Source organism: Giraffa tippelskirchi, chromosome X (genome assembly GCF_054371585.1).
Source record: "Giraffa tippelskirchi isolate mGirTip1 chromosome X, T2T-mGirTip1v1.2.pri, whole genome shotgun sequence".
Taxonomy (NCBI): Eukaryota; Metazoa; Chordata; class Mammalia; order Artiodactyla; family Giraffidae; genus Giraffa; species Giraffa tippelskirchi.
In genome coordinates this window covers 10,811,636-11,388,351 of record NC_137289.1, presented here as the reverse complement: position 1 = coordinate 11,388,351, position 576,716 = coordinate 10,811,636, and the positions used below count along the sequence as shown (strand labels likewise).

The window sequence follows — 576,716 nt, the reverse complement described above, 5'->3', positions numbered from 1 at the left end:
AACATTGAAGATGACTATTCCCCAGCAGGCTCTTGGATTAATCCTGTTATGATAACATTTAAGATGGAATAAAGACTGTTTCTACCCATCTTACTTAGTTATAGTAAGGACACTATTTAGAAACTAGCTTTCTCCAATGTGTTTGTAGTCAAATGAGTAGGTGAAATCAGATATGCATTTGGGATTAAATACTCAAATTACTGCTCACACATCCTACACTGCAGCACAGTCTAGGCAACCAAGAGGACTGTGCAGTCTGTACAGAGTCCTACTTCTCTCCAAATGGACACATCAAAGCCTACAAAACGTCGACAAGTTCCAAGGAAGGTGATCTCATTGGATGGAATTTTAATAAAACGCCTGTGTTTGGGTTCTCTTAAAATCCCTCTTTTCCTAAAGACATGCTAGTTGTCTTCTTAGTCCTGATGGTTTGATCCAGTTTACAGTACACATTTCTGTGAAACTGCTTAGTTACATCTAGAAAAAAAAATGCTTTGTGAATTTTCATGGTGAGAACGGATACAGCAGCATTTAAGCAGCTGTGCCAAACCTGAGCAAATGAATATTTTCTGAAATAGAAGGTGCAAGGAGAAAATAACAGCCATGCTTACGGCAACACATGGCAAACCTGCCCACATGTCAGCAATAATAGACTTCTCGAGTTACTGCAGGGACCTCAGTGCAAACTGATTTCTTTGAATCCAGCTCAGGACTGAAAGCCTTGCAGTCCAATTCCGATGCAAGGAAATCTAAATTGTGAGAAATCCTAACGTTGTCCTGTTTCCTGATAACTCTCTCTTCTTATAATTACTTTTGTGTCAGCAAGACTACCTTTGAAATCAATCACTTACTATACTACATTTTCCATATTTCTCAAAGTTATAAGAAGGAAATGAACAGATAGAAGTGTGATGATTCTTTCTATAAATAACTTGAAATTTCCAGGGTGGAGATTACCCTCCACTTTGACAGGGAGAGCTATGAATAAAACAGCCAGTAGCTACCGTGGGCTGGAAGATAACTGGTAAATAAAAACAAATATAGCAATGTGGGAAATACACACAGCAGTGTGATCTCTACTTGTGATAATATTCCACACTTGAACATGGAATCCTAGGTTTTGTGTGTGTGTACTGCCACTAACAAGCAAACGACAGTGAAAAAAAATCTCCCGAAACTAGCCCATGCCATAGATGATGTTGGCTTTTTATAACAGCAGAAGAGAAGAATTTCCAGCAGGGAGGACTTGGCAAATGTGACACATCCTGCGATGGAGCAAGGGGACCCATGGCAGAGACATGGCTTCCCGGAGATTCTGGCAGGAAATGGCTTCTGAAATATGCACTTGGTAATTTGTACTGAAATACAATTTCTGATAACAAACCAAAAGGCCTAGCAGCTTTTTACCAGAAGATTAGGTACCCAAATGTTTGTATTGATTTATTTTGTCCCCTAGGAAAATTCATTGTATGTAATACACCTGTTTCACCTCCTACTCTCATTAAACACATTTGCTAATTATTATTATTTTTTAACAGCTAGAATTCACCAGGAGGCCCTGGCAATCAGTCAGTTCATGATAACAGTCATCCCAGGAAAAAATTTCATGGAGGCTGTAAAGGTAACTAAGTTGTTTTCAGTGACCAGTGAATTCTGTAAAAGCATGAGTTGTGTTGATACAACCTGGATTTCCTATATATTTAAAAAGAAATGAAGCAGAGAGGGAGAAAAAAGTCTAAGATTTGACATATTTTACCATGAGTCTTGTTCAGTAATCAGAATCTGAGTTCTATCTGATAAGCAATATTTTCCTCTTGATACTCACTTGCCCTTATCCTTCTCAACCTTCACTTGGGTAGACAGCTTTTTAGTCAGTCATTTTCAATCTGCTTTTTCTTCTTTTTTTTAACCTTTGTATTCTAATAATTTTGAGTCAAGCCCTCACCCTGGGGTTCTTTATTTTGGATCTAGGGGCCCCTATCTGGCTCTCTGGATAATATTTGCGAAAGGTAGTTAACAGATTTGTACCATGGTTGGCTACTTTGCCATTCCATACTGCAAGGAAGCTTATAGATTGTGGATGATAATGATGATAAAGTTAACAAATAAGGAAAATCAAAACCAAATCTCAAGACAATAGACATTACTGAAAACCAAGGAAGTCCTGGGAGATAAACAGGGACTAATTTCTACTACCTATGACACAATGGTCAGGTTGCAATTTAAAATGAAGCAAAAAGCTGAAAAATTATAATTTGGGGTCTAACAACTATTTTGATTTGGGAAATCTACACATTCAGGGAAGAAACATTGTATTTGTTTACATCAACTCAATAATGCATAATTCACTCTGTGTGCATTCCTCTGTGTGAGTGTGTGCGTGTGTGTTTGCATGTGTAGGTAGGTAGACCTGGCCTGTTGTATAAACTAACGGAGCAATGGCATAATCTAGAAATCAGATCATTTGCATTTTTTCTGATGTTGAGCTTTACTAATGTCACACTAATAAACACACTGAATGGTTACAAACATGACCTATAAGAAAAGACTTTTATTAGTGAAAACAGCATTAAAATTATTGAATATCAACTCCAGAATTTTACCACAAAGGTTCAGTTTACATGGAACAATGATGGAAACATACATTGTAAATCTCAGCAGAGAGAACAGACCTCACTCTCACTTTCGAAGGCTGCCATGAGCAGTTAGCAGTGTATGACATGAGCTAGTATAGAAATAGATTGTTCATGAACTTCAGATGACTATTTCCTTCCTATAGTTAATTTGAAAGTGATATTTTATATTTCTCATTACATATTCAGATCATCTCTCTGAAGGCCATATTCATGAGCTTTTTAAGTTCAACAAGTAATTTCTCATATTTGATGTATTATTGAATCACCAGAGTTTCTATTTAGCCAGCGTATACAAAAGCAAACTAAGGTGGAAGCCTGAGTAATTCTTTCCTGGTTCTGGGTACTACAGTCAGCAGATCTAGTAATTATGATTTAATGAAACATTTGAATCTTTTTATTCTCAGTGGCAATTATTTGGCTCAAAGTATTCAAGTGGTTGTCTCAGAGCTCTCCCTCATTTTTCTCTACAGACATAGGAACAACAGGCTAAAAATTATCTTTAAAGAATTAAAAAGTCATAGAATTTCATACGAGATGGACAATGTAGTTTTCCTTCCTTAAGTAACCTTTCTAAAATGCAGTCTTGCCAACCGGTGGGAAGTAAAACAAATGCAATTCAAAATTAGACTAAGATCAGTTTTGTACAGAATAAATTATTGAAATTTATTTAGCTTCCCATTTGCTTTTAACAAAGGACAGAGTCCCCAGCAAATCTGAAATTGAGGGTTAACAATTGAGCTTGAGATCTGTCACCAGTGATTCCCAGTAAACAAAGCCACAAACAGGATATTTTAGTTCAGCCCATCTGATCATAGTGACTAACTGACTGAGCACTTGGAATGAAGCTAAATCTTTGATACCCCTTGTCTACATAACTGAGTGGCTGGGACCCAAACCACTGTGCTATGAAAAAAAGAACTAAAATAGGTCTCTCTGTCACGTGATGCATTTCCTGTGACACATTTTGTCTAAAAGTACTCATACATGCTATCTATAATGCTCAGGTCTTCAGCATAGCTGGTTATAGAGCCAGGCCATAGCAACGTTAATGTTCTCTGTATCCCTCTGTCTTTCTATCTCTTCCTGTAAGAAAACACTTTATTGGCCTGTTTATAATCTTTGCTGCCTTCAAATAATGCAATTGGTTCATTTTTTTCAACCAAATGATGGACTGATGATTTTGGTCATCTTTGAAAGAACCAAGTAAAAGTCAAAACCAATCCTGGAAATGGGTAACTAACCAATCAAGCTGGCCATAGATGATAGAGGACCCGAAGTTTTCTAAAAGTGTTGAAACAGATAAAGATTGAATGTTAATATTTGCTTATCTGCAATTATGTCAGATTCCAACTGATTCAAGGCAATGGGGAAGAATCAAATTGTGTTGACCTTGGCCCTGTCTGGCTCTTCTCCAAAGAGAATGCCAGTGGAAAGGAACTCAAGTTGCAAAGATGTTCGAAAGGAAAAGCATCTCTTAACACAGATTTAGCAATTAAGTTTAATACAAAGAGCATTCTAAAGCTCTGTGTCTTACCCTCAAATCTGGGTGAAAAGATCAATTTGATTACTGCTTTATGTCTTCTGAAAAAATAATGGAAAGATAAATATATTTAACAAAGTGTGGCTTCAGAAATACCATTGTAGCAAACAATTTTATTAATACTTTCATAAAATGGCATTTAATAAAGTCTTCTAATACCTTGATGCTATTAAAAGCAAACAAAAGTCATTAAAACAGTTCCTTTCTGTGATTTACATTAGCTTTTATAGCATTACTTGACTTTTGTCTTAGAAACTAATGCAAATAATAATAATCAAATCAGGGTAAAAACAATACAATGTGTTTTCTTTACTTTATTTCAAAATAGTGATTATAAATACATTCTTCATATATTTTCTCCCCAGCTCTTTGGATGCGACAATAACACACAAAAAAATATAACTCACTGTGCTCATTTCATACAATGTCAATGTACAAATCATGCAAAAGATATCATAGATTAATATTACTGCCATACATTTCTGGATGTCTTATTATTTCTGCAATACCTGTTGATGTTATTCATGAGGCCATGCCCTGTATAATGTATGCATCCTTGTGGCTTACAGAAATTAACTTTTCTCTTAAAAGCAACAAACGAAAGCTGGTGTTGAAATGATTTTCTAATTAATATATTTATTCAGTTTATTTTTCAGAATGGAAAACTAAATACAGAATATAAATTGCCTTATAGACTGGAATCACTGTATTTTAATAGCTGCTTTCTGATAAAATTACACAAAGATTTCCTTTTAAAGAATTGAATCATCTTTATTGATTTCATAAAAAAATAATTAAAACTTGGTTTATATTCCACAGACATAATATATTATCTCCACCCCTTTACTGATTTCATATGATCTAATTTCCTCTGCCACCATTCTAACAGTCCAAGTACATGATACAATGCCAAGAAGGCAATGATGTGTCAGACCACATTAGAAATGAGTGCTTCTTGGATTTTTTTTAGATTTGAATCAAATTCTACTGAAAACGCTGTACCAACATATAGATCTTTCCTTAAGGAGTTAAACTAACATCAAGGTTATAGTTGAAACCAACAAATTGTAGATAACAGTATTTTAACTGCTCTTGTACTCAACTCAAAACTTATGCCTAACTACATTATCATAAAATGTACAGTAGAACTAATGGGAGACAGGTGTAAAATTGTATACATTGTATAATGTAGGCACAAAGACTTTAGTTCAGGAAAAGAGATCTGCCTTAACCAAGGATTTGTTACTGTCATTCACTTATAAGTAGAACTTCCAAATAACCACATACATTAAAATTACTTTCTTTTGGAAACGGTGAACATTTATTCCTTTCAGCAGAAGAGTATGAGATAGCCAATATGCTACAGCAAGCTTCGAGATGGATGCAGGTACTCTTGCCATTGACAACTGCGAAAACCTTGAAACCTCTTCAAAGTATCATCACACTGAATAAAAGGCATCATCCCAATGACCTCTTATCCCCAGCTCAAAAATAGAGCTTTCCGGTTCCTCCCACGAGCATCTACTTAAGATTCCTCAAGTCATACTTTATTGACAGGATAAACTAAAACACTTTCTTTGCAGCCTTTGCGTCTTTATCCTGTCAGTACACATTAGGAACCCTTTAATCCATGGATGCGTGCAAGCATGGTAATGGCATATTAAAAGTTCTTATGAAATTGTAGATGCAAACAGGCTGTTGGGCACACAACTTCATGTCTTTTCTTTCAAGATCAGAAAGCAAGTATTTGTTTATATATTTTTAATATTCATATAAAGTATTCACAGACATTGTCATGAAAATTAAAATTACACATTAAAGTTTTAAGAGCACCGGCACATACATATGGAGCCAATTTTTTTTTTTTTGCTATTTAAAAAAAATCTCCAAATAATCTATATGTATGCATGTACACCCAAACACACACATACACACCAACACCTCCAAGAATGCCAAGTTGTTTGTTTGTTTGCTTTTTTTAAATCCTGCAACAAACACATAAAGCCCTGGAATTAGGCCTAATAAAGAGGCTAATTAGGCTAATTAGGCCTAATAAAGAGGCTGCTGTTACAACTTTAATCATAATATCATTTTAGAAGCTGCACCAAAACACTTGCCACTTGAAATTCATGAAGAATGCCTGTATTTTACCTTCTTGGTCATCTTACTGATCAATACAGTAATTATAAGAGATGGAACACGAGTAATATGCATACGCAGGCAGGCCGAGAAGGCAATGTGTTTCAGGATGTCCTTTTGCTAACTGGGAGAACCTAAAAATATTAAAATATCTCCCATGATCAAGTGCTTCCTTCCTTTGACCAATTTTGACTTAGAAGTTAACAGCACAAGCAAACACAGTGGCATGTCATTTGTACTTGCAGACTGTGAACTCATCTGAGACCAATGAAAGCATTTTACAGTGTGGCTTTCATAGCCACGGATTACCATGATGTTTACTGTTCTACTTGATTATCTGATAGTAGTCAGAATGATGAAAAAACAGGATATGATGCATACAAGATATAACTATTAACCTTATTCATTATTTTTTTAAATATTCGTAGTGAAAACTATTTGAATTCAGCTCATAGAATCCTGAAAAGCAAGACAAGTGATGGCAAATAATTGCCTCAGACACAGTCTATAAAACTAAGGAACCTATTTTAAAATGCACAGTTGGTAACAAATCTGAAGATAATATGCTAAATTCTCAATGAGAGCACAGACTATTTTTTTTATTTTTGTGGGTTTTTTTGTGGTTTTTTTTGTTTTGTTTTGTTTTTAAATGATACCTGATCACAATGTCCAGAATATTTCTGTACACATAAGCTTCAGTTTCAGTTTGGTATATTTTTGCTGTCTAAATGTATACTATTGATAAATTCCCTGTGATCAGGAAAACAAGTCAGGCATATTAAATACAGATTAAGGAGTACATATTTTCCTATTTAGTATACAAAGTACTTCATAAATATGAATTATGTTACAAAAATAGCTTTGGGTGCGCTCACACGGTAAGCACTTTGCTAATTTTGGACAACCTTTAAGGATTGTGGGTATTTCACATAACTGAGAACAAACTCTAATATTAGTTGAATTTGAGCCATGTTTAATTCTGATAAACATCACGTATTTCTTCAGATCACCACAAACGCTAGGTAACTCACGTTGATTTTTTTTTTCTCTTTTAGGTTTTATGTCTAGACAGATAATGCTTAAAGTGTTCAAATTTACTTTATAGTTATGTAATGCATGGTATATTTTAAACAAATATTTGCACAATTTAACATTATAAATCCAGCGGTTTCAAGATGCAGGCCATAAAGTTTACCGATTTACAAATACTATCGAATGTTCTCTCTTGGCATGCTTTTTTTTTTTTTTAACTTTTCAGAGAATCTTTACACAGAGTTGTTACAATGCCACAAATCAAAAGGGGTATTCCAGTTCCACCAACTGAATCTACGTGCAAGATGAAGGACCCAGCTGAGGTACAAACACTGGTACCAGTTTTCTTGAGTTTGTTTTACAGAGCACAAAGAGATGAAGGTTTTGCATTGGGGTACAAAACAGATTTGCCTCTTGAGGTTAAATTCAGTGAATTATGTATATAAAGCATCCCTTTGGCAATAGAGTTTGCAGTATCCCCACAGGACTCCACAGTATAGGTTTTATGTAGCAAAATCTATTAAGGAAATTCTCTTCTACGGGACACATCTTTGCAGCTACAGTTAATGAGACACCCTTGGAAACACCTGCCTCTATGCCTATTGATAATATAGTATTTGGAAGTGAGAAGTCAACAAAAGGCACTTTCATCATTAAATAAATGTCCTCTGTAGGAAGTAAGATTGCATGACCTAGATCTTGTTCAAAGCTGTCTGCTCTTCAAGGACCTGTAGGTAGTCGGGGGAACTCTGGAGTTTCGCCTTCAGTTCAAAGTACTCACTGCTCTTCCTTTGCTCCACGACAATTTTACTGTGGTTGCCGCCTATCAGTGACTTCTTGTTTTTTTTGTCTTGTTGTTTTTCTGGATAGCGGATCTCGAAGCCACTGATGCCTATGCTATTGTACTCCTTTTTGCTTTCGAGAAAATTCTGAATAAACACATTTGAATCCCTGCTCGGGAATAATTCATCCAGCTCATCAATGGTGCTTAGTCTCTTCCTGGTATCCACGTGCAATACATCTTTTTCCTTGTCAGTGACATTTCTCATCATGACTTTCTGGCCTGGAGGATCAGAAAACATGAACCCGGTTTCAGATTCTTTCAGGCCACAGGTGTGGCTCTTGCTCATCTGTTCTATAGTTTGTGGAATGAACGCTTCCGTCCCCAGGCCATCTTTTTTGTTGGTTTTGTGGTCGTGTTTTCTTAGCTGCAGCTGCATGGAACCGCACTCAGGGTTCCCCAGGCCTTCGTGCTTCACTGTGGGTTTCTTGTTTCGTCTCAGCACAAAAACAAGAAGGCAAAAAGCAACAAACACAGTTAAGATGAGGACCACTAAGATGCTTAGGATCAAAATGGACAGAGGCACTGGACCACCAGGAGGACTTCGAATGGGCCCCAACGGGGTAGTGAAACTAATGGCGGGTGCAGGGCTTGTGAAGGGCGCCGATGGCTTGTTTAAGAGCTTGGGACACAAGATTTCGTTTTTGAGGGACTTCAGTTCTATGTTGGCAAACTGCACAGGTGTCTCGCACTTCAGTTCTTTCATGACAATCCCATCATTCAGCTTCTCCAGCCACAGCTTTAATGCCACTAAGTCACAAGTGCAGTCCCACGGGTTGCCCTCCAGGTCGATCTGAGTAAGAGCCTGCAGCTGATCCAGGACACCACTGACAGGCAGATACATAAACTTGTTGTTCCTCAGGTTCAGTCTAGCGAGGGGTGCTCCCGAGAAAATGTACACGGGCAGGCTCTTTAAGAGATTATTGTTTAAGTACAGCAGCTGCAAGTTTGGCATTGAGTCAAAGGTGCCCGCTAAGATTTCCTTAATTAAGTTGTATTCCAAATATAAATACTGCAGGTTATGAAGGCCTGAAAAGATCTCGGGATAGAGTCTCTCGATCTGATTGCCATTGAGATAAAGCCGGCGTAAATTCGTGAGGTTGTGGAATACGTCCCCCTTGATGGCGGTAATCTGATTGCTGCCTAAATGGAGTAGATCTAGTCCCTCGAACTCAGTAAAATCAGAGATGTCCACGTCTTTGATGCTGTTGCCATTGACATGCAACTTCTTGGCATTTAACGGTTTCGGTATCAGCTCTGACATGGACTGGATGTTTTTCTCTTGGCAGTTGACGCTCAGTCCCAGATCAGAAGGGTGGGTTTTGCAGAAGCAAGGTGCTGGACAAGGTGTAAGAGGAGGCACCCTGGTTTGGTAAGACACGATCTGGCTGAGATTGCGGTTAGAGAGGGCTTTGCCGGCCACGATTCCAGAGATCTTGGACGGATTTGTTGTTTTCGGTGCTTTGGTCACTAACCTGTGTAAAGATGTTTGGGTGGTGTGACCGTTCGGGGTGGTGTAGCCATTTTCCAGCTGAGACGGAGGCAGGATTCGCACATCAAAATCACTGCCTGTGCCCATGGGGCATAATTCTTGCTTGTTGGTTTCTTTTAAAAGTCTTCCGTATAAGTCACTGGGCGTTTCACAGATAGCTTCACCTATGTAAATGTTATATGGCATATTCTCCAGCCAAGCTTTTAAAGGCAACAGATCACAGCTACAGTTCCAAGGGTTATCTTCCAGTTGCAATTCGACCACACGGCCTATGTGTTCCAGAACTCCGATATAGGGGAGCTTCTGGATTCTGTTCCCTCGGATATCCAGATGAGTCAAAGATGCAAATCGGAAAATATTATCAGGAAGGAAGGAAATCAGATTGTCATTAAGAATGAGAACTTTCAGTTTGTGGAGCTTATTGAAGGCTCCGCGTTCAATATACTTGATTAAATTGTAGTCAGCCTGGAGATACTCCAAGTTCTCAATGCCAAGGAAAGTGTCAGCTCGGAGAATCTTTAATTCATTGTTGTTCAAGTGCAACTGCTTTAATGCACTGAGCCCAAGGAAGGCTCCTCCCTCAATGTTCTGCAGTTTATTATTTCCCAGCTGCAGGGACACTGCATGTGAAAAATTCAAGAATGTGTTTGGGTAGAGGATATTTAAAAAATTGTTTTGGAAATTGAGGTGATAAAAATTGGACCAAGGGGGTTTCAGCTGATTTGGCCTGTAGACTGAAACCTTCTCACAGTTGACATACAGCACATTCTCAACTGACACGCAGGAACACACATTGCAAATTTCCACTGATATGTCAGAATCTGCATTTGTCGAAGAAATCAGGGCTGACAAAATCAGAAAGAGCCAAAGAAACATCTTCTTGCAATCAGCAAACAACTTTATGCTTCTGAATAAAGAGAAATAATCTAAAAAATAAAAAGAAAACATTTTTTTCAATGATCTTTACTTGAAAAAGAATTTGTGCTTAAATCCTAACACAGTGAATACACGGCTATAATAATTAGCTTTGTATTTTTAAGACACCCAAAACTTCAAGTACTCTCACTCAGTTCAACAAGAACCACCAAAAATACCATACATTTTATTTCTGTGCCTGTAGTTGATACAAATTTTACATGTGCAGAACACAAAACAAACAACAGAAAAAAAAAAAAGATTGCTGATCATGGTTTAACCTGAACAATCTGAAAATAGCATTTAAAAAAAAAAAAACTTGGACCACCAAATTCCACTCTTGAATTCTGACCTCAAGCTTCTATTGGTATCTCTAATGACTGATCCCAGAATATCAACTACACCACATAGTTGTTAGCACCAGGAAGGAATTTCTATCTGTAAATGTCTACTCTCTAGGCTTCAGCCTGGTAAGAAGCCAGGCAGAGGAGGTATTAGGGCCTTGGGTTCCATGAAGGATGGCGATGGGAGTACTGAGTGGCTGCAGAGGGAATGGTCAAAAGATCAAGGTGGAAGAAACCCTGGAAAGATATGTGCCTGAGCTTCAGCCCAGAGGTAAGCACATTGCCATGAATCAGTTCACTCCTGTACACTGCTCTACACTGTGTTTAAAACACACACACACACACACACACACACACACACACATGACCCTGAGAGGGTTTAGTAAAATAACCAAGTAGGAAATGGCCGCATTTGAGTATCAGGTAAATAAACAGTATCCAGTTTCCTGTCAGTCATCTCCCAAACAGGGGAGGAAAAAAGCCTTTTTCGTCTTTGAGTCCCAGAAAGCAGGAAACAAACCTGCTTGCCCCGTACTGCCTACTTGATGTCCAGACAGTCTCCCTACTCCCCCAGAACTGGCTTTCCTGCCTCCCTGACCCTCTCCCATTCCTCTGTGTGCCATCTCAACCCAAGGCCGACTGACACTTGGCTCAGATGCCGATCTCCTTCACTTGGACCATAGACTGCCACTGCTGAGGAAGAGGGGTTCACACACTACAATCCCTGGGAGGCTTTATCTGCAGCGCCAGATACATTTAGCACAGCCAATGTCTGCCCTCAAAGTCATCAGTTCCCAAATACCTCACTCCAAATATTACCACCCCCTGTCTCTGTCTACAAACAAACCAAGAGTCACTTAGTGGAGTTTCATGCTTAGCAAATTAACCCGTGGCTGCCAATTCTGTCCACACTGTATGCATGTGCAAATATATGTGATGCTTCATGGAAAAGATTAAAAGCAACAGCAAGCACTGTGCATTTTACCGATGCAGTTTTACTCATGTGAGCCTCCTCCATCTCAAATGGGAAGCTGTCCGGAATTTCAATATGGTTACCATCAAATATTAATTAAATAAATCAATTACTCAGGAACACACAAGGAGAAGAATGATACAAAGAGATAAGTGACACAAAAACTCCTTTGTTTATTTTGCCCACGAGCAATCAGCTAGTGGCAAAACCGAACATGCCTCAAGGTAGACAATTCCTTAGCAGTCACCTCGAAGATTTGCATTTTGAGTAGTTTGGTTCAGAATATAGCCGGCACTGCCGAGATGCTCCTTGGTGGCCATATAGATGAGCATTTCCTCAGTTCACAGTGATAGCTTAATTGGCAGTGCAAAAAGAAGTCATAATTTCAAAGTATGACATCATCCAAACTAATTTTCATTGTAAAATCAAAATCTCACATGTTTTCTTGGCCTTCCTACAGATCTGGTTTTCAACAGCTACTCTGCTTCCTTAGAGTCATTTCTTGTTACTAACCCCCCACCCCGCACTGCCCCCAACCCTGAAGAAATGCTAAAACAACCAAAGCAAACCAAAAACCTGAACACCTGAATTCAGTACAAAACTTAAGAACAAGGAGCATCAACAGACCTGAAATTGCATAAGGAGCTGTCCTCCTCGTAATTTCTACTTTAAGTAGCAATGGGGGGGGGGGCGCAAGGACAAGCTAGAAGTTCCCAAACGCAGCTCGGGTGAAACAGAAGCCGCAGGCAGCTGGAGGATAAAGCAAGGGAGAAGGGGAGTAGAGCCGCCAAGGAGAGAAGGGAAGAGGGACCGAAAGGGCAAGAGACCATGCAGAAGTGGAGAGATTAAGAAAAAGAGCTAGGAGAAAGGAGCTCCCCCCTCCAAAAAAAAAGGGGGGACGGAAGGGGCAATGAATGTAAGCGAAAGAAACCTCATATTCACATGGTACCACTAAAACCTGTACATTTTACAATGGTGTGTGTGTGGGGGGAGAAGACAAAAAGGAAAAAGCAAATCCACAAAGTGTGAGCTGAGTACCAAAAGCCATCTCTCGGGGTGACAAGGGTGGCCCGTATCCTTATCCACCTCTCCGTCTCTCGCTCTCCCTGCCCCGCAAGACACCCGTCTCCCACGGCCGGCCAGGACTGCACAAACCTAGCCTTACCACAAATCCGGAATCTACCGGAGCTCCGCGCCTGGCGCTCCGCTTCCGCGCGGAGGGACCGGGCCTGCAGGGGGCCGACGACCGGGGAGTGTGGGCAGAGGTGGCTCCCTGGGAACTGGCCCGGGAAACCTCCGCCTGCCTGCCTGGGGCGCGCGCGTGGGGTGGGGGGTGCTCTGGGGAGAGACGCGGTCCACACCGCCCCCGGTGCGCTACCTCGGGCCGGCAGCGATGCAGCTGGAGGGGCCGCCGGCGATGGCGCGTACCGCAATGTTTTGCCGCATCTCGGTGCCCAGGGCCGGCACGCAGCCCCCTCCCGGGTCCCGGGCCCCGGGCCCGAGCGGCGGCCTCGTGGGCCGGGCAGCGGAGGCGGGGACCGCTCGGGATGTCGCGGGGGCCTTCAGCTCCGCTGCGCATACATCTCTCAGCGCGCTCCCGCCCCACTGGGGGCAGCTGCTGGAGTTTCCGTCGGCCTCTGATAGACCCGGGCGTGCGGTGGTTGAGGGGGAAGAGGTGGCCGGCTTGGGCCACGAGGGTGATAGCTACCGGGGCGTCACTGGCCCGCTAGCCATAGGCAGAGTGACCCCGTGGCTCCTTGGCCGACAGCGGCGGCCCAGGCTCCCACTTGCGCGCCCACCCCTACCCCACCCCCCACGCCGGCCAGCCACAGAATGCTACTGTCACCAAGCCAGAAATCAGCTCAACATTTGGGCATCTTGCAAAGTCGCGCTGCCAGCGCTTGCTCGGCTTTGCAGGGTTTTTGGAGTTACCCACCGGCTTCTCTCGTATTCCCTGTCTTGCGGGATGCCAGCAATCTCCGATCAGCTCGCGGGCCACTGCCCGGAGCCCCAGATCCAGGTCCGCCTAGAGTGCCTGCGAGGGGGGCGCAAAAAAACAAAGCCCAGCCGGCGCAGCGGCCCCGACAGCCCACATAGCCGTAGACCAGGACACTTTCCCTGTCGTCCCGGCCGCCCGGGGGCGGGGAGGGGAGGCGCGCAACGATGCTAAGGACACCGGACTCTTTCGGTCCTCGGGGACTTGCGACCGCGCGGTGGGCAGGCAAGCGGGGAGCGCGCGGGAGCGGGGAGGTAGCCACTACGGCCGCTTTGGCCACTCAGCTCGCTCCAAACCAACACGACCCAAACTAAAAATAAGAAGCTACCTGCCCCCCTCCACGTGCACGCGCGCGCGCACACACACATAGACACAAACTCACACACCCGCGCGCGCTGCCGAGCCGAGCTGGGAAAAGAGGCAGCTCGTGTCTGTGCAGCCCCAAGCTGGAAATTCACCCACCTCCGGACTCCGGCGGCTTTCGCCGGACCCGCCGCGCCGCGATCTGCGCTGCAGTTTCCGCGATGGTCTCTACGTGATCCGGGCTCGAGCTCTTCGGCGCCAGCTCGCCCGTCAAACCCAGCGAGCAACCCTAGCAGGCGGGCAGCGGCGCGCACGCGCGCACCCAGCCAGACACCGCGCGCGCACCCGGCCCCTAGCACACCGGCTGCACCTTTACATACAAGCGCCGAATCCTCGCCCCCGCCCCCCGCACTCCCCCCCAACCCCTGGGCACTCACGCAGCCCTCCCTTCCAACACTGAAGCACCTCGACCCCCGCGCATTCGCGAGGCCTCCCGCAAACCCTCACCCAGACACCCCCCCTTGATTCCTCTTCTACCCCCACGCCGGGAAAGACAGCGCACTTTCCTCCCGGCTTGCCCCCTCTTTTTTCCTAAAACACTCCCTAGGGAGGAGCGACCCCTTTCCTCACGCATAGAGACCCCAGTCGCCTAACGCGGGCGCGCTAGCCTCCATCCCCCCACCACATACACGCACACTCCAGTCCTTTCTCCTCCCCCAGTCCCCTAAGAACCAAGGCACACACGCACACGCACACACACACACACACACACACACACACACACACAACCGGGGCGTTCCTTTGAGCGAGCCACCAACAACCCCGGCAAAGCCCAAGAAACAGCGGAGAGCCTGGGGGAAGGCAGGGGGTCAAGGGAGGTAGATAGGGGCGTCGAGTCTACGCGGAATTGAATCATTCCAGGATCGAGGTGGGGGGGTGGTGAGTCAACAACAATGGCATTCAAAGGCAACAATCGCACTTGGGCTTTGTACCCCGGGTACGGTACCTTTGGCTAATGGTCACCCTGCAGAACTGAGGGCTCCAGGAATACTTCTTCGGTCGCGGGCGATCCTGGATGGAGCCTTCTCTGGACCAGTTTCCTGGGAGCCAGTAGTGTTCTCACTCCTCCTACCTGTCTGCGCGTAAGGGGCTGGGGGCTTTAAGGCAAAAGTGTGAAGCTTTAGCCCAAAGTGAGACTGTTTGGTGGGTTTAGGAGACGCGTTAATTCTCCGCACCTCAGAACCCTGCGAACCTTCGGTGTGGAACGGGTTACGCGGGGTTGATTAAGGGGCTGGGGGTGGGGAGAGGGGAGAGGGACAGAGGAAAGAGGTGTGGGACTGAGAGAGATGCCGCACTTGCGACCAAAAGAAGAAGAAGAAGAAGAAAAAAAAAACTGCTTTGGCTACTGAGCATGCCCAGTTCCCAGCTCAAGCCCTATAAGGGAGGCATTGTGTGCAATCCACTTCTCCGGGCTTTGGTGGTGACCGGGAGGGGACTTTGGTTCGGGGAGGGTGGCAGTGAATGGGAGACTTTAGGGAAGGGGGGCAAGGTTTGGAGTTTGGGGGCTGCGCGGAAGGGTCTGGTAAGAGAAAAAGGAAAGAGACCTCTGGGATACCTAGGGGAGACAGGAAGGGAGATGAAATGGACTAAGAAAAGTCACTTCAGTAGCCCTGTCATTGTCATGTCTATACCAGAGAGGCTTTAGGATTGAATCTCAGCTATCCGGAGGTTGCAAACCCAGCGTGTGGACGGGCCAGGCCCCATTTGTTGGTGCTGCCACAGGAGGGTAGGGCTATCTTGAGGCCGGGCAAACGTGTAAACCAGTTTCGTGCAGATTGGTAATTCAGTTAATAAGCTTAGAAAGCAAGCACTGGAACCTGTGGGGCGGGAGCGGGGGCGGGGGCGAGGGCGGGGGTGGGGGGAGAAACGGTATTTCAAATACCTGGCTTGCCTAACCAGTAAAGGCTAAAACGGTAGTTTTTCTCCCCTTCCCCCAACCTTGCAGTTTTTGTAGGTACTCCTCGGCTAAGAAAAACAACTCTCTCTCTCTCTTTACTTTGTGACGGTGGAAATAAACTGGCTTTAGGTAAATAAAGCTAAGTTATAAATGGGAACTATCTCCCCAGGACCTTTCAGGTAACACTGCAGGGCCGATGTCTTCAGGACCCAGGTTCTGCCTAGTCCGCTTATTCACATTGCAGTAGCTCCACCCACAATACGATATAACCAGTACCCAGAAATGCTCTTGCTTAAAAATGAGAAACTCTTTAAAACTAGCAATAGCTTTGAAACCAGAATTTGGCCGTCTGCCTGAACTCCTACAGTTAAACATTTACCATAATTGGTTGATGTTTAAAGGCCTCAAATCCAAACCAAAAAACCCAATGAGCAAAGAATTTATTACATTATTTGTGGATACTCTCCTACCTTCTATATTATCAGTGAGATCTATTCATATATGTTTCAATTTTTTCATTTTTGTCATTTCTTGGAGACTGCCTTCATGATATAGTCCTGCAAATGTTTGCTGGACATGGCCTGTATACACAGATGCACATACACTGTTTAAGTGAATATTTAAACAGATATGGATATAAAAGCATATTTCTTTATGACCTTGATAAATATTGTATCTTTCATAAGGAACCCTGTCTCCACCCCCACTCTCCATTGCCCTTAAACTTTTCATCTTCTTCTCTTTTAAAAACAACCTGGAAGCAGAAATTGAGTGGGCAGCAAAGGTAAAATGTACTATATTCAATAGTAAAATCTATTATGAAATAGCCTGGCTAAAGAAACAATAAAGGATCCATCCAGAACAATACATGCACTTGTACAGCGCTTCTTAGTAAGGTGAGATTTGTTTCCTCCATAGGTAACAGCTGCAGTAGGTTGAAAAATCCCTCTACTGTTGTACACTTGAACAAAACAAAATAGATCCTGCTAATTAAGAACTCACATTTACATTATATTGTATAATGCAATTTGAAAGTGGTAATGTACACCAAAACAGGTTGGCATTTATTCTAGATGCAAAGGATTCAGGAAGCTACAATATATTTTATCAGGATGGGGGAATTGTTGGTCCTTTACTATAAATGTTAACAAGATTCAATAGAATGAGCAAAAAACTTTACCTGAAAATGTGCACATTCCAAGACCTGTGATAGCTGAAAGGCCAGATTTGGACAGTAAATATCAGAAGACTTAAATGTCTATCTTTATTTAACTTCAGAAACTGTTCTGAGAGTCAACTATATTTGACTGCAATAACTGTGGAATGTTCTTTTTCATATGTGTATGGAGACAGAAGCCTGAAAACAAGTACAACTAGAACATCAATAAATTATAGTCAATAATAGTACTAGGAACTTATGGGTAATTAATATCCAGCTTATTAAAATGAATGCTTTAATATAAAATAGTTGGCTGTTTAAAAATGAAAAAGGGGATACTCATAAGAATAATATAGAAGTAACAGCTTCCATGCCTTCTGCTTTTTTTTTTGCTCTCAGAATAGTTAAAAAACCCAGTCCTTTAGCCCTGCAGTCTCTTTTCTGTCTCCTAGAACTACACATGATAGCCATATAGGACAATGGTAAACTAAGGGGAATTTCTAGCTTAAAAAAGGAAGCAAATATATAAATAAATAAAAGTGTTAAGAAAACTCCAGTACTATTTATGGCAATTGGAAAGAAAAACAAAGTTGATGTTCTTCCCAAAATATATTGTGAGACAGATTTGTAATCGCCTCATAGTTTTCCCAAATGTTGCACCATACTTAATCTTGGCTTTGCAAAGATATAACTGGAACCATAGGACTATGCTGACATACTGTGTCTCCCTCCTTCAAGGCAAATAAACAACTGCACCAGAAATTTCACCAAGCTCCTGGATATCCTTAATTTCAAAGGCATTTTAGTCAAATACTTCTAACCAAAAATGATTAGAATACCAAAAAAACTTGGCCCTAGTTAGTAGTCTTTCAATTTCATTGTTTTCCTCATTTATTCTGCCTTGTCTTGCTGCTATTTAAAATCAAACAAGCCTTCATTTTGGTATTCAGGTATCAATAGATCATTTGGTGTGTTTTCATTTCAAAAGTGTATTCATATTCTGGCAGTTGAAAAAAATGGTGAACTTAGCATTTCTCTGAGTGGAATCTAAGAAAGTTCTTGTTGCTTAGTCTCTAGGTCCTGTCTGAGTATTTGCAACCCCATGGACTGCACACCCAAGGCTCCGCTGTCCTCCACTATCTCCCCAAGTTTACTCAAATTCATGTCCATTGAATCAGTGATACTATCTAACCATTTCATCCTCTGCCACCCACTTCTCCTTTTGCCTTCAATCTTTCCAAGCATCAGGGTCTTTTCCAATGAGTCAGCTCTTCATATCAAGTGGCCAAAGTATTAGAGCTTCAGCTTCATCATCAGTCTTTCCAATGAATATTCAGGGTTGATTTCCTTTAGGGTTGACTGGTTTGATCTCCTCGCTGTCCAAGGGACTCTCAGGAGTCCTCTCCAGCACCACCAATAAAAAGCATCAATTCTTCGGTGCTCCGCCTTCTTTATAATCCAACTCTCACATCTGTATGTGACTACAGAAAAACCATAGCTTTGACTATATGGACCTTGGTCGACAAAGTGATGTCTCTGCTTTTTAATTAGCTGTGTAGGTTTGTCATAGCTTTCCTTTCAAGGAGTCAGCGTCTTTTAATTTCATGGATTCAGTCATCCTCTGCAGTGATTTTGAAGCCCAAGAAAATAAAGTCTATCACTGTTTCCATTATTTCCCCATCTATTTGCCATGAAGTAATGGCACTAGATGCCATGGACTTAATTTTTTGAATGTTGAGTTTTAATGTTGAGTTTTTCACTCTCCTCTTTTACTTTCATCAAGAGTCTCTTTAGTTCCTCTTCGCTTTCTGCCATTGGAGTGGTATTGTCTGCATATCTGAGATTGTTGCTGTTTCTCTGGGCAATCTTGAGTCCAGTTTGTGATTCATCCAGCCTGGCATTTCACATGATATACTCTGTATGTAAGTTAAATAAGCAGGGTGAAAATATACAGCCTTGTGGTACTGCTTTCCCAGTTTTGAGCCAGTCAGTTTTCCGTGTCTGGTTCTAGAAAGTTTTATTAAAGGATGTTAATAATCTGAGAAGAGAGATTTCTGTAATCAACTAAGTTCAAAAGACCCTTGATTCTATAAAGCTAAACATTTTTTTTAACTTTAGAGTTTCTCAGCAAATTCCATGTCAAAAATGAATTCTGACTTACAAAGGAAAAGGGATAGAGCATGTAGCATTTCTCAAACTTATTTGACAGTGAAAATCTTTTTTTTTTTTTCTTTTGGATCACATACGCTTTGAGAAATCTTGTACTACTTGTGTAACTTTTCAAATTTTATAGAATTTTGGAGTAGAAAGGAAGCTTTCAAATCATAATCTAATCCATACTACAGTAGCTGCTACTGAGTCCTTCTTCTAAGCCATGTTGCCTACGAACGTTATTTCATTTTGTTCTCGAAATGGTACTATAGAGAAAATTATTCTTCTTTAAAAAAAATGAGGTTCATGGAAGTTAATTTGCCCTAGGTCACACATTAGTAAGTGACAGTCAAGATTTGACTCTGGGTCTTTGAGGTCTTCCTGATACTTCACACTCCCTTGTCCACAGAGGGATGAAAGCACTTTTAATTTTGAAAGCTTAATTATTTTTCCCCAGAGATAAACACTTGGGTAAATGTTTGCAAGTATCAAAGTATTAATACTTGACACTAGAATAAACCAATAAATGATGTAGGAAACAGTTGACATCAGTTGTGCATGAAGGGGGTCTCTTAAATCAGCAAATTTTACCATTTGCCAAACGTGGGCTTGTTTCATCCATTCTGCTCTTTCGACTTTCATACATGAGCTGATTCTGAACCTATTGATGGTGTCTACATGGCTCCTTATTAGAGACAATTGCCTTTGCTACTATCCAATGGAGCCAGGGAAAGCAGTAGTGTTCATCCCTAGGCTTCTTCCACCATTAAAGATAAAAGAACTCTTACCCGACAGGGCACAGAGTTACTTGGAAGAGGTGTTGTTCAGTCACTAAGTTGTGTCCAACTCTTTGCAATCCCATGGACTGCAACATGCCAGGCTTCCCTGTCTTTCACTATCTCCTTGAGATTGCTCAGACTCCTGTCCATTGAGTCAGTGATGCCATCCAACCATCTCATCCTCTGTCACCCCTTCTCCTCTGGCCTTCAATCTTTCCAGCATCAAAGGCTTTTCCAATGAGTCAGCCCTTCACATTAGGAGGCCATAGTATTGGAGCTTCAGCTTTATCATCAGTCCTTCCAACGAATATTCAAGGTTGATTTCTTTTAGGATTGACTGGTCTGATCTCCTTGCTGTCCAAGGAACTCTCAGCAGTCTTCTCCAGCAACGCAATTCAAAAGCATAAATTCTTAGGTGCTCAACCTTCTCTATGGTCCAACTCTCACATTTGTACATGACTGGAAAACCATAGCTTTGACTATATGGATCTTTGTCAGCAAAGTTATGTCTCTGCTTTTTAATATGCTGTCTAGGTTGGTCACAATTTCCTAAGAGCCAGCATCTTTTCATTTCATGGCTGCAGTCACAATCAGCAGTGATTTTTGGAACCCAAGAAAATAAAATCAGCCACACTTTCCACTTTTTCCCATCTGTTTGCCATGAAGTGATGAGACTCGATGTCATGATCTTAGATTTTTGAATGTTGAATTTAAGGCAGCTTTTTCACTCTCCTCTTTCATCCTCATCAAGAGGCTCTTTAGTTCTTCTTCAATTTCTGCCATTTGAGTGGAATTATCTGCATATCTGAGGTTGTTGATATTTCTTCCGGCAATCTTTATTGTAAATCTTTATTTTCTAATTAATTAATTTATTTTAATTGGAGGATAATTTCTTTACAACATTGTGATGTTTTTGCCATACATTGACATGAATCAGCCACTGGTGCACATGTATCCCCCATCCTGAATCCTGGCAATCTTGATTCCAGCTTGTGCTTCATCCAGTCCCACACTTCACATGATGTACTCTGCATATAAGTTAAATAAGCAGGGTGACAATATACAGCCTTGACACACTCCTTTCCTAATTTTGAACCAGTCTATTGTTGTATGTCCAGTTCTAATTGTTGCTTCTTGACCTGCATACAGGTTTCTCTGGAGACAGGTAAGGTGGTCTGTTATTCCCATCTCTTGAAGAAGAATTTTCCACAGTTTGTTGTGATCCACACAGTTGAAGGCTTTAGCATAGTCAGTGAAGCAGAAACAGATGTTTTTCTGGAATTCCCTTGCTTTTTCTATGGTCCATTGGATATTGGCAGTTGATCTCTGGTTCCTCTGCCTTTTCTAAAGCTGGTTTGAACATCTGTAAGTTCTTGGTTCACATCCTGTTGAAGCCAAGCTTGAAGGATTTTGAGCATTACCTTGCTACCATGTGAAATCAGTGCAAGTGTATTACCAAAGAAGCTATTGTATTGTTGTGAATGTTCTAGTCTCCATGTCAGACTTCCCAACCTGGGGACTGGAAATCCCCAGGCAATCTGACTTTGAAGGAGAGTGGGATTTGATTACAGAGCTTCCACAGGACTGGCAGAAACAGAGACTCTTGGAGGTCACAAACAAAGCCTTGGGTGCACCAGGACCCAGAGGAAAGGAGTATTGACCCCACGAGAGACTGAGCCAGACCTACCTGTGAGTATTTGTGGGTCTCTGCAGATGAGTGGGTTGGCAGTGGCCTTCCATGGGGACAGGGGCACTGGCAGCAGCAGTCCTGAGAGTTTAAGTCCTTTTGTACCAGGCCACCTCGGTCAGGTCAAACAACTAACAAGGAGGGAGTACAGCCCCACCCATAAGAAAATTGGATTAAAGATTTACTGAGCGTGGCCCTGCTCACCAGAGCAAGACTCAGTTTTCTCCACAGCCAGTCCTTCTCATCAGGAAGCTTGCAGAAGCCTCTTATCCTCATCCATCATCTGGCAGACAGAAGAAGCAAGAACTATAATCCCACAGCCTCCAGAATGAAAACCACAATCACAGAAAGCTAACCAAAATGGTCACTTGCATCACAGCTTTGCATAAGTCAATGAAACTATGAGCCGTCTTGGGTGTAGGGCCACCCAAGATGGTCGTGTCATGGTAGAGAGCTCTGACAAAATGTGGTCCACTGGAGAAGGGAATGGCAAACCGCTGCAGTATTCCTGCCCTAAGAACCCCATGAACAGTAGGAAAACACAAAAAGATATGATATCAGACAATGAGCCCCCCAGGTCAGTAGGTGTCCAATACGCTACTGGGGAAGAGCAGAGAAATAGCTCCAGAAAGAATAAAGAGGCTGGACCAAAGTGGAAATGATACTCTGTTGTGGATTTGTCTGGTGGTGAAATTAAAGTCGTATGCAGTAAAGAACAATACTATGTAGGAACCTGGAATGTTAAGTCCATGACTCAAGGTAAATTGGACATGGTCAAACAGGAAACGGCAAGAGTGAACATCGACATTTTAGGAAATCAGTGAACTAAAATGTATGGGAATGGGTGAACTGAATTCAGATGACCATTATATCTACTACTGTGGGCAAGAATCCCTTAGAAGAAATGGAACAGCCCTCATAGTTAACAAGAGTCCAAAATGCAGTACTTGGGTGTAATGTCAAAAGCGACAGAATGATCTTGATTTGTTTCCAAGACAAACCACTCAACATCACAATAATCCAAGTCTATGGAATAGGTGAGATTAATTGACTAACAGATTAGATTAGATTATATTAACCTGAACTTCCATTTTGCCCAGGCTACCTCTTTATGTTACAGCTGGTAACCTATGTTTTGTTTTGTTTTTTGAAAACCTAGAGTGTCTGCTGTTAATGTATTAATGTCTGAGTACTCTAGGCACTGGCTGATCTTTCATATGATGTCACAGATTTTTTTTCTGGAGTAGTAACAAAAAAGAGTATGCTGTTTTGAAGGATTTTCATAATATGGATTTCTAATGAATACCTGTTCATTTGGCTCCCTAGGACTGCCTATATTCTCTAGAATATCATTTTTCTAAGTCACAGATGCTGATATATGAGCAGCTGTTCTGTTTATTCTCTAACTTAAAGATATCTCATCTTTATCACTCACTGGCAAAGATTAGGGTCCAGAAACAAGCTCTACTGTCCTCAGACAACTAGAGATAATAAGACCGTGAAACAAAAAATAGAAAGTTAATAGCCAAACAATCTTCAGTGAGAATTACTCCCATGGGCTGTACAAGTTCCATAACACCAAACAAAGCTTTGTCAGAAAGACAGAAAGTTGATGAGACTCCTTCCATTTTTACATGCTCAATTCTATCTGGGCAACTAGAATACTGTCCCTAGCTAGCAAAACACTTTTTTTTAAATTTTGCAAAAATATTTACAATCTTCCCCCAATACATTTATGAGTATTCTTTTTCTTTAGAAATGTAAACTTAAAACCTTCCTTCAAAATTGATCTTGTTTCAGTTCCTCCTCTTGTTTTCAAGATTCCTTCTGGATAATTACAAATGTGGGTTGCACTCAGGGGCATAAAACAAGGGAGAAAAGACATAACAGGAAGAGATGAGTGATGGTGTGACTGTACCCCAATTACTACATCAAAAATAAAATGTATCCTTTTCTGAGGCTCAAAGGGTGAGTCAGAGGAAAGAAGAACATCTGTGTAAGCCAGTGTCATGTATCTCTGATTGACTACCTTTTTTTCGGTTCAAGATTGGAGCTTGTTTCCCCAGTCTGACTCAAATTGAGTAATGTCTACCCACGGAAGGTCTACATGAGAAAACTGTCCTCAGTCACATGCCAGGGATCATGGTATAGGAAAATTTGTCACCACAGAGAATTTCTGCTTTATCTCTTATGTGCATAGGATTGTTGTTAAGTACAGGGTCTCATGGATTAAAGGGACCTTAAAATCCTTATGGTTCAACCACTCCCAGTCAAAGCTGAAATCTTCATCAGATGAACACTCATTGCTTGAATACACCCGGTGATGAGGTGTATTCAACCCATCCCGTGGGTTGAAGCTTTAGTGAATCACCTAAGATATTAATTACAGAATTTTTGAAATCTTTATTGTTCTGTCAATGTGAAAGAAACATAAAATGAAACCTATCAGGATTTTAAAGAACGTGAAATTTGGAACCTGCTGGGCTAGGGGGGAAATTCTTGCTTCACTAGATAGTAGTTCTACGATTTAGGGAAGTTAACTTTTCTGAGAATTCATTGTCTTCTGTGTAAAATGGTTATGGCAAACTCCATCTCTCTGGGTTTTATGAGGATTAACTACGATAATGTTACAAAACACCTGAAATGGTAACTTTCTGACACAGAGAATCGTTATTCCCTTCTATTCGTAAGTAGAATAAACTTCTACATATATAAAAAGCAAAGACTGCAAACTGTATATTTGTTTCCTACTCATCTAAGGGTGATGAATAGAAGGGTGATATTATTTGTCTGTTTTGCTTTTTAAAAATTATTTCAAAAGCTAGAAACCAATATTTAAAAATAAATCCGTGAGTGCTTATACTTCCTGGTATCCTTCAGTTACTGTTCTTTTCTAATCTCATCTATTATTAGTTTTTAAACATCAATTTCAACAACTTCTGTAGAGTGGTGTGTTATAAACCCCATCTTTATTGTATGAGTCTTGCTTGCTTAGTCTAGAATCTCGTCTTCTGCACTCTAGACCCACAAGAAGTGGGAAATATTATTTCAACAAAGTTCCCCGTTACGACCCTGGAGAGAGTATTAAAAGTATTTTCATCCTGAAGCCTGAATATTTGGGAATAAATATTTTTTCACTGAATATTTATTTGGGAAAAACAGAAAGAAAAGGGGGAAAAAGAGCCAAAGTTTATACAGTTGCTATTTGTACAGTGTTATTTGTAGCATTCTTTGTAACATGTGCAAAAAAAATTTAAAGGACACTAATTTTATCATTTTATCTATAGAAAACATGTATTTTTAGAAACTTAATGACTTGAAGAACTAGCATTCTTCTATCCATATGATTATTTTGTCATAAGAGTGGCATATGTTGTTTTTAGAGAAAAGAAAGTCAGATCTGACAAGATGTGATGCAATTATATCTAAGATCATCTTAGTGTGATAAATTATGTAATTAATTCAATCTCAGTCATCCAGTAACTATTCCAACAGACACAGTGTTTAGTACAGTAGCTCAGTGCATGCATCTGAGCTACTATTAATTGACTTTTCTCAGAAAATTCATTGCTAGAAATGAACTCTATCTGGATTTTATTTGTAGCTTCCTATGTAAAAATATTCTAATGTAAAAAATGTTCAAGGTATGACCTCTAACCAATGTATTTTTCAGAGAGTAGAATTTGCTGGGCATTTTACTTCTAGTTATAGTTGGAGCTATTCTATAAAATTTCATTTTTATTATCTTTATGGATGAAAGAATATCCAGAAAACCAAAACTATAGGATCCAAGCACTCAGGGCAATGTGAAAAAATTACAAATGGACCATATAATGATGACTCCTCTCATTTCTCTGCTTGTGTTTCAGGAGATGTGAGTTTCCTGAGCCTTGACGGGAGAAGGGTCTCATTGATAGCTACCCTGATTTTCTCCTTGAGAATCTGCCCTATGTGACAAATGGTAGGGCATCCCTGTGTGGGACCTTGATCATCCATTACTACCCTTCCATGTGCACTTAAAGAAAACTTCTGGTCAAAGTTGAGAAAATGCCATTTTTCAGTTTAAAATTTGGTGAATGATTGGACTTATGTTGATCAGTTGGTCAGTTATGTCTTGGAAACCCAAAGACCTGTAACATAGGTTGAATATCTCTAAGTTAGCACTAACATTTAAACTTGAAATTAAATATACTGACAAGAGCTTCTATTCTGTTAATAAAAAAAGTTGTATGATTTTATAAAAGAAATTTCTAACAGAGGTTGGCTCTTTTGCTATAAAAGAATTTGTAAACAATAAAAACTGGGTGATTAAATGGATGTTAACTCAAAAGGTAAACATTTTGGAATCTGTTTTCAGCTCATTATTAAATGTTATTATGTAAAGTATCTCTAATTCATTAGAGAGTCTGCTTTTATCGTTTATTAAGACTAGTGGCAAGAACAGAGTGGCCTAGAGGGGAGGAATGTATTAAAGAGAAACAAATGACATTTTAGCATAGGTTGCATATGATACATAAATTACACATAACTCTCAAGTAGATTTTTCCCTCATTCAAATCATTACCTACTTCAAGTAATTACTTTTCCTAACCAAGCACTTTCCCTTCTTGCCCACTGACTATAAATTCTGTATTAAGCACATTTGCACTCAGAGGTTTTTTCTGGAAAAAGGCAAGCTTAATCCTCAGCCTTCCTCAAGAGATGCATTGCATCTTATACAACATGGACATAAACTCTCCCAAATTAAAATCAACCTGGATCACTCCCTCATCCCGTCTCCATCCCAACTGTTGATTTGATAGCTTCACATTGAATGACTCAAAATGTATACTGAAAACAAATTAGCATGTTTGTCTCTAGCTGTCCTAGGAATAAAAAACTGCCTTTCTTTTCAGACTCCAAGAACTATAAATTCAAGAAAACATGAGTTTTAGTCAAGATAGCAAGGCTGTACATAATCTGCTTGACCATCAAGTTCAGTTCTTTTTAAGCCTTTTTTTTTTTAAATAAATTTATTTATTTTAGTTGGGGGCTAATTACTTTACAATATTGTAGTAGTTTTTGCCATACATTGACATGAATCAGCCATGGGTTTACATGTGTTCCCCATGCTGAACCCCCCTCCCACCTCCCTCCCCATCCCATCCCTCTGGGTTATCCCATTGCCCCAGCCCTGAGCATTTGTCTCATGCATTGAACCTGGAATGGTGTTCTGTTTCACATATGATAATATACATGTTTCAATGCTATTCTCTCAGAACATCCCACCCTCACCTTCTCCCTCAGAGTCCATAAGACTGTTCTATGCATCTGTGTCTCTTATTCTGTCTCGCATATAGGGTTATCGTTACCATCTTTCAAATTCCATATATATGCATTAGTATACTGTATTGCTGTTTTTCTTTCTGGCTTTTTTAAGCCTTTATTGAATATCTATTATACATGAGGTTTTGAATAGCAAGGTTAAAGGTGTCCTCCAGGTTCTTTTAGTTTAGTAATAAGGCAGATGAGACTATGTTATAATAAACAGTATTCTAAGATATATTGAATGGAAATGCCCTTGAACCACTGAAGGCATATTTTTAAACTTTACCAAATTTCTTGGTTTTATTAAACATTGTGAAATACTATAGTTCAAGGCAGTCATGATAGGCTTCCATGGCACATATTCAAGGAAATTAAGAAAATCAGAACATTGCCTTCCACCAAATGGCAAGGTCAACAACTTGTATGTCCTTCTGGAGATGACACAGTCCAAAACTTTGGTATTCCTCCAGAATACAGAGTCAAAATTTACCATGTGCCAGGCATATTTGGAAAGGATATTAACAGGAAATGTTGTATAAAATAAGAAATTAAATCATTTGGAAGGGTCAGAAGTTGCAATAACCAATATAACCAAAAGAAACAAAATGGAAGAGGACATCAAAATAGAATTTTTTCAGTGATGTCCAGAACATGAAAACCTTAAGCAGGGTTACAGAAAAAGGAAGACAAGCTCATGTTAGTTTCAGCAATGTGAACATTATATAGATGGGGTAGGGAGTTGACTTCTCAAGTGGAACCCAGTGAGATGTAATGACAACTGTCTTTTCTACATAGTGTATATATATATATATATATATATATATATATATATATACACATGATTATCTAGTGATCAAGAAGCAGCAACTCAAAACCCCCAGCTTCTCAGAATGCAAGAGATGCTTCCAATAGTAGCCTGAATATAAGCAGGTCTGGTTTTACATTATCACTTTTCCTTTTTTACTTATATACACAAATGTGCTACAATATTTAAATGGGTCATTTGAAAAATATTTCAAAAGAGGATTCTTACTGAAATTACTAAGACTGAAAAGTGGATTCCTTTGTATTTTTTGACCATTTAGTAAGTCAAAGCAGACTGTATTTCCTTCTTAGAGCCATTTCGCCTTGGGATTCCGACCTTGGCCGGACAGTGCTGCCTTCTAATTGCTGTTTATGGATGTCAAGAGACTTCACACTTCTTTTTGGTTTGCTTGGATTCTGTCTTCTAACATAGTATTTAACTTGTGCTTCTGCTCAGTCCATCACTCAAACACAATTCTTGAGGGTATGTTGAAATTGAATTTGAACAGAGATTCCATGAGAACTTGGGTACTCAAGATTTTGCCTCAGTTCCATTGCTTTACTGCATAAACAAAACTCACCCCACACCCACTGGCTCCCTCTCCCACAAAAGAAGAAAGATAAAAGGAAAGCCTGAAGAGCAGCCGTCCCCAGGCATTTGGTGTTCAGCATCTTACACTGAAATCCTCCTTGGCTATTCAATTTACATGAAGTTTAATTTGTTATTTTTGCTTTGCAAAATTATTTGGGAAGAAAAACACATTTCCCTGCTGTTGCTGCTGTATTATTATTTGACTGATTTTCAGTTTATTAGTCATATCTGGATTGGTGCCTGTCTATTTTTCCAAAGATTTAAAATGGAAAATGATTTATTTTACCCATATTGCATCTTAGCTCAAAATTCTTTTTCCATATCTAAGAAGGTTCACAGATATTTTCTAGTTAATGCTTACGACACTCTTGTAGATTATAAAAAAGACATTATAATTACATCATTTATAGTATAAGAAACAGACTAGAGCTCACTTGATTAAGGTACTATTACTTGATAAGTTAAGAACAAGGAAAGACCAACAACAAAAAAATAAACTCCTGTATCTCAGTCTGGGGTGCTGAAATGTTCTCCATTAAGGGCTTCCGAGGTGGCTCAGTGGTAAAGAACCTGCTTGCCAATGCAGGACACACAGGAGACACAGGTTCAATCCCTGGGTTGGGAAGATCCCTTGGAGAAGGAAATGGCAACCCACTCCAGTATCTTTGCCTGGAAAAGTCCGTGGACCTAGGAGCCTGGTGGGCTACAGTCCATGGGTTTGTAAAGAGTTGGACATGACTGAGTGACTAAGCACACACACACACACACACACACACACACAAGACTCTCTAAGGCAGGTAACAGAATATAGTCATCATGGGTGAAGAGAAAAAAAAGTGGTTTTGGAAATGCTGAAAGAAACTGGAAACTGGAACCAACTGCTACTGCCAGGGTAAAGAGCAGTGTTAGGGTCACTGCCTATGGGATTAGCAAGTAAAAAGGAAGGACCACGTCCCTTGTCTCTCCTCCAGATTTATAGACTCTATCTAGATCCCCGTCAGCAAAATCTCACAGGGAGCCAGCTAGCAAAGGAGAAATGTGCTTTGCGGAGTCACAGAGAGTGTATAGAAGCTATAGAAGGGTGTATTTTAACTTGAGAGCCCACTCTTTGGCTACTTAATATCCATATCCATCCTCCTACACATATTTAACTTTTTATACAATGAAGCTCTATGCTTTCCATCCTTCCTCCAAATGAAGATGCATCTCCCTCTCCCCCACTGCAAAGCCCTGATGTCCAAAGGTATAATGTCCATCTCCAGCTATTAAATTTTAATTTAATTTAAATTTCACCTAAATAGTACATAATTTAAAGACCAACTTGTGAACTTAACTGCCAGAAACAATCCTTATAGAAAATAACAAGAGGACAACAGGAAAGATGAAAAAAAGAAATTGTGGATGTGAAATTATATATATATATATATATATGTATATATGTATATATATATATATATGAAGGCATGATAATTAGCACTCCAATTTAGCCCTCAAACATACAGATATTGATGATAGTAGAAAATGATTAAAAATATTTTGTAAAAAGTTTTAAAAAGAAAAGGTTTATTTCTATTACGTCACAGCAAGTGAGGGGTATAACTGCTGTGCTGGTTGGATTACAGAGGGATAAATGTATCCTTATTCAATACACACACACAAACATATATATATATATATATATATATATATATATATATATATATGCATAAAATACATCTATAACTATTGGCTTGGCCAAAAAGTTCATTTGGGTTTTCCCATAAAATGTTACAAAAATCCAAATGAACTTTTTGGCTGACTCAGTACTACATATGACTACATATACACATATATATGTAAATGTGTATGTATGTGTGTGTGTATATATATATATATATATACTGGAAATAGACATAGCTGCTCAAGTATTTTTTCTTCCATGAGAATATAAATAATAGTGTAACTACCTTCTTCCACTACCCCTTTCATATTTGCTTTAAGTCAGAACTCAGCTAGGCTTTGCTCTTAGGCTAATATGCTGTGCTGTGCTTAGTCGCTCAGTCGTGTCCGACTCTGTGCAACACTATGGACTTTAGCTGACCAGGCTCCTCTGTCCATGGGGATTCTCCAGGAAAGAATACTGGAGTGGGTTGCCATGCCCTTCCCCAGGGGATTTTCCCAACTCAGGAATTGAACCGGGGTCTATCACATTGCAGGCAGATTGTTTACCAGCTGAGCTACCAAGGAAGCCCTCTTAAGCTAATACAGGGACCCAAACCCCAAACTTCTATCCTTGAAGTCTTTGAATTCTTAGTCCTTCCCCCCACCCCCCTTTGCATTTGTTTTCTCTTAAGCTTTTCTGTTGGTTATAAAAGTATTGGGGCAACATGGAAGGATTTAAGAAGGCAGTTCCAAACCTAATCCTTCCTACTTATAATGTATAATAGCAACCCAAACTATCTTTGGTAATCAGGAATACTTTTCTGAGATGGGAAAACAATAGGTGGCAGGCAGCTTTCATTGGCATATTGTTAACAAAATGTCATAGTTTATTAAACTACAACTGTTGCTGATGCCAACCCTCCACATCTCTTGGCCTGTTATGGCCACATGAGGCATTCTGGGCTATATCCTGAAGAAGGGTGCAATGGAAAAGACCAGTAGGTAAATTAACTTACACATTTTCCTGGGCAGCCTGGTGGAAACTGTGGATAAATCAAGACTGATTTTGTTTAGACTTTTAAACTTAAAATTCCAAGTAATTGTAGCGATTTCCCAGCTTGCGTTCAGCTTTCATTTGTAACAGTAAGAAACCAAGGCTATTGATTATAGGACAAAGGATGGATTTGACAATTCAATAATGGATCAATTTAGGGGAAGGACTCCCATCTTCCACAAGTTAAATACCTTTGGCCCAGGCAAGCTCTCCGAACTCTCTTCTTCTTCCCTTTACAAGGGCTTCACACTTTACCTTGTGTTTCTCTTATCTTGTTTATTTCTGCTATACCTTATAACCCCTGGGTGTCCTCTTCACTATTAGACTGGCTGAAGAATACAATTTAGCAGATTCTCTGTTTTTTTGTCCCCTTAAATATCCTTCTTCGTTAAAGTGTTTTCCCGTTAATCATTATATGGGAAAAGACCGAGGCAAACAGAAATACCATTGCTTTATTCATTCAAGAAATCATTTTTGAACACCTATTTTGTGCTAGGAACTACACAATGCACTGAGATGTTTTTAAAGGTATTGATTTTTTTTAAAAAAATATTGAAGTATGGTTGATTTACGATGTTGTGTTAATTTCTGCCGTATGGCAAAGTGACTCAGTTATACACATAGCACTAAGATTTTAGCAGTGGAACTAAACAGTTTCTGCCATTCTGGAGATTATAGTTTTAGGAAGCCATCTGATGGTGGCCTTATAGATTTCAGGCATTTTCAGCAACTGCAGTCATTGTCTTCTTAATTTCTTGCTAGATTTCTCTGTTTTCTTTAAAAAAAAATTGTTTCCCACTCAATCTGACACTAAGAGAAAGTTTGAAATCAGAACCTCTTGCAAAAACCTGCAGTTTATGTGGCATTGGATGCCAGGCTTAACTGCTTAGACTCTGGTCCAAAATAAATTCAGGCTCGCACCATCATGATACTTGGTGATTATTTTCATAATCTCTGAGGATGTCCCTCTCTGCCACCTAAAGTTTACCTTTATGATGTCCTTGCTTAAGAAAAGTGGCTTCCTCTCTGCCTTCATTTCTTGCATTTCTCTTAGTGTTAGTCACTCATTCTTGTCCGAATTTTTGTGACCCCATGGACTGTAGCCAGCCAGGCTTCTCTGCCCATGAAATTTCCCAGGCAAGAATATTGGAGTGGGTAGCCATTCCCTTCTGCAGGGGATCTTCCTGACCCAGGAATGGAACCCAGATCTCCTGTACTGCAGGCAGATTCTTTACCATCTGAGTCTCCAGGGAAGCCCCTTTGGGAAGTCTTTAAATCCAAGAAGTCTGACTCTCTTCTCTGTTTCTGGTCTCTGTCTTAAGTAAATGATTTTCCTAAAAAAACATTGACAACCATATTTTAAGACTGGTTCTGTATTCAAGGAAATTGTGAATGTTTTTCACCTATTGTTGTCAGTTAATGAAACTTTATCCATGAGCCTTATCCCTTATTGTCCTTCATTCATCAATAATCACCGAACTTGTTTTCTATCACGTACGATTTTAGATGGTTTTTATATATAATCCTCATAACAACCTTAGCAAAAAGGCACTATTATCTCTATTTCATAGAAGAGGGAATTAAAATCCAGAAAGAGTGAGTGGCTCAAGGCCACATGGAATCTGTATGATCCTGGTGGATGGTGTATTTTTTCTCCAAGGTCTTGTTTCTAACATCTCAGAAGATAACCGGTAGCTGTAATAAATGGGTACCTTGTAAGATTTAATTGAGTATAAGAACAGTGTGAGTCAATAATATATGTGGTGGCCACGAAGGCAAATAGGCTTGATTAATGAAAATGCAGTGTTTGTAATAAGCAAGGTGGATATTTGGTTCTGTTCTCCGTTGCATGTGCCGTATCTGGAGTGCTGCATGCCATTCTTAGTCCATATTTCATGAAGAATATTAAAGTTAGAAAGTATTCAGGAGGAAACCTTTAGATTTTGGAAACCATGTCAGACGAGAAACTACTGAAGGGGCTGATTGTGTTTCACCTATAAAACTGGAAGTTTAGCAGTTTTGAGTCACTTTTAGGGATATCGTATAGAAAAGAGATTAAACTTCTCTACATTTACAGAGCGTAGAGCTATGTAGAGGAATATTTGAACTCACATGGAGGTAGAATCTGATGATTAGAATTGTCCAAGAGAGAAATGGGCTACTGCAGCAGACTGGAAGTTGCCTGTTTCTTGCAGGATTCAACTGGTCGAGAAAACACTTTGGCGGAATGTTGAAGGAGATCCAGTATACAATTAGTCACATCCAAAGGAATGCATTCATATATGACAAAATAAGGAAGTGGCAACCCACTCCAGTATTCTTGCCTGGGAAATCCCATGGATAGAGGAGCCTGGATGGCTACAGTCCATTGGGTTGCAAAGAGTCAGACACAACTTAATGACTTAACAGCAAGAACAAACTAGTATATAGGTATGCAACAAGTGTCACTGTTCAAGTCCACTATTTCTGAAAAGCAGATTCCATACCTTACCACTTTTCATCTTTACTCATTACCTAAACCTTTCCTTAATGTTTGGCCAAAACTAACCACTTCCTATGATCTTTTGTTGTTGATGTTCATCTCTAGGTACTTGCCTCTATAGCTCCCTTTTGCCTGGAAGCCTTTCCTGGTCCCATTGATGCCTACAGAAGTCCTGGGAAGATATTCAAGTTGAACCCAAATACCATCCCTTCAACCAAGTCTTTAATTGAGCTTTTCAATCAATTATGCTTCCTCAAAACAGTGTAAGTACCACATTATCTTTTTATAATGAATTTTTATTGTAGTATAGCTGCTTTACAAAGCAGAAATAGAGACACAGATGTAGAGAACAAATGTATGGATACCAAGGGGGAAACAGAAGTGGGAAGAATTAGGAGACTAGGATTGACATATATATATGTGTGTGTGTATATATAAAATAGATAACTAATGAGAACCTACTCTATAGCTCAGAGAACTTCACTCAATGCTCTTTAGTGATTACATTATCTTTTCAAGTCAGTCATCCTTCCCCATCAGATTGTCGTCTTCTCATGGAACCATATTCAGTTTCCCTGATGGCTCAGACAGTAAAACATCTGCCTGCCATGCAGGAGACCTAGATTCGATCCCTGGATCAGGAAGATCCCCTAGAGAAGGGCATGGCAACCCACTTCAGTATTCTTGCCTGGAGAATTCCATGGATAGAGGAGCCTGGCAGGGTACATTCCATGGAGTTGCAAAGAGCTGGACACTAATAAGCAATGAACACTTTCACTTTCATGGAACTATTGTCTTAATCCATTTTTGTATTTGCCTTCTCCTGTCCCCATGCAGTAGCATATGGGTCATATATCCCCATACCAGGCAAAATCTACATGCTTCATATATGTCAGCTGAATTGAATGAAATGGAATTATAGGTAGTTGTGTTAAAATGTTAAAGATAAGACAATAAGTAGACCTGACTCAGTGATAACTAATCAGAAGTTTTTAGACTCTGAGCCTTATTTGGGATGAGTAGCAGATAGATATTTGGGGACTTTTCTTTAGAAAACCCATCTCAAGGTACATACATAAAGTTCCAATAAAAGAACTGGAAAGTAAAGAGAAACAAGCTGGAGGTAATGTAGGTTTTCACACCTAAAGTGCACACATCTACAGACAAGGGCTTATTTCTTTTCACTTGGATTTATCTGCCAGTGACATGCAATTTTTTTTTCTTGTTCATTTTGCCAATTGGTGAATAATTACTGCTTCCATGCCCCATGCTAAATGAAAGTACCTCACAAAACAGGCTAAACTACTGTCTCCTAGATAACTACTAGTATTTTTCAGTGAATTATGGTGGTGACAACTTCAGAATTTTAAATGATTTATGTTTCCCCTCAAAATAAGTCCCATTGTAATTCCATGTAAATTACTGTAGAAGGTTTCAGTGGTAAATTTAAAATACTTTAATCATCTTTTCTTTAAATAATTTTTAATCAGCCAATATTATACAATCTTGCATGCAAATAAAAATGTCATAGACAGTAGTTGATGAATCTTTATGTATCTGCATTTGAAAAATATTTTTTTAACTTACGGTTTTTTGTTTGATAGCAATGCTTTTGTTGTATCGTCTATTTCAAGCTTACGATATTCATCAAGGCAAGACCTTTTGGAAAGATTATGAAATGTTATAGGTAGCTCAACACAGTTAAGGCCATGACTTATTACTATATATTCATTTGTACTTACCTTTTTATTTTGGCATTTAAAAATTATACCTTAATTCAGTAAAGGGTTTTTTTTCCCCTCTGGCAATAATCAGTTCTATCATGAAGCACAAAATAATTTTCTTTGGTATCTGCAACAGATCTCATTTAATTCTTTACTCTCTATTTCTATTTTTCTTTTATCTATGCTTTTACCCATTAAATGGTTTTGGTGATCCTAGTCCATTAAACACCCCTGAAATGCAACAATTTCTGCAATTTTCCCAGGTTACTTAGAGAAGAGCCAACCTTTTACACTTCCAACCCCATTTGGTCATAGAATTTCCTCCCATGTTTCACAATCTATCTAATAATTTACTTTCTAAAATGCTGTTGGATGGTGTTTTCTTTTCACTCTGTGCATGCTTTTAGTTTGATGGTTTCATTCCATTTTTGTGTTCTTTTTATCATCTGATATAGGTTGCTAGGTTCCAAGAAACAATCCGTGTGATTCACTTTGTGTAAGGCCATGCAAAATTAGGCTCCCAATAATTGTAATTATGAATGCACTTTTTTAAAAGACAAGCTAACTATGTTTCTTTCAATTTAATATCTGTTGGTGGATATAGGATGTTTGCCTCGTTGCACCATAATGAATTTGACTGAATTAGTAATTGTTCTGTTATGACTTGATACTGTGTGTTTTCAAAAAGAAAGAAAGAAAAGGAAAGAAAAATGTCTCCATAGACTTCTTGCATTGTTTGCTCTATGGCTGATTTAGTATTAAGAAGCTTGCACTTTGGTAATATAGATGTCACAGGAATGCCATAATATATTTAGTATTTGCCTTACAAGTGTTTTTTGTTTTTGCAGTAAAAAATAGATTCTGGACAAAATGTATATATACTCAGGTACTTATCTTTTTTTTTAGCATGTTATCTTTGAATCACTATGCTCAGATGTTACATACAACTATGTTCAAAAAAAAAACAAAACAAAACTATGTTCAAAGTATACCTTAATATGTACACTAATGTCATGGTCTCTCACACAAAGAGTGTCTGTACAGGTGCATGGGTATTTACAGGGAGTATTATCAGACAGTTGTGTACTTAGATAAGAATGCAGCATATGGACTCTGTGGGAGATGGTGAAGGTGGGACAATCTGAGAGAATAGCATTGAATCATGTATATTATCATATGTGAAACAGAACATCCGTCCAGATTCGATGCATGAGACAGGGTGCTCAGGGCTGGTGCACTGGGATGACCCAGAGGGATGGGATGTGGAGGGAGGTGGGAGGGGGGTTCAGGATGGGGAACACATGTAAACCCATGGCTGATACATGTCAATGTATGGCAAAATCAAATACAATATTGTCAAGCAATTAGCCTCCAACTAAAATAAATAAATTAATTAAAAAATTTAAAAAAATAAAAACTTGAGGGAAATACAAAAAAACACACAAAACTTTGTAATATACACAGGTGCTTAAAATAAACCTAACACCTCAATCTTGGTGTGTTGTGATAATCCATGTCAAGAAGGAAAACAAATTTTATAAAAAGTTCCTTTTCACGTGTTCTGTTTGAAATCTGCTGGCACCTTCAATTTTGACTAACTATTTAAATACAGCTTCCTCCATCACAGCTGGTTGCCTGTGAATGAGAAATATTTAAATATACTGCTAAATTTTCTAAATGGAATTTTTAGAAATTCCACATTATGCATCTGCACATGCAATTTCAGCTAAGTCGTGATACTGTGTAGTACTAATACATTTCTCACTTGGCTAATTATTTTATTAGCTAATTGGTATTAAAACAGATTGCCAGAATATCTAACATGATTTCTTAACTGTGGCTTAGTGTTGAAGAGTAAAACTGCTACCACTGGTGATTCACAGAGATATTTTAAAATGTGCTTGTCATAGCAATAAAAATCATAAATGAGCTGAAGTTAGATTCCTATATGTTTACAGCATGGCAGTGGTATGGGCCTCACAGCCTTTATGAGAACGAATGACCATAATATTTAACCTCTCTAACAAATCACCTGTGATGAATTTGATGAGCCTAAGGCAACTAAGAAATTCTCAAGTAAGATCAGAGGTCAGATCATGTAAATTCAAGGGGCTGTGGTTTTTTCAAAAAAGTTTTTGTTTCGTTTTTTTGTTGTTGTTGTTTTATTATTTTTACCTTCATATACATCCTACTGCATTTAGCACAGCTATTTGCATATAACAGATCGTCTAACATTCAGTTTGCTGAATGAGTGAACAAATCTATGTATCCATTATTTATCCAGAGCGGGGTAGGGTACATAGACACTAAGTGCTGACCTTCTTCCTTCTCCTGTTACGAAACATGAGCTTTTGGGTGGCTTCCATATATTTCAACATAAACCAGAAACCAAGTCAGTTGTCTATCAAGCATGGACCCTATCCTTAAAAACCTATAGTTAGCTAGAGTGACAAAATATATAGAGTGTTTTTAAAAATGTAAAATTGCTTAACAGACACACACACACACACACATATATGTCTTCATGCTGTAAATTTTATATATCCATTTATTTATAATAAAATATTCATGTTAGAAATCTTTAGCTTCAAAGAACAAATACTGATAATGTTCAACATCAGCTTTGTTTTTGACTTCCACATATTGAGGTCCTCAGTCATCTTTCAGCTATATGAATATCACAGTGTTTTTTCCCCTCAAAGCTATCATGTATTCCTTGGTATAGTGGAAAAGGAACTGATTTTGGAGTCTTACAACCTGGGTTTTGATCTTGGCCCTTCCTGTGTGGCCTTGGACACATGACTACAGATAACTAAACCACTTTGGGGTTCAATAGCTTTGTGAAATAGGACAATAATACCATCTATACCATAGGTTTAGGGTGATAATTAAGTCATATATGTAGAGTACCTACCACATTATAGTTTTTTGATGCATGCTAGTTTCCTTGCACCTGCTTACCACAAAGTGTCTACCTATGCAGCTGGGAGAGTTTCTTATTCAAACCCAGGAATCTTTATCTCAGTAGCACTTTTGTTGGTTTTCCAAAATCACTTTAAAGTCTGTTTACACTTCTAAACACCTGATGCAATTCTACTGCAAAAGAATCTATTTTTTAATTAAGTTAAATTGAAAAAGCTGTGGTACATATACACAATGGAATATTACTCAGCCATTAAAAAGAATACATTTGAATCAGTTCTAATGAGGTGGATGAAACTGGAACCCATTATACAGAGTTAAGTAAGCCAGAAAGAAAAATACCGATAGAGTGTACTAATGCATATATATGGAATTTACAAAGATGGTAACGATGACCCTATATGTGAGACAGAAAAAGAGACACAGATGCATAGAACAGTCTTTTGGACTCTGTGGGAGAAGGTGAGGGTGGGATGATCTGAGAGAATAGCACTGAAACATGTATATTATCATATGTTGAACAGATCGCCGGTCCAGGTTCGATGCTTGAGACAAGTGCTCAAGGCTGGGGCAATGGGATGACCCACAGGGATGGGATGGGGAGGGAGGTAGGAGGGGGTTCAGGATGGGGAACACATGTAAGCCCATGGCTGATTCATATCAATGTATGGCAAAAACCACTACAATATTGTAGAGTAATTAGCCTCCAACTAAAATAAATAAATTAATAAAAAAAAGAAAAAAATAAATTTGAAAAATAAAAATTTTGTATATTTAGCATGTGCAACATGACGGTGTGAGGTACATATACATAGTGAACTGACTACTAGAGTTAAGCTAATTAACATATCACCTCCTCACAGAGTTACCATTATTTTGTGTGTGTGTGATGAGTGTACCTGAAATTTACTGTCTTAGTAAATAACATAGTGTCATGAAATAGTAATTGTGTTGTATATTGAATCTCTAGACTTGTTTTTCCTACACAAGTATGACTTTGTATCCATTGACCAGCATCTCCACATTTCTCCCACCTCCCCAAAACTGGTAACTACCATTCTACTCTCTGCTTCTGTGTATTTGAGCTTTTTCTAGAGAATCTCTTTATTGTTAATCAGTACACTATTTGTCAGCTAGGCATTATTACAATTTATATACATTTGTAAGCACATTATCACGTTTAAATCATGCATCTAATTTACTAAGCTACTCAAACAAAATAACCAAAGCTAAGCTAAATTTTCAGATAATCTGGGCAGAGATGCCATTTTCACTGCTCACAGGTACTTTCACTCACTCACTACTCTCATAAGCCACAACAAATTGAATTTTCGAAGTTTCTTGATCACATTTAGAAGCTATTACACTGTTGTGTTTGGTAAATGCATCCTCTTAGGTTACCTCAAATCAGTCACCATTGAACACACAATTGATTAAGTTGCTATACTAGGCTCACATTGGTGTGTATGATGAGTGCTGGCGATCTTTTAAAATGAGAGGTGAATCTGCTCTGATGAGATGAGGTGGAAGTGGGGAATGTGAGTAAAGGAAGGCCTTTCAATGCGGCTGCAGGCAGACAAAACACAGACTTGACTAAGTTCTGATAAAGGGGCCAAGGCTTACTCAGTTCAGCTGACCATACATTTGAGTGCTGCACTGTGTAGTAAGAGACTCTCTCAGACATTATATTCGGTAGAAGCCTACTTTGTGACACTCTCAAGGAAAGACAGTGTCCAGTGTTCTACAGCCAAAGCCAGGGTAATGAGGTATAATTTCCATCAAGGAAGCTTCAGCATGTTAGTGACTGGGTGGTTTGTGAAAGATTAGTGATTGTCTCGAATCATACAATATAATGCCCAAGGCCAGCCCAAGGAGAAACAAACAGCTGGCTAATCAGAATAAAGGGTACAAACAGAAAGTAAAATGGGACAGTGCTTCTAGGAGGTAAACCACTGCAGGGAAATTGCATGGCTACAAATGGTGGATTAAGTTGCTATACTAGGCTCACATTGGTGTGTATGATGAGTGCTGGCGATCTTTTAAAATGAGAGGTGAATCTGCTCTGATGAGATGAGGTGGAAGTGGGGAATGTGAGTAAAGGAAGGTAAGTTGCTGCATAAAGTAACCAGATTTCTTTGCTAGGACAAACCAGGAGGTTAAGAAAACACTCATCACTACACATCAAAACTTGGATTTTTATGTTATATTGCTCTGAGTCCCTTCAAGAATAGAAGAAAAAATCTTAAAATGCATGTGAAAACTTCAGGGACCCCAAATTGACAAAGCAATCTTGAAAAAGAATAAAGTTGGAGGCCTCATATTTCCTGTCTTCAAAACATAAAGTTGTATGTGTGCACCAAGTTGCTTCAGTCGTGTCTGACTCTTTGTAAACCTATGGACTGTAGACCGTCAGGCTCCTCTGTTCATGGGATTCTCCAGGCAAGAATACTGGAGTGGGTTGCCATTTCCTTCTCCAATTATATAGTTACAATAATCAAAGAATATGAAACTAGCGTAAAGGCAGACACATAGACCAATGGAACAGAATAGAAAACCTAGAAGTAAACTCTCACATATATTTGATGATAACTAGTTAATATCCAGAACATATAAAGAACTCCTACAACAATAAACAAATAACCTGATTTAAAAATAGGGCAAAAGAGCAGAGTAGGCATTTCTTTAAAGAAGATATATGAATGGTCAACAAGCATATGAAAAGATGTTCAACATCATAAGCATTAGAGAAATGAAAATGAAAACCACAGTGAGTTATTATGTCATACTCATTAGGATTTATGCTATCAAAAAAAAACAAAACAAAACAGGAAACAACTGTTGGCAAACAAGTGGAGAAAATGAAACGACTGTTCTCTGTTCAGTTCAGTTCAGTCGCTCAGTCGTGTCTGACTCTTTGTGACCCCATGAACCGCAGCATGCCAGACCTTCCTGTCCATCACCAACTCCCGGAGTTCACCCAAACCCATGTCCATTGAGGCGGTGATGCCATCCAACCGTCTCATCCTCTGTCATCCCCTTCTCCTCCTGCCCTCAATCTTTCCCAGCATCAGGGTCTTTTCCAATGAATCAGCTCTTCACATCAGGTGGCCAAAGTATTGGAGTTTCAGCTTCAACATAAGTCCTTCCAATGAACACCCTGGACTGATCTCCTTTAGGATGGAATGGTTGGGTCTCCTTGCAGTCCAAGGGACTCTCAAGAGTCTTCTCCAACACCATAGTTCAAAAGCATCAATTCTTTGGTGCTCAGCATTCTTTATAGTCCAACCCTCACATCCATACATGACCACCGGAAAAACCATAGCCTTGACTAGATGGACCTTTGGTGGCAAAGTGATGTCTCTGGTTTTTAATAGACTGTCTAGGTTGGTCATAACTTTCCTTCCAAGGAGTAAGCGTCTTTTAATTTCATGGCTGCAGTCACCATCTGCAGTGATTTTGGAGCCCAGAAGAATAAAGTCTGACACTGTTTCCACTGTTTCCCCATCTATCTGCCATGAAGTGATGGTACCAGATGCCATGATCTTAGTTTTCTGAATGTTGAGCTTTAAGCCAACTTTTTCACTCTCCTCTTTCACTTTCATCAAGAGGCTCTTTAGTTCTTCTTCACTTTCTGCCATAAGGGTGGTGTCATCTGCATATCTGAGGTTATTGATATTTCTCCCAGCAATCTTGATTCCAGCTTGTGCTCCTTCCAGTCCAGCGTTTCTCATGATGTACTCTGCATATAAGTTAAATAAGCAGGGTGACAATATACAGCTTTGACGTACTCCTTTACCTATTTGGAACCAGTCCGTTGTTCCATGTCCAGTTCTAACTGTTGCTTCCTGACCTGCATATAGGGTTCTCAAGAGGCAGGTCAGGTGGTCTGGTATTCCTACCTCTTTCAGAATTTTCCACAGTTTATTGTGATCCACACAGTCAAGGGCTTTGGCATAGTCAATAAAGCAGAAATAGATGTTTTTCTGAAACTCTCTTGCTTTTTCCATGATCCAGCAGATGTTGGCAATTTGATCTCTGGTTCCTCTGCCTTTTCTAAAACCAGCTTGAACATCTGGAAGTTCACGGTTCACATATTGCTGAAGCCTGGCTTGGAGAATTTTGAGCATTACTTTGCTAGCATGTAAAATGAGTGCAATTGTGCGGTAGTTTGAGCATTCTTTGACATTGCCTTTCTTCGGGATTGGATGAAAACTGACCTTTTCCAGTCCTGTGGCCACTGCTGAGTTTTCCAGATTTCCTGGCATATTGAGTACAGCACTTTCACACCATCATCTTTCAGGATTTGAAATAGCTCAACTGGAATTCCATCACCTCCATTAGCTTTGTTCTTAATGATGCTTCCTAAGTACCACTTGACTTCACATTCCAGGATGTCTGGCTCTAGGTGAGTGATCACACCATCGTGATTATCTGGGTAGTGAAGATCTTTTTTGTACAGTTCTTCTCTGTATTCTTGCCACCTCTTCTTAATATCTTCTGCTTCTGTTAGCTCCATACCATTTCTGTCCTTTATCGAGCCCATCTTTGCATGAAATGTTGCCTTTGTATCTCTAATTTTCTTAAAGAGATCTCTAGTCTTTCCCATTCTATTGTTTTCCTTTATTTCTTTGCACTGATCGCTGAGGAAGGCTTTCTTATCTCTCCTTGCTATTCTTTGGAACTCTGCATTCAAATGGGTATATCTTTCCTTTTCTCCTTTGCTTTTAGCTTCCCGTTGTTGGTGGAAGGTAAAATGGTGCAGTCCTTATGGAAAATACTATGGCAGTTCCTCAGAAAACTAAAAACAGAATTATTATATGATCCAGCAATCTCTCACTTGTATGTATATCCAAACAATTTAAATCAAGATCTCAGATATTTGCACACCCATGTACATTCAAAAATTCAAGAGGTAGAAGTAGCCTACATGTGCATTTGTCTGATGAATAAAGAAAATGTGATATATACATGCAATGGAATATTATTCAGCCTTAAAAAAGGAAGGACATCTTGTCCCATGCTACAATGTGGATTAACCTTGAACGCATTATGATGAGAAATAAAGCAGTTGAAAAAAGACAAATACTGAGTGGTAACACTCATATGATGTATATAGAGTAGTGAAAATCATGGAAATGGAAATGGAATGATTGATTGTCAGAGGGGACTGAGGGGAAAGGGGAATGTTAGTTGTTGTTTGATGGGATTCATTTTTGCAAGATTAAAAGGTTTTAGGGATCTGTTACACAACACCGTGAATAGACTTAACACTACTGAACTTTATGCTTAACGTTGTTAAGAGAGTCAAGTTTACGTGTTTTTCACTACAATTAAAATTAAAAAAAAAAATAGAAATGTTAAAAAATTTGTTCCAAACTTTTGTGGCCACAGTTATGACTATAGCAAAAAAATCAGTTCCCCTAAAACCTTAAAAAGAAGGTTTTGCACGTATGATATATCTGTGAATTAGGTGGCTTAAGACTTTCCAAAGGTCATCCAGACAGTTGTGAGCTGGAAACTAGATCTGCTAGTCAGTGCAGAGGGGTTTTCTCTGGACTTTCCTCTTTATCACCATACTCTCTGGTAGCGTGGCATTTGGCACACAGAGAATACTCAAGTAAAAATTCTGAAAAGAGGTGAATGCTTCCCACATCACCTAATCACCACCCTCCTCTGTTAGTTAAGGGAAAAGAAAATATATTCTTCAGATGTGGACCAGACCAAGGCATCCTGCATGTAAATAATCTGACTTCAGTTTAATAAAACGTATATGACATAAGAGTTCCAAAATATTCTGAAACACAGAACATTTTGGCTAAAACAGAGTATTGCGATTGATTGTCTCTATTTGACACAGCCTCCACTGACTGCTGAGTTTTGCACCTGTAGGATTTCCTACTGTGGTGTGCCTTGCCCCCAAACACAAGTTTGCTACTGATTTAGAAACACATTCAAAGTGCTATTTTGGAACCTTTGGTTTGCCACAAAGTACTGTTGAAATCTATTATGTTATATGTTTCTTTCAGCCACCAGGTGGCATGAGCTTTGCTCCTGAAATATGCAATAAAAATGTATAATAAAATGTATCCTGAAGAGAGAAATTGTATCAAGTCTTACATATCTAACAAAAAGATAATGATAGTGGATTTTACCATGAGTTCAACCAATGAAAATCTACATGCTAACAGATTTGATAGTTATGAATAACACGTCACATAAAGACCTTAGGAGCTTTAGGGTAGACATTTATCTTACTAACAGCTCCCAAATAAAATTTATAATTGATTCAGAATAGTTGAGCATAATTATCTAGAATTATACTTTCTTAAGGCATTAATTTCATTAGTGACCTGGTCTTGTAAGATAAAGGTAAAAAATCTATTATCTCAATTCTGTTATAATTTGTAACCCTTTTAAGCAATGATAAATCCACACACTAAGTATCAGACCAAATGTAAAGATATGCTTCATTTTTAAGAAAACTGTCAAATATTAAGAAAAATTAGAAGTTAATTATTCATTTTCTTTTAAAAAGTCATTCGACAAGAGTTTGCAGCAACATTGCTTAAAGGAGTGAATTTCTCAAGAGAATTTAACTTTTCATCAGGCATTACAGGAAGGAGAGGAAAAGGCAATCAGGAGTTTATGAAGTTGCACCAGACATTTGGGGGAGGAGGAGTCTTTGGAAATGTTGCAAGATGGTATCAACCATTTCCCCTCTCATTAGTTTGTTTGTCTTTCTGCCTCCATCCCACATTAAAGCACTTTGGTGTTCACCATTCAGGAGAGCCATCTGACAAGGCACAAAGCAGAGAAAATAGAGTTTTCTTAGCTTTAGGGTTCCAAAAACCTGTACTCTTAGGGAATGGCTGAGACTGCTGATATAGATGAAGAGATATATGAGCAGGGGATTGAGGAACAGGTTTTTCCCAAAGGCTAAAATAAATCTCCAAGGGTCGAAAGAAATGAGGCATCTGCTGATCCCAGCATAAGACTGCTTGCTAAGGAGAGACAAATCCAAGAGGATGAATGACTGTGGAGTAAGTGGACACATGCGGGGCCTCAGAGAGTCTCACAGACATTCATCCACCTCGAAGTAGCAAGGAGGGCACAGAGAAAGTTGCATGTGCTAACTGGGAAAGATATATAACACCCCAGTGTTCATGGCAGCACTATTTGCAATGTTGAAGACAAGCGTCTGTGTGCTCAGTCATATCTGACTCTGTGCGACCCTATGGACTATACCCTGCCAGGCTCCTCTGTCCATGGGATTTCCCAGGCAAGAATACTGGAGTGGTTAGCCATTCACTTCTTCAGGGGATCTTCCTGAGCCAGGCATGGAACCTGGGTTGCCTGCGTTGCAGACAGATTTATTTACTGTCTGAGCCACCAGGGAAACCCCAAAGAAGGTGTGATATGTATATACAGTAGAATACTACTCAGCCATAAAAGGGGCCACATGCCTTAACCACTGATCTCGGGAGGTTAACCTTTGCTTACCAACATCAGGAATGATCATACCTAATGCCATGTCCCCAGGCTGAGTCCTTCAAGATTGGTGACCGTTTTCTCTGAAAGTCCCACTGGTAGAAAGGGTTGCCTAACATTTGTTGAGTGGAGACCACCTATGGCTCAGATGCTAAAGAATTTGCCTGCAATGCTAGAGACCCAGGTTCAATCCCTGGGTCAGGAAGATCCCCTGGAGAAGGGAATGGCAATCCACTCTCATGTTCTTGCCTGGAGAATGCCATGGATAGAGGAGCCGGGTGGACTACAGTCCATGGGGTCACAAAGGGTCGGACACGTCTGAGTGGCTTTCAACATTTTTTCAACATTTGTTGAGTACATACTGTGTTTGAGACCCTTTTCTAGGCATTATACATGTATGAATTCTATCAATACTCGTCACACACCACATGTGGTTCTCTTACATTAGGAGTTTCCTTTAACTTCAGTTGAAACTGAAAATGGATCCCTAGTTTTGGTCTGTCCTGACATTTCATTCACCGTTAACACTTAAAAACTCTGACAAGCAAGCATAGTTCAGGACTTTACTGTGAACTCACTTTACATTCAATATCAGGAAGATAGTACCAGGGTTAGTCATTCCTGGAGATGTCAGAGAAAGTCACGCTCCATGTTCAGTCGTGTCTGACTCTGCGACCCCATGGACTGGAGCTTGCCATGGGATTTTATCAGCAAGAATACTGGAGTGGGTTGCTATTTCCTTCTCCAGGGGATCTTGCTGACTCAGGGATGGAACCCGGGTCTTCTGCATCTCCTATATTGCAGGCGGATGCTTTATCGCTGAACCACCGGGGGAAGCTATCTAGAGAAAGTCAGATTGACCTTTGACTTAAAAGGTGACTAGTAATTTGATGTGAATGGTGGGGGTGAGACTAGCCCAGCAGAGGGAGTGGTGTATTTAAAGAAAGGTTCTACAACAGCAGTGCTGGCTCATTTTAGGAATATCTGACATCTTGGTCCAGGGCTTGTATTGAACTAGAAGGGAGGGAGGGGTGTTTGTGGCAAAGGCGTGCACTGGACCCATGGACACTCTGAGGATGAGAAACCAAAGCAAGTCACTTAGCCATAGTAAGCCTGGCTGGCTGCCCCACCATCTGGTTTCCTACTCCTTGTTACTTTCAAAAAGTGGGGAAAATAAAGTTAATCTGTGGAAACAAACAAAAAAAAAGGTTATAAAAGAAAGCCAAGTGCTCGAGCTGTGATGGAAATATGGACTCCTTAGCCCAAAATTAGAAATTTTGAGAAAAATAAGTGATGATGTGTCGAATTCAGTAGCAATTAGAACTTATGGTATACATAGGTCCACTAAATGCTCAATGTGGGAATAAGAAAAAGCAATTCAAGAAACTCCTCAAGTGCTCTGGTAACAATTCGGTGAAAGTGGAAAAAATGGTATTTAATTTCTGGTTAAATGTTTTAGTTATTCTCTACTGCATTTTCAGGGAGAAATTATTTACTGTGATAGCTTGCAAATTTGGAATATTTTGTCTTAGACCTGATTCCTTGAAAATGTAAAGGATTTCTACTATTATCCAATTTTGTGTTCCAGTGTGTCTCACAAAATATGCAAATTATTTACCAAGCTTTTGCATCTTCCTCCAATATATTCTTTATGGTAGCTGCTTAATATTGTTATATCAATACAATTCTTGCAATATACTGAACAATTCTTTGACTGAATATTTAAATTATTTACAGTCTTTTTTAATATATAATAAATAAAGTGACCAAAAATGTTTTAATAAAGTAAACAGAAAACTTTGCTTTGATTAGTCACTTAAAGTAAATTTCTGGGTGTGGAATTGTTGGGCAAAAGGATATATTTATTTAACATCTTATCACTTGCATCACTAAAGCAGTCACTGCAAGGGCTGCATTAGTCATAAATAAGCATATCCCTTTTCACAATTTCTCCAGCATTGGGATTTATTATTCTGTTCATTTTTACTTCTTTACTATATAAAAATTTGGGTCTAATTTTTGTTAAATTTGGCATTCCTTTAACCAACTTGAACTTATTTTTTATGAATATTTACTGCAAGAACTGTGTGGGTCCACTTATAGACTGATATTTTTCAACAGTAAATACTATAGTACTACCAGGTCCTTGACTGGTTGAATCCATGGATGCAGAGGCATTACAGATGAGGGTGCCAGCTATAAATTATATGGGGATTAATTGTTCAAGGGTCAAATGTATTTGTATTTCTTGTGAGAACTGACATGACAAATCAATTGATAATTTCTCACCAGGAATTTGGGTGTCATCACCTACCTTTTTCATTCTTGTGGCTCTCATCTAGGTAGCTACCATAATTATCCATTACATTTTGAATTCACAGACACAATGTTAATGCATAACTGTTCCCCACTGTCTAATTCACTCATTAAGTCAGTCATCCCTGAATTGGAAAATGAAGTAGAAGGGTGGGGACAAACAGCCTATAGACTTTTTAAAATGTCACTATTAAGGAACTTAATAAGTGATAAACAGTAATCTCCAAACTTTTATGATTCAAGAATATAGAATATTATGGCAACAGTGTAAATAATTATGATATTACTATAGTAACTGCTATGGGCTTCTGTAGAGTTGAATATTCAGATTCAGTTACCATAAATATTCAAATATTCAATTACTTATTTGAAGCTTAGCTCAAATGAAGATTTCTTTTGACAATTTCAAAGCATACTCTATCTGTAAGTGGTTTTAGAGTCAAGTAGTTTCATTGAACAGGCTTTCCAGGCTATTTTGACAATTGTGGTTGATGGGATCAGTTAAAATTTAAAATAATGTTAATATTCATGGATTTTGCAGACCGACTTCAGCTTACTTTTTAAAATGTGTGAGAATTGGAGGTTCTTTTATATTGAATATCCTGTACTCTTACTAACAGTAATAATATGTCAGAGACATTTGGTCATGAGTATGTTAACTAAAATCTTTTAATTAGATAGCAAATGTGTGTTATAAGTAACCAAGATGTTTAAAGATAATGTTCAGTCTTTTGAGCACTATTTGCCTAACATTTACTATGTGAGAGAATATTTTTTTAGGCATTATCATGTATTAATTCTTTTAATACTTGTCACAACACTGCACGGAGTACAGGGGAGGACAAATAATGTTTCCTTTACCCTTTTGGGTTATTGGCTGAGATTCCCTGTAATAAAAGACAAAGAACAGAAGTTTAATAACATGTACACCTCATGTATACATGAGAGAGACCCAGGAGAAATGAGATGAGGAATTCAAAGAGATGACTTTCAAATTCAGGATCATCACCATTTTTGTAGGCAAAGAGCAAGGGGGATATAGGATTTTCAGGGGAGAAAAAAATGATTTTTAGGAAAGATGGGAGGTAGGAGAGTTTGTGACAAAGCTTGTCTGGGGGTAGTAAATGAAGCTCAGAGTCTCTCCCTGCCGTTGCTGTTTTTCAAGTCCCTAGAGCCCCAGCTGGGTTTCCCAGGTGGTGCTAATGGTAAAGAACCTGTCTGCCAGTGCAGGAGATATAAGAGACAGGGGTTCAATCCCTGGGTTGGGAAGATGCCCTGGAGAAGGAAATGGCAACCCACTCCAGTATTCTTGCCTGGGAAATCCCATGGACAGAGGAGCCTGGAGGGCTACAGTTCATGATGTCACAAAGAGTTGGACATGATTTAGCGACTAAACAACAACAAATATGGTGGGGATATTCTATTGTTCATTTTTATAATAAGTTCAAATTTTCTATGATAAACATGTATCCCTTCTATACTGGCAAAGATAGAATATGCTTTTAAGAGTGTTTGCATCTTTCGTGCTGACTGGGACAGACATTCAGCTTCTTGCCTGCTCAGATAGAAGACACATGTCAGCTTCAGCCTTGCAGATGGGCATTTGAGTAGTCACTATCTGGGCATTCGGTTTTACCCACAGGGCAAGAAGAACAGCCAACATGAGAAAAAGCTGTTCCTTCACTTTATGAAATAATAAAGAGTGAAAAAATAGATCTAAGACATGATCGATCTCACAAGAGGGGTGTACAAACAAACAGCCTCCTGGTAAAACCAAGAAGAAATTTGTGGTTAGGTAGAGCTTTTCCCTTGGAGAAAAGGAAAACAATAGCTTGCTGCAAACCGCAGCTGAAAATATAGGATGTCACAAAGATATTTTTTTTAGACCTTATGATGATGTCAACTGCAGTGAAAATACGCCCACTTCCATTCTCAAACGTGAAGGCTTTGAATTCAGTCTTTCTTACAACACAGTTAAATCTAGCAAAAGGAAAAATGGTCACCTAAAAAGGCACCTAAATAACGTGATAAAAAGCAGTTTGATTCCATTCATCCTGACAAGCATTTATTGAGTACATAACATGTACTAGGGGCAGGTAGGGCTTGGCACTAAGAATATAAATAAAACATGCTCATGGCTCATGAGAAGTTTTCACCTATTGGGTATGCAGAGATGAAAGCAGTTTGTTTTAGTATAACAGGGTAGGTATAAGTGATGCTGTCAAAGAGTTGCTGTATTTGTTACATGCAGGTTAAATGGGGTAAACAGACACTCTCAAGGGACTAGAGTTGCTTCTAGGTACAAGGACCTCCTTTATGCACCAGTCATGTGCCTAGTCTGTGAACTCTACAAAGGTAAGGACCATGACTATTTTGTCCTCCATTGCATAACCTGAGCTTTAGCCAACTACCTGACTTTGACTAATTGGACGAGCAGCTTTGCTGCCCAACCCCCATCCCCAGATGTTTCTGCTAGAACAGGGGTTGGAAAATTATAGACCAAATCCTGCCCCATTTTTGTAGGGCTCACTTGCTGAGAATGGTTTTTATTTTTGGAACAGGTAGATAACACCTATGTTTTACCTCCTAGTCCACGAAGTATCTGTGCCGAGTTTAGAGAGCAGAAAATGGTAAAGAGGTTGTGAACAACTCAGGTTCACAGTGCCAGTCCTTGCTACATAAAGGGAGTTCCATCTGTGGTCTACTTAGGGCAGGGGTCCCCAACCTCTAGGATCTAATGCCTGATGATCTAAGGTGGAGACGATGTAATAACAACAAAAATAAAGTGCACCATAAATGTACTGTGTTTGAATCATCCAGAAATCTTACCCTCCCCCACCAGTCTGTGGAAAAATTGTCTTCCACTAAACCCATCCCTGGTGCCTAATGTTGGGGACCACTGACTTATGGAATTTCTATCAAACTGTTAGAGGTATTCACACAACTGGTATGGTCCCAAGTAGCAACGACTCCCTTAGATGTCATTGGCTCAACATAAGGCTGTGTCTAGATGCTGAGCTTTGTAAGTGGAAGAAAGGGCATGGGTATTTCTTCTCTTTGACCTTCCATACCCAGGGCAGGGCCTGGTACACCACTGTTCATTCAGTTCAGTCGCTCAGTCATGTCCAACCCTTTGCAACCCCATGGGCTGCAGGACACCAGGCTTCCGTGTCCATCACCAACTCCCAGAGCTTGCTCAGACTCATGTGTATTGAGTCAGTGATGCCATCCACCCATCTCATCCTCTGTATCCCCTTTTCCTCCTGCCTTCAATCTTTCCCAGAATCAGGGTCTTTTCCAGTGAGTCAGTTCTTCACATCAGGTGGCCAAAGTATTGGAGCTTCAGTTTCAGCATCAGTCCTTCCAATGAATATTCAGGACTGATTTCCTTTAGGATGGACTGGTTGGATCTCCTTGCAGTCCAAGGGACTCTCAAGAGTCTTCTCCAACACCATAGTTCAAAAGCATCAGTTCTTCGGTGCTCAGCATTCTTTATAGTTCAACTCTCACATCCATACATGACTACTGGAAAAACCATAGCTTTGATTAGACAGACCTTTGTCGGCAAAGTAATGTCTCTGCTTTTTAATATGCTGTCTAGGTTGGTCATAGCCTTTCTTCCAAGGAGCAAGTGTCTTTTAATTTCATGGCTGCAGTCACCATCTGCAGTGATTTTGGAGCTCAAAGAAATAAAGTCTGTCACTATTTCCAATGTTTTCCCATCTATTTGCCATGAAGTGATGGGACCAGGTGCCATGATCTTAGTTTTTTGAATGTTGAGTTTTAAGCCAATTTTTTCACTCTCCTCTTTCACTTTCATCAAGAGATCTCTAATGAGTGCATGAAACAATGAATTAATGTATCCTAGAGGAGGAAATCACTTTACACTTCAATGGAGGCTGTGAAAGTGTTAGTTGCTCAGTCCCATCTTACTCTTTTCGATCCCATGGACTGTAGCCTGCCCGACTTGTCTGTCCATGGGATTTCCCAGGCAAGGTAGTACCTGAGTGGGTTGCATTCCTTTCTCCAGGGGATCTTCCAGACCTGGGGATTGGACCCAGGTCTCCTGCATTGCGGGCAGATTCTTTACCATCTGAGCCATGAGGGAAGCCCTCAACGGAGGCTACACTGAAGTTAACCATACAGATTAATTAATTTTAAAGGTGAAAACTATGTTAGTTTGGCAGATTCATTCTAATCTAATATCCCTGGTTGTAAGAATTCATAAACCCTCCCTCCTTTTTTTTTTTTTCCACCCAATTTTCATGTCTAGTCCTTCCCAGGTGGTGCTAGTGGTAAAGAACCCACCTGCCAATACAGGAGACATAAGAGACACAGGTTTGATCCCTGGGTTGGGAAGATCTCCTGGAGGAGGGGATGGCAACGCACTCCAGTATTCTTGCCTGGAGAATCCCATGGATAGAGGAGCCTGGTGGGCTATGGTCCATAGGGTCGCAAAGAGTCAGACAAGACTGAAGTGACCTAGCATACACACATGTATGTCTAGTGCTTCCATGGTCACCTGCTTTTTAACTCCTACCTATCCCATGCAACTTGAACAGAAACTGCTTTAGTTTGTCTGGGTTTAATTCTGATATTCTCAGCTTGTCTTTGTGACCTAGAATTCCCATTCCAGCATGTATGATTTTCTTTCATTTTATGTATTATATATATATATATATATATATATATATCTCATTATATATGTTTTTATATATATATAGTCTAAGAAGTATAATTTTTAAGTTAATTAGGTTAGAACATACCACCTACATTTCTAGACCCTGTTGTGAGGTTATATATTTGCAGGATTTGAATGGTTATTTGAATGAATATTTTACTGGTTTTAATTAAACTTGTCAAAAAGAAAAATGTGCCTATTAAATTCAAAAATTCAAGCAATCCACAGGTAGAGTTAACAGTTATAGTGCTCTTTGATGCCCATGGATTCCCAGCTCCCCAACTCTGCTCTCCCAAACAATCCTCTCCCGTTCTCACAGAGGAAACTTTTTTTGCTAAGCAGTTATACTCTGCACATTTTAAAAATGCTTTTATACACACAAACATACACACAAAGGATATTTTGCATTTTGAGTAAATGACATAAAATTCATAGTGTATATAAATTTTTAGCATGAATCTTTTTCCATATTAATATCTCATTGTATTGAACTCTCCATAGAATTCAATAGTATGCACATATTATAATTTATTTAATTAGTTAATTGATCTTTAAGAGTGAATAATTGTGTCATTTAGAGCACTGTTGACACTCATGTGGGTTTTTTCATTTCCCCCCAATTGACTAGCCTTTTATTTTATCTTTGTCTGTTTCCCCTTTTATCCCTTAAATCACATAAGAACTTTGGGTAGGAGACTTCCTGAAATAGCAACAATTTGGAATGGAGTGCCTCATATATCCTTCAAATGAAGGCTTATTCTTTCCCAAGAATATCTTGCAGATGTCTTAACTTTTCATGTACTGTTTCGATTATTTCTCAAACCATTTTCTGGGCCCGGATCATATTCTTGTCAGTTTCCTGACAGTACTTTCAATGTGGGATGGTTGGGCCATCTTTCCTGTTTTCCTGAATTAAGTAAACAGTAAATAGAAGCAGAAGTAAATTCAAACATGGAACTGTTTTAAGGCTGTCTGCATTATAAATAGCCAGAAGGAGATGAAAAAACATTTCAGTTCCCAACTGAGAGTGGTGGCTCAGACAGCAATATATTAAGTGCAATAGGAGAACACATAACTATTCTGTGAGTGTGCAGAGGAGGATAGCTTAACTCTGCTTGGAGGAGTCAGGGAGCACTTCTGAGAGGAGGTGACAATTTACCTGAACCTTCAAGGAAGAGTATTCCATGTGGGCAGGAGGAAAGGGGTATTCAAGGAGGAGAAGTGATTATAAAGGCATGGAGGAATGACAGTGTATGGTGCATTCAGAGAGGTTCAGGGCTCCTTGAATGGAGGGTGCATGTGGAGGCCATGTTGATAAAGGCCAAGTGACAGGTAGGGCCAAATAAGGAGTGAAGATTTGATTGTGAGAGCCATGAGAAAGTCTCTTGTTCTTTCGCCTGGAACATATTCCTTTGTCCCCTCCTTTTGTTTCAGTTGCTATTTGTATTTTTATGTCTGGGGCAGTTAGTTACATTTCTCGACCTTAGAGCTGTGGCCCTCTGTAAGAGATGTCCTATGGATCCCTGCAGTGCACTCCCCTCTCATCACCCAAGCTGGAGGTTCTCCGGGTTCCCCCTGCCAGGGCTGCAGCGGGGGTCCCTCAATTGTGGGAGGCTGTGTATGCGGGTGGTCTGGTAGGCTTGGTCAGCCCTTCGTCTGCTGGTTGTCAGGCCCTCCCTCATGTAGATGCTGCCGGTGGCAGGTCAGCGGGGCCTGGTCACAAGATGGCTGGTTGTCGACTCTTGCCCCGCCTCTCCCCGGGCTACGCTGACTCACTGGTGGGCGGAGTCAGTACCCAAAGCCTCTGGACTCGCGCATGTGAAGCCACATCCTGGGTTAGTCCCTGTCCATGGGCTGGCAGAGCTGGCTCCTGGAGTCTGGCTGCAGGGCCAGGGATCCCAGAGCTCCTTTCAGGTCGTTGGATGGCGGTGGGCGGGGGTGGGGGGCAGTTCCTGACACAGTTGGGTGTGGGGTCTGGGGTGCCACCACCATTGGCCTCTGGTGGGCAGGGCCAGGGCCCAGATGGGCTCAGGGTAGGGTCTGGCTGGCATTTGAGGGGGTCATAGTATTCTTGCTTCTGGTGTCTGCCCCCAGGTGGGCAGAGCCTGGGCCTCACCTCAGGTGTGCAGGGCCCGTCTAGAGGGCGTGTCCAGAGGCAGCTGTGGGCTCCTCAGTCTTTAGCCTGGGTGCCTTAGCTGGACTGCGTGTCCCCGCTCCTCCTCACCTCCCCCCCCACCACTCCGAGTTAATTGTTTGTCCTGAGGCCTCCCAGCACTGTCACCTGCAGGATGTTGGGAGTGGGAAGGTCTTGGCACTGATAAGCAGAGGGAGGGTCCCACGGTGGGGCCCACTCACATTAGTGAAGGATGCTCCCAAATACGGCTGCCACCAGTGTTCCCGGGATGCGCCTCGGCGGGCCCCTGCCTCTCCAGGAGACCTTCCAAGACCAAAAGGTAGGTCCGGCTCAGGCTCCTATCCAATCACTGCTTTTGTGCCCTGTCCTGGGTTTGTGTGGCCCTTTAAGCGTGAAGTCTCTCTGTCTCGGCAAGTCCCGTGGGGCTCCTTAAGTTAAGCCCTGCTGCCCTTCAAAGGTGAATGCTCTGGGGGTTCTTCTTTCCAGAGCCAGACCCCTGGGCTGGGGAGCCTGATGTGGAACTCAGAAGCTCACTCCTGTGGGAGAATCTTTGTCATATAATTATTCTCTAGTTTATGGGTCACTGCCTAGAGTGTATGGGATTTGATTATATTGTGAGTCTGCCCTGCTCTTCTTACCCGTCTCCTTGTGGTTCCTTCCTTACATCGTTTTTTAAAAAAAATTCTTTATTTATGGCTGTGTCGGGTGTTGGTTTCAGCTCTCAGGCTTCTCTAGTTGTGTCGCTCAGGCTCCAGAGCTCAGGGGCTCTGTAGTTTGCAGCACGGGAGCTTATTTCCCGGACCAAGGACCAAACCCAGTGTCCCCTGTATTGGAAGGTGATTCTTAACTACTGGACCTCTAGGGAAGTCCCCTTCCTTTTCTCTTTAGTTGTATTAGTAAATTTTTTTCTGGTTGGCTTTAGTCATTTTCACTGATCTTTGTTGTCGGGCTGGGTTTTGACCTTGAACACAGTGTTTAAAAACTTTCATTGCAGAAAATATTGGTTTGAAAGTCTGAAATCATTGAAGGCACTGTTCAGTTTTTGTCTCCTTGGAATGTTGCGGCTGGGGACGGAGGAGTGGGGACCAGTGAGGTTGTGGGTCTGACTGGCAGGGTTGTAGCCTAGGGCACCATGTTCTTCAGAGGCGTGGGCCACTGAGCTGACACTTACACCAATGGCAGCATCCAAGACCTTTGCAAGCAGCTCCATCGACAGTGATGCAGAGATAGGCTGAGACAACAGAAACTAGTTCAAAGAGCAGAGCAGGAAAATGAGGCTGGAGGCTCACAGGAGTTCCATGAGGGATTCACCCAGCTTTTTACATGAAACCTGAGGCCTCAGTGAAGCAGTTAAAAGGGTCAGCAGTTATGGGAACAAAGGACTAAACATCCAGTTAACTAGAATCACATATGAAGCCTTGCTTAAGAAACAGTTATTTTAAATAAATCTCTATCTTCCTATGACTTAAAAATGATTTCATTTTCTGTATCATAATATACATTCAAACACTCATGATAGTAACATTGAGTGAGCTTCACAACGTGTCAGGCACCATTTGAAGTGTGCTACGTGTTTTCTTCAAAGTTCATCACAGCCCTGGGAAGCAGGTATTAGTATCAGATGGTGAGGCAGAAAGGTGTGGGCCAGTTTGTTCAAGGTGAAACTCCTGAGAGTTGAAGCCAGACACTCTGTTTGGAGCACTTTCCTCTTCACCACCACACAGACCGCTCACACAGAACAGAAGATTTGACATCACGCTTCCAATCCTTTTACCTCCTACAGAGAAGCTCACCACTTGTGTGCTTCCAAATCTTTCTGAGGCAAGATGTCCTGAGATACTGTATTTGTATCCACACTAATTTGCAAGCTGACTTCAAGCTAAAATGCATTTCGAAAGTTTATCCACTGCCTTTACCCTTGGGAAACAAATATCTTTCAAAGTTCAATGGCCACATTAAATATTTACCATTCACCTTTTATACTTCCCCCTCTGAACTTAAATTTCCCTACCAGTCTTCTGCTCTGAATTCTGAGTTTATGTACGCAGTGTGTTGCCTTAACATTTTCAGAGATTATTCAGAAGCTCAGAAACCATGGCATGTTCTCGGAGGGGAGAAAAAAAAATCAAGTTTATAAAGTTGGGTATTAAGCAAATTAGACCCTATTATAACAAAGAGACCTTTGGTTTTCATGCATGATGTGATGGAAAAAAGATAACAGAAGATGTCATTCAGTGTTATTCTGCACATTTCATTTTTATCCTAATTGTGTGCAAATGAAAAGGGTCTCTGAACATTCAAAAGGGCTTTTCACTACTCATTAACCACATATAAATGCATGGGCAGTGGTTTGCCCCAGAAGATTGCCTTGAAGATGACTTGAATGTATAGCTTCTGATTAAAGGGCAGACCTTTCCTCTTGGCTTCATCAATTCTTTGGCTCTCAGTGGTTAGAATTGCTAATAATTGTGGAATTTATTACCAGGTCTGATGGAGTTTGGGTCATAGTCTGTGCACCAGGGTCAAAGCAAAAAGAATACTGCCATGTTGATTCTACGTGTGACCTGGAACCACATTTAAGTGGTTACAGCCCTAGCTCTTCAGATATCCAATTCTAGAGAGCTCAGGTTCATTCCCACATGTGTACCCTTTGCCCCAGCTACATAGACTACCTGAAGGTCCTCAAGTCTTTCAGTTTTTTGTTTGTTTTGGCTCTATCCATTCTATATCTTCTCTCATTCAGAAACATTATTTTCCACTTAAAATTTATACAAATAATTTTAGAGTATTTTTGCAGTTTTGCAAAATCTATGTTGATATTAAAAACAAATTGCATATATGATACATGAAAACTGTATATTCTCTTTGTAATAGATTTCAACAACACACAAATACACAGAGTCAAATGTGAAAGGTCCTCTTTATCATTGCTGCTATCTCATGCATAAATTGTTTTGAGACTTTTTTTGTTCTTTTATTGTAATATATAGTACATTCAGAAAAATGCAGACATATTGTATATACGTATATGATTTTATATATCATACATATGGTTTATATATACATGTATACATATGATTTGAAGGGGTGGTTTATGGTCTAACCTTCTATGTTTGCACTCCTAAAAATATAGTTCAGTTTTGCCAGTTTTTACACTTTATTTAAGTGGAATAGTGTATAATGTTTCTTAATTTTTCACCAGCCATTTGGTTTGTGAAATGATTCATGAACTGTGATGTGTGGCAGCAGTTTTGTGTAGTATTCTAATCTGTGCATATAGAGATGAGCAGGGGAAGAGGGATGAGAAGGAGGAGGATTGAGGGAATTCTCTAGTCAATAATACTGCAGTGGGTTGCCATTCCCTTCTCCAGGGGATCTTCTCAACCCAGGGATTGAACTCCCCTCTCCTGCACTGAGGGCAGATTCTTCACCATCTGAGCCATCAGGGAAGCACCAGATAGAGGAAGGGATGCAGTTAATTTTTGAGTATTGATTCTTTCCCACAACCTTGCAACACTCTTGTTAATTCTAATAAATGTATCTATAGATTCATTAGGCTTCTCTAAATAGAAATTTAACAAATTGGCTCCTTTTTCTACACTTCTCACTATTCTTATCCTTTTTGATTACCTTCTGCCCTAGCTAGAACACCTAATACAGTGTTGAATATAGGCGATAATGCCAGGCATCTTTGTCTTAATCTTGTTCTCAGAGAGGAAACATAAGTGTATGTTTACTTATGTATGTTTCACCCATAAGTGTATGTTTACCTCAGTTGTTTGTACATGCCTTTGTCAGACTAAGGGGATATTTTTATATTCCTAGTTTGCTGAGAAATTTATTACTTTTTTTTAAATCATGAATGGATGTTCGATTTTGTCAGATGATTTTTCTGCATCTACTGATACAATCACAAGTTTGGATTTTTATCTTTTGATGTATTAATAGGTTGATTTACATGCTTTGATTTCCTAATGATACAGCAACCTTACATTTCTGAGGTAAATGCAATTTAGATGTGAGGTATTATCCTTTGCATATATTGCTTTATTCACTTTGCTATTATTTCCTTGTGATTCTTATGTTAATGAGTAAAACATGTATTTTTTCATCTCTCCTTATTATGATTTGGTATCTACATTATGCTAGTCACATAAAAATAGTCTGGATATGTTTCTTTTATTATTTTTCTTTTTTCTAGAAGATTTTGTGGAAGAGTGGAATTATTTCTTCCTTTATTGTTTTGTTGTTGTGTTCAGTCGCTAAGTTGTATCCAGCTCTTTGTGACCCCATGGACTTCAGCACTCCAGGCTTCCCTATCCTCCACTGTCTCCTGAGCTTGCTCAAACTCATGTCCATTGAGTTGGTGATGCTATCCAACCATCTCATCCTCTGTCTCCCCCTTTTCCTCCTGCCCTCAATCTTTCCCAGCATCAGGGTCTTTTCCAATGAATCCGTTCTTCCCATCAAGTGGCCGAGGTATTGGAGCTTCAGCTTCAGCGTCAGTCCTTCCAGTGAATATTCAGGATTGATTTTCTTTAGGATTGACTGGTTTGATCTGTTGCAATCCAAGGGACTCTAACAGTCTTCTCCAGCACCACAATTCGAAAGCATCAATTCTTCAGTACTCAGCCTTCTTTATGGTCCAACTCTCTCATCCATACATGACTACTGGAAAAACCATAGCTTTGACTATATGGACCTTTGTTGGCAAAGTGATGTCTCTGTTTTTTAATATGCTATCTAGATTTGTCATAGCTTTCCTTCCAAAGAGCAAGTGTCTTTTAGTTTCATGGCTATAGTCATCATCCACTGTGATTTTGGAGCCCAAGAAAATAAAATCAACCATTCTTTACATTTTTCCCCCTTCTATTTGCCATGAAGTGATGGGACAGGATGCCATGATCTTAGTTTTTTTAAGCTAGCTTTTTTACTCTCCTCTTTCACCCCCAACAAGAGATTCTTTAGTTCTCCTCTGCTTTCTGTTATTAGAGTGGAATCATCTGCTTAGCTGAGGTTGTTGATATTTCTCCCAGCAATTTTGATTTCAGCTTGTGATTCACTCAGCCTGGCATTTCACATCATGTACTCTGCATATAAATTAAATGAACAGAGTAACAATATATACCCTTGGCGTTCTCCTTTCCCAATTTTGAACTAGTCTGTTGTTCCATGACCAGTTCTAACTGTTGCTTCTTGACCTGCATATACGTTTCTTAGGAGGCAGGTAAGTTGATCTGGTATTCCCCCCTCTTTAAGAATTTTCCAGTTTGTTGTGATCCACACAGTCAAAGGCTTTAGTGTAGTCAGTGAAGCAGAAGGAGATGTTTTCCTGGAATTCTCTTGCTTTTTCCATGATCCATTGGATGTTGGCAATTTGATCTCTGGTTCCTTTGCCTTTTCTAAATCCAGCTTGTACATCTGCAATTTCTAGATTCATGTACTGCTGAAGCCTAGCTTGAAGGATTTTGAGGATTACCTTGCTAGCATATGAAATGAGAACAATGGTATGACAATTGGAACATTCTTTGTCATTGCCCCTCTTTGGGATTGGAATGAAAACTGACCTTTTCCAGTCCTATGGCCACTGCTGAGTTTTCCAAATTTGCTGGCATATTGAGTGCAGTACTTTAATAGCATTGTCCTTTAGGGTTTGAAATAGCTCAGCTGGAATTCCATCACCTCCACTAGCTTTGTTCATAATAACGCTTCCTAAAGCCCACTTGACTTCACACTCCAGCATGTCTGGCTCTAGGTAGTGACCACACAGTATCGTGGTTATCTGGGTCATTAAAGACCTTTTTTGTACAGTTTTGTGTATTCTTGCCACCTCTTATTAATCTCTTCTGCTTCTGTTAGTTCCTTTACCCTTTCTGTCCTTTTCTTGTGCCCATCTTTTCCTGATATATTCCTTGATATCTCCAGTTTTCTTGAAGAGATTTCTAGTCTTTCCCATTCTTTTGTTTTCCTCTATTTCTTTGCATCATTAACTTAAGAAAGCTTTCTTATCTCTCCTTGCTAGTCTCTGGAACTCTGCATTCAGTTGGGTATATCTTTCCCTTTCTCCTTTGCCTTTCATTTCTCTTCTTTTCTCAGCTGTTTGTAAAGCCTCCTCAGACAACCACTTTGCCTTTTTGCATTTCTTTTACTTTGGGATGGTTTTGGTCACCACTTTCTGTACAGTGTTAGGAACCTCCATCCATAGTTCTTCAGGCACTCTGTCTATCAGATCTAATCCCTTCAATCTATTTGTCACCTCTCTGTATAATCATAAGGGATCTGATTTTGGTCATACCTGAATGACCTAGTGGTTTTCTCTACTTTCTTCAATTTAAGCCTGAATTTGGCAATAAGGGGCTCATGATCTGAACCACAGTCGGCTCCAGGTCTTCTTTTGGCTAGCTGTATGTTGTTTTTGTTGTTTAGTCGCTAAGTCATGTCTGACTCTTTGCGACCCCATGGACTGCAGCATTCTGTGCTTGCCTGTCCTTCACTCTTTCCCAGAGTTTGCTCAAGCTCATGTCCATTGAGTCGGTGATGTCATCCAACCATCTCATCCTCTGCTGTCCTCTTCTCCTCTTGCCCTCAATCTTTTCAGCATCAGGGTCTTTTCCAGTGAATCTGCTCTTTGCATCAGGGGCTGACTGTATAGAGCTTCTCCATCTTCAGCCGCAAACAATATAATCAACCTGATTTCAGTATTGACTATCTGGTGATGTCCATGTGTAGAGACATCTCTTGTGTTGTTGAAAGAGGGTGTTTGCTATGACCAGTGTGTTCTCTTAGAAAAACTCTGTTAGCCTTTGCCCTGTATCATTTTGTACTCCAAGGTCAAAATGTTACTACAGGTATCTCTTGACTTCCTACTTTTGCATTCCAATCTCCTATGATGAAAAGGACATCTTTTTTTTGGTGTTAATTCTAGATGGTCTTGTAGGTCTTCATAGAACCATTCAACTTCATCTTCTTTGGCATTACTGGTTGAGGCATAAACTTGGATTACTGTGATGTTGATTGGTTTGCCTTGGAAACGAACCAAGATCATTCTGTTGTTTTTGGCATTGCACCCAAGTACTACATTTCAGATTCTTTTGTTGACTATGAGGGCTGCTCCATTTCTTCTAAGGGATTCTTGCCAACAATAGTAGATATAATGGTTATTTGAATTAAATTCACCCATTCCCATCCATTTTAGTTCACTGATTCCTAAGGTGTTGATGCTCACTCTTGCCATCTCTTGCTTGACCACGTCCAACTTACCTTGATTCATGGACCTAACATTCCTGGTTCCTATGCAATTCTGTTCTTTACAGCATCGGACTTTACTTTCACCACCTGACATATCCACAACTGCGTAGTGTTTCCGCTTTGCCCCAGCCTCTGGCCAAGTGAAAGTGAAAGTGTTAGTTGCTCAGTCGTGTCTGGACTCTTCGTGGCCCCATGGACCGTAGCCCACCAGGCTTCTCTGTCTATGAAATTCTCCAGTGAAGAATACTGAAGTTCATTGCCTTTCCCTTCTCCAGGGGTTCTTCCCGACCTAGGGATCAAACCTAGGTCTTCTGCATTGCTGGCAGATTCTTTACAGTCTGAACCACCATGGAAGCCCAAACCAGCCAAACCCTGGAACTATTTCTCCTCTCTTCCACAGTAGCATGTTGGACACCTTCTGACCTTGGGAGCTCATCTTCCAATGTCATATCTTTTTGCCTTTTTATAATTCATGGGGTTCTCGAGGCATGAATACTGGAGTGATTTGCCATTCTCTTCTTTAGTGGGCCATGTTAATTCAATATCTTTGATTATTTAAGGAATATTCAAGTTTTCTATTTTTCTGAGTCCATATTATTTTTGTTTCTCTAATATTTTTATTTGTCTACTTACCAAAAAGATTGGTATAAAATCAGAAAAAATATTTTTTTTATCTGTAGCTATCTGTCCCCTTTCTCATTCCTGATAGTTGTTATTGATGACGTTTTAAAATCAGTCTTACCAGAGATTTGCCAGTTTTATTGTTTATTTTCTAAAATCAAGCTCTTGATTGTGTCAGTCCTCTCTATAATACTGTTTCTACTTCAAAGACTAATACTTCCGGTCTTCATTTTATTATTATTGTTGTTATTATCATTATATTTTTACTTCTATGTTCTTTGCGGTGTGCTTAGTTGCTCAGTCGCGTCCAACTCTTTGCAACCCCACGGACTGTATGTCACTATTTTTCTTGTAAGTCATTTTTCAAAGTAGCTGCACCATTTTAAATTTCCACCAACAAGGCATAAGAGTTCCACTTTCTTCACTTCCTCACCAATACTTATTATTATCTGCAGTTTTTTAATGTAGCCATCCTAGTAGATATGAAGTGGTACAATTCTGTGGTTCTGATTTTCACTTTCTTGGTGTCAATTCATATAGAACATTTTTCATTTGCTTTTTGGTCATTTGTGTATCATCTTGGGAGAAATATCTGTGGAATAAAAATTCTTTGCCAATTTTTAAAATTGGACTATATGTCTTTTTATTATTAATATTTTATAATTATTTATAAGAATTTTTATTTAAGTATAGTTTATTTACAATGTGTTAATTTCTGCTGTACAATCAAATGATTCACACACACACACACACACACACATATATTCCTTTTCCCTTTTGGTTTTATTACAGGATATTGAATATAGTTCCCTGTGGTATACAGTAGGTCCTTGTTGTTTGTTTTATACATAGTGTTGTATATCTGCTAATTCTAGACTCCTAATTTATCCCTCCTGCACCCCCTTTCCCCTTAGGTAACTGTAAATTTGTTTTCTATGTCTGTGAGTCTGTTTTGAGTTCATCAGTAAGTTCATTTGTATCATATTTTAGATTCCACATATAAGTGATATCACATGGAAGTTGTCTTTCTCTGTCTGACTTACTTCACTTAGTATGATAATCTCTAGGTCCATCCATGTTGCTGCAAATGGCGTTATCTCATTCTTTTTAATGGCTGAATAATAGTCCATTTTTGTAGCATAACCATCTGTTATTCTAGAGGTTATCAAATAATCTGAAAGTTGATTCATAAATTGTAACTGCAAATGTTCATTTTTTGAAAAGTGATAGTGTTAGTCACATCCTACTCTTTGCAACCCCATGAACTGTAGCCCACCTGGGTCCTCTCTCCATGGAATTCTCCAGGCAAGAATACTGGAGTAGATTGCCATTCTCTTCTCCAGGGGATCTTCCCAACCCAGGGATCGAACCCAGGTCTCCTGTATTGCAGGCAGGTTCTTTACCATCTGAGCCACAAAGGAAGCCCAGGAGAGCGTCTATTGTTTAAATTAGATCCATAATGAGGTCCATTTGCCAAAAAGTTAAAAAAAAAATGAAATTTAAAAGCTTTAAAATTTAACTGACTAGTAATTCTACCTCATGTCTTTGAGGGGTGCAATTTGATAATAAGGGGATTGAAATATTTCTTAACTATATTCAAAGACTTTATTACTTAAAAAAATGAAGCAACGTGGTAAGACGTTTATGTTTATTAAATATTGGTGGGCATAGATATGGGTGCTTTTATGCGTATCTGAAATATTTCTCTTTTAAAAATCATCACTATCATAATAACTTCCATTTTGGTTAAGAATGGATCTTTTGAACTTTTGATATGATAGATAAAGCTAACGATAAAATTCTGCATTTCTTCTTTCTGGTTGTTGGGCCTCTTCTTCATGACTTTTACTAGAGCACAGGGATAGAATGAAAAGTCATAAAATGGACAAGCTGGACACTGAGTACTTTGGACCAGCAAACTTCTCCTTAGGCTGAGGCTATAAAGTCATTGCTGAGACACTTTTCCAAAAATTATTTTTCTTTTATTCCCTTTAAATCCTACATAGAAATAAACAAAAGGAGATGCCCCCCTATAGCTTTAAGTCACACCCTTAAATTTATTTGAATATAGTTTCTTTTGTCATTTAATTACAGCCATTTTTATTTTCTTTTTTTTTGAGCTTCTAGATTGCTGTGTAATTTTTGTATCTATGCAGATTAGACTGAGAGTCCAGGAAGACACAGCCACACAATTAAGGACAGAATGGAACCTTCCACTTTACATCCATCTTCCCCAATTTAAAATATGACATTTTCCATTTTCTAATCATACACTGTTGGCTTCTGTTTTTTTCATTTTAGACAAATATTTTCTTCTCAAAACTGGTTACATTGAATTTGTAGCTTCTCAAGGAAACATGGATTTGAGTTGACAGATCATCTCCAGAATTCACTGGTATTTTTGCTCTGGATTCAATTTTAGGAAGTAACGTGGGGACCATACAAGAAATTTCTCCCTCAGTCAGGGCCTTTTGTTTAGAGCTTTCGTAGGACTTAACATTAGAATTTATTATAGATTTGGAAAGACATCCTCATTGCACCTGATATTTTCTGTTGCCTTGCTGTCCTTGGAGGCTAAATTACTTTTAGAGATGTAGATGCAGCAGCAAAGGGTTATTGGCAGTATTTAGAAAACAGATAGCATACCCTAAGTTGGGAATTTGAGGAAGGTTTGATACAGGGACTGTTTACAAAGATGTCATCAGGTAAAGGATACCATAAGACTAGTGACACTGGGGTTGTTACCCCTCAGCCTCACTTGACAAGGGGGAGGGAATTGTGGTCTATAGTCAGAGAGATGGGTGCAGAGAAGGTAGCTGATAGGAACTGTGACAAAGGCACCACTGCAGAGAAGAGGCTAGGGAATAAATACCCCAAATCACTTTTCTTCCTTCCTCCATTGGTGCTTGTCCTTGGCCAAACCCAACTGGAACCAGAAGCTAAAGAAACTCATTGATTTCAGGTCAGGCTCCTAGAGCAGAGAGTAGGGCCAATAGGTAGAGTAGACATCCAGTACACCAGCTGATCCAGGAAAATTCTATAAATGCACTGAAGTGTCTGTATGTTGAGCATTCCACATAGGCTAATATGCATTAGAAATTATTCCAAGGATAATATATTCTCCATTTGGGTGTTGGGGGCAGTCAGATTCCTTAGGTAATTTATATACCATTGGCAGATGCTGTGATTCCCTATCTATCCCACTAGTGGAGTTTAGCAATCAGCTGGCTCAGTATTATGCTCTGAGTGTATAAACGAAGGCGATTCATTAAGGGAAGAAGCCACATGTTTTGCACTGACCAAGGGGGTAATAAAATGAGAATGAATGCAGGAGGATATAAAAATAGTTGATTTCTGACATCGAGTCTTTTTTTTTGTACTTTTGTGTTTTGTAGAGCATTGATACTTTGTCAACAAAGGTCTGTCTAGTCAAGGCTATGGTTTTTCCAGTGCTCATGTACGGAGGTGAGAGTTGGACTATAAAGAAAATTGAGCACTGAAGAATTGATGCTTTTGAACTGTGGTGTTGGAGAAGACTGTCAACAGTCCCTTGGACTGCAAGAAGATCCAACCAGTCCATCATGAAGGAGATCAATCCTGAGTGTTCATTGGAAGGGCTGATGTTGAAGATGAAACTCCAATACTTTGGCCACCTGATGCAAAGAGCTGACTCATCTGAAAAGACCCTGATGCTGGGAATGATTGAGGGCAGGAGAAGGGGACGACAGAGGATGAGACGGTTGAATGGCATCACTGACTCAATAGACATGGGTTTGGGTGGACTCCGGGAGTTTGTGATGGACAGGGAGGCCTGGCATGCTGCGGTTCATGGGGTCACAAAGAGCAATTGAGCGACTGAACTGGACTGAACTGAGAGCATTGATAGTGATCTTCCTATTTTTTTAAAATGAAGTACAGTTGATTTTTTATGGGCTTCCTGGATAGCTCAGCTGGTAACGAATCTGCCTGCAATGCAGGAGATCCTGGTTCAATTCCTGGGTCAAGAAGTTCCCCTGAAGAAGGGATAGGCTACTCACTCCAGTTTTCTTGGGCTTCCCTGGTGGCTCAATTGGTGAAGAATCCACCTACAATGTGGGAAACCTGGGTTAGATCCCTGGGTTGGGAAGATCCCCTGGAGAAGGGAAAGGCTACCCACTCCAGTATGCTGACCTGGAGAGTTCCATGGATTGGTGTAGTCCATGGGGTCACAAAGAGTTGGACATGACTGAGCAACTGTAAAGAACTGAACTGATATGGCACTCTCACTTTTAATAGTTGGTTTACAATGTTTCAAATGTACAGCAAAGTGATTCAGTTATATATATATATACACATACACTTTCTCAGATTCTTTTCCATTATAGGTTGTTATAAGATATTGAATATAGTTCCCTATGCTGTTATTATCTATTTTATATACAACAGTGTGTATGTGTTAATTCCAAATTTCTAATTTATCCCCACCTTTCCCCTTTGGTAGGCATTAGTTTGTTTTCTCGGAGAAGGCAATGGCACCCCACTCCAGTACTCTTGCCTGGAAAGTCCCATGGATGGAGGAGCCTGGTAGGCTCCAGTCTATGGGGTCGCTAAGAGTCGACACAACTGAGTGGCTTCACTTTCACTTTTCACTTTCATGCATTGGAGAAGGAAATGGCAACCCACTCCAGTGTTCTTGCCTGGAGAATCCCCGGGATGGGGGAGCCTGGTGGGCTGCCATCTATGGGGTCACACAGAGTCGGACACGACTGCAGCGACTTAGCAGCAGTAGCAGCAGCAGTTTGTTTTCTATGTCTGAGTCTATTTCTGATTTGTTCATTTGTATCATATTTTAGATTCCACATCTGAGATATCATATGATATCTGTCTTTCTCTGTGTGACTTACTTCATTTAGTATGATAATCTCTAGGTCTATCCATGTTGCCACAAATGGTATCATTTCATTCTTTTTTATGGCTGCATAATATTCCATTGTATATATGTACCACATCTTTATTCATTCCTCCGTTGGTAGACATTTGGGTTGCTTCCATGTCTTGGCTATTGTAAATAGTGCTGCAGTGAACATGAGGTGCATGTATCTTCAGATTAAAGTTTTTGTCTTTTCCAGATATGTACCCAGGAGTTGACAAATATTAATTTTTTAAAAATAAAGCCTTCCAAGTGGATTTTTCAAACTCAGCTAATTGTGTGAGGATGACTGATACAGCGGAGCAGGGGGAGCCCTTGTGCTCCCTGATCACAGCATACCGGGTAGATGCATTAGTAGCAGTACCTGGCATTCACATTTCATAGCTCAACTCTTGCTTAATTCATATTTTAACACATTGCACTCTTAAATCCCTAAACTGTCTATCATATATCAAATTCTGAGTTGTTATAAAACAGCCAAGCGATGAGCACTGTACTATATATTTTGAGCTATTGCACAGTGGTGCTTCCAGCCAGACATCAGTTCAATTTGAGCAGTATTGCAATTCCTAGTGAACATCAGGGTTTATTCTACTGTTATCTGAATGTTTTCCATTTATTTTGTCCTGTCCTTATTAGCTAATGAAATGAGAGGAAAATAGAAAATCAAATATACTGATGCATAGGTCTCATAAACTTAATGCAATTGAGAGTAAAAAAAAAACAAACTGGTAGCCTCTCAGAAACTAGAAATCTTTAATGCCAATCAAACTTCCACTCAATAACTGTGTAATAAAATATGAAGGAAAAGAACAAAATTATGGGAACACATGAAATGATAAAGGTGCATTGTGATCAGATTTTTTGAAGTCTGGACTCAGTGGTATATAAACATAAAATGGACTTACTTTTTTCTCCAGTCACTGCCTTTAACCATGCTCTACAGAATCTTTTTTCTGTCCTTTAATGAAGCCTTGGACAGATTCCATAAGTCTCTGGTCACTTTTGGTTATTAAAACACAGTCCAGTTTACAGTTTCATCTCAATGTCTGTTTAATTTGCATTTCTCTTCCTTTCCCCTTCAGCATTGGCTTCAACAGTGACCCTGACAGTTTATGAGTGTCAGGACAAGGTATGAAAGAGATGTTTCTTCTCTATTCCTGCTTCAAAACCTGACCCTTCCAGAGTATCAGGGTGGACAGGATGTGGGGGGAAATGGATACATGACCAAATTTCTCTTTACTTCCTGGCTGTGATTGTGTCCCTTTTTTGTCATTATTGGTTAGTACTGCTTCTTTGTTATCTCCTCCTGACCATCAAGAATTTCTGTAAGGAAAGCATGGAGTTGTTGTCTCCATTGTGGGCCTCTGTTTTAGTTTTGCAGGAATTCAGTGGATTTGTTTATTTACATAGTTCCCTAGTGTGGAGGATGAGGAAGTGGTTCTCAACCTGTGCAGTACAGTAGTTTCCTACCACCCAGGAAGCCTTTAAAAATGTGTGAAGGCATTATTGGTTGTCAGGGTAACAGACTGCATTTAGTGTTCAGGGACCAGTGATATTAAACATAATCTTCAAAGGGATCAGAGTCAAAAACAGTGAATGCAGTGCAGGGACAGCCTCTGAAGAATAGTGCTACCCCACTGCCCACATCCTTCGCCTTGTGAGAAGCCATGTAGAAAGAGTGAGATACATCTTCATTTGTAGGCAAATAACCATACTCTTCCTCACCCCCTCCCTGCCCCACCAGTGCTTGTCTGCAAAGGCTACCTCAGTCCCAGCCTAGTATCCTCATGGTGTCTGGCCATAATTCTGGGCAGGAATCGGAAGAAGAAAGGGGACTAAGTGCCTCTTGGTCCTCAGCTCTAGACTGTAGATTGTCATTCTAGGATAATAGGAAAAACCTCATTCAATATTCTACAATATCATAATAAAAAAAATCTAATTTCAAAGTGAGAGGTAATTAGAAACTTTTAACATTTTTTTAATTAGCTCTCTGGGAATAGTTCCCATTTTTCACAATTTTACTTTAACACATGCTTCCCTCCCCTCCCCCTGGGAGTGCCTTATGAACAAATACTGGTGACTAAATATAGAGAAAATAGTTCTGATAAGTTGAAATCCATGAAATATTTGCTAAGTAGATTCTTGGGTCTTTGTTACTCTGTGGCATAGTGAAGAAGCCCTAGACTTGAAGTCATATTGATTTCAGTTCAAATGGTGCTTCTGTCACTAATGCCCTGTGACATACGAATGAGGTTCAAGTCTCAAGGATGAGTCTTAGGTTTCTGACTGTGCAATTGTGTGGGTGGTGGTGTTTACTGAGATGAAACTGCTAGAGGAACAGGTTAGAGGAAGAAGATCCTGAATTTAGTTTTGGACATGCTGAATTTGATATGCCTTTGATACCCCCAAGTAGAGATGCACAGGAAATGAATGGAGACTTTCTTGGATTCAGAAGAAATATCTGAGCTGGAGTCACATATGTGAAAGCTAGGTATGAGTGGATGCGAAATGATGCCATAGGAGTGGAACGAATAGTCTAAGAAGAATGCAAAGTTAAAAGGATCTGGGATTAAGTGAGGAGGAATTGTAGAAGTTCGTGTTTAGGTAGAAGGAATGATTCAGTGCAGGAGCAGCAAGGGATACAGGAAGGGAGAGGAAGGTTAGCTTACTTCACATTTTGCCATATTCTTTCTTTTTCCAGGTGTGTTGATGCATTACCTGACATTCTTATCTATCGCATTGCCTAGACTTAGTAACAGCAAGCTTGTCCTCTGATTCAAGTGGTGGTGCACTCACTGGTGTCCTTTTCATCTGCATTTTTCTTGCTTGAAGACTCTGTGTTCATTCCTCTGGAATGTCAAAAAGATGTTTCCTGAAGCCTGTGGTTCACTTGGCTTGCTACAAGAAAAAGAAAGAGCCCTGCAAATGGTTGAAACTGCATCCTCGATCCAATACAATAGAAGGCTCTGTTATTGTGTTCTGTTGTTGTAGTTGTTATTACTTGAATGGTTGCAGTTGTACACTTTCTCAGCAAGATGGTCTAACTTTGAGCAGACTCTTGCATTCACTTTACAGGGATGGCCATTTGTATTTTCTTTTATTTAATTTCCTATGACAATGTGCAAAGTTAAAGAATTTTAGCATTTATGATTAAAAGAGCAAAGCAGATAGCACCAGCATCATTTGTTCAGGTAGTTGTAGATGTATGACAAAAATATCTATTCCCTTGACCTCTTGTATTAAGATTGTCATATTACTGCTGGGAGTAGCAGATTGGTTTCTCTAAGCCCTCCTCCCCCCGATAGGTGTGTGTGTGTGTGTGTGTGTGTGTACACACATAATGTTACTTTTAAAAAAAAGTTTTCATATTCTCATTTGGTTTATTTAGAAAATTAAAATTGACCACACAAAGGTAAAATTAGAATGACTAAAAAATAGACTATCACTAAATGGCAAATCACTAGTATTGTTTGTGATGAATTCTCTTAATTCTGTTCCTCAGTGAAGTGTGAAAGTGTTAGTTGCTTAGTGGTGTCCAACTCTTTGCGATCCCCTGAAGTATAGCCTTTCAGGCTCCTCTGTCCATGGAATTCTCCAGGCAAGAATACTGGAGTGGGTTGCCATGCCCTCCTCCAGGGTATCTTCCCAACCCAGTGATTGAACCTGCATCTCTTACATCTCCTGCACTGCAGGCGAGTTCTGTTCCTCAGTTACATTCTACAATTAATGGAAGCCTTGTCTGGTTCCTTACATTGAGTTTGATGGCCACAGAGCCAATTGAACAACTTGTTAACTTTGATTTCTTTTTTATTTTAAGTTCATTGCAACTTAATTCAGCCCTGCAAAAACACATGCTGAAACACTGCCAGAGATTGACCAACTAAATACCATGAAGGTTAGCATTGCAGAAACAGTCAAAACCGGAGCAAAATGTTCTAGAGTTGAAGCCTAAATTTAGCAAGTCAATAAGAGTGATAACCTAGGACCAACAACTCTGGAAGATTGGTCTTCTTCCCCAGAGGAAGAAAAATGTTCCTGTCTAGAATATTAGATAAAAATATGACAGTGAAATTATAAAATAAAAATTTGGATGCATATTCTTGGCAATGTTGTCTTTTACCCAAGAACCTAGTCAGTTGCCACTTAGTAGGTGAAGACACCAATACTGGTGCTCTCAAATAAAAATCACGTACATTCTAAGAGGACATGTTCCAATTTGCTCATGCCATAAACCTGTGTTTCTGTGGCCTGGGTGGGAGTGTGGGATTGGTGAAGAGGGTGTCGAGGAAGAAAACAATCCATTATGCATTTCAGGAGTATGCTATTATAATTACAAGAGACGATGGACTGGTTCAAAATTGGGAAAGGAGTACATCAAGGCTGTATATTATTACTCTGTTTATTTAACTTATATGCAGAGTACATCATGTGAAATGCTGGACTGGGTGAACCACAAGCTGGAATCAAGATTGTCAGGAGAAATATCCACAACCTCACATATGCGGATGATACCACTCTGACAGAAAGTGAAGAGGAACTAAAGAGCCTCTTGATGAGGGTGAAAGAGGAGAGTGAAAAAGCTGACCTAAAACTCAACATTCAAAAAACTAAGATCATGGCATCTGGCCCCATCACTTCATGGCAAATAGATGGGGAAACAGTGCATATTCTTTCTTTTCTTGAGCTCCAAAATCACTGTGGATGTTGACTGCAGCTAGAAAATTAAAAGACACTTGTTCCTTAGAAGAAAAGCTATGACAAACCTAGACAGCCTATTAAAAAACAGAGACATCACTTTGCCAACAAAGGTCCATATCGTCAAAGCTGTGTTTTTTCCAGTAGTCATATACAGATATTAGAGTTGAACCATAAAGAAGGCCTAGTGCCAAAGAATTGATGCTTTCGAAGTGTGGTGCTGGAGAACACTCTTGAGAATCCCTTGGACAAGAAGGAGATCAAACCAGACAATCCTAAAGGAAATCAACCCTGAATATTCATTGGAAGGACTGATGCTGAAGCTGAAGCTCCAATACTTTGGCCACCTGATGTGAAGAGCCGACTCATTGGAAGAGACCCTGATGCTTGGAAAGATTGAGGGCAATAGGAGAAGAAGGCAGCAGAGGATGAGATGGTTGGATGGCGTCACCAACTCAGTGGTCACGAGCAAACTTCGGGAGATGGTGAAGTGCTGGGGAGTCTGGCATGCTGCAGTCCATAGGGTTGCAAAGTGTCAATCATGACTTATGGAGTGAACAACAGGGATGGAGGGCTGTCAGGTAGAGTTCTGTGCTTTTAAGCAAGAAACCAATAAGACAAAACAAAATTTCAGACAAATTTAAGCCCTAAGAGAAAATTGTTGAAAGGATTGTAAGTAACTCTGGAAATCATAGTAAGTTTGATACCTATGCTTTCTTCTAAGATTTTTATAGTTTTACCTTCTTTATTTAGGTCTTTGATCAACTGTGAGTTAATTTTTGTATAGGGTATGAGGTAGGGATACAACTTCATTCTTTTGCATATGGATATCCAGTGATCTCAGCACCATATATTAAAAAAGTTACTCTTTCCACATTGAGATATCTTGGCACCCTTATCAAAAATTAATAGAGACAAAAAGTAAACTTGGTGGTTCCTTGACGCTGGGGAGAAGGGATTTGGGGGAATGCAGAGCAACTGCTAAAGGGTAGAGTGTTTCTTTGGATGGGGGTGGTGAAAGTGACCTAAAATTAGAATTATATAATTGGATGCCTTTAATGGATGAATTGTACAGTATGACAATTATATCTCAAGAAAGATAATAACTTTTTATAAAATAATAATTTGTTAAAAAATCAAAGGAAGAGTTTATCAGTCTAGAAGTATAGAACCAAGATAGTTCGAGGGATTGGGTAGTGAGTCATTGGCAGTTTAAGGACCTTTCTTTCATAGTGACTTTAGCATCAATAGTATTTTCAAAATATTTTATCATTCAGTACAGAATTCAAAGTTTTAGGAGAAAAAGTCAGATTGGTCCAGCCTGAGCCACATGTCTACCATTGGGATAACAACAGTTAAGCCTGGCACAAGGCTCATTTAGTATTACCAGCCACTATGCTAAGTGGTTCACATTTATCGTCTTTTCATCTTCAAAATTATCCTATTTAAGTGACTATTAGTATTATAAATTCTTTACAGAGAAATGAGAACTGAGGTTCATTAAGGTTAAGAAAACTGCCTAGGTTACAGCTTATAAGTGAAGTAACTGTAAGTAACTGAAGACCTAGTCAGACTTGTTCTAGAGTCCATGGTTATAACCACTATGCTATAGAATCTCTCTGTAAAAATGAAGTTTTCAAGCGCTGATATATTTTCACATCCTGCATCTTATTATCCTGGAGTTAGTGTGTTTACCAAAGGAAAAGTGTTGTTACTGGAAGAAAGGGAAGCCACACTAAGCTGGTGGAAACAACAAAGAAGATGTGGTACATGTATATATACACACACACAATGGAATATTACTCAGCCACGAAAAGAATGACATGATGACATTTGCAGCATCATTGATGGACCTAGAGATTGTCATACTAAGTGAAGTAAGTCAGGTAGAGAAAGACAGGGAATTCTTTGGTGGCCTAGTGCTTAGGATTCTGGGCTTTCACTGTTGTGGCCTTAGTTTAGTCCCTGGTCAGGGAACTGAGATGGCACAAGCCACATGGTGTGGCCAAAAACAAAACAAAACAAAAATAGAATCATCAGACAGAGACAAATATCATACAATATCACTCATATGTGAATTATAAAGACAAGAATGATACAAATGAACTTATGTACAAAACAGAAGCAGATTTCCAGACAAAGAAAACAGACTAATGGGTACCAAAGGGGAAAGTGAGGGAGGCATAAATTAGGAGGTTGGGATTAACAAATCCACACTACTATATATGAAATAGATAACCAAAAATGACATGCTATATAGCAAGAGGAACTATATTCAATACCTTGTAATGAACTGTAACATAAAAGAATCTATAAAAGAATATATATGATATATATCATGTGAAGTGAAAGTGTTAGTCACTCATTCATGTCTGACTCTTTGGGACCCCCTAGGCTTTAGCATGCCAGACTCCTCTGTCCATGGAATTCTCCAGGCAAGAATACTAGAGTGGGTAACCATTTCCTTATCCAGGGGATCTTCCCTACCCAGGGATTGAACCTGGATCTTCTGCATTGCAGGGAGATTCTTTACCTTCTGAGCCACCGGGGAAGCCTACACTTATACTATACACATATATAATACATCAGTTCAGTTCAGTCGCTCAGTCGTGTCTGACTCTTTGCGACCCCATGAACCGCAGCATGCTAGGGCTCCTTGTCCATCACCAACTCCCGGAGTTTACCCAAACTCATATCCATCTAGTCGGTGATGCTATCTAACCATCTCATCCTCTGTTGTCCCCTTCTCCTGCCTTCAATCTTTCCCAACATCAGGGTCTTTTCAAATGAGTCAGCTCTTCACATCAGGTGGCCAAAATATTGGAGTTTCAGCTTCAACATCAGTCCTTGCAATTAACACCCAGGACTGATCTCCTTTAGGATGGACTGGTTGGATCTCCTTGCAGTCTAAGGGACTCTAAAGAGTCTTCTCTAACACCACAGTTCAAAAGCATCAATTCTTCAGTGTTCAGCTTTCTTTATAGTTCAACTCTCACATCCATACATGACTACTGGAAAAACCATAGCCTTGACCAGACAGACCTTTGTTGACAAAGTAATGTCTCTGCTTTTCAATATGCTGTCTAGGTTGGTCATAACTTTCCTTCCAAGGAGTAAACGTCTTTCAATTTCATGGCTGCAATCACCATCTGCAGTGATTCTGGAGCCCCAAAAATAAAGTCAGCCACTGTTTCCCCATCTGTTTGCCATGAAGTGACAGGACCAGATGCCATGATGTTAGTTTTCTAAATATTGAGCTTTAAGCCAACTTTTTCACTCTCCTCTTTCACTTTCATCAAAAGGCTCTTTAATTCTTCTTCACTTTCTGCCATAAGGGTGGTGTCATCTGCATATCTGAGGTTATTGATATTTCTCCCAGCAATCTTGATTCCAGCTTGTGCTTCCTCCAGCCCAGCGTTTCTCATGATGTACTCTGCATATAAGTTAAATAAGCAGGGTGACAATACACAGCCTTGATGTACTTCTTTTCCTATTTGGAACCAGTCTGTTGTTCCATGTCCATTTCTAATTGTTGCTTCCATACAGGTTTCTCAAGAGGAAGGTCAAATGGTCTGGTATTCCTACCTCTTTCAGAATTTTCCACAGGTTATTGTGTTCTACGCAGTCAAAGGCTTTGGCATAGTCAATAAAGCAGAAATAGATGTTTTTCTGGAATTCTCTTGCTTTTTCGATGATCCAGTGAATGTTGGCAATTTGATCTCTGGTTCCTCTGCCTTTCCTAAAACCAGCTTGTACATCTGGAAGTTCTTGGTTCATGTATTGCTGAGGCCTGGCTTGGAGAATTTTGAGCATTTCTTTACTAGCATGTGAGATGAGTGAAATTGTGCTATAGTTTGAGCATTCTTTGGCATTGCCTTTCTTTGGGATTGGAATGAAAACTGACCTTTTCCAGTCCTGTGGCCACTGCTGAGTTTTCCAAATTTGCTGACATATTGAGTGCAGCACTTTCACTGCATCATCTATTAGGATTTTCAATAGCTCAACTGGAATTCCATCACCTCCACTAGCTTTGTTCATAATGATGCTTCCTAAGGCCCACTTGACTTCACATTCCAGGATGTCTGGCTCTAAGTGAGTGATCACTCCATTGTGATTATCTGGGTCGTTAAGATCTTTTTTGTATAGCTCTTCTGTGTATTCTTGCCACCTCTTCTTAATATCTTCTGCTTCTGTTATGTCCATACCATTTCTGCCCTTTTTTGAGCCCATATTTGCATGAAATGTTCCCTTGGTATCTCTAATTTTCTTGAAAAGATCTGTAGTCTTTCCTATTCTGTTGTTTTCCTCTATTATAGATATATAATCTGAATCACTTTGCTGCACACCTGAAGCTAACATATTGTAAATCAACTATACATCAATTAAAAAACAAAACACATGACCATCAGAGGAAAAAACTAAATTAGTCATTATTAAGCCCATGCCTCATGCTGGACATTTTCAAATGTATCATCCACCCTATCGTATTATCCATGTGCCCTATGAATCCGCTCTTCACCCTCTTTTACGTGGTACTTCAGGAGGCTGCCCTGCATGGGCTGCAACAACTTGAGTCCTGTCTGGCTTCTGTTGAGTCAGAGAATAAGAGGCAAGACATTGAAGTAACAGAGGATTGAAAAGGCAGGTGATTTATCCCCCTGACTTCCTCCCATATGGTCACCAAGAACTGGTGTCTATCAACTAAGCTTCCAGCTCCTCTCAGGTAGGCTTATCCTTAGCCACAGTGACAGATATTTCTGAAGGTGGTTCTTCTAACTCCCCCTTCCCTTTGATCCTTCAGGATTGCTAGGAACCCCTGCTGTTTCCCTTTCACTCTGCCCATATTTTGTAGAGTCTCTTTGTTGAACCTCTCGTCATTCCTTTTGAGGGTGAATGATACCGGGACTCTGGATAATACAGAGTAATCCTACAAGGTTAATAAACTTATTTTTTTTTTTTTGAGAAATGAAGCTAAGATAATTAAGTAACTTGGCCAAGAGTCCAATTAGTAAGTGACAGGGCCAGAAATCAAACAAGTTTTTAAAAAATGTTTTTTGCTGACAGCTGGTTCCATAAGCTACAGCCCGTTAGCTATATCCACAGGAAAACTAGAAATCTCACTGAAGAGGGAATGTATTTCAGAATAAATTTAAATGAGCATCACTTGTTTCAAAATTCAATCGAATCTCCCTTCAAATGTACTGTATCTGTAGCAAAGGGTTTCAGGTGTAATGTCATGGTTACAAATGTGAAATATGGAGTCACTGCCTGACTCCCCATCGACTTTTACTGTGTGACTTTTGATAAATTACTTAGATTCTTTTTGTTTCAATTTCCTCAGTTGTAAAAGTAAAGTAGTATTAGTGCCAGCTTCATAGAATAATGGAAAGGATAAAATGAGCTAATATTTGTAAAGCCCTTAGAACAGTGTGTGACTCATGGTAAGAGGTCAATAAGTGTAGCTATTATTATTATGGATTTCAGTGTATTCACTTTTGTTGCCTCAAACCTATTGGGCTGATTCTCACAAACAGAATCCTCCTACTTTCTAGAGATAAGAAACAAATGTACAGCTTCTCTCTCTCTCTCTCTTTTTTAAATTACTGTTACTGAACCTGCTAGAAGGTAACCATTTTGAGGAGCTAATTATATCCCATCTTTGGGCCCTTTGGGGTTCTTATTGCCGAAAGTTCCCTTTCAGTGGAATTGTTAGGTGGGTAGAGATGGTTCCATGGTGAAGGTAACTTTGCTTACCTATGCTCAGCAGGGTATGAATGCAGAGTTTGTTTTTACATTACATTTGGTTGTTTGTCTGGTTGTATTTTTTTACCTAGTCCCACTGGTGACCAGAGGTGCTTCAGTACTTTTTGCAAGAGGAACAAGCTCAATGGCTACATTGGAATCAAGCTTTTCCTCTTGGTTTGATCAGCACCTTGTTGCTTAGTCACAGGTCTCAAATGACAGAAATTGGAAAGAGTATGAGATTGGGAGTTATGAGATCTGAGTTCTCTTTGAATTGTTTCACTATGTGGCTGTATGAATTTGGTCAATTTGCTAACCTATTTCAATCTTTCTGTCAAAAGAGGCAGTTGGATCAGTTGATGAATAAGATCTCTTTCTCTCCTGAAATACCATGGCATTACTGAGGGAATCATAGCAACTAATCAAAGTTGCCTTTCCTGCTGGCTCAGCAGTAAAGTATCCGCCTGCAATGCAGGAGACATGGGTTCAATCCCTAATCCAGGAAGATCCTCGAGAAGGAAATGGCAACCCACTCCAGTATTTTTGCCTGGGAAATCCCATGGACAGAGGAGCCTGGTGGACTACAGTCCATGGGGTCACAAAGAGTCAGACATGACTTAGCAACTAAACAACAACAGTAGATCAAAATGGCCAGCCTTCTTCTAGCCTTATGTGAATGCTCTATGGCAAAGTAGAAAGAGCACAGGCTGAGGAGACAAATACAAATGGAGGCCTAGCATGACTTTACCGCTTATTCCCTATATGAATGTTGAAAAGTTTTAAAATATTGAATTATCTCAAATTCCTCATTTTTAAAGATAAGATATACTTCAAAACAAACTAAAATAAATAAATTAAAAAAAAAATAAAATAAAGTAAACTCAAAAAAAAAAAAAAAAAGATATACTTCAAAACATTGTTCGAAGATGATTCATGTCAGTTTCCTAATACCCTCTATGGTAGCTTTACTAATATTCAAGCAGCTTGCTGTTTAATTGAGGAGATTAAGAGAGATCTCATAATAGAATTACTAGAGCAGAGGAATTTGTGATTATCTTTCTCAAACCACAGATCAGGACATAGGATATGAGGAAAGATTTCTTTTCAGATTTGTGAATTTATTTATAGGAAAATTCATGTGAATTTATAAACATTAGATTCTATTGAGCCCTCACAGAAGTCCCTTAGTTAAAATAGTTAAAAGTGTATGATGATATGGGAAAAGTGTATGTATGATATGGGAAATTTCTGGTGGACATCCATGTAAATAAATTGCCATCTATGACATATAAAACTCAATACCTTTACATCTCAGCTCTTGATTTTTCTCATCCTGACTCTCTTCTTGATTTTTTCTTTAAAGAAAAAAAAAAAACTCAGTTCTATTGAAGTATACTTTACCTACAGTGAAATTCACCTGTTTTTAGTGTACATAGTTTGATGATTCTTGATAAATGTTATGTAATCCTTACAACCACGACTAACATTATTTCCATCAACCCCTTGGCCCCCCCAAAATTCCCTCATGTCTCTTTGAAATCAATTTCCACCCTTCCCTCTACTGGATCCTGTCAACCCCTGATCCACTTTCTATCACTATTGTTTTGTCTTTTCTAGATTTTTATACACATGGAATAATATAGTATGTAGTCTTTTGTGTCAGGCTTCTTTCACTTGGCATAATGCTTTTGAGATTCATCATGTTGTTGAGCACATGAATAGTTTATTACTTTCAATGTTGAGTATTTTCCTTTGTATCAAATACATATTTTGTTTATCCTTTTCCCAGTTCATGGACATCTTGATTGCTTCTAGTTTTTGGTAATTATGGATAAAACTACTACAACTAATAGTATACAGATTTTTGTGTGAACATAAGTTTTTATTTCCTTTACCTGAGAGTGGAAATGCTGAATCATATGATAATAAAATATTTAACTTTATAAGAAAAATGCCAAACTGTTCCCCAGAGTGGCTGGACAATTTTGCATTCCCATCAGCAATCTATAAGGGATCGGTTCATTTTGCATTCTCAGCAGTGTTGAGCTTTGTCAGGCCTTTTATTTGTAGCCTTTCCAGTAGGCATGTGGTGATATCTAACTGTGATTTTAGCTTGCATTTTCTTAATGAGACAAGAATATTTATGCCCAGAAAAGTGCCTGCCACTCCTCCTGCCTATCGTGGCTGTTAGAGTGTGAATGAAAGTGAAAGTCGCTCAGTCGTATCTGACTCTTTGCGACACCATAGACTAAACAATCCATGGAGTTCTCAGGCCAGAATACTGGAGTGGGTAGCCTCTCTCTTCTCCAGGGCATCTAACCAACCCCAGGATCAAACCCAGGTCTCCCACATTGCAAGCGGATTCTTTACCAGCTGAGCCACAAGGTGATTCCATACAGTCAGGAGTTGAGCTGGGCTTAGGTTTTCTTGTTGCTATGGTTACCCTCAGTGACCCTCCCCTAAAGGCAATAACACATTCTTTCAGTAATGGGTCACTTCCTTGTGATCCAGTGGTGCTTGGAGTTTGGGAAGTCTTTCCTCAGTACAGTCAATCCTAAAGGAAATCGGTCCTGAATCTTCATTGGAAGGACTGATGCTGAAGCTGAAACGCCAATACTTTGGCCACCTGGTGCGAAGAACCAACTCACTAGAAAAGACCCTGATGCTGGGGAAGATTGAAGGAGAAGAGGATTACAGAGGATGAGATTGTTGGATGGCATCACTGACTCAATGGACATGAGTTTGAGCAAGTTCCGGGATTTGGTGATGGACAGGGAAGCCTGGCGTTCTGCAGTCCATGGGGTAGAAAAGAGTTGGACACGAATGAGAGACTGAACTGACTGACTGACTGACTCCTCCAAGGAGCAGTGGGATTTTGCCTGGGTCCTGGAAGCTGGAAGGTTCTGTCTTCTTTCTTCTGGGGCAGATGGCTTGTGCTTGACTGAGAGGAGAGCACAGGGAAGTAGGCAGGGTTTCTTGAATGTGTCTCAGTGGCGGCCCAGTGCCATCAAAGGGGACTCTCTCAGGTCTTCAGGCCTCCAGTCTCTCTAGCATGCAGCTGGTGGAGGCTTGGGGAAAAGAGCTTTAAGTGAGTGCAGACTACCCTGTAGTGTGGGTCTTTCAACCTTATAAATTCATCACGAACCCCAAGTAGATCTCTAAGAATTCACTGAAGTTTCAGTTGTTTCTTCTTACCTCCTTTTTATTGGCCATCTCTTCCTGTCATGCTCTCCCAAAGGTTCAGTCAGTTCAGTCACTCAGTCATGTCTGACTCTTTCTGACCCCATGGACTGTAGCGCCCCAGGCCTCCCTGTCCATCATCAACTCCCAGAGCCTGCTCAGACTCAAGTCTACTGAGTCGATGATGCCATCCAACCATCTCACCCTCTGTCGTCCCCTTCTCCTCCTGCCTTCAATCTTTCCCAGCACCAGGGTCTTTTCCAATGAGTCAGTTCTTCACATCAGGTTAAAAACAAACAAACAAATCTGTCCTCTCTTTTCTTCAAAGGAGCTTGCCACTTGAAAATATAATTCAGTACATGGCTTTGTTACTTCAGCAATTGGAGCAACTCAGGAATAAATATGGTCTTGTCAGTTATCTACCCCTATCTGATAGTTGGGCTTCCCAGGTGGTGCTAGCGGTCAAGAACCCTCTTGCCAATATAGGAGACATAAGAGACTCGGATTCGATCCCTGTGTTGGAAGATCCCCTGGAGGAGGGTATGGCAACCCAGTCCAGTATTCTTGCCTGGATAATCTCCATGGACAGAGGAGCCTGGGGTCTCACAGAGTTGGACACTACTGAAGCAACTTAGCAGGCGCACACCCACGTCTAATAGTTAAGGTGGAAGCCACATTCTCTTACAGCTTTCTGCATCCTGAGGAGAAGCAGAACTTCTTTCAACTCATGTTCTTTTGATTTGATCACTCAATCTACGCTATGTACCTTGGAACAGACTCTGGACCTCATAGGTCACTGCTGCAGCAAATGTAATGCCAGCAAAAGGCACTCTATATCAAGGTCAAGTCCTTGAAATACTGCCATCTCCCTACCCTAACTCGACATTCCAACCCTGGGAAGGAGAGGGAATCCTGGAAGAGATAGGGCTTAATTTAGACCTTGAAAAGAGGAGAGAGAGCCTTAACAAAATGTGGTCAGAAGAGTCCTCTGTGAGGAAAACTGTGTGCTGTGTTTCTAATGTCCTTCCCCTTTTGTGTCTGAGGCAAGTCAGTTAGCACTGATCCAGCCACAGGACAGTCTCCCTAGGGCACTTCCATCTGATTTGAGCCACTTATCCCTCCAAAAGATTATTATCCTTCTCCATTCCATGGCTCTGTCTCCATCCAAAAGAACTGGCTGTGTAACAATTCCCATGAGATAACTTGCATGTGTCCAGAAGTAACTATTGCCAGAGAACCACCCTTTGGCAAAGCCTTGGTTTATACAAATCACAGATTCGGCTAATCTGCCAAATGTTAGCATGTTTTAGCAGGGAGCTTGAGAAGATGGTTATTTCCCTGCAATTTCCAGTGTATGTTTTCTACTAGTACAAGAACCTTCTCCACTGTAAATAATTCCTTCTCCTAACCCAGTTTAGCTAATTGAGAACTGGTGATTCTATAGTTATAAAGTCCATTATTTTGCCTTCTATGAATACATAAATATGTCTAAACTGACTCCAAGGTCTTATCAGATGATAATGTCTCAATGTGAATGGGTTTACCTTAAACCTTTCTGAAGTTCAGGTGAGAGAAGAGGGGCACAGAAGAGAGCATGCACTTACTGGTGTTCTAATTGGGTGGGGTATGGACAGGTATTATGGGCACAGAATAAGGAAAGGAGAACAGAAAGGAGAAAATGAAGTCATTGACAATGAACTTCACAAGTTTGATCCTGTGCCTAACCTAGCTGCCAGTGAATTACTTTGAGGAAGAAATGCCCTATGTAGACAAGTATCTGGTTAACAAGGGAAATCATAATTCAGTCATGATGTTTTGAGGGTCAGAAAGTTCCTATTTATCCCATTGCTCCTTTTTCTTGTGTTATTTTTAAACTCAAGAGAAGAATTGGATGTGGGAAATTGAATAAATTCCAGTCTCTCTAAGGACTCTTCTATATGTATTTTAATACTTTTAACTTGTGATAATATTTCATTTCAATGATGTAAAAGTTATTATTATGGATAAATAAGATGAAGCAGATGCTTTAGGCTGTTTTAGTAGCTTTTTGTTGAGAGTTAAAAACTATGTATCATGGGCATTGGTTTGGCATTTCAGTGCCTTTCCTTCATTGAGTGCTGATCATATTCTAAGCCAAATTCATTTCAAAAAATTGAAACAGTGGCCTTGGAAATGAAATGACAGCAATTTGTAATCCTTTATGAAAAAGATGGGACTGGTTTCCGACTTGGTGTGTCATGCTTGTTTTGGCACAAGATGCAAGACACTGTGAAGAAAACTCATAGCCTGGATAAGGAAGCATCTCATATCCTTTTCCATCCAACCTCCTTGCCAAGAGTCAGAAATACACTGACGTGATCCAGATGGAGTCCTGCACTTTTTGTAATAGTTTCAAATTATGATATCTTGATAAATAACAGGTGGCAATCGAGGTACTATAAACATAACAAGTATATATTTCCGGGCAGGGGAAGAGGTGGAAGAGAGAGAAAAAGAAGGAGAGAAAGAAACATGCAGAGAGAGATATTCCTGTTGACTTTATTTGCATGGTCAATATCAGGAATTTATTTGATGCAACATTTATCATAAAATCAATACCCAAGCTTCCAATCTTGGAGAGCCACATGTCAGGAGCTTTACTAAAGTCATTGCAAACTATATTCTATTTAGACTTCAGAACAACCAAATAAGTTAGTTACTATTATATCACATGTTAAATAAGTCATCCAAAGCACACATAGGAAAATGAATGAACCATGATTTGAAAATAGCTTGATCTGATTTCAAGGCACTAAACTGTTGTGAAGGGATTTTGCCTATTTAATCAAAGTCTCAATAAATTCACTTTAATACATGGAGATTATCTGGGTGGGCCTGACCCAAACAAATGAGCTCTTTAATAGTGGTGTTTCTCTGGCTGGTAGCAAAGGTAGAAGTTATGGAGATTAGAAGCAGGAAGGAGATTTGATATGAGGAATGCTATTTGTCACTGTGAATGATCTCCAGCTGACATCCAGGAAACTGGGACCTTTGGTTCCATGACCATTACACACCGATATAATGTAACATAACCACATGTGAGCAGAAACTTTAAATGCAGTTGCATGGTTTAGATTCAGCTCAAGGCCCATGCTCCTACTATTTGGCACAAGAATAGGAAGGTCTACTGCAGGTGGCATTCTTTCAGCCAGGGTCCCAGAAGAGAATTGAGTCAAGCAGAAGTTAGGAAAACTAAGTAGAGTCATGGTAGCCACAGTAGCCCTGCGACCACCAACATGCAATACAACTTAAAAATACGTGTTTTTGTGTAAGCCATTGAGGTTTGGGGCTGTTATACAGCAAAACTAAGTGACACATATAGCATATACAGTTTTTTTATCCTTTTCTTTAGATTTAATATTTTGGTAGCATATTCATTGTATATTCTCAAGTAACAAAATCACTACAAACTCAGTTGCTTAAAACAACACATACTTATCATCGCAGTTTCTGTGGGTCAGGAGTTTGGCAATAGCTTAATCAGATCCTTTGTTTTTGGGTCTCACTAAGTTGTGGTCAAGATATTGGCCAGTATTCGGTCTCATCTGAGGCTCAGCTTGGGAAGAACCTGCCTTCAGGCTCAAGTGGTTGTTGGTAGTATTCCTGTTTTTGCAGGCTGCTAGACTGAGGACAGCATATTAAAACACAGAGACATTACTTTACCAACAAAGGTCCATCTAGTCAAAGCTATGGTTTTTCCAGTGGTCATGTACAGATGTGAGAGTTGGACTATAAAGAAAGGTGAGTGCCAAAGAATTGATGCTTTTGAACTGTGGTGTTGGAGAAGACTCTTGAGTTTCCCTTGGACTGCAAGGAGATCCAACCAGTCAATCCTAAAGGAAATCAGTCCTAGATATTCATTGGAAGGACTGATGCTGAAGCTGAAACTCCAATACTTTGGCCACCTGATGCGAAGAACTGACTCACTGGAAAAGACCTTGATGCTGGGAAAGATTGAAGGCTGCAGGAGAAGGGGATGACAGAGGATGAGATGGTTGGATGGCATCACTGACTCGATGGACATGAGTTTGAGCAAGCTCTGGGAGTTGGTGATGGACAGGGAAGCCTGGGGTGCTGCAGTCCATGGGGTCAGAAAGAGTTGGACACGACTGAGTGACTGAAGTGAACTGAGACTGAGAGCCAAGCTTTCTCACTGGCCATTTGCTGGAGAACCCCTTCACTTCCTTGCTGAGTGGCTGTCTCCACAGGGAAATCTCAAAACATGCCAGTTTGCTTTTTCAGAGTCAGAAAAGGAGAGTATCCTAGCAAGACTGTTGGTACAACTGTGTGACATTATCACAGAAGTGCTATCCCATCACCGCTGCTGTATTTTGTTGGTTAGATGAAAGCCCTAGATTCTGCCTCCACTCAACTGAGGGGAGTAAACAAAGGTGTTAACACCAGGAAGAAGGGACCATGGGCAACCGTCTTAGAGTCTGTCTACTACAGATAGAACTTCTCCTGTCACTCAACATTCCCCCAAAATATAATTTTTAATGCTTGAGCAATATCTCACAAGAATGGACAATAATAATAATTTAATCATTCTTTTATTCATCAATTGGGTGGTTAATTACCTTTTCTATTAGAATCATCATTCTGGCAAATACCTTGTACATTCATTTTTGTCTACCTGTTTACTTATTTTGTTTACATCCTTAAATGACAATTTGCTGAATTAAAGGCTATGGCTGTTTTTAATGCCCTTGATAAATATTGTCAGATAAGATTCATTGACTCAGCATCCCTTGGCATTTATATATAATATGGTTAAATCTGAACTCTTTTAATAAGGCTATTGACTACATTTCATCTATTAATTAACTGTTTCCTTTCTATTTTCCTATTGCCATGTTAATATTTTTATTATTGATTTTAATTTATTATTGTATATTAGAAGTATTAACTGACTTTAAGCTCGATCTCTGGATTTATTTTCGGTTCTTCCTTTACTTTCTTTTTTTGATGACAGGTTAAAACTTTTATGTAATAAAATGTATGAAACTTTTCATTTGCAATTTCTTTCATTGTTTGGGTAATTAAAAATTTATTTCCCCTCCTGAGATCAGTGTCATTTTAACCTCTATTGTCTATTACATTTTATGGCTTTAGTTTTCCATTTTCATTATTACTGTGTACTAGGATTTATTTTTGTGCATGCTATGCTATGAGGCTTAAACTTATTTTCCCCTGAAAATAGCCAATGTGTCCATCATGATGTAATAAATGTTCCATCATGTCCAAATTGGCTTCTAAAGCTTCTGTCATTAAATATTAAATTCTTAAATATACTATGGCTTATTTCAAGTATGCTAATTTTAAAAATTATCCCGCTGATTCTCTAACCAATGTCACACTAATTTTAATTACTATGCTTTTAGAATATGCTTTAAAATATGCTAAAATTAGCTTCTAACTTAAGGGATGGGTGATATCATTATGTATTTTTCTTTCCGTATGCAGTATCTCCATGGACTATCATATCATATTAATCTTAAAGTTCTACCTGAAATAATCTAAGGAAATCCATTAATATGTTTCAGTACTGATTCTTTATATAATAGAATCATTTCAAAGTGCATTGTGAAAAATTTAATTTTTATGAACAATATTGGCATTTTATTAAATGAAACCATAAGTGAGCTCTTTAGAGAGACAGTCTACATTAATTGGGGAAAAAGAGATAGAGAAAAAATTCTTTCAATATTTTGTCCATTTTTGAGCATCTTAATTCCATTTAGATATTCATGAAAGAAGTGAAGCAGAGCTAAGCATATGCAGAAATGGTAAGTAGAAGCAAGGCAGAAAGTGATTATACAATAAGCACTAGTATGCAAATTGTGTATGTTCATTTTTGTAACATATGCATATGTATATATACTTATATTTACTTCTAATTATATTATTGAGATATCTTTAAAATAAATAAGATTGTACATTTTGAGAATCTAGAAACAAGAAAGGGCAGAGAGGTCTTTTGTCTATTTCTACATTTGCCCATTCGGTTTTCTTTATATCTACTAGCTAACAAGCAATATTCTGCCTGGAGGCAAATGTCCCATATAACTCAATCCTTCCTTTATGCTAACATTCAAAAGGATATGCAAATTATTTAACAATAGTAAAGTCATCACAGTTCTCAGGGAAAATAATTTCCATTTTCACCAGGAGGTTTATATAGATAAATGAGCATAATAAATAGAAGCAAGGTCCTTTATGCTTGACCAACTCCTGCCACTTCTAGCCTCTTAGTCAAGTCATATATTCACAAATTAAAGTGATAAATAGTTTCAAATAGTTTCTTATTATTTGGATGACTTACATTTCACTGTTTATCTAGGGAAAGGGAAATGTCCATACATTTCTACTTCATGCCCTCATTGAACTTTCCTGAACCTTTCTTGTGTACTCAGATTTTTAAACCAAAGTATACTGTTTGTTTCTGTACAAAAGCAAAAATTGCATAATCAGTGTCCGCTACTCTGTGTAAAGATATATGAAGAGACCATGATGGTTATTAGAGAGCATTTCTATGGATCTCTTCTGCCTGGGTACAGCAGCTGGTGTGATCCTGGGAACCTGAAGCCCCCAGAGAGGTAGGGCTCACAGCACACCATGGTGGGAACTCTCCAAGCTGACAAGAGTTAGGACATTTCTACTATTGGACAGCCAAATTGGAGAGTGCTACTCTTGGAAGGATACTGTACATTTATTTTCAAATATAGAGCTTGGATAAGAATCCTGATAAAATAGACTAACATTTATTCAATAAATAATGTGCCAAGTGCTATACTAAACACTAAATGGTGTTTCGTTTAATTATCACAGCAATACTATGAGGTAGGCATCATGATAATTAAAAGGCCCATTCAATTTATTTTCCATACTAAAACACTTTGGGTAGTAAAATTGTAGCTATTAATATTTACACTCAGAAAATAGGTATAACATGGGACTTCCCTGGGAAAACTGTAAATGTGGTCACTCTTATCATCCCCATATTACAAATAAGGAAATTGAGGTTCAGAGAGATTAAGTAATATCCCCAAGCACCACAGCTAGAAAGTGACAGATCTAGGACTCTCAAATCCTTAGGCTTACCACATTATAGAGTAACTGGTCCATTACAAAGCAGTAATTCAGGATATATTTGATAGACAATGATAGATTAATAACATTTCTGCTCTACTTCCTTCAATAAAATCCTCCACAGAATAATTGAAAGATTAAGAGGAGAAACCTCCATCTTTTTTATTGTATTGAAGTATAGTTGATTTACAATGTTGTGTTAATTTCTGATGTACAGCAAAGTGACTCAGATATATGTGTGTGTGTGTGTGTGTGTGTATTCTTTCTCATATTCTTTCCATTATAGCTTATCACAGAATATTGACTATAGTTCCCTGTGCTATACAGTAAGACCATGTTGTTTATCCATTCTATATATACTAGTTTGCATCTGCTAATCCCAAACTTCTACTCCAGCCATTCCCCACACCTTCCCCCTTGGCAACCACAAGTCTGAAGTCTGTTCTATGTGAGTCTGTTTCATCAGTTCAGTTCAGTTCAGTCACTCAGTCGTGTCCAACTCTTTGCGACCCCATGAATCGCAGCACGCCAGGCCTCTCTATCCAACACCAACTCCCAGAGTCTACCCAAACCCATGTCCATCGAGTCAGTGATGCCATCCAACCATCTCATCCTCTGTCGTCCCCTTCTCTTCCTGCCCTCAATCCTACCCAGCATTAGGGTCTTTTCCAATGAGTCAACTCTTCGCATGAGGTGGCCAAAGTATTGGAGTTTCAGCTTCAACATCAGTCCTTCCAATGAACACCCAGGATTGATCTCCTTTAGGATGGATTGATTGGATCTCCTTGCAGTTCAAGGGACTCACAAGAGTCTTCTCCAACACCACAGTTCAAAAGCATCAATTCTTCGGCACTCAGCTTTCTTTACAGTCCAACCCTCACATCCATACATGACTACTGGAAAAACCATAACCTTGACTAGACGGACCTTTGTTGGCAAAGTAATGTCTCTGCTTTTATTTATTTATTTATTTATTTTTCAATTTATTTATTTTAGTTGGGGGCTAATTATTTTACAATATTGTAGTAGTTTTTGCCATACATTGACATGAATCAGCCATGAGTTTACATGTGTTTCCCATCCTGAACCCCCCTCCCACCTCCCTCCCCATCCCATCCCTCTGGGTTATCCCATTGCCCCAGCCCTGAGCATTTGTCTCATGCATTGAACCTGGAATGGTGTTCTGTTTCACGTATGATAATATACATGTTTCAATGCTATTCTCTCAGAACGTCCCCCCTCACCTCTCCCTCAGAGTCCATAAGACTGTTCTATGCATCTGTGTCTCTTATTCTGTCTCGCATATAGGGTTATTGTTACCATCTTTCAGATTCCCACTACTGGGCATACACACCAAGGAAACCAGAATTGAAAGAGACACGTGTACCCCAACGTTCATCGCAGCACTGTTTATAATAGCCAGGGCATGGAAGCAACCTAGATGTCCATCATCAAATGAATGGATAAGGAAGCTGTGGTACATATACACAATGGAATATTAAAAAGAATACATTTGAATCAGTTCTATTGAGATGTCTCTGCTTTTTAATATGCTGTCTAGGTTGGTCATAACTTTCCTTCCAAGGACTAAGGGTCTTTTAATTAACTAGATATAAAATAAAATTAAAGAGAAATCTCTGTCATCACTATCCATATGATTTCTAACATTCAGTCTTAGAAAGACATCTTGCCATTTCTAGCAACATAGATGTCATGCTAAGTAAAATAAGCCATAGAAAGGAAAAAAAACCCTCCATGATCTTACTTTTATATGGAATCTTTAAAATCTGTGTTGAATTCATAGAGGCAGAAAGTAGAATGGTGGCTACTAGTGGGTGGGGAGGTGGGGGTAATGTGGAGATGTTGTTCAACATCCAGTATTCTTGCCTGGAGAATCCCATGGACAGAGGAGCCTGGTGGGCTTCAGTCCATGGGGTCGCAGAGTCAAACATGACTGAGTGACTAAGCACAGAGCACAGAACAAGAATATAGATCTTAACTGTTCTTACCATCACCACCACCACAACCAAACAATGGTAATTATGTGAGATGAAGAATGTTAACAGATTTATTGTGGCAATCATTTTGGAATATATATGTGTGTCAAATCATCACATTGTTTGTACACCTTAAACTTATGAAATGCTATATTTCAGCTATATTGCAACAAAACTGGGAAAAAATAAACATTAGAGCAACTGGCTAGCTGTTATTTTTTTTTAATATATAATTGTAAATCTTATTTCCTACTTTCCTCTTTACCCTGAAGGGTAGAGAAGGTAGATCAACTACTTAAACAGAAAAAAAAGGCATAAATAGACCAGATAAAAACATGGGGAAATTTATGTGTGTACGTGGAGAGAGGATCTTTCTAACCTTAAAAAAAGATCCATAACTGAAAATAACCAAAAAAAGGCAATTTTATTATATAAATCTTAAACATTTCTGCATGACAAAGATAATTATAACAGTCTAAAAAACTGACACTTTTGGGAAGAAAGATTTCTAACCTCTGGGCCAGAGAAGACACTGATTTTCTTAATATTGAAATAACTCATATAAATGAATAAATAAGAAAGAGAAAATCAAGCCGATAAAAATAGCCGAAAGGGGAGGGGGTGAAACAGATCGTATAAAAAGAATTTAACAAATGTTAAACCATGTATGTGTTCACAGATAATTTAAACAATACAAAATAAAATGACAAAATGCTATTTTTAATTTATCAGACTAGAGAAGTTTAAAAAGTGGTTTGAGGGACACAGTTGGAAAGGATGAGGAGAAACAAGCACTCATATACTGTTGATAGAATCATAAATTGAGGTAAAGTATTTTGAAGGACAAGTTGCCATTATTAAAATTTTAAGTATATTATAACTTTTGACTTAGTGATTTGTCCTTTAAGTCTTTAGTATATAGATAACTTTGTGTATGGGATCAACTACATATGTAGAACTAAGCCTATTGCAGCACCCATGTTAGAAGGAGAAAATGACAAAATTTTAAATATCTTGTTGGTTTTGAACATCATGGTACATCTGCATGCAATACAATGTATTTGCTTATAACGGTGAAATTTAAAAGAAAGATGTGTAACATATATAGTAAAAGGAAAAAGAAAGTTACAGAACAATATGTGTAGTATGATACTTTTTCATATAGATATAAAAAAGCCCAACTTTCTATCTGTATATATTATTTCCAGATATGCAAAAAACTTAGCAGTTTTTTCTAGTGAGTAGGATTAGCACCTTAAGAGGGGAAGGAAGTGAACTTATTTTATTTTACATATCCTAAGGCAATTTGATTATTTTTCCACAATCATTTATTTCTTTTATAACAAAAGTGGCTTGTATTTTATTAAGTAGCTGTTGATGGCCCTTTAGTTACAAACCTATTTTTAGATATTACTAATGTGCTTCTCTAGTGCCTTTATGAAGAAGAAATTCTAGGCATCTATGAAACATTTAGTGAGAACCTACTCTAGGCCCTTGGCATATATGGGGGAAATGAAAAATTGCTCATGGGAAAAAAAAATAGAATTCATTTTTCCCTAGACTTGTGAACTCTATTTTGATAATTTGGATTACCCTTTGGCAATCTCACTTTATCTTAAAATGCTGGGGATTCCTAACAAGAACATCGTGCATGGTTACTTACAAAAGTACAGATAATTGTGATTGAAATTTCAAATAAATTAACTTTAAGAGCCATGAGAGGGCAACTAAGTACTTCTGTTCTGGGACTAGACATGCAATGTTTATCCTCAATCAACATAATTATGTCCTTTGATCCATATATTAGAACTTGTAAGACATACATTCTGTCATAACAACAGTGCATTATATTGTATAGTCATGAAACTCTGAGTGTCAACAGGGCATAAATGATGAGAAATTTCAAAATCCTCTTCCTGGGCTGTCTAGAATCTTCATAATTGTTCTCCATTCTCTTTTCTGATTTTCCTTCCTGTTCCTTTTCATTGCTTTGCTAAGGTCAAGAATCTCCAAGCCTTTTGTGGACTGATGATTGCTCCTCCTATATTCTATTCCCTCGCACCCCAACTCACCCCAACGTGCCTTATAAAAGCATAGCTTGAGGGAGGAACAGCATAGTACGTTTCTGTTAAGAGCATGAACTATGGACCCACTTTCCAGTTTCGTGACTCTGGATAATTGTTTAAACCATATGTGCTTCACTTGCCCCACCTCACAGAGTTATTAGAAGTAAATTACTTAAAGTAAAAGGCTAATAACTAATCTGTAGGGCTTACAGCAGTTCCCTTGGCACATAGCTGGCATCATGTAAGAACTTGTTAAGTCAACAAATAAGTCCTACGAGGTTTGGCATAGACATGACCACCATCAGGAAACTTTTCTCACTTTCCTTTTAGTTTTTCTCCTCTCTGTGCTTTGGCTTGACATTGTGTTTACTGGACCTCATTTTCTGAAAATTAGTTTATTTTTGGCCCCATGGAGAAGCATGCAGGATCTTAGTTCCCTGACCAGCGATAGAACCTGTGCCCCTTTCAGTGGAAGCACTGCATCCTAACCACTGGGCAACCAGGCAGTTCGCCTGCACTGCATTTTAATTGTCAGTTGTTTTAGAGCTTGCCTGCTGAAGTGATCCACGGTGAAGATGTTCCTCAGTTGGTAAATGCAAGTTTTTTTAAGGCAGGTATTTTGTCTTTTTTGCCTTCCACCAAATCCCTGGTGCCTAGACAGGTGCCCAGGGCAGATGCATTTGACCAAATCAAAAAAAAAAAAAAAAGCTCTCACTTCTTTTATATCCCCACCTATTACAGTGCTGTATAGGAGTATCAAGTAATAATAAAATTATTAGTAGTAGTAATCACTACATTATAATGTGACACAGACCGAGTGCTACATGGCAGAAAGTGTGTTAAGTACTTTACATACAGAATTTTATTTAAGCCTCTTAACAACCCAGTAATGGAAGAGCTGTTAGTAGCCTAACTTTTGTAATAGAGAGAGTGAGGCTGAGCAAGACCCCCTTATACCTACTGATCATACAACCAGTAAGTCATAGGCTTGAAACCCTGGTGATCTGACTTCGGAGCTGCTCTCTTAACAAAACTGATAGTTGTTGAAGGTCACCTGTCCTATGTCACAGGTGGAGAACTTTGTCTCATAGGCATTCACTGTATGAAGGAAAAATGCAGTTTATGTAGATACACATAAGCATAGAATTTCTTTCAGGTACCTCTCCCATTAAACTGAAACAGTGCAAGAAAGAAGGTGGGGAGAATTATCTCACATGATTGTCACACTAACCTGTGGATGCCCACCTCTGCTGTACTCGTGAGTAAATCAGTTTCAGAGAGATCAATATGAAATGCTGAGCTTTTGAACACACCTCAGTATGACTCCATACACTAAACTAATTTTTGTTACTTGTACCACAGATATTTCTAAGGAAGTTAATTAAAAATAATACAGCATTGATGATGACATTTTAGAAACTATGATATTTAGGTAAGAGAAATACTTATACCAATAGGATTTTCCAAATGTGTAACATACCAGTTTTTTAGTAACCAGAGGTAAACCCCAGAGAAAATGATAGATGATATGAGTCCATTGGTGATCCTGCCACATCTTTTCCCCCTTAACCTAGTAATCATTCCAGAACAGTTCTGGTGAAAATATTTTTATCCTTGTACCTGTGAGATTTTTGGTTTTAAGGGATGCATGATTTCTGAATCAGTTGATATTTTCCAAAACGTACATTTGTTACTGAATTTTACTCCATAATTTTGTCCTTTCTAAAACAGCATATATTTTTGATAGCAATTTTTTTAGCATCTCTCACACAAGTATATTTTAAACTACAGTTATGTTGGTAGATTTTAGCTTTCTTAGTAGAACACTTTCTCTACCCAAATCATGACAATTTAGACCACCCGGTACACAGTTTATGACTTCATATCTGTACAGTAGCTGAAAATTCTGCAGCACATCTCTACATGGAATCAGAGATTTCCTTATGTAATTCATCCCTTTCCTACTCTTGACTGTCTTGTTGTCCCCAAGAAGATTTTATCATTAGTTCCTCATTGCCTGTCAAGTGTATCACCTTATCATTTACGTGACTTATTGTAAGTTTATATACCCTAGCATATAAATTCATTTTATCTTGGCTTGTTTTTGTTTGAGTCCACATAAGATTGCTTTCCTTTGGAGAGTATGCTCTTTCTAAATATGCTTATCTGAGCAAAATGCACAACGACCTAGAAGCTAAGCCAAGTGGTAACAAAATACAGAGTTTTGTCAAGTTGTCTTATGTTGATCAGCTTTTGGAACTGAGCTCCTTTAAAATTCATAGACATTTCAGTGTGAACACCCTAAGCTGCAAAGTCAGGAATTCCAATTTGGTAGTATTGGGAAACATGTCCTTGTAATTAGAATGAGACCAATGGTATAATGGCCATTCATGCCACTGCACTTGGTTCCTTGAGCTTTGGGTCAAAAAAAGCATACTATAAATCTAACACTTATATAAATAAGTAAACATCATGTTCAATGTGCTGGGTGTCTCCCAAGATCAAATTAGTATGCAAATACTGGCAGAAAGTCTCCTACTGTCCACATACTGAGCTGATGTGACTTGTAATCAGTATGCAAGGTGTTAGTCACTCAGTCATGTCCAACTCTTTGTGACTCCATGGACTGTAGCCCACCAGTCTTCTCTGTCCATGGGATTCTTCAGGCAGGAATACTGGAATGGGGTGCCATTTTCTTCTCCAGCGGACCTTGGTGACGCAGGGATAGAAGCCGGATCTCCTGCATTGCAGGCAGATTCTTTACCATCTGAGCCAAACAACTCCATATTGTTCGTCTCCAATAATGATTTTCATGTGAATCCATGCACAAATACAGACAGGACTGAACTTAGTGGAAAGGAAGTCTAACTATAGAGAAAGAATCCTCTGAAGTGCAAGAGTGTCCCCTCATTTTGGGATAACCACATATTCTCACTGCCAGGACACATTCTTTATCTCTTTTGTCTAAGAGAGAGGGATATATTTGCAAATGATCTGAAGAAAATGAGAACTGTAATGCAAATCAATTACTAGTCACTAATAAAAATAATCCCATGAGCCAAAGGAATAACAGTCCAAGATTGGTCCCTCTAGTATAAATAATGTAGCCTCAATTGGAAATGGATTAAGTAGAAATGTCTGAGTATTTCAATAAAAGTAAATGGACACACACACATATATAGAGATAGGGCCCAAGTATTCTGAAGATAAAAACTTGTAGTGTACAAAATCAAAAAAGAACACATTGTTTCCTGAAAATTACCTTCAGATACCATGCATGTATGCATGCTAAGTCGCTTCAGTCGTGCCCGACTCTGTCCGACCCTATGGACAGCAGTCCACCAAGCTCCTCTGTCCACAGGATTCTCTAGGCAAGAATACCGGAGTGGGTTGCCATTGCCTTCTCAGATACCATAGAGCTTTGTTAAGGCAGACTCATTAGAGAGATGGCCAGTCTGAATTGCTGAAATCTCTTCAGTATTTAGAATTTATTTGTATAAATTTTATTGCTCTAAACTAATTTAAATAATAATCAGTAAAGCATAGTCTAGTGGAACATTTAATGAGCTTTATTTTAATTAACAGATAAGGGTAATTTGTAACTGACTCATTGTTTGTCTTCAAGTTGATTTTGCTAATGTCTTTGGAAGCATTTGTTTCTACAAGCATTTTACTATTCTTCAACATTTTTCATTACATTTGCCAAACATTTTCTGCATAGAAAGTGCAAAAGGAGAGTTCAATCTACAATTCTTTGTTATTATAGAATTAAGTAAGATTTGAATGATTTTTATTGAAAAATTCCTCATAATGGATTGATTACGTGGAGGGCAAACTTTACAAGTATTGGGAAAAAAAATTTAAAGAGCTAGAAATCTAACAAAATTCTCCTTTACTCTCGTTGGACAGTACTGACATAGCTGGTTGATTTGATCAAATTAAAATATTTTGTTAAAGTACTATAAAACAAACAAAAAACCCTTAGGCTATTTGATGGAATTGACTAGTTAATTTTTTTCTGTTTGTTTCGAACTGGCTGATTCCATACCCTCAAAGTAGAGAAATAGCCCAAATGTATCTGATTCCTTTAAATATATATTTATTTGAACTAATATTTTTTTTTAAGGGGTAATGTGTTTCCTCTTAAAAAAGATATTTTGAATGCTGAGATTATTCATCAGTCCTTGAGAAATTATTGAGGTCATTCTGTGTATTAAGGATAAAATTTTTAAGATGCTGCCCTTGCTTGCATGTTGCTAACAGCGTAACATATTATATATTTAATAATAACAAATTATGTGTGTAATTATATATAATTTGAGAAAAATACGAGTGAGTTTCATTCAGGCATTCTTCCATTCATCCATCCAACTGAACTAACATGATTTGAGTGCCTATTGTGCTATGTTCTAAAGTGTAAATGTGCAGAACATCACTCTTTTGCCATCTAAGAGATGTGACATGGAGAATCAGAGGCATCTGCTATACACACTATGATTTAACAAAAATAAAGGAAACAAACACCTTTTCTTCAAAGATGTCCCAGGTAGGAGCTATGGCCTGGAATCATCTGTATAACTGTTTTAATACATGACTTTCCCCATGAGGACCCAGTAGTGGTTGTGCTTCTGGAGCATGGAATCAACTGGAAATTAAATTGGAGAAGTGAGCATTTGTTCAAGCACTGTTGACACCTCATCCAGGTAACTCAGACCCAAGCTCCTTCTGCCTTTCTAGAAGTCTCCATCCTCAGATCCTATTAGATAATTATTTTAGCACTCCATTCCACTTGACTTCAGTAGACATTACTGAAATATTCAGTTCCCATTCCTTTCTTTCCTGAGCTAACAAACTGAACAGAGACATGTGTTTGTCTGTTAGTTTTTCAAAATCAGGTTGAGGGGAAGATCTGTAGGAATTTTCCCACATGCCTTCTCTACAGGTACCCTATATTTTCATTCCACATTTTCAGATTCGAGTTGACAGGAATAATTAATGATACAAAAAGGCAAGGTACTCAAATCCAACAAACATAATGTATGGTTCTCTTTGTGGTTTTAATGAATGCACCCTTAGTGTACCTTTCAAAGTACATATTCAGTGTGGTTCTGTGATAGTGCAGCCATACTCTCTTTTCTCTCTTCTTGTCATTGCTTCTGGTTAGTGCATTCTGGCTTGTTTATGGTCGATGTTTTCAAAGAAGCATGATTTATTGACTCCAGTGAGCTTGCTGAATATTTATTTATGTAAGTATAATTTAGTGTCTAAAAAATAAAAAAACACCACCCGTTCACCATTTTGGCTATGGATTTTTAAAACAAATTTATACATTAATGGTATTATTTAAAAAAAAAAAAAAAAACCTCTCCCACATTTTATCTAATTAGAAACCCTCTCAATTTCTACTTCTTTTCTGTGCTCCCAGAGTATCTGTTCCTTAAGACCTGTATCCCTATCATAGTCCTTGTCACACTCTATTATAATTTTATGCTTTCTTGTTTATTCCTTCACTGTGCCTGGAGTTCTCTACCCTAATGGCACTTAGTAGGTTCTTAGTAGGTATTTGCTGAGTGAGCAAATGATTAAATAATAGGTGTCTTTAATACCTGGATTGTGTTAATTTTTCTTATTTGCAGTACCGTGCTTCTCTTAGGATGTTTGCATGCTAAGTCGCTTCATCTGTGTCCTACTCTTTGCAACCCCATGGACTGTAGCCTGCCAGGCTCCTCTGTTCATGGAATTCTCCAGGCAAGAAAACTAGAGTGGGTTGCCATTTCCTTCTCCAGGGGATCTTCCTGACCCAGGAATCGAATCCGCATCTCTTATGTCTCCTGCACTGGTAGGCGATTCTTTACCACTAGCACCATTTGGGATGTTGACCATGCATAAATCCATACTGGATCCCTAAAATGATTGCATAAATATCAATACAGTGCACAAGGCCTACAAGTGATATCCATATGAGAAGATACAAATATAATCCATAAAACTGTGGACCCAATGGACTATTTTATAGACATTCATTTTATAGATGAGGAAACTAAGTTTCATAGGAAAATAATTCCCAAGGTCATCAAACTATTTAGTGGTGGAGTCAGGTTTTCAGTCCAAATCTACTATACAGTATAAAAGGGAGAAGCCAAAAAGGGCTATGAAAATAATTTAAAGTTTAAAGGACATAGTTCAAATATGGGTTCAAGATGGGTTGGGATTGAACACATTCAAGGGGTAAATGATGACCCCTATCTCACCAAAACAAATTCAATAGGATAAAGGTATTGAATAAAACCAATGAGCTGGGAAAGAGGCAGAGAGGAAAAGTAGACCAATCACCATGTTTCCAGGATTCCCAATTTAACATTTCCTAAAGTAAGAGTACATCTTATAATCAAAAGGATCTATGTGGGTCTTTAACCTGGCCAGTGACATTTTGAATTATATTGCTCCCTCCTTGATCTCTTCCACCCAATAAAAAGATGATTTATAAAGGGAAGAAAAATTGGTGAAACATTATATGTGATTGTGCTAAATTGAAGTCATTCTGTAGCACAGTTTAAGTATTTATTTTTCTGAAAGGACTCTTCTTGTTAAATACTTCTCATTTTATTGTTTCCAGCCAGTGGAAATCTATCATGAGTATTTAAATCTCAAAGATGAGCTAGATTCTAAATCTGTACCTCATGTTTCTCAGCTGAGTCTCTTCTTCAAATTATATATGCATTTTCTGTATCTGTATTCTGATTCATTTTTCACACTTTCACAGTCTGGGATAGGAACCATACATTCGGTAGTTCTTGACCTATTTTTAAGTTCTGTCAAATTTTTTTGTCAACTTTTGCCTCTGCCCAGGAGGAACAACCACTTTAGATTGAATCACATTACAATCATTTTTGTAAACTTAATGCAAATTGGGTCTCATACTATTTTTGTCTCTAATCAACTTAAAACTGAGTATTTTTTCCAGTAATTCTGCTATTATGAGCCTTCTTTCTAGATATGTTTGCTCTTATTCTAAAGGCCTTGTCAGCTGTAATTCCAGAATATAGATAACTCTATAATCTCATGCTCAACAATTATTTCCAGCTTGTTCTTGACTAAAATCTTTGACAACATTTCTTCTCATGTTTTCAGCCATCAGTGGCCTCAAACTGTCCTGATGAAATGACTTCCAACCATTAAAGTTTACAAATTTTAAGTGATTTTCTTCTACCATCCAAATCGCTCGAGTTCCATAAGACTATAGGATGTGAAGTCGCTGAGTCATGTCTGACTCTTTGTGACCCTATGGACTGTAGCCTACCAGGCTTCTCTGTCCATAAGACTGTAGGGACCATCCAATTTGATATTCTATATCATTGCCAAGAACACTGATGCCCAGAGAGATGAAATGATTTTTCCAAGGTCACATAAATTGGTAGTATCTGAGTCAATGTGAGGACTCAAGGCTCTTGATTTTTGTAAGAAGGCTTTTTCAACCCTACTGTAGTATGTTTATTTATATGACCAATGTCTTATTTTTCTTATGTTGTTTAAAGCTCCAAAATACTTGTAACATTGTGTTTATCTTAACCTTTGACTTGAATTTTTGTGAAAATAAAGATACTATAATAGATACTATAATCTATTCTTCTGCTTTTCATCCCAAATCATCCCCACCATCAATAAAAGATGTCTTCATTTCCACCTATAGCAGGAAGCCCATTAACATAGCATTTTAATTTGAATTAATGGTAACACTTAGAAAAGAATGCTGGATCAAATACTATAACTGATCTTCATTATAATTCCAGTACAGACTAGCAGATGTACAGTTATAGCCATGTTGTGTTGTGAACATTTTGAAAAAGTAATTAAATGAGTGGCTCTGGATAAGACATTAGAACCAAGGTGATAAAGTCAATGATGCAAATTCAAACTGAAAAAAAACAGTAACCCACAGTCAAAGTAATTCATGTATTTAAATATTGTTACCCATTGATTTTGTCTTAATATTTTTACTTTCAGAAATAGAGTGCTCCTAGGAATTCCAATTGTTGGCATACATTTATACACTGTTTATGAATTAAGGCAAAAATCACATGCTGTTATAATGACATTTGGAGGCATTCAGGGAAGTGGTAGCATAAGAAATCTATGGTTTTAGAACATGGAAACCCTTGGGTTTCCTTTCAAAGAAAATGTGTAACCAACTTCGAAAGTGAGAATGGCTATGTACTCATGGCGCTAAAGAAAACCCCTGTGTTTCTGGTCAAGTGTGTAGGTTCAAAGAGAATGGCATATTCCAAAGTAAAGCGGAGTATTGACTCATAGCTCCTGTGCAGTCCATCTGCTGTTTTTAAAGTCTACATGGAGTCCTTGAGGTGAACGTGAAGACAAACTCACCAAGATAAGTAAAACCCTGTTCAGAAAAAGCAGAGTTACATATGCAGTTAAACACACACATGCACACACAGACACACACACACACACAAACAAACATGGGGCTTCCCTGGTGGCTCAGTGGTAAAGAATCCACCTTCCCTTGCAGGAGACATGGGTTTGATCCCTTGGTCAGGAAGATCTGCAGGAGAATGAAATGGCAACCCACTCCAGTATTCTTTCTTGGGAAATCCCATGGACAGAGGAGCCTGGTGGGCTACAGTCCATGGAGTTGAAAAGAGTTGGACATGACTTAGCAATTAAACAACAACAACAGCAAAATATATAAACAAAGCAGATTTATTTTTGTTTAAGTATTGACACATACATACTTTTTGGGACACTAAGTTGCCATTCTGTCAATAAACTCCAGTTTGCAACTGTTTTTTAAATCATTAAGGAGTGGTTCATAGGCAATAAGCAAAGAGTTTTGTAGAGCAAGAGTCACTGAAATCCCTTGCCTCTGATTTTTGTTTTTGATTTAAGAAGATCTGTACATATTCAAAAACAAGAATTGAGAAAATTACCTGGAAAAATCGATGCTCAGAGCACCTGTCCTTCAACTACGTGGACAGGTCATAAGAGAATATTTCAAGGGGAAGGGAAGCTAAGTTACTGAGATAATTGTTTCTATTTCTGTGTAAGCACAATATATTGAAAATCTTTTTGGCCATTTGTTGATGTTGCTGATGAATTCTGGCTTCTTTTCATGGTCATTACTCAGATCTGAGAGCATATGTTTTAAAGTAAAAGCAAGACAAACTTGCAAACTAAAACAAAATGTTTGGAAGCAGGGACTTGGGATCAGAAACTCCATTAGTGCCTTCAATCAATATAATGAAATTACCTGGGGAACTTGTTAAAAAATACAGATTACCAGGGCTTACTAGATTCTCTTGTTATGGGGCATAAGAATACATATTTGTAACCAGCTCCCCAGGTGATTCAGATGTGTCTAGCTAGGCTGGCCAGCACTAGTGATGTTTGGGAACTACTGAAGAACATCATAGCAAATATTTAGCAAATGAGGTTCCCTTAGGAGATTTCTTATATGTTTCATAGTTTGAAATCATCTATTTTACGTGATTCTTTTACTGAGTGTATTTACACGTCTTGTAAGGAGAGAACCATTTCCACTAAAATTTCCTGATCAGAGTAGTCCCCATGTGGTATTTTTATAGCAACACACCTGGAGAGATGGGTACAAGTCTATGCAAGCTACTATCTGGTAGACCTATTTGTGTGAAATTTTATTGGCAAGATGTCTCAGAAATATTGTTGTTTTAGTTGCTAAGTCATGTCTGACTCTTTGTGACTCCATGGAGTGTAGCCTGCGAAGTCGCTCTGTCCATGGGATTTCTGAGGCAAGAATACAGGAGTGGGTTGCCTCTTCCTTCCCCAGGGATCTTCCCAACCCAGGGATTGAACCCATGTCTCCTGTATTGCAGGCAGATTCTTTACTGATGAGCCACCTAGGAAGCCCTATTGGGTTGGCCAAAAGGTTCGTTTGAGTTTTTTGTAAGATATTATGGCAAAACCTGAGTGAAATTTTAGGCCAACCCAATAGCTAGTTAAGTATAGGCTGCTTTTGTTAAGACTAAACAAATATATTTTCCCATTTGTCACAACAACCAGCACTCACCAGAATAAATGTTAATATTTATGAAATCCCATATAACTAATCTGATACAGTTATTAAGAAGGTGAAATTAAAAAAATTGCCATAGTTGCTATGCATAGAATCAACTACTCAGATTCTTAGGCAATCATTACTGAAGAAAATTACAAATGCCTCTCAAACCAGTCGTGAAACTGAACTAGGAAAGTATCATATTCAAATGATGGAAAAGTTACTTTTGTTTTTCAAATCCTAATGTATCTGAGCTATCTCACCTGCTTGACTTCACAGTATATTTGTACCATTTACACTTTGCCAAAGTAAGTACAAATGCTTTGCAGCAATGCGATGGTAAATGGAAACAACTATGTCTCTGGAGGAAAAAAAAAAACATGATTTGCACCATTTACCATTTTTAATGACATTTTCAGCTACCATAGCCAATGCCAAGCCACCAAATCGATATCACTGTATGTAGAGTTGGGAAGAAATGCACAGTTGGCTCTCACAATGTGACGTGACCTTGTTGTAGCACACCATTGGCTGTATAATTTTAGGCTACAGCTACCAAACGGTAAGCAAGGAACCATCCCTTTACTTCCTCATATTTTATCTCAGTTCAGTTCAGTTCAGTTGCTCAGTCGTGTTCGACTCTCTGCGACCCCACGAATCGTAGCACACCAGGCCTCCCTGTCCATCACCAACTCCCAGAGGCCACCCAAACCCATGTCCATCGAGTCAGTGATGCCATCCAACCATCTCATCCTCTGTCGTCTCCTTCTCCTCCTGTCCCCAATCCTTCCCAGCATCAGGGTCTTTTCCAATGAGTCAACTCTTGGCATGAGGTGGCCAAAATATTGGAGTTTCAGCTTCAACATCAGTCCTTCCAATGAACACCCAGGACTGATCTCCTTTAGGATGGACTGGTTGGATCTCCTTGCAGTCCGAGGGACTCTCAAGAGTCTTCTCCAACACCACAGTTCAAAAGCATCAATTCTTAGGTGCTCAGCCTTCTTCACCATCCAAATCTCACATACATACATGACCACTGGAAAAACCATAAACTTGACTAGATGGACCTTTTTTGGCAAAGTAATGTCTCTGCTTTTAAATATGCTATCTAGGTTGGTCATTACCTTCCTTCCAAGGAGTAAGCATCTTTTAATTTCATACAATCACCATCAGCAGTGATTTTAGAGCCCAAAAAATAAAGTCTGACACTGTTTCCACTGTTTCCCCATCTATTTCCCATGAAGTAATGGGACCAGATGCCATGATCTTAGTTTTCTGAACACTGAGCTTTAAGCTAACTTTTTCACTCTCCTCTTTCACTTTCATCAAGAGACTCTTTAGTTCTTCTTCACTTTCTGCCATAAGGGTGGTGTCATCTGCATATCTGAGGTTATTGATATTTCTCCCGGGAATCTCGATTCCAGCTTGTGTTTCTTCCAGCCCAGCGTTTCTCATGATGTACTCTGCATAGAAGTTAAATAAGCAGGGTGACAATATACAGCCTTGACGTACTCCTTTTCCTATTTGGAACCAGTGTGTTGTTCCATGCCCAGTTCTACCTGTTGCTTCCTGACCTGCAAACAGGTTTCTCAAGAGACAGGTCAGATGGTCTGGTATTCCCATCTCTTTCAGAATTTTCCACAGTTTATTGTGATCCACAAAGTCAAAGGCTTTGGTGTAGTCAATAAAGCAGAAATAGGTGTTTTTCTGAAACTCTCTTGCTTTTTTGATGATCCAGTGAATGTTGGCAATCTGATCTCTGTTTCCTCTGCCTTTTCTAAAACCAGCTTGAACATCTGGAAGTTCACGGTTCATGTATTGCTGAAGCCTGGCTTGGAGAATTTTGAGCATTACTTTACTAGCGTGTGAGATGAGTGCAATTGTGCAGTAGTTTGAGCATTCTTTGGCATTGCCTTTCTTTGGGATTGGAATGATAACTGACTTTTTCCAGTCCTGTGGCCACTGCTGAGTTTTCCAGATTTGCTGGCATATCGAGTGCAGCACTTTCACAGCATCATCTTTGAGGATTTGAAATAGCTCAACTGGAATTCCATCACCTCCACTAGCTTTGTTTGTTGTGATGCTTTCTAAGGCCCACCTGAATTCACATTCCAGAATGTCTGGCTCTAGGTGAGTGATCACACCATCGTGATTATCTGGAGCGCCTATTTTTTTAATTAATTAAATTATTTTAATTGGAGGCTAATTACTTTACAATATTGATTGTGGTGGTTTTTGCCATACATAGACATGAATTAGCCATGGCTGTACACGTGTCCCCCCATCCTGAACCACCCCCCCACCTCCCTCCCTACCCCATCCCTCTTTGTTGTCCCAGAGCACTAGTTTTGGGTGCCCTGCTTCATGCATCGAATTTGCACTTGTCATCTGTTTTACATATGGTAATATGCATGTTTCAAGGCTATTCTGTTATATCGTCCCACCCTCACCTACTCCCACATATTCTAAAAGTCTGTTCTTTACATCTGTGTCTCTTTTACTGTCTTGCATACAGGGTCATCATTACCATCTTTTTAAATTCCATCAGTTCAGTTCAGTCGCTCTGTCATGTCTGACTCTTTGCAACCCCGTGCACTGCAGCATGCCAGGCCTCCCTGTCCATCACCAACTCCCAGAGTTACTCAAACTCATGTCCATTGAGTCAATGATGCCATCCAACCAGCTCATCCTCTGTTGTCCTCTTCTCCTCCCGCCTTCAATGTTTCCCAGCATCAGGGTCTTTTCAAATGAGTAAGCTCTGCATCAGGTGGCCAATGTATTGGAGTTTCAGCTTCAACATCAGTCCTTCCTATGAATATTTAGGACTGATTTTTAGGATTGACTGGTTGGATCTCCTTGCAGTCCATATATATGCATTAATATACTGTATTGTTGTTTCTCTTTCTGGTTTACTTCTTTCTGTATAATAGGCTCCAGTTTCATCCACTTCATTAGAACTGAGTCAAAATACATTCTTTTTTATAGCTGAGTAATATTCCATTGTGTATATGTCCCACAACTTCCTTATCCATTTGTCTACCGATGGACATCTAGGTTGCTTCCATGTCCTGGCTATTATAAACAGTGCTGCAATGAACATTGGGGTACACATGTCTCTTTCAATTCCTCCATGTGTACACCCAGCAGTGGGATTGCTGGGTCATATGGCCATTCCATTTCCAGTTTTTAAGGTATCTCCACACTGTTCTCCATAGTGGCTGTAATAGTTTGCATTCCCACCAGAAGTGTAAGAGGGTTCCCTTTTCTCCACACCATCTCCAGCATTTATTGTGTGTAGACTTTCTGATGGCAGTCATTCTGACCAGCATCTGATGGTACCTCATTTTGTTTTTGATTTGCATTTCTCTGATAATGAGTGATGTTGGAGAGCTCCTATCTTTTATGGAAAAAATAAACAAGGAGACAGACAAGTGTTATGTAATGAAATAAGTACTGTGAAGAGGATGAAGGGTGGTGAATGAGCACCAAAGAGGGACATCCAACCAAAGTTTGAGGAAGCTTCCCTGAGGAGGTGACATCTAAAGCAAATTTCATAGCATACACTTGTGGACCATACTTTGATAAACCTTACACATATTGTGGGCTTCTCTTGTTTCTCAGATGGTAAAGAATCTGCCTGCAATGCGGGAGACCCAGGATAGATTCCTGGGTAGAGAAGATCCCCTGGAGAAGGGATTGGCTACCCACTCCAGTGTTCTTGCCTGGAGAACTCCAATATCTATTATATATTGGGTTGGGGGCAGAAGAGTAGCTGAGTCTGGATGGATAGTCAAGGACCAAGTCTTAGAGGAATTTGAGTGGCATGATTAGGAGCTTGGATATTACACCTGTTGTTCATAGAAGACCACTGAAGGTTGGGGAATTAGTGGATACATAGCAGAAAATGCATTTAATGAGGAGGGGGATGGGCTGGAAGTAGAGAAAAGTCCTGTGCAAAACTCAAGGAACTCATATATTCCACATGGAGAGAGGCCTGTAAGCAGAGGGTTTACTTTGATTCATGACATTATGAGCTTGAATAAAGGTATGAACTTGGCTGTGGGTTGTTTTTTTAGGTTCTTGTCATGTATGTGTAAGTAGGTTGTAAGCTTCTTGGGTTGAATATGAAAGTTTAGAATGTTACCAATTCCACAGATATCTCTGAAGTCATGAGGTGATATGTGTGTATGCTAGGTCGCCTCAGGAGTTTCTGACTCTGTGACACCGTGGACTGTAGCCCGCCAGGCTCCTCTGTCCATGGGATTCTCCAGGTAAGAATACTGGGTTGCCATGCCTCCTCCAGGGGATCTTCCTCACCCAGGGATTGAACTCACATCTCTTATTTCTCCTGAATTGGCAGACGGGTTCTTGACCTCTAGTGCCACCTGGGAGGCCCATAGTGGTATATAGAGAAGCAAATTATACACGCATTTTACTGTGTGTTTCTATTTCCACATGGAGTTTGAGTTTATGTGGAAATATTCCCCACCTGATCACTAAACTATAAGAAAAGGAAAAAAAAATTGTTTAGGTCTTTAACAAATGCATGCAAAATCAACATGAGCTGTAAATGTAATTTAAAACATCATATCACTTACTAGTATATAAAAAAGTTAGGTATCTAACTTTAACATTTACAAATTATTTATACATGTAGACCTCTTTCTTTGCTAGAGAGTGGTCAAAGATTTTGAATATTTGGACATTTTCTATTTATAAATGAGTAGTTGTACTATTTTAATAATATGGGGAAATCAATTTTAGTGACTTACTCTTACACATGTAACAATAGGCTATACAGGAAATGACCTTGGATTCGATTGTGGTCTAAAGACTTGCGATGTTGTGTTATATTCTCCAGTCAACCTCTCATAACAAAGCCCTCTATTATCAACACAGGTTATTTCTTAAGTCTAAGTAAAAATAACATATTTTCTTTGGAAAGGATTTGAAGAATATGATTTATTTATCACAATGCAAATTGTGCCCATTTAATGTTAAATGTACTAAAAATAATTCATACAATTTACTAGCATTAGCAGATAAGCTGAGCAATTGTGTAAAAGCACTGCTGTGTGTAAAATATACATAGGACACAGACACATTTGGTGATAGGACTGAATTTTCTTTGGTGTTTTAGCCGTGCCCCATATTGCATAAATGATGTTTTAAATTTATTCTTCAACCTAAAATATTTGGTTAAAAGAAGAAAAGGGATTTAATATGCACAGGTGAGAGTTTGCTCTTTCTGTAGTTAGAATTCTTTATTTAAAACTCAACTCCTACAGCTCAATTCAAGAAAAATAAATGACCCAATCAAAAAATGGGCCAAAGAACTAAACAGACATTTCTCCAAAGAAGACATACAGATGGCTAACAAACACATGAAAAGATGCTCAACATCACTCATTATTAGAGAAATGCAAATCAAAACCACAATGAGGTACCATTTCACGCCAGTCAGAATGGCTGCTATCCAAAAGTATACAAGCAATAAATGCTGGAGAGGGTGTGGAGAAAAGGGAACCCTCTTACACTGTTGGTGGGAATGCAAACTAGTATAGCCACTATGGAGAACAGTGTGGAGATTCCTTAGAAAACTGGGAATAGAACTGCCATACAACCCAGCAATCCCACTGCTGGGCATACACACTGAGGAAACCAGAATTGAAAGAGACACGTATACCCCAATGTTCATCACAGTGCTGTGATGAACTGTTACAATAGCCAGGACGTGGAAGCAACCTAGATGTCCATCAGCAGACGAATGGATAAGGAAGCTGTGGTACATATACACAATGGAATATTACTCAGCCATTAAAAAGAATACATTTGAATCAGTTCTATTGAGATAGATGAAACTGGAGCCCATTGTACAGAGTGAAGTAAGCCAGAAAGAAAAACACCAATACAGTATACTAATGCATATATATGGAATTTGAAAGATGGTAATGATAACCCTATATGCGAGACAGAATAAGAGACACAGATGCATATAACAGTCTTATGGACTCTGAGGGAGAAGGTGAGGGTGGGATGTTCTGAGAGAATAGCATTGAAACATGTGTATTATCATATGTGAAACAGAACACCATTCCATGTTCGATGCATGAGACAAATGCTCAGGGCTGGAGCAATGGGATGACCCAGAGGGATGGGATGGGGAGGAAGGTGGGAGGGGGGTTCAGGAAGGGGAACACATGTAAACCCATGGCTGATTCATGTCAGTGTATGGCAAAAACCACTACAATATTGCAAAGTAATTAGCCCCCAACTAAAATAAATACATTTATTAAAAAAAAAAAAAACTAAAAAGGTAAGCATAGTCTGCACTGCACTGCAGGAACGATGTTAACAATCTTTATGTTTTAACACAAGGGCTTATATTTGGCTCACCCTACGTGCCCCACAGAAATAGGCAATGAGACAAGGTAATGATGGTAGGTTCACAGCTCAATGGATGTGTGATGCTACCAGTTCAATTGTTGGCTACCAGAGCACCAGTGTCAGGGCAAAAGGCATGGAGACTTTCACCTAATCTTAAGTGCCTTAGAGGGGAAGTGATACAAAATTGTTTCCACTCACATTTCATGGGCTAGAGTTAATCACATGTTTCCACCCAGCTGCAAAATAGAGTGGGAATTCAGTTATTCCTGTGCCCAGAAAGTAGAGAGAAATTGGATATGGGTCAATGCTGGATTATGTCTTAGAGAATGAAGAGCTAATATGTTAAATATATGGAATCAGGACAGGAAAAGCTCAAGAATTCCACTCAAATTTCTTTCAGAGTCTGTATTCTCTCACTCCAAGAACCGTGTCTTCCGTGATTTTGTATCTTGAGTGAATATGACAATGCCTGAGTACCTAGGCATTCAAGAAAATTTCTGTTGAATGATTGATTTCCCTAGAATGTATAGAAAAGTGAGAGTTAGAATTGCTTGAATTCTAAGGGGTAATTGAACCCAAGCCACACGCACACACACAAAACCCACTAGATTCATCAGAGAGATAAAAGGATATAACCAGTTAATCATAAATGAACTGATAGAAATCAGTTTGGTATAATCTACAAGTTCAACATAACTTCTTTCTTCCTGAGTGGAAAGACATGTCTAGTTAAAGTCAGATGATGAAACTGAGCCAAAATAGCCAATCAAGGAATCCTGTCAGCATCCCACTTCGGCCTACCATAAGTTCCATCACATGAGCTGCTAATGTGGTAAAACCTCCATCTGTGCTGTTTTAGTATCCACAAAACATAAACAGAGAGCTGAGAAACACCTTAGCAAGTATTTGGTCTAGGGATGGTTGGTAATTGGAAGAGCTCCACTCCCAAGGCAGACATTTTGCTTGCTCTTTTTATAAGTTTGTAAGTGAGCTGAGGGCCATGCAGATAATTTGATATATATATATATATATATATATATATATATATATATATATATAATGCTTTACACTGTAAGGTACTGTACTATGAACTCTATATGAATTATCAAATGCATTCTTTACAGCAAGTCTACAAAGTAGGTAATATTATTCTCTTCATTTTACAGGTGAGGGAACAGAGGCTTAGAGAGGTTAAGTAACACGCTGATGGTAACACATTTGGTAACTAGAAAAGTTTGCTTCCAAATTCAGTGCTCTTAACCTCTGTTCTCGGTCATTGGGATATAATGCAGTTACTACAGGCTACAGCGACAGTGTTGAACCAAGACACCCAGAATCTTTCTGAACACTGTGACACAAGTAATTATGTCCAGCCAATGGTGATTGTCAAGGAATTTGAAACTTATTTCCCTTATCAACTGCCTTAATCGCATGAGGTGTTTAGAATTCAGGAGCAAACTGGCAGAGTAGAAAGACCTTGAGCTCACCTCCTCACAATATCACACATAAATCGCAACTAACTGTTGAACAACCCTCAATGGAAAAGACTGGAACCTACCAAAAAGACCTTTTGCAATTAAAGACATGAAGAAGAAGGCACAGTGAGATGGTAGGAGTAATTCACTTGCAATATAATCAAATTCCTCCATTCACATGAGAAAACTGAGGTCCAAGAGAAAGAAGATGTCCAAGGTTACCTTCAGGGAGATAGTGTCAGACCTTGGAGTGGAAGAACCCAGAAATCCTGACTTGGAACCCCAGATTCATATACCAGGATATCTACCAAGATCTCTGCTCCAGCAAGGGCAGCAGCTTAGAAATCAGGGACCCTTGGTTTCTTTCTGACAATGGACCCACAAGAGAACAAGCCTTAGAGCACAGTGTACTCCAGCACTTCTAGAAGATTCGATGGACACTTTGTCACTATTTGCCATAGCATTTAGTCATACAGATTAGGTGTGCTGGGGGTTGTGCAGAATTTCATGAAAGGATCAGTGACTGTTCTAGTTTGATTACCCCCAACTAGGCTAAATCACGCCTGTTACTTCCTGTCACTGATGAAGCTGACTCACAGAGAAGGAAATCCAGAGAGCCACAGAAAGGATAATGCTACACAAGAGGAAGAGAGAATTAGAAAAGGGGAGAAAATGGAAAAAAGATATGATTATAAAACACTTGTTATGCTGATGAGTAGAGAGAGGCTGTGCACACATTCTTATGGCTGTTCCCACACTCCAGTTATTTGTGTCCTTAAATTGAACACATAGACAAAATATCTCACTTCAGCATGAAGACTGTGGCTTCTTCAGTGCTTTTTGGCCCAAGATCTCCTCAGTTCTTTGTTTTGCATGACCTGGATTTCACCTTTTCCACTTAGCCATTCTCCAGCTGGTGAAGTCAGTGTCTAGGGTATCCTGGAGTGTACAGCAAGGACCCTCGAAGGTGAGCTGAGTGTCTGCCGTCTATCTCAGCCCACAGCTGTGGTGAGTCTTTTCTTCTGATGATTTTCAATGCACCCTCCAGCTCAGAGATGAGAGCCTGCTTTGGATGAGGGTTTCAGGGTTGTTGGATCACTCGAACATTTTCAAGCAAACTCTTTGCATTTCGAGAACACGATGGGTTACAAGAAGTAAGGGCTCTGGCTGTCTTCACAGGAACTTTCCTTACAATTCATTTTCTGTTCATGCATGGTGTGCATCACGCTCTTCATATTGTGAAGAAAGCAACAAGAAAAGGACCTCATTTTCCTGCATCTCATTGTGTTAGCCGAGCAGCAACGTTGAATGAAAGATGGAAATTAGTGAGGGAAATTCTACATTATCCTTAAGAGCATTTGATAGAACATCATATTCTATGTAATTTAAATAGCCGAATAGAGCAAGCAGAGTTTAATTAAAGGCAGACTATGGGCTACAAACTTCTGACAATGATTTGAAAGGGTGCTTAAAAATATCTTCACTTGACTCATTTTAATTCTTTTTAAGGCCCCAGTATTATTACTCTGAGTATCTACCATCCCCAAATTAAGAGAGTTGTAGATGTCAGCCTTGGCAAAAGACAGCCCACTGTGTGAGTTTCAAAACTAACATTTGTGATTGACTGTTGGTAATACTTTACTGTGCTTGTGTCAGACAGCGTGTCAGGGAGGGGTGTGTGTGTGTGTGTGTGTCTGTGTGTGTGAGATGGGGTGTCAGGGAGGGGTGTGTGTGTGTGTGCACATGAGATGGGTGTCAGGGAGGGGAGTGTATGTGAGAGATGGGGTGTCAGGGAGGAGTGTGTGTTTGTGTGTGAGATGGAGTGTCAGGGAGGGGTGTGTGTATGAGAGATGGGGTGTCAGGGAGGAGTTTGTGTTTGTGTGAGAGATAGGGTGTCAGGGAGGGGTGTGTGTGTATGTGTGTTTTCATGGAAAGCACAACCTGCTGAGAGACAAGACCTGAGTGAATTCACTACAGTCAGTGTCTGACCTTTAGCCTCAGCATCAGAGATTCTCTTGTTTCTATACTCCCATGGGAGTACAGTCCCTCTGAATATGTGTTAATATCTTCAGTCAAGTTTGAAGGCCTGGCAGTTAGAGTCACCTGAAGATGATGAATCACTTCTTTGAATGCTATTGGTATAAAAATGAAGAGGCTCAGATTAAGGTACATGTGGGGATCCTGGTTTACATGAACTTTAATCACATATATTCTGGAAAAAAAAGGAGAAAAAGCACAGAAAATGCCTTGTCTAACAAAAGCTACCAATTAGGCCCGAACTCAAGGAATAGCAGATTGTATTACCCATATTTCTGAGGCTGACCCTTCGAGATTAATCGCTGCTTATGGCTGGACCCTCTTGGATCACCGACATTCTGGAAAGCGCCTGTTTAGGATTAATGATGCTGATGCTGGAACTCTGTGGCACTGCCAGCTCAGCCTGGTCCTCACACTGTTATCTTATGCTCCAGCTTCAGTACTTTGATCCATGTTGTATATCCCTGTTTATGTATTTCTGCTCGATTCCTTCCCCACTAGCCTCAGAGGATTTATGGTCAGGGATTAGGGTTCTGCTTTGTCCCCACTCAATCCCTCTAGGAGTGTTGTTGTTGTTGTTCTGTTGCTCAGTCGTGTCCGACTCTAAGTGACACCACCACCTACAGCACACCAGGCTTCTGTGTCCTTCACTATATTCTGCAGCTTGCTCAAACTCATGTCCATTGAGTCAGTGATGCCATCCAACCATCTCATCCTGTCACCCCCTGAGAGTGTAGCTGCTGCAGCTCAGTCCCATGGCTCAGTACTGGCTGCCTAGTGCTAGACTTCGCTGTGCTGACTGACTGTCTTGACTAGATCCCTGCTTAGAGCTGATGGCTAGACCCTCTTGGTACATTCCTTAGGAGGAGAGGCATGTATACAATTGACCCCTAGGCAGAATTGGCAACAACAGCAACAACCTGGGACTCCTGGTAACATTTATGGATTTCATGGATAAACCCAAAATCTTGTTTAATTTTCTAGATAAAAATCATAGCTGACTTAAGGAAGTGATTCAGATGGCTATGAGATACCAATCTGCAGCAATGAAATCTATGAGAGTAGAATTTTATTTACATATTTATAAGAATAAAGGACTCTGATTTTATAATTTTACCCTCACAAATATCCTTCATATGTGAGGAAGGAAAAAAGGCATTTTTGATATGCACAACTGTAGGCTTTAGAGAACCACTCCAGCTTAATCAAAAATGAATCAGAAAAAAACTCAAGTTGGGGAAAGTTTAAATATACAAAGAACAATGGTGACAATAAAACATATTTAAAATTGAATAGCTATTGCTAATAGACATATGAATTATAATAAAAATGATGAGTAGTATCTTAAAATAGAAAATAAATTCTGTAAAAAATAGTAGCTTAGAACTCAACATGTCCAATCTGTGAAACCAAAGATAGGAGTTTAGGAAAGAATAAAAATAGCAGTGGGTCTCAACTCAGTGCATTGTGGCTACATGATGATTCTTCAGTTTTTGTAGATTGATATGTAAATATTCATTTCAAGTAAATGTTTTCCAAATTTTAGGGTACAGAATTATGTAGTACCTCTTTGAAATAAGTGCCAACAAAAATAATGTAAAAAATGCATTCAGAAAAAGATGAAAAGATAACAAAAAACAAGGTAGAAAATAAAAAGTAAAATTTTAGAAATAAGACCAGATATGTTGGTAATTATAATAAATGTGAAATGATGAAATTTATTTGTTAAAAGAAAGTTGTGATAAGTGTACTGCTCACAAGGAAAACATCTATATTAAATCATATAGAAATATTAAAAACCAAAGAAATGATTTAACATACATTAGGAAAATGCAAATCAGAAAGTAGGGCAAGCAATATTAATATAAGATACAATGAAATTTTAAACCAATAGTGTTATGCTCAGAACAACACAGGAGTAAAAATACACAAGGTAAAAGCCTTTAAAAATCATGAATTTGATTAAAAACACAATTGCATTGAAATATGTTAACACAATAAGTAGGACAAAGTCAATAATGATACAGAAGATTTAGCTAAGCATAAATGAAGTTGATTTAACAGATATTAGAACAATTTTCCTAAAAACAAATAACATATATTTTCCCATATGTCTATGGAACCTAAATGAATCATATTCTTGAACTAAGAAAAAACTTTAATAGATTCAAAAGAGTCTAAATTTATAGGCCTCATTTTCAGGCCATAATGCATTACTAGAAATCAAGAACAAACAAGAAAAACCTATGTGTGTGTGTCTGTGTGTGTGTGTGTGTGCACGCACACGTGTATGTGAATGTGTGTTATAGCAGTTTGATAAAATAGGAAACATTATAGAATAATGGTGGAACATTATTATTTTGACAACAATAACCAATAAAGGAGAATTAAAAGCCTTGCTGCTGCTAGGGGGGAAAAAAAGCCCTAGGAAACAACAGGAACAAACTCATACAAGAAATTCACAGTCCAAATGTAAAGCAAATGAAAATGGGGAAAGATTTTCAGTAACTGGTAGAATATAATAAAAGAATCCATCTGACTTACATAGGGAAAATCCTGTCTTTTAAACAACTTTCTTATTTTTGTATAATTTCAAATTTACAGAATAGTTCCAAGAATACTGAAATTTTTTATCTTCTCTTCAGATGGCCAACTGTTTATCTTATATTTATTGCCTCCTTTCTTCTGCTTACTTTGGGTTTATTTTTTTCTTCTTTATCTAATTCCTTAATGTAAAAGTTGATGTTTTTGAATTAAAATCTTCCTTCTTAACATAGGTATTTAGATTTATAAATTTCCCCCTACCTACTGCTTTATCAGCAGCATCCCACATGTATGGTGTCTTTATTCAGTTCAAAATGCTTTCTCATTCCTATTTTGATCTCTTTTTTCACCCATGACTTATTTGGAAATGTAGTATTTAATATCTAAATACTACAGATTTTTCTGTAATTGACTTACGATTCAATTATAGCCAGACCACGTAGTGTACTTTTCATGGTTTGAATGCTTTCAAATTTATTGACATTTGTTTTATGACCCCAAACATGGTCTAGTATTTTTTCAAAGCATGTATATTTTTCTGTTGTCAGGTAGAGTATTCTAAACTATCAGTTAGGTCAAGGAGGTTGATAGCGTTTTTCAAGTCTTCTATTTCCTTCATGATATTCTGTTTACTCTTACTGAAAGAAGGTTGTTGCAATCTCCCATTGTGATTGTGAATTTATTATTTCTTCCAGTTCTATCAATTTTTGCCCCATATATTTTGAAACTTTGTTTATCCTCTCAATGAATCTTCTTTCTCTAGTGATTTATTTGTTTTTTAATATTTATTTATTTGGCTGCACTGGGTCTTAGTTGCAGCACGCGGGATCTCCAATCTTCTTTACGGCATGCGAACTCTTAGTTGTGGCATTGGGATCTTGTTCCCTGACCAGGGATTGAACCCAGGACCTTGCATTGGGAACGTGGAGTCTTGACCACAGAACAACCAGGGAAGTCCTTCTCTGGTGATTTAAAATGCTGTTACCTATGTCACTGATTTTCAAAGTTCGGTTATATTGTGCTTTGGTTTTCTTCCTTCAAGCCCCTGTTTAGATTTTATAGAGTGTTTTTGTTGTTGTTGTTGTTGCTGGGATTATAATGTTGATCAACTCTGAAAAATTTCAGCCTTAATTTTTCAAATCTTATATTATTTTATTTTTAACTTGAATTTCACATATGTTAGGCTACTTTTTGTTGTCTCATAGGTTGCTGATGATGTGGGTTTTTTCCCATTTCTTTTTCTCTATGTATTTTGTTTTGAGAAGTTTCTGCTGCTATGTTGTCAATTCATTAACTTTCTCAACTGCAGTGTTTTCACCGAACTCTATCCCATCATTGTGCAAACTCCAAAAATCTCCTTCAATTCTGAAACTTCCATAAACTGTTTTCACTAAACCAGGGTAATGTGAGCTATTTTCTTATCTTTTATCTCTAGGAATCAATAAATAGTATATTTGTGTTACTTGCTCAGTCGTGTCCGACTCTTTTTGTGACCCCATGGACTGTAGCCTACCAGGCTCCTCTATCCATGGAATTCTCCAGGCAAGAATACTGGAATGGAGTATTAAAGTTGATAAATAATGATACAACATATCTGTTTCTCTGCTTCTAGAAAATTACCTGACAAATATTTGGTGGTTCACATATTTGGTGAATTAATGAATGAAAGTAGGATGGAAGTGTCAAGGGTCAGTTAAGGTGGATATTTCTCTTCATCAGTTCTTCCTTATTATTTGCCTTTTAAAATGTGATCACATTCATATATTACTTAGAAAAATTATATAGGAAAAGTTAAGTTGTTGAACTCTCAGTTTAACTACAGACAAAATACATCTGCATAATTAATATCTGTCAGAAAATTTAACTGGAATGTTGAATGCATTCTTCAGAAAGAGGCATTCTGTTGTTTAAGCAATGGGGCTGATTATTTTAGATTCTTTAAATCCTATTGCTGCATTAGGCAAAATTAGTTAAGTACCTGAAACTCTATATCAGAAATCTTTAATGCATGGTCCATGGAAAATTGTGTAAATGTTAACTGCTCCACAAGTGATTAGTGGTTTTAAAGGAAAAATAAATAAGCTAAAAATTTAAAAGAAAGATTAATTTCACAGAAGTTACCTTCCAAATTGCATTGTTACTAGATTTTTTTAAATTTTTCACATGTACCAAAATATTGCATTGATCTGTTAATCTCAATGGCCCTTCACTGAACAGTCCCTTGGTTAACGAACTTGAGTGTCATTAACAAAACATTTTGCAATCTATATCATGCACACAATAAAAAACAAATTCTAAATGTATTAGAACAAAGAATTCAATAAATTTTTACTAAGTAAAGACACCAATGTTACTAGCACCCATTTACATTACCACCAGCATCCCATAAACCTCACTGAAGCCACTTCCAACTATTCCTAAAAAGGTAATTGCTCTCTCACATGTATTAGAAAAGATTATTTTTTAACCTTTATGTAAATAGAAATATATATGTAAATATATACAAAGAAATATATATGTAAATAGAAATAGATAGCATCACTGACTCAATGGACATGAATTTGAGCAAACTCTGTGAGATAGTGAAGGAGAGGGAAGCCTGGCATGCTGTAGTCTATGGGTTTGCAAAGAGATGGACACAAATTAGCAACTAAACAACAACAATAAATAGAAATATACTGCCATGTCATTTAAATATTATTTCTAGTTTGCTATATATGCCTTTTTCCTTGCAAATAATCCATCAAGATATATCCCCAAGTCACACATAAAATGGATCAATGACTGCAAATTGTGTACTAAAGTATAAAAGTAGCAGTGAAAATGGTAATGTAAACAGTACAATTCAGAATAACATCACAAACATAGCTAGAAAATTGGACTCTAGTAAGAATATGAAACATATATCTGTGAATTTAAGAAAGAAAAATTAAATCTGTGAAATCTGGTGGTTTTACTAAAGGACCAATAAAGGAAAACTGGATTGGAAAACAGTGAAAGAAATATTTGAAAAATTAGATTTTGTTCAACCAGTGATGAATTTTCTCCTAGTTACAGCAATTCACTGTAACAAATTTTGCTAAACTGTAGCCTAAAGCCATCAACAATTTATTATTTCAAAGCAAAATATAATGATGTCACTGGTAAACCAATCTTTTCCCAACCGAAAATGACATAAATGTATCCAGAAAGATATGGATAAATTAATTACTTAAATCAGAGAAGATACAAAGAATGCATGGGCATCCTTCAACATCATATTCATCATGACAAAATAGTTACAATGAGATACAGTTAACACTGAAGAAAGTTATTAAACTCAGATATAGATGTCTCTTATGAAACTGGGCATTGTTCTTCTGCTATAAATGACTAGAAAAGTGGGCAAAGTATTTCAAATGACTGTTTTCAAACATTGTGCAAAAGACAGCACAGGAGTATGAGTCTTGAGAGAAAGGAAACAGACAAGTTGAATCTTTAATTTTCCATGAATTTCTATCTGGAGGAAATTTTAAATCTAGGAATGGGAAACTCAAGAAACAGAGACCTAGCTGAGTTGAGAAAACAACTTGAGCTTTTCAGGGACACTGAGGTTGCTGGAGTTGTGGGCAATTCTAGAAAATAAAGAACTATGCAAGAAAGGGGTTTCCCTGGTGGCTCAGTGGTAAAGAATGTAGCTGCAACGCAGGAGTCACAGGTTCAATTCCTGGGTTGGGAAGGTTCCTTGGAGAAGGAAATGGCACCCTACTCCAGTATTCTTACCTAGAGAATCCCATGGGCAGAAAAGCCTGGTGGGCTACAGTCCATAGAGTCGCAAAGTAGACATGACCGAAGCGACTTAGCATGCAAGAAAGAGGGCTAGAAAGGTATTTTTGTTGTTTAGTTGCTAAGTCGGGTCTTAAGTGGGCTTGCCTGGTGGCTCAGATGGTAAAGAATCTGCCCGCAGTGTGGAAGACCTGGGTTTGATCCCTGGGTTGGGAAGATCCCCTGGAGGAGGGCATGGCAACCCACCCCAATATTCTTTCCTGGAGAGTCCCCATGGACAGAAGAGCCTGGTGGGCTACAGTCCGTGGGGTCGCAAAGAGTCTGACACGACTGAGCGACTAAGCACAGCACAGACTCCTTCTAGCAATTCTGAAGAACAAGACTTGAAAGGATCATGCTTATCTACAAGTAACTTAACTGCTTTCCAAACCAGATTTCAGCACACTTTACAAAAAGAAAAAATACCTTAATAATTAACAATTAAATTTCACAAAATTCAACCTTCCAAAAAAATGGTTAGATATGTGACAAAGCAGGAAATGTTAATCATAACTTCGAGAAAAATAAAGGCATCAGAAACTGATCTAACATTGGTAGAGAAGATGAAATTATCCAACAAGAGCTAGAAAACAGCTCATTGAAATGTGCTCAAACAATGAAAGGAAAATGTAAACCAAACCAAGAAAGAATTAAAAAGATATTTTAAAATCCCTAACTAGAACTTCTAGAGCTGGAAATTGCAATATCAGAAATGGAAGTGTTTGAGAGCAGATTTCATACTCCAGAAGGAAATATCAGTGAATTAGAAGATACAGCAATAGGAAACTTCCCTGGTGGTCCAGTGGTTAGGACTCTGTGCTTCCACTGCAGGGGGCAGAGATTCCATCCCTCTTCAGATAACTAAGATCCTGCATGCCATATGGTAGAGCCAAAAAAAAAAAAGTTACAGCAGTGGGAATTAGCCAAAGTAAAGTACAGAGAATGGAAGACAAAAGAATGAACACTGTCCTCGTTGACTTGTGGAAAAATATCAAACAATCTAATGCGTAACTGTGGTCCCCAAAGGGGAAAATGTTGAATAACTGTTTCCTGAAATTTTTCAAAATTTGATGATAACTAAATATCTGAACCAGAGATCAAATTGCCAACATCTGCTGGATCATCAAAAAAGCAGGAGAGTTCCAGAAAAACATCTATTTCTGCTTTATTGACTATGCCAAAACCTTTGACTATGTGGATCACAATAAACTGTGGAAAATTCTGAAAGAGATGGGAATGCCAGACCACCTGACCTGCCTCTTGAGAAACCTGTATGCAGGTCAGGAAGCAACAGTTAGAACTGGACATGGAACAACAGACTGGTTCCAAACAGGAAAAGGAGTATGTCAAGGCTGTATATCTTCACCCTGCTTATTTAACTTATATGCAGAGTACATCATGAGAAACGCTGGGCTGGAAGAAGCACAAGCTGGAATCAAGATTGCCGGGAGAAATATCAATAACCTCAGACATGCAGATGACACCACCCTTATGGCAGAAAGTGAAGAAGAACTAAAGAGCCTCTTGATGAAAGTGAAAGAGGAGAGTGAAAAAGTTGGCGTAAAGCTCAACATTCAGAAAACTAAGATCATGGCATCCAGTCCCATCATTTCATGGCAGATAGATGGGGAAACAGTGGAAACAGTGGCATACTTTATCTTCTTGGGCTCCAAAATCACTGCAGATGGTGATTGCAGCCATGAAATTAAAAAACACTTACTCCTTGCAAGGAAAGTTATGATCAACCTAGACAGCATGTTAAAAGCAGAGATATTACTTTGCCAACAAAAGTCCGTCTAGTCAAGGCTATGGTTTTTCCAGTAGTCATGTATGGCTGTGAGAGTTGGACTATAAAGAAAGCTGAGCACTGAAGAATTGATGCTTTTGAACTGTGGTGTTTAAGATTCTTGAGAGTCCTTTGGACTGCAAGGAGATCCAACAGTCCATCCTAAAGGAGATCAGTCCTGAGTGTTCATTGGAAGGACTGATGTTGAAGCTGAAACTCCAATACTTTGTCCACCTGATGTGAAGAACCAACTCATTGGAAAAGACTTTGATGCTGGGAAAGATTGAAGGCAGGAGGAGAAGGGGGCGACAGAGGATGAGATGGTTGGATGGCATCACCGACTCAATGGACATGAATTTGGGTAAACTCTGGGAGTTGGTGATGGACAGGGAGGCCTGGCATGCTGCGGTCCATGGTGTTGCAAAGAATCGGACATGACTGAGCGACTGAACTGAACTGAAATATCTGAAAATGCAAGAGGCTCAAAAACATCCAAACGGAATAAAATAAAGAAAATCGTGTCAATTTACATCTTAATTAAAGCTGAAAAAGTAGGACATTATGAAAAAAATTGAAACAAGCCAGAGGAAAAAAAATCAAATTGTATAAGAATGGCTATAGTGTTCTCACCACAGAGATGAGTGACATTTTTAAAGTACTAAGAAACAAACATCTGGTGACCAATATTCTATATCAAGGAAAAATATATTTCAGATGGACGTTAAATACAACATTCTCAGAATATCTACAGGAGAAAAAACTTATGTCCAGCAGGCCTACACTACAAGGAATGATAAGAGGAATTTCTTTAGGCAGAAGGAAAATAATACCACATGGAAAATTGGATCTCTTTCTAAAGAGATGAAAAGTACTATTAATGGTAAATATGTGGGTAAAATAAATATTTTCCTAAGTTTAATTTTGTATTTTATAACTGACATGAAAACAAAAAATAATAACATTGTATCCTTGTATTTTTAGCAAGTAAACAGTATGACAGCAATTGCACAAAGGATGAGAATGGGGAAATGAAAGTGAAAGTCGCTCAGTGTTGTCCGGCTCCTTGTGAACCCATGAACTATATGGTCCATAGAATTCTTCAGGCCAGAATAGTGGAGTGGGTAGCCTTTCCTTCTTCAGGGGATCTTCCCAACCCAGGGATGGAACCCAGGTTTCCCTCATTGCAGGCGGATTCTTTACCAGCTGAGCCACCAGGGAAGCCCAAGAATACTGGAGTGGGTAGCTTATCCCTTCTCCAGCAGATCTTCCCGACCCAGGAATCTAACTGGGGTCTCCTGCATTGCTGGCAGATTCTTTACGAACTGAGCTATTTTTAAGCTCCTATATTATATGTGAAATTGTGTATAACTATTTGAAGGTAGAAAGTGATAACTTACAGAAAACTAAACCTTTTGCAACTTATTTTAAAACAGTAAACCAAAAAGGTACAGTTCAGTTCAGTTCAGTCGCTCAGTCGTGTCCGACTCTTTGTGACCCCATGAATTGCAGCACGCCAGGCCTCTCTGTCCATCACCAACTCCCGTAGTCTACCCAAACCCATGTCCATCGAGTCGGTGATGCCATCCAACCATCTCATCCTCTGTCGTCCCCTTCTCCTCCCGCCCCCAATCCTACCCAGCATTAGGGTCTTTTCCAATGAGTCAACCCTTCGCATGAGGTGGCCAAAGTATTACAGTTTCAGCTTCAACATCAGACCTTCCAATGAACACCCAGGATTGATCTCTTTTAGGATGGGTTGATTGGATCTCCTTCCAGTCCAAGGGACTCTCAAGAGTCTTCTCCAACACCACAGTTTGAAAGCATCAATTCTGCAGCACTCAGCTTTCTTCACCATACAATTCTCACATCCATACATGACCACTGGAAAAACCATAGCCTTGACTAGACGGACTTTTGTTGGCAAAGTAATGTCTCTGCTTTTAAATATGCTATCTAGGTTGGCGATAACCTTCCTTCCAAGGAGTAAGCGTCTTTTAATTTCATGGCTGCAGTCACCATCAGCAGTGATTCTGGAGCCCAAAAAAAATAAAGTCTGACACTGTTTCCACTGTTTCCCTATCTATTTCCCATGAAGTGATGGGACCAGATGCCATGATCTTAGTTTTCTGAATGTTGAGCTTTAAGCCAACTTTTTCACTCTCCTCCTTCACCTTCATCAAGAGGCTCTTTAGTTCTTCTTCACTCTCTGCCATAAGGGTGGTGTCATCTGCATGTCTGAGGTTATTGATATTTCTCCCGGCAATCTTGATTCCAGCTTGTGCTTCTTCCAGCCCAGCGTTTCTCATGATGTACTCTGCATAGAAGTTAAATAAGCAGGGTGACAATATACAGCCTTGACGGACTCCTTTTCCTATTTGGAACCAGTCTGTTGTTCCATGTCCAGTTCTAACTGTTGCTTCCTGACCTGCATACAGGTGTCTCAAGAGACAGGTCAGATGGTCTGGTATTCCCATCTCTTTCAGAATTTTCCACAGTTTCTTGTGATCCACACAGTCAAAGGCTTTGGCATAGTCAATAAAGCAGAAATAGATGTTTTTCTGGAACTCTCTTGCTTTTTCGATGATCCAGCGGATATTGGCAATTTGATCTCTGGTTCCTCTGCCTTTTCTAAAACCAGCTTGAACATCTGGAAGTTCACGGTTCACGTATTGCTGAAGCCTGGCTTGGAGAATTTTGAGCATTACTTTACTAGCATGTGAGATGAGTGCAATTGTGCGGTAGTTTGAGCATTCTTTGGCATTGCCTTTCTTTGGTATTGGAACGAAAACTGTACAAGGTACAGACTACAAACTAAAAAAAAAAGTACAATGTTAATGATTCCATTTATAGATAGTAAAAAGTAGACATCTGAGCGAAATGTACTAGAGACCATGATAATCAGCAGCACACAAAGTGGAAGAGTAAATACCTATCAAACATGAAAATAGGTTTCTTTAAACTTTGCTTTACTGATATGTGAAATATGAATCAGCTTCCTGCATATGTGACATATATACACCTGGAAGAGGTGCTAGATCACATTCTGTTCTACTTGTCACTGAAAACCCTGAAAAAAAAAAACCACTGAAAAACTATGGAAGACAAAAATTTAAATTCTCATTTAGTCAATCATTAAAACTAAAAAGGCTGCACTACAAATATCCCTGAATGGGCACCAGCTCTCTGTGTAGCATGTCACAGCTTGCTATGAAAATAAAGAAGTAGCACTTGAATGTTATTCTATAAAGTACTTTAATCACAGAAAACACTTAATGACATATCTTGTTCTATTACACTTCGCTTTACTGTGCTTCGGATATATTGTGTATTCTATAAATTGAAGGTTTGTAGCAATCCTGTGGTGGAGCAAGTCTATAAGCATCATCACATTTTGGTAACTCTCACCATATTTTAATGTTTTCCATTATTATTATATTTGTTGTGGTGATCTGTGATCAGTGACCTTTAATATTACTATTGTCATTGTCTTGGGGCTGCTGCGAACCATGCCTGTATAAGACAGTGAACGTATTTGATAAATGCTGTGTGTGTCCTGACTGCTCTATCAGTCAGCTGGTTCCCCATCTCTCTGCTTCTCCTCAGGCCTCCCTATCCCCTGAGACACAACAATATTGAAATCAGGCCAATGAATAATTCTACAGTGATCTCTGTAAGTGTTCAAGTAAATGGAGTAGTTGCATGTCTCTCATTTTAAATCAAAAGCTAGAAATAATTAAGCTTAGTGGGGAAGGTATGTTGAAAGCTTAGATAGACCAAACCTAGGCCTCTTGCAGGAAATGGTTAGCCAAGTTGTGAATGAAAGGAGGGAAATTAAAAGTGCTACTCCAGTGAACACATGAATGATTCGAAAGTGAAATAGCCTTATTGCTGATATGCAGAATGTTTAGTCTGGATAGAAGTTCAAACTAGCACAACATTCCCTTAAGCTAGAGCCTAATCCAGAGCTAAACCCTAACTCTCTTCAATTCTGTGAAGGCTGAGAGACGTGAGGAAGCTGCAGCAGAAAAGTGTGAATCTGGTAGGCATTGGCCCATGAGGTTTGAAGAAGCCCATGGATCAAGAGGTAATTTTGTAAGACTATAGCTGCCATACATAGTAATTCCTTTGATAGATTTGGGCAAAGTAAATTGAAAACTTTTTGGAAAGGATTAACCATTCTAGATGCCATTAAGAACATTTGTGACTCATAGGAAGAGGTCAAAATGTCAGCATTCACAGGAGTTTGGATGAACTTGATTCAAACCCTCCTTGATGACTGAGGGGTTCAAAACTTCAATGAAGGGAGTAACTGCAGATGTGATGGAAATAGAGTGAAAACTAGGATTAGAAGTGGGGCCTGAAGATGTGACTAAAATGCTGCAATCTCATGATAAAATTCCAACAGTTGAGGAGTTGCTTCATATGGATGAGTGAAGAAAGGGGTTTCTGGAGATGAAATCTATTCCTGGTGAAGATGCTGTAAAGACTGTTGAAACAGAGGATTTAGAATGTTACATCAATTTAGTTGATAAAGCAGTGGCATAGTCAAAGCTATGGTTTTTCTAGTAGTCATGCATGGTTGTGAGAGTTGGACCATAAAGAAGGCTGAGTGCTGAAGAATTGATGCTTTCAAACTGTGATGCTGGAGAAGACTCTTGAGAGTCCCATGGGAAGCCAGCAAATCAAAACAGTCAATCCTAAAGGAAATCAGTCCTGAATATTCATCGGAAGGACTGGTGCTGAAGCTGAAGCTCCAATACTCTGGTTGCCTGATGTGAAGAGCCAAGTCATTGGAAAAGACCTTGATGATGGGAAATATTGAGGGCATGAGGATAAGGGGACAACAGAGGATGAGGTGGTTGGATGGCATCACTGACTCAATGGACATGAGTTTGAGCAAACTCTGGGAGATAGTGAAGGACAGGCAAGCCTGGCATGCTGCAGTCCATGGAGTTGCAAAGAGTCAGACATGACTGAGAGATTGAACAACAGCAAATCTGTGGCAGGGTTTGAGAGGACTGACTCCAATTTTGAAAGAAGTTTTATTGCAGATAAAATGCTATCTTACAGCATTGCATGCTACAGATAAATTTTCATGAGAGGAAGAGTCAACAGATGTGGCAAACTTCACTGTTGTCTCCTTTTACAAAATTGTCATAGCCACCCCACAGCCTTTGTAACCCTGATTAGTTAGCAGCCATCAATGAGGCATAACCCTCTACCAGCAAAAAAAATTATGACTCCATGAAGGCTCAGATGATAGTTACCATTTTTTAACAATAAAGTATTTTTTAAATTGAGATATGTACAGTGTTCTTTTTAGACATAATACTATTGCATACCTGTTATAATAGACTATAGTACTGTGTGAATGTAACTTTTACATGCAATGGGAAATTTTAAAATTTGTGTGATTCACTTTATTGCAATATGTGCTTTATTGCAATGGTTTGGAACCATACCTGAACTATCTCTGTGGTTTACCTTTATACCTCCTAAAGCTGACTTGGTGAAAATTTTGTAAGTGATCAAATGGTGGACATTGAATGCATTTTTTGAATGCTCTGTACAGAAATGGTCCAAAAATAATACCTTATGTGGCAAAGTATGATTGCTCTTGAGAACACATATGTATTATATGAGTTTTTAAGGGAAAGATAAGGTAAAATTGTCTTCATAATAGAAGAGTGATATATGCAAGTATCTTGAACAGCCTAAAACTATGATTTCATGGATAAAATATCATTATTTACAATACTGTGGATAACCTATCAAAATGTTTTAAATGCAAATGGATTACAAAAATATTCCCCCAAATTTGGCTGTTTCTCCAAATCTAAAGATCTTCCTCAATTCATTGGAGAGAGAAACCAATGACATATCATTAGGCATAGTCAAAACCCACACTTAAATGCTTTAATAGAACATGTAGAATATTTTTCAGAGCCAAATGAAACCAGAGACTAGAAATGGAATCTATTCTCTGACAAGTTGAAAAATCCAATGTTTCAGCTGTTGAGTGCAATGTGCTTGTCAACTTTGCATCTGATGGTTCACTGATAATAGTTTTTATTGAAGCTTGTCTCCCTAATTTCTGGGTCCTCACTTCATCATAATATCCCTATCAGCCTGAAAGAGCTATGAAATACTTGCTGCCATTACCAACAACCTATAATTGTGAGCTAGGACTTTCTAATTTTAAATCAGTAAACAGTAAAAAAAGAAACTGACCATGTAGCTCAGTGTATCCACAGGTCAGATATAGATTTCTGGTGAAAGAGGTACATTTGTAGACTATAGACTAAAATAGTGTTATTTATTTTATAAAGTGGGAATACATATGATCAGAATGGATTAATTACTGTCATTATGTACATCAAGGGGGCAAGAATGGTTGTATGCAGATAAGGTTGGAGATTATTTTCTATAGTTTTCTACAGTTCATGAGAAACATGACAGTCATTTGCTTAAGCAGAGATTTAGTTAAATGGGTTGATATAAGGGATAGGAGTTTAGTGCATGGGAAAAGATGATGCCAAAGTAAGAAGAGGGATCAAAATAAGGTCTATGTTTTGGCTTTTGTAGAATGTTTTGTCTTTTTGCTGTGACTGAGAGCACAAGAGAGAGAACAATTTGACAAGGACATTCTCTTTTATTATTTGTGTCTAAGGACTGTGAACATTCAATAGGGAAATAACCAAAGGAAGTTGTTTGTATGAGGCTGGTATAGAGGAGAGTGATTTTGATTGGACATTAACATTTTGAGACCATCAGAATATCTCTGCTGATTAGAACCATAGCTTTGAGAACATCATCCAGGAACCTGTGAATGAAGAAACGATAGGGCAGATCAGTGAGGAATAACGCATTTAAGGACAGAGGAGTATGGGGTCAAAGAAAACAAAAAAAGAGCCTTCCTTCAAGAAGGAATCAACTGACCAGAATTTGACTGAGACACAGAGTGACACGAGAACTAGAGTTTACTTAACAAACTTATCTTGAGTAGAATTATTGTAGTAATCAAAGTGGAACTCAGATTGGATTTGGTTGAAGAGTGAATGGCAAATGAATTGAAACAGTGAGTATGGACCGCTTTTTAGAGAAGTTTGTGCTTAAGAGGGAGGCAATTAGGGCTGACTGAGGCAGTGAGGTCAAGAGGAAAACTCTCAAAAAATAAAAGCAGCTAAAAATCAAGAATAGGTACTTGTTGATGGGAACAATTTGGTATAGAAGGAAAGGTTGAAACACGGGAACAATGAAAAGCTAGGAGAGTGTGCAATCACAAGCATATGTTGAGTGATATAATTTAGATGGGAGGAGGTATACCACTTCAAATCTAACTGGAGGGAAAGAAGAAAAAGTGAGTGTGGATGTTGGTAGGGTTGTAGGAGGTAAATTGATCTGCTCAGAAATGCATGGGATAGATTTGTGATATGAAGTTTTGGGAAACTGGGAAAGATTTGAGGTTGTCATGGTAGAGAAAGGAGATCAAGTTGATTAGGGAAATCTTAGTAGGACTCGTACATAGTGTGTTGGCCCCAGTTGAGACTAATAACCACTAATTTTAGAGTGTTACCATCAGCCCCATTTTGTTGCTTTTTAAAGTTTGGTGGTAAAAGCAGAGGTGAAACTTACGCTCATACAATTTGGGATATTGTCAGCTATATGTGAAGCAAGGGAGATAAAATAGTGGAAGTTATAGACAATACCAATTCTATAATGTAAGGATTCAGTTAAGGGATAGGGAAAAAGTTGAGGGGTTACTAAGAATTTGAAGTGCTTATAAACTCAAACAGCAGTGGAAAGAATAAATAAATGGACATTTTGGTAAAAACTAGAATGCTTTGGAGGTGGAATATTTCTGAATTATGATCCTGGTATGTGTACAAGTTGGCTGAAGGAGACTGTAGGAGGAATATGTTGGATGTCAAGAAAATGAGAGACCAGAGTGTTGAGCAGCTCATCTATAGGAACAGGATGATAACAAGGCTTGAGATAAATAAAGACCTGTTTTTCAGGTGCCTCTGCCTTGAATGAATAATTTGAGGCGGTCAGGTTTAGATAAAGTAATCAAAAGTGAGAGAAGATGGCCAAGCCAGAGATTGATAAAATTTGACTTAATTAAAATTAAGAACTTCTGTTCATCAAAAAACACCCTAAGACATGAAAAGGCAAGCCGCAGACTGGGACATGGTAAATATAACACATACATTGGAGGAAGGAAACAAATCCAGAATACACACAGAGTTTACACATACCAATGAAAGATAACTCAATAAAGAATGGAAAGAATACAGGTGCTTCACAAGAAAGGATATCCAAATGGTCAGAAGACATATGAAAATATGCTCAACATTATTGCTCATTAGAAAAATGCAACTTAAAATCACAATGAGATATTGCTATATATGTGCTAGAATGGCTGAAATTAAAATGACTAACAATAACAGTAGTGGATGAGAATACTGAATAACTGGAAATCGCATATATTATTGGTGGGAATGTGAAATTGCACTTTAGGAAATAGATTGGCCATAAAGATACATCTACCCTAAGGCCCAACAGTCATATTCTGAGTATATGCCTAAGAAAATGACTGTAAAGCCCCCCAAAAGGACATGTACAAGCTTATTAATGGTATATTTATTTTTAATAGCTGTGAAATGTAAATAATTCAAATGCCTATCAACAGTAGCATCTATAAATACTGTTACATTTATACAATGAGAAACAACAGTACAAAGTAATGAATTATTGCTATATATTACAACATGGGTGAAACTTACAAATATAAAGTCCAGAAAAATAGTCAGACAGATAAATACTAGTCTATTATAAAGACATAGGCAAAAATAATCTCTGGTAATCAAAGTTAGAATAGTGGCTGCCCTAACAGAAAAAAGAAGGCGATATAATTGACTGGAATGTGGCATGAAAGAACCTTTTAGCATGTTAGAAATGTCTTATTGCTTGATCTTGTTGGTTATGTGGGTGTATAAATAAATATGTAAAAATCTATCAAGCTATACATTAAGATTTGTGCATTTTATTGTTTGCCTTTTATACCCATATAAAAGTGTTATGAGAACTTTCAAGAACTTGTCCCCATGCATCACTAGAATTCCACATGAATATAAGATCCATGAACCTAGGGACCTTATTAACAAAATGAAATGTCAGTCTTATTAACAAAATGAAAGACAAAGATGAGTGAATATAAATAAATTTTGAAAGCTGGATCAAGGGAGAGGATATGATGTTGAGAGGATTCAATAGGATAGATGGATGGCCTCTGAACTATTGTTTGTCAGCTTTAGAGTGTAGTTGAATTCCTTTGAGGGATGACTGGACTCCATCCCAAGAAATTTTGATTTAGTAGTTCTGGAAGTGGGGCTTGAGGTTTTAACAAGAGCCCCAAATAATTCTGATGTAGATATTTCCAAGTTCACCCACTGAGAATGATTTTTCTAAATGTTTACGTTTTGGAAAGAATCAAAAGAAATCATGGAGGAATGACTGCATCCTCCAAAAAAAAGGTTATGCTTAATACTAGAGCTGGGCACTCCTTTCTCTGCAGATTTTCAGACATGACCTCTGACATGAAGCCCTTTCCCCTTTGGTAACTATAAGTTTGATTCGAAGATCTGTGTGTCTGTTTCTGTCTTGTAAATAAGTTCATTTGTTCTCACTTTTTAATTTGTGTTACTCTTGTTTGCTTGTATGACCAACTTGGCCTCTAAACTGTGAAATACTGTGAAGCAGTGGTAAAGAATCCATCTACTAGTGCAAGAGAGGCAGGTTCGGTCCCTGGGTTGGGAAGGTCCCCTGGAGAAGGGAACGGCTGCCCGCTCCAGTATTCCTGCCTGGAAAATTCCATGGACAGAGGAGCCTGGCGGGCTACAGTCCATGAGGTCGCAAAGAGTCAGACATGACTGAGGACACAGACACACGCACACACGCACACACGGTGATGGCAGAGGCTGTGTCACATTCTCCCAACATTCCATGTGCCTAGTTTGGAACATTGCACATATTAGTGCCCAGCTAGTTTTTGTTTGATGAACAAATGTCTGAATTTCATTGAGGCCAGAATTCAAGGAAACGTGGAGCACTGAGCCTAAGTTTTGAGGAACAATGTGGGCATGCCAAGATGCATGTGAGCACAGGAATGAGGAGACAGGATGACCTTGGCAAGCTGGGGAACTGAAGTTTTCAGGGCCAAGCATGGAACATGCTGATACCTAATAATTCTGTCACATCAAAGAAAGTCATCTTTGCATATGTTTACGAGATGTTTTTATGAAGATGTGGAATTATGATGGAGGCCACATTTGGGTTTGTTATACTTTGGCATTGAGCGTAATAACCATCTCAGGGCAAAATGCTTATTTCCTACGAGTGATTAATTAGGCATTATACAACTATGTGTTGTCAGTATCAAGTGTTTTCTGTCATCAGATTTCAAAAGAACTTTTTATCTTGTTTCTGCATGGGAATAAGGAAATTCAATAACCATGAATATTTCAAAGTGCTTATAATTAAAACTTCATGTGCTTGGCACAAAAACATGTTTCAGAGATTGAGCCAATTGTTTGCTGATTCTGCTGTTGATCTGTACCCGTGCATGCTAACAGCTGGCTAGCAACACTGCATGGCTTTGCTTCTCAGCCACCATGGAAGTAATGAAATATCTCCTTTTTGGGAGAACATCATTAATATTCAAGACGGAGTCAAATGCTCATGTGGTGTTTTCGATTAAGCTTTCCAAGTGGGGCTTAAATAAGCTCACCTGGAGCCTGGTGGGCATGACTGAGTGACTGAGTGCACACACACAGAAGAGGGAGCTAGACAAACACTTACCACCTTAAGTCACTGAAATAGAATATAGCCGACTAGTACTGAAGAGCAACATGGTGACCTGTTCCTTTACAGGTGAACCTATGGGGAGGCCAAGGTGTGCAGTGTCCCTAGAGATGGGGTTGGCGTCCTTGGATAAAGTTAGGCTAGGATGAAGTGAAAGTTGCTCAGTCGTCTCCGACTCTTTGTGACCTCATGGGCTCTACAGTCCGTGGAATTCTCCAGGCCAGAATACTGGGGTGGGTAGCCTTTCCCTTCTCCAGGGGATTTCGCAACCCAGGGATCAAACCCAGGTCTCCCGCATTGCAGGCAGATTCTTTACCAGCCACCAGGGAGGCCCAGGCTAGGATGGTGGTGAGCAATAACACTGGGGTCTGTAACCAAAAGACTAAATGCTAGAGAGTGTCTTCCCAACTCAATAGCGTCAAAGTCACGGTAAACAATCCCAAACTGTCTCCACTCTGGAGTCCTGCATTAACAGAAAAATGCAGCTCATACCCCAAACAGGGCAGAGAGAAAAATAGAAAAGCGATGAGAAAGAAGTACAAAGGCAAATAGATATGTGGTTCCCCTTTAGGCATCTCCCAGGTGGAACACAAGCACCCTGGGTGGCTCTCTGTGTCATTGTTGAAGGGCAAGTTTCAATCATTTTAAAGAGACAGCTGGAACAGACAGGGACCACCTCCCTTCTACTGGGCGGTGCAGTAAAAGACTAGATTCACAGGTAATGTTCGAAGTGCCCTGCTAGAACCTCGTGTCCTTACTCACAGAACTCCACTCTGTTGTTCAAAATATTGACCACAGAGAGTAGGAAAGCAACTGAGCCTCATTTATTTCATCATCAAAATGTTCAAGAAACACAGACCTGAGCTATGATAATTACCACATAAGCAGATGGGAAAACTAATGCTTGGTAGAAAGTGGGAGCAATGGGACCATTTCCATGCTTCCCCTTGTCTTATGAGTCTCTGACTTGGCTCGGTTTGCTGCTTTCTCTGAGTCGGCCTCTATGATCTCATTCATTACACGCTTACTGTCGAGTGATCAATTTCAAACTATTTCTTTTCTATCCTCGCTCTCTGTTGATTACAAAGCTTCATTTCTGGAGAGCAGCTTTCATTAAATCATTCTTAATAACAGCGAGCCAAGGTCCATTCAATTTACCGTGTGATACACGGTTCCTTTATTGTTTCTTCTTCAATTTATAATTATTTTCTTTGGGCATTGAAGGCTAAGGGTAAAGTGCAGTGGTCTATGCAATTGTCTCTAATTCCTAATATAGTAAGGTCTAGGGATACACTGATGTGGTAGCAAATGAATTTTCATAACTATGCTAAGTACTCTACCAATGTGTCAAGCCGTGACTTTCCCAGCCCTACTCAGCTACAGATGCTATTTCATCAAACTATAGGCTTTGTGCCACCCAGATCATGGGCCAATATTGCAGTATTGGTCCAAACTGGCAGGATATTAGGAACCCTACTCATGTCAGAGGCTGGAGTCTGGAACTAGTCTTGCTGTTCTGAGCACCCAAATGTCCACCTCACCATAAATATGGGGCATCCACTGCAGATCCTTCGTAACTAGGTAATCCCTCTGGAGCTGTGCTCCAAACCCCCTCTCCACTTGGATGGGATCCTTGTTCTCTACTTGATCTTTGCCAATCCCTCTGGTCATCTACTAGCTGGACCCTGTCTTCAGTTCTCAGGTGCTAGCTCGGATCCTGTGCCAAACATTACTCAGCACTAAGACATTGCCTTCTATCTGAATGCAGAATATGTCCTGGGGGATTGTCTTCTTGTGCCCTACCTGGTATATTAAAAGCACTGTCAGTATAATCACTGGCTCTCATTACCCCTGTTTACCATATTCACTGAACACTGCATTCCTCGGAGCCCAGCATTAAAGTTGGATCAATCTCTGTAAGCCTAGCCCAGGTCACCAATAGCAGCTTCTTCCAAGCTAGCATGTGAGGCAGTTGGACTGTGTCTTGGGGGTTGTAGTAGACCTTCAGGGAAAAATAGAACCAGAGAAGGGAGGCTCCTCTCTTGTGTGCATCAGAAGACAAAGATAGCATTTTCACCGAGGTGAACAGCAAGAACAAGCTCAATGCAGCTGAGGGGTTGTCATTCTCTAACTCTCCCATCCCCAGCCCCACTTGGTTGCTCCTCTAATACTTCCAGCCGGTAGGTTTAACCCCAGCAAATCTCTGAGTGTCTAGTGAACTAACCTGGCAGGATGTCACGAATCTCACCTCTACAGATGGGTAGGATCTAGACTCAGTATTGCTGTCTTATTTGTGGTACCTCGTATGTCTTGGGTACATGTACACCCATGGCTTCATAGCCATTCCCTTTCTCTTTCCTTTAGGCCCAGCCCATACCACAGTGTTCCTTCTTTGTTTTGAAAAATCTATACACCAAATCCCTAGAAACCTGTGCAGAACCCTGATGCACTATTACTTTCATGTGAGCCAACTTCCCCGAAGGGTTGGATCTAGTTTCCTTCATGTCTAATTCTCAATCAGATGGACCCCCACCTCCAGCATGCATACTGGTTTGATTCTCTATACCTCAAAATGCCTGCTGCCATGTCCTACTCATCATGGACTGTAGCCTGCCAGGCTCCTCTGTCCATGGGATTCTCCAGGCAAGAATACTGGAGTGGGTTGTCATTTCATTCTCCAATATCAGGCCTTACTGACTATCAACAGTGATCACTTCTGACTGAATTAATCATGCCCCCTTGCATGTTGTGGTTTGGATGCTCTAACCATATCAGTGGCCAGCTCTGGAGCCAAACTCTTCTTTCCCATGAGTCTGTTATTTTCATAACTCTAGGATATATATATATACACATACAGGGTCCCTCCTGCCAAGATAGGATAGTCTCTGGTTAGAGTGGACACTATCCATGCATGAAAACCCCTACCCCGTATACTTGTTAAAACATGATCTGAAAAATGAGGAATTTACCAGTGTATCTATTCAGGGAGGAGGAGAAGTGGGCGACAGAGGATGAGATGGTTGGATGGCATCACCGACTCAATGGACATGAATTTCAGCAAACTCTGGGAGATAGACAAGGACAGGGAATCCTGGCGTGCTGCAGTCCATGGGGTTGCAAAGAGTCGGATATGAGTGAGTGAGCAAACAACAACATGTGTGTGTGTGTGTGTGTGTGTGTGTGTGTGTGTGTGTGTGTATGTATTTTATCTTTGCCTGTGTTTGGACTTTGTCACTGCATGCGGGCTTTCTCTAGTTCTGGAGAGCAGTGGCTTCTCTTGTTGCTGAACACAGGCTCTAGTGTGTGCGGGCTCAGTATTTGTGGCACAAGGGGTTAGTTGCCTTGCAACATATGGGATCCTCCCTGACTAGGGATTGAACCCATGTCCCCTGCGTTGGCAGGCAGATTCTTAACCAGTGGACCACCACAGAAGTCCCAGCACATATATATTGATGCAGTCTGAACAGTGTTTTACTGTCCTTGCTTTTTTCTTTCTCTTTTTAAATATCATTCAAAAAGGCTTCCTTTCCTTTCACTGTGGGCTCCACCACTCCTTATTGTCTTATAACTGGCCTGTTTAGCTCATTTAGCATATCTGCCTAGACTCTAAATGCATTTAAGCTTGTAAAAAAACATAGCTACAGTAAGTGTAAGAATGAAAGGCTGAAATGAGCCTCTGTGAAAAGGGCAATTTCAAATGGAAGGGAATCAAACTTTAGTATTTATAAATTTTTCAAGTATTTATGATTACAAATTGGCTTAATGTAACACAGCATGCTGGCAATAATGTATTCAATATTATATAGAATCAACAAATCATGTGTTTGAATTGTAAGACTATAACAGAGGAAAAAACTTCAATAGCAGAGTGCAAGAAGAATTTTAAGAGACAACTTTTGAGGGAGTAAAATGATCAAGGTAGATGATTCTGTTCAGGAAACATAATTTAAAATACAAAGTCAAGAGAACAGAAATAGACTCACAGATGTAGAAAACAAATTTATGGTTACCAGGATGGAGAGGGATAAATTGGGAGATTGGGATTGACATATACACAGTACTATGCATAAAATAGACAGCTAATAGGTATCTCTGTATAGCACAGGGAACTCTACTCAATACTCTGTAATGACCTATATGGAAAAAGAATCTAAAAAAAAAGAGTGGATATATGTATATGCATAACTGATTAACTTTGCTGTACACCTGAAAGTGACACAAACATTGTAAATCAGCTATATTCAAGTAAAATTAAAAAAAAAAAAAGAAACAATACTTTGAATAAGTTGCTTGGCCTCTCTGTGTCTCAATTCTCGGAACTATTGTGGTGCGTAGTAGGTAGTCTTAAAATGTCCATATTTTGTTAAAACTCAAATTTGACACTTGAAAGAAAATCAGAACTATACATGTCTCCTTTCACTCTCTTTGTAAATGACATCCTTCAATCCATGTCTTTAAGCTGCCCATCATACCCATACTATGATTTGACTTCTTGTTGCAGAGACAGGTGGCTTCTAGAAGGAGCCTGAAAATTTGCTTCAGATTAGTATCTATATTAACAGACACCTAGGACGAGAAGGGGAAATCTAGTGCGAACCTGATAGGGGTGGAAATGCCCAATCAACTCAGCAGCAGGACTAAATTGAAGCTTGGTAGCCTCTGGGCATAAACTTTAAAATTGAATAATTAAAATTCAATCATTTTCTGTCAGATATATTAAGAAAGGCAGTAGATAACTGAAAGAGATCATAATTGAGCTGTGTGTATACACAGGGCTATTGGACCAACATTTTAGGCTTAATTAACCAGTCAGTTCTTGTTTTTCTGCATACATTGGTTGTTCTGAGTTACTGAGTTGGTCATGGCAGTCAAAAAAGTCTTCAAGTCACAATTAAGCCCTTACTATTTTTCCCTGAGTAATTGACTGGCTGCTTTGGAGACATGGTCTCAGAGGGATTTAGTATAAATGAAAAGGAAGTGAAAAATGATAGCAACTGCCATTTATTGAGCTCCTGTGATTTGCCAGTCTCCTGACATGCATCTTTTCTTAGTGCTCAGATCAATCATATGAGGCAGGTCTTATTAGCATCTCATTTTTATAGAGGAGGAAAGTGAGGCACAGAGAGGTGAAAGAAGTTTCCTGTTGTTACTACAGCTGCAAAGAGGTAGATGCAGAATTGGAACCCAGGTCTACCTGACTCAGAAATGCATGCTCTAGTACTGTGCTGAGCTTCCTCTCAATTGAAGCCATTTTTGTGTCACTTGTTATCTATCTACCTTAAGGAGGAGAAGAGGGTGACAGAGGATGAGATGGTTGGATGGCATCATCAACTCAATGGATATGAGTCTGAGAAAACTCATGGTGAAGGACAGGGAAGCCTGGTGTGCTGCAGTCCATGAGGTCACAGAGAGTCAGACACGACTGAGCAACTGAACAACAACTGTCCCCCAAATTTGTTATTTGCCTCTAATGTACTTGGTTGCAGTTTTTGTTGTGTTTTGTCTCTGAATATGTCAGTTGATGTATGAATATGTGTGGTGCATTAAAACAACAGCCACCACAGAAATAACAATGACCCCCATCACTAGTATTTATTGAATACCATGTGTCAGTCATAGTTCTAACTTGTGCATATAAACGATTGCATCCTCACTACAACACTCCAATGAAAGTCCTACAAGCATCTCCAGTTTACAGAGGAAATAATGAGCACAGAGAAGCTAAGGAGTACTTGCATTAAGTTAGGGGTAGCTAAACCTGCCTGTGGCCTGTATTTGTACCACCTGTAGCTAAGAATGGTTTTGACATATTTAATGGGTTGGAGAAAATAAAGCAAAGAAAAGTATGTGACAAAAAAGAGCTATGTTCCCCACAAAGCCTAAAATATTACTTTCCCCTAGAGAAAAAGTCTTCCAATCCCTGGTATAGAGTCTAAGTCATGTGGATAGTAAATAGTAAAATCAAGGCATATTCTTTTTTTAAAGTTGAAGTATAGCTGATTTACAATATTATATTGGTTTCATATGTTTAGCATTGTGATTCAGTATTTTTGCAGATTGTAGTTCATTATAGGTTAGTTCCCTATAAGATAATGGCTATAGTTCCCTGTGCTATACAGTAGATCCCTGTTGCTTATCTATTTTATATATAGTAGTTTGTATGTGTTAATCACAAACTACTTATTTATGCTCCTCTGCTGTCCCCTTTGGTAACCATAAGTATGTTTTCTATATCTGTGAGTCTATTCTGTTGTGTAAGTGAGTTCATTTGTGTCATATTTTAAATCGCAGAAATAAGTGATGTCATATGACGTTTGCCTTTCTCTGTCTGACTTACTTCACTTAGTATCACAATCTCCAGGTCCATCCATGTTGCTGCAAACAGCATTATTTCATTTCCTTTTTTATGACTGAGTAATATTCCGTTGTATATACATAACACATCTTTTTAAGCCAATCATCTGTTGATGGACATTTAGGTTTCTTCCATGTCTTAGTTACTGTGAATAGTGTTCCTATGAACAGTAGGGTCCTTTTGAATCCCAAGATGCAAGCATAGCTCCTATTATAGTGTTTCACCTTCGAGTTTAACAACAATGACAAAAATGATAGGTATCTGAAGCTTTTATTTATTTAGTATTTACTTTCTTTCAGACACATAAGGATGGATTTTATGTAATATATGGTTTAATTTGCTACTCAGAACACTCTATGAAGTGTTTTCCAGGCTTTGTGCTACTCAGCTTCTATTTTCCTTCCTTCTTTCTTGCCAACAGCACTACCAGTTTGTTCAGATATCTATCCTTCATCCCATGTAACATGGTGTGTGTTCGTCGTTCACTTGTGTCTAAGTCTTTGTGGCGCCATGGACTGTAGCCTGCCAGGCTCCTCTGTCCATGGAATTCTTCAGGCAAAAAATACTAGAGTGGGTTGCCATGGCCTTTTCTGGGGGATAGTCCTGACACGGGGATCAAAGCTGGGTCTCCTGCCTTGCAGGCACATACTTTACCATCTAAGCTACCAGTGAAGCCCTGTGTAATGTGGTAGAAGATGGCCAACCCTATTGTCTGTTCTGGAGTAGAGCCTGATGGTCTAAGGTTCCCAGAGTAGGTCCAGTTCCCCTGTCAGTGATCATCAGGAGTAGACATGTGATCAAGTGCTGGCCAATGAGACTTGTGGGGGCTGGTCTTCTGGCCAGGAAGTCTTTAGCAAGGATTTCTCTCCTTTAAAGGAGATACAGAGAGATGGTCTCTCTTCTTCCGTTGGTGTTGATTTGTCTGGATGTGATGGTTTGATCTGACATATTGCTCCTATCCCGAGGCAAGCAGGACAGCTTAGGGAAGAGGACAGCCAGAATTGCTAAGAAGTTGAGCCAATCCTTGGCACTTCCTCAAGATTTCTTGCGGTAAGAAGTAATGCCTTTTCTTATGATTAAGCCAGTTTAAAGGTCAGGGTTTTCTGATACGACTGCACTAGTTCATATTGTTCCCATTTTAGAGTTGGTGAAATGGATCACAGTTATGTCTGGCTGAGCTACGCCAAGGCCTTTTCTGCTCTAAAGCCTGTGATTTTTTTTTTCCATTATATTAACCTAACTTCCTAAGAAGAAGAGAAAGAATAAACTTGACATAGAAAATGAAACGTTTTGTATTCTCAAGTAACAGGAAAATATATAATGTCAGTGCCTACCCAGCTGTCTTTTTGACATAACACTTTTCTCTGTCTGGCAAATATGATATTATAAAACACTCATGGTGTATCATATACAAACACATCACTGAAGAAGCCACCTGACTATGTATTCCATGTATACATATGAATAATTTCAAAAAATTTAAAGGGTAATCTGTCCTTAGTCTGTGACAGAACTCCCATTAATGTGCAATGGCTCACATAATTGTCTTGGCTTAACTTGGGGTTGCTTGCCTCATATTCTAAAGTTGAACAACATTTTATTCAATTGCAACATTAGAATGTTGTCCTAATAGCAAAACACTGACATCAGAAAGATTCTCAAATTTTGTGTCTTTTGACAGTATTACCAGGCACAATGCTGAAATGACAAATGTGTCTTCCATTTTAAAATATTCTGTCCTATGAAAACTCAAAGCATCTGTAATACTCTAGATTTATGATTATAAACAATAAAAATCACACACGTATATTTATCCTAAAGTATACGTGACTGGTTTTTTAAATATATCATATTCAATTACTTGAATTGAAAATCATAACTAAAAATTCTCACTGCAATTAGTACAATTTCCTAGTTCTTTTCATACTCACACATGCATACACATGCATTCTGTAGTGTTTATGTATTGTTGTTGTTCAGTCACTAAGTCATGTCTGACTCCTTGCAACCCTATGGACTGAAGCATGCCAGGCTCCTCTGTCCTCCACTATCTCCCAGAGTTTGCTCAGATTCATGTCCATTGAGTCGGTGATGCTAACTAACCATCTCATCCTCTGCTGCCTCCTTCTCCTTTTGCCTTCAATCTTTCCCACCATCAGGGTTTTTTCCAATGAGTCAGCTCTTCACAGGATGGCCAAAGTATTGGAAATTCAGCTTCATCATCAGTCCTTCCAGTGAATATTCAGAGTTGATTTCCTTTACTATTGACTGATTTGATTTCCTTGCTGTCAAGGGGCCCTCAAGAGCCTTCTCCAGCAGCACAATTTGAAATTCTCAATTCTTTGGTGCTCAGACTTCTTTAGGTCCAACTCTCACATCTGTACATGACTACTGGCAAAACCATAGCTTTGACTAGATGGACCTTCATTTGCAAAGTGGTGTCTCTGCTTTTTAATTAGCTGTGTAGGTTTGTCAGAGCTTTCTTCCCAGGGAGCAAGCATCTTTTAATTTCATGGCTGCAGTCACCATTCGTAGTGATTTTATAACCCAAGGAAATAGTCTGTCACTGTTTCCACTCTGTCCCCTTCTATTTGTCTTGAAGTGATGTGACCGGATGTCGTGATCTTTGTTTTTTGAATGTTGAGTTTTAAGCTAGCTTTTTCATTCTCCTCTTTCACCCTCATCAAGAGCCGCTTTTAGTTTCTCTTTGCTTTCTGCCATTAGAGTGACATCATCTGCATATCTGAGGTTGTTGATATTTCTCCTGGCAATCTTGATTCCAGCTTGTGCTTCATCCAGCCTGGCATTTAGCATGATATACTCTGTATATAAGTTAAATAAGCAAGGTGACAATATACAGTCTTGTCATACTCCTTTCCCAATTTTGAACCAGTCTGTTGTCCCATGTCTGGTTCTAGCTGTTGCTTCTTGACCTTCATATGGGTTTCTCAGGAGACAGGTAAGATGGTCTGGTATTCTCATCTCTTAAAGAATTTTCCACCATTTGTTGTGATCTACACATTCAAAGGCTTTAGCGTAGTCAATGAAGTAGAAGTAGATGTTTTTCTGGAATTCTCTTGCTTTCTCTATGATCCAATGAATATTGGCAATTTGATCCTTGGTTCCTCTGCTTTTTCTAAACCCAGCTTGTACATCTGGAGGTTCTTGGTTCATGTACTGCTGAAGCCTAGCTTGAAGGATTTTGAACATTACCTTGCTAGCATGTGAAATGAGTGAAATTGTGCGGTAGTTTGAACATTCTTTGGCATGCTCTTCTTTGGGATTGGAATGAAAACTGACCTTTTCCAATCCTTTGGCCACTGCTGAGTTTTTCAAATTTGCTGGCGTATTGAGTGTAGCACTTTCATGACATCATCTTTTAGGATTTGAAATAGATCAGCTGGAATTTCATCACCTCTACCAGCTTTGTTCATAGTAATGTTTCCTAAGGCCCACTTGATTTCACACTCCAGGTCACTGAGTAACTACAGCATTGTGGTTATCCAGGTCATTTAGACTTTTTTTTAATAGTTCTTCTATGTATTTTTGCCAACTCTTCTTAATGTCTTCTGCCTCTGTTAGGTCCTTGTCATTTCTGCCTTTTATTGTACCCATTTTTGCATGAAATGTTCCCCTAGTATCTCCAATTTTCTTGAAGAGATCTCTAGTCTTTCCCATTCTATTGTTCTCCTCTATTTCTTTGCATGTTCATTTAAGAAGGCCTTTTTATCTCTCCATACACATAAATATATATGCATTTATAAATACACGCATCTGCTTTCCTTGTTTCTTCATAAATATTATATTTGAAAACTTGAAGATCAAAGATTCAACATCAAAAATGGAATGCCGATATTTATTATTCCCAAACAGAAAGTACAGATTAGCTGTATATTTTAAACAATCAGTTGAGTTTTTCATACTGTTTTAGTTTATGTATTTCCATTTGTTGGTGTTTACAATGTCTTTAAAATTTAATTTGCACCAAATCATGATTTTTAAAATTTTAACACTTGGAATAATTACACTGTAATTTCTTTCAAGACTATACATTTTTATGAATGAGTTTCCATCACAAATTAGTCCTAGAATTTTCTTCATTTCGGCTGAATCATTTAAATTTTTCTTTGATTTGGAAAGTTTCATTCCTGGGAGGTGATGACATGAACTGTTAACCAAAGACATGATGCTTGATTCCCAAAAACATGAAAAACAAACAGCTTTGGGGACATGGTGATGCAGTTGAATGGAGAGGAACGGAGAAATCTGTGAATGTTTACCATGATTTAACGATCTCTTGAAAACCATCCCTTCCTCTTGCCTCAACCAGAGGCCGATATGTGCAGTGAGTGAGAAAGTGTGGAAGCACACACAATGCTCTACAAAAGGCAATATTTCACATGAGCCCAGGATTCTCCATAGCTGTTATTTTTCCCCCCAGTTTAATACCAAGTCAGCGTTTGACACAATTCCTGAAGTTGACACAGATTGCTTGTTGGAAAGTGATCTATTGAAAGAACCTGAAAACGTTTGAAAGGTGAGACTTCAGTTTGAGAGACTAGTCTTTCCATATTATACTTAAAGTATCAAGACACATGATCACCAAGTACCTCTAGGGATAGAATAAAAGGTACAGAGGCATTTATTTTTCCCCTAAAAAATTGCTAGCACAATTTTCCCTTCATTCATAGGACTTTTCTGAGGGCTATCGAGGCCAGATAGAAATGTATTAATTGGTTAGCATGCTAGACTAATGGTTTTAATTTCCAGTTTCCTATTATTGCTCATAGGTATGTGTAAGCATAATGAATGACATTCAGTTAGCAGAGCACGCATTAGTCTCGCTTGGGTGCCCCTGCTATGAAACCTATTGCCTTATACTTCCTCTCTCAGGAAGCCCTTTCCTGGCTGTGTTGTACATACTATTCCATTATGTTGTTCTGTGCTGTGCTGCCAGCATTTCTGGCACATAGGAGACATTCAATGATTTGACACCAGAATGATCAGCTTTCCAGTCATCCTGCAGTGTACCATGAACTTTCCTAAAATCAAATGAGCAGGTAGGCCAGAGGCTTTCGAAATTGAATAAATAAAAAGGTAGCATTATACCAAGAGGGCTCTTTTAGAAATCACCTCAAGAAGCCAAGCCCCTCACAATTAGAGTCTCAATTTTTTCTTCTCTCTCATTTCTTAGCATTTATTTATGCATGACTTCAAGTCACTTACAGCCTTGCAGGGAAGACAGACTTTGAAGAAGTAAGTGCAGTACAGTATGATGAATGTAATGACAGGGGAATTTGGTGCCACTGTGAAAGTGTGAAACGGGGGTACTTTACCCTGGCTAAGAGGTCAGGAAGGCTTCTCTGAGGAAGTTAACAAATCACAGATATAGTGTTTTTCTTAACATTCAACATTGTGGTTTACACATGTGGGGTTCTTGAAAATATTTATTGAGGAAAGTATATAATACATGGCAATATAATTATTGGCATAAGGATTAGGTGCTATATTAAAAAGTTATAAATGTAAACAAATATCCCTTGCCACTCCCACACAGACATACAGAAGTTCACTAATTGTATATCCCTACTCATCTCAGGCATCTGTAGTGACCTGAAATTGTTCCTGCAAACAGCCTTGTTGTTCTTTCTAGATTTTTTGCTTAAAGTTAGCTATTCCCCTTCCCTGAGTAGCAGGGGCTTTTTGGTATGTGCGTGTGTGTGTATGTTAGCTTATATGTGTGCAACAGTGCATGTCTTTCATTTCTATTCATTTCTACCAAGCACATGAATACATGCTTCATATTTTCCAGACTCATTCTTCTGAGAGTAGGTTTTCAAATGGCGTTCACTTGTGACATCACATTTAAGGTCCTTTCACTGTGAAATTGACATGCAGAATTATAAGAAAGAAGAGAACCTATACTTTTGAATTGCTCAGGAAACTCATTGAAGATGACATATGAAATTGTTCTTCAGGCAGAAAAGACCTAGAGTTTCATTTGAATCTATTATCACACCTTAAGTATTGTAGGAAGAATCACTAGTTTGGAGCACTGTTCTTTTTGAGCTATAAAATGCTTATGAATATTTTCCAATGATATCACATTTGATAGTCAGAAGCCTGAACACATTGTCTACATGGATGAGCAAGCAAGGAAGTACAGAAGCTGATGTCAAGAAAAAAGAATAAATGATTGGGAGATGTGGAGTATATAAAAACCAGGGAAACTTAGGGCATGATTATGGCTATTGTTTTAGTTCCTTAAATAAACCAAACTCTTTCCTACCTTAAGGCCAACTCTTCATCTGGCTAGTTCCTACTTTTCATTTTATATGCTAGCTTAAATGCCTAACACTCTGGAGAAATCTTTCCTGACTCCCAATTCTAAGCTACCCCCTGATTCTTATGTATTTTCTTTCCTTTAAGAATCATCATAATTTAAACAATATCTTTGTTAATATGAATAATGAAAGTTTCTGTCACTAGATTATAAGGTCCAGTAGTGTAGAAATTATGGCTGACGGGTTTACTGCTATATTCTCAACACAGGACCTGGCAAAAAGCAAGTGCTCAATACATCCTCAGTGAATGAATAGATTCATGAATATATTATTGGAACCAAGGATTTTATGAACAAGGGAGAATGATTTGAGGCAAAGTTCTGGGACTGGGCTATTGACTGCCCATCTCTTCAATATCCTTGCTACCTAAAAGACCCCACTGTGTTTAACAATCACAAATGGAGTTATGGGGTTTCTTTTTGGGGTGATGAAAATGTTCTGCAATTAGATAGTAGTCAGTTGTACATTAGAGGTAATGTACAACTGTGAATATGCTTAAAAACCACTTAATTGTGTGCTTTAAAATGTGAATTTTATTGTATATGAATTACATCTCGATTAACTTTTTTAATCTATGAAGGGGAGTGACCCATTATGAACGTCTTTCCACTTTAGTGATGTAGGGGTGGTCTGACTTTACAGTTCCATAGTTTCCTATGCAGACAGGTTTTGAATATTTATACTAAAATTTAACATGGAATCAATTTTACTAAAATCCAGGAACTTTTGGTTTGATATGGTATGATATCATACCTGTGGTTTGATACTGTGCCTCTGGTGTTTACATCATCCAGCCTAGGCCTTTCCGGATTCCTGCAGTTGTGTGATACTGTTTGGAATCTTAATGTGCCAGTTTTTAAGCTCCTGTGATATAAGGGACATGTGAAACCAAGGATGCCACAAAAGATTTAAGTGACAATTCATAGACTACTACCCCTCCAGCCCTACTTTTACTCTGGGGGACAATTGTATAAGCAGGAAATCAGTGGCTGACTGAAATTTCTTCCCCAGACCTTCTATCCCTGTCCTCAAGAGGATTTACTACTTTTCCTTCTGCCTCATCTGCTCCTCGCACTGCCATGCAGCTTGACTGCTGAAACTTTTTCAAGGTGAAAACCTTGCAAAAGAGGCAAGCTTATCCAGAGGCTTTGCTTGGCTGTAGAAAGGCACAGTCCTGATTTTCAACTCTTACTGTTGGCTCAGGTACCTCAGGACAAGCCAATAGCCTCAAAGCCACATGTCAGGACCTGGGAAGGAGGGTACAGCATACAGAGCAGCAGCTATAAAGAAAGTTCCAGCTGTTTTTTGGAAAGCAAGAGCATTTGGCACCACAAAGAAACAACTGGACCTTAATTAAGATTACAGCAAAAATATTCACCAGACTATGAGCCTGTACTAGAGGGCAGGGAGTTATTTGGCTTTTTCTATATACCAATTACTAATATTACCTCATGCACCTGTGTAATTGTTAATTACTGCCTCCTTTCATTGTCAACAGTGTCTTTCTTTTAATGAGAACTCACACGGTCACCTCAACCAAGAACCATGCCTGATATATGATACATAAAATTGAGAGCTATTATTATTATTATTACTATTATTTCAAGTGACTCCTGGTTCTCTGTTACCTTTTAACAACTTTAAGTTGTTAATGCTTTTTTTGCAATGGGACTCAGTCACACTTATATATGTACTCACTCTCCCTCAAACTCCCCTCCTATCTAGGCTGCCATGTAACACTGAACAGAGTTCCCTGTGCTATACAATAGGTCCTTGTTGGTTATCCACTTTAAATATAGCAGTGTGTAGAGCTGCTAACACTTTTAAATAAAAAATGTGCTACATGTTATCACCAGTCTTTAGATATACCATTTTTTTTATTCCATGCACACATACAAGAAGACAGCACAATAATAGTTAAAAAAATAAACAGAATAGGGCCTTACCATAATTTTCTCAAGACTCTGTACTGTCAAACTATCTTCTTTCTTTCCAAAGACTCTTAAACAATTTGTAATTTATTTTCTTCATTTGTAGCCCATAGTAATCCTAATTTGTAATGTAACTTTAGCTATATTCTTGGGGATTTTACATACTAATTTACAAGAAGTTTCTTAGAGAAATACAACACAAAGACTTTGTTATCACAGTTTAGTTTTTATTGGCTTTAAAAAAAACATAAGCTGGCAGGAAAAAAAAGAATAATACCGATTTTTTCCAGTAGCGTTAATAGGTAGTCTAAGAAATATCACTCTAAAACTCAAATCAGACTGTGTCACACCTCTTTGTAAAGCAAGTGGCAGTTGACATGTTTCAGCATAAAGTCTGCAATTCATAGCATGGCAGCATGGCTGCCCTTTCCTGTGACCCAACCCTACTCTCCTGCTGCTTCTCTGCAAACCACCTTCCAAATACACAAGGAAAAAGTCACCAATGTCCTCTAATGCTTTTGCATGTCTTCTCTATGCTTTTAGGAAATGGCCACCCACTCCAATATTCTTGCCTGGGAAATTTCATGGACAGAGAAGCCTGGTGGGCTACAGTCCATGGGGTCGCAGAGTCAGGCACGACTGAGTGACTAAGCATGCATGCTTTTTTGTTCTCCCAGCAGTGAAACTCATAATTTCGATGGAAAACCAATGTCAAATACTAGTTTCTCACAGATGGCAAATAAACACATGAAAAGATGCTCAACATTGCTCATTATTAAACGAGAAATGCAAATCAAAACTACAATGAGGTATCACCTCACACCAGTCAGAATGGCCATCATCAAAAACCTACAAACAATAAATGCCAAAGAGGGTTTGGAGAAAAGGGAACTCTTTTGCACTGTTGGTGGGAATATAAATTGATACCGCCACTATGGAAGACGTATGGAGATTCCATAAAAAACTAGGAATAAAACTACCACTTAACCCAACAATCCCAGTACCGGGCATATATCCCGAGGAAACCATAATTGAAAAAGACACATGTACCTCAATGTTCACTGCAGTAGTATTTACAACAGCTAGGACATAGAAGCAACCTAGATGTCTATCAACAGATGAATGGCTAAAGAAGCTGTGGAACATACATATAGTGGGATTACTCAGCCATAAAAAGCAATGCATTTGAGTCAGTGCTAATGGGGTGGATGAACCTAGAGCCTGTTATATAGATGAAGTAAGTCAGAAAGAGAAACACAAATATTGTATATTAACACACACACACACACACACATATGGGATCTAGAAAGATGGTACTGATGAATCTATTTGCAGGGCAGCAATGGAGACATAGACATAGAGAATAGACTGCGGACATGGGGTGGGGGAGGAGAGGGCAGGACAAATGGAGAGAGTAGCATGGAAACATATATATTATTATATGTAAAATAGATAGCCAGTGGGAATTTGCTATTTGACTCAGAGAGCTGAAACCAGTACTCTGTGACAACCTAGAGGGGTGGGATGGGGTGGGAGGTGGGAGGGAGCTTCAAGAGGGAGGGGACATAAGTATACCTATGGCTGAATCATGTTGATGTATGGCAGAAACCAACACAACATTGTAAAGCAATTATCATTCAATTAAAAATAAATACATTAAAAATACTAGTTTCTCTGTGAATGCTTTTAGAATCTTTGCCCATCCTCCTGGACTTTTGTTTTAGAATTATGGTCTTTAAAGTAAGGTGGGTGGTTGGAAGGATGAGTAATATTATAGGAGCTGGTCATTGTGGATTTCCATTTTTTTCTCTCATAGCAGAGGGCTCCCTCCAGAGTAGCTGTTTCAAATTTATAGTTGCTAAATGAAGGAAAAATATATTCATTGTGACAATTATCATCCTTACTATTTATGGCTAACTCTTCCACTGCTATATTTATAATAGTTGTTTTCTGGTTATAAAAGTAATATAGAGTCAATGTAAGAAATTTAGAAAATACAAAAAAAAATTAAAAAATAAAAACCATAAAGTAGCACCTCCCAGAGATAAAAATACTTCATATTTGAGTGTTTTTCCTGTCTTAATTTTGGTTGGTCTAACTAAAGGTTTATCAGTTTTGTTCATCTTCTCTAAGTAATGACTTTTGGCTTAGTTGGTTTTCTCTATTGTCTTTTTTTTAATATTCAATTTATTTCTGCTCTTCTTTTTCCAGTCTCTTAAGGTCTATCTCTTAGATTATTTTTAAAAGCTATTTTTCTTTTATAATGTAGATGTTTACAGCTATAAATTTCCCTCTAAGCACTGTTTTAGATGCATCTAATAAGTTGTCATATTGTGTCTAAATTTACTTTCATCTCAAGGTACTTACTAATTTCTCTTGCGATCTTTTTTGTTGTTGTTGTTGTTCAGTTGCTAAGTCGTGTCCAACTCTTAGCAACCCCATGGACTGCAGCACATCAGGCTTCCCTGTCTTTCACTATCTCCCGAAATTTGCTCAAACTCATGTCCGTTGAGTCAGTGATGCCATTCAACCATCTCACCCTCTGTTGCCTCCTTCTCCTCCTGCCCTGGATCGTTTTTGGCCATAGATAATTTAGTAATGCACTATTTAACTTCCCAGCTTCCCAGGTGGCACAGTGGTAAAGAATCTGCCTGACAACACAGGAGATGCAAGAGACATCTGTTCGATTCGTGAGTCAGGAAGATCCCCTGGTGGAGGAAATGGCAACTTGCATCAGTATTCTTGCCTGGAGAATCCCATGGACAGAGGAGCCTGGTGGGCTACAGCCCATAGGGTCACAAAGAGTTGGACATGACTGAAGCGACTTAGCATGCACACACACCCTCATGACATTATTGTCAAATGTAATACATTTTTATGTGATGTAGACCCATCAGTACCATTAAATTCATAATATTTTATTCAAATGCTTTCTGAATCACTTAAGAGGAAATATGCAATTATACTGCCTTTTATAATTCCCTACATAATTACTGTTAGTAGTGTTCTATGTTGTGTGTGGATTTAAATTTCCTTCTGAGATCTATTGCTTTCATCCTGAAGAACTTTTTGTAAGGAGGGTCTGCTTGTAAAATCTCTCATGGTTTTTGTTTAGTGGGGGATATCTTTTTTCTTTCTTCATTTGTGGTTGCTTTGGCTATAAGATTCTCGTGCAATAGTTCCTTTTTGTCCAGCACTTTGAGTATGTCACCCCAGTGCCTTCTGGTCACCATAGCTTATTATGAGAAGTTAGATATAATTTTTATTGAGGTTCCCTTGTACATAAAGAGTCACATTTTTACTCATTCTTTAAAGCTTTTTGTTTTGTCTTTGGATTTCAACATTTTGGCAACTGTTTGCATTTTTTCTTGAATATGGCTTATATTTTCTTATTGTTTGCAATTTTTCTCTGAATAGTGGATATTCCATATAATATATTTAGCAATTCTGGATTTTTATTTTCTTTGTTTTTTCCTCTAATAATTATTGTTTTTATTTTATTCATGCTTTTTAAAGTGGCTTTCCTGGGCTATATCTGTCATATCTCTCTCCTCTGCTCTCTGTATTCACTGATATTTATGATAAGGTTTTTTTTTTGCTTCATTTTTATCACTTCATTTCATCATATTATATTGTATTGTACTGTACTGTACTGTATTATATTTTACCTGCTTGACTTCCTATAGGTAATTCATATTTCTACTTAGCTTAGTGATTTGGCAACCATTGTTCAGAGTTTTTTAATCAAACAGCTTGAGTCATTAAGTCTTACATCCTTTGACAGTAGATTTGTGTCTGGCTTGAGGGATACATTTCAAAGTTCAGGAAGTTTTCATGTTTTTGGCTTTTACTTTCCTCAAGGTCATCTTAGTTTTTTTTGTTCACATTTCATATCCTCTCAGTCAACTAAGAATATATGAAAACTGTGTGTGTTCAAGTCTCCTTACACAAGCATTGTTGTTGTTGCTCAGTCACTAAGTTGTGTTTGACTCTTTGCAACCCAATGGACTGCAGCACGCCAGGCTTTCCTGTCATTCACTACCTCCTACAGTTTGCTCAAACTCATGTCTATTGAGTAGGTGATGCCATCCAACTGTCTCATCCTCTGTCATCCCCTTCTCCTGCCCTCAATCTTTCCCAGCATCAGAGCCTTTTCCAATGAGTCGGCTCTTTGCATCAGGTGGCCAAAGTATTGGAGCTTCAGCTTCAGCATCAGTCCTACCAGTGAATATTCAGGGTTGATTTCCTTTAGGATTGACTGATTTGATCTCCATGCGGTCCAAGGTTCCCTTAGGAGTCTTCTCCAGCACCACAATTCTAAAGCATCAGTTCTTCGGTGATCAGTCTTTTTCATTGTCCAATTCTCACATCTGTACATGACTACTGGAAAAACCATAACTTGGACTATATGGACTTTTTGTAGTAAAGTGATGTCTCTGCTTTTTTATATGCTGTTTAGGTTTCTATAGTTTTCCTTCCAAGGAGCAAGTGTTTTTTAATTTCATGGCTGCAGTCACCATTTTCAGTGATTTTGGAGCCCGAGAAAAGAAAATCTGTCACTGTTTCCACTTTGTCCCCATCTATTTGCCATGAAATGATGGGACCAGATGCAATGATCTTAGGTTTCTGAATGTTGAGTTTTAAGCCAGCTTTTCCACTCTCATCAAGAGGCTCTTTAGTTCCTCTTTGCTTTCTGCTATTAGAATGGTATCATTTGCATATCTGAGGTTGTTGATATTTCTCCTGGCAATCTCCATTCCAGCTTGTGATTCATGCAACCTGGCCCAAGAAAATAAAGTCTGTCACTGTTCCCATTGTTTTCTCATCTATCTGCCATGAAGTGATGGGGCTGCATGCCATGATCTTAGTTTTTTGAATGTTGAGTTTTAAGCTAGCCTTTTCACTCTCCTCTTTCACCTTCAGCAAGAGGCTCTTTAGTTCCTCTTCATTTTCTGTCATAAGGATGGTGTCATTCATGTGCATATCTGAGGTTATTGATATTTCTCCCAAAAATCTTGATTCCAGCTTGTGCTCCGTCACCTGTGGCATTTCCATGATGTACTCTGCATAAAAGTTAAATAAGCAGGATGATCATATAGCCTTTACATATTCCTTTCCCAATTTGGTACCAGTCTGTTGTTCCATGTCCGTGTTCTAACTGTTGCTTCTAGAACTGCAAATAGATTTCTCAGGAGGCAGCTAAGGTGGTCTGGTATTCCCATTTCTTTAAGAATTTTCCACAGTTTGTTGTGATCCACACAGTCAAAAGCTTTAGTGTAGTCAGTGAAGCAGAAGTAGATGTTTTTCTGAAATTCTCTTGCTTTTTCTGTGATCCACTGTATGTTGCCAATTTGATATCTGGTTCCTCTGCCATTTCTAAATCCAGTTTGTACACCTGGAACTTCATAAGCATATAGTCTCTCAGTAAGCCAGGATTGTCTAGATAACTTGGGTTTTCTTAGATCTCTTGTGTACTTGGATGAGTCAGCCAAGTATGTGCAGACTGCTTATTGAGCCTTACCCTGGCTTGCTCATTTCTGGAATCTCCCTGTTAAATTTCTAACTGTGCTTCCAACTGAATGTCCACCCCAACAGGGACTACAATCTCTGGTTAGCAGACAGCTTCAGATCTTCCCTGTTTGTCCCTGAGTATGTTTTCCGTCCTTTGCAGTAAATCAAGTAGGCCCTCATTAGCAATAAAGCTGTTGTTTCTCACAGTCAACCCAACCATGCTATCACTACTGTTCTGACTGAACTCATAGGGGAGTTCAGTCCTAAGGCCAGAAGATCAGGGACTCACACAGTTTTAACTAAATTTCAGCAGATTTTTGTGAATAAACTCGTGTCAGTATGCTGTTTGCTTTAGGTCAATTTCTGTAACCCTTAAATGTTGTTATCAATTATTTGTCCAATTTTGTAGTTTTGGAGGGAATAGGATTTTTCAACTTGTTCACTCCTCAATAGTCACAAGTACCCTCCCCACTATGAGTGTATTTCTCTCATAATTGATAGCTGCACTGTAGTTCTTTGTGTTAAGGAATAAGGAATCATGATTTATTTATTTATTTAAGCATCTACTGTTGGCAATTTGGTTCTTTTTTGTGTTTTTTTTTTGCCTTTGTGAAATGCCAGGAATATTTTTACCTGTGAATCTCTCTTTCCTTAAGCCACTTCTATAATTGGAATTATTGACTCAAAAATATAATTTTTTAAAGGTTAGGAATTCATCTTGCCAAAATACTTCAAGAAAGACCATAACAATTTGTGCTTCCTTCAGCACTGTGGGAGAGTGTTTGTCATACTATACTCTCATCTATAGTGGAATTAATATTAAAAATATATGTGCTTTGATAATTGGATATTAAAAGGATCCAGCATTTTTTTGAATTGCTTTTCCAAAAGTCTTTATTTAGCTCAACTCTCTGTAATTCTTTATTTAGAATTACTGGATTCTTTCCCTTTTCCTTGGCTATTTCATTCATTACCTCTTCTTGCAGCAGAATAAGAAATCATTTCACGTCATCACGCACAACATCAACCCCCTTTATCTTTCTAATGGAGCCATCTTTAGAAACAACATTCTCATTATCAGTTCTTCATGACTGTAAATTGATTCATCCAATTCATAAGTTTTAAATTTTAATTGGGTCACAAGAATATCTTTTGCCTTTCAAGCAGTACAGATTAAAATTCCTTTGCAAAGTAATAATCTAACTATTATGAAATTTAGAGAGAAAAATGATGGACAATAAATTGCATTTTTAAACATTTTTGCTTTTATTACAATACTTTCTAAATAGTGACTAAAGCACATTTGACTTTCTCCACTGTAGATATATACTCTGTGAACTTGATGATTATGTTTCTGAAGTTATGATTATGGACATTTTCTTCTAAAGCCCTTTTCCAATAGAAATTTATCATTGTACATTCGTTTTAGCTGTGATGGCTTGAATCCAGACACACAACCAGTCCAAACTATAGTACAGCACCTTGTCTACATTTGTAACAATGTCCATGACTGTGTTCACTCCAAAATGTCTAGTGATATTTATTAAAAATATTTAAGGAATTGGTCTTTCTTTTGGAGCTAACCTTCTACCTTCTGTTTCTGTTTCTTATTTCTTACTATGAGTAATATCCATTTACCTCAGAATAGCCAGGTAAATGGCTGAATCTTAAAAATTCAGATTAGGTGATTCTCATTCTTAAAATGATTTAGTATATGATAGATTAAAGTCCACAAATTTCTCACATCCCAGTCTATACTTCCTTTTCAAGACTATACTCCTTCTATGAAGAGATAAAGGATGTTTCCCTATCTCATTGAATGTGAAATAGTTTCTGCTTTATTTTGTGTCAAAGAATGTGGTAGGAATGACATCACTAATGCAAGTTCAGGAGCCTTGGCTTCAAATGGCCTTACAACTTCTATTTTCAAACTCTTGGAATGCTCCTGAGTTTGTCTATTAAAGAAGCTGGTCTATCCTTTTGGATGATGAGAGACCATGTTGAGTATAACAGAATCTTCACAGCCACTAGCAAGATTTGCAAGTGAGGCTCTCTTGGAACTTGCAGCCCATGAATTCCTACAGCTGAATGCATCCACATGAATTAACCCTGGGAAAACCAGCAAAGGATCTGCCCAGTTAACTTACAGGATGAGGAGAATGATACATCATTATAATTTAAGGTACTAAGTTTTGGGATGTTTTGTTTGGTGGAAATATCTGACTAATACGAGTGGCTTATCATTCCACTTTGTTATTTTACTCTTTCTTACCTTTGCCTGTAAAACCCTTCATTATGTAGCATTTCTGCTTCTGGAATATCTTTGTCAATTCCATCCTTCTATCCTTATCATGGGCTTCCCTGGTGGCTCAGACATTAAAGAATCATCCTGCAATGTGGGAGACCTGGGTTCGATCCCTGGGTTTGGAAGATCCCCTGGAGGAAGGCATGGCGACCCATTCCACGATTCTTGCCTGGAGAATCCCCATGGACATAGGAGCTACAGTCCATAGGGTTGCAAAGAGTTGGACATGACTGAGCGACTAAGCACAGCATCCTTATCAAAACCTAGTTTCAAAACTCTGAAACTAGAATTGTCCTTGAAACACTTCCTCCTTATGTACATTCTTATTAATATTAGCAAGCATGTTTTCCTGCCTCCAATTCTATCATGGCCGGAGACTAGTACATGAACCATGGTCTCACAAATAAAAAGAGGCCAGAGAGTTAGGCCTCAAATCATTCCTACCAGCAGTGAAACTCTAAGGAGATACTTCCTGATGGCTGACCAGCATAGGTAATTTAAAGTCTGCCAAGATTTATGATGGTGAAAATACTTAGTTTTATGAGAGTAATTGGCATTTTTATAACATTTATGAAGATCAGTTTAATAATATCTATTAAAATGTAATATAAGTATATCTCTCAGAAATACTAAGACAACTTCAGAATTCTCATCCTAAAGAAATAAATGAAAAGGGGAGCAGAGGATTTTTGAATTAACTGTGCATTTGGAATGATCTCAATGTTATCAATGGGAATTTATTAGGTACGTTATTAACATCAATACAATAGAAAAGGAGGTAGTCATTCAAAACCTCGACATGGAACAATTTCCATGATAGATTGTTAAGGAAAAAAAGCAGTAGACTGTGGAATGTGTTTCTTCTTCTTATTTTTACACATATAGCACAGATAGTAATCTGCCATCAGTAGATGAAATTGCATCTCATTATACCAAAGTAGGCCTGATAGTGGAAGGAGAGGCAGCTGTTTTTTTCTCATCATGGGCATTTTAAAGGAGTTGAAGGGTAGATGTAAGACTCTCCATGAATTTGAAGTTGTGCAATATTTTTTCCTTTTGCTTCGCTTGATCCACTTTCTGCCATTCTTTCCCCAACTCTGGCCCTGGCTGGTTGACTTTCTGGAGTGAATCAATGGGTTCTGTTGTTGTGTGGCTTCCGGTTAGTTTTGAGCTGTGGTCAGCATCAGCAGGAGACCAGAGGAAGGGAGAGGAGGAAATCCTGGATATCTACACCCTTACTTCTAGTCCTCTGAGGTCATCAAAGGCTGGCTACCCCTTTCTACTAAAGGCCAAGATTTCTGTAACAAAGCCTTCTTCATGTATCTGGATTTTTTTGGGGGGAGGGGGGGTTCAAAAAAAAAAAAAGGAGTTGAAGGGGCATGTGATCAGATAGGGTAGATGCGGTCAAAGGTATTTCTATTCATTGGTGGGAGGTGAGCTGGCCCCTGTTTTATTCTCACTCAATACATGTTCTGAGACTGGAACTGTAGTTCAGTTGAACTTTCTGAGGAAGATGTTAGGAGCCAACACTTGATTTGTCAGTGGGAATCTCAGAAAACCATGCAGTTTGGTGTCTCCCGTTGAGTTCTTGTCTGTTTCCCTTTAACCCTGCCTATCATCCAGTCTCTCAGGAGAGGTAGAAATAAAATCAGTTGTTCACTGACTACCTGGCAGCATCATAAGTTGGAGGAGGGCTTGGTACTTAAGTACAGAGAAGAGGAGCTGGAACACCTTCTGTGGAGTTTCTACGCATAGACTCTTGGCTTGGCAAACAGCCCATAGGCTGAGAAGCCTTAAAGATCTGAATAAGAAGGGCATGGGATATTGTGCAATGTTAAAATATTAGCAAAGAGATGGAAGACAACTGTCATACATATCCATGTATGTGCATATAAAGAAAAAGGATCTAAGAATGACAGGTATTGGGTTGGCCAATAAGTTCATTCAGTTTTTTCCATACGCTGTAATGGAAAACCTTGAACACAATTTGACCAACCCACTAATAGTAATAATGCCTTTGATATCCCAAGCCCCATAGTCAGTAGGCAATGGATATTATTCTAGTTTCAGTTTCTCAACAAATCTGAGAGGTTTTATTCAGTTGTCTTGTTTTGCACAAAAAGAAACTGAAGCTGAGGGAAATGAAACACCTTGCCTAAGGCTTCACGGTTCACTCAATTCCTGGAGGCAGTGTTCACAATGGAAACCTCTAGCTCCATTATTTTTCATTCTGGTACATTGTGTTGCTTTGGCCATTCAAGGCCAAAGGGAGGCAAAAACAGATTCAAGTTGACACCATCAAGATCAACATGTGAGCAAAATGTGAGCATATGTACTCATCACTCTTTCTTCCAGATACCCATTGAAATCCAAAAGAAAACATAAAAGACCAAAGAAATGTAAAAATATGAAAAGATCTATTTAACTAATTTATGAAGGAATTATGTGAGTGTTCATGGGTTCTACCTGATGTAGGTGTCTTTTAAATGTTTTTCAACTTGGATGAAATCAGGAAGTCACATTCATCCTGCTAAAAGGGGCAGTATTTATTATCAATAATGCATTTATTAAAAATTTAGTATCTAGAGCCAGAGTACCTGGGTTCAAATCGCTTCTCCTCTAATTATGAACCTACAATATAAACATTGTATAGCCTTTCTCAATTACCTTCAACTCAACCTCTCCTTGCCTTGTTTTCCATATTTGTAAAATGGAGCTGTTATGAGAGACAAATGGTTTGATATTTGTGAAGAGCTTAGAATGACACCTAAGATATAATAAACCTAAATAAATATGTGCTAAATAAAATAAAGGAATAATTGTTATTTTGTATGAGAGACTTCTAATCAAGAAGGCAACTTTAGCACTAGAATCTAATTCTTGCTCATCTGAATTCCCATCTCAATGACTGTGATATACTAAAAATGCCCCCCAAATATATCCTGGTAATCATTCCTGGAACTGGTGAATGTTACCTCATATGGCCAAAAAAAAAAAATCGTCCCTGTTGGTCATCCTCTTGTTTCTGACTCTCTCCATACTTCTACCAGCAAACTAGGTCTCTGAAGTAGAAGAAAAAATTTCTAGTAAGGAATTTTTTTCCATTTCCCCTTGCCTTAAAATTTGGGTATTTTCCAAGAGTCTCAGTTTATTTTCTAAGAGATCCATTTCAAATGAACTTTCTTGATTTAAAAAAAAAGGATATTTAGCATGCTTAGACTTCTTTGTAAGGAAACATAATTAGAAGAAAATCAGTAGACCTAAGGAAGTAGATTGTAATTCAAAAACCACCTTGAAAAATTACAGTACTTTTATCTGGAAGAGATTTATTTGAAGAAACAAAAGAAAATCAAGAAAACATTAAATCTGTGAACCTAGACCAAGTAGTCATGATGAGAGAATCAATGAAAACAAAACAATGAAGAGAAGTGGAAAATATTATTGTAAAAAAATACTGCAGAGAAATAGAAGTCATAGCTAAAGAGTTTTAGTAAAGACTCTTGATGTAATGATTATGAGCCTCTAGTTATTTTTCTCTTACATTCCAAAACATAGATCAATGAGATGTTGAAAATTTTCTCGAAAATGTTATTGAGTGAATGCATAAGCATCATTCTTGTTGACACTGTACAGGAATTTCACTCCCTGGTTTCATGTTGCCTTTTGCTCCAGTTTAAGTGTTTCCAGTGTATTTAACAGTGTACGACTGACATTTACATTTAAAAATAGATTTGATTAACAGCTCCTGACACAACCTAGAACAATAAAAAGCAAAATGCTGAAAACTGACAATATCACTGAAACGTAATACTTTTGGAAAAACCTTTTGACAAATATGAGAGTAGCTTCCAGTTAGTATAAAGCTGATAGGAATCCATTGAGAAAAAATTACCTGGAATTCACTTCATTATCTATTCAGACTCATCTTCATGAAATATAAGCACATTTTTAAATGGCTGAAAATATTTTTATGTTCTATTCCACTCATTCATAAAGTGTTCCATTTTGGAAACTGGTTAGTGGTCACTATTTCACAAACACTTCTTTGTGATGGAACCAGAGTATTTCCACAACCAGTTTTCCCCAAAGTTTTGGACATTATAGCCCATTAAATCCAGACTACAGGAGGTAGTATTTCTCCTCTCCAAATGACTCATTTTCCTTTTTATTATATTGATCAGAACTGACCAGACAGTGTAAAATAATAGCAGTGATTTTCAAAATCTGTATCTTATCTTTGATTTCTAGGACAAAATTTCTATATTTTCTTTTGTGAGAATGACATTCATCATAGCTTGAAGACAGATATCCTTGATTCTGTTAAAAAATCATCTTCTATTTTAAGAGGGCTTTCATGCAGGAAGTGATATTAAAATGTATTAAATATCTCTTTTACCATTTATTGATTTACTCATAAAGTTTTAAACCTGTAACCAACTTTTATCTTTTTATTATTAAATTCCCCTTTTTAAGATAGTATGAAAGTAATTCTCATTCAGTTGTAACCATACCTCAAATTTTGAATTTTGATCCTTTCCCAGGCTAGCACTGTGTGGCCCTATATTCTCTTGTGATGCTGGGCAACGGTACCCACCACAGCTCCTAGTCAGCCATGTGATCACAACCCATGTGCTTCCAGCCATTCTGTACCCACACAACTGTTCTGTTAGTCACTTTCCATACAGTATTCAATAAATTACATGAGATACCCAAGACTGTTTTTTTCAAATAGGCTTTGTGTTAGAGAATTTTGCCTAACTGTAGGCTCATGTAGGCACTCTGAGCACGTTTAAGATAAGTGAAGATATAATTAACTTAATTTGTTAGGTTAGGTATATTAAATGAATTTTTGGCATATTCAATTTAAAGTGAGTTTATTAGGATGTAACACAATTGTAAGCTGAGGAAGATTTGTATATATATATATATATATATCTTTATTCAAATGACTTGAAGCTCCCAGAATGGGAGGACTGAATAATTTAAACATTTCAATTATCCCATAATTAATGTATAAATAAAGAAATTCTAGCAAAAAAATCCCAGTACACAAACTAATAAAAATCCCAGTACCAGCACACAAACTCATACCATGTCTGACAAGTATTTCCACCTTGAGATTTGTTGTCTCTGGTCTCATTTTGTTGTAAATGTTTAAATTTGGAATTTTAACAAAATCAAGACCACAATTGAGAATTAATTAAAAGGTTGTAAGGTTTGCCTGGAAAAAAATAAATTCTTTGTAAATGTTTAAACTTGCAATTTTAACAAAATCAAGACCACAATTGAGAATTAATTAAAAGGTTGTAAGGAATATCTGGAAAAAATAAATTCTTAACCATAGCTAAGAATAAATCAAACATTAATTGGAAGGACTTGCTCTACTTATACTAAAATGAAAATTTTGCAATAAGTTAGAAAATGTTGCAATAAATTAGAACTCAGTTGTATCAGGGCTTCCCTGATAGCTCAGTTGGTAAAGAATCCACCTTCAATGCAGGAAACCCCAGTTCAATTTCTGGATCAGGAAGATCCGCTGGAGAAGGGATAGGCTATCCACTCCAGTATTCTTGGGCTTCCCTTGTGGCTCACATGGTAAAGAATCCACCTGCAATGTGGGAGACCTGGGTTTGATCCCTGGGTTGGGAAGATCCTCTGGAGAAGGGAAAGGCTACCCACTCCAGTACTCTGACCTGAAGAATTCCAGGGACTGTAACTCATTTGAATAAACATATCTTTGCGTCCATAGGATCACAAAGAGTTGGACATGACTGAGCAATTTTCACTTTACAGTTGTATTCAACAAACAAATAGAGAAAGGCATCAGAAGGACCATATTTGAAATATGACATCAGTCAGTAGGAGTATCAGAAGTACAAATTAAAACATTATAAACTGTACTTTTTAACTGGGAAAATAGCCAAAAGCAATTTTTAAAATGATACTCCATGTTGAAAACTAGGACAACCACTTTTTATCCACCACTATTGTAGGGAAACAATGAGTACATATAAACAGTCTTAAATACAGAAGACCATTTGACAGAACTACTGCCTATTAGATTCCTTCACATTTGCACATAATAAACTGATTGTTGAATGAAGGATCTGAGAGGTATTGAATTCCAAGGAAAGAGATAATTAGAGCAACTCAGTTTGTAAGCATCACTTTTCTTTTCCTAATGTTGCAAGGAGTATCAGTGAAAAAAAGAAATCAGCATGCAAACTCGTACCATGTCTGACAAGTATTTCCACCTTGAGATTTGTTGACTCTGGTCTTATTTTGTTGTAGATGCTTAAGCTTGAAATTTTAACAAACTGAAGACCACAATTATGTCAGTAATCACTTGGTGTTCCATTCCTTTCAAAGAATGCAATTAAACAAACACTATAAGATTTCAAGGTCTTCCATAGATTTAAAGGGAGAATATGGCTTGTGCATCTTGGCTTGAATTAGATGATTCTAATTGCCGTTAATCACAATACAATAACTTTTTGATAGACATGGGTTTTACATTTCATTCTTTGTTTAACACAAGCAAATCATTTTCTATTCTCTTTAAAAGGAAACATCCTTCACAACCTCTTAACTCCTGAGGAAAAGAAAATGTTAAGCAACAGAAAACTGTATAAGATCACTCTACATTGTTACACTGTTGGTGGGAATGCAAACTAGTACAGCCACTATGGAGAACAGTGTGGAGATTCCTTAAAAAACTGGGAATAGAACTGCCATATGACCCAGCAATCCCACTGCTGGGCATACACACCAAGGAAACCAGAATTGAAAGAGACACATGTACCCCAATGTTCATCGCAGCACTGTTTACAATAGCCAAGGCATGGAAGCAACCTAGATGCCCATCAGCAGACAAATGGATAAGGAAGCTGTGGTACATAGACACAATGGAATATTACTCAGCCATTAAAAAGAATACATTTGAATCAGTTCTATTGAGATGGATGAAACTGGAGCCCATTATACAGAGTGAAGTAAGCCAGAAAGAAAAACACCAACACAGTATACTAATGTATATATATGGAATTTGAAAGATGGTAATGATAACCCTATATGCGTGACAGAATAAGAGACACAAATGCATAGAACAGTCTTATGGACTCTGAGGGAGAAGGTGAGGGTGGTACGTTCTGAGAGAATAGCATTGAAACATGTATATTATCATATGTGAAACAGAACACATTCTAGGTTCGATGCATGAGACAAATGCTCAGGGCTGGGGCAATGGGATGACCCAGAGGGATGGGATGGGGAGGGAGGTGGGAGAGGGGTTCAGGATGGGGAACACATGTAAACCCATGGCTGATTCATGCCAATGCATGGCAAAAACCACTACAATATTGTAAAGTAATTCAGTTCAGTTCAGTCACTCAGTCGTGTCCGACTCTCTGCGACCCCATGAATTGCAGCACGCCAGGCCTCTCTGTCCATCACCAACTCCTGGAGTCTACCCAAACCCATGTCCATCGAGTCGGTGATGCCATCCAACCATCTCATCCTCCGTCGTCCCCTTCTCCTCCTGCCCCCAATCCTACCCAGCATTAGGGTCTTTTCCAATGAGTCAACCCTTCGCATGAGGTGGCCAAAGTATTGGAGCTTCAGCTTCAACATCAGACCTTCCAATGAACACCCAGGATTGATCTCTTTTAGGATGGATTGATTGGATCTCCTTGCAGTCCAAGGGACTCTCAAGAGTCTTCTCCAACACCACAGTTCGAAAGCATCAATTCTGCGGCGCTCAGCTTTCTTCACCGTCCAACTCTCACATCCATACATGACCACTGGAAAAACCATAGCCTTGACTAGACGGACTTTTGTTGGCAAAGTAATGTCTCTGCTTTTAAATATGCTATCTAGGTTGGCCATAACCTTCCTTCCAAGGAGTAAGCGTCTTTTAATTTCATGGCTGCAGTCACCATCAGCAGTGATTCTGGAGCCCAAAAAAGTAAAGTCTGACACTGTTTCCACTGTTTCCCCATCTATTTCCCATGAAGTGATGGGACCAGATGCCATGATCTTAGTTTTCTGAACGTTGAGCTTTAAGCCAACTTTTTCACTCTCCTCCTTCACCTTCATCAAGAGGCTCTTTAGCTCTTCTTCACTTTCTGGGGCTAAAGTAATTAGCCCCCAACTAAAATAAATAAATTTATTAAAAAAAAAAAGAAAGTAACATAACATTGTAAAAAAAAAAAAAAAAGATCACTCTACCAGGAAGTTGACCATATAATAACTTACTGTAATTATATTTGCAAATGACATTTTGATATAGATATGTGGTTCCTTCTTTTTTTTTTCATCTCATTATCCATTATTTATGAACAAAATTTCTTAGAAGTAGAGCTAGAAGCATGTTGTTTCTGTTTTAAAAAAAGTCTTCAATTTTACAAGGCCAAAACCTTCCTAGATAAGAATATTAAACAAATGCAAGACTCTTGAGAGTCCCTTGGACTGCAAGGAGATCCAACCAGTCCATCCTAAAGGAATTCAGTCCTGAATATTCATTGGAAGGACTGATGCTGAAGCTGAAACTCCAATACTTTGGCAACCTGATTCAAAGAACTGACTCATTGGAAAACACCCTGATGCTGGGAAAAATTGAAGGCAGGAAGAGAAGGAGACAACAGAGGATGAGCTGGTTGAGTGGCATCATCGACTCAATGGACATGAGTTTGAGTAAGCTCCGGGAGTTGATGATGGGCAGGAAGGCCTGGCATGCTGCAGTTCATGGGGTTGCAAAGAGTCGGACATGACTGAGCAACTGAACTGAACTGAATCAACATCTAGAGAAATGATGAATTAAAAATGTGTATCTATATTTATTGCTCTTACACTATTATGTGGATAATTGTTTAACATTAGTGCAAAATATTTTGTATATTGAATATATTGTTTGGGGTACTGAACAGATTTAATATATTTCCATTGAAAACTACCTACTTTACTTACTCCTGTGAATAAGGTCCCTTAACCAAAAAAGTTCCTATCAAGGGTCAATTCCTACTTATCCCTGAGTTGCAGATTTCATTTTCTTGATGACTCGTAGACTATTCAAACAAATCAATCATATCCTCATGCTGGAGCACCTCACCCACTTGGTACTATAAAATCTGCCCCCCCATGGTCCCTATTTGTTTACTCTATTCTTTATTGTAACCCTTATGTGTTCCTGCATGGTATGTATCCTTCTCTCTCGGACTGTGAGTATATGTGACTAATAACCTGTTCTTGATGTAATTTGTCCAGTGTCAGGTGTTGTGTGCTCAGCCATCTCAATAACCCTAGGATGGGACTATCTCCCTGACCAATTGGTTGGATAGAAAGCAAACAAAATAATGAGTAAAATTCATCAAGTGTGTTAAGGATAGATAGTAAGAGAGTAGTTTACAATTATAGGAAAAAATCATATGCATATGTTAAATATTGATACTGAGTAAGCAAGCAACTTGTAAACATGGACAGAATATATAATATCTGTCAAATATTAGACAGCAAGTAAGCTAGTTACACATTAAAATAGGATTAATGGGATAAGTGATGGAATTAAGAGTTGCTTATAGTTGTTTAAAGGGATTGAAGGATCAAGTCACAATTTACAATCATGCCACCCTTAAGTCAAAAGCTATGCCATCTTTAAAAGGGCCACCCGCTGGTGACACCCAGTTTGATCCCATCATGATACTACATGTGTTCTACTAAAGAAATATTTACAAAATATTTGTTCAGCAGGCCAATTGGCAAGCTATAGTGGGAGCCAGGCATGTACATTTCTATCCCGTCATGTCTCCCAGAAAGAGCATGTGATGGTTGCAGGAAACTTTTGCCAGTTGTTCTTCCCTGATAATACCAAATCTCTGATGTTTACATCATCAGCAGCAGTAGCTAATGTGGAGAGAGAGAGAGAGGGAGAGAGAGAGATTGAGATTACATGTCCCATGGTTTAAGGTAGTGTGGACCTTCTGTCCTACTATCATCTTATCCCAAGTGTGATAATCTCCCATGCTTTGTCCCTGTTATTCACTGTGCATTGTGCATATGTGCGAGCTAAGTTGCTTCAATTGTGTCTGACTCTGCGACCCCATGGACTGTAGCCCACCAGGCTCCTCTGTCATGGGATTCTCCAGGTAAGAATACTGAAGAGGGTTGCCATGCCCTCCTCCAGGGGATCTCTCCGATCCAGATATTTAACCCACATCTCTTATGTCTCCTGCATTGGCAGGGGTTTCTTTACCCCTGGTGGCACATGGGAAGCCTGTGTTGTCCCCATTTATGCTTATATCTATAATACTACTTTCCATTTTCCATTTATTGTTCCTTATTTAGTTCAGTCAGATACTTATTTCAATTATCTTTGATTCTTGCTTTTTTTACTGACACACATTTTTCAGGTTACGGGTTTTTCCATAGTCACTGATTTAGCTGTACACCACATGTTCTGACATTTATCATTTCTATTATATTTCTATGAATTCTGAAATTCCTCTGTATACTGCCTCTTATCCAAGAATTCCTTAAAAATTCTTGACTGTTTTTCTATATTTGAGACAAAGGTTGTTTGTGTCTTCTACAATCAACAAGAGAATATCATCTATCTCTTTTTTTCTTCTTTGGAATTAAAAGGCTTAAGTTGTAGTATTTGTGGTTATTCCAAGAACACTTATTAAAAAAAAATACGTAGATATCTAATAATCATACAGGATGCCTCTGTTTGCAATTTTGCTTTGAGCTGAAAATATTTAATGGGGGGAATGTCCGCTTCTACTTTTGCTAAAATTTATCACTGTTTTGTACTGTCTTGCCTTAACATTGTCATCAGACACACCCTCCCCTAGCATGAGCTCCGTGGGGGCAGGGATCATGTTTGTCTTATTGAAATCTATACCCTTAGCTTTCTGGACATATAGTAGACATTTGATCAATATCTATTTGTCAAATAAAGGGATATTCCTATAAGTAGAAGTTCTGGGTCACAGACAGTTGGTTCTAGAGGCTAGAAGACGCTGGACACCAAGAAAACAGAAACTTCATCAGGTATTTACAATATAAATTTAAGACTGTGAAACTGGCTTTTGAACATACTGTGGAAGTGAATACTGTTTGCCAATGAAAACCTTATCTTTCTTCTTTAAATGTCAGTGAATTTACCTGAGCACATGAACACACAGCTAAATGTTAAATTTCCCACCCTCACTCTTAATTAGGTGTGGCCATGACAGTAAGTTATCACCAAAGAAAGCCTAGTGGAAGCAATTAATGTAACGTCTGACTCGCTCAAAAAAGATCTTCATGACCCAGATACTCACGATGGTGTGATCACCTACCACCTAGAGCCAGACATCCTGACATGCGAAGTCAAGTGGGCCTTGGGAAGCATCACTATGAATAAAGCTAGTGGAGGTGATGGACTTCCAGTTGAGCTATTTCAACTCCTAAAAGATGATGCTGTGAAAGCGCTGGACTCAATATGCCAGCAAATTTGGAAAACTCAGAAGTGGCCACGGGACTGGAAAAGGTCAGTTTCAGTCCAATCCCAAAGAAAAGAAATGCCAAAAATATATATTTTAGATACTTTTCCATCATGTGTATGTGCTAAGTCACTTCAGTCATGTCCAACAAAATTAATTACTTGAAAAATGCTCCATACATCTCATTAAGAAATGCATTACCAGTTAAATTGTCCTTTTCATGTTTATCAATTTATAGTTTACTTTTGTTGTTTTAATCAACTGTGTACTAAGACTTGTATTGACAACTTATTCCACATGTGATTTTTTAAAACTTAGAGTTTAGGGTGATAAAGTAATAAACAAAAAATCATAGGATTATGACTTTCAAACTTAAAATATGTTTATTTAGAATAAAATCTTGTGACAGCCCTGAAATGATGATATATATTCTGGAGGAAAAGTAAAGATATACACATCTTGCTTATAAAAAATAGCTTGTTTATATCTATCTATCTATATATTTCATTGAAGTAAAGTTCATTTACAATGTTGTGTTAGTTGCAGGTGTACAGCAAAGTGATTGAAATTTTTTGGTGTGCTTCCCAGGTGGCTGTAGTGGTAAAGAACCCACCTGCCAATGCAGGTTCAATCCCTGGATCAGGAAGATTCCCTGGAGAAGGGCATGGCAACCCACTTTGGTATTCTTACCTGGAGAATCCCATGGACAGAAGTGCCTGGCGGACTACAGTTCATAGGGTTGCAAAGAGTTGGTCATGACTGAAGTGATTTAGCAAGCACACATGATGGAAAAGTATCATATATATATATATATATATATATATACACACACACATATATATATATATACATATATATATATACACACACACATATATACATATATATTCTTTAGTATTCTTAAGAATGTTATATATCCTATATATATTCTTTTTAATATTTTTTTTCTGATTGTTTTCTATTATAGGTCATTACAAGCTGGTAGCTCAGCTGGTAAAGAATCTGCCTACAATGCAGGAGACCCCAGTTTGATCCCTGTGTCAGGAAGATCCACTGGAGAAGGGAATGGCTACCCACTCCAGTATTTTGGCCTGGAAAATTCTATGGAAAGAGGAGCCTGGAAGACTGCAGTTCATGGGGTCGCAAAGAGTCAAATAGGACTGAGCTACTTTCACTTACTCACAAGATATTGAATATAGTCCCTGAATACAGTAGTTGCTTTTGTTTTTTATGTATTTTATATATAGCAGTATGTATCTGTGAATTCCAATTTCCTAATTTGTCTCTCCTCTCCATCCCCTTTGGTAACCATAAGTTTGTTTTCTATGTCTGTGAGGCCCTGTTTTGTAAATAAGTTCATTTGTCATGCTTTATTTTGATTCCACATAAGTGATTTCATATGCTATTTGTCTTTCTATGTCTGACTTACTTGAATAATGGCTAGATAGCTTCTAATCCACGTGGTGTCTAGAATTTACTGGTTATGTTGAAAAGAGCAGTAAAACCATTTTAATGAATCTATGAATGAAGGTTGCAAGTAGGAGTGATTCCTTTCAATAATACATCTAACAAACCAAGAGTAGAATTTTTACTTTTTGTTCTAGTAACTTTAAGCTCTGTTGATTTGGAAATCCTAGTCTCCAAGAGATTAATGCTTCTACAGGAGACACAACAATGATTTCACTGAATTCAAAGATGAGACTGCCACCTGACTATTTTTGATTCCTAATGATAGTGAATTGACAGATAAATGGGGGGAGGTGTGGAAACCTCTCTGCTAGGGTGATTGATTCAGAATATCAATGTCTCTTAGTACTTCCATGGCCAATAGTAAAAATTAAAGGCCCATTAAGAGCTCCAATCAGGAGAAGGGTTGTTTAAAAGTGAAGGAAACATGGAACAGGTAGGGGAGAAATGATGTTGTAGATATTAATCATGGCTTCATGGCTGTTACAGAAATAAGGGATATAGTAGCAATGGATGGGTTTCCTTACTTGTTATGTAAGTATTTTCTTTCTCCATTTTCCATAGGGTTGCACTGAGTCAGACACTGAAGTGGCTTAGCATGACACTGCACATATTGGTAGTGGTTAATTTTATAATGGAAATGGAGAATTTTAAGCATTACTTGCTAGCATGTGAGATGAGTCCAATTGTGCGGTAGTTTGAGCATTCTTTGGCATTGCCTTTTTTGGAGATTGGAATGAAAACTGACCTTTTCCAGTCCCGTGGCCACTTCTGAGTTTTCCAAATTTGCTGGCATATTGAGTCCAGCGCTTTCACAGCATCATCTTTTAGGAGTTGAAATAGCTCAACTGGAAGTCCATCACCTCCACTAGCTTTATTCATAGTGATGCTTCCCAAGGCCCACTTGACTTCGCATGTCAGGATGTCTGGCTCTAGGTGGTAGGTGATCACACCATCGTGAGTATCTGGGTCATGAAGATCTTTTTTGAGCGAGTCAGACGTTACATTAATTGCTTCCACTAGGCTTTCTTTGGTGATAACTTACTGTCATGGCCACACCTAATTAAGAGTGAGGGTGGGAAATTTAACATTTAGCTGTGTGTTCATGTGCTCAGGTAAATTCACTGACATTTAAAGAAGAAAGATAAGGTTTTCATTGGCAAACAGTATTCACTTCCACAGTATGTTCAAAAGCCAGTTTCACAGTCTTAAATTTATATTGTAAATACCTGATGAAGTTTCTGTTTTCTTGGTGTCCAGCATCTTCTAGCCTCTAGAACCAACTGTCTGTGACCCAGAACTTCTACTTATAGGAATATCCCTTTATTTGACAAATAGATATTGATCAAATGTCTACTATATGTCCAGAAAGCTAAGGGTATAGATTTCAATAAGACAAACATGATCCCTGCCCCCACGGAGCTCATGCTAGGGGAGGGTGTGTCTGATGACAATGTTAAGGCAAGACAGTACAAAACAGTGATAAATTTTAGCAAAAGTAGAAGCGGACATTCCCCCCATTAAATATTTTCAGCTCAAAGCAAAATTGCAAACAGAGGCATCCTGTATGATTATTAGATATCTACGTATTTTTTTTTAATAAGTGTTCTTGGAATAACCACAAATACTACAACTTAAGCCTTTTAATTCCAAAGAAGAAAAAAAGAGATAGATGATATTCTCTTGTTGATTGTAGAAGACACAAACAACCTTTGTCTCAAATATAGAAAAACAGTCAAGAATTTTTAAGGAATTCTTGGATAAGAGGCAGTATACAGAGGAATTTCAGAATTCATAGAAATATAATAGAAATGATAAATGTCAGAACATGTGGTGTACAGCTAAATCAGTGACTATGGAAAAACCCGTAACCTGAAAAATGTGTGTCAGTAAAAAAAGCAAGAATCAAAGATAATTGAAATAAGTATCTGACTGAACTAAATAAGGAACAATAAATGGAAAATGGAAAGTAGTATTAAAGATATAAGCATAAATGAATGAATTAGGAAAATAGCAGTAGAACTAATAAATAATTCTAAATTATGATTCTTTAATGTAAATAACAATAGGCAAATATTTAGCTAACCTAATCAGGAGAGGAGAGAAAGCACAAATGGATGAAATAACTAATGATAATAGGAAAATAATCATACAAACAGATACAATTAAAACTATAATAAACTACTTTCAACTTTATGGTAATAAATATAAAAATTGGGTGGAATGCATGCTTTCCTAGGAAAATGTGCTTTACCAAATCTCACCAGACAATCAATAGAAAATCATAACAGACTAAGTTCCACAGAATACATGAGAAAATTATCAGACAGATTATCTCAGTGGAACAAAACGCAAACACAAAAAATATGCAATTAAGATGATTTAGCTGGAAAATTCTATCTAGCTTTTACAGAGTAACTATTTTCCTTCAGAGGATGGAGAATGAACAGAGCTAAAAGCCACTTATTTTCCATGAAACTATTTTAATGCTGATACCAAAATAGTACAGATAAAAAATTAGAGACCAAGCTAATTTAGGAAAATTAATGTAAAAAGTCAACATAGAATATTAATCATTCAACAGGATATCAAAAGAACAAATCCAGAGTGAATGAATGGTTTATTTCAGGAATGCAAGGATGGTGTAGGAATAAGAAATCAAGTAATTCATCATAGTAGATCTAAGAAGAAAAAATATTTTTACTCCATAAATACTGAAACTCATATGGAAAACTTCAACAAACTCTTTTAACTGAAGTATAGTTGAATTACAATGTTGTGTTACTGCTTTTCAGCAAAGTAATTCAGTTATATATATATATATATATATATATATATATATATGTATATTATACTTTTTTATATTCTTTTTCCATTATGGTTTATCACAGATTTTTTTTGCTACTTTATTTTTTAATTGAAGAAAATTGTTTCACAGAATTTTGTTCTTTTCTGTCAAACATGAATAAGAATCACCATCAGTTCAGTTCAGTTCAGTCGCGCAGTCGTGTCCGACTCTTTGTGACCCCATGAATTGCAGTACGCCAGGCCTCCCTGCCCATCACCATCTCCCGGAATTTACCCAAATTCATGTCCATCAAGTCAGTGATGCCATCCAGCCATCTCATCCTCTGTCGTCCCCTTCTCCTGCTGCACCCAATCCTACCCAGCATCAGAGTCTTTTCCAATTAGTCAACTCTTCGCATGAGGTGACCAAGGTATTGAGTTTTCAGCTTCAACATCAGTCCTTCTGATGAACACCCAGGACTGATCTCCTTTAGGATGAACTGGTTGGATCTCCTTGCAGTCCAAGGGACTCGCAAGAGTCTTCTCCAACACCACAGTTCAAAGGCGTCAATTCTTCAGCACTCAGCTTTCTTCACTGTCCAACTTTCACATCCATACATGACTACTTGGAAAAACCATAGCCTTGACTAGACGGACCTTTGTTGGCAAAGTAATGTCTCTGCTTTTTAATATGCTCTCTGGGTTGGTAATAACTTTCCTTCCAAGGAGTAAGCGTCTTTTAATTTCATGGCTGCAATCACCATCAGCAGTGATTTTGGAGCCCAGAAAAATAAAGTCTGACACTGTTTCCACTGTTTTCCCATCTCTCTCCCATGAAGTGATGGGACCAGATGCCATGATCTTAGTTTTCTGAATGTTGAGTTTTAAGCCAACTTTTTCACTCTCCTCTTTCACTTTCATCAAGAGGTTTTTTAGTTCCTCTTCACTTTCTGCCATAAGGTTGGTGTCATCTGCATATCTGAGGTTATTGATATTTCTCCCAGCAATCTTGATTCCAGCTTGTGCTTCTTCCAGCCCAGCATTTCTCATGATGTACTCTGAATATAAGTTACATAAGCAGGGTGACAATATACAGCCTTGATGTACTCCTTTTCCTATTTAGAACCAGTCTGTTTTTCCATGTCCAGTTCTAACTGTTGCTTCCTGATCTGCACACAGGATTCTCAAGAGGCAGATCAGGTGGTCTGGTATTCCATCTCTTTCAGAATTTTCCACAGTTTATTGTGATCCACACAGTCAAAGGCTTTGGCATCGTCAATAAAGCTGAAAGAGAGATTTTTCTGGAACTCTCTTTTTCGATGATCCAACGGATGTTGGCAATTTGATCTCTAGTTCCTCTTCCTTTTCTAAAACCAGCTTGAACATCTGGAAGTTCACGGTTCACGTATTGCTGAAGCTTGGCTTGGAGAATTTTGAGCATTACTTTACTAGCGTGTGAGATGAGTGCAATTGTGCAGTAGTTTGAATATTTTTTGGCATTGCCTTTCTTTGGGATTGGGATGAAAACTGACATTTTCCAATCCTGTGGCCACTGCTGAGTTTTCCAAATTTGCTGGCATATTGAGAGCAGCACTTTAACAGCATCAGCTGTTAGGATTTGAAATAGTTCCACTGGAATTCCATCACCTCCACTGGCTTTGTTGGTAGTGATGCTTTCTAAGGCCCACTTGACTTCACATTACAGGATGTCTGGCTCTAGGTGAGTGATCACCCCATCGTGATTATCTGGGTCATGAAGATCTTTTTTGTACAGTTCTTCTGTGTATTCTTGCCACCTCTTCTTAATATCTTCTGCTTCTGTTAGGTCCATACCATTTCTGTCCTTCATCGAGCCCATCTTTGCATGAAATGTTCCCTTGGTATCTCTAATTTTCTTGAAGCGATCTCTAGTGTTTCCCATTCTGTTGTTTTCCTCTATTTCTTTTCATTGATCGCTGAGGAAGACTTTCTTATCTCTCCTTGCTATTCTTTGGAACTCTGCATTTAAATGGTAATATCTTTCCTTTTCTCCTTTTCTTTTTGCTTCTCTTCTTTTCACAGCTATTTGTAAGGCCTCCTCAGACAGCCATTTTGCTTTTGTGCATTTCTTTTCCATGGGGATGGTCTTGATCCCTGTCTCCTGTACAATGTCATGAGCCTTCATGCATAGTTCATCAGGCACTCTGTCTATCAGATATAGTCCCTTAAATCTATTTCTTGCTTCCACTGTATATAATCATAAGGGATTTGATTTATGTCATACCTGAATGGTCTAGTGGTTTACCCTACTTTCTTCAATTTAAGTCTGAATTTGGCAATTAGGAGTTCATGATCTGAGCCATAGTCAGCTCCTGGTCTTGCTTTTGCTGATTGTATAGAGCTTCAGCCATAAGTACACCCATGTCCCCCCTCTCCCAAACCTCTCTTTCATCTCCTCCCCTATCCCACCCCTCTTGATTGTCACAGAGCCCCTGTTTGAGTTCCCTGAGTCACACGTTATATTCCCATTGGCTGTCTATTTTACATGTCGTATTGTATGTTTCCATATTACTCTCTCCATACATCTCACCCTCTCTCTCCTCCCCTCCCCCTTTGTTCATAAGTCTGTTCTCTATGTCTGTCTCCATTGCTGCCTTGCAAATAAATGCATCAGTACCATCTTTCTAGATTCCATATATATGCATCAGTATACGATATTTATCTTTCTCTGTCTAACTTACTTCACTTGTATAATATGCTCTAGGTTTGTCCATCTCACTAGAATTGACTCCAATGTGTTCCTTTTTATGGCCAAGTAATATTCCGTTGTACATATGTACCACAACTTCTTTATCCACTCATCTGATGGTGAACATCTAGGTTGCTTCCATGTTCTAGCTATTGTAAACAGTGCTGCAGTGAACACTGGGGTACATTGTCTTTTTCAATTTTGGTTTCCTCAGGGTATATGCCTAGGAGTGGGATTGCTGGGTCATATGGTGGTTTTATTCCTAGTTTTTTTTTAAAGGAATCTCCATACTGTCTTCCATAGTGGCTGCATCAATTTACATTTCCACCAGCAATGCAAGAGGGTTTCCTTTTCTCCACACTCTCTCCAGCACTTATTGTTTATAGACTTTAAGAAAAAATAATTGAAGGGTAATTGCTTTACAGAATTTTGTGGTTTGCTGTCATACATCAATAAGAATCAGACATAAGTATACCCATGTCCCCTTCCTCACGGACCTCCCTCCTATCTCCCTCCCCATCCCACCCTTAAGCCTGTCACAGAGCCCCTGTTTGAGTTCCTTGAGTCATGCAGCATATTCCCATTGGCTCTCTGTTTTACATATGGTATTGCAAATTTCTATGTTATTCCCTCCATACATCTGTTCTCCTTCCTCTCCTTCCTCCATGTCCATAGGTCTGTTCCCTATGTCTGTTTCTCCACTGATGCCCTGAAAATAAATTCATCATTGCTATCTTTTTAGATTTCATATATGTGTGTCAGTATATGATATTTATGTTTGTCTTTCTGACTTACTTCACTGTGTATAATAGGCTTTAGGTTTGTCCACCTCATTAGAACTGATTCAAATGCATTCCTTTTTATGGCTGAGTAGCATTCCATTGTATATTTGTACTACAACTTCTTTATCCATTCATTTGTCAATAGACATCTAGGTTGCTTCCATGTTCTAGCTACTGTAAATAGTGCTGCAGTGAACTGTGGGATGCATGTGTATTTTCCAATTTTGGTTTCCTCAGGGTGTATGCCAGGAGTGGGATTGCTGGGTCATATGGTGGTTTTATTCCTAGCTTTTTAAGTAATCTCCACACTGTCTTCCATAGTGGCTGTATCAGTTTACATTCCCACCAGCATTGTAAGAGTGTTCCCTCTTCTCCACACCCTCTCCAGCATTTATTGTTTGTAGACTTTTTGATGATGGCCATTCTGACTGATGTGAGGTGATATCTCATTGTAGTTTTGATTTGCATTTCTCTAATAATGAGTGATGTTGAGCATCTTTTCATGTGTTTGTTGCCCATCTGTATGTCTTCTTTGGAGAAATGTCTGTTTAGGTCTTTTTCCCGCTTTTTGATTGGGTTTTTTTTTTTTTCTTCTGGTATTGAGTTGTATGAGCTGCTTGCATATTTTGGAAATTAATTCTTTTTCAGCTGTTTCCTTTGCTATTCTCCCATTCTGAGGGTTGTCTTTTCACCTTGCTTGTAGTTTCCTTTGCTGTGCAAAAACTTTTAAGTTTAATTCAGTCCCACTTATTTATTTTTATTTTTATTTCCATTAATCTAGGAGTTGCGTCATAGAAGATCTTGTTTTGACTTATCAAGTGTTTTGACACTCAAGTGTTCTGCCTATGTTTTCCTCTAAGTGTTTTATAGTTTCTGGTCTTACATTTAGGTCTTTAATCCATTTTGAGTTTATCTTTGTGTATGGCATTAGGAAGTATTCTAATTTCATTCTTTTGCATGTAGCTGTCCAGTTTTCCCAGCACCACTTATTGAAGAGGCAATCTTTGCCCCATTGTATGTTCTTGCTTCCTTTGTCAAAAATAAGATACCCATAGGTGCATGGCTTTATCTTTGGGCTTTCTCTCTTGTTCCTTTGGTCTATAGTTCTGTTTTTGTGCCAGTACCATACTGTCTTGGTGACTGTAGCTTTGTAGTATAGTCTGAAGTCAGGAAAGTTGATTTCTCCAGCTCCATTCTTCTTTCTCATGACTGCTTTGGCTATTCTTGGTCTTTTCTGCTTCCATATGAATTGTATCACAGGATTTTGAATATAGTTCCCTATGCTATACAGTAGAACCTTGTTGTTTACCCATTCTGTATATACCAGTTTGCATCTGCTAATCCCAAGTTCCTAGTCCTTCCCTCTCCCACTCCTCTCCCCCTTGGCAACCATAAGTTAGTTGTCTATGTCTGTGAGTCTGTTTCTGTTTTGTAGATAGGTTCATTTGTGTCATATTTAGATTCTGCATATAAGTGATAACCTATGGTATTCATCTTTATAACTTACTTCACTTAGTATGGTAATATCTAGATCCATCCAGATTGCTACAAATGGCATGATTTCATTATTTTTCATGGCTGAATAATATTCTATTGTCTGTATGTACCACATCTTCTTCATCTATTCATCTGTCAGTGGACATTTGGGTTGCTTCCATGTCTTGGCTATTGTGAATAGTGTTGCTATGAACGTAGGAGTGCATGTTTTATCTTTTAGAATTATGGTTTTCTCTAGATAAATGCCCACGAATGGGATTGCTGGATCATATAGTAATTCTATTTTTAGTTTTCTGAGAAACCTTACTTCTGTTTTCCATAGTAGCCGCACCAACTTACATTCCCACCAATAATGTAGAAGGGTTCACTTTTCTCTACACTCTCTCCAGCATTTGTTATTTGTAGACTTCTTAATGATCATCATTCTGACCAGTGTGAGGTGATATCCCATTGTAGTTTTGATTTGCATTTGTCTAATAATTAGCATCTGAGCCACCAGGGAAGCCCTAATAATTAGTGATGTTGAGCATCTTTTCATGTGCCTATTGGCCATCTGGATGTCTTCTTTGGAGAAGTGTCTATTTAGGTCTTCTGACCATTTTTTGATTGGGTTGTTTTATTCTTTTCAAGTTGTATGAGCTGTTTTCATATTTTGGAAATTAACCCCTTTTGGGTCACATCGTTTACAAATAACAATCTCTTGATTTAATAAATAGTTAAGAAAATAATAATATATGGATATTTTCTTAATAACATATATCTATCTCACTCCAAAGGCAGCAACATGTTTAATGGAGACATACTAGATGCATTCCTTCTGAAGTAAGGAACTAGATATAAATATCCACTATTCCTATTATTATTTAATGTTATATTGGAGATACTAGTTAAAACAATAGACTGGTGAAAGAAATTTGTTAGAATGAGGTAAAGCTATCCTTGTTTATGAATGATGTGATTTCGTTCATAGAAAAATCAGGAAAATCAACTGAAAAACAAAAAGCATCATAGCAAACTAGTGATGTGAAAAATTATAAACAGAAATCAGTCCCTTGATGGACATAATTTGAGCAAACTCTGGGAGATCATGAAGGACAGGGAAATCTGGTGGCTGCAGTCCATGGGATCACAATGTGTCGGACACCTATTTAGTGACTGAACAACAGCAGTACCTTTCATATGTTTACACAGCTATCAGTAAGGTTGTCATTACAATGAAATAAGTAACATAAAGAAGTCACAGGAAGTTCTATAAAAAGTGAACACTTTAAAATTACCCTCAAAGGACACGAATGAGGGTGGGCAAGATATACTCAACTGAATAGGAAAAAGTTTTTAAAGTTATTTTCTCTAAATTTATCTATAAATTTAATACAAACTGACCAAAACACACAAGATTACACAGTAAATGGTAGAGTTGTGAGCAAGGAGATCCAACCAGTCCATCCTAAAGGAAATCAGTCCTGAATATTCATTGGAAGGACTGATGCTGAAGCTGAAACTCCAATACTTTGGCCACTTGATGCGAAGAACTGACTCTTTTGAAAAGACCCTGATGCTAGGAAAGATTGAAGGCAGGAGAAGAAGGGGATGATGGAGGATGAGATGGTTGGATGGCATCACTGACTTGATGGACGTTGAGTTTGAGTAAACTCCGGGAGTTGGTGATGGACAGGGAGGCCTGGCATACTGCAGTCCATGTGGTTGCAAAGAGTCAGACATGACTGAGTGACTGAACTGAACTGAACTGTGAGAAGAATCCAGGAAGAGTTGTTCTGTTGTTAGTGTCCTAACATTGAACTAAAGTGTCTCTTTAAAGAGCTTTCTCATTATATTTTTAAGGCAGGTTCATATTCTACCGTATGGATTTGGCACTATTTATTCATTTCCATTTCAATTCACATTAGGTTCTTTGAAAAATTTGCTTTTAAAAATGACTCAGGAGTGAATGCTGCTGTTGCTGCCATTTAATCACTAAGTCATGTCTGACTCCTTGTGACCCCATGGACTGTAGCCTGCCAGGGTCCTCTGCCCATGGGATTTTCCAGGCAAAAATACTGGAATGGGTTGCCATTTCCTTCTCCAGGGGAACTTCCTCACTCAGGGATCAAACCCGCATCTCCTGCTTGGCAGGTGGATTCTTTACCACTGAATCACCTGGGAAGCCAGCAGTGAACAATGTTATGGATATACCATTTTACACACACACACATACATACATACATACACACACACACACACACACACACACACATATATCATTTTACATATGCACAAGAATATCTATGGGTTCCATTCCCATTGTGAAATTGCTGGATAAAAGGATTTATGCAATGAGAGAGAGAGAATTAGTATAATTCCTAAGAAATTAGAATAACTTCATTAATGTCTATATAAGAAATCATAATTACATCTGAAATTGGAGTGGGCATTGGGTAAATGAGATTCAGGAGTGGAAGAGGTACTTTCATTACATTATTTGTAAGCCATAATTTGAAACCATATGGAGGAGTTGAGCTGTGTATACCCCCGGCACCTCTGAATGTGATGTTATCTGGAACCAGGGTCATTGCAGATCATTATTAATTAAGATGAGGTCATACTGGAGGTCATAGCAGGATGGGCCCCTAACCCAATATGACTGGTGTCATTATAAGAAGAGAAGAGGCGCAGAGACACAGACAGAGAGAATGCCATCTGACAGTGGAGGCAGAGAGTAGGATTATGCTGCCAGAAGCCATGGAATACCTAGGGCTACCAGAAGCTGGAATAAGCAAGGAAGCATCCTCCAGTGGAAACTTCAGAGGGAGCTGTTTCTAACACCTTAACATTAGGACTTTTAGCCTCCAGAATTGTGAGGCAATAAATTTCTATTGTTTTAACTCACCCAGATTCTGGCCATTTGTCACAATGGCTTAGGAAATATATTTGCATACAGTAAAATTATATATTAGCAACCGTTTGTGTAGGTAATGTATTTAGACAGTACTTCTCAGTTCGTATTCAATCTCTGTTGCTTCATATTAGAGTTTTATATACAATTGAGCTAAACTTGGTTAAGCCAGTAAGAGAAATGTACATATTTGTTTTGAAGACTTAGATAATTATAGTAATGCAACAAACCCCACTAAATCCACTCCCTTACATATTATACCTTGTTCATTTTTTTTGTATGTATACATTTGTATCAATTATGGCAAGCCTTCACAGCATATTATGCTAAAGTCAGAAAGTCCTTGTAGAATAGGTCTTTTGAAAGCAGTCTACTGTTAAAGCTTAAAATATTGAATAGAAATAGCAGGCTTTTAGGGGGAATTGCAGGTTTCTCATATTTATGATATGAAAATCTGTGGTGTTATGGAATGGGGAGACTCCATTAAGATTCATTATTTTCCATTAAAAGCAAAAAGCATGCTCAAGGAGACTGTTGTTAAAAATTGACTTGATTTAAGGAGGGAAGAAGTTGCATAAACAAATGAATCACCAGGAGATGGTTAATCAGCTTTGTGTGACTCATTATAAGATTCCTTTAATACCTGGACTAATAAAATGCACTTGATATAATATTTTTTCTGTTCTTTTTAAAATAGCTTTATTGAAGTATAATTGATATACAACATTTTCATATTTATAGGGACTATTGTTGAATAAAAACCCTACAAGCTGTATTCCAGTGTCACTTGTTGAAAATGACTTTAAATGTTTGACAGTAAGAATCACTAATTGTGCTCTCACTTGAAAGCTGCCTTACATAGAGCCCCTCAAATGAATTTATCTGTGTTTGGTGGTCAGCTTTTTTCATACAGGGCTCTTAAATCCTAAATTCTGAAAAGAAGGGCACCTGAGACATTGGGGAGGGAACACAGTCCTCATTTTTATATGATACTGGATATGAAATCAGGCTGAACTATTGAGAGAGAGTCATAGTAGAAGAGGAAGGGCATCGAACAAGAAAATCAGAGGCTTGGGTGCTAGACTCAGTTAGTTTTATAAGCCTCAGTAAATCATTTCACCTTTCACAGTATCATTGTTCTCCTCTGTAAAATGGAGGTAACAGTGCCAAGCTACTTCACATTGCACATTTTCTTCCAATATACACGGTTATTTTGAGGATCAATTTGATAGTGGATATAAAAGTACTTTGCAATTGGTGAAATTACATGAATGGAATATTATCTTTCAATTTTATGAAGAGGTGGTTTTCCTCTGCTAACTGAATGTATTTTTCAGAGGAATAAAAGAAAGAGGCAACAGAAATGCAAATCAGCCATCCTGCACTGTATGGCCAGTCCAGTCAGGCCCACAAAAATTAAAATTATTTTTCAGATGATTGTATATCAGTGCATTTATGTTCCCATGAACTTATGCAAACTTCTATTTTGCATCATTATATTTTAAAATATATCTGTGGATATTAGCCAGAGCACTTTGTAAAAATGGACTAGCATTTAATGCAGCAATATTTAAGAAGTAGAAATAAAATAAATATAGATCACAATAAGGAAATTGGCACTTAAAATTCTAAGTACACCATTTTAAAGAATGAATCTGAATTATATTAATACCTTATATCAGGATAACACTTCATACTTAAAAAAATTTCCACTGACATTACTCTATTTGATTTTCATACTCACCCTGTATAGTTATTTATATTAGCTTACTGATGAGAAAATGGAAATTTTTGAGAGGTTATCTGGCATATCACTGCTGGTAAATGGCAGAACTGGAGTGAAAATGAGTTTTCTTAAGTTCCTAAATCACCGTACTAAGCATTATGATGGTTTTAGCTAAGATATATGGACGTCCTATATGCTAGCTTTTCTGTATTTTAAGTGGAAATTTTCTTTCACTTAACTGATTATTATCGGTTGTAATGTATCTCATTAATATAACAAAATAAATGGCAATTGCTGTGCATATCTGGGTGGATTCCTGCTACCATGATTTTGCCTGCTCTCTCTTTTGCTATGTTTTCAGCATTGAATATTTGAAAAGGTAGTGACACATACTAAATGAGTAGCTATTTAGATCAGGGTGAGTAACTCAGAGGACTTAGCTCTCTGCTGCTGCTGCTGTTGCTAAGTTGCTTCAGTCGTGTCCGACTCTGTGCGACCCCATAGACGGCAGCCCACCAGGCTCCTCCATTCATGGGGTTCTCCAGGCAAGAGTACTGGAGTGGGCTGCCATTGCGAAGGGCATGCACTTGAAGAAGTGGTTGGGGAAGGAAACTGCCTGCTGCGTATGTGTGTGTTCCCCACTGCTCCATGAGGCGGGGTGTGCTCGTGCATCGGAATATGGGGCTTTTGTTCAGTCTTGATTAGAAATGCATGGATCCATACAAGTAAAGGGGGATGTGGTTTGGAATGGAGCATTCCAGAAATTCTCAATGTCTTGACATTTTCTCTTTGCATAAACAGAGGCAGTGTGGACTGGCAAGAATGTTTGACTGAGCGTCTCTGGCTCCACTTTGTCCAATTGGACAGGCCACATTCCAGTCTGTAGTCCTGTCCAGTGCGACCATCTTATTTGCGATATAAGGATATTAGACCTCCTAGAGTAGGGATCCCAAACCCCTGGGATCCAAGGCCTGAGATGGAGCTGGTATAATAATAATAGAGATAAAGTGTACAAAAAATGTAATGGCTTGAATCATCCCAAAGCAGTCATCAACCTCCCTACCCTGGTCTGTGGAAAAATTGTTGAAACCAGTCCCTGGTGCCAAAAAGTTTGGGGACTGCTGCTGTAGAGAATATCCAGGGTTCTTGCTAAGTTTGTGTGTGTATAACATTATCCTCCTTCTCCCTTTCTTACTTTCCTAATTTTGGCAAATTCAGATACATCCTTTAAGACCCAATCATAGCTCAGATGCAACTTCCCCTATAACATTTCCTGGACACTCAGGGAGTCCCTATGAGCTTCACATTCAAATGTACTAACTTCTAGTGTTATGTGATAATGTATAATAGTCACTTCTTTAAGAAGGCCCCCTCTCTTCTCAAGTAAGATTTTCCTTATGGCAGGGGTCTGATCAAATTTGCTACTATATGCCCACTGAACATTACATGTCCCTTGTAAGCTAAGTCTGGTCTAGAACAGACACTAAAGAAATGTCTGTTGAAATGGTAGTATCGGGTCAATCTTCAGTGGCTTATTGTCCCTGAGAGTATGGTCAATATAAGCTAAGGGGACTACTTTTTGCTGAATGGAAAGGCCTACAAGACCCTTGGTAATGGACATTCTCTTCTAATTCCCTTTCAAAAGGAATGAGTGCAAGAAAGATATGGAGAGGTATTCCCTTAGTGTTAAAAGTAAATGTGCATGGTAACTGGAATGTAGACTCTTGTCAACAAAGCAGTGAATCCCTTCGTGACAGTAAGATTCCTCCTCAGGCTTTAAAAAATGAAGTCATGTGTTCATGGATGCAGCAGACATTGGGCATAAAAATCCCCCAGCTTTAGGTGATATAATGCAACCTCAAAGTATATTAGTTAAAAATGACTGCATTTTAAAAACTTATTTTTTGAGCTTTCCCTTTATTGATCTTAGAAATGTCTTAACAGGAGAATCATATGCATTGTTATTGCAAACTGAATCCCCTTTCATCATTTCTACCATTTGGCTGCATAGAAATGCCAATAGACACACCATTTTCACTAGCCCTCAAGAGTATCTGAAAATCATGCTCTCTGAGATAACCAGTTCATAAAGGTAATTTCTCACTACTTTGGAACTTTGTAGAGGAACTTCTGAGTTTCCTTTGCATGAACAATGTAGACTTCAGATAATTCATTGAGAAGATGCTTACTTCCTAGCTTTTTAATAGAACACATTTTCTTTCCTTTTGTTTATAAATCTTTCAGCACCTTGTGAATCTTAATTGCCTGGTGTTATAATTCACAGGCAGACATATAATAGCAGGCTTTGTGACAGATAAGTGCACACACTGAAATGAAGAAAAAGGAAGACAGAGCATTGAGACAATGAATTGGAGAACCCATGCATAGCAGCTGTCCTGAAACCACACCTACACATCCATGCCCAGTCACACTGCTCTCCTGCACATCATGCTTAACCTCTTCAGGGAGCCTGAAGTATAGAGCAGTTGTGTCCATCTATTGAACAGACATTTATTCAAAGAAATATGGTTAAGGTCAGTTCTTTTACTGCTTGGATTTATGGAGAGATTGAATTCACTAACACGTAGGTCTTTTTGAGGAGAACCAGAAGGATGAATCTGATTTAGGTTTCTAGATTGAACATAGTATTAACTCATTAAAGTTAGGAGCAACTTCATTTATCTACCCTAGGTCTTAGTTTATGGAGGTGTTTGGTTCAAATTTGCCTTATCCATTTGCAGGTGGTTATAGTGGGGAAACAGCCTCTGGGAAGGGCCATGGACGGCAAGGAAACCCAGCTGAGTTGGCTGGCTTAGGCCAAGTAGTTCTGGTCACAGTGATTGGCTTACAGGTAAGCAGATGATTTAGAGTGGTCTGATCTATGTGATGTGATAAAATTAACTCAGGTGACATATTTCAGGAAAATAAGACCAAGGTTAGAATTGAACAAGTTATAAAGCCTACGCTTTATAACCTCTACCATGCATGCAGCAGTCTCTAAACTAAAAAGACATGTCATACGTTGCAAATATAGTCATCGGCACCATGTCTTCAGAGGCCAAAATAATTCACATGATGTTTTCTTAAAGTGCTTTTAACAGGCATGTGTTATAAGGAATGGTTTAAAACACACTTCAAGGCATTTAATGTGCCATTAAAACTTTTATCGTCAGGGAAGGGAAATGAACGCGTATAATCCAGGGTGTGAAGAAATAGAACAATTTAAAAAGAAGGAATTCACTCTGTATTTTGATATATTTAGTTTGGAAAAAACTCCCCAATATGGGGAAACAACCAAAATAATTATGATATTTGAAAAAGTAAAAAGGTACAACATGGGAGATTGTTTGCTTTAACTTGTACACTAGAGACAGCTTAAATTGTATAAGAAGATCACATATGGGGTTGACTTGAAAACTAGGGCTTTAATTGAGCTATTGCTCAAAGCTATTGCTCTGAGTAATGGGCTCATATACAGCTTTGTATTGAGCATCTTATTAGACTTCTTTGTTGTTAAGTGACATAAGCTACTGTTACTGCACTTTCCTCCCTTGTAGTCTCTTTCTTAAAGAAGCAGCATAGGACAGAAGGAGGAATATGGAATGAAAAATCAGAAAAAGTGAACTTTAATGCTAATTCTGCCAATTACAGACATTGTGGATAACCCATTTAGTTTCTCTGCATGTCTGTGTTCATATCTATAGAGTGGGAAGAAGAATTTAATAATCATTTAGTCTGTTTTTTTCAAGCTATTTATTTTTTATTGAATATTTCTTATTGATATTACATGATATCAGTAAAGAGGGACCTCTATAGTGACAAAATTGAAAACCTTTATTGCATACTACCTTGAGATAACTGCTATTGATGTTAATGCTTTTCTCTCTTTTGATGTTTTTTTAAATATAATTGAAATCAAAATATAAATATACAGGTTTCTGTACTTTGATTTAATGGGTTATGATAATAATTTCCTTAGGACTTTAAAAATATTTCATTACAAAATTTTAATGGCCATATATTTATGGTAGTAATATACTTTCCCTGAAAGTTGCTCAGTCGTGTCCGACTCTTTGCGACACCATGGACTGTATAGTCCATGGAATTCTCCAGCCCAGAATACTGGAGTGGGTAGCCGTTCCCTTTTCCAGGGAATCTTCCTGACCCAGAGGTCGAACCCAGGTCTCCCGCATTGCAGGTGGATTATTTACCAGCTGAGCCACCAGGGAAGCCCATTAATTAATATACTTGTTTAACTATTATTTTGTTATTTAGGTCTTTTTGTTGTTGTTGTTCTACATAATGATTCAGTGAAAACTGTTATGTATAAATCTTTCATTGAACTTTGGTTTATTTCTCTAGGCCACTCTCCAAAAGTGGTTCAAAGACTAGGAACACTTTTTAAATGATCATGCACAGCGCCAAATTGTCCACGGAAAGTTTAAACCGCTTGATCCCTCCACCAGGTCCTTATGAAACTATCTGTCTTTCAGTGACTTTTTGCTGACATTTTGCCCTTAAAATTTACAAATTTCATTCAACCATTATTTTATGCATAATCAGAGATTTTGCATATATTTTTTTGCAAATCTCTGATTATGCATAAAATAAAACATTATGAAAAGGGCCTTGGGAGTAGTAAAATGTTAGGTAAATGTCATTCTCCCTTGTCTGCTGTCACCTTAGGGCTCAGAGGTATCTGCCCATACCCTGGGAGTTGTCTGTAGGTAAACTAGAACCCTGCTGCACTATGAGGCATGCTGCAGAATTCTCTGATGCCTCCAGCCTTGGAAAAATAAGCATTGGGGTTACTTGCCATGGATTTCAGATGTGATTCTGGATCTATGAGAACTGGTTCACTCTGTCTACCACAGCTCTCTGAAGCCCACACTGCATTTTACTGACCTCTCTAAGGATATTCAGCACCCTGAAGAGGGATTCCACGAATATTACGAAGTTGTTATTATTGGGGCTCATTAACTTCTGTGAAGATATTTGAGATGTTCCTCGTTCAACTGCGTGGTGCTAAGGGCAAAATGAAATGAGTATAAAGTAGCTCGCTTCATATTCTCATTTCCTATGGGAAACCATATCAAGTTTAATTTTGCTTATGTGAATTATTTGAATGATTCTACTGAAAACATAATTTTCAAATGTGAGATGCTATTAGCACTAGAAAATGAAGACAAGCAGCGAATTAAGATTTACAGTGTGACTTAGGCTGTGCTGGGATGAAATCCAGGCCAATGTTGCCTTCATCCCAGTCCATCAACTAGTGGAAAATGTCAGTCTAACCTGCTTTCTAACTGAAGCAACAGATGAGCAGACAAAGTTGGCTGAACTGATAGTGTCTGGTTTGTCAGTCCTTAAATGTGAATAAAACAGCCAGTAGGTACATTTATTTTCTTGATTGGCTTTTAGCTGGATATTTGCTTTTATCCTGATCTCCAGTCACTCTCCTTGGCTTTCACTCTAAGTCACCTATTTTTCTCCTGCACTGCCATTAAGAGGTGCTCACTGATACATACTAACTGCTTTAAACTCATTTTGGTACCCTTTCCACCTAGAATATATTTCCTTCTTCCCTGCCCCATCTCATGAAAACAAGACAGAGTTTTATAATTTTCCTCTAGCAAGATATCAGATTCATTCAGATTCATTCCTACTGATCCTAGCAGACTATAAAGCAATTTTATTGCTCAAATGGAAATGAATTCTAATTAATATACCAATTTTCAGTTTTATGAGACTGTAGGTACCTATAAAACACTAAACAATACCGATGAACCAAGAATGAAACTATCCGAGATAGCTTTGTGACTAACCTCTAGTGATTCTAAACAACGCTTCTTTGGACACATTCATGAAATGGACGGAACTTACTGACATGCCTGGCTTTTCCCACCATTCTCCACAACGCTTCTGTCCTTCTGCCCCATAAATGCAGGGAGCCCACAATCTCCTTTCCCTTCTGGCTGGCAAATACTTCTCTTTAGAACCCATTAAGTTTCTCACAAAGTAAGGTGTAAGAAATGAGGAATGTAGGCCTCCTTCCAAGGGAACTAGAAGATTAGTAGCCGAAGCTCACTTCACTTAAATCAAGATAATACATATCTAGTTCCATGATGACAGAAACTTGGCACTTGGGCCACCACCTCTTTACTCCCACTTCTGTATGATTATTGCTGATTGATCATAACACTCTTTGTTTCTGAGCAGGAAACATTCTCCTCAGATTCTTTCTTAAAACGGTGCTTCAAGAAGTGACTGCTCACTAATTTGATGTTTAAACTGAAATGTATTGGCTGCCTGTGGTCTAAATCGAACTATTTGGGGCTTTAGGAAGTACAGCTGGTATAGGTGTTTGGAAACAAAGTCCCTCTGAAATCATGCCACATAGATAGCTGTTCATATTCCATGTGTATAAAACACGTGTGTCCTTGAAGAAGTCCTCATCTTTCTACTGAAGTCTCTCAATTGTAGAATGAGAAGATTTTGCATCAGATAGACATGGGTTTAAATTTCAGCATTATAAGTGAAGGTATGATCCTGGTAAGGTTATTGAACTTCTTTGAGCTTTACCTTCCTTACAGGCAAAGTGAGAATAAGAATACCTACTTGATGTGATTGTTCAGGAGATGAAATGAGATACTGTGGGTGAAGAGCTTCCTCACTGTCTGGTACTAAATATATGTGTCTTCTATTGCTCAAAAATAAGAAGGAATTCAGCGATATTTAACCCTGTGGTGAAAGGCAGGGAAAAAGGGTATAAGAGATGCATACGAGGGAAAAAAATCCTTACAACCCATTTAATCACTGAATCAGAGTCCCAGAAAGCTAAGGAACTAATCAGTGGCTCAGACTGGAGTGGTCAAGGTCCTGCTTCTGTTTGCTGTATGCACCACTGTTGTTTGATCACTGTGTTTGACCCAATTTTCTTTGTATCTCATTTCTTAAGTGGTACCACATTAGAGAAAACCTTTCCTCTCATTCTTTCAACATAAAAAAGAATTATTCTAAATTTAGATTTCCCCCAGATCTTTCATCTGTCTAGATTTGCAGTCTATATGAAGTAAGTTTCATGCTCAGCTTTTTATGTCAGACATAAATTATAAAGCAGTCAAAAATGACCTAGCATCTTTGGTACATTGATATTTTTCAGCTTTTATCACTATTCTACTTCAAATAGGTTATGTTTGGAAGACACCAAACATCTTCAAAATCCTCTGATTTTATAATTCTGCTTCCCTGACAAGATGATTCACCAGTACCATGAGAAAAGTCACATACAATTTTCCAGTATTTTCTTGTTTCTGAACAATCCTTTATATTTGTATAATTTTTTTTTTTTATAATCCAGAAAGCACTATCTTTCACTATTCTTTTTGACTCTATGAGGTACCTAGGGCAAGGATTGTCACCTTTTGGCATATAAAAGAAACTAAGCTCAAGCAAGGTTAAATATTGTGCTTGAGGTCAAAATGCTAATACACCGTTCAGCTGAGGGTAGAAACAAGTTCTATATGAAAGTTCATACTGTAAGCACATCCCAATACATAAAACACACCCAGAGTACAATTTCATTCAATGGGACCAATAAACAATATTCCATTTCCAGGTCAGAGGAACTTAAACATCTCCCCAAACTCAATTTATTTTTGATTCTGAACAGTGTGTTCTCTTTCTTGCTTTCACTCCAAGTGAAATACACTCTGCCTTGGATCTCAAACTAGTCTTTAATTGAAGTAGGATCAAGTGTATTCCTTATTACACGTTCAGAAAGTCCTGAAATATTCCAAATTTCTGTCAGCATACAATCTCTAGGACTGCAGGAAAATCTGCCGTATTGCACTTTGCTGAAATGAAGTACTTAACCACCAAATGATTTTGATTAATGCCATGGTCCTCTTTAAGTTAAGAGTATGTATTGGGGTCTTGGACATAGAGCAAAATTCCACAAACTATGAGGAGAGTATATTTGCCTTATCAAAGTTCTATGAAGAACGATTCGCTACCAAGCTATGAGATCACAAAGCAAGGAAAGGCTTTGAAAATGCCCTCAAAAGCCAGAACTAAAGGTATGAAAAATGCTAGACAACACATCATAAAAAATGTGAGTGGAATGAGGCCAAGATGACTGATTGTATTGAAATATTTCTACAGTCTGTGTATTTTGAGAAGAGAGGGATACTTTAGTTTTTCTAAATGTAAATGTACATGTTAAAAAGGGCAAGACACAACAAAAAAACCACTAGTGCAACCACATCAGAAAAGCTAAGCATAATCATGACAAATTTAGAATAAAATGGCTCACTTCATTTTTTTATTTTTTAAAAAAAATTAATTTATTTATTTTAGTTGGAGGCTAATTACTTTATAATATTGTAGTGGTTTTTGCCATACTTCAAGTACTGAGCAAAATGCAAAAGTAAAGAAAGTCTAATAAATTCACTAGAAGACTATAAAGAAGAAAGTAAAAGGATAACAACTAGAAAAATCAGAAAAGCAGAAATGAGTTATATCTAATCACATTAAATGAAAACGTTTCACTTCATCTGTTACATGACAGATGAGTGGGAAACATTCTTCTTAAAAGAGATTCACTTAAAGCAAAATCATGCACAAAAGTTAAGAAAAAGATGAACACATTCCAACCAATGTATAGCCAATGAAAAGTAGTGTAGCATTATTTTCAAACAAATTTTAAGTTAATGGCATTAATATGGATACACATGAACACTGCCAAAAAGATAGTTTTGAACTTGTATATACCTAGTAATATAAATTTGAATCATGTAAACTGATATTAGCTTTATTAGAACTTCTTGTTTCAGCTCCAATATTTAAGGAGCTTGAAAGTTGTCACTCCTGCTCTTATAACAGGAACAGAAAAAAGCTGAGAAAACTGAAAATCAATGACCTTCTTACATCCATTTGAGAAGTGGAAGAGATTTTAACTGCTACCCCGAAATCTGGAGAGATGGGTAAATACAGAGGATCATATCTGAGATGAGCTTGTCTGAATCAGAAGATACTAAAATCATAAATGATAATATTGATGAATTGCTGGAGGATTTGCATGGACCAACATGAGAGAAATAAACTCCTGGGGTCCAATTTTATTGACATTTTCAAGGGTCTTCGCTGCAGGAAACCCACCATATTCTCATGATGAAGGTGAAGAAAACAGTGCCTTCATGCCCTGGCAGGGTTACAGAAAAAGTAAAAACTTTGTTATGTTGGATACTCAATATATTTCAAACATCTACTCTGCAAGAGAAAAGGCTTTATCAGACTTTATGCAACTTAGGGGCAGGGCAGTTAGCCAAATCTATGGCCCTCTAGACTTTCTAGAGAAGATAAATGGCTAAGAAACACTTCTGAAGGCTACAGCCCAGGTATTCATGTCTCACTACAAATCTGAAATTTAATCAGACAATGTAAAATGTTGGCTGCCTCTCATATCAATGGGGCTACAGTATAACATCAATGAGTTGCACCCGAAAGAGCTACAAAACTTAGACACTGTGAAGGAGATCTTAGAAGAATCTGAAAGATGACAGAGGGAATCAGACAAGGTCACTGGAGGTAATTAAAAGCTCTGGTGCTTCTAACTATAGTGAATATAACCCAAATCCTAGCCAAGTGAACATAAAACTTTATTTTTTTTTTTAATAAATGAAATGCCAACTTTATTTAAAATTTTATGTTAGGTCATATGATAACTTGACGATTATTTTGATAGCTACAAAGGAAATGAAACACCAGCAGAATATATTTAAGAAGCTGTGTCATCATGTACACTTAGAATCAGAAAAATAAAACTCCAATAACAGAAGCACTACTATGTTTTATTAAGTAAAATCTGAACAATAATCTTTAGATGGATTTATTAATAATTTTATAGATATCTATTTATTTTTCTGAGGTATAATTTAGAAATTATAGTAGAGAGAAGTCAATTGAAGACTGAACAAATGAAGACAATGACTGAACAAATGAACACAATTTCATTACTTGATAAAGATTGGCAGACCCTTTGGCAGCTGATTATTCTCTGAACCATCCTTTTTTTTTTAATAAATTTATTTATTTTAGTTGGGGGCTAATTACTTTACAATATTGTAATAGTTTTTGCCATACATTGACATGAATCAGCCATGGGTATACTAAAGGCATGTTTACCTCAGCTTCTGTTTCCTGGTACATCTTGTCTGGCATTCTACAACAAAAAAATTACAAACCATTAATAATGAATTGACAATGTGATTAGTCTTAAAACACATCTTAGGAGGGCAAAAAGTAGAAAAGAGTTACATATGCAATAAATATTCCAACTAGTATATATCATTAATCACTGTAAATGTGAATGGTCTAAATATAGACATTAAAAAACAGTGATTAACAGAGTTCAGCAACACTTCAAAAAGCTCATACACCATGATCAAGTTGGGTTTATTCCAGGGATGCAAGGATTCTTCAATATAATGGAAATCAAACAATGTGATACACCATATTAACAAATTGAAAGATAAAACCATATGATCATCTCAATAGATGCAGAAAAAGCCTTTGACAAAATTCAGCACCTATTTATGATTAAAACTCTTCAAAAAATGGGCATAGGAGGAACCTACCTCAACATAGGAAAGGCTATATATGATAAGACTACAGCAAACATTATTCTCGATAGTGAAAAACTGAAAGCATTCCACCTAAGATCATGAATAAGACAAGGTTGTCCACTTCCCCCACTATTATTCAACATAGTTCTGGAAGCCCTAGTTACAGCAATCAGAGAAGAAAAAAAAAATAAAAGGAATCCAGATTGGTAAAGAAGAAGTAAAGTTCTCATTGTTTTCAGATGGCATGATACTGTACATAGAAAAACCTAAAGATAGTATCAGAAAATTACTAGAGCTAATCAGTGAATTTAGCAAAGTTGCAGGATACAAAATCAACACACAGAAATCACTTGCATTTCTATATATTAACAATGAAAAATCAGAAGAGCAATTAAGGAATCAATTCCATTCACTATTACAACAAAAAGAATTAAATATCTAGGAATAAACTTACCTAAGGAGACAAAAGAGCTGTACACAGAAAATTATAAGACACTAATGAAAGAAATCAAAGATGACATAAACAGATTGAGAGATATTCCATGTTCCTGGGTAGGAAGAATCAATATTGTGAAAAAGACTATACTACCAAATGCAATCTACAGATTTAATGCAATCCCTATCAAATTACCTACTACATTTTTCACAGAACTAGAACAAAAATTTTCACAATTCATATGGAAACACAAAAGATCCCAAATAGCCAAAGCTGTCTTGAGAAAGAAGAATGGAGCTGGAGGAATCAAGCTTCCTGACTTCAGGTTATACTACAAAGCTACGGTCATCAAGATACTGTGGTACTGGCACAAAAACAGAAATATAAACCAATGGAACAAGATAGAAAGCACAGAAATAAACCCATGCACCTATGGGTACCTTATTTTTGACAAAGGAGACAAGAATATACAATGGGGCAAAGACAGCCTCTTCAATAAATGGTGCTGGGAAAATTGGACAGCTACATGTAAAAGAATGAAATTAGAACACTTCTTAGGAGAAGGCAATGGCACCCCACTCCAGTACTCTTGCCTGGAAAATCCCATGGACGGAGGAGCCTAGTAGGCTGCAGTCTATGGGGTCGCACAGAGTCGGACACGACTGAAGCGACTGAGCAGCAGCAGAACACTTCTTAACATCATACACTAAGATAAACTCAAAATGGATTAAAGACCTAAATGTAAGACCAGAAATTATAAAACTCTTAGAGGAATATATAGGCAGAACACTCGATGACATAAATCAAAGCAAGATCCTCTATGACCCACCTCCTAAAATAATGGAAATAAGAACAAAGGTGAACAAATGGGACCTGATTAAACTTAAAAGCTTTTGCACAGAAAAGGAAACTATAAGCAAGATGAAAAGACAACCCTCAGAATGGGAGAAAATAATAGCAAATGAAACAACTGACAGAGGATTAATTTCCAAAATATACAAGCAGTTCATATAACTCAATACCAGGAAAACAAACAGCCCAATCAAAAAGTGGGAAAAAGACCTAAACCGACATTTCTCCAAAGAAGACATACAGATGGGCAACAAACACATGAAAAGATGCTCAACATCACTCATTATTAGAGAAATGCAAATCAAAACTACAATGAGATATCACCTCACACCAGTCAGAATGGCCATCATCAAAAAGTCTACAAACAATAAGTGCTGGAAAGGGTGTGGAGAAAAGGGAACCCTCTTGCACTGTTGGTGCGAATATAAACTGATACAGCTACTATGGAAGACGGCATGGAGATTCCTTAAAACACTAGGAATAAAACCACCATATGACCCAGCAATCCCACTCCTAGGCATATACCCTGAGGAAACCAAAATTGAAACAGACACATGTATCCCATTGTTCATTGCAGCACTATTTACAGTAGCTAGAACATGGAAGCAACCTAGATGCCCATCGAGAGATTAACAGATAAAGAAGTTGTAGTATATATACACAATGGAATATTATTCAGCCATAAAAAGGAATGCATTTGAGTCAGTTTTAATGAGGTGGATGAATCTAGAACCTATTATACAGAGTGAAATGAGTCAGAAAGTGAAAGATAAATCCAGTATTCTAACACATATATACAGAATATATAAAAATGGTACTGAAGAATTTACTTACAGGGAAACAATGGAGAAACAGACATAGAGAATAGAATTATGATATGGGGAGAGGGAAGGAGAGGGTGAGAGGTATGGAAAAAATAACATGGAAACTTACATTACCATATCTAAAATAGATAGCCAATGGGAATTTGCTGTATGGCTCAGGAAACTGAAACAGGGGCTCTCTATCAACCTAGAGGGATGGGATGGGGAGGGAGATCGGAGGGAGGTTAAAAAGAGCAGGATATATGTATACCTACGGCTGATTCCTTTTGAGGTTTGACAGAAAACAGCAAAATTCTGTAAAGCAATTATCCTTCAATAAAAATAAATTAATTAAAAAAACAGTTATTGTAAAAAAAAAAAAAAAACAAAACCCAACAACAAAAAGAAGGTGATTATTAGTAGGTTGAAACAATAACAACATTACCTTAACTACATATTATCTGCAGGAGACTTAGTTTAAAGACAAAGCTAAAAGTAAAAGGGTGGGGACTTCCCTGGTGGTCCAGTGGCTAAGACTCTGCACTCCCAATGCAGGGGGCCTGAGTTGGATCCCTGGTCAGGGAACTAGATCCCACATGCAACAGCTGAGAGTTCTCATGCCACAACTAAGAGTTCACGTGCTGAACTAAGACCTGGCACAGCCAAATAAATAAATCTAAATTTTAAAAGTAAAAAGGGTAAATACAGATACACTATGCTTTCATTAATCAAAAGAAAACTGGAATAGCTATTAATTTCAGACAAAGCGGATTTTAGAACAAGGAAAATTATCAGGGATAAAGAAAGGAATAAAGGCAATCCATTCTCCAGGAAGATGTAACAGTCCTTAATGTGCATGCATCTAACAAAGGACAACAAAATATGTGAGGCAAAAACTTATAGATAATTGATAGATCAGACAGGCAGAAAATCAGTAGGATATTAATTTACCTGAACATCATTATTAATCAGTAGTGTCTAATGACATTGACATAGTACTCAACCACAGCAGGATACACATTCTTCTCAAGCTCATGTGAGCACTCACAAGACTACATTCTGGGCCATAAAAAACAGCTTAATTTTTAAAAAATCACACAAGCATGTTCTCAGACACTATGGAATTAAACTAGAAATCAGTAAAGGAAACTTAGCTGAAAAATTACAGTATAGTTAGAGATGAAATAACACATGGGCCAACGAAGTATTTTCAAGAGAAATTTTAAAAATAATTTGAGCTTGTAAAAGGCAACTTATCAAAATTTGTGAAATAATCTAAGTTTCCACCCTAGAAAACTCGAGAAAGATGAACAATTAAAGCCTAAAGCTAGTGGAATAAAATAAATAATAAAAATGAATTCAATGAAATTGAAAAGCAGGAATAGAGAAAATCAACAAGAAAAAAGCTTGTTCTTTGAAAGATTGGTAAAATCGATAAACCTGCAGACTGGCTAACCAAAAAAAAAGAAGACAAGATACAAATCAGTGTTAGAAATGAGCCCTTGGATATCAAAGGGATAATAAAGAAATATTATGACCTCTATGGCCACAAATCTTATAACCTAGACAAAATGGACCAATTCCTTGAAGGACACAAATTACCAAACTCACACAAGGAGAAAAAAATAATCTGAATAGGCTTATATCTATTAGGGAAATTAAATCTGTGATCAATAACTTTCCCAAAAAGTAAATGCCAGGCCCAGATACTTTCACTGGTGAATTCTATCAAATCTATAAGGAAGAAATGGCATCAGTTTTTCTATAATCTTCTAGAAAACACAAAGAACACCCTAACTCATTTTAGAGGTCACAGTTACTAACACTAAAACCAGATTAAAACATTAGAAGAAAGTTCTACAAACCATTATCTCTAATGAACATAGATGCAGTAATATTTGACAAATTCTTAGTAAATTGAATCTGGAAATGCACAAAAACATTATACATTATGACAAAGTTATTCAGTTATATAAAACTGGTTCAATATTCAAAAATCAATCAATGTAACCAATCATATCAATGAGTTAAAGAAATCATATGATTATATCAACTGATGCAGAGAAAACATCTGGAAAAATCCAATACCTACTAATGATAAAAATTCTAAAATAAATAGGAATATATGGGAAATTCCTCAACTTGAAAAGTAATATTAACAAAAACACAAACTTAGATGAGAGAAATATATTTTGAACAATGTATCAAAATGTTAACATCAAGTACTGTATATGGAAAACAGCCCTATAGATCAATAAGAAAATAAAAATGGGTAAGTAATATAAAGTTGAAATCAAAGATGTGGATATATCTGATGGACAATAAACATCAAAAAATGAAATTGCCCTATCCCAGTGTAAATATGGGAATATTTAAAAATAAGCTTAGTATTACCAAGGAATGGTGAGCATGTGGTGAAAAAAGGAGCTCATATAATCTTAGTGGGAATGTAAAATTAGTACTGCCACTTGGGAGAGCTACTTGGAAAAAATGGTGGTTTGAAAATAGGTCTGTTCTAACACCCAGGGATTTTAGTTTTTTGGTATTGTACCCTCAAGGACCTCTTGCACATGTTTATTAGAAGATATGTGTAAGCAGGCCAAGTGCCAAAAATTGATGCTTTCAAACTGTGTTGTTGGAGATGACTCTTGAGAGTCCCTTGGACAGCAAGGAGATCAAGCCAGTTAATCCTAAAGGAAATCAGCCCTGAACATTCATTGGAAGAACTGATGTTGAAGCTGAAGCTCCAATACTTTGGCCACCTGATGTGAAGAACTGGCTCAATGTAAAATATCCTGATACTGGGAAAGATTGAGGGCAGGAGGAGAAGGGGGGCGAAGATGAGGACAGAGGACGAGATGGTTGGATGGCATCACTGACTCAATGGACATAAGTTTGAGCAAGCTCTGGGAGATGGTGAAGGACAGGGAAGCCTGGAATGCTGCAGAATGAACAAGAAGTGTAAGAATGTTCACTGAAGCATGATAATAGCACGAAGTAGCATAAATTTCCAATAGCAAACAGACAAATATAGTACATTCTTACAATGGCAGACTCTACAGGATTAAATATCGGTGAACAGTATATTAATAACATGGACAGGTTGAAAGAGGGCTTTCCAGGTGGCTCAGTGGTAAAGAATATGTCTGCCAAGCAGAAGACGTAGGTTCAATCCCTGGGTTGAGAAGATCCCCTGGAGAAGGAAATGGCAGTCCGCTCCAGTATTCTTGTCTGGGAAATCCCATGGACAGAAGAGTCTGGCAGGCTACAGTCCATGAGGTTGCAAAGAATCAGATACAACTTAGTGACTAAATAGTAGCAGCATCAGTTTGAAAGAACATACTATAGCTAGAGAAAATCAAATATACAATAATATGAAAAATTAAAGCATTCATGCAACTTTTATAAAATATATAGCTTGATATGTAGTAAAACTTATGACTGGTAGGATAACACAAAATATTCATGGTAGTGACTGGAATGCATCTAGGGACTTTTTCTGTAATGTTCTATAATTTTTATAAATAGAAAATTTGAAGCAATAAAAATCCAAAGTAAAAATAGATTTGTGTTCTTAACAATATTTCAGAGTACACTGAATCTATGAACTAAGAATAACTAACCATAAGGGGAAAATGTGAAATTGTGAACAGTTGTATAGAAATGAAAATTCACAATTGTCAAATAAAAATATACTATGGGGGAAGCAGAAACCAGATTGATGGATAATCAAATCATTGAAGTAGAACACAAATTTGTTCTGTTTTACCAGAACTCTGAAGAAAAGAATAAGGACATTAAAATAATGATATAACCTCTAAAAGACACAGAACAGGTTGTGGAAATCCAAATTAAACGTAATCTGAAACCCAGAGACAGCAGATATTAAAATTATTAATAAAATTATCGATCAAAGAGTCTTGAAGAAAATCTTCCTGAGGTGAAAAGGATCCTATTATGATTAATAGAGGTATGCACCATGCAATAGGTAAATAATGGAAACAAAGCAAGATTTATATTTATTTTTGAAAAAATCCTTGAATTTGAATGCCTTTTTTTCCCTTCCCCTTAAGCATTTAGTAAGAAAAAAATGAGTTGGTGGCAAATGATCAGATTTTGTTCTTTTTTTTTAACACTAGAGGAACTAGTTCTACAGAAGGTTAAGATGAGAATTTTTGTGAATGAGAGATTATATAAGGAGCCAAGGTGGCACTTATGGAGATTTAGTAGCAGCAGCAACATTTTCTCAGATATTGAAGAGTGCAGAAAGAATGCCACCTACATAATTCCCAGAACTTTACTCCTCCTCTCAACTTGCTGGAATTTGAAGATTTGCTTCAGTTTCCTCAGGAATGATCAAAGCAGAGAGCTCAAGATGAATTGTTTATAGCATAAAAGACCTGCTGTGAGCACTAAAACCAATTAAAATATAGACTTAAGTCTAAATAATTTAAGTGTATTGATAAAATCTAAAGCTATGCTAAAAATACCCCTTAGAAAATAGATTTTATAAAATACTTCTGGAGCAATATGTAATCATCTGAATATAAAAATTTCATAGTGAATAAAGAGAAATAGCCAAGAAATAAAACTTTCATCAGGTAGAATATTATAGATATGGCTTCACTGTTAAAATTATAATTAAATTTAAATATATTAAAGGTATCCCCTTGAATGAAAATGAGGTGTATACCTTCCAATAACCTGCAAAAGTTATTTAATTTATTAAAACAGGAAAAAAAGTGTCAGTGACAAGTAAGCCATAAAAGAGCATAAAGCATCTAACAGGATGACAGAAGTAGCATTAAAATGGATTGATTACTTCTAAAGGTGGGGGGGGTGTTTTATTTTAGGTTGCAAAATAATTCAAGGAGCCTTCTAGGTCCCTGAATCTGTACCCAGTGGATAGCTACTCAATCAAGAAATTCTGTGTTAGATTAAAAAAAAAAAACTTATTGGAGTATAGTTGCTTTACAATATTGTGTTTTTGCTTTACAGCAAAGTGAATCAACTATATGTATACACATATCCCCTCTTTTTTGAATTTCCTTCCACTTAGGTCACCACAGAGCACTAAGTAGAGATCCCTGTACTATACAGTAGGTTCTCATTAGTTATCTATTTTATACATAGTAGTCTATATTTACTTTATTTTGGATGCTGGCAAGTGGGGGTGGGGGCAGGCCCATTCTTATCCAAAGGCTGACTACCCCTACTGACCATCAGTGGGCAAGAACTTTTATAGATGGAAGGAGGGAGCTACATGCCAAAACAGCACAGTCAGCTCTGACAGTTATCTTGAAATTGGTCCTCACTGGTTTGACCAGTGTCATCTTGGTTGTTTTAAGTACAGTTAATGTTCAGTTCCAGGGTCAGTTTGTTTCCATTTCTTTGAGGCCAATTCTTAGAACTGTTGGCAGCTTATGTCATGACTACAGGTCTGGTCATCATGCAGTTAACTTCTCCACCTGGTGGGGGTTTCAGTATCTATAAGACAGCTCACAGGATATGGCTCAGAATGTATCTATAGTCCTTGAGAAGGAACTAAAGGTCCTTGACTTTACTTAATGACAACATTATTATTATTTCATCTCTTTTGACTGTTTTCCTTTTTTTGTGCATTTTTTGGCTTCTCTGGTTAAGCTTATTCTTTGGCTCAAGTTTTTCCACAGAAAAACAGCAGGTGAAGGACATCTGGAGAGGGGAAAGGACCATAGGTCCTGCTCCGTTTCAAATTTTGTATTATTAATAAAATTACCTCTGCAGTAACTTAGAGGTATAATCAGAGGCATACTTAACCAGCAGTCCTAGAGGGAAAGGTGAAACAAAACAGAAACTTCATAGTGTGTGCTGGTTGTTACTGCCTGCAAAAGCTTGGCAAGATAATACAGAAAAGACATGAACTCAGAATATAGTCAGTTTTCAGTTAGAAATGAAAAGATATAGGAATAGTTAAGGGACTGTGGGCTTTGCAGGTTTAGAAAAGACCAAGTGTTTTCCCAACCCTATATTTTAAGAGTTGGGAATAAAAAAGATGTTAAGAGGATAAGATTTCAGTAATACTTCTCAGCTGAATAAAATGATTCGGGACAATGATCAGATTCAAGGTATGGTTTCCCCATCACTTTTTACAGATAGCTACTATTAGTGAAAGTGTGTCTGTTTATGCATAAGGAAGCAAAATAAATGAGACTTGAGAATTGTATTGAGGAAATACTTGTGTGATCACTGGTACATGGAACTGACTTGAAGTGAATAGATCAAAATCTTCAAAGCCTCTAATAATTTGAAAGTTAAGAGAACTTGCAGTCCCACCTTTCAGCACCTGTAGTTGAGACAGCTGTGGAGCCACTAGGGATGGTCTATTCTCATGTATTTCAGATATGACCAAGGGAGATAAGCTAAGGCTCATCAATAATCAAAAAGGACTCCCTCCCACTGAGTAGAATTAGGCTTTAATCAAGACTTCTACGCGCAGTATAGGAAGCCTTCATAATGCCTGATTCTCAGGATTTCAACTTTGCGATATACTAGTGACTGATGGATATATATCTCTTTTTTCCTGTTTTTGAATGGAAATTCCTTCTTTCTTCTTTGCTTGCTTGGTTTCCTTTTTGTGCCCCAATATTCTTTTGCTTGCTCCAGTATTATATTTTAGACATGTGTGGTGGTGATAGACAGATAACTTGTCATCTTTAGTACATAGGTCACCTAACCAACAGCAGTCACATCTAGTCCTAAGAGAGAGTACTGCACAAAGCCTGAAGAGTCTGAAATCTACCTGCATTCAGTACCTTGATGGGACTTTGGTTTGTCTTCATAAGGGACACTGGAAAAAAAGGTAAACATTTTAACTTCTCCAAGCAAGAGGAATGGGATGAAAGAAATGTTAGGGTATTACATCAGGGAATAATGAAATCTACTCAGCGGGTCAGGGTAAACTCCAGCACTAAGACTGGCACTGCTCTCCATGTGACATTGCTCCTCTTGAAGTTCCTGATCTTTCTCTTGATGTGAATAAATGCTGTTTCATAGAACATGCTCTACTCATCATTTTCTTATTATGTTTTCTTTTAGCTTCTCATGAGTACTTGGTTTTAAGTATTACTTTTTAAATATATTTTAATCAGTTGTTTTCTATGAATATTCTTCACTTTATATCTCTATTTAGTTCAGTCTTTCAGCTGTAGTGACATTAATCATACTGAGAATTTATAACACCTAGAGGAAGAAAACACACTACAGGTTCAATAAGTATTTTACCTCCCGCCGCTAAACAGAGGCAACAGGTTGACTTTAAGTTGTCAGCAGGCAGAGACACTTACTTCATGTGTAAGAGATGAGATTCATAGGTAGTGGAATGAAAATGTAATCTCTTGAAACTGAACTCCGTGGATTCAAGTTTAGGCTTGTAAAGTTATATTGAGGAACATGATATGAAAATAAGAGTTTCCTAACAAGAAACATTTTGGCAGCTGGACTTATAATTAATCAGTAGTTGTTGTTTAGTCACTCAGTCATGTCTGACTCTTTCTGACCTCATGGACAGTAGCCTGCCAGGTTCCTCTGTCCATGGGATTTCCCAGGCAAGAATACTGGAGTGGGTTGCTATTACCTTCTCCAGGTGATCTTCCACATCCAGGGATCGAACCCGGGTCTCCTACCTTGCAGGCACATTCTTTACCACTGTGCCACCTGGAAATAGTAAGTGAATTCCAAATAAATTTTCCATAAATTATGGACTCCTAACCAAATAATGAACTCATAGGTACTTTAACCGCATCAAAGTCAATCACTGCTCCTTTGTTTTGCAGTCATTAACAGGACTCCAACACTTATTAATTCATCGCTTCAGACTGAAGGCTTAGCTTCTTTCCTCTGAACACCTTACAAATTATTCAAACTCCTAGTAGTACCCACTTCTGCCATCTGTCCCAAGAATGCTGTGGATTAATGTTGAGGGGCATTGGGTGTTGAAGAATTTGGGCTGGTCTTTAATGATTACAGAAATGGAACAGAGAGGATGTGGAAATTGCAGTGAATTTCAGGAAAGGATATTTAAAACCCCAAAGTCCCCTGCACTTCAGAATGTGTTCCAAATATAAGATGTTATGACTGAATTGAATTGAACATAGTAAACCATTTACAATTTGTTGTTCTCTAGCGACATCCTTCAGTCTTAAACAGTTGGGAAAGAACAGAAGTTCTGAAATAGGTGTGATTGATTTTATCAGCACTGACTGAAATTGAAGAAAGTGGAGAAAACCACTAGACCATTCAGGTATGACCTAAATCACATCCCTTATGACTGTACAGTAGAAGCGAGACATATATTTAAAGGACTAGATCTGATAGACAGAATGCCTGATGAACTATGCATGGAAGTTTGTGACATTGTACAGGAGGCAGGGGTAAAGACCATGCCCAAGAAAAAGAAATGCAAAAAAGCAAAATGGCTGTCTGAGGAAGCCTAACAAACAGCTGTGAAAAGACAGGAAGTGGAAAGCAAAGGAGAAAAGGAAAGATACCCATTTGAATGCAGAGTTCCAAAGAATAGCAAGGAGAGATAAGAAAGCCTTCCTCAGCTATCAATGGAAAGAAATAGATGAAAACAATAGAATGAGAAAGACAAGAGATCTCTTCAAGAAAATTAGAGATACCAAGGGAGCATTTCATGCAAAGATGGGCTCAATAAAGGACAGAAAAGGTAGGGACCTAACAGAAGCATAAGATATTAAGAAGAGGTGGCAAGAATACACGGAAGAACTGTACAAAAAAGATCTTCATGACCCAGATAATCACGATGGTGTTATCACTCACCTAGAACCAGACATCCTGGAATGTGAAGTCAAGTGGGCCTTAGGGAGCATCACTACGAACAAAGCTAGTGGAGGTGATGGAATTCCAGTTGAGCTATTTCAAATCCTGAAAGATGATGCTCTGAAAGTCCTGCACTTGATATGCCAGCAAATTTGGAAAACTCAGCAGTGGCCTCAGGACTGGAAAAAGTCAGTCTTCATCCAATCCCAAAGAAAGTCAATGCCAAAGAATGCTCAAAGTACCCCACAATTGCACTCATCTCACACACTAGTAAAGTAATGCACAAAATTCTCCAAGCCAGGCTTCAGCAATACGTGACCCATGAACTTCCAGATATTGAAGCTGGTTTTAGAAAAGGCAGAGGAACCAGAGATCAAATTGCCAACATCCGCTGGATCATCGAAAAAGCAAGAGAGTTCCAGAAAAACATCTATTTCTGCTTTATTGACTATGCCAAAGCCTTTGACTGTGTGGATCACAATAAACTGTGGAAAATTCTGAAAGAGATGGGAATACCAGACCATCTGACCTGTCTCTTGAGAAACCTGTATGCAGGTCAGGAAGCAACAGTTAGAACTGGACATGGAACAACAGACTGGTTCCAAATAGGAAAAGGAGTACGTCAAGGCTGTATATTGTCACCCTGCTTATTTAACTTCTATGCAGAGTACATCATGAGAAACGCTGGGCTGGAAGAAACATAAGCTGGAATCAAGATTGCCGGGAGAAATATCAATAACCTCAGATATGCGGATGACACCACCCTTATGGCAGAAAGTGAAGAAGAACTAAAGAGCCTCTTGATGAAGGTGAAGGAGGAGAGTGAAAAAGTTGGCTTAAAGCTCAACATACAGAAAACTAAGATCATGGCATCTGGTCCCATCACTCCATGGGAAATAGATGGGGAAACAGTGGAAACAGTGTCAGACTTTATTTTTTTGGGCTCCAGAATCACTGCTGATGGTGACTGCAGCCATGAAATTAAGAGACGCTTACTCCTTGGAAGGAAGGTTATGGCCAACCTAGATAGCATATTTAAAAGCAGAGACATTACTTTGCCAACAAAAGTCCGTCTAGTCAAGGCTATGGTTTTTCCAGTGGTCATGTATGGATGTGAGAGTTGGACGGTGAAGAAAGCTGAGTGCCGCAGAGTTGATGCTTTTGAGCTGCGGTGTTGGAGAAGACTCTTGAAAGTCCCTTGGACTGCAAGGAGATCCAATCAATCCATCCTAAAAGAGATCAATCCTGGGTGTTCATTGGAAGGTCTGATGCTGAAGCTGAAACTCCAATACTTTGACCACCTCGTGCGAAGGGTTGACTCATTGGAAAAGACCCTAATGCTGGGTAGGATTGGGGGCGGGAGGAGAAGGGGACGACAGAGGATGAGATGGTTGGATGGCATCACCGACTCGATGAACATGGGTTTGGGTAGACTCCGGGAGTTGGTGATGGACAGAGAGGCCTGGCGTGCTGCGGTTCATGGGGTCGCAGAGAGTCGGACACGACTGAGCGACTGAACTGAACTGAACTGAACTGAACTGAACCATAAAAACATCTATTTCTGCTTTATTTACTATGCCAAAACCTTTGACTATGTGGATCACAATCAACTGTGGAAAATTCTGAAAGAGATGGGCATACCAGACCACCTGACCTGCCTCTTGAGAAACCTGTATGCAGGTCAGGAAGCAACAGTTAGAAATGGACATGGAACAACAGGCTGGTTCAAATAGGAAAAGGAGAACGTCAAGGCTGTATATTGTCACCCTGCTTATTTAACTTATATGCAGAGTACATCATGAGAAATGCTGGGCTGGATGAAGCACGAGCTGGAATCAAGATTGCTGCGAGAAATATCAATAACCTCAGATATGCAGATGACACCACCCTTATGGCAGAAAGTGAAGAAGAACTAAAGAGCCTCTTGATGAAAGTGAGAGAAGAGAGTGAAAAAGTTGGCTTAAAGCTCAACGTTCAGAAAACTAAGATCATGGCATCCGGTCCCATCACTTCATGGCAGATAGATGGGCAAACAGTGGAAAAAGTGGCTGACTTTATTTTTCTGGGCTCCAAAATCACTGCAGATGGTGATTGCAGCCAGGAAATTAAAAGACGCTTACTTCTTGGAAGGAAGGTTATGACCAGCCTAGACAGCATATTAAAAAGCAGAGACATTACTTTGCCAACAAAGGTCCGTCTAGTCAAGGCTATGGTTTTTACAGTGGTCATGTATGGATGTGAGAGTTGGACTATAAAGAAAGCTGAGTGCCAAAGAATTGATGCTTTTGAACTGTGGTGCTGGAGAAGATTCTTGAGAGTCCCTCGGACTGCAGGGTGATCAAACCCATCAATCCTAAAGGAAATCAGTTTTCGTTTATCTTAAGCTATTTTCTGATTTCCCTTGTGGCTTCTTTGACTCACTGGTTGTTTAAAAGCGTGTTGCTTAATTTTCACATATTTGTAGATATTCCAGTTTTCCTTGTGCTATTGATTTCTAGTTTCATTCCATAGTGATCAAAAAGGATACTTTCTATGACTTCAGTATTGATGGATTTTTTCAAGATTTGTTTTTGTATCTATTCTGGAGAATGTTTCATGTGCAGTTGAGAAGATTGTATATTTTGCTGTTGTTGGGTGGAGTGTTCTGAATATGTCTGTTATGTCTAGTTAGTCTGTGTTATTAAAGTCCTCTATTTCCTTTTTGATCTTTGTTATTCTATTCACTATTGAATGGAGGATATTGAAGTCAACTACTATTATTGTGTTACTATATATTTCTCCCTTCAATTCTCTCAATATGTGTCATATATTTAGGAATTTTGAGGTTTGGTAACTATAATTTATAATATTTATAATGACTATATCTTCTTGGTGAATTGATGCTCTTATATGATGTCATTCTTTGACTCTTATTAAAGTTTTTTTTTTTTTATTCAAAGTCTAGTTTGGCTGATGTTAATATAACTGTACCTGCTCCCTTTTGGTTACCATTCATGTAGAATAGTCTTTTCCATCCTATCGTGTTCAGCCTATGTGAATCCTTAGATCTGAAGTGAGTCTTTCACAGGCAGCATTCTGTTGGATCTTGCTTTTTTTTTTTAATATACATTCAGGAAATCTCCATCTTTCAATTGTAGAGTTTAATCCATTTTGGTTTAAAATAATTAATGATAAGGAAGGACTTACTGTTGCCATTTAAAAAAGGTGGTTTCTGCATATCCTGTAGCCTTTTTGTGACTCCTTTTACTATAGTCATTTGTGGTTCATTGTTTTATTCTGTGGTGATTTTCTTGATTCTCTTCTCATTTCCTTGTGTGTATATTCTGTAGATATTTTCTTTCTGGTCACTACTGCAGTTACGTAAAACATCCTAAGTCAGGTTAGTTGCTCAGTCATGTCCGAATCTTTGTGACCCCATGTACTGCAGCAGGCCAGGTCTCCCTGTTCATCACCAACTCAGGAAGTTTACTCAAACTCATTTCCATTGAGTTGATGATGACATCCAACCATCTCATCCTCTGTTGTCCCCTTCTCCTCCTGCCTTCAATATTTCCCAGCATCAGGGTATTTTCCAATGAGTCAGCTCTTTGCATCAGGTGGCCAAAGTATTGGAGTTTCAGCTTCAGCATTAGTCCTTGCAATGAATATTCAGGACTGATTTCCTTTAGGATGAACTGGCTGTATCTCCTTGCAGTCCAAGGGACTCTCAAGAGTCTTCTTCAACACCACAGTTCAAAAGGATCAATTCTTCGGTGCTCAGCTTTTTTCATAGTCCAACTCTCACATCCATACACGACTACTAGAGAAAACATAGCTTTGACTAGATGGACATTTGTTGGCAAAGTAGTGTCTCTGCTTTTTAATATGCTGTCTAGGTTGGTCATAACTTTTCTTCCAAGGAGCAAGCCTCTTTTAATTTCATGGCTGCAATCACCATCTGCAGTGATTTTGGAGCACTAAACAATAAAGAATCTTACTATTTCCTTTGCTTCCCTTTCTATTTGCCATGAAGTGATAGGATCAGATGACATGATCTTAGTTTTCTGAATGTTCAGTTTTAAGCCAACATTTTCACTCTCCTCCTTCACTTTCATCAAGAGGCTCTTTAGTTCTTCTTCATTTTCTGCCATAAGGATGTTGTCATCTGCATATCTGAGGTTATTAATATTTCTCCCGGCAATCTTGATTCCAGCTTGTGCTTCATCCAGCCCAGCATTTCTCATGATGTACTCTGCATATAAGTTAAAAAAGCAGGGTGACAATATATAGTCTTGACATACTTCTTTACCGATTTGGAACCAATCTGTTGTTTCATGTCCAGTTCTAACTGTTGTTTCCTGACTAGAGATCTCTTCAAGAAAATTAGAGATACCAAGGGAACATTTCATGCAAAGATGGGCTCAATAAAGGACAGAAATGGTATGGACCTAACAGAAGCAGAAGATATTAAGAAGAGGTGGCAAGAATACACAGAAGAACTATACAAAAAAGATCTTCACGACCCAGATAATCATGATGATGTGATCACTCACCTAGAGCCAGACATCCTGGAATGTGAAGTCAAGCAAGCCTTCGGAAGCATCACTACAAACAAAGCTAGTGGAGGTGATGGAATTCGAGTTGAACAATAGCTCAAATCCTAAAAGCTGATGCTGTGAAAGTGCTGCACTCAACATGCCAGCAAATTTGCAAAAGTCAGCAGTGGCCACAGGACTGGAAAATGTCAGTTTTCATTCCAAATGTTTTCCCAAAGAAAATCAATGCCAAAGAATGCTCAAACTACCACACAATTGCACTCATCTCACATGCTAGCAAAGTAATCAGGAAAATTCTTCAAGCCAGGCTTCAACAGTATGTGAACTATAAACTTCCAGATGTACAAGCTAGATTTAGAAAAGGTAAAGGAATCAGAGATCAAATTGCCAACATCTGTTGCACCATCGTAAAAGCAAGTGAATTCCACAAAAGACATCTACTTCTGCTTTATTGACTATGTCAAAGCCTTTGACTGTGTGGATCACAACAACTGTGGAAAATTCTGAAAGAGATGGGAATACCAGACCACCTGACCTGCCTCCTGAGAAATCTATATGCGGGTCAGGAAGCAACAGTTGAAACATCCTAATTTACAGCATTAAACTTTAAACTGATAACAACTTCAGTCACATACAAAAATACCAGTCCTTTTACGTGCTCAGTTGCTAAGTTTTCTCTGACTCTTTGTGACTCCATGGACTGTAGCCTGCCAGGCACCTCTATCCATGGGATTTCCCAGGCAAGAATACTGGAATAGGTTGCCATTTCTTCCTCCAGGGTATCTTCCTGTTCCAGGGATCAAACCCACATCTCCTACATTGGCAGGAGGATTCTTTACCACTGAGCCACCTGGGAAACCCTTTTATAGCCCCCTAAAATTTATGTTATGGATGTCATGAATTACATTTTTATGCATTATATACCCTTTAACATATATTTATGGTTTTCTTTTTCATTTAAATTATATGTACCAAAATTAGAAGAGTATACAGTTTGCTGTGTTTGTCCATGTATTTACCTTTGCTGAAGAAATTTATATTTTTATATGGTTTTATGTTGCTATGTACTGATCATTCATTTCAATCTCAGGGATTCTACTTAGCTTTTCTTATAGGGCAAGTCTGATGGTAATGAACTTCCTCAGTTTTTATTTATCTGGGAGATCTTAATTTCTTCATTTTTAATATAGAGGATAATTTTAATTGGAAGATAATTGTTTAACAATATTCTGCTATATTCTGTGATTATGCTATACAAGGTGTTCTGCTATACAAGGGTTCTGCTATACAAGGTGATAGTCTTCATTTTTGAAAGACAGTTTTATCTGATACAATATTCTTGGTTGTTAGTTTTTTTCTTTTAGCACTTTAAATATATCATCCCAGTCCATCTAGTCTGCAAAGGTTCTACTGAGAAATTCACTGACAATTTTACAGAACTTCCTTGTATATTCTTTTCTTTTGCTACTTTCAAAATTCTCTTTGAATTTGACTTCAGTTAGTTTGTTTATAAAGGGTCTTGATATGGGTCTCTTTTCATTTATTTTAGAGTTCTTTCAGATTCTTGAATCTGTATGTCTATTTTCTTTCTTAGATTTGGGAAATTTTCAGTCATTATTTCTTCAAAGGAGCTTGCTGTTCCTTTCATTTTCTTTCTGGGATTCTTATAATGAATCTATTGATTGCTTCATAATATCCCACAAGTTCTTGAGACTCTCTTTACTTTCCATTATTTTTTCTTTTTTTGTCTCTGACTGGATGTTTTCAATTGATCTGTCTTCAAGTTTACTGGTTCTTCCTTCTGCCTGATGAATCCTGATGTTCAACTTCTCTAATGAATTTTCAGTTCAGTTATTGTATCTTTTAGCTCCAGAATTTGTCTGGTTAATTTTATAGGTTTTCCTGTCTGCTGATACTCTCATTTAGTTTATGCATCATTTTCCTGATTTTGTTTAGTTTGTGGTCTCTTTTAGCTCGTTGAGCATCTTTATGATTGCCTTTTTATATTCTTTGTCAGGTAGCTCATGTATCTGCATTTCTTTAGGATCAGTTGCTGGAATTTTATTTTGTTCTTTTGATTGGGCCATGTTTTCCTGTTTGTTTCTATGCCTCATAATTTTTTGCTGGAAATTTGGCATTTGAAAAAACAACCACCTCTTTCAATCTTTGCCTACTGGTTTCATGTGGGAGAAGACATTCACAATTCTGTCTGATTAGAAGTTTTAGGCCCTCTTAAATCTTTTCTTACTTCTTTCTTCCCTTGGCATGTGCCTGAAAAACTGCAGCTCTAATGTGATTCAAGTCAGGTGAGGCAGAAACCAGTCCCTTGAACAATCCCTGGACAAGCCAGAACACAGGACACATGGTACACTTTTTTTGTTTCTCTCCTGATTCTCACCTTGGCACAGAGGTCTTCCCCCTGGTTGCTCTGTACTATGCTGCTTAGGGGATGGAGCATAAACAGCTGCACCAAGTGCTATGACTTTTCCTACCCCTTGCTTATAAAATGGCCTTGATGCTCTGGTTTCTGAAGTGTACTCTAGAATTCTCATAGAAGTATTCTGGTCCTTATATTGTTGCTAACTTGGTGTGTCTATAGGGGAAAGAGGGTCTGTAACTTCCCAGTCTACCATCTTGCTCTACTTAGCAGGGTGTTAAACTTGGTTTTCTTTGACCCCAGGGTCCACATTTCTATGTAGTATGTTACCCTCTCTCCTGTGTGGGGTCTCCTTATGCTCATCTCCATCTCTGCCCAAATTCACATTCCTGCTCTCTCACTATAGTCACTCAAATGTGAACGAGTTTTAGAAATTTAAATAACTTCACTGTCACAAAATTTGCCTCAGGTTAGTCTCATTTATAAGTAAAATGTCCACTTAATAACATAATTTCTAGGTGCTTATGTGTTATAAACTTTATTCAACAAATGCTATTTGATATTTACTATGATATAGTTGTTTGTTTAGAAACAAGATAAATGAATGGTAACCTGGAATGGCTTAAAAGTTAATGAGTTATGGTGTGCTGCCTACAAGGTACTATAGCAGAAATCCGGACAAATTGCTGGAAGCCTTAGAAGAGAAAGTGATTTCATCTGCCTTGGGAATTAAGTAGTTCCTCACTCATGATCTGTCATTTGAGCTGATTCTTAAAGGATAACTAGGAACTGACTAAGTGGTTAATAAGTTTTGAATATTTATTGCAGAGACCAGTGTGGTTAAAGGTGGAGAGGGTTGAAAAGAAATGATGAGCCATTCATTCATTGTAGCAGAAGTGGAAGGATGGGAAAGGTAAAGGGTGGCTTTATTAGATGATGATCTTTTTTTTTTTTTTCTTAAGGATGGATTTTCAAGTGTCAAGGTAACCTATATCTGGATCTCTTGCCTCAACTTGGGGGTGACTTTTCTGCGAGACAGAAGGCATCTTGTTAACCTTCACATCTGAACCCCTAGAGTCCATGTGAAGCACTGCATAAACTTCATACAGCTCTCCATAGGGATTGGCTTGACCCCAGAATCATATGCAGAGTTCTCTAGATGAGACATATCTAAATGTTCTACAAAATTCATGCCAATGTAACCAGTGAAGTTCCCCTTCTAACTAGGGATTTGGTCCCCAGGACAGGGCCAAGCAAAACCATCCTCAATGGAGGACCTCATGAAGGTGAAGGATTTTCTAGGAGTCAAAATCACTTTTTATCACAACAGGAGTTCATTATAGAATTTGTCCATATAGACCAAAATTACAAGTTATGTGGCCTTAATAAAGTTATTTACGCTCTTTGAGCCACAGGCTCTTCATCTCTAAAATGCAGACAATAACAGTATCCTAGCACAAAGAGATGTGAAGATGAAATGAAATAACACCTTAGTGGGATTTATGTAACATGGCTAATAGTACACAAAAGAAAGTTTTTGCTGCTACTACCTACCCCCCAGCCCACCCCACAGTGAGTTATAGTGAACAAACTGATTTTCTGTATTTTTTGACACTTCCTCTTCACGGTTTCTATAACCAACTCTGAAAATATCTATAATAATGGTAATCTGGCTTTTATTGGCCCTGGGTACTTGCTAGCATGGCTCTGTAAAATATGACTGACTCAAACTTTAATCGGTTGTCTAGATCTCATGGATCATGCTGTTTGCCTTCCCTACAGGATTGGCCGTAGCTGGGCATTTGTGTCACCTTGAAATCCAAGCCTTTATCCGTAAATGTCTGCTTTTATGGACCCCACCTGAAGGAGCAGAACAGGGAAGATACTCACTTTGAATGTTGATCCTCAGACAAACCTTTCCTTCATATAATGATTTGATTTCTTTATTTAGAAAGTCATTTTCCATGTGTCCCAAAGGATGCTTCAGTACCTCATTCATTGTCTTCTCTAGCTTCTTTTCATGATGTGTGAGCCTCCATTGAACTATCTTTGAAATTCTGCTTGTCAGGAAAACAGCCAAAATATTGAAACAGATGTCAAAAAGTATTTTCTCAACTTAGAATCATTAAATGGTTCTCTATTCATAGATAATATTAAATATAATTACATGATATAACTGAATTTTAAATCTGATGTTTTCTCTACAAAACATTTAAAACAATGTTTTAATATAAAGGTTCCATTTCCCCGCTGTGTTTGTTACCCATGAATGACTTCTTTTTTTGTCTTCAATTTCAAACTTCAAAGGAGTCTTTAACAAGAGAATCTCTCTAAAGACATCAAAGCTGTAGTCATCCTCTGATTTCTTAACCCCTCTAAGCTAGAGCCAGTACTATTATTTCTCATTTTGAGATAAGGAGCACTTCTCTACTCAGACTGCCTGATTCTAAGTTAATCCTGGTCAGAACTGGAATTAGATCTGCGAGCAGAACTCAGTTCATTTAGTCTGGAATGTGTCATGTTATCCAAGGCATCACATATAGCTGGATGGGTGTGGCTTTTGAGTTACAGGCTTTCCCTAATGTTCCCTCCATTGTTCTACTTACCCATCCATATGACTGGCTGGCCTGCAGTGCTCTCTTACCAGATATTTACTTTCTCCTGTGATAAAACCCCATCAGCTTAACTGGAAACTTGGTATCCTGCTTAGGTCTTATAAGACACCTGTCTCAAGGGACTGAATTAGCATCATCTGAGTGAATTTGTACTCCAAATGTAGAGGAGCATGTGGAGGCTATGGGCCTGGGTTACTGAACCATAGACCTTTGTATGAATCTCAGCTGCACAGCTTAATCTAAGTGTTCTCTCAAAGTCCTAATTTCCTCACTAGTAAAGAAAGGAAAATATTGTTGATTCTCATAGAGTTGTTAGGAAGAATGAATGTGTTAATGATGATAAAGCACCTATAACATACATGGCATGCAGCAAGTGCTCATTAATGTGAGCTCCTAAACTTCACTGACTATACAGACCCACAATGTTTTCACATTTACATTTGAGGATCACCTAGTACTGAAAAGTTCTAGCAATCATGACCCTTCACATCCGCCACATTAGATGTTCCTTACCTGCAATAAATTTGCATATACTCTATTAGACTTTTTGATACAGGAGTCCAACCAATACAGTTGTGTGTCTCAGCAAACATATCCATACATTGTTATACATTTCTACAACACATGAGACTATGTTTCTAACCAGAGCAGACCTCAGTGATAATATTTGTGGAACCTCTAGTTATGTTATTCAACCTGACACAGCGGTAAGCCACAGGATCTCTTTCACAGAGGATGTCCCTTGAATTATCCCTGGGTGAGACATTGAGTTCAGTTCAGTCGCTCAGTCGTGTCCTACTCTTTGTGACCCCAAGAGCTGCAGCACGCCAGGCCTCCCTGTCCAGCACCAACTCCTGGAGCCCACCCAAACTCATGTCCATTGAGTCGGTAATGCCATCCAACCATCTCATCCCCTGTCGTCCCCTTCTCCTCCTGCCCCCAATCCTTCACAGCATCAGGGTCTTTTCCAACGAGTCAGCTCTTCGCATCAGGTGGCCAAAGTATTGGAGTTTCAGCTTCAACACCAGACCTTCCAATGACCACCCAGGACTGATCTCCTTTAGGATGGACTGGTTGGATCTCCTTGCAGTCCAAGGGACTCGCAAGAGTCTTCTCCAACACCATAGTTCAAAAGCATCAATTCTTCGGTGCTCAGCTTTTTTTATAGTCCAACTCTCACATCCATACATGACTACTGGAAAAACCATAGCCTTGACTAGACGGACCTTTGTCGGCAAGTCTCTGCTTTTTAATATGCTGTCTAGGTTGGTCATAACCTTCCTTTCAAGGAGTCTTTTATTTATTTATTTATTTTTTTAATAAATTTATTTATTTTAGTTGGGGGCTAATTACTTTACAATATTGTAATAGTTTTTGCCATACATTGACATGAATCAGCCATGGGTTTACATGTGTTCCCCTTCCCGGACCCCCCACCCACCTGCCTCCCCATCCCATCCTTCTGGATCATCCCATTGCCCCGGCCCTGAGCCCTTGTCACATGCATCGAACATGGAATGGTGCTCTGTTTCACATATGACAATACACATGTCTCAATGCCATTCTCCCAGAACGTCCCACCCTCACCTTCTCCCTCAGAGTCCATAAAATTGTTCCATGCATCTGTGTCTCTTATTCTGTCTCGCATGTAGGGTTATCGTTACCATCTTTCAAATTCCATATATATGCATTAGTATACTGTATTGTTGTTTTTCTTTCTGGCTTACTTCACTCTGTATAATGGGCTCCAGTTTCATCCATCTCAGTAGAACCGATTCAAATGTATTTTTTTTAATGGCTGAGTAATATTCCATCGTGTATATGTACCACAGCTTCCTTATCCATTCGTCTGCTGATGGACATCTAGGTTGCTTCCATGTCCTGGCTATTGTAAACAGTGCTGCGATGAACATTGGGGTACACGCGTCTCTTTCAATTCTGGTTTCCTCGGTGTATATGTCTTTTAATTTCCTGGCTGCAATCACCATCAGCAGTGATTTTGGAGCCCCCAAAAATAGAGTATCTCACTGTTTCCACTGTTCCCCCATCTATTTTCCATGAAGTGATGGGACCAGATGCCATGATCTTAGTTTTCTGAATGTTGAGCTTTAAGCCAACTTTTTCACTCTCCTCTTTCACTTTCATCAAGAAGCTCTTTAGTTCTTCTTCACCTTCTGCCATAAGGGTGGTGTCATCTGCATATCTGAGGTTATTGATATTTCTCCCGGCAATCTTGATTCCAGCTTGTGCTTCTTCCAGCCCGGAATTTCTCATGATGTACTCTGCATATAAGTTAAATAAGCAGGGTGACAATATACAGCCTTGACGTACTCCTCTCCCAATTTGAACCAGTCTATTGTTCCATGTCCAGTTCTAACTGTTGCTTCCTGACCTGCATACAGGTTTTTCAAGATGCCGGTCAGGTGGTCTGGTATTCCCATGTCTTTCAGAATTTTCCACAGTTTATTGTGATCCACACAGTCAAGGCTTTGGCACAGTCAGTAAAGCATAAATAGATGCTAATTTCATCATGTGGATGGATGATCTTTTGGGCTTTCTGAGCTGAGTGAAACATGTAGCTCGTCCAATTTGCTAAATATAACCTTTAAGAATCATCAATGAACAAAGTAGAAAACAAGGTGTCCCTGCTGTGTGTGTGTTAGTTGCTCAGTTGTGTCTGACTCTTTGTGACCCTGTGGACTGTAACCCGCCAGGCTCCTCTGTCTATGGGATTTCCCAGACAAGAATACTGGAGTGGGTAGCCATTCCCTTTTCCAGGGGATCTTCCTTACCCAGGGATTGAATCCACGTCTCCTTCGTTGCAGGCAGATTCTTTACCAACTGAGCCACCAGGGAAGCTTCCAACATCCTATTGAAATATCAGAGAAGACACAGAAACAGGATAGACTGCAGAGTACAGCAGTCCATATGCTGAAACTTCCATCTTGGTGGAGGATCCATCCAATATGTTTTTCATGGGAAGTGATTGAAGGATGCTGCAGAAGGGAGGAAGAGCTTTTCACACTCATTGGCTTAGCAGACACTGCAGGTAAGACTCACTGCTCTAGTAGAACTAGATAGAGTGACTATATGTCTCATTTTGCTCACAATGGTCTCCATTTATGTCCATTTTTCTAGTACAAGTCGGAGAAGGCAATGTCACCCCACTCCAGTACTCTTGCCTGGAAAATCCCATGGATGGAGGAGCCTGGTGGGCTGCAGTCCATGGGGTCGCTACGAGTCGGACACGACTGAGCGACTTCACTTTCACTTTTCACTTTCATGCACTGGAGAAGGAAATGGCAACCCACTCCAGTGTTCTTGCCTGGAGAATCCCAGGGATGGCGGAGCCTGGTGGGCTGCCGTCTATGGGGTCGCACAGAGTCGGACACGACTGAAGCGACTTAGCAGCAGCAGTTCTACTATAAATATCAATAGTGCCCCTTTCACTATCAAAAGAGTCCCAGTTTGGATATTCAGTAGTCTCTCTAGGATTACATAGAGTGCCTCAATAGAATACACAATAACCTTTTTTTTTATTTCTTTTATTTTTTTTTTAAATAAATTTATTTATTTTAGTTGGGGGCTAATTACAATATTGTAGTAGTTTTTGCCATACATTGACACGAGTCAGCCATGGGTCCACATGTGTTCCCCCTCCTGGACCCCCCTCCCACCCCCCTCCCCATCCCATCCCTCTGGGCCATCCCATCACCCCAGCCCCGAGCATTTGTCTCACGCATCGAACATGGAATGGTGTTCTGTTTCTGGAGCCCATTATACAGAGTGAAGTAAGCCAGAAAGAAAAACACCAATACAGTATACTAATGCATACACAATAACCTTTGCCTGGAGAATCTTAGGGATGGCGGAGCCTGAAGGGCTGCCATCTATGGGGTCACACAGAGTCGGACACGACTGAAGCGACAATAACCTTAAAGTCACACAGTTACCCCCTTCATTACCATTAAATTGTTTTGACTTACCTGAAAAGTATTTACACTCTGGGCAACACTCTGTCCAGTCTGAACCAGCCAACATTTGTTCCCATTCCTATCGACACTTCCTCAAATATTGAAGCACCTCTCAAACAATAGGGCAGGGGAATTAAGGCAGAGGACGTATTACCACAAGATAGAATTTTAATGATGGAAAAAATATTTTACTTCTCTAACAAATGATGAAAAATTGAGACTTATTTACAAGAACAAAAGAGAACATCTCTGAAATTTGAAAAAGAACAAAGAAGAAAAATAAAACTGAGATAACAAGGTACAAATGGATGACTAAAGCAAGCAAGTGATCACATGTGAAAATAATTCAATACAGCAAGGTAAAATTCCTCATGGGAGGCAGTAATTAACAAAATGTGAAAGAAAAGTCAGAGTAGAAAAAAATGTAAGAAATGGTAACAACACAAAAACACTATGTGAGTTTGAAGACCACAGAATTATAGGTGTTGAGAGGAGAAATGAGAACAGAAACCCAAAAAGTAAAGAAAGATGAAATTGAGCACGTTCCCTTCCCGATAACAAATGTACATATACAGATTGAAAGTAATCAGTGACTTCTAGGTGAAAGTAGTGAAAAGAAACTTATACCTTGGTATGTCTTGGCAAAACTTTAAATTTTAATATTCACAAATTCTCCAGTCATCAAAGCAGGAAAAATGTTTACTGAGAAATACAAAAAAGTCAACCTGAACACAGTTTCCTACTCAGAGAAAAAACTAAATGTAAGAAGAAAATGAAGAAATGCCTACCATGTTTTGGACAGATATGACATATGTGAGAAGAAAACAGTGATGTTCTAGAGCTGTAGTATCACACTTCCCTCTTTTTTTGTTCCATTTCCTGGCACAAAGAGAAAAGGATATTTTAATAGGTTTATAAGATGACTGACTAGATATGGGTGCTCACAACAGGAAACTATCAGCCTAAAGGCTCTGGCTGACCCAGGCTGTGATGAGCCACCTCAGAGTTGAAGGGGTCAATTCCTCACACACACGTCATCCATTTTTAGTACAATCTTATGCTATGGCCCATGAGTTGAGAACCTCTTCTCAGATGTACAGTGATTCACAAAACTTAACTCTTGTTCTCTCTTAAGTAGTTCTGTGTGCTCAGCCATTTCAGTTGTGTCCGACTCTTTGTGACCCCATGTGGACTGGGGTCCATGGGATTCTGCAGGCAAGAATACTGGAGTGTGTTGTCATGCCGTCCTCCAGGGGATCCTTCTGACTCAGGGGTGGAATCTGCACCTCATGTGTCTCCTGCATCACAGGCAGATTCTTTACTGCTGAGCCACTGGGGAAGCTTTGAGGAGGAACTAGGACTCTTTAGTAGAACCTACCTTATTTGCACCTCAGCTGAAAGTGAGATGAAGGTAGAACCCAAGAATGATAATGTTTTGAAGGAGACTGAAGGGGTACACAAACCAATGAAACATAGGGTGCTAAATGTGAAACAACTGCTAGAAATACAGAAACTACATTTGTTACTTGAATACTAGGTTTGCCTCTTGGTGGGTGTTAAGCCAAAAGACAAAAAGGCACAGCCAAGCCAAATAATTGGAAGAAGATGTATTATTTGCAGTAAGTAAGAACACTGGAGATCTTTCCCCAAAAGTTTCCCCAAATAGCAAAATCCAGGAAGTTTTAAATAAAGGGTACATGCATATTCATGAAGGAACTTGAATAGAGGAGATTTCAGTATAGAATTGGGGCCAAGTTCTACAGAGTCCAAGGCTTAGTTAATTGAAGTCACTCATGAAGGTCAACATCATCATTGCATCTTCTAGCAGGGTGGGGGCCTTAGTTCCTGCAGAAATCAAAGGCAGTATCAGATTCTTCTGTAAATTCCTTGAGGAAGAGCTAGGACTCTGTTGTACTATTCTTTGACTGCTTTTCTCTGTTCATGCACTCCTTTGTTCCCTTTGTTATTGTTCAGTCACTAAGTTGTGTCTGACTCTTTGCCATGCCATGGACTGCAGGATGCCAGGCTTCCCTGTCCTTTACTATCTCCTGGAGTTTACTCAAACTCATGTCCATTGAGTCAGTGATGCCATCCAACCATCTCATCCTCTGTTGTCCCTTTCTCCTCCTGCCCTCAATCTTTCCCAGCATCAGGGTCTTTTCCAATGGGTCAGCTCTTCACATCAGGTGGCCAAAGCATTGGAGCTTCAACATCAGTCCTTCCAATGAATATTCAAGGTTGAGGACCCTTTAGGATTGACTGGCTTGGTCTCCTTGAAGTCTTTGTTCCGTTAAGATCATTGATTACTGAGACAAGGGCAAGAATTGTGGCCAGGATTATATCACAAAAAGGTTAGGCCAAAAATGCCTTCTCTTCTGTCAAGAAAGCATTGCCTATAGCATTTGTTGGAGAACTTATTATCATATGTGAAACAGAACACCATTCCAGGTTCGATTCATGAGACAAATGCTCAGGGCTGGGGCAATGGGATGATCCAGAGGGATGGGATGGGGAACACATGTAAACCCATGGCTGTTTCATGTCAATGTATGGCAAAAACCACTACAATATTGTAAAGTAATTAGCCCCCAACTAAAATAAATAAATTAAAAAAAAAAAAAGCATTGCCCAGTTATCTTTCTCCCACTCCAGTGTTCTTGCCTGGAGAATCCCAGGGACAGGGGAGCCTGGTGCGCTGCCGTCTATGGGGTCGCACAGAGTCGGACATGACTGAAGCGACTTAGCAGCAGCAGCAGCAGCTTTCTCCCAGGACCCTCTTATACATTGACTTTAAAATCTAAAGTTCCTTTTGATAATGATTTTGTGTGACTAAAGTTATACTTTTATTATGTTTGGTTTTTAAGTGTATATTAATTTAATATTGAAAGTGCTGTGAAAAAGATCAAGCCTGCTAAGCCAAATGGACAGTTGTCAGTCCTTGTCTTATTCTTTGTAGTATTCAACTATTTTTTAAAAACTATCTTTTCAACTGTATGGTGGTGGTGGTGGTGGTTTAGTTGCTACGTAGTGTCCGATTCTTTTGACCCCATGGACTGTAACCCACCAAGCTGGATGAAGCACAAGCTGGAATCAAGATTGCTGGAAGAAATATCAATAACCTCAGATATGCAGATGACACCACCCTAATGGCAGAAAGCTAGGAGGAACTAAAGAACCTCTTGATGAAGGTGAAAGAGGAGAGTGAGAAAGCTGGTTTAAAATTTGACATTCAAAAAACTAACATCATGGCATCCGGTCCCATCACTTCATGGTAAATAGATGGGGAAACAATGGAAATAGTGACAGACTTTATTTTCTTGAGCTCCAAAGTCACCGTGCGTGGTGACTGCAGAATGAAATTTAAAGACGCTCACTCCTTGGAAGAAAAGCTATGACAAACATAGACAGTGTATTAAAAGGCAGACATTACTTTGCTGACAAAGGTCCATCTGGTCAAAGCTATGGTTTTTCCAGTCGTCATGTATGGATGTGAGAATTGGACCATAAGAAAGGCTGAGCACCGAAGAACTGATGCTTTTGAATTGTGGTGTTGGAGAAGACTCTTAAGAGTCCCTTGGACTGCAAGAAGATCAAACCAGTCAATCCCAAAGGAAATCAGTCCTGAATATTCATTGGAAGGACTGATGCTGAAGCTGAAGCTCCAATACTTTGGCCACTTGATGCGAAGAACTGACTCATTAGAAAAGACCTTGATGCACAGAAAGTTTGAAGGCAGAAGGGTACGACAGAGGATGAGATGGTTGGATGGCATCATGGACTCAATGGACATGAGTTTGAGCAACTCCAGGAAATAGTGAAGGACAGGGAATCCTGGCATGCTGCAGTCCATGGGGTCGCAAAGAGTCGGACACTACTGAGCAACTGAACAACAACAATTGCTGTGTTGCTTTCTGAAAAGTATGGCATTTTACAGTCAATCCACAATGATTGATAGAATTTGTTTCCTATATCCTTGTAAATAATGTTATTTTCTGCCTTTGGGGGACAAAGTGTGATGTATTTCATGGATTTTTACTGAGGTCAGCCATCTCTTCATTTGTTTATGAACCACTTGTATTTATTCTGTTCATATCTTGTTCTTAGTGTTTATCCTCCCTTTTTTATTTACCATTTTATCTATGTGTTCCCTTCACAAATTTGTAAGAACTATATGTATATTAGGCTTCGGCTTCCCTGGTGGCTATGACGGTAAAGAATCTGCCTGCAATGTGGGAGACCTGGGTTCAATCCCTGGGTTAGGAAGATCCCCTGGAGAAGGAAATGGCAGCCCACTCCAGTATTCTTGGCCGGAGAATCCCATGGACAGAGGGGCCTCGTGGGCTATAGTTCATGGGATTGCAAAGAGTCAAACACGACTGAGAGACTAATACACACACACACACACACACACACACACACACACACACACACACTTTTGCATATTAAGAGTAACAGTCTTCCACCTATTAAAGAGTCACACTTTTTCCAAGTTACTGTCTTTTAAAAAGTTTATATTATTTCTTGGTATGTAAAAACTTTAAATTTTTAGATCTTACATTTTATCAATGTTTTCCTTTATGGTTTCTCTCTTGTCTAGGAATGCCTTCCTCACTCTGAGTTTGATCCTTCAGTCTCATATCCTTTGTCGTTCTATATTCTCTAGTCAAATCATGGCTCTAACCCTTAGTGGTCTGAGCAAAGTTTAATTATCTGGGTCCTGCATTACTCCAATATTCTCAGAAAAATAATGTTTTCTATGATCAAGATCTGGAGAAATATGTATTGTTTCTCACCTTTCTCCCTTAATTTGATCTTAATTTTGATGTTTTTGGAAAATATCATTTTAGTCAGTAGCTGCACTGTAGTTTGATTACACCTGCTGTTTTATTCTCCAGTTTTCTTTTTCTTTGTTTTTTTTTTTTCTTTAAATGGGGAATGCATTCAGTGTGTAGCAGAGTCAGGTAAATGTTCTTCCATCTCCAGACTTTCATCACAGGTACATTTGCAAGTGTTGATGACTCCCTCTAACAAATAACCACTTAATTTTGTTGTTATTTACCCACACCTCGACACTTTCTTTTTGTAGTTTGTTTTTCTACATCTTTGGCTACTTTATCTAGTTTTCCTTTGACTTTATCTTTTCTAACCATCCTTTGAATGTTGGGGCTTTTATGAATATGACCTGGTCACATTATCTCAGCACTCTTTATAGTCTATCTGGAAAATCTCATCTATTGCAGTGGCCTCAAATACCACCTGTATATTTTTTATCCTCAAAACTATCTCTTTATTCCAGACTTATCTCTGGCAATATATACTCACATCTAACTACCTACTTCCATTTCTACATGATATTTAATATGTGTCCAAACTTATTTAAAAAATGCTTTATTTCCCTCCTAAACCTGCTCATCTGTCAGTCTCCCACATGTGAATATATAACACCAATATCCATGCATTTCTGAGGCCAAAACCTAAGGGATCATTCTTCATCTCTCTCTTTTCTTCATGGATGACATCCAATGATGTCAAATCTTCCTCCAAAATAGTTCCCCCTTTCTTCAGTCTTGGCCCTCTCCAGTCCATTCTCCACACATCAGCCACAGCGATGATTTGGAAACCCATTGCATATCATATTTTCTTCCTTCTTTAACCTCCTGTAGTGGCCCTCTGCCTCAGTGCCCTTTGATTATAATTCAGATGTCTTACCACAGCTTACAAGGCCCATCATGATGTGGCTTCTGATCACGTCTACATATTCATCCCTTATCTTTGACTCTTTTCACATTTCACACTCAAGGAAAACTCAAATACGCCACGCCCCAGGCACTTTATACACATGTTTCTTTCTTCCTGAAGCATTTTCTCCTCTTCTTCCCTTTTTTCATGTCTTACTGCTAGTTTTCCTTCAGGTGTCAGGAGTTTTCCAATGTCAGGAAGTTATTCCTGATCTCTAGCCCCCAGGTCACACTGTAACCAAATACAGGTTTGGCCACTGGCCACTCAACAGCCAATAAATCGAGGGGCAAGCTTTGATAGAGAGGCAAGGTACTTTATTCAGAAAAGCTGGTGATCTGGGGAGATGGTGGGCTTATATCCAGAAAACAACTCCAAAGATTCTGCTCCATGACAGTTTTTTTAAAGGGAAAATGGGGAAACCATCTCAGATAATCATTAAGGCAGGAGGTCATATTCTTCATCATTTTTCCATTACGTGCAGGCCTGCTACTTCTCCCCATCACAAGATGCCGTCTTGCCCATATAGTCTGCCTGCAAATTTACTAAAGGGAAGCTAGGGGTAGAGAGTCAGTCATTCTTTAACTACTTAATATTTCATCCTTATACCTTCTATTGCAGGAATGGAATCAAGGGATTAGGTAAGGTATTGTATATATTTAGAAAAACAGAAATCAGGAGCTAAGTTAAATGTTGCCTAATGATCTCATCTTTCTGATTAAGGTCTAAGGAAAACAAGGATGAGCAAACAGAAAAGGGGCAAAGGAGCTGCTTACAACCTTAGGTATCCCTTGCATATGCTATAATTAGTGCACCAAGAATAGAGCAAAGGTTTGTTTACAGGTGTCTGTCTCCTAGTAGACTGCGTTCTGTGGGGGCAGGAGTTCTGTCATCTTACTTCTGTCTAGCACAGGGACATCTTATCAAACATATTTTAAATTAAGTAATGGACTGGTTGAGTGATTTTTCAAAGTTCTAAAAACCTCTTCAGAAAACCTGAAGACTGCAGTAGGGTAGGGGAAGGAATAAAGGAAGAGAGGAAGTCATCATAGGAATGATTCTGGAGCCTCAGCCTCACTTCCAGTGCAGAAGCTGCACTTTCACCAACACTTCTACGAAACTTTTGTTTCTGATTTTGTTTGAGAAAAGATTCTGCTGAGAATAAAGTCAGAAATAACCAAAGTCCATAATATTGAAGCTCTCCCCAAGCTCTTAATTCCATAATTTTGTGAAACTGCAATGAACTAGATGACTGAAATAATATAGGATGAAAACATTAGACTCTAGTTTACAGACAAAGGATCTTCAAAGAGGTTTGCCCCAGACTCAGATCATTTTCAGACAGTTCAGCAGATCATTGCACTACTGTGTGAGACAATCATTCAGGAAACTGTTTCTAGGAGGACACAGTTTTTTTTTTTTTTTTTCAAGAGTACATATCCTAGTAGCTAGAAGCAAATTACTATATGGCGCCTGCAGAGCTAGGATACTGTGTCTCTCAAACTATTATTCAAACCCATGATAGTTTCATTCCATTTTAGTTAGTAACTGAAATAAACCTATAAAATCCATATTCTTTCTCTTGCCTGTGGGAGCCTCTTGATTCAGGAAACTTGATTGAATATAAAAGGCAATATTCAGAGAAGAAAGACACAATTGTACAAGTAATTAAATCACTTGCCTCTTGCCTCAGAGGTTAATGAGCATCCCAATCAGGGATCACAAAAGCAAAATTAGATGTTTTAGAAGTGAGGTAAATAGGTATTATAATCTTCATATTAAAAATTATTAAAGTTTTTAATACCGCTCTCTATTTTGCTCTCTCTCCTTTCTTTTTGTAATGTTTTCACATTACGAAGCATAGGATTCAAGAAGTGTCAGGGGCTTTGGAGACAATACTGAACAAATTTTCTTCTCATATAATGTGAAAAAGAAGCCCAGGGAAAGGAAACAACTCACCCCAGATGATTCAAGTAGTAGAAACAAGGTTAGAAATCAGGACTATGACTCTTAATTAGATGATCTGTCTTTGATACTAAATTTCAATCTATTCATATTTTTGAAAAAAGTATAATATAGGACAGAATAATATACCCCATGAGGCATTGTAGCACAGTAGAAAGAATATGGATTTTAGAGGAAGACAGATCTGGTTTGAGTTCCACTTAGGTCTCTTTCTAGTTTCTTAAACACCTTGGGCCTCAAGTTCCACCTCTGAAAGATTAACATGGAAATATTAGTTGTGGTCGATTATACTTTTCAAATTGGCCATGACAATATATCCTATTCTGCATGCTTTTCATTAATGTGACCTGAATGCTCCTACCAACAATAGGTGGACCTTTGTCCCCTCCTCTCCTATCTGATTTGACTTGTGACTGTTCTGAGCATTAGAGGGTAATTGAATGATGATATTCTTGCCTGGAGAATCCCATGGACAGAGGAGCCTGGCGGGTTATAGCCCATGGGTTCACAAAGAGTCGGACATGACTGAAGTGACTTAGCACAAACACACACATATGACTTCCAAAGCTAGAACAGAAATGGTCTGGAAGTTTCTACCAGGTTTTTCTGGGACACTTGCTTGGAGGACAGTAACTGCCAGGTGTGAGATTCAACTGCTCAGTAGTTACTATTGTGAACTGGTGGACAGTCCTAGCTGGGATTCCAACTTATAGCCAACATCTCCCGCCAGCCATGGGAGTCAGCCATTTTGAATGTTCAGGCCAGTGGAATTTTCAAATGAGTGAAATCACAGCTGAAATCCGGCTGCAGGAGCATGAGAAACCCCAAGAAGTAGGCAACTGAACCCTTTCTGAATTCTGACCAGTTAAATCATGAACACAGCAAAAGTATTTTCATTCTACTCTAAATTTAGGGTCTTTCTTATGTAAAAATAACCAGATCACATACTATATAAGGACTAAAAGGAAAAGCGCCCAGTACAGTACTCACCAAAACATACAGAGCTAATTTTTATGAAATTACATTAATAAAGAAGCACTCTTATTTTTACATTGAGGCAACGATGATTTTTTATTATACCCAATTTAAATTCCACTTCAGGAACATGTGTGATGGCTCCAGTTAATCTGAGGTCCCTCATATTTCTCTTGTCATTCTCTTGCCTTCATATATACTCTCAGTTCTTTCTCTAGATCTCAGCCCTGGTCATTCTCACTTGGAGAATTCCATGGACAGAGGAGCCTAGTGGGTTACAGTCCATGGGGTCACAAAGAGTCGGACATGACTGAGTGACTAACACACACATTATATTTGGACTGATACTATTATTTAAGTAATATATTGTATATGTGACATTTGAAAAATTCTCCCAATGCAGATATACATCCACTTATAAAAGTCAGTATCCACTTATGCCACACATATATTCTTTGATGTGCCAAATGTGTGCAGACCATATGTCCAGAGCATGTAAATGAAGCCACACAAATGAATTGCATCTGATCAGTTGTCCTTCTAATATGTGCAGAACATGCATAATTGTGTTCTCTGGTATACAGAGAGAACTACTCCGTAAATGATGATGGGCATGCTTCCTGTGTAATGAGTAGGTAGGACTCATGTTTGGAAAAGATGTTCATTAAATAAAAATATTTTAAATGCAATGATATGGCTGGCTGGCTGCATATCACAGAACCTGAGAATGGTCCTATCTCTTTTCTAGATAAGAGCTGTGCAGTGACTTCTGCTAAAGGTCACCATTAATCAACAGGGCTTGGAGTCAACTCAATGCTGAGTCATTTCCAATTTACGAGTCCTTTCTTAGGAAAGTAGCATTCATCCTCTCTTCACTGCCCCCCCCCCGTTATTTTATCTCCCATCAACAAGCATACCATATATGAGGAACATTTTCATCAATTGCTGTGGATGAAAGGAAGGCAACTTCCATTTATGGAGTACATAGTATGCACCAGGTGAATCATTGTGCTACTTCACATGTCAGTGTCATTTAATTCTCTCAGGAGAGTATGGTGAAACAAGGGAACACTTGGATAGAAGTGTTTGCTAATAGTACAATCAATTATTGTCTTCCTAGATCCAAAAAATATTAATTTTGGAAGAAATTTCTAGAGATCATTTGGCCTAGTGATTTTTAACCAGATTTTGGCCTCAGTTCTATTAATATAGGTGACAAATTATCACTAATGTTGTTGTATAGTCACTAAATTGTGTCCGACTCTTTTGTGACCCATGGACTGTAGCCTGCCAGGCTCCTCTGTCCATGGAATTTTCCAGGCAAGAATATTGGAGTGGGTTTCCATGTCCTCTTCCAGGGGATCTTCCTGACCCAGGGAATAAATCCATGTCTCCTGCATTGGCAGGTGGATTCTTTACCACTGAGCCACCAGGAAAGCCATCGCTAATATTATGTCTTCTTCTAACTAGAAGATCAGAGGAGAGGAGAGTTAGGGTGGGAATCTGTGTATTTTGAAAATGAAAGCTCATCCAGGACTTGCCAATAGGCCTTTTGTTGGATGCATGTCACTGTTCTTCCCCACCACTTCCATTTGAGAATTCTGAAGTAGTTGGATACTCTTTCTTTACAAGTGAAACATTTGGAACATTATGACAACCGAGATGAAGTGACTTGGCCAAAACACACTGCAAGGTCATGTTAGAGGTGATCATCTCTATTTCTTTCTTCTAGGACACTGTCTACTTCTCTTCGAGAATGTGTGCTAATGTCAGTATTTTCAAAAAACTGATTAATTTGAGAACTGATCAGGCCATCCTTATATAAGCGGAACTTATTGTGTCCCAAATGCAAATTATATGAGTGCAAGGGACCCAATGGTCTTCACATTTTAGTCAATGTCCCATTTGCAAGATAAAGCCCAGAACACTGGTGCTAGAGTCATCATCTGTAATTCCAGGCAAATGAGAGAAACACCATGCATATTAATTACTCCCTCTACAAAACTGAAGTTGATGGGGAATTGGGGATGCTAATAACCATCATAGGAATTAAAATAACCTGAAGTGCTATCCAAACATGAATCAAGGTATTCTATCACTTGCAGAAATCGTTTAATGAGTGTCTACTCCCTCAGAAATGTATTATTTTTTTCTCATTTCATTGATTGATTTTTGGCATGAATGTAGGTGTGGGAAACAGATACACTTTACCTGATTCTGTAGCCCTTATTTGTATTCTTTCATGAATTCATTATAGCAGAACCTTCACTATATTTTAATGCAAGCAGAATAGATAGTGAGTTCCTCCCAGTGTCTTACTTCACCTCTCTACATTATTTTTTATCAAATTAAATCATTGGTCAATAGAATCTTTGATTTTCCATACTGATGGTGAATGCTGCAATTCTGTGGCTCTCAAGGATCTTGGCATTCAAATTCAGGATAAATTCTGCTTTTCTCGGAAAATAGAGATTTACCTTTGAGTCAAATGAACTACACCATCACAACCTAATAACGATCTTCACTGAAAGCAGTTGAAAATGATTAGTGAGCACATTCATCCTCGTCATCCCAGGTTTCAAGTCAAGACTGTTGGAAACTTCCTGAAGAGAAAATATTGTCCACTTAAAAGAGAAGATATTGGCCAGCAATGTTTGCTTTTGGTACATCTTTTACTCTTCAGTTTTGAGTCTGTCCTCATGCTCTTAAAAAATATATCACATAGTAAACCCTATAAACTTGATCTCTATTCATGACAGAAAACTATTCATTCTGAGCATGTGGTCCTATCTTCTTCTTGCATACCACCCATCTCAGCAACAGTGATGTCACTCATCTTCTCTGACAAATGTCAACTCTTTTCTTCTTTTGTAATTCTAACCAAGAGTTCCCTGAGCTATGACATTTTCTTGCATCTGACTTTCTGCTTCTCATCTCTGTCACCATCTTTTAGCATCCTTATATATAGGGAAAAAAGTGACACTTTTGATCTGTTTTAAAGCAGAGCTGCTGCTTTAGTTATCTGTTGATCACCATTTGAAGTTTGCAAAGGCGATACCTTCACCTGAAAAGCAGAGCTGGAGATTGCATTATCTTCACTCTGTATAAGTGAAATCTATTGATGTGATCCAGAAATGGAGAGGGCATTAGAGAGCGGAACAAGAACAGACTAGAATCATATGCCTGTGAGTGTATGGGGGAAAATACCTTTTTTATTTTAAACTTAATTGGAAAATGAGGCATCAGGTCTGTTTTGCTCCTGTAACTGTGGCCTGAATAGAAAGTTTTAACCAATTTTTGTGAGTATCACCTATAAGGGAAAAAGTTTTGTATGAAAGCACCAAAGATGAGCCTTAGGGATCAGTATGTTTTTCAGCAACATAGGTTTAAGGAGAACTAAAATTATATGCTGTGACAACACTATAATTTTGTTACAGAATAAACAAATGAGAGAGAGAGGGATGAGATGCTGGAAGCACGCACACTTTATTGAGTAAAATTATTACTCCATTTAAAAGTTCAATTGTGATTGCAAATAGCCCAAGAATAAAGAGTTAATTTGCATAAACTGTTTAAAAAGAGATTCAGATTCCAGGTTTTGTTCTGTCCGTATTGCACTAACCAACTCGTGATGGCTAATTAAGACTCCAGTGTGCTCATACTGTGGCGTCAGAAGAGTTGTAGTAATATATTTAATCACTAAGAAGAAATTAAATGATGGGGAATTTAACATCATCTAATCGATGATGCCACAGATCATTTACTGTGGCATGTAAATTTGTTTTTACATGTGGCTTTGTCATGGACTGTTAACATGTGTGTGAACTTGCTTCATCTTCTTTATTTGAAAGCAAACATTGTATTTTTAAAAATTTTAAATTGAAGTATAGTTGACTTACAGTGTTAATTACTGCTGTACAGTGAAGTGATTCAGTTATATATATACCTATATATCTATATATACATTCTTTTTTGATGTATATATTATTTTTTATATAAACCATTATGGTTTATCATAGGATAATGAATATAGTTCTCTGTGCTATATAGTAGGACCTGTTGTTTATCCATTCTATATATTAAAAACTTACATCTGCTAACTCCAACCCTCTCTGCCATGGCAATCACCAGTCTTTTCTGTCCGTGATTCTGTTTTTGTTTCATAGGTGGGTTCATCTGTGTCGTATTTCAGATTCCACATATAAGTGATATTATATGGTATTTGTCTTTCTCTTTCAGACTTCACTTAGTATGATCATCTCTCGTTGCATCCATGTTGCTGCAAATGGCATTGTCTTTCTTGTTTATGTCTGAGTAGTATTCCGTAATGTTTGTTTGTTTGTGTGTGTGTGAATACGCACATCTTTATCCATTCATTTGTTGATGGACACTTAGGTCGCTTCCATGTCTTGGCTATTGTGAACAGTGCTGCTATCAACACAGGGATGCATGTATCTTTTCGAATTATGGTTTTCTCCAGATATGTGCCCAGGAGTGGAATTGCTGAATCATGTGGTAGTTCTGTTTTTAGTTTTTTAGGAACCTCCATACTGTTTTCCATAATGGTGTACCAATTTATATTCCCACCAACAGTGTAGGAGGGCTCCCTTTTCTCTACACCCTCTCCAGCATTTGTTATTTGTAGACCTTTTCAAGATGACCATTCTGACTGCTCTGAGGTGATACCTCACTATAGTTTTGATTTACATTTGTCTAATAATTAGCTATGTTGATTATCTTTTCATGTGCTTGTTGGCCATCTGTATGAAAGTAAACATCTTAGTTGATGGACATCAAATGCTGTTAGGGGAACTCACTAGACATGTTAAACACTGCATGGGTTAAGTGCCATTGGTACCTACTTAATGTGACAACTACTTCCTCATTCATCATTCATCTTGGGTCATATTTGTTATATTTATTAACTAAGCAAAAATATCATGTATTACACCATTTTAATTTTTCTTTTCACATCTTTTGAGCTAAATGCAAGGTGGCTAGAACAGGGAGATGTCATTAGCTATTCAGAGTAGATGTGCCACTGTATGCATTTTGTTGTTGTTCAGTCGCTGAGTCGTGTTGGAGTCTTTGCAAACCCATGGACTGCAGCGTGCCAGGGTTCCCTATCCTTCACTATCTCCCGGAGTTTGCCCAAACTCATGTCCATCGAGTCGGTGATGCTGTCCAACCATCTCATCGTCTGTCATCCCCTTCTCCTCCTGCCTTCAATCTTTCCCAGCATCAGGGTCTTTTCCAGTGAGTCAGTTCTTCCTATTAGCTAGCCAAAGTATTGGAGCTTCAGCTTCAGCATCAGTCCTTCCAATGAATATTCAGGGTTGATTCACACATAATGAGACACTTTTCTCTTTGTCTTGCCTTGCCCCTTCCAGCCCCTCACAGTTGGAGACACCGACGCCCTCTGCCAATGCAGTCACATGTGGTCCCCAAGTCAACCCAGCAGACAGCACGCATATAAAAAGAGCCACAGAAACCCATCAAGTCAGGTCTACACTAAGTTTTTGCTCTTGATTTAGCAGGCAGAGGACTGTATACCCGCATGACCACCATGTCAGTGCACTCTCTATGCTAGTTTTCTTTCATGGTTTCCTTGGTCCTACAATTCCCACCGGTATTATAGATTACTCTGAACCCTGGAACCTGACATTTAACCCAAGTTCTTGCTGTTCTCCTCCTAGAGGGCTGGATCATACCTTTGACACCCTTGTTCCCCATCTTTTCCCAGCTAGGATCTTGCTGGGAAAGAACTGAAATCATAGTAATTACTGAAACAAGCTCAATTATCTCACCCCTTTGGATTTTATACATTGGGCAGTTTGGCCATGATTCTCAGTGTCCAGTTCTATATTTGAGCTTAACTCCTGTTATCTCCCTCCTTGCTAACTTTGCCTTTCGCATCTGGCAAGAATCACCACTAAACCTCATCCCCTAACTTGACAGAGCTAACTGAGATAATAAATATATATATATTAACATTGTGACAGCATTCCTTTGGTCCCATTCTCACCCTTATCCTTTTCAATAATACTAATAATGAATCTCAAAAACAGTATGACATAATTCTTCATGAACTATCAGCATTTTCGTAGCTAAACAGCTGCATTCGGTCTACACTGCATTAACTTTGGTCACAACAGAACTTCCTGAGAATGAAGGATGAAGATCCTGATGTCTGTGTCCAAGGCATTGAATATATCTCCCTCCCTCCTCCTGATCACTGCTTCTAATGCATTTTTATTCTGAGATACAATGCTTTGAAGTAAACACTATGTTTAAAATGTCTGCTTTGTAATTAGGTAGTCACATACATGTAGCTGAAAACAAGATCATAATACTCCACTCGGAAACATATAATTTAAACGAGTAAGAGGTTATGTATTCTAAGCAACCTTTTGTTTCCTGAACAACTATTTTTAGTATGCAAATATACAGATGTGCACACTTGTTGCTCTCTAATGAATAAGTTGTGTCAGATCTAACAAAAGTGATAACTATTGTTTAGTTATAATTTTATTTATTTATTTATTTTAGTTATAATTTTAAAAAGAAATTTTCAGTGCATCTTTTGTGCATTTTATTTGTATGAAGCTTCTATTTTTTTGGATACAGTGTCTACACATATAGTCAACATGAGTATCGTGATATTAAAAAAAATAAGACTCTTAACCTGATGTGGCAGCAAATGTCTAAGTAACACTTGATGTTTTTAAGTGGCATATCCACTGATTAGGCCACATATTCAGCTCATCTTGCAGTTGATTATAAAAATTACTGTCAAATATTCATGTTTTATCCAGATTAGAAGTCATACAAGAATCCAATCTTACTTGCTAGGTTATGTCTCTTAGCACAGTTACATAAATATCAATTATTAGCTTAAGATGTCAAGTGGCTTGTATAGGGTAGCTTAACACCTTCATTAATATATTGCAAATTTCATGATCTTGATGTATGCATGCCTATGAAATAAAATGATAAATAAGAAACATTTCAAGAGAACAAAAGAAATCATGGCTCTATGGGAGTTTTCTATGCATAACCTTGAATTTTAATGAAATATCTGATAAAACAGTTTATTTTCAAATGCTACTAGATATATATTTATAATACATATATTTATTATTTTTATTTATTTTTTGTTGAAGTATATGTGATTTACAATATTGTGTTAATTACTGCTCTACAGCAAAGTGATTGAGGTATATATATATATATACACACACACACACACACACATATATTCTTTTTCTCTGGTTGAAAGTGAAAGTCGCTCAGTTTTGTCCAACTCTTTGTGACCACGTGAGCTATGCAGTCCATGGAATTCTCTAGGCCAGAATACTGGAGTGGGTAGCCTTTCCCTTCTCCGGGGGATCTTCCCAACCCAGGGATCGAACCCAGGTCTCCCGCATTGCAGGTGGATTCTTTACCAGCTGAGCCACAAGGGAAACCCAAGAATACTGTAATGGGTAGCCTATCCCTTCTCCAGGGAATCTTCCTGACCTAGGAATCAAACAGGGGTCTCCTGCATTGCAGGAAGAAATACTTTTTCATATATATATATACATTCTTTTTATACATATATACCTTCTTATACATATATATTGGGGAAGGAAACGGCAACCCACTCCAACATTCTTGCCTGGAGAATCCCATGGACAGAGGAGCCTGGCAGGCTACAGTCCATGTGGTCGCAAGAGTCAGACACAACTTAGCGATGAAACTACCACCACTACCTATATATATGTGTGTATATATATATATACACACATATATATATGTATATATATGTATATATATATATATGTGTGTGTGTGTGTGTATATATATATATATATATATATGTATATATATATGTATAACTGAATTCAGTATTAGAGGATATTGAACATAGTTCTCTGTGCTATACTTAGGACCTTGTTGTTTACCCATTCTATATATAAAAGCTTACATCTGCTAACTCCAGACTCCTACTCCATCTCTCTTCTACCCCTTCCCCCTTGCAACCACCAGTCTGTTCTCTATGCCCCTGATTCTGTGTCTGTTTCACAGATGGGTTAATTTGTGTCATATATCAGATTCTGCATTTAAGTGATATCCTATGGTATTTGTCTTTGTCCTTCTGACTTGCTTCACTTAGTATGACAATCTCTAGTTGATCCATGTTGCTACAAATGGCATTATTTTTCTTTTTTATGGCTGAGTAGTATTCCATCATGTATATATGTGTGTGTGTACACACCACTTCTTTATCTATTCCTTTGCTGAATGGACATTTAGGTTGCTTCTTTTTCTTGGCTATTGTGAATGTGCTGCTGTGAACATGTTATAACATAGGTGTTATAATACATATATTTAGCTATATATCTGTATATACTACATATAAAAATTAACTATTCACACATATAAATGAATATCCGTGTGTGTGTGTGTGTATATGTGTGTGTATATATATATATATATATATATATATATATATATATATATATATATATATATATTCTATCTATACATATGACATACATACCTCGGAAAGCACATGTTAATTATTAGAAGGTTTATTGTATATTTGTGGGCACATGTTGTAGCTTGTACATTTCTCATAAAACTACATGTGCCCAAGGATATCACTCTCTTTTTTCAAATAGGAAAGCTAAGACTCCAAAGCTTAGGACATTTATACTGTATTATGTATCAGCAAGCATTCTATTCATTATTTTAGATTTTACTATCCAACTATTGGACCCTTCATACATTTGTTTTTCTTTGTAGAAATTATTTTGTTGATTCAGTGAGCATTATTAGCAAATTCAATTTTTACTTAAGGGTACTATACCCTTTAGGATTTATTAGTTGGTAAGTGGGATAGCAAGTGGAGAGAGGATGATGGTAGATGAGAAATAATATAGGACAATGTGTGCTGATTGAAAAAAATACAAAGGAATGAATCAGTTTATAGGAGTTAGTGTGAGAGAAAAACATCAGAACTGAAAGAAACTCTTCATAGAGGAAGGGCAGTGAAGATGAATATCCTTTGAACCTCACACTTTTGGGTTAAGGTGGCATTTATCTAGCAGCCACCACTAAGCCTTTCCCTATAAACACAGTATCTGAAAACCACAAAAATGCCCTTAAAAAGGAGCCTACAATCTACTGTCATAATTTAAGAGAATTTTATATTAAGTTCAATGCCCATGACACTGAGTTAAGACTCATAATAAACAACTGATACATTATACCACACAATTAATGGAAATCTGAAAGCCTGCAAGAAAGATACTTTGCCCTTCTCCTTCTGGCTGTCCTGTGATTAAGACATTGAGGGTTTCTACCAAGAAGAAACTTGGACAGCTATCTCTCTACATATTATTGTTTTTATTTTTGACAACAATTTGATTGAGATTTACTTACATATAATATACTGCTGCTGCTAAGTCGCTTCAGTCATGTCCGACTCTGTGCGACCCCATAAATGGCAGCCCACCAGGCTCCTCCGTCCCTGGGATTCTCCACGCAAGAATACTGGAGTGGGTTGCCATTTCCCTCTCCAATGAATATACTGATGAGTTGGACTATAAAGAAAGCTGAGCGCCGAAGAATTGATGCTTTTGAAATGTGGTCCTAGAGAAGACTCTTGAGAGTCCCTTGGACTGCAAGGAGATCCAACTATTCAATCCTAAAGGAGATCAGTCCTCAATATTCGTTGGAAGGACTGATGCTGAAGCTGAAACTCCAATACTTTGGCCACCTGATGCGAGGAATTGACTCATTTGAAAAGACCCTGATGCTGGGAAAGATTGAAGGTGGGAGAAGGGGAGACGGGGACGACAGAGGATGAGATGGTTGGATGGCATCACCAACATGATGGACATGAGTTTGTAGACTCTGGGTGCTGGTGGGGCTTCCCTTGTGGCTCAGCTGGTAAAGAATCAGCTTATAATGTGGGAGACCTGGGTTCGATCCCTGGGTTGAGAAGATCCCGTGAAGAAGGGAAAGGCTACCCACTCCAGTATTCTGGCCTGGATAATTCCATGGACTATAGAGTCCAGGGGATCACAAAGAGTCAGACACAACTGAGTTACTGAACTGAATATACTGACATGTAGCTTATTTATATATAATGAATATATAAATAATTTATTTACATACAATGAAGCCATTTTAAATCTGCTGCCACTAATTGGTTTTGACAGGTGCCTATACTTCTGAAACCATCCCCACAATCAAGATATAGAAGATTACTATCACTCAGAAAATTCCCCCATGCCTGCGTCTAGTCATTGCCACCTCCCCACAGGCAATTATTGATCTAATATTTATCAACCAAGGTCAGTTTGCCTGTTTTTGAACTCCATATAAATGAAATTATGCAGCAAATGCTCTCTGTGTTTGGCTTCTTAAGCTCGTGTGTGTGTGCATGCTAAGTCACTTCAGCTGTGTCTGACTCTGCGAGCCTATGGACCGTAGCCTGCTAGGCTTTTCTTTTCTTTTCTTTTCTATTCTTGGTGTCCCAGGCAAGAATACTGGAGTGGTTTCCATGCCCTTCTCTAGTGGATCTTCCTGACCCAGGGATCAAACCCAGGTCTCCTGCATTGCAGGCAGTTTCTTTACCATCTGAATCCAGCATTGTGTTTCGGAGATTCATTCATGTTTATGTGTGTATCAGTAATTCAGTCTCTGCTTGGTGTTAACTTGATCAACAAAACATTTATCTTTTAATAGAAACGATTAATATTCCCAATATGCAGGCATTTCAAAAAGAAACTGCTATAAAAATCTGTGAATAAATATTTTTATAAATAGATGTTTTCATTTCTGTTGGGTAGATACCTGTGCAAGATCTCTATGAGAATTGTTTTTAAGCCTTTCAGAACAATGTCTATAGTTGCCTTGACTCTAAGCCTAATGGGTCCCTACTATTGAGGTGATTCTTCTAAGATCTCTCCTTGCATGTGGCAGGTGTCCAGTCAAGTCTCTCCACTCTGGCTGGTCAAAACTCAAATGGAGTCTAGGCCTGTGCGAGTTCTCAGAATTGTTCACCTCACAGCTCCTTATTGTCACTTGGCCTAATTCTTGTGAAGTTTTACCCTCTGTGTAACTTGAAGTTCTACAGTACACTCACGGGGACCCAGTGCAGATTCCTGGAGCTCTTTGTCTATACAGATTCCTCTTTCCAAGACTCTGCCTTACATATTTCAGCTACAACAGCATTTTTAATTCTAAATGTCTAACTCAAGTCAACAAAACCTCCATGTTTTGCTTGGGTCCCCATTCCTGCATAGGAGGGGCCTCTGGGAAGAGCGACTGGATGATCATCTTTCATCTCCTGTTTTCCCTCTCCCCAGTATGACTGTCATGATACACATGTCTTTCAGTGTTTGAAAACATACGTTTTGTATATTTTGTTCATTTTCCCATGTTCCCAGTCCAATACAAAACAGGTTTCAAACACTTTGTCATGATTGAACAGTGATGTCCATGGATTTTGTTTTGGAAGATGGCTAAAGTATTATACCTCTCCCCTTGGATCTTTAGTTATTCCTCACGTGGTGGGATGCAATTATTCACACAAGACAGAGCAGGAGACTGAGAGGGGAGTGGTAACCATCTCCTGTTTCCAAAGGAAGATAATAACCGCCTGTGAGTTTCTAATGGATAGGATAGGAAAAGGAAGAACACTGATTTACTCACATGTTGTGAACCTTTGTGTTGCCAGAGCTTCTTTGGTTTACCACGATAAAGAGAGGAATGATGAAGTTAGGAAATGTTTCAACCCAATTCAAATGAGATAAACTGGAAAAATACTTGCTGGAAACTGGGCCCACTCCTGTGTATATCCATCTGCTCTCAAGCTACAGATCTGCCAAGGGTATTCTACAGAATCCCAAATGTAGGGGTTTCCAGGTGTAGATTTTTAGTCTTGTTTGTGATAGCTACGCATTTTGTCAAGTAAGGACATGTTTTACTGTGAATTTCATGCAAATGTGCTTATTTTTACTCCAGTATTTTGAAATTCATTACTCTGCTGATTTGCTGCTTTCATATGAGACCATAAAGTTTACAGTGCAGTATTTTTGTTGAGATTAACTGGCATCACCACTCATGGAAGAAAAGTGGGGTGAAGGGACGGAAACACACCACAGACTCCATTTGTTGGCAAATACCAGATCTGCATAGATACATTCCTTTTTCACACTGAATAAAGGAAAAGAAAACTACTTTGTGTCTCTGATAAAACAGTATAGGACAAAGAAATGGAATTTCATCTTATTTATCCACTATGTTTATGAAAATTATTTAGTACATAATTAGAAGTAAAATGCTTAAGAATTTATTGGAAACATGATATTATGAAGATTGCAGTTCTAAACTACTTGACCTATAGATTCAGTGCACTCTTAATCAAATTCCTAGCAAGTCATTTTATAGATATTGACAAACTGGTTCTGAAAGTTTTCTTTTAATTAAAAAAAATTATTCACTTGGCTGTGGGAGGTCTTAGTCGTGGCATGCTGAATCTTTAGTTGCGGTATGCGAACTCTTAGTTGTAGCATGTGAGATATAGTTCTCCGACCAGGGATCGAACCTGGGCCCCTGCACTGAGAGCGCAGTCTTAGCCACTGGACCACCAGGAAAGTCCCTACACTGTTATTTTAAAAGAGAACACATTTCTCCTCATTTTGATCAAGACTTAACATTACTGAACTTTTAAATAATGTCAACATGATGGATGAAAATGGCATTTCACTACTTTTGTTTGTCTATCTTTTAGTTTGCACTTTTCAAATTACCAGAGAAATTGACCATCTCTTCAATTTTCTCTTTGATAAATTGGAGCCCATTATACAGAGTGAAGTAAGCCAGAAAGAAAAACAACAATACAGTATACTAATGCATATATATGGAATTTGAAAGATGGTAACGATAACCCTATATGCGAGACAGAATAAGAGACACAGATGCATGGAACAATTTTATGGACTCTGAGGGAGAAGGTGAGGGTGGGACGTTCTGGGAGAATAGCATTGAAACATGTATATTATCATATGTGAAACAGAACACCATTCCATGTTCGATGCATGTGACAAGGGCTCAGGGCCGGGGCAATGGGATGATCCAGAAGGATGGGATGGGGAGGGAGTTGGGTGGGGGGTCCAGGAAGGGGAACACATGTAAACCCATGGCTGATTCATGTCAATGTATGGCAAAAACTATTACAATATTGTAAAGTAATTAGCCCCCAACTAAAATAAATAAATTTATAAAAAAAAAAAAAAAAAGCAACATGCTATTAAGCAAAAAAAAAAAAAAAATTGTCCACTCTAATCCTTTGCCACTCTTTATATTTAATATTTGTATTTTCCTGATTGATTTTTAGGTAAAACAGATGCATTCAAAATGTTAATTGTCACCTTTTATATGTGTTAGAAATATTTTCTTATGATATCTCTTTTTCTTGGGGGGATGGGGCTTATAATGTTTTGGTCACACAGATTGTATTTAACCTTGATGTTTCAAATTTTAACAACATTGATCATCACAGGTTTGCCTTTTGAGTCCTGCTTAAGAAAGCTTCAGCATCCAACATTAGAACCATATTAATATGTCATTCATACAGAGTGATTAAATTGATCCCCAAAGACTTGATTTTTATAAACATGTCATTTTGCTATTGACCAGTTATACTTTTTGTTCTGTGAGATGTATGCTCTTTGATTTTTTCTAAATGATTCAAAAATATTTAAGGAAATATACATAAAAATATTAGTGTGTGTTGCATATATGTGCATGTGTTTGCATGTGCATAGAACTCTGATTTTAGGTTGTACTGAAATTTTCAATTTCTATCACTATTAAATGAGTATAAGTGAAAAAAAATATGATCTTGTTGTCATCTAGCAGAGAGAAAGAAAGAAGGAGAGCAGGAGAATACAAAAGTGAGAGCAGAGAGAGAGAGATGGATACCAGGATGCACACACTGTTATTTTATGGTTAAATAATTATGCTGATGTTAATTTCATATGATGCTTTGACTTCATTGAGATATACCATTTTTTGTTGCTCAAAAGAAATCACTATACTTTCTGATAATACTTTTGTACCTTCCTATTTAGTGTTGAATATTTTTTCACTTTCATGCATTGGAGAAGGAAATGGCAACCCACTCCAGTGTTCTTGCCTGGAGAATCTCAGGAACGGCGGAGCCTGGTGGGCTGCCATCTATGGGGTCGCACAGAGTCGGACACGACTGAAGCGACTTAGCAGCAGCAGCATTTTATCCATGGAGGAGTTATTTTCCCTTTGCAGAATTAATGGGATTATTGTTTCCATGTATACTTGCTCTGGCATTACAGGGTCTTTACTCTAGGGATCTGGTATATTTAGTCCTTAGGTTATAGAGGTCTGACGATAGGCTCACTCAGGAAATTGGGCAAGAGATCATGTCTTTTCATTGGGAAGAAAACCCTTACATTCGTGATCATCCATTCTTTTTTAATTTATATCAATTGGAGGATAATTACTTTACAATATTGTGATGGCCTTTGCCATACATCACCATGAATTGGCCATAGGTATACATGTGTCCACTCCCTCCTGAATCCCCCTCCCACCTCCCTCCCCATCCCACCACTCTAGGTTGTCACAGAGCACCAGCTTTGGGTTCCCTGTGTCATAAATCAAGCTCACACTGGCTATCTATTTTATATATGGTAATGTATATGTTTCAGTGCTACTCTCTCAAATCATCCCACCCTCTCCTTTTCCCACTGTGTCCAAAATTTTTAATTTACTGGCTGTCCTGTGCTAAGTCGCTTCAGTTTTGTCTGACTCTTTGCGACTGCATAGACTGTAACCCATCAGGCTCCTCTGTCCATGGGATTCTTAAGGCAAGAATACTGGAGTGGGTTGCCATGCCCTTCTCCAGCATTTACTGTATAGACAGACACTTATAGACACTTATTTTGCCTCTAAAAATGCTGTGTTCTACTAGCTACCTCTATAACTTTCTGCAGGTCAGGATCCCTTGGCTGCCACTGCAACCTGGCCACTCATTGTGAATATTATATCTACCACCTTACCTCTGATATTAAGCTCTACCATGTGACCTCCTTATTTTTTTCAGAATCCTGTTATCCCATTGTTATCAATGAGTCTGTTTTTAGATGTGGCCTACAGATGTCACCCCCACAAAACTTGATAGTCAAACTGGTGTCCCTTTCACTGCCACTTTCTTTATTACTTTGGTAAGGATGCATCCCCAGGGTCTGCAATATGACACAACCATCTGGTAAGTTTTCCTGCTTTGCGTGGGGTTTCCCAGGTGGTGCTAGTGGTAAAGAAGCTTCCCCAGCAACGTTTCACTAGAGTATCCCAGAATCCTTGCATGGATGTTAAATCTTGTAATGTGAGAAGTTGTTCTCAAATTGATGTACTCTGCCTTGTCTCACTTTAAGTTTCACTACTCTCATCTAGCATCCTCAGAAAACACAGTCCTGTGCATCCTTTCCTGGCTCCCAATGGCAATAATAACAATTCCTAAATGCTGATATATTTATGTAAAAATCAAGTAACCCTCACAGTAAGCTTTGCAAAATAGACATCATTGTTCATGTTATAGATAGAGAAAATGAGGCATATAGGGATTAAGTAGTTTGTCCAAGGTCACACCCTGAGTATGTCAGTCTCATCCTAAAAGTCAAGTTCTCAATAGTACTCTTCACTGATTCAGGAAACCAGCTGATAAGTGGTAGATCTGGACAGAACAATGGTTTCTTGACTCTAGCATAATTTTCTAGTCATTATATCATCACTTAAATGATCAAATTACTAAAATTTTAACTATCAGATTCAGCTTTATTGACTTACTTCATGCATACTCTGCTATGAGATAAAAGAATGTAGTAAGTATAGTGAAGTTCATGCAGGAAAAGGTATGTGGAAGAATATCTGTTAAATTGTTAACCATGTCACCAATCAGAGCTTTTTCCCGACCACGTTGCATACAGATTTACCCTTCAAAGGCTGAACCATTTCAAACTATGTCTATGAAAGAGTCAACATAGGTCAGTTATTAAGGACTCATATAGTTGAATGGGGATCAAAATCTATAATTTAAAGATCCAGCAGCCTCTGTAAGCTGTAAAATACAAAGGTCAAAAGCATAATTTATACTTCACTTTTTATTCTAGTACAATTTACACTAAAATTATGTTAACACTTGTGGCTTCAGGGCAGTCAAGGTCACCTGATCTACCAGCAACATGAAAAGCTGTTATTTGGCAAAGGAGAGTTAGAAGCCTCAGAGACAATCAGTCTTTATAAACTGCATCCAGTTATGGATGAAAGCAAAAGATGTAAAAGTCCACCTTGGTTAAGAAAACCCAAGAGAGGCCCTGTGTTATTTTTTTAATACTGTATTTATTTTAAATTTTTATTTATTTATTTATTTTTGGTTGCACTGGGTCTTTGATACTCACCCAGGTTTTCTCTAGTTTCTGCAAGTGGGGACTACTCTCTAGTAGTGGTGCATGGGCTTCTCATTGCGGTGACTTCTCTTCTTGCAGAGCATGGGCTGTAGGGCACGCAGGCTCAGTAGTTGTGGCACAGAGGCTTAGTTGCTCCGCATCATGTGGAACCTTCTTGGATTAGGGATTAAACCTGTGTCTTCTGCATTGGTGGGTAGATTCTTAACCACTGGGCCCCAGGGAATTCCCCTATGTTATTAATTGCAATATTATCATAGAGCTACAGGGACTTCCCTGGTGGTTCAAATGGTAAAGAATCTGCTTGAAATGCAGGAGAAGGGGGTTTGCTCCCTGGATTGGGAAGATCCCCTGGAGAAGGGAATGGCACCCTACTCAGTATTCTTGCTTGGAGAATTCCATGGACAGAAGAGCCTGGTGGGCTACAGTCCATGGTGTCGCAAACAGCCAGATACAACTGACCAACACTTTCACATAGAGTTATGCCTCCCAAAGCTTTCAAAATAATAAGAGATGACACAAAAAGATTCATGTGAGGGAACATTTATTCTAAGGTTAGTAAAATCAGCAGTTGGTGTAGTTGAAATGAGAAGGGGATATTTTGAAATGTGCCACTGATTCCTGTAATTCTGCAAATCTAAAATAATTCAGTCTTGAAGTAAAAGGTGAATTTTAAGCATGTACCAGAATAGAAAGAGACCTGATGCTGGGAAAGTCATGTTCACTCTTCAGGCCTGACTTTCTTCAGCAGTAAAAGGTAGTGATCTCAAGAGCCCTTTCTAACTCAGGAAAAGTTAGGGCTGCCAAGAAATAACTTTGTTGTTTTGGACATATGAATGTTTTTATGAAGTCTTTAAAGTGGTTGATAACAATATTCCCCTTTTAGAGGGTTATTGTGTGGAGCTCCCATGAAAGAAGTTCCTCAAAGGAGGGACTACGATCCTGCTTTCTCACAAGTGGGAGAAAGTTCAGAACACGCTAATTGGGCAAGCTTGAAATTCCAGAGATCTGCAAATGGAACAGGTGCAAATAGAACCGGTGATAATTGATGGCTAATTATGCAAGCAGTAACACACCCCAGGGTATGAGCCTGTCTGCCAATATATACAAGCCTTGGGTGGGAGTTTATCAGCAGGCAAACACACACCCAGGAGGTTGTATTGTGCAGAGCAAATGCTTTTGATTACACAACGTGGTTTCAAGTACAGTGCAAGATTCTGAAAACATGTTAGTACCTAAAATGGTTCAATGTGGATCAGGTGCACATGCCCAGTTCAAAATAAAATTCTGTTGGCTGCCCACCTTGAATCCCTCTTTCAATACTTCTCATCATTCTGACCTCTCCCCCTACACCTGATAAATCCAGAAAAGCCATTTGGAAAAATATAAAATGCTTTCATTTGCCTTTGAAACTGGATTGGAATGAACTGAATTAGCAGTGAGTGAGGATTCATAGGGTGATGCCAGGAAAATGGTTTTCTCATAAAGGATCAAGTATATTTGACCAGTCTGTAGCTAATGGTTTCCTAGACTCTTGACTCTGATGCTGGAGCATAGTGCCAGGAATTTCTATTAATGATGACAGCCAAAAGAGTAGTGTCCTTAAGCTGAGAAGAAAATTGAAAGAAAATGGTGAAAGAGCCAGGTTATTAGTTTCATTTTGTTTTGCTTTTTGCATAGCAAGAATGTCACCAGATTGCACAGATGGGCCAGCTTTCCCAATTGAGTATCAGGGAAGAACTGGTCTGATGTAGACTAATTGAGACCACTGGTGAAAGACTTCATATTCAAATTATGACCAGAAGCCCATCACTTCCACTGCCTTCACCATTCCCACCTTAGTCCCTACTCCAGGTCACCATAATCTCTCAGCTGGAGGACGGCTAGAGCTGCGTAATTGCTTCCAACCTTGTCCCCAGTCATTCTGTCCTCAACACATTAGCCAAAGTGATTCTGTCAAAATACAAGTCAGATCATGCTGGTCCTGCTCCATATGCTCTGAGGGCTTCTATCTCATTCAAAGGGAATACTCAATCCTTCTAATGGCTACAGACCACAAGTACCATATCCGTTGACCTCTCTGACTTCTGTCCTTCCCTATGATTTTCTGTGCTCGGTCTGTCTAGCCATGCTGGTCTCTTTGAACTTCCCATTTCCTTTGTCATTCCTCTTTGTCCCATTCCTCTCTCAGCTATATGGCTTGCTCTTTTACCCCCATCAATGATTTGCCTAAATAGTACATTCTTAGTGAAATTTTCCCGATCATCTTACCAGCATAAAATTGTAAACTACCCCACATTCCCTACCTAGCTTCCTGCATTATTACTGCTCATAGTACTTATGAACTTCTAATATATAATTCAGTTTTCAGTTATTTGTTTCCACCAGAATGTAAGTTCCACGAAGGCACAGATTATGTCTGATTAGTTGATTGTTATAATTCCAATACAGTTGAACAGAGCCTTGTACATTGCTTCAATGTCACTTGATTCAACCTAGTATTGTTATTATATAAACAGAAAGATGTTCCCTAATGGCTCAGATGGTAAAGAATCTGCCTGAAGTGCAGAAGACCTGGACTCAATCCCTGGATCAGAAAGATCCTCTGGAGAAAGGAATGGCAACCCACTCCAGTATTCTTGCCTGGAGAATTCCATGAACAGAGGACGTGGCTGAAGCAACTGAGCATTCAGGCTAAGAGTGCTGGTCAAATCTTTCAAAACATCTTGTGTTTATGAGAATCATTAGGTTCATAGGAATGTATAGATTTTCTCATAAGATAGATCATATATGAACATAAAGATGAAGCCAGTTTTCTAGCTATATAATCAATGTGGGTGTCAGTGCTTCCAAAATTATGCACCAGACTTCAATAGAGGCTTTTACAAAGAATAAAACTCATGGTCTAGCACACTCAAGGTGATGACTGCAGCTCAACCCAGGTGAAACATCTTCTTTCTATTTATCTGATAATTATATTAGGTTGAATCAAGTGACATTTATATTTGACAATTTCTGACCTAACAAATGGCAATTTCATATATTTCAAAAGAACACTTCTTGAAGAACTTGAATGATTCATTTTGCTACCTTCCAAAGAGGAGCACTATTATTGGGAAGACTCTATCAGCCACCTCGGAAGAAACTGTCGTATCTCATGCCCAGCCTTGACTATTTTCAACTCTGGTTGCTTTCAACTTGTACACTGCTCTAAGCAAATACATCCAGGAAGTATGTTAATTTCACTCAAAACATAAAGTAAAATCCGTGGCTCCTGGATTTTACTTTGAAAGTGGTTGAATTAGTTAGGCTCTTTCTGTTACAAGTAATAGAAACCCAATTCAAAATGAACTAGCTTAAACAAAACGGGGATTCATTGGCTTATAAACTGAGAAATACACAAATTGAGATGTTGAGTCTAGAGGCTCAAATCCTCTCTCAGCACCTCTTTGTTTTACTTGGCTGCATTCTGCATAGATGTGCTGTACAAAGGATGGGGAAGATGGCTACAGATATCTCTATACTCACATTTTCCTTAGTTAATCTAGTGGAAAGATTTCTTTCAATTTCTGCATCTTGGGGAATATACTAATTATCTCTCCATGGGTCTGGTATCCACTCCTGGATCAAGATTGTACCAAGGATGGAGTACAGTGATTGGCTCAGCCTGGGTCCTGTGTTGGGGTAGGGATGGGGGTTTGTGGAATCTTTGTGCATTAGTGTAAATGACAAACATTATTAGGACCTCACGTAGTAGAGGATGAGTGCTTAAAAGACAAGGTTTAACTCTTTTTTAAAAAACTGAGATATAGTTGTTCTATATTATATGTTACAGTTGTACAACATTCAGTTCAGTTCAGTTCAGTCGCCCAGTTGTGTCTGTCTCTTTGCGACCCCATGAATTGCAGCATGCCAGGACTCTCTGTCCATCACCAACTCCAAGAGTTTACCCAAACTCATGTCCATCAAGTCAGTGATGCCATCCAGCCATCTCATCCTCTGTCATCCCCTTCTCCTCCTGCCCCCAATCCTTCCCAGCATCAGGGTCTTTTCAATGAGTCAACTCTTTGCATGAGGTGGCCAAAGTATTGGAGTTTCAGCTTCAACATCAGTCCTCCCGATGAACACCCAGGACTCATCTCCTTTAGGATGGACTGGTTGGATCTCCTTGCAGTCCAAGGGACTCTCAAGAGTCTTCTCCAACACCACAGTTCAAAAGCATCAAGTCTTTGGCGCTCAGCTTTCTTCATAGTCCAACTCTCACATCCATACATGACTACTGGAAAAACCATAGCCTTGACTAGATGGACCTTTGTTGGCAAACTAATATCTCTGCTTTTTAATATGCTATCTAGGTTGTTCATGGCTTTCCTTCCAAGGAGTAAGCATCTTTTAATTTCATGGCTGCAATCACCATCTGCAGTGATAGTGATTCAAATTTTAAAGGTTATACTCCATTTACATTTATAAAATATTGGCTGTGTTCTCTGTGCTGTACAATACATCCCTGTAGCTTATTTATTTTATGCATAATAGTTTGTACCTTTTAATCCCTTATGTTTTTTTTTGTGCATCTCTCTTTCCCTCTCCCCACTGGTAACCACTACTTTGTTCTCTATATCTGTGAGTCTATTTCCTTTTTAAAAATATTCACTAATTTATTTTTTAGATTCCACATATAAGTGATATCATATGATATCTGCCTTTCTCTGTCTGACTTCACGTAGTATGAAAATCTCTAGGTCCATCCGTGTTGCCGCAAATGTCATCATTTCATCCTTTTTGGGCTGAATGGTATCCTATTATACATGTATAACACATCTTCTTTATTTCTCTGTCAGTGGACCAAGAGGGCAATAATAATAATAGCAATATTATTGCTATTAAGAGTCTATTTCAATGTATATATTGAGTTTATTTCAATGTATATATTTGGCACAAAGAATTCAGAATCTTCCTGAAACCTGCCTGGTATACATACTTCAAGTGTATCTAAGATAACCATCTTAAACTCATCTTTGGCTCTAGAATGTAGTTTGAGATTGTGGTGCTGTCTGCCAACCCAGAAGGCATCCTCGTGAATCCTAGACGTATGGTCTCTGAAGATGGAAGATTTATTTTGGTGTTAGGGAAACCTCTTTGCAGTCAATGGGGGAGGCATAGACTCTTGAACTAATAAAATGCTATTTCCCATGAAAAAGTAATAATAAATACAAATAAACGAGTATAGGATCCTAAGGAAATAAAGCATTATTAAGGATCAAGTAAATGCTACAAGGTCATCTGTAATAGTTTTAAAATAATATGTATTAATATTGCTAGGGGCAATTTGAATCAATAATGCTACATTTCCAGGAGGGTCTAAGAGATGAAATTCTTCAAGAAGTGAAACTACCTACAGATCTGTGTCATAGACACACAACAAAATGAGGATCTTAGGTGGAAAGTCAGGGGCAGAGAATCATTGGGCTAATCTACAGGTTTCCCACCCAGTGGGGAGTTTTGTTTGCTTGTTTTTGTTTTTTTTTTTAACTCGCCCAAATCCTAAAATTTACCCTAGACCACATGTTGTTAAATTTTGATACAGATTAAAATGATGAGTGAGAAGGAAGTTCTGCCTCATGATAAGGGATTTCCAAACACAGAAAAGACAGTCATATTCAGAGTAGCTCACACATGTGACAAGTACAGCTAGTAGTAATAGTAGCAACCGTAATAATGTTATATGGATCATAAGCATTGGTTTTCCTAGATATAATTGTCATAGGGTTTCTACATCTAGCCTCTTATATAGCAGATAGACACTATCACAGAGACATGTCCAGTAAATTAAATCTAATTCAAAGTTCCTTAACGTTATATTGAGAAAGAATATATTTTCTTTCCTTTTTATTATTTGTCAAAATTTGTCTGACAAGGAAGAGTTATTGGGTTGGTATATAATACAAATATTGCTTAATCCTGCAATAGATCATTTAGGGATAATTAATCCTATTGGAAGGTGGCATAAGTGGTAGCTTTCTTCCACAATAATGTACCATTTCATTTCGATGAGCAATTGGAACTGTCTCTGTCAAGTTCTCCTCCATACTAAATAAAAATCAGAAATGCAAAATCATTGGCACCAGGTTTCATATTCAACAACAGAATAACCTTGTTATTTAATTTGAGGTTACAGGTAAGTACTTTCCATGTTCTTTCTCTGATGTCTTTTTTTTTTTTTTTCCTGTCAGAGATTCATTGTCAATTAAGTTGATTGTAATAGGAAATGCCCCCTTGGATGCTAACATATTGCCATAGATAACAACAAATAAAGGCATAACATCTTTCACCATATAAGATGCTATTCTAATTCCATTTGGTGACAAGAAATAATTGCTACTATATGATCTGTGACTGTTTACAAACCTTAATGTAGCTCCCGGGGAAGTTGAATGTGCATTTATTTTTTTGTCTTCCAGAGAGGTTCATGGTAAACTTCTCTGAACAGATTATGTCACTGAAGTCTCAGCTAGGTTTAGTTATGGACAAAAAGCTAATATTAAAGCATAAAGCAAAAATTTCATCTTTATGGCAATAAAGCATCTGTGAAATCTTGTATTTAACATGGTATAAAAAATGTCTTCCTGGGGCCGTTCACTACCTCATTTTTCACTAGTAGAGAATACTTTTAATGGAAAGCTGGCAATAGGGGTGACTAAGGAATTTACCAAGATGTTCATTTATGAAGAGTAAAGATGGTTTAGTCCAGGGGTGGAATTGACATGCATATTCTGCTATATTTAAAATGGATAACCAACAAGGACCTACTATATAGCCCATGGAACTGCTCAATGTTATGTGGCAGTCTAGGTGGGAGTGAAGTTTGGGGAAGAATGCTTATCTATGGCTGAGTCCCTTCACTGTCCACCTGAAACTATCACCACATTGTTCATTGGCTAAATAAAAAGTTTCTTTTTTTTTTTTTTTTAAAGGATTGTTCAGTCCAGAGGTGGAAAAAAGCAAACAGAAGCTGTATTGAACTATGGATAGACTGGCTAAATGAATAATCAACTTTAAGAGTTCAGACAGAGAGGAGGAGGAGTGGGAATAAAATAGATCATGAGGATTATCTATGAGAGCAAACACTTGAAGGAAAGGATCAGACACCCAGCAAGGAGAATTCCTCTCATCTATGAGAAGACTCTACAGTCTTTATTCACTAGGTTCTTGGGGCCTCAGGCCCTAGAAAGAGGAAGTCATTGAAGGCACTTCTCTGGTGATCATTCTACATTAATTCTCCCAACTCAGTACCCTTCAAAGATATTTATTAAGCACCCTACACATAGAGAGTGCTGCATCAGATCCAGAGTTTCCAGGCAACATGGTTTATGGCAGAGAAAGCAATTGCTTTCTTTGTGTGAGTCTCCTCTAGCAGGCTGGGAACAGCTACCAGGAGCTCCACGATCATGAAGGCTTTGACAGTTGTATCTGGCTTCAGCAGGAATGACTGCCCCAATGGCTGTCCTGTTTCCTTTACAGGGCTTTTGGTGAGGATTAAGTGAGACCAGGTCATCTAAAGAGCTCAGTATAAGTGTGTGAGTAAGATCCTCTTCTGTAGAAAGTACTGTAAAAACCCGAATCAAACATATTTCAAGAATAATCACAACTGACTCATTCCCTGAAAGCTCCAGAGGTTGGATATATTTCAGCCAAAGTTTGAACCACACGTTCATAATGTCATCAGTGGTCCTAGTTCTATGATTCTCTCAGCTCTACTCTCCTACCTAGCCAGATTCTTCCTCAGACTGGCTTCCTCTGTAGTAGCAAAATGGCTCCAACAGTTCTAGGTTTCGCATCGACATGTCAGATGCTCAACTCAGCAGCCCAAACTGGATTGAGCTTCTCTAGGTCAAGTGGAGAATGGATGTTGGGGTTTTAACTACAAATAGTTATTACCTAAGCACTTAATAAACAATTATACTTACAAATATTATTGGTAAGATGAGTGATGGGTGACTTTTGTGCTACAGGTTTGCCAAATTTTGTTTCATCACTTTAGTATTACATTTGTTCAACTTATATTTTAATAAACAAGTTATGACTAGTCATAGAATAAATTAGCTGATCAATAAGTTCTAATAGCAAGGCTCATTACTTTGTATAAAACTAGCCTTGGGAAATTCAAGGTTGTTTGTCCAACACAATCTACCCGGAAGAAGACTGGTCAAAGACAGCTACATATCACTGGCTGTGCATGTGTGCTAAGTCACTTCAGTCGTGTCCAACTCTTTGTAACCCTATGGACCATAGCCTGCCAGACTCCTCTGTCCATGGGATTCTCCAGGCAAGAATACTAGAGTGGACTGCCATGCCCTCCTCCAGAGTATCTTCCTAACCCAGGGATGGAACCTGCATCTCTTATGTCTCCTGCATTGGCAGATGGGTTCTTTACCACTAGCACCAATTGGAAAACCCCCACATATCACTGGGGTTGTAGCCAAATGCCTGATCTTGTCAGAGGAAGATATTAGAATCTGTGCATGGCCACCAACCCCTATTGCACTGTTTTCCTAACCATCATACTTGGTGACGGCTCATTTTCTAGATCGTTCTTTCCTCTGGCCCTAAAGCTACATGAGATTCATTTCTTATCTAGGGCTGGTAGAAAGCCTACAAATAGTTGTAATACCAGTGAAACCCCTGTCTTGTTATCAGCCATTACATAATGAAGTGAAGTGAAGTCGCTCAGTCGTGTCCGACTCTTTGCAACCCCATGGACTGTAGCCTACATGGGATTTTTCAGGCAAAAATACTGGAGTGGATTGCCATTTCCTTCTCCAGGGGATCTTCCCGACCCAGGGATCGAATGTGGGTCTCCCGCATTGTAGGCAGACGCTTTTACCGTCTGAGCCACCATTACATAACAGTGAGATCCAAAAACACCCTGAGATGCTCATAGAATATAATGAATGCTGCTGCTGCTGCTGCTGCTAAGTCGCCTCAGTCGTGTCCGACTCTGTGCGACCCCATAGACGGCAGCCCACCAGGCTCCCCTGTCCCTGGGATTCTCCATGCAAGAACACTGGAGTGGGTTGCCATTTCCTTCTCCAATGCGTGAAAGTGTAAAGTGAAAGTGAAGTCGCTCAGTCGTATCTGACTCATAGCGACCCCATGGACTGCAGCCTACTAGGCTTCTCCATCTATGGGATTTTCCAAGCAAGAGTACTGGAGTGGGTTGCCATTGCCTTCTCTGATAATGAATGCTACAATACAGATATAACCAAGATCTTAAATCAATACAGTAGAAACAACTTACTTTGCCTGGAGCAGTGAAAAGAGTTCCCTAGAGGAGATAGGATTTGAGCTCAGTAGTTTGTTTCAGAAGTTGTGAATGGGTTAATAGCAAAAGAAACTTGATTCTATGATACCAAATCCATCAAGAAGTCTTATGAACAGCTTGGAATGTCTTAACTGCCACTAACTGAGCTATGTGACATCCTACCAATTAGATATTTACTTACCAAGTATATTTTCTGTTCAAGAACCATAAAACTCTGTCAGCCATTCATATTTTAGTATAAATTTTTCATATCAGTTTGCTTCTCTCCTAACTATTTTATTTTTTTTTAATTTGGCTGTGTCAGATCTTAGTTGTGGCACGTGGTATCTTCATTGTGGGGTGCAGGAACTTTTCATTGTGGCTCATGGGCTCCAGATTGTATGGGGCTCCAGTAATTGCAGCGTTCATGCTCTCTAGTTGAGGTATGTGGGCTCAGTTGCCCCATGGCATGTTGGATCTTAGTTCCCCAACCAGGGATCAAACCTGCTTTCCCTTAATTGCAAGGCAGATTTTTAGCCACTGGACCACCAGGGAAGTCCCTCTCCTAATTCTTAATAGGTACACCTTGTTCCAAAATACTGGACATTGGATTTGAGCTCAAGACTGTAAGACTTTTATTGAACCTAAGATTACTATGCTGTGATTAAATTAGAAGCATGTAAGAGTATGGATTCCAGTGGCTTCTGTAGATTCCAAGATAGGAAGGAAATGTTGATTTTGTAAATTTCTTATTTCCTTAATCAATCTTTTCTCTTAGTTCATGTGACAGATGACTGTTGAGCAAACAGTCATGGCCACATACTTAAAAGTGGACAAAAAATTTGAAGCAAGATCACAGGGGATATTCCCACCTTACTCCCTTCATCCTTAAATGATTTGGAGGAAAGAGGTAATTTCATTATGCTTGATAACTAAAAGGAAACCAAAATTCACCTTCTTAATGGCTTTACTTCCCTCGTTACTGATCACAAGTTTTTGTGCCCAGCACACTGTGAGGCCAAACAACACTGAAATGTCAGAGTTTAGAGCAATGTTTATTGTAGAGCCGTGCAAGGTGAATGGGTGGCTTGTGCCCCACAAAACCCAAAACTCCCCAAAGAGTTTCAGCAAAGCATTTTTAAAGGCTACATAAGGGAGGTGCTAGCAGGATATGTGATCAGCTTGTGCAGAATTCTCTGATTGGCCCATGGTGAGATAACTGGATGGTTAACTTTATCAATCCTTAGGCACCAGAGTGTCTGGCGGTTACATGCTTATGATCAAGTAGTTAATTTCTTCCATTTGGTGGTGGTTTTTAGGATATGATCAGCTCAGGAAATATGCACTTGATATTGATACTATTACCTAGATACTTCAGAGAGGAGCTACAGCAGGGGATATGGGGGAGGGGTCTGTCCCAGTCAGGCCCCACAGACTCTGGCTCATTTATATCTTGACAGATACATATTGAGGATAGCATGTATCTACTGTATCATTTCATAGATGGAGAAACTGAGGTCCATGTTTCCTATCTTATCTACAACCCAATTAGCTTTCTGCAATAATTGCTTCAACTCAATACACTTTAACAGATATTTTTTAAGCATCCTGTATGTATAGAGGCCTGCACTAGATCCAGGGCTTTCAGATAGCTTACAACTGAGTGCCTGCTTCTTTTTCTCATTCTTCCTACCTTCTGACACAGCATCTTACACATAGTGATATGTGTTTTTTGAAATGATGAATTGAGGTGTGAGACATTTGCACAGTTAACTATACAAGAAGAGAAACTGTCAAATGCACGAACACCTTCTCCCTTACTTATTGCATCCTAACTAATACATCTGTAAGTGCAAAATCCTCTTCTTTTGCCAACAAATATCATTTAGTTAGTTAATTATCCAAAAGAAAAGGAAGCTGTTGGAGAAATTTGTAAGAACACATTGAAAGAGGGAGTTTATGTCAAGATGTAATTTATCATCCTGGGCCAGTATGGACAAGATGCATTCAAAAAAAGGTTTAAAAGCTTTGAAGAATGTATACAGATGCTTTAAGAAAGACAGGTGAAGGGAAAGCTCTAGAACACACTTCATATTTTAAGTATGCATTTCATGGTGTTAACATTTTATTTTGCTGGCTAGTTGTTTAGCTTATTGAAATTTTTAAATGATACAGTGTAGAGACAAAAAGAGAAAGTAAGACCAAAAGTATAAAGAAGTTAAAGATCTGCTATTTCAGTACATTCAGTATGATGCTCTCCAATAGACTATTAGAATCTCCATGGATGTCAATGAGAGGCTTCCATTATCATCAACAAGAGTGGTCACAATGGCTATTTCAAATCCATTATCTCTAATGTCAAAGTCTTTAATCTGTACTTCTTCATACCTGAGGAACCTCTCAACTAAACTTTTGCTTTTGTTTTCTGACTGGTTTGGCTGTTGTGTCAAATGCACAAGTACAATCCTAGCAGCTTTCGAGTGTCAACTAAGACACCTTAGCCCTGTCTCACATTATCTACCCAGTAACTTTGGCTATTGTGATGGACTGAATGTTTGGGTCCTCCTAAGATTCATGTGTTGAAGTTCTAGCCCCCAGTGTGAAGAGAGAGGCACAGCCTTTGAGAGGTAATAGTTTAGAGGGGATCGTGAGGACTGGACCCTCATGATGGGACTGCTGTTCTTTCAGGAAAAGTAAGAGAGACCAGAAGTCTCTTTCTCTCTCTCTGCCATGCAAAGAGACATTGAGAAGGTGAAGTCTACAAACCATGGACAAGCCCTCAACAGGAACCAAATCTGCAGGCACTTTGATCTTGATATTTCCAGTCTGTAGAACTGTGATACATGAATTCCTGTTGTTTAAGACACTCAATTTATGCTATTTAGTTATGGCAGCCCAAGCTAAGACAGTTACACAACTTGCCTTTTCATCTGGGATGAATCTGCCTGGATGTTTGTGCATATATGTATGTGTCCTTGGAGGAGATGTTTCATTTTATGATGGATTTCACAGAAAGCCTTAGATCTACAAGATAGCAATATATGATGGTTAAAATGATCTAGAACCGCACACAGTATGGACACTTCTGCTCTTATGGACACCTTTCCTATAATCAGGTGTAATCAGATCAGCAGGAGATGCCTAATGCTATTTAATAGAAGGCAGCCATTTTTAATTTTTTCAATCGTTCAATATTTTTCTTCAAACAGCATACATTTGGAATTCCAATATAACAGTTGGTTTAAAGTGAAGAACTTCTAGCCTGAACCCTTTACAGATGCTTTAGAGATGAGGAAACTAGTACCGAAGAGAGGATAATATTTAATTTCACACAGTCAGTAATTAGCAAAGCCAAGTCATAAAGCCACTTCAGCTGCCATAATGTAAATTGTAATCCCAGTTCTACCACTAATTAGCTGTATAACTTGAGCAATTCTCTGAAACTCTCTGAGTCTGTTTTCATCATTTGAAACATGAGGCTAAAAAGTTGCCACTAAGCCAGGTGGCGCTAGTAGTAAAGAACCCATCTGCCAATGCAGGAGACGTAAGATATGCGGGCTTGATTCCTGGGTTGGGAAGATCCCCTGGAGGAGGGCATGATAATCCACTCCATTATTCTTGCCTGGAGAAGCCTATGCACAGAGGAGCCGGGTGAGTTACAGTCCATGGGGTCACAAGTTGGACTTGACTGAAGTATGGACCCAAAGCAAAAACAACACCCAGTTGTGGATGTGACTGGTGATAGAAGCAAGATCCGATGCTGTAAAGAGCAATATTGCATAGGAACCTGGAATGTTAGGTCCATGAATCAAGGCAAATTGGAAGTGGTCAAACAGGAGATGACAAGAGTGAACATCGACATTCTAGGAATCAGCGAACTAAGATGGACTGAAATGGGTGAATTTAACTCGGATGACCACTTTATCTACTACCGTGGGCAGGAATCCCTTAGAAGAAATGGAGTAGCCATCGTGGTCAACAAAAGAGTCTGAAATGCAGTACTTGGATGCAATCTCAAAAACAACAGAATGATCTCTGTTTGTTTCCAAGGCAAACTATTCAATATCACGGTAATCCAAGTCTATGCCCCAACTGGTAACACTGAAGAAGGTCAGGTTGAATGGTTCTATGAAGACCTACAAGACCTTCTAGAACTAACACCCAAAAAAGATGTCCTTTTCATTATAGGAGACTGGAATACAAAAGTAGGAAGTCAAGAAACACCAGGAGTAACAGACAAAATTGGCCTTGGAGTACAGAATGAAGCAGGGCAAAGGCTAATAGAGTTCTGCAAAGAGAACACACTGGTCATAGCAAACACTCTCTTCCAACAACACAAGAGAAGACTCTACACATGGACATCACCAGATGGTCAACACCGAAATCAGATTGATTATATTCTTTGCAGCCAAAGATGGAGAAGCTCTATACAGTCAGCAAAAACAAGACTGGGAGCTGACTGTGGCTCAGATCATGAACTCCTTAATGCCAAATTCAGACTTAAATTGAAGAAAGTGGGGAAAACCACTAGACCATTCAGGTATGACCTAAATCACATCCCTTATGATTTTACAGTGGAAGTGAGAAATAGATTTAAGGGACTAGATCTGATAGACAGAGTGCCTGGTGAACTACGGATGGAGGTTTGTGACACTGTACAGGAGACAGGGAACAAGACCATCCCGAAGAAAAAGAAACGTAAAAAAGCAAAATGGCTGTCCGAAGAGGTCTTACAAATAGCTGTGGAAAGAAGAGAAGCAAAAAGCAATGGAGAAAAGGAAAGATATTCCCATTTGAATGCAGAGTTCCAAAGAATAGCAAGAAGAGATAAGAAAGCCTTCCTCAATGATCAATGCAAAGAAATAGAGGAAAACAACAGAATGGGAAAGAATAGAGCTCTCTTCAAGAAAATTAGAGATACCAAGGGAACATTTCATGCAAAGATGGGATCGATAAAAGACAGAAATGGTATGTACCTAACAGAAGCATAAGATATTAAGAAGAGGAGGCAAGAATACACTGAAGAGCTATACAAAAAAGATAGTCACGGCCCAGATAATCACGATGGTGTGATCAGTCACTTAGAACCAGACATCCTGGAATGTGAAGTCAAGTGGGCCTTAGAAAGCATCACTATAAACAATGCTAGTGGAGGTGGTGGAATTCCAGTTGAGCTATTTCAAATCCTGAAAGATGATGCTGTGAAAGTGCTGCACTCAATATGCCAGCAAATCTGGAAAACTCAGCAGTGGCCACAGGACTGGAAAAGGTCAGTTTTAATCCCAATCCCAAAGAAAGGCAATGCCAAAGAATGCTCAAACTGCCGCACAATTGCATGCATCTCACACATTAGTAAAATAATGCTCAAAATTCTCCAAGCCAGGCTTAATCAATATGGGAACTGTGAAATTCCAGATGTTCAAGCTGGTTTTAGAAAAGGCAGAAGAACCAGAGATCAAATTGCCAACATCCGCTGGATCATCAAAAAATCAAGAGAGTTCCAGAAAAACATCTATTTCTGCTTTATTGACTATGCCAAAGCCTTTGACTGTGTGGATCACAATAAACTGTGAAAATTTCTGAAAGAGATGGGAATACCAGACCACCCGACCTGTCTCTTGAGAAACGTGTATGCAGGTCAGGAAGCAACAGTTAGAACTGGACATGGAAAAACAGACTGGTTCCAAATAGGAAAAGGAGTACGTCAAGGCTGTATATAGTCACTCTGCTTATTTAACTTCTATGCAGAGTACATCATGAGAAACACTGGGCTGGAGGAAGCACAAGCTGGAAGAATCAAGATTGCCAGGAGAAATATCATTAACCTTAGATATACAGATGACACCACCCTTATGGCACAAAGTGAAAAAGAACTAAAAAGCCTCTTGATGAAAGTGAAAGAGGAGAGCAAAAATGTTGGCTTAAAGCTCAGCATTCAGAAAACTAAGATCATGGCAACTGGTCCCATCACTTCCTGGGAAATAGATCGGGAAACAGTGTCAGACTTTATTTGTGGGGGCTCAAAATCACTGCAGATGGTGATTGCAGCCATGAAATTAAAAGATGCTTACTCCTTGGAAAGAAAGCTATGACCAACCTAGACAGCATATTAAAAAGCAGAGACATTGCTTTGCCAACAAAGGTCCGTCTAGTCAAAGCTATGATTTTTCCAGTGGTTATGTATGGATGTGAGGGTTGGACTGTGAAGACAGCTGAATGCTAAAGAATTGATGCTTTTGAACTGTCGTGTTGGAGAAGACTCTTGAGAGTCCCCTGGACTGCAAGGAGATCCAACCAGTCCATCCTAAAGGAGATCAGCCCTGGGTGTTCATTGGAAGGACTGATGTTGAAGCTGAAACTCCAATACTTTGGCCACCTCATGTGAAGAATTGACTCATTGGAAAAGACCCTGATGCTGGGAAGGATTGGGAGCAGGAGGAGAAGGGGACAACAGAGGATGAGATGGCTGGATGGCATCACCAACTCGATGGACATGGGTTTGGGTAAACTCCGGGAGTTGGTGATGGACAGGGAGGCCTGGCTTGCCGTGATTCATGGGGTCGCAGAGTCGGACACGGCTGAGCGACTGAACTGAACTGAACTGAAGTGACTTAACATACACATAAGAAGATACTTCACAATACCTATATGTAAGGATTACATGAGGTACTCTATGTGAATATTTCTAGTACATTATAATGCCCTGTGCAGGTAATACTTACCTTCATTACCATTTCCTTATACTGAACACAGTGTTTTTGTCACCATATAAGTAGCTTCTGACATTATTTTAGCAATAGAAACCTTTACTCAAACATCATCTTCCATTGAATCCCCCCAAATAAACTGGATAAAAGTGAACCTGTGTTGATTGAAGTGCAGATAGAGTTCAGATATCCTGGCAGCCTTTCCCTTTATTCCCAGGACACCTGGAAATACTCAGTGGAACTTACCTAGATTTTATAAGGAGTACTTAGATAACACTGTGTTCGTCTTCTTCTTCTTCTTTTTTTTTTTCCAACAAATCGACAATCTAGTTAGTTTTCTCTGCATTTCAGCTTGGATCTTCTAACCTATAACGAGCCAGAGATTTATCTTTCTGCCTCTCAACATCAATCAAAATAACTGAGACATTCTCATGTAGTATAGGTCAAAGTGCACAGAACAAGGTTAACAAGATAGTTAGATTTATTCAGGCTGAGTTTCAAATATTCAAAGATCACCCTGCCCCAGACCCTTGTTAGTGGGTTTCTACCTAGTGATTAGGCCTCATGAGACCTGGCATATACCACTCAAATCCACCAGCAGCACAAAAAAACTGCAAAAAAAGCCTTGTATTGAATGACCAGGGAAGGTGTAGCGATATAAATCAAGGAGGACTGTTAGCACCATGGAGTCTTCTGACATTTATGATCTCATTTAATCCACCAACTGACTTCATTAAAAAGTGAGGACCTCCACTGTAGAGATGATGCATAGAACCTCCAAGAAATTCACTGACTTCTCAAATGAGAGCCTGGAATAAAAATGAGCTCTATCTGATTTCAAAGCTCTTGCTCTATTAAACTCCAAGGTCATAAGGTAATTTACTAAATTCATTCATTCAACAAAAATTATCTATTGTCACTGTTCAAGACACTGTATGAAAATGAAATAAATAAATAAAGGAAACCTCATTTTTTGAGAAGATCACTGTATTCTCCCCTTTCCTATAAGCACTTCTTATTTCTTCAATAATTGTCCCAGGCCCTCTGGGGAACACAGAAAAAAAATCAAGCAGAGTCCAGCTCTTAGTAATGTGACAATATAATTGGAAAGAAATATCATATATAAATCAGTACATGAACATATGAATATGCTTGATCAGAAGATTCTGAATTGACTGAGAAAAGTAATGTTTAGTGTATAATAGCAGTGATTTACTTGAATGACACTACTTTACTCATCTTCATTCTCAGAAGTCATATATCCTCGAGTTATACTTGACAAATCAAATGCTACTGTGGTTAAAAGATACAGCAACTTGCAAGCTTTTATAAACTTGCTAGAACCTCATGTCTTTAAAAGCTTTTGAATTCCCAAATTGTGTCTAGAAGTTAACTTACTCATGTATATATGAATACACGCACATGTATTTGTCCCCATTTGCTAAGTCACTTCAATCGTGTCTAACTCTTTACAACTCTATGAACTGCAGCCTTTCAGGCTCCTCTGTCCATAGGAATCTCCAGACAAGAGCACTGCAATGGGTTACCATGCCCTCCTCCAGGGAATCTTCCCAACCCAGGGATCAAACCCATGTCTCTTATGTCTCCTGCATTGGCAGGCAGATTCTTTACCACGAGCGCCACTTGGGAAGCCCCACAGATGCATGTATATAAGGACTTAATCAACCTTGACGTATCCAATAATATAGTGTTTTAATGTACAGAGCGATAGCTAGCCAGCTAGATAGATGGACTGAGCTTGATTGAAAAGAGGTGTAATATAATACATAACACCTTAAAATGGACCTGAGGCTAGCAGCTTAGCTATGCTAAGCTGCTATGGAGTTATGCTAAATTAAAAGTGAAACTTACAGAAAGGATTTGAGTTTCAGGGTCTAGATCTGCCCTCTCCTCTAACTCTACATTCCACACTTCAGAAAGTAATTTGCTTACCAGTCCCCAAAGTCCTTTTTGGCTTGTGCATTTGGGACTTAAATGGATCTTGCCTGAAGGATTAGTTTTAGGCCTAGCAGACTACATTCTCCCCACTCTGAAAGTCATTGTCCTTTTCAGAATGTACATACTGTAGGAAAATAAGGAGTAGTTATAATTAAAAAGAAAGAAAACTAAAACATAAATTTCATCTCATGCTATCACTGAAAGATTCAGTTCAGTTCAGTCACTCAGTTGTGTCCGACTCTTTCTCACCCCATGGACTGCACTATGCCAGGCTTCCCTGTCCTTCACTATCTTCTGGAGCTTGCTCAAACTCATGTCCATCGAGTTGGTGATGCCATCCAACCATCTCATCCTCTGTCATCCCCTTCTCCTCCTGCCTTCAATCTTTCCCAGCATCAGGGTCTTTTCCAAGGAGTCAGTTCTTCAGATCAGGTGGCCAAAGTATCGGAGCTTCACCTTCAGCATCAGTCCTTCCAATGAATATTCAGGACTGATTTCCTTTAGGATGGACTGGTTTGATCTCCTTGCAGTCCAGGGGACTCTCAAGAGTCTCCAACACCACAGTTCAAAAGCATCAATTCTTCAGTGCTCAGCTTTCTTTATAGCCCAACTCTCACATCCATACATGACTACTGGAAAAACCATAGCTTTGACAAGGTGGACCTTTGTCTGGCAAAGTAATGTCTCTGTTTTTCAATATGCTGTCTAGATTGGTCATAGCTTTTCTTCCAAGGAGCAAATGTATTTTAATTTCAAGCTGCAATCACCATCTGCAGTGATTTTGGAGCCCAAAAATACAAAGTCTATCACTGTTTCCCCGTATATTTGCCATGAAGTGATGCGACCAGATGCCATGATATTGGTTTTTTGAATGTTGATTTTCAAGCCAACTTTTTCACTCTCCTCTTTCACTTTCATCAAGATGCTCTTTAGTTCTTCTTCATTTTCTGCCATAAGGTGGTGTCATCTGAATATCTGAGGTTATTGATATTTCTCCTGGCCATCTTGATTACAGCTTGTGCTTCACCCAGCCTGGCATTTCACATGATGTACTCTGGATATAAGTTAAATAAGCAGGATGAAAATATACAGCTTTGACCTACTCCTTTCCTGATTTGGAACCAGTCTGTTGTGTTCCATGTTCACTTCTAATTGTTGCTTCTTGACCTGAATACAGGTTTCTCAGGAGGCAGGTAAAACGGTCTGGTATTTCCAGCTCTTTAAGAATTTTCCACAGATTGTTGTGATCCACACAGTCAAAGGGTTTTGTGTAGTCAATAAAGCAGAAGTAGATGTTTTTCTGGAATTCTCTTGCTTTTTCTGTGATCCAATGGATGTTGACAGTTTGATTTCTGGTTCCTCTGGCTTTTGTAAATCCAGCTTGAACATCTGGAATTTCACGGTTCATGTACTGCTGAAGCCTAACTTGGAGAACTTTGAGCATTACTTTGCTAGCATGTGAGATGAGTGCAATTGTGTGGTAATTTGAACATTCTTCGGCATTACCTTTCTTTGGGATTGGAATGAAAACTGACCTCTTCCAGTCCTGTGGCCACTGCTGAGTTTTCCAAATTTGCTGGCATATTGAGTGCAGCACTTTCACGGCATCATCTTTTAGGATTTGAAATAGCTCAGCTGGAATTCCATTACCTTCACTAGTTTTGGTCATTGTGATGTTTCCTAAGGCCCACTTGACTTCACACTCCCCAATGTCTGGCTCTATTTGACCCCAATATGTAGAAACTCTGAAGAAATAATTCCTCCCTGTGAGTTGTGGGTTACTCTGAGATTCTGTCCTTCTTTCCTTCCTTCCTTCCTTGTCATTATTTAGTTGGATGAACTTGTACTAAAGCACTTAAAGTTTCTTTGCTTCAGGTTTCTCATTGTAAATTAGACAAATAAAACCTACTTAACTGGGATGTTGTGAGGATTAAGTGAGATGATGTATGTAAAATCATCCAGTTCCAGAATGAATGCATAAGAAGTGCTCATTCGATGTTAGGCCTGCTTTAAAATATCAGATATGGGGATTTTCATATCAATTTACAAAGCATTTGAACATATCCAGAGGGATTAATGAAATTTAAATGGAAACTTTAAAAAGTGTACCTTTCTGGTTATTTTTCATAGACTAAGAAAGAGAGAAAACAAACCAAGATGTTGCTGAAGTAGTTCAAAAAAAAGGAGAAATGTATAAGGTGAAAAGATGGCATTTTTATGTCAGATTTTTTTATTTTGAAAACTGAGGCCATTCTTAGACTTTTCAGTAACTATACCACTGCAACAAGAGGGAGATGACATTTGGGGGATTGGACTCAATATCAATTACTCTCTAAAAGAAGAATTGGTATCTTAAAAAAGCAATAGCCATGTCCATCCTGAAAGATGCTGTTTTAACTGTTGTGGAGTGCATCCTCAGTATCAGTAGTTTTTATAAGAATCTATGGTGCAGTCAGAATTGAGAACCAGTACACTAGTTTACCTGGGGATCACTAAGGCTCAGTAGATAAGATGTGAAATCGATCTGCCCTTTGGGTAATAATACTTCACAATTATTTCTCAGTGAGGCATAGTAGTTTTTAAACTCTCCTACTACTCTGCTGGCTACAGCAATTTCCTGCACGTGACTATCATTACTCCCCTGGCCACGATGGACTCTACCACTGCTATAAAAAGCCTGGAAGTTCTGGCCAATGTCTCAATCAGGAAATCCCATTTGTGAAACTGTCTGTGTCTGTACTAGAAAGCTAATGTTTGTCCAGCTGGGGCCATGAGTTGAGGAAGCACATCTATAACAGAAGGTCATCACAAAATGCAACCCATACAGATGGGTAGAGTCATGCAACTGCTCACTGGATATTTTGATATTTGAAGGGGAAATTCTAACTCAATTCTCAGGTTGTAGGAGAACTCAAATTTGAATAATCAGCTTAATGAGATCAAATCTTTTTTTTTTTTTTTTTTTTTTTTTTCTGAGCAGCAGGGTTTGACAAACTTTGTTGGTAAAGGTCTAGATAATGAATACGCCAGACTTTGTGGACCATACGGCTTTCTCAAAACTACTTAACCTCTTCCACTGTGATGAAAAAGTAGACACAGATAATGTGTAAACAAAGGAACATGGCTATTTTTCAATAAAACTTTATTTACGAAAACAAGTGGCTGGCTAAATTCGGTCTTTGGGCTCTAACTTTGCTAACCTAAGGTTTACAGACTGGTAAAACTTGTGTTATTTGGGATTATTGTAATCTTAGTACTGTTCACATGTGAAGCAATCATTTGATGCTTGGGACAAGAGCAATGACAGTGTGGAAAGACTGATGTATATAGGAGAGCACACTTAGCTCACTGCTGGCATGGGGAATATCTGTGAACAGGATGGTGATAAAATTTAAGAGCCACTACAGGCTGATTTAAAACCTCTGGGCCGGGGAGGTCCTAAGATGGCAGAGGAATAGGATGGGGAGACCACTCTCTCCCCCACAAATTCATCGAAAGAACATTTGAACGCTGAGCAAACTTCAGGAAACAACTTCTGAACGCTGGCAGAGGACATCAGGCACCCAGAAAAGCAGCCTATTGTCTTCGAAATGAGGTAGGACAAAATATAAAAGATAAAAAGAGAGACAAAAGAGTTAGGGATGGAGACCTGTCCCGGGGAGGGAGTCTTAAAAGAGGAGAAGTTTCCAAACACCAGGAAACGCTCTCACTGGCGAATTTGGGGGAATTTTTTGAATCTTGGAGGCAACATAACCAGGAGGAAAAATAAATAAATAAAACCCACAGATTACGTGCCTAAAGGCAACTCCCAGCAGAGAAGTACCCCAGATGCTCTCATCCACCACCAGCAAGTGGGGGCTGAACGGAGAGGAGCAGGCAGCATTGCTTAGGGTAAGGACCGGGCCCAAATGCTCTGAGGGAAATCTGAGGGAGCCAACGTGAGATAGCAACCTAAACTGTGGGATAGCCAGAGAGAGAGAGAACTATCCCACAAAAAGCCCAAATCTAAGGCACTGCCTGCCTGCTCACAGAACAAAGGACTGAGCAATACCAGAGAAGAGGTAGCCGGCTGCAGACTTCCCCATCCCCCGCCGGACACAGCAGGCAGGCGGGGCCAGCCAGAGCTGGAAAGGGGCAAACTTGGCCCCAGAGAGGGCATCCCCTACCAAACTGCAAACAGGCTTCCAGTTTCTAAGCAAAGACTTCCTGAGGTTCCAAATGATTGACATCTGCTGGGAGGGTCGCAGCCAGAGATCAGCTCCTCAAAAGTGACACAAGGCCACCAGAGTAGGGCGTGCCCAGAAACCGAGACTGGGACTACGGAGGTGATAAGTAGCACCACCCCACTTGGGGAGAGTGCACTCGCCAAACACCTGACTGCCTGAGCTGCTCTGACTGGGGAATGGCAGAAACCCATGGGCCCAACCGAGTCTGCACCTTTGTGGAGTACCTGAGAACCTGAACCTGAGTGGTCTAAACCATTTAGACCTGGGAAGTGCACACAACTCAGGGCCTGCTTCCCGGCAGAGTAACCTGAAGCCTGAGCAGGGTAGACTGGGAAAGCACACATGCTGTGAGCAGGGGCAAACCTAGTGTGGCCGAGACACTGCGAGTTCTCCACACACACACACCAGTGATATTGATTTGCAGTGTTCTTCCCTCCCCACAGAACTGAACAAGTGAACCTAAAGAGACCACCTCTGCCCCCTTGTGTCAGGGCAGAAATTAGACACGGAAGAGACCTGCAAATAGAAGCCAAATAAAAAGAGGGAACCGCTTTGGAAGTGACAGGTGCAACAGATTAAAATCCCTGTAGTTAACACCGACTACTTTGGAAGGGGCCTAAGAATCTTAAAGTATAAGCAGGAACAAGGAACTATCTGAAACTCAACTGATCCCACACTGCCCACAACAGCTCCAGAGAAAGTTCTAGATATATTTTTACTATTATCATTTTTTTAATTTTTTAAATTTTTTTTTTTTAATTTTCATTTTTATAACCCACTATTACCTTACAAAAAAAACCCCCTATTTTTAAAGCAAACTTCATATATATTTCTTATACTTTTTGTGATTTTTTTTAATATTGTATTTTTTATGAGTCTAACCTCTAATCTAGATTTTTGATCTTTGTTTTATAGTATTTGATATCAATTTTGTACATTCAAGAATCCAGTCTTTAGTATCCATTTTTACTCAGGAGTGTGATTACTGGCTTGATTACTCTCTCCCTCTTTTGACTCTCTTTCTTCTCCCCAATGGCACCTCTATATCCCCCCTTCTCCTTCTCTTCTCGACCCAATTCTGTGAATCTCTGTGGGTGTTCTGGGCAGCGGAGAAACTTAGGGAACAGAGTACTGCCCAGATCTCTCTCTCTCCTCTTAATTCCCCCCTTTCTCCTCCTGCTCACCTCTATCTCCTTCCTCCATCTTCTCTTCTCTATGTAACTCTGTGAACCTCTCTGAGGGTTCCAGACTGTGGAGAGCACATAGGGAATTGTTTACTGGCTAGATTGCTCTCTCCACGTTTGAGTCCCCCTCTTCTCCTGGTCACTTCTATCACCCTCCTGCCTCTTGTCTTCTCCATGTAACTCAGTGAACCTCTCTGAGTATCCCTCATTACGGAGAACCTTTTCACCATTAACCTAGAAGTTTTATTGTCAGTGCTGTATGGATCTTGAGGCTACTGCAGGAATAAGTCTGAAAACCAGAGGCAGGAGGCTTAAGCTCAAAACCTGAGAACACCAGAGAACTCCTGACTCCAGGGAACATTAATTAATAAGAGATCATCCAAAAGCCTCCATACCTACACTGAAACCAAGCACCACCCAAGAGCCAATAAGATCAAGAGCAAGACATACCATGCAAATTCTCCAGCAACACAGGAACATAGCCCTGAGCATCAACATACAGGCTGCCCAAAGTCACAGTAAACCCATAGACATCTCAAAACTCAATACTGGACACTCCATTGCACTCCAGAGAGAACAAATCCAGCTCCACCCACCAGAACACCGACACAATCTTCCCTAACCAGGAAACCTTAACAAGCCAATCGTCCAACCCCACCCACAGTTAGGAACCTCCACAATAAAGAGGAACCACAAACTACCAGAATACAGAAAGGCCACCCCAAACACAGCAATCTTAACAAGATGAAAAGGCAGAGAAATACTCAGCAGGTAAAAGAAAATGATAAATGCCCATCAAATCAAACAAAAGAGGAGATAGGGAATCTACTTGAAAAAGAATTTAGAATAATGATAATAAAAATGATCTAAAATCTTGAAAACAAAATGGAGTTACAGATAAAGCCTGGAGACAAGGATTGAGAAGATGCAAGAAATGTTTAACAAGGACATAAAAGAAATAAAAAAGGGTCAATATAAAATGAATAATGCAATAACTGAGATCAAAAACACTCTGGAGGGAACCAACAGTAGAATAACGGAGGCAGAAGATAGGATAAGTGAGATAGAATGGTGCAAATAAATGAAGCAAAGAGGAAAAAAGAAAAGAGAATAAAAAGAAATGAGGAAAACCTCAGGGACCTCTGGGACAATATGAAATGCCCCCACATTTGAATCATAGGAGTCCCAGAAAAAGAAGACAAAAGGAAAGACCATGAAAAAATACTCAAGGAGATAATAGCTGAAAACTTCCCTAAAATGGGGAAGGAAATAGTCACACAAGTCCAAGAAAACCAGAGAGTCCTAAACAGGATAAACCCAAGGTGAAACACCCCAAGACACATATTAATCAAATTAACAAAGATCAAACACAGGAACAAATATTAAAAGCAGCAAGGGAAAAACAACAGATAACACACAAGGGGATTCCCATAAGGATAACAGCTGATCTTTCAATAGAAACTCTTCAGGCCAGAAGGGAATGGCAGGACATACTTAAAGTAATGAAAGAGAAAAACCTACAACCCAGATTACTCTACCCAGCAAGGATCTCATTCAGATATGAAGGAGAATTCAAAAGCTTTACAGACAAGCGAAAGCTGAGAGAACTCAGCACCACAAAACCAGCTCTTCAACAAATGCTAAAGGATCTTCTCTAGACAGGAAACATAGAAAGGGTGTTTAACTCGAACACAAAAAAACAAAGTAAATGGCAACGGGACCATACTTATCAATAATTACCTTAAATGGAAATGAGTTGAATGCCCCAACCAAAAGACAAAGACTGGCTGAATGGACACAAAAACAAGACCTCTATATATGCTGTCTACAAGACACCCACCTCAAAACAAGGGACACATACAGACTGAAAGTGAAGGGCTGGAAAAAAATATTTCACACAAACGGAGACCAAAAGAAAGCAGAGTCGCAATACTCATTTCAGATAGAATAGACTTTAAAATAAAGGCTGTGAAAAGAGACAAAGAAGGACACTACATAATGATCAAAGGATCAATTCAAGAAGAAGATATAACAGTTATAAATATATATGCAGCCAACATAGGAGCACCACAATATGTAAGGCAAATGCTAATAAGTATGAAATGGGAAATTAACAATAACACAGTAATAGTGGGAGACTTTAATACCCCACTCACACCTATGGATAGATCAACTAAACAGAAAATTAACAAGGAAACACAAACTGTAAATGATTCAATGGACCAGTTAGACCTAATTAATATCTATAGGACATTTCACCCCAAAACAATCAATTTTACATTTTTCTCAAGTGCACACGGAACCTTCTCCAGGATACATCACATCCTGGGCCATAAATCTAGCCTTGGTAAATTCAAAAAATTGAAATCATTCCAATCATCTTCTCTGACCACAATGCAGTAAGACTAGATCTCAATCACAGGAAAAAAAAAAAAAAACTATTTAAAATTCCAACATATGGAGGCTAAACAACATGCTTCTGAATAACCAAAAAATCACAGAAGAAATCAAAAAAGAAATCAAAATATGCATAGAAACGAATGAAAATGAAAACACAACAACCCAAAACCTATGGGACACGATAAAAGCGGTGCTAAGGGGAACGTTCATAGCAATACAGGCTTACCTCAAGAAACAAGAAAAAAGTCAAATAAATAACCTAACTCTACAGCTAAAGCAGCTAGAGAAGGAAGAAATGAAGAACCCCAGGGTTAGTAAAAGGAAAGAAATCTTAAAAATGCGGGTAGAAATAAATGCAAAAAACCCAAAAGTGACCATAGCAAAATTCAACAAAGCTAAAAGCAGGTTTTTTGAGAAGATAAATAAAATTGACAAACCACTAGCCAGACTCATCAAGAAACAAAGGGAGAAGAATCCAATCAACAAAATTAGAAATGAAAATGGAGAGATCACAACAGACTACACAGAAATACAAAGGATCATAAGAGACTACTACCAACAGCTATATGCCAATAAAATGGACAATTTGGACAACTTCTAAGAAATTCTTAGAAAAGTACACCTTTCCAAAACTGAACCAGGAAGAAATAGAAGATCTTAACAGACCCATCACAAGCACAGAAATCGAAACTGTAATCAGAAATCTTCCAGCAAACAAAAGCCCAGGACCAGATGGCTTCACAGCTGAATTCCACCAAAAATTTAGAGGAGAGCTAACACCTATCTTAGTCAAACTCTTCCAGAAAATTGCAGAAGATGGTAAACTTCCAAACTCATTCTATGAGGCCACCATCACCCTAATACCAAAACCTGACAAATATGCCACAAAAAAAGAAAACAACAGGCCAATGTCACTGATGAACATAGATCCAAAAATCTTCAACAAAATTCTAGCAAACAGAATCCAACAACATATTAAAAAGATCATACATCATGACCAAGGGGGCTTTATCCCAGGGATGCAAGGATTCTTTAATATCTGCAAATCAATCAATGTAATACACCACATTAACAAATTGAAAGATAAAAACCATATGATTATCTCAGTAGATGCTGAGAAAGCCTTTGACAAAATTTAACATCCATTTATGATAAAAACCCTCCAGAAAGCAGGAATAGAAGGAACATACCTCAACCTAATAAAAGTTATATATGACAAACCCACAGCAAACATTATTCTCACTGGTGAAAAATTGAAAGCATTTCCCCTAATGTCAGGAACAAGGCAAGGGTGTCCACTCTAACCACTACTATTCAACATAGTTTTGGAAGTTTTGGCCACAGCGATCAGAGCAGAAAAAGAAATAAAAGGAATCCAGATAGGAAAAGAAGAAGTAAAACTCTCACTGTTTGCAGATGGCATGATCCTCTACATAGAATACCCTAAAGATTGTACCACAAAATTACTAGAGCTAATCAATGAATATAGTAAAGTTGCAGGATATTAAATTAACACACAGAAATCCCTTGCATTCCTATACACTAACAATGAGAAAACAGAAAGAGAAATTAAATGAACAATACCATTCACCGTTGCAACGAAAAGAATAAAATCATAGGAATATATCTATCTAAAGAAACAAACGACTTATATATAGAAAACTATAAAACACTGATGAAACAAATCAAAGAGGACACAAATAGATGGAGAAATATACCGTGTTCATGGATTGGAAGAATCAACACAGTGAATAAGAGAATACTACCCAAAGCAATCTATAGATTCAATGCAATCCCTATCAAGCTACCAATGGTATTTTTCACAGAACTAGAACAAATGATTTCACAATTTGTATGGAAACACAATAAACCTCGAATAGCCAAAGCAATCTTGAGAAAGAAGAATGGAACTGGAGGAATCAATCTGCCTGACTTCAGGCTCTACTACAAAGCCACAGTCATCAAGACAGTATGGTACTGGCACAAAGACAGAAATATAGATCAATGGAACAAAATAGAAAGCCCAGAGATAAATCCATGCACCTATGGATACCTTATCTTCGACAAAGGAGGAAAGAATATACAATGGAGAAAAGACAATCTGGTGGTGCTCGGAAAACTGGTCAACCACTTGTAAAAGAATGAAACTAGAACACTTTCTAACACCATACACAAAAATAAACTCAAAATGGATTAAAGATCTAAACATAAGATCAGAAACTATAAAACTCTAGAGGAAAACATAGGCAAAACACTCTGAGACATAAATCACAACAGAATCCTCTATGACCCACCTCCCAGAATATTGGAAATAAAAGCAAAAATAAACAAATGGGACCTAATTACACATAAAAGCTTTTGCACAACAAAGGAAACTATAAGCAAGGTGAAAAGGCAGCCTTCAGAATGGGAGAAAATAATAGCAAACGAAGCAACCGACAAAGAATTAATCTCAAAAATATATAAGCAACTCCTGGAGCTCAATTACAGACAAATAAACGACCCAATCAAAAAATGGGCCAAAGAACTAAACAGACATTTCTCCAAAGAAGACATAAAGATAGCTAACAAACACATGAAAAGATGCTCAACATCACTCATTATCAGAGAAATGCAAATCAAAACCACAATGAGGTACCATCTCATGCCAGTCAGAATGGCTGCTATCCAAAAGTTGACAAGCAATAAATGCTGGAGAGGGTATGGAGAAAAGGGAATTTTTTTTACACTGTTGGTGGGAATTCAAACTAGTACAGCCACTATGGAGAACAGTGTGGAGATTCCTTAAAATACTGGGAATAGAACTGCCATATGACCCAGCAATCCCACTGCTGGGCATACACACCGAGGAAACCAGAATTGAAAGAGACACGTGTATCCCAATGTTCATCTCAGCACTGTTTATAATAGCCAGGACATGGAAGCAACCTAGATGTCCATCATCAGACGACTGGATAAGGAAGCTGTGGTACATAGACACAATGGAATGTTACTCAGCCATTAAAAAGAATGCATTTGAATCAGTTCTAATGAGGTGGACGAAACTGGAGCCCATTATAAAGAATGAAGTAAGCCAGAAAGAAAAACACCAATACAGTATACTAACACATATATATGGAATTTGAAAGATGGTAATGATAACCCTATATGCGAGACCGATAAAGAGACACAGATGCATAGAACAGTCTTTTGGACTCTGTGGGAGAAGGTGAGGGTGGGGCAATCTGAGAGAATAGCATTGAAACATGTATATTATCATATATGAAACAGAACACCAGTCCAGGTTTGATGCATGAGACAAGTGCTCAGGGCTGGTGCACTGGGATGACCCAGAGGGATGGGATGGGGAGGGAGGTGGGGGGCGGAGGTTCAGGATGGGGAACACATGTAAACCCATGGCTGATTCATGTCAATGTATGGCAAAAACCATTACAATATTGTAAAGTAATTAGCCTCCAACTAAAATAAATTAAATAATAAAAAAATAAATAAAAAACAGAACCATAAAATAAAATAAAATAAAACCTCTGGGCAGGTGGAGTGCTTGAGAGTATCTTCAGGAATGAAGTAACTACAATCATACTGGAAATTGCTAAGGATGTTAATGACTCTGGATCACCAGGGAGCAACCAGAAAATGGGTTTCTGGAAAATGACTTTGTAATCCACATACCTTCAACAGTGATTTTTAAAATTCAAATTTAAAAATGGTAGGTTAGGTGGCTCTGTTGCGCAATGGATAGCGCATTGGACTTCTAAAAATGGTAGGTCACCAAAGTTCATGCTGCTAAAGCAAGGCAAGTATCTCAAAATGACAAATATAACTTTCACATTAAACTTACTTTGAGAAACAATCTGAGAATAGCTAAAAAGATGAGCCTCCCAAAGCACTTCCATTTTAATATTCCAATGATTGGTGGTACCCAGATAGGTCAGGAAATAGTAAATGGAAGCAGAAGATTTGAGCCATCCTAGGTTCACAAAATGATAGGTTTGTAAGATTCCAACCAGGCCGTGTTATTAAAAAATATATATATATATATTTTGAAAATTTCCTAATATCCAGTGTGGAAGTACAAAATAAGGATGAAAGTAGAAGCTAGGAGCAGTTCTCAGCTTCCTTGCCTGGGGTATATGTGCACTGAATTAAGGATGAGTTAAATGAAACAGAGCTACAATATTCTCAATCTCCTACAGAAGAGTCCACAAACATGGCCCTGCTGAGATTTGCACAATATCCTGAGGAAGTAGAATTTAGTGGTATCAACTTAATCTCTTTTCTTGGGCTCCAAAATCACTTCAGGCAGTGACTACCACCATGAAATTAAGATACTGGCTCCCTGAAAGAAAAGCTAAGACAAACCTAGATAGCATAATAAAAAGCAGACACATTACTTTGCCAACAAAGATCCGTATAATCAAAGCTATCGTTTTTCCAGTAGTCATGTATCGATGTGAGATTTGGATCATAAAGAAAGCTGAGTGCTGAAGAATCGATGCTTTTAAATTGTGGTGCTGGAGAAAACTACTGAGAGTTCCTTTCACAAGGAGGAGATCAAATCAGTCAATCCTAAAGGAAATCAATCCTGAATATTCATTGAAAGGACTTATACTGAAGCTGAAACTCCCAACACTTTGGCTAGCTGATGTGAAGAGCCAACTCATTGAAAAAGATCCCAATTCTTGGAAACATTGAGGGCAGAAGAAGGAGGTGACAGAGGATGAGATGGTTGGGTGGCATCACTGACTCAATGGACATGAGTTTGAGCAAACTCCTGGAGACAGTGAAAGACAGGGAAGCCTGGTGTGCTGCAGTCGATGGGGTCACAGAGTCAAACACCACTTGGTGACTGAAAAACCACCACCACCTTAATCTCAGAGTTCCATAATCCAAATGCCTCTCTAATAGAACAGATAGAAAATATCAAATAAAATTCAATCTTCTGCCACAAATATTCAAAACACATGTGTTGAGTAAATAAACGGCAAGATAATTTTTATATTGTGAATAGATATATCATGTGAGTAGTATACTGGACCTCATGTTAAACATTCCCTATAGTAGTTTCTGAACTGCTTTGGTTCATTCGATCAACCTGAGAGAGATGACAACCCATCTGCTTTAATGACTCATAATGAAGCGATGTTCAACCAAGAAAGAGAGGATGTGTCTGCCTCAAATGGGATGGAGGACCAAATCCTGTGCCATATTTTGCTGTACCTGTGTGCGTGTGTGTGCTCAGTCATGCCCGACTCTTTGCGACTCCATGCACTGTAGCCGTCCAGGCTTCTCTCTCCATGGAATTCTCCAGGCAAGTATACTAGAGTGGGTTGCCCCTTCTCCAGGGAACCTTCCTGACCCAGGGATTGAACCTGCATCTTCTGCATTGCAGGTGGATTCTTTACGGCTGAGTCACCAGGGAAGCCCTTGTTGTAGCTTACTTACAGTTAATTCTAATTGATCCCCTGCCCTCATCTTCTCGTTTAATTACAGTTGTCCTGGTCTGCCTAATATGGAATCCTGGTTTTCTTTGCTGAATTTGATGAGGGTGCACCACCAAATCCTTATGGATAAAGATGAGAAGATAAAGATCTGTCCTGCAACATGCTACTAATTTGAAACATATATACCTAGAGGACTTCTGGGACATTAATAAGTTACATTGTTGATTGACAAAGTGATCAGTGATATGAACTATCTGGAAATTACGATTTGCTTCAGATGAGATAACTATATATAACACATTAAAATGGAAATTTAGGCAAACAGACAACACTGAAAAATACCCCAAATCAAACCTAGGTCCCCACACCTAGATGCAAAGTAAGTGTTAATAACTGACTGTACAAATCTTAAATTCCTCATATCCATGAGAGACTACAGAAAGCGGTCACGAGTGTTGGAGAAAGATAGGAGCATGCAGTGAGTTCCGTTTACCAGAGGTGAGAATGAAGTGCTTTCCCCCATCCCCAAGCCTATTGGGAAGAAGTTCAATGGGATGACTATGAGAGCTTAAGACACATTCCTGACACTGGAGTGGGAACCCAGTAGGCTCAGAAAGACATACTGGAGGGGAGTGTAGCAACAACCTCAAGGAAATCGTAGCGAGAGGTTTCCAGTATGGGAGTGGGCTGTCTGAAGAATCCAAGAAGAACTGCAGAGTGTAGGGAAAGAATCCACTACAGAATTCGCCATGCCTGTTTCCACATGGACCACACAGGCAAATGGCTAAACTGCAGCTTATTTGAGTCTTGGCGGAACACCTTGGGATGCTCCCAGAGCACAAGAGGGTGAAAAGTCTGTTAGGTGCCACTCCCAAGACCCTCTCCCATTTGCCTCCTGATCACCCCCGGGAGACTTTCAGCTGTCAGTTTCTCATTACCTCACAGGTTTTGATGAGGTAGAGGCTTTCTGCCCTGCCTCCCCCAGAATCGAGCTGAAGAATACAAACAGCTTATGAAAAGTCTACAGCTGGCTCCTCCAGTGTGTGTGTGCCCACAGCACACACAGCCACCAGCTCACCCCTTTGTTTCAATGTTATCATTTGAATGTGTGGCGCAGGGACCATGGGGAGCTGGCAATTTTGACTAGTCTTCCTTTTGAAATTATGTGTGTAATAAACTGTCTGAACATAAAAGTATATCATTGTGTCCTCACCAGTTGAATCATTCAGTCCTTGGCTTTGGGCTTGCCTTTTCTTTTGTATATGCTTGGCACAAAATAAGAGAAAAGGAATCCATTTTAAATGCTTCCCAGGCCCAGAAAATGCATCAGTAATTGCCCATGGTGGTACCAGAGAAGTATGAATGTGCCTGGACCACTCATCCTCAATGTTTGATATCCATCCTGGTGATGCAAAGTCCCTGAGAAGGGTATATGGTTGGTATCACCAAAAGAATCCGAAAAGTAGTGGCCAGAGGAGTAAGTGAGTGGCATCCTGGAAAACAATGAAGTAAAGTATCTGAAAGGATGGATGGTCAACTGTATCAAATGCCATTGAGAGAGGATGATGAAAGAGAGGATTGAACAGTGCATTGGGCAGCAGAAAAAGACAAGTAGGGAATAACCGAAGAAGCATGTGACCCTGAGAGATTTTGTTTGTTTGAACTTTTGTTTGAAGAAAGAGTTCATTCCGACATGTTTTACATGATAGGATTGATGCTGTAGAGAGGTGAAATATTGATGATGCGATAGAAAGAATTACTGCAGTGAGGTCCCTGAGCAGGAAGAAGGGTTGAACTCTATTGCACCACTGGAGGGACTTGCTTTCAGCACGAAAAATTAATTGATTGTGTTGGGAAGGAGGGCAGAGTATGTGGATATGGATGGAGGTTGTTTGACAGGTTTTATGATTGAACGTGTAGGATTTCTCTTCTGAGTGCTCCTATTTTCTCAGAGAACTACAGATCAAGGTCAGCAGGTGAGAATGTTATGGATTAAGAATGGGGAAGGTGCAAATATTTTCTCACATTCTGTAGGTTGCCTTTTTATTTTGTTGATTCTTTTGCTGTGCAGAAGCTTTTTGGTTTGATGTACTCCCACTCATTAATTTTTTACTTCTGTTGCTTGTACTTTTGGTGTCATATCCAAAATAAATCATTGCCAAGACCAGTATCAAGGAACTTTTCCCTTTTGTTTTCTTCTTGGAGTTAAATGGTGTCAGGTCTTATGTTTAAGTCTTTATTTCAGGTTTATTTTTGTGAGTTGTATAAGACCTTTAATGTTCTTACCACAAAAAGGAAATGGCAATTCTGTGACTTGGAGGTGTTAGCTATGGTAATCATTTTGGAATATGTAAGTATTTCAAATTAATACATTGTATACCTTCAACTCACACAACGTTACATGTCAATTATATCTCAGCAAAGCTGGGGAAGAATGTGTCAGGAAGATAGTAGGTGCTCAGTGAGTATTTGTTGAGTGAATGGATGAGAAAAAAAAAATGGAGAAAATGAAATATAACAGTTGAAGAGGGAAAGTGAAAGCATGACAGGACCAGGAGAAATACTACAGTATTTTTGGACAGAAGGAAGGCACACTTGGCAGTCCTGGCCATGAATTTAGAGGTGAGACCTATCTGTGTCTTTGTGTTTTTCTCTGGTTACATTCAGTTGCTTGTTTGCAGCTGAGGAGTAAGTATAAAAGTGAGTTTAATGTTGACTAGGGTACTGCCAGGAGTGATCACAAATCTCAGAATAAATTAATGCTTCTATCAGCAGGTACCATTTTGTCAATTATAGGTAACTTGAAATTCTTGGGACTTTGTTGACACCATAGAAGATGTTTGAATAAGTACTGGAGAATTATTTAGGATAAGACAAAATAAAACAAAAAACCTTAATGATCAAACTCAGATTTAGGAAATTAGAACTAATAACAAAGGCATGGTCACTGACCATCTGGAAACCAGACTTCCTTCACTGCTGAAGATTAGTGGAGGGGGACCTGTAAAGGAACTGATGGTAATTCTGATTTTTGCCCAAATAATTGCTGATATTGAAAATTTAAAAATTTTCAATTCTGATTCTATTTTCAGAGTGTAGGAACTGTGCTCTATGAAGTATCAGGGCAGAAGCAGCTTGTAGCCCTTACCTACTGAAGATTGTCTGGTTGAAAGGTTCAAAACAAAGAGTTCACAGATGTTTTGGGTATCTTTCTAAGTGAGAACTGCAAACTATTCACTTCTCTCTGTACTGAACCTGTGCCAAACTCAACAGCACTGGGGCAGCAGGAGGTAGCGGCTCTAGTAGACTTCCCTTGAGAATCCACCACAGATACAATCTTAGCAACAAAAAGGCTCAGTGTCAGCCACAGCCATGGGCAACTGGAACAATCTCCAGTGAGGAAATCAGGAACATCTAGGGCCAGGGGGCGGCTACTGACCTGTAGGAGGCCTGGCAGAAAACTCGGGGCTACCTCCTGAGATGGTGTCCGCAGGGCATGACAGTGACATGGCTTTGGGCAAACTGTTATTAAAACCAGCTGAGAGTTTCAAGACTAGAATGCACAGACCCCGAATTAAGGTAGGAAGTCAAGATACAAAGCAAAGGCCTTGGGGTAGTGAGGATCAGAGCTGTCATACACTGAAATTAATGGTGCTGAAATGCCTGGTCTCAAAGTAATGGGAACAGCTAGATTTTCTCTATGGAGTCTGGTCTTTGAATACATTGTATAAAAATCGGGCAATCTGGGTACAGTTAAGGACCTTAAAATTTATATGGATCCTGATGATAACTGAACATTTCAAATCCATCTATAAAACATGTTGCTGCAGTAAACATAACCACCTTGCTGAACAAAACAGCTGATCTGAAAAAGCAAAGAACAAGGCCTCTATAGAGTTTCTATAGATTTGGAACCAGAAAGTCAGAACACTTGCAAGTCATGATATGCAAAAGAATAACTCCTTAGGAATCAGAGGACATAGCTGATTGCACAGGTTGAAAAATACTTTTCAGTTTATGAGTTTTCCATATCAATTTACCCAGATTTATAAAAAGATTTTCTGGAATGTCTACTATATGAAATAGTACAGTGAATTGGCATGCAAAAACCTACATCTGATTCATACAATTTAATTGGGGAATAGTTGCTTTACAATGTTGTGTTAGTTGCTGCTGTACAACAAAATGAGTCAGCTATACATGTATACATATTTATTCCCTCCTTCTTGAACCTCCCTCCCACATCTCCCCCATCCCACCCCTCTAGGTCCTTACAGAGCACTGAGCTGAGCTCTCTGTGCTATAGAGCAGCTTCCCACTAGCTCTCTATTTTACACATGTGTGTGCATGTGAGCTCAGTCATGTCCAGCTCTGTGACCCCATAGACTGTAGCCCACCAGGCTCCTCAGTCCATGGAATTTTCCAGGCAAGAATACTGAAGTGGGTTGCCATTTCCTCCTCCAGGGGATCTTCCTGACCCGGGGATCGAACCTGTGTGTCTTGTGTCTTCTGCATTGACAGGCGGATTCTTTTTTTTTTTTTGCTTGCCATTTTATAACGTATTTATTTATGTATTTATTTATTATTAAATAAATTTATTTATTTTAGTTTGGGGCTAATTACTTTACAATATTGTAGTAGTTTTTGCCATACATTAAAGTCTTATGGACTCTGAGGGAGAAGGTGAGGGTGGGGCGTTCTGGGAGAATAGCATTGAAACATGTATATTATCATATGTGAAACAGAACACCATTCCATGTTCGATGCATGAGACAGGCGGATTCTTTACCACTGGGACCACATGGTAGTGTATATATATATGCTGCTTTCTCAATTCATCCTACCCTCACCTTCCACTGCTGTGTCCACAAGCCCATTCTGTACTAGTTTCATCAGTCCCATTTTTATAGATTCCATATATATATATATATATATATGTGTGTGTGTGTGTGTGTGTGTGTATGTTAATATACAATATTTGTTTTTCTCTTTCTGACTTTACTCTGTATAACAGGCTCTAGGTTCATCTAACTCACTAGAACTGACTCAAATCCATTCCTTTTTATGGCTGAGTAATATTCCATTATATATATATATATATATATATATATATAATCCATTCATCTTTATCCATTCATCTGTTGATAGACATTTAGGTTGCGTCCATGTCCTGACTCTTGTGATATTATAAATAGTGCTGCAATGAACACTAGAGTGTATGTGTCTTTTTGAATTATGGTTTTCTCAGGGTATATGCCTAGTAGTGGGATTTCTGTGACCCCTATAACTTGTAAATAAACCTGCAGTCTGATCAAGTCAACTGAACTTTATTAAACATATTGTATACATTGTTGCCACAGCAGTGGTGAGACTGTGGTATCATTTCTGCTGCCTCCTAATAATAATGTAACTTAGGTGATGCTGCTGGACCGAAGCCCTGTAACCTTCAGTGGATTCCTCAAATGCCTACTGATGTCTCTTTGAAACAAGTGACAGGGAGTGGATTAGGGATGTTTTAGTTCAAAATGAAGTAATATTTGCTAAACAAACAAAAAATACCGAGATGCAGAGAGAGAGATATGCATTGAATTGTGTTTATTAATTCATGCTTCCTGGCCCGGGGGTAGAACCTGTGTGTCTTTTGTTCAGTGTTCGAGTATGTGTTTGGTGATTACTATTAACCAACTACTAAGCTAGCCACTGATGCAGAAACCATGGTCCTTGTGGTTGACAAGCTTGCTAAAGTAGGAAGGCAGATTCTCAGAATGACTTGTCACTTTCCCACTAGTTACCTGTTAGATTTCTTGTTATTACTAACAAATACTAAAAATCATTAAGCTATTTCTAGCATGATGTGATATTAGAGTCAACAGTTAGACAGCCCTTATTTACCTAATACCGTATTTTTTTCTCATTAAAATAGCAATCAGATTCATGAAGGCAAAGCAATTGTCAGTAGTGGCTCAGTGTTGCTCTCACTACTCCAACAAGGCATGGGTAAAGAAAACGCCACAATAATGGCATCTTGAGTTCATTGCATTTATAGTTTTTAATGGCATATCTTAAAATTAAGGCTTAGATAGAATGATCTTAGCACTTAAATGTGGAAGAACAGAAAAATCAAGCACATTCTGTTTCTTAAGCTGGACAGAAAACGACAAAACTATAGCAGAAACCATTTCACCTCCTGAAATAGAGGAACTGTTGATTGAATTCATATCTCTGAACATCCAGTCAGTTTAAGTTTTATGTCAAACTACAAATTGTCATTGACGCCTATCATCAACATAGAGCTTTTCTACCAAAAATCCACTTTCCCCAGTGTGAATTCATCTCCTGCTTCTCAGCAAAACTTCAAATATGTTTTCGAATGTGTAATATTCAATGCCTCTCAGAAACCCAGAGGAAACCCCCGAAGAATTTCATATCTAAGCATAGCTAATGTGAGGATGAATCAGATTTCCACGTGAGTCTCTGAAACATTCTTAGGAAGTGTGTGACCAGTCTGCAGAATGAGACTGTAGCCCTGCACATAATGAAAAGTCCAGCCCTGCACTTGCAAAATGTGGCAGGTGCTAAAGCTATCAGCTGCATCAGTGAGTCAACCCAGCTGTGATGTTCTTATTCTGACCTGTAAATGAAAACAAAAGAGAGAGAGAGAAAGAAAACTTCCTGGAATCCACTGCTGTGTCATCTGAGGGGCAAGAAATATTTCTGCAAGTGTGTTTGTGAATGGCTTAGAAGAGAATGCTTTGGACTAGGAGGCGGGGCTGGGTTCTAGTCTTTGCTTTGTAATTTCAGGAAGCCACACATCCATCTATTTCTATCTTGACTGTTCTTTTAGCCCAGACTCATCCAAGCAACACAGACCAACAGATGTAAGCCATGGTTTGTGAAGGAACAGCCCTTCCTCACTCCTACCTGCTCTCTGTCTGCTCCCATTTGAATCTTGACCAACTTAAGTTAGAAACTGGGCACAATCTATCTTTAATAATTTTGCATCTGCACCTCCAAACTTCCTCTTTCAATTGGGTCACTTTGTGTATCCTTAACTTTCTCTCAAGGACTCTACTCAGACTATTCTTCCTGTTTGGCTTTGAATTAGACACACTTGGAGAGGGTCTCCTGTCCAAATGACACCTTGAAGGCCCCATGGCTATTGGAACTGGTGTCTGCTTAGTATGCTGGATTGGGTGGGAGACACAACGGGGCTCAGTTTTTCCTCTGTAAAATGAGGAGATGATGTAAATGAGAGTGCAGTGACTTCCTGCCCTCTCTTTACAAAGAAATGATTGTTCAGTTAAAGGACTAACTAAGTAAATAGTAATGTCATAGGAAGATTCACCTTTCTAAAATGTTCATATTTTAAATTCTGCCTTTTTTGCTTGTGAATAACAGTAGAAATATAGGATTTAGTTATTATACACAAGAAAGCTAAACAATTTGCTAAATTATATCAGAGGAGTAAAATAAAATTTAGTGGCTTATATATATATATATACCATGGAAATCATTGACTTCTTGATACTCAGAAAGACATATTTAAGGGAGCGATTTTTACCCCCTTGTCCCAACCATGGGAACTACCACATCTGTGTTCTGTATGTCCACTCCATCTTTCACTCCTTTCATAGCTTTTCGCGTGAGAGATCATGTGTGTTCCATTGCTTGGTCTGATGCAGTTATTATTACAGTTTTCATCATTGGGTGCATTTACTAGATCTTTAAGATTTGGTGTCAAATGATTTTCCTTTTTCACTTCCTACCACATTTTATATGAAAACATTTTCAGTTTCAATAAGAGAAGACCCTTAGGGGCTGTAAAGACCTGAAAGCAGCTAAGCTACTGGTTGAGGTCACTCAGCAGAAGTTGATACAGCCCCTTAAGAGAAGGTATGAAGTTGTGTAAGCATTGGTATATAAACATGTTAATGTCAGTAGGACCACAGTATTGATAAGATCATTGGTTACCCTTGTGACTGTGTTCAGTGTATGGCTTCCTCCAGCTAGTGTGTCTGTTTCTCTAAAAGCTCCCATAGAAATTATTGGCCCTACTTGGTTCTGCAGGAAAAACAAACCATTCTTCCTAGGGTTCCAATGCTGGTAGATTATTTCAAGTTCAAGCGTTAATGGTTTATCCCTGTGAGCACGATACTTTGGAACAGAGGGCCTCCCAGACAAGACACATATCTACATGTGAGGATAAATGGTCATGTCACAAAAAGGGCTCAATTCTTTTCCCATAAAAACCTGAAGAAATCTTTTGGCCAACCCGACAGTATTGGATACCAGGTGAGAAGTGGCTTCACTCACCCAATACTCACCTAACCCAAACCAACTGCCAACCTTGAATTTCCCGCACATGATAGCAACACCCATGTGTGCTATCTACATAAAGTGCCTTGATTCCTTTTGTGACTTAGCTGGGTAGAGACAGAAACAAAACAGAAATGAAACACTGAGTGTCTACAGACAAAAGCATTGCTAGGCACACTCCCTATTCACTTACACAGCAACATCCGTTGTCTCTGCTGTCTGTGCTGGTAAAATTTTCTTGTCATGAACAGACAGTGTCACTGCTATGATAACACCCACTAAATTTGTGTAGCACTTTGCTATTAGAAAAATCTTTCATCTCTATTTAATCTTCTGGTACATGAATGAGTTCAGTCTCCTAGCTAATTAATTCTGCCCCACTTAAGACATTAACAAACACATATTTCAATATAACATTCATTATGACTACTGTCCTAAATCTGGGTGATGTCAATTGATGTGGCCCCGAAGATTTGGCTCAAGACCAATTTCCATTCAATTTAATCAGTATTTATCCTCCCAATTCTCCACAAATATGCTAATGTGTGGAAGTTACAGGGAAGTAAAGCTCAGTTCAATATAAGGACAGACTTTCTAAGCAATAGCGTTGTTCAAAAATGGCACAGACTGCCTCAAGAAGTAGTGAGCTCCTTGTCATTACAGGCATCCAACAGATGGCTGGTTGATCACATGAAGAGAAATTATAAAGTTGTCTAATTAGATACCAGCATGGTGTAGATAATTTCAGTCTCAATATTGTTAAGCCCATGAAACATATTTGTCTACCTACCTAGCCTGTGGTCTATGATTCATCACCTTTATGAATTGTAGCTAATCCAAAGGCCCACCATTTTAGAAACTTCCTGTTTGTCTAGGGCTTGGTTTCAAAGATAAATGTTTTTTTTTTAATCTCATGAACACACAACCATTTAAGAACTTTCTGCATTTTGTATTTCAGGTTTGAGTATAAATTGACAAATATTATTTGTGTATGGATTCTGAATATATATATCATAACATGGTTCTCTCCTGTTGAAAAAAAGAAAACAACAAAAAAGCTATGCTAGTCAAGGCAAGTTGTAACAAGTTTGAAATAATCATATCTCTAAATCTTTTCAAATTCACACATTCCCATAACAAAATACAAGATGATCTTTCCTCTGTAAAAATGATAGCAACAACCATTCATCTGTCAGGACCTGTCAGGTTCACCACCCCCTCCAGCAGACCAATTTCCATTGTGAGGACCACATAGCACTTGCCTGTCTCCTCAGCGCCAAAGCAAGTCCTGGAGTTGTTAATCCATTTTCTAGGAGAGAAGGTATTTTAATGAACACTACACAAAAGCTCTCAATTCAGATTTAAGTGAACATTTCTGCTAAATTCACACCAGCCAAACCTTTTCAACACCCCCACATTCTTCGCACTCAGGAACATCAACCCATAGCATGTTGTGTCTAGACTTTCCCTCACCCTGCAGCCAGACTTTCTGCCTACAGCAGGATAGCCCAAAATCTTCTGTGGTGCTTACTTGATCAACGATAAAATAGTGCAGCCTTGTTATGCCTCACATGGAGAAAGGACCTGGTTTGTGATCACTGTCCCCTCTGTCCAGCCGTTTCTCTCCAATTCTCTTTTCTCCTATCAATATAGGCACAGAGAACAAAACAGCAAGTCCACTGCACAAATCGGTGGTATGCACACTGTAATTAATGGTCATCAGAATCATGTGCACTGCTGGTTCAAAAACAGACGGCAGGAGCCCTGCCTCAAGAATTTCAGATTCAGTAGTCTAGAGTGGAGCCTGGTAATTTACATGACAAGCAAGCTCTTAGGTGGTCCAGGGATCACACTTGAAGCATCACTGGCATAAGGAGAAGTCTAACAAGGTAATTAGTTGCCTATCTTCCTCATTACAGACAATGCCAATCTCTATGAGTGAATTTCTTAGAGCCCTTTCAATTATCTTCTGATAAGGAAGTTCCCCTTTCTTTTCTCCAACAAGGTGAAGTTCCATAAGGCCCCTGATGCATGCTTTTCATTACTCTGCACCTTTCCCTCTGGTCTTAGGCTTTAGAAACACTGGTTTTTTAGTGAGCTCTGCAAGGGGTGTGTATTAGTTTCCTGGGGCTGCTGTAACTAAGTATCACGAAGTAAGTGGCTAAGGGAAAAGAACTTTATCGTCTCACAGCTCTGGAGGCTAGAAGGTAGGGATCAAGACATCAGCAAGGTTGGTTCTTGCTAGGGGCTGTGTGGGAGAATCTGTTTCATGCTGCTCTCCTAACTTCTGGTGGTTTCTGGCAATCTTTGGAATTTCTGGCCTTGTGGATGGGTTACCCCATCTCTGTTTTCAGGTGCCTGTGACATTCACCCTGTGTGCATGTCTGTATATAGTTTTCCCCCTTTTATAAGGATATCAGTCATACTGGATCAAGGCCCAATCTATATAATCATAACCATTACGAAGACCCTATTTCCAAGTAAATGTCACATTTGGGAGGGGGAGACAATTCAAATCATAATAGAGTTTCAGGACTCCATGATCACTTACTTTCTTTAAATTATAGGTTGTTTGAAGACTTTGTCTTCAGCTTTGGATCCTAGTCACCAATCTGGGGGTCGAAGAAATGTCCTGCTTCACAACCTGTTATAAATACATTCACGGGGGTGGGTGGGTGGGGGAAGGCAGGGCTTTATTGACAGCTGTCTTGAATGTTGTCTATTATGAATTACCCTGGAAGAAAAAAAAAATGATGTCTCTTAGGGTAAGCACTCCTTCATTCCTCTTCTTTGGCTACAACTTCCCTGAATATTATTGTTTGTCCATTTTTTCACATGATTAGTAGGATTAGATAGTTCACAACATCAGTAACAAAAAAAAAATGTAAAAATCATGCAACACTTGTTGTATTTAGATTTTGTAGATTAATAAGAGGGCAAATAGCTTGATGACAAGTCTATTCAGGGATCTGTCTTTTCATTTGTTCAAGACATCTTTGGCGTTCCTCTGTAAGTATCTCCAATTTTCTAAAGACACCTTTTGGAAGATCTAGTTATGTTTATCTCTAAATATTTTATGTATACAAAATAATGGAAAGAATCTTACTTTTATTAACAACTTGTATGGGGATCACCCCAATGGAGAATTCTGTTTCTTTTGGGTGGTTTAATAAACCCAGGCAGAAAGTTGAACCTGAGGACTTGTCTTTTGGTAGGTATAAGGGAATGTGAGCAGACAGATCTCGCTTTGCAGTGAGACAGGAAAATAGAAACATATTCATCTGAGAAGGGGGGAAAGAGGAACAGGGATAGATCAGGGATGAACGGGGTCTTGATTGGCAGCAAGACCAAAAACTGACTGTGATAGAAAAAAAGCAGTATTTAATGGGGCCTTTCTTCATGGTGTGTTTGTGTCCTCTGAGAAGATGTCAAGATTGGATTAGACAAGCAAGAAATTTATTGAGGGAAAATATTATAATGGAAAAAAAGTGGAGTGAGCTGAGGAAAAAATGGGGAGTACCTGTAGACTACGCTGCTGATCTGACACTTGTCCAGGAGAGAGCAAAGGAAGGAAGGACTGGGTAGGAAGAATCTCCGAGTGTAATGTGACAAAGTTTCCATCAGGCTGCTATCAATGTTCTACAAGGTACTGAGCTAATCATTGACATTCCTCTGTGGCATAAGATGAATTATGTTCTGGAATTTAAAATATTGTCCTCTTTTGGTTTTCTTGCATTAAAAGTATAACATGATGGCAAAGAGATGGCAGTTTAGAGTTTGGCAGATTTGGGTTTAGTTCCTACAAATGATCTTGAATCTCATTTTATCTTTTTAGTCTTTTTTTTCTTTATTTGTAAAACAGAATAATGTTGGTATCCACTTCATAACATTTTTTCTCACTCTATTCTCATTATAACCCCAGAGAAGAGATACCATTTACCCTTTGTATTTTACTTTTTAAAATCTATTTATATTGGAATTAAATTTATTTACAATGTTGTGCTAGTTTCAGGTGTACAGCAGAGGGAATCAGTTATACATATATATCTATCTATCCACTTTTTTAGATTCTTTTTCCATATAGGTTATTGCAGATTATTGAGTAGAGTTCCCTGTGCTATACAGTAGGTCCTTACTAGTTACCTATTTTATATACAATGTGTATACGTTAACCTCAGTCTCCCAATTTGTCACTATCACCTTTATCCCCTTGGTAACTATAAGTTTCCTTTCTATATCTGTGACTCTATTTCTTTTTCATAGATAAGTTCATTTGTATCCTTTCTTAAGATTTCACATATAGGTAATATCACATGATATTTGTCTTGTGATACATGTCTTATCTACTTCACTCATTATGACAATGACTAGGTCCATCCATGTTGCTGCAAATGGCATTATTTTCTCTTTTTTTATGGGACAATTCCATTGTTTATATGTGCCACATCTTCTTTATCCATTAATCTGTCCATGAACATTTAGGTTGTTTCCATGTCATGGCTGTGGTAGATAGTGCTGATATGAACATTGAGGTTCATATATTTTTTTGAATTGTGGTTTTCTCAGAGACATGGTATCTCGATTTTTAGTTATTTAAGGAATCTCCATACTGTTCTCCATAGTCAGTTGAGTTCAGTCACTCAGTCATGTCCGACTCTTTGTGACCCCATTGACTGAAGCACGCCAGGCTTTCCTGTCCATCACCAACTCCCGGAGCTTGCTCAAATTCATGTCCATCGAGATGGAGATGCCATCCAATCATCTCATCCTCTGTTGTCCCCTTCTCCTCCTGCCTTCAATCTTTCCCAGCATCAGAGTCTTTTTCAAGGAGTCAGTCCTTCACATCAGGTGCCAAAGTATTAGAGTTTCAGCCTCAGCATGAGTCCTTCCAATGAATATTCAGGACTGATGTCCTTTATGATGGACTGGTTGGATCTCCATGCAGACCAAGGGACTCTCAAGAGTTTTCTCCAATGCTACAGTTCAAAAGCATCAGTTCTTCAGGATACAGCTTTCTTTATACTCCAACTCTCCATCCATACATGACTCCTGGAAAAACAATAGCTTTGACTAGACGGATCTTTGTTGGCAAAGTAATGTCTCTGCTTTTTGATATGCTGTCTAGGTTGGTCACAGCTTTTCTTCCAAGGACAAACTGTCTTTTAATTTCATGGCTGCAGTCACCATCTGCAGTGATTTTGGAGCCCAAAACAATAAACTCTCACTGATTCCATCGTTTACCCATCTATTTGCCATGAAGTGATGGGACCGGATGTCATGATATTTCTTTTCTGGATGTTGAGTTTCAAGCCAGCCTTTTCACTCTCCTCTTTCACTTTCATCAAGAGGCTCTTTAGTTCTTCACTTTCTGCCATAAGGGTGATGTCATCTGTGTATCTGAGGTTATTGATATTTCTCCTAGCCAACTTGATTCCAGCTTGTGCTTCATCCAGCCCTGCATTTCGCATGATGTACTTGCATATACGTTCAATAAGCAGGGTGACAATATACAGCCTTGACATACTCCTTTCCCAATTTAGAACCAGTCTGTTTTTCCATGTCCAGTTCTTTTTTTTTTTTATAAATTTATTTATTTTAGTTGGGGGCTAATTACTTTACAATATTGTAATAGTTTTTGCCATACATTGACATGAATCAGCCATGAGTTTACATGTGTTCCCCTTCCTGGACCCCCCACCCACCTCCCTCCCCATCCCATCCCTCTGGGTCATCCCATTGCCCCGGCCCTGAGCCCTTGTCTCATGCATCGAACATGGAATGGTGTTCTGTTTCACATATGATAATATACATGTTTCAATGCTATTCTCCCAGAACGTCCCACCCTCACCTTCTCCCTCAGAGTCCATAAAATTGTTCTATGCATCTGTGTCTCTTATTCTGTCTGCATCTGTGTCTCTTATTCATGTCCAGTTCTAACTGTTGCTTCTTGACCTGCATACAGATTTTTCAGGAGGCAGGTAAGGTGGTCTGGTATTTTGATTTCTTGAAGAATTTTCAAGAGTTTGTTGTGATCTACACCGTCAAAGGCTTTGGCGTAATCAATAAAGCTGAAGTAGATGTTTTTATGGTATTCTCTTGCTTTTTCAATGATCCAACAGATGCTGGCCATTTGATCTCTGGTTCCTCTGCCTTTTCTAAATCCCGCTTGAACATCTGGAAATTCACAGTTCATGTACTGTTGAAGCCTAGCTTGGAGAATTTTGAGAATTTCTTTGCTAGCATGTGAGATGAGTGCAATTGGGCTGTAGTTTGAACATTCTTTGTCATTGCCTTTCTTAGGGATTGGAATGAAAACTGACCTTTTCCAGTCCTGTGGCCACTGCTGAGTTTTCCAAATTTGCTGGCATATCGAGTGCAACACATACACAGCATCATCTTTTAGGATTTGAAATAGCTCAACTGGAATTCTATCACCTCCACTAGCTTTGTTCATAGTGATGCTTCCTAAGGCCCACTTGACTTCACATTCCAGGATGTTTTGCTCTAGGTTGGTGATCACACCATCGTAGTTATCTGGGTCATGAAGATCTTTTTTGTATAGATGTCTGTGTATTCTTGCCACCTCTTCTTAATATCTTCTGCTTGTTTTGGGTCCATACCATTTCTGTCCTTTATTGTGCCTATCTTTGCATGAAATGTTCCCTTGGTATTTCTAATTTCTTGTAGCGATCTCTAGTCTTTCCCATTCTATTGTTTTCATCTATTTCTTTGCATTGATCACTGAGGAAGGCTTTCTTATCTCTTTTCCTATTCTTTGGAACTCTGTATTCAAATGATTGTATCTTTCTTTTTCTCCTTTACCTTTCAGTTCTCTTCTCAGCTATTTGTAAGGTCTCCTCAGACAACCATTTTGCCTTTTTGCATTTCTTTTTCTTGGAGATGGTCTTGATCACTGCCTCCTGTACAGTGTCACCAACCTCTGTCCATAGTTCTTCAGGCCCTCTGTCTATCAGATCTCCCTTGAATCTATTTGTCACTTCCACTGTATAATCATAAAGAATTTGATTTAGGTCAAATCTGAATGACCTAGTGGTTTTGCCTACTTTCTTCAATTTATGTCTGAATTTGGCAATAAGCATTTATGATCTGAGCCACAGTCAGCTCCTGGTCTTTTTTTTTGCTGACTGTATACAGCTTCTTCATCTTTGGCTGCAAAGAATACAATCAATCTGATTTCGGTGTTGACCATCTGGTGATGTCCATGTTTAGAGTCTTCTCTTGTGTTGTTGGAAGAGGGTGTTTGCTATGACCAGTGGGTTTTCTTGACAAAGCTCTGTTAGCCTATGTCTTGCTTCATATTGTACTCCAAGGCCAAACGTGCCTGTTACTCTGTGTCTCTCTTGACTTCCTACTTTTGCATTCCAGTCCCCTATGATGAAAAAGGACATCTTTTTTGGGTGTTAGTTCTAGAAGGTCTTGTAGGTCTTCATGCAATCATTCAACTTTGGCTTCTTCAGCATTACTGGTTGGGGCATATACTTGGATTACTGTAATACTGAATGGCCTGCCTTGAAAACAAGCAGTGATCATTTGGTCATTTTTGAGATTGCCCCCAAGAACTGCATTTAGGACTCTTTTGTTGACTATGAGGGCCTCTCCATTTCTTCTAAGGGATTCTTGCCCACAGTAGTAGATATAATGATCATCTGAATTAAATCGGCCCATTCAAGTCCATTTTACTGCACTTATTGCTAAAATGTCGATGGTCAGTCTTGCCATCTCCTGTTTGACCACTTCCAATTCGCCTTGATTCATCAACCTAACATTCCAGGTTCCTATGTAGTATTGTTTTCACAGCATCAGACTTGACTTCCATCACCAGTTACATCCACAACTGGGCGTTGTTTTCACTTTGGCTCCTTCATTATTTTGGAGTTATTTCTCCACTTATCTCCTGTAGCATATTGGGCACCTACCAACCCGGAGAGTTCATCTTTCAGTGTCATATCTTTTTCCTTTTCATATTGTTCATGGGGTTCTCAAGGCAAGAATATTGAAGTGGTTTCTCCATAGTGGTTCTCCATAGTGCTGCACCAATTTACATTCCCACCAACAGTACAAGAGGATTCCCTTTTCTCCACAGTCTCCAGCATTTACTGTTTGCAAACTTTATAATGTTGGCCATTCTGACCAGTAGTGTGAGGTGTATCTCACTGTAGTTTTGATCTGCATTTTTCTAGTGATTAGTGATGTTGAGCATCTTTTCATGTGCTTTATGGCCATACAGATGGCCATTCTTCTTTGGAGAAATGTCTAGTTAGGTCTTTCGCCTATCTTTTCATTGGGCTATTTTTTTTTTTTTCTGGTATTGAGCTGCCCGAGCTCTTTGTATATTTTGGAGATTAATCTCTTGTTCGTTGTTTCATTTACAAATATTTTCTCCTGTTCTGTGGGTTTTTTTATTTTGTTCATGATTTCCTTTCTTGCGCAAAAGGTTTTAAGTTTGACTTGGTCCCATTTGTTTGTTTTGTTTTTATTTTCATTTCTCTAGGAGGTGGATACAAAAAGATCTCACTGCAATTTATGTTGAAGAGTGTACTGTCTATGTTTTCCTCTAAGAGCTTTACAGTGTCCATCCTTACATGTAGGTCTTTAATTCCTTTTGAGTTTATTTTTGTGTATGGTATTAGAGGATGTTCTAATTATTCTTTAACAAGTAGCTATCCAGTTTTCCCAGCACCACTTACTGAAGAGACTATGTATTTTTCCACGTAAAATTTTTATAAGTATTACATTGGTTGATGTGTGTAAAGCACATAGCAAAAGGCTCTATACCATGCAAAGCTTCAATAAAAATTATTATGATCAATACTAGTACTATTACTCCTAATAAAAGAGACCCTACTTTTTCACAGTAGATTATTCTTAAATGTACTGCTAGATTTGACGGCATCTTACTTCAGATTTTGAATCTGTATTTGTATGAAAGATTGGTTTATAATATTTTTCTCCTTTTAGAATTAAAAAAAAAAATTCCTGTTGAGGTTAAGACTATATCACTGAATAGTCTCATTTTTAAATTTTTCTTTGGCCATGCTACGTGGCATGTAGGATATTAGTTTCCCAACCGGGGTTGAACCTGTGCCCCCTGCAATGGAAGTGCAGTGTTAGCTACACTGAGCACTGACTGTTCACCACAGAACTGTTAAGGGTGTCCCCTGAATATTTTAACTTTTGCTCCAGGCTGAAGTGATTTAAAGGGAAATAACAAATCACTCTTCATGGAATGTGTATGGGTTTGCTGGAGTTGTGTGAATAAAGGACCACAAACTGAGTGGCTTAAACAGAAGTTTGTTGCCTTAGAGGTCAGGAGGCTCGAAATCTGAATTAAGCTGTCAGCAGGGCATGGTCCCTCTGAAACCTGCAGGGGAATCCTTTCTTTCTCATCCTCGCTTTTGGTGGTTTGGTAGCAAACTTTTGCGTTCCTTGTCTTGTAGCTGCCATCATCATCTTGAGGCATTCTCTTTGTGTGTCTCTGTGTGTTTTAACATGGCCATTGTTTTTTTTTTTCCCAGATTTATTGAGATATAATTAACAAACATAAATTAAAGTATAAAATGTGGTTATTTAAAATACCCATACATTGTGAAATGATTACCACAGTCAAGCTGTGGTTACCACATTCATCATGTGACTCAGATTCTTCATGTGATTACCACAGTCATCACCTCACATTGTTACCATTTCTTTTGTGTGGCAAGAATACTTAAGATTTACTCTTAGAAACTTTCAAGTATGTAGTACAATTAACTATAGTCGCTTAATTGCACAGTAGATCTTCAGAACTTATTCATCTTATAAATGAAAGTTCATACCTTGTGACTAATATCTTCCCATTCCCCCACTCTCCCAGTTCCTGGCAGCCACTATTCTGCTCTCTGGTTCTGTGAGTGAAACTTTCAGAGATTCCAATAAGCATCATGTCCTCCAGGTTCATCCATGTTGTGGCTGACGGCAGGATTTTCTTCTTTTCATGGCTGAATAATATTCTATTGGCTTCCCAGGTGCTTCAGTGGTAAAGAATCCACCTGCCAAGCAGGAAATGTGGGTTTGATCCCTGAGTCAGGAAGATCTCCTGGAGAAGGAAATGGCAACCCACTCCGGTATTCTTGCCTGGAGAATTCCATGGGTAGGGGAACGGGGTTGCAAAGAGTCAGACATGACTTAGTGACTAAACAGCAGCAGCACAACAGCAACATTCCACTGTATGCATATAACACATTCAATTTATCTACCTATCTATCACAGATATTTAAGATGTTTCTACACCTAGGTTATTGTGAATAATGCTGCATGAACATAGGCCTGCAGATATCTCTTTGATATACTGATTTCATTTCCTTTAGATATATACTCAGAAGCAGAATTACTGGATTGTGCAGTAGTTCTAACTTTAATTTTGTGAGGAACTTCCATACTGTTTTCATTATGACTATACTCATTTTCACTCCCACCAACAGTGTACAAGGGATCCCCCTTTTCCATACCTGGCCAACACTTGTTACCTTTTGATAATAACCATCCTAACAGGTGTGAGGTGTATCTCAGTGTGGTTTTGATGTACATTTCCCTGATAATTAATGATGTTGAGCACATTTTTATGTTACTTTTGGCCATCTGGATGTCTTCTTTAGATAAATGTCCATTCAAGTCCTTTTTAAAATCAGATTATTTGATTTTTTGCCACTGAGTTGTGTGAGTTCCTTATATACACTGGATATGTGTCCCTTTTCAGTTATATGGTTTGCAAATACTTTTCCCATTCTGTAGACTGCCTTTTCATTTTTGTTGATGGCTTCCTTTGCTGTAAAAATCTTTTTAGTTTGATGGAGTCCCACTCATAAAGTGAGTTTTGAAGTGTTTCCTACTCTTTAGTTTTTTGGAAGAATTTGAAAAGGGTTGGCATTTGCTCTTTTAAATGTTTGATAGAATTTACCATATAATGAGCTAATCCTGAGCTTTTCTTTGTGGGGAGGTTTTTGATTACTGCTTCAATGTCCTTACTCATTATTGCCTTGTTCAGATTTCATACTGAAGATTCAGTCTTAAGAGACTACATGTTCCCAGGAATTTATTAGGTCTTGCTATTTACAGTTTATCCAGTTTGCCAGCATATAATTCTATAAGAATTATAGGAGCTTCTTATAATCTTTTGTATTTATATGTTTTCAGTTGTAATATCTCCTTTTTCATTCATAATTTGTATTTTTCTCTGTTAGTGTATATAATGGTTTGTCACTTTTGTTTATCTTTTTAAAAAAGCTCTTAATTTGTTTGACTTTTTTTCTATTTTTTTCTAGCCTCTATTACATTTCTTTCTGCTTCAATTTTTATTTCCTTTCTTTTGCTATCTTTAGGCTTTGTTCTAGTTCCCCGAGTACTGTTTGATTGTTTGAGATTTTTCTTCTTTCTTAATGTAGTCATTTATTGCTTTCAGCTTCCCTCTTAGAACTGCTTTTGTTCCATCTCATAAACTTTGGAATGTTGTATTTCTAATTTTGTTAGTCTCAAAATACTTTTTGATTTTCCTTTTGATTGCTTCTTTGACTCGTTGGTTGTTTAGAAGTTAGCTGTTTAATTTCTACATATTAGTGAAGTTTCCAAATTTTCTCCTGTTACTGATTTCATTATGGTCAGAAATGACACTTGATATGATTTCAATCTTCTTAAATTTTCTAAGATATGTTTTGTGGCCTAACACATGATCTATCCTAGAACATGTTCCATGTGCTCTTGAGAAGAATGTGTATTCTAGTGCTATTAGACAGAATGTTCTGTATGTGTCTCTCAGGTTCTTCATTTTGTCTATAGTGTTGATCAAGTCTGCTCTTTCTGTATTGATTTTCTATCTGGATGATCTATCCATTGCTGAAAGTGGGGTACTGTCATCTCTTGCTATCTATTTCTCCTTTTAGTTATGCTATTATGCTCTATATATTTAGGTGGTACAATGTTGGGTATATATATTTACAATTTTTATATCATCTTGATGAACTGACCCCTTTATCACTGTATAATGACCTCCTTAGTTTCTTGTTAAAGTTTTTGACTTAAAATTTATTTTTTTCTGATGTAAATATAGCCATTCCTACTTCCTATTGCTACCATTTGTATGAAATATCTTTTTCATTCCTTCACTTTTAGTCTATGTGTGTCCCTAAAGCTGAAGTGAGTCTCTTGTAGGCAGTATATTGTTGGAACTTAGTCACTTTGCACTTTTGCTTGGAGAATTATTTGGAAGATTCAATCCATTTACAGACTGCAGCTGGGAAGAGCTTGAGCCAGCTTTCAGGAATGCTTCAGGATCCACAATTGGACTGAGGTCAGCAGTCCTGTCTCTTGGAGCATAGATGGACATTTCTCCTGCTAGGTTCTTCAATACATAAGACTGCTTCTGGATGTTGGCTGATAGCAGCAGAAGCCAGTTTACAAGACTGTTTTAGGATTCACTGTCAGAAGAAGTTCAGCAGGCCTGCTTCCAGAAACATGGACAAGCATTATCACCCACTGGTTCCCTGAGTGGGCAAACTGCTCCCTGACCATAGCTGAGAGGGGCTAGAGCCAAGATACAGGACCACTTTATGATCTGTAATTGGACTCAGGTTGGTATCTCTGAGAGGAAATGGAGCTGAGTTACAGGGCTGTTTCAGGTCCCTTGACAAATGGCACCTGTGGCAAGACAAAGGCTGAGTCTAAGTGGGGACAAGTCTGTTTCTGGGTCTGTAGTCAGGATCACAGTCAAGGAGCTGCTGTCTCAAAACAGCTCTCCTTGATCTTGGGCTCCACATGAGTTTAGCAACTTCCTACCTGGATCCCAGCATTCCAACAGAGGCACTTCTGTCTGCAGATGGCTCTCAAATTATCATTGCTCTGGGAGAATACAAATAGGAGACTTTCTATTCTGCCATTTCACGGATGTCTTCTTCATGGCCATCTCTGTATAAAGGACCACAATTCATACTGGATTAGGGGCCCACCTACTCCAGTATGACCTCATCTTAACTGATTAAATCTGCCACAACCCTATTCCAAATAAGGTTACATTTTGAGGTACTGGGGGTAGGGACTTCAGTAAATCTTTTCGGGGGGACACAAGTGATAAGAGAAAGTTATAGAAGATGTCATTAAATGAACAAGGCATTTCAGAATCAAAGAGATATACTGGAAGTCAGTCAGCCATTGGTAAAGCATATCATTTAGAACTCAGGTCTTGATGATGTGTTTATTTCAGACATTTTATTGAAACAGGAAAAGGAGAAACTGGAAAGGAATATGTAAGAGGGAAATAGTAATTTGGAAAAATGTTAAAAATAATTTCCAATATTTTTCAAGCAGGTATTTGTATTCTAAATATCTGAGGAGCAGCTTAGATGACAAATAAGAATAAACACACACGTTTTAAAAGCTCACTTGTTCATGTTTGGAAACAATGGATGCAAGACATGATTTTTTAAATTGTAAAATATAAGAAAGTATAAAGCAGTAGGTAAGATTATCCATATTCTCATCACCAGCCATTCATTTTTATACAAAGATTTTATATATTTACCTTCATACACACACGCACACCAAATTTCCCCAACCTTTGAACCATGGAGAATATAAAGTTTTTTAAACACATATATATTTTTAAAGTCATTACGACTTATTTGTGAATTAAATAAAATTCTCACACATATGTACTACTCATTCAAGTAACTGTAGACATATTAATATAAACCATTACTGGAATAGGAATTGCTTTTGTATCTTGCATTTTGTTTTTTAATCAACACTTACCAAGCTGCTAATGCAACTATTAACACATAATCTGATTTTTTGATGTTATAAAGAGAACACAGGATAGATTTCCTACAAACACTGTCTGAAAGAGATTCTTTTTTGTCATTTAACATTATGGTGTGAGAAAATGTAGACTACAAATACGATTTAATGTTAGGCAGTGCAAATTAAATGAAAAAATAATACCTCTTCTGTTGACATTAAACATTTTGTCAACTCTATTATTTGTAAACTGGTAGATTTTATCCTTCACTATTCAAATAATGGTGTTTCATATGTAAAGGTTATGACAGAAGTGAATCCGTCCCTCAGTTGTTAAAAGGAACATGACTTTTTAAAAATTGTATTTGACCCCATTTACAAATGATTACAAAGAATGCTTTGAAAAACTGTAAAAGTTCAGGCATACAGAAAATTTCCCATGCTGTAATTGGCTTATTTGACTCTAAAAGGAAAAGCAATGTGCAAAGGTAGGCAAAGCATTGGACTAGAAGGCAGAGATCTGGAATCTAGCCTTTGCTCTGCTACTGTATAGCCATAAAACTTTAAATGTCCTCATCTATAATATAAAAAGATGACTCCATTGAGTCCCTAAAGGCCTTTCCAGCAATGATACTTCAGTACGCTTACATTATAAAGTAAAATTCATGGATTGGAAGAATTAATATAGTGAAAGTGAGCAAACTACCCAAAGCAATCTATAGATTCAATGCAATCCCTATCAAGCTACCAACGGTATTTTTCACAGAACTAGAACAAATCATTTCACAATTTGTATGGAAATATAAGAAACCTCGAATAGCCAAGGCAATCTTGAGAAAGAAGAATGGAACTGGAGGAATCAACCTGCCTGACTTCAGGCTCTACCACAAAGCCACAGTCATCAAGACAGTATGGTACTGGCACAAAGATAGAAATATAGATAAATGGAACAAAATAGAAAGCCCAGAGATAAATCCACGCACCTATGGACACCTTATCTTCGACAAAGGAGACAAGAATATACAATGGAGAAAAGACAATCTCTTTAACAAGTGGTGCTGGGAAAACTGGTCAACCACTTGTCAAAGAATGAAACTAGAACACTTTCTAACACCATACACAAAAATAAACTCAAAATGGATTAAAGATCTAAACGTAAGACCAGAAACTATAAAACTCCTAGAGGAAAACATAGGCAAAACACTCTCTGACATAAATCACAGGAGGATCCTCCATGACCCACCTCCCAGAATATTGGAAATAAAAGCAAAAATAAACAAATGGGACCTAAATAAAATTAAAAGCTTTTGCACAACAGAGGAAACTATAAGCAAGGTGAAAAGACAGCCTTCAGAATGGGAGAAAATAATAGCAAATGAAGCAACTGACAAAGAATTAATCTCAAAAATATATAAGCAGCTCAATTTCAGAAAAATAAATGACTCAATCAAAAAATGGGCCAAAGAAGTAAACAGACATTTCTCCAAAGAAGACATACAGATGGCTAACAAACACATGAAAAGATGCTCAACATTACTCATTATCAAGAAATGTAAATCAAAACCACAATGAGGTACCATCTCACGACGGTCAGAAAGGCTGCTATCAAAAAGTCTACAAACAGTAAATGCTGGAGAGGGTGTGGAGAAAAGGGAACCCTCTTACACTGTTGGTGGGAATGCAAACTAGTACAGCCACTATGGAGAACAGTGTGGAGATTCCTTAAAATACTGGGAATAGAACTGCCATATGACCCAGCAATCCCACTGCTGGGCGTACACACCGAGGAAACCAGAATTGAAAGAGACATGTGTACCCCAATGTTCATCGCAGCACTGTTTACAATAGCCAGGACATGGAAGCAACCTAGATGTCCATCAGCAGACGAATGGATAAGGAAGCTGTGGTACATATACACAATGGAATATTACTCAGCCATTAAAAAGAATACATTTGAATCAGTTCTATTGAGATGGATGAAACTGGAGCCCATTATACAGAGTGAAGTAAGCCAGAAAGTAAAACACCAATACAGTATACTAATGCATATATATGGAATTTGAAAGATGGTAACGATAACCCTATATGCGAGACAGAATAAGAGACACAGATGCATAGAACAGTCTTATGGACTCTGAGGGAGAAGGTGAGGGTGGGACGTTCTGGGAGAATAGCATTGAAAGAAGTATATTATCAAATGTGAAACAGAACACCATTCCAGGTTCAATGCATGAGACAAATGCTCAGGGCTGGGGCAACGGGATGACCCAGAGGGATGGGATGGGGAGGGAGGTGGGAGGGGGGTTCAGGATGGGGAACACATGTAAACCCATGGCTTATTCATGTCAATGTATGGCAAAAACCACTACAGTATTGTAAAGTAATTAGCCCCCAACTAAAATAAATAAATTTTTTTTTTAAAAAAAGAATAAGCAACATGGAAAAAAAATAAAGTTAAGTTTAGCATTTTATTAACTTGGCTGGTTAGGTCCTACTGTTATTAGAGGAAGATAGACTTACAGATTTTTTTTTCAATTTTTAATTAAAAATATTTATTTATTTTTGGTTGTGCTGGGTCTTCATTCCTTGCTGCATGCAAGCTTTCTCAAGTTGCTGTGAGTGGGGGCTACTCTCTAGTTGCAGTGCATGGGCTTCTCATTGCAATTGCTTCTCTTGTTGCAGAGCACTGTCTCCAGGGCACACAGGCTTCCATAGTTGTGGCATGTGGGCTCGAGTGCAGGCTCAGTAGTTGCAGTGCACAGGCTTAGTTGCCTCACCGCACATGGATTCTTCCTGGACCAGGGACTGAACCTGTGTCCTCCACATTGGGAGGTGGATTCTTTACCACTGGACCACCAGAGAAGTCCTACTCAACTTTTTAAATAATTTTTTTACTTTGGGAAAATCTTGTATTTACAGAAAAGTTGCAGAGCACAGGAAGCTGTCATATGTACTTCATCAGTTTCTCCTGATGCTAACATCTTACATAACCTTGATCCATTTGGTCAGACTTGTGGTTTTAATCATCCCTTGGGACCATTCATTTAACTGCCAAATCATTTAATTTATTTACCAAGTATTTATTGGACATGAACTGTGTGTGCTGGGCACTCTTTCAAGCAGTATGTACCAGGAATGTCCAATCCACTCTCCTGGATTGGTTGGAGTTGGAGGCTAGGGGAGAGAGAATTTCATGCTGCCTTATATTACAGTGAGAGGAAACAGACAATACTAGATAAATAAGTAAAACAAGTAGTGTATAGATGAAAGTAAGTGCTAAAAAGAAGCATGAAGAAAGAAGGAAAGGAACTCTAGGAGGTCTGAGGACTGCAATTTCAGATGGTAATCAAGGAAGTTTCCACTGTTAGGTTAACTTTCACTTGATAAATTAACTAGAGGAAAATAGGGACAAGCTGTTAAGATATCTGTGAGAACAACATTCTAGGGAAAGGAAAGAGAAAATGCAAAGTAATGAGGTGGAAACATGCCTGGCTTGACTGAAGAAAACCAAGGAGGCCAGTGTGTCTAAACCAGAGTCAGTGAGGGGGAGAGTAATTTGAGAATAGGTCAAAAAGGTAATTGGCATGATAGTATTGAAATTTTTAAATCATTATAATGAGTAATGTGATAAGATGGAGAAAATCAGAAAACTTTTGGATAACTTTGTATAATCTAGTGAAGAGAACAAAAGCTGATTAATTGCATGAGAGAAGGTGATTGAGTAGAAAGAGAGAAATTAAGGATGACTGAGAATTCTGACTTGAGCAAATGGGTAAATGGATTCTGAGGCCATATAGGAGGGTGATAAAGACTTAGGGAAAAAAGAAAAAAAACAGGCTTCAGTAAGGAAGAGGACAGGAATCAAAATTTGGGTTTGGCCATGTTAACACGTTATTGACCAGGGGACTTTTGCAGAAACTAACACCTGTGGCCAGAGATTGGTTATGTAAGTGAATACTGAAACACTCTGGTCAATATCATTCTGGTAACAAAAGACATATTAACACATCTCTTGCCGGTAAGTTGTTAAAACTAATGTTCTTATTAGATAGCGAAAATGACAGCAAGTTGCAGCAACTTGGGACTGGGCATATAATTCGTATAAGTCTATAGATGATATGTAAAGTCACAGGTTGGGTGAGATCTCCTAAGGAAAGAGTTTATACAGAGGATAAACGATGTTGGGCTCTGCAAGTCAATGTATGGCAAAACAAATACAATATTGTAAAGTTAAAAAATAGATAAATAAACTAATTTTAAATAAATAAATAAATAAAATAAAAACAAACAAAAAAATTGTACATCCTAAAAGTAAAAAAAAAAAAAAAAAAATTAGAATTCAAAGAGGGAGGAAGCTGAGAACACTAAAAAGAATCAACCAGTTAGTTAAACAAGGAGGGAAAACAGCAGTGCGGTGTCCCACAGCAATGTGAAGAAAAATGTTCAAAGAAAGAGAGTGATCCCTTGTGTCAAATGCTGCTGAAACATCAAGTACAATGAGTGCCAATGATCAATCATGGGTTTTGTCAATATGAACGTTTATTGGTGACTCAGCCAAAAAATTATTTCACTAGAGTTTTTAAGATGAAAGCTTGACAGGAGTGAGTTTAAGAGAGAAGAGAAAGAGAATAAGAAGAGGCAAGGGTTTAAACAGTTCAAGGAATTTTCCTGAAAAGGAGAGAAGAGAAAAAGGGAAGATAGACATGTCAGCATTTTTTAAGTTGACGTATTCATTAGAATGTTTCAATAGAGCAGGAAAACGGATGATGCATAAAGCAAAGGATATTATTGCAGGAGTAAAGCCCTTGCATAGGCAAGAGGGTTGCCAGTCAGTGTCTAGGTTAGCCTTACAAAGGAAAAAGTTTATCTCTGGAGACTAGTGAGAATATGGGTACAGATGCTGGCATCTAAGGAACATGCACATTCTTGTTCTGGCTGTTTCTATTGGCTCCGTGAAATAGAAAACATGGCTACCAACTATGAGTGATAATAGGAAAAAATGTGAAGGAAGTTCGAAGAAACTAGAGAAAGTATATAACAGTTGCCTCAAGAGACTGGGAGAATAAATTAACAAGGTCAGAGTAAATTAATGCTGTCAGACACTGCTGAGGGGCTGCCTGAGCTCAGCACCGTATAGGTAATGTGAGAACCAATAGTACGGTATGTTGTAGTGTTCCAGTCATACCAAGCACCTAAGTTATACTTAGATATGGATTTCTCTAGGGGTTAGTTTTTGAATGCTATCCAGTTTAGTCCATAGCTAGAAATATGGACGCAACAATGAATCACCAAACATTGGGTTAAAATCACGGTTGTCATAAGAAGCAATCTTAACTAAAACTACTAGCCCATGAAGAGGCAGTTAAATCAGTTAATTCACATTAAATGCTGAGAATAGAGCCTGCCATGGAGTTATTATTTCAAACAGTTTATAATTATTTTCATTTTGAGAAGAAATATCAGAAAATCTGTAAGATATGTGAAATTAATATTCTTGGGGAGATTCCAGGACTATGACATGCAATAAAGAGAACAAATTCCTATGAAAAAAAGAATATAGAATGTTGATCAACAAGATGGCAGAATTAGAAGACTTGGATATTCCTTTCTCCCACAAAGGCTTCCCTAATAGCTCAGCTTGTAAAGAATCCACCTGCAATGCAGGACACTCCAGTTCAATTCCTGGGTTGGGAAGATCCACTGCAGAACGCAACAGCTACCCACTCGAGTAATCTGGTCTGGAGTATGCCATGGACATCATAGTCCATGGGGTCACAAAGAGTTGGACACGACTGAGTGACTTTCACTTTCTTTCCTTCCACAAACACACCAACAACAATACAAGGACAGTCATTCACTGAGAAACTGAGAAAAGAACTGAGTATTCCATACCCATAGTGTCTGGAAACCTAGCTATATTGAAGGCGGAAGGAACATCCAGGACATCCCCTCCTAATCAGCGTGACCAGCACAGAGCCCTATGATCACAAGGAAAGCCCCAGCCTCTCCTTGGGGAAGGAAAGAGATGGACTACACAGCAAACATTTCACTTTTCCCAGGAGTTGTCCAAGAGACTGACATCTGTCTCACCTGTCTCAGAGCACTGACAGGACCTCTCATGCTTCAGACTCCTGAGGGTCTGTGAGAACAAAGATGGCAGTGTGAACCAACACACAAGCAATCACCAGAGCCCTTCCCTTGGTTCAATACTAGGCCAGCAGGTGAAAATCTCAGATCCTACCTTCTCACTGCGACGGAAAGGAGTTGGACCATATGACACTGAACGCACAGGCAATAAAAACGTAATAGAAAAGTGGAACTACATCAAACTCAAGTGGTTCTACACAGCAAAGGAAATATGTATATAGAGAAAAAGGTAATCTACAGAATAGGAGAAAATATTTGTGAATCATTACTGTTAAGGGGTTAATGTCCAAAATGCATAAGGAATTCCTATGACTCCATAGCAAAAAAGCACATATATCAATTTCAGTATGGGCAAAGGACTTAACTAGACATTTCTTTCTAGCTCCTCAGGCTTTTGTGCTCACTGCTTCTGCCTAGAATTATCTATACTTTTATTTCCTCACATGACTGATTCTTTCTCATATTTTATTTTTTAGAGTAAATGCTACTTTTTCAGACTGGCCTTCTTCTGATTTTCCTATTTAAACAGGCTGCCTGCTATTCTCTATTATCAGCACCCTATTGATTTCCTTCTAATACTTCTAAAATTGTAGTTATTTCATTTTTCTTATTGATTTTTTCTCTCTCTTGTATTAGAATTAAAACTCCATGAAGACAGGGTGTAGTGCTTGGTTCCTAGTGTGGTTTCTTGCACAGAGCAGGTGTTTTACAAATACCTGTGGATTAGATTAGAAAATAAGAGTCAGATGGATCTCAGACTTCTTTGGCTATTTGAGTTACTTAGTGCTGGTAATCGGAGAAGGCAATGGCACCCCACTCCAGTACTCTTGCCTGGAAAATCCCATGGATGGAGGAGCCTGGTAGGCTGCAGTCCATGGGGTCGTGAAGAGTCAAACACGACTGAGCGACTTCACTTTCACTTTTCACTTTCATGCATTGGAGAAGGAAATGGCAACCCACTCCATTGTTGTTGCCTGGAGAATCCCAGGGACGGTGGAGCCTGGTGGGCTGCCGTCTGTGGGGTCGCACGGAGTCGGACACGACCGAAGTGACTTAGCAGTAGCAGCAGTGCTGGTAATACCAGCACATGCTGTCTTCCACCTTGCAACTCAATGGGATGGCCCTTTACTGTAAGTGGTCCTTTATTTGCTTGAGCCTAACTGACACCTATTCTGAACATTCTGGTGAGTGCTTGCTTTCATGGGAGCTCTGACTCTTTATAGTTACAAGTGAATATACCCCATTTGTTTAATGTTCTTTCCAAATTACTTGGAAATTGTTCAGATGAAATTGTTTAAAAGAAATATGAGATCTGAAAGAAATTTGAATTCATCCTACCTGGAAAAATTTTATCATTACATAGAAGCTAAGGGATCTGAACCTGCTTCGTGTGTATACTCACATGGGTAACAGGCCATCTGGAGAAAATGTCTTATTCTGAGCAATTCTTCATGATCCCTAGGTCATTAAATCCAAGTCATTTGATCCTGCAGGCACCATCATATAAAAGTGAATGCCCAAATTTTGCATTTTGGATGTAACTTTGGCCTTGGACTGTATGTGACTTATTTTTGTTGTTGTTCATTTTTTTAAATTTATTTTAATTGAAGGATAATTGCTTTACAATAGTGTGTTGGTTTCTACTATACATCAACATGAATCAGCCATAGGTATACATATGTCCTCTCCCTCTTGAACATCCCTCCCACCTCACACCCATTCCACCCCTCTAGATTGTCACAGAGCCCCGGATGGAGTTCCCTGAGTCATACAACAAATTCCCACTGGCTATCTATTTTACATATGGTAGTATATGTGTTTTCATACTACTCTCTCCATTCACGCCCATGCATTTTAAAACCATATTCTTCCTGCATAACACATTAATCTTTTTTTTTTGTAAATTAGTTAATTTATTTTAGTTGGAGGCTAATTACTTTGCAATATTGTAGTGGTTTTTGCCCTACATTGACATGAATCAGCCCTGGGTGTACATGTGTCTCCCATCCTGAACCCCCCTCCCACCTCCCTCCCCATCCCATCCCTCTGGGTCATCCCAGTGCAACAGCCTTGAGTGCCCAGTCTCATGCATCGAACCTAGACTGGCGATTTATTTCATATATGGTAATATACATGTTTTAATGCTATTCTCTCAAATCATCCCACCCTCACCTTCTCCCACAGAGCCCAAAAGTCTGTTTTTTACATCTGTGTCTCTTTTGCATTTTGTGTCTCGCATATAGGGTCATCATTACCATCTTTCTAAATTCCATATATATATATGTGCTAATATACTCTATTGGTGTTTTTCTTTCTGACTTACTTCACTCTGTATAATAGGCTCCAGTTTCATCCACCTCATTAGAACTGATTCAAATGCATTCTTTTTAATAGCTGAGTAATATTCCATTGTGTATATGTGCCACAGCTTCCTTATCCATTCGTCTGCTGATGGACATCTAAGTTGCTTCCATGTCCTAGTTATTGGAAACAGTGCTGCAATGAACATTGGGGTACATGTGTCTCTTTCAGTTCTGGTTTCCTCAGTGTGTATGCCCAGCAGTAGGATTGCTGGGTCATATGGCAGTTCTATTTCCAGTTTTTTAAGGAATCTTCACACTGTTCTCCATAGTGGCTGTACTAGTTTGCATTCCCACCAACAGTGTAAGAGGGTTCCCTTTTCTCCACACCCTCTCCAGCATTTACTGTTTGTAGACTTTTTGATAGCAGCCATTCTGACCGTTGTGAGATGGTACCACATTGTGGTTTTGATTTACATTTCTTGATAATGAGTGATGTTGAGCATCTTTTCATGTGTTTGTTAGCCATCTGTATGTCTTCTTTGGAGAAATCTCTGTTTAGTTATTTGGCCTATTTTTTGATTGAGTCATTTATTTTTTTGGAATTGAGCTGCTTATATATTTTTGAGATTAATTCTTTGTCAGTTGCTTCATTTGCTATTATTTTCTCCCATTCTGAAGGCTGTCTTTTCACCTTGCTTATAGTTTCCTTCATTGTGCAAAAGCTTTTAAGTTTAATTAGGTCCCATTTGTTTATTTTTCCCTTTATTTCCATCTGGGAGGTGGGTCATAGAGGATCCTGCTGTGATTTATGTGACTTATTTTTTTTTAATTTTATATTGGAGAAGAGTTGATTAAAATGTTCTGTGTGTTTCTGACGGGCAAAGGAATTCCATTTTACATATGCACGTACCTATTCTTTTACAAATTTTTTCCCCATTTATGTTGTTACAGAATATTGAGCAGAGTTCCCTGTGCTTATATAGTAAGTCGTTGTTGGTTATCTATTTTAAATGTAGTAGTGTGTAGATGTCAATCCCAAATTCCCAACTTATCCCCCTCTCCCAAACTTTCCTCTTTGGTTACCATAAATTTGTTTTCTAAGTCTGTGCTTCTGTTTCTGTTTTGTAAAACAGTTCATTTGTATCTTTTTTTTTTTTTTAAAGATTCCTCATATAAGTGGTATCATATTTTTCTCTGACTTACTTCACTTAGTATGTTCATCCAGGTCCATCCATGCTGTTGCAAATGGCATTGTTTCATTCTTTTTGCAGGCTGAGAAATATTCCATTGTATATATGTACCACATCTTCTTTATCCATTCCTCTGTCAATGGACATCTAGGTTGCTTCCATGTTTTGGCTATTGTATACAGTGTTGCAATTAACATTGGGGGTACATTTATCCTTTTGAACCATGGTTTTCTCCAGGTGTATGTCCAGAAGTGGGGTTGCAGGGTCATATGGTAAATCTATTTTTAGTTTTTTAAGGAACTGCTATACTGTTCTCCATAGAGGCTGAACCAATTTACATTCACATCAACAGTGTAGGAGGGCTCCCTTTTCTTCACACACTTTCTAGAATGTATTGTTTATGGATTTTTTGATGATAGTCATTATGAGTGGTGTGGTTCTGATCTGCATTTCTCTAATAATTAGTGATGTTGAGCATCTATTCATGTGCCTGTTGGCCATCTGTGTGTCTTCTTTGGAGAAATGTCTATTTAGGTGTTCTGTCCATTTTTTGATTAGTTTTTTTTTTTTTTAATATTGAGCTGCATGAGCTGTCTGTATGTTTTGAAGATTAATCTCTAGTTGCATTGTTTGTAAATATTTTCTCCCATGCTTGTGATTTACTCTTGATCCTACTTTCTTTTGACCTTTGATTTTTCTCCTATGTACATACCATTTGGCCTCCTTCTGTGACCTTCTATTAACATATTCATCACTATTTCTCTGACTATAATCTTCCACTGCTTTTGTGACCTTTGCCTGATATCTTCTGTACTGTCTACAGGCCTCTCTGTGTGTTTGATCTTTGCATGTTTGGGTTTGCCCCAGCCATATGAGTACAAACCAGACAGATTCAAAAGTTTATTGAATACTGCAAGTCACCTAAATAGTGGAAAGCCTAGCATACTGGTGAATGGGGAATTGGGGTGAAGGGCAATTTCACACTACTCTTCTTGACCCACTCTGTGGGTGGCATTCACTTGTGTGTAACACCTAGCCTGGCCAACTGGCCAAGAGGAAATAATATTATGTAGAGACACAGTCTTCCACTGCCTCAATAGAAAGACCTTGATTTTTATTATCACTTCAAAGCAGGCTCCAAAATGTGGCAACAGACATCGACAGGTCAAAATGCTGGCAAGACAAATGGCTATTATATGAATCTTGGTTTTCAGTCAGTTGAACAATTCCAAAAAATATGCAGTCCAAAATTCTCACTCTCCATCCAAGATGTTCCCTTCTCCAGCTTGCCATTCCTGCTTCTGAGGATGACCTTGAGAGTCATCTTTGGCTTTTTTTCTCAATTTTCCCTTCCCACACTCTGTTAATCACCCAGTCCTGTCAGTTGTTTCTAGGTGGTGTCTTTGAACATGGCTGATGCTGTTGCCGCTTCTCCAGCCTTAGCCTTCTTCACACCAGCTCTCCCTGCTTCATGGCTCTGCCCATTCTACCTTGTATTTGCTTGTCAAATTCATTATAATGTGGCCATTTAAGCATCCATTCCCCTGTTCAAGAATCTACAGAGTATTTTTTATTCCAAATCTTCTTTCAGTCAGGCCTTCAAGGATTTCTCAGAAGTGACTCTATCTTTCCTGTATTTTATCCCAACATAACAAAATGTTCTAGAGTCTAAGAGTCAAATGGACTTGGTCTAATAACTTCCACCATTTATTAGCTGTATGAACTTGGGAAATTTACTGAACCTGTGAATGTCTTGCTTTCCTCATTTGAAAAATTAGGGAAAAATATTTATAGACCCTTCAGAGGATTGAAATAGAAGATACAAAAAAGGAAGCAGAACAGTTCATGATGTACAATGAATTTTCAAGATGATGATTATGGTGATGATACTGCAGTCTCGATCAGTCTTCCTCAATAAGCTATGTGTTTATATTGATTACTTATTGGTTAGCTTTTAGTTTCATTGTGCTTTTCAAATTGTTCACTTCCTTAGTGTTAATTTTAAAGGAACAGAAAACAGTCTAATTTCAGCTATAGCTTATAACAGACTCAGATGCCTTTGGCACTCCTGGAAGGCAGTTTGAGGCAATGAATAGCTGTCTGCCACTCTACAGTTTGTCTCTCTAGCATTTCTGGTTAATGAAATTGTTATATTTAACCATTTTTGACAGCATTCCCTAACATACCATTTTATAAAGAAAGCCCTTTACTGCCTGTGGGTTACCCCAAATCATGATGACACTGATTAATTCATCAAATCAATTTAACCAATGAAATTGTGAAATAATATTGAAACAAAGAAAAGTTCCTGAAGGTCATAGTTTGGATACTCACTGAACATGATTTGCTAACCTTTATCCTTTAAACCACACTCTGTGAGGAAAACCAGTTAAAGGACATTAAATATTCTGGCTTAGTTTAGTAGAAATGGAAAATCGACATCGTGTTCTGGAATGAGGACTGGACTGCAATAAGTGGGTGAGGGTTTTAGTCTCAGCTTTGTTATTATGTTGTCACAACTGGTCAAGTCCCTTCCCTCTCTGATCTTCAGTTTCCTCAACTGTAAAAGGCTGGGGTTGTACTAGAAGAAACCAAAGGCTTTTGCTAGCCCTAATATTTATTTCTCCAAATATAAGGCAACACCGAGGTTTGGCTGCATATTTCACTTTTAATAAGGAACGTTTGCTACATGAAATGGGGGAGTAGCACTGATTGAGATCAATACCATGGGTTTGATCCACAAATAGGCTTAGGCCTTTGTAATTGATTTTATGGTGACAAACAGGAAAAGGTCAAGGATCTAACACAACATTAATACCAGCCATATGACATCTCTACATGGGAATTTAAAGTCCTCACCTCCTCCGTTTGTTGTTATTCATTAAAAAATACTTATTAAGCACATACATCCCATTAGATATTGTGCTGCATGTTTTGGTAAAACAATGAACAAGGCAAATAGATTCTCTTTGAATTTACAATCCACTGGGAGAAACAAAAATAAAAGATATAATTACAAACTCAGTAAGTGAAAAAAGCAGGATCAGTGATGGAAAACCCTTCCATATATACTCTCTCATTTGATCTTCCTCAAAGTCTTGCTATGAATTATCATTCGTGTTTACCAATGAAGAATTGCACGCTCTGTCTCTATAGCTCATGTCAATATGAGAATCCAGAAATAGTACTATGGATGGCTTTGAATTGACCTGCAGAATAAACAAATTTACAGAAAGAAAATATTTTGGAAATATTGAGAAGTGTATTTAGATGCTTAGTTCCTCATCAGATCACCCGCCTTTTCTTACATGTTTTCAACACTTCTATATTTCTAGGAGGACAGAATTCAGCCTGGCAGGTTCTTTATCAAGGATATATGAAAATCCTACAATGCTTTTTGAAATTAAGTCCAACATCTTAGAAGCTATCCTTATCATCAGAATGGATTACTATTCCTACAGAATGTTGTTTAGATGTTAATTATAGCATTTACTGTATTCTGCCTTGCTGTGTTTGTTAGTGTCCCATAGACTCTATTACTGATCTGCAGTTCCTTGAAGGAAAGGACTATCCTTTATGCTTTCCTGTATCCCACATGGTGTTTTTGTAACTAATAAATGCTCAGTGAAATATATGCTGATGTAAGAGTAAAGAATTGCTCCCATATGCTCTAGATCCTCTTGGGCATTTTCATATTTTGTAGAATACTGTTTTTCATTCTTACCCATAGCTACTGTTAGCTCCTGGTTCTTAATGAAAGAAAAAAAAATGGATGAGGACAATGCTGAGCTGAGAAATTTGGTAATATTATTTTGTGGTTTCAATACACAGGAAAGGGCCTAGGTGAGGGACCAGTTAAAACTGATATGTAAAATTATCTGTCCATGTATCCTGTTATTCAGAAAGCAAAATCTGAGTCCTAGAGATCCTGGGGCCTCCTACAAGAGGAAAATAACATGAAACTTATTTATCATCTGCATCTGATCTGGAAATGAGAGAGATTATAGATAACACAGCCAATAAAACATTGGAAATTATGACTCAGGTAGTGAGACACTCAGCCAAGATGCTGACATTTGTTAAAAAGGAAATAGATGGAACCAGAGCAGAGGACTGTGCTTGCTTTAATTACATAAAAGGTATTATTTTTCTTTTTAACAGCCAGGATATTACATTTAAACATGTGACCTTACAAGGGGAAAAACAGGTCACAGTTTACTTAACTCTTTTCTCTCTTTTTCTAAACCTGAAGTGATACAATTTTTGAGGGTGAGATGTGAGATAGCAGATGGTAAGGTGGAGCAGAGCAATATGGCAGAGAAAGAAAGATGATGAAAAGCCAAATATTCTGGATTTCAGAGCCAGAAATCTGACCATTCTTACCTAACTGGAGGAAAATGTCTCTTGGGATATAAACTGAGTCAGCAACCAAGCCAAAATGAATAGTAGTTAATATTAACCCTTTTGAAGTATGTCTACATGTAAGCACATCCACAGCTATAAAATCATATCCTCTTAGACACATTCTGTATATAGAAGGCACATTTCCTAAAGGCTTATTAGCCTCCCAGACTAGTAGACCGGATCTAGCAATAGAAATAAATATTAACACTGTGATTTAATTAAAATAAAATAACTTTATAAATTTCTCACCACACACCCTGGGATAGGAGACCTGCAAGTGGCTCCCCAGTGAGTCTCTTTTCTAGAACAAACACATATCTTCTAATTTCTGGTGTAGGTCAAATGGACAATCAATTAAATGATTTCTTTATTTCTTTATCTATGTGCATTGTTACTATGTCTATGAAAGTAAGAACACTTTCATACTTTAATCATCTTTCAGGATGTTCCAGAAAAACATCTGCTTCTGTTTTATTGACTATGTCAAAGCCTTTGACTGTGTGGATCACAACAAACTGTGGAAAATCCTTCAAGAGATGGGAATACCAGACCACCTGATCTGCCTCCTGATAAATCTGTATGCAGGTCAAGAAGCATCAGTTAGAAGTGGACATGGAACAACAGACTGGTTCCAAATCAGGGAAGGAGTACATCAAGGCTGTATATTGTCATCCTGCTTATTTAATTATATGCAGAGTATATCATGTGAAATACTGGGTTGGATGAATCACAAGCTGGAATCAAGATTTCCAGGAGAAATATCAAACCTCAGATATGCAGATGACAACACCCTTATAGCAGAAAGCGAAGAAGAACTGAGGAATCTCTTATGAAAGTGAAATAGGAGAGTGAAAAAGTAGGCTTAACATTCATAAAACTAAGATCATGGCATCCAGTCCCATCACTTCATGGCAAATAGATGGGGAAACAATGGAATCCGTGAGAGACTATAGTTTTGGGCTCCAAAGTTACTGCAGATGGTGACTGCAGCCATGAAATTAAAAGATGCTTTCTACTTGGTAGGAAAAGCTATGACAAACCTAGACAGCATATTGAAAAGCAGAGATATTACCTTGCCAGCAAAGGTCTGTCTACTCAAAGCTATGGTTTTTCCAGTAGTCATGTATGGATGTGAGAGTTGGACTATAAAGAAAGCTGAGCGCCAAAGAATTGATGCTTTTGAACTGTGGTGTTGGAGAAGACTCTTGAGAGTCCCTTGGACTGCAAGGAGATCAAATCAGTCAATCCTAAAAGAAATCAGTCCTGAATATTTATTGGAAGGACTGGTGCTGAAGCTGAAACTCCAATACTTTTGCCACCTGATGTGAAGAACTGACTCCTTAGAAAAGACCGTGATGCTGGGAAAGATTGAAGACAGGAGGAGGAGGGAAAAACAGAGAATGAGATGGTTGGATGGCATCACTGACTCGATGAACATGATTTTGAGCAAGCTCCAGAAGTTGGTGATGGACAGGGAGGCCTGACGTGCTGCAGTTCATGGGGTCGCAAAGAGTCGGACACGACTGAGCGACTGAACTGAACTGAACTGACATTTATAGATTAAAACACTCAATTACTTGCAGTAGTTTGAACATTCTTTGACATTGCCTTTCTTTGGGACTGGAGTGAAAATTGACCCTTTCCAGTCCTGTGGCCACTGCTGAGTTTTCCAAATTTGCTGTCATATTGAGTGCAGCGCTTTAACAGCATCATTTTTAAAGATTTGAAATAGCTCAGTTGGAATTCCATCACCTCCGCTAGCTCTGCAGTAATGCTTCCTTAGGCCCACTTGGAGTCACACTCCAGGATAATTGGCTACCCAGTACAAAATAAAAGTTTAAAGTTTTTTTTTTTTAAAGAGCATATGGGTCTTTTTCTGCACTCTATTTTATTTCATAAGTCCACTTATCTCTCATTTAATGCCATCAATCACTATCATTTTATAAATAAGTTTTGATGTCTAGTACACTGAGTTATTCCTCCTTGCTCATTAAGATCTTCTTAATTACATGTGGACCTTCACATTTCTGTATACATTTTAGAATCAGCTTGTGAAGTCCAACAGATTTAAAATTTTATAGATTTATGTTAAATCTATAGAACGTCTTGCTGAAAACTGATATCAGTTTTCAACTACTGCACAATTGTGCTCATTTCACACACTAGTAAGATATTGCTCAAAATACTTCAAGAGAGACTTCAACAGTATGTGAACTGAGAACTTCCAGATGTACAAGCTGGATTTAGAAAAGGCAGAGGAACCAGAGATCAAATTGCCAACACCCGTTGTATCATATAAAAAGCAAGGGAATTTGAGAAAAAACATCTACTTCTAAAAAAAACAAAACAAAACAAACAAATAAAAAATCTACTTCTGCTTCACTGACTATGCTAAAGGACCACTACAAACTGGAAAATTCTGAGAGAGATGGGAATACCAGACTACCTTACCTGCGTCCTGCAAAACCTGTATGCAGGTCAAGAAGCAACAGTTAGAATCAGACATGGAACAACAGACTGTTTCAAAATTCGGAAAAGAGTATGACAAGGCTGTTTATTATCACCCTGCATATTTAACTTATATGCAGACTACATCATGAGAAATGCCAGGCTGGATGAATCACAAGCTGGAATGAAGATTGCTGGGAGAAGTATCAGTAAACTCAGATATGCAGATGATACCATGCTAATGGCAGAAAGCAAAGAGGAACTAAAGAGTCGCTTGATGAAAGTGAAAGAGGAGAGTGAAAAAGCTAGCTTAAAACTCAATATTCAGAAAAAGGAAATCGCGGCATCTGGTCCCATCACTTCATGGCAAATGGATAGGGAAAAAATGGAAACAGTGACAGATTTTATTTTCTTGGGCTCCAAAATCACTGTGGATGATGACTGTAGCCATGAAATTAAAAGACGCTGGCTCCTTGGAAGAAAAGCTATGACAAACATAGACAGCATATTAAAAAGCAGAGACATCACTTTGCCGACAAAGGTCTGTATAGTAAAAGCTATAGTTTTTCCAGTAGTCATGTACAGATACGAGAGCTGGACTGTAAGGAAGACTGAGCGCCAAAGAATTGATGCTTTCAAACTGCGGTGCTCAAGAATCTTGTGAGTCCCTAGGACAGCAAGGAGACCAAACTAATCAATCCTTAAGGAAATCAACCCACAATATTCATTGGAAGGATTTACACTGAAGCTACAATACTTTGGCCAACTGATGTGAAGAGCCAACTCACTGGAAAAGACCCTGAAGCTGGGAAAGATTGAAGGGAGGAGGAGAAGGGGACGACAGAGGACAAGATGGTTGAATGGCATCACTGACTCAATGGACATGAGTTTGAACATGGCAAATTCTGGGATATAGTGAAGGACAGGGAAGCCTGGCATGCTGCAGTCCATGGGGTTTCAAAGATTCAGACACAACTTAGTGATTGAACAACAACAGCCAGTTAACATTGTTGTGGTAGTTACAGATGAACAGTGAAGGTACTCAGCCGTACATATACATGAATCCAGTCTCCTCCATCCAACCACCCCTCACATAGTTTTGAATACTTAGTTTATGGTAAAGGTGACACTTCAAAGTAGGGATAACAAGACTGTGTTTCAACTGAGGAAACTGCATAACCATTTGAACTAAACAATAAAACTTGACTTTTACCTCACACCATATACACATGCAAAAGTAAAATCCAGGTGGACTGTTGATCTAAATACAAAAGGCATATAAAGAAAAATACCATCAGGAAAGATGAAAAGGTCCATAGAGTAGAAGAAGATATTTTATTTTATTTTTTTAATAAATTTATTTATTTTAGTTGGGGGCTAATTACTTTACAATATTGTAGTAGTTTTTGCCATACATTGACATGAATCAGCCGTGGGTTTACATGTGTTCCCCTTCCTGAACCCCCCTCCCACCTCCCTCCCTATCCCATCCCTCTGGGTCATCCCATTGCCCCATTGAGGGGCAATGCCCTGAGCATTTGTCTCATGCATCGAACATGGAATTGTGTTTGGTTTCACATATGATAATATACATGTTTCAATGCTATTCTCCCAGAACGTCCCACCCTCACCTTCTCCCTCGGAGTCCATAAGACTGTTCTGTGCATCTGTGTCTCTTATTCTGTCTTGCATATAGGGTTATCGTTACCATCTTTCAAATTCCATATATATGCATTAGTATACTGTATTGGTGTTTTTCTTTCTGGCTTACTTCACTCTGTATAATGGCTCCAGTTTCATCCATCTCAATAGAACCGATTCAAATGTATTTTTTTAATGGCTGAGTAATATTCCATTGTGTATATGTACCACAGCTTCCTTATCCATTCGTCTGCTGATGGACATCTAGGTTGCTTCCATGTCCTGGCTATTGTAAACAGTGCTGCGATGAACATTGGGGTACACGTGTCTCTTTCAATTCTGGTTTCTTCGGTGTGTATGCCCAGCAGTGGGATCGCTGGGTCATATTGCAGTTCTATTCCCAGATTTTTAAGGAATCTCCACACTGTTCTCCATAGTGGCTGTACTAGTTTGCATTCCCACCAACAGTGTAAGAGGGTTCCCTTTTCTCCACACCCTCTCCAGCATTTATTGCTTGTAGACTTTTAGATAGCAGCCATTCTGACTGGTGTGAAATGGTACCTCATTGTGGTTTTAATTTGCATTTCTCTAATAATGAAGAAGATATTTGAAACACATATAATTGACAAAGGGCCTTTATGCAGATAAGTGAAAGTCGTGTCTGACTTTTTGTGACCCCATGGACTATACAGTCCATGGGATTCTCCAGGCCAGAATACTGGAGTGGGTAGCCTTTCCCTTCTCTAGGGGATCTTCCCAATCCAGGGATTTAACCCAGGTCTCCAGCATTGCAGGCAGATTTTTTACCACCTGAGCCACTCCTTAAAGTCAATATGGAAATGACTGTCAATAAACTTCTAAAGGGACTTCTCTGGGGGTCCAGTGGCTAAGACTCTGTGCAGCCAGTGCAGGGGGCCTGGGTTCCATCCCAGGTTAGGGAACTAGATCACACATGCTACAACTAACATCCGGTGCAGCCAAATAACTATTTTTTGAATTAATAAAAAAGTTCTAAAATGTGCAAGAAATCTGAACATACAACATAAGAGAATATAATCAATGGGCAATAAATATAAAATTTACCAAATCAATAAGTTACCTAAATGCCATCGACATCAGAATGGATGACCTGTGTGTGTGTGTGTGTGTGTATACATTACATATATATACTTAACAACAGAAAAATATAGTGATGAAAATGAACACATAGCAGCACAGATATACTATTGGTTAAAGAACCCAAATATAAAATAAGCCATAATGCATGAATCTGTTTGTATAAAATACAAAATTAGTTAAATAAAATTATAGTCTTTAAGATTATAAGTGGTAAAAACATAAAGAAAAGCAAAGAAATTATCTACATCAAAGTCAGGGGTATGGTAACTCTCATGGAAGAGGTAGGGAATTGTGACTGGGGTGTTAGCACTGTTCTATTTACCCTTCCTCATGGGTACATGGATATTCACTTTCATTAACTATACATTTTTATTCCATGAATGCTTCAACTGTGTGTTTATATATAAAGGTATCCTACAGAATGATTAAATGTAATAATATAATTAATAACATTCAGTGAGGAAGACATGAGAAATAAACTTAGCAGAATTAAGCTAAATAGCTCATTTTCAAGCAAGGTAACCACCATTTAAAGTTCTTATATCAATAAACAGATTTCTAATCCATCCTATAGTTTACAATGTCAGTTATAAGCATGAAAAGAGTGTGTGTGTGTAATTTTTAACTGTATCACAAAGGGAAAGCCAGGGGAGAACTTTTACTTCTCATTTAGGGCTATTATATACCATTTGTTTTTAACCATCTGCATATACACCTTGACTAGATCATAATGATAGTAATAGTTTAAAATGACTGGAAGACTCTGGAAAAAATTATACCAGTGAACAGTATTTGATGATAGGTGGATGTAATTCTTTGAAATTTCAGATAATGAAGAATCAGATCCTTTTTTCTATCCCTGAACTTGAGAAATAAGCTCTATAACCTGAGGCACCAAGATAAGATAAATTCCTAGCACCTCACCACAGCTTCAGACATTCTTTGACCGTGGTTTCAGCAGGCAACCTCCCTGGATGGTAAGTCTGTTTCCACTCCCAGCCCCACGTTTCATTCCCTGGTCTGAGCTCCTCATCGTTAGCCCTTGGCTGTTCTCCTCTCACATACTCGTTAGACTCTAGTACTAAATGAACTCCCTTTCATCCCAACTTGACATCCACCAGTTACAAGCCTTGGGAGGTCCTAGGATGAACACGATATTTATTATCTGAACAGGGATATTATCTGAGAGAAGAAGGGTTCTTATTCATGTCTACACTGGGGTGACAGGCAACATTGTTTACACCGTGTTCTGCCGAGATCCTTCATACTTGTTGCTCAAAATGAATCACATTGATATTTTTGCTGTGCAAAATGTTAGTTAAAACACATTTCCCGTATGAGTCTGTGGGCAGTATTCCATCCCCATTAACATCCATTCCAAGCTAGAAACTGTGAAGGGGACTTCCCAGTTGCAGCTCATGATTCTACTTCACAGACAAAATCAAACTCATTTTTTTTTTAAACAAACCTGATTCAGCAGCAGTAGGTAGATAAACAAGTCACTGTGGAGACAGAGCAAGGCAAGCAAGGGTTGGCTACAAATGCTGCTGAGAGATGTTACCCAGTTGAAAAAGTGATATATTGGCCTGGTGCAAGGCATTTATTTGTACAATTATGATTATTTCTTAGTGCAGTTCAGTTCATTTACTCAGTCATGTCCAACTCTTTGTGACCCCATGGACTGTAGCACTCCAGGCTTCCCTGTCCATCACCAACTCCTGGAGCTTGCTCAACTCATGTCCATTGAGTTGGTGATGCCATCCAACCATCTCATCCTCTATTGGCCCCTTCTCCTCAGCCTTCAATTCGTTCCCAGCATCAAGGTCTTTTCCAGTGAGTCAGTTCTTCACATCAGGTGGCCAAAGTACTGGAGCTTCACCTTCAGCATCAGTCTTTCCAATGAATATTCAGGACTGATTTCCTTTAGGATTGACTGGTTGTATCTCCTTGTAGTCCAAGGGACTCTGAAGAGTCTTCTCCAATAGCACAGTTCAAAAACATCAATTCTTTGGTGCTCAGCTTTCTTTATGGTCCAATTCTCACATCCATACATGACTACTGGAAAAACAATAGCTTTGACTAGACCGACCTTTGTTGGTAATGTTTCTGCTTTTTAATTCGTTCTCTAGGTTTGTCATAACTCTTCTGCAAGCAGCAAGCTTCTTTTAATTTCATGGCTGCAGTCACCACCTGCAGTGATTTTGGAGCCCAAGAAAATAAAGTTTGTCACTGTTTCCATTGTTTCCCCATCTGTTTGCCATGAAGTTATGGGACCTGATGCTGTAATCTTAGTTTTTTGAATGTTGAGTATTAAGCCAGCTTTTTCACTTTCATCAAGAGGCTCTTCATTTCCTCTTCTCTTTCTGCCATAAGTGAAGTGAAAGTTGCTCAGTCATGTCTGACTCTTTGTGACCCCCATGGACTGTACAGTCCATGGAATTCTCCAGGCCAGAATACTGGAGTGGGTAGCCTTTCCCTTCTCCAGGGAATCTTCCCAACCCCGAGATCAAACCCAGGTCTCCCACAGTGCAGGCAGATTCTTTACGGGCTGAGCCACAAGGGAAGCCCTTCTGCCATAAGGGTGGTGTCATCTGCATATCTGAGTTTACTGATATTTCTCCCGGCAGTCTTGATTCCAGCTTGTGCTTCATGCAGCCTGGCATTTTTCATGATGTACTCTGCATATAAGTTAAATGAACAGATGACAATATACAGCCTTGATGTAGTCCTTTCCCAATTTGGAACCAGTCCATTGTTCCATATCTGGTTCTAACTGTTGCTCCTTGACCTGCACACAGATTTCTCACAAAGCGGGTCAGGTGGTCTGGTATTTCCATCTCTTTAAGAATTTTCCACTGTTTGTTGTGATCCACATAGTCAAAGGCCTTGGTGTAGTCAATAAAGCAGAAGTAGATGTTTCTCTGGAACTCTCTTGCTTTTTCTATGATCCTACAGATATTGGCAATTTTTGAGTGCACAATAACACTAAAATAACTATAACAGTAACACAATAACTGATATCTTACCAAAAGAAAACTAAGGCATTTAAGAACATGTAAAAAAGGTAGCAATCATGCTTGTTTTAGCATCCTACAAAAATACTGTTCAAGTAGCATAGAGTAACTTGTTTATTCCTTAAAACATTATATAAACTAGAAAACTGCCAATAAAACTGGTTATTAGTGAAGATGTCTAATCAGTTGCTGTTGCCTATAATTGAGACTCAAATATTGTGGCTGAAAGTAGAGAAATATTTTGTCTTGTATGCCAAACTCTGAATTGGTAGAGTGGACTTGCTCCATGAAATACTGAGTTGTAATAACTATACCGTGTTCCATGGTGTCAGGCTCTGGACACCTTTGCTCTTATTCTGTTTCTCCTGGGGTGTTGTTCCTCTCCGTCTGGTTGAGATAGCCTTAAAAGGACTCCTCACTAAAATCTGTCAAACAAAAGGAAAATAAGAAGGCAAAGACACACCCGATGTCTTCAATGACATAACCCAGAGGTTTCAACTATATCCTATTGTTCAGAAGTTGGTCATATGGCTGAACATAGCTGTAAAAGTTAAAGAAAAGTGAAAGTGAAGTCGTTCAGTCATGTCTGACTCTTTGCGACCCCATGGACTATAGCCTACCAGGCTCCTCCATCCATGGGATTTTCCAGGCAAGAATACTGGAGTGGGTTTGCCATTTCCTTCTCCAGGGGAGCTTTCCAGCCCAGGGATCAAACCCAGGTCACCTGCATTGTAGGCAGATGCTTTACCGTCTGAGCCACAAGGGAAGGAGGCTGGTAAATGTAGTCTCTTTCTTGGTGGCCAAGAAAAAAATTTACTTTTAAGAAAAGGGGAAATGGATTTTGAAGAATTTGGCTATTATTATCTTATGATAATAAGATTGTGTGTGTGTGTGTGTGTGTGTGTGTGTGTGTGTGTGTGTGTATGTGAAAGTCAATCAGTTGTGTCTGACTCTTTGAAACCCCATGGACTACAGCCTGCCAGGTTCCTCTGTCCATGAGATTCCCCAGGCAAGAATACTGGAGTGGGTTGCCATTCCTTTCTCCAGGGGATCTTTCCAAGCCAGGGATTGAACCAAGGTCTCCCACATTGCAGGCAGATTCTTTACCATCTGAGCCACCAGGGAAGCCCTGCATGATACTAAGATAAGGGTTATGGTATTTATGGGCTTTCCCAGGTAGCTCAGAGGTAAAGAACTCACCTCCCAGTTCAGGAGCCACAGGAGACATGGGTTTAATCCAGACCAGGAAGATCCCCCAGAGGAGAGCATGGCAACTCACTCCAGTATTCTTGTGTGGAGAATCCCATGGACAGAGGAGCCTGGTGGGCTACATTCCATAGGGTCTCAAAGAGTTGGACATGACTGAAGTGACTTAGCATGGTATATATGGTATTGAAGAGTGTCCCGAGCCAAATAAAATATGTGGAGTTTATCAAGTGAGGAAGAGGATGGCATGTTACAGAAACTGAAAGTCTTATGTAGGAGATAGTCGAGAACTGGGAAGGTGTCAGATCATGTATAACCTTTTAAGCTATGTTTTAGATTTAGTACTTTATCCTGAGATCCATGGGAAATCATTGAAAAATTCTCAGTAAGGATCTGACGTTAGTTATTTAAGAAATTACTTCCACTGCAGGGTGGAGAATGGGATCTACAATGTTAGATACAATGTTAGTCCAGGTACTGTGGGACTAAAACCAGGAAAAGATGGTTGAGATCAGAGCAGGGAGGAACTTCAAAGCCATACATGGAATTATGGACTTTATTCTGGGGTCTTTGGGGACACACAACATGAATTTGATTTACTGTACTAATATGATCTATCCAAAGTCAAGATTTAATCCCCCATGTTCCTCTTACAAACTCCAGACAATGAAGTTTAGATTAGAACTACTGGCAGAGCCTTGATCCAACGGGCACTAGCAAACATTATTCTGGTAACATTTCTCATGCTAAGGAGCACCAGTCAGAATTGTCCCCGTTTATAACTTGGTAAGGCTGAGGGTGGAAACAGCAAGGCAGAAATTCACTTATAGGCAGCAGATCAAGAAAAATGGCTGGCTGCTGGCACATATTAAATGGCAAATCAGCTTAATTCACAACTAAGAAAGCAGAAGGCTATAAAGGAATGAGAGTATCCGCTAGTTGGCTATATTTTTGCATGCTGCAAAATGAAAGAGGTGACAGCACTTAGACATCAGAAGCTTTGATTAGTAGAGGAGTTCTTGTAATTTAACAAGATGAATAACACTAGATTCTATCATTACTGCCTCCGTACCTACTTTTATGTAATTTTTGATTTTGAAATATCCAGCCACTGGTCCTGAGAGGACTTAATCTTGAAATTAACACTTTAGCTACTACTTTTTTACTGAGAATCTGTAAACAGACTAATACTAGGTTCTAGGGACTTTGTTTCATATGTTATAGGATCAGTCATCTATCCTACCTTGTTCTCTGCCATCCCTGAACAGGAGGTAGGGAAAAAGAATAAAGAGAGGAGTTATCTGAAATCCCAACTTCTGGTCCCAATATTTGACCCTGCTTTGGGATGTTTATCTGTTCCTTCAGTAAATGAAATGTTTAAACAGCACCTGATGCCTAATTACCTGGTGGGACTAGAGGAATATAGAGAGTTTGTAGGCAAAAAGTTGTACCAGTCCTCAGAAGAGCAGATGACCCCAAGGTCATAAGAGATCATAAGGGCAATTTCTCCCCATGCCCAAAAGAAAAGAGCTATAGATCTAATAGTTCAAAAGTGTAAACAAATACACAGAGAGGTCTCTCGTGGTCAACTTTGGATTTTTGTTCCTAACAATTCAAAATTGTCCAAGTTGACATCAATAAACCATAAAATTCTAGAAACATAATAAAAATAGAGCAATTCAGGGACTTCCCTGTTGGTCCAGTGGTTAAGACTCTGAGCTTCTACTCCAGGGTTCAATCCCTGGTTAAGCTTAGATCCCATATGCTGCTCAGCTCAGTCAAACAATTAAAAAAAAAAAAGAAAAAAAACATGCAAATTAACCACAAGCCTGAAAATCTGAGCTAAGGTATGAACACTAATGCCTACCCTTTTACAGGAAATCTCCTTGAAGGAGTCAAGTCTATAAAGAAATTTGAGTCTCTCCAAGTCGCACAAGTACACCCGCACTCCTTTTTAGGAGTGCCTTGCATTCTACACAACTTATGTGCATATGTTAGGGGAAACATCTCTTTTAACATCCCACATGTTAAAATCACATGTATGACTCTGTTGTGGGCTTGTAGGGTATGTGTGTCAGATGGGAGGTGTCATGGGGGAAATGCAATCTGCTTTTTTTTTTAATGAATGATTGCCATTTTTTTTTCTCATCTGCCACTGCAAAGTTATGCTGATGCAGTCTGAGTTTATTACTATATGATGGATTTCTTAAAAAGGAAAAATAAAGGAAAAGGTAAAGTTATTTTTAGCTGATGTTTAAATTGTTCATTTACTCAGAAAATAGTACTTTTGTGTTAGAGATATCAGAGAGTTATTAATATTCACCGTTTCATTATTTTCTACTTAAGCCTTTTTTTTCTTTTAATATGAAAGTCCAACGACTGAATACTCCCAATTTGGGTATTGTATCATATTCAAGCTTTTTTTTATGTGGTTGATTTTTTTGATACCTTAATGAATAATTTCAGCCTCCTTCCTGAATAGCTGCTGCTAACTTAACATGCCATCTATTTGTTCCTTTTCATTTTTTCAGAAAATTGCCCAGGTTTGGTTTCCTAGGAAATAGTTCTCTGTCATGGAGGAATGAATTTGGACTGATTAGCTGCTTTACTTATTTGCCCTATCATTTTGTCACAGGATTGAAAGGTCTGCTATGAAAAGTAATGGTATGGAGTAACTGTGTTCAGTAATTTGACTGACATCCATATCACATGCCAGCCAGAACCAGGCAGAAATGGGTTCTAGAATGAACTTGCCCACTTACTGGTAGTGTACACTTCAGCAAGTCAGGTAAAGTCCCTTGAATGTCAGTTTCTTGTCTGCAAAACAGAGGAGGAGGATCCCAGCCCTGCCCACATCAGGGAGTTGTTGCCAAGATAAACTGTGTGACAGTGCTGTAGTCACAGGAAAATGATTCATTAGTATTAACTCATCCGAGGCTATGCTGGACCGTGAATGCCAAAAGGAGTATTCCTCATTTCTAATCTCATGTAACTGATGGGCTAGTAAGGCAGTCAGCTATACAAATATGGGCATTACAAACACTGTGGGAGCTCTCATAGAAGTTGTAGAAGGCTGGACATGGAGCACAGAGTGGTATGGGCTTGAGGAAAGCCAGAATGGCTCTGTGAGCTATGTCTTTTTTTAAAGATTTTTTTTTTTTTATGTGAACCATTTTTGAAGTCTATTTGAATTTCTTACAATACTGCTTCTGTTTTGCTTTGGTCTTTTAACCGTGAAGCAGGCAGGATCTTAACTCCCCGACCAGGGATTGAACCCACACCCTTGGCACTGAGAGGTGATCTATGAGCTAACTCTTGATACCTAATGTAGGGATTTACCAGGCAGGGATATCCTGTGACAAAATGATAGGACAAATAAGTAAAGCAGCTAATCAGTCCAAATTCATTCCTCCATGACAGAGAACTATTTCCTAGGAAACCAAACCTGGGCAATTTTCTGAAAAAATGAAAAGGAACAAATAGATGGCATGTTAAGTTAGCAGCAGCTATTCAGGAAGGAGGCTGAAATTATTCATTAAGTTATTTTAATGATAGGATAGCAGTGTCTAAGGAGATGGGATAAAATGAGGAAAACTAGGAAACGACAGGGTATGGGAGAGACGGTAACAAATTAACCATTTGGTGTCTCACCAACATGAGACAACGGTGCCAGAGGTAAAAAGGGGCCAGACCATGACAGTTTTTCCAGTCACAGTAAGGAACGCAGAGTTTATTCTACAGGGCATGAGGAGCCTGGCTTTAGGAGCACCTTCCAAATGTTCAGGGAGTGTCCTTCACCACCTGGCTTAGAGTACTCATGTACTTAGAGCTCTGGATGGTTGGATGGCATCACTGACTCAATGGACGTGAGTCTGAGCAAACTCTGGGCATTGGTGATGGACAGGGAAGCCTGGCGTGCTGCAGTCCATGGGGTTGCAAAGAGTCGGACATGACTGAGCAACTGAACTGAACTGTACTTAGAGCACATTGTAATCAACTGTTCACTCCTCTTGTCTCCCTGACTAGACTGCCAGCTCCCCTGTTCCAAGCACCTTAGAGTGTCTAGCATGTATAGTAGGAGCTTAGCAAATGCTGATCGATAAAAGAGCTCAGTGAATATTGTAGCTAGGGGAGGGACATGGCATGATTTTGTATTTTCCTACTAAAATCTGGCTGCTGAGAGTCAAGTTTTATTGGATCACCTCTACCATGAAACTTAGAAACCATGAAAATAAATGCCAACGTGTTCACTGAGTATGCAAATAGGGTAATCAATATAATGGAGAAAGGAAGTAATAGGAAATTAAGAAAAGTAATAGCATGCCTATTTAGTAAAGACCTATTTGCTTGATCTAACACCCCTGAAGTTTTATTAAAGGGTTCAGACTTCATGGAGCTTCTGTTAAAAACTGATGTTATAGCAAAGGACATATATTTCTTAGATATGCTTGTTAGAACTGTGGAAGCATGGTTGCTTAGAGGTGTTACAGAACTTCATTTAGTTTCTTATTTTGAAATTGATTCTCCTCATAATATTGAATGCTATATTGCTCTTTTTTCATTCCTATTTTAATGACAGATTTTCACATACAAATATTCACTTGCTATTCAAAAAAATTCTGTGAACAAATCATCTCATCTATAACTTCCCTAGAGTGAGCAATGTGCTAAATGGATATAATTTCTAGGTTTAGGAAGCCATCAGTTTTATGGGAATCAGCCAAATTTCTTTTTTCATTAACACTATCTCAGCAATAAAACTGCCTTAATTACATAAACCTTTACATACCCACTACAAATATTATGGTTGTTAAGGAGCAGGAAAAGTGAGTGTTTTACATTTAATTTGTGTCTTCCACTCTTTTTCCTCTGGAAAATAATTATTTCCTTGAGATTATGAGATTAAAAATTCTATACTCAGAGAAGGATTTGAAAAGGAGAATCGAGTTTAATACTTGGGCAGTGAGCAAATGTAGATTACATTTGAGTAGTAAAGAGAAACATTTGGACATGAATTTTATTAACACTTGTGTCTTTTAAGTGTAAGTCTTATCAGTTTCCAAAGTCTCTCTTTGTCCTAAATTTATAACTGGTTTAATCTGAGGAAATCTAAATGCAGTCCAGAGGCAGAGAGAGAGAGAGAGAGAGAAACTGTGCTATTAATATAGGAAACTGATCAACACTCTGACAATGCAGTATAGGAGTGTGGCCAAAGGAAGTTGCTGAAAACTGAAAAGCACAAACAATCTCAATTACGTCACAATTGCTGGCATGTATATTACAGGATGGCTTGTACTTCTTTGTCCCCTAAGTCAATGAAACTCGAGGTCACCATTCTGCTGACAGCCTAAAAGGCACAATTTATATTCAACTTTGTCTCTGTCGTCTTGTCCCAGTTTTTGATGGTGAAGACAGCTGACAAATCTTTAGCTTGGGGCTGCCCCAATATGATACCATAATGTGAAATCTTGGCAATGTGGGCTCTGGCTTATGCCATGCCTATACCATCTTCTCCTGATTATATTAAAAGTGATGATGATCTGAGAGACATTATTTACTGTTGACTTTTCATATTCAACCTCCCTGTATCTGTTCTAATACTATTCTTAAATTGAAACATCTATTATTTTCCCATGATTTCACAAATTGAGGTATTTGGCTTGATCTTAACATTTTAGTTGATTTGATTCCTCTCTGCTTCCTACAAGATGGAGGAACATGAATGATTACTCCAAATTCTTTCAGTACTTGTGAGGAAATTGGCTAATCGAAGCGTTCTCTGGAACTTTATCTTGAGGTATCTGTATACCATGGAGTTTTCTAATTCTAACCCATTCATAAAATGAACCCAGTTCATTCAGTGAAGAGGCTGGTTTTACTTCACTTGTGTTGCTCCATGCAAACATGGTTGTAGGGGACTAGCAAGTTTCAAATGGAAGCAGCAGTATAATATAATGGTTAAGAGTAAGGTTTTTGGAAACAGACTGAAAATGTTTAAATACTAGATCTACTGATAATTTTCTCTATGAATGTTGGCAAGAAAACTGACCTCTCTGAGCCTTCATACTTATTTGTGAGTAGGGAAAATTATTATCTCCTGCACAGAGGTTGTAAGTTTTAATGATAGTCTATATAATGGATTGAGACTCTGGCTAACAGAAAGTAGATACTTGACATGCAATAGCTATTACTGATAATATGACTGTTTTCATACCAATACTATATTTATTTATAAGCATTTATAAATACATATCACATTATTATGCTATATAAATATTATCAACTATAAACTTATTAAAAACCATAACTCAACTACCATTTGTAAAAAGAAAAAAAAAGATTTTTATTTCTATATACAATATGCCTTTTAGTAAGCTGCCATTGTTTGTATTAATTCATGTGATATATTCTGCTAATATTTACCCAGTGTTATTGTATAGGTTATTTACCTGGCCATATTTGGCTTTTGGAGGCAGAAGGAGAAAATTTTAGAGCTCTTCACTCCAAGGCTTTCTATAAATAGTAGACATTAGTAGTCAGAATGCAACGTGGTGTTGGCTTTTTTTTCTTGTTCAGTTGCTAAGTTGTGTCCAACTCTGTGATTGCATGGACTGCAGCAGGACAGACTTTCCTAATACTTTAATGCATTACCTATTTTTGTTTTTCCCTGTTTATAGAGGCTGAATTAAAGAAGCAAGATGCTTCTACCTGAAATTAATTCAATATTTTTTCTATAAGAATATCTAAAACGATCTTGCTATCTCTGATATTTTGGGGCTAGTCATTAAGAGGGCGGACAGCCCAGATACCTTTCCCATTGTAATTTCCGATTTGATGCAATTACATTAAATGGTTACCAGTGCCCTATGACATTCTAATTAGCCAGGGGACTGTTTGTGCTGTTAACAAAGCAGCCTACCAAGAAGTAAATTGTGCTCCCAACTCTACCAACTGTCAGGGTTCAGACCATCTGATAAATCAAACATCACCAATCACTGTATAATTCTTCATGTGCTCCATTTCTGTAATTATATATATGTATGTGTGTGTGTGTATGTGTATATATATGTATATAGATAATTATATGGTATATATATAAAATATAAATAGATGAAATTATTTGAATAAGTAAAATAAACCAAATATTTGAATTGAGGTTCAGTTGTTTTTTCTAAGACACAAATTCCTAAAGTTTGTTATTGGGTTGGCCAAAAAGTCCATTCAGGAAACCTGAATGGACTCTTTGGCCAAGTCAATACTAACACTAGATGATAAACAGATATTAATTGTAGGCTCTTAATTAGTCACTTAAAGTACTTAAAATCCCATTGTCTTTTGTATTTAGTGTGACCTTCATTGTTTTACCATGATGAAGCTGACTTCCAGTTGTTTGTTCTATCTTTATGATAGTCACTGAAGTTTCAAAGTTATAGAAATGATTTATAAGTAGATATAGAGTCTTTTCTCATTGTTCTATAAAGTAGGAGTCAGGCGTGAGGAAATTTCCTCCCACTGATTCTATGCATGATGAGAAAATTTCCCAAAATGAAGATTTTCTTTATACCATCACTAGCTGAAAATGCCCAATACAGTCCACTCCTTTCACAGGTCCTTCTGCCAATTCCCCCCAAGCAGTGTCCTCCTCAACATGACACAGCTCTTCATCATACAACCAAAAGCACACTCATCCCTGCTCTAAGAGAAGACCCAAATTCTCCCAAATGATGTATTCCATTTTCAAGCCAGAATCTCTGGAGGTTTTCCCTTCTATCCCTAGGACTTTTGTGAGCCCTCCACAGTGCTCTTCAATGTATGGACTAATTTATAAAGGTAATTACCACCAATAAACACAACTCAATTGTATGAAGAATGGACATGAAAGAGAAATGGAGACAAATGAGAAGGGAATATAGAATACGGTTAAGTTGACAGGGTGATATTTTTTTGAAATGCCAAAATATGGAATAATTGTTGTTGTTGGGTCCCATCACTTCATAGCAAGTCAAAGGAGAAAAACTGGAAGCAGTGATATATTTTATTTTCTTGAGGTCCAAATTCACTGTGGACAGTGACTGCAGCCATGAAACTAAAAGATGCTTGCTCCTTGGATGAAAAGCTATTGATAAACCTAGACAGCATATTAAAAAGCAGAGACATCACTTTGTTGACAAAAGTCCATATAGTCAAAGCTATGGTTTTTCCAGTAGTCATGTACAGATGTGAGAATTGGAGCATAAAGAAGGCTGAATGCCAAAGAATTGATGCTTTTGAATTGTGGTGCTGGAGAAGACTCTTGAGAGTCCCTTGGACAGCAAGGAGATCAGACCAGTCAACCATAAAGGAAATCAACCCTGACGGTGCTCAGGGCTGGTGCACCGGGATGACCCAGAGGGATGGGATGGGAAGGGAGGTGGAAAGGGGGTTCTGGAAGGGGAAAACATGTACACCCATGGTGGATTCATGTTAATGTATGGCAAAACAAATACAATATTGTAAAGTTAAAAAATAGAAAATAAACTAATTAAAAAAAAAAAAAAGTCCTGATGCTGAAGCTCCAATGCTTTGGCCACCTGATGTGAAAAGCCAACTTATTGGAAAAGACCCTGATGCTAGGAAAGACTTAGGGCAAAAGGAGAAGGGAGCAGCAAAGAATCAGATGATTAGATAGCATCACCGACTCAATGGACACTGACTCAATGGACATAAGTTTGAGCAAACTCCGGCAGATAGTGGAGGACAGTGGAGCCTGGCGTGCTGCAGTCCATGGAGTCACAAAGCATTGGACACGACTTGATGACTGAACAATGACAAAAATGAGACTGTGTTTCCAATAATTCCCTTCCCTGCATAGATCCCAGATACAATGAACTATATAAGAGACATTTCACAAATGATTCATAAAGCTGAAATGCAACATAAGCCATATATATATATGTCTCCTCAGAAGGCTGAAGACTGCTGACTTCCAACTCCAGAACAAGTCTTAGAAGAAACAAACACCCATCATAAATTGTTTAACCTAATAAATCTATTATTACATGCACACACTATATATTATATACACACATATACATATATGCATACATATATATGTGTGTTTATAATGCACTATATAATACACTAAAAGTAGAAATCAGTGTTCATAAATGAGTGTTTTATTCAAACAATATGACTTCTGCTGCTACTGCTGCTGCTAAGTCACCTCAGTCGTGTCCGACTCTGTGCGACCCCATAGATGGCAGCCCAGCAGGCTCTGCCATCCCTGGGATTCTCCAAACAAGAACACTGGAGTGGGTTGCCATTTCCTTCTCCAATGCATGAAAGTGAAAAGTGAAAGTGAAGTTGCTCAGTCGTGTCTGGCTCTTAGCGACCCCATGGACTGCAGCCTACCAGGCTCCTCCATCCATGGGATTTTCTAGGCAAGAGTACTGGGGTGGGGTGCCATTGCCTTCTCCGACAATATGACTGGATATACAAAAACCTCAATATAAACTAATGTACAAGAATACAGGTACAAAAATGACAGAAATTTTATGATAGCAAAAAGAGATTTAGAAACAACTTAATACTCAAAAAAGTTATTTGATAATTACAATCATAATAAACTCACTCATTTGACAACTGTACATTAGTGAAAATTAAGTATGAATCTTTTCCTAATCTTGAGCAAAAAATAAGCCGTTTGAACAAGTATACTGATAGCATATTCCCATGTATATAAAATGGAAAAATATGAAAACTGGCATTTTTGTTGATATGTACATGTATAATAAACTTTGGAAGTCATGAATGGGAAGATAAAAAATTTCAGGGCAGTGCTTACATCTAGGAGGGAAGTGTATAGAGAGTAAGGATGGTTAGACCATGGAAGGTTACCCAGGGACCTTAAATAGTACTGGTGATGTTTTATTTCATAATCTGGGCAGTGAGTACACAGATTTTTATTATATTTTTATGGATACCTTTTCATGTTTTAAATAGTTCATAAGAGAGTCTTCTCTACAATTTTGGCTTTTTTTGGTGGGATTCACAAGGGCTGAGGAGAAGGCAATGCCAGCCCACTCCAGTCTTCTTGCCTGGAAAATCCCATGGATGGAGGAGCCTGGTAGGCTGCAGTCCATGGGGTCGCTATGAGTCAGACATGACTGAGCGACTTCACTTTCAATTTCCCTTTCATGCATTGAAGAAGGAAATGGCAACCCACTCCAGTGTTCTTGCCTGGAGAATCCCAGGGACGGGGCAGCCTGGGGGGCTGCCGTCTATGGGGTCGCACAGAGTCGGACACGACTGAAGCGACTTAGCAGCAGCAGCAGTGGCAGCAGCAGCAGCAGCAGCACAAGGGCTGAATATATTCTCACACTCTGGTCATCTTCTGAGTTGCTCTTATCCATATTTCTTCTCCATCTCTTTGTCAAGTGTCCTCAAATCTTGACCATCTCAAGTCTCTGATCACTTGAGCAGCAGAACCATTAGCCAAAGTCTGTATTTGATGTCAATTAATGCAATGAACCATGCCTCCTTTCTTTCTCATGGTACCCCATGATTCCAGGACCCTTCATTCTGGGGTAAGGGTAAAACAAAATATAAATTTCTTTGGGATTTATAGCTTAAATATTATTTTGCAGGACACTACTTCAAACTCTAGACGTCATCTCCCTGCTGTTTCCTTAATTGGGTCTTCAATTTTCTATTTTATCATTCATTTTATAAGAGCAGCTGCTTCTGTGTTTTAGGTCAGTGAATTTCATAGGTAACAGTATATGTTTCACTTTTTTAGGAAGTGTTTTAGCCATTGTTTTGGAGTGCATCAATTGGCATGAAAGTGATTTGTAAATTTGCAGACAGGGCTATCATATGCAAAGTCAGAATAAAGTTCATTCCTGTGTCAGTATCAGCCCCAGATGATGGAAGGAACCCACAAATAGTCATCTTTCTCTATGTAGGTGGCTGGTTGCAGTACCAGGAAAGATAAACGGTATTGGGCTCCGCTGTTGGCAGCTTGGGCCCTCAGGGGTTGTATTAAGCAAATCATGATGGTTGGGGGAAGTCCATGTGATTCAGCATGTGAGTGAGCTTCATCTTAGGCATTAGATTCTCTTTGTTCATGAATGCAATGCACAAGCAGGAGATGGTTAGGCATGTTCTCAACACCTGTAGAATGGGCCGTTCTGTCCATCTGATTATTGAGATTCCTCTGCACTGAATAACTTTGGTGAGAATTTGTATGGGATGGATTTCATCTTCAGCCCTTGTGCCCATTCTGAGATGTCTTTTCACAGAGCACTTCTGTAGAAATCCTTGTCATCAATCATCTTATTCTTTTGAAATTCTGGAGCATCAAGCAATGCCCACAAATCTGTTTTCAGCTTCCTCTCCTTCTATGGAAACTGGACTATTGAATGTACTTCTTGAAGCTATGCCCACTGGGAGGATTTCCTTTATCTATGTCTCAGGGCCACTCTGGGGGTGGGGTGTGTAAAAACACCACCTGAGTCTCCTTTTTGCTTGCGCCAACATCTAATGTGGGTTCCATCTGTAACAGCCATAAATATTCCCTCCATAGTCACTTGGCTACTAGAAACTATCAATACCTAGGGTGTCATAAATTTGGATTAAGGGAGTTACAACCATGTGGCAGGAGTGGTCACATTGGGAATCTGTTATCGTCTTCTGTAACTTAATTTTGCCTTCTAGGTCTGCTCAGGACTAGTTCTATAACTCACACTTGCAATCTGATGATATGTTGTTTATTGCCAAGCCTGATTGTATCACTTGCAGTTTGGATAGTACATTGTTTATGGAAGGAAGATTGGATTATACAGTCACACAATGTCCTGTGGCCAGACTTTCAATGTCCTCCAGACCCCTGTAACATGCCAGGACCTTCTTATGATAGAAAAGTTACTCAACGAAGGCATCAGGACCCTACTGAAAACCCACCTCTAATTCTCTTGAAACTTTCCTCCGTTTCCATCCAGCGTCCATATCAGCCACAGATACCTCTGGAACCGTTGTATCTGAGGGGTCAGCCTCTCTTATTTAGTCAAGCTAGTGGTGTTTTCTCAAATTGGTTGAGAGGAAAAGAAATTAAGTCCTTTTGGTGTTTTGGACACACAGCTTAAGCTGTTTTTGAAACACATGTGTGTGTAGTGGTGACCATGATGAGGCTGGAGCACAGTCATGCAGTAGACACAGTCAACCCTGTGTGATGCCAAAACACTGTTCCCTAGAGTGATTTCCATGCAAAGGAAAGTTAAACATAGCCTCCTTGTGGAGAACATACAAAGAGCTGATATTGGCTTTTACTGAACAAGAGGCAGGGACAGAGCTGTGGTAGGGGAACAGATGAAGGAAGTAAACTTTCTTTTTACATATATATATTTACACATTTCCCCCAGCATCTGCCTTGGTTGTATTTGTTTTATTGACAGTAAGAGAAAAAGCTGAATTGCATTCTCCTTGTCAGACTTGTAATGGAGAATGTACATGCTCAGCCCTTCATTAAGAAAGAAAACAAAGTTGCTTCATGAACTGAAGCAGAGAAAAGTAAAATGACAACAGCAATGAAGCCAGGTGATTAACAGAAATTAAAACATTTTTGTGACAAACAAAAGAAATTGAGAAGTGGAAAACTTGTTGCGTTGTGTTCCTACTGTGGTCTATTTAATTGACACCAGGTTGTTCCTTACTGTGGAAGCAGCATTTTCAGTTACATGAGTTATAAATACATTTTCCCAATACCAAGCCAAACAGCTCATTAACTTTTATCTCTTTTTTTTTACCTGAATGAAAGACCTTGTATCATATTCCTGTGAAAAGTACACAGCAAAACATTGCCAAATTCTAACAACTGTCTGCAGGAGTAGCCATGGGCTAGCTCCATTTCTGAGATATCAACTCTGTAGGTGTGTAAAAAAGCAGTTGGCTACCACCCCCAAATGGACGCACTTTCAAATGTAGGATCACCAGCTGACTTTGTTTTCCATGGCAGAAAAATATGGTGTACATTTTGGTCTGGCTATTTACAATGACAAAAGTTACAAAAGAGAAGTGAAGGCTCAATGTTAATAATGATCCAAGTTCATAAATATTCAGGGGGAAGGTCTGCCTTTTAATGTCATCAGTGCAGAAATTCTATGAAAGAAGTTTGTCTCAGTGAACAAGTCAGGAAAATTACTAGGGAGCCTTTTGCACTTATGGCACAGACCAGTGTAGAAAAAAGAATTATTAATGAAAAGGTCAGCGTTTCCATCAGACTCACATGATGAGAACATAAGCATTGAAAGCATGTTACCAAAGAGACAGTGCAAGTGAGAAAAGCTGCATGTGGACACCCGTACACTCTCAAAACAGCAGCATTCGAGAGGTGCTAATAACAACTATTCACACAATAATTCAGATTCTAACTACTTCTCCTTCTCCTTTTATGTTCTGTCTCCTGCCCTTTCTCTCTCTGTCTGTCTTTTTTTTTTCATTAAATTTCCTTTAACTGTCTGACGTCTGTCTTCTTGGCATTTACAGTCAATTTAATTCCTTCCCCTAGAGTGCTCAGGCTCCCACTTATCAGGATTACATGTTAGATTCTGGTGAAGAAGCAGCTTAAGGTGCTGGAAGAAATAGGAACTTAGCAGACAGAGCTTCGAGGTTGTCCTCCTGGCTCATCCTTTTTGGTGGGTGATCCTGGGGTGGGGGGTGGGGTCGGGGGGGGTGTTATTTAAATTCACTGAAGCTCAGCTTCTTCACTTTTGAATCAGAGCTAATAATACCTTTCTTAGCTGTCATCAGCACACTGCCATATCTGGCTCAGAACACCCTCTCTTCCTGAAATGCCTTCCTCTGTATCTGCAACTTAACATACCCACTGACCTGCCCTTTGAGTTTCCCTCACAAAGCCTTCCTAGAAGGAAGCTTCTGTGCACCCTCAGTACCACATGCCCTATTTCTATTTGAACACTTAATGTAGCCCATCAGAATTATATTGATGTTTCTCTCGCTGAACCAGGGGCACCGTGAAGATAGAAGTCATGCTTTCGGACCTCGAAATTCTAGCATCTAGGACAATTCCTGGTCCAGGTGAGCTACTAAAGAACTAATGTTTAGATAACTGTGTTAGTCTTTGAATCTGACTTGTCTTAAAGATTAAATTACACATTGTACATAAAGTACCCAGTCTGCCCAACACTAGGTTAGTTGTCATGTCTGCTTAATTAAAAAACAAAAAATGTAACAACTCCATGAGAAAAGATTATTTCATAGGCTGCTTTTGTTTCTTGGATTGATGTTTGTCATAGAGTAGATGGCCTTGAAGCATCTATCAAGCTCTGCTCTCCAAGGCCAAGTAAGAACACGCCAGTGCTGAGCCCTCCTGCCAGGTGCTTACTGGGCACAAATTAGTTATCTGCTGAAGGAATGAAATAATGAAACATCATCACCCTGTGAAGCCTTTTTTCCTCTTCTTAACGTATTTAGATTCTTCCTTCTCTGAGCTCTCACATAACTTTGCTCGTATTTCTATTACAGGGTTTTTCAGACTCTACATGTCTGTTTTCCCTACCAAACTACAGAGCACTTCCAAGCAGGTGCTCTTCTGCATCTCATTCATTCTCAGCATCTAGCACAGTGTCTGATAGAGTCTAAGTGTAATAAACATTTATATAACTGGGCTTTATCCATGTTTACTGGAGTAACAGTCAAAAGTTTTCCTCTGGATCGTTGTCTCATACAATGTGCTCAAATTCTAGCAAATCAAACTTTCTTAGGTCTAAAATGATACACACTGCAGTGCTATCACCTTATTTCATAAATTAGAAATTCCAAATGAGTTGATCAATAGATCCTCAAAACAGAAAGCTTAGTACAGAGAAGTCAAAATTATAAGGTACTTCAAACTGGTGAATTGACAGTAAATTTTCCCTATAGGACTCAAAGTCATCTATTGCCTATTTCCATTCGATATTGCTTGACTCGAGCTGACATTTACATAGACTGCTCCCATCCTAATGGCACGTGGTAGGAGGAATTGTAATCCATTGCAGTTTAGGCACATGCTCTTCAGCAGAAGTGACTTAATCTTATAAGTGACCTGCTTCTGATGTTTCATTGTGCAGGTAACATACCATGAATATATGATAATGAAAAATTCTGAATCTGACAAGAAAGGGAAAAGCCTTGATGATTTTAGTTTCCAATGACCTTTCTCTTCCATAAGAGGTTCCTTAGACAAAGATATCCAGGCAATTTTGGAGAGCTACTCTGTATTCACAATTCATTCTGTCTGTTCCAAACATCTGGGTCTATTATTGGTGGAAATTAAGATAAATGAGACCTCCTGGAGATCTTCTAGCATTGAGCAAGTGTGCTCAAGTACAGCCAACTGTGGAAGAGATTCACTTAAAGCTAATCAGAAGGCAGAAAATGGGTAATCATTCTCATCGCTGCTTTTGAGCCAGACCACTGGCCTTACTAGCATAGTGGGAGCCATTTGCATGCCTTCTGTTCAATGTGACAACATGGGGAATTACAAAGATCTTCACTGTGATGAGACACAGCTCGTGGACTTACAATGTTTGATGTAGTAATAAGTGAATAACAGTCCATCATACAAACTAGTTGAAATACAGACAAGGACAAAAAATTGACAAAAAAGTGCTAAGTTATGGGTTTAGGAAAGGGAGTAAACATAGGGAGAAAACAGATGAATGGAAAGACTAGCAGTCATTCTGAGATCAAATAATCAGATACAATGTAAGTGAATGAGAGGTGCAAGCAGACAAGGTTTTAGCCAAAGACTGAAATACTTTGGTTTAATATATATTAGAAGAGGACAAGAAATACCAGGTTATTATTAGGATATATCTATCAGGATGAGGATGTGATCATGGGAATGGTTGGCTGAGGAACAGTGAAAGTGAATATCAGGAAATGAGAAGGGTTAACTATTTGGGGATCAAAGAGCTGAATGGCCTGTGTGGTAACAGAAATTGGTATGAAGTTGAAATTATGACTAGGGCCAAAATTCTGCAATGAATATGTAGGATATGCAGGAGGTTTGGTGATGACAGCAATACACAGAAGTAGGGTGTTGTAGCAACTACATAACTTCATAAGAGCAGAAGGTTTTTGCCAACTTAGTGCAGTAACCTAGTCAGTTCAGGCTGCCACAAAGAAAATACCATAGACTGGGTGGCTTGAATAATAAACATTTATTTCTCACATTTCTGGATGCTGACAAGTCTAAGATTAAGGTCTGGCAAATTAGATGACTGGTGATGGCCCATTTCCTGGCTCATAGATGGCCATCTTCTCACTGTGTCCTCATAGGGCAAGGAGCACAAGAATTCTCTGAGGTCTCTTCTGTAAGGGCACTAATTCCACTGATGTGAACTCCACCCTCATGACCTAATCACCTCCCAAAGTCCCACCTCCAATACCATCCCATTGGGGATTAGGGTTCAACACATGAATTTTGGAGAACACAAACACTCAGTCAATAGCAAGGAGTAATGGGGCAAAGAACAAGATAGATACCTCCTACATATAGAAAAAGCAAGAGTTCCAGAAAAACATCTATTTCTGCTTTATTGACTGTGCCAAAGCCTTTGACTGTGTGGATCACGATAAACTGGAAAATTCTAAAAGAGTTGAGAATACCAGACCACCTGACCTGCCTCTTGAGAAACTTGTATGCAGGTCAGGAAGCAACAGTAAGAACTGGACATGGAACAACATACAGGTTCCAAATAGGAAAAGGAATATGTCAAGGCTGTATATTGTCACCCTGCTAATTTAACTTATATGCAGAGTACATCATGAGAAACACTGGGCTGGAAGAAGCACAAGCTGGAATCAAGATTGCCGGGAGAAATATCAATAACCTCAGATATTCAGATGACACCACCCCTATGGCAGAAAGTGAAGAGGAACTAAAAAGCCTCTTGATGAAGGTGAGAGAGGAGAGTGAAAAAGTTGGCTTAAAGCTCAACATTCAGAAAACTAAGATCATGGCATCTGGTCCCATCACTTCATGGGAAATAGATGGGGAAACAGTGGCTGACTTTATTTTTTGGGTCCCCAAAATCACTGTCGATGGTGATTGCAGCCATGAAATTAACAGACACTTACTCCTTAGAAGGAAAGTTATGACCAACCTAGATAGCATATTACGAAGCAGACATTACTTTGCCAACAAAGGTACGTCTAGTCAAGGCTACGGTTTTTCCAGCGGTCATGTATGGATGTGAGAGTTGGACGGTGAAGAAAGCTGAACGCCACAGAATTGATGCTTTTGAACTGTGGTGTTGGAGAAGACTCTTGAGAGTCCCTTGGACTGCAAGGAGATCCAACCAGTCCATCCTAAAGGAGATCAGTCCTGGGTGTTCATTGGAAGGACTGATGTTGAAGCTGAAACTCCAATACTTTGGCCACCTCATGGGAAGAGCCGACTCACTGGAAAAGACCCTGGACTCGATGGACATGGGTTTGGGTAAACTCTCGGAGTTGGTGATGGACAGGGAGGCCTGGCGTGCTGTTATTCATGGGGTCACAAAGAGTCAGACACGACTGAGCGACTGAACTGAACTGAACTGAAACTTGAGGTAACTGAGGAGGGAGAGAATAAACAAATTCTAGTCAACATACCTGCTTTGGAGGCACTGCTCTTGGACCACAGCCAATTTTGGTGGTGGAAAGTCAATGAGAATATCATGACAAGTTTTGAAATCAAAAGAAAAAGGAAGTGGTTGGGATAGGAGGAAGCACAGAGCTATGTAAAGCAGAATCAGCTGATGAACATGGCTTACATTTTGAGAGATAAGTACGATGATAAGGATACGAGGGATTATAAAATAGTGGACTGCAAGTATTCTAATTTGATTATTCCCAGAGTATCCAGGAAGATGGCATGACTCTGGCCTCTCCAGAGAGTCAGGAGAGATATGAATTGAGGGTTATTCTGAGTAGTTCAAGGTCAGGTGTGTAGGCAGTGAGATTAACTAGCTTCCAGGATCCTCACTACATGCTGGAAATAGGTGGTACACCCTGAATGCATGGGTTAAGAAAATTGATAAGCTCTTAAAATAAGCAATCAGATCATTCTGGTTTCTCTAAGAACATTACTAGTAGAGATAGAAAATCTCAGAAGATTTTTGGCATAAAATGCATTTTCCCCGATTTGAGGACAAACATGTTAAAATCAGAAGGAAGGTGAATGGAAATAGCATCATCATTCCTGGCAAGATAAAACTATGTGATGTTTAATACTGTCTGAGATTTCTGGGAAGGTTGTGGAGAGATTGGACACATGAAGAAATTCCTCCTCCCTTAATCTCTTTTAAATACCTGTATTAGTATTCTACTGCTGTGTAACAAATTACCTCTAATTTAGTGGCTTAAAACAGTAAGCACTTATTATATCAAAATTTCCGCAGGTCAACAATATGGGCATGGTTTAACTGGTTTCTCCGTACAAGGTCTCACAGGGCTCAAATGGCTGCTTTCCCATCTGAAACTTAGGTTCACTTCCAAAATCATTTAGGTGTTTGGCAGAATTCATTTCCTTGCAGCTGCAGAACTCACGGCAGCTTCCGCAAGTCCAACAGGAGCACTTCTCTGCTGCTTCCAGTCTCTGAGCTCAGGGAAAACCTAACCCCCTTTTTAAAGGATTCATCTGATTAGGTCAGGCCTGTCCAGGACAACCTTCTTTATGATCAACTCAAAGTCAACTGATTAGGGACCTGAATTACATTTGCAAAATTTCTTTTCCTTTGCCATATAACATAACATACTCAGGGGAGTGACATCCCATCATATTCAGGTTTAGTCCACACTCTGGGGAACAGAGTTATTTAAGAGCAAGTGGGTATCCTGGGATCCATTCTAGAATTCTGCCTAACACAGTATCCAAACAATAAAACTCCAGGCTGTCCAAAATTCTGATACACTTGTCCATAAATAGCTATTCATTTATGATCAGATGAACAACTTCACCCTTTGGCTACATGGTCTCTGAATCACACTGCATTTTTGTCTGGTCTAGCCCTATAAATATTCTGAAACTGTGCTGGTCAACCTTTTTGTTTGTTCATTGTTGCTCACCTAAAAAGCCTTTGTTCTAGACTTTTCTTCTTCCCAAATACCCTGCCTATGAAAATTTAAAACCACAGATAAACTGAATATTTGTTTGTTTGCTATATATGCATTTTATACACAAAATAGTGAGATTAAGGCCCTCCATTCCCAAAGAACCAGTTTTTTTCCCCCTTGGGAGTGACACAGCCTCTGTGAGCAATTATGTTCTATATGATCAATGGCCCATTAATACATAAGTAATCACTGTGCCCTGTTCTTCCTTTTACTTTTGCTCTCCAGTCCTGACACCAGTTCCCACGTTCTATTCGCTACAATTCTATAATGGAATTCTGTAATGTTTAATGATGAGTAGGGTTTGCTATTGACTAGGATTTGGATAACCTGTGTCTGAGTCTGACTTTGCAACTGATTTTCTATGGGACTTTGGCAAGCCAAACAAGATTTTGCTGGTGCCATTTCTTCAGTCTTTCAGAAGAGTACAATGTAGTCAAGTAAACCTTGGTTATAATAGAGAAAATTAATTAGACATGCCTAAAGTCCTTAGAAAACAAAACGACAATTCTTTATCATTTTAAAAGGAGATGAGGAAAATGAAGATTCTATTCTAGGAGCAGGGATTTAGAGATAAAAAGATGTATAAGTTATGTCAAATGTTCTTTAATGATGTTGGCAGCTCTCATTTGAATTCTGTGGAGGTTCATTATGTTGGCACAGGGGCCAAGGACAGCACCTGCAGTCATAAAACAATAACTAAACTTGTAATCAACTACAGTTCACGGAATCTTAGGCTGCTTTTTAACATATTCTCACCTCCTAGCCCTTGGGGACAGATTTGCCACCTGACACAGTTCTTCTGGAGCCACCACACTTTTGTTTTTGTTACAAAACAAGGAGAAGGGATGGTGCTATTTCAACCAATACCCCAGACATCAGCACGCGCTAATGCTTTCATATATACTACAAGCACAAGGATTTTAGGAGCAAAACAAGGTCTAGATCCCCATGTCCTTGGTTCTACTGTCATGATTGCAGCAGTTTCAAAATATGACCAATATTTCAAGGTTTGAGATGTAACTTTTATTTACCAAACCTTCAGTTTAACATTTTGATTTTCCATAAACCAAAAGCACATGAATAATGGCATTTGGCACAATATCCTACCAAGATTTATTGGGGGAAGGTGGGTGAAAATGTGTGGAGTCCAAAGAGCATCTAAAGAATTAGATTGGAGTTAAGTAACATCACACTTTTGAAATTAAATTAAACTTCATGTTTTATGTATATTTGTTTAAAAATGTGCCTCTGTTCATTTTGCCATAAGCCAAATGCTCACGATTTTTGAAAGCCCCTCTATTATTCTGTTTCCATAGTCATTTCTACAGCTATGAGAGTCTGATTGCTTTGATGAAATCAACATTATTGTTTCAGACTCAGCTAGGATCTATGCTGTAAGTAAATTATTTCAACATAATTTTTCACTCAGAACACTAATAAAATCATTATTTCCTTGAACAGCATATAGGGAAATCACGTCATTGTTAGGATGAAAGTGACACATATATTACACTTGAGTTGATGGACACAGTATGGAATCACCTTTACCACAGTGTAGCAGCACTGAAGCTTGAAGACTAGACTTCAGTAGAGTTAGACAAGGATTTCCAAACATTTAGAGAGTAGAACACATCCCCCGTGGATTAAAACTGAAGTTTCATTTACAAACATTTCATTTCAGACTCAAATGCTTGATTTATCTCCATCTCTATCTGTGGACGGAGAAGGCAATGGCAACCCACTCCAATGTTCTTGCCTGGATAATCCCAGGGACAGGGGAGCCTGGTGGGCTGCCGTCTATGGGGTCGCACAGAGTCGGACACGACTGAAGTGACTTAGCAGCAGCAGCAGCTATATGTGGAAAGCAACTGTTGAGCTAAAGAAAATTGGGCTCAGTGGCAAGATCCAGTGTGGCAGGAAAGCAGGCCAGGAAGTTATAGATCCTCCTGGCTGCAAGTAAAGCCTTTCTACCAACCCCTGCTCCACAAATCCTTCCTCCTTTCCATCTGCAATCATCTTGATTTCCTTTTAAAACACTACGGCAGAAACCAACACAACATTGTCAAGCAATTTCCCTTCAATTAAAAAATGCATTTAAAAGAAGAAGAAAAAAACACTAATGAAACTGAAAGAAATGACCTCTAAAGCCTTATGAGTACTTGACATGCTTACAGGGACAACTTATTCAGTTCTCTTCATCAGAGTGTAAACAAAAAGAACAAAGAGGGTCATTCATCATCCGTTTACACAAGGGTTAAGTTGAAACTCACTGTAGTCACCCTGAGGGGGATTTAGGATGGGGAAAAAAAGATTGAAACATTCTCTGCTTTGGATATATGGGCTCCTAGATAGTTAAGATGCATATCTAAGGAAGACTTTCAATGACCTCAGATTTTTGATCTTCCCATATACAGAGAAGAAGTAAAATCATTAACTTGAGATGTCTGTTCTTTGTGATCTGCAGTAATCTTTTACCAAGATGTATGCTTGACTACATGTATTTACCAGCCCCCATATTCTTATATTACCTGCTCCTCCCCTAACTCGCTAGGTGAGTCCCTTCAGACTTACTGAGAGACTTTTTCCAAGGCTATAGTCCTGTGTAATGTCCTTGAATAAAATTTAATTTACAATGCTTTTTAAGTGACAAGAGTTTGGAAATAGGCACAGGGTGAAATGATACATTGCACAGGAAGAGAGATGGTAGGCCATGCTATTCCACCAATGGAAGACTCTGTAGAGAAAACTATAAGCCAACTTTTAAAATACGGTATTCCTAATATTGTCCCTTTAATTACCTGTGGTGAACACACCTGAAATGGTTCTTCTTGCCTGTAATCTCTTGTTCATATCTTGCTTCTCCATCAGAATACAGCTCCCTGGTTACAGGCAACCCTAGTTCCTCTCTCCTTGTACCACCACCATTTCTACAAGTAAAGTAGCACTGACAGCACATGTTACAAGGCTGTTTCTGCTTCTGGCTCAGGGTGCAAGCTGACAGCTCTTCTACAGCAGAAGCAGTGCCTTATTTATCTTCATTTCTAACATATTCCCAATGCCTGGCACTTAATATGTGATCGGGTGAATAAATTAATAAATAAATTAGCAAATGACTGAAAGTCTATAATTCTTAAGACTTCATCTTCTCCAAGCCACTTTTTAAAAATTGGAATAGATCAGATGTTTTGCTCAGATGCACACGTAGCGATTGGGCTTATACAATATGAACATAGATTTGTGGAGAGGCCACAGTTTTGAGAGAGAAACATCTTTCACAACCACTTATCCATGAAGGTAAACAGAGGGTATTTCTGCTACCTCTACAGCTTAATTCCACATTCTCAAACTATTTATTGACCATCTGTTATGTGACCAAAACTGTTTTTGTTTGGGGGTTTAGCAGTGAAAAAAATAAGACAAAGGCTCTAGCCAATGTGTAGTTTATCTAGCAGATGGCCATTTATTTGTGCTCCTTTTTTTTTGTTTTGTAGATAAATTTATTTATTTTAGTTGGGGGCTAATTACTTTACAATATTGTAGTAGTTTTTGCCATACATTGTGTGCTCCTTTTTTGTGTTAAGCACTCCAGTAAGTACTTGATGTGTATAATTTCATTTAATCTTCAGCACCACCCTATGAAGTAGCTAAACTTATTCTCAGTTTTACAATGGGGACATTAAGGCACAGGGGGGCTTATATAATTTTCTATAAAGTTTAAAACTTATTTTTATGGCTTAAATTTCAGAACTTTTTAAAAATTATAATTGCTGTCATCTTGGCTATGCTGTGATTCCTAAAATTTATAGCAAGAAGGGTTCTCTAAATTAAGAATGATAGATCAGTATATTCTTCTTAGAATGTACAGTAAAGAAAGATTCCCACAATGGAAAGAAGCAGTCTCAGAAGAAATAAGCTCCTACGTAAACCTATCTTCTCAAAAAGAAAACTATTACCATTAAACAGGAAAGTCTAATAATGTGTTAAATAAATAATATAAATTATATTATAATAGGGAGTTCCCTGGTGCTTTAGGTTAGGACTCTGTGTTTTCATTGCAGAGGGCCCAGGTTCAGTCCCTCGTCAGGAAACTAAGATTCTGTACGTCATGCGGCATGTCCAAAAAAGAAAAAGAAAAAAATCATGCTATAATAGAGAAAACATAGAAAATCCATCCCCATCCATTTATTTTTTTCATATACTTTATGTTTCAAATCTAGCCTGATTTTATTTTCAAGTGAAGATAGACAAAATTTGGTTTTTTTTTTAATAACATATGCAGTTCAGAGTATTTTTCAATTGTTTTCAGTCAGATCTCTGGGACTTATATGTGTTCACACACTGTGACCACAAGATTTTAAAAACATTAACAAAATCCAAGTATATTAGCTCAGGAAAACAAGATTTGAATAAAAATTTTCATAAAATGATATGAAGTGACATCAGAAAAAATAACACAGATTCAAACTATAATACAAGCATCATATATTCTTCTAAACCAATATTACCGTACCAGTATCAAATTTTTATATATATAAGTTACTAATGTCTCCATAGCAAAAGGTATCTTTTTTTTTTATTTTAATCTGTCACTCTGTTTTACCTCATGTTCCTGCCTTCCCTCCTTATCTCATCTTTACCCTTTTTCACTCAAAGATAATCCACCACCCTTGGATATTCCCACTGCGCTCTGCTTGCACTTTTGTTAAAGGCTGTACTTTGCACTCCTTGGTATTTGAAGAGTTAGTTGTTTACTTGTCTGCCTCTCCAATTAAGCTGTAAATTCCTTGAGGGGAAAGGCTATGACTTATTTATCTTCCTAGCATCCCACAGCCCTTAGCACAGTGATTTACACAAGAGGTACTAAGCAAATGTTTGACAAATGAGTGAACACCACTCTACTAAAAACAAAAAAACAACAAAAAAACCCAAGAGCATTAAATGGCACCAATCATTTATTCATATGCCATCTTGCCTCAAAACATTATAGAACCTTCTTGGTGGCATATGTCAACCCTCTTCATTTATTTTCACAAAACCCAAGTCCATTCAGGGATTGCGTCAGAAGATTATAAACAGTCTTATTAGGGAGCCTTAAACATCAAATGACTTTAAGGCCTTATCATTTCTTCCACAGATCAAAAGGACTAGAACTTGAAACCAGCCATTCAGTGACTTGTTAATGAACTGGAGGATGCTGCCTCAGGATGAGGAGCCTGGACTCTGGACTGAGACTGTCTGGGTTCCAAATCTCTATCATTCACTAGCTCTGCAAATTTTACTTATAAGGAAAGATAAGTTAATTCTAAGGAAAAGGTCTCTTTCCTTACAATGTTACAATGGTGGAAGAATTTTTGTGAGGACAAAATCAGATAATGCATAAGAAGGAATGTGCACAGTGCTTGAAACCAAGTGACCACACCACTATCATCAGCCCTGGACCTGGTTTACAGACTCCACATCTCTAGACTTAAGCTTCTTTGACCCCAGGGCTCTAGAATTTCACTCCACTGCCCACCTTTGCTCAGCTTTGTGTATCACATGCCAGTGGTTGTGAGGAGGGTTTCCACATCAAATACAGCATACCAGTTAAATCTGCATGTCAGATAAACAAAAAATACTTTTTATCATAAGTATGCCCCAGATAGTATCTTGGCTATACACATACTAGGATGTCATTCGTTCTTTATCTGATATTCAGATTTAACAGAGCACCTCGTATTTTTATTTGATAAATCTGGCAACTCCTACTCCAAAACATCAACCGCAGTCCCTTGCCTCAAGCCCTCACGGATGAACGTGTGTTTGCAGAGCTTGCATTTTAATTGCTTCCCCATTTATTCGGTTTCAGGTATTCACAGTTAGTCAATTAGTTGAACCCAAGCTAGCAAGGAAAAGCTGGGCAGCTGTACTCTAGCTTCATGTGACTAAGGTTTTTACTTCTGGAGACATTGCATATTTGATATGAGCTAGCTCTGGGTCAAACTCTAAATCTCTAATTCTGTTATTTTAATACCCTTGAAGTATTTGGGGACAGTTTATAGAGATGACCTATATAATTCAGTTCCAGTACATTCTAGATGCTATGTCTAAGAAAACACAGCTACATCAACACACATTCCAATAAAAAAGAGCCCAAACCAGTTCAAAGCATTATCTTGGGAGAGGACATTGGGTGACATCTCCAACAACCAGTATACGTGTCTCTCTCTCTCTTTTTTTTTCCCACTTACTGGTGCCTGTTATGACAGTTATTGTGTTCCCCTGCTCGAGCATATCTTAGCCTGAAATCAAAGAGGCAATATTAACTGTAGTAAGCAGGATCCATCCCAACCTCATACTTATTTCTGACATTCAGAAATTTGACATAAAGGATCTTTATCAGAGTATGCGGTGAGGTGCTACAAATACTGGTGTGTCTCTGGTGTGGAGACCATGTGATCTTTTAAAAATACATGTATATGGGGCTGGCTTCCCTGGTGGCTCAGTGGTAAAGAATCTGCCTGCCAATGTAGGAGACCTGGGTTCAATCCCTGGTCCAGGAAGATCCCATATGCCATGGAACAACTAAGCCTGTGTGCCACAACTATTGAGCCTGTGTTCTAGAGCCTGGGAACCACAACTACTGAGCCCGCATGCGGCAGCTTCAGAAGACTGTGAGCCCTTGAGCCCATGCTCTGCAACAAGAGAAGCCACCGCAATGAGAAGTCCATGCACCACAACTAGAGAGTAGCCCCCATTTGCCACAACTAGAGAAAAGCCCACGTAGCAATGAAGACCATCAGGGCCAAAACTAAATAAAATTATTTAAAAATACATATATATATATATATATATATATATATGAATATGTGTCTATATTGGAGAAGGGAATGGCAACCCGCTCCAGTATTCTTGCCTAGGGAATCCCATGGTCATAGGAACCTGGTGGGCTACAGCCATGGGGTCACAAAAAGTCAGACACAACTGAGCAACTGTCACACACACATACACACTCATATATCTATATATATAATTCAAGACTGCACAGTCTTTTTTTATTGAGTTACAGTTGACTTACAATGCTGAGTTATCAACAGCTGTAGAGCAAAGTGACACCGTTCTACATATATATACATCTTTCTTTATATTCTTTTCCATTATGGTTTATTATAAGATCTTGAATACTGTTCTCTGTACTATGCAGTAGGACCTTATTTTTTACCCATCTTATGAATAAAAGCTTATATGTGCTAACCTCAACCTCTCACTCCATCCTTCCCCCAACCCCCTCCCCCTTGGCAACCACCAGTCTGTTCCCTATGGACATTTTAATTTAAAGAAACTTTATTCTGGGTAAACTGAATTATTACTATTAGTTGTTTAGACTTAGAGAGTTTTCTGGCTACCTCTCTTGAAGATATTCCACATGGCCCACGTGATTCTCAAAGTTTTTCCTGATAACCATATTTGAAAGAATCAACTACATCTCTATTGATCCCCTTATCGTGATTTATTGTGTTTCTTAGTACTTGTTGCCTAGTTACTTTATCATAGCATGGACCTCTTTTCTATTTCCTTTCACTGGAATGTAATAACAATAAGGACAGAAGTTTCATTTATCATACTCATGGTCAGTGTCTAGAGGAGTGCTAGTAAGCCCATGGTAACCATACAATAAGTATTTTTAATGAAAGAATAAAAGAGAGCAATAATAGCAGCTATTCTTTGTTGAGTGGCTACCATGTGCTAGGCACTGTGCAAAATGGTTCTTCTATGACAGAAGAAAGATGTGTTTTGTTGTTCATACACATCTTCAAGAATGGATCCTGACAACTAACAGATGATTATTTCCTTGAAGGAAGTAATAATTGATAGATATGGAAAGTGAAAACTGAAAGAGCTTTATGACCCTTAACAACTGTGCCTTTAAAACAGAAACACAAATACAGATTGTGGAAGATCAAGGAATTAGTATTGGAAATCTGGGAAAAAAGAGGCAAGATTAAGATTAAGGGGCACTTGAAGAGAAGGTCTGGGGAAAAACTCAATGGCTGGAGTCAAATGGACTTTTTGGGTAGCAAAAAGATATCTGATGGAGATGTTAAAGAGAAATTTTATAACCATATAAACAACTTTTTATTTCTTCAACCAAACATTCTGTAATTTTTTTATTTCTTGTTAGTGTCTATGTGTTTTCTTTGGTGAGATTTCACAGAAGTGCCATGGTGCTCCAAGACATGCAGGAGAAGACAGCAGAGCTGCCAACACAGGATCAGTCACAGACATAAATAGAATCAGTTGGAAGTCACCATGTAATCCAATTTTCCATCTAATATGAAATTAACTCCATCAGACTCTTAAAATATGGCTTCTGAACTAGAATGTCAATTGATGACAGATACACTTCCCCCCATACAATGGACAGATAAGTCCATTGGGGTGATTTTTGTTTTTTTTCTTTTAACAGCTCTATTTTCCCCTTATTCAGATATTTTTTTTTACTGACCTGAAACCCCTTTGTCTATAACTTGCTTGTGCTTAATGTCCGACTCTTTATGACCCCCCGGACTGTAGCCCACCAGGCTCCTCTGTCCATGGGGATTCTCCAGGCCAGAATACTGTAGTGGATTGGCATTCCCTTCTCTAGGGGATCTTCCCAACCCAGGGATCAAACCCAGGTCTCCCGCATTGCAGGTGGATTCTTTACCATCTGAGCCAAATGTTATTTAAATGTTTTTATTTTTTAAAGTAAGTAATGTATATTTACAATTGGGTCATCTTCTGGACCTTTAGAAATACAGAGAACCTGAACATTACTTCCTTACATGTGCCATTTTGTCAACGCAATGAAAATATCTATATGACTGGCAGTAACATGGACTTGACAAATACTTGTTAGGTAAATTAACAAATGAGCTTCTCTGCTACTATGCCCTCTAGTCTTTTCTAAGAGTCTAATCATTCTTCTCCTTAGGGATCCTTTCAGTGTGTTTTGAAAATAACAATAAACTCTGTCTCATAATATCAGAGACATCTCTATACTCTAGTTCCACTTTTGAAGGGAAGTAAACCAAGTCAGAAAATAGGAGGCTTTGTTCATAGTCATAATGGCACATAAGAGGCTGTGTGCAAAGCAGATATTATGAGTTATGACACTTTGTCCGTTTGAATATCTACTTGAAATGTCTGATAGGATGTGGCACATAGACCAAAATATCAAGCAAGGGAAAAATTAGTCCCTTGACATACTTTGGCAGATTGAAAGGAATAAAGATATTAAAAAATGATACCAACCTTTTTCAGTTTCCTGGATGAACCCCAAAGAACATAAACTACATTTTTCTCTCCAGCATTGGTTTTAAACACCATTCTCTTTCTTGAAGTATGTTAGCATTTGGAAATAACAACTACCAATTCTCAAAGGACCAGACGCACATCCTATCATATATTGAAGGACCGTGTTCTTCCTCATTCATACACGGAACTATAATTGAAAGAAGTTAATCATGGTGGTACACGAAGAACAGGAAAGGAGGGACACACTCTCCAAGAATATGGATACTAATGTCTTTGCTGGGTACTAACTCATAGCAGGAACAAAGAAGTTAAGCCCATAACACCCTCAAAATACTGTTGGGAGCCATTCTGGATCTACTGCCGGATGACAAATTCACGGCACCACTCAAGAAGAAACTGCAAAGCGGTTTCTCTCCAGGATCGGATCCTTCACTCCTTCCTGTTTCTATGCCTTTGTTGTGGCTAGCTGTGTTTCTTTCCTTGTTGACAGGATTTAAAGGGGCTTCTGTAGTGATTTCATGAGAGTTTAGGGAAAAGAAAAGTGATCTTCTGTCCCAAAGAAATATTCCCCAAATGATTAAACCTACTGAGGCCCCTGGCTGACGGGTCCCTAACACCCAGCCAGGGAGTAAGGCCATGTTCATTTAAAAAACAAGCCCTAAGCCTATTGTGGTTTGGCCTCATGAGGAGATTATTATTGATGACTGAAAATTTGGATCATGTATTAAGAAAAATTACAGAAACTAATCCAATTGCCTTTTCTCAGAAAGATTGGGATGCTAGAGATATTTGTGCCCCCCCCAGAACCTGAACACAGACAAAAGGAAATATGTCAGTCATGTTGCAGGTGGTTTCAGGGTAGACTGTAAAAGGTTTGTTTTTGCCACAAATAGTCTTGTGATATGTGGGTAGATGGTAAACAGACCCCCACAGACAATGGCTGTACTATGAAAGACTCTTGACCTTAGACCCCACTATAGTGCTTATTCCCTGAAGCAAGACACTGTGTTCGCTGAAGTAGATAGAACAATATGATTTATGACATCATGGATCATGTTTTTAGTAAAATAAGAATAGGTTTCGGGGTAAACATGTAACCGAAATGTAACAAAAGACCAGGAAAGAACATTTACATCTTAGAATCAAGAGATAAATCATCTGAAAAGGAAAATATTGCAAAAGAATCATTACAAAGGTGACTGACCTAAAACACGTGCTATATAAGTAGAAACTTAGAGCAATAAAGGATCTTCATCTCTGAACCTTCAAAAGACTCTATGTCTTTCTTTCTTTCCTTTCTTTCTTTTTGCTGATGCCATTCATCCCTTGGGTACCCCTGGACCAGCTGGAGCAGGACTCTGGCAAAACACGGTATGTTTTTAAGTCAGGTAACCAACATGTTCACAAAAGAGTAGATTCAATTAAATGACTAGGGTGATTGAATCTATGAACAGAAAATGCAATTTATCCTGTTGATCAGACAAAAGCCAGCAGTCCTCTGATAGGGGCAAAAAGAGCTTATCCTATTGTGCAGGCAATCTTGGTGCCATAGGAGGAGTTTCACCAAGGGCTTTACTGGGAGCCGAGAGGAGAAAGACGTGAGGCTCACCAGCTCACTTTCACAGTAAAGGAGATTTCACCAGAAACCTGACCCAGCTTCAGCATTTGGCATTCAAGAGAAGTGTCTTCATCTTTCCACCTGCAAAGAGGTGGGAGTCATTTAGCTGTACCTAAATTATTAGCCTGAGTAGCCAAATCTGGGCTCTTGTTCCAGAGAGAAGCTGGCTTCTACAGTCAGCTGTGAGCATGGCAATCATCCATTGGCATCGACAGATTGGCCTGGTAAAAGATTCCAGAAATCAGTGTATGCAAATGCCAAACATATGAAGAAGATACTTGGAGCAAACATGCTGTGAAGAGAGGAGACACAAGGAAAGGATTGAAAAGGATACAAGAGGAAATAGCTCTCCAGCTCATGTTGTTTCTATCAGACCTTAGACATCTTGAAGGAAAAACGTGGTGTCATCTCCAAGTTTTTCATCACCATTGTTATAGGTATGGGACTCAGTAATGGTTGTATGCATTCATTTCAGTAAGGGGATTTCCTTCAGAATATTTGCAATGTCTCCTTCTGTATGGAGATGTTATTCACTGAGCTTCTGAAGATGATAGTGTAAACTGAAAACATCATGAAATAAGTTCAAATATATTTTAATTAAACCTAGAAGCTCTGGGTCCACTCTGGGCTCTCCTTGGATGAAGAGGCTCTACCTCACAGGACTGAAACACATAAAGACAAACAATGTCTTTCATCTCTCTTTACTTCCACTTCTTAGGGATAAAATATGATAACATAGGAAGGTACAGGAGGAGATTGGTTATCTGGGGCTGGGATCACGGAAATATGTTAACTGAGATTTCCTGTAAATTGAGTTTGAAGAGCCAGGTAAAGAGTTTCAAATGTGTGGTTAGAGCCATTGGACTGTGCAGCGTTTTGAAGCTTGAGACAAAGTAGGGGAATATGTGGTTCCATAATGCAATTTAATTTCTGCATGACTATTTTAGACAAATTGGCTCTTGATTAAATTACTAGATCAAAAGACCAAAACAGGGCTCGATGGCTATATATAGATACAAGTTATATAATGTGTACCAAAATTATGAAGCTAGAAAGTAAATACACAATAATTCATATCATTTATTAGGCAGAATTATTTACAAGCTTCTGTTATTGTAATCAAAACCAAAAAGAGCTTCTCTCCCTGGAAACTACTCTTCTCAATTATAGATTTTTGTCAAAAGGCGCTTATAACCTATAGAGGCCATGTACCAACCTCCAGCTCCATCCTTGTGATTTTGGAAAATGATTCTCATGGATATTCAGGGTGTGTGAACTATACCAATAATGCATTTGGAATGATCTCATGAAGAGACTATTATCAAAACTCACTGAGAATAATGAAGAAATCGATTTTAGACTTAGGAAGAAAGGGAACAAATGATTTCATACTGAGTATCTTATTGAGGAGTAGGTTAAGCTGTAGAAAAAATGGAATATTATAAGGGTGGTAAGAAGCACAGGACCATAGGACTCTACTCCATGGTTAATAGAAGATACTTTCAAAATAGAAAAAAAAAAATGTCTGTCAGGGAGAAACAAATATGACTAAATTTAAAAGGTTCATGAAAGAAGGTCTTGTTTTCTTATATAACTAGGAAAAAAGAAAATACAAAACACAAATCTCTTAAAAGCTTAAGCAGCTGCATAAAAAAAAAGAATGTAAGACCTTTGTGAGTACATTTGCTGCAGTTGGCATTGATCACCAGTGTTTTGCAACCAACCATAATTATGTTAAGCTTCTGTATACTAACCTGTCATTTCTGAACATGGTAGGCAAAAAGAAGAGATGACACTGATTGGTATATGATCAATCAGCCCTACTTGATCTGGTTTATTGGACGACTGTGGGTTTGAAAAATATTTTGCACAGTAATTACAGAAGTCATCAGAGAATGGTATTCTTCTATGTGATACTAGAAATGGAATCTGTTTAGAGGTTGAATTAGATATCGTGCATGATATGTGGCTATAAGTGATTGTCTTGGGAGTCTAAAACTATGGCTAGCCCAAAAGAGCAAGCATGATTGTCAAGGAGAAAAAATGTCTCCAATGGTCATAATAAAAACCACATTTTTAACCACCAATGTCTTAGATGTAGTGGATTTGATATGCAAATGTAAAGAAATTATTTCTTTATGATTATCGGGGTTAAGTGCACAGTATAGACTGGGCATTCATGATAGCCTTTGTTAGACAGCCAACATCATAGTTAGTTTCTGAGATTTCCTCTTGAATTAAGCAGTGATATGAAAAGTTCCAGGAAACAAGCTACTCTTCTAATCTCCTAAGATCTGACTTCCAGCCACTTTAGAACAAATGGTCCTGGCAGCTCCTTAAGAAATTCTTCTAAGTGTTACTAGAGCCATCTTATGGAAAACACAAATGAACTCTTTGGCCAATCCAATACTTGACAAGTAGTCGGGTACTGGTGACTCAGTTGTTTTCCTTCCATCCCAGGCTGAGTTTTCTGTTCTCTCCACATGCCTTATACTGATCTTGGTACTAAATTTATTAATCCTTTCTTTCCTTCATTCCACTACTTATTGAAAGACTAAGACATGACAGACACTATGCTTTTTATAGGGTATTTAATAGTGAACACAACAAAATTCATGCTCTCATGCCTTTTATTTTAGGGTAGTATAGCATAACGTCAACTCCATTGGTTTCCACAAAAACAATTATATGGCCTGATGTTAGGCTGGTGGCACAAGAAATACTAGAGGAAATAGTTAAAAGTACAGACTCACTCTGGCTCCCACCCATACAGATTCTATTTCAGCAGGTTTGGGATGGAATCTGGCCATTTACAATTAAAAAACAAAGAACAACCTTTCTAAGTGTGCTTTTTGGTACACAGCCATGCTTGGGAACTAGCCTAGTATACAATGAGAACTGATATTGTAGGAGGAGACAACAAACCGCCTGTTTGTTCTGCCCCATCAGACAGATGAGAGCTAAGACAGCTCCTGGGGGCTCCATGGTTGGGGAGTGGGGCAGTGTCTAGACCATATCTGACTGGAGTGGTGCCTTCAAGAACTTAAGGTGTCAAAGAGTTTGAAAGACACAGAGAGAATCAAAATCAATAAATCCAACAACTATAGGTAGAGTATATATTTTAAAAGCCAAAAAGAACTGAAGCAACTATTAGGGGCTGAAAGTCAAGATTTGAGGGGCAGAGGGAATAAGAGCAAAAGGCAGAAGACAGAACAGGAAAGATAGCAGGAAAAAAGTAGGAGAAATTCCCAATTTTGTGTACCAGGCATTGTTTTGCTTAGTTAACTGTCTTGTCTCAAAGTACAGTGAAAGTGTGGATCTCTGTGATCAAAAGCCAGATGCCTTTCTTGCTACCATGCTTTACACATTGCTAAACTAAGGGCTTCCCCAGTGGCTCAGTGGTAAAGAATCTGCCTGGTTTAATTTCTGGGTTGGGAAGATACCCTGGAGGAGGAAATGGCAACCCACTCCAATATTCTTGCCTGGAAAATCCCATGGACAGAAGAGCCTGGCGGTCTATAGTCCATGGGGTCGTAAAGAGTCAGACATGACTGAACGTGTATGCAAACTTCTTAAGTGTAATTATTCACAACCTACAATTCAGGAAACAGTACACAGCTACTTAACAGAAGTGCCCAAACTGAAATCCATGAGTACTCATCTTGCAGAGCAATAATGGTTTTGGTGACATGGTTTAGCATTCTTTATGTTGTTGGTTTTATCTTAATATATAAATGGGTCACATTTATTGAACAGTCACTAGCTCCTAGACCTTTGTATACTAAATGCTTCCTATGCAATAACTCATATAATTCCCATAACAGCTTTTTGTGGTAGTTATTTTCCCTACTTTTCAGATGAGAAAACAAGTGAGGTGTCAGTGATAAATTGTAGAGCCAATTCTTAGGCCTAGAGTTGTCTGGCTTTAGACTTCATTCTCTAGAGATAACTCAAATTTAATCTGCTTTCCAGTACATAGAGAGCAACGATGACAACAAAAATTTCCTTACCATTTTAATTCAAACCTCCACATCCTCACTTTCCCACCTGGAGATAATGTACTTAATGGTAAAGGTAGTACTGAAACTGTGAATTATCTCCTTGATTGGGTATTATCTTGAAATAAAGATAAGATTAATGGTTTTGACCTTCAAGCTATATAATGAGCCATTCATATAAATATAAGTAATTAAATTTTAGATTCTTAAACTTCACTGAAGTTCGAGATATGACACTGGAAGGATGGCCTTTCCTATAAGTAAGCCTCTCCCTGCATATTTATAACCTGGAAATGCCTACACTTCCACTAAGTTTTGCCAGATTAAAATGATAATTTTCAAAGTCCTTTCCTATAAGGCGTCACATGGAATCATCCAGTATCTTTCTAGGTTGAGGGAGACTGCTGCTGCTGCTGCTAAGTCGCTTCAGTCGTGTCCAACTCTGTGCAACCCCATAGATGGCAGCCCACCAGGCTCCCCCGTCCCTGGGATTCTCCAGGCAAGAACACTGGAGTGGGATGCCATTTCCTTCTCCAATGCATGAAAGTGAAAAGTGAAAGTGAAGCTGCTCAGTCATGTCTGACTCGTAGCAACCCCATGAACTGCAGCCCACCAGGCTCCTTCCATGGGATTTTCCAGGCGAGAGTACTGGAGTGGGCTGCCAGTGCCTTCTCCATGAGGGAGACTAGTCATTACATTTTTACTTAATAGATATGAAACCCAAAACTCAGGTAAAGTTAAATAAATTAAGCAAAAAAAAAAGTCAGATAAAAGTCAGACTAATTAGGGCCAGAAATGGTGTTAAAGTTCAGTGTTTTGGCTTTTCATCATAAGCTTTCTCCGAGGTAAAAGAATCAGTGATGGATAGATGTAAATCAATTTTTATGATAATTAAAGACAATTTAAATGATCACATACCAAAAATTAGTGAGATATTTCTGCACTTCTGAAATTTAATATCATAATTCTTTATTTTTTTTCACTTTTTTTTAATAAATTTATTTATTTTAGTTGGGCTTCTAACATTTACCAGATGAATAGCCAAGTTTAAGAGTCTTTGATTACATAGCTTTTGTCAATATGGCGATACATATTTATACTTATGGGGCATTATGCATTGAGTTTGCAGATTGTATATATGTTAATATTAGCTAATGAACCACTATTGACTGTTTCTTCTTTGATATTATTGTTTTGTTGATGATGATAATACATAGCAAGTTAGCTTGACCATATGGCAGGTGGGAGATTTTTGTTGTCAACATTTGGAACAAAGAAGATTTATAGTTGGATGTACTTTTTGAGCATAGCCGAAATTGTATTTTCAGACGCTTTAAATGAGTGAATTTTGAGCTGCAGATACGGGAAATACTATATTTATAACTGTGTAAATGTGATCAATACTAACACAGTATGGTACTGTTTTGTTCTTGCAAAATAAAATTAGGTTGATTTTGAAGCCCAAAATTAAACATATTCATTCTTGTTTGATTTTTTACCTAAGAAACTTAAGATGTAAATAGATACATTCATATAAAAATACAAAAATATTTTATGTAAAATTCTATCATATGAAAAATACTAGTGGCATAGTTACAGTTTAGAATTCCCTAATTTAGAATGTGTGATTTTAAAAAAGAAATCAACTCTTTAAATTTCAACATTTAAACATGTAACATCTTAATAAGAGAAATAAATGTTTAACATTTAAATTCTACACCATATGTGGTGGAAAACTCAATGCAGTAACATGAACACATCTCTCAAGCATATGCCGGCTTTAATCCACTTCAGTGTTGCATTTATGAAAATTTCTTTCCTGGTCACAGATGTATCAGAAGTAGAAACAATAGGTTAACTAACACAACCATGCCTGAAATTAAGTATATGCTCATATTTAAAACAGTAGTCACTAACTTATGCTCCTGAAATTGATGAATACTCATTCTGTGATGATACAACATAAAATTAACTGTTAGGACTTCAAGTTCAAAATGGCAATTATGTGCATTTATCTATTTTCCCTCCTAGGAGACCAATAAATTAATAAGAAAGGAATTTTTTAAATGACAACAACAAATGAAATGGGAAGGGAATCAAGAAAAAGAAGTGATTCAACAAATATCTAGAAGATGGTAAGCAGATCAAGAACTGATGACATAAAGCAGAGGAAGCCACAGCCTAGAAAATATGCAGAGGACCTATATTCAATGAGAAAACCTGTCTGCCAAGTTCAATTCCTGACAAAATTGGGACATAGAAATCCAGGTACAAAGGATATGATCTGCGGCATTTATATCTGAAAACAAGAGAATTAAAAAGTGTGAGGAAGAGATGAACCCAACATGCAGAAAGATTCATCTGTTTTTCTCTATTGTTTTTCTATTCTGTATGTCATTAATTTCTGGAATCTAATCATTATTATTTCCCTCCTTCTGTTTCCTTTAGGTTTATTCTTTCTTTTTCACTGTCTTAAGGTGAAAAGTTACAATACTGATTTGAGATGTTAAAGTTTTGAAAATATAGGACTTTACAGCTACAAATTTCCCTCTATGTACTGCTTTAGAGGCACCCCATAAAATTTTAGTATGCTGTATATTTTCATTCATCGCCAAGAACTAATTTCCTTTTGCTTTCCTTCTTTGGCTGACTGGTTACTGAGGCGTGTGCTATTCTACTTCCACATATTTATTACTGTTTCAAATTTCTTTTTGTTATTAAATTGTAATTTCAATAAATTAGAGTGGTCAGAGGACATACATTGTTAGCATTATTAGCCATTTAAATTTATTAAGTTTTGTTTTATGGCATAAGCATGCTCTATCCTGCAGAATGTTCCATGTGCACTCAAAAATAATGACCTTTTTGCTGTTATGTAGTAGACTGTTCTATGTATCTATGTCATGTTGGCTTATCTAGGTCTTTTTTGGCTTTGGAGAAGACCCTGTTGCTGGGAAAGATTGAAGACAAAAGGAGAAGGGGGCAGTGGAGGATGAGATGGTTGGATGGCATCATGAACTCAATGGATAAATTTGAACAAACTCTGGAAGACAGTGAAGGATAGGGGAGCCTGGCATGCTCTAGTCCGTGGGGTTGCAAAGAGTCAGACACGACTTTGTGATCTAACTGGCTGTTTTATCCGTTAATGAAAATGGAATCCTGAAGTCTCCAACTATTATTGTTCAATCATCTACCTTACCATTTATTTCTGTCTGTTTTGTTTCATGTATTCTACGGTTCTGTTTTTAGATGTGTATGTGATTAAAACTGTCATACCTGTCACATGGATTAATTTTTGTGTTATTACAAAATGTCCTTATTTCTAATAATATTTCTTTTAAAGCCTACTGTTTCTGGTATCAGTATAACCATTCCAGGTTTCTTGTGGTTCTAAGTTTTCTCCTATGTTATAATCTAGGAGTTTCACAGTTTTGCATTTTACATTTAGGTCTGTGATCGATTTTGAGTACATTTGTGTGTAAGACCTATATCTAGATTAACTTCTTTGCCTGTGAATATCCTATGTTTGTTCCACTGTATCATTTTTATTCCTTTATCAAAGATCAGTTGACTATATTTATGTGGGTCTATATCTGGGCTCTCTATTCTGTTTCACTGTTCTATTTGTCTATTCTTCTGCCAATACCACACTGTCTTGACAGCTTTCTGTAAGTCTTAACTCAGGTAATGTCTGTCCTACAACTTTGTCCTTCTTCAGTGCTCTGTTTGAACACCTTAGAATAGACTTTTGAATCAGTTTATTGATATCCACAAAATCATTTGCTGGGATGTTGACTGAGATTGCATTGACTTTATGAATCAAATTGTGAATAATTGAAATCATGACAATATTGGGTCTTCCTATCCATAAACATTGAATATCTCTCCATTTAAAAAAAGTGGTTGATTTGTTAACATTAGCATTGTACCTGCAAACTGCTATAATTACTTAGTTCCAAGAAGGTTTTTTTTTTTAATATAAAATCAAGTCTTTCAGATTTTCTACGTATTGAATAGATTATAATGTCATCTGTGAACAGTTTTATTTCTTCCTTTGCAATCTGTATATATTTTATTCCCTTTTCTTGTCTTATTGAATTTCCTAGAACTTTTAGTACAGTGTTGAAAAAGTGAGGTAAGATGGGACTAATGCAGCATGTTAATTTATTTAATTTTTGACTATTTTAAAAGTTATTTCCTTCTTGGTTACTCTAGAGCTTACCATTGCCAATCTTAAATTATCAGAATCTGCTTAAGATTTATACTTTTGCCACTGTGATATAGAGATTATGCGCCTATATCTCTACTTCCTTTCTCCCTTTCTGTGATATTATCATTAAGTATATTGCATCTATATATGTAACAACCATTGCATAACATTGCATTGTTAGAATTATTGCTTTATATAATTTTGTGCTTTAAAGAAGCTCAGACACAACAATGAAAATAAGCAAACAATTGTAGGTTGTGCTATCTTAACTTTCATTTCTACCATTTCTTGATCTCATCATTTTTTCCTATGATTTTGAGTTACAATTTATGGTCACTTCCTTAGCCCAACACAGGTGTGCTCCCCCTACCTCCTGGAAACTCTCAGACCGGACCTGTTTTGCAGTGTTGAAGCAGAATTTCTTCTAAGGAAATGTAGGTTTTTGCTCTTAAGGCCTAGCAGTTGATTGGATTATGCCCACCCACATTATTGAGGGTGATTTCTATTTAAAGACAACTGATGATGTTAATCACGTTTACAAAATACTTTCACAGCAACAATTAGATGACTGTGTGCATGAGTAACTTGGCACTAAACTCTAGCCAAGTTGACTGGTAAAACTAACCAATAAAATCCATATCGGTGTGCTTAATGGTGCCATACATTTCTCTGAGGTGTATTTTTTAAAATTTCTTCATTTATCCCCTCTCTTTGTTGTTCAGATTGCATAATCTCTATTGGTTTATCTTCAGAATCATTCATTCTTTCTTCCCCCACTTAAACCTACTGTTGAGCCCTTCTAGTGATGTTTTTTAAAATTTCAGTTACTGTACTTTCAACTAAAGAATTTCCATTGTTCTTTTATATAATTTCTATCCGTTTATTAATGCTTTTGGTTTGATGTGACTTTGCTGTCATATTTTCCATTACTTCCTAATCAGTGTTTCTTCATTCTTTGAATACATTTATAATAGTTACTTTGAAGATTTTTCCTGTTAAATCTGACATCTATTTGTTCTGGTGAGGAGTTTCTGGTTCCTGAGTTTTCTTTTTTCCAGTGGATGGCTCATACTTTCCTGTTTCTTTGCATGTCTTGTAATCTTTCTTCGAACGTGGACATTCTAGATAAAAGGTTGTAGTAACTCTGGATACTGGTCTGTCTTCTCTGGGGCATTTTGTTATCTGGTTTGTAATTTGGTTAATGACTGGTAGAGTTTATTTTAATGAAGTATATATCTCCTCCAGGAATGGGAAGCCCCTGATGCTGCACTTGAGAATACAAAGCCTTAGGTATGCCCATGTTCTCCCTGGGATGACAGTGTTTGCTGCAGAGCTCTTTTGTCTCTTTCCTTAAATGCTTCCTGCTGGTAAACTCGACTAATCACTGGCTGATTGCTCGACTATTCTCAACAATGTCCTTGGGCATAAATTGCTCCACAGATTGATTCAATCAAAGATAGTCCCTTTTAAAAATATAGTCTGCAAGGTCAGTGTTTGAGATCCCTTTTAATAATACGAGGGTTCCTCTTGATTTTTCTCTTTTCCAATTATCTGTACAGTTGGAAGTCCAGCCTAACCCTACATGTCAAATTCATTTGCCTATCTCTTCCCAACTAAATTTCATCAAAAATAAAGATAAATGTAAGCAGACCTCCAAAAAAGGAGAACAAAATAAAGAGAAAAAACATGAGGGAAAACATTAAAAAGATAATTTATGTCATAGTTTCAAATTATGGCTAACAGAAGTTCTGCAAAGGGAGAACAGAGAGTCTATGAGTACAAAATATCCAGTAAATAATAGAAGAGAATTTCCCAAAGCAAAAATACACAAGTCTTCAGATCAAAGGGCTCAGAACAATACGAGAAAATTAAGACTATTTCCTATGAATATAATTGCAAAACTATATAACTGCAATGAAAATTAAAAAACATAAAATCTTCCTGAGGGGTTGGGTGGGGTTGCATAAGGACTCAGCCACATACAAAAGAATAAGTGTCAGATTAGTATCAAACTTGTCATCAGTTATGCTGGGTGCTAGAAGCCAATAAAGAAATGTTTCAAAGTTTTGAAAGGGAAAGTGTGTGTGTGTGAAATTTTATGCTCACCAGACTCTGAAAATGAAGGCAGAATAAAGAACTTTTCAGGCAGCAAGGACTTCAAAGTTTGCATCTCATGTATTTCAGAATGTTACTTGGGAATGTACTTTAGGGATAACACAAAAGGAGTAAACTGGGAAGAAAAAGAACATAGGATCTAATCAAACAATAAGGGAAATTCCAGGATAGCAGTTATCCAGGTGCCCTACGGAATCAGCAGTCCAGCTGGGAGTGTGAGGACAGGGGATTCAGAATGGAAGATTCTGGAATGTGGAAAGAACTGATAGACTCAACACAGTAAAAGCTGTCTTAGAAAAATTTCAGGTCATGGTAAAATCAATGTGGTTTATGCAAAAGTAGCATCTAACTGACATTGATTCTTGAAACACTCTCCTCTGTATAGCTAAGTGGTTGTGACATTGGACCTGGAGACAGGAACGTGGTCTTAAGCATATTGCTCATCTCTGAAGTGGCCACCATTTACACTGCCAATGTTAATTGATCTTTACTATGCTTTTTTTTCCATTTTAGATTTTTTGGACAAACCACCAAAATCTTAATCATGCTTACAGATCTGACTAAGACCATTATCAACTTTGAGAAGGTAAAGATCAAAATAGAGCTGACACTGAAAGTTAAACAAGATGGAAGAGAGGGTGAACCCACTGATTTCGTCATCTGAAAAGAGGGGAATCAAGAGAAATGAAGTAGTTAATGCTACTTAATGTTGCCAATGATATGATAGAACCACAGTGGGAGGAGGGAGACAGAAAAGATGAATGGTGATGTAAGTAAGCTAAAATTCCAAAATGTACAAGCAAATAAATGACAATAACATCAACAATAAAAAGACTGTACTAACCACTGTTTTAAGGACTTCACATATATTAAATAATTTAATTCTCATAATGATCTAGGGACAATGCTATTTTTATTCTTATTTTACAGATGAAAAACTAAGCATAGAGTGCTAAAGTAACCCACTCATGATCACTCATCTAGTAAGTGTCGAAGCCATATTCAAACTTAGACAAGCTGGCTCCACAGTCCTTGTTTTTAACCTGCATGCAAATTGCTTCTTAAAACAGTTTTAGACAATGTCTGAAGTTGATAAATAAGACAAAGGAATTATTTATTTTCATTATATTGTACTCTTCAATATTTAATCCTATTCATGGATTATTTTGGTAGATTAACACACAGTCAACTCTCTGTATCCATGGGTTCAGCATCCATGGATTCAACCAACCACAGATTTAAAAATATTAAAAAAAATCCAGAAAGTTTCAAAAAGTAAAACCTGAATTTGCTGTGCAACTATTTACATACCATTTACATTATATTTACAACTATTTATATGGCATTTACTATATTAGGTATATGTAATCTAGAGATGATTTCAAGTAAACAGAAGGATGAGCATAGGTTACAATGCAAATAAAACACTATCTTATATAAGGGATTTGAGCATTCATGGATTCTAGTATCCATAGGGAGGTCCTGGAACCAATACCTTATATTGGGTTGGCCCAAGAGTTTGTTTAGGTTTTTCCATAAGATGTTGTGGAAACATGACATAATGAATTTTGGGGCCAGCCCAACAGACACCAAGGCAAGACTATAATACTCTACTAGGCAATCAATGACAGAGATCAACAGCTGGTGGGGAGATGCACATGTGCTTGAGACATTCAGTTCAATAAACCTGGGCAGTGGTTTGTCATCCCTCATCCTTGATCACTCTTGCCTTTTCTTTCGGAAAAATTTCAAATCACCCTTCAAAATGAAGCTTAAGCTTCACTTCCTCCCCTATGAATAATGGCTATGGTGGAGTCACATGTTACATGGAGGTTAGGTTCCAAAAGGCAGGCGATAAGGCTAAAATTATCAATAGTCAAAGTTAAAGTTGACATTCTCATAGGAAAATGCTGTAATATAAACCACTCTGCTGTCTCTCAATATATCTAACATGGTCATTTTTCCTCTAAATTTGGAACAGATTGCTGTTGCTTTGGGTGAGCTGCACGAGAAATAGTTGGCTGGTGTTTTAAGGCCATGTTGTATGAATAATATCTGTTTTTATACTTTGTAATCTCATTAAAAATGACTTTGGGAACAACAGCTATCTCAAGTTCCATTTATGGACTGTATTCATTAAATGGAGTGGCAGATACCACTTAAGATGCTGTTTTTCTCTTCTTTTTATTTGCTGGGTTCATTTAATTGAATTCATATAAAATAAATGGAAGAAAGATGTAAATTCTCCATAATCCTTCCTTTGGGTGTTCACTAAAAATTATACACACCTATCATTTTATATTGAAATGATACATAATGTAATTTAGGTAGGAAGGCATGATGGAGAATGATGGATCACTGAGTGACAGAGAAATTGACAGAGACATGGATACAAGGATGATAGACAAAAAGATCTTAAATTAATTAGTAAGATGTTAGATGGTTGCTTAGATATGGATAGGGAGGTCTAGGAGTAGAGATGGACAGTGAATAGTTGGGATGATGAATAGAGAGTCTGATAGACAGCCTGTTGGAATGATAACTGATAACAGAAAGATGATGATGAGAGAACCCGATGAGGTGAGGGTGTGAAGGAGACTGAAGTGGATGAGGATACAAATACATGCCGACATTTCTGCACTCACTCAACAAATATTCGTTGGGTGACTCTTAAATGTCAGTCACTCTATTACACAGTGGAGACAACAGTGAGCAAAAAGAAACATGTGATCCCTATCCTCAATGAGCTCAGAGTTAGACATTATCATGAGAGTGTCAGGTACTACAAAGAAATATTCTTTTTACAAAAAAATCAAAGGGTCAGAAAGGGATGGACATTCACGTTTAGGAAGGATGGTCAGTAAAACCCCCACACAATGATATGGCTGAATGAGGAGGAGGAGAAGGTAATAATGATACTATATGGATAACAGATATCAAGAGTTGATGGAGATGGGTATTTGCAGAACAATAGAGCTAGGGGATAAATAAATGAGAAGAACAAGAGCATAATAGATGATGGAGAGATAGAAGAATGATGGTAAAGACAGGCAATTAATGTTAAATGAATGAATGCAAAAAGTTTAAAATGTGGAGGAAGATAAATCCTGCTGTAGTGGTGATATGTAAAGAAGCTGAAAATCTGGAGAAATTGATGGATGGGCCATTCAGAGGACAGTTCCAAGCCCATGTTCTATATTTCTATGCTGTCACACTATTACATGTCTTTAATTCAAGGAAATAAGCTCACGTGAAGACAGTGTCTACCCAGATCAAAGACAATGAATATTTTTAAACTGAATTCACATGAAAATAAATCAATGCAAACAAAGCTTTAATGTGAGGAACTGCTTTTGCTGTACAAATGACTAGATTCACACACAATGTATTTTTAACCCATTTCAACAGCAAAATCCGATAGTAATTATCTACCAGAGTTATTGGCCTACAAAAGCTCCTTAAGCTTCCCGAGTCCCATAATATTATGGCTGCTCCCTATTTTTAGCCATCAGTAATGGTTGCTTAGCAGCCCTGGAAACTCCTTTGTCAGAAACCACTATCACATTGTGGATGGCACTGGGAAAATAGGCTGCCTGCAAACTCTCACCCAGCATGGAAGCCACTCAGCTCGAGCTGCCAAGAGAGAACTTTCACAAGACACCCAAAGAAAGAAATCTGTTCTGTCAAGGAGGGAGATAAGTGTGACACGAAACAAGGAGAGGCTTGGAAGTTCTTTACGTTCACTTCAAACATCTTCTAAATACACAATAGTGGAAAATAGGTTTGACATTTAGGGGTACATTAAATAGTGCTGACACATTTTTCAAATAAACTGAAAACTGCCTTGAGTCTGTAAGGTGCTTTGTTTTACCTACCCCGTGTAACTTCCCATTCATTCATTCAACACTAACATTCTACTATAGCAGAAGCCTTATTATCTGATACACTGGTGACCAATTGTATCAACCACCCTTGCGATTAATTGAAAACCTTGGTTGAGATCGGAAATAATTTAAAAATGACAATACATACCTTAGATAACATATCTAATATGAAACCATGTAAATGATTTTCTTGATGTAGGGTTAAGACCTTAACACTGAGTGTGGGTCCTCTGATTTCACTTTCTCATGGTCATTATTATATAAGCCACATGGTATGGCGTTATCTCTTCCACTTTTTTTTTTTTGAAATGTAGCAGAAGTGTGAGGACACACATGAAGAAATTAAGGTACAGAATGCTTATAGATTTTTGTTCTATTTTTTTCCAATCTCTCCCCACACCTAATTCTAAAACCATTTTTACAATAAAATTAGCAACACACCTCTATCAACTCTTGTCCAATCATTTAATTCATATTTCACGGAAAAAAAACAGATCTCTTTTAAAATTCCTACTTATTGACTTATATAATATTCAATTAAATAAAGCTGTTAAACAGTAGTAAGGTCTACTTGACATAAAGAGGTTTGGAAACAAACATAATGATTCTTGGTAAGCATGAAACTCAACAGGTGGATCCAGATGTGTCCAAGTAGGTAGGCTATCTGTTGTGCGTTTTCAGTGTGCATTCGAGTGTCAATCAGTGTGTTTTACAGAAGGAATAAAGAATATTATTTATCTAGTAAGAGGTCAGGTGAGAGTTTCAACTCTCTGTGGCAGCCACTGTGCCAAGCTTCATGTATATGAACTTGTAAGCCACTGTCCCCAGGGAACCAAGTTTGTACATTAATACCACAATTCAAAAATTCTCCGTTTATCCAGGTGACTTAAGTCTGAGTCCTTGCTGCCCCTTTAAGTCACACCATGGCATTTGCCAGTAAATTTCTCTAATTTTCTGTCTAGAGCAGTAAAACTGCAAGTAGTAAAACTTTAGGTATCCCTAAAGTTCCTTGCTGCTTTTTGGTTCTAATAATTGGTTTTCATAGTTTTAGAGTTGCTATTTTTGTTTAACATATACAGAGAACAATTAAATCATTGATCTTTATCTTGTTATTTCTGATTAAGAGTCAATAATGCTTTTAGAATGATATATTCCAGGTCTGGAAATATAAGAAATGTTTTACTTACACATGACTGGTGGTAGTCTGATACAATGGAAGGGGTGATGAACTAGGAGTTAAAAGACAAGGGCTTGAATGTCAATTCTGATAAATTATAGCTGTATGTTCAGGGACACATCCACTGACCTCTGGGGATTTCAGTTTACCCTCTGTAAGACAGAATAATCATATGTGTATCAGTTATGTAGTGATGGGTAATAAATTATTTCTATCTTGCAAGCTTAAAGCAAACAAAAATTGTTATTTCATAGTTTATATGGGTCAAGAATTCAAGAATGGCTTAGCTAGGTGGTTCTAGCTCAGAATCTCTATCGAAATTGCAACTGAGGAGGTGAGATGGGCTTTACTGGGACTAAAGGATCCAGTCTCAAGCTCACTCATGTGGCCTCAGTTCCTCACCAAACAGAAGAGAAGGGGAGAAGGGGGGAGAGAGACAGACAGACAGAGAACGCAGAGAAAACCTACAGTCCTTTTGTAATCAATGGAAGTGACACTTCTGTCAGAGTCTCCTCACTGGAAGCAAGTTATGAAGTTCAGCCCATACTCAAAGTGAACTCAGTGTCACTTCTTAAAGAGACGAGTAGCAAGGAATCTGCAAATATAATTTAAAACCAACAAATATGTAGCAATGATGCTAACACTCTTCCACCTTCTAAAGTGGTTTCCATCTAATCTTATTTGAGAGGACCAGCAGTCGCTGCAATAATTAATGACAACAAGAATGAAATGTATCTATAAGTGAATTATTTCTATATGGCAGCTACTTCTGCACACCCCTCCCAAATATACTGGCTGGGACCTCTGGTCTACTGTCTTCCTCCTGACAATTCAGTTCTCAAGAGTGATCGCAGAGAGGTGACCACAGAGCAAAGCACAGTTCCTTCTATCAGCTGTCACAGTCATTCTCTGACAGGGCCACACAGGCTGTTCAGCTGTTCTAGTTTCACAGCACTCAGACATACAGAAAAGATCTCCTACCACAAGATCACGAACCCAGAGCTGAATACTGGACATACCTTTTCTTAAAAGTCTCACCGACCTTTTCTCACTCAACACTTTTCTCTAAAATGCTCCATCTTTATGTCATATTGGCCAAGCTCTAGAGTCTTCCTACTCATTCATTCTTCATCCATCCATCCATTCTGCATGGGCCTACCTACATAGGTTAAGGTATCACATAACGTGGTGGGAATGTAAAACCGATGAAGTCACATGATAATTTATTTGAAAAATGGCATAACATGATCATTACTTATAATGTTAATATAAATGAGACATCACATCTGACTATACATTTCCTTTACTCTATGCTCTCAAAGTTCAGATAGCCTAGAATTTGGCCTGGTGAAAGACTTACTAAAGACTGAGACATTTATATAGATTATGTTCCCAATGAACTGCCCAAGTCAGTGCTTTTCATAGACATGTGCAAATATCAGTTTCATCTGGCATCAAATAGAAGGGGCTAAACTCCCTCCAGGACATGCTATGACCTGGCCTATGTGTGTGGAGTATGCCTCCTGCATCCTGGCTCTGTATCCTTTCTTGTAATAGTGTCTGAGTGGGAAAGTCCAAGGGAAGAGGGTCTTTGCCCTCACCTTGACTTTCAGTTACTGGGATTACAGCCCTACTAACCACCCAATCTGACTGAAGGGTAAGGTGCAATGGCCTCTGAATGGCTACAGGCAGAAAGTTCAGTGTGATACTTGTAGCATAAAACTGGGTCACACACATTTACAGAGACACTTTCCTTTGGGACAGTGCTCTCCGCGACCCAACTCTTGCCTGCCATAATGATCTCAGCTCCACACTCTCTCCCCTGCTCGCTCTGTGACAGTCACACTGGCCTCCCTGCCACTTCTTAAATGCACCATGCATTTGCCTTTCCTTATCTCTATATCAAGAATCCAGTGTTCAGTTACTTACATTCTTTGTGTGTGTGTGTGTGTGTATTAGTCGCTCAGTCGTGTCTGACTCTTTGCAACCCCATGGACTATAGCCCACTGGGCTCCTCTGTCCATGGAATTTCCCAGGCAAGAATACTGCAGTGGGTTGCCATTCTCTTCTCCAGGGAATCTTTCTGACCCAGGGATTGAACCCATGTCTCCTGCATTGCAGGCAGATTTTTTACTGTCTGAGCCATTCTTCATATTAATGTGTAAATATGGGTTGTATCTCCTAATATTTAGTGTTTAGATATGACAATTAAGAAATAGTTCGTTTTTTATTAAATAAAACAATATTAATCCAGTAGCCTAAATGACACGTCTATGAATTAAAGCTTCTATCTTCAAAACAAAATATGTAGTGAGTAGAGTGACATTGTGTTAAGACACACTGTGTCTGAAAGTGTAGCTTAAAAAAAAGACAAAAAGACATCTGGATTTTTTATATCTACTTCATTATTCTACCTGGAGTGAAATGTTTTAGTTGAAGTATATCAATAAAATCCAGCCACACACAGAAATGAAATATGCAAAGAAAGGTGTGTGCTGGATAATTGTAGAATTTCTATTTGATACTATGTCAAAACTTAGCAGATGGTGGCTTCTTAAAGATTATTTGCAATGTGGAATTTGCAACAAAATCTGATGAATCATTCATATTCATTTGCATTAAATTCCATTGGCTTATTTTATGCTGTGGATCCTTTACTGGTGCCTAGTTTGTGACACTATGCATTGGTCATTTGGAAAACGGTAGTTCACTGAGCGAGGCAGATCTTTCAAACATTGACACTTCTCATTCATGGAATATAAAAAGGCTTTTTTTTGGTCACTTTCACTACCAATCTCATTCAGAAAGTCTTTTAAGTATTGGGAAGTCATCAGGCTCACAAGATTGACACGGATTTTCCAAAATTCTGATTTTCTCTTGAATTTTCAAAGATTATCATTGTCAACAAATACTGTTGCTTGTTTTCTTTGATGTGATGGACTCAATTCACTTCTGAAAAACTGTTGCCAAAATTCCAACTCCGAATAAGTGATTTGTCTGCCAGTTAGTCTGTCAGGAAAAGTGGCAGTCCACCAATGAAAGCAGCTACCTTAGTTTGTAACTCAAGCAATCAGAGAAGTGCTTTTTCTCAAAACAACATTATTATTTTTGTATGCAGCACTTGTGCTTGATGTGAAATTTCTCATTTTGTCACCAATATTTTATAATACCTGCACTCAAGATTCAAGATTTAACAAAATCTCCAAATTTCACTGCTTTGTTCAAGATTTAACAAAATCACTAAATTTTACTTCTCCATTAAAGATATATCATCAGTTAAGACTTGCTTGTTTTTTTCTTTTTTCCTCCCATTGTATGTGACCAAGAGAAATGCAGTGTCTTCCAGTACATTGTTGTACTACTGTCTTGACTCATTTTCATACGCACTATTGATTTTACTGCATGAGCACAAAAACCAACAGTGAAAAAGACAATATCTCAGTAATATTACAAAAATAACTTTTTCCTTGCTGACTCTCTGAAAGAATCTCAAAGACAACCTCAACCCCAGCTGAGAGGGGTCTCAGGATCACACTTTGAGAACTACTCTTCTAGGTATGTATTTAGAGTACAATTTCTGAGTCAAAGAATATATACATATTCAATTTTACTACAAACTGTAAAACTGCTCCAAACTGGGTGATGTCAATTTCCGTTCCCACTGGCTGTATGTGAAATTTCCAATTTATAGCCTTTGTTATTGTCAGAGTTTTTAATTTTTGCACACTTCCCTTCTTGGGGGCAAGCAACGTTTTCTGTTTATTAGAGTAGCTTATGAATATACAAGATAGTCTAATAAAGATGCTATATATATTCAGATACATTCAATATGTATAGATATTCAAATACATATGTATATTCGAAGAGTAGCATACTATACACATTGCCCTGAGACTTATTCCCACTATTAACATTTCTTATATGTATTTCCTTATCAGAAAATATAGACCTGTTTTATTATTTAATAACTGAAGAGTTTTACAGTTTATGTATTATCATAATCTAACCATTACTTTTTCCCTTTTTAATGGTCGCTTTTTACAAATTCTATATATTAATACTTCTTCAGCAATACATGTTCCAAATAAAATTTCTCAAGCTTGCTTTTGTCTTTGCACTGTTTATGAGACCTTTACCAAAGCTTTTTAATATAACATAAGCCATATAGAATTATTGCCTTTATATATATATATTTTTTTTAATGTATGCTTTCATATCCTGCAGTCATTGAACCACTCTTCATTATATTCTAAAAGTGTTACAGTTTTGATTTTCACATTCAGTTCTTAAATCCACCTGGATTTATTTTTGTGCCTGGTGTGATGCATAATCTAATTTTATTTTTTTCCATATGGGTGACCAATTTTCCAGCATAATCTATTCTATCCCTGGAAACTGCATTGCCGTCTTTCATATATTAAGTTTCCATATGTAAGTGGGTCTGTTTCTAGGCTCTTCTGTTCCAGCTGCCTATCTGTCTGTAATCTGTATACCAATACCACATTGTCTTAATTATCATGCTTTTAAAATAACTGTTGATAGGTAAGAGAAAAATTGCCACACCTTGTTGTCCTTTGAGATTGTCTTAATGATATTTGTAGATGGATGACAGAGAAATTCTATTGTGGATATCGATTTGTAACTTTCCTTTCTTTAAACGTGCTCTTTTTATAGAGTGTTTTGTATTGCTTCACACAATTGATTTTACTTATAATAAATATTCTTAATATTTTTTTTCTCTGACTTTCTAAGAATATTTCTCATTATGTTTTAGAATTTTGGTGTGCAGGCTCATCTTTAGTGTGAGTGATTTCTTTCCTCATTCTCTTCCTCTTCAATCTCTCTCTTAAACACACACACACACACACACACACACACAATTTCCCTGTAATAAACTCTGCCTCATGTTTATTTAGCTGCATCCACAAAACTAGGTCCCACCCAGACCTAGTCGTACTTATGGTGTTAATCATTAGCCACAGCTCAGACAGTCACAGAGCCACCAATTGAATAATGTCAGTCTCTGATCACAAAGGTCTATCTTTATACTTGGGATTCCATGGTACTTGGTTCCCTCTAAGTCTCGTAAGTCTAAACATTTTCTCAATTAAAGAACATGGGGAGTACCAACTCAGGGCCTAGCTTCCAGCAATGAACTTTCCTCTGGTACCCTTTCTTTAAAGATGGACTTTTAATTTCTAACACAACTCCTGATTGTACTTGCCTGTTTACACAGAACCCAACCGAGCTGCAGCTCCAGCCCATACTAACATCCTCTTTATCTGTTGTTCCTTTGGTTCCTACAGATAGCATAGTGCTTTCACACTGGCTTTTTTGTTATTTTTGGTTTTGCTTTCTTATATTTCATCTGTCCTTGCATATGCTTGGTGTGCAGAAGGTGGGTTAAAGTGTGCACTTGTTGTGCCAACTTGACCAGATCTGGTATGCCTTTGCATAGTACCTTTTATATTGACTTTTGATAGTTTTGTTTGTTTGGTGTTGATTTTGTCTGAAATGTAACAATGATCATGATTTTAAAGGGTATTTGGAAGAAATAAGTGCATTTTTTCAATTTCTGTGATTCATTCTGGTTTATCTTTTATGGACTTGCTGATGCTTCAATTTAAATTTTTGGAGCCTGCTATTAAATAACTGACTCAAACAGCACAATCAAACAAAACAGTTTATCCTTAATGCATTTTGTGAAAGTTCATCCTGAGCTATTTCTCTCTCTCTCTCTCTCTCTTTGCTATATCATAGAAAGACAGACAATCCTGAGCTGTCGTCAGTATTATCGAGAAATAGACCGTCATGTTAGATCACTGATCTGGTCGACATCAAGGCCACCCACCATAGATGGCCATCTTAGATTTCAGAGAAATGTGTAGGTAATTCACAAGCTAATAATTTCAGGTTAAAGCACAGCATTTGCTTTCAACCCCAAACCTGCAGCAGTTGTAAAGGACTTCCCTATATGACCAGGCGGTGCTGGAGACAGCATGTGACCCTAAGAGTACTCACACAGAGGCTTTAAGTTAAATTAAAGGCTTGCAGATTATAAGATATTTCAGAGAGGCTCACCACATTAAATGTTAATACTGGGGATTTTCACCTCAAATTATTTCTAAAAAGAGGAAGCTGAAATACTTTGAGAATACAATGGGAAAGTAATATCTTGGTGTCATGATTTTCACTGCTTTTGCCATCCACACTGAAGAAAATCTTTCTCTGCTCTTAGCAGAGTTATAAATTAAGCTCACTTGCATCATTAATAGCAGCAAATTTGAACCCTTCAAGATTTTTTTTTTATAAAGAAGAAGTCCCATTCAGTCACCAAGGCTCTGTTTTTGCCCACACACTCACCAGTAATTGACATAACATGGAATAGTTTCCATGGCGTCATTGGAAATGATTCTAAATATACTAGTCTCTGAATACAGGATTGAAATATTAAACTAGATATGAAATTGTTTCAGTAAAGGAAGGTCTTGACATATGTTTCCATCATCATCTAAACACATGCACGTGCACACACACACACAAACAAAAGAGTAAGCGTTGAAAGCTTAACTGTTTATGTGCAATATTAAAGAGTTTAAAGACTTAGAGCATGCATTTTGGGTAGGGAGATGCTGATTATATAATAAATTAATGGGAGAATGTCCAAGAGTTAAAAGCACATGATTTTATGTCTCCTAGAGACCTATACAGTATGCTTCATCTATCTAGTATACAACAACATTTGTTTCCTTCTGAATAAAAATAACACATGCTTTTCACTGCAAGTTAAAAATGGAGGGTTTCACAAAAACCTCTTTAGAAAGAAAACTAAAATCGCCAATAATCACACTGTCCAAGATAACTGCTCAACAATTGCTCTTAGATCTTTCCAGTTTTCTTCCAGTGTTTATGTGTATTTGAATAATAGAAATCACAGTTCATATGCTTTCTGTATTGCATTGCACTTTGTTTTTGACTTAAGATTAATTTTTGAAAATTTTTATCTTTATCATTTCTATTGCTAAATGTTATTTTAAAATGGGTCATAATAATCCATCCAAACCTTATGGAAATATTATTCAAGTTTTTCACTATTTACTTTGGGACTTTTAGGTTCATTTGTTTTGGGGGTATTCCAAATAAAGCCACGTTTAACATTTCTAAGCTACTTCCTTACGTGGCTCAGACAGTAAAGTGTCTGCCTGCAATGCAGGAGACCTGGGTTTGATCCCTGGGTCAGGAAGATCCCCTGGAGAAGGAAATGGCAACCCACTCCAGTACTACTGCCTGGAAAATTCCTTGGACGGAGGAGCCTGGTAGGCTACAGTCCATGGGGTCGCAAAGAGTCCGACACGACTGAGCAACTTCACTTCACTTAACATTTCTATGCACAAATCTAAACCTTTTCAAGGAAAGTCTTTGTCAAGATGCCATTTACTATTTTTATTGTACACACTGATAGACATCCTATTTTGTCTCATTCTAATGTACTCAGTTTTTGCATCTTAAAAAAAAATCCTATGATTCCACTTCTCCATTCAGCAATGACTCTTTTGACCTTCAAAGGCGATTTTTAAAATTTTGTTGATTCTCTCCAGTTCCTTATTCCCACATCCTACCAAGGCATTCCAATCTGATTTTGTTCTCACCACTATACTGAAATCTGTCCAACTAAGGTTACTAAAGTTAATCAACTTTGTGCCAGGAGTGTAGCATAAGCATTCAGATATTTTATTTCTTAACCTCTCTGTTATGGTCAGTCTGACTGACACCTACCTTCTTGAAACATTCTTTCTGCTTGTATCACATTCTCTGTTTGCCTAAGCTTCTCAAGTGTATACCTTCTATTTCAATTTGTGTGTATCTGCTCATCTTTAAAGGCACATTTACACATCAAGTCTTATTTGATGTGACTCTAGCAGATTTCTCTGACTTTACCAGACCTTTCTGATTCAAATAACATACTGAATCTTTGCCAGCTGAGGTCATGATATTCAGCATCTACCTCTAGTTTAGCACTCGTTAATTAAAACTGTAACTTAATAATATTTTTTTCTCCACTGTTGATTTCCCTACTGGTTGGAAATATATCTTGCCCACATTTGTATTTGCTCATACTGTTTCCAACAGTCCAGGCTCTTACTAAGTGCTCATTAAATGCTTACTGAATGAATGACTAAATCATAGCTGCTCTCTTAGAGCTTAAGTGTGGCGGCATGGAAGAGGATCCAATCAAATCAGCTCAAATGAATAAGAGATGTATTATAAGGACATATGAGAATTTCACAGTATATAACAAAGACTCATGGGAATTTGGAATCCAGACAATCTTTTTCTGTGTCTATTTGAGTGTGTGTGTGTGTATGTGTGTGTATTACCTCATTCTCCTGTTTCTTTCTGATGTGCCTTTTCTGCTCAATTCTCAGCAAACACACATGTTTGATCAATGAGGATATCCCAGAACTGAAGCTTTAACCCACAAATCTACATGAGTCTTAAACTTGACTCCCCTACTAATGACTGACTCAGTAACTGAGCTACAAAACAGCCTCCAATAAGGGAGAGTCTACAGTGTCCATCCCTATTTCATTTATCTGTGATCCAGGGATGAACTCATTATGTGATATATGAGTAAACCTGCCTGTCTAGGTTGTGGACGGGGGATATGCCATGATTGCCTTTCAAGCTTTTAGTGCCATAAGAATTGTCACTCCTTCAGAACTCTGTCCCATGTCATTCTGGGCCCTGCACTCCCTACTCCTGTCCTGATTCTTGGGGACTTCAATATTCCCACAGAAAATTCTCCCAACACTCTGAGCTCTCAGTTCCTTACCCTCCTTTCTTCCAGTGTCCACCGTTCTACTTCACTCACTCATTCCTATGGTCATAACTGTACCTGGTGACCACCATAACCATTAACCGCCTCCCCTTCATAATCTACTAATAAATTTCAAGCATCCCACAATCTGACCACCACTTCCTATCTTTCCATCTTATTTCCTCTAGAAATACAATTTCAACAACCTTCCAGGGCTACAGATCCTTTCTTTTCATGTCCCTGATTTTTGTTATATTTTCTTTGCTCTCTACTCAAATTACATTTGGTTTTAAATTATAATAATCGTTTCTGCATATACCTTCAATATTCCTGTCACCCTATCACTTCATCAATATGCTCTTGATTAAATTAAAACCTGTGTTAAATCCTATTCTCCCTATTCAACATACAAATCCTTAACAGTTGCTCCCTCCTCCTATCATAAAATCGTTTACCAAGTCCTGTTAAGTTTATCTCTTCAAAGTTTATTTTCCCTCAAAATATGTACACCTTTGGCTAATGCATGTTGATGTATGGCAGAAATGAACCCAACATTTTAAAGCAATTATCCTTCAATTTAAATTAAAAAAAAATAAATGAACAGAGTGTATTTCCCTTTTCCTATTAATGAACCACTTCAGTCTACCATCAATTCTTTCCAGTACTTTTTCAATAGCTTCCTCACTTGACCTTCTTTGTTACATGCATCCTCCTCTAAACCAGTCTCCACAAAATTCTAGAGTTGTCTGCAGTTCAAATCTACCCATATCACTGCATTGCTTAAAACTAGCAGTATTCAGTTGGCCAAAAAGTTCATTTGGGGTTTTTCCATATTCCAAATGAAAATTTTGGCCAATCCAATAGTTGCTGATTGTTTCTTGGGGAAAACAAACAAACAAACAAACTCTAAAATAGACTACAGCATTTCCAATTCTTCTTTTATAAAAACTTTTGGACTCATACTTTATACAGCTCCAGCATTGAAAAGCTTGGAGCCATAACATATGATTGTCTACAAACACACTTGCTGGCCTGACAATGTTGTATGATACCAACACACTCTACTATTTCATAAATTTATGTTTTTTTTTCTTTTTTTCTCTGCATGCAATACTGTCTGTGTGTCTGTTGCCCTAGGGATAGCAGGAAGATAGAAACTGATAATGCTTAGGAATATCTAGGTTTTACTCCAAACTTTCAAGTACCCCAACATCACCTTCACCACCAATGGTATGAGAACGTGCCTTTTCTGATATGAATTTTGGTTTAAAAAGTGTGTACACATACCCGAAAAAGATAGGGGTAGATTTTTTTGTCAGTTCCTTTGCAATAGTATTACAAACACTGGGTATATAAAAAGGCAGTAAAAGTCTAGAACTTCATAAATCAGGCAAGATGCAAACCTGCCCAGAAAGGTATAACTGGGAACTGCATGAAGCCAAAAAAAAAAATAAAATAAAAGTAGATCAAAATAGGCTACATCTGTTCCCATCTTGGGTGGCCATTTCACTTCAAATAAAATCTTGTATATTTGGCAAATTAAACTGAGAACTTTATCTAATTTTACACTTGGGATGTGTGTGCTAACTTCTCTGGCATTTAGATATATTTTTAATGAGATATAAGCTTCTAAGTATCAGATTTGCAATGATTAAGCAGATGTTAGAAGTGAAAATTCTTTAATATTTATAGTGACTCTTTAGAAATATACATCAAGATATAAATTGAAATAATCTTTGGTTCAACAATTCTGAGTCTAGAAATGTATCATAATGAAATATATGACAATTTGGTATTGATACACACATATGCTCACAAATGGTTTAGTTGAACAATTGTTTAAATAATGAGAAATTCAAAACAGATGGTTAATAAACTATTATAGCAAATCCATTAAATGGTGCCCTGTGAAGTCATTCATGATAATGAGGAATATTTATATCAATTGACACAAAAAGGGCACAACAAAATACTGTTAGTATGGAATGAGAACAGCAGGATGCATAGAGTGTATAAAGCAATATGCATACTCATGCACACACACATACACACATTCAGACTTGGAGTATGTATGACTAAGGATACATCTGAAAAGACATTTTTCCACATATTGTAAATTTTTAATTCTATTAATTTTGGGTTCTTTTTACTTTCTTCATCATACTTTTCTGTATTGTTTGAATGTTTCAAAACGATCTTATATCAATTTTCTAAGCAGATTAAATTTTATGTGAAATTTTATTACACATAATTTTATTTTAATTAAACATAATTTTATTAAAGCTGTTAAATTTTATGTTAAATGTTAAACCACTAAAGTACAAGAACATATTAGTGCATGGTTTTATTAGAATGTTTGGATGGATGAAGAAGACCTTTAGAAGACTAACATGTAAGACATATTTTTTAACACAGAAAAAGATACATAGTTGTGACTTCAAAATAGTTAAAAACTTCAGCAAGGTAAATCAAAAAGCAAATGAACAAGCACCAATAATCATAAGCAAAGATTACAGCTACATGGGAATTGAGGAAAGTATTCATAACATGTTTGAAAAGCAATGGGTGACTATTCCTAAAACATAAGGAACACTTACAAATAAATAAGTGTATGTGACTAGACTAGCTCACATTAATTGACATTACTTATTTAAAATTTTAATATAGTGTGAACTTAACAATCATGTATCTATGGCTAATGGAAAATGACAGAATATTATTTTCCTTATCTACTGAGATAGACAAGCTTTTCCTCAAAAGTCATATGCAAAAATCAGTGAAAATATTCAAGGCCTGGTTATGTGTGTTTTCATAGGAATGACCTATTTATATTTAATTAACTTTTACTTAAGTATAGTTGATTTTCAACATTGTGAATTTCAGGAGTACAGCAAATTGATTCAGTTATACATAGGTGTTTTTCAGATTCTTTTCCATTATAAGTTATTATAAAGTACTAAATATAGCTCCTTGTGCTTTACAGTAAATCCTTGCTATTTAATGTTCTTAATTGCAGTATAATTGGCATTAGGAATGACCCTTTGAAACTCACAGGCAATTCTCCATTTTCTTTCCAGAGACAGAACTGTTTTCTCTTAAAAAAAAAGTCAAAATATTTTAAACTCTAACTTATGATATTCCAGGAAGTATAAAACAAGCAAATAATATCTGCAGGTGTTTACCAACTAATATGGAATGGATTTGAAAATAAAAAATGTAAGCACACTTCGACAGGGCTCTAAGCTTCTCATCCTTTAGCCTAAGAAGCTGGGCCTGGGAGGGGCATCCAGCTCTTTCTCTCCTTTATTGTGAGTTATCAATTTCTCATCCTTTTGTCTCTGTTGATAGGATTCAGGTTAAAGACCATCACATAGGAATTTTGTCTCCCAGTACTGGCAGTGTGAGGAGCTTTGAGTCTGCAAGTTTGCCCTTCTGAGATGGGCACTGGCATATTTCTCTATATGGGAACAGGTCATTCAGCTCATGCATGAAGGGCTAATCTTGTGGAATCCTGCTCTGAGCTAATTATATTTTTAAATTGCCCTCATTATAAATTCATGAATGTCAATAAGAATTATTTAAGTACAATGAAAAACAAAATGGAACACCAAAGTTATGAGATATCTATCTGTTTGATTACTGGACTGGGAATTGCAACCATTGTCTTAATTAGAGTCCTTTCTCACTATAAAGACATGGGGAAAATTTTTATTTTATTTTTTTAATGAATTTAGTTATTGCATTGGGAAATTGGAATCACATCTTTTTCAAAAGGATATAAGGAGCATGACTTTCACTGTGCACTAACTTGAAAAAAATAAAACTGGAAAAAATAAAGTAGAAAAACTATAGTTCAACTTTGAATTAAGTGATCAAGATGGAGCAGAAAAGACAGGGCAGGAAGAGGCCAGGAAAAACTCATTGCTGGGGCCGATTCTTGGACACTGGGGCCTGACCTGAGTGTGAATCCTTACTGTACAGGTTTGAACACAGTAACGAATAATCCTTCTTCTTTTGCCTCCTTTGATCAATTAAAATACCAGTGTTTAACTTTTAAGGATTAGATAAACATAATGATTAACACAGTCCCTGATCTATACAATTTGCTACCAAAGAATGTCCCTCCTTTAGTGCTTTTCTTATTTCTCACAGCCATTCTCCTAAAATTTACAAACTACCAGACAAAACGTGTCTGTTTAGATCTGGGCATGTTACAGAGAACTGCCCAAGAATATTTAAATTAGTGGCATTATTACACAGTGACTTAAGACAGACTTAGGAATTCCCAAGACTGGATTTCTTGGCCACTAAGAGATTTATTACTGGCATTCAATGGATTTGGGGAGGGAAATGTTCTTGAAAAACCACAGCTAACTTAAAAATTAATGTCAAAAGCAATTTTCCCCTAAGAAAGAAATGATAAAGGATATATGAAAATCATATCTGAGTGGGCAGTCATAGCAGCCAGCTCTCTAGGGCTGACAAAAGGAAAGAGTGCAATTTCTCAATGCCTGGATCATCATCTGTAACAAGGGCAAGGTGGACCATCCCATGCGGTGAGGAAGAGACCAAAAGCTCCAGCTGATTGAGAATGTCTATGCAAAGAAAAGGGCCCCAAACCCATTTGACCCCACTTTTAAATTCCCAGCTGAATAGATAACCAACAAGGACCTACTGTATAACAAAGGGAACTATATATAATATTTTTAATAACTTATAAGGGAATAGAACCTGAAAGGAGATATATATATATATATATATATACACATACACACACACATATCATATATATATATATATATACATCTATAAATGAATCACTTTGTTGTACACCTGAAAGTTACACAACACTGTAAAGCAACTACACTTCAATTTAAAAAATAAATGAATGAATGAATTCATGCCCAGTTGAAGGTACTGTTTGACAGTGGCTTTGGGGAATATCTTTGACATTCTCCACATCAGTGCTTGCCTGATGAATTTGATGATGCTAAATTACATTTTACTGAAATGATGTAAAAGCCAAATCACAAGCATTTAACAGAAAAAAAAAAGGAAACACTGTGCAGGGCACATGAATGGAAATACTTCACAAGTTCAAGGCTTGAGCTGTTTACAAACTGCACATTGAAGAAGTTGAGCCAGTGGCTGTCATTCACCAATGAGCACCCTATCTGTATCACCGGTCACGGTCCTGATTGTTTGCTGAGGACAGAGTTATTCTGAACAGCAACTCATGTATGACAGTAAAAGTGGAAGTAGAAAATGTTCTTTCATTCCAAACACCTATAGTTAAACTTATGTAAGCCAAGAAGTGTCTAAAACAAAACTGTGCTGAGTAACTAATCTGTGCCATACTCTCCACAGAATACGGTTTGAAGAAATCATCTACCTCAGTCATAATCATTGTTGTTTAGTCGCTCAGTTGTGTCCAACTCTTTGTGACCCTATGGTTCTTGTTGGTTATCTATCTATGTCTATGAACTATAGCCCACCAGGATCCTCTGTCCATGGGATTTTTCAGGAAAGAATACTGGAGTGGGTTGCCATTTCCTTCTCCAGGGATCTTCCTGACCTAGGGACCAAACCCATGTCTCCTGCATTGGCAGATGTATTCTTTACCTGGGAAGCCCAGTCATAATCATAGCAACCTTCTCGAGAGAACATCAATGATAAAGTCAGGGATGCTGTCTCGTGAAGGCAGGTTAGAGGAGCTGACTGGCTAATAATACTTCCCCTTCATATTGTAACCTGTAGTCTTCATAAAGTTCTTTTACATATATTTCACTCTATCTTCCCAAAAATTAAGTAAGAAAGCCAAGGGTTTATTGAATTTCCCAGATTGGTATAGCTAAAAGGGGCAGGGAGATTCTAACCTAGTGTGTTCTGATTCAAAAATCTGTTTTTGCCAATGTACCACCCAGTGAACATTTATTTCCTGAACAATGGCTTGAGAGTACCACATTAAAGACTCCATGTTTCAAGATATATAACGATTAGAGTATAAAATATGATAGAAGGTTTTTTAACAAACATTTCCTTTAGATTTTTGTTCTTTGGCTTTCAAATATTTTTTTAAATGAAGGGTTCAAAAATTATACATGCATTCAATTGTGCTTAAAATGCTGCTCTGAGTGAAGTCTCACAATGCTTTTCACCAAAGAGAAAGCATTGCTCTGTAGGAATTATCAGGGTTCCTAATTTCTTTTTTGTCTCCCCATGAATGCTCTCAAATTTTCATAGAAATTTGAACTTTAAGAAAACACAGTGTTTCTCACTGCTCTCAACACCCCCATCCCTACCACTAGCCACCCATGAATAATAATCTTCAACTTTGGGACAAAAGATTTAATGGTAAGATTGTGAATAGTAATACTGGAACCAGAGCTTATGAGAAGGAAACAAAATAGCTTTTCATGTTTAACTGTGATTACACATCATTTCAGTGAGTGCAAGGCTTGGATTATTTCAAAAGTTTAAGGTTTTCTTTCATACCATCATGAAATGGAGGACTAGAAATCATCAGTCACTGAAACTTATCTTAAACCTTAACAACTTCCTACATCTTTAACTTGAAATTCATGAACTCTGACTAAATCTTATTATAATTCATGGGATAAAGCTTGATTTAAGATATATAACATTAAAATGGCAAAAATAGAAAGGGAAAGATATTTGGGGTTGGGGGACAGGGAAGATAGATAAAGAGAAGCAAAGGCATATGTTACCTATTCATTCTACTCCTGATTCCCAAAGATGCATGAGGATCAGTCCTGGTTATACTATTCCTCTCATGGATGCACTGTGCTATCTTATTTTTATTCCTGCCCCATACCTTTTGTACTCTTTGGCTCTCACTGTGGAAAGGCCCCTTAAGATCATCTCTTACTGGGACCAGTCTGGAGAAAAGGGACTTTTGAAAGTTCACAGGACTGGTTCATGGCAAAGTCACGATTACAATATTCTCTCACCACTCCCATTCTCTAGTCTTTTAAACATTTCATAATTGATTAAATAGTACAATCAATTGTTTATGAAGGCTTTAGTAAAGTTGTAAACAAGAAACAACTATCATGGAAGGATTTTGACCAAAACTGAAAATGGAAAAGATTTCTCTGTGCATGAAATTGTTGCTTATAATAGCAGGTCTAAAACTGTTCCCAAGTTTTGAGTTTGAATATGATCTTATTAAAATAGTTTGTCTTAATATTTATATTGTAGTTATCAGGTAGATATCAGGTAGATATCTCATGAGAGCAACGTTCTGCTAATCAACTTTGTATCTTAGTAGCTGTACATATAAATCTATTATATCCTTGATTACAAAGGAATTGAGGCTATAAGATGACTCCCTATTTCAGTGCCTTGACCATCAAAGGATTCCTGTCTCACTGGCTATGACTAGAAACATGAGATCTTAATGAAAGTACCAAGGAGATATTAAAAAATGCCTCCAGGCCTTGCCTTCAAGTCTCTTGCTGTTTCTGACTCTCTAGGCTTTCTATCTGGATTTCCCTTGTCATTTCTCTCCACTTGGATGTGGCAGCCTAGCTCAGGTGAGTTAACAATACTAAAAAGCAAGCAATGTGACACTCTATAATATGGTCTCTGGTAAATGACCCACATCATATCCAAGAGAACATAAACATGAGTTCAGCACTGCCAGGGCATCCCCCCAAATGGTCCTGAACTATAGAAAGTAGCACCAATTCTAGTAGCTTCTTTTGCCATATGGTATGCTGTCAAAGTGCTGCACTCAATATGTCAGCAAATTTGGAAAACTCAGCAATGGCCACAAGACAGGAAGAGATCGGTTTTCATTCCAATCACAAAGAAGGGTAATGTCAAAGAATGTAAGAACTACCATACAATTGTGCTCATTTCAGATGCTAGCAAGGTAATGCTCAAAATCCTTCAAGCTAGGCTTCAATAGTATGTGAACTGAGAACTTCCAGATGTACAAGCTGGATTTAGGAAAGGCAGAAATGCCAGAGATCAAATTGCCAAAGACTCTTGGATCATAGAAAAACAAAAAATTTCCAGAAAAATATCTACTTCTGCTTCATTGACTACATTAAAGCCTTTGACTGTGTAGATCACAACAAACTGTGGAAAATTTTTAAAGAGATGGGAATACCAGACCACCTGTCTTGCCTACTGAGAAACTTGTATGCAGGTCAAGAAGCAACAATTAGACCTGGACATGGAACAATAGACTGGTTCAAAATTGGGAAAGGAGTATTTCCAGGCTGTACACTGTCACCCTGCTTATTTAACTTATATGCAGAGTACATCATGCGAAATGCTGGCTGGATGAACCACAAGCTAGAATCAAGACTGCTGGGAGAAATATCAACAACCTTAGATATGCATATGATAGCACTCCAATGGCAGAAAGTGAAGAAGAACTAGTCTCTTGATGAGGGTGACAGAAGAGAGTGAAAAAGTTGGCTTAAAACTCAACATTTAAAAAGCTAAGATCATGGCATCTGGTCTCATTACTTCATGGCAAATAGAAAGGGAAAAAGTGGAAGCAGTGACAGGTTTTATTTTCTTGGGCTCCAAAATCACTGCAGATGATGACTGCAGCCATGAAATTAAGACACTTGGTCCTTGGAAGAAAAGCTATGGGAAACCTAGACAGCATATTAAAAAGCAGAGATATCACTTTGTTGACAAAGGTTTGCATAGTCAAAGCTATGATTTTTTTTCCAGTACTCATATATGGATGTGAGAGATGGACCCTAAAGAAGGCTGAGAGCTGAAGAATTGATACTTTCAAACTATAGTATTGGACTCCTTGAGAGTCGCTTGGACTGCAAGGAGTTGAAATCAGTCAACCCTAAAGGAAATCAACCCTGCATATTCATTGGAAGGACTGATGCTGAAGCTGAAGCTCCAATACTTTGGCCCCCTGATGGGAAGACCCAACTTACTGGAAAAAACCCTGATGCTGGGAAAGACAGGGCAGGAGGAGAAGGGAGTACCAGAGGATGAGATGGATGGATGGCAGTATCAACTCAATGGACATGAGTCTAAGCAAACTCTGGGACATAGTGAAGGACAGGGAAGCATGGTGTGTTGCTGTCAATGGGGTCACAAATAGTCGGACTCAACTTCGCAGGTAAACAACACAACAAAAGTATGGAAAGAGCAAAGGATTAAGTATCATAACTTTCTTCAGGTTCCTATTTTGTGATCTCAGTTTTCCTCTTTCTATTACATGTTTCTAACTTGTAAAATAAGAAATTTGACTGGTTCAAAAATTCTCAATCCTAGCTATTAATTAATATTCCAGGGATATTTTTAACATACAGACTCCTAGCAGCCACACTTCATCTATCAAGTCATAATACCAGGTTCTGGGCTTAGGAAAGTTGTAATTTGTAAAGCTCCCCAAAGGGCTTGATGGACATGAGTTTGAGCAAGCTCCAGGAGATGGTGAAGGATGGTGAAGCCTGGCATGCTACAGTCCATGGGGTTGCAAAGAGTTGGACATGACTGAGCAACTGAACAACAACAAGGGGCTTGAATACTCATTCAGTATAGGACTTCACTGCATTCAGCATTCTCTACAGTCCTCTCCAGATTTATAACTTTCTCACGTATTTTGGGGGAATCAAGAGACACTACAGCAATAGAGTCTAATCAAACTTTGTTATGTTGATCACTTCAAAGTCATCTGAGAGATCTTTAAGACTTAAAGACTCCACATTTTAGATTCCACATATAAGTGAGATCATGAAGCTTTTTTCTTTCTGTGACTGCCTGGTTTCACTCAGTACAATGTCCTCCAGATACATTCATATTTTGTAAGTGTCAGTATCTCCCTATTAAAGCTGAATAATATTCCACTGCATGTATGTTTGTGTGTGTGTTTGATATTTTCTTTATTACTTAGGTTGTTTCCATATCTTGGGCTTCCCTCATAACGCAGTTGGTAAAGAATCCGCCTGCATTACAGGAGACCCCAGTTCGATTTCTGGGTCGGGAAAATCCCCTGGAGAAGGGATAGGCTACCCACTCCAGTATTCCTGGGCTTCCCATTTGGCTCAGCTGGTAAAGAATCTGCCTGTAATGCGGGATATCTGGGTTCGATCCCTGGGTTGGGAAGATCCCCTGGAGAAGGGAAAGGCTACCCGCTCCAGTATTCTGGCCTGGAGAATTCTATGGACTGTATAGTCCATGGGGTCACAAAGAGTCAGACTTTCACTGCCATATCTTGGCTATTGCGAATAATGCTACAACAAACATGGGAGTACAGATATCTCCTTGAAATGTTGATTTCATTTTCCTTGACTATATATATATATGCAGAAGAGGGATTGCTGGATCGTATGGGTTGTTTTTTGAGGAACCTCTATACTGTTTTCCATAGTGGCTGTACCAATTTACATTCCCACCCAACAGGTCACAAGGGTTCCTGTTTCTCCATATCCTCACCAACACTTATCTTTTACTATTATTTTTTTTATAATAACCATCCTATGAAGAGTGAACTCATAGCTCATGTTTTTGATTTGCATTTTCCCAATGATAAGTGATAATCCCTTAAAATTATACAGTGGATGTGAGAAATAGATTCAAGGGATTAGATCTGATAGACAGAGTGCCTGATGAACTATGGATGGAGGTTTGTGACATTGTACAGGAGACAGGGATCAACACCATCCTGAAGAAAAAGAAATGTAAAAAAAGCAAAATGGCTGTCTGAAGAGGCCTTACAAATAGTTGTGGAAAGAATAGAAACAAAAAGCAAAGGAGAAAAGGAAAGATATATCCATTTGAATGCAGAGTTCCAAAGAATAGCAAGGAGAGATAAGAAAGCCTTCCTCAGTGATCAATGCAAAGAAATAGAGGAAAACAATAGAATGGCAAAGACTAGAGATTGCATCAAGAAAATTAGATACCAAGGGAACATTTCATGCAAAGATGGATACAATAAAGAACAGGAATGGTATGGACCTAACAGAAGCAGAAGATATTAAGAAGAGGTGGCAAGAATACAAAGAAGAACTATTAAAAAAAAGATCTTCATGACCCAGATAATCAAGATGGTGTGATCACTCACCTAGAGCCAGGCATCCTGGAATGTGAAGTCAAGTGGGCCATAGGAAGCATCACTACGAACAAAGCTAGTGGAGGTGATGGAATTCCAGTTGAGCTATTTCAAATCCTAAAAGATGGTGCTGCAAAAGTGCTGCATTCAATATGCCAGTGAATTTGCAAAACATAGCAGTGGCCATGGGACAGGAAAAAGTCAGTTTACATTCCAATTCCAAAGAAAGGCAATGCCAAAAAATATTCAAACTACCGCACAATTGCACTCATCTCACATGCTAGTAAAGTAATGCTCAAGATTCTCCAAGACAGGGTTCAACAGTACGTGAACTGTGAACTTCCAGATGTTCAAGATGGATTTAGAAAAGGCAGAGGTACCAGAGATCAAATTGGTAACATCCGTTGGATCATCAAAAAAGCAGGAGAGTTACAGAAAAAAACATCTATTTCTGCTTTACTGACTATGTCAAAGCCTTTGACTGTGTGGATCACAACAAACTGTGGAAAATTCTGAAAGAGATGGGAATAGCAGACCACCTGACCTGCCTCTTGAGAAATCAGTATGCAAGTCAGGAAGCAATTGTTAGAACTGGACATAGAACAACAGACTGGTTCCAAATAGGGAAAGGAGTATGTCAAGGCTGTATATTGTCACCCTGCATATTTAACTTATATGCAGAGTGCATCATGAGAAACGCTGGGGTGGATGGAACAGAAGCTGGAATCAAGATTGCTGGGAGAAATATCAATAACCTCAGATATGCAGATGACAACACCCTTATGGCAGAAAGTGAAGAAGAACTAAAGAGCCTCTTGATGAAAGTGAAAGAGGAGAGTGAAAAGGTTGGCTTAAAGCTCAACATTCAGAAAAATAAGAACATGGCATCTGGTCCCATCACTTCATGGCAAATAAATGGGGAAACAGTGGATACTGTGAAAGACTTTAATTTTTTGAACTCCAGAATCACTGCAGATGGTGACTGCAGCTATGAAATTAAAAGACGCTTGCTCCTTAGAGAAAAGCTATGACAAACCTAGACAGCATATTAAAAAGCAGAGACATTACTTTGCCAACAAAGGTCTATCTAGTCAAGGCTATGGTTTTTCCAGTAGTCATGACCACAAAGAAAGCTGAGTGCCAAAAAAACTGATGCTTTTGAAATGTGGTGTTGGAGAAGACTTTTGGGAGTCCTTTGGACTGCAAGGAGATCAAACCAGTCAATCCCAAAGGAAATCAGTCCTGAATATTTCTTGGAAGGACTGATGCTGAAGCTGAAGCTCCAATACTTTGGCCACCTGATGCAAAGAACTGACTCATTGGAAAATACCCTGATTCTGGGAAAGTTTGAAGGCAGGAGGAGAAGGGAATGGCAGAGAATGAGATGGTTGGATGGCGTCACCGACTCAAAGGACATGAGTTTGGGTAAACTCCAGGAGTTGGCGATGGACAGGGAGGCCTAGTGTGCTGCAGTCCATGGGGTCGCAGAGAGTAGGACAGGACTGAGAGACTGAACTGAAATGAACAGAATGATGTGATGTTAAGCATATTTTCATATGTTTGTTCGCTATTTGTTCATCTTATTGAGAAAACATCTGTTGAGGTCCTTTGCCCATTTTTGCTATTGAGTTGTATGAGTTCCTCATATATTCTGGATATTAATCCGTTTTCAATACATAGTTTGCAAATATTTCCTCCCATACCATAGATTGCCTTTTCATTTTGTTGTTTCCTTTGCTGTACAGAAGATGTTTAGTTTGATGTAGTAGCATTTTTTAATTTTTGCTTTTGCTGCTTATGCTTTTGGTGCTACAACCAAAAAATTATTGCCAAGACCAACATCAAGGAGATTTTCCCCTATATTTTCTTCTAGATTTACAGTTTTGGGTCTTACGTGTAAGTCTTTAATCTATTTTGAGGTTTCTTTTGTGAGCAGTGTAGGAAATTGGACCACTATATCTTTCTTCTGCATCCAAATATCCATTTTTACCAAAACTATTTATTTGAAGACCAGGGAAGGTGGTTCAGATGGTAAAGAATCTGCCTGCAATGCAGGAAACTTGGGTTCAATCCCTGGGTCGGGAAAATCTCCTAGAGAAGGGAACAGCAACCTACTCCAGTATTCTTGTCTGGAGAATTCCATGGACAGAGGAGCCTGACGGGCTACAGTCCATAGGGTCACAGAGTTGGAGAGGACTGAGTGACTAATGCTTTCACTTTTCATTTATTTGAAGAGATTGTCTTTTCCCCATTATGTGTTTCTGGCACTCTTGTCAAAAAATAATATGTGTGTGTTTATTTAATATTTTTAAAATGTCCATAACCCAAATCTATCTATATTCAATAATCTATGATGAGCCATAATGGAAAATACAAAAATAAATAAATAAATATATATATATATATATATATATATATAATTGAATCACTTTGCTATACAGCATAAATTGATATATTGTAAGTTAACTATATTTCAATAATTTTAAAAAATTAAGTTTTTTTTTCTTTTTTTTCCTCTAATATTCAAAAATACTAAATGCTGTAATAGTAATTTTTAAAGAGAATCATCCATGGAATTAATCCCAAATAACTCTAGACACAAAAGGGACATTTATTAAGAGAGAAAAAGTGCTTTAGATTTTCACCCTAAGAGAGTTCCTTGCAAAGTAAAAGCCATTAAAAATACTCTCCAAGACCCTAGGTTCAGAAAAAAGAAGCAATATCATTGATCATCACATATATAATTAATACCTATTAGATGTTACAGACTTTACGGTCATAGTATCTTTGTTCTTATGAGATACTGTTGGTCATATATATATGATGCATTAAGTGGCAAATTATTGATTAAGAGTACAACCTCCAATACCAACACTGTTCCTTTGGGAAAATATAACTCAATTTACAATGAATTGCTTTCCTTGCAGTTTATAGGAATGCATTGTGGCAAGAAGTAGAGATTACCTGTCTGTTCTGTAAATGCCTAATTTAGCATGACAATACAGAAGTTAGCCGGCCATTGAAAATCCTGTATTTGGGGGCAAAATACTTAAGAGTTTTTGATCTTCAATTTCATGCCTTTCAAAAACTGTTGCACAGTTTACATGAAATTATGTATGTAAATTCTCTAGAATAGTACCTATATCACAATAGATGTTTAGCAATTTCTAGACATAACTATTTCAATGGTTATATTATGTCAATGTGTCACCACGCCATATTGCTTCACCAATACATGCAACACAAATACAATACGGGTAAAATAAAAAGTACACCTTTTCCATTTTCCACAAGAAAATTAGTTTTCTTTGGTTTTCTTATATTTCACAGACATAGTCTCCTTTTGCTGTTGAAAGAATCCGGAGTTGTGTATTGTATAAAGAATATCACAAACTCTCTGCTGAGACTGCACCACAGTAGTGCTGGCTTGGCTGCTGCCTTTGCTGTATTTCCTTTGTACAAAAAAAACCAGCCAACCATCAGTTCAGTTCAATTCAGTCGCTCAGTCGTGTCTGACTCTTTGCGACCCCATGAACTGCAGTACGCCAGGCCTCCCTGTCCATCACCAATTCCTGGAGTCTACCCAAACCCATGTCCATTGAGTCGGTGATGCCATCCAGCCAGCTCATCCTCTGTCATCCCCTTCTCCTCCTGCCCCCAATCCTTCCCAGCATCAGGGTCTTTTCCAATGAGTCAACTCTTCGCATGAGGTAGCCAAAGTATTGGAGTTTCAGCTTCAACATCAGTCCTTCCAATGAACACCCAGGACTGATCTCCTTTAGGATGGACTGGTTGGATCTCCTTGCAGTCCAAGGGACTCTCAAGAGTCTTCTCCAACACCACAGTTCAAAAGCATCAATTCTTTGGTGCTCAGCTTTCTTTATAGTCCAACTCTCACATCCATACATGACCACTGGAAAAACCATAGCCTTGACTAGACGGACCTTTGTTGGCAAAGTAATGTCTCTGCCTTTTAATATGCTGTCTAGGTTGGTCATAACTTTCTTTCCAAGGAGTAAGCGTCTTTTAATTTCATGGCTGCAATCACTATCTGCAGTGATTTTTGAGCCCCCCAAATAAAGTTAGCCACTGTTTCCACTGTTTCCCCTTCTATCTGCCATGAAGTGATGGGACTGGAAGCCATGATCTTAGTTTTCTGAATGCTGAGCTTTAAGCCAACTTTTTCACTCTCCTCTCTCACTTTGATCAAGAGGCTTTTTAGTTTCTCTTCACTTTCTGCCATAAGGGTGGTGTCATCTGCATATCTGAGGTTATTGATATTTCTCCCAGCAATCTTAATTCCAGCTTGTACTTCCTCCAGCCAGTGGCTGCGACGGCATGCTGAGCTAACTAACCATAGTCCCCCTTGGAACCTGTTATATAATCAGATGTACTCATACTGAAATTTAACTCAGAAGCAGATTACATGTACAAAGAGCACCTGTGTTATCTCATACAATCCCAACAGTAGTCCTGTGAACTAGGTATATTAGTGGTATCCCCATTTTACAAATTAAGAAACTGAGATTCAAGAAAAATTAAGTAATTTACCCAAAGTCATAGAAAAAGTGCCACACCCAGAGCTAGAAATATCAACCTCTCTACCACACTGTTTATTCATTTTAGCATTTCTGTTTAGTAACCTAATAAATTTTCATAATCAGTGAACTTAATTCAGATAACCATTATATTTACTACTGTGGGCAAGAACCCCTTAGAAGAAATGGAGTAGCCCTCAAAGTCAACAAAAGAGTTTGAAATGGAGTACTTAGGTGCAATCTCAAAAACGACAGAATGATCTCTGTTTGTTTCCAAGGCAAACCGTTCAATATCATAGTAACCCAAGTCTATGCCCCAACCATTAATGCCAAAGAAGCTGAAGTTGAATCATTCTTTGAAGACCTACAAGACCTTCTAGAACTAACACCAAAAAAGGATGTTCTTTTCATCATAGGGGACTGGAATCCAAAAGTAGGAAGTCAAGAGATACCTGGAGTAATAGGCTATTTTGGCCTTGGAGTACAAAATGAAGCAGGGCAAAGGCTAATGGAGTTTTGCCAAGAGAACAAACTGGTCATAGAAAACACCCTCTTCCAACAACACAAGAGACAATTCTACACATGAACATCACTGGATGGTCAGTACCGAAATCAGATTGATTATACTCTCTGCAGCCAAAGATCGAGAAGCTCTATACAGTCAGGAAAAACAAGACTGGGTAGCTGACTGTGGTTCAGGTCATGAATACCTTATTGCAAAATAAATTGAAAAAAGTAGGGAAAACCACTAGGTAATTCAGATATGACCTAAATCAAATCCTTTATGGTTATATAGTGGAAGTGACAAATAGACTCAAGGGATTAGATCTGATAGACAGAGTGCCTGAAGAACAGTGGATGAAGGTTTGTAATATTGTACAGGAGGCAGTGACCAAAATCATCCCCAAGAAAAAGAAATGCAAAGAGGTAAAATGGTTTCTGAAAAGGCCTTAAAAATAGCTGAGAAAAGAAGAGAAGTGAAAGGAAAAAGAGAAAAGGAAAGATATACCCATCTGAATGCAGTGTTCCGAAGAATAGCAAGGAGAGATAAGAAAGCCTTCCTCAGGGACCAATGCAAAGAAATACAGGAAAAAATAGAATGATAAAGACTAGAGATCTCTTCAAGAAAATTAGAGATATCAAGGGAATATTTCATGCAAAGATGGGCACAATAAAGGACGGAAATCATATGGACCTAACAGAAGCAGAAGATACTAAGAAATGGTGGCAAGAATACATAGAAGAACTATACAGAAAAGATCTAAATGACCCAGATAACCACGATGGTGTAATCACTCACCTAGAGCCAGACATCTTGGAGTGCAAAGTCACGTGGGCCTTAGGAAGCATCACTATGAACAAAGCTAGTGGAGGTGATAGAATTCCAGCTGAACTATTTCAAATCCTAAAAGATGGTGCTGTGAAAATGCTGCACTCAATATGCAAACAAATTTGGAACTCGGCAGTAGCCATAGGATGGGAAAAGGTCAGTTTTCATTCCAATCCCCAAAAAGAGCAATGCCAAAGAATGTTCAAACTACCACACAATTGTACTCATTTCACATGCTAGCAAAGTAATGATCAAAATTTTCCAAGCTAGGTTTCAACAGTACATGATCTGACAACTTCCAGATATTCAAGCTGGATTTAGAAAAGGCAGAGGAATCAGAGATCAGATTGCCAGCATTCATGGGATCATGGAGAAATCAAGAGACTTCCAGAAAACCATCTACTTCATTGACTACACTAAAGCCTTTGACTGTGTGGTCACAACAAACTGTGGAAAATTCTGAAAGAGATGGGAATACCAGACCACCTTACCTGCCTGCTGTGAAACCTGTGTGCAGGTCAAGAAGCAACTGTTAGAACTGGACATGGAACAACAGACTGCTTCCAAATTGGGAAAGGCATATGTCAAGGCTGTATTTTGTCACCCTGCTTATTTAACTTTTAAGTAGAGTATATCATGTGAAATGTCGGGCTGGATGAAGCACAAGCTGGAATCAAGATTGCTGGGGGAAATATCATAAGTTGGTTTTGCAGATGACACCACCCTTATGGCAGAAATTGAAGAAGAACTAAAGCGCCTCTTGATGAAGGTGAAAGAGGACAGTGAAAAAGCTGGCTTAAAATTCAACATTCAGAAAACGAAGATCATGGCATCCAGTCCCATTACTTCATGGCAAATAGATGGAGAAACAATGGGAACAGTGACAGACTTTATTTTCTTGGGCTCCAAAATCCCTGCAGATGGTGACTGCAGCCATGAAATTAAAAGACACTTGTTCCTTGGAAGGAAAGCTATGACAAACCTAGACAGTGTATTAAAAAGCAGACACATTACTTTGCTGACAAATGTTCGTCTCGTCAAAGCTATCGTTTTTCCAGTAGTGATATGTGGATGTGCGGATTGGACCATAGAGGAAGGCTGAGCACTGAAGAATTGGTGCTTTTGAACTATGGTGTTGGAGAAGACTCTTGAGAGTCCCTTGGACTGCAAGATCAATTCAGTCAGTACTAAAGGAAATCAATCCTGAATATTCATTGGTTGCACTGATGCTAAGGCTGAAACTCCAATACTTTGGCCACCTTATGCAAAGAACTGCCTCATTGGAAAAGACCCTGATACTGGGATAGATTGATGGTGGGATGAGAAGCGGATGACAGAGAATAAGATGGCTGGATGGCATCACCAACTCAATGGACATGAGTTTGAGCAAGCCCCAGGAATTGGTGATGGACAGGGAAGCCTGGCCTGCTGCAGTCCATGGGTCCCAAAGAGTGAGACATGACTGAGCGACTGAACAACAGAAACAACTGATACCCATGAATACTGGAGGCAGTTGCAACCATGCGCCAGTGCAGATTTCACGTAGGGTCTTGTTGTGCTTGGATATATCAATTATTTTTTGTAGTCATCCTTTCCCTTTTCCTAGCTATTTCAAAAAAGTTTGTTGCTGGAGCTTTCCCAGTTTAGTTCATTGAGACAGATTATGACAAAATCACAGGGGAAATGAAAATCACCTAGAGATCAGAGCATGGTAGCCCAAACATGAAAAAATGATGAGTATTTAGATCACCCTCTTGGAGAGAGAGTGAATCAGGCTTTGCTTTTTCATTTATCGGCTTACTAGTTATAAGCCAATTGGCTAGTTGTATTATGTTAGTCTCTATCACTTGTGTTGTTGCTACCTGGGGTTCTAAATGTGTAAGATATTAATATGCTGGTATCAGAGACCCTAAGAGGTGAACTGGTATAGAAGTTTGCTGGTATTTTTGGTTGTTCAGACTACTTGATATAGTTCCTGTCTTTGGGGAAAATTCACCATCAATGGGTTTCCTTGGAAAGCAGATCCAAACATTTGAGTGGTAACACCAATTGCCCTGTGTAGGAGAACTGGGGGCACAAAGTGCATTGTCTGTGACTACTGGGGACAAGGATGATGTTTTCCTCAGATGAAACAAGTGCTGTAATTTTAGGTTTTGTCCTGTCTGTGCAGTACCCTGATTTGATTCTCTAACATTTCTGGAGACTCTTTAAGCATACATACTTTTTTACATAATGCATGATCAAATTTATTTTGATAATATGGCTCATTGTAATAATATCAGACAAAATGAATTTGATCACAAGTCGATTCAGGCATCACATGTTCAAAAATAGGGTGATTTCAACTTTTCAAATTAACTGAGATGACCTATTGTCATATTTATTTTGCTAGCACGATATTATGTTGCATCTTTAGCAGTGTTAAAAATAATTTTACCTTAAATGAGAAGCCTGTAAATGATAACAAAAGTGGTTAAGTGAGCTTACATACTTTAATAAACTGTTTTTAAAAATATGAGCTAGCTAGTTTGTCTTTGCTTTTTGCAAGTAAGAACCCTGACTGATAAAGGGCTGTTGTTTAGTCATTAAGTCTCGTCTGACTTTTTTGGGACTCTATGGATTGTAGCCCACCAGGCTTCTCTGTCCATCAGATTTCGCAGGTTAGAATAGTGGAGTGGGTTGCCATTTCCTTCTCCAAGGGATCTTCCCGACCCGGGGATCACGCCCGTGTCTGCTGCATCGGCATGTGGATTCTTTATCACTGAGCCATCAGGGAAACCCCTTAAAGGTTGCTATGTGCTAAATGAGCCAGTCTACATAAAGCACTTAGTACTATTCCTGGTTAGGGCTTCCTAGGTGGTTTGAGTTGTAAAGAACCTGCCTGCCAATGTAGGAGACATAAGAGACTCGAGTTTGATCCCTGGGTTCAGGAAGATCCCCTGGAGGAGGGCATAGCAACCCACTCCAGTAGTCTTGTTGTGAGAATCCCATGGACAGAGGAGCCTGGCAGGCTACAGTCCACGGGGTTGCAAAGACTCAGACATGGCTGAAGCAACTTAACACACACACACACACACACACACACACACACACACACACACACACAGTTCCTGGTTATTATTATATAATAACTGCATACTATAGGAAAGTGAGTTGTGAGTGAGTTATAGAGTGACCAGAAAGAATATAAAAGAAAACAATGGTTACCTCTGCATAGTGAGATTACTTGAGAATATTTTAACACATATTTATGGAACTTCCTGAGATAGATAATAAGATACAAATAGCAAAAGTAAATACAGTAGCAAAAAAAGAATAACACAAATATGAATGAAGTTTGAGTGTTTTATACCATTTCAGAATTGAAGGAGTCCTTAGGATTATGTTGGCTTCCCTGGTAGCTCAGCTGGTAAAGAATCTGCCTGCAATGCAGGAGACCCTGGTTCAATCCCTGGAGAAGGGACAAGCTACCCATGCCAATTTTCTTGGGTTTCCCTGGTGGCTCAGATGGTAAAGAATTCACCTGCAATGCAGGAAACCTGGGTTTGATCCCTGGGTTGGGAAGATTCCCTGGAGAAGGGACAAGCTACCCATTACAGTATTCTGGCCTGGAGAATTTCATGGACAGAGGAGTCTGGCAGGCTAAGTCCATGGGGTCACAAAAGAGTAAGACATGACAGAGCAAATTTCAGTTTCACTTTAGAATTACTGCCAAAGTTAAAATGAGGACATTTTAAAAATTCTATATGCAAAGGAGAAAAACAAATATAATAAAAAAATTTGGCCTAAACATTTTCATAGTAAACATTTAATATTATGAAGAAATAATGATTTGAAGCTTCCTAGGTTAATAGAAAGTTCATGTTCCATAATACAGGACTTGTATTAGGTTGGTGCAAAAGTAATCGCGGTTTTTGCATTGCTGAAATTTGCCATTTAATATTGGAATACTTTCTAAATAAATGTGATTATATGTCATTTTAATGTGGATTTTTTGATTTATGATTTTTGCTAACGACTGATTACTTGCTGTGTATTTTATACTTATTTTAGACCAAGGCAATGATGTTAGACAAAAAGCAAATTTGAGCAATTTTCTTATTCAAGACAGGCTGTAAAGCAACGGAGACAACTTGCAACATCTACAACACATCTGGCCCAGAAACTGCTAAGGAACATACAGTGCAGTGATGGTTCAAGAAATCTGCAAAGGAGACGAGAGCCTTGAAGATGAGGAGTGCGGAGGCCAGCCCTCGGAAGTTGACAACAACCAACTGAAAGCAATCATCTAAGCTGGTCCTCTTACAACTACTCGAGAAGTTGCTGAAGAACTCAGCATCAACCATTCTATGGTCATTTGGCATTTGAAGCAAATTGGAAAGATGAAAAAGCTCAATAAGTGGGTGCCTCATGAGCTGACCAAAAATCAAAAAAATCGTCATTTTGAAGTGTCTTCTCTTATTCTATGTGACAACAACAAACCATTTCTTGATTGGATTGTGACGTGTGACAAAAAGTGGATTTTATACAACTGGTAATGACCAGCTCAGTAGTTGGAGAAACTCCAAAGCACTTCCCAAAGCCAAACTTGCACCAAAAGTCATGGTCACTGTTTGGCGGTCTGCTGCCTGTCTGATCCACTAAAGCTTTCTGAATCCCAGCGAAATCATTACATCTTAGAAATATGTTCAGCAAATCGATGAGATGCACTGAAAACTGCAACGCCTGCAGCCTGCATTGGTCAACAGAAAAGATTCTATTCTTCTTCACGGCAACACCTGACAGCATATCGCACAACCAATGCTTCAAAAGTTGAATGAATTGGGCTATGGAGTTTTGCCTCATTCGTCATATTCACCTGACCTCTCACCAACTAATGACCACTTCCTCAAGCATCTCAACAACTTTTTGCAGACAAAATGCTTCCACATCCAGCAGGAGGCAGATAATGCTTTCCAAGGGTTTGTCAAATTTCCAAAGCACAGATTTTTATGCTATAGGAATAAACTTATTTCTTATTGGAAAAAAAGTGTTGATTATAATGGTTTCTATTTTTATTAATAAAAATGTGTTTCTGCCTAGTTATAATGATTTAAAATTATGGTCTGAAACCATAATTACATTTGCATGAACGTAATAGTAAGATTAATAGAGATTCCATTTATAAAATTTCAGACATTCGAACCTTAACGTGATGGCTACCAGTTTACATTCTCACTCTCCTGCAATATGTCAGAAAACTGGTCCTCCTTACATATTTCAGTAGATGACAACTATATTTTCATTTCCATAGGGCAAAAACTTCCAACTCGTATACTGAATACATTTTTTCATTCCCTCTCAGCTATCATACTGGTCTAAGTCACCATCATCTCTTGAAATAGCCTCTCCACTACATAAATCCTTGCCTCCTTGAATGAAGCACCCAGAATCATTCCAGTGAAAAGTAAGGTCTGACCAGATCTTATCTTTGTTCCAAACAACTCCTTTGTTCCAAACCCTCTGATGGCTTCCCATTTCATTCAGTAAAGAGAAAGTCCTTACAATGACCTATATTAATGATATAATCAATTCATAAAATAATGAATAAGTGAACACTGTTCTTATAGAAGAACATTATGTTTATACATCTATCATGTGTATACACATATAACTGTATTTATATATATGCTATATATGTATAAAAATTATATATGTATCTATAACCACCGTTGACTCTCTGTATCCACAAGTTCCACATCTGCAGATTCAACCAACCACAGGAATTGAATTTGGGGACCAATACTTCCCAAAATATTTGGGAAGAAAAAAATTCCAGAAAGTTTCAAAAAAGTAAAACTTGAATCTGTGGTGCACTGGCAAATATTTCCACAGCATTTACACCGTCCACCCCAACTTCACCTCCTCTCTTCTCCCTCCTGCCCAATGAGCTCCAGCCAAACTGGCCTCCTCTGTTTCTTATCTTCAATATTTCAAGCACCCTCTCACTTTAGGGTCTTAATTCTTGCTGTTTCCTCCACCTGAAACATTCTTACTGAAAATACTTGCATGTGTCAAGCCCACACTTCCATCAAGTGTCTGTTCAAAGGTCATAGCAAAGGAGCCTTCCCTGGCCATCCTACGTGAAATCAGATCACCTCCCTGCAACCAACTCCCCATATCTCCTTCATTTTGTCTTCACATGACATTTGTCTTCACATGATATTTGTCATATTTTGCTGTCTGATTGGCCTCCCCCCAGTAGTAAATAACCCACATGAGGACAGGGACTGTTTTTTCTATTTTGTTCCTCTTCTATATGCTAAGAAATCAGAAGTACAAGTGGTCAAAACTATTTGTTGAATGAATGAAAGCATCTCACTAAAAATCTCCAACTCAGACTAAAGATAGCAAATGATTAACTGTCAACTGGCTGAGTAAGTTTTAAGCAGAACTATGTAAGAATTAAATTGATTGAATAAACAGGCACACAAGGCAAATAGATAGTTTTAAATAATTTATAAATAGTAAGAGCCTGTCCTGATGATGGATTATAAATTATTAACCCACTCTATTCTTGGCAGGATTTAGCAACCAACTGAGACTAATTTTTAGATATGAAGTTCTCTGAATTCATGCAGATATCTCTTTGAGCTAGTATCAAAGTTCAAAGGCAGGAGAATTGTTTACATTTTTACAACTTCATGGAACTCTATCCTGTCTCCATATCTTCCCCTTCCTTCCTTCCTCCGCTCTCTCTTTCTTCCTCCTTCCTTCCATCTCTCACCGTCCCTCCATTCCTTTCATTCTATCTCATGTTATTTATCGTTAAAATATTCAGGCATTGCAATTAGTGCTAAATAAACCCTGAAATGACTTCTTTCTCTACTTTTACTAAATAGAGTATTAGTCACTCAGTCATGTCCGACTTTTTGTGACCCCATGGGCTGTAGCCCACCACGCTCCTCTGTCCATGGGATTCTCTAGGCAAAAATACTGGAGTGGGTTGTCATTTCCTCCTCCAGGGGTTACTAAATAGAAGCACCATGGATTTCTGTGCTCTCTATTCACCTCTATAATAAACAAGTCATCCACATCCCTATAAACAGAAAACATTGAAGATCTCAGAGAACAAATGACTACACATAAACACACTGGAGATGGTTGGATAGGGTTGAAATGGGAATAATGTAACAGATTTTAGAAAATCTCCTTTGGCTAAAATATATCAAGGTCTAAACTTTTCTGGCAAAGATAATAGCATGTAAAAATACCATGTTACCTGGACAAGTGTTCTTTTAAACATGAAAATTGAATTTTTATTGGACTACTATTATTACTAGGACTTCTCTGGGCATTTGATTACATATATGCTTCCCTGGTAGCTCAGCTGGTAAAGAATCTGCCTGCAATGCAGGGGACCTCAGTTCGATTCCTGAGTTGGGAAGATCTCCTAGAGAAGGGATAGGCTACTCACTCCACAATTCTTGGACTTCCCTGGTGGGCTCAGCTGGTAAAGAATCCACCTGCAATGTGGGAGACATGGGTTGGGAAGATCCCCTGGAGGAGGGTATGGCAACCCACTCTAGTATTCTTGCCTGGAGAATCCCCATGGACAGAGGAGCCTGGTGGGCTACAGTCAATGGGGTCTCAAAGAGTTGGACACGACTGAGTGACTAAGCACAGCACATATATGCATATACATATACATTTGGTGATACACACACACACACACACACACACACACGTACATATATATGTATACTAAAATAAAATCTTCACTCCCAAGGAGCGCACAATCTAGAACTCCTTTGCCCAGTTAGGTAGGACCAAGTGTGTGTATACAAAATGGGGAAATCCAAAGAAATTACTGATAATCGTTTCAGTCAGAGGCCGTTGTTATGAATTATAAAATTATGGACATATGCTCACATTCTTCTCTTGTAAAATAAATATGCAATTCACACGTGTTCTTCCTTAGCTGTCTTTCCACTAAAGATGATAATGTGTGATATAGATGAGTCATGGAACCCTGAATGCTTTGCCTGGTGCCCAACCCACAGCCACTGCTAAATAAATGTTAGTTGAATAAACGGGCAATGAGTTAATATTTGAACTATAGTATATGCATGTCTTATAACTTAAATATTAGAAAACAATTGCTCAAAATGTCCACATTTCATTATTACAGTGTGATAAAAATAGCTTTGAAACGTCTCCAGCCATTATTTTTTAACTCACATTTGCATGTGCTGTTCATTTCCTTTACTCATTTGATATTAACAAAAGTCTTGAAGATAAAAGGATAGGAAGAATATATACTTGTTATTAAATACGAAGAATGAAAAGTCAGAAAAGTCACGTGACTTGTCCAAGGATATTGTGGGTTCTGAATCTGACCTCGACTACGGGTCTTCTGGCTCCTTGTTTAAGGCACATTTAGTGACACCCACTACCATTTCAGAAGTTTTATGACACTAAATCATCTATAAGTTTTGTATTTTCATTACTCAGATCACTGTCCTTCTTTAAGTGGTAGTCTGCCAAAATAGTGAAAGAAGTAAATATTGTTAAATCGAAGAGTATATTAGTGGTCACTGAGCACAATGAATCATTATCCAGTGATGCTGTGTTACACAGAGTTGGTGGTGGTTTAGTCATTAAGTCGTGTCCGACTCTTGTGGTCTCATGGACTGTAGCCTACCAGGCTTCTCTGTGTATGGAGAGGAATCTAGAAACGACTAACTCTAAAGTCTTTATCAGTTTTCAGCCATACATCCACCCCCCACTCTTTATCTTTTAACACGGATATGGTGAATTTCACTTAGAAAAATTTTCTGAATTGTCTTCAAAAGTCTAAGCTAGAAAATCAAAAGTCGGATCAAAACTGTCTACAGAAAATTAACTCACCAAAATTTTCACAGGAGATTTTTGAGTTCAGTGGCTTGCGTAAGATGAAATGGACCTTGTTTTCTTAAAAAAAAAAATCATATATATGTAAATAAAACAATCGGACTCTCTAGGCACCCAGGAAATTTTCATGTCTTCATTTTCTGTGTGTAGGTAAAAAAAATAAAGCACATTTCCTAAAAAAGCACAAGACATTTTAACATTTTTATAATTCTTTTGCACACACCATTGTGCTTTAAATAATTTTTGCAGTTAAGCAACATATTAATGTTTCAAAATATATTTTCCAAACACATTACACTGTCCCAATGGCAATGGAACATAATAGGCTTTCAGATTAAATTTAACTCTGAACCAAATGATTTGATACAGATTCTCTCTCCTAGAAACCAAGAAGCCTCAGAGGTGGGCTTTATTTCCATTTCTTCTCACTATACTGCTCTAGAATTCTGGATTCAGCCTGACATTTTATCCTTTCTCATCTGTGAAATGGGGCTCATTACCAGAAGTGAATTCAGGTTTTGTGGGACCCAAAATTTACACACTTGAAGAGGTCTTCTTTAAGAAACACAATACAAAAGTATGTACTCTATAAGGCTTTGACAGTGACCTGTGAGACAATGGCTCTTAGTCATGTTCACAGTTATACCCACTTCTGCTAATAGCCATACCATCTGATGTTAAGGTAAGATATTGTATATGCAGAAGGGAAATTCACAAATAACACACTTTTATTCTTTGACCTGTCCTGTACTTCTGAAAGAATTGATAGTTATAGTACATTCCCTGTACTGCAATCCTATCTTTCTATACATTTTGAAACTTAGCAGTCACTTTAGAAGAACAGGTTGGTTTCCACCTATAAGTGAGAGATTACGACCACATCTACTCAGTCACCCTATTTCCATCGTACACACCAGAAAGTAGAGAAACATGATACTGATTATAATAAACAAAACATTAATTTAGATATAGAAATTCCATTCACAAGCCATCTTTAGAGAGTTACAAGTGTGCAAAGTCACAAAGGTATATAGGTGGATAAGATAAAGTATCTAAAAGGTTGCTTGTATAGAGGGTAGTGTTGGTATTAGAGACAGATTGATATTTACAAGTTAAAAGTAGCATAGTCTATAAAAAAATGACAGGAACTTCCTTGGCGATCCAACAATTAGGACTTCATGCTCTCATTGCCAACGGCCTGGGTTTGATCCCTGATTGGGGAACTAAGATCTCACATGTGGCAAAAAAAAATGGAAAAAATACAAACTGAGAGCTTTAAAGTGTGCACAAGTGGAAACAATTCAGAACTTTACATGGGGAAAAAAAAGCAACCCAGTATCACTAAGATGGAGGGCTTATCTCAAACATATGCACAGTGAAAAAGGGGGTGACCCAGACTGAGATTTCACTGGACGAGCAGGTGTTCTGGTGTGTCTGGGACGACTTTGTGTGCCTTTGTGAGTCCAGCCTCATGGTATTATCCTCCATCAGTTGAAATTTTAATAACCCAGGAGGCACTGCTGAAGTCCCAATACATCTTGAACCTGAAGCTGTTTTCAACATGTTGAGAGGCCAACCAGAATGTACTCAGATTCCTAACTTTCTTTATTAGCACCAAATATGAAAACACTGAAAGAAAGCATTTAACATAAATTCGCATAGTTGTGGCAGTTCGCCACACTAATTCAACTTGCTGCTGTCAAGCACTCTTGTTAGTCAGAGCTAAAAATAAACAACGTTCTTCAAAACGATTCATTAGGTTATTTCCTAATCAATGGTAAATAATCCTGACAAAATGGCATTGACTTCAAAAGTTTAATAACTTCTAAAATAACAATTTTATTGTTTGCAAAGAAACTGGGCATTCAATCTTGATTTAATTTATTCGGGGTGGCAACAGTTTCTTATTAAAAACAAGAAATACTGAGTGTGAACAAAAATAAAACCGATCCATCCATTTTTGACAACAGACAGTAAATATCCACCAGTTTCACTAAATCCCCCACTGAATAACTTTCATCTATTGCTTTGATTTCTGCCAATGGATGTGATTTGAAAAAACTTGAAATTGAGTAGAACTATTCACTGCTGCTGCTGCTGCTGCTAAGTCGCTTCATTCGTGTCCGAATCTGTGCGACCACATAGACGGCAGCCCACCAGGCTCCGCCATCGCTGGGATTCTCCAGACAAGAGCACTGGAGTGGGTTGCCATTTCCTTCTCCAATGCGTGAAAGTGAAAAGTGAAAGGGAAGTCGCTCAGTCGTGCCCGACTCTTCGTGACCCCGCGGACTGCAGCCTACCAGGTGCTTCCGTCCATGGGATTTTCCAGGCAAGAGTACTGGAGTGGGTTGCCATGGCCTTCTCTGGCAGGACAACTAATGGTCACCCATTGACAATTGGCTGCTTATGAATGCGGCCATCTGAGGCACCAAGCAAGCCTGAGCAAGACCTGTTGCCTAGGAACAGGGTGGGTTGAAATGAAGCACACCAATGGCTAACTGCAAAGGGCTGTGCTCATCCTGCTCTGTTACACTGCGAATAGAATAAGAATCACTGTGAAGTTAAGGTTTGTGAATGTAGTTCTCAAGGTGGGCTGGCCTTCACATTCTTGTTGGCTTTGAAATATCAGCTATACTATATGCGGTGCATGTGATCAAGTGGCAGCTGTTGGAGGGGCATATAGATAAGCACTGCTGACAGGCATGCCTGGGAATACAATGAAAAGAACGATGTACAAATGTTAAACAAGCATGTGAAATCAAAAACTGAGGTTGGAAAGGAGTCAATCAAAAAGATTCCAGCACACTGGACCCAAAGTGTCCTTATGTAACAGAGCAGCATGAGCACAGCCCTTAGCAGGTAGCCATTGCTGTGCCTTATGGCTCTGCATCCTGTTACTAAGCAACAGGTCTTGCTCAGCCATTGGTCAGTGCATCCCTGGGCCCCGCCCACAAGCAACCAACTATCAATGAGCTACCTACTGGTACTTGTCCTGCTCAGCTATTGGTCAGCTCCACAGTGGGCCCTACCTGATGATAACTGTCAATGAGGGACCACTGGGAAAGTGATCAGTCAAGAGTCAGTGGTACAGTGGTCAACTGACTCTTGTCTTTGGGCACCTTACTTTATTTAAAATCAGGAATCTATTTTTGGTAGATGGGGCAAGTTGAGTTTCCCTACTCAGTATGAGAGTTGAAGTGTCCCCAACAATATTAGTGGAGGAGACAGTTAACACTTTCTTTGCTCTGATGTCTAATCTTTTGGAGACTGTGTATTGACCTCGGGGCAACAGACTGAGGATTCACCAAGTCCTGGGGTCTCTAAAGCTCACTGGACTAGAAAAAACACCCAACTTGTTCTTAATTACGTTTTTCCACCTTAAGTGCTTGCTCTGAAGTTCCTTAAGCCCCTCGAGAACACCCAACAGGAAGAGGGTGGTCTAGAGATGAAGTGACTAGAGGATTCTGAAATGCTCCAATGGGATCAAAAGTGTTTGGCAGAGGTTCAAAGAGGGATGGAGGAGGCAGGAGTGTTGACGTAGCACATATAAGTCAAAGAATAAAGGATACTGAAGGAAAGCCTGAAGGTCATGGAAGAAACACCATGTCCCTGAATCACCACTCCCCAGAATCAGCTACACAGAGGTTGTCAGGAGTGAGAAAGTTGTATCATGGCCTCCCTCAGCATCCGCTAGCCCGTGCTGATGGGCACAATGGTACAGTGTGACGTCTACGACCCCAAAGCCACCATTGGCTGGGGGAGTGCCCCTAGCTGACCAATCAAATTGAAGGGTGTGGCTCCTCATTGTCCTGAGAGGGTATAAATAGGGAGGTCAGAGGCAAAGAGTCTGCGTTAGGCCACTTGTTGGCATAATCATGACTAAGGGAACCAGGAAGCGACGGCAGTCAAGAAGAATCGCAATGCAGTCTGCTTCAAGGATGGAAGGAAGAAAGAAGGCCCCTTGTCATCCGATGTGCAGAGGCAGTGTGAAGGTAAGATGACTCCAACTAAGCTCCCCATGTACTCCATTGACTTTGTTGCCCAAGGCCTCTATGCCGCCCTTGCCCGGCACAAAAGCCCTCATCAGCCCACATCCCTTTTTCATGAAATCTCTCTTCCAACTCAGTTTTTATACTCTTTCCTCAAGACTAATACCCTTCTTTTGTCTTTCCAGCCACGAAAGGTGACCAAGAGGGTCAGAAGATCTCTACAAGGCACCTTGAGAAAGAAAATCCAATCAGATGCCACTCAGTCGAAGATGGTGAAGAAAACAAGAGATTCAAACTCCTGTCTCTGTTCCTGTGCACGTAAGAAATTGAATCAAAGTGGAAAAAGATACCAAAATAGAGTCAGAGTCAAAGAAGGAGGCAGAATCAAGAGAAGATAAGCTCAGCCACCCCAGAATAAGAGACCCTGGAGAAGTGCAACCTGGGCAGCCAGTAACGGAATAGAAAAGGCCAGACAGTTTAGAACTGTGTCTCCAGAGGTCTGCTTTCTTAGAAATGGCCAACCAGGAAAAGACTGACTCTCACTCTAACATAGTGAACTGATGGCTGCGATTAAAATAAACATCAAATGGTGAAAAGATGACATTTGTGTGTGTGCGAATTTTCTGATGGGAAGGGAGGGAAGGAAGAGAAGAGGCGGGCACCTGAAAAGGGAGGCACATAGGGTCCCGGGAGATTGGGGAACAGACCCTCAGGTCCCCAGTTAGCCAGAGAGTGGAGGGCTGGACTGGGTCAGGAGTCTGCACTGAAGATGGATAACCCTGCTTAACAATTGAACTCAGCGGCAAGGAGTAGTGGTGTGGTATTACTGCCTTTGTTTGGGGTGTGGAATGACATTAGGGTCTAGATTGCCAGAACCCAGATGGGAAGAGGGTATCTCATGGGGATGGCGAATGTCATACTTCCCCTGAGAATGGCAGGCAGAAATCACCTCCTGGCCACCTACCTCATAATGGGGTTTGTTGCATCACTCGCCTATGCTGTCAGCTAAAGGTGCTCAGGAGGCACAAAATGATGATACAACTAAAACCCTTAACTATCACTCCCAAGGATTAAAATAATGTTTGGAGGCAACAGATCAAATATCGCTCAGGCCACTGTTATGCTAAGAAATTGGCAGGAGCAGTGTGTTCCCAAGGGCAGGGCAGTGGAGGTGGCCCAATCCCAGTTGAGATGACAAACAGGATCACCACACACAGAAAATTTTTGGGGGCGGGGGCCACCATGCAGGTTGTGGGATCTTAGTTCCCTGACCAGGGGTTGAACCGGTTCCCCTTCTAGTGAAAGCATGGAGTCCAAACCACTGGACAGCCAGAGAACTCAGGACAGAGACTTGTGATAGTATTAATATAAGACTGAGTAAAAGCTGGTCTTTTATTTATCACCATCCCCTAGCATTTCTAAATAACTAGAGTCATAAAACATTCTTCCCCAATAAAGGCTTTTGTTCGTCCAAGGTCTACAAGTTTTCATGGTTTAAAAGTAAGAGTATGGAATATTTAATTTGGTGTTAACTTTCATTTTGAAATGTTTAAATAGGTTCAAGGAGTAGTCAATCAAATATGGAAACATATAAGGCAGAGTCTCTTCCAGAGGAATCGTGTGTGTCTTCAGAAAACATTTTAGAAACAACTAGAACACAGAGTTTCGCCATCAACCTCAAAAGAGTTGAGTTCAAATTTTAAGTCAATGATATGGTATCTTTTATCTAGACTGCAGCTCCCTAATTAAATCTTTCTGGTTCTTAAACTCCCGGGAGGCCCAGTTGATGATTCAAAGTCAGTCACTGAGTGTGATGTAAAATCAGTGAGAGTGAAGGACACCCTGGGTTTGCTGTCCTTTCAAAGAAAGTGGGAGCACTTTCATGCCTTTCCTGCCAAAAATTAATCAGCTCAAGCAGCTATCAGGATGATATGGACAGAGAGACCTTATGTCTACATATGGGTCGGTGCTGTGATTCCAGATCTGTATATATTATCACCATTTAACACTATCACACTTTAATGCCCTGTTGTTGGACTTACTGAAATGGTTGCTGTTAGGGGAAGGTAACAGATTGCTAGGCCTGAAGAGCTGAAAGTGAGAGTTGCTCAGTCGTGTCCAACTCTTCGTGACGCCATGGACTACAGCCCACCAAGCTCCTCTGTCCATGGGATTTTCCAGGCAAGCGTACTAGAGTGGAGTGCCATTGCCTTCTCCGGCACTCTTCACTAGTCAAAAGTAAACATAGGCTTTGATAAGAAAGAAAACAAATATACATTTGCCTGACATTTATTACCAGTCTGACTCCTCAGTTTGGAATTAGGTTACACACGTCTCCCTTGGGTCAGTGCCCCTTGCAGTGGCACTCCAAAATTTCTACACAGAAAATGCTCAGGGCTTGAAATCTGATCGTAAGTCAGGGAGGAGAAGGTAAAGACCTCTGCTGATGTTGCACTGACAGTTTTTGCTTGGTTTGTATATTTGTGGCAGTTGGAAACTCAGAAAAACCTTCCCACATCACCCCGTTGATACTGCCAACTGTCTCTTTGTTAACCCTAAGAAGCCCACTCTTGATCTGTCTTCTCTCCTGCCAAAAGCTGGGCAGAGATGTTCATTATTGAGAAAGACTTCAAATGATCTCTCTCATTCTCTCTACAATACATGATACACATGGGCTTCACTGGCTTAGCTTCCTATAGGATTTGAATACTGCTCTTCCATCTTTCATCCACTGTTCCAGGAACCAGTCATAGAAAATCCAACTCTGAATTTCTTCAGAAATACTGTTGCAAACATTATCCTTGGTTTCCAGCTGCCCTTATATAACAATAATCACCCAACACAATGACTGGCATTCTAAAAGGACTTTCATAAATAATGTTCTAATTCTCCTAGAAATACTGGGTCATGTCTTTGCCTCTGTTCATCTACAGATGAAACTGAGGCTTGGAGATGTTCACATACATAATAAGACTAAAGAAATGAGGAAGTGTGGCAAAGATAATAATAGGTGTTCATCAAACTGTCCTTGTGCTTCCTTCCAGGAGGCTAAGTACATTTGCCCACCTCTCTTGGAGTTAGATGGAACCAGGTTCTGGCTAGCAGAATATGGTCAGAAGTGACAAGTACAACTTCTGGTGGCCTTTAAAGTCTCCCACACAATCCTCCAAGCCTTACTTGATTTTCAACTCCTGGCCAGATGTAGAGATTTAAGTGAATGTCACTGATTCCCTACGAGTTATTAGTGTTTGTGTGGAGTAATCTGGATCTTTGAATGTCTACCTAAATAAGGACACCAGTCCTGCTAACACACCTGGACTTGAAAATGAGTGAAAATGAAAGCTTTATTAAGAAAGCTGATGGAAGTTTTAGGATTTTTTGTTAAAGTGGGTGGAGCATCCTTGCTAGTACAGTGGAGCCAGTACTATCAGCCTTTCCCACCTTATGCAGCTCCATGCGCTCCCTTGCACTTCACATTCTAGCGATGACAACTTACCAGGACATCATTCTCAGGTTCAACTGCCACCAAACTTTCAGTTTTCCTCCAAGTTTTACTTGTAAATGCTGTCTCTAGGGTAATGCTATCCTTGATGCCACTTTTCCCCTCTGTTCTCACCACATGCTGTTTATCCCTAAAACCTGGTAAGTTGCATGAGAATTTCCAAGCAGATGGTTATCAGCAAGTCACTTTCCCCTCTCTGAGCTTCCACTTATGTGCTAAGCTCTGCCTGACCTTTTCACTTAATCCTCACAACATTTGAAGCAGACACTAGCAGGATCTTCAGTTTAAGATGGAGAAATGGAGACCTAGAGAATTGCCTGAAGCTCCACAGCTGTTACATAGCAGAATCTCAACTTTTATAGAATTGAATCAGAAGATTTTATCCCCATGCTGTCCACTTCACTATGTGGAGAGCAGGGGTCTAAATAATTTCAGTATCCCCTGTATTGAATATCCTGCTGTATCCAGTGTAGAGGGATGAATAGATCAGAACCAGAATCAAGTTCCTCTGATTCCAAGCCTTTCCTCTAGTATGTTATACTGCCTCCTACTACAGATGCTTTTGAACTGTGGTGTTGGAGAAGACTCTTGAGAGTCCCTTGGACTACAAGGAGATCAAACCAGTCAATCCTCAAGGAAATCAGTCCTGAATATTCATTGGAAGGACTGATGCTGAAGTTGAAACTCCAATACTTTGGTCACCTGATGTGAAGAACTGACTCATTGGAAAAGACCTTGATGCTGGGAAAGATTGAAGGCAGAAGGAGAAGGGGATGACAGAGGATGAGATGGTTGGATGGCATCACCGACTCAGTGGACATGAGTTTGAGCAAGCTCCGGGAGTTGGTGATGGACGTTGAAGCCTGGTGTGCTGCAGTCCATGGGGTCGCAAAGAGTGGGACATGACTGAGCGACTGAACTGAACTACAGATGCAAATTTATCACAGAAACAAGTGCTTCCTTCATATCTGCTGCATTGTAAGCATCAAGCATCAAGTGAATGAATTAAAGGAATCACAATAGCTGATGCAAGTATTATATCAAAGCAACAACAAAATCTAATCTTTATAACTACAAATTCCCTCCCAGGAAGATGGAGCCTATCAAATAGAAATACATTTTATACTTCTGAATATTTTTGTGGATCTTAGAGATGCAGGGTCGAGGATCAAGCCTGAAGAGAGACAAACAAATCTGCATAAGAGAAGGTAAGAATCTGAAGTTCTCAGAGCAATTATGGATGGAAGGGTGAGATGAGGAGAAGTAGGAGGGGAGAGAAGGAGAAAGCAGCTGGGTGGCACAGTGGTGTGAGGTAGAGGCAACATGGGAGAAGAGTGTTGATGAACACCCAGAGAAGGGTGGCCAGGGCACATTTTCAGAGTAGGAATGTCTACTGTTGAACTTGACACTGTGAACACTTTAAAAATGCAAATTCCTCTTCCATAGCTCTATAATATCAAAATTCTGCATCAAGTCTACTAGCTTTTCAAAGAGTTTCTGGCTTCTTTGGTGGAAAAAGCATCCGTGATTCACATTTGAGTTGATTCTCGGAGGGAATAGAAAGACAGGACTCATAGAAGCAGAATCCCAACATCAATGCTGCCCATGAGAAGGGACGTTCTCCACTGACTGGAAAAAGTCTTAGGGTGTCAGATGACCAGAAGATATATCATAAGAGTTCACATCCATTTATCATGCACCCAATGTCTTGGTGATGCCCACTGATCACTGGGTTACTGGAAGCATTAGAAAGTCCTAATTTTTATAACATAGCAGGGATCTAAAGGCAGGTTTGCCTTCAATGGAATGAGATGCTGCAAGAAAAATTATCTCATCATCGGCATGGGCAATGAATTACAAAGAGCTAAATATACTTTATGGAAGGATGCCGAGGGAAAAGAGTTAGATATTTTAACACATTTCCTGAGAGGAGATGAAAAAAAAAAAAAAAAAAAGACTTGTGTAACTCACATTGAAATGAGCAAGGAACAGCAAAATAACAATTTCTCCCTTCAGGCAGGATGAGAAGGCATGTTCATCTAGGAAGCAAGCAACCGTAAAGTAACAGCCTCGTGCACCGTGGAGGGAGAGACTTCCAGGCAGCAGTCAGTAGCGAATGCATCTTTCCAGGGCCTTGCATTTAAAACTGCCTCCACGACAGTGGCATTGCGCCTTCATTTGAATGTATAGGCAGTGGCACAGGCATTGGCAGAACTGAAAGTCACATCTCCAGCATTCAAACAGATTGCCTAATTAGCAGTGAAGAGCAGAAACTGTCAGGGCACCAGTAATATCTGCACTTTCAAGGCAGAGGTTCCCACACGTGCAGGCACAGAAGGTGAAAGCTCTCTGCAATGCGTCTGCTCCAGGCAGTGGACACTCTGATGTGGACACGATCTACATATGCGCCTGCAGAACCCAGAGGCCCACCGCAGATCAGCCACGCTCCTGGTGCAGCAGGCCTCACTTCACGGTGTTAGGGCCTTTGGTACAGTTTTGCTTTCTGGGCATTCAGCAGCATCCTTATGCTCTGCTTACCCACCTCTTTCATATCTATTTTTAAAAGATGAAAACAGTTAACAGCAACAAACAACATCAGCTTTCCCTTCTGTTCCCAGTCTGGGAAAGGCACGATGTGAATCAGACCTTGAAGGGCTGAGCATGCCAGCCTGCCACTTGGTTTCTTAGCTGAGAACCAGCTGTGATCGCCTGGACAGAAACAATAGGAGAGCCCCCTGTGTGTCTCAGCCAGCCCTCCTCTGTAACTTGTGGCATTGAGAAATGGGCAGGGAGGCGCCCCCTCCCCCTGCTTCCCCTTCCAGCCTTCTGCCATTCTAGTTAAGGATCAGGGGATTGAAAGGAGACAGGAAGACATGAGAGGGAAAGAAATGCTCAGCAGTTTAGCACCGATGATCACCAGCAGCTCTGACTGTCTAGTCATGGGATCGGCCCTACTTGAAATGCAGCCTGGGCAGAGGGGACCACCAGCTATTCTGGGAGGCCCAGCCGCCTGCCATTATGAGGGGGATGCCAGTCCTGTCACTGTCACAAGAGAATGCACAACACAACCTCTGGAGTCTAGCATTGCAAAGGGACCCCAAAGGTCCCTTGATTCGCTCAGGGAAGGAGCCAGGAGATACCTCTTGATGTTTTTGTCCAGGTTCAGCTCATCAGGGGCTTCCTTTGTGGCTCAGCTGGTAAACAATCTGCCTGCAGTGTGGGAGACCTGGGTTTGATCCCTGGATTGGGAAGATCCCCTGGAGAAGGGAAAGGCTACCCACTCCAGTATTATGGCCTGGAGAATTCCAGGGACTGTAGAGTCTATGGGGTCGCAAAGAATCAGACACGACTGAGCGACTTTTACTTTCAGCTCATCAGTTCACAGGACTAGCTCTGTGAAGCCTCCCGGGTCTCTGCAGCTCACAGCAATACCTTCTCCCTCCAGATAACAGACTTCCGACCCAGTGGCTACAATGTGAGCAGCAGTGCAGCGCAGGGGTTCTCGTCCATCAGGTACTGCTCCTCACATTGCTATTCGATGTTTGGAGGGCAAACCTTTCCCTCTCTCTCCCTGAACACCGGCAGCCAGCTATAAAATTACTCCTTTAAGGTAGGAATCACGTCTCTTCCTCCCATCTCTTCACAACCTTCTCTCCGCATGAGGAAAAGCCAGTCATCTCATGGGTTAGACAGTAACATTCAGACTCACAAGCCTCCCCAGTGAGAGGAGAGAATGAGTGAAACGTCTGTGCTCACTTGCGCCCTCTACCTGCAGTTTTCCCTACACTGTGAGGCAAGCTGGGATCCTCCAAGCACAGGGGTCTCAGTTCCAACTACTCCCAAGTGCTGGGCCCAGGGTCTAGACTTGCCAAGAAGGAATAGGAGGCCTGTTTTATGTCAAGTCAGCTACTTCACCCATGAGAGCAGATATTTGTATTTCCTGACTTCAGTGCGTATTTCTCAGGGTAGACTATGGAACTTTTGGGAAGGAAGAAATATTCCTCTGTCCTTTTAGGTTCTTCTAACTGGTTTAAGAATTAGATTGACATAAGACAGATTAACAGGAAAAAAAATCACACAAAAGTTAAAAAATGTGTATACCTGGGAGAGACCAAGGAGAACTGAGTAACTCAACAAAATGGCTGAAACCCTCACCTTAAACACCATCTTTAGCTAAAGCCAAAAGGGATAGTGATTTGGGACTTCCAAAAGCAGGGGAAGGCAATTCAGAAGGAGGTGGAAAAGCAAATATTTGGTAAATAAATGTTTGCTGGGCCAGGCAGAGACAATGGGACCCAGAGAGGAATTTTAACAAGCAGACTTGGCTAGGTCTGTCCCTGTCTACACACCTAGTTCATACTATAGTCATACACGTGAGAATAGGTCCTTTCCTGGAACAGGTCCTCCATCCATATTCTTTAGGCAGTTAGTGGGGAGGTCAAAGATTCTTCCTGAGTCCTTTGGGCCTTGATTGTTTGCAGCTTGAAACGACCTACACGTCAAAGAGACATTCTGGGATGGCAAATTTCACTCCTTTACAGAAAATAGTTTTTAAAAACCCAAAAAACACTATTCCCCCTTCAACCCGGCAACAGATCATTTTAAGCTATACGAACTTGAGATCCAAGTAGCTTATGTAATTGCTCACTTGTTTTTTAACCCCTATGTATCAGTTTCTTCAGCCTAATTTATTACATTTATGCTATCTCTAGGCAGGAACTGTATCATCATTTTTTTTTTTAAATCAAGACAAGGTATAGGGCTGAGAATGTTCAATAATGTATCAACACACAGGAGATTTAAGTCTACTAGTGCATTATTTAAAAATAATTCAAAGTAACTTTCTGTAAGGCAGGTACCGTAAAAGGCACTTTTATTTCACAACACACTGAATTTTCATCACTGCTAAATAGGAATTCTTATACCCGTTGTAAAGATAATAAACAGTCCAAGAGCACCAAGGCAAATTGCTTAACTTCACACAACCAGAATGTGACCAAGCTGGAATCTGAGCAAAGCTTTCTCTAAGTCAGCTTTTTGCATTTACCCACATCTTCTTAAAATAGGTTGGAAAATTTCCTAATGATCTTCTAATCAGGAAAGAAGACAATTCCTCCCCCTATCTTTGCATGGCGACACCCCTCCATGAAGAATGACAGTGGCAAAAGAGCTAATCCTGAAGGCCCCACGAGCCCATCATGGCATTTGGCACAGCATGGGTATTTAATAGCTTCTTGTAGGTTGAACAATAATGACAAATTCTACCCAAAGAAAGAATAAAGCACGCCTCCATGTATTTTATAAACTATTGAGTTGCATTCCATTGGAGAGGATCTATTATCCTTAAGACCAAAAAAAGAAAAAAAAGCAGATTTTCAAAAGATCCAAAAAATGTATCTAAAATCATTTAACTTCTGGTTTTCCTCCTACTGTGTTTGCTACTGTAACTGCTGTTGCCTTCAGGGTCTTCATCTATACAGGGATGATATTAATAATACCTGGCTCATATTATAAGGTTGCAGACAGAGTGAAGGAGAGAAAATCCTTCTAGGGTACGCATCTATCACAGTACTTATGAGAATGTGATGTCATTATGTGGCTGTCTCCCACACTAGATTTTGAAATCTTTAAAGCAAAAAAAAAATTATTCTACTTTGTGTTCACAGTATCTCTCAATATAAAAATCATTAAGTAATGATATAATTAATTCATAAAATAATGAATATACGTTTCTCATAGAAGAGCATTATGGCATTTATTTATATACTTATTCTGTGCATATATAAGTCTATATATTGCATATTATTGATCCATATCTATAACTACATTTGTCCTTTGTATCTGCAAGTTCTGTATGTGTGGATGCAACCAACCATGGATCAAACAATATTTGGGGAAAAGAATTCCATTATTCTCCATAAAGCAAAACTTGAATTGGCCATGCACTGGCAACTATTTCTGCAGTATTTACATTGTATCTACAGACCTCATTCTATTGTGCTTCACAGATACTATGTTTTTTGTTTTGTTTTTTTGTTTTACAAATTGAAGGTTTATGGAAAATCTGTGCTGTCAGATGATTAGTATTTTTAGCAGTATTTTTAATTTACGGTATGTACATGTTAGACATAGTGCAATTGCATACTTAAAAGACTACAGGACAGTGCAAACATAACTTTTACATGCTCTGGGAAACCAAGAAATATGTGTGACTCACTGTATTGTAACTTTCACTTTATTGCAGCAGTCTGGAAGTGAACCCACAATATCCCCACAGTGTGCTTGTATTTACAAGCATTTACAGAGCTCATTTACATTGTGTTAAGTATTATATGTGATCTAGAGAGGATTTACCCCTTCATGGATCACAGCCTTGTGGTGGCAAAGGGGCTTGCATAACTCAATGAAGCTATGAGCCATGCCACACAGGGGCACCCAAGATGGACGGGTCAGAGTGAAGAGTTCTGACAAAACATGGTCCACTGGAGAAGGAAATGGCCACCCACTCCACTATTTTTGCCTAGAGAACCCCATGGACAGTATGAAAACACAAAAAGATATGACACTGGAAGATGAGCCCCCCAGGTGGGAAGATATCGAATATGCTACTGGGGAAGAGTGTAGAAATAGCTCCAGAAAGAATGAAGCAACTGGGCTAAAGCAGAAACGATGCTCAGTTGTGGATGTGTCTGGTAGTGAAAGTAAAGTTTGATGCTGTAAAGAACAATATTGCATAGGAATCTGGAATGTTAGGTCCATGAATCTAGGTAAACTGAATGTGGTCAGGCAGGATGGAAGATAAAACATCGACATCTTAGGAATCAGTGAACTAAAGTGGACAGGAATGGGTGAATTTAATTCAGAGGACCATTACATCTACTACTGTGGACAAGAACCCCTTAGAAGAAATGGAGTATCCTTCACAGCCAACAAAAGAATCTGAAATGCAGTACTTGGGTGCAATCTCAAAAACAATAGGAGGCGGTAACCAAAACCATCCCAAAGAAAAAGAAATGCAAGAATGCAAAGTGGTTGTCTGAGGAAACTTTACAAATAGCTGAGGAAAGAATAGAAATGAAAGGCAAGGGAGAAAAGTAAAGATATACCCAACTGAATACAGAGTTTGAGCGAATAGCAAGGAGAGATAAGAGGGCCTTCTTGAATTAACAGTGCAAAGAAATAGAGGAAAACAAAAGAATGGGAAAGACCAGAGATCTCTTCAAGAAAACTGGATATCAAGGGAACATTTCATACAAGGATGGGCATGATAAAGGACAGAAATGGTATGGACCTAACAGAAGCAAAAGATATTAAGAAGAGGTGGCAAGAATACACAGAACTATACAAAAAAAAAAAGATCTTAATGACTGGGGTAACCACGATGGTGTGGCCACTCACCTAGAGACAATCATCCTGGAGTGTCATGCCAAGTGGGCCTTAGGAAGTATTACTATGAACAAAGCTAGTGGAGGTGATAGAATTCCAGCTGAGCTATTTAAAATCCTAAAAGATGATGCTGTTAAAGTGCTGCACTCAACATGTGAGCAAATTTGGAAAACTCAGCAATGGCCACAGGACTGGAAATGGACACTTTTCATTCTAATCCCAAAGAAGGACAATGACAAAGAATGTTCAAACTAGCTTACAGTTGTCCTCATTCACATGCTAGCACAGTAATGCTCAAAATCTTTCAAGCTAACCCCCAGCAGTACGTGAACCAAGAACTTCCAGATATACAAGCTGAGTTTAGAAAAGGCAGAGGAATCGAAGATCAAATTGCCCACATCCTCTGGATCAAAGAGAAAGCAAGAGAATTCCAGAAAAACATCTACTTCTACTTCATTGACTATGCTAAAGCCTTTGAATGTGTGGATCATAAAAAACTGTGGAAAATTCTTAGAGAGGGGAATACCAGACCACCTTACTTACCTCTTTAGAAACCGGTACACAGGTCAAGAAGCAACAATTAGAACCAGACATGAGACAATGGAATGGTTCCAAACTGGGAAAGGAGTGCATCAAGGCTGTATACTGTCACCCTCCTTATTTAACTTATACACAGAGTTCGGTTCAGATCACTTCAGTTGCTCAGTCATGTCTGACACTTTGCAACCCCATGTACTGCAGCACACCAGGCCTCGTTGTCCATCACCAACTCTGAGAGTTTATGCAAGCTCATGTCCATTAGAGTCAGTGGTGTCATCCAACCATCTCATCCTCTGTCCTCCCCTTCTCCTCCTGCCCACAATCTTTCTCAGCATCAGGGTCTTTTCAAACGAGTCAGCTCTTCACATCAGGTGGCCAAACTATTGGAGTTCCAGCGTCAGCCTCAGTCCTTCCAATGAATATTCAGGGTTGATTTCCTTTAGGATGGACTGGTTGGATCTCCTTTCAAGTCCAAGGGACTCTCAAGAGTCTTCTCCAACACCATAGTTCAAATCATCAATTCTTTGGTGCTCAGCTTTCTTTATAGTTCAACTCTCACATCCATACATGACCACTGGAAAAACCACAGCCTTGACTAGACAGACCTTTGTTGACAAAATAATGTCTCTACTTTTTAATATACTGTCTAGGTTGGTCATAACTTTTCTTCCAAGGAGTAAGTGTCTTTTAATTTCATGGCTGCAGTCACCATCTGCAGTGATTTTGGAGCCCCAAAAAATAAAGTCTGACACTGTTTCCATTGTTTCTCCATCTATTTGCCATGAAGTGATGGGACTGGATGCCATGATCTTTGTTTTCTGAATGTTGAGCTTTAAGCCAATTTTTTCACTCTCCTCTTTCACTTTTATCAAGAAGCTCTTTACTTTAGTTCTTCTTCACTTTTGCCATAAGGGTGGTGTCATCTGCATATCTGAGCTTACTGATATTTCTCCCAGGATTCTTGATTTGAGCTTGTGCTTCATCCAGCCCAGCGTTTCTCATGATGTACTCTACATATAAGCTAAATAAGTAGGGTGACAATATACAGCCTTGACATACTCCTTTTCCTACTTGGAACCAGTCTGTTTTTCCATGTCCAGTTCTAACAGTTGCTTCCTGACCTGCATACAGGTTTCTCAAGAGGCAGGTCAGGTGGTCTGGTATTCCCATCTCTTTCAGAATTTTCCACAGTTTATTGTGATCCACACAGTCAAAGGCTTTGGCATAGTCAATAAAGCAGAATTAGATGTTTTCCTGGAACTCTCTTGCTTTTTTGATGATCCAACAGATGTTGCCAAGTTGATCTCTGGTTCCTCTGCCTTTTCTATAACCGGCTTGAACATCTGGAAGTTCATGGTTCGTGTATTGTTGAAGCCTGGCTTGGAGAAATTTGAGCATTACTTTACTAGCATGTGAGATGAGTGCACCCTGCTTATTTAACTTTATGCAGAGTACATCATGAGCAATGCCAGGCTGGATGAATCACAAGCTGGAATGAAGATCGCTGGGAGAAGCATCAAAAACCTCAGATATTCAGTTGATATCACTCTAATGGCAGAAAGTGAAGAGGAACTAAAGAATTTTTTGATAAGGGTGAAAGAGGAGAGTGAAAAAGCTGCCTTGAAACTCAATATTAAAAAAAACAAGATCATTGCATCCAGTCCCATAACTTTATGGCAAAAAGAAAGAGAAAAAGCTGAAACAGTGACAGAGTTTATTTTCTTGGGCTCCAAAATCACTGCTTACAGTGACTATATCCATCAATTAAAAGACACTTGCTCCTTGGAAGAAAATCTATGACAAACCTAGACTGTGTATTAAAAAGCAGAGGAATCACTTTGCCAGAAAAGGTCTATATAATCAAAGCTATGGTTTTTCCAGTAGTCATGGACAGATGTGAGTTTTGGATCATAAAGAAGGCTGAGCACTGAAGAATTGATGCTTTCAAACTGTGGTGTTGAAGAAGACTCTTGAGAGTCCCTTGGAATGCAAGGAGATCAAATCAGCCCATCATATAAGAAATCACCCCTCAATATTTATTGGATGAACTGATGATCAAGATCAAATACTTTGGCCAACTGATATGAAGAGCTGACTTATTGGAAAAGACCTGGATGATGGGAAAGTTGCAGGCAAAAGGAGAAGGGAGTGACAGAGAATGAGATGGTTAGATAGCATCACTGACTCAGTGGACATGATTTTGAGTAAATTCTGGCAGATAGTGGATGACAGGGAAATCTGTCATGCTGCAGTCCATGGGGTTGCAAAGAATTGGATACAACCTAACTACTGAACAACAAGAGAGGATTAAGGTATATAGGAAGATGTGCATAGGCTATATGCAAATACTAAACTATTTTACATAAGAGACTTGGGCATCCATTGGATTTTCATACCTGCAGGGGTCCTGGAAGCAGTCTTCCATGGATGACTGTATGTACATATAACTATGTCCAAGTATATGCCCATATATACATATATATAAAACAAAGTGATTGAAATGTTTCCAAATTGAGTTATTTTTAATTGAAAATTTTACTTTTAATTAATTTTTAATGGTCAGCTTCTCTGCCACCATCACACACTTCATCAACTGTGCATTTGATGATGGTTGCACAGCTCTGGAAATTTACAAAAAAAAAAAAGAATTGCACACATAAAATAATTTGATGATGTGTGAGTTATACCTCAATCAACCTTTTTTTCTCTTCTGAATGTGTCTGTTTCTTTCAAGGTGAAGAGAACTTTTGCTTTTGTCTGAAGTAGATCTGAAGTTCTGGGTTTAATCTAACACTTAAAGTCCCTATCAGGACACTTTTGTCTGCTCTCAGCTGGCCCACCATATTCTCTTTATTTCAACATTTGTGTCCAGTTTACATATCAGCAGTAGGGAAAGGTCCCACGGACAGTAGGCTCTACTCTGAACCTTCGCTGGTCTCCAGTTAAGTGTGGTACCTCTGGTCCTGCCCTGTGATTGTGCACGCCTATATGCGACTGCCACCTCCCTGCAGTATCTTCTCTGGCATGCAGACACCTGGACAGGCAGTGCATAGCCTACAACCACAAGACCTCTGCATTTGATGGCTTATTTTAATCAACCCCAGGCTAACTTCAGTTCACCAGTTAACTCAACCATTAAGGACCCTGAGAAATCTTGGCTTCTTCCTCACTCTGGGATGTTTGGGGTTGGTGGCACTTAAATCCAGGTCTGGGACATCATCTTCAGGCATGTCTAACCTTACACCTGTGGGGCACCTTGCAGCTTGGATGTCACTAGTTTAGGGACATTTTGATGATACTGCAAATTTTTTCAGGCTATTTTCTGAGGCACCCCATCCTGGGAATTATGCCACACTCTTTCTCCTCTACAGTGTGTCCATAAAGAGAAAGAAGCTATAATAAGATACCCATGGAGGATCACTGTACCCTATTTTGGGAACCCTAATGAAAACTCATCAGTGGCCACAGGACCAGAAAAGGTCAGTTTTCATTCCAATCCCAAAGAAAGGCAATGCCAAAAAATGTTCAAACTACCACACAATTGCACTCATCTCAAACACTAGCAAAGTAATGTTAAAAATTCTCCAAGCCAGGCTTCAACAGTACCTGAACTGAGAAATTCCAGATGTTCGAGCTAGATTTAGAAAAGGCAGAGGAACCAGAGATCAAATTGCCAACATCCACCGGATCATTGAAAAAGCAAGAGAGTTCTAGAACAACATCTAATTCTGCTTTATTGACTACACCAAAAACTTTGACTGTATGGATCACATCAAACTATGGAAAATTCTGAAAGAGATGGGAATACCAGACCACCTAACCTGCATCCTGAGAAATCTGTATGCGGGTTAGGAAACAACATTTAGAACTGGACATGGAAAAACAGACTGGTTCCAAATTGGGAAAGGAGAACATCAAGGCTGTATATTGTCACCCTGCTTACTTAACTTATATGTAGAGTACATCATGAGAAATGCTGGACTGGATGAAGCACAAGCTCAAATCAATATTGCTGGGAGAAATATCAATAACCTCAGATATGCAGATGACACCATCCTTATGGCAGAAATTGAAGAAGAACTAAAGAGCCTCTTGATGGAAGTGAAGAGGAGAGTGAAAAAGTTGGCTTAAAACTCAACACTCAGAAAACTAAGATCATGGCATCTGGTCCCATCACTTCATGGAAAATAGATGGGGAAACAATGGAAACTCTGACAAACTTTATTTTGGGGGGCTCCAAAATCACTGCAGATGGTGACTGCAGCCATGAAATTAAGAGACACTTGTTCCTTGGAAGAAAATGCATGACCAACTTAGACAGCATATTCAAAAGAAGAGACATTACTTTGCCGACAAAGGTTCGTCTAGTCAACCTTTGGTTTTTCCAGTAGTCATGTATGGATGTGAGAGTTGGACCATAAAGAAGGCTGGGCACTGAAGAATAGATGCTTTTGAACTGTGGTGTTGGAGAAAACTCTTGAGAGTTTCTTGGACTGCAAGGAGATCCAACCAGTCCATCCTAAGGGAAATCAGTCCTGAATATTCATTGGAAGGACTGATGCTGAAGCTGAAACTCCAATACTTTGGCCACCTACTGCGAAGAACTGACTTATTTGAAAAGACTCTGATGCTGGGAAGCATTGAAGGCAGGAGGAGAAGGGGACAACAGAGGATGAGATGGTTGGATGGCATCACTGACTCGATGCACATGAGTTTCAGTAAGCTCGAGGAGTTGGTGATGGACAGGGAAGCCTGACGCGCTGCAGTCCATAGGGTCGCAAAGAGTTGGACATGACTGAGAGACTGAATGGAACTTAACCTGCAAACTGGCTCTTTGCGTTCTTACTATAATAATCTTAATCCATTACAATCTCGTCTAGTTCTTTCCGGCAATGGGTGACTCTAGTGAAGGTGCAGGCTGAACACAAGGAAGAACGAAAAAAAAAAAAAAAAAACAGCACCTCAACACATTTGAAAAATATTACCTGTATTACATAAAATTGAACCAATTTGGGTATCAGATTCAAATCATTCATTTCAAAGATTAATTTAAAATAATTGTTTACAAGGGTAGAGAGTCAACACATCGGAGTTAATAAACCACAGAGTATACATATCACCTGGACACAGCAACTGAAAGGGATAGTGTTCCAAAGCCAAGGTGGATATCACTATAAACCACTATCATTTTATATGACTGCCAGATTTAAGATGATGGCTCTCAGTAGCTAATTTCAACTTACAGTCAAATATATGCAAATAATGGGGTCATTAGCATGAGAGTAGACAAGAATATATGATAATAGAAAATCTGCAGGTGTCTCAAAAACAAAGCCTTTTTAAGAGAAAAAAGTGCTTTGCCATAAATATATCAGGTGAATTGGCTCCAAAGATCTCTTTTTATCTGATCCATGTCTTGCAGAAAAGTTTTTGGTAATGCTGTATTCTTGTTTTGAACTATTCAAGAGAGCTAGACAGCTACTAAAAGCCACAGCATGTATATTAGAAAGAAAACCATGTTTGATGTCAGATCCAGCCCCTGCCATTGTTGTCCCTACCTTTTGATAAACTATGCAAATACCTTGATCAGAGCTTCTCAAGTATGTTCAAAATTATTTGATCCCATGAGCATGAGAGGTGGCCACTAACCTGTGGACTCAGTGTCTCTAGTCCTGAGTATCCTTATCTGTTCATGGCAGTGTTACACATGTGCTTTTTTACTACATGCGCTATGGAGCAAAGGAGGTTTAAAAGCACTGATGTAGAAGATCACAAGAGCAAAAGGGTTTCATCTCATTAAGCAAGTCACACCTGTTTATTGGTAGCAGCTGCCTGGAGCCCTGTATAGAGGAAGGTTCTGGCAAAATAGTGTCTGTGGGAGGGGGTGCTAAACTTAATTATCATTATGTACCACTCGTCTGGGGGTGAGAACATACAGCGAACTTTAAATTTGTTAATCTTAGCATATATCAATATATTACAATCCCGAGGGTGCAATAATAAACTGATACTCTAAGGAGGTGAGATGTTATATATGGAAGGAAATGGAGTGTAGAGAGAAGAAACTTAATGTAACTTACTGTGAGAAGACATGTAACTACAAATGGGCCTGCAATGTATTTGTAATGTATGTAATAAAGTGATTCTTGGGGAAAAGCATTGTCTCTATAAAGTACATGTTAAAAGAAAATGGTTATGATTATGCCTGTTTCTGGCTCCACTGTGGTCAATGTAGCCTGAGTCTGTTATCGTGGCCAAAAGTGTTCAGGGCCTATTGTTTTCCTCTGCTATGAAAAGCATGAATACTACATTAGCAAGAATAAAGGCAAATTTACTCAACATGAGATCAACTAGAATTATTCCTTAATGGCTTCTAAAATGTAGTGATTACTACCTATTTTGAAAATGATTCTATTATTTTTTGTTGTTGTTGTCTTGTCTCATGCGCATCAGATAGCCTATAATGCTCATTTCTCTTACTAACCATGTCTCACAACTCATACTCAATAATTCTCAATGATACTCTCCGCTATTTTCTATGTAGACATTTACACACATAAGAGTTAGAGAAACACTTCTGAAAAACCTGAAAACCATGCAAGCTTCAGTATCAAATTAACGACAGAAAATATTTTCATCATGTTATAGCAACAAGTGTCATCTAATTGCTGTATTTATTTCAGTGTAGAGGAATAAATGAAAAATAAAATATTTCACAGGATAAAAAGCAATTATTTCCACTTCAACATTTAAAGCCATATTTTACAAAGGTGTAGTATTAAGTATAATAATGTTTTAATAAGAGCAATTTTCATAATTATACCTCAACTTCATATCCCCATTTTAATTAGAATCTTCTGCTCTTCTGCACGATTTCTACAAAGTCTGTTGCAAATGTATTACCAACTTCTTTATCAATAGAACCAACCTTTAGAACAACTCACAATCTTTAATAAGTCTCAGAATACTTAAATGCTATAAGTTCCTTTTTTCTCATCAGTGAAATAATAAATGCTACTAACTCAAGGAGAACCATGATAAAATTAAATCAATATGAGTGTGCATATTTACTTCCAATTCTAAGATAATCAAATTCTTCACAGTTCCCACTGGATGACACTATAATGCCATTTCTCTTAATTAATGATAATGGCCACCTGAGGACTAATTACAGATTAAAACAGAATACTGTAAAACAATGCAAAACCACCACTAAAGAAATGAATTTTAGAAGAATCCTATTAGTTAAAAGTATCCCCCTCACATTTTCTTAATATAGCCTATGTAGCCTCTTATTTGGCCATCACAATTCATTTCCACCTTCACCACTCTCAGGAGGAGCACTCAGAGAGTTACGGATCTGGCTTTAGTCAGTTTCACCTTTAATTGTTAATTCCCTTGATGACTTCTGTTGAAGATTGCTTTAACCACCAATGACATAGCATATTTTAATCCCAGGCATTTAAATTCTCTGTAGAAAATGACAATACCCCTTCAAGGAGAATGAGAATTCTGCTGTCTTAGAGCTTCAGCCAGGCTCTATTTGGATTCGTAAAACACTTTCAGTTTCTAGAATTCTCATTTTCAAAATTACATTTTAAGACAGAAGCAAATAGTTCTTTACTTACCCACTGACGTCTGGGACCAATAACTTGCACAGAAAGCCACTGCAAATTACTCAACAGTTTAACATTCCTTATGGTTGTTAAAGGACATAGTCAGAATGCAAGCCTCAATAGAGCAGCCAAATCTCCAAAGGGTTGTAAAAAGATGAGATGTGCTTTTGGATCTTTCTACCTCCAAGTTACCTAGCACCCAGCAGATTTTCCTGGAATTATCCAAAGCCCATTCTTTCCTGCCACAATGTTTTGCCCACATTTCATTTTAAGCCCATACTTCTAAAGCATGTTCTTCCCCTTCATCTTAACTGTCAAATTTTTGAGAGCTGGGTTGTAGAAAGAAAGCAGTAAGATTACATTAAATTTCATTACAAAATGAATGGTTTACATCTTTCTATTAGTGTTCATTCATTCAGCCAATAAATGTTATACTGAACGCCTCCTATGTACCAGGCACTGGGTTTGGCAATGGAAACACAACAGTGAGCAAAAACAGACACAGTTATCAACATGATGGCTTAAAATCTAGTAGGGAGAGACAGATATTGATAAAATAATCACAAAGAGAAGGCTTTGACGTCATGAGTGGATCTGACCTCATCTTGAAACTCAGGGAAGGTGTACTTTTGAAGTGTAATGACTGAGCTGATACCTAAAAAAACTATTATGAAGATGAAGCGAAGACTGTTCCAGTCAAAAGGGTGTGAGAGGAGGCCAGCATGACTACAGCAGAAATCATGGGAGAGCATAGTTGAAAATGAAGCCACACAGGTAAGTGGAAGCCACAGGACTCAGCTATTTAAGAGGTCATGATAAAGGTTTCTTTTTTTTTTTTTCTTTTAGCCAAACAATGATGTGAAGATATTTAATTGGAGAAGGCTGTGGATGACAATGGGATATGGTTAGATTTGCAGTTTGAGAAGATCAGTCCTGCTGCTGTATGGAAAGAAATTAGAGGCTTGAGTAGTTAGGAGGCTGCTGCATTATAACAGGTGGGACGTGATGATAATGGACTAGAATGGTAAGCATGAGCAGTTCTGGACACATTCACGTGGATATTTTAAATAGGCTATTAAAACATGGCCTCAAAGTTCAGAGGAGATATGTGGGCTAGAAATATAATCTATCTCATTGGGGCAGTTACATTTTTAAAAAGGATATTGGCTAACTTTAATAATGACAGATATTTTACAAAAGTTTCCTACCCAGTGACCTTTAAATCCCATCATTGTCTTTCTATCTAGAAGTTTCTCCCCACATTAGTGGAAATGAGTAACTTTGAAAACACTTCTTTGTTTATAAAACACCATCAAATAGAAGAACAATAACATTGTGAACTTACGGGTTCTCATTTTCCACAGCTCTCCCAAGAATCATGAATTGAAGTCTGAGAAAGCCAGTTCTAGGACAAAAATTAAAATACAAAATATGAATTTTCTTAAAGTACACAGTCCCTATTAAAGAAGCTAAAGGAAGAATGAAAGAGTTGAGAAAAATTTCCAAAGGATTCTGGAAATTATTTATTTATGATGATGCCCTATTGCCTTTCAAAAAATGATTTGTGGCTTTCAAAGCTACCCATAATGCAAAACAGGAGGTGCAAAAATAAAGCTAGAATAAAATCAATTAAATGGAAGCAATGACCTTGATATTATCAGTCATATGAAATGATTAAATACCATAATTGGGCTCTGATTTGAGCACTCTGCATTTCTTATCAGTTAAAGATAAAAAGGAGAAGCTCTCAGTTATATCAATTATATATGCTAAATAAAAACTGGTACGTACCATCTGATAATGGAGTGAGTTGTAAAGTCAAGACTTTCCTGGACTGTCTGAAATGCAAGGTTCTCTTTGTTGTATAATTCTCCTTGCCTGACAAAAGACAACATGCCTATCTTCTTCCAAGATACATCTCCATGTGTTAAATGCAAGAAACTATAAATGGTGTCTCTAGAATTTGATATAAAGTTGGGTATACAAGAAAAGTAGCTGACTGGTAAATGGTTTGATCCTCTGTCCTCTGGTAGAGCATGGCCCATGGCTGTTTAGAGCTCCATTTTCTCCTCTTGTGTCCTCCTTTTCAGTCACTATCCTACTTCATAATGAAGTGATTTTAACAGGCTTTGGCTCACAAATGCAGCATCTGAGCACAACTCTAGGACAGAGATTAGATTCTCCCAGGTCTCCTATCTTCACAGATGGGCTGCTCTTCTCTTCAAATTAAACAATTCTTTATCACTTTTTTTTTAGATTAGTTCACAAATGACTAAGTTTTCTAAGTTATAAGGAGTGTCCTGAAACACATTTCTAATAGTAAGCTACTTTAAATTTATTTTTGTTGAGTGGACTAAAATAATGTATTGAGTTTTGTAAATATGCAGAAGCAATAGTGCATCAGGACAGATTTTATTTGTAAATGTATATACTCCTTATAAGTCAAGTGGTTTTCATTTCATATTTAATTGTAATGGCACTATACAAAAAGGGGTACAGTGATTTTTCTGCTTGTTTTCAGAAGAGATTTGCTTAAGGTTATGGTGCAAATTAGAGTTCAATTTCAACACAGTTGAATAGTTCATCAGTTCAATTATAACCCTCGACTTTGATGACATTTTCTTAAAACTATGGGTACTTCTCTTTAGGTACTAAGAAATGCTAATAAATACTTCACTGAAAATGTTGTTACAGGAAAACAAAATCTTAAATTACCAAGCCAGTTGCTCTGTACTCCATCATTTCAAATGGATCTTTATACTGTCTTTCCCCTAAGGGGATTTTCAAATACCTCTTTAGCACCCTCTTCCCATGAAACAGCATAGATTTTAAGGAGGCAAATGCTCCAAAGACATAATGATAGATCTCATTAGTATGGAAATTAAGGATTTTGCAAAGTATTTTATTTATTATACTCCTGAATATGAATACCATTCTGGTTAGTAATATATAAGATACCAATTAAAAAACATAATTCAAAGAAATATAAAATATAGGTGTTTTGAACACTCCGGCCTATCTTCTATTTGTCTGCTTATTATTATTGGCCCTAAGTGTTCAAGAGCTTGCTTATTATTCCCATGAATCTCTTGGCTGTGTCTGTACTTAGCACACTATAAAGTGAATGTGAAAGTTGCTCAGTCATGTATGACTCTTTGTGACCCCATGGATTATACAGTTCATGGAATTCTCCAGGCCAGAATACTGGAGTGGGTAGCCTTTCCCTTCTTCAGGTGTCTCCCCATCCCAGGAATCGAACCCAGGCCTCCCACATTGCAGGTGGATTCTTTACCAATTAAGCTATCAGGTAAGCACACTATAATGAACATACTTTTTCCAGTAGTCATGTATGAATGTGAGAGTTCGATTATAAAGAAAGCTGAGCACTGAAGAACTGATGCTTTTGAACTGTGGTGTTGGAGAAGACTCTTGAGAGTTTCTTGGTCTGCAAGGAGACCCAACCAGTCCATCCTAAGGGAAATCAGTCCTGAATATCCATTGGAAGGACTGATGCTGAAGCTGAAACTACAATACTTTGGCCACCTGATGCGAAGAAATGACTCATTAGAAAAGACCCTGATGCTGGGAAAGACTGAAGTGGGGAGGAGGGGACAACAGAGGACGAGATGGTTGGATGGCATCACTGACTCGATGGACATGAGTTTGAGCAAGCTCTGGGAGTTGGTGATGGACAGGGAAGCCTGGCGTGCTGCAGTCCATGGGATCGCAAAGAGTCGGACACGACTGAGTGACTGAACTGAAATGAACTGAAGGAATATGCTTGGCCTCCTCCATTTTTCTACTCTGGGTCATTTTCAGAAAGCAAATGGTCTTCAGTCAAGACATACAAATTGTTAATTCCTTGCTGATGGGTGGAATGAGTTACTTTTTAAGATTCAATTCAACAGGGTATTTATGGAGTCTCCACTGTGTGACTCATTCATGAGGGATCTGGATGTGGCTAATGCATAATCTCTGCTTTCAAGGAGTCTGCAATCTCAGAGAGTTGAGGGAAATGTACACCATGAAAAAAAAGCAAGAAGAAAACAATTGCTCTACTAGAAATTTAAGCAAAGTTCTTCTGGCATACAGAGCAAAGAGCAGGAGCTATAGAAGTTTTCCACAAGTGAGCTTGGTCTCACATTTGATTAGACTTTATGCAGAAATAGGTATAGGCAGAATAAACTTGCCTTTTGGTGTAGAGTGTTTGGGAAATCCTGATGTGGTGATCATGGCTGATCAAAATACCCTTTCGCAAATATCAAATATAATAAAACACAGCAGTATATTTAGAAATAACATCTATATTAGAATCATACTTCCAACAATGGCATGTTCAAAGCTATGTTTCACGCTTTCACAATAATCCAAAAGATAAACTGCGGACCTTTAAATAAACATCTACTATAAATTTCCCATCAGTTCAGTCTCTCAGTCATGTTCGACTCTTTGCAACCCCATGGACTGCAGCACGCCCAGCTTCCCTGTCCATCACCAACTCCCAGAGCTTACTCAAACTCATGTCCATCAAGTCAGTGATGCCATTCAACCATCTCATCCTCTGTCATCCCCTTCTCCTGCCTTCAATCTTTCCCAGCATCAGGGTCTTTTCAATGAGTCAGTTCTTCGCATCAGGTAGCCAAAGTATTGTAGTTTCAGCTTCAGCATCAGTCCTTCCAATGAATATTCCAGACTAATTTCCTTTAGAATAGACTAGCTGGATCTCCTTGCAGTCCAAGGGACTCTCAAGAGTCTTCTCCAACACCACAGTTCAAAAGCATCAATTCTTCGGCACTCAGCCTTCTTTATAGTCCAACTCACATCCATACAAGACTACTAGCAAAACCATAGCTTTGACTAGATAGACCTTTGTTGGAAAAGAAATGTCTCAGCTTTTTAATATGCTGTCTAGGTCGGTCATAACTTTTCTTCCAAGAAACAAGTGTCTTTTAATTTCATGGCTGCAGTCAGCATCTGCAGTGATTTTGGAGCCCCCAAAAATAAAGTCTGTCACTGTTTCCATTGTTTCCTTATCTATTTGCCATGAAGTGATGGGACTAGATGCCATTATCTTAGTTTTCTGGATGTCGAGTTTTAAGCCAACTTTTCACCTCTGCTCTTTCACTTTCATCAAAAGTCTCTTTAGTTCTTCTTCACTTTCTGCCATAAGGGAGGTGTCATCTGCATATCTGAGGTTATTGATATTTCTCCTGGCAATCTTGATTCCAGCTTATGCTTCATCCAGCCCAGCATTTCTCATGATGTACTCTGCATATAGGTTAAGTAAGCAGGGTGACAATATACAGCCTTGACATACTCCTTTCCTGATTTGGACCCAGTCTGTTTTTCTATGTCCAGTTCTAACTGTTGCTTCTTGACCTGCATACAGATTTCTCAGGATGCAGGTAAGGTGGTCTGGTATTCCCATCTCTTTCAGAATTTTCCACAGTTTGTTGTGATCCACACAGTCAAAGGCTTTGGGATAGTAAATAAAGCAGTAGATGTGTTTCTGGAACTGTCTTGCTTTTTCAATGATCCAACGGATGTTGGCAATTTGATGTCTGGTTCCTCTGCCTTTTCTAAATCCATCTTGAACATCTGGAAGTTCATGGTTTACGTACTCTTGAAGTCTGGCTTCAAGAATTTTGAGCATTACTTTGCTAGCGTGTGAAATGAGTGCAATTGTGCAGTAGTTTGAAGATTCTTTAGCATTGCCTTTCTTTGAGATTAGAATGAAAACTGACCTTTTTTAGTCCTGTGGCCACTTCTGAGTTTTCCAAATTTGCTGGCCTATTGAGTGCAGCACTTTCACAGCATCATGTTTTAGAATTTGAAATAGCTCAACTGGAATCCCTTCACCTCCACTAGCTTTGTTTGTAGTGATGCTTCCTAAGGCCCACCTGACTTCGCAGTCCAGGATGTTTGGGTCTAGGTGAGTGATCATACCATCGTGATTGTCAGAGTTGTGAAGATCTTTTTTGTATAGTTCTTATGTATATTCTTGCCACCTCATCTTAATATCTTCTGCTTCTTTTAGGTCCATAGCATTTCTGTCTTTTATTGTGCCCATCTTTGCTAATCTCAATTCTTTTTACATGATATCAATAATCAGCTGCCAGCAGATGCAAAGTATTATATATAATAGTTGAACATATCTATGAAACAGAAACAGATTCACAGATAGTGAGAACAGACTGGTGGTTGTCAAGGGCGAGGGGCTGGAGAAGGGATGGATTGGAAGTTTGGGGTTAACAGATACAAACTTGTTAATACAGAATGGATAAACGACAAGGCTCTACTGCATACCACACAGAACTATATTCAATCTCCTGTGATAAACTTTAATGGAAAAGTATATGAAAAAGAATGTGTGTGTGTATACACACACACACACACACACACACACACACACACACACACATGCAGTTATCATATATATGTATGATATCAGTTATATATATAAAACTGAATCATTTAGCTATACAGCAGATATTACCAACATTGTAAATCAAGTATGCTTTTCTGTGAGTGCCTCCAGGTACTCAATATACATGCTTATATACTAGTGTTGATGGGAAGATCAGCAAGCATCCCATGTGGCAGTTCTGTGTTGACCACATTTGAGAGACAATGTATACTTGGAGTTTGCTGGGAATCCCATCTTTATAAAATACGTAAGTCTTACTAGGATATTTCCCTACGCCTTTCTATTATTGGAGAAAAAACAGCCTCAAATATAGATCTTGCTCTACTCAAACAAAACAGAATTGCATGCTGCCTGAGTACTAAACAGATGGATTTTACTTAGGGCAGAATCAACCTAAGCTTTAGCCTTCTGTTTCATTATGTTTCTTGGGCTACATAATCAAGTTCACTCATACTTTAAACCATGTATTACCACTCATGAAGCAGATCTGCAACTGGGGAGAATATAAAGAAGTGGGTCTACAACTTTTCCACTTAGAGTAATGGCTGACTGAGCAGGCTCACGTATTTGTTTATCACATACCATCTCCAACTTTAACATGCACAAAGATATTTATTTTCAATAGAATTATTAAAGTTGTCCGAGATTGACTTATTCTGGGAACTAATGCACTTTTCATTTATTTCTAAAAAATAGAAGTCACAACATGACAACTGCTAGGTTTTCCCAAAGTCATTCAGTAATGGTGACTAACACCATTGCTGATGCTCTAACACCACAAAGTTAAAGCAGTGAGTTGATTTTTTGGTGTTCAACTACTTGTAAGAAGGGTATATGTGTATAGCACATGTCCTTTCTCCTGAGTAAACACTGCTTAATTATTTAAACAAAGAAAAGAGAGCAAGATTTCAGTCACTAGAGTCCACAATCATTTTTGTTCATTTCTGTGTCCTCATGGCACAGTGTATAGCATCTTGAATATAACAGGTAGTTTGAAATATTGATTGAAATTAATTATATTATGCAAAAATCATAGCATAGAGTCTACAGGCTACTGCTAGCATTTTTGCAGTTTTAATATTTAGTACATTTGATAGCATCTTTGGTTGAATCAACACTGTGAAAACATCATCACAATATCCTAGGTTACAAACAGAATTCATCTCACATCTGAGAAATCCATTATAAAATGCAAATATTAGATGTAGTCTAATATTCAGATATAACATGTTGACAAATAAAAATTAAAATATTAAACATGATACCAAATTTCTTCTCAGGCATTAAGAAATGATATTTTTTTTTCTGGAACTGATGAAAGATATTCCGGTAGCTTCATACGGTTGCAGAATAAATGACCACAAACTTAGAAACTGAAAACTTCTATTCATTGGCTCAGATTTCTGGAGGTGAGCAGTCTGAGCTGGAGTGGGTTGGGGTTAGCTGGGTTCTCTTGATTAGGGTCTCATGGTTCCAGATTGACTGATCTATTATCTGAAATCTCTGGGGGAAAAACTGTTTCCAAGCTCATTGAGGTTATTGGCAAAAATCAGTTTTTTGCAGCTATATAGGTCTGATACCACCGTTTTCTTGCTCACTGTTGCCAGGGGCTGTTCCTTGAGGCTATTCACATTCCTTGGCATATGATCCCCTCCCTCTTCAAGCCAACAGCATTGTCTCAAATCCTTCTTATGACTCTTATCTCTCATGCCCTTCTATACAACCAGCTGAAGAAACTTCTGAATTAAAGGGCTCTTGTGACTAGATCTGACTCACCCAGATGGAGGACAGGAAAAAGCATAACCATGCCCACCACTGGAAATTGGAGTCCACGTAGACATCAGCCCACTGTGTTTTCTACAGGTTTGGAGTCACCAAGGAGGACTCAACACATAAGGCCTTGGTTGGAAAAGGCTTTCCTCACACTCAAAAGAAGAGATGCAGCAAGGGCAGCGTTGGGAGTGTGTGCTGGTCTCCCCTGGCCTGCTGGGTCCCTTGTGAGAACAACTGCAAGTAATGGACTGCACATACCCCAAGACCCTGCTCCCTTCCCACTCACAGGGGCCAGATAGCCTGGTGGGGCTGGCCGAGTGCCCTACGAAATATATGCTTAAGCAATACAAGGAAGTTCATGCATACACAGGGCAACAGTTTCCTCCTAAAAAGAAGAAGAGTCTGGGGCCAAGTGACAGCTTTGGCACCTGGCTTCCAATTGGAGAATATTCCAGGCCAAAGACACTGATTAGCTGGTTGGGTGGTAGCTGCTTCCACCACACTCTATCTTCAGGTCAACTAATTTGAATCTATAACTACATCTGGAAAATTCCCGCCTAGCAGTACCTAGATGAATATTTCATTGAATAACTGTAACAAGGTGGGCAAAGGGGACAAGGAGCCAGGAATGTTTGAGGTCAGAGAATTCTCCCAACCACAGATAAGCTCCACAAAACAAGGGGGTGACCTAAGAAAAGAGGAGAGTAGAAAATCAAGAAATAGGGGCCCAATACAGGAGAAATGAGAAGACAAGGAAGTGATCATGAAAGCTGCTACACTACCTTACAAGTCCAGCGTGGATCAGACCACAAGGGACCATGGAAAGGAGTCCTTGCAAAAAAATTATGAATCTCTTCCTATGTTTTAATGTTTGGGGAAACAGCATTGAAAGGCTGTTTACAGATCTGGCATACTTAAAATTAAATAGATTTAAGCCAATAAAATATGTAAATTTAATGCTGTGACACAACAAAAAGTTGGACAAAAAAGCAGACATAATTAATTACAGGATCTTATGTGGCTCAACTGTGAACAATATTTACATAATCCCAACAAACCTAATTACTGAATATTAACTTAACCAAAACAGAAATTTCATTCTATTGATAAAATTAGAAGAAAGGTGAAGAACAGTAAGAGAACAAAATCCTCATCTACCATAAAACAGTCAATAGGATGCTATACACAGGCTAAAAGTAAAAACAGAGCAATCAAAAGTCTTACTCAGAAATGTAGAAGAAATTCAACAATCTAGAGTTAAAAGAAAAGGTGGGTGCTTTGAAGGGGAGGTTCATGGTACTTCTCTTTTCCATTATAGGCATTTTAGTGCTTTTTTGACTTTTTATATTATGGCCATAATTTACACTGATTAATATTAAACTAATTACAAACATGTTTTATATGTATGTACTTTGGTCAATGATTCATGGAAGTATATTTGAACTTTAGGAAATTAGACCATCTCAAATTCTACCTTTCACAGTGCCACTACTAAACGTTAGAAAATTACTCAAAGGCATATGCCATGTGAGTTGCATTACTTAAGATAATACATTAACAACTGACAAATATCTAACTTGACTAATTTGCTGGAAAGCAGCATTAACTAATGAATGCATATGATTTCACATCAGACTTGCTGAAGCAAGCTGGTACTCAAATATTTTGCTAGCCTCAACATCATGATAATCTTTTTTCAAACTCAAAAACATCATTTTGCTAATATGTCCTAATGATGATACCACTGAAAGTCAATTAACAAGTCTTTACTTTGGGAGAAGAGCAGTCAACACAGGCTCCATCCACTAATAGACTAATGGTTTAGCAGACAGTTGCCAGACAACTACTAGACTCAGCACAGACTTTCTTAAACTTCCCTTGCTCAGCAAGGAGGGAGTATTTTAATATTTCACTTTAGTACTTCCACTGTCTCTCTTCCAGGCCAACTGTAGAAACTCACAAGATCTCAAGAGATACCTTAAAAGAGGTCAAGGAATTCAAATAATAGGATGAATGCAGGGAGAATTGTCAGTACTGCGATATTAACTGGAGCAGGAAATGGCAACCTACTCCAGTACATGGTTAAGGTGCTGGGGGCGGGGTGTGAAAGAGCTCCGTGCAACTGTTAGTCTTGAAAGTGTTACTTGCGCAGGATACTGGGACACCATTTATTGCAATATCCTAGTGATATACACACGAGCAGTCAATTAACAAGCCATTCCATAGTTGCTGCTGCTGCTAAGTCGCTTCAGTCATGTCCGACTCTATGTGACCCCATAGACGGCAGCCCACCAGGCTCCCCTGTCCCTGGGATTCTCCAGGCAAGAACACTGGAGTGGGTTGCCATTTCCTCCTCCAATGCAGGAAAGTGAAAGTGAAAGTGAAGTCGCTCAGTCGTGTCCGACTCTTAGCGGGTCATGGACTGCAGCCTACCAGGCTCCTCCGTCCATGGGGTTTTCCAGGCAAGAGTACTGGTGTGGAGTGCCATTGCCTTTTCCGCCATTGCATAGAGAACGCAGCAATCAGTGAGACAAATTCTCACGTTACCAGAAGCACTGGCACCTTATTGTATTTTATTTTTAATCTTAGTATTGTTATCTTTTCCTGGCTTATTCTGAATTTAGGGCATTACTACTGTCTTGCATAGTATGTACAACTGTAAACTAGATTTGAGGGTAAATATTATCGTAAGGGAAGATATTAAAATTCAAATGACCTCTCTCCAGCCTAGAAACTCAGATACTGCATATGCACAACACAGCCACTGATACATTATCAAAAAGTAATAATTCTGTATCTAAATGCAATCTTCAAACATTTCCTGCATTCCTCAGGATGATTTTTAATATATCCAGGAGTCAATAAGAGTTGTTTTATAACCAGTAGTATAAATGTTTAATTTCTTATTGGAAGCCCATTGCAAGGGAAGATTCACTTAAAATAAATTCATTTTACAAAAAAGTTGGCTGGAACACATCCCTTCCACTTAGAAAAAGATATCTAACACCAAAAGTGAAATCACCATATACTGAGTCTATTTTGATCTCTAACTCTCATCTCTAATACTTGGCTTAGCTAGTATGGTCTATAAAAAATGCACAAGCTATTGATTTTACATTTCATTTGAGATTGTTCTAGGTCCTTAAAAATTTAAATGAACCAATTCTTATTGTCAGCAAATATGCATATCCAGCAGGCATACGTACCATCTTTCATAATTCTTTCTGAAATGTCCTAAGGAATCACAGTAGAAAGGTCCTTAAATATATATTGTTAAAAGTATAGGTAAGACTGAGTAATAATGGTGAGTGGAGTCTCTGAATGCCAAGAATAATACATAATTTAATGAACAGAAAGGAAAAAAAGGCAATAGATGGATTTTGGAGTGATATCCACTGTTAGAAGGTATTTTTCTCACAGTCACAAAAATTATTCCCCTTTTGACCTAAGAGAATCCGTATTTTAAAGCAATTCAATGCACATACATTCTAGTTAATTTATACACCTATATAAAATCATTCAAATTTTTAACATCTTCCACACAAATAATATTTTCTCTCTCTGGCTTTATTTTCAAATTAAGCATTCTGTGCCAGAAAGGCAACATAATGATTTTGCCCACTAATCATAAACTATTGTTTTCATGTCATCACACACTGCTCTTATGTGTCCTGTATTTGAAGAGGATATCAATTCCATCTTTGCTAATTCTCACTGTCCTTATTTAAGGAGGATGGATAATACAGAATTTGATTCTCTTTCTAATTAGAGAAACTGAGGCACAGAAAATTAAAACCCCCTTTTCAGCCTTAGAAAACATTCCCCAGAGCTGCGATTCAAATTCAAATTGTCCTGAATCCTTTATTGTGAAGGATTAAGACTAGTTCACTCTGTGATAGGGGTAGAAGGACATAGTTCTTAAGGAGACAGGTTCTCGATTTTCTCCCCTGGGAAATGTGCCAACTTATGACAAAAATAATCATTCTTCTATGTCGGGTTTTTGTCCCATAATGACAATGTTGCAACAAATTCTGGCTGAAAAAATGTATGGGTGAAGTTAGTTTTAATGACTTCCATGAATGATAATTTAGTTCGCTCTCTTATCCACATTGAAAGTCAAATCAGGGCCTCAGAACACATTGCAGACTGTCTCTGGAATGTTGAGTGACACTAACGCTTAGCTTCATAGTGAGTCTATCATTTGATTTTCCGTCTAAAGCTCTCTATAAGCCCTTTGTTCACTTATTTGACAAGTTCTATCAGAAATTTTACATACAGTTCCACCAGTGGACATTTGTTGCTTTCTGTATTACATATCTTCTAGATAGCTGAGGCCCCTGATACTGTTTTCTGATCATAGATCTCATCACAATTAGAATATAAGCAAGACATATATAAACAAACACTGCCAAAAGAGTTCTAATACTCTGATCAAACTTTTTTTTTTTCACACACGTTGGTCTCTTATTGTTCAAATTTCAATAAAGTATGCATGAAAGACATTAGAGTGACTGGGAATTTGAATTTAGGTTCAGGACTCTACATCTGTGCAGACTTTAATTTGTAAAGACAATTCCACCTTACTTTTTTAAAAAAATACTTTTTAAGCAAAAAATGAGTCTTCTATGCTCCCATTAGTGTTTTGGTTTAACATTTCTCTATCATGTCCAATGTTTTTAGTGTTTTTTCCCCCAGTATTTTCCATTCTATAAAACACAAAGTACTAAAATGTTGCCGTGATTCCATTTCTATTCCAATAAATGCATATATATGTGTGTGTGTATGGGCTTGTATGAGAGCCCTTTGGACAGCAAGGAAATCAAACCAGTCAATCCTAAAGGAAATCAGTCCTGAATATTCATTGGAATGACTGAGGCTGAAGCTGAAACTCTAATACTTTAGTCACCTGATGTGAAGAACTGACTCATTGGAAAAGACCATGATGCTGGGAAAACTGAAGGCAGGAGGAGAAGGGGACGACAAATGATGAGATGATTGGGTGGCATCACCGACTCAATGGACATGAGTTTGAGCAAGCTCCGGGAGTTGGTGATGGACAGGGAAGCTGGGCGTCCTGCAGTCCATGGGGTCACAAAGAGTTGGACAAGACTGAGCAACTGAACAGCAATGATGGGCTTCCCAGGTGGTGCTAGTGGTAAAGAACTCACTTGCTAACGCAGGAGACCTAAGAGAACCTGTTTTGATTTCTGGGTCATGAAGATCCCCTGGAGGAGGGCATGGCAACGCACTCCAGTATTCTTGCCTGGAGAATCCCATGGACAGTCTGCCTGGCGGACTACAGTCCATGGGGTCGCAAAGAGTCAGACATGACTAAAGTGATTTAGCATTCATATAGGTGTATTATGGGTATCACACACACCATTTGAAACAATAAAATTAACCTAGCATGTGAAACAAGTTAGTTACTCCATTGATTTTCATAATAGCCTTCTCAAATCCTTGAATCCTAGGTTTGGAGGGCCTTGCTTATGTATGGTGATTCAATGGACCTGAGGTGGGGCTAGAAATCTATTTCTGGAAGTACATTCCAGTGTTTCCATTAGAGCTGGTTCTCTTGTCCAAACCTCTGTAAGAAAATTTGCATCTCCTGAGTTTTATAACAGCAATAGACTATAGTCAAAATTACAGCACATCTGCAAGGTATACCAGCTACAATTCCATATTCTTCTGTGTCATTTCAATGGCTGATTTCAATATTCCAAACACTGTTTCACTTTAAATGTCATGGATTGACCAGATGGGGTCCAGAAGTACTTATTCTTTTTTTTTTTTTTTTTGAAAATAAAATTTGGTGACTCTGATTCTTCCTCAAAATGCTTTCAATCTCCAAAGGTCAATATCTAAAATAATGTAATAGACAGTTGCTTAACTGTTCAATGCTGAGTTTGGTTTGCTTACATTTAAATAATTTGGTTCACACTTATTATAAATACCTTATTTTAATACATAATATGCATGGTAATTCAATGTTTCATGATGTAAAAATAAAGATCATACTCATTCAATGTTTCTTTTAATTAATCTTGTATCATAAACAAAATCTATTTTCAGCTCTCGAGGCAGTTGAGCAAGTTTATCTAATCCATGTAACTGTTGTGATATTACTAGATGAATTCTTAATAAGGACTTCCAAACAGGTTAAATTAATGGTAATAAAAGAAAGACTGCTTTCTAATGAGAGTCATTGATTTGGTGGCTGATTGTAATGACTATAAGGGCTTGCCTAGTATCTCAGTTGGTAAAGAATCTGCCTGCAATGCAGGAGACCCTGGTTTGATTCCTGAGTCGGGAAGATCTGCTGCAGAAGGAATAGGCTACCCACTCCAGTATTCTTGGGTTTCCCTGGTGGTTCTGCTGGTAAAGAATCCACCTGCAAGGTGGAAGACCTGAGTTCGATCTCTGGGTTGGGAAGGTCCCTTGGAGAAAGAAAAGGCTACTACCCACTCCAGTATTCTGGCCTGGAGAATTCCCTGGACTGTATAGTCCATGGGATCACAAAGAGTCAGACATGACTGAGTGACTTTCACTTTCACGTAATGGCTATACAGTGTAAAAACCATGTAGGGCCTAACAGAATTTCTGCATCAGAACTCAGAATTATCGCTGTTGAAAAATAGCAATGCATTCCACAAGGTATTTATCTTTAACAAACTAAGGGATGGTCTAGATTTTTCTATTTCCAGTTCAGTCAGATTCTGATTTCACCAAGGAATCCTACTAAAATGAAATAAGAGAAAACTTAGAAAATAGAACAGTATTTTGGACTCTGTGGAAGAAGGTGAGGGTGGGACAATCTGAGAGAATAGCATTGAAACATGTGGATTATCATATGTGAAAGAGAACGCCATTCCAGATTCGATGCATGAGACAAATGCTCAGGGCTGGGGTAATAGGATGACCCAGAGGGATGGGATGGGGAAGGAGGTGGGAGGGGGGTTCAGGATGGGGAACACATGTAAACCCATGGCTGATTCATGTCATTGTATGGCAAAAACCACTACAGTATTGTAAAGTAATTAGCCTCCAACTAAAATAAATAAATTAATAATAATAAAAAAAGAAAGTAGCCATTATTTTTTTCTTTCTTGCAGTTCCTGTCAATATATTTCAAAGTGGTACAAGGATGCCGAGTATTATCTGGCCAAGCACTTGGGATTATTCTCAACTGAATAGTGATTATCAGGGGTCTGAGGAAAAGCCTAACTACAGCACACACCCTTGGCCCTCTCCATGGGAAATTGAGGTAAAATATTTTCTAAAGATTCAAAAACAAATTTTAATGTAGCTTCTTGGCTGACACTTAAAAGAATACACATACTACAGATGGTCATAATTTTCCTCATTTTAATTATTTTTATTTCATGTAATTTGTCTCAGGCCTGCAACATAGCTGAATTTGTCTGAGCATAAGCTCTGGACTCAATCTTAAGACATATGCAAGTTAGATCACTTCCTGTGTGACCGTGGGGGCATGCTCAAGCTCTCTGTGGAGCAGTTTCTCCATATGAAAAATGGCCAAAATTAATACCTGTCTCCTCTGGTGATTGGGTCCATTGGATGTGCTAATACATTTTGCACTATTTATGGCTTATACCAGCTCATGAGAGGCAGTTGTGTACCTTTCACCCAAAGTCCATATTTACTTTCATCATGGAATTTAGCAAATGCTATACACCCAGGGTATTTCTGATCAGAAAGTGAATTGTTGAGCATTACTAGCATACCACTGATTAATACACTTAAAATCATGCAGAACACAGTGGTTCACTCAACAAGACAATTCTGTATATTAGCAGCTCTCAGAATATTAAAACTGAAGAGGACTAGAGAGACTTACTCACCAAACATGTAAGTCATTTAATGAGGTAAGTCATTCACTTAACAAGGTGCTAAAAGTATGGATCCCGCACATCCATGGAGTTTCCACTGGATTGTGTGTGCTGTGTGCTCAGTCACCTTAGCCATGTCCAACTCTTTGCGACCCCATGAACTGTAGCCCACCAGGTTCCTCTGTCCATGGGATTTTCCAGGAAAGAATACTGGAAGGGGTTGCCATGCCCTCTTCCCAGGGGATCTTCCCCACCCAGGGATCAAATGCACGTGTCTTGGGTATCTTGCATTGGCAGGCAGGTTCTTTACCACTAGTGCCACCTGGGAAGCTTACACTGGATTAGGGCAGATGGAAAACACATAAATACAATACATAGTGTGTTAGATGAGATTTATCTAGAAAGTCTGAGCTCTAGAAAACAAGTAGGAGAGGAAGATGGAGGGAGGAAGTTTTTCATTTTTGTTTTTTCTTTTTTGCAGAGTGCCCAGCAGGGAATGCTTCAATGAAAAGGTGTCATGAGGATATCAGGGGGAAGAGTATTCTAGGCAGAAGGAACAGCCAGTGCAAAGGCTCTGAGTAGAAGCACGTTTAGAATATTAATAAACAAAATAAAGAGGCTAGTGTAGTCAAAGCAGGAAAAATTTAGTAGGAAATGAGTTCAGAAAGGTAAAAATTGTGAGTTTTTGTGGTTGTAGTAGTGTTTTACTTTTTTGTTTTCATTTGTTTATTTTGTTTTTAAGTGCGAAGACATTGAAAATTTTCAGCAGAGGAGAGCCAACGTCTGATCTATATCTTAACAATATTATTTTAGCTGCACTGTTGAAAATAATCTGTGAAGGATGGCAAGGGAAGAAGTAAGGGTAGCTTTGAGCAGGTTTATTGCAGTGGTCTAGATCTGAGATGATGGTTCCTTTGACAGGAGTGAGAGAAGTTGTGGGAAAGGAGATGGATGTAGATAATTCTATTGCTTAACCATTATCTGGAATTTTTGGCCCAAATTTTGTTTTCATTTTATGAATTCTGTCTCATGAATCCCTATTAAGTCTTTGAAAAACATGATGAATAACTACTTGGTTTTTGTGGTTTTGTTGTATTTGAAAGGAGATCCATATTCACCTATTAGTGACATTTAAAATCCTGTAATTGCCTGCAAATAAAACAACGTAGTTGGCCCAAGAATGAATTTCAGCTTCATTTAGTATTCTTCTAAAGCCAAATGTTGTTTCTTTAATAATTGTTTTTCCCTTGTAAAATGGCTCCAAGTCATCAGCACCACCTAAATGTTGTAAAGTACAGTGTTTTAAATTCACTTTGATCACATCTCAGAATAATATTCCCAGTAGCATTTCATATCAAACTATCAGAGCAGTATTCTTTATTTTTTCCTTCAATGTTCTTTACACATTTGATTTGATTTCTCAATTTATTTATAGGAATGTTCCCAGTGATCATCAATTGGTAAATTCTTTTTTACTAATAATATAAAAAAGAATGAAAAGTCTGATAGCAATCAGTTAAAAGAAAAAAATAAAATGTGTGGGGAAGACTGAAAACGTAGAGATGGGCAATGCTATCTCCTTTTGTTTTCCAAATTCATCAATACTTTAACTTGGGGTCAGTTGGTGTGAAGCATATAGTGGTAAACTTACTTTCTTTGGGGCTAGGGGTTGCTTTCCATTCATTATTTTATTTTCTACCCTCAGCACACTGCAACTGATCCCTATTATTTGTTGGAGGGTTCACGGTGTGTTTTCTCCCAACACCATCAAGCGGTTCTGCAAGAACAGTGGGCTGTCTCACAATTTAATTCAATTCTGGTATTTTCTACCTAGAGATTGTGTCAGACACCATAGGTTAAGGTCTCAGACCAACAAGATTGCTCTCTCCTCTTACCTCACCCCACTTTAGAAGCCAATCTCAAGTCCAGGTTGTGATCTCTCAGATTTGATCCATTTGCTAGAGCCACTCATAGAACTCAGAGAAACATTTTCTTATGTTTCACCAGTTTATCATAAAGGATACAATACAGTTAGATGAGAGGTACAGAAGGCAAGGTCCAGAGATGTCCTGAACTGGGAAGTACCACCCTCCCTGGATATGGATGCATTCATTAACATGGAAGCTCCTCAAATCTTATTCAAGAGTTTTTCTGGAGTTTCACCTCCAGCCCAACCCACTCCCCTTCCCAGAAAGTGAAAGTTGCTCAGTCACGTCCGACTCTTTCTGACTCCACAGACTATACGGTCCATGGAATTCTCCAGGGCAGAATACTGCAATGGGTAGCCTTTCCCTTCTCCAGAGGATCTTCCCAACCCAGGGATCGAACCCAGATCTCCTGCACTGCAGACGGATTCTTTACCAGCTGAGCCACCAGGGAAGCCCAGAAGTCAGGGAGTTAAGGCTGATCACTACAACTCCTGAAACTGTAGGCCTTTTGGGTGACCAGATCCATCCTGAGACTATGTAGGGACACCACCCAAAGTGGCCTCGCTACCATAAGCTCAAAAGACAGGCCTATCACTCAAGAAAATTTCAAAGGTTTGAGAAGCTTTGTGCCAGGAACCAGGGACAAAGACCAAATATATTTCTATGCTTCACCCGCTTACGATAATCTCTCATCTGGGATCCTTAGCTCTTATGATTGTGTATTTTTGTACACAGATACTTGTTCAAATTGACATTTCAGGTAGTGACAAGTGCTAGAAATTCCTATACTGCCATCTTGCTGACATCATTCACTTCTTATACTGTTAACATCTTATACCAGAATAGATTTGTTCTAAGTAACGGACCATTACTGATACATTTTTATTACTCTATGTCCATATGTTATTCACATATCCTTAGTGTTTACCTAGTGTGCTTTTTCTGTTCCAAATCCCATCTAGAGACAAATTATTACATTTAGTCATGTTTCCTGAGGTTCCTCAGGAATAATAAATTTCTAAGATATTCCTGTTTTTCAGTTTTTTTTTTCTCTTTGTTTTAGTTAGGACTGTTTCTTTCACTCTATCGTCAAGTTTACTGATCTTTCTTATTCAGCGGTTTTGAATTTGCTAATAAGCACTCCAAGTTATCTTTTTTTTTTTTTTATTTCAGGTACTGTATTTTTACACTCCAGCAGTCCATTTGTTTTGTTTTCATATGTCATAAGTTTTTCCTTATTATGTTCATATTTCCTTAGAATCCTTGATTTTATCTATAATAACTATTTTAAAGTCTCCTTATGCTTATCCCATCATATATGTTATTGCTGTGTCTGTTTCTTTTGTGTGATTTTTCTCTTGATTATGTGTTACATTACACTTCTTCATCACATAGTCACGAAGTTCTGACTGGTTCTTGTATACTGTAATGTTATATTATTGGCTGTCTGGATTTTGCTTTAATCCTTCACAAAGACTTGCTATTTTCCAAAGTATTTGTGCATCAGCCTGATCCTTCTGAGGCTTATTTTAAAGTGTGGTTAAAGTGGGTCAAAAGTATCTTTCACTTTGAGGCTATTTTAGGTCCACTCCTGAGGCCTGACCATTCTGATGTCTTTACTGGAGGCCCTGGGTGCTCAGAGTTCTTTCTACTCTAGCTGTTGAAAATAGCTCTCAGACCAGAATGAGTTCTGGGAACTATTCAGCATACAACTTCCTGGCATTTGTCCTCTGTCTGGACTCATGGAAATTTACCCCATCAATGTTCATTCAGTAAAAGATGCAAGGGGATCAATATGTAGACTTCTGGAGCCCTTTTTCTAGGTAGCCCTCTTTTGTTATTCTTTCCCACAATTTCTAGTTGGTGAGCCTTCCTGAATTCAGTCTCCTCACCTCAGTAAGACTACTAGGATATGCTGGGATTACCTCATCATGCACAACAGCCCTGAACTTGACTCCAGAGAGAAATCCTGTGGGATCATGGTACTCACCTCATGGATTTCTCTTTTCTCAGTGATTACACTCATTAACTTCCTGCTTCCCACTGTCTGTCTGAGAGTTTATTTAATGTGCTTCTCTAGTTTTTTTTTTTTTTTTTTTAATGGGAGAGAAAATAATTCTGGAACCAGTAACTTTGTCATGGCTCAATAAATCATTTTAATGAATTATCAGGTAAGGTGAAGGTATAATATATGACATGTATTGCCTCACTTACTAGAAAGGAAGGAGTCCCATTCATCATGATCTGAGATAACAGATTAAAATTGGATCTGTTTCAGGAAAAACAAGATTAAAAAAGAATAGATTAAGGGGCTGTTGGAAGGAAAATAAACTGTAATCATAGGAGTTAAGAGTGGAAACAGGAAAACTAGTTAAGAGTCCACTGTAGAGACTGTGGCCAAGAATATGCTGATATTTGTAGAAGTGATAGAAAGGCGAACTTATTTGAGATAGTTTGGAGGAGTTGAATGGTGAGTGAATGGAGAAAAGAAGCTAAGCAAAGATTTGAAGTATCTCCATTATGCATATTGGAATCACATGTTTCCATTGACTGATGGGAATAGCGGCAGAAGGAAAATGTTTAGAGGGAAAAATGGCCATTTCAATATTGGCCGTATTGAATTATATATACATGTGACACATCTTAGTATACTTAAGTTATAAGACTATAAATGTTGTATGTGGTGTGGAAAGTCAGTGTGGCCATAGGAGGAAGTGAGAGTAAAACTTGGAAAGAAGTTTATCATACTCATAGGTCCCAGAAACCAGGGTCACTTCATGCCACATAGGACCAAAGAGGAAACACCAGTCAGGTGGCAGAAGACAAGAATGCAGGGAAAGTCTAGGTCAGAGCCTTCACTGAGGTCTCCTTGGGAAAGATAAAGCAGGTAGAATCAACAGCTACAGTGGTGGCCTCTAGTTGCTTCATAACTGGCTCTGACATGAGTTAAGGAAAGGGAAATACTATTAGTCTGGTGTATGAGAGCTAAATAAGAAGATGGCAGCAGCTGATTTTGTTCCCAGCCTTTGGTAAATCCAAGAATGGGTTAGTCCTGGAGGGGCAGTCCCTCCTTAGCTAGCAGAAAGGATTAAGTAAATTTTAAACATTATTATGTTATAGGAAGGGAGAAAGTGAGAATTTATTCATTGTAAACAGATCAGTCTGATTTAAAATCTGAGGTCAGTATTAAAAACCTGTGTACAGGAAAGTTTATGTCTCTTGAAACTAGTAGTAACTTAAAAATTAGGCTTGGATTACCTCTTTGTTTTTACACACCATTCACATATTAATATATTGGATTTTAACATTTGTTAACTCATATTAAATTAGGGACAAAAAAAAAACTATTCTGGCAGGACAGATAATTTGAGACATGCATACCAAAAGCACAAAGCCTAGTGACCTTTTATAAAAGGAAGTTGAAGAAAGCCACGTTTTTGAGCTTGTTTTGTGTACACAAAAGATGGCTAGAGATTATAAGCTAGTCACAACTGCCTACTTACATGTAATCTAGCATTTCTTGTGTAATCTAAGTATGTAATGTACAATTTACACGCATAAAACCACCAAGCAATTACACAACAATATTAACCGAGTCAAAACTGTACTAATTGACTGCCTGATGAAACAATTAATGCCCATTTTGGGGGAAGTTATATGTCAATCAATACATTAATTTGGTTTGGGGTTGGACTAGAATTTCAAGATTCCTTAAACTTGAGCTATACAATTAGGATAATTCATAAAATTATCATTTAAACCAATATTTATTAAAAACAATATTCAGCCACTGTTGTTCTGCTGAGAATATAGCAGTGAATGAAACAGTTATGATTTCTGTCAAAGGGTTTCTAAAAATGCACTGCACTACATTATTTGAGTCAATGATGAATACCATGTTGAAAATTTATGAAGGATAAGCTGGAAGACTGTTTCCCAATACAATGATCACTGAAAGACTCTCTGATAAGGAAAGACTTGAGCAGAGATGTGAAAGAAAGGAGAATACTGATCTTTAGGAAGAGTGTTTCAGAACTTTGGAATAGTGACAGCAAAGGTCTTGACATGGGAATGTGTATACTGTATTTGGTGTGTGTGTTCAGTTGCTCAATTGTGTCTGACTCATCTGTTACCCGATGGACTGTAGCCCACCAGGTTCCTCTGTCCACGGGATTCTCCAGGAAAAAATACTGGAGTGGGTTGCCATTCCTTCCTCCAGGGGATCTTCCCAATCCTGGGATCAAACCTGCATCTCTTGCATCATCTGCATTGGCAGGCAGGTTCTGTACCACTGTACCACCTGGGAAGCCCAGGTACTGTATTTAAGGAACAGTAATGAGGCCTTTGCAACTGAAGAAAAATGAGCAAAGAGGGGAAAAGTAAAAGAGAAGGTTAGAAAGATGGTAGGAACACAGGTTTTCAGAGTATTTTATTCCAAGGTAGGTCTTTTCCTGTCTTATTTGTTTTCTGTTGATGTTTTTGTTTTTACTTTTATTTATATTGGAAGCTACTGGAGATGTTGCAGCAGAGTTGTCATTATGACTTGTCTTACATTTTAAGGATAATTCTGTTCTTTTTTTTTTTTTAGATGTAAGAAGGCAAAAGATGAGGCAGAAAGAACACTGGTAGACTACTGCAACATTCCAAGTGACAGACTGTGGATAAAAAGGGCAGGCAGAACAGGGCTGGAGGGTCAGCTGTGGTGAGCCGTGATGGGCTTTGACCACCACAGAAAACTTTCTATAATTTGGACCCGATATATTCTTCAGGATCAATTTCTATTATGTCTTGCCCAATGATAATTATGACATCAATAATAATAAAAACTATTGAGTGCACACTACGTTCCAGACACTTTTCTAAGCAGTCATGGAGTAGCTAAAGAGAAGTAAAGTATATAATTTCCTATTATGCTTGTGTTAGGACTCATATGTAAGACTCTCGTGCCGTGAAATTGTGAACTCCAAGAAGAGCCATGTCTTACTTACCTTTACATCTCCTACAGTATGAAAAACAGTGCCCTGAATGTAGTATTTACTCAATAAATATTTGTTTTGTTTGATCATAAAGATGGGAAGATTAATTAAATAAATTCCCCACATCCAGCATTCAAAAGATGCTAGTGGAAAAAATGAGATACGGAAACCCAAGGAAATTAGGAATTATTATCATAGCTCAATTTCACAAACTTCAATAAAGGATCCTGAATAATAGCTATTTCACCAGTTTCCCCTCATAACAGGCTCTCACAGCACCATGTAACTGGCCCTCAGAGAAGATAAAATAGTTATAATTTTACAATGATATGTGATCAATGCTTGGATCCTCCATAAAATTACAAACTCCATGAGAACAGAAACCACAACTGTTTTTTTCAATAGTTTCTCATCAAGCCTAGCACAGCACCTGGCCTACAATAAGCATTTGATATTTATTAAGCAAATGGAAAAATGTAATCAATTTTTACTGGATGCTAAAAGCAGTGGCCACAGGACTGGAAAAGGTCAGTTTTCATTCCAATCCCAAAGAAAGGCAATGCCAAAGAATCTTCAAACTACCACACAATTGCACTCATCTCACACACTAGCAAATGCTCAAATTCCCCAAAGCCAGGCTTCAACAGTACATGAACCATGACCTTCCAGATGTTCTAGCTGGATTTAGAAAATGCAGAGGAACCAGAGATCAAATTTCCAACATTCATTGGATCACAGAAGAAAGCAAGAGAATTCCAGAAAACCATCTAATTCTGCTTTATTGACTATGCCAAAGCCTTTGTGTGGATCACAACAAACTCTGGAAAATTCTTCAAGATATCCAAATACCAGACCACCTGACCTGCCTGCCTCTTGAGAAATCTGTATGCAGATCAAGAAGAAGCAGTTAGAACTGGACATGGAACAGCAGACTGGTTCCTAATTGGGAAAGGAGTATGTCAAGGCTATATATTGTCACTCTGCTTATTCAACTTATATGTAGAGTACATCATGCAAATGCTGGGCTGAAAGCACAAGCTGGAATCAAGATTGCTGCAAGAAGTATCAATAATTTCATATATGCAGATGACACCACATTTATGGCAGAAAGTGAAGAGGAACTGAAGAACCTCTTGAAAATGAAAGAGGAGAATGAAAAAGCTGGCTTAAAACTCAACATTTAAAAAACTAAAATCATGGCATCTGGTCCTATCACTTTATGGCAAAGAGATGGGGAAACAATGGAGACAGTAACAGACTTTATTTTGGGGGGCTCCAAAATCACTGCAGATGGTGACTGCAACCATGAAATTAAAAGACACTTGTTCCTTGGAAGAAAAGCTATGACCAATCTGTGTTAGTCATTCAGTCATGTCTGACTCTTTGCGACCCCATGGATTGTAGCCCACCAAAATCCTCTGTCCATAGGATTCTCCAGGCAAGAATATTGGAATGGGTTGCCATTCCCTTCTCTGGGGGACTTTCCTGACCCAGGGATTGAACTCGGGTCTCTTCCATGACAGACAGATTCTTTACTTTCTGAGCCATGAGGGAAGCCCATGACCAACCTAGACAGCATATTAAAAAGCAGAGACATTACTTTGCTGACAAAGGTCCATCTAGTCAAAGCTATGGTTTTTCCAGTAGTCATGTGTGGATGTGAGAGTTGGACCATAAAGAAAGCTGAGCACAGAATAATTGATGCTTTCAAACTGTGGTGTTGGAGAGGATGCCTGAGAGTCCCTTGGACTGCAAGGGGATCCAACCAGTCCATCCTAAAGGAAAGCAGTCCTGAATATTCATTGGAAGGACTGATTCTGAAGCTCCAATACAGAGAGTCAGACAAGTTTGAGCAACTGAACTGAACTGAAAATTTCTTTCAAGTGCTTTATTCATATTAACTCCTTTAATCTTCGCCAAAACCCTATTAAGCAAAGACACTTTATTCTTGTTTTACTGCCCTGAATTATTATTAATTATTAATTAACTACTAATTTGATTTTTTAATTTTTTTTTAATTTTTCTTTTCTTAAATGGATATAATGATATATAATGATCATTATTGAGGAGAAGGTTATGCCCATAGCAGTCAACCTCCCTTCCACACACACACACACACATCTGAAAAGTAACCCATGGAATAATAATAAACTTTTCTGTTGGGCATAGCGTTGACTCCAATTTAGGCTGTCTCCTTATAAGAACTTACTGAATTGTTTGCTTTTCAGTGAATACTTTGCTTCAGCTAAGGGATTCCAAAAGAAATCACCTAATGGGTTTATTCAACCAATTAGCATGCCTGGTTAAATTGATAAAATTTGTTTTTCACAAGTCATTGCTGTAGCCTAAGTTGGTTCCCATCAAAAGAAATACATGCCTGTGACTAAATTGATAGGTGAATGTCTCTTTTGATGGCCTCAAAATTCCCTATGAATTCAGCTCTTTTTTGCTTTTTTGCCATTAGCAATGCTATCCTTTACCCTTGGATATTCATTTTTCTACAAATTAATTCACACAATTAATCTCATTGAATAATGTATTTAATTAGATGTCTATTAAATTTTTAGAACGAGAATGAATCATAAGGTTCATTCTAAACAAGTAGAGGTTCATGCAATTAAAATATAGAGCTGTTGCAGTAAGTCAGTCTCACCCCCATACTAGTGAATAACATTATAATTAAAGTACAATGTGGCACTTTGGGGTCAGACTGAAGTTTGTCAGCGCAAAACCATATTCTTAGATTTAAACTATAAAGCTTCTGGGAGGAAAAGAGAAGAGAATATCAAGTTGCTTTCCCCTTTCATTCTTATGGAAGGACAGTGTATTCATTGTGACTTCACTTCCTCGAGAGATGGATTTGTAGGTTAATGTGTCAAGAATGAAGTAAGCTAAAAAGTTTTAGATGTTTTAAAGCCTGTTAGTAGTTTTGCATCCAGATATCAAGGCATTGTCACAGCTTTGGCTGCATGTTCCCAGCCTGTTTGGATTCCTGTGGTTGGGAAGATAATATTTCAGCACACAGAGGTCCTGGACCACAGAGGAATTCTTACAATTTTCCTACCAGATTTTTTGCTATCATCACTGTTGAATCCATCTCTCTCTCTCTTTTTTTTTAGTTTTCTTTTTTTTTTTTAAATAAATTTATTTATTTTAGTCGGGGGCTAATTACTTTACAATATTGTAGTAGTTTTTACCATACTTTGACATGAATCAGCCATGGGTTTACATGTGTTCCCCTTCCTGGACCCCGCTCCCACCTCCCTCCCCATCCCATCCCTCTGGGTCATCCCAGTGCACCAGTCCTGAGCATTTGTTTCATGCATTGATGCAATGGTGTTCTGTTTCACATATGATAATATACATGTTTCAATGCTATTCTCCCAGAATGTCCCACCCTCACCTTCTCCCTCAGAGTCCATAAGACTGTTCTATGCATCTGTGTCTCTTATTCTGTCTCGCATATAGGGTTATCATTACCATCTTTCAAATTCCATATATATGCATTAGTATACTGTATTGGTGTTTTTCTTTCTGGCTTACTTCACTCTGTATAATGGGCTCCAGTTTATGTCCATCAGCAGACAAATGGATAAGGAAGCTGTTGTACATATACACAATGGAATATTACTCAGCCATTAAAAAAATACATTTGAATCCATCTCTTGTCAACAGAATTAGAACCCTTTAAGTCACAATGTTTAAGCAGAGACTGAATGCTGAGATTCCACGTGGCTTAATTTTGTCCTGGATACACACTTAATACAGATGATCTGTGAGACTGCCATGATTATATGAACTGTTATTTAAAGTTCCCCACGGAGATACAAATTGATAAAATAGGACTAGCAAAACGCATTATTTTTAGATGCTTCCTTCTAATGATTGGTTGCTCTGTCCCAGTAATAACTGATGACTTGGCACAACAGAACAATATTCCTAGTGGTACGGTTGTACACACTGGTGATAATTTTTTCCTGGTCACAAAACGTAGAGACTGAATGTCAAAGTCAGCTTGAAAATAATCTTTGGAACACATTCCACTAATGCATATTCTGCCTCAAAACTGACCAAATCTCCTTCAGGGCACCATGAAAATATATCACTTAGATAGGCAGAGTACATCATGAGAAACACAGGGCTGGATGAAGCACAAGCTGGAATCAAGATTGCCAGGAGAAATATCAATAACCTCAGATATGCAGACGAATCCACCCTTATGGAAGAAAGAGAAGAAGAACTAAAGAGCCTCTTGATGAAAGTGAAAGAGGAGAGGGGAAAAGTTGGCTTAAAACTCAACATTCAGAAAACTAAGATCATGGCATCTGGTCCCATCACTTCATGGCAAATAGATGGGGAAACAGTGGAAACAGTGACAGACTTTATTTTTGGAGGGGGCTCCAAAATCACTGCAGATGGTGACTGCAGCCATGAAATTAAAAGACGCTTGCTCCTTGGAAGAAAAATTATGACCAACCTAGACAACATATTAAAAAGCAGAGACATTACTTTGCCAACAAAGGTCTGCCTAGTCAAAGGTATGGTTTTTCCAGTAGTCATTTATGGATGTGAGAGTTCGATTATAAAGAAAGCTGAGCACTGAAGAACTGATGCTTTTGAACTGTGGTGTTGGAGAAGACTCTTGAGAGTTTCTTGGACTGCAAGGAGATCCAACCAGTCCATCCTAAAGAAAATCAATCCTGAATATTCATTGGAAGGACTGATGTTGAAGCTGAAACTCCAATAATTTGACCACCTGATGCGAAGAACTGACTCCTTGGAAAAGACCCTGATGCTGGGAAATATTGAAGGCAGGAGGAGAAGGGGACAACAAAGGATGAGATGGTTGGATGGCATCACCAATACAATGGACATGAGTTTGAGTAAGGTCCAGGAGTTGGTGATGGACAGGGAAGCCTGGCATGCTCCAGTCCATGGGGTCGCAAAGAGTTGGACATGACGGAGCGACTGAACTGATGCAGTTAAGGATAGCAAATATGGAAATTCATAACCTATTTTAATGATAATAGACAATTGGAAATCAGAACTATGGAAAATCTGACTTATACACATCTGTTTATTATGGGGAATCTTCTCATGTCCAACCCAAAACTTCCCTTTGAGCTTAAGGTAAAGTTCAAAAAAACCCCATATTTTCATATATTTATCATATTCCATTACTTAGAAGTCTTTTAATCAAATGAAGCTATTAATTTTTCTTGTGCTGAGGAGGACCTTTTTCATTCATACAAATTATTTGTTTCTGATGACTAAAGTAAACAAAGAATTTGACCAATATTGAATGAAATCATTGAATTTGATTAATTATTTGATATCACATATCAAATTGTGATTTCATTCTTTTGAGATCGAGAGTTATTATTATATTCTTAAGGTAAAATTAGCTTAACATTTAAGCACTGAATAACTTTATTTTCTACTTTTTCATGCTTGTGCCATCTTTTTATCTCTTTATTTTCCACCAGGACATATAAGTAAAGCTTCAAGAGATTTCATAGCTATGAATTACAGTTAAATAAAAGTACTCATTTAAAATGGATCGTACTTCAGTTTTAAATAAAATGGTCCCAACTATATTTATAAAAAACAGGATTTTAAGTTGGTGAGTAGTTTTGGGGAGGGGACTGTGAATTTATAGATAAGGTGATGCTTGTTTCTGTTGCTTTAATTTGAAAAAAAATTCACATCAGTTTTTTTTTGTGTGTGTGTGATTGTCAAACACCTTTTATTTGAGTTTCATATATTTCTTGTATTTGACGAATGGTGATCTCTTATATCGAATTGTAAGAAAATCTCATTAACCTGGATTTACATGGACAATATCCTCATATTAATACAAGTAGATGCACTCATAAAAAATGTATAGGTTAATTAAATTTCCTGTAGAAAATTCTTCCAAATATACCGGGTGGAAAATTGATAATATAACATAATATCAACTTGAGTAGAAAAATAAGAGGTCTTGATTGAATCATGTTAAATTGTAAAGAACTGTATCACACAAAGGATCAGATCAGTCTACCTGGCCATTGCAAGCCTGGTCCGTAATTAGCAGTGGCCCATGTGATATTTACTTTTTCTGTACTTGGGTGGAACTAGCTGACATATCCTCTTAAAAATTGTTCTAGACACCTGGCTCCATCTACTTGAAGTTAACGTCTTTCCACTTTCAGTAACAGTATGAGCTGTATAGCTCACAATGTCTTACTCTGTGTTCCTGTATATTTAGAGGTTAAAATAATTCATGATCCAGATTTATCTTTAAATTACTCTCTCACTGAAAAATAAACAAATGGATTAACTAAGTGAATATCTAATGGGGTTGTATGAAAGAAAAGCAAACAGAGGGAATATAAACACCATCATATGTACTTTTGATGTATTATTTAGATTATGAATTATTTACTCATTCAAGTGCCTTTGCACAAACTACTTTTGTCCCCTTAGCATCTCTAACCTTTGGATTGTTCTCACTGCCTCGCTGAGACTCTACTTCAGACCACTTACAGTACTTGCTGCATTTAAAATATATGTTTCATCCATCAAAATATTGAAACAATGATAACTGAATGGCAAATAACAACATTGTAACCTTCTACGGGACATTGAAACAAATGGTTGTGATGATTACTTTAGCTGAATTAACCAAATAATAAAGAGAGAAAACAGTTAAACTAGTTACTTGATATGTACAAAAAAATTGTATTGTTTAAGTACAACTTTTATTTTTCACTTTTTTTACAGATAAACCCACTTTGAAGTCTGTGTATCCCTGATAGAAAACATTAGAGCAAAAGGGAACATGGCCAGAAAGTCAGAATTATTCAAGAAATTTTATAGAAGCTTCTATAAATGGAAGCACAAAATTTGAAACATCCAATCTATTGAATAGAATGTCAACTTTTGCCAAAAGCTTTTTTAAGGATTAATTTTCAAAAATTTCTTAGTTTGTTGAACAAATTAAAAAAAAAAAAAACTACCTACAGACTACTCCAGAAATAAGTTTTTAAAAGTTTACTTTTAATAAATATGTTGAGATGTTAGTCATGTTGATGTGTGTCATAATATGCAAAATGACATTATAATACCACAATTTAATAGCTGGAAAGTTATCATTAAATATTCAAGTGTACAGAGTAGCAAAGGCAATTTAATCAGGAACTTTGTTAATGACTTCAATAATTTGCAATTAAATAATTTTCCTCTTGTCTATTCAATTCCTCTTGGAATATGTAAATTTAAATAAAAAAAGAACACACTATGTTTATACATATATAAGGACAAAATTTTCCATATTTTTTATTACATAGAAGCACAGTGGGACTTACAATTGAAAAATGTAGCTAATTTATCTTCTAAATTCATTATGTAATATTACTAGCCTTGTGCAAGATGCAACCATAAACAAAATTGATTGTGCCATTGTTTGAGTGCTTTAATGTTTTACAAATAATTCAAGGCAAAAGAATGTAGTGTCTTAAAGCCAACTAACACCTACCCAGGGAAAAAGTAAATACAAAGGCTACACAAAATGCAAATAATGTCTACTTAAAAACATCAGGGAACTACTGAATAGGCAAGGACCTGAGGGGTCAAGTTTCTGGATAGAGAAGAGACACTGAGAGGTAAGGTAACAAGCGGTATGCTTTTATCCCCAGGAGGTTTTGTCATTAATAGGCCAAGGGCAAAAGATTGAAAATCTGGTCTTTGCCCAGGCATAGAGTTGTGGCTGAGAGAAAAGATACAGTGTTTGTCAGTACAGAGTATCAGGAAACTGGAGAGAAAAATCAAAGTTTCATGGTGCAAATTCCCAAGTAGATGGGCAGAGCTGAAAACTGGTCCTTGCACACATATGGTTTAAACTTCAAGAAGTTTGTCAAATTCTGAAGGTACAAGTGGTAGGATGCTGCAAAGCTGAGCTTGAGTTCTGGAAAGTGATGTAAGCTTTCTTGTAGTTTTTTTTTTTTTTTTCAAAATAATAGATCATTTTATTTTTTTAATAAATTTATTTATTTTAGTTGGGGGCTAATTACTTTACAAAATTGTAGTGGTTTTTGCCATACATTGACATGAATCAGCCATAGGTTTACATGTGTTCCCCATCCCGAACCCCTCTCCCACCTCCCTCCCCATCCCATCCCTCTGGGTCATCCCACTGCCCCAGCCCTGAGCATTTGTCTCATGCATTGAACCTGGAATGGTGTTCTGTTTCACATATGATAATATACATGTTTCAATGCTATTCTCTCAGAACGTCCCACCCTCACCTTCTCCCTCAGAGTCCATAAGACTGTTCTATGCATCTGTGTCTCTTATTCTGTCTCGCATATAGGGTTATCGTTATCATCTATCAAATTCCATATATATGCATTAGTATACTGTATTGGTGTTTTTCTTTCTGGCTCACTTCACTCTGTATAATGGGCTCCAGTTTCATCCATCTCAATAGAACTGATTCAAATGTATTCTTTTTAATGGCTGAGTAATATTCCACTGTGTCTATGTACCACAGCTTCCTTATCCATTCATCTGTTGATGGACATGTAGGTTGCTTCTATATCCTGGCTATCATAAACAGTGCTGCGATGAACATTGGGGTACACGCGTCTCTTTCAATTCTGTTTTCCTCGGTGTGTATGCCCAGGAGTGGGATTGCTGGGTCGCATGGCAGTTCTATTTCCAGTTTTTTAAGGAATCTCCACACTGTTCTCCATAGTGGCTGTACTAGTTTGCATTCCCACCGACAGTGTAAGAGGGTTCCCTTTTCTCCACACCCTCTCCAGCATTTATTTCTTGTAGACTTTTGTATAGCAGCCATTCTGACTGGCGTGAAATGGTACCTCATTGTGATTTTGATTTGCATTTCTCTAATAATGAGTGATGTTGAGCATCTTTTCATGAAAGAAATCAAAGAGGACACAAACAGTTGGAGAAATATACCGTGTTCATGGATTGGAAGAATTAATATAGTGAAAATGAGTATACTACCCAAAGCAATCGATAGATTCAATGCAATCCCTATCAAGCTACCAATGGTATTTTTCACAGAACTAGAACAAACAATTTCACAATTTGTATGGAGATATAAAAAGCCTCGAATAGCCAAAGCAATCTTGAGAAAGAAGAATGGAACTGGAGGAATCAACCTGCCTGACTTCAGGCTCTACCACAAAGCCACAGTCATCAAGACAGTATGGTACTGGCACAAAGATAGAAATATAGATCAGTGGAACAAAATAGAAAGCCCAGAGATAAATCCACGCACCTATGGAGAACTTATCTTCAACAAAGGAGGCAAGAATATACAATGGAGAAAAGACAATCTCTTTAACAAGTGGTGCTGGGAAAACTGGTCAACCACTTGTCAAAGAATGAAACTAGAACACTTTCTAACACCATACACAAAAATAAACTCAAAATGGATTAAAGATCTAAACGTAAGACCAGAAACTATAAAAATCCTAGAAGAAAACATAGGCAAAACACTCTCCGACATAAATCACACCAGGATCCTCCATGACCCACCTCCCAGAATATTGGAAATAAAAGCAAAAATAAACAAAGGGGACCTAATTAAAATTAAAAGCTTTTGCACAACAAAGGAAACTATAAGCAAGGTGAAAAAACAGCCTTCAGAATGGGAGAAAATAATAGCAAACAAAGCAACAGACAAACAATTAATCTCAAAAATATACAAGCAACTCCTGCAGCTGAATTCCAGAAAAATAAACAACCCAATCAGAAAATGGGCCAAAGAACTAAACAGACATTTCTCCAAAGAAGACATACAGATGGCTAACAAACACAGGAGATATCTGTTAAAATTCTGTGCTGCCATGATGACACCTGGTTCCACCTGAACCTAACTTTTCTCAAACTTGAGCTAACCAATGCATTTTTCTTATGGAAACATTTTTCTTAAGCTATGTTAATTCACTATATATTTACCTTAGACTCTGCCTTTCTTCAAGTTAGTTTGCCTAAGACTCAGAACTGATTTCACAAACCAGTATGTTTCACTCAACAAACCAGTATGTTTTACTCATGAAAATGTTCTCTTAAGCTATGTTAATGAGACTATGTATTTGCTTGGAAAACTGACTTTCTTCAAGATTTATGTTAATTGTTTTATGGCCTGGAATGACTCACCTTGTGTCAATGTTATGTCAAAATGCATGTTGTGCGTGAGGGGCCTGGTGCCACTCTCTGAGTTTTGAGACATTTCCTTTCTCTAATTAGCAGCCTGATAGTAGGTACATAACTTCCTGCTAAAGACTAGCAAGGGGTCACTCTTTCTGCTCCTTTGTGATGTCTATGTCAGAAGCTTTATCTACCTCTTTTATACTTTAATAAAATTTTATTACACAAATGCTCTGAGTGATCAAGCCTTGTCACCGGCCCTGGATTGAACTGTTCTCCTCCAGAGGCCAAGAATCCTGGCTTCTTTCATGGCTCCGCCAACAACCTTTCAAGTTTTTCCCACTTTTTTTTTTAAATGAGTTTTTGTTTTCTTATTCCTGAATTGTAAATTTCTTATCTTTATCATATACTCTGGAAATAAGATCTTTGTCAGTTACACATACTGAAAGTATTTTCTTCCAGTCTGTAATTTGATTTTTCACTTTCAAAATTGTTTCCCAAAAGGCAAGTGTTTCAAAGGGTTCCAATTTATCAATTTTCTTTCTTCTATGATTAACGTGTTTTATGTCATTTCTAATGACCCTCTATGTGAAAGTCAGCAAGATGACCATATTATCTTCTAGAAACTTTGTAATGTTAACTCTTGAGTTTAGGTCTATGGTGCATGTTGAGTTCATTTTTTCTAAACGGTGTGAGATAAGGGTCAGTGTTTTATCTATAGATATCCAGTTTTGCCAGTTTACTTGTTGGAAAGATAACCATTGCACATTGAATTATCTTGGTACTTTACTCAAAAAGTCAGTTTACTATATAGATAGCTCTATGGTGAGCTCTGAAATTTGGTAATGTAAGTCTTACAACTTTGTTCTGTTTCTAAATTGTTTTGACATCACAGGTCTGTTGCTTTTTGATACATGGCCCAGAATCAGCTTAAAAATTTCTGCCCTCCCCCAAACCTGGTATTTTTAGTGGGATTATTTTGAAGAACAGACATTTTAATACTGAATCTTCAAATTCATGAATACCAAATATCTTACCATTAATTCATGACTTTTTAATTTTTTCTCTACAAAGCTTATAGTTCTCAGTGTCTAGGTCTTGCATATGTTTTGTTAAATTTATCCTTACATCAGATTTTCTGAAATATTATAAGATTGGTATTATTTATTTCTAAAAGGCTTGACAGAATTTGGCAATGAAAATATTTGGGCCTGAAGTCTTCTTTGTGGAAAATGGTTTCTTATGAATTCAGTTTCTTACAATTCAGTAACACAATTCAGATTTTGTGTGTGATGTACAACTTTCCTTTTTTTTTTCCTCCATTTTTTAGTTCCCATTACTCAAAAGTGACTCTTTTTCTCCAGTTTTATCATTTCACTTTAGGCAAAGATATTTAAGAGTTCTGGCTACGTTATGAGATTTGACTTTCTAATGTCCTATGTTAAAAAGGACAAGGCCTGGTAAACGTTTCCTATATTGATGTTAAACTAAATGCCCTTAATCTCTATGACCTGCATCTGACTTACCTTCTCACTCATCCTGGGAACATCAGCAGCATCAGTTTGTACACTTATTTCTCTGGCTTTTGATTCCCTCTTTATTTATAGCACATGCTATTTTGAGTTTTTCTTCTATTGCAAGCGAAGCTCTGAAAATTTTTCTCACATTTTACTCAGCATGCTTTTTAAATGAAGGGTTTCCAAGCATTTTAGCTTAATTCATTACAATATTGGATTGAAAGTCCAGACAGAATAGCAACAAAAGCCTTTTCAGAAGCCATGAAAGAAGCGTATGGGTTTTCTCTTTTTATATGATAATGTACTGGTTTATATCGAAACATTTCTTAATTTTGAGACATCTTTGAACTACTGATACAAACCTGATCATAATTTATCACTTTCTTAGAACTTTGCTTCTGTTTGCAAATATATCATTGGTTCATATAGTTACAGAGGATAGGCCTATATTTTCCTGTCTTCACATACTATTCTCTCTACAGGGTTTTCCAATTCTCTTTAAAAGGTTATGGTGAACTCAGAAAGATTATTAGCTTTACTGAGATGCAATTCACACACCATACATACAATTGAATCCAATGTTTATTGTAACATATTCATAGAGTTATGCTGTTATGATCACAAATAACTTTAGAACATTTCATAACTCCAAAGAGCAACCCTCATTAGCATTACTCATAAGTGGTTGCTGCTGCTGCTGCTGCTGCTAAGTCACTTCAGTCGTGTCCGACTCTGTGCGACCCCATAGAGGGCAGCCCACCAGGCTCTGCCGTCCCTGGGATTCTCCAGGCAAGAATACTGGAGTGGGTTGCCATTTCCTTCTCCAGGGCATGAAAGGGAAAAGTGAAAGTGAAGTTGCTCAGTCGTGTCCGACTCTTAGCGACCCCATGGACTGTAGCCTACCAGGCTCCCCCGTCCATGGGATTTTCCAGGCAAGAGTACGGGAGTGGGGTGCCATAAGTGGTTGGTCACTCCTAATTCCTCAGATTCCACTCTGTCAATAAGCACTTTACTCTCTGTATCTATGGATTTGCCTATTCTAAACATTTGATATGAATGGAATCATACAGTGTGTGGGCTTCTGTTTCTGGCTTAATTCATTTTATGCTAAGTGAATCCATGTTGTAGCAGGTATCAATACTTTGTTCCTCTGTATTGTCATAAAACAATTCCTTTGTATGTATATATCATAATTTCTACTTGTTGGATATCTGTGGTGTTTTCACTGTGTGCTTACTACAAGCAATGTTATTATGAACATTTACATACACATATCTGTGTGGACATATGCTTTATATTTCACTCAGATTCCAATTTCTGTACATTTTGCCAACACTTATTATCTTTTTGATTACAGCCATGCTAGTCAGTGTGAAGTAGTAGCTCACTGTGATTCTGACCTGCATTTCCCAGATGGCTAATACTTTTGAGCATCTTTTCATATGTTTATTGGCCATTTGAATATATTCTTTGAAGAAATGTCTATTCAGATACTTTGCTATATTTTTATTGAGTTGTCTTTTTGCTATTGAGCATTTAGAAGTTTTTAAAAATATATATATTCTAGATGTATGTCCTTTATCAGATGTATAAACTACAAATACTTTCTCCTATTCAAGGGCTGGGGTTTCATTTACATGATGATGGCCTATAGTGAGCAAAAGTTTGTATTTTTTTATTTCAACTTATCCATTTTTTTCTTTTATCACTTATGCTTTTGATGTCATATCTAATAACCCAATATCTAATCAAAGGTCACATATTTAAACCTTTGTTGTCCTCTAAGAATTTCCAGTTTTAACTTTTCATATTTAGTTCTTGATCTATTTTGAGTTGATTTTTATATATGGTGTGAGATAGTGATCTGAATTAATTTACTTATAGATGGATACCCCAGTCATGCCAGTTCTATTTATTGAAAAATAATTTCTTTCTCCATAAATTCTCTTGGAACACCCACTGAAAAAATAAATCAACATAAATGTGAGGATTTGCTACTGAGATTTCAATTATATTCCATTAATATAATTATTCTATCTTCACTCTGTTTTGATTACCGTAGTTTTGTGCACTGAAATTTTGAAACTTGGAATTATGAGTCCCAATTCTGGGTTTCTTGAATTTCCACATGAATTTTAGCATCGGCCTAGAAATTTCTGGAATTTTGACAGGGATTGCATTGGGTCCCTTGTAAGGACTATTGCTATTTTAACAACCAATGTTATTTCCTCTAATCTCTGAACATGGAATGTCATCCTATATGATTAAGTCTTCAACAAGTTATTTAAACAATATTTTTTAGTTTTCAGAGTGTAAGATTTTTACTTCTTTTGTTAAATTTATTCATAAGATTTTATTCTTTTTGATAATCTTGTAAATGGAACCGCTTTCTTAATTTCATTTTCAGATTGTTCATTTCATGTGAGCTGAAACACAACTGAATTTTACATATTGATCTTGCATCCAGAAATCTTGCTGAAATAATTTACTAGTTTTCCTATTTTTTAATTGAATATTTTTAGAGCAGTTTCAGGGGTAAAGAAAAATTTCACAAAAAGCAGAGTGCACCCTCTCTCATGCACATCGTATTTTCTATTATTAATAGCTAGAATTAGTGTGGTACATTTGTTGAACCACACAATTAATAAACTAGTTCTGATATATTATTAATAAAATCCACAGTTTATATTTGAATTCATTCTTTGTGGTGTATCTCATCCCTGAATGCACACATGCATGTGCATGCATTCCTTAGGATATTTATATATAAAAATATGTCATTTGCAAATCGTTTTACTTCTTTCCATTGCACATGACTTTTATTTCATTTTCTTATCTAATTACCCTGGCTAGAATCTCTATTAAAATGCTGAAGATAAGTAGCTGAAGTGAACCTCCTCTTGTTTTTAATCTTAGGGAGAAAAGGTACAGTCTCTCACAATTACAAATATTAGCTGTGGGTTATTCACAATCACATAAACAACTGAGGATGTTGCCTCCTAATGCCAGTGTGTTAAGTGATTCTCTTTTCATGTAGAGGTGTTAAATTTTGTCAAATGCTTTTTCTGCATCTATTGAGATATCCTTGTGGGTTTGGTCCTTTACATATTAAATGATTTACAGATATGTTATATGCTTGGGATAAATTCCAGTTGTTCATGATGAGTCTTTTTTCATATATTGCTGAATTTGATTTGTGAGTAGTCTGTATGGTAACACCACTATGTGGATGTGCTATAGGCCTTTTCCTACTGTCTATTTATATTATCCTCTCTATTGAACCAAGGTAATTCTAATTTTTTATATGATATTTCTAAAAGAATTATAGATTGGCACAGATGTTTTAGAAAGTAATATGGCACTAAGGATCAAGGAAATTTAAATTTAAATACCCTTTAATCCGATAAATGCATAAGAAATATAATTAATGGAAATTAGCAGGTGAATGAAAATCATTTGAGTATATGCATCTTTATTAAAGCACTAATACAAGCAAAAAATAAAAGAAAACCCTAAATGTTCAATACACGAATCAATAAATACATTATAGTCTATTCTTAAGATCTAGTGTATGATCTAGATTGTATGGTTGTAAAAAAGTCACATTTTCAATGATTATTCAAGGACAAAGGAAAGCATGTGATACATATTATCTGAAGCATCAGGGTATAAACTGTACATGCTTTTATCTATAACCATATATCAGCTGGGTCACTCTGTCATTTTAGTGGAAAAATAAATTAATTATCAATCCCTTTCACGTGTTGTGTGGAAATACAAAGATCTCCTCAAGATTACAGGAAAATACTAGAGATAACATTCATGATTCTAAAGCTTTTATACTGCTTATGTCTCAATTATATTTTTATATCATCTCCCATGGCTATTTTCCTCCATTTGCTACACACATACACACACACACACACAAGGAATAAAACATATAAAAATTCATCACTGGATTTTTGAGATTTTAAAATTTTTTTAAATTTTATTTTTATTTTTTCATTAGCTTTTTTCAACATTTTATGACATGATATTTTAATATATATATATAATTTTAAATTAATAACAAAGAAATACTGATAGAAACTATGAAGAAAATAAGAAAATTGAAAATATTAAGTAGTTGATAATTTTAGTCACAGTAACCCAGGAATCTAATTCACAATTCATAGGTACTACCAGGCAAATCAATCAGAAAAATAATTAACATAGCAGTAAAATTTACCCTTCAGGTATGACCTAAATCAAATCCCTTATGATTATTCAGAGGGAGTGACAAATAGATTCAAGGGATTAGATCTGATAGAGTGCCTGAAGAACTAAGGAGGGAGGTTAGTAACATTTTACAGGAGGACATGATCAACGCCATCCTTAAGAAGAAGAACTGGACATGAAACAATAGACAGGTTCCAAATCGGGAGTACATCAAGGCTGTATATTGTCACCCTGCTTATTTAACTTATATGCAGAGTACATCATGAGAAATGCTGCTCTGGATGAAGCACAAGCTGGAATCAAGGTTGCTGTGGGAAGTATCAATAACCTCAGATATGTAGATGACACCACCCTTATGGCAAAAAGCGAAGAACTAAGGAGCCTCTTGGTGAAAGATGAAAAGGAGAGTGAAAAAGCTGGCTTAAAACTCAACATACAGAAAACAAAGATCATGGCATCCGGTCCTATCATTTCATGGCAAATAGATGGGGAAACAATGACAAACTTTATTTTTTGAGAGGCTCCAAAATCACTGCAGATGGTGACTGCAGCCATGAAATTAAAAGATGCATATTCCTTGGAAGAAAAGCTATGACCAACCTAGACAGAACATTAAATAGCAGAGACCTTACTTTGTCAATAAAGGTCCGTGTAGTCAAAGCTATGGTTTTTCCAGTAACCATGTATGGATGTTAGAGTTGGACTACAAAGAAAGCTGAGTGTCAAAGAATTGATGCTTTGAACTGTGGTGTTGGAAAAGACTCTTAAGAGTCCCTTGGACTGCAAGGAGATCAAACCAGTCAATCCTAAAGGAAATCAGTCATGAATATTCATTGGAAGGACTGATGCTGAAGCTGAAACTCCAATACCTCGGTGACCTGATGTGAAGAACTGACTCATCTGAAAAGACCCTGATACTGGGAAAGAGTGAAGGCAGGAGGAGAAGGGGACGACAGCAGATGAGATGACTAGATGGCATCACCGTCGCAATGGACATGAGTTTGAGCAAGCTCTGGATGTTGGTGATCAATAGGGAAGCCTGGCGTGCTCCAGTCCGTGGGGTTGCAAAGAGTCAGACATGACTGAGTGACTGAACTGAAAGAACTGAAACTTTAATCATGCCTTATCAGTTAGCCAGATAAGGGCTCCGAAATTACACATATACTCAAAGTCATCACCATTTAGATAAACACATCAAGTGAGGATAAGCACATGTACTTATATATTCACACACATGCCTTTCATCAATTAATTGGGTATGAATGGCTAATATCTGCACAATTCATATATTTGCCATGATTAATAATGGAAACATATACATATCACACATGTGAAGGCTGCCTGATAAATCTGATTACAGTACATATTTATTGACTGTTCTAAAGGGAACTTCTTCAGCATTTCATTATAGCTTAATCAGAGATATCAAATCTGATTATTCATCAATAGTTTTATTTTTAAATTTGACATAAAGTGGGAGCCTACTAACTTTCCCACATATTAATAGATGCAAGGAACAGTATCTAGAATTACATATGCTGTGAAAAAAAAACTACAGGCTCTGTTCAATTACTGAAGAGCTAAAATATTCTCTGGGCATTATACCACCAAAATTATTTTCTTTAATAAGACAACTTGGAAACCATAGTAATTTAGCAATATATAATACAACTACTTTACATCTCAAAATTCAAAAATAAGTAAATGAGTTATTAAGTGGTGTTATTTTGAAAGCAAGTACTTCTACAGGTCTGTGTATACTCAAATTTTGCAAAGTGGAAGTGACATATTATACTTTTTTTCATGGAGAGAGAGACAGAATGGGCAAAATTGACTCTCGAGAAAAATTCAGATTCATTTAACTCTCTCAAGTCAGAAAGGCCTTTGCATTCTGTTGACATCAGATATTGAAAACATAAATTATGACATTAAAATTCCATCAGCTTGATGTGATATATTTGTGCAATGAAAAGCAAGGTAAGGAAATGTATGAAATAATTGTTTGCTAGTACTGACTACATACTATACGGTTTGCAGCGTGCTTTATGTCCTTTGTCTCATTTAATTTCACAAAATCTGTATAATTAAGATACTTTAAGTTTACAGTAAAGAAATAAAGGCTCATGAAGTTTCAATGGGGACTTTCCCAAGATCATAGAGCTAAAACTGACAGAGTCTGAACTTTGATATATCTGACTCAAAATTTGTTCCTGCTATGGGAGTCTGCTTCTGATTTCATATGATATCACAGAATTATCCTTGTCACCATTTTGTTCCTAAACATAAAGGGGGGATATAAACAGAACTGACACCCAATATCCCAAAACACACTACATACAAACACACACACAAATTATTCTTTTTCACTCTTCACCTTCCTTTCTCTCAACCTTGTCTCTTTGAAAGTGAGATAGTAGATAGACAAATGATAGACAAGAAGTAAGGAGGGTGGGAAGAGAGAAGGAAGAAGGAAAGAAAGAAGACCAGAAAGAGACAAAGACAGAAAGAAATAGACATACTATGAGAAAGAGGCTAGATTAGAGTCAGCTTCTTCCTTCCATCCTTGCTAATGTCTCCTCCACAGTACCCTTGATTCCTAGGTACTCAGCACTGGAAGGAACAATTCTCGTGACTTCATGCAGCAGCCTATAACAATGCTGTGCACTATTAGAACGTTCTTCCTTATAGTGAGTAAAAATTCTTTACTGTAACTTTCACCTCTTAATGCTAGTTATGCCTCTGGGCCTACAGGAAAAAGTCTACTCCCTCTTCCATATGACAACTCTTCAAATATTTCAAGACAACTAGCATGTCTCTCCTTAGTCTTCCAGTCCCCAGGCTAAACACCCAGGGAAAATTATACTGTAGCATTAATATCTCCAGCTTGCATTTTCTACTCTCCCACATGTCTTCTCCTTTGTTTCTTCCCCTCACAATGAGAAATTATGTCATTTCTTAACCAAATTACATAATCTCAGTCACCTCCTACTTTACTCCCCCACACAGTTTCTTTACAGAGCTTTCAGGTAGTGAAGTGTTATAGGATTTAGGGGAAACAAATCATTCAGGAATCATTTTTAAACCAGTAATTTCTTCTTGCTTTTCAATCCTAAAGGTCATAGAGATTGAAAAGGCAAGCTATTCTAGGATTCATCATCATTCATCATTGGACTTACCCACAGTAGCAAAAACTAAATACATGTAAAACAGTTGATTCTTAAAAATTAAACTCACAAATGTACAAGAACAGATACAGTAACAGGAATGAGGAATGTTATTACAAGAACATTTCAGAAGAAGAGGTGTGTTTGAATTTCAGATCTGCCATTTTCTATGTTGTGTATTCTACAATTTCTGAGTACTATGAGTCACAGTTTGCTCAAAAAGGAAAAAAAAACTTAATTCACATGGTTTGTGTAGAGATGAGAAAGAATCTATGCATAACAGAGTAAAATAGATTAACTTTATTTGAAAGTATACAAATTATCAAATTCACTCATGCATCGGGAATAAGCAAATGAGTGACCTATACCACCTTAAAATTTAGGCCTAATGTTCAATATAAAGGCTCTTCAGCATGGGAAGAACTTTTATCATGTGAGAATGACAAACTTTCAGGATGCCTCAGAGTCAGTCATAGGCATTTATGTAATTCAACATATTGAATATAATCCACAAATTAACCTCTATTCTCAACCAAAACCCCACTAAAATGACAGTAAAATATTTTAAGTCATAAATCTGTAAGGTCAAAGGAAAGAGAAGAAACAACAGATTACAAGAAGTGCAACACGATTTTACAATGTGGAAAGCAGATGGAAAAGTGGAAAACGACTTAGTAATCCAACGAAATTTAAGTATCTACAAGGGAAAAGGTCAATAAACAAACCAATCTGCTCTGTAGCACCCTAGAAAGATTCATGAACTGCAGGCATTAGTTCCTTCTAAAGACAGAGATGTTTGGCAATAAAAAGAGAATTAGTTGTTAGCTCATTTTTCTGCATTAAAATCTACTTGGCTAAATATCCAATTTGATCACTTACAACTTCTACTTTCTAGAAAAGAGTAGAATATAATTTGCCATATTTTCTATCACTTTATAAAACAGATTATCTCTTTTCACATTTTCAAACAACATGATCCTCATTTGAGACTATATATATATATATATATATATATATATATATAAAGAAAATATTCATTTAACACAGAAGATGGGATTAGTGAATACACTGAGTGAAAAATATAAAACTTATATAACATAAATAAAACTGCATAAGTCCTTCCTTGTCAGTAAACACATTAAATATAAATGGATTAAACTACACAATTAAAAGTTAGAGACTGAAAGAATGTGTAGAAAGCTAAAAGCAAACATGATCCAACTACAAGAAAATCGTTTCACATCCAAAGACAGAAATAGGTTGAATGCAAAAGGATGAAAAAATATATTCCATTAAACCACCAAAAAGAGCTTAAGTGGCTATACTAAAATCGGATAATAATAATTACATAAAAGGGAAGATCATTAAAAATGATAAAAGGGTCAGTCACTCTATCAAGGCATAACAATTATAAACATATAGGTACCTAACAGCAAAGCACCAACTTATGTAAAGCAAATACTGACAGAATTCCAGGGATAAAGAGATATTTGAACACTAATAGTTGGCTATATCAGTATCCCACTTAAAATTACAGCTATGAACACCTATAATAAAAAAAGAAAAAGATGTCAAATCAGAAACATAACATTTCACCTTAAAAAACTAGAAAAAGCTGAAACTAAACCCTAATCACTAGAAGAAGTAAATAATTTTTTAAAAAAGGTAGAGATAAATCAAATAGAGAATAATAGAGTAAATCAAGGCAACAAAGTTGGTCCTTTGAAAAGATCAAAACTGACAAATCTTTAGGTGAACTTACCATAAAAGCAGGAAGATGAAAAGCAGTAAAATCAGAAATAAAAATTGGAGACGTTACTATCAAACTTCAGTTCAGTTCAGTTCAGTTGCTCAGTTATGTCTGACTATTTGTGACTCCATGAAACACAGCACGTCAGGCCTCCCTGTCCATCACCAACTCCCTGAGGTCACCCAGACCCATGTCCATTGAGTCGGTGATGCCATCCAGCCATCTCATCTTATGTCATCCCCTTCTCCTCCTGCCCTCAAACTTTCCCCAGCATCAGGGTCTTTTCCAATGAGTCAGCTCTTTGCATCAGGTGGCCAAAGAATTGGAGTTTCAGCTTCAACATCAGCCCTTCCAATGATCTCCTTTAGGATGGACTGGTTGGATCTCCTTGCAGTCCAAGAGACTATCAAGAGTTTTCTCCAACACCACAGTTCAAAAGCATCAATTCTTCTGCCCTCAGCTTTCTTTATAATCCAACTCTCACATCCATACATGACCACTGGAAAAACCATAGTCTTGATTAGATGGACCTTTGTTGGCAAAGTAATATCTCTGCATTTTAATATGCTGTCTAGGTTGGTCATAACTTTCCTTCCAAGAAGTAAGCGTCCTTTAATTTCATGCCTGCAATCACCATCTGCAGTGATTTTGAGCCCAGAAAAATAAAGTCAACCACTGTTTCCACTGTTTCCCCATCTATCTGCCATGAAGTGATGGGACCGGATGCCATGATCTTAGTTTTCTGAATGTTGAGCTTTAAGCCAACATTTTCACTGTCCTCTTTCACTTTCATCAAGAGGTTCTTTAGTTCCTCTTCACTTTCTGCCACAAGTGTGGTGTCATCTGCATATCTGACGTTATTGATATTTCTCCCGGCAATCTTGATTCCAGCTTCTGCTTCCTCCAGCCCAGCGTTTCTCATGATGTACTCTGCATAGAAGTTAAATGAGCAGAGTGACAATATACAGCCTTGACGCACTCCTTTTCCTAGTTGGAACCAGTCTGTTGTTCCATGTCCAGTTCTAACTGTTGCTTCCTGACCTGCATACAGATTTCTCAAGAGGCAGGTCAGGTGGCCTGGTATGCCCATCTCTTTCAGAATTTTCCACAGTTTATTGCGATCCACACAGTCAAAGGCTTTGGCATAGTCAATAAAGCAGAAATAGATGTTTTTCTGGTACTCTCTTGCTTTTTCGATGATGCATCGGATGTTGGCTATTTGATCTCTGGTTCTTCTGTGTTTTCTAAAACGGGCTTGAGGTAGATCTGGAAGTTCATGGTTCATGTATTGCTGAAACCTGGCTTGGAGAATGTTAAGCATCAATTTACTAGCGTGTGAGATGAGTGCAATTGTGCAGTAGTTTGAGCATTCTTTGGCATTGCCTTTCTTTGGGATTGGAATGAAAACTGACCTTTTCCAGTCATGTGGCTACTGCTGAGTTTTCCATATTTGCTGGCATATTGAGGCATCACTTTCACAGCGTCATCTTTCAGGATTTGAAATAGCTCAACTGGAATTCCATCACCTCCACTAGCTTTGTTCGTAGTGATGTTTCCTAAGGCCCACTTGACTTCACATTCCAGGATGTCTGCCTGTAGGTGAGTGATCACACCTATCAAACTTAGAGAAATTCAAATAATTATAAGACACTACTAGAATCTGCCTGCAATGTGGGAGACCTGGGTTTGATCCCTGGGTTGGGAAGATCCTCTGGAGGAGAGCATGGCAACCCACTCCAGTATTCTTGCCTGGAGAATCTCCATGGACGGATCAGCCTGGCGGGCTACAGTCCACAGGGTCACAAAGATTTGGACATGACTGAGTGACTAAGCACCCAGCACTAGGAATGAATTAGATAACCCAGATAAAATGGACAAGTTACTAGAAACCTAAAAACTATCAAAATCGACTAAAGAAGAAATAGAAATACGAAGACATATAACAAGTAATGGGTTTTCCTCATAGCTCAATTGGTAAAGAATCAGCCTGCAATGCACGAGACCCGGGTTCGATTCCTGGGTCAGGAAGATCCCCTGGAGAAGGAAATGGCAATCCACTCCAGTATTCTTGCCTGGAAAATCCCATGGACAGAGGAACCGGGTGGGCTACAGTCTATGGGGTCATAAGCTGCTACTGCTGCTGCTAAGTCGCTTCAGTCATGTCCGACTCTGTGCGACCCCATAGACGGCAGCCCACTGGGCTCCGCTGTCCCTGGGATTCTCCAGGCAAGAATACTGGAGTGGGTTGCCATTTCCTTCTCCAGTGCATGAAAGGGAAAAGTGAAAGTGAAGTCGCTCAGTCGTGTCCAACTGTTAGCGACCCCATGGACTGTAGCGTACCAGGCTCCTCCATCCATGGGATTCTCCAGGCAAGAGTACTGGAGTGGGGTGCCATTGCCTTCTCCGTGGGGTCATAAGAGTCAGACACAATTTAGCGACTCAACCACCATAACAAGTAAAGAGACTGAATCAGTAATAGAAAACTTCCCAACAAAGAAAAGTGTTGCACCAGATGGTCTTATTGGTAGCCTATCAAATATTTAAAGAATTAAAGCCAAACCTTATAAAATTCTTACAAAAAATAAAAGAGAAAGGAACACTTGTTTACTCATTCTATGAGTACAGTATTACTATGTTAACAAAACCAGAAAAGAGACATGATGAGAAAAGAAAACTATAAGCAATCCGTAATGCACATAAATTTAAAAATTATCAACAAAATACTAGCAAATTAGATACAGCAACTTATCAGTATTTAAGTACTTCAAATTAATTATAAAGTTAATTTATCAAATTCAAATTGATAAATTTCCTCCATGACCAGGAAATTAAATCCAGGAACACATGGGTAATGCAACACAAACAATTGTTCAAGGTAGATCATCAACTCCTTAATGCCAAATTCAGACATAAATTGAAGAAAGTAGGGAAAACTTAGACTAGACCATTCGGGTATGACCTAAATAAAATCCCTTATGATTATACAGTAGAAGTGACAAATAGATTCAAGGGATTAGATCTGATAGATAGATTGCCTGAAGAACTATGGACAGAGGTTCATGACATTGTATAGGAGGCAGTCATCAAGATCATTCCCAAGAAAAAAGAAATGCAAAAGCTTTTAATTTTAATTAGGTCCCATTTGTTTATTTTTGCTTGTATTTCCAATATTCTGGGAGGTGGGTCATAGAGGATCCTGCTGTGATTTATGTCAGAGAGTGTTTTGCCTATGATTTCCTCTAAGAGTTTTATAGTTTCTGGTCTTACATTTAGACGTTTAATCCATTTTGAGTTTATTTTTGTGTATGGTGTTAGAAAGTGTTCTAGCTTCATTCTTTGACAAGTGGTTGACCAGTTTACCCAGCACCACTTGTTAAAGAGACTGTCTTTTCTCCACTGTATATTCTTGCCTCCTTTGTCGAATATAAGGTGTGCATAGGTGTCTGGATTTATCTCTGGGCTTTCTATTTTGTTCCATTGATCTACATTTCTGTCCTTGTGCCAGTACCATACTGTCTTGATGACTGTAGCTTTGTAGTAGAGACTGAAGTCAGGCAGGTTTGATTCCTCCAGTTCCATTCTTCCTTCTCAAGATTGCTTTGGCTATTCGAGGTTTCTTATATTTCCATACAAATTGTGAAATTATTTGTTCTAGTTCTGTGAAAAATACCGTTGGTAGCTTGATAGGGATTGTATTGAATCTATAGATTGCTTTGGGTAGTATACTCATTTTCACTATATTAATTTTTCCAATCCATGAACACGGTATATTTCTCCATCTGTTGGTGTCCTCTTTGATTTCTTTCATCAGTGTTTTATAGTTTTCTATATATAAGTCTTTTGTTTCTTTAGGTAGATATATTCCTAAGTATTTTATTCTTTTTGTTGCAATGGTGAATGGTATTGTTTCCTTAATTTCTCTTTCTGTTTTCTCATTGTTAGTGTATAGGAATGCAAGGGATTCTGTGCATTAATTTTATATCCTGCAACTTTACTATATTCATTGATTAGCTCTAGTAATTTCGTGGTAGAATCTTTAGGGTTTTCTATGTAGAGGATCATGTCGTCTGCAAACAGTGAGAGTTTTACTTCTTCTTTTCCAATCTGGATTCCTTTTATTTATTTTTTTTTCTGCTCTGATTGCTGTGGCCAAAACTTCCAAAACTATGTTGAATAGAAGTTGAGAGTGGGCACCCTTGCCTTGTTCCTGACATTAAGGGAAATGCTTCCAATTTTTCACCATTGAGGATAATGTTTGCTGTGGGTTTGTCATATATGGTTTTTATTATGTTGAGGTATGTTCCTTCTCTTCCTGATTTCTGGAGGGTTTTTTATCATAAATGGATGTTGAATTTTGTCAAAGGCTTTTTCTCCATCTATTGAGAAAATCATATGGTTTTTATCTTTCAATTTGTTAATGTGGTGTATTACATTGATTGATTTGCAGATATTAAAGAAACCTTGCATCCCTGGGATAAAGCCCACTTAGTCATGATGTATGATCTTTTTAATATGTTGTTGGATTCTGTTTGCTAGAATTTTATTAAGGATTTTTGCATCTATGTTCTTCAGTGATATTGGCCTGTGATTCAGGTATTTCTTGATATAGGATTGTATCTTTGAACCTCTAACACTTCTCCATTTGACAATAATATTTGGTACATATTTGTTTTCACACTGTTGAACTGTATTTCTTATTCCCTAAATTGTAAACTCTTTTTAAAAATGTTCTTGTCATCTCAGTGCTCAGCTTACTGCATAGTCCTTTAAGGCTTATCAGATTGAACTGAGAATATAATCACATAAGTTTAATAGACCTATATACTGGGAGCTTATGAAAAATGAGAGGTTAATCATTTCTGATTCTATTTCACCTCTGCACTTGAATTGTCTAATTCTTTATTCACCATACCCCTCCACCCTAGCTTATCTTCCTACAGAAAATGAAATTAAGATGCTTGGATGGGCATGAGACTCATAAATCACTCTTTCTTAGAGTGTCTCTGTAACCAGACTGTAAGTTGCTTGTTAGAAAATCACTATTTTCAACCTTATGAGGAGTTATCATCTTAAAGCTTTCAGGGTGCTCCATTTGGAGATTACCAAGAAAGTAGCAGGGAAAGAGGCATACTCCGATGAGACTAAGTCTTCCTAATGAATAAATTTGTTTTATTTTCTTCTAGAACAGCCTCCCCCTGCTCTCCCCTGTCATCCACACAATAATTCAAGTTGGTTAATCTGAAAACATGAGCCTCGACTCAATCTCAGCCAACCCTATGGCTATCCTGCAGAGTCCCAGTGGAGGGAAACCTAATGTTATAGCAGAGCGCACTTCATGCCATTAAAGGATATGCTTGTTGGAGAGACAGAAAACTTCAAGTGTATTTGAAAAATGGAAGAGAATCTTAGGAATTTGAGTAACAAAATCCTGTCCCTTTAATAACCACCTAAGATACCAATATACCATACTGAGATATCAGAATGATTAATTTAGAGACTGTTTAGTAAAGTCCCATATGATGTAGAAACGTATAAGCCAAAAATACAGAAAACAAATGAAACATGATGCCTCTTTTTATGTTTTTTTTTTTATTGGTCTAGTAAAGTAGATTATAGAATATCAGATCTTAAGGAACACTAAGATACATTCTAGCCCCATGCTTCAAGCCTGTCTGTACACAGAATTATCTGGAAAGTCTTTCTCTCTGTACTGATGCCCAAGCCCAATTCAGGTCCAGTTAAGTCACAATCTTTGGACTAGAGCTGGAGTATCACTGCTTTTTATTTATTTATTTTATTTTTTATTTTTTTAAATTAGTTTATTTATCTATTTTTTAACTTTACAATATTGTATTTGTTTTGCCGTACATTGACATGAATCCACCATGGGTGTACATGTTTTCCCCTTCCAGAACCCCTCTCCCACCTCCCTCCCCATTCCATTGCAATCCTGGTTGCACGTAGGGATTCTCCTAGGACTTTTAAAAAGCAGTGATAGAGAAAGGATGTATTACTGCCTTTTAAAAGTCCTAGGAGAATCCCTACATACAACCAGGATTGCTAACCATTCTAGTCATTTATGTTTACATATAAAGTGAAGGTGCTTGCCTAAAGTCACATGATGGATAATATCAAAGCTACAAGCAACTAGTTCCTCTTTATACTACTGTACACAATATCCCTCAAGGGAAACTTGATGTTTTAATCATAAGGAAAAAAATGTATTCTGTAAGCACCATTTAGCGTCTTTGTAAGAAAAATTACAATGATCACATTTAAATATTTTTCACTACAAAAGTCATATATCTCCATTATAGAAAACTGGAGAAATATAAAAAGTATAATATGATCATATTGGTGTATTAAAATACTTGTATTGTTTTGCAGTCTTTTTTTCTCACAGAAAGCTACAGATGTTATTTTAGAAGATTTAGAAAAGACTGTAGTATATATAAAGAAGATAAAAATTGCCGTGGTTTAACTACTTTTTACAGGTTATTGAGGTTACCCACAATCATTCAACAGTTATTGAGACATTACCATGACTTCCTCACTGTTCTGTGAACGCGGGATACATAAGGAAATAAAAGAAAGATCTCGGCCATCATGAAGCCTATGATGATAATTGTGTGGATGCTAAAGTAACAGTTATATACTTAACTCAGCTGAGAAATAAAATTTAAATTATTTTCACTCAAATAGCCATCCAGAAGTGGCAAAAATTAACATATGTGCTAATTCAAATGAAAAAAACCTACACATCACTAAACCATCTGTTTCTAAGAAATTAAAATCATCCTCAAGTACCAGCACACAGCTATGATTTACAGGGCCATCAATGGTCTGGTTCATTCTGACCATCTTAGTCTAAACTGCCATTCCCAATGCATCTCCCCATACTGTTTTACAAATCCAGTCTCTTTACAAATCATCTTACCCTCCACCCTCTTACATGCTTTTGTCAAATTCAGTGTGTTTTTTCTGCCTGAACTGCCCCTCATGCCCTCATACTGGAACTCTTCATCTTGGGATATTCAGCTTCAGTATCTGTCTATGAGGTCCTCTCTCTCATTAAGCTACAGCTGAAAAATTGCTAGTTCTTGTATGGTGTTATTGCTATGTATACTTTTATCAAAACAAATGCTAAAGTGCATAGTAATCATTTATTCTAGTCTCAGTCTTTTCTGCTAGACAGGGAACTCCTTAAGGAGAGAATATTTTGTTATTGATTTATAAATACACAGTGAATATAAGAATGTCTGAGTTATAAGAGATATTGAGCAATTATTTATTAAATATATTTTTAACGCATGTTTTGTTACACTTTTTAAAAAGATAGTGCAAATTATTTCCTCATGCATCAAAAGCTGGTATTTGTCCATCCCTGGCAAAATGGAGACCCTTGTCTACTAGACTCTGTCATGTTTTCGTGATACTGCAATGAATGTTGGCTACCCAGTCCAAGTGCATTAGAACATGTATTATTTTATGTCCTGTAATAGAGGGATGGAATTAATGAGCATTATGTTTTCTCTAACTGATGCCTCAGTGAACTGGCAGACAGCATGCATCTCCCATGCCTTGCATATGGAAAGGCAGATATAGTTATTCCTGGAGGTTGGATGGTTGTTATTTCTTTATTATAAATTATAAAAATAATGACACTATCATAATAATGCTTTCCACAGTGTAGCTTCATTTCATTATTTGTTGTCTAATTAGAAATAGTGCCTTCGAAGAGTGTATCTGAAGAGCTTTCTAGTAGGAAAGTTAGAAAACAAGTAGGATAGTGTAAAGTTTACTGCACACTGATAGTACAACTCCCAGGTTCAAATCTTGACCTTGCTACTTGCTAGCTGTGACTTCAAGTATCTTAATAAACACTTTCATACCTCAGTGAGTGGGGCCTATAAATATGATGAGAAAGTAACTCCAGTAATTATGCTGCATAAGCCTCTGTTTTAGCAGACTGAAGAGAGAAATTTGAATTAAGGTTCCCCTGCTTTCTTTGCAGAAGCAAATAACCATATGGGGACTGCTATAGACAGGCCATGTGGTAAGAACCTGAGAAAAGCCTCTTGCAGCTGACAGCTACCCCTGGTCAACAGCCACCAAGGAAATGGAGATCTCAGCCCTAAAGGCTCAAGACCCTGAACAGAGAACCCACTAAGCTGTGCCTAGATTCCTGGACTATGGAAACTCTGATACTAAATTTGAGTTATTTTAAACCACTAAGTTCATAGTACTTTGTTACACTGCAATAGAAAGTTACCTATGTCATAGCAGTGTTATGAAGACTAAATGAGTGTAATATTTAAATCCACATAAGTGCCTATTAACTGAAAAATGCAAATCTGCAAATCCGTCAAGAAACTAAACTGAAAGCTATCTACATCTGCAGACTCATATAGAGTAGGGCGCTACATTGGGGCTATTTCCTCAAAACTCAATCTTTATTTCCATATCTTGGACACTGTGTTTGTAATTGCACTCCTTACTGCTTTGAACTTGAAGTCCATTGTGACTACCTCCACAGAGCTGGACTATAATTTATTTGCCATCAATCTAACATATATAATATCCTCAGAAACTTATTTAAATATATTTCTTCATCTAGTAACCACTTAATAACAGTCAAATTCTCTTATGATCACTCTAAGTATAGCAGCTCTATGAAACTGATGAGATGAAAAATATTTAAATTAATCAAACACATGCAACCAAAATGAATTAGTTTTTCACAAATTATTCTCAATTTCTGCAGGATGATGCAAATGGAACTTCAGTTGTTTAAAAATTCATTTAGGTTCTTTTTCGCCTTCACATTATACTTAGAATAAAACATCTGTAGTGGTTTAGAAAGCTTAGACTATTAAAACAAAATAATCGACATTTTAGCACTGATCTCAAGCTGTTCCATGAACAATGAATCACCAAAGTTGTCAATTTTACACTATGAAATAAAAATGTTTCATACAATAAAAGTTTATGTTCCTGATGGCAGCCAATTTATTATTTTATTTAGAAAGATTCATTTAACATCCAGCTGTGGTATACTAGGTATATTTTGGAGTAAGTTTGTCACTTAGATATTGATTTACATACATTAAAATCATTAAAACAGGCTGATTTTCTTCTTTTTTTTTTTTTTTTTTTTTATAAATTTATTTATTTTACTTGGGGGCTAATTACTTTACAATATTGTAATAGTTTTTGCCATACATTGACAAGAATCAGCCATGGGTTTACATGTGTTCCCCTTCCCGAACCCCCCACCCACCTCCCTCCCCCTCCCATCCCTCTGGATCATCCCACTGCCCCGGCCCCGAGCCCTTGTCACATGCATCGAACATGGAATGGTGCTCTGTTTCACATATGACAATACACATGTCTCAATGCCATTCTCCCAGAACGTCCCACCCTCACCTTCTCCCTCAGAGTCCATAAAAATTGTTCCATGCATCTGTGTCTCTCATTCTGTCCCGCATATAGGGTTATCGTTACCATCTTTCAGATTCCATATATATGCATTAGTATACTGTATTGTTGTTTTTCTTTCTGGCTTACTTCACTCTGTATAATGGGCTCCAGTTTCATCCATCTCAGTAGAACCGGTTCAAATGTATTTTTTTTAATGGCTGAGTAATATTCCATTGTGTATATGTACCACAGCTTCCTTATCCATTCATCTGCTGATGGACATCTAGGTTGCTTCCATGTCCTGGCTATTGTAAACAGTGCTGCGATGAACATTGGGGTACACGCGTCTCTTTCAATTCTGGTTTCCTCGGTGTATATGCCCAGCAGTGGGATTGCTGGGTCATATGGCAGTTCTATTCCCAGTTTTTTAAGGAATCTCCACACTGTTCTCCATAGTGGCTGTACTAGTTTGCATTCCCACCAACAGTGTAAGAGGGTTCCCTTTTCTCCACACCCTCTCCAGCATTTATTGCTTGTAGACTTTTGGATAGCAGCCATTCTGACTGGTGTGAAATGATACCTCATTGTGGTTTTGATTTGCATTTCTCTAATAATGAGTGATGTTGAGCATCTTTTCATGTGTTTGTTAGCCATCTGTATGTCTTCTTTGGAGAAATGTCTGTTTAGTTCTTTGGCCCATTTTTTGATTGGGTCATTTATTTTTCGGGAATTCAGCTGCAGAAGTTGCTTGTATATTTTTGAGATTAATTGTTTGATTTTCTTCTTTTAAATGATTGTTACAGAACCAGGTTGAAACCTTTTGCACTCATATTCATTGCTATATCATATATATATATATATATATATATACAGGAATTATATATATATATATTATATATATATATACAGGAATTATATATATATATATATATATATAAAATTGAAATTTTACCAACTGACAAAATAATTAATTCACTAAGACTCATTATATTCCTATACTGCAGATTCTATTGGAAAATAATTATTCAATAAAAGAATTTTAATCCTACTCTATTTTCCATACTTAGAACATGTCTTACTTCCTATCTTGTATTGTATAATATAACCTTCATCATGTACTCTGCAAGTACCAACACCTGCATTTGATGGGCCTGAGCACCACCACGAGAAGTGCTTTCATCCTGTGGGTGGCTGTGGGCCATATGGAGAGTTCTCCAAAGCAGAAATCCTCCCCTGCTTAAATAAAACAATTTTTATGTATATTGGGTTGGTCAAAAAGTTTGTTCAGGTTTTAAAATATTACAGAAAACCCCAAATGAACCTTTTGGCCAACTCAAAATTTTATGATTTTTAAATGTCATAGGCTTGCATATATTCCACCACATCTGGTAGAGAGACAAGAAAATCTTAGATGACTTTTCTTTGCCAGAATGGTGACAAATTCAATCTTACATTGGGAGGCCCCACCCTTCCAGAATGTTCAAGAGTAGAGAGGAGTACTTTATGCACAAAACTCTGGGAAAGAGTCTCTCATCTTTAACATGTCACATAAACTGCTTAAGTTCATACTATCAAAGTCTGTTGGGAAATTCACTCCCTTCAGGCTAAGTGTGGGTACAGGGTTCTTTGACCAAGAAACCCAAGGCTACATTACTAGTTACTGGTATTTAATTTCCCCAGCACATCTATGAATCAGAGTTGCTGTCAATGACAAGGGTGCTGTATGGCAGTGCGGTGCATGTCTCCTGCATTTGTAGAACAAAATCTCTTGCTCCCCAAAGGCAGAAACTGTTCTGACTCTCACTCCTGTGATGTCTCCATACATCTCTTATATTCCTGTAACAAATGCCTTGGCAGGGCTTTATCTTCCAGTAACTTACATGCTTTAATATTAAAAATACTAAAATATTTATAGTTTTGAAGTAATTATAGATTGACAGTAAAGTTTTGAAAACAGAAATAATTTCTGTACACCTTTAATTCAATTTCCCCTCCTGTTAATATATTGCTTTAGTACATTGGTCAAAATTAAGAAGACATTTTAATTTTATTAAGTAAACTCCAGAATTTACTCAGATTTCACCAGTTTTTCCACTAACTTCCTTTCTTTGTTCCAGGACCCAATCCAGGATACCACATTTCATTTAGCACAATTTGGTTTTGGCTCAGCAACAAAAAAGAAAATCAAGGTCCTCCAAAGACATAAGAAGTCTAGATTCCTCTTTTTAAAATTTATTTATTTTTAATTGAAGGATAATTCCTTTACAATATTGTGTTTATCTCTGCCATACATCAACATGAATCAGCCATAGGTATACATATGTCCCCCTCCCTCTTGAACCTCCCTCTCACCTCCCACTCCATCCTACCCCTCTACGCGGTCACTGACCACTGGATTTGAGTTCCCTGTGTCATACAGCAATTTTCCCCTGGCGATCTAATTTTACTTATGGTGATGTACATGTTTTAAGGCTACTCTCTCAATTCATCCCCTCTCTCCTTCCCCCATATATATGCAATGCAATATTACTCAGCCATTAAAAATAACACATTTGAGTCATTTCTAATGAGGTGGATATGGCACCCCACTCCAGTACTCTTGCCTGGAAAATCCCATGGACGGAGGAGCCTGGTAGGCTATAGTCCATGGGGTCGCTAAGAGTCGGACACGACTGAGCGACTTCACTTTCACTTTTCCCTTTCATGCATTGGAGAAGGAAATGGCAACCCACTCCAGTGTTCTTGCCTGGAGAATCCCAGGGACGGCGGAGCCTGGTGGGCTGCCGTATATGGGGTCGCACAGAGCCGGACACAACTGAAGCGACTTAGCAGCAGCAGCAATGAGGTGGATGAACTTAGAGCCTGTTAAACAGAGTGAAGTAAGTCAGAAAGAGAAAGACAGATACCGTATAGTAACACATATATATGGAATCTAGAAAGATGGTAATGATGAAACTATTTGCCGGGCAACAATGTAAACACAGACATAGAGAACAGAAGTTCAGATTCTTAATACAAAAGCTTTTAAGGATAGGCCAGGTTCTCCTCCCAATCTTACACAGTAGCAAGATGAAATTAAGTATTTCAGTCAATTATCCTACAACAACAGTTGACAAAAACTTTTCTCATGTGATAACACACTTTTAACCATAAATATATTTTTGTATAGGGAATCAATTGTCAGAAAAATGGATGTGATTTTCCACACTGACATTCAGACCCAATTTTATTGGCTATAATCCTGGGAATCTTTCCACAATACCATGTAGCATCCCACCTCTTCTCTGATACATTAGAGGCTCACAGAACTGAGACAATTTTGCCACTAAAACATCATTCTAGTAGCTAGTGTAATGAAAAGATAAGGTATGATTTAAAAAAATTAGCTGTTTTTTGCGTAGGTGTGAGTATATGTTAGGTAATAGCTGATTGTGAAGTCAAGTGGGCCTTAGGAAGCATCACTATAAACAAAGATAGTAGAGGTGATGGAATTCCAGTTGAGCTATTTCAAATCCTGAAAGATGATGCTGTGAAAGTGCTGAACTCAATATGTCAGCAAATTTGGAAAACTCAGCAGTGGCCACAGGACTGGAAAAGGTCACTTTTCATTCCAATCCCAAGGAAAGGCAATGTCAAAGAATGCTCAAACTATCACACAGTTGGACTCATCTCACACGATGGTAAAGTAATGCTCAAAATTCTCCAAAACAGGCTTCAGCAATATGTGAATTGTGAACTTCCAGATGCTCAAGCTGGTTTTAGAAAAGGCAGAAGAACCAGAGATCAAATTGCCAACATGTGCTGGATCATCAAAAAAGCAAGAGAGTTCCAGAAAAATATCGATTTCTGCTTTATTGGCTATGCCATAGCCGTTGACTGTGTGGATCACAATAAACTGTGGAAAATTCTGAAAGAGATGGGAATACCAGACCACCTGACCTGCCTCTTGAGAAACCTGTATGCAGGTCAAGAAGCAACAGTTAGACCTGGACATGGAACAACAGACTGGTTCCAAATAGGAAAAGGAATACGTCAAGGCTGTATATTGTCACCCTGCTTATTTAACTTCTATGCAGAGTACATCATGAGAAATGCTGGGCTGGAGGAAGCACAAGCTGAAATGAAGATTGCCGGGAGAAATATCAATAACCTCAGATATGCGGATGACACCACCCTTATGGCAGAAAGTGAAGAGGAACTAAAAAACTTCTTGATGAAAATGAAAGAGGAGAATGAAAAAGTTGGCTTAAAATTCAACATTCAGAAAACTAAGATCATGGCACCTGGTCCCATCACTTCATGGGAAATAGATGGGGAAACAGTGGAAACAGTGTCAGATTTTATTTTTTGGGCTCCAAAATCACTGCAGATGGTGATTGCAGCCATGAAATTAAAAGATGCTTACTCCTTGGAAGGAAAGTTATGACCAACTCAGATAGCATATTCAAAAGCAGAGACATTACTTTGTCAACAAAGGTCCATCTAGTCAAGGCTATGGTTTTTCCAGTGGTCATGTATGGATGTGAGAGTTGGACGGTGAAGAAAGCTGAGCGCCACAGAATTGATGCTTTTGAACTGTGGTGTTGGAGAAGACTCTTGAGAGTCCCTTGGACTGCAAGGAGATCCAACCAGTCCATCCTAAAGGAGATCAGTCCTGGGTGTTCATTGGAAGGACTGATGTTGAAGCTGAAACTTCAATATTTCGGCCACCTCATGCGAAGAGTTGACTCACTGGAAAAGACCCTGATGCTGGGAAGGATTGGGGGCAGGAGGAGAAGATGAGATGGCTGGATGGCATCACTGACTCGATGGACATGAATTTTGGTAAACTCCAGGAGTTGGTGATGGACAGGGAGGCCTGGCGTGCTGTGATTCATGGGGTTGCAAAGAGTCAGACACGACTGAGCTACTGAGCTGAACTGAAAGTGACTATTAAACATTCTATCTCATGATTGGTAATTGGTCATTTTAGAAGTATCTGGAATGACAAGTAGAAATCTTTTTCTCTCTTAGAATCATCTTATAACATATAAATATTTCTTTATAAATAGATTTCCACTGTGACAAAAAAAATATGTAAGGGGCATTCCATGAAAACATATTCTTTGCTTGTTTAATGAGCCACATTTTCTGTGAATCTTTATGCATTTTTTTCCCATCTTTGCTGAGAGGGAACAAACGGCCTAGTGGCTTGTCTTCATTTAAAACAACAAAAAATGTTTTCTAACAGAATATGAAACTATACTATTACCTCTCTTCTCTTACTCAGACTGGTTATTCCCACTTTAAATTGTACAGTAAGTTCCATCTTCCTTATGGAGCCTTCCTGAATTGATCAAAAGACATTTTGCTTTCTGTTGAGTCTCCCACAGACTTTCCACCAATTATATTATTCTCTCTCGCTTCACCTCCCAAAACTACTTGGTCTCGACAAGTAAAATATTAGTTTGCCCATTCGTATATAATTCAGTGCTTCTATTATGTGCACTATTATATTTGTGTGTGCTACTTCCATATCTCTTGAATGTGAGAAAAGATTTCAAAAATTATGTCTAGGAAGAGAAAGATGGGACAAAGCTCATGTAGCCAATCAAAGACAGAATTGTCAATTACCTTTTCTCTTCAGGTCCCTGATGAGAGACATTTCAATATGTTTCTTCGCATGATTCTATGTGCGTTTGTGCTTTTAAGAAGTGCTAAGTTTGATTACCAGACACCGAGTGGAATGTTTTTGTCCTCTTGTATACTTTATCCCTCCTCTAAGCTAGCTTCACTATACATCTACTCTGTCACATGGTCTTTCTGAACTCATTTTCCTGCTAAAATTATATTCCACAAATTCAACTTCATTATACAAATGAGCTGAGAATAATTCAGTGGTGAGTGGGTGAGGGAAAGAGATGCAAAGTTTTACTTCCTTACCTGTCCTTTATTCCAACTATTACAAGCAGTTATTTGGTTAATTGAAAGTTGGTTGAAACAGCACTGTTTTATCAATATGGTTATGTACGTATGTCAAACATTGAAAAAAACTTATAAATGCTTATTAATCTGTCAAACATTTGATGTAGGCAAAGGGCTCTTTTGGAAATGGCATCAGGTCTCATGCTTTTTTGCATACATCACAGTCATAATGCAAAAAGGCTACCATTTTCAGTTTCTGCTTCTTTAAAGAAAAACTAGAGAATGATGTAGCAACCTGGAGAGAAGACTTCAATGGTTTTTAAAAATTTCCCCAATATTTTATAGTTTACTCCTCTCACAGCTGATTTGATTTAAGGACTCACTGTTATACTCTTTTCAATATATTCACCTTGTTTTTATAGAAACAAGACTTTTTTCAAATTTATATTTCATCAATAAACAACGTTTTATTCAATTAGCTCATCATAATACAAAGTTGAAGTGGTATAATCGGGAGGTAGATGGAAAGAAGAAACTTCTTCAGCAAATGAGAGAAGGAGAGTTTATGTAAATATATACATAAACATGTCTTACTTTATATTTCTAAGAGTATCCAATCAAGTGTAATCCCAAAATATCTGCTCTCAGACAGGATGTACTCTGAAGAAATTCTTCCCTGAGAAATAATATTCCTGATGGGTTCATTTTCTCATTTGAACTTGAATTAATTACCTTAAGCAGTTTCAGAAATGCCCCTAAAATATCTTTTTGGCAAGATGTTACTGAACTAGTGGAACATAACTAGGGCTAAATATAGAAGACTGACAACTTTACTTTCCCCGCTGCTTTCTCTTTCATGTGGATTCCCAACTCCAGATATAGAAATAATAAAACCGGTAACACTTTGTTCAACAAAGGTAAGATAGGCAGAACGAAATCCTGCAAAAGTTTCTTTTGGGGTGAGAATTATTCTTGCATTTTGCCTACTTAATAGCATCAATGCTTGGGGATTCTTCTCAGAATTAAAGACTCTTGAAATTTTCCCACCATTAAAATACACCTTTCAAGTTCCCCATTAGTCAACTTATCATACAGTGTACTAAAAATAAAATAGAAATTATATTCAATGTGACGCTCTCTTGCTAGGAGTCCCTATTTTTAGCAAGCAGGTGACTGTTTTGAAATTAAAGATTGCTTCTATTACATAAAGTGCTCATGCCTTAAAATATTCAGTTCTTTAAAAATATCGTCAGTCTTTTCACAATGTTCTACTCCAGAGGCACTCTCTCCACTACCAGGAATTAGGAAAGGTCAACTTTCTTTGGAGGGACAATTATGTGAGATCACAGACATCAGAAACCAAAACTTCTTTTCACCTGGGTTATATACCAGCGTGCTACTTATTTTCAGTGGCCAAGGTAGCAATGCCTAGTTCCGCCTTTTGCTAAAACTAGTTTTCTATCTCATAGCTGTAAGTTGCTGTGATTCTTTCTCTGGTCTCCTTACCATGGTCATGAGAGAATTTGCAAACAAACCTTATTTATTTATTTTTCCTGGAGATATAACTTGCCTTTGTAATGTCATTGGAAGTTTTTAAAGAATATAGGTTTGCATTTGTAGATTAGGAAGACAAGGTCTGGCAATAGATTTAATGGGCCTTCATTCTCATTTACCTTCAATTCACTCTGAACCTGAGAGGAGGTTTGGCAGATGCTGGTACCAGCCCATTCCTAAATAAATGACTTGTAAGCCTGTATATTGGATAGTACATTCATTCTCATTAAGACACCTTTGTGTAAAATTTTTAAATTGAATGCAACTTTTTTCCCAGGGAAATACAATTTCTGTTCTATTGTCAGTGTTATCATCATAGCTGCATAAGTCTTGAAATAGTCAGATGGCTTAAGTCCCTGGTAGTGTGCCAATAAGAGCATTAAGGTTGCTTTTCTATGGGCCAAGAAAATCTGATGGCTATTTTCAGAGTTGTGTGTGTGTGTGTGTTTGCATACACAAATTTTTCCTTTGCAGTAGATATGTGATGTTTTACTCTCAAATCATATTCAAAGCCCCCAGATATATTTTGCATTAACACTTTTTTAAAAGCTACTAACTTTAAAACAAAGCTTCCATGTGATACATATACACACGTTATTATGAAAATGAAATTTATTGGATAGTCTTATTACTTGCAACCTCTGCAAAATTACTGGTAATTTCAGCTACCACTCTTATTTTTTATTACCTTGGATGTCAATCAATTTGCACTTATTTAACTGTAGGAAGTAATTGGTGGTTTTGATTATTATAATAGTCACAACTGAGAAACACAAAACTACTTGTTTTTTAAATACGTGAATCTGACTTTTATTTGACCTTATTGAATCTACGTTTCTGTGAGCGAATGCTTAGATATGACTTAGAATAAAAGATAAGATACTAAACTCACAAAATATTTAATGGTTTTAAAGAAGCCTAATTCTTAAATACTCAATGTTAAAATCATGGAACATGACCACATACAGAAAATATATAAATATATACAATAAGGGGTAACCTCAGTTAAGAAATAATAACAGGACCCAGATACCCAATATGTATATCCTATATTTCAAAATGTGTGCATCCCTTAAAAATATTTCTAGATTTGTTTGATTTTGAATTTTGTGTATATATAAATGCATATGTAAATGAAATTAGTGGAATTACATATAAATACCTGAAGTGTCCATTAAGCAGGTTAAAATCCACCATGCCAGGGCATTTATTTTAATTGCTGATAGTACTCTATTATATGGCACACTCAGTCCATTCTACTGTTTGTGTACTTTTAGGTTGTTTTTTTTTTTTTCTGTTTGCAACCACTAAAAATTATACTGATATGAACATTCTTATATATATATATATATGTGAACATGAAAGTCACTCAGTTGTATCCAACTCTTTGCGACTCCATGGACTGTACAGTCCATGGAATTCTCCAGGCAAGAATATTAGAGTGAGTAGCCTTTCCCTTCTCCAGGGGATCTTCCTAACCCAGGGATCAAACCCAGGGATGAAACCCAGGTCTCCTGCATTGCAGGAGGATTCTTTACCCCAAGGGAAGCCCATACTTGACACATACTTGTATTAGATTACCCAAGGCCTACAGCTACGAGTGAAACTTTTGGTCATAGTATATGTTTACCTTGAATTTTAGTAAATGACGCTAAATGATATTCCTAACTGGTTGGAGCAGTTTATCATCTTAACAACAGTGTTAATAAATTTTTGCTTGATCTATATCTGGGATGACTTTGATTATTTTAACTTTTGCTAATCCAAGGGATATTTGAATGGTTTAATTTCACTTTCTCTGTTTATTAATGAGAAGAATCCATGCCTGTGTTTGTTACCATTTCAGCTTTCCTTGCTGATAACATGCCCACTCGAAAATTTCAGCCTTTTTTAATTGGATTGTTTTTTTCTTACTGAATTGTATATTTTCTTTACATATTCTGGATAAGAGGTCTTTTTTTTTTATTATATGTAATGACCTATATAGAGAAGGAATCTAAAAAAATGAGTGGGTATATGTAGGACTGATGCACTTTGCTGAGAGGCAGAAACTAACACAACATTGTAAAGCAACTAGACTCCAATAAAAATGTTTAAAAATAATTTAAAAAATTACAATTGTATTTTCAAAAAAATGGTACAGGTTTTATTGTGACCACACTTACTATAGATTAATTTGGAGAAAACCGACATCTTAATAATAGGTCTTTACAATGAGAATTATTTATCTCCATTTATTTAGGCCTTCTTTAATTTCACTCCACGAAGGTTTAATATATTGCCCTTAAAGGCTTTAAAATTTTAATTAAATTTACTCTAAAATATCATGCTTATAAAATTAAAGCTTTATACTATTTTTTTTATTCTTAGTTTTTAATTTTTAAAGACATTTTAATGAGCAGTTTTAGGTTTAAAACAAAATTAAGAGGGTAATGCAGAGATTTCCCACATACATCATATCCCCCTCATTATCAACACCACTAACCAAATGGTACATTTTTACGAAGGATGAACCTATACTGACATATCATAATCACACAAGGTTCATAGTTTACATTACAGTTCCCTCGATTTTACACATTCTGTGGGTCTGGACACATACATAATGGCATGTGTCCATCATTATAAGAACATACAGAGTATTTTCAGTGACCTAAAAATCCTCTGTGCTCTGCCTATTCAAACCTCCCCATTCTCCTTCTGCACCAGTGACCACTGATCTATTTACTCTCTCTATACTTTTGCCTTTTCCAGAACATCATACAGTCAGACTCATATAATGTGAGCTCATTTCTTTTTCGCTCTGAATAAGATCCCATTGTCTGGATGTATCATAGTGTATTAAACAATTCACCTACTCAAGGGTATCCTGGTTACTTCCGAGTTTTGGCAAACATAAATGTAGCTGCTATAAACATAGGTGGGCAGGTTTCTGATTAATACCTCCTGCATTTCAAGTCAATGATAAGATGATCGAGTCACTTTTCATATATTAATATTTTCCTAGTAGGTGGGCCCACAACTGTAAGCAAATTCTTCTTAAATACTCTTCTCCATCATCCTCAACTCTGGTTGATTTCCTATCACTCAGCCCTAGAGATGGGCTTCCCCAGTGGCTAAGTGGTAAACAATCTGCCTGTCAATGCAGGAGATTCAGGAGAGTTTGATCCCTGGGTCGGGAACATCTGCTGGAGAAGGAAATGGCAACCTACTCCAGGATTCTTGCCTGGAAAATCCCATGAACAGAGGAGCCTGGAGGGCTACAGTCCACAAGGTCACAAAGAGTCAGACATGACTGACCACACATGCACCTAGAGATATCAAAGACTCAGGAAAACGTAAATGCAGTTCTCCAAAGAGAAAAGATTTTAGTCTAGTGATCAAGAAATAATATAACATAACAGAGTCAGAAATCAAGGCACAATGCTATGATTATCTTCATGACTTTGTATAAAAATCCTCCTCTAATTCTGGTTTCCATGGGGAAAATGTTTATTATGTCTATGCAAAAATAATCTAATAATCATTTTTTGAGGACCAATTAAAATGTATGTTAAGAACACTGTAAAATGATCTACGATTGTTAATTATCACTATTATTTCCGAATCAAATAGTTACAGAACTACATTATAATCCTTAGAGAAAATAAAATAACTCTTGGAAAACCAGATACATAGTTGGATGATACCACAATTTCCTGTGTCTGGCAGAGAGCATTTACATGGTGAGGCAACTATCAACAATGTGATATTTTCCAGGCGATTCTTTCACTTTAATGTGCATCTGTCTTTGAATCCAGTCCTGTTATTCACCACAGTTTGATAGTAAGTCGTATATGTCTTGATACAAATGTCATACCCCAAATAAGATAGAAATGTAAAAAGGGAAAAAAGAAAAGGGGAAGGCATCTGTATGTTTTACGAGGACTTCCATAAACAGCATTAGCTTTTCAGAGTGAAGGATGCATAAAGGAGATTCTATCATTGTAAATGAGGTACCTTATAATGAATAAAAGAACACATGACAATAAAGCATCTATATTTCACAAATCAAGACGGATTGACAAAGTACTTCTGGTAGAAAAAATATTTTGCAATGTTTTCTAATTAGATACAATTGAAAAACTGAATTTATCATTGCCCAGTCACCCAGCAGAAAGCTTTTGTGATCACGAATACTACTAAAATCTATATACTAAGATATCATTTATTTTAAGGCCATAAAAATAACAGCCATCACGAATCTCCTCAAGCATGCTTTCTCTAGGACAATTTCTCCTCATGTTGGTAGAATGTTTCAAATCCAACTTTTGGAAAATCCAAATGCTTGATCGGTAGGCAATGCCTTAGGTAGCCCCTCTCTACCAGACTACACCTAGAGCTAAGACAGTTGTTAGTCTGGACACCCACAGAGAATATGTCCTCCAAATTCCACAATTACCCCCATCAAACACTGTAATTTTCTAGAAGTCAATTCTTCTTTTAGCTTTTTGGACAAATAAATGAAATCATTCTAATTATGATGACTTTATCACCATCTATATCTATACAGCATAATTTCTGTTTGCCCATCCACAGGTACATTTTATTATTTTCTTTATTCTCCTCTGAACTCCAGGAGACTAACCTATACGGACTGCTTCTACATGCTCTCTTGCACTCTGGCTTCCGGTTTGGCTTGGCAGATTGGCTTGCCAATCCCTGGCAGATGAGAGGGCAGAAAGGATATTGAGTTAGAAATATTATTCATATGATTTCCTCCACTTAGAGTCACTTCACACTGGCTGTGTTGCTCACCTAAACATCTCTCATCCTCGTTCTCCTGGGTCACTGCTTATAGGTAGTAATGATCCCCACTATTAGTAGCCCTGTAGTACTACACTATCCTTTGGTGCGTTTATTTTAGCCCTGCACACACTGTGTAAAAATTCCTTCATTAAAATCTCTTCAAATTATCTTAATTTGGTTGTGCCGCCTCTTTACTACCAAAACTATCTTATACAGTGCTTCATAATGTTTTTATTAAGCCAAAAGTTTGAAGACATTAATATTCCCATTTGAAGAGTGTTGGCAAATGTGTGTGTTACACGCATGTGCGCACAGTCATGTCCAACTCTTTGTGACCCCACGGACTGTAGCCCCCCAGGCTCCTCTGTCCGTGAGACCTCCCGGGCAAGAACACTGGAGTGGGTTGCCATTTCCTCCTCCAGGGGATTTTCCTGACCCAGGGACAGAACCGGCATCTCCCACATCTCCTGCATTGGGAGGCAGATTCTTTTACCACTAACACCACTTGAGAAGCCCAAATGTCCACTCCCATAAATCTAATACCGCAGTCAAGACACTCATCATACACACTGTTCTGATTTCCATCCCATAGTTGAGATAGGACTGTTCTAGAACTTCTTATAAAGCTAAACCTATAGTAAGTATAATTTTGTTTCTGGCTGCTCGGTTCAATAAAATGTTTTTAAGATGCATCCAGCCATGGGGCCACAAAGTTAGACACGACTGAGTGACTAAGCTCACATAGCACAGGGTTTTCATCAGCAGGGAGCAGTATACCGTTTGACTGTATAACAATTTGGTTATTTATGAACCAAATGGACATTTTAGTCATTTTAAATTTTCACCTATAACCTTTCTGCAACAGTATTCTCTTATGTTTTCATTTCCCTTGGATGAGTACCTAGAAGTGTAATTCCTTGGTCATAAAGTAGTATTATGTTAGAAATTATCAAAAAGATTTTCAAAATAGCTGTTCTATCCTATACTCCCAACAAACAATTTAAGAGCAGTCCAATGTCTCCACATGCTTGCCAACGCTTGGTATGGTCGGTCTTTTTATTATTTTTTTTTATTTTAAAGGGCATGAGGCCATATTTCACTGCAGTTTTCATTTGCATTCCTTTCATGGATAAATACGTTTAGCACATTTGCATGTACTTATTTGCCATGTATACAGTTTCTTTAGTGAAGTTTCACTTCAAACCTTTGTCAATTTTTATCAGGTTGTTTTATCATTGAGTCGCTAAACTTCTTTTTACATTATAGATATATATCCTTTGTCAAATACATCTTACAGCAGATATTTTGCCCCAGGCTGTAGTGTCCCTTTTCATCTATAGTTTTTTTTTTAACTTTTAGTGATTTTATTCACTTCATATTTTACAGGTTTACAGTTTTAATAAAAATAATGGTCATTATGTGAAAGTGTTAGTTGCTCAGTTGTGTCCGACTCTTTGTGACCCCATGGGCTGTAGCCCACTAGGCTCCTCTTTCTGTGAAATTTTCCAGGCAGGAATATTGGTGTGGGTGGCCATTCCATTCTCTAGGGGATCTTCCCGACCCAGGGATCAAACCCGGGTCTCCCACATATGGGCAGATTCCTTGCCATCTGAGCAACCAGGGAAACCCCTTATTATGTAGCTTTATAATAGATCTTGAAATTAGGTAGTGTGAGTCTACTAACTTTGCACAATTTTTTCAAGATTACGTTGACCATTCTCTAGCTTTCATTTCCATATAGATGTTAAAATCCACTTGTCAAAATCTACCCAAAAAAGTTTTTGAGATTTTGACTGAGATTTCACTGAATCTACAGATTTCCCAGGAAAAATTAACATCTTAATTTTGACTTTTTTCCATGAACACATATAATACTCTATTAATTTAGGTCTTCTTTCTCTCAGCAACAAGATAGGAATCTTAGTATACAAATCTTTATGTCCTTTGAGTTTGTTCCTAAGTAGTTTATGTTTATGCTATTGTAACTGGAATGTAATTTCTTAAATTTCATTTTCCAATTATTCATTGCTAGCCTATGTAAATACAATTGGCTTTCTATATTAACCTTGTATCTTGCTACTCTGATACATACTAATTTCAGTCCTTTTTATGTGTGGTACATCCCTTAGAGGTTTTTAAAATGTAAGCAATATTGGAATCTTTAGAAAAAAATTTCCATTCTGATATGTATATCTTTTATTCATCTTTCTTGTTTTACTACATTGGCTAGGGCCTCTAGAACAAATTTTAATAAAAGAGAGTAGAAATCCTTGTGTTGTCACCAAATTTAAGGGGGAAATGTTTCACATGCCAGCTAGAGGGTTTGATTTTTTTATAGCTCTAATGAATTAAATTGAGGTTGTTCCCTCCTACTCCAATTTTGCCTACAGTTTTTATCATGAATACATGTTAAATTATACAAATGGTTTTATTTTGTTTTGCATATAATGAGATGATCCTATCATTTTAATCTAATCTCTTTGGTTACTATGATAAACTAACTTGATTGATTTAGCATAAAAATATAATGTATATGTTTCACATGGATGTCTGTATTTGTATATATACGCATATATATTACCTAGCTCTGTCTACAGACAGGGTTTAGAAGCAGTGACACTTCAGTAGCAATCAGCACATCTAGTACCCAGGTCTCAGTTTTCTGATATTATTCACCAGAAAAAAAAAAAAAATGAGAGATCCTTGTAGAAATAGCTGATTCCATACCTAAGGCAAAGAAACTACAAGCTGAACTTGGAATATCCCAAAGTAACAGAAATGCTCGCAGTGTTCAAAAGAACATAGGATTCAGTATGATGGGACTCCTTCTAGCCAGCTTGGTTGGAATTAACATCTAAAGTCAAATAATGATATTAATGGATATGCCCCACAGAACAAGATATCAATCCATGTTTCAAGGCTTACATTAATAAATATATGAGTAAACGTTTTAATGATGTAATTCATAGAAAACTGTATTATCACTTCTTCCAAAAATGAATGGCCTGAGTCTTAACATGATTAAATGTTGGATAGATCAAGGTCAAAACACATCTTACAGAATTTTAAGACCTGAATTCTTCAACAAAAAACTGTCAAGAGAGTGGAAAATGGTGTGAGAATGAGGAATTGTTACAGATTGAAGAAGTCTAAAAGTATGTGACAACTAAATGCACTGTAAGATATTCTAGATCAGAAAGTAAAAGAGACACTGTCGGGGAACTTGGCAAATTCTGAATATGGCCTGAGTATGATATAATTTTTTTTTTTTTTCTTTTTTCCTTTATTTTTTTATTTTTTATTTTTTTATAAATTTATTTATTTTAGTTGGGGGCTAATTACTTTACAATATTGTAATAGTTTTTGCCATACATTGACAAGAATCAGCCATGGGTTTACATGTGTTTCCCTTCCCGGACCCCCCACCCACCTCCCTCCCCCTCTCATCCTTCTGGATCATCCCATTGCCCCGGCCCTGAGCCCTTGTCACATGCATCGAACATGGAATGGTGCTCTGTTTCACATATGAAAATACACATGTCTCAATGCCATTCTCCCAGAACGTCCCACCCTCACCTTCTCCCTCAGAGTCCATAAAATTGTTCCATGCATCTGTGTCTCTTATTCTGTCTCGCATATAGGGTTATCGTTACCATCTCTCAGATTCCATATATATGCATTAGTATACTGTATTGTTGTTTTTCTTTCTGGCTTACTTCACTCTGTATAATGGGCTCCAGTTTCATCCATCTCAGTAGAACCGGTTCAAATGTATTTTTTTTTAATTTTTAATGTCTTAATTTAAATGACTGTGATGGGGCTTCCCTGGTGGCTCAGATGGTTAAGAATCCGCCTGCTATTCAAGAGACACAGGTTTGATTACTGGGTCAAGAAGATCCCCTGGATAAGGGCATGGCAACTCACTCCAGTATTCTTGCCTGGAGAATTCCATGGACAGAAGAGCCTGGCAGACTACAGTCCATAGGGTCACAAAGAGTCAGACACAACTGAGCGACTAACATTTTCATGTATCACTGAGTTTCCATTTCAGCCAAATCTTTATCTTTTTCTGTTCTTAATAATGGATAATTTCTATTGCTCAATCTTCAGGTTCACTTACTTTTTTTTCCTGTAGTCTTCAACCTGTTGTTGTTAAGATTTTGCTTTTTAGATATTGAAATTTTCAGTTTCAGATTTTCTATCTGCTTCTTTTGTATATTTTCCCTTTCACTGCTGAGATTCTCCATCTAGTCGTTTATTATGATGTTCTTTTCCCTTAACATGCATAACTGCTTATTTCAATATCAGAGTAATCTCTGGGCCTGTTTCTTTAAATTAGGATCATACTTCTCTGCTTTATCATAGGTCTCATAAATTTTCTGTTATGCAGAAATTGTGACTGACCCCGTAAGCAGTCTGAAATATGTTGTCTTCCTCTAAAGGATACTGAGTTTTGACTTGTAAGACAGTTAGCTCCAATGTCTTCCAACACTGTATTAACTCTACTATCACCATTCAACTTGTATCTACACATTGAGCAATTGTATTAAGCCTGTGTATCCTTGTCTTACATGTGTGTATCCCAGCCCTTGGCCAAAGACTCATCGTGAATAATCTCAGACTTCTGAAAGTCCACTTCTAGACATTCTCCCCTTTTCCTGGACTCTGAAAAATTTTGTAAATATCCTCTTCAACATTTGATCCTAGAACAATAAACATTTTCCAAACATTTGTGAAAATTCCCTAGTGAGGAGTTGAGAGATTTAGGTTTGAAGACTGGTTCTGCCATTTTACTGCTATATGATTTGAGACAATTTCCTGAGTCAAAATTGCTTCATCTGAAAAATAACACCATCTATCTCTTATACTTGTGACAATTCTAATATATCAATATGTCTAGGACAGTACTCAAATTTAATGGTGTTCAGTAAATGGTAGCACTAAAAACAGTATTAGAAGGGACATCAGTATTCATAATAAAACCAAATTACCTAAATATGGCTCTAGTCACAACTTCTAGAAATAGAAAATTAAATATTTTATCTTGATATGGAAATTACATTTGATAACTTTAAAATTCTTGCATCTCAATAGGTTATCTTAAAACACATGTAAAAATGCATTCACAGGTAGGTAAAAATAAGCTCTAAATTTGGCCATGTCTGTGCTTTAAATTTTAAAATAACTTTGATATTTAGACAGTTCGTAACTTTCTATTCATCCAGAAAACAGATAAAAACATGAGAGGCAAAAATATATATATGAGGGGAAAAAAGTGAACACTTGAATCTATGATTCACAACATTCAATATGCACAGAAATCAATTAGTGATATTGGGAAAAATAGAAAAAGAATTGCTAAAGACAAATTAATAATATGACGACATGTGCTTGAAAATAATTGGGTAGGAATCATCTGATTCCTGTGTGCTAAGTCACTCAGTCGTGTTTGACTCTTTGCAACCCTATGGACTGTAGCCTACCAGGCTCCTCTGTCCATGGGATCCTCCAGGCAAGAATACTGGAGTGGGTTGCCATTCCTTTATCCAGGGGATCTTCTCTACCCAGGGATTGAACCCGAGTCTCTTATGTTCCCTGCATTGGCAGGCAGGTTCTTTACCACTAGTGCCACACCTCTTGTTTGGTAGCTAAAGTCCTCTATAAGCATTGTCTTTCTCTAAATTTAATGTTGATTTTTAAATCCGAATGTATAGCCTGTGACCTTAACTTCTCTGGTTTCTGGAATCTGAAAATGAAGTTTGGGCTTTATATTTAAGGTAGGGTACAGTTCTTTTCTAGAATTTTTTCCTGATATAAATAATAGCTGAAATAATCAATCTAAATACTCTTAAATCTCTACTTTCTTTCTTATGGTGTGTGATTTACAAATGTATAACTTATCTGGATAGAAAACTTATATGTTCACCATCAGCAGATTTAATTTAATAACTTATGAAGTTTAAGCTAAATTTGTTTAGCTCTTTTGATTAGGATATATTTATCGTGGAAATCTAAGTCTGTCAGTCCATTACTTTGAATAGTTTCACAGTCACTCTCTTCACAGTTCTATACTCATAACCTGAAATATCCTTCATGTACCACACTATGAATTTCATGTGACACCCTTTGAAATCCCTACTAAATTTTCATGAAGGATACAGAGCCAGACAGCATGAGAAACAGTATTCCTCCATAAATCTTGAATGGAGTCAGGAGTAGGGCAGTGGAAACAATGACCTGAAGTGGAATTTTATAAATTACTTCTGTTGTATAACACTGACTTACAGTTGTGTATTCTATGAATATGAAGCCTAAAATTATTACTGGAGTATTGATTTCTAGTCAATATAAATGACTTAGGAAGATTGATATTCTTTAAAAAAATAGTTTGGCTGAAAATCTCTTGTAACAGAGAGCATTTTCTGTGGCATTGATTTCAAGGTGCAATAAATACTGATATAATTTTTTAAGTTTGTACATATTTTAAAGATACTACTTGAGTTATTTCTTCCATGATTATTTCCAGTTTTCAGAAGTTTGCAAGAGTAATACGGATAGTGGATATTTTCTTCATTCTCAGAATTGCCATAATTCTCCATTAATGGAAAGGAAAGATTTTTTTAAGAGCTGAGAATACGTGAAACTCATTTTTTAAAATCTCTTGGTGCCTGACACAGTGTATTACATTTGATAGGTACAGAGTAACTGTTCCCCAAATTGAATTGAGACTCAGGCAGCTTCCACTGTGAATGGCTTTTGCTTTTGGAAATTAAGTCTGTAATCCAGAACTTCGCTCCGCCTGAGGACCAGGCTCTGTTTTCCAATTACACACAGAAGCTCATAGTCTCTTTCAAGCCACAGACATATCTTTCGGTGAATTCTGACTGCAGAGTTATAGCTGGTTTTGTCATGGACCAAAGGCAAGTAAGAGCGCTAACCCTAAATTAATTACTTGTAGAAGATGATCCTTAAAAGGCACCTCAATTTCTCATGAAGCTCTGTTCACTGTATATACCTTGGTGGTGGTTCTTTTTGTTTAGTTGTTAAGTCATGTCCGACTCTTTCACCCTATGGATTGTAGCTCAGCAGGCTCCTCGGTCCATGAGAACTACCAGGGCAAGAATACTGGAGTGGTTTGCCATTCCTTTCTCTAGGGGATTGTCACAAACCAGGGACTCAACCCACATCTCCTGCATCAGCAGATGGGTTCTTTACCATTGAGTCACCAGGGAAGCCCCCATATACCTTGGTTGTTCAGTCACTAAGTCATGTCTGACTCTGCGACCCCATGAACTGCAGCATGCCAGGCTCCTCTGTCCTCCACTCCCTCTCAGAGTTTGCTCAAATTCATGTCCCTTGAGTCAGTGTTGCTATCTAACCATCTCATCCTCTGCTTTGGTAACTTTAAGTAAACTGCACCCATTGAGTACTAAACAAGATATTTCAATAGCTAATATATTGAATTTCAAGAACCATATTAAAATAGCTTTCACACACTTTTAAAGTATGTATAGCCAATAATTCCATGTTTCACAAAATTAAAATTATAATAGGAAAAAAATCAATTAATCCTTCAAAATAGACATATACAAATAAGTAAAGTCATTCATAACTCTGGATTGAAGAGGCCTTGGCCTAACTTTTGCTATTTCTGTGATAAAATAAGTAATGATCAGAACACTTTTATTTAGAATCATTTCAATCAGAAAAGAACACCTCATAAACACCTATTGATCAGATGTCTAACCAATTATTTCCCTTAAAATATCTACTAAAATTTAAGAAAATTCATTGCTATTTCTGACAAAGCCAAGTACATATTTTAAAATGTACAGATTTTTTTAAAAAATTATTTTCAACAAACATAATTATTTGAGGTAATTCACTATTATTGAGTTATTTCAGAAGCAGTAATTTGCTACTTAGATTAGATCAAAATCTATTTATCTCTACTACCTCTACTAACTTATTATCAAGACTAAATTTAAAATAACAGCTTGAGATTTTTTCATACTTTTAATGATTGATAATTCACAAAGAGGACACCGATTTTATGAATCACCAATTAACCAGAAATAATATATCTGATTAGATATAAATATAAGATCCAAAATGTGCAAACTAATTGCAAGGATCTATTACACTGGCACTTAGACATGTGGTACACAAAGATGCTGGCTGCTTGGAAACTCACATTACCATATGTAAAATAGATAGCCCATGGGAATTTGCTGTGTGACTCTGGGAACTCAAACTAGGGCTCTGTAACAACTTAGAGGGATGGGATGGAGAGGGAGGTGGGAGGGAGTTTCAAGAGGGAAGGGACATAGGTATACCTACGGCTGATTCATGCTGATGTTTGGCAGAAACCAACACACACAAAAAATAAATGAACTTTATAAAAAAAAAGATGCTGTCTGCTTTATACAGTACAATGCAAATATTAATCCTTCGGAGGTACCAATTAAGTTTGATAAAGGAATTAGTGAAGCAGTCTATTCTAAAAACTTAGGACCAAAGAGGCAAACTGATGAGAAATCATCCCTTTTCTCATTCCAGAATTGTTGGAAGAAAAAATAAAAGACCCCAAAATTTAATATGAGGATATCAATATGAGAAATTTCTGTGAAAACAAATAAAATTTAAATAAAGCTGGGTTACATTTCATTGAGTCTCATTGGTACAATCAAGCCGTGTCTTTTATTCTTTTCTGTCATAGGGAAAGATAGACCATTCTTTCTGGAAAGAGATAGCTTGGTATAATTCAAAGTGCAAGAAATCTGAAATCAAATATAGGTAGATTCTATGTACTGATCTACAACTTAGACTGGCTGTGAACCATCACACATCTTAATATTTATGAAATTTAGGCCTTCATATGTAAAATGAGGATATCTTATTAATATAGAGATTATATAAGACAAAGCATGAAAATAACCTAGCAGAGTGCTTAAACATAATTGGAATACAACAGATGGCAATTTCTTTTCCCTTCGTATATGCACGGTCAACAGTTAAATGGTTCATGCAACACTCCTGAGATAATTTCTTAACTAACTCCTATCAGAACTTAAATACCGCCTTCAAAATACATAGCCTACCTGGAAAGCATAATAGACTTTGTCTTTATGTGTTTTCATGATCTTTCATGATTATTAGTTTTGTAGAGATCATTAATTTATGTAGTCTCGCCTCAATTTCTCCTGGAGTCATTATTGCAACCATGTTTTTCATTCTAGACTTAACCATTCTTGCCCCAGGTACACCACAAAATTCAAATGTAAAAAGGAACATGGCAAACTTTTTGAAGAACTCAAATACATCACAATGGCTGAGGAACTGCAAGTCTTCTATCTTCCTCAAATGTGAATTTGATTTAAAAATGAAAGCAAAGCACAATAATTAATCATTATTTTTTCATGTTTGCAATTTGGAGAAAATCTCTTTGTACAATTTCTAAAATGAATGGAGTTTTTCATGCACAGATTTTTGGCCTATTAAGCTAAAAGAAATAATTTGTGTTTTCTAGTAATTAGAATTGCTTAGAGACCACACAATGGCTTTCGTGTTTTTCACTTTAAGCAAATCACTTGCATGCATCATCTTCTTTATACACTTTCAAATTAATGCAAACCCACTCAAACTTTACTGCACTTGTTTTTTTCCCCATCAATATGTTCTTCAAACTGGACTACACAATGATGAAAGTACAATATGTGTGTAAGAGCATACTTAAAATATATTTTATTAAGGACTGATTGTTAATTAAATGTTTTATCTACTCTTAGGGGCTTCCCTGGTGACTCGGATGGTAAGAAATCTGCCTGCAATGCAGGAGACCTGGGTTTGATCCCTGGGTCGGGAAGATCCCCTGGAGAAGGAAATGGCAGCCCACTCCAGTATCTACTCTTAAGAGCCTCAGGGCTTTCCAGGTGGTGTGAGTGGTAAAGAACCTGTCTGTAATACAAGAGACTCGGGTTCAATCCCTGGGTTGGGAAGATCTGGAGAAGGGCATGGCTACTCACTCTAGTATTCTTGCCTGGAGAATTCCATGAGAGGATCCTGGTGGGCTACAGTCCATGGGGTCACAAAGAGTAAGACATAACTGAACAACTAACACTTTCACTTTCAAGAAGAGCCACAGTGACCAAAAGCACATTAGGGTTTATTATTACTACTACTACTAACAATAAATGATGATAACCACAGCAGGTTCTAAATTTAAATAGCAACTTAATAGTGTTCAAGACTTTTACTTTATCTGATGCCATTCTGACACTGTCAGTATAATAAATGTGGAATATGCAATGAAATTCATATTAAATAAGATGAGCACATGACTTTGGAATGGCTCACTATTGCTTTCCAAGCAAAGTCCAAATGTCCTGGCATGCAAGATTTCTATCTGATTGCAACTCTCCATATAACCATTGTTCCAGCCTCAGTAGACAATTAAATATGCCTCAAAGGAACCAGGTACTTTCTGGTGTTTGTATCATTACACATGTGTTTCCTTTACTCACAACAAGGCTGCCTCCATGTGTATAAATCAGCCCAAATAGCATAATCATCTGCTCCCATGGAAAGCACTCCCTTCCTCTTTTCCCGGTTCATAGACAGTGTGAGTGCGTGCTCAGTTGCTAAGTCATGTCCAACTCTTTTGCAACCCCACAGACTGTAGTCTGCCAGGCTCCTCTGTCCGTGGGATTTTCCAAGCAAGAATACTGGAGTGGGTTGCCATTTCCTTCCCCAGGGGATTTTCCCAACCCAGGGATCAAACCCACATCTCCTGAGGCTCCTGCATTGCAGGTGGATTCTTTACTGTCTGAACCACGAGGGAAGCCCAGCATCTGTCCCCAAGTGCCTGATTCTAAGCTTGCATAGGACTTTGTTGCAGCAGTTTTCATGGCACCCCTCATAAGAGAACATGTCTCTTTTCTCAGGATTGTTGCAGTATCTTAGTTGTCTCTCTGCTCCCTACTTTGTCCCTTACACTACAGGTGACCATTACTGCAATCATTTTATTCAGGATGAAACCTACTGATATCTTTGTTCCATCAAGTGATATGGATCAAACAACCAAGTTTGAGGGAAAGTGAAATTAACTGCAGGAGGCAAGGATGGGGAAAACATTTATAACCTCCCACCTCCTCTTTCCTCTCATTTGCTGTAAACCCAGATAACACTTTACTGACTCTACTACTCTCTCTAATCAGGGCATATGTAACTTTCTCTTCTATCCTGGCTGACCCACCTGTGATATCTTTTACAGACACTGTATTATCAGGGCCAGGCTGCCTTACTGTCCCACAATCCAGGCAATGGTCATGTTTATTATCTAAGATTATCTGCTGCCTCATTTAAACATAGTGTTTTCATTCAAATTTTTTTCACTTTTTTTTTAACTTAGAGTTGTTAAAATCAGACTTTAGACACTGGCATGACATGTTGGGCCTGATGCTTTGCCCTAGGGTAAAAGAACAGTCAAATCCATCTAAGAATCTTTGGAAATAGCTAGTATATGGAATTTAAAGTCATTTCACTTGAAGTCAGGACAACATCTTAATAAAATAAAGAGCATATATACCCATGGTACACAAAAATCTATGCTGTCCTGGGGGTTACCCCCACGATTAGGTTAGGTAGCAAAGGTGAAGGGATTTTCAGACAGAATTACGGATCCAAGTAAGTTGACTTTAAGAAAGAAGTAGATAATCCTGAGTGGCCCTGTCTTAACAGTTGAAAGCACTTTAAAAACATCGAGACCTTCCCTTGAGATCATAGATGCTTTTCTGACAGCCACATAGCATCATATCACTGTGAATAATAATACAGTTGCAAGGAAGTAAAACGTGCCAACAACCATGTGAGCTTGGAAATGAACCTGAGCCTCACATTAGACCCCAGCCCTGGCCAAGACCTTAACTGTAAACCCTGAGCACAGATCTAGCTAAGTCGAGGCCAGACTTCTGATCTACAAAAACTGAAATAATAAATGGTCGTTTAAGCAATAAAGTTTGTGATAATTTGCAAAGTTGAGCATGATATTCCTCAAAGAAACTGTTCGGTGTTCTTTTCCCAAAATTCTATATTCATATGTGTGGTATGTGTATCAACAAACATACATATTGATATTTCCATATCTTAACCCCTGGAACCTATTAACATGACCTTATTTGGGAAAAGGCCCTTTATAGGTATAATTAAATTGCAATATAATTAAGTTAAGGATCTTGAGATTAGATCATCCTAGATTTAGGATAAACCCTAAATCCAATGACTGGTACAGGTTGGGGAAGGCCTTGGGGTGATGGAGACAGAGGTTGGGGCACCACACCCTGTGGAGGCTCCAGGGGAATTTTTTTTCCCGGCCTCTTTGAGTTCTGGCTGGCCCAGGTGCTCCTTGTCTTTTGGTGCCTCTGCTGACACCTTGATTTTGGACAACTGACCTCCATAACCGGGAAAGAATACATTCTGCTGCTTGAAGCCACCAAGTTTCTGGTAATTTGTGAAGGTAGCCCCAAAAAACTAATACACGGTATGTGTAACAATGGGAGGGGGGTGGTCTGGAAAGAAAAACTGGATGCAGATTCTACCTGCCCAGGAATTGATAATCTAGTATGAAATCTATGATAGACATTCAAATCAAGAAAATTATACAGTAACATATGCAAAAAGAGAGAGAAAAAAAAAACAGTTCCTGTGGGGGTGGGGAGAAAAGTGAAAGATCTATTTCTGGCTGGGGCAATTGGTAAAGTTTCCTAGAAAAAAAAAACAAAACTGCTAATGGGAGTAATGACCTGGGCATGAAGATATGTGACAGGAACACTGTAGACAGAAGAGCAATAAACAGCTGTGAAATCTTGCTTTTTCTGTCAGAGAAGCTTACTGCCCAACATCCACTGTACATTAGTTGCATCCAGCATGTCCGCAATAAAAGTTTCAACATTTAATATGTTCTCATTTAAGAGTTCCGATGTTCTATGTAAATTCAAATGAGTAGATAGGTGTACCTCCTGGATACTGTGGATTTAGTTCCAGACCATCACAGTAATGCAAACATAGCAATAAAATGAGTCGCATGATTTTTGTTTTTGGTTCCCCAGTGCATATAAAACTTATGTTTACACTATAATGTAGTCTATTAAGTCTGCAACAGTATTATGTCTAAAAAACAACCTACACACCTCAATTGAAAAATAGTGCTGCAATACCACATTGTCAACCAACTGTACTTCAACGAAAAGAAAAGAAAACTAGTGCTGTTGGAAAATGGTGCCAATACATTTGCTGGATGACAGGGTTGCCACAAACCTTCAGTTTGTGGTGGTGGTTTAGTCGCTAAGTCGTTTCCAACTCTTGCGATCCCATGGACTGTAGCCCACCAGGCTCCTCTGCCCATGGGAGTTTCCAGGCAAGAATACTGGAGTGGATTGCCATTTCCTTCTCCAGGGGATCTTCCTGACCCAGGGATTGAACCCAGATCTCCTGCACTGCAGGCAGTTTCCTTACCAATCGAGCTACCGGGGGATCAATATTTAAGAACAAACAAACAAACAAAAATAACAGTAGCTGCAAAGCACAATAAAGTGCAATAAAATGAGGTATGCCTGTATTCAGATTAGCTATATGATTTCATACAAATCTCAGAAAAAAATTATTCTCCTCTTTTAAGAAGTAGAAAATAACAAGTACCATTAGGCAAAATGGTACAAAAAGGAAAACTTGAAACCATATAACAATGATAACATAGTAAAGAAGAGAAATGTAAGGAAAACTTGAAACCATATAACAATGATAACATAGTAAAGAAGAGAAATGTATGTATGTGACATTGGTCATATTCAGGTATTGATACCAATCTAATGTATACTGAACTATGTACAATCAATATTAGTTTTTTACTTAATTCAAAACAGCATTTTCAACATTGCCATGACATTTCATTTTATAAGTTAGACCCAAAAAATTTGAGAATTCATTTTTATTATCGTAGCCATCCCCAATTTAAAATTAGGAAATTAATATTCCCATGAAGATTGAATTCTAAAAATTATTATTGCTGTGGTAACCAATAGGAAAGAGAAAACATATTGCTTGGAGCTTTGTAAAATACACAGGTGTTAGAATTAAAATAGAACTAGTCAGGAAAAGATCTAATATAATTATTGGTTGTATCAGTATATAAAAACCCATTTTATGATTGTATACTAGATGAAGGTGAAACTTTGATTAGACCAGAAAATTTACATGTGTTAAAGCAGTAATCAGCTCAATTGGTAAAGAAAAACATGAAATGTAAATAACAAGTACCTCTGTCTCTCTCTCTCTCACACACACACACAGCAGGTGATTCTATATATACTTTTCGTATGAAGCCACTAAACTTCTTTTACCTTCATTTGCTTCGTCAATAATATGATGATTAAACACACACACACACACACACACACACACACACATAAACACACAGTGTTCTGTCTTTGTTATCTCACAGAAAAAGAGTGAAGAGGAAAGGAGATAATGTGTATACAAGTGCTTTGTAAACTCACAACTGCATCTAAGGATGATAAAGATGAGTCCCGTAAGGAAATCCATTAAAATCCCAACAATGTTGACACATTTTCACCCTGAAGATTTTCCTGGAACAGGAAATAAGTAGCAAATCTAACAGATTCAAATCTCACATCAAATATATTCCTCCTTTAATGTTAACTGAAGTCCTAATCTACTGTAACAGAGCTGTAGGAAGGAAGTTGGTGAAGGCAATGAAAATAGCCAAGAGCATAATTCAGATAAAACTGAGCATTTTCATCCCCACTTTAAAACTTGTTTAAAACATGGCGAAACTCAAATTGGACTTCAAAACTCCTCTAAGAGCAATATGCATCTTTATAGATGGTTTCATAAGGATACAAGGAAAGGAATTAGCAGTGATCACAAAACCAAATTTCCTAATTTTTTTTTCACTCATCCTTTATGCTAAATTCTAAACTCCATACTCAACTAGGGCTAACTCTTTTTTATTCTCTCCCTTCAAACCTCACTGTTTTCCTTCAGTGGTTCTCACTTCATCATCTTGCTTCCTGCCATTTTTTATTTTTCTCAACCTCTCCATGTACAAATTACTGGGAACATTCTCAGTGTCTATGATTTTTCAATTTTGCATTTCAAAAAATTAATGATGTGCAGCATAACAAGGGATAATTCAGAAGCACAAAGTTTCTTCTTTCTTACAAGCAAAAAATGCAACATGTTTTTACTATAATACATATATATTTTCCCTGAAACATACAGACTTCCTGTGAAGATGATTTATCTGTGTCAACTTCAATTTCCTAAAATCCAGTTGATGACAATGGTGTTGTTCAGTTGCTAAGTCATGTCCAATTCTTTGTGACCCCATGGACTGCAGCAGGCCAGGCTCCTCTGTCCACCACTATCTCCTGGAATTTGTTCAAGCTCATGTGCATTGAGTTGGTGATGCTATCTAATCATTTTGTCCACTGTCACCCCCTTGTCCTTTGGCTTTCAATCTTTCCCAGCATCAGGGTCTTTTCCAATGAGTTGATTCTTCACATCAGGTGGCCAAAGTATTGGACTTCAGCTTCAGCATAAGTCCTTCCAATGAATATTCAGGACTGATTTCCTTTTGGATGGACTGGTTTGATCTCTTTGCTCTCCACGGGATTCTCAAGAGTCTTCCCCACCACCACAGTCCGAAAGTATCATTTCTTCGGTGCTCAGCCTTCTTTATGGTCCAATTCTCACATCTGTACATGATTACTGGAAAAACCATAGCTTTGACTAGATGGACCTTTGTTGTATATTGATGATATACAGGTCAGCAAAACAAGCCCTTGCAGCTGCGGATCACAAAGTTCATGCATTGAAGGAGACACCTATTTCCTATAACACCATCCCCCCTACACACAGGAAGAGATATTGGCTTCTTCTCTGGAGGCTACATTCTACAATTTTAACAAAGTTAAGAAGCTGAGGAACGTATGTATATATGTTCAAAATAATTTTATGCATTATTATAAGTGAATGTGTGTGTGTGTATGTGTGTGCGCGCGCTTAGTTGCTCAGTCATGTCCAACTCTTTGCAATCCCATGGACTGTAGCCCGCCAGGCTCCTCTGTCCATGCGGATTCTCCAAGGAAGAATACTGGAGTAGGTTGCCATGCCCTCCTCCAGGGGATCTTCCCAACCCAGGGATCGAACCCAGGTCTCCCGCATTGCAGGTGGATTCTTGACTATCTGAGCCACCAGGGAAGCCCAAGTATACTAGAGTGGGTAGCCTATCCCTTTTCCAGGGGAACTTCTCAACCTAGGAATCGAGCAGGGGTCTCTTGCATTGCAGGTGGATTCTTTACCAGCTGAGCTACCTGGGAAGCCCAAATTAATGTGTAATGTTTTATATATTATACGTGATATATATATATATAAAGTTATTTTTATATATCATGTCAATGTATGGCAAAACAACTACAATATTGTAAAGTTAAAAAATAGAAAATAAACTAAAAAAAAACTTTTTATATATAAAATTTATATATAGAAATTATATATATATAAAGTTTATATACATAAACTGAACTGATAAAGTTATTGTAACTAAAATGGAATAGATACAGGATAAGAATGACAACTCGATTAGGAAGGAGAAAATATTTCAAAATAGAGTCAAGTATACCTATAAACTGAATAATATCATAACAGTAGTGTGTCAAATATGTGGGAAAGATGAATTTTAATTCAATTACTCTGGAACATTTTTGGAATAAAATGAAACTCCTTTATTTATCCATATAAAATAAATGTATTTCAGAGACTTAAAATATTAAAGCAACGGAAGAATATTTCCCCAAATTCCACATACATAAAAGTAGAATGAATGGTAGAGAACCAAAAGAAAAACATGTTTTTCAGCACATAAAATATAAAAATAAGTCAAGTTTATGAAAGGCATTGTCAACCAAGTGCAAGCGCAAGTTGTTAACTAAGTAGCATTTTTTCTAGGCTGACAAAATACTGATCCATCTCCGTATATAAAAAGCTTCCATAATCCAGCAGAAAGACAATCCAAATGACAAAAGAAGTGGAATGAATGTGCTAGGTATCTCCTGTTTGCCCTCCCTTATCCATTTCCTGTTCTTCTTAGGACTCTATACATGGGGAAGTTGACCCCTATGAATGACATCAGCTGGCTCCAGTGCCGCTTGGCTTCTGGTGGAGTTTGGCCAATGGTAGGTACTATGAGGATGGGAGGGAAGGAGAAGCATCAGGGGAGGTTCATTTCTCCCCAGTTTTGTCCCTGCCAGGTCACTATGGCTTGGCTGTTGTCTCTCCATCAAAGAACATAGCTCCTGTCAGGCACTTCTTCCGAGTAAGCCGCCCATGCCCATCCGGCCTAGTGGTGGTAAGAGAGCCTTCCCTCTGGAGTACTGCAATAGCCCTTGTTTTCTTAAAACAAGGGTCCTCAAAGCATAGTTCAGAGACCCCCAGGGGCCCTGCACCACTTTCAGTGACTGTATGAGGTCAAATTTATCATCCTTCAAGATGAGGATAAGATGTTAGTTTCCTTTTCCACAATGAATGGAATGCACAAGTAAACATATTTATTAAATCAGACATTAAAGAGATTTGCAAAGCAAGCAACAGTGCAACTCTCTTACTAATTAAGTTTTGGAAAACATAATTCTTTCCCATAAATTATATTTATATGTTAACATATGGATTTATTACTATTTTTCAATGAAATGTATATTATTAAAATAATTAAGTTTGAAGTCAAATATATTAAGTAATGATAGTTAACACACACAAATAAAAAATGTGTTGAGGTCCAGTATGGGATCATTTATGTTTATAAATAAATGTATATTTTACTGTTAAAATTTTTTTTTGAAAGTATAAAATGGTATGGAGTCCAAAAATTTTGATAACTACTGTACTCCCCATTTGGTCCCTTTTATTTAACCCTCCTATATTTGCCTCAGTTGAGTAGGTCATATATTATTGGACAGAACCCTGAGTGATACACTGGAAATTCACAGAAGAGGTATAAATTGCCCACAAACCTCACTAATAGTTAAAGAAAAATTAATACAATGATAGATCAGTTTGCACCTGACACATTTTTCCAGAAAGATTTGGAAGACCCAGTGCTTTCTGAATGTAAAAGGAAGCAAGCATTCCCATTCATTTCTTTTTTTGGAGTGTAAAGTAGTGCAAGTTTTTGGAGGCCAATTTTTCAGTCTCTCTTAAAAATGGACATGTGAATGTTTTATGACAAATTCAACATTTCAAATTCTATGAATCTATCCTTTAGAAATTAAGTTGTGAGTACTTAAAAATATCATTACAATGATATTCACTACAGCAATGTTTGCAATAGCAAAAAGGAAGCAAACATGTAAAGAAAATGTCTGAATCCTCATCAAAAGAAAATTAGATAAAATATCATGCAACCACACAATTAAATACTGTGCACATGTTTAAAAACCAAACACAAGTTATATCTATATGTACTTAGCCTAAAATATCACTAATATTTTCAGAGGAAAAGCTAAGTTACAAAATAATATATATATATATAGCACAGACCATTTTCATGTGCATGCATATACATATGCATACAAGTATATCCTTCTGGGTAAGTATGAGAATATCTGGAGTGAATTACTTAATAGATGTGGTGGGAGGACTGAAGGTAGAAACTTTCACAAAAAGCAGTTTTTTTAAAAGAAAATGTAAGAACTGGAGTAAAACAAAAATGTAGTCTGAGGTTACTTAACATGAACAAATAGCCAAGCAGAATTCAGTCTGAGATATTATTATATTGTTGATATTCATTGATATTCATAATAATGATTATGGCTTCATAAAATAATTTTATGCTCAGCTTTATCTTTGCACAAATTTATAGCATTCTTGTCTGTAGCAAACACACACACACACACACACACACACACACATTTTATTATGATCATAAAATAGGTAAACTTTGCCAGAGATTTTTTACCCTTCCAGAATATTCTGTTCCTAGCACCTTGTGCCCTCTTGATATTTAACTCCCTCTCAGCCTAGCAGCAAGCAGTTCTGATATCACATATTTTGAAATTCATTCAATGTATTAACTCTGCCAGCTCTTGCTCTGTTAACCTTATTTCCCTTGCAGAAAAGACTCACAAAATAAAACAAATAAACAATACCCCCTTGACTTAATAGCGATTATGCAGGACATGGATTTAAGTCCTCTTGATGTTATGATGAGGAATGTAGGCAAGATCTAATGTCACTGGGTTCCAGTTTCTCATCTGTAAAATAGAAATCCTATGTTTTCCTAACATTATTTTGAGTTTCAAATCAGGTGAGGGACATAAAAGTGCCTAATATTTTCATGAGTAGAATTTGAATAAAAAGCTTTTTTTTTTTTCACTAGAAAGACTGTTAAGTAATGAAGAGAGAGTGGGCATAAAATCTGGAGTGTCATGGATATTTTCTTTCTCCTGAAATATATGCATGATTATAAATGGTCCTTTAGTCACTTATGTGTATCTGGTCTACTGCAAGATGAGTAATAACCTTGTGAGGCAAATTACAGGAATTGCATTGTCAAATTTCTATTCAAGTCCCCTCAGGCAGGGAGAGCAAGAGGGAGAGAGAGTGCCTGAACCATAAGGAGAAGGAGAGGGCGTTTCATTCCACATACATTTATTGAACAACTTCCTAGACACATAGGAATGAACAAAACAGCTAAGTTACCTGTTCTCTTTGGGGTGACACTTCAGTGTGAGGGCAAAAAAAATAAAGAAAAATGTTTAAAAATACAGTTTCTTGTATAAATAAGTGTCAGGAAGAAAGCAGCAGCTGAGGAAAGAAACTGTGATGAAGAGGGGCAAAGAGAGCCTTCCCAGCAGAGCATAGAGAGAGAAGGGTCTGAAGTTTGTCTGAGGAAAAGCAGGCGGCCAGATATAACAGGAGCCAAGCAGAGAGAGGAAAGACTGCACTTCACAGAGACAAAAGGAGGCCAGAATACAAAAGGAATTAAAGGGTCTTATTTGCAGGTTGACTTATACTCATATCTGCCTTAACTTTTAACAAAACCCCATAGGCTGTAGAGTTGAAGAGACATTATGGGGATTCCAAACTCAGAATATATATTGGAGGCAGAGCTGACAGAAATTCCAGGGCGGGAAGTGAGACAACTAGCATCAAATCCAGGAACAATTGGACTACGACAAAGATGAATAAGATCGGGGAGAAGTGTAGTACTGAATGGTGGCTATAGTTGTCTCTTAGAGTTGTTGAAAGCATCTTATATTTCCAAGTAGAAAGACGTTAAAAGTCTCTTAGATTTCCAAGTGTAGAGGGTATGGGTGCTGTGGGATGCTGAGTCTGGATATCAAAAGTCACCAGAATATAAATTGCATATGAAACCAGGGTAAAGTGTGAGGTTACTGAGAAGAAGTGTAAATACAGAGAAAAGAAGAGAGAGAAGGATGGGTCACTAAATACGTTCCAATATTTAGAAAATGGAGGAGGAAAGACATTAAGACAATGAGGTAACACAGTATATTAGAATGAAGGCATGCTCAACTGTGTCCACTGCAGCTGACAAAAAAAATGACACACCACTGGGAAAGAAGGAGGTGGTTGGCAATCTTCACAGGTGCCGTTTCAGTGGAGTGGTCACAAAGAGCATGTGAATGTCATGGGCAGAATAGGAGTTTTGAATGATCTTGGTTAATTTCCAAGGCAAACCATTCAACATCACAGTAATTCAAGTCTATGTCCCAACCACTGATGCTGAAGAAGATGAAGTTGATCAGTTATATGAAGACCTGAAAGACCTCCAAGAAATACCACCAAAAAAAAAAAAAAGATATCCTATTCCTCATAGGGGATTGGAATGCAAAAGTAGGAAGTCAAGAGATACCTGTAGTAACAGGCAAGTCTGGCCTTGAAGCACAAAATGAAGTAGGATAAAGACTAACAGAATTCTGACAAGAGAATGCACTGGTCGTAGTAAACATCCTTTTTCAACAACACAAGAGATAACTTTATACATGGACATCACTAGATGGCCAATACTGAAATCAGATTTATAATATACTTTGCAGCCAAAGATGGAGAAGCTGTATAACAGACAGCAAAAACAAGACCTGGAACTGACTGTGACTCAGATCATCAGCTCCTTACTGCAAAATTCAGACTTAAATTGAATAAAGTAGGGAAAACCACTAGGCCATTCAGGTATGACTTACATCAAATTCCTTATGATTATACAGTGGAAGTAACAAATAGATTCAAGGGATCAGATGTAGTAAACAGAGTACCTGAAGAACTATGGACAGATGTTTGTAACATTGTACAGGAGGTGGTGACCAAAACCATCTCAAATAAAAAGTAATGCAAGAAGGCAAACTGGTTGTCTAAGGAGGCCTTACAAATAGCTGAGAAACGAAGAGAAGCAAAAGGCAAAAGAGAAAGGGAAAGTCATACCTGACTGAATGCAGAGTTCCAGGGAATACCAAGGAGAGATAAGAAAGCCTTCTTAAATGAACAATGCAAAGAAAGAGAGAAAAACAATAGAATGTGAAAGACCAAAGATCTTTTCAAAAAAACTGGAGATACCAAGGGAACTTTTCATGCAAAGATGGGCACAATAAAGGACAGAAACAACGAGGACCTAACAGAAGCAGAAGAGATTAACAAGAGGTGGGAAGAATACACAGAAGAACTGTACAAAAAGATCTTAATGATATAGACAACCCCAATGGTGTGGTCATTCACCTAGAGCCAGACATCCTGGAGTGTGAAGTCAAGTGGGCCTTAGGAAGCATTACTACCAACAAAGCTAATGGAAGTGATGGAATTCCAGTTGACCTATTTCAAATCCTAAAAATGATGAGGCTGTGAAAGTGCTGCAACATGCCAGCAAATTTGAAAAACTCAGCAGTGGCCACAGGACTGGAAAAGGTCAGTTTTCATTCCAATCCCAAAGAAGGGCAACACCAAAGAATGTTCAAACTACTGTACAATTGCACTCATCTCACACGCTAGCAAAGTAATGCTCAACATTCTCCAAGCCAGGCTTCCACAGTACATGGCCCATGAACTTCCAGATGTTCAAGTTGGATTTAGAAAAGGAAGAGTAACCAGAGATCATATTGCCAACATCCATTGGATCATAGAAAAAGCAAGGGAATTCCAAAATACATCTACTTCTGCTTCATTGACTATGCTAAAGCCTTTGACTGTGTGGATCACAATCAACTATGGAAAATTCTTAAAGAGATGGGAGTACCAGATCACTTTACTAGTCTCTGAGAAATCTGTATTCAGGTCAAGAAGCAAAAGTTAGAATCAGACATGGAACAACTGACTAGTTCAATGCTGGGAAAGGAGTACACCAAGGCTATATATTGTCATCCTGCTTGTTTTACTTCTATGCAGAGTATATCATGCAGAATGCTGGGAGGGATTAATTCCAAGCTGGAATCAAGACTGCCAAGTGAAATAGCAACAACCTCAGAAATGCAGATGATAACACTTTAATGGCAGAAGGTGAAGAGGAACTAAGGAGCCTCTTGTTGAGCATGAAAGAGGAGAGTGAAAAAGCTGGCTTAACACTCAGCATTCAAAAAATGAAGATCATGACATCTGGTCTCAACACTTCATGGCAAATGGGGAAAAGTGGAAATGGTGATATACTTTCTTTTCTTGGGCTCCAAAATCACTGTGGACAGTGACTGCAGCAATGAAATTAAAAAGCACTTGCTACTTGGAAGAAAAGCTATGATAAATCTAGACATCATATTAAAAAGCAGTGACATCACTTTGCTCACAAAGGTCTGAATAGTCAAAGCTATGTTTTTTTTTTCAGTTGTCATCTATGGATGTGAGAGTTGGACCATAAAGAAGGTTGGGCACTGAAGAATTGATGCTTTTGAACTGTGGTATTGGAGAAGACTCTTGAGAGTCCCTAGGACAACAAGGAGATCAAGCCAGTCAATCCTAACGGAAATCAACCCTGAATATTCATTGGAAGGACTGATGCTGAAGCTGAGAACTTTGGCCCCCTTATGCAAAGTGCCAACTCATTGGAAAAGACCCTGATGCTGGGAAAGATTGAAGGCAGGAGGAGAAGGGGGTGACAGAGGATGAGATGGTTGGATGGCATCACTGACTCAATGGACATGAGTTTGAAAAATCTCCGGGAGTTGGTGATGGACAGGGAAGCCTGGTGTGCTGCAGCCCATGGGGTCACAAAGAGTCAGACAGGACTTAGTAACTGAATAGCAATGACACTAAATCTGGTATAACAATTTCAAAGAATAGAATATATGGGTACATATGTTAGGTTCCTAGCTTTGGTAATAGGAAAAAAGTGAGAGCTAATTCTCATCAGTTTTTAGTTTCTCGGTGAAATAAAATGTAAATCTTACAAGGGGGAACAGTATGGGATGCTTGTTAAGACCAGAGAAATCTTACACACTCTTCTTGAAGAGTGTGAGAATGAAATACTGGAAAGTAGCAAGACTGCCAGGCAGCACCAAGGGTCCAGCCGTGGGTTTTCCTTTAGTCACAGGGAGCTACTCAGGGGTGGGGGCAGAGTCTATCAACAATGGGCAAGTAGGACAGGAGCATGGTGCCAGGGAGCTGGGGGCACATGTGATGCAGTGATTTTAATGATGGACCATGGGATATAAACTAGTAAGGGAAACAGTGGCATGAGGCTGAGAATGAGCAGTAAAAATGCGATACAGTCAAATCCTAACAGGTCATGATGGGGTAAAAGAACTGACATTGAAGTTACTCCAAATGAGCTCACTGGACAGGTCACATTGTTCAGAAAGTGGTACCCCAAATGGATACAGACTGTGAAGCTCTTATTGCTAATGACAAGGTCTGGGGTGTGTTGAGTGATGGGTTATTGGAGTGGGATGGAAGATAAACCTACAAGATAGACCCTTGATAAGAGAGATGTACCATCTGTAGTAACAATGCTGACAGAATTAGTGGTGGACAAAATCCCCCATAAATTAGAATGTTGAGATCAACAGTGTGGAAGCAAGTGACAGACAGAAAGCAAAATTCAGCTCCCCATTTCATAAGGCTGTGGAAAAGTCTCTATCAGCAACAGAATGCCAGCTTTCAGTTGGACCCTGAACATGAAGTAAACCCTGAAAGAGTTGATATATTGAGGGATGTGCTGAGGATTATGTGTTCCAGAGAGCACAAAAGAACATTCTGGAAGATCAATTAAGGATGAGCAAAGGGATCTGATTAGAATGTTATGTGAAGATGAGTAGGTAATTTGGGCACCTGCTGGTGAGTGAGGTAAACAAGGATTAGGGGGAATGATGGGATCAGTCCAGAGTATATCATTCAGGAAGTCATATCTCAGCCATTGAAGAAACGATAAATTATGTCTGCTGCACGCTCTTAAAGAAGGTGAAGAAACATGTTCTGGGTATATCCAAAATGGCTACACATAAAGACATTACTTCCAGGAGAGGCAGTGAAGCATGGAGAAAAGCTGGACACAGATTCAATGCCAACTCTTAGTAGAGACACTGAAGAAGAGATCTAAACACACCGTGTTCCTCAATTTCCTCATCTGTAAAATGGGGAGAGTGACATTACCTATCTCATAGGTCTCTCATAAAAATTAAATAAGTATAGATGATCTTTACCACAGTACCACACAGTAAGAGAGCAAAATGCTAATGTTGTTATTATGATTAAAGATATGGTTTCACTTTTATGGAAAATGCCTGTATAGGCTACTTCTCCCCACTCCCCAAATTCTGCACCAGTGAACGCTCTCCCTCCTGTGCATGCATTAAATTACCTGAAACAGGTCCAACTCCCCAAAACAAGTCATGTTTATCCCTCTGAACACTTTCACTTTTTTCTCTTTACTCTTCATCTGTGGATCATTTCATTGCACCAAAGGGAATTTCCTTTCAACTTCTATTAGTAAGTAAGTGTTTACATTTTTCGGCCCAGTAACTTTCCTGAAAGTGGATATTGGTATTATTGTAGAAATGATGGACTGCTCCTAGCTTATCAGGGACTTTCACCAGTTTTAGTTGAAAAGTTATTTGTGAGTTGAGAGTGGAAAAGATTCTGACCCCCTCAATTACGACTCACATATATTTTGCCTAGAAAAATAGCTATTTAAAAGGGTTAGTGCACTAAAGGGTACTGGAGTACTAAAATCTAGCACTCAGAAAGTATAGCATGACAGCTTGAAAAGTCTATTTTGCTCCATAAAAAATAGCTTCTTTAACCTTTAATAGCCCTAGTCAAATAAGTTTTCCAAGAGTAGAGGGATTTTAAACCTTTAGAATTTACCCTAAAGCTTTTAATATGGTGTTTCATTAACAGTTTCTGAATCTCTTACTCATTTATGTGACAAACTTAAGGTGTTTGGTTCTATGTGTTTCCTCCATAATTATCCAACATTTATAACCCTGGAAGATAGTAGATCCACCCCTGAATTGCAGCCCCTGTTCTGGTAGTATCTCCAACAGGTGACAATTATGTAAAAGTCCATAAAATAGAAACTTGATGCTGCATAAGACAATGAAAGCCATTAGATGGAGAAAATACAGTCATTCCCAGATTTTAATGCATATTTTAAATCATTTCCATGGGAACCAACATTTGGCACGAGGGCCTCTGTTATGAAGAGTTAGAAGGCAGCTTCCACCAAGCCAGATGGTTAATTTTTAACAGGGGAATATAACAAGGAGGAACTGGGTTATATAACCCCCAAATACCCTTGATAATGGATTCAAGTGGACTAAATCACTGGGCTTTCTTCCAGCTCTCTGTCAATGCTATTATCTGTGGCAACAATATTATCAACCACAGGAAGAAGCACTACTAATTGCAAGGTACCTAAAAAGGTAAACACCACAGCTAAAGAAATATAAGTAAATATTTCTAAGACTGATCAGGAAAGTTAGGGTCAAGAACCCTGAAGTTTGCTAAAGACATCTAAAGTTTTCTAAAGTATGAGGGAGAACTTTAGAGAGACCTATAAAATATGAGAGCAGGCGGCAAGGCAGAGGGGGAACCTGTGTTGGTTTAAGTTCCCAAAGCCATTATAATAAAACTAATTATTCAGATTAACTGTCAGCACACCTTCAAGCCAGCACTGTGTAATGTCACTTTGCATGGGACAGAATCTGCACATTCTCTGATTTTAGGGCTAAAATGGGCCTTAGGTATTGTCACTCATAGTCACACAGCAAGCTGTCGAAAGCTGGGATGCCCTGGGACTAAGACTTAAGATAATCAGTCCAATGAGATTTATCCCCGTATAGTGCTCCCTTGAGGAAGTACTAGACCCCCACCTTAAAGGAAATACTTGGAACCATTACTTCCCAGGATCTTGTGACAACCTCTTAGGAGACTAACTGTTCTTACCATACCTGTAGCCACATACCCAGTGTCACAATTTAAACTGAGATGAGACATTGTCTTTCCTTGCTCTGGCTTAATTTAGTTATAGGGTTTATATGAGAAAATAAGTAGCACAGTGGCAAAAAGTCCTTGTGCCAATGCAGGTGTTGCAAGAGACGTGGGTTTGATTCCTGAGTTGGGAAGATATCCTGGAGAAGGAAGTGGCAACCCACTTCAGTATTCTTGCCTGGGAAATCCTACGGACAGAGGAGCCTGATGGGCTACAGTCCATGGGGCTGCAAAGAGTTGGACACGACTAAGCACATGCACACATGCACGCACACACACGAGTACATGCTATGGGGTACTGCTGTATGTAAGCAAGATATCAACATCCTGAGGGTTAATTCTTGAAGTTATAACTTTAAACTTACTGTGACCTTGAGAAAAGTCAGTTTCTTCATACCTTAATTCTCCTAGGTATAAAATGGGTTTCATGCTGACTGTCTCAAAAGGGTGTTATGAATCTAATTAGTCCCTTAATTGTGAGAAAACATACAACAACCAAACCAATTTCATAAGGAACACATTGCCTGTAAGGCTTCATTAACTGGTCTATGATTTTGTCCTCTTTCTTTTCTTACTTCTTGTAATTTATTGATTTTATAAAACTAGTATAGCAATAACATTTTAGTAAAAACCTAAAAGGAAATGGTTTTAGTATATAAATGAAACATGCTCGTTGGCCCATAAAACACAACAGGGCTCTGCAAATTCCGTATCATGAAAAAAATATTTTTCAGTTCACTCTAACATGTGTGACTCAAATTGATTTACTCCTACTAGGTATTGAAGAAGAGATACTGTTTTTATTTTTCTTCTCACTGGTGACAGAATTATCTATAAATGTCATCCAAATTCTCATTATCTTACTTTGAATGACTAACCCATAATATAAAAGATAAGACTCACTTTGCCTTAGTTTGGCTATTAGAGAAGATATTTAAATTGATAATGACTTTTTATGAATCTTAATTGTAAGAAAATACTTGTAATCACTCCCTGTACTCATTCAAAATGCCAACCAGACAACTGTATCCCTGTGACTGTCTGCAGAGTGCAACAGATCTGGCCCAAATGCCAGCGCTTGTTCATTACCAGCACTCTCAATGGGCTCTCCTGCAACATCCCACCACAGCAGGCACTGTTCTGTGCCCCCAGCCATAATTTAATAGAAAGAGCTGTCATCATAAACTCTACTTGGGAAAAAGCATCAATGTGGCATTCAAAGGTGGCTTCTAATGCCTGGGCAAACACGTCTGGGAAGCCAGATGCCTTGTCTTTGCTCTATGGACTCATTAAGACCTAAAAGGCCATATTTGGTCTCAGAATCCTCAGTCTCTCTAAGTTGGCTGCAAAGAGGGCTGCCTTAGTCATTCTGTAAAGAGACCATAGTCTCAACGAAGAAAGGCTTCAAGCCTCCTTTTCTTGGTCTCGTTGTTTTCTTGGACTGTGTTTACAGATATTGATGGGATGTCAGATGACAGGTTTGAGTGGGATCCTCAAAGCCAGCTGAAAAGATGGGTGAAACCTCAAAGGGTGAGGGGCCTCACAGATGGCTGGAAATGACACAAGTCCAATCTCCCAGAGCATTCTTATTGCTCCCCCAAGGATGCCCAGGAGCATCTTCACTCCTGCCCTGTGCTGTTCGTGAGTCACCAACAATGCCAACAAAATATTATTGTGCTTTTCTGCACAAGAATTCTGGGAGGTTCTCTCCCCTGAAGCATACATCTTCCTGACCCCCATACAGGGCACCCCTCTCTCAAAGTCCATTCCTCTCCCTCGTCATGGGGTCTGACTCATCCTCCTCAAGCCCTATCCTTTGGAATCCCATGCCTGGATCAATTAGGGGCTAGAATAGGCTATAATCTGGAATATCCTTATGAGGGCATGTGTGGGACAATAGCCTTGCTTATATGTGCTTCCAAAAACCAGGTAATTGAGAAAACAGACTGTGGAAATGGTCACCCAGAAAATGTTTATAAACAGTGTGTCATAACATGGAAACTGTTAACACTCTAATGCTGAGTGGAAAGGGAAGACACAACATAAAGCTAGCTATAGGAACAAAAATATGGGGAGAAAATAGAAAAATGAAAATTTTGAAGAAAGTATGCCCGAAAGTATTCAGTGACTATTTTGAGGGATGGGATTATATTTCATTTTCCCTACACTTTGCTATACTGAGCTTATTTACCTGTATAATGAAAATAACTGACCAAAATATAATTTAAGGAAAACAAGTCAAAATGCTCTCAAAGAATTGCTATATCTAATTGAAGTTAAAATAGTGCCTATACAGCAAGCATTTTGGTCTAAATTTGTGAGTCAGTGTTTATCAAAGAGTTCTTGACTTATATCTGAAATATTCTGGGTACTTTTTACTTAAAAATTTATTGACTGAAAGATTCCTTAAATTCTATAATGTTTTACAATTTTCAAAGTTTCACACACACAATTTCGTAATAACCCCTTTTTTCTGTCCCTATGTTGCCCCTCCCCCCATTCCTCTCACTGGTAATCACTAGTTTGTCTTCTGTATCTGTGAGTCTGCCTCTTTTTTGTTTTATTCACTAGTTTATTTTTAAGATTACACATATAAGTGATATCATAGGATATTTGTTTTTCTGTCTGGCCTACTTAACTTAGTATGATAATCTCTAGGAGTCCATCCATATTGCTGCAAATGGCATGCCTTTTTATGGCCAAGTAGTATTCCATTGGGTATATACAGCACATCTTTTATCCATTCATCTGTTGGACACTTAGGTTGCTTTCATGTCTTGGCTATTGTAAATAATGCTGCTATGAAGATGGGGGTGCATCTTTTTGAATTAGCGTTTTCATTTTTTTTTCAGATATACACTATATCCAGAATATAGGAGTGGGATTGCTGGGTATTGTGGTAGTTCTATTTTTTAGTTTTTTGAGAAACCTCCATACTGTTTTCCACAATGGCTGCACCAACTGACATTCCCACCAACAGTGTACAAGGGTTCCCTTTTCTCCACATCCTCACCAACTTTGTTATTTGTGGACTTGTTGATAGCCATTTTGGCAGGTGAGGTGATATCTCATGGCTTTAATTTGCAAATCCCTGATATTTAGTGATGCTGAGCATATTTTCATGTGCTTGTTGGCCATCTGCATTTTCTCTTTGGAGAAAATGTCTATTTGTTTCTTCTGCCCATTTCTTCTTTGGGTTGAGTTTTTTATGTCTAGTTGTATGAGCTGCTTGTATATGTTGAACCACTTGTTCCTAAAACACTCTGAGTACTTTTTAAATAGCAGATTCCTGGGCTTCAACCAAGAACTACTGACTCAGAATTTCTGGATGTGAAGCTCACGAGTTTGTATTTGAAATAAATGTTCACTGTGGGATCCTTTGTCCTTTCCAAGGGAATCCTGTGCTCTGAATCTCTTCCCCCTCCTCAGGAACTTGCCACTGTTAACTAGCCATTCTCTCCCCTCAGACTGATGGCAGCATGTGAGGCACATAAAACTTGAGAATCCTTATTGAGACCTGGGTTCAATCCCTAGGTTGAAAAGATCCCTGGAGAAGGAAATGGCTACCCCCTCCAGTATTCTTGCCTGGGAAATCTCATGGACAGAGGATTCACTGGGGTTACAGAGAGTTGGACAAGACTGAGCAACTATCAACTATAAAACAAATAGTATCCTTTCATTTTGCTGCCATACTCCTTAGGACACCTTACACTAGTAATGTCTCTTCTACATTCAGGTGTGTTCTACTTCATAAACCTAACATATACAGAAGCAAAATCTATATTAAGAAATCTATCAATATCAAACATTGAAGTGAATGGAGGGCCACAAGAAGTTGCAAGTACTGCTGACTGGAGTTAAATGGGTACAACTACTTTCAAGACTATATGACAGTTTTATGATCCTAGCAACTCCCATGGGAGTCCAATAACTCCAGGTTAAAAATGTCTACGCTAGAGAAATGTGACCATACACCCAACATGAGAAGTGCACAGGTACATGAAAAGCAGCATCGCTCATATGAGTCAAAAATCTTAAACAGTTCAAATGTTATCAACAGTTGAAATGATAAATTGTGGGATATACTGCTGCTACCCCTGCTGCTGCTGCTAAGTCACTTCAGTCATGTCTGACTCTGTGCGACCCCATAGATGGCAGCCCACCAGGCTCCCCTGTCCCTGGGATTCTCCAGGCAAGAACACTGGAGTGGGTTGCCATTTCCTTCTCCAATGCACGAAAGTGAAAAGTGAAAGTGAAGTCACTCAATCGTGTCCGACTCTTAGCGACCCCATGGACTGAAGCCTGCCAGGCTCCTCCATCCATGGGATTTTCCAGGCAAGAGTACTGGAGTGGGGTGCCATTGCCTTCTCCGGTAGGATATACTAGATAATGACATATCACTTAGCAATAAAATTGCACAAAGTAAAGCTATATAATGAATCACACAAATATAATTTCAAAGTCAGATCCATATCAGATCCATATCACAAGATACTACATACAGAATGAGTTAATTCTTGAATTACAAAAGTAGGAAATGCTAAATCACAGTATTTAGGGATATAACCCTAAGTAGTAGAATTGTAAAACAAAGAATGTTATCACAAAAATCATGATACAATTATCTGTACAATTTAGATCTTAAGGGGAAAGATCTCAAGAACCATAAAGATTTTGGTACTTTGTATTTACTATTTGGGGCTTGAGCCAGAATAGTAGGCTCAGCCCTAAGCTTGTTAATTGGCACCAAGTTAGGTCAACCTAGGCCCTATTGAGTAATTAAAGCTTTAAATAATGCGTTGATCAGAAAAAAACTATGCCCATAGCCTTATTATCATCTTGTACTTACTGTAATTAATTCAGAGTCCAACAGCATGGATTTAGCGATCTTCTCAAGCCTATTGAACTCTTACAAAAACCCTAAGCCGTTTTGCTGTCATTTATTCATTTATCTGGCTATTTATTTATCCTCAGGCTTTTAGAAATAAGAGGACCATTGAGGACTATCCAGTATGATCCTTTTATTTTGCAGTCAGGGGAATTAAAATAAAATTAGCTTGCCCAAGTTCAAACAGGAACTTTGTGGAAAACCAAGACCTCTGTCAGCAGTGACTTGCAGCTACTACAAAGAGCTATTGATACTAACAGCTTAACAGCCTTCCCCTGATATCCGTTCCTTCTCCATAGTAATAGAGTTTTTATCTGAGAATATGGCCACTGACATAGCAAGTAAATTTTCCAACCTCCCTTACAGTTAGATGTGACCATATGATGAAGTTCTGGACAAAGGTAAGTACATGGAAATGTCCTATCTTTGTGGCTGCTTCTAAGAACTTTCTACATAAGACAACTTTGACTTTCTTTGTTCTCATTCTTCTCTGCTCCCCCTAATGTTTTTACCTACAAAGACACAGAAAGGAAGCTTAATGAGCTGGAGGAAGACTAAGTTCCTGAGGACCTCATGGAGCAGAGCTGCCCAATCAAGCCAGGCCTGTCTGACAGTGGAATTTTACGTAGAAATGAAGTTCTGTAGCATTTGTCACACTGGTCCCTGGGTTTCCTATTACTTTTAGTCAACCTATTCCTTCTTGGTAAGACACTAAATACATATTTATGAAATTAAATCAGCTAATTTTTTGGCACATGGGACCATGTTCTGTCTACCATGCCACAAGACACTTTTTCCACTCTAGCTCCTAAAATCCCTGTTATGTCACCTCTGGGTTTTGGACATGTGCTGTGGTTCTGTTGTCAGCATCGAATATAGAAAGAATAAGATTCTTTAATTTAAAAAGATGGTCCAAACCTTGTTCCCAACTCATAAGTAACTTCATTGTGGACATGGAGGGTATGCTGCTGATTCAGAGATAGGAGCTACATTACTCAGATTCAGAAAGTTCGGCTGACAGCTCCTCAGATATTGTGTTCAATAAAAGTTGTTCCAAGTGAAAATGCATTTTAGAGGCTGCAGCAATGATGTATCATATGTTTGTCATCCAGGGACATGGGGAGGTTTTTTGTTTCTTAAGTGCTTTAAGTTTTTAGGAGTAAAAATGCTATATAAATGTAAAGTGTTATCAGGATCACTACAAAGTGAAACATGAAGAATGAATGCACATAAACATCTCTCTCAGGCATTGTTGAGTAAATTCAGGCTGAAAAGCAAACCTCAATTGTATAAACTATAAAGGTATTCAAGGATCCTGATGAAAGCTAAGCGACTGGAGAAATACGAGGTACACCGTCAAACAGGGGCATTTCGCAGTTTGGAGACACTGTATCGACTCCCAATTTTGGGCTCTTTGGTTTTCGTGGATTTCCCTGCAAGACAGCTGGATGTCCCAGTTAAGACAAAGCTGACAATGAAACACAGAAATGCGTGCAGGACCAAGATGTGTTTCAAGCGCCTTGCACCTCAGCTGCTAGGCACTCTGGCCAAGGATTGCAGGGTGATGAAGCTGGGTGAGCTGAGGATGTTGCAGAGAACCGAATCTCAGTGGACCGGCAGCAGGTGTTGTGAGAAGCTGCTTGAAGGCAGACTGTCAATGGGACCTTTCAGAAGCAATGAGGTTTAGAAGAAGACCTGGCTGAACCTGTCAAGAAGGAAGGGGAGACCAACAGGACAGGAAAGCAGGATGGTATGGTGCTGGCCTACATTCATAATGCTGCTGTGGGAATGACCCCCACTGTCTGCACAGGGTCTGACCCAGATACATGTAGCCATCCTTTGGAGGTTGAAACCTAACTAAAGTCACCAGGCCTCTCATCTATGCTGAGTCACACCCTGCTCCAAAGGCAAGGCCTGTCAATATCCCATCCTCTTCTCCCAAACCTACTGTGCCTTTCCATCCCCCATGCCTGACCTCAGCTTTCTTTTCTCCAAAGCCATTCCTCTGTGCTCTTGACATATTCCATTACAGGTTTAACCTCTGAATTGTGTATTTCCTTTATCTTCCATCTTAACAGGAACTCCTGTGTCCAGTGAGTCCACTGGTCAGTTCAACAGCATCAAGTGCCACTAGGTCACCCAGGAAGATCTGCATCTACCTTTATTTCTAGGGCTATTTTGTCCACTGGAAAAATCTCCTGCCAGCTAAATATGACACTTTCGGTTCTTCGGTGTTGCTCTCATTTACAGTTGTCATGGCCACCCCTATACCCCAACTCCTGTATATCCTGTCATTATCTTGGATGATCCCACATCTATGTGTGTAACATCTATGTGTGTAACTTCTTCAATACACTGCCCTCTAAGTCCCTCACTTATTTTATCACCAGTGGCTCACACCTGCTCAATATTTCCATCGTCACAGTGAGGACCTTGTTATCAGCCAGAATTTCACTACCTTTTACATCACAAATATATACTCCCCATACTAATTGCCCTCATAGCTCAGTTAGTAAAGAACCTGCCTGCAATGCAGGAGACCCGGGTTCAATTCCTGGGTCGGGAAGATCCCCTGGAGAAGGAAATGGCAACCCATTCCAGTATTCTTGCTTGGAGAATCCCATAGACAGAGGAGCCTGGCAAGTTACAGTCCATGAGATTGTAAGAGTCAGACACAAGTTAGCAACTAAACCACCACCATACTAATCGCCATCACACATCCTTTCACCTCTGTTTCTCCCTTATTATCCCTACACTTCCTGTTCAATTTCTGAGAAACTTCTTGTCATTTCCATTTTCTCTCTGTCTACAGATGATGCCTCAGTGTACTCATTCCTCTATCCAACCTAACATACATGATCAATCATTCCAATAAATGTTTTAGCGATACCTTCAATCATGAAATTAGAAAACACTTGTTCCTTGGAAGAAAAGTTATGACCAACTTAGACAGCATATTAAAAAGCAGAGACATTACTTTGCCAACAAATGTCTGTCTAGTCAGAGCTTTGGTTTTTCCAGTTGTCGTGTATGGATGTGAGACTTGGACTATAAAGAAAGCTGAGCACTGAAGAATTGATACATTTGAACTGTGGTGTTGGAGAAGACTCTTGAGAGTCCCTTGGACAGCAAAGAGATCCAACCAGTCCATCCTAAAGGAAATCAGTCCTGAATATTCATTAGAAGGACTGATGCTGAAGCTGAAGCTCCAATACCTTGGCCACCTGATGTGAAGAATTGACTCATTTGAAAAGACCCTGATGCTGGGAACGATTGAAGGTGGGAGAAGGGGATGACAGTGGATGAGATGGTTGGATGGCATCACTGACTGAATGAACATGAGTTTGAGTAAGCTCCAGGAGTTGGTGATGGACAGGGAAGCCTGGCGTGCTGCAGTCCATGGGGTCGCAAAGAGTCGGACACGACTGAGCAACTGAACTGAAATGAACCTTCAACTCTCAGGAAAAACTCAGTTTCCTGAAGATGTCAGATTTTCCTTTGCCTCATTGCCTTTGTGTTTGCTATTTTTACTGTTGGTACTTCCCCAAATTCTTTACCTGGTTAACCTATACTCATTCTTCAAGTTACAATTGCATTCCAAGGGCTACTTTCTCAGACATACTGCACCCTTTCCTCTTTGTCTACCATAGTGGGATAAATGTTCTCCTTCTGTGTTCTCATTTCATACTTTGCTATGGCCCCTTCCAAAACACTTTTCACACTCTATGAAATTTCCAGTTGTGTATTTGTCTCTTTCAGTAGAATATTGAGCTTAAGGATCTTGTTTATCTCAACCATAATATATCTTAATGCCCAAATCCATTCCTGGCACAATTTCTGGCCTCAATAAATAATCATTCGATGAATCCCAAAACACCAAGATCTCTCACATCCCTATGCCTTTGTACTTTCCTCTCAGCCTATATTATACTTTGACTTCATCAACTGTCACCTAATTCTTACTTGTTCTTCATAATCAGCCCAGGCCCTACCTCTTTCTGGAAGTCTTTTCTGATCTCTCTATTGTTCTCTGGTCTCCTTCAACAACCTGTACAGTGTTTACCATCATGTACCTTCTTATACTGTATTGTAGTCCAACTGGTAAAGGCAGGCTTCTCTGTCTCCTTAAAAGACAGAGAATTACTGAAGGAGAACATCTGTAAGTTATTAATACCTCCTTCCTCATGAACTAGAATGAAACCTACCCAAAACAGGGTTCAATAAATGCCAATTAAAATGTACAAATAAACTGCAATTTTAATATCTATACAAATTCATTTCTTCCATTCAATAGCACAACTTTTAATACCAATCAGATGCTCTCAATTACCTGTATTCTCTCCACAGAGAGTCTGGGAAAACTACAGGGACATGAATTTCTTCCAAAATGAGAATCATATAAATGCCCTTGATCTGAGAACTTGGTTCTTTCTCACGGCCAAATATTCAGTCTGCAGGTGTTTCCTCCCCATTCCTGTTATTTGCCTGGATAGCTAAATCTCCACATTTTTCTACCTCTTCAGCTCTGATGGAAGCTAAAATTCATGACTGCCTAGATTTTTGACATCTCAGTTTATTTTGTCCTCTTATCTGTTGTCCACTTCATTTTTGATGCAGTCTGTCTCCAGATGTATATTCTTAACTTGAAATCCCTAAGCTCTTGAACTTGAATCCAATTTGCAATAGATTTTGCTTTTACCCAAACATCTCTAAGATTGACACTTATTTTAGTGGAGAGAACATTATGTAGAGGCTGATGCCATAAATACATCTTCATGTTAAATAATGCATCTCATAACCTGATCTCTTCACAACAACCTCTCTTACATCAAGTCTCAATGGAAAGAACAATTATGAATGTTTCTGATTTCAGGACCCCTGTATTTGCTACCATGAGAAAGAGCCTCAAACCCTGCAAAAGTTACTGAAACTCCAAAAGATCCCATCTGGGAACCCTGAGGGTTTTAGATATAATATGTGTTATCCTCCTGTGCTAAGGGAATCACAGTTGGTACTGGCATGGCTCTTAGAGCAGACTAGAGAATTCCTGAGCAACCAGCATCTACTGCTGAAGATGTAGTCTCCAGGGACTTGCACAGCTATTGCTAAAGTTCTTAGTTCAAATCTTTCTGTTCTACTTGATTCTATCTTGAATCCTGCTTGCATGACCAAGATTCCAGTCAGCCTCAGAGATCATTCTTAAATTGGATCAGCCACTAATTCCTTTGGGCACTAACTTGAGGCTGTCACACCTTGTAGGTTGCTCACATGTAGGACTTAGCCATAATTTGCCAGCTCATAGGAGAGAGGAGCAAAAGCCAAAGAGGCAGTAAAGAAGTTAGTTCACTCTGACTATGTCTGTAACAAGTCATGTTTTAGCAAGCTACCACAGAGAAGGAGATGTAAAGGGAAGTAGGTTTGAGGTACTAATAATTCTAATCACTAAAAATTGAGACTTAAAAGCTAGGGAAAGCCAAACAAAAATCACTGAGGGGGTTTACTGATTAAATCTTTTTATTTTTTATTTTTTTATTTTTTTATTTTTTTTCATTTTAATATTCTTTTTTTTTTTTTTATAAATTTATTTATTTTAGCTGGGGGCTAATTACTTTACAATATTGTAATAGAATGGTACTTAATTCTATTTTTGAATAGCAGTGACTTTGATAACTCATCAGAATTATCTGTGAGATTTTTAAGAATACAAGTAGATGGCTTACATCCAACCCTTAGGGGGAGTCTCTTTTGTTAGGTCAAGTTCAGAGGTTTGGAGTCAAGTTCTGAAGTAGGGGCAGTGTGGTAGAGTACAAAGATGACAGGGATTGGAATCAGACACATCTGCCTTTGAACATCAGGTTGGTTATCTACTACATGGTGTGATCTTGGACAAGTAATATGATTTCAATAAACCTTAAATACATCATCTGTACAATTACAAATATTACTACTTACTTCATAGAACAAAGAGGAGACCAAAATTATAGCAGCTTAGAGAAAACAGAAGTATATTTCTCTCTCCTGTTTATTTCTATGGCCATCGAAGGCTGATGGAGCAGTTCTGAGCCACAAAACTATTCAGGAACCCAAATACTGGAAACGTTTTCTAATGTCCACTGGACCACTGTTTCTTAACCTGAGTGATACTAACATACAGGGCAGGGGTAATGAGGGGCCATCCTGTGCCTTGGAAGATGTTTAGCCACTTCTGGCCTCTACCTACTAGATGCCAGGAGCCGATCATCCCTCAGTTGTGACAGCCAAAGATGTCCCCAGATATTGTCAAATGTCCCCTTGAGAGCAAACTATCCCTGACTGAAAAACACTGCCTGAGAGTAATGTCTCTGGTCATGCCTAGTTGAAGCCATGATTCTGTGTTCTGGCACAAAGGAAAGGAAAAGAGAACTCAGGCAAATATACACACTGTTTCAATAGAGGCCAGGAAATATTGTTATTAGATGGGATATAATATATAGAGGAAAAAGGGGAGAATAAAATTTGGTAGGTGGCAGGGGTGACTAGCAGACTGCTTCAGGTACATAGTGAAACTAACAGTACTGTGCTACCCTCCGTTCTTCATAGCTATCATGCCTTTTAAGGAGGCCACATGTTAAATTACACTCACTCACCAGTATTTTATGCATCAAGTGGTTACTCAAATATCACAGAAACTTATAGAAGAGCTGTGAGTAACTAGGTAAGGCACTGATTTTCAATTCACTTCTTCTTTAGAAGAAAAAAAAAATAATTGTAGGTATAATGAATAAAAAAAGAATATAGGGAGGAAAGAGATACCAGGACCAGCCAATGAAGCAACCACAGTATAATTCAAGACTAAGAACATCTTTCATAATTATATTTTATAACTTCAATCTTCCCTAGATTATTTTCTTCACTGTCATGCTATATCTAAGTAATTTAAACCATACCATGCTCCAAAAACATTTAGCCTTTTCCCTGCAGATTCTATTGAAAATCACTGATCAAATTGCCAATCTGCACTATTAAACCACATTACTTAAAATATATGTCAAGAAACAGCTCATTATCTCCTGATTAAATCTGCAATGACTACTGTTATTTGTATTTAAATTCTCTGAAGTTAATTTTCCAATAAATGTACAGTATACAAGACATACTTGCATGGAAAAATAGTAAGTTCACAGGCTAGATATTCATAGAGGCTCTAAGATAGGAAACCTTCTCCATATTTCTATCCCAGCCCATCCCTCCCTGCTCCCATCTCTGCTAAACAGCAAGGCAATTCTAATTAGATGAACGGATGTACCTCAGTGACCTTCTAGTATAATAAGTACTAGAGACTCTGCACTGACTGCTACCACTTTGAGTAATTTTAAAAACCAGCACAGTGATGTATTAACACAATGATAGCTTTTCACTGTTGCTGTTTCACAGTTGAAGAAACTAACTCATATAAGATCAGGTAGGACGCATGCATGTAATGCCATGAAAGCAGCAACATGCATGTAATGCCAATTTGTCTGGAGGATCTCTGGAAGTTTTCCAGGAAGAGCAAAAGGGCACTGCTGACCCTGGAATCAGCACATACAATGACAGTGGAGTGAAAGTCCAACACAACATGTACAATATGAAGGTAGTGGGTGTGGAGGAGTTGAAAGCTGAAATCCAGCCCATGTTCTGCTCACCATGGGTTCTCCTTTGGGGCTGGATCTGCCCAGCATGTGGCACCTTTCTCCTAGTTTGTTAGACTAGGGAGCATGCAGTTTTCTTATTCAAACAAAAACGTTGTGAAGACTTCTGCATAATGTAGTATATATAAAGCATAATGCTCTAGAGATATGAAACCATCTAATACATTTCAGGAATAGCTATTAGACTGGCAGAGTAAAGAGAGCGTGTGAGGAAGGAGGAGACAAAGCTGGCACAGCAGTTTGCAGTCATATTTGAAGCACAGATGTTTGTCACACAGGTGAAGGCGTCTCATGGAGGGATTTTTAAACAGAGTGCTAAAATGATCAGCTTTCCATCCTGGCTGTACTACTTTCTACTGCTATGACTCTGTTTTAAAACAGGGAGAGTGATAGTATGCATTTCATAGGGTTTGGGGGAATAACAACGTGACTATGTTTAAAACTGTTAAAAGCAGTATCTGGAGCTCAGTAAAGGCTCACAGAAATGGTAGCAAAATAAATTTTTAGCATTTCTGAAGACACATTTGATGACAGTACAAAAGACAGATTAAAACTGTGTAAGGCCAGAGGCTGGGGCGATAGGCTAGGGCAGAGGCAGTGATGATGAAGTAAGGGTAGTAAGTGTGGAGAAGGGAGAAAGTGGTTGGTGGGTTGGAGAGAGATTAGGAAACCTATATGAGTGAGTGGCCTTAACAAATCCCATCTAAATGCCCAAAGTAGTACTCCATAAAATGCAATAGCCATCCATGATTGAAATACATCTTTGCATAATTGGTACACAGAGCCAAAATGAACAAGGCCTTAAAAGTCAGATTAAAGAGGTGGACATGCATCCTGAAGATCAGTATTTTCAAAAGTGTGGTTTTAAACCACCAGCATCAAAAATCACCAGGGTCCTAAAATATAGATAACTAATAAGGACCCCTGGTAGCTCAGCTGGTAAAGAATCCATCTGCAGTGCAGGAGACCCCAGTTAGATTCCTGGGTCAGGAAGCTCCGCTGGAAAAGGGATAGGCTACTCACTCCAGTGTTCTTGGGCTTCCCTGGTGGCTTAGCTGGTAAAGAATCCACCTCCAAAGCAGGAGACCCGGGTTCGATCCCTGGGTTGAGAAGATCCTTCTGGAGAAGGGAAAGGTTACGCACTCCAGTATTCTGGCCTGGAGAATTCCACAGACTCTATAGTCCATGAGGTCGCAAAGAGTCAGACACGACTGAGCGACTTTCACTTTTCACTAAGGACCTACTGTATAGCACAGGGAACTCTACTCAACACTCTGTAATGGCCTATATGGGAAAGAATCTAAGAAAAATGAATATATGTATAACTGATTCACTTTGCTGTGAACCTAAAACTAACACAATATTATCAACTATGCTCCCAAAAAATTAATTTTAAAAATCACCAGGGTACTTAGCAAACATACCGATTCCTCAGTTTCACTCTAGGTCTTCAGAATTGGAGTCTTTGTTACATTTCTGCTTATCAAAAAGCACCCACAAGTGGTTCCAAACCACAACAAAGCTTGCCCATGAGGGGAGATATTCATGCTTCCAAAGCAAGGAGGTAATATTCTCCTTTGTTTTAGAAAGGTTCCCATGGCGACAGACTGAGGAGGGAAGAGAGTGAAAGATGGGAGGAATGCTGGAAAAATTAAGGGTAAATTCTGCCATTATTACCAGTATACTGCATTTCTAAAGACAGCCTCTAAGAGTCACACTGCTATTTCTAACTCAGAATTATTATGATTCTAATCATGGAACTTAATTCACAAAATTCACTGTGAACATTGGTGGGGTTTGTACAGCCTCTTTATTAGGACATCTGGGAAAACAAGGATGAAGCTATAGACACATACCATCCAAGCATGTTTTTATTTTTCCTGCCAATATGGGTCATCTTTCATTTGAAAAGAGCAAATAATTATGTTTGGAACATCACCTGAGTTAGCCAGTAGGCATTCTATACCGAAATATGATGCCAACCACAATCAAAATACTTCCTAACCCTTTCCTGCCTCATACAGTTAAAAATGCTAATGTTCACAAATATCTGTATCTCATTTTAAGAACTAAACCAATTGTTCCTGGCCAATGTAACCAAGAGGAATTCCCAGAAAACTCTAGATCTGCAGAAAGTGAAACTTGTAGCTTTTAACCCTAAGGCAAATGGGGTCCCTGGTGTTTCCCTTGGTTTATCAGTCTGAGCCTTGCAGAGCTGTTAAGTGCCTCGTAGTCAGGAGACCTGATTTTGGCTCCATGCTGTGACTTCAGGCAAATCACTCAAAATCCCCCAGTCTCAGTTTCTCATTTGTAAATTGCAGATGATTTTATAACAGAAAAAAAAAGTTATAAACACTCAAAAGGGAATATCAATGACAGCTCCCTTTGTTGGATTACATGATATAATCCAGACAAAATGTCAGTGCTCAGAGTAATTATTAAAACTAAATTAGTCTATAAGATTAGTAAAATCCGTGTCTATATAGTACCTAGCAGATGGATGACATGAGGTAAGAATGTACTATTTAGTTGTTCTTATTACTGATCCAATTGCTCCCAATAAGTATACTACTAGTAACAGTGACCATTAACACTACATGGGGCTTAGCTTCCTGTAGAGCACTGCATTTCTATAGACTTATCTTCTTGCCTTGAAAAGTGCTAGGAAGCCTTCAGCATTTGGCTAATACCTTTTCTTGTGATAGCTAACTCCATCGATGGATCCCCTAAACTATGAGACTTAGAGGGAAGGAAAAGAAAATGCTGCAGTTAGATTTGGAACTTATGGAAAGTCTCCTGTGTTCCAGGTTCAATGCAGAAGATACACATGGGTAGAGACACATTTGCTTTCCTAAAGGCACTCAGTCAAAAGCAAAGACAGACTTATTTGGGGTCTGGGATCCATAGAAGAGCAGGGGCATCAACCAACACTCTGAAATTGCAGATAAAAAGGCTGCATTCATATTTACTACAAGTTATGCCCTGTTATGACAGAAAGCGAAGAAGAACTAGAGAGCCTCTTGCCAAGCTCAACATTCAGAAAACTAAGATCATGGCATCTGGTCCCATCACTTCATGGGAAATAGATGAGGAAACAGTGGAAACAGTGTCAGACTTTATTTTTGGGGGCTCCAAAATCACTGCTGATGGTGATTGCAGCCATGAAATTAAAAGACGCTTACTCCTTGGAAGGAAAGTTATGAGCAACCTAGATAGCATATTAAAAAGCAGAGACGTTACTTTGCCAACAAAGGTCCATCTAGTCAAGGCTACGGTTTTTCCAGTAGTCATGTATGGATGTGAGAGTTGAACAGTGAAGAAATCTGAGCACCTAAGAATTGATGCTTTTGAACTATGGTATTGGAGAAGACTCTTGAGAGTCCCTTGGACTGCAAGGAGATCCAACCAGTGCATCCTAAAGGAGATCAATCCTGGGTGTCATTGGAAGGACTGATGTTGAAGCTGAAACTCCAATACTTTGGCCACCTCATGCGAAGAGTTGACTCATTGGAAAAGACCCTAATGCTGGGAAAGATTGAGGGCAGGAGGAGAAGGGGACGACAGAGGATGAGATGGTTGGACGGCATCACCGACTCGATGGACATGGGTTTGGGTAGACTTTGGGAGTTGGTGATAGACAGGGAGGCCTGGTGTGCTGCGATTCATGGGGTCGCAAAGAGTCGGACATGACTGAGTGACTGAACTGAACTGAACTGATGCCCTGTTTAGGAATCAGTGAACTAAAATGGACGGAAATGGGCAAATTTAATTGAGATGACTACTATATCTAATACTGTGGGTAAGAATCCCATAGAAAAAATGGAATGGTCCTCATAATCAACAAAACAGTCTGAAATGCAGTACTTGGGTGCAACCTCAAAAATGACAGAATGATCCAGCAAATGTTGGCAATTTGATCTCTGGTTCCTCTTCCTTTTCCAAACCCAGCTTGAATATCTGGAATTTCTTAGTTCACATAATGCTGAAGCCTAGCATGCAAGATTTTAAGCATGACCTTACTAGCATGGGAGATGAGTGCAGCTGTCTGATGTTCCAAGGCAAGTCATTCAACATCACAGTAATTCAAGTCTATTTCCCACGAAGACCTACAAGACCTCCTAGAACTAACACCAAAAAATGATGTTTTATTCACCATTGGGGATTGGAATGCAAAAGTAGGAAGTCAAGAGATACCTGGAGTAATAGGCAAATTTGGCCTTGGAGAACAAAATGAAGCTGGGCAAAGGCTAATTTAATTTTGCCAAGAGAGCACACTGGTCATAGCAAACACCCTTTTTCAACAACACAAGAGACAACTTTACATGTGGACATCACCAGATGGTCAATACCAAAATCAAATTGATTACATTCTTTGTAGCTGAAGATGGAGAAGCTGTATACAGCGGGCAGAAAAAAAAAAAAAAAAAAAAAAGACGTGGAGCTGACTGTGATTCAGATCATCAGCTTCTCATAGCAGAATTCAGGCTTAAACTAAAGGAAGCAAGGAAAATCACTAGGCCAGCCAGGTATGATTTAAATCAAATCCCCTATGAATACGCAGTGGAGGTGACAAATAGATTCAAATGATTAGAACTTGTAAACAGTGTGCCTGAAGAACTATGGATGGCGATCTGTAATATTGTACAGGAGACATCCAACAAAACCATCCCAAAGAGAAAGAAAAGGAGGAATGCAAAGTGGTTATCTGAGGAGTCTTTGCAAATAGCTGAAGAAAAAAAGAGAAGTGAAAAGCAAAGGAGAAAGGGAAAGTCATGTCCAATTAAACTCAGAGTTCCAAAGAATAGCAACGAGAGACAAGAAGGACTTATTCAATGGATGTAAAAATATAGGAACATCACAGAAAGGGAAAGACTAGAGATCTCTTCATGAAAATTGGAAATATCAGGGGAACATTTCACCCAAAAATGGGCACAATAAAGGACAGAAATGGTAGAGACCTAGCAGATGCAAAAGAGATCAAGAAGAGATAGAAAGAATACATGGAAGAACTGTACCCCCCCAAAAAAAATCGTAATGAATCGGATAACTACAATGATGTGGTCTGTCACCCTGAGCCAGACATTCTGGAGTGTGAAGTCAAATGGGCCTTAGAAAGCACTGCTGTCAATAAAGCTTGTGGTTAAGATGGAATTCCAGTAGAGCTATTCAAAACCTTAAAGGATGATGCCATTAAGGTATTGCATTCAATATGTCAGCAAATCTGGAAGACTCATCAGTGGCCACAGGACTGGAAAAGATCAATCTTCATCCCAATTCCCAAGAAGGGTAGTACTAAAGAATGTGCTGAACATCGGACAGCTGCACTCATCTCCCATGCTAGTAAGGTCATGCTTAAAATCGTGCATGCTAGGCTTCAGCATTATGCGAACCAAGAAATTCCAGATGTTCAAACTGGGTTTGGAAAAGGAAGAGGAACCAGAGATCAAATTGCCAACATTTGCTGGATCATAGAGAAAGCAAGGGAATTCCAGAAAAAACATCTATCTCTGTTTCATAGACTATGCTAAAGCCTTGGACTGTGTGGATCATAACCAGCTGTGAAAAGCTCATAAAGAGAGGGGAATACCAGACCATCTTACCTGTCTCCTGAGAAACCTGTATGAGGGTCAAGAAGCAACAGTTAGAACCCTATATGGAACAACTGATTAGTTTGGGATTGAGAAAGGAGTACAACAGGGCTGTCTGCAGTCATCCACTTTATTTAATCTATATGCTGAGCACATCATGAGAAATGCCAGGCTGGATGAACTACAAGCTGGAATTAAGATAGGTGGGGGAAACATCAACAACCTCAGAAATGTGGATGATACCACTCTAATGGCAGAAAGCGAAGAGGAACTAAAGAGCCTCTTGATGAGGGTGAAGGAGGCAAGTGAAAGAGCCAGGTTGAAATTAAATATTAAAAAAAAAACTAAGATTACGGCATTCAGCCCCATTCAGTTCAGTTCAGTTCAGTTCACTCATTCGTGTCCAACTCTTTGCGACCCCATGAATCACAGCACACCAGGCCTCTCTGTCCATCACCAACTCCCGGAGTCCACCCAAACCCATGTCCATCGAGTCATTGATGCCATCCAACCATCTCATCCTCTGTCGTCCCCTTCTTCTCCCACCCCCAATCCTACCCAGCATTAGGGTCTTTTCCAATGAGTCAGCTCTTCACATGAGGTGGCCAAAGTATTGGAGTTTCAGCTTCAACATCAGTCCTTCCAATGAACACCCAGGATTGATCTCCTTTAGGATGGATGGATTGGATCTCCTTGCAGTCCAAGAGACTCTCAAGAGTCTTCTCCAACACCACAGTGCAAAAACATCAATTCTTCGGCGCTCAGCTTTCTTCACTGTCCAACTCTCAGATCCATACATGACCACTGGAAAAACCATAGCCTTGACCAGACGGACTTTTGTTGGTAAAGTAATGTCTCTGCTTTTAAATTTGCTATCTAGTTTGGCCATAACCTTCCTTCCAAGGAGTAAGCGTCTTTTAATTTCATGGCTGCAATCACCATCAGCAGTGATTTTGGAGCCCCCCAAAATAAAGCCTGACACTGTTTCCACTGTTTCCCCATCTATTTCCCATGAAGTGATGGGACCAGATGCCATGATCTTAGTTTTCTGAATGTTGAGCTTTAAGACAAGTTTTTCACTCTCCTCTTTCACTTTCATCAAGAGGCTCTTTAGTTCTTCTTCACTTTCTGCCATAAGGGTGTTGTCATCTGCATATCTGAGGTTATTGCTATTTCTCCCAGCAATCTTCATTCCAGCTTGTGTTTCTTCCAGCCCAGCGTTTCTCATGATGTACTCTGCATATAAGTTAAATAAGCAGGGTGACAATATACATCCTTGATGTACTCCTTTTCCTATTTGGAACCAGTCTGTTGTTCCATGTCCAGTTCTAACTCTTGCTTCCTGACCTGCATACAGGTTTCTCAAGAGTCAGGTCAAACGGTCAGCCCCATTACTTCACAGCAAATGGAAGGGGAAAAGGTGGAAGCAGTGACAGATTTCCTCTTCTTGGGCTCTAACATTACTATGGATGGTAACTGCAGCCATGAAATCAGAAAATGATTGCTTCTTGGCAGGAAAGTGATGGCAAACTTAGACAGTGTGTTGAAAAGCAAAGACATTACTCTGACAACAAACGTCCGTATAGTCAAGGTTATGGTCTTCCCAATGGTTGCATACAGTTTTGAGAGCTGGACTGTAAAGAAGGCAGAGTGTCAAAGAATTGATGCCTTCAAATGGTGGTGGAGAAGATTCCCGAGAGTCCCTTGGACAGCAAGATCAAACCAGTCAATCTTAAGGGAGATTAATGCTAAATACTCATTGCAATGACTGATGCTGAAGCTCCAGTATCTTGGTCATCTGATGCAAATAGCCAACTCATTGGACAAGTCCGTGATGCTGGGAAAGATGTGGGTCGAAGGAGAAGAGGGTGACTGAGGATGAGATGGCTGGATGGCATCACGGTGCAACAGACATGAACTTGGGCAAACTCGGGAGATGGTTAGGGACAGGAAAGCCTGGTGTGCTGCAGTCCAAGTTGCCAAGAGTCTGATGCGACTGGGCTACTGAACAACAACAAGGCCCTGTTTAAGTGATTTATATTAACTCATTTCAAACTGATAAAAACTGTACCGAGTGTTTCCTATTCTCATAAAGCACATATTGCAGATGAGAGACCTGAAGCACAGAGAGGTTAAGCAACTTTTCCAAGATCACACAGTCACAAAGTGGCAGAGTTTTGATTCAAACTCAGGCAGTATCTCCAGAGTCCATATGCATAAACAATTGCTATATGCTGTTACTTGTCCTATGGCTTGAATCTAGAGCTTTGACTAGGTGTTTTAAAGTTTACCTGATACAAAATAAGTTAAGAACTCAGTCTTGGGAAAAGAAAACACAGAAACTAGTACGTACAGCAATGTGACACATGCTATTATAAAGATTTATGGCAGGTGCTGGATGAGACAGCACAGGGAGAAAATACCCAAATATCACTGAATGATTTTGTCCTTGTGGTTTAAGATAGCAGGGCAGTGCAAGCATGGCTGTCATTTGATACTGATTTTCTAAATATAAGTGACGTTCACAGACCATTGTGGTGTTAGTTTAACACTGGAATGGCTAGAGTCGGGACGTCTGTGGTATTAGAGACTAAAGTGGGCTATCAGACCACATGATCATCTTCAGTCTCAGGTTTAACCCTGGCAGCAGGCCAAGAAGCCTCTCATAACCCAGGGTCTCGGCACATGCCAACCCCTTACTATTTACGGTTGTTGCTGCATCAGACATTTTCATCAGTGTATATTTACGCTGTCCTTGCGTTCTACACAATTGCTTCAAATTTCCACATTTCAGGTGTAAAGAATCCCCAAATACAAAAATAAGGTAAAGATGCTTTGCAAGGGTTTTGTCACTTAATTATGATGTTCGCTCCAAATCAGGGTATAGTTTACATTCCAAATTAGCCTTTGTCGTGTGTGAATCTGTAGCCTTACATGGCTACAGTTATATTAATATATCAAATGAACAGAAATATACCCAGATTCTTGAATTTGGTAGCTCAGTGAAATAATTGTGTGTTCATGAAAGAACAGAAAGATTAACCTTATTTCTAACTGAAATCAATAAGAGAATTGATATCACTGTGAACTTGCAAATTTTCGTCTATTTGTCATTCTTAGATCTTGCTTGGTACTAAATAATTTCAAAAGCTGTGTTACAAAGTGCAGACAGTTATCACTTTTAAAACACACATCCTACAAGAACTTACTTTATAGCATAGGGAACTCTGCTTGATATTCTGCAATAACCTAAATGGGAAAAGAATTTGAAAAAGAATAGATACATGTGTATGTATAACTGCATGACTGTGCTGTACACCTGAAACTAGCACAACACTGCTAACCAACGATACTACTATATAAAATAAAATTGTAAGTAAATAAAAATACCTCAAATACTTAAAACAAAACAAACTTCCTCAATCTAGAAATATGTTATCAAATAGAATGTTTAGGCTTAGGATTAATACAGGTCTTATATTCTGGGATTTCCCTGTAACTCAGATGGTAAAAAATCTGCCTGCAATGCAGGAGAACCAGGTTCAATCCCTCCATCAGGAAGATCCCCTGGAGAAGGAAATGGCTTGGAGAATTCCATGGACAGAGGAGCCTGGTGGGCTACAGTGCATGGGGTCACAAAGACTCAGACAAGACTGTGAGACTAACACATATATTCTGGCATACAGCTCACTCATTCACAAAAGGCATATCCTAAGCATCTCATGTTTAGGGAATTAAGAATAGAGGAGACCCTGTAAGTCTCAGATGCTCACAATCAAGATGTGCTGGCAAGACGCAGTTAAACTTAAACACTTCAAGAGTCAGCTAACAAGGCATGTGATTAAATGCAGCAAGCAAGTTTAAGAGCCACAAATGAGTGATCTGGGTTTTCAGAGAGTGTGAAGGTATTCAAGAAACACTGAGCAGAAGAGGTAGAATTTGACTCAACACTGATAAGAGGTGGGATCCAGACATGGAGAGAGCACAGGGGCAAATTATTAATATATTCTAAGTGTGGAGTCAAGGCACAGAGCTGTTCCTGTGTTCTCAGTTGGTCCTTTCACACACAACCATGGCTAGATGCAGGCATCCAACAAGAACAACCCTGAACTCTTACGTGGTAGTTACTATGTGCCAAGCATTTTTCAAGGTACTTTATATGCATGAACTCACTGAATTTGAATGTTCTGATGAGGTTTTCCCCACTTTACTGATGAAGAAACTGACAGACATAGAGGCTTAGTACTTGCCCAACTGACAACTAGAAGCTGGTGGAGCCGGGAAGGGAGCCCATGTATTCTGTGCTCCTAACCATGACCCTGGTACCTCTCAAACATTTTCATCTTAGGATCTCTTATACTCTTAAAAATTACTGCATGTGCCAAAGACCTCTTGTAATTGTGAGCTATACCTATCAAAATGTTCTGCATAAAGAACTAAAATCAATTTTAAAAGGTTAAAGTATTTATGTATTAATTTATTTAACTAACAGATTGTAAGAGTTGAGAATAGATTCTTGGTTGCCAGGATCTATGGTGGGAGATGGGTGGGTGTGGCTAATAAAGGGCCATAACGTCCCAAGGATGGAATTGTTCCCTCTCTTCTTGATTGGATCAAGGTCAATAACTGGCTGTGCAATGGTACTGCAGTTTTACAAGATGTTGCCCTTGGTGTAAACTTGGCAAAGTATATATGTGATCTCTCTTTATTATTTCTTACCACTGCACATGAATCAATAATAAACTATTTAAAAACAAAAAAGCTGATTTAAAAGAGCAATACTAAAACCATTACATACAAACACAACATTTTTTATGGAATAATTCCATTTTCCAGAAATACATGAGCGAGGAGGGTAACAGGGCTTTATAGTATTAGAAATCTCTTGAAGGGTGGACTTCCATATCTGCCTCTGCATTCAGCCCATTGCAAAATCACCTGTTATGTAGCCTTTGGAATAGTCCACTATATACTATATACTCATGAAAGAAAGAGGACGCCAGACATAGAGAACAAACATATGGACACCAAGGGGGAAATGTAGGGAGTGAGTTGAAACAGGAGATAAGGATTAACATATATACACAACTATGTACAAAATAGATAACTATTGAGAACCTACTTTATAGCACAGGGAACTCTCCTCAGTGCTCCATGGTGATCTAAATAAGAAGGAAATCCAAAATAAAAAGGGGATATAGGTACTGGGTTGGCAAACCCAATATATGTATAACTGATTCACTTTGTGATAAAACAGAAAGTAACAACATTGTAAAACAACTATATTTCAAGAAAAGTAAAAAAATAAAATTTTTCAAAAAAAAGAGAATGTAAAAGGCAAAAACTATTTTAGCGTTATGAAAAATTTCTACTTCACTGATACCCTAAAAAGACTTCAGGGGCTCCCAGGGACCCCTTGGCTACATTTGAAAATTGATGCTCTATGATATCCTGTCTCTTTACTTTGAATGTTTGATGCTGGCATCATATTAATTGTGCTAAGATATCAGTTTCAGCTCCAAGGCAATTATTCCTACATCCCTCCCCAAATCAGCAGTGAGGTGTTTGAATCCAGAACTTCTTTGGCAGCCTCAAGGATCTAAAAGCTCCCCAATAAGCACAGAGCGAGCAAAAACAAACTGTTCCAACTGCTGCTGTGTGCTTGCTCCCTCTCTGCTGAAGACTGCTGGCCGCCTGACTTCAAAGGGAAAACTGTGTGAGGAGACCATCTGTGGAGAAAAGATAGCAAGGCGACGAGACAACTATCGACTTGAAACGTTTGTGTAAAATGCGCAGATGCTCGGGCGCTGGGACGGGGTGTCCCTGGAAGGGAGAAAAGAAAGAGCCCCACAGCTGGCAGGGATGCTCCGCAGCCCCACAGGGCTCTCTCCCGGTGCCCTTGGCCTCAATGCTCTGGCACCATGCCAGGGGCCCAGGGTGAAGAGGGAACTTGGACTTTCAAGATTAGGATGTTGATATGATCTAACCCTCACTTAGATCTAAGCCATGGAGTCCACCTCAAGCCACACAAATATTAATAGATGCTCACACCTAAGCTGAGGACATTGTCCTTCAACTCTGGCAGATTCCAACGCCAGGGGACTGAAATTGAATGGTCGCTTGGAGGGGCTTAGTGAGCAGACCAGATGTGAAACAAAACTGGATAAAGTGAACACGAAACTCTGTATGTTAAACATTCAACAGAGCTACTGGGAACAATTCCAACAAATAGTGTAAGAAATTTAAAGACGCAAGGAAGGCATTCTCGAAAGTCTAATTTTGGGGATGGAATTAAATGAAGACAGATGAGAATGAGTTCTGCCTTCGCCCTTTACAGTCCGAACAATTTCCCAAATTGATTTTATCTTTCTGAAACAGATATATCTATACTTGTGGATTTTTGTTTAACCTAGTATCAGCCTCGATGGGGGGAGTGTAATATCTGCCAGGTGTGTTATGATGTACTGTGTTGCATTATCTTAACTCTTCATAAAATCCCAGAACAGCAATTTCATTATCCCTATTCTGTGGCTTCATACATGGAGGCTCAGAGCCATTATCTGCCTTGACCTAGATCACACAGGGTGAAGGGAGAGGAACTGAGATTCCAGGTTCAAGCCAGGTTTCTTAGCTCCAAAGCCACAGTCTCATGTGCCTACCTCCTCATTTCCACGTATTTGATTCTCAAGTGGGTTTTATGTAACTATGTTAATTTATGCTAAAATTCCTACCGCTTCTTGGTTGTAAAGTTATAGACTATGACTGGCAAAATAACATTCTTAGGCATTTTTAATGCCTTATGATCTCAGATTTGACCTAGGTTTATTTGAACTTCCCAATGTTTATCCACAGGGGTTCTTCAACAGCACTGGGGGAAGGCCTGGCAAACAGAATTCACCAAAGAGAAGCATTTCTAGAAACTTTTAAGCATGCAAATGACAGTCACTCTGCCTAGTTTTCTAAGCCAGTCTAGGAATTAACATGGTTAGGAGAAATATATCCTTCAAAGGAAGATAATTCCAGGACCTGGGCAGTGTGGGAGTTTCCCAGGCTGCCATAACAAGGTGTTACCACCAACTAGGTGGTTTAAAACAATAGAAAATCATTCTCTCATAGGTTTGAGAGAAGACTCTAGGGAAGTATTCCTGCCTCTTCCTACTTCTCACGGTTGCCACCAGTCAACCTGGCCTCCCTTAGCTTGCAGCACTCGTATTTCTGCCTTAGTTGTCACACAACTAACTTTCCTCCTGTGTGTGTGTATGTGTGTCCAAATTTCCCTCTTCTTATAAGGATACCAGTCTCTGAACTAGAACCACCCTAATCTTTGACCACCTGATGCAAAGAGCTGACTCATTGGATAAGACCCCAATGCTGGGAAAGATTGAAGGCAGGAGAAGAAGGGGACGACAGAGGATAAGATGGTTGGATGGCATCACCAACTCAGTGGACATGAGTTTGAGCAAACTCCGGGAGAGAGTGAAGGACTGGGAAGCCTGGCATGCTACAGGCCATGTGGTCACAAAGAGTCGAACACGACTTAGCAACAAAACAACAACAACCCAGTATGACCTCACCTTAACTTATTACATCTGCAACAATCTGATTGCCAAATAAGGTCCCATTCTGAAGTTCTAAGTGAATGAATTTTTGAAGGATGCTATTCAATCCACCACAAGCAGTTAAGTCAGATGATAGAGAAGAATCTCAAGTTCAAGATTTGTATAGCACTTGTTTTTTTGGAAGGCCAAGGAGTGGGCTTGAAGACTCTCACTGTCATTTCGCACATATCCTTGGCCCCAGAGGAAACTAGCTGCTGAGTAGGCCCCTGGATCAATTTCTGTCACATTAAGATCATCACCCTGCAAACACTATTTTCTTCTTGGGCACATGTCTTTATGTGAAATAGTTTGATTTTTGGCTCATTGTTTTCTCTCTCCACACTAGACTGTAAGTCCTCTAAAGGCAAGGAAACTATCACTCAAATTCCCATTATGAACCTAGTACCTGGCATGTTGGCATCCAAATGTTTGGTGGAGGATTGGGTGAATATGTAGATGAATTCTGGGTTTAAGTAGCTGACTTTGATTAGGGTTTTTGTCTATGCTGTTTATTCTACCTTCATTCATTCAGTCATTGAACATGCACTAAGTGCATACTGTTTGCCAGGCATGATATTCAGCATCGAGGATACAACTGCAACCAAAAGCAGTCTTGTCGTCTCAGACCTCCTAGAACTTTAAACAAGAGATCTGCAAGCACCTACAATAGAGCAAGAAGTATGCTTCGGTGCCATGGGTCCATACATAATCACAAGTCTTAGTCCTGTTCCTTCTACTGCTTACAGACAACCTTTGTATGCCAGACTAACATCAGAGTTAAAAGTCATATTTTACAAAATCATGCCTCCATTTAGAAAGCATAAAGGAAAATACAGTCTTTATTAGTTGGTGAAAATAGGACTGTTACCGAATTAGTTGCAATGTCGTCCTGAAACTCGCATAAGTGCAGCTGGCTTCCATTGAAGGGAAGGGAAGGTGTAGGATCCTGGGCAAGAGCCTTGGTAACAGGACTAGGAGTCAAAGTTTTGACCATGCAGAAGGGAAAAGTGTTGATATTTCAGGACAAGTCTGACTTGAGCGTTGGGATAAAACATATCGAGAAATAAACTTGAGTAAGTCAATATAGTGAGTTTACCTTGACTGGGAAAAATAATATTCAAACAGGCACTTATTATTCCACAGAGATTCCATAATGGCTTGCTGGATAGAGCAATGACACAATCAAGATCCTCAATGATCCTAACTCCCCAGAATGTTAGGATGAATAAAATCAACAAGATAAACTCTAAGAAAAATAAATCAATGTCTTACCTTTATTTTTTTTTTATAAATTTATTTATTTTAGTTGGGGGCTAATTACTTTACAATATTGTAATAGTTTTTGCCATACATTGACATGAATCAGCCATGGGTTTACATGTGTTCCCCTTCCTGGACCCCCCTTCCACCTCCCTCCCCATCCCACCCCTCTGGGTCATCCCATTGCCCCGGCCCTGAGCCCTTGTCTCATGCATCGAACATGGAATGGTGTTCTGTTTCACATATGATAATATACATGTTTCAATGCTATTCTCCCAGAACGTCCCACCCTCACCTTCTCCCTCAGAATCCATAAAATTGTTCTATGCATCTGTGTCTCTTATTCTGATTGGAACGTCTTACCTTTAGATGGCTGGCATGAAACAGATTTTGGTAAATTACAATACGGCAGGATGGGGGAGACTCCTTGCCCGACAGTAGTCTTCCTGAAAAATACCAGAGATGTTACATGACCACAGAGTCAATCAGAACATCCAGTAATGTTCTCTGTTTAAATTCAGTGTGAACATCCACACCAATGGAAAATAAAGTCCCAGATTACCCAACTAATAATCTCACTGCTCTTGGGACTAGTAAGATCACAGTTACAATACTGTGGCTAAATCAGAGTGCTGCCTTTTAGGAGAGGCAGATACATATTGTGGGGCTTCCCAGGAGGTGCTAGTGGTAAAGAACCTGCCTGTCAATGCAGGAGATGTAAGAGATGCAGGTTCGATTTCTGGGTTGGGAAGATCCCCTGGAGAAGGGCATGGCAACCCACTCCAGTATTGCCTGGAGAATCCCATAGACAGAGGAGCCTGGCAGACTATAGTCCATGTGGTTGCAAAGAGTCTGATACGACTGAGTGATTAAGCATGCACATATACATATTGCAGTTCACTTAAATGAGAAAAACTAGGATCCTACTGCAGGGGAGCAAAATTTGTCACCCCAACGTGGGTCTATTTAGCCTGAGAATTATTTTAGACTGTGACTTCCCCTCTAACTGCCTGAAGAGTGTAGACAAAGAACCTGTTCCAGGAAGGGAGCTGTCACCACAAATAGCTCTCATATGAACTATATGAACTCTATTAGTCTCCAGAAATGTCAAAAAACAAATTTCTAGTATTTAAGGCATCCAATTTGTAATGCTTTATGTTAACCCTAGCAAACTAATACTGGAGAAATATTTAATTTGGGAACAAATCTAATTAATCACTATAATGTTTCATAAAAATCCACAGAGCTAATGTTTGATAAGATAAAATGATAGAGTCCAAGAAAAAACTTTAGTCTTTTAAATGCTTACATGGCATTCCAGTCAAAAGCAACATGTCAATGATGAGGTATTGACCTCTAACCTCAGATTCAGCATGGCTTACAGCAAAAAGCAGGATACACTTTGGGGTGTGACCAGTCTGGGCCCCAATCCAATACTAACTGTATGACCATGGGAAGGTTACTGAACTTCTGTGGGCCTCCATTTTCTCCCTTGTAATGTAAGGATAATGATACATACTTCAATGTAGTTTTTTTTTTAAGGTAGAAGTCATCATGAATTTATTATTTACACAGTGATTAAGGACACAAATACAATGGTCATACAAAATTTCAGTTCAGAGACTGGCCATGATACACAGGTGGATACAGACATTCCAACTACATTTCTGACAAGTCACGGAGGGGAGTTAAATACAGTGGGGGCAGTGGGGAGAGGGCAGGGACAGCAACTGTTCACAACCATACTGCTGAGGACTCGGGGTTGGTGTAAGGATTATTTGTTTTAAATGGAAGGTATAACTTTTAGATTTATATTCAGCATAAAGTTTGGAGAAGTATTGCTGAATTTTAGTTACTGAATTTTGGAAGAGGAGCTTTTATAATACAATTTTAATCAACACACATTAACTGGAAGGGCAGGAGACAGCAGGTTAAGATGAACTTTTGTTTACCCAGAGTTAGCTTGAGGAAACAGGAAATGGTTGCTGTTATTTGCACCCTTTCTTTCACTGTGAATCAAATATTCTTTGTAATTCAAGTAGGACAAACATCTCCAATATGTTGGATCAAGTGTCTGTGTGAGTGTGTGTGAGTAAATGTGGGTATATATAGAGTATGTATATAGCTATCCTGAGTTCCAGTAAGTCTCTGCAGTTCATCACAAGTTTTGGGCAAGTCACTTGAATTTTTAACTTAAAAAGTCTCAATTTACTCAACAATAGGATTAATTGATCTAATTATTATCAGTTATCTAAATATTTCTCAGATTCATTATTTTCTTAAACATTCCATGATGATATGACTTAGATGAATATGGTGTCTTGAAATGACAGGATTCTAGTTTTTTTTAATCCAGATGAGAATTTCCATTTTAAAGACATAGTACTATATTTTTACAGCTTCTTTCCTCTTTCTCTGGAAATGGTAGTGCAGATTCACTTTTAAGAGATGGTAACCCCTTTGTTCTGGGGTTTCAGGGAAAGTTGATGTTCCTTTTAGTTTTACAAAAGTAAACTAGATTTCATTCTAAAATGGAAAACCTCAAACAAGTGAAAGTTAAGTGTTTGAATAATAAAGTAATAGCAGAATAACATATCTACAGAGAGTAAAACTAAGTTTATCTAATCTTTAGAATTTGAGATCTGGATGCTAGAGTAGATAAACTTCTTATGACACCTGGAGGAAAATTTTGGCAGGTCAAGGCCTAACACGAGAAGAGGAACACAGGAGACCTTGAATTCTGTGTGTGGATATATCTAATTTGCAGTTTTAAGATTGCTTTATGCATAGTAATTCATGTGTTATATCCAGATCTGCAACAAATCTTATTAAATATTATAATCTTGTCTCATCTGAAATAGTGGGAAATTGAGACAAGGGTCTCTGTCCATACAAGTGTCATGTCAGTAAAAGGAACAACAGAAGATGCCAGAAAGAACACTGCAATCAGACGGCTAAAAGTAATATGCAAAGTAAAGCTAAGTAAATCATGACAAAGAAAATCCTAGGTCTAGGAAGTATCTATGGTAAATTTTACCAAAACTAAAAGAATTAATACTAATCCTTCAAAAAATACAAGACTATAGAACCTTTGTTAACTCATTCTGTAAGCCCAGCATTACAGCAGCTGTGGCTGCTATAAGGAAAATACCACAGATGGGGTAAATTATATTCAACAGAGATTTCTCATAGCTCTGGAGTCAGGAAGTCCAAGATCAGGGTGCCAACACAGTTGGTTGCTTCCAGTGAGATCTTTCCTTTGGGTTACAAACCACCAGCTTCTCACTGTATCCTCATTTGGCAGAGAATAGAGAGACCAAGCAAGGTCTCTAGTGATTCTTACAAGGGCATCAATCCCATTTATGAGGCCCCCACCCTCATGACTTCATCTAATTTTAATTATCTCCAAAAGGCTCTACCTCTTAATGCCATCACATGAAGGGGTGATGTTTCAATAGAAGACTTTTGGACTTAACATTTAGTCAGTAACACTTACACAAAAATCAGACACAGACATCACAAGAAAACAAAACTTCAGACCAGTATCCTTTTTGAATATATGGTAAAAAAAAATCAAACAGTAAATAGCCACAAACCAAACTGAGCAACAATTAAGAATTGTATACAATGACCAAGTGAGATTTAACCCAGTAATTGAAGAATTTTACTATCCATAAATCAGTGTAATACAGCATACTAAAAAAAGAACAATAACTGTATGATCATTTCAATAGATGCAGGAAAATATTTGACAAAATCCATTGTTTCTCTAATAAAATACTATACAAAATAGAAACAGAAAAGAACATTCTCAACCTAATAAAGGTCATCAACAACAACAACAACAAAAACCCCACAAAAATAACAACACACTAATTGTGGAAGAAGAAAAGCTTTCTCCCTGTGATTAGTAACAAGATAAAGATATTTGTTCTCATCATTTCTCTTCAACACTGTATTGGAGGTTATAGCCAGGGAAATTAAGGAAGAAAAAGAAGGTAAAGGCATCCATATTTGAAAGGAGCAATTAAAATTATATTTACAAATGGTATGTACTTATAAATATATAGAAAATCATTAGAGAAAAAAAGTTAATGCTAACAAAAATAGCTCAACAAGATTGCAAGAAACAAGATCAATATAGAAAAATCAAATGTACTTCTATAAGTTGGTAAAAAATATAAAAATGAAATTAATAATTCCATTTTAATAGTATAAAACAGAATACTTAAAAATTTAACAAAATAAGTGCAGGACAAAGCATTGAAAATTGTAAATCACTGAAAGAAACTGAAGAAGACAAAGACAAAAATATTCTACATTCATGGATCAGAAGACTATATATTGTTAAGACAGCAATACTTCCCCAACTGATCTACAGATTTAACAAAACCCTTATCAAAATCTAAGGTAGATTCTTTGTAGAAAGTGACAAGCTGATCGTAAAATTCACAAGAAAATGGAAGAAACTCAGAATAGCAAAAACAATCTTTAAAAAAGAACAAATTTAGAGAACTCACACTTTCCAATTTTGAACCTTCCAACACAAAATTATTGTAATCAAGATATTGTACTATTTATGTAAGGAGATGTATCCTTATCTAGGTAGGCAGGTAGATATAAATATAAACTGATCAATGTAATACAATTATAGCCCAGAAATAAACTGTTACACTTATGCTAAACTGACTTACAACAATTTCAAGAAAATTCAATGTGGAAAGTGTAACTGCTTCAACAAATAATGAGGTGATGAGTGGATACCCACATGAAAAAGAATGAAGTAGGACTTCACCCTTACCTCACACCATATACAAAAATCTAACTCAAAATGAATCTAAAACTTATTACAAGCAACAAATCTACAAAACCCTTGGAAGTAAACATAGGTCTAAACCTTCATGACCATGGATTAGGCAGTGATTTATTAGATATGACCCCAAAAGCACAGTCAAAAAAATCAGATAGAATGACATCTGAAAGTTATTAATAAAAAGATGCTCCCTTCCAAGGAGACTATCAAGAAAGTGAAAAGACAACCTACAGTGAGTGAAATATTTGAAAAAGACACAACTGATAAGTGTATAGTACCCAGAATACATAAAGAACTCATGACTTGACCGTGAAATTACAAATAACCAATGAGACAATAAGTATTTGAATAGACAATTTTTCCCCAAGAAATGGCCAATAAACCCATGGAAAAATCTTCCAGATCATTAGCCATTAGACAAATGCACATCAAAATTTCAGTGAGATAACACATCACATCTACTAGCATGGCTATAATCTGCTTCCTCTCTACAGACTACATGGTACTTTTTAACAGTAGACAATTGGGGTGTATTATCAAGAACTCTGAGTGTTTTCTTCAAGGGCCAAATGAGAGCCAAGGAGCAGGTATAGACGTCTGCACCAGCAGAAGCACAGACTGTGTGCTTATATTATTAAAATACTTCCTAAGGATAAATTAGGGAGTAAAAGTGAAGAAGAACTGAAGAGCCTCTTGATGAAAGTGAAAGAGGAGAGTGAAAAAAGTTGGCTTAAAACTCAACATTCAAAAACTAAGATCATGGCATCTGGTCCCATCACTTCATGGCAAATAGATGGGGAAACAATAGAAACAGTGACAGACTTTATTTTTGGGGGCTCCAAAATAACTGCAGATGGTGACTGCAGCCATGAAATTAAAAGGTGTTTGCTCCTTGGAAGAAAAGCTACAGCCAAACTAGACAGCATATTAAAAAACAGAGACATTTCTTTGCTGACAAAGGTCTGTCTAGTCAAAGTGATAGTTTTCCCAGTAGTCATGTATGGATGTGAGAGTTGGACTATAAAGGAAGCTGAAGATTTGATGCTTTTGAACTGTGATGTTGGAGAAGACTCTTTTTTTTTCTTTTTTTTAAGTAGTTTATTTTCTATTTTTTAACTTTACAATTACAAGGAGATCCAACCAGTCCATCCTAAAGGAAACCAGTCCTGAAAATTCAGTGGAAGGACTGATGCTGAAGCTGAAACTCCAATACTTTGGCCACCTGATGCAAAGAACTGACTCACTGGAAAAGACCTTGATGCTGGGAAAGAATAAAGACACCAGGAGAAGGGGCAACAGAGGATGGATGGCATTACCGACTCGATGGACATGAGTTTGAGCAAGCTCTGGGAGTTGGTGATGGACAGGGAAGCCTGATGTGCTGGAGTCTATGGGGTCACAAAGAGTCAGACACGACTGAGCAACTGAATTGAACTGATGCCTCTGAAGTCCCAACTTTTAATGTCAGCTGAGTAGCCTTCTTATTGGGAATGAAAAGGGATGGAGAGTAAGGAATACGCAAATTACTTTGTAACCACACTGTGGATGTTATATTTTCCAAGCACATCCCTTTACCAGACACTCAGGCATTGGGACATCATTGACAAATTTAGCTCACCAATCGTCTAAAAACTCAATGCTAGATTCCATCTACCCACTTCCATTATGAATGTAGTGCTATCCTTTGAATTCAAACTGCTTGATTAAAATAAATCAGCTCCACCAACTTTATATTTAAGGAGTAGATGATTTAACTACTCCAGGAAACATTCTAGTGACCAAAGAATGAACATTTTCACTCCATTTTTCACGTGTTTGATCTTTAGGGGTATTGATCTAAGAAAGGGGATTTTTCTCAGAGATTCCTCATTAAGAGTTTCAAGCAAGGAGATCCAGCAAGGAAAAAAATGGTAAAGAACTATGCTATTGTTCAAAGTTATTAATGAAAAGTTTGGGGAGTATTAAATTTAAAATCTCAGCTTCTGATAAAGAAATAAATACCCATTGTTTACAGGAGTTAGAAATTCTGCCAAGTGACAGAATCTGTGACAAAATGATTAGAAAGATCTAAAATATGACTGCATATCTAAATTATGGAAGGCCATTACAAAACTCACATGCCACACCCCCTTTCTTTTATATGGACAACAAAACATAAGCCTGGGTATAAAATTAAAGATTAGGAAATTTCCAAATGTCTTATTTGATATCAGTGATTGTGAGAAATATCATTAAATATCGTGGTATCACTGAAATCTCCACACAGAAGTTCCTGAAATGAGTCTTGGTGACACAAAGCTAAGAGGCTATTTGCTACCCTTACTATCGGCTGTATATTTCAGTAATTAAACTGACTGGCTAAATAAACATTACCACACAGTGGCAAAACCCTAAAGAAACTGTAGATAAGCTATTAAACTATGATTTATGAAGTCAGATTTTGTTCAACCAAGTGATTAGAATTTAATAAGTTAGCCTACTTAGCTCTGAATAGAATAGAACAATTTGGAAGAAAAAAAATGTATGAGAAAATAAGATTATGAGAAGATTTGTGTCTCATATCCTAATAAGCCATTTATTCAGTTATCAACCAATTCTTCAAAGTTCAGTAACAGGCACATTAGGGAACATAAAGTGTCAAATATGGCCCTATCTTCAGGAGGCTTGAAAAGTGAAGTGAAAGTCCCTCAGTTGTGTCCGACTCTTTTTGACACCATGGACTATACAGTCCGTTGAATTCTCCACTTCAGAATACTGGAGTGGGTAGCCTTTCTCTTCTTCAGGGGATCTACCCAACCCAGGGATTAAATCCAGGTCTCCCGCATTGCAGGAGGCTTACTTAGACTAATATGAGGACCATTTGTACACAAATACTCACATTACAGGGCATCATGTTGTCACAAATACAACACTATGGAAATCAGCTTTGGGCACAAATACTGCCAGTTAGGGAGCTAAGAAAAGACTTCAAATAAAAGTAGCATTAGTAGGGTGTTGATGGTGTACAGTGTTTGGATACGAAGGAGAGCAGAATTGAACCAAAACATATATGCAATAGAATGTCATCCAATTTGATTAAACTGTCTTAAGTGGTAAACTAGGGTGAAGTAGGAAATAGAGCATCAAATAATAAATATCAGAGTTATGATCTCTGAGCCATGCATATGGCAATATGTGAAGAACAGTTTTAATTGGATAGAATTAGCCAAATATTTATCATGGGTCCACTGTGTGTCAGACATAGAGAATTATGGGAAAGAGATACATGGAAGGCAACTGTAACAGTCAACTTGTAGGTAATGAGGGCCAGGATAGAGAAGGCAAAGGTACCAGGATCAGGTACCTCACCTGTCTCGTGTACTTTTATAACCTCTGTTCCTAGAACAGTGCACACAAGTGGACGTTGGGTAGACACAGATTTGGTAGTCAATATGTTCAGTTGCTTTAGTCTTGTCCGATTCTTTGTGACCCCGTGGACTGTAGCCCACCAGGCTCCTCTGTCCATGGAATTCTCCAAGCCAGAATACTTCAGGGGGTTGCCATGCCCTCCTCCTGAGGATCTTTCCAACCCAGGGACTGAACCTGTGTCTCTTGCATCTCCTGCACTGGCAGGTGAGTTCTTTACCACTAACATCACCTGGGAAGGTAGTCAATAAACCCTCATAAATGAGTAAATAAAAAATGAAATAAAGCAAGTGAACCACAGAGGTTTATGTCTAGGTGACTAGGGGATTGGAGAGTTCTTAATAAAAAATTAGGAACTCATTTGAATAAAAAGTACAAAAGTTATGGATGTGGTATCTTCAAGGGACACTTGTGATGAAAATTCTAATTTCTTGCCCACTCATCAAGGGTTCATGGCACCCTGTACTCAGGATTTAGATGAGTACTGTTTTGCAACTGCCTTGTATCTTTATCAATGAAAAATGACTCAAGAATAATAAAAATCATCTCTTCATAGGTAGGCACCAAAAGCAAGGATGATCATTGTCAGTGAGAAGGCCAGCTAAAGAAAAGTAATTATACTGTAAACATGGAGAAATGTGAAACAGCATTGAAAACTGATTTGAGAATAAAAATTAAATTCAGCAATGACAAGAGAAGAAAACCTAATCTATTTACTAGCCAAGAGATAACAGAACCATATGCTTGCTGCCTCACAGGGCCAATCCCAGAAAGATGCTGAATAGGGGAACCAGGTTACAACAACATGAGGCCGAAATACTTGCTTTGACTCTGTTCCAGGATGTCTGCCTTTATGAAGGTGTCATTTTGAGGATAAATGTGAAATTTAAATAGGACAATGGGGGATAGCTTTGTTGACACACAAACAAGTACAATTCCTTAATATGTTGAATAAAATAGAAGCAGCATCCCAAATCCATTCATTTTAGTGTTCTAAGTCCATGACACTATAGATAGGTATACTGACTGTCTTTTGCTGTTTTTGTTCAGTTGTGTCTGACTCTTTGTGACCCCATGGACCGTAGCCCTCCAGGCTCCTCTGTACATGGAATTCTCCAGGCAAGAATACTGGAGCGGGTAGCCACTCCCTTCCCCAGGGGATATTCCCAACCAAGGGATCAAATCTGTATCTCCTGCACCAACAGAAAGAATCTTTACCATTGAGACACCAGGGAAGCCCTGTTTTAGCCAATAATAAAAGAAATATGAGTTTTCATCAATACTTTACTTAGTTATTTTTGCTCCTTAATATAAGAGGTATTTAGTTATTAAGAGAGTAAGGTGAACAGAAGGAAAAAAAATTATGCAGAATCATTGCTGATTTGGAAAATTTTAAGTTACTTTGTGTATTTCAACAGGGCAAAATAAATCTGAATCTTCAGGTACCTAACACAATAGATAATAAGTAGGGCTCTTTTCTTCACTTCAGAATGGAAGAAGAATATAAAATTAGGGGGAGCACAGTTCAGTTCAGTTCAATCGCTCTGTAGTGTCTGACTCTTTGCGACCACGTGGAATGCAGCATGTCAGGCCTTCCTGTCCATCACCAACACCCGGAGTTTACCCAAACTCATGTCCATTGAGTCAATGATGACATCCAACCATCTCATCCTCTGTTGTCCCCTTCTCCTCCTGCCCTCAATCTTTCCCAGCATCAGGGCCTTTTCAAATGAGACAGCTCTTTGCATCAGGTGGCCAAAGTATTGGAGTTTCAGCTTCAATATCAGACCTTCCAGTGAACATCCAGGACTGATCTCCTTTAGGATGGACTGGTTGGATCTCCTTGCAGTCCAGGGGACTCTCAAGAGTCTTCTCCAACACCACAGTTCAAAAGCATCAATTCTTTGGTGCTCAGCTTTCTTTATAGTCCAACTCTCACATCCATACATGACTACTAGAAAAAACATAGCCTTGACTAGATGGAGTTTTGTTGACAAAGTAATGTCTCTGCTTTTTAATATGCTGTCTAGGTCGGTCACAACTTTCCTTCCAAGATGTAAGTGTCTTTTAATTTCATGGATGCAGTCACCATCTGCAGTGATTTTGGAGCCCCCCAAAATAAAGTCAGCCACTGTTTTCCCAACTATTTGCCATGAAGTGATGGGACTAGATGCCACAAACTAAGTTTTCTGAATGTTGAGCTTTAAGCCAACTTTTTAACTCTCCTCTTTCACTTTCATCAAGAGGCTCTTTACTTCTTCTTCACTTTCTGCCATAAGAGTGGTGTCATCTGCATATCTGAGATTATTGATATTTCTCCCAGCAATCTTGATTCCAGCTTGTGCTTCATCCAGCCCAGTGTTTCTCATGGTGTACTCTGCATATAAGTTAAATAAGCAGGGTGACAATATACAGCCTTGACATACTCCTTTTCCTATTTGGAACCAGTCTGTTGTTCCATGTCCAGTTCTAACTGTGGCCTCCTGACCTGCATACAGGTTTTTCAAGAGACAGGTGAGATGGTCTGGTACTCCCATCCCTTTCAGAATTTTCCAGAGTTTATTGTGATCCACACAGTCAAAGGCTTTGGCATAGTCAATAAAGCAGAAATAGATGTTTTTCTGGTACTCTCTTGCTTTTTTGATGATTCAGCAGATGTTGGCAATTTGATCTCTGGTTCCTCTGCCTTTTCTAAAACCAGTTTGACAACTAAAATAAATAAATTTATTAAAAAAATAAAATAAAATAAAATAAAACCAGCTTGAACATCTGTAAATTCATGGTTCACATATTGCTGAAGCCTGGCTTGGACAATTTTGAGCATTACTTTGCTAGCCTGTGAGATGAGTGCAAATGTGCAGTAGTTTGAGCATTCTTTGGCATTGTCTTTCTTTGGGATTGGAATGAAAACTGACCTTTTCCAGTCCCATGGAAATTCAGACTTAAAATGATGAAAGTAGGGAAAACCACTAGACCATTCAGATATGACCTAAATCAAATACTTTATGATTATACAGTGGAAGTGACAAATAGATTTAAGGGACTAGATCTGATAGACAGAGTGGCTGATGAACTATGCTTGGAGGTTCCTGACATTGTACAGGAGACAGGGAGCAAGACCATCCCCAAGAAAAAGAAATGCAAAAAGGCAAAATGGGTGTCTGAGGAGACCTTACAAATAGCTATGAAAAGAAGAGAAGCAAAAAGCAAAGGAGAAAAGGAAAGATATACCCATTTGAATGCAGAGTTCCAAAAAACAGCAAGAAGAGATAAGAAAGCCTTCCTCAGTGATCAGTGCAAGAAATAGAGGAAAATAATAGAATGTGAAAGGCTACCGATATCTTCAAGAAAATTAGAGATACGAAGGGAACATTTCATGCAAAGATGGGTTCAATAAAGGACAGAAATGTTATGGACCTAACATAAGTAGAAGATATTAAGAAGAGGTGGCAAGAATACACAGAAGAACTGTACAAAAAAGATCTTCTTGACCCAGAGAATCACAATGGTGTGGTCACTCACCTAGAGCCAGACATCCTGGAATGTGAAGTCAAGTGGCCTCAGGAAGCATCACTACGAACAAAGCTAGTGGAGGTGATGGAATTCCAGTTGAGCTATTTCAAATCCTCAAAGCTGATGCTGTGAAAGTGCTGCACTCAATATGCCAACAAATTTGGAAAACTCAGCAGAGGGAGCACAGCTCGTCGTAAAATAAATCCTAGCCCTCAGGAGCCTGAACCACTTATTTCATCTTCTGGATAAGTTTGATGATGCTGCCAGAAAAACAAATTCCAATTCTATTCATTCATTCAATCATTGATTATTTTGAAAGTAATGTGTGTCAGTTACTGTTTTAAGTGGTAGGAATACAGGAAAGATAGTACAAACAAATCCCCTCCACTCATAGAGATAATGTGCTAGAAAAACAGAAATAGAAAACAGGAATTAATATTAGGCCAGTTGTAATAACCACAATAAAGCAAGTCAGGGTACAGGTAACAATGATAATGGAGGGACTACAGAAAATTCAGAGATTCTTTTCATGATTGATTTTAATTTATGTGTTTTGTTAATATTTAAAGATAAAGCTTTTATGAAAAATGGCAAATATAATACATGCAGATTTTGCTGTTTCAGAGTACATACAGTTATTTGATGATGATCACTAAGTGATATGTTGTGTGACAAAATTGTTCATATGAATAAGTTAATGTTTTATAATCACAATCAACATGAATCTTTAGAGTAAGTCACTCAGATTCTGTACTCTCAACATTAATGGATAATTTTATCTTCATCATATCTGATTACATTTTCAGGGAGGAAGAAGTGGATACTTTTCAAAAATAAAATCCAGTCTATTCATTTGAAATTCAATAGATTTCTGATTATATTGTACACTGCATTCTCTGTTCATTAAGGAATTCCCTTTTCTTAGTCAGTTTCTCTAAAATTAAATATATATATATATATATATATATATATATATAGCCAGACTAATCCAACAACTGTCCTAAAAACAAAAAATAAACCCTCACATACTCCCTGTCCTGCATTCAACTTTGCATGTATAGTATGTCTGATTCTCTTCATTTTTCCCACCTGTGTGTTTATATTACTGCCACTCTAACTCTTCATCTCTCTCCTTGAATGACTAACCTCTTGAATTATTTGTATGTTTTTGCTTCTCTCGCTGCTTATTCAGTTTTCCCAAAGGGGTCAGATTAATATTCTCCAAATATAATTCTGATCATAATCTCTCAAAATCTTTATTGGTTCCTCACTGCTCATGGAGTTACTGGCATTTATCTGACAGCAATTATGTTTATATTACTGGACAACCAGTACCACACTCTCCATCAACAGGGGTCAGCTATCACACTGCTTAGCCTCAACTCAGGTGACAACTGATCACCTTCTTTTATTGCAGGGGTTCCACTTTTCACATCTTATAAACACATGTATTAGAAAAGAAGGACTTGAGTTTCCCTGGTGGCTCAGTGGTAAAAATCCGCCTGCCAATGCAGGAGACATAGGTTCGATCCCTAGTCCGGGAAGATCTCACATGCCACAGGGCAACTGAGCCTGAGGTCCACAACTACTGAGCCTGTGCTCCAGAGCCTGTAGCCACAACGATTGAGCCCATGTGCCACAATTACTGAGCTTGTGCACCCTAGAGCCTGTGCTCTACAACAAGAGAAGCCACTGCAATGAGGAGCCCGTGTACCACAACTAGAGAAAAGTCCTTGCAGCAACAAAGACCCAGCACAGCCAAAAATAAACAATTTTTTAAAAAGAAAGAAAAGGGCTTAAAGTGAATAATCAAAGTATGATTCTAAGAAGATAGTCAAAAGAGGGGAAAAAAAAACAAAGTAGCAGGAAAGAAATAACAGAGATAAAAGAAAAAATATATATATCAATAGGAAAATACGTACAAAAGAGAATTGAGAAACTAAAAGTTGATTCCTGGAAAGACTAACAAAATTGATAAACACTTCATGACTGCTCAAGAAAAACAGAGAAGACAAGAATCACCCACATTGGTAATGAAATGAGGGAAATCATTACAGATTCTACAGAAAATAAAAATATGTTAGGAATAACTATGAAAACAAATTTGAAAACATTAAATTTATATAGACACTTATATTAAAGTTATATAATAAAGTATAAGAAAACAAAACAAATAAGAGACAGAAAATGCCAGGCTAAGATGGGTTCACTGGGGATTGTTCTATACTTTAATAGAAAAGTAATAACATGGATATTATATACATTCTATCACAGAATAAGAAAGAAATATTTCCTAGTTTACACAATAAAGTCACCATTATTCTGATACAAGGATATGGCAAAAAAAGATAATTTACAGGCCTGTTCTTTTCATAAACTTAGATGTTAAAATCCTAAATAAAATAGCATATAAAATGAAGTGTTATATGAAAGCAATAAGATACATTTTGACCAAAGTAGAGTTTCTCTAGGGAGGCAAATAGATTTAATATTTGAATGTCAATCAATGTAAATAGCTACATTTAACATAAAAAGGAGGAGATTATATAATATCAATGTATGCAGAAAAAATATATATCGCAGCAACCTCTAACCTTTTTGGTACCAGGGACTGATTTTGTGGAAGACAGTTTTTCCATGGACTGGGGTAGGGGTGGTTTTGGGAAGATTCAAACACATAACATTTATTGTGCACTTTATTTCTATTATTATTACTACACCAGCTCCACTTCAGATCATCAGGCATTAGAATCCATAGGCTGGAGAGGCGTGATGTGTTAGAATTCAACACTTATTTATGGAAAAAATATTCTTATCAATCTAAGAACAAAAGGAACTAACTTTAAGATAATAAAATATCTACAAAGTCCTTCAGCAAACTCCGCACATGAGTCAAACATTGAAGGTTTTCCCGCCTGAGATCAGGAATAAGAAAAGATGACTGTAATTTACATTTCTAGTCGGGATTCCACTAGAATTCTGGACAGTGCAATATGCAAAAAAAAGAAAAGAAAAAAAATCCTTAATTGAAGTAGAAATAAGAAAGCTGTCCTTATTATCAGAGGTTGCGATTATGCAAAATGAAAAGTCAAATGAGTCAAACTATTAGAAATAAAAAAGCTTTATTAAGTTACTGGATGCAAGATTAATATAAACATATTTTTATTTCTAAATACTAGAACCAAAAATAAATAAATAAAATACCATAACAAACTGCAAAAAAATCAAGTATCCAGGAATAAATTTAATAAAACTTATGAATGATTTATACACAGAGAACAATGAACTGCTACAAAGAGGATATTTTTAAAAACCTAAATAAATATTAAGATACTTGGTGTTTATAGATTGGTAGACTCAATATTGTGAAAATGTCATTTATCTACAAATTAATCTATATTTTTCAATGCAAATTTGAATCAAAGTTCCCTTGAAAATATTTGCAAAATTGACCAGCTGATTCTACAATTTATATGGATATTGAAAAGAATATGGATAGCCAAGATGAAATTACAAGAAGACAACTACTGGAGGAATTACATTATTGTTTATAGAGACATATTTTAAAACTAGAGTAACTAAGAGAAATTGCATTTGGCTTAAACAGACAAATAGGAGAGAGATGAGAAGCAAGAAACACACACAGTCATTTGACTTATGACAAAGATATCTGGTTGATGCAAACATAATTTCCATTTTGGACCATGAATTTTTAATCATTATAACTAGGTTCAAACACACGTTTATTAATCAAAAATAAGAACCATTACAATCAGCACATTTTTGCCAATAAGAAGTAAATTTCCTTATTCCTGTAGCATAAAAATCTGTGTTTCAGGATTAGATGAACTCTTGGAGAGCATTTTCTGCATCCTGCTGGTTATGGAAATCTTTCTCTGCAAAAAGTTGTTGAGATTCTTGAAGAAGTGGTAGTCAGTTGGCGAGAGGTCAGGTGAAGATAGTGGATGAGGCAAAACTTCATAGCCCAATTCCTTCAAATTTGAAGCACTGGCTGTGCAATGTGCCGTTGGGAGTTGTCTGTCATGGAGAAGAATTGGGCCCTTTCTGTTGACCAGTGCCGGCTGCAGGTGTGGCAGTTTTTGGTGCATCTTATTGATTTGCTGAGCATACTTCTCAGATGTAATAGTTTTGTCGGGATTCAGAAAGCTATAGTGGATCAGGTGGGCAGCAGACCACCAAACTGCAACCATAACCTTTTTTTGGTGCAAGTTTGGCTTTGGGAAGTGCTTTGGAGCTCCTTCTCAGTCCAACCACTGAGGTGATTATTGTCAATTTTCGTATAAAATCCACTTTTCATCACACATCATAATCGGACAGAGAAATGGTTCATTGTTGCATAAAATAACAGAAGACAACACTTCAAAACAATGATTTTTTTGATTTTCAGTCAACTCATGAGGCACATACTTATCAAGCTTTTTCACCTTTTCAGTTTGCTTCAAATGCTGAATGACTGTTGAACGAGTGATGTTGAGTTCTTCGGCAACTTCTTGTGTAGTTGTTGTGAGAGGATCAGTTTTGATGACCGCTCTCAATTGACTTCTGTCAACTTGCAATAGATGGCCACTGCACTGCTCATCTTCAAGGCTCTTGTCTCCTTTGCAAAACTTCTTGAACCGCCCCTGCACTGTTCATTCGTTAGCAGTTCCTGTGCCAAATGCATTGTTGATGTTGCAAGTTGTCTCTGCTGCTTTATGACCCATTTTGAACTCAAATAAGATAACAACTCAAATTTGCTTTTTGTCTAGTATCATTTTCATACTCTAAAATAAATATAAAACACACAGCAAGTAATAAGTCAATAGCAAAAATATTAAACAAAAACTGCACATTAAAATGATGTAGAATATAACTACATTTAAGAATGTATTCCAACACCAAACGACTAAGTTCAACAATTCAAAACTGCAATTACTTTTGCACCAACCTAATATCATTGCAAAGCAGTAGTAAAGATGTTTTCAATGACTAGTTCTGGATAAGTTTGATATGTACATGGAAAACAATAAACTTTTTGTCCTTAACTAAGACCATTCACAAACATCAATTCCAAATAGTTTCTAATGTGAAGACTAAAACAAATCTAAGGTAAAAAAATATGTATATACACATACATATAGAAAACTCTAGTTTTGACTCTGGAATACAAGAAGATTTCTTCATGAGGATTAGAAAACACTACTTATAAAAAAGAATTTTTTAAATTAAACTTTATCAAAAATTATGAATAAGAGTATGAAAAGGCAAGCCACAACATTGGAAATGATATTTGCAACACTTACCTGACAAAAGATTTGTTTACAGAATGTATAAATAACTCTTACAAATCCATATAAAAATAAACTCAATAGAAAAATAGGCAATGAACTGAACAGGCATTTTACAAAATACTCAGGTTGAAAATAAACATTTGGAAAGCTGCTCAACATCATCTGTTAATAAGAAAAATGCAAATTAAAATTACAATGGGATACCATCATACAGTCATTGGAATGGCTATCATTAAAAATACAACCAATATCAATTATTAGCAACAATATGGAGAATCTTCACACACTACCATAAGCATGTTAATTGACAAAGTAACTTTGGAAAACTTTTTGTTAAGGTCTGCTGAACAAAGTAGATGATAGGTCTACTGCCTATCATCTGGCAAGTGTATGCCTAAGTATATATAGCCAAGAGAAATGTATGCACATATACAAGAACTTAGGCAGAAGCATTTTTTTGAGCACTTGAAATCATTTACTGAAAGAACACTCTGTTTAGCCTATAGAAGACTTGAGAGCAGATGAACAGAACCACTATTGTGATAGCCACAAACTGGATAAAACCGAAATGGAAAAATAAAATGTATAGAGTCCCATTGATTACTATATTCCATCAGCGAAAAATAAATGAATAGACCCTACATGTAAAGTTTGAATGATTCCTGGAATATATAAGCATGAGTGAAGAAAGGTAAGCACAAAACTGTAAATACTGTATGGATATGTAGAAAATATTGGATGAACATGGACACACACACATAATGTCAAGAGTAAGCAAAACTAGTCTATGGTATTAACTATCATAATAATGGTAACTTTTGAAGAAGACTGGTGAATATTGACTAGGAAGATTAGGGAAGGATCTTATGGGCTTCTGATAATATTATGTTTCTTGATATTCAGTTATGCAGAGGAATGTGAAGGTGACTTGAACAGGTATATTACCAGTGTGGATTCTTACAAGTGCCTCATCAATTCTTACATGAGAGGTAATGTGTTGAAGAATTCATAAGATCCAGAGGGAGAAATTTCCACTCGTTGGATGATTTTGTTTTCTCTTTATTTATATGCGTATCTCTAGAGAACTCAAATATACTCTCAAATTTCAAACCTTTCTCTGATATATGGCACTACTAAGACTGTTTCCCTTGGAAGACTGAAAAAAAATTTTTTCTAACGTTGGGGATCACCATACCTCCTTTTCCTCTCCATTTCATATTATAAAAAGTATCAGATTAGTCTATAGATAGGTAACATATAAATGATCATTTTTAAAGCCTAACGTTTGAACTGCATATTTATTTATTAAAGGTGATGAATGGTACTATCATTATGGAAAACAGGGTGTAAGTTACTCCAAAAATTAAAAACAGAATTACCATATGCTCCAGCAATCCCACGTCTGGGTGTAGATTTAAAGGAAATGGAATCAATATCTGAGATAACTATACTGCCAGGTTCATTGCCATGTTATACACAATAGTCAAGATATGTAAACAATCTAAGTAGAAAACATATTTTCTATCTTTATAGAAGGTCCAATAACTCATGAAACTAGAATTTGCTTATTGTTTTAAATGTTGGCAAGCAATTATATTTATAAGATAAATTAATAGCACAGATGCATTCATTCCTTTTTTTTTTTAATCTGCATCATTTGGCTTGAGGGATCTCAGTTACCCTACCAGGGATCGAAACTTGGCCCCCTGCAGTGGAAGTGTGTAGCTGTAACCACTGGACCACCAGGAATTTCTGGACCAGCATCTTCATGCATGTGAAACTTAATTCCCACACCAACCCTGTGAGCTAGGTTTTATTATCACAAGTGTGTAAATATGAAAATTGAGAACAAGCTTAAGGGACTTGTTCAAGGTCTAGCAGCTTCAGTGTTGACAAGAAAACTAGAGAGCTTACATTTAACTCTCTGCTGTTAGAGACCTTACTCTTTCTCTACAAGGAACTCCACTTCTGTCTTTATGAGTTCATGGAATAGAGGAATACATCTAAAGGAGAGGTGAACAAGCAAAGCTTAGCAGAGTAGGTCACTTAAGGGGATATGTAAGGAAGAGTCGAAGTAAGCCAACTGAAGAAGTGAGGAAAGAAGATCCACCTACATCTAGCCATGAACTTGTTCTTGAATGAATGAAATGGCAACCCACTCCAGTGTTCTTGCTTGGTAAATCCCATGGACAGATGAGCCTGGTGAGTTACTACAATTTATTGGGTTGCAGAGACGGACACAACTGAGTGACATAAAATACTGAGTTAGCCAAAAAAAGTTTATTTGAATTTTTCCATAAGATTTTACAGGAAAACCTGAACGAATATTTTGGCCAATCAAATACAAGTAGTATATGTTTGTTTCCCCACAAAATGTGCTTAAATCCTACTTCTCAATGTGATTTCAGGAGATGAAGCCTTTGGGAAGTGATTAGGATTCAATGAGGTCATAAAAGTGAAGCCTCAAGAACAGGGTTAGTGTTTTTTTCAGAGTCATGAGAGGTCTGGTGTTCTATGCTCCACTGTCTACCTCGTAAAGATACAAGAAGTTGTCTGTTTGCAATTCAGATGAGGGCCCTCACCAGATCCCGCCCATGATCTTGGAATTTCAGTCTCTATAAGGGTAAGTTGTTGTTTTTTGTTTTTTATTTACAGACTCATTGGAAAAGACCCTGATGCTAGGAAAGATTGAAGGCAGGAGGAGAAGGGGATGACAGAGGATGAGATGGTTGGATAGCATCACCGACTCGATGGACATGAGTTTGAGCAAGCTCTGGGAGTTGGTGATCGACAGGGAGTCCTGGTGTGCTGCAGTCCGTGGGGTCACAAAGAGTCGGACATGACTGAGCAACTGAACTGAGGGTGTAGAAATTTGTAAAAAGAAAATGGCTTTCAACCTAACTAAAAAATAAAAAAGCCACATAAGCTGCAGAATCAGTTGAAAAGAACAACAAAAAAAAAGAAAGCATACAAAAAAAGTATCTGAAAGCCAGAGATGAAAGAAAACTTAAATGAACTTAACTCCAGGACAAGAAAAAGCCATCAAGGGAGAGAAAAGATCCATGAAAATTTTTCTCTGTGGTGGAGGAGTGGTGGGAAAAAGTATTTGCCTTTACCTAGGATAAAAAGAAACTAGCCAAATTCAATAAGTTATATTGCTTACACACGGATGGAGTGATAGATTAAGATTTGATTAAGATTTCAGTGAGCTCTCAAAGAGAATGAGATTGCATCCATCTGCCAAATCTTACCCAAGGGTCTTCAATGACTACACAGAGGTACTTTCACAAAAGCTAGGGTGACAGTAGGAGAGCTGAAAGAAATCCCTTCTAAGTGCTAGTTCTTCATAAATTGTCAGTTAGCCAATTGCCTTCTGAAGACTGATGGCAAGGCAGAAGGGTAGAGAGAGATAGTCTAAGGTACAGAAAGCCTGGAGCAGGAATGCAGAACAAAGAGGACTCTGAAGTTACCTGAAAATCTGGCAGCCATACTGGAGAGCAGAGAAATGTCTCCCACAGTCTGGAAAGCAAAGATCAGACAAACTGTATTCATGGACAGGAAAATTCAACATTATTGAGATGTTCATTCTCCCTGAATTTATCCATAGATTCAGTACAATCCCTATAAAAATCCAAGCAGAAATTTTTGAAGAAAATGGAAAGGTGATCCAAAACTAAGAAATGCAAAGGACTGAGAATAGCCAAAGAAAATTTGAAAATGAACAATGAAAATGGAGGAATTTCTTGATTTCAAGACTCACTATTATTTTGTTGCTAAGTCCTTTCTAACTCTTTTGTGATCCCATGGACTGTAGCCCCAGGCAAGAACACTGGAATGGATTAGTAATCAAGACACTGCAGTACCAGTATAAGAATATAAATACAGGTCAATGTGGTAGAATCCAGGGTACAGAAACGACCCAAAAAAACAATGTTTTTAATCAATGCACCACGGAATTTTAATGGAGAGAGGAAAATCATAGCAAATGATTAGGTGGCACAGTGGTAAAGAATCTGCCCACCAATGCAAGAGACATGGGTTCCATCTCTGGATCAGGAAGATCTCCTGGAGGAGGGCATGGCAACCCACCCCAGTATTCTTTTTTCTTTTTTTTTTTTTTATTAGTCAATGCTTTTATTTTTTTTTATTTTTATTTTTTTATAAATTTATTTATTTTAGTTGGGGGCTAATTACTTTACAATATTGTAATAGTTTTTGCCATACATTGACATGAATCAGCCATGGGTCTACATGTGTTCCCCTTCCTGGACCCCCCACCCACCTCCCTCCCCCTCCCATCCCTCTGGGTCATCCCATTGCCCCGGCCCTGAGCCCTTGTCTCATGCATCGAACATGGAATGGTGTTCTGTTTCACATATGATAATATACATGTTTCAATGCTATTCTCCCAGAACGTCCCACCCTCACCTTCTCCCTCAGAGTCCATAAAAATACTCCCACCCCAGTATTCTTGCCCAGAAAATTCCATGGATAGAGCAGACTGGCAGGTTACAGTCCATGGGGTCGCAAAGAGTTGGACATGACTGAGCACATGTGCACTGTAAGGTAGAAAGTGAACCTTGACCTTATACCATACATCACAGTTCTGAAATAAACCCCAGAATCATAGAGCTTCAAGAAGAAAGCATAGAACACCTTCCTAACTTTCATATAATATTTCCTGACAAGCTAAAAAAAGCACTAGCCGTAGGAAATGTTGAGATAAAATGGGTTTTCAAGTTTATATTTTCTACTCAAAGAATGCAATAAAATTAATAGTCAAACCCTGGACTAGTTAAGAATTGTGTGTGTGTGTGTGTGTGTGTGTGTGTTGTATCTGAAAAACACTCCTATTCAAAATACATAAGGAACTTTCAGAAATCATCAATAACAAGCCAAAATACAACCAAAAATGGGTGAATTATAAGCAGATACTTTTTGTCTGGACAATAAGCATGTGGAAGTGTATCCAACTTCATTAATCATTTGTTTACCTTTATTTTTATACAATGTATTTAGTGGCAAGTTCATATAACTTAAACTTCATTAATAATATGGGAAATGTAAATTAAAACTACAATGAAATGTCACTATACATTTAATGTCACTATACATGATATGGGTATCATAAAAATTACACACAATAGTGAATATTTCTGAGTGTGTAGAACCACCAGTGGAGAAGGAAATGGCAACCCAATCCAGTGTTCTTGCCTGGAGAATCCCAGGGACAGAGGAGCCTGGTGGGCTGCCGTCTATGGGGTCGCACAGAGTCGGACATGACTGAGCGACTTAGCAGCAGCAGCAGCAGAACCACCAGAAACTCTCATGAATTGCTGATAAGAATGTAAGAAGCTAATTTTGGAAAACTATTTCATAATTACATGTCAAGTTAAATATTGACAATTTCAGTTGTGTTTATCAGGAGAAATTAAAACGTGTCTACAAACTTTTTTTTTTTTTACCATGATCAACACAGTTTTATATATTTGCTGTATAACTTAGAACTCAAACAGGGGCTCTGTATCAACCTAGAGGAGTGGTATGTGGACGGAGATGTGAGGGAGGTTCAAGAGGGAGGGTGTATATGTATACCTATGGTTGATTCATATTGATTTTGACAGAAAACAAAAAAAAATTCTGTTATCCTTCAGAAGGATAAAAGCAATTATCCTTCAATTTAAAAAATAAATTAATTAAGAAATAAAAAAATAAAAGCCCAGAAGAGAAATAACCCACATGACCATCAACAGGATAGTAAATTAAAAATTATGAAAAATTCATGTCAGAGTCTATCCAGCTATATTAACTCTGGGTTGCTACACAATTTGAATGAATCTTAGCATCATTATACTGAGCAAAAGTAGCTAGTCAAACACACATGCATACATACACACAGATATGCACACACACATAAATACTGCACAAGTTCAGTAATATGAAGTCACCAAATAGCCAGAAGTAAGCTCAGGAGATAACTCAGAAGGGGCTGCTTATAGGGGTCAGGAGAGAGATTACTGGTATTAGGCAAGAGAAACTTTATGCAGACGTGGAAATGTTCTCCATCTTGTTTCAGGTACTTGTACCAAGAGCATGCACAATTGTCAAATTCATGACTGTCAAAAATTTATGAACTATACACTTGTTGTTGTTTAGTCACCAAGTTGTATCTGACTCTTTGTGACCCCATGGACTGTAGCCTGCCAGCCTCCTCTGTCCATGGGATTTTTCAGGCAAGAATATTGGAGTGGGTTGCCATTTCCTTCTCCAGGCGACCTTCCTGACCCAGGGATCAAATCCACATCTTCTGCACTGCAGGTGGATTCTTCACCACTGAGCCACCAGGGAAGCCCACACATTTGATTATTTGTAAGTTAATCTTAATAAAAGTCAACCTCTGATTTTTCTCCTTGAACAACTCATTAAAATATCAATGTTAATACACCATAACACCCTTTCCCCACTTATTTCCTTAGCCCTTCTAGACATTTAACATCCATTCTCCATGAGATGAGACAGCATTGTTTGCTTTCTTCATTAATATCAATAAGCCAAAAACACTGCCTTACACATAGTGAGTGCTCAATACTTAATAAATGAATGGGTTTTAAATAAACTGAAATTTATTAGAATATATTCATTACATTTAATCTGTAGTGTTATCTCCATGTAGCCAAAGAAAAGGTGCACTTGGAGACGCCTAGGTAAAGGGGTTAATGTGTTACATTTCATTGGCATATGTGGAATTAGTAGATGGCATTTTCTTTTTCTGATATAAGGGATTGCTTTTTTTAAGCATCAGTATCTCAGAATGGCATAACTATTAAACATTTATCTTAGAGTGAACTCTAATTGAAGGACATATATCACAATTATGGGGGTCAATTAAGGAAAATAAGTCAAACTAGCCCATGTTATATTTGAATCAACTAACAATTATAATTAACATTTAATTAGTCAAATAATGAGTCTGTAAATACCAATGTGAGATTTGCCTATAGCTCCAGAGAAAACCAGTGATTAACAACTATGCCAACAGATATGTTTGAATGAGAGAGACAGATGAGGGGAGGGAGATCTAGGAAATTTTTCCTTCTAAATGTTTTCCTTTGTTAGATATAAACACAATAGGGCTTTGAGTTCATAAAAGACAGAATATTTGCACATTTTACATGGATATCAATATGGAAGTGGTTCAAAACACCCCTGATAGATTCCCTGGCAGTAAATCGCAAACCTTACTTGTAAGATTTCACCTGTGATTCTGGGTTTATCACTTAATATATTGATGTATTTCCTGTTAGTCTTTTCGCATATGAATTTTTAATAAAAATAAACATGCAACTATGTGTACAATGACCATATTTTTAATAATCCAATTTTGTGACTTAATGTAACGATCTTTTTTGTTTTTAAAATTTAGTCTTTTCATTTATTCATTCATACTTAAGAGATACTGTGTTGGGTGGTATTATAGAACATGTATACATACAACTTCATGCTCAGCTTAGGATTTGAAGGAGGTCTTAAGCTCTTGTACATGTTTTTTTGTTTGTTTGTTTTTAATAACATACCCAAAGGGGTCAGAGAGACTCCTGGAAACACTGGATGGGGTTATTCTGGAATATGCTGGTAATTCAAAGAGATCATGATGTGCTTCTTATGAATCTCTGATAATTTTACTGATGATGTTACAAATCCAACCAGTCAATGTTGCCAATGATACTACATTAATACAAAGAACACTCCTACAGTCAGTTCTTGTTGAACAAACAAACAAAACCCCACTCCATACACACAGTGACAAAGGTCTTTATTAACAGTGGCACTGAAATGAGTTCAATATGCTGCATTTTGCACAGGAAGTTTTGTACTTTATACGGTCAATAGATATTTCTATTAGAATTTTCTATATCACTATCTCTAGCAAAAAGAATTAGGTTTAAAATTTCTCCTCTACCACATCTATCATAAATTTTTGCAACTATAAGATTAATTACAATTAAATGATTCACCTAATACCCTGAAATTTCTCAGTTCTTTTTTTTACCTTCTCTCATCCAATGATCTGTTCATCCACACAGCCTTACTCACCATGTACCACAGACTTTGCTTAAATCAACAACTAAAATCTCTCTATAATCTCATTTTCACTCTATTTTATATATTTCCAGGTTACCTCCTCTAGTATCTTGCTAATGTCTGCTTTCTCATATGACTCTCTTGATGTCCTTTCTGCTCTCCTGATCCAGTTTAGTTCATGTAATTTTATGGTGAATCACAAAAATGACACTCACTCACTCCCTAACTCCCTTGTCCCTCCCTTTACTCCTAGTTTTCTTATGGTAGAACTAACAAAACTAGTGAAATCTCGCTTCTTACAAAGTGCAGAAGGATACGGTTGGAGAGAGATCTATGCTGATGTGTTCTCCTTATAGTACGTTGTTTAGTCACTACTGTGTCCAACTCTTTTGTGACCCCATGGACTGTAGCCTGCCAGGCTCCTCTATCTATGGGATTTCCCAAGGAAGAATACTGGAGTGGGCTGCCATTTCCTTCTCCAGGGGATCTTCCCAACCTAAGGATCGAATCTGCATCTTCTGCTTAGCAGACAGATTCTTTACCACTGAACCACCTGGGAAGCTCATATGCTGATTAATTTCAATTTAAATTCATGTTCATTAATCTCAAATGAGGCTTGATTGCTGCCAAGTAATTCTAATACATTTCCTACTCCATTCTCTCCCAACTCACAGGTTATTTCATACATTTTCTTCTTCCCTCAAAAACTCCCAATGATTCTTCTCCTATCCTAACAATCAGCTGATGACCTTGATACCTAGTTCATTAATGCTCAAGTGATCAAAAGAAACTCCAAAAAGGAAGAAAGTGCTTTTCCTGCAAACAAAAAGAGAATTCCACAGGACCCCCCCCCATTAAATCTACATACTTGCCTGTATCTATTCCTACATACTTGCTCATCATAAAAGCCACCTCCATTTCACCAACATTTTCTCTAGTTCTGTGTTTTTCCCTGATCCCCTGATACATACATATAAATACATTTCCCAGAAAGTTCTCCATAACTGTAGACCAATATATTCTCATCAACATCTTGACTTGAGTATCTAACAAAAGTCTTAGCATGTACAGAAGTGAACTGCTGACCTTCTTGTCAAACCTGCTTCAGCCACAGTCTTCCTCTTCTCAGTTTATAGCATCATTGTCTTTCCTAATTGCCATAGCTGAAAACCTCAGAGGCATCTTTGGTCTGCCTTTTTCTCCCTCCATGTCCATTTATGAGATAATCTTGATGTCAAGGTTTGAATTGTGCCCACATTCCCCCAAAAATGCCTTGAAGTCCTCACTCTCAGTACCTAAGAATGTGACCTTGTTTAGAAACAGTGTCACTGGAGATGTAATTACTTATGATGAGGCCCTACTCATCTTAAGAGTGGGGCTGGTCCCTAATCCAGTAGGACCAATATCCTTATACAAAGATAGCCACGAAAAGACAGAGACATACAAGGAGACAGCCATATGATGATGAAAGCTGAAACTGGAGGTATGCAGGGGGCTTCCCTAGTGGCTCAGTTGGTAAAGAATCTATCTGTGATGCAGGAGACCACCTGCAGTACAGAAGATGTGGGTTTGATCTCTGGGTCAGGAATATCCCCTAGAGAAGGAAATGGCAATGCACTCCAGTATTCTTGCTTGGGAAATCCCATGGAAAGAAGAGCTTGGCAGGCTATAGTCCATGGGGTCGCAAAGAGTCAGACATGACTGAGTGATTAAACCACCACCACTAGCTACAAGCCAAGGAAAATCAAAGATTACTGGCAAACAACCAGAAGCTAAGATGAGGTGAGGAAGGATCCCCTGCATGTTTCATCAGCTCCACTTCTACTTCCCTATTTTAATGGGTCTTGTATGACTTGTTTAATGAGAGTAATATGCTCCTAGAAACCTTGCCTCTATGTGAGATCCACCATTAAATTAGCATTGAAACATGTATATTATCATATGTGAAATAGATCGCCAGTCCAGGTTCGATGCATGAGACAGGATGCTCAGGGCTGGTGCACTGGGATGACCCTGAAGGATGGGATCGGGAGGGAGGTGGGAGGGGGGTTCAGGATGGAGAACACATGTACACCCATGGCTGATTCATGTGAATGTATGGCAAAAACCACTACAATATTGTAAAGTAACTAGTCTCCAATTAAAACAAGTTAATTAATTTAAAAAAAATATCAATTTTCATACCAAATAATTATGAATTCCACGTCAGTCAAAAATATCTAAACATTTATCACACATAAGAAAAATAAAGGTTAAACAATGAAAATCAAGTTGACATAAGCAATAAATACAAATTTCAATTTAATCTGTTTATACACAAAAGTGGAATATAGCAAAGGTTTTCTATAGCTGCCAAGGGAAGGAAAAAGGACTTGATAATGGATGATGTTTGGTGGAGTGGGTGAAAGAGACAAAGATCCTTTGCCAAGTTGTGAAAAGTCAGCCATTCAATAATTTATACCCAGCAGGGAAAGCTAATGCAGAAGCTAGGCCAGTATCTTTCACTTTCTTACTCATCTTTGTCACACATATTTTTGACTTGATACCTAAAGGTATTCTTTTTTTTCCTTCTTCTTCTTCTTCTTTCTGCACTATTTTCTTCAGGTCTGCAACCAGTTGGGAGTTCATAGTACCCTTGCACTCAAACTGCATTAAAAATAAAGTTGTAGCATAGGAAAACAACTTAGGGCAAAATAAACATTGAACATGAGAACACTTCGAACTCCATGGAAACAGTTAACGGGCACAGTTGACTGAAGAGCAGTTGTTGTTCAGTCGCCAAGTCATATCAGAATCTTTGCAACCCCATGGACTGCAGCACGCCAGGCTTCCCTTCCTTCACTGTCTCCTGGAATTTGCTCAGACTCATGTCCATTGAGTTGGAGATGTTATCTAACCATCTCATCCTCTGACACCCTCTTCTTTTGCCTTCAATCTTTCCCAGAGTCTTTTCTAATGTGTTGGCTCTTCACATCAAGTGGCCAAAATATTGGAGCTTCAGTTTCAATATCAGTCCTTCCAATGAATATTCAGAGCTGATGTCCTTTAGGATTGATTGGTTTGATCTCCTTGCAGCTCAAGCGACTCTCAAGAGTGTTCTCCAGGACCATAGTTTGAAAACCTCAGTTCTTCAGTGCTCAGCCTTCTTTATGGCCCAACCCTCCAACCCTCACATTCATACATGACTACTGGAAAAACCATAGCTTTGACTATACAGACCTTTGTTGGCAAAGTAGTGCCTCTGCTTTGTAATTCGTTGTGTATGTTTGTCATAGCTTTTCTTCCAAGGAACAAGTGTCTTTTAATTTTATGCCTGCAGTCACCATCAGCAGTGATTTTGGAACCCAAGAAAATAAAATCCATTACTACTTTCTGAAGAGCAATAAAATATTCTGTTGTTTTTTAATATCCCATTCATGTGGTGTGCCCCCACCATGGAAAATTTTCCATTCGTCCAAGTATGGTACATGACTCAAGTATGTTCCATATTCTCTGACTAGCAACAGCTAGGTTGAGCAAATCATTATCTCTGTCTGAAAATCTAACGGCAAAATATCATTTCTTATTATGTATTTATTTAATGCATTTTTTGGGAAAAAGTCTTTATAGTACCACTGATTCCCTGCCCCAGGAAAAAAAATTCATCTGAAAAATGACCTACGTTTTCAAGAGTTATTATAGTAAACACGTTAACTGACTAGGCATTATGTGAACTAAGTTTGTTCCATTCAATGTTACTCACGTTAGTAACTCTAAATAGTACTTCTTTCTGACAAAGCCTAGGATTAAAACTCGACCCTCTAAAGGGTCTCCCCAGTATCAGTCAATAGCTACTTCTTTCAGCAAAGGGTACTGTTCTTTATTGGAGAAGAACTAAATCATATCCGGGGTTTTCACAACTTTTCTTTCCTGTTAGCACTTTTAAAAAAGTTCAGTCACACGCAACGTAGCAAACATCACAGATATCAAGTCTTTGAATCGACTTGGCTCTATTTACAAATAAACCACATCAACTCATTTGACTGAAAGCACACCTCTGGTCACACTCTCTATCCTTACTGAAAGAATTTTAAGATCGTTAAATAAAAATATATGATGCCCGGCTCAATTTGTATTTCAGATAAACAAAGAATGGGACACACAATAATTGAGTGCAATACTTGGGACAGACTTTTACTAAAAAGGTATTTGTGGGTTTTGGGTTTTTCTTGCCACACCTCAAGGTACATGGAATCTTAGTTGCCCCACCATGGATCAAACCCACATCCCCTGCATTGGAAGCACAGAGTCTTAACTACTGGTCCACCAGGGAAGTCCCAAAAGGTATTTATTATTTACCTGAAAGTCACAGTTAAGTAAGTACCCTATATTTTATCTATCAACCTTGTTGATGGACAAGACATCTACTCAAAGGGACTTCCTTGGTCATCAAGGAGTGAAGAATCTGCCTTCCAGTGCAGGGGACATGGGTTTAATCCCTGGTCAGGGAACTAAGATCCCAGCTGCTGCAGAGCAACTGAGCCTGAGTGCTGCACCTAGAGAGAAGCCCCTGCACACCACAACAAAGACCTAGTAGAGCTAAAAAAAATTAAAAAAAGACACCTACCAACGAATCACATTCTAGCTCTCACACCACCTCAATTATTGCTCACATCCCTCCCAAGATGCACTTAATCCCTAAGCACCAGGGGTTCTTTAAGTACGTGATTTGCTTAACACACATGTACAGGAACATGTAGATCACTGACTATCCTGAGACCACAGGATAAATAAATCCCATCCCCCAGCCTGGCAGAGCACATCCTCCAGAGAAGAAGGCAGACATGGAAACACCTACTGATAAAACATTGCACTGAGAATAGCAGCATCAACAGATTCTGTGGGAAGCACGGAAGAAAAGAAGTACCTAACAAATTATTTCTGAAACCATAACTAAGATTTTCCGAGTTTACAAAAGTCTGTAATAAGAGAAACAGATGTGTACAACATTTCTTTGGATGATATGCATGTTTAATTGTTAAAGCACCTCTTTGAATCTTTAAATGCTGGGATACTGCTGGAAAACCCAGGCCCTTGACTGAAGAAAATGACATCCGCCTGTGTCAAAGACAGATGGTTAGAGCCTCTTTAATCCATGCAATCTATCTAAATATATCTTTATTTTCAGTGTCTATGCACACTGCTGGTTTATGGTCCTTGGTTGGAATGTTAGCCAAGTCATTTTGTGCAAAAAAGGAACTGCGTAGGCTAAAGCTTGGATGAGCTCACTAGAAATTACTTTCTATTTTGGGTCTCTAAGCGACTGTGGTTTGGGGATCATAAAATAAGATGGCTTTGTCTTTGGTCACAGCCTGTGTAAGTTTTACAGACAGAAAAAATAGAGGAGGTTGTAGACAATAGCTGGAGAGAAATAGAAAAAGAGCTATGGAAGAAGGGCCTTGGAATTGCTTTTGCTTCTCTCACTGGCCAGCTGGTAGTAAAACCTTAAACTGATCAATCCCTACTTACACAGGAAAATAGCCTGATTATCATTTATCTAGAGAGTTTGAATTAGACTTCCTGTTGCGGTACTGGACAAAGAAAGATAAGCTAAGATAATCTATCAACTACTGATCAAAAGATTTCAGCACAACAAATGCTAAAATTATCACAATGTACAGGTTTAAATCCAGATCCAGTTGTTTCATTTTTTCGTTTGCAATAACATGGATCATGTTGAGTAATTAATAGTCGATATTCATAAAGTTTCTATTATGAGTTGGGGGTCTACACTGCATCATTTTCATCAGTCACAGTTAATGGAGTCAAAATAAGCTTCATCATGATTCATTCTACAGAACAAAAGAGTTGCTATACTAAATCAGTAAGTCTCCTGCACATGAGCACACTCTTCCTCCCTCCCACCTCCCCTTGCCATCTCCCTCAGTGTACTGAAATCAATCTGGCACCAACTCCCGCCTGCAATGTAGGACATTATCCCTTTAGGGACCCCCACGTGCTCGCAGACAGTCTGCTCCCAAGCTGCCAAGGAAAAGTCAATAACTGTGCAACAGGTACCAATATCCCTTGAATGGATGGCAATTCAATGAATGGCATACTCATTTTACATCCAGATATGTCAAGGTCCCCAAAGTCTGTCTCTTTCTCCTTACTGAGACTCAGAAATCAAACTCCAATCTTGATGAGACTTTCTCCATCAGGTCGGCACTTGGGACCAGTGGGATGGTTAAGACTGAGTCCATCACCTGAATTCTAAATAAAAAATTTTTGTGTGTGTTTTTGAAGAAACACTTCTTTGAGTAACTGTAAAACTGATATATATATATATATATGTATCTTTGTGGCCATGGACTCTCATATTCTTTCTGGTACTTTTCTTCTCTATGGATCATATCTTTTTTTTCTATTCCATACACAAGAATGAGAGAAGTTGCTCAAATATACCAAACGTTAAGAAAATAACCTCGGAGAGATAAGAGTAAATTTTGTTTTTAAATCTTTACTAATAGTCAAGAAAATATGAATATATCAGGTTCAATTAATTCATTTGTTCATTCAAATATTTATTTAATGCCTGTGAAACTGCCAGGCATATTTTAGTATCACAACTGAACAAAACAGAGAAAGCTTATTTGGTTAATATCAGCAATCTTAAAATTTACAAGCCATTGAACTCCAAGTCAGGATTCTAAAACATCGGTTTGCTCTAAAAATGATGAGTACAACTTATTAATGTATCTGAGTATCTAAAATATGCTTGGAATTGACCAGATGGGATAGAAGTTATTATTCTATGCAAAAAAAAAAAAAAATTGACCAGAAAAAAGGAAAACTATATGGGTTCTTCAGGAGAAAAGAAGTTGATTAGTTTTACTATATAATGTTGTTTTATGTAGTATCTCTACTAAGATTCCTCCCCATACCCTGCTCATAACGGACTAATTACTACAATGATATCTGCAGATTCAACAAACTACCAATGGAAAATACTTAAGAAAAAAAAAAATTCCAGAAAGTCCCCAAAAGCAAAGATTAAATCTGCCACGCACCAGCAACTATTTGTATAGTATGCACACAGTATTTACAAGTCTTGTACACTGTTGGTGAGAATGTAAATTCATAAAGCCACTACAGAAAACAGTATGAAGGTTCCTCAAAAAACTAAAGATAGAAACACCTTACCATCCAGCAATTCTACTCTGGGGTATGTATCCAGAAAAAATGAAAACACTAACTTAAAAAGACACATGCATCCCAATGTTCATAGCAGCATTACTTACAATAACTAAGATACGGAGACTCAACAAAGAAGATAGGGTGATACACACACACACACACACACACACACACACACACACACACACACATACACACACACACAGAGGAATGTTATTTGTTTTTAATGCCATTTAAAAAAAGAATGAAATTCTGCCATTTGCAACAATGTGGATGTACCTCAAGGGTATTATGCAAAGTGAGATAATTCAAAGAGGAACACTGTTATTCCTATATGTGGAATCTAAAAAGTAAAACAAATGAATGACTTTAACAAAACAGAGATAGACTCACAGATATAGGAACTAGTGGTTACCAGAGGCTAAAGGGAATGGAGGAGGAGTGAGACCAGGGTAGGAGATTAAGACACAAACTGCCATGGATAAAAGAGATAAGCAACAAAGATACATTATACAGCACAGAGAAATACAGCCATTATTTTGTAATAACTTTAAGTGGAGAATAATTTATAAAAAATATTGAATCATTATACTGCACACCTGAAGCTAATATTGTAAATCTTCTATACCCCAATAAAATTTTTAAAGACAATTCCAGAAAGCTTCAAAGAGCAAAGCTTGAATTTGCCATGCACCAGCAACTATTTTCACAGCATTTACAACTACTTACATAACATTTAAGTTGTGTTACGTATTATAAGTAATCTAGACAGAATTTAAAGTACACAAGAGGGTGTGAGTAGATTGAAATATTATGCTATTTTATATAATGTAGGGGTCTCCAACCTCCCTGTTAGGAACTGGGCCACACAGCAGATGAGCAGCAGGTAAGCAAAGGAGTCTTTATCTGTATTTAGTGCTGTTCCCCAATGAGCTTGGGTCATACCAAAACCATCCCCCCTCCCTTGGTCCATGAAAAAATTGTCTTCTACCAAACAGGTCCCTGGTGCCATAAAGGCTTGGGACCACTGATTTAAGGGACCTGAGCTTCTGTGATTTTTGGTATATGGTGTGTGTGCGTGGGGGGGCAGTTGTCTTGGACCCAATCCCAGGTGGAAACTGTCCCAGGAGTAGCTTCTGGGGCAAGAATTCTCCATAGCGTCTTCAACATATTAGCCTTATTATTTCTTGCCTCAGCTCCCTAATGACCTCCCTCTTCTACTCCTCATCTTTCACTTGGCATTTCTCTCTTCCCAGACTTATGACTTAGGCTTGCAACTGGCCCTTATTGGCTGGGCTTAACCTTTAGAGTTAATCACCATATTGTGTGTTACTGAACCTTGTTGTTGACTGACTATCATGAGCACAGAATCAACGAGCATCAAAGCATCCAGCTCCCCTCCTTCTGCCATAGAAGACAGAAAATCCTGAGAGGTAATAATTCAAATATAGCGTTAAAATGGTCCTCTCGAAGGAGATGGCCATCTCAGTGGAATCCTATACCAACATAGCCAATGTGAACCACAGCACTACAGCCAAGATCAAAAGCCCCCAGAGGATTCATTTTCTTTTCATCTGTTATTTCATTTTGTCATTCACTTATTCAGTAAATGCACAGACTACTAGTTATATACCAATGCCAGTGCTACATGATGGAGAGAGAGAACTGGAGTGAATAAAGCATTTCCTGAGGGAACATTCAAGTTAGTAAACACACTTGTAAGTAAATAAACAACAACAATACTTAATCTAAACTAGAGAAGTCATGGGAAGCTTCTCAGAGAAAAGATGGTCCTAGTGGAAATGACGTGGGCTATGGGCTAGGAGAGTGGGAAGAAGAGAGCAGCACACAGGCCTGGGGGTGAGGAGGTGCAAGGAGCTCATGGGGACCAAGACCCCTGGTCCCTTCTTTCTGACTGGAACATAGAGAGCAAGGGAGGAAGTGGCAAGAGATAAGGCTGGAGAATGTGACAGCCCCAGATCATGGGGTTTTAGGACCATGTGTGCCTCGGTAAGCTCCTAGGCAGGACAGTGACACTATCTGATTGTTTCCGTTCTGTTTTGTCTCATAGAGAAAGGATTCAATGAAAGAGGAGGTGAATCTATACCGAGGACAGGCAGACAGATGAGATTAATTCACTCACTGCTCAAAAGGATTAGCTCGGCCCCAGTGTGATGCTGAAGACCATTTTTCCTGCTGTCTCACATTAGAGTGGGATGAGTCCACAGAAATGGTTCTGTGGACGAAAACCCTCAAACGCCCTTAGAGGAATCTCTAGCCCAAGGAATAGGTATTCACATCTTAGGCTCCAGACACCTTCCTGTAAGTATTGGAGCACAGTCTTCAGTCTTTGAGCATTATCTTCTTTCTGTCTTGAACTCTGTCCTTCTCACATTGACCTCTAGGCTCCTTTTCCCTGCAGCTATTCCTGTCTTTTCTGAATACAATCTCCCGCCCTTAGAGGAATCTCTAGCCCAAGGAATAGGTATTCACATTTTAGGCTCCAGACACCTTCCTGTAAGTATTGGAGCACAGTCTTCAGTCTTTGAGCATTATCTTCTTTCTGTCTTGAACTCTGTCCTTCTCACATTGACCTCTAGGCTCCTTTTCCCTGCAGCTATTCCTGTCTTTTCTGAATACAATCTCCCATTAGGTAAAATGCCTGCTGTAATGTCTGAAGGAGTTCAGAACAAGCCTCCCCAAAACGTACCCCTGTGGCATGTGCACAATTTTCAGCCAATGACAATCAGACTTTGTGGGCTCAAAAGAAACCTCTGCCCCTTCCTTAACTCCCTGAAAGAATTTCAATTAGGGGCAGATTTTATCTGAGTGACCCATGTGTGTGTGGTGGTGATTGTTGTTCAGTTGCTAAGTCGTGTCTGACTCTTTGCGACCCCCAGAGTTTGCTTAAACTCATTTCCATCAAGTTGATGATGCATCCAATGGGGAATCATTTAATTACCCAACATCCTTTCTTCTTATTGTCCTGTCCTCAGATGCCCCAGGCCCCTATCTCATTCCTTGGCTTAGGACAGCAAATACACATCATCTTACCTTTCTGTCTTTGAACTGCTCATGTATGTGGGGATCCTATACCTATGAGTTTTAACTTGGTTTCCTCCTATTAATCTGTCTCATGTCTATTTAATTATTAGACCAGGTGAAAGAACCTTTCAGGGGTAGGGGAAAATGACTTCAACTCAGTGCCTGACTGTGAGGATAACCCATGCCATGTCCCAGGCTACCTTGACTGAGCCTTGACCTGGTCCCCAACACAAGTTAATGAGTTTGAGAAACACGAGCTTCATGAATACAAAACCTCTGAGTTGGTTTGAGGTATGAAACCACCAACAGGGAATACAAAAGCAAAGGGTGAAGAGTGTTAACATAAAAAATAACACCTGTTTGGAAGACAAAGAGGGGGGATCATCTTAAGATTCACTGTTAATTACTCACAACAGGAGAGAGTAAGCTGGGGTGACAGTTGTCCCTCAGCTAAAGAAACACAGATGTTTCAGTGAAAGGTCTCTTAGGAACAAAAAAAAAATATCAGGCCTGCCATTTTGATTGGCTCAAGAAACAACATGTGGAAGGAATACTGGGATTCCATAATATCTCTTATTTCTACCATTGATTTCAAAACAATAAACTTAAATGAGGTAAAAATTGGCACACGTGTTTAAAAGTATTTCAGAAAGGTATATCTCATTTTGTTTAACTCATGACCACATAGTTTTTCCTTGTTCAGAGCTTCTTTATTAAATGATTAAGAGGAATTGATGTTTAACAAAGCACAATATTGTGGGCACTGATTTGTGTCTTTCATGAATACGCTATTGAAGTATATTTTGCAGAAAATGCTCCTGAATTCAACAGCACAGTCCAGGTGCGCTCTCTCTGCAAAAGAAAAGGCTTCCATTTAATGCCTATTCTTTTGAGAAACCTGTTTTCTAGGGGTGGGAAGAACCTGTGACTGCAAATCAAAGCCCCCTCTTGGACGGCTGCCCGATTCAATTCCCAATGACACAGTTCAAGTTGGAAGCTGCAGATGATGCAAATGAACATCTGTAGTGCATCCTGACAAACCTCTTAGATAATTCTCAGGGAGTTTCGGTTTTCAAGGCCTGTTCCCTTCATGTTATTGACTAAGAACTATTATTTTAGGACTATCAGCTTCAGTACAACATACACTCAAATCAATTTCTGCTGCTGATGCTGCTGCTAAGTCACTTCAGTTGTGTCCGACTCTGTGTGACCCCACAGACAGCAGCCCACCAGGCTCCTCTGTCCCTGGGATTCTCCAGGCAAGAATATTGGAGTGGGTTGCCATTTCCTTCTCCAATGCATGCATACATACTAAGTCGATTCAGTCGTGTCCGACTCTGTGCGACCCCATGGACAGCAGCCCACCAGGCTCCTCTGTCCACAGGATTCTCCAGGCAACAATACCAGAGTGGGTTGTCATTTCCTTATCCCAAATCAACTTCTACACCATTCTAATACCGACATTCAATTACCCAAGCATGAGGATCACACAGGCTCCAACATTCCCTTCTTATCATATGTATTTCATGTCAGTGACACTTTTTGTGCTTACCTCTGGTTCATTTTCATATAACAAAAAACTCACTGCTTGGCGAAGACGGAAAAAAATGTTAAGATGAAGGGTCATTGAGGGGTTGCATGCCTTATATGAACAAAACCAAAGCAGAATATTGGAGGGCAGAAAACTACAGGTTAGAAAAATATACCACAGACGTTCCAAAAAGCTAACATTTATTAAAATAAAGCTATCTGGTAGGAAATGTGCAGTGTTGCTTCACACTGTGTAAATATGATTAATTACAGACCCTGCTCTGCACTCCATTGTCAACTGATGCTCATCAAGCATTTACTGAAGCTGACTTCAAACCCAAGCCTAGGTTCCAGGGAGGCAAAAGTGAACGATACACATACAGTTCCTGCTGTCACGGCCCTCAAAGTTTAGCGAGGTAGTATGAAAAAAATGGGAACTCACTAATCCTGTGAGAGGAGCTGAGGAAAATGACAATGTTGGGCATAACTTGCCCAGAAACACCTCTGGGCATCTTCTGACCTCACCACTCACCATCCACAGTCATTAACTCAAGAAATTGCACTTACCATTCACCAAAGAAATCTGAGTCTTCCTATGCTCCTAGTACACAATGAGTAATCCAGTACAGTTAAGAACAAACAGTAATACACCTGATCAAGACAAGTGAAATAATGAAACAAATCATGGCATTTGCTAAATATTTTTTCTATTTATGGTAATTAGAAGATGCTAATTTTTTAATCACATGTGTTTCTGTTTCCAATTACACAGGTGCACTTTAGAAAACCTTTAGCACTAGGCATATAGTCAGTGCTCAATAAAATGGAGGCAATTCCCAGGTGAGGCAATGGTAAAGGATCCACCTGTAATGCAGGAGCCACAGGAGACATGGATTTTGTCCCTGGGTTGGGAAGGATCCCTGGAGAAGGTAATGGCAACCCACTCCAGTATGCTTTCCTGGAAAATTCCATGGACAGAGGAGCCTGGCAGGCTATGGTTAGTGGGGTTGCAAAGAGTTGGACACAACTTAACAATTAAACAAGAACAAAAACAGTATTACCGAACTTTGAACCATTTTGCCAACATATCCATCACCATAAAATAAGGGACATATTTCATAGGCTATACAAGCATAGGTGTCTTCCTACTTCATGTTTAGTCCCCATATATTAGTATATGGGCTTCCCTTGTGGCTCAGCTGGTAAAGAATCTGCTTGCTTTGCAGGAGACCTGGGTTCGATTCCTTGGTTGGGAAGATCCCCTGGAGAAGGAAAAGGCTACCCACACCAGTATTCTGGCCTGGAGAATTTCATGGACTATAGTCCATGGGGTCACAAAGAGTCAGACATGGCTGAGCAACTTTCACTTTCATATTGATATATGAAAATGTTCATATTCTACATAG

General features: G+C 38.3%; 1 protein-coding gene across 5 annotated transcripts; it reads right to left on the bottom strand.

The window, feature by feature from the left end:
• Positions 1 to 7,346: 7,346 nt before the first annotated feature.
• SLITRK4 (SLIT and NTRK like family member 4) lies at positions 7,347 to 14,511 on the bottom strand. Of its 5 annotated transcripts, none has more exons than XM_081564184.1 (2): positions 13,849 to 14,026; positions 7,347 to 10,606 (listed from the first exon to the last, which is right to left on the bottom strand). In XM_081564184.1, exon 2 carries the CDS (start codon positions 10,554 to 10,556, stop codon positions 8,040 to 8,042), a length of 2,517 nt encoding a protein of 838 aa, XP_081420310.1. In that variant the 5' UTR covers positions 10,557 to 10,606; positions 13,849 to 14,026; the 3' UTR covers positions 7,347 to 8,039. The 5 variants fall into 5 exon arrangements, with proteins under 5 accessions (XP_081420310.1, XP_081420311.1, XP_081420313.1 ...); XM_081564185.1 differs by lacking the exon at positions 13,849 to 14,026 and adding an exon at positions 14,371 to 14,511 and having other exon boundaries at positions 7,357 to 10,606; XM_081564187.1 differs by lacking the exon at positions 13,849 to 14,026 and adding an exon at positions 13,078 to 13,450 and having other exon boundaries at positions 7,357 to 10,606.
• Positions 14,512 to 576,716: the final 562,205 nt, after the last annotated feature.